Below are 566,016 nucleotides of genomic sequence, written 5' to 3' on the forward strand. Positions count from 1 at the left end.
AACTTTACAGTGAATTCAACCTGTAATCCAACAGAATCTTAAAAAAATTGAAATATAATCTCAGTAAAAAGATAGTTTTTAAAACTTGAGTAAATTAATTTTTATAAAAACCCAATTCATTTTCCATTTCAGTCTATTGTCAGTATAAACTGTCATAGGCTAGCAGCTTCTGTGACTCTCATTCTAAAAGTCTGTACCTCTGAGTCTTGCATCAATAAGTGTGATGCCTTCTTAGTGGGTCTCCAATATGAGCTGGTTTCTTTCTGAATTCTTTCATTCTGGTATCACTCATAGCTAGCATAGTGCCTAGTATAGCAATAAACCAACTAAATTAAAAGATAAAATCATCCCTACTGAATTGCAGCTCCTGTGCAGAAGGAGCAGGAGTGAGCCTTGTTCTTCCAACTTAGTCAAAAGTCCGCAGCAAACAGTACAGTTAATAATAGGTTGTAGGTTTAGCAGTCTACATTCTAATTCTTCAGTCTCCAAACCTAAAAGTAGAGGAAGATGGTTGCTATGGTCTGCATATTTATGTCTCCTTGCTTTTCTGTCTTATTCATATATTAAAAACTAACTTCCAAGAGGTAGAGTGAAAGTTGGGGAGGTTGCTCAGAGGTAGGGAGGTTGCTCAGAGGTGGACAGCTTGCTTAGTATACTTGAAATATGTCTCAGTGGCACAGTGCATACTTAGTGTGTATGAAGCCTTAAGTTGGATTCTCAACACCACAGGGAGGGGGAATTAAAAATAATGAAAGGCTTGGGGAGTCCATTTTTCTCTTCAGTCATGTGAGGACACACAGAGGTTGATTTAAACTGTCAGATGCAAAATCTGCTGGCTTTTTGTCTCAGTTTTCCAATCTGTATATCAGTGGGCAATATATGTCTATTCTTTATCATATTACTCAGTCTGTGTTTGGACTAAGACAGTGCCAAAAGTAGACTCTCCTCTCCATTATTCTTTCATTGGGCATTTCTCCATATAATTCTAAACTCAGATTTTCTACAAAAGCAGATTTTTTTTTTATTGAGAGAAAGGTGTCTAGATGTTCAAATTGTGGCTTTACTATTTAGGTGCATGATCTGGGCCAAACTGCCTTACAGTCTGTGCTTCAGGTTCTTCATTGTAAAATGTGATTAATAACTGTAGTTGTAAAGTAGGTTTGTGAATAATGAAACACTTAAAATAGTTCTGTTCACAGTGATACGTGCAATTGTAATTTTGACTAATCAGGGCATAGAAAAAATAGTCTAAAACAATACTGCATATATACCAAACTCCATAAGATCAAAAAGCAATTATAATTTTATCAAAATCCTTTCTCCCAAAGGATGAGAAATTGAATATATGAACAAGTTCAAAGTTAGAAAAATCCTAACATTATAGGTCTTTGGGGGAACTAGAGATGAACTATGGCATATAATTACTTTTCTGAATTTGAATATTAGGAACTAAATCCTTTCTCCAAATGAGAATAATTTCTTGTTTTGCATTCAAATGATCATGGATGCTTAGAAAAATACCAGGGCCAATGGTGTACAATAGAACTAATGAATTATAATCTCTAGAGATGGCAGCCAGGATTTTCTTTTTTAAAGGTGTCCAACATGCTTTTAAAGGTTCTTTAGGGGCTTAGAAACATCTGGGTAAGTCAGGTTCTTTAGAGTAACTTATCTAACTAAATAATTTCCATTTCTGTTATGCATTTCTCTCCTTTATAATCTCCTCCCACTCCACCACCTTTATTAGCTTTTGCTTCTTTAAGCCAGGTGTCCGCTACAGTTTCTCAGCCATTCATTGTCCTTTACCAGAGGAGAACTTCATGTTTATTAAGGACAATCATATAAAAATAACTTGGTCCAGTGCTCCCCTGATTAAATTAACCTGGGCCTTTCAGTGCAAGTGGATGTATAGCATAGCTGCAGTGCTGTGTGTTGGTTAAAGCAAGTAAGCTTCCTGCTTTACATTTTTTTTTTCTAGTGGGGGTGGGGTTGAACTCAGGGCTTGAGAGCACTGTCCTTGGTCTTTCTCAAGGCTAGAGCTCTACCACTTGAGCCACAGCACCACTTTGGGCTTTTTCTATGTATGTGGTACCGAGGAATCGAACCCGGGTCTTTGTGCAGGCCAGGCAAGCACTCTGCCACTAGGCCAGAGTGCCAACCCCTGCTTTATGTTTTCGAAAGGCGTAACATTATTGGTAATTCTTATCTTGTTTAATGAAATCTGTTGTACATCCTTAGGCTTCTTAGGGGAAGTTCCCAACAAGATCACTTGGGCTCGCTGCAGTGGCATCTCTTAAGTATATTCCTTCAGTCTGCTTTCACTGAGAGTTGCTTCTCCTTATCACCCCACCACAGCCACCTGAGTCCACAGTTGAAAAGTACCATCCTAACTGCAGGGCCAGCAAGTTTCCACCCAGCAGCACTACACGATCTTAGCGCAGGCGTACTAGCGGGTCTGGGCGAACCAGAGCCATAGGAGGCGGGGCAGGCCTCCGAGGTTTGCACCCATTGGTTGTCCCCTGAAGTCCCCGCCCCCAGTGTTGGAGGCGGCGGGGCGGGCCACGTCAGGGAGCGGACGCCGCGTTGAGCTTGTGGCAGAAGGGAGGTAAGCCACGCGGGTACTTGGGCTGCTGTCTCTCCGCTGCCGGATGCCCCTGGCCCGGGAGCCGCGGGGTCGTGCCCATCGGTGGCCCGGGTTCACGGGCGCTGAGGGCGACTGAGGCCCTGGGTCTGTGTTGTGAGACCCGGCGGTGGAGCCTGTGGCGGCCGGGCCGCGTCACAGAGTGGGGCCGCCGGGCCGGAGGAATCGGAGCCGCTGTGTCCCCAGCCCTGGCCTGGGCGGACCTGCCAGGAGAACCAGGCCCTCGGTGCTCGGAGAGCTCGGAGATGGCCCGGGGCAGAGCTGGCTGCGGCGTTACTCGGGGGCGTCTGGATTCGGCAGCCCGGTGGCGCGATCCTTGCTTCCCTTCCTTAGGCGGCCTCAGCTTTCCTCCTTCTTTACCTGGGTTCCCCGGTCAGGGGTCGTCCCCGGAATTCGGGCCGCCTTGGGCCTGGCCGGGGCCACTGTCACCTCCCCGCGACGGGACGCACAGGCAGATGGTGAAAGCTGTAATGAATGCAAAGGTTTCTGAGTCAGCAGAGCCTGTTTGTAGACTTTCTGTACACCAAGTTGTGAACAGAGCCAAAAAAAACTATATATATATATTTCCCCGGAAAAAGAATTTATAAGTACATGTATGTTTTGAAATGTCCTCAACAGCGAGGTGGAGATATGCAGAGACCTGAAGTTGTGTTGCAGCACACAACGTCGATTGTGGCCTCTGTTGGCCCCTTACTACTTCCATTCCTGAATTGGGAGGTTTTGAAATCAACAAAGTCATCCTGTCAATTATGCACTTCATTCAGTCATTCCTTGCAAATTTTGTTTTTTTTTTGAATAATTTCCTTGTGGTCAGGGTCTTGTTCCAGATGCTAAAATCTTCCCACCCACCCCTCCATTTAACCTGTCCATTTTAGTTGTCTGAATTTTGACAAGATTTGAGATGGTATTTTTTGTTGTTGGTTCAATTTCAATAGGTGGTTACAACCCAGGTCTTTTTTCTGGGACCTTATTCACCTTTCCTGGCTTTAATAAGTCTTAAAAGACTGTGGCCCTGAGAGCTGACTTTTCTAATAATATCACTAAAGACTGCAAGTCCCCTATCTCTAGGTGAGGAAATGCAACTAGAAGTATTCTGTAAGTTTGAGATGTTCAAGGAGAGGATGAGCATATGAGAACATAATTACTGTCCTATTGAGAACTATTTTAAAGCCACAGTAAGTATTTTATGATTATATATTTTGCTATTGCAGTGAGCACTGGATTTGTCTGAGCTGATTTATAGACTAGCAAGCAGGTGCATGGTTATAATTTTGATTGGCATCCACTTTCTGCAAAGCAAGCACTGTGACTTATTTTGAAATGTAAATGATCATGAGTTTAAAAAATATTAAATATTAAATGTAAAGATATGGCACAGAAACAATAATATGTTTAAGGAGGGCATTTTCAAAGCATTTGTGACCTGTTTGGATAGGTTACTAATGTCTAAAACCTCTCTCTTGATTATTATGGGGTTGATATTACCAATGTGTGGCTGCTAATCCAGTTTTTTTTTTTTAAACCATTTATCACTTTGACATTTACTGGATTTAATTTCCACATAGTTTTCTATGTGGAAATGGAAATTTTCCTTGGCCATACAAGATGACCATTTCATTTTTTCCAGGTATTTTAAATAATATTCATAGCTGAAATAATATTCATAGCTCATAATACTTTTTGGAATTGTGCAGAGTATATTAGTTGACTTGAATTGTTTATATCACTGTTAGGGATGTGAAAAATGTGAAATGTGTTAGAGAAGTATAGTTTAAAAAACTTCAGATTCAGAGATATGTAGTCTACATAAATAAGGTTGTGGAAGTAGAAGTCTATTAGTAGTAAATTAGAAGGCTGTTGCATATTCTGTTCCCCTCAAATGGAACAGTGTTTTTCTGAGCTTATAGAAGGGTTATTTGTCAATTTACTCTTATTAAATTATTGTAAGCAACAAAACTTTTTTTTTTTTTTTTGTGCCAGTCCTGGGCTTGCGCTCAGGGCCTGAGCCCTGTCCTTGGACTTTCTCAAGGCTAGAGCTCTACCACTTGAGCCTCAACATCACTTCTAGCTTTTTTCTATGTATGTGGTACTGAGGAATTGAACCAGGGTCTTCATGCATGCTAAGCAAGCACTCTACCACTAGGTCATACTCCCGGCCCAGCAACAAAACTTTTAAGCAATATGGAAGATCTTACCTATTTTTAGAATAGGTTGAAACAATTTTGTATATTGAATGGCTCATATACTTTAGTTCTCAAAAAGTTTTAGCCTAACATTTGAAGTAATAAAATGCTCTGTGACTTTTTTTTTCTTTTGCCAGCCCTGGGCTTGAGCTCAGTGCCTGAGCACTGTCCTTGGTCCTTGGACTTTTGCAAGGCCTGAGCTCTACCACTTGAGCCAGAGCACCACTTCCGGCTTTTTTCCAAGTATGTGATACCGAGGAATCGAACCTGGGTCTTCGTGCATGCTAGGCAAGCACTCTACCACTAGGCCAAACTTCTGCTCCTGCTTTGTGACTTTTTAATGGTTTATTAATTTATATTTGCTTTCATTTAATCGCCTTACTTTGATTAGACAGGTGCCCATGATTTTTGACAAATTTATTTCAAATTCTACATTATTGAAAATGCATTTAATACATTTTAACTACATAAGATACTGTACAATATTGGCTGTTTATTCATATGATCCTGTGGCTGACTTGAGAGCTGCTTCTTGTTACTATTGGAGCCCAGTTAGCCAAGATTGGCAAATGAATAAAATTCAACATTTGAAGTACAATTTTTTTTAAATATATATTGCTTTTGCACCATTTTAAAGTTGAAAAACCATTAAACTATTATAGTTTTGAGACTGTGTATTTTTTGAGAATTTTAACAGTTTTAACTTTAAAGTGTCTGTGGGACTGGTTATTATGGTATGTTCTGTAGTTCTAATTACATGGGTGAGATTGAAGCAAAAGGATGATCTGAGCTCAGCAGTCTGGATAATGTGAAACCTTGGCTCTTAAACAGAAAAACAGAAATAAAACTGTAATATTCCATTGTTTATAACTCATAACTTTCCTTCTCCCTCCCTCCTTCCTTCCTGCCTTCTTCCTTTTCTCCTTCTTTCTTTCTTGAGACAAGATTTAACTATATAGCAAACCTGTAACAGGCAAATTACTGTGTAGTTCAAGCTGTCCTTGAACTCATGGTCTTCCTGCCTTAGCTTCCTTAATATATATATACCACAATGCCCAATCTACATTCCTGATATTTCTTCAGAGAACTTCAGTAGAGCCAAGGACAGTAGATTTTGCTGTGTACATATGGTAGGAATCAATACATGGAGTTAAAAATGGCAGTACATGGCAAGAGAATGGTTGAAATGATAGAATATGAGATTTAGACTGGATGAGGATTGCCAGAAGGAGGCAGAATGACAGAAAATAATTGATTCAAAGAATTAAAGATTGGAATGGAATAAACACATTGATGTTTGTAGGTAAAAGAGAAAGCTTGGAAATTTTTCTAACCAAAGGTGAATACAGCTACCATCTTTTGCTTGTTTGAAACTTTATTTTGGACTTTGAAATTAGATTAGTGATATGCAGAGACTTTGGCAGAGAGCCAGCTGCTCTTAGCTTTGTATCTGATAATTGACAGCATCCTGTTGCAAAGTGTTTGGCAGGTTAGAAGCATTTTCAACTTCTGAAAATTTCAGTTTCCTACAGTTGTTGAGATTTAATTCCACTATAAATTGGGAATTACTTGTTAAGAGTTAAGAATTTAGGGTGCTGATGGGTTACAGGTTTTAGGTAGTAGATAAGGGTGGTTGAGACAGAAATGCTCAAGGATAACCTCACTGGACTATTGGCTAGATCATTCACCTAGTCATTGATACCAGACTCATCTAGACTTAGGGAGGAGGGAAGAGAGGTAGACTCTGATCTTGGTTTCTTAAGTTTTAGATGGCCAGCTAAGTAGGAGATAAGACACATGGACATCACACTCTTGGAACAGCAATGTTAAAGTAATCAGTATGAAAACATTCTTCTGGGCCTTGGATATTAAAAAATGGTGCATCTCTTATGCAGGCCATTGAAGAAAGAGAGTTCTTTTTTTGTGGGGGGAGGGGCTTGGACTGTGGGCCTGGGTGCTGTCCCTGAGCTCTTCAGTACAAGAGTACCACTCTACCCCAGGAGTCACAGCGCTACTTCTGGTTTATTTTTTTCCTAATGCTTAATTGGAGATAAGAGTCTCATGGGCTTTAATGCTGGGGCTGGCTTTGAACTGTAATTCTCAGATTTCAGCCTCCTGAGTTGCTAGATTACAGTGTGAGCCACCGTGCCTGGCCAAGAGTTCATTTTTAATTAAGCCTAGCAGCTAGGGGAATATCTATTGAAGGGATATAATGAAGCTTATTTGATGCTTTTCAAGTCCAAAAGGTTGGGAGGGAGGGAAGGGTATTGAGTGGAGAGGAAGAAGGTTCAGGTTCAGGGTAGTCTTATTTAAGTTTATGTATAACAGGGCATTCTGAAGCACATTCACTTAAATGTCTAAAAAGTAGTTTGGATCTCAAGTTTTGATAAAACCTTCTCTAGTCATTCTTTTATCTATCAAATCGTTGGTTAGTGTGCTGCCTCCTTCTCTTCCTTCTCCTCCTCCTTCCCCTTTCCATTCCCCTTTCCCTTCCCCTGTCCGCCCTCCCTCCCTCCCTTCTTTCTTCCATCCTTCCCTATCTATCTCCTCTGTCTTCCTCTCTGTCTCCTCTGCCTTCCTCTCTCTCCTTTTTTTTGGTGTGTGTGGGATGGGTGGATTCAGGGCCTGGGCACTGCCCCTGAGCACTCAACACTTGAGCCACAGCTCTTTTTCGTGCTTTTTGGTTGTTATTGGAGATTAGAGTCTCGTGGACTTGGACTTCCTTATTTGAGTAGGCTTTGAACTGCAATGATCATATCTCAGCCTTCTGAACAGCGAGAATTATAGCCACTCATAGTGGCTGACACTTAAAGTATTTTTAAATGGTGTGGGAGAGTAAGAACTTAGAAGGCTTAGAGGACTTAAAGGGACTGGAAATTGAGTGGGACCTGGGTAGATGATTGCAGCACTATCACTAGGTATCAGTTCAATGTATATCTGGATTCAGCTAAGCATATGAATGTGAACATTTATAGTGTGTAGTCATATTGGTTCCAGATAAAGTTGAACCCATGAAACTTGGACTGTGTACATGTAATACTGCTTTGCTGATAAGAACAAAAGTAAATTATACTTCATGGATGTGTGAGACATGTACGTCTATATTACTTAAAAAAAATGACCCACAAAAAAAAGATGACTAACTCATTTGGTTTTCTGCATCTCAGTATACTGCTGCTTCTTTCATTTATCTGAATCAAACCTTTGGAATAATTTCTAATCTTCTAACATTTTATATCTAGCTTATCAACAGTTTTTATTTTTTTTATTTATTTTTTTTATTTATTTTTTATTGTAATTAGTAAAAGGGTTACATGATATTTGCCAGATAGAAGGTGCATTAATTCACATACATTGATACCCTTTCACATGTCTTGGTACCCGTTTCCCTCCCCCTCAACAGTTTTTATTAAAGTATTTCTAAAGTACTACTCATCTTGAAACTTGATACTCTTTGATCAAATGGTGACCTGAGGTATAAGTGGAGACTATAGTTAATAATGTGTTGTATACTTGAAATTTACTGAATAGATCTCAAGTTTTCCAAACACACATACACACAGCTCCCCCCCCCCCATATAAAGAGATAGCTTATGCTAGGTTGACTGAAGTTATTTTATAATGTTTACATATATCAAAGATAACATTTATATCCTCACTAACAATCATGTGATCATCCATAACTCAATAAGCCTGAAAAAATATGAAGAACAAAAAAAATGAATCTGAAGTCTGAATTCTTTTCCCTATTGCTACTGCTACACTATCTTCCAAAATTACTTTTCTTGTATTATTGTAATAACAACCTCCTAACTGATGTCCCCTTTTCTTTTTCTTTTTTCCTTTTTTTTTTTTTTTTTGCCAGTCCTGGGCTTGAGCTCAGGGCCTGAGCACTGTCCTTGGACTTTCTCAAGGCTAGAGCTCTACCACTTGAGCCTCAGCACCACTTCTGGCTTTTTTCTATGTATGTGGTATCGAGGAATCGAACCCGGGTCTTCATGCATGCTAGGCAAGCACTTTAACCACTAGGCCAAACTCCCGGCCCTTCTTTTTCTTTTTGTGTAGCCTGTTGTACATACAAGCCACAATGATCTTTAAAAAATGTCAGTCAAAAGTCAGGTGAGGTGGTTCACGCCTGTAATCCTAGTTACTTAGGAAGCTGAGATCTGAGGATCAAGGTTCAAAGCCAGCCCGGACACAAAAGGCCTGAGGCTCTTATCTCCAGTTAACCTCTAGAAAATGGGAAGTGGTGCTTGGCTCAAGGGTAGGGTGGTAGCTTTGAGCTGAAGAGCTCTGGGACAGCGCCCAGGTCAAGTTCAAGCTCCATAACCCACCAAAAAAAAAAGAAGTCAAATATGCTATCTCTCTGTTACAACTGATCCATATCACTCAGGAACAGGTAAAGTCTCACAGCAAAGCCACTAGAGGAGATCTCTTGGCTGGGTCACTGCTTTATTGCATAGTCTCATTGCCCAACTGGTTGACTTCCTCCAACCACATTGTATCTCTTTCTTTTCTTTTCTTGCTTGCTTGCTTGTTTTTTTTGATCAGTCATGAGGCTAGAATTCAGGGTCTGGGGGCACTCCCGGTTCTTACTCAAGGCTAGTGCTCTACCACTTTGTGCCACAGCTCCACTTCTGATTTTTCTGGTGGTTAATTGGAGCTAAGAGTCTTTTTTTTTTGCCAGTCCTGGGCTTGGGCTCAGGGGCTGAGCACTGTCCCTGGATTTTTCTCAAGGGTAGGGCTCTACCACTTGAGCCACAGCACCACTTCTGGCTTTTTGCTATGTATGTGGTCCCGAGGAATCGAACCTGGGTCTTCGTGCATGCTAGGCAAGCACTCTACCACTAGGCCAAACTCCCTGCCCTCTAAGAGTCTTATAGATTTTCCTGCCCTGGCAGTTTGAACTTCGATCCTCAGATCTCAGCCCCCTGAGTAGCAAGGATTACATATGTGAGCCACCAGTGCCTGGCTTTTTATCTATTTTTCACAGTGGTGTCCTTTATCTTCCCTAAACTTATGAAACATGCTTATCCTTCCATGTCATAACCCTTCGTATTCTTTCTGTCTGAAATGCTCTTTTTTTAGGTGCCATATCAGAAAGGTCTTTATTTGACAGATACAAAACATGTTAGATCCTCCCTAAAATTTACTTATTGGTGACTGCAAATTTGAATTTCTAGATAATATTTATGCATTGGAAAATTAAAGTAGTATAAAATATTTATGCTTCAGTTTAACCAATTAAAATTGTATACCCTCTAGAACATGGCTAGCATATTTTATTAGAATGAGTGGAGGAAATTGAATGTACTGGAGGAACACTTAAAACTTTTTAGGGACAGCTGAATTAATATCTTGGCAATTTAGAATCAAAGTTAATTCTATTAGCTTATTCCTTTGGAACTCTGCAGGAGTAACTCAAAGGTGTGATTTTCTCATAAAATAGTTCTTAATAAGCAGTATAATTACATTAAGTGACACCTAAAAAGTATCTTGGTGCTAACATGAAACTGCCTTTTTAGACAGTGATAAAATATAGTTTGAAGTAAATAAATATGATCTCTATTTTATTGAGGTTAATAAAATTCATTTTATGTTTTTATTTGAAGAGAATTCTTTTTAATATAAAAGTAATGTATCAATTATGGAAAAGAAATGAAGAGAGCAAATGCAAGAGGAAGTTAGTAGTATATAAACTCCTGTCGTCTTATTATTCAGAAATTATCTTTAATATTTACTTTGTCATTTTTTCTTAATCTTGTGTGTGCTTATAGAAATCTTGCTTGTGTTAAGATTGTAGGAAAATATTTGTGTCACAAATATTGCTTTAAGTTATACATTAATATTTTATCTGTATATTTCATAGACTATATTTTAGATTAATCAGTGATTACTTTTACAGAAGCCATTCTTTGGCCTCCATTTTGCAGACCTTTTCTGTGAAATAGACATATGGTGGGTGGGGTCTGGAGAGATTCATGGGAGCCATGAGGGTTTTTACTTATTTCTGTAGTTTTTCTTCTTTTTTTTTTTTCCCTCCCCTGCCTCCCTCCCTCCCTCCCTCCCTCCCTCCCTCCCTCCCTCCCTCCCTCCCTCCCTCCCTCCCTCCCTCCCTCCCTTCCTTCCTTCCTTCCTTCCTTCCTTCCTTCCTTCCTTCCTTCCTTCCTTCCTGTTTGTTGTGGGGCTTAAACTCTGGGCCTGGGAGCTGTCCCTGAACTCTTCAACTCAAGACCAGCACGCTACTGCTTGAGCCACAGCCACTATTTCCTTTCTGTGGTAGTTTTTCTTCTTGAGCTTCTCTGACCTTCGAGGTTTTTGATGTAAGCTTGGAAGGAAGCTAGGTTGGGTACAATTTTACATCTATTGTTCTGATGTGAACTGAGAAATAGACTTTGAGAGTGAAATGGAACTCTTTGAACATCAATTCATTGTTAGTTGCTAGGCTATGGAGAGACTAGGGCTGTTTATTTAGTCATTTACTTCTGCTAGTATTATTCTCCTAGCTTAATGAAACTTTTAATATACTTGAAAATAGTATGTATTGTTAAAAATTTGTGCAAGATAAACTGTCATCAGTAGGTATATATTATTCCGTTACTTCTTTGTTTAAATAGAATTTTTAGGGCTGGGATAAATCTAATGGCAGAGTACATGCTTAGCATGTATGGAGTGCTGGGTTTAATTTCCAGCACTAACTTTCCCCCTCTCTGAAAGACCTCCCCCAAAGAAACTACAACAGAAACAAAATTCCCCACGAGAAACATAAATTAGCTTTATCTGACTGATACTCAACATTCTATACTCTATTGATAGAGCATCCGACATTTCATTCTTATAGCCTCTTGCAATCGTTGACTATACTGTTTTGTGGTAATGTAAAATAATTTACTAATGATTCAATGATTAGGAAGATAAGATCAGGATTTTTAAGCACTCCACAAACGAAAATAGTCATGGTAACTGTAATAGTAATGGTAACTGTAGAAGCTTAGTGAATGTTATTTATTTGGATAATTATATATTTAAAATGCCTTTTATCCCATTGGGAAATACATAAAGGTGAGGCTGTGAGTTTTTTAAGGGTTGTAACACATAGATTAAGAGCAGAGCTATAATAAATAATAGCTGACATCTGAGGCAATCATGTAAAACTTGCGATGTATTCAAGTAACAAAGACCCATTTTCCATCTTTATTAAGTACAGCTGAAAATACTGAAGGACGACTTGCAAACTTTGCACATTTTTTGAAATATTTTTAATATACCAAGATGAAAAACAATATAATAAGATCTCACTTAGGTGGATTGTGCTGATTTGGAGTTTGTACTTACCCAAATTCACCTTTGTGGTGCCAATATGAAAGCTTTTTGCTTATTTTTTAAAAAAAATGAAAGAAACTCAAAGCTGGGAGTAAAGAGTGTGCCTAAAATGAATGAATTATTTTCCAACCCTAAATATATTGGCAACTGAATTCATGGTTTACTGTATTAATTTGCAAATAAAGTTATTTAAATTTTACTTTTCTAGTCTAGTTCCTCTTAATTTATTTTGGCTTCTTGTGAATCAATCTTATTGGAAAAGATATAAATTCTCTTATTTCTATTTCTGACAGTTGATCTAGACATGAACACTAGAATCCTGACTTACTTGGAATCATTTTTTAAAAGTTTTTCAATCTATTCTATATTATTGTGCTAGATGTAGTTACTTCAGCAGCCATTTATTAACCACTTATCACGGGGTCAGGTCTTACTGTGCATGAAAAAGCCACAGAGACTCCAGAGATTAGAAAATGCAGGATAAAAATTCAGTGGCTTTGGCAAGAGGGGAGTCTTCCTACTTGAGCTACCTCTTCACTGGTTTTTAAGGTCTGAGCAGACATAGCTCCTAAACAAGTGGCTATTAGCTCTTCAAAATGTGAGAAGTCTTCCACATATTGAGGGGAGATTATAACCCTCCAAGAGCTGAAAGGGACATTAGGGACTGAGTGACTTTTGTTCGTTCTTTCTTTTTTCCCCATATATTTTTTTTATTGTAATTAGTAGAAGAGTTACATTATATTCACCAGATAGAAGGTGCATTATTTCACATACATTGATTGTTTGTTCTTTCTATACCATATACTCATATTTTCTTTGCTGGGAATAGGATGCCAAGTTGTAGTTCAAGCTGTTTTTGGGGGCAGCTACAGGAACTGAGAAAACATGCAGTAGCTTCCTCTTGATCTTCCGGCTTTTGGATATTGCCTTCTTGCTGAACATTCCATTGTTATTCCACCCACTATGTTTCTACAGTAGTAGATTTCTCTGTCCCATTGAACTTTGTTTTGAACACAACAAGATTACCTGCCAACCAAGCATTCCTTTTTGCCAATGTAGTCATCTATGTGTAGCAGTGTTTGAGAAGACATTCGGACAAATGATTGTTTTCAGGCTTGAACTCAGGGGCTGAAACGGTACCTGAGCCTTTGTGCTTAAGGTTAGCATTCTACCACTTGAAGCCACAGCTCCACTTCTGGTTTTTTTAGTGGTTCATTGGAGATGACAGTCTCACAGACTTTGCTGAACTGAGATCCTCAGATGTCAGCCTCCTAAATTGCCAGGATTACAGGGATTACAGCCATGAGCCACTGGCACCTGGTTTGAATATTTATCTTGTGGCCAGGAGGGATCACTACTACACTGTTGGTGGGAGTGCAAACTCATTCAACCACTATGGAAAGCAGTTTGGCAGTTCCTCAAAAGACTAAACATAGAGCTCCCCTATGACCCAGCAATTCCACTACTTGGCATTTACCCAATCGTCCAGAAACAAGGACATACTAAATCCACCAGCACAACAATGTTCATTGCAGCACTATTTACCATAGCAAAGATATGGAACCAACCCAGATGCCCCTCAGTTGATGAGTGGATCAACAAGATGTGGTATTTGTACACAATGGAATTCTATGGTGCTGTCAGAAAGAACGACATCACTGCATTTGTAAGGAAATGGAAAGACTTAGAAAAAATCATATTAAGTGAAGTAAGCCAGATTCAAAAGAGCATAGTCTCAATGGTCATAATCAATACTATGTGATTTTTCTATAGATTAAAAAAATCAGTAACATAACTACCTGTTTTATTATGGGAGTAAAATGAGTTAATTCTTGCAAAGTGTTCCTAATATTACCTGATCCCAAGTAAGAGCCACATATACAGGGCTTTAAATTCCTTTTTATTTATGGAAAAATTAACCCTACACACACACACACACACACACACACACACACACACACACACACTGTGAGCTGCAATGTACCCATTTCTTAACATTTGGATATTGTTTTTATTCATCATTTCCAGTCCTTTCCCTCGCCTGTTGACTGGAATATGTAATAGAAAGTCCCCAGTACCATGCCATCCATTATAAGTACTTCTGGTTGGAACATACAAATTTTAAGAATTAAGTAACTTTTAGAGAACTAGTGCATAAAATGAGTTTTTTGTTGTTTTTCTTTTTCTTCTCGTCCTGGTCTTGAACTCAGGTCCTGGGAGCTGTCCCTGTGCTTTTTCTCTCAAGTGCTCTATCACTTGAGCAAGAGCTCCACTTCCTGTCTTTTTTTTAAAAGTAGTTAATTGGGATAAAGGGTCTCAAACTTTTCTGCTCGAGTTCCAGCTTGGAACTATGAGTTGCTAGGACTACAGGTGTCAACTGTTGCTGCTTGGCTTTTGAGTCATTTCTTGAAGGGAGAAAATATAGATAAAATATCTATAGTGCACATTCTATGGTATTTTACTGATTTTAGTTAATAGAATGGTATATGATGTGGGAGTACATGTCTGTTCCAGTTATTCAGGAGAATCACTTTAGTCTGGGAGTTGGCAACCAGCCTGGGGAACCTTATCACAGAACAAAACAACAACTAACCAACAGTTACAAAACCAGAAGGGAAAAAAAAAACCCAACACAAATGGTGCTTGAGTTGTGAAGATGTAAATTTTGAAATCAGTGCTTTTGCTAATCAGCTTTCTATCTTGGTGACACAATAACTGAGTAAAACAACTTAAATAAGGAAAGGTTTATTTTAAGCTCCTGGTTCCAGAGGCTTCATTCCATGATCACTTGGCTATGTTCTTTCTGGGCCAGGGTTAGACATATAGTAGAATATAGCTGTTTACTTCATGGTAGTTGTTGTTGGTGGTGATGGGAGAGAGGAGGAGGCGTAGGAGGGGAGAGAGAGGGAGGGAGGGACAGAAGAAAGGAGGTTGGAGAATAGAAGGGAGAGTGGGAGAGAGAAGAGAGGAGAGGGAAGTGGAAAGGAGGGGAAGAGAGAAAGAGAGAGAGAGAAGAGAGAGAGAGACAGAGAGACAGAGACAGAGAGCGCACAAATAGTTCCCACCTAAAGTTTCAGTCGTCTCCCCATTGCCTATTAAATTATGGGCTCATAATTGAGCATCAGGGTTAATCCATTGATGAGACTGGCACTGTCAAAATTCCCTGTTTCTGAACAATACTCCATTGGAGACCCAGCTTCCAATACCTGAACTTTGGAGAACATTTCAGATCCAAACTATAGTAGGGCATGTTGCTTAACTGAAAATACTGTAAAGATAATTCTATATTGCCATAAAATTCTTTAAGTTGGGATATGTAGATGGGGAGGGGGAATGATGGATGAAGGACATTGATCAAAATGTATTCTATTCATGAACTTACATGTTGTACTGAAACCCCTTTGTGTTACTACTAATGATAATAAAATAAAATAAAAATATAGAATTTATTTTGTCTGTATGTGCTGGTCCTGGGGCTTGAAATCAGGGCCTGGGCTCCTGAACTTGTTTTGCCAAAGGCTAGCATTTGAGCCACAATACTATGTCTGGCCTTCTCTGGGTAGTTTATTGGAGAGTCTTAGTCCCTACTGGCTTTGAACCATGATCCTCAGATCTCAGCCTCAGTAGCAAGGAGTATAGATGTGAGCCACCAGTACATGGCATAAAAAAGATTTGTAAACATAAAATATATACTCATGACACTTTATTTAAGAATAAATGGAGAAAATATAGACAGTCTGGCATTATTCAATTGATGGCTTTTTCTCCTGGACAATCAGGTCTTAGAATTTCCTATCTTTGATCTTATTTTAGACTCCCATTTTAAAATCTATGAGTAAGTAGCATGTGGTATTAACTAAGAAGAAACTAAATTGTAAGGGCAGAAATTTGATTGCAATTTGATGTACTTTTAGTAAATTATGACCAATGAGATCATTACAGCCCACAGTGTCCTACATTTTTTTCAGTATTTGAATTATAGTTTGTAAGATTCCTGGGATATGATGCAGTGATGTGGAACATTCATTGATCATGCTTCGTGTTACTGATGGTCTAGTGGGAAGAAAACTGGCTGAAAGAAATTTCCCTTCTCACCTTAATCTCTAGCATGGCAATGTTTCTTTTTGGCAAGTTATTTATTCATTCCCTTTGTCTTTCCCCTCCATCTTTTTTTCTTTCCTCCCTCTCCTTCCTTCTTCTCTTCCTTTCATCCTCCCTCTTTCTTCCTCTTCTGATTCTCCCTTCCATTTCTTTCCTCCTTTCTTACTTCTTTTCCTCTCCCTCCTTTTCTTCCTTCCCTTTCTTAAATCCCTCCTCCATCTCCCTTCCTCATCTCTTCTTTCCCTCCCACCTTCACCTTCCTTCCTTCCCCTTCACTCTTTTCCTCACCCAACTTCCTCTCCCTTCATCTCTTTTTCCTTCTGTCTTCATTCCCTCTTTCCCTTACTTTCCTCCATGCCCTCTCTCTCTTCCTTCCTCCCTTCTTTTTCTTTTTTGGTGGGCCTTACTGTGTTGTCTAAGCTCTCTAGGAGCTGGGATTACACCTGGCTTGATTTGACTTTTCTTTTCTTTCTTCCTTTCTTTTTTTCTTTATTATGCCAGTCCTTGGGCTTGAATTCAGGGCCTGGGCACTGTCCTTCAGTTTTATCCAGGCTAGAGCTCTGTCTCTTGAGCTATAGCACCACTTCTGGCTTTTTCTTATGTATGTGGTACCAAGGAATTGAACCCTGGTCTTCATGCATGCTAGGCAAGCACTCTACCACTAGGCACAACTCCTTCCCTTGCTTTGACTTTTCTGACATTAAGTTTCTTCATTTCTACCATGAAAAAAAACGTTTGAAATGGAAATGATGTCAGCTCCATTGTACTAGTAACGAAGTACTAGTTGCTGAAACAAAGAAATAATAGAATTCTATATTTCAAATTAGTTAGAAGGTGATTTTTAAAAATATAATAGTTGGAATTCCCACTAAGGTGCTTGTTTGATTGACAAACAAGTGTTCTGGGGTATTATCTTCATATGCATAATTTAATCTGGATTATTATTGCAGAATTCAGTGTGGTTGAGGAGAGGAGGAAGCAGGCTGTAGTCTGGAATGGTGTATCAGTTTCAGACTTCACTAGAAAGAATTCAATCACAAGATTAAATATGACAAAATCATACTTGAGGCATAGTAATGTAATTCATCTAGTTAGGTAGTACTTTCATTAATTCAGAAGAAAAAAAAGATACTGGTGGATGCCTAGCATCTCTTTTTCATTATATATATTTGATTCCCCCCACCCTCAGTTTTTCCTTTTGTTGTTATTGTTGTGCTAGTCCTGGGGCTTGAACTTAGGACCTGGGTGCTGCCCCTGAGCTTTTTTGCTTAAGGTAGTTATTCTTGGTCAACTATAAAATATTGAATGGAAAATTCCCGAAACAGTTTTAAATTGTTCTGCATTCTGAGTAGCATGATGCTATAGCAGTCATCTTGGTTTATCCTGCTTAGGACGTGAAGCATAGCTTTGTCCAGTGTTTCCACACTGTATATTTTACATGCCCCATAAGCACACAATATCTGTCTTCAGGTTTAATATCACTGTGCTTGTGCATAGGAGGCTATCTGTAGTTTCAGGCATCCACTGGAATCTTAGAATGTGTTTCTTAAGGATATATTGGAATGACTTACGTGTTTAACACTCTTAGAATGATGAGTCCCTAGCTTAATATCTGTGAGGAAAAAAACCTAAGTAAATGTTATAATCTGTAATTACAATAGTTGATAAAATATTACAACAAAACTTTGCGTGTTTAAAATCGGCTTAGAGGGGGGTAGGGGGGAAGGGTAATGGGTACCAAGACATGTGAAAGGGTATCAATGTATGTGAATTAATGCACCTTCTATCTGGCAAATACCATGTAACCATTTTATTAATTACAATAAAAAATTAAAAAAAATCATGGACACTGATTTTTAGATTACATTATAGCTGGGCGCCAGTGGGTCACACTTATAATACTAGGTACACAGGAGGCTGAAATCTGAGGATGGCAGTTTAAAGCAAGCCTAGGCAGGAAAAGTCTGTGAGATTCTTATCTGCGGTTAATCATAAAACACCAGGAGTGGATCTGTGCAGTGCCCAGGCTCTGAGTTTAAGCCCTAGTACCAGCAAGAAAAAAAAAATTAAAGGATATTCTAGATAGTCTTAACTTCTACCTAGACTGTTGCTATTACTTTCCTGTGTGGTAATTTGGTAGTCAAGAGTGCTCAAATTCAAGTGTCCTTTTTAACCTTCAGGTCCATTGAGCCCTATACCTATACCCTGTTTGTGTGGTCAGTTAGTTACTCCTTTATGTTAGGTTTCCACAGTACTTATGAGTATAATTAGATAGATTTTTTTCTCTTTTTTTTCAGATTATTTTCTTAATCTGGAATTTGACATTAAATACTTCTTTGTACTTAATGTGATATATGGTACTTTTATATGGTGTATATTTTCATATCTTGCAGAAACTGAGAGGAAAAGTTGAAAGCTCAAAATGTTTTACCTATATGCTATTTTTAAACATTTATTATTTCTTGAGTGCAGGTGAGTGCAGTTATTTGCTTAAAAGTATTCTTATGGCACTGAAACACGTTGGCAGATAATATGATAATTGCTTATATTAACAAATGCTTTGATTCATGACAGTCTAAAGACCTCATTAAAAATTCTCTTTCTGGTTTAGGTGGACATAAAAGGCATAATGATAGGTTGAAAATAAATCTTTTAAAATCAAATATCCTTTTGTAATATGTGATTTATGGATCATATTAAGACTGATTTCCTTTTAGTAAGACTGCCATGATAAGCAATATATAAATTGCTTTTCTTTATTAAATGCCCAAAGGAAGTTGAGATTAAAAATAAAGTAGGACACATGCCATACCAAATGCTAAAGCAAGTCTGTGTATTCTTTTTTGATATTTCTTCAAAGAATTTGGTGTTTTTATACCTTGAAAGGCCAAGTGGTTGTCATTAACCTAAATAAAAGTCTGCAGCAGATGAAAGACACTTGTAATTTCTAGCCTAAGAACAGCAAATCAAGGATGATATCAAATTATATTGCAGTTTGGTAGTGGTTTTAAGAATCCTTAATGGCCATTTGTTAGGAAAGATAAAGTTACTAGATTAAAAAAATGTATTAATTCTTGGGGGGAGGGAAATGGGGACCAAGACATGAGAAAGGGTATCAATGTACATGAATTAATGTACCTTCTATCTGGCAAATATAATGTAACCCTTCTATTAATTACAATAAAAATATATGAAAAAATGTATTAATTCTCTATAAAGTATCACACTGAAATTAGGGCTGTCTTTTATAAGATGAGGTATTTGACATTTGTACTTAGGTTATTGTGATGAAAGCAGCACTCTGCTCGTAGTTGCCATTTTGTGAAGACAAAGTCATCTTTTTAATGTCTCATCTCTGGTAAAATTAACTACTGGCCTAAGTCATTAGCTATTTGCTCATCTGATTCTCAAAACCATGTAAGAATTCCAGAATTTTGGGCTTGAATCATTAAGGACCACTCACATTTTCTTCTGTAGTCCTATTACTCTTAACACTTAAGTAAATCTATTCTATGGCATATAGGTGACTGCTATTCTGGATGCTCTAAAGGCTGTCTTCTCTTGCGTTAGATTAGGTCGTCAGAAAGCATTGTGCTTGGATTCCATTAGCTATGACTCTTGGTGAATTACGTATTGCATTATACTTATGGCTTTATTCAGGGGTTGCTTAAAAACTAATACACAACTTTCTTTTGCTTAGCTCATTGAGAATATTGCCTGTGATATTCTGTATTTCAATGTTAAAGCATAGTTTCTGAATTTAAGGGCATGAAACCTTTGTTTTTATTGATAAATGGTATTTTTCCATTTTTAAATAACAAAAGAGGCATATAACTTACCTTATATATTTACCCAGGCTTCTCAGAAGCATTGGGCTAGAATTTAGATATTAACTGTAGTCATTATATCAAGAATTGTTACAGATTAATTTAAAAATTGTTACTATATATACCAAAGTTGGAAAACTATGGCCCACCTGACACCTATTTTTATAAATAGAATTTTATTGAAACACAGCTATGATCATTTCTACCTGTATTACCTATAGCTGCTTTTGGGCTACAATAGTATATTTAAGTAGTTGCTGTCTGGTACTTTGTAGAAAAAGATTTCTAATTCTCATGTTAATGTTCCCATGCTAGTGTGGGTCAGACCAAAGGTGATTATTGTTAGATGTAGCTAGTTGAGACAGGCTTAATAACTGTTTATTTAAGGATTGGTATTTAAATAGTAGGAACATAGAAAGAAGGTCATTCTTTGTGGGAGAGAAATTTATAAATAAATCCCTTATGAAAGAACAGATTTTGAGTATGCAGGAACCATTTTGTAAACTGTTTTAGCTAGGCTCAAATTATAGCAGCAAAATGAAGTTGAATGAGCTTGAAAACTGTACATCAGAATTTACATTTAATCTGACAGGCAATTGAAAACCCACTATGAATTTGTCACAAGGAAATGATGTGCTGGTGGAAATAGCAATTCAGGACCATTAATCAGACAGCCCTGTATGGAATGAACTCAAGCATGGTGAGCCCCAGGACTAAGCAGTTACTGGAGTAATTCTGGCATGAAGAATGAAGATGATGAGGCTACATAGAGAAAAGAGGAAAAAGATGCAACAGACTTTTTGACTGACTGGGCTTAGACAATGATGTGATGGAAACTATGGCAAGAGAACTAAGAAAAGATGGATTGAATTGTGGACAGTTTTTTTTTTTTTATCAGAGGAAATAACGTGTTTGTTTTTGACAGCGTCTGGTGCTTTAGAACTGCATAAGAGCAAGTGTGGAAGTGTTTGGAGATCTGGATTAAATGAAGCTGAGAGCTGAAGGAAAGTGTTTATGAAGGGAAGCAAGCACAAGGTTGAGAGCCTGGCAGTACCTCCATGAAAGTAAAACTCAGAAAGCAGAATGGACAGAGCTCTAGGACATGTTGGTAGAGCAATTTTTCCAGGTGTGTTTACTGGGAAAGAGTGATTATATAGACTCAAGCATTTCCATGATTGCATGAACAGATACATTTCGTAAACTGCAATGTTAAATATACATTTTGCTTTAGGTCTTTCTTAAGTTCTTTAGTGATTTATACCATTGTTAACATCTCCAATGAAAGCCTCTACAATTTTAGATTCAGCTCTTCAACTTTCTACCACATTCTCACTTGACTATCTCAAACTTAACTATTCAAAGTAGAATTTCTAGTCTTCCCCCAGAAATTTCCTTTCTTCCATCTCAATTGATAGCAATTTCCTTCATCATTTGGGCATAAAGGTGCCATGCTACAAGTAATATAGAGATTATTTCATTTACTGTGTAAAATACTCAAAGGAATTGAGATTAGAAGTAAAGTTGCTGGGCCGGGAGTTTGGCCTAGTGGTTAAAGTGCTTGCCAAGCATGCACGAAGATCCGGGTTCGATTCCTCGGTACCACATACATAGAAAAAAGCTGGAAGTGGTGCTGAGGCTCAAGTGGTAGAGCTCTAGCCTTGAGAAAGTCCAAGGACAGTGCTCAGGCCCTGAGCCCACGCCCAGGACTGGCAAAAAAAAAAAAAAAAAGGAAATAAAGTTGCTTTGGTTAAAAATCTTGGCTTTATCCTTAACTTGTCTGTATTGTCACTGAGTTTATATAGGTTATTCCTTTCAAATATATCTAAAATCTAGTGACTTCTATGTTGTTGCTTTGTTTTGTGACGGTCTTGCTATGTAGCCTAAAGTGGCCTTAAACTTGTGATCCTCCTATCTCAGCTAGTGCTAAGTGCTAGTATTACAGGTATATGTCACCATGCCCAGCTTTCTGATGACTTCTTATCTCAATGGAGTAAATATCCTCAGCAAATCCTCCTTGCATTCAGTCCTTGTGCTTTACAAGGCTTTTTATGATGTAGATTCTCATTGACTCTGACTTGATTTGCTATACTTTGTGCTCATCTCTTTATTCTCTCTACAACAGATGTCAAATAATTCCTTGCCTTAATTAAGGCGTTTGCTTCTCCTATTTTCTGTTTCTGTTTCTTCTAGGTATGTTAGACTTTTTCTTCTGGATATGGATTTTTTTTTTCCCTCTCTTTGAATTCTGTTTATATTCTGATCTGCTCTGTCCACCTTAAGACCCAGTGTCCCTATTTTTCATTCTTTCTACTTTGCTTTGTTTAAAAAAATTCCTTACCACTTATTGCTTTCTAATATGTGACAATGATAAAAATTATTTTTGTCTTTTCTTACTAGTCTGTAGCCAGCCTGCCTGCCTTCCTTTGTTCTCCCTACCCCCCTTTCTTTCTTTCTTTGGCTTGAACTCACGAACTGAGTACTGTCCTTGGACTTTTTTCCACCAGGCTAGCACTCTGCAACTTGAGCCACAGCACCACTTCCAGCTTTTTTTTTGGCAAGTTGTGGGGCTTGAACTCAGGGCCTGAGCACTGTCCACTCTACCACTTTGTGCTACTAGCACTGGCTTTAAATGACAAAGCTCAGGGACAGTTCCCAGGTCCTGAGTTTAAGCACTACAGCTGACAAGTATAGTGTGTGTGTGTGTGTGTGTGTGTGTGTGTGTGTGTGTGTGTGTGTGTATGAGAACCTTCTTATCTGATATATTGTATGTATGTTTATTTGTTTATTTGAAATTGGATAGGGAAAGGGGAAAACAAAATGAGGGGAGAGGGTAAGGGGAGGGAAATGGGGACAAAAACATGAGAAAGGGTAGCAATGTTTGTGAAGAAATGCACTTTCTATCTGGCAAATATAATGTAATCCTTCTATTAATTATAATAAAAAATATATATTTTTTTGCCAGTCCTGGGCTTGAGCTCAGGGCCTGAGCCCTGTCCTTGGACTTTCTCAAGGCTAGAGCTCTACCACTTGAGCCTCAGCACCACTTCCAGCTTTTTTCTGTGCATGTGGTACTGAGGAATCGAATCTGGGTCTTTGTGCATGCTAGGCAAGCACTCTACCACTAGGCCTAACTCCTGGCCCCAAAAATATATTTTTTTAAAAAAGGACTCTCATGGACTTTCTTGCAGAGCCTGTCTTTGATACTTGAACTTCAGATTTCAGCCTCCTGAGTAGTTAGGATTACAGATTTGAGCCACTGGTGTCTGGCTCCCACAGAATTTTTTCTCCCTTCATAGTGATCTATTTTTCCTGGGATTTGTAAGGATATATGTATATATACATATATATATATTATATATGTATATGTATTTTTTTTGTGTGGGTCTTGGGGATTGAAGTTGGCCTGGGCACTGTCCCTGAGCTCTTCAGCTCAAGGCTACTGCCCTACCCCTGGGCCTGAACATTGTCCTTGAGCTCTTCAGTTCAAGGCTATAGCCCTACCCTTGAGCCAAGCCCCACTTTCTGTTTTCTTGGGGTAAATGGAGATAAAAGTCTCAAGTCCTCCGTATAGCAAAAACACTTCTTAGCAGAAAGAACAGCGCAGGAGGAATTTCAATACCAAACTTTAGACTGTATTACAGAGCTATAATTATCAAAACAGCTTAGTACTGGCACAAGAACAGGCCTGAAGACCAATGGAATAGAACTGAAGACCCAGATATTAAACCACAGACCTATGTCCACCTAATCTTTGACAAGGGAGCCAAAAAAATAGAATGGAAGAAAGATAGCCTCTTTAACAAGTGGTGCTGGCAGAACTGGTTAAGCACCTGCAGAAAACTGAAGTTGGATCCTTCTTTGTCACCCTGTACTAGAATTAACTCCAAATGGATCAAAGACCTGGAGGTAAAAGCCGACACTCTGAAAACTTTACAAAAAGGAATAGGAGATACACTAGACCTCCTTGGCACAGGTCGAAACTTTCTTAATAAGGACCAAGAATCACAACAAATCAGAGAAAGGCTGGATAAGTGGGACTGCATTAAACTGCAGAGCTTTTGTATGGCAAAGAACATAGCTAGTAAACTAATTAGGAAGCCTACAGAGTGGGAGAAGATCTTCACCAACCATAAAACAGACAAAGGCCTCGTATCTAAAATATATCAACAGCTCAAAAAATTGAATCACTCCAAAACTAATCTCCAAAGTAACAACCATCCCATTAAAAGATGGGCCAAAGGCTTAGTGTCTTCTCTGAAGAAGAAAAAAATTGGCCTATAGACACATGAAGAAATGCTCAACATCTCTGGTCATAAAAGAAATGCAAATCAAAACAACTAAGATTCCTCCTCACTCCAGTTAGAATGGCCAGGATCAAGAAAACTAATAACAACAGATGCTGGAGGGGATGTGGCCAGGAGGGATCACTACTACACTGTTGGTGGGAGTGCAAACTCATTCAGCCACTATGGAAAGCAGTATGGCAGTGCCTCAAAAGACTAAACATAGAGCTCCCCTATGACCCAGCAATTCCACTACTTGGCATTTACCCAACCATCCAGAAACAAGGACATACTAAATCCACCAACACAGCAATGTTCATTGCAGCACTATTTACCATAGCAAAGATATGGAACCAACCTAGATGTCCCTCAGTTGATGAGTGGATCAACAAGATGTGGTATTTGTACACAATGGAATTCTATGCTGCTGTCAGAAAGAATGACATTGCCCCATTTGTTAGGAAATGGAAAGACTTAGAAAAGATCATAATAAGTGAAGTAAGCCAGACTCAAAGGAACTTAGGCTCAATGGTTTCCCTCATTTGTCATAATCAGTAGAAACCTTGGGCTCTCCTAGCAGAGATTTGCAGTAGAGTAAAACCTTGATACAAAAGGCCATATAGTAGGATGCTAAATGAAAGGATCTCTAGGATATAGAAACATAAGCCATATAATGAATGATTGTACTATGTTATCTCTCATCTCTTTTGCTGTTCCTTGGTTATATCATATTGTTACAGTATCTCACTTTGTTACCTGATATATCGGATATATCTGTATTTGGTTATTTGAAATTGGATAGGGAAGGGGGGAAAACAAGATGAGGGGTGGGGGTGGGGGGAGGGAAATGGGGACCAAGACATGTGAAAGGGTATTAATGTATGGGAATTAATGTACCATCTATCTGGCAAATATAATGTAACCCTTCTATTAATTACAATAAAAATATATGAAAAAAAAAAGTCTCAGGTCCTTTTGTGCTTTGTGCCTTGTTCCTCAGATCACAGTCTCCTGAGTAGCTAGGATTATAGGCATGAGCCCCCTCGCCTGGCTTATATATATGTAGATATATACATGTACACACACACACACACACACACACACACACACACACACACACACACACACATTTTGCCAGACCTTGGACTTTAACTCAGAGCCTGAGCACTGTCCTTGGACTTCCTCAAGGGTAGCACTCTACCACTTGAGCCACAGCATCGCTTCCAGCCTTTTCTGTGTATGTGGTACTGAGGAACTGAACCAGGGTCTTGGTTTATGAAAGGAAAGCACTCTACCACTAGGCCAAACTCCCGGCCCTGTAAGAATATTTTTAACGAAATTATGTTGTAATATATGGTGAAATCAAATAGATTTCAAGGAAGTTATAATTGACACAGTTGGAATGCTGAAAGAATTCTGACTTGTTTAAGCTAATGAGTAGATTTAGGTAGGAAAATAGTTTGTAATCTTAAATTGTTTTTGGAGAAATTTAGAAAACAGATGAAGGGTAGAAAGATTCTGCAGGTTCAATACAACATGCTGCACTTTTTTGACAAAAATGGTATTTTTTGGTCACTTTTTAAAAATGAGATAAACAGGTTTGTTGGTTTGTGTCAGTTAAACCAAATATTCGATTCAAAAGTCAATTTAACAAAATTGAACAAAAGTGAGGGAAGGAATGGATAGGTGAGAATGTTGAAAGGGGTGATATCGATTGAGGCATTATATTTATTAACTGTTTTGGTGAATATCACTACTTTGCACAACTAGGTAAAGATGATAAAGCCATTTTTTAAAAAAGAGATTTACCTCACAGTTGTGGAGACTCAAGAGCTTCCCTGCGGTCATGGCCTTCTTGCAGGCACTACTGAAGAATTTAGGGTTATATGACAAAACACAGGGAGTGATGACTCTGTGTCTCTTCTGGTCTTTTCCCTAATATTTATAAAACCACTAGTGTTCAATTATGAGGGTTCCAATCTGATGAACTATTCTAGTCACTTCCCAAAGGCCCTACCTCTGAAAGCCTTACTTTGATTGAGTTTCTAACCTTTGGACAGCTAACAATGGGGATTATATCACACTGACCCTGGAAGACACGTTCAATACATATTAAATTGTGATGAGCTACCTAGTAGTCTATTGTATTGTATTGACATAAATTATATTTTTAAATTATGTTGTAATAAGCAGTCAAATGCAACTATTTTGTAGAATAATATAGCTTGATAGGTTCAGTGCTTCATGATAAAAATTTAGTTCCTTAGGAAATTCATATTATCCATTTTTTGCATATTAGTTTTAGAGCATAGTTGGAATGAAAGATGGCCTGTGCGGGTGGGAGGTGTGGCTCAGTTGGTAGATTGCTAGTCAATGAGTGAAAATAGCAGGTGCTGACTAAGTTTGAATGCTGGTCTCAGACCTAAAACAAAAAGAGAAAAAAAGGATATGCTGTAAATACTAATAACTGATAAGTACTTGCATTTTCTTTTAGGGGACAAAGTGCTTTGATTTGTGAGTTTTTAGGTCATGAGGCAAGCAGTTTGTTTGGATGTATGAATTTCTAGGTGATTTATATGCTTCCAGGAAAAAAAGTTCACCTAGGTCTCTCACTTATCATTGGATTAGTATTTAAATGAAAGTTTATGTCAAGATTGAGACATAGTTTAAACAATTCTATGACAGTTTGATATTTTCTCCCATCTAATTTTTTTTTCCTGCCAGTCCTGGGCCTTGAACTTGGGGCCTGAGCACTGTTCTTGAGCTTTCTCAAGAGTAGAGCTCTAACACTTGAGCTACAGCACCATTTCTGGCTTTTTTCTATATATGTGGTAGCGAGTAATTCAACTCTGATCTTTGTCCATGCTAGGCAAGCACTCTAACCACTAGGCCAAACTCCCGGCCCCTATCTAAGTTTTTCATCTGAAGGTTAATTTCTAGCTCAAATGTGTTATTAAATTTATATTACTATTACTATCATTTTCATTTTCATCATCATCATTATTAATTGTAGTTCTGTAGTGGGTGAGAATTCATGGGTCCCAGAGTTAAAGCTTATGGGAAAAGTAAGAAACTCTTATGGAAAAAAAGCTCTTGGGCATTTTTAATTTCTTTATCAATTACATTTGAGTACAGAGGTGGTTACTAATGGTGGTTGTATGAAGAATTACTACTGTATCTGAAATGAATTGTTATTTGAGAACTCATTCAGATCAACGGGAATACTAATGAATATTCTTTTTTGTTTAGGCTATAGAAGTACAGACATACATGTAAGAGAAGCAAAAATGTCAGATGATATCAAGAAAAGGTTTGAATTTCCAAATTCTCTTATTCAGTCACAGGTAATTTTATTTATTTTTGCTTCTTAGTAATAATTAAACCTTTGATGGACTTAATTGAGCTTTACACTTTTAAAAATTAAATGTTTGCACATTAGAGACTTATTTTTAGTTAAGCTCAGCTTCTAGTTGTCATAGTTTTTTCCCTTGCAATAATAAAATGTTAATTATTAGGTTCCTGAATGTGTATGTGTGTTTTGCACCAATCATTAATTATTGGGAACAGAGGTAAATGATTTTTTGCATTCACAGAGTATGAGGGATTAATACTTTAAAGGATATATTCTATCCTTCTACAACTACTAAGAATAATGGATTTTTATAATAATAACATTCAATAATTAAAATACCCACATTAATAAAGTCTGATCTAAGCTTATGGTAATTTAACTTAGAGACCTTTTTAATAATTAAGACAATAGTTAAGTAGAAGCATTCTGGTTAATAAGGTACCATAATTGCTTTCCTGTGAATAAAACTAAGAAACCAGCAAAAATCTGTCTCAAGTTTTATCACTGGCAGTGTGTTGGATAACTTTTCCAGTTAACTTTGGAGATGCCTGTGTGACTTAGCTGGGTGATGGGGAATGCTCCCATGAGGAGAATAATACTCCTTATGCAAGATTCCCTTCAACCTGACTGGGTTGGTGAATCTTAGTCTTGTTCTTTACAGCAGAAGTCCTTCATATAAAGAAGATGATGTCTTGGAGTATATTGGCCATAATTTTTATTCTTCTGTGCCTGGAGAAAATAATACTAATCTTTTAGCAAAGATTAAAAGTAAATAGCTATGTGTGTTACTATTAAGTGAAAAATGTTTTCCTATTGTTTAATGTAAAATGTCTATTTAAATTGTTATGGAAAATTTAAAGGGCAATGTTGGCTAATATAGTCTTACATTTGGTGTTTTCAAATAAATTTTATATCTGGTGTGTTAGCAGATGAACTGAAAATATATTAGAGAAATCATGCCGTGTTGAGGGGTGGAGAGCTGTATTACATGAAGCTTATTTTCTTTTAGTTCTAATTATGAACTATAGCTTCTTTTGGTCCCTGTTGTAGTTACTATTGGCTTCCTTAGGATCTCATGATTGTGCTCTTCTGATTGTTCTTTTGTATCCACTGCTTAAATTTAACACCATGTATCTTTGCTTCACACATTTTCTTTTTTCATTTTAACATCCTTGAAGTTGTATTACTTCTATTAAATTGATGGCAACAGTTGAGATGCAGTTGGTACTGCCTCCATATTTATGAGCTTAGCCATGAATTTCTAAATGACTCTAAAAGAACTCTTCTTAACTAAAATAACTCTTATTTTTGTTTTTTGGTTGGTTATGGGCCTGGGCATTGTCCCTGAGCTCTTCAGCTTAAGGCTACCACCCTACTCCTTGTCCTTGAGTCACAGCTTCACTTCCTGTTCTCTGGTGTTTGGAGTTAAGAGTCTTATGGACTTATTGCCTGGGCTAGCTTTGAACTGTGATCCTCAGATCTCAGCCTTCTGAGTAGCTAAAATAGCTTTTTTATTAATCTAAAATCAAGGTTCTACGTTACAAGAAGGACTATATATCAAGTTAATTGACATCTCTTTTTCCTTCCTTCCTTCCTTCCTTCCTTCCTTCCTTCCTTCCTTCCTTCCTTCCTTCCTTCCTTCCTTCTTTCCTTCCTTTCCCCCTCCCTCCCTTCTTCCTTCCTTCCTTTCTTCCCTCCTTCCTTCCTTCCTTCCTTCCTTCCTTCCTTCCTTCCTTCCTTCCTTCCTTCCTTCCTTCCTTCCTTCCTTTCTTTCCCTTCCTTCCTTCCTTCATTTCTTCCTTTCTTTCTTTCCCTTCCTTCCTTCCTTCCTTCCTTCCTTCCTTCCTTCCTTCCTTCCTTCCTTCCTTCCTTCCTTCCTTCCTTCCTTCCTTCCTTTTCCTTCCTTCCTTTTCCTTCCTTCCTTCCTTCCTTCCTTTCTTCCTTTGCCAGTCCTGGGGCCTGAACTCAGGGACTGATCACTGTCCTTGGGTTTTCTCAAGGCTAGAGCTCTACCTCTTGAGCCACAGCACTACTTCTGGCTTTTTCTATGTATGTGGTACCAAGGAATGGAACCTGGGTTTTCCTGCATGCTAGACAAGCACGCTACCATTAGGCTAAACTCCAGACCCTAACAACCTTTTCTTTCTTTCTTAGTAGTCACATAAAATAATGGTACGTCTTGAAGTTTTATGCAACAGGAGCTCAAACTGTTTAGCAATCCCCAGTTTTTACTTAGTGCTAGGAAGTAAAATAAATTTAACTAACTTACTATTCCTGTGAAAACTTGTGCAAAATTGAGACCCAAATATTGAGGCCTTTTATTAGTTTCAGTGTCTGAAACACACACACACACACACACACACACACACACACACACACACACACGCACACACACACAGTGTTGTTGAGCTTTCCTGTAGATTTTTGCAGACTGTCAGCTATTTCAGCTGTATCATACTTGGTTTCAAGTATAGGATACGCAGTTGTACCAGTGGAGATGTCCCCAGCCATACAAAAAGAATGGCTGTGGTTGTTGTCTTTTTATTATCAGGCACCAGTGCTGGATAGTGCTGAAGAAATACAGGCATGAAACTCAGATGCTAGGAGGTCCTATGTTTATGTATTCATGCAACCAGAATTTCTTGAACTTAATTTTGGACTCTGGTTAAAGCAGAATATGGGAAAATTTTAGAGATTTATGAGACAAAAACTTATTAAACTGCCAAAATCAATGAAAAAATGATAATAGATTTAGCAAAATAGTGGAAAGAGAACAGCAGTGTAGAGGGTAGATATGCTGGTTCAGGTCTGTGTGGTCTATTGCCATGTATCTGGGGGATAAATTTTTTTTCCTCCATCTTTGCTAAAGGGCATGATGAAACATGATGGATTTTATTTACTTGCAAAGAGCATCTTAAAGACTGTGGGATGTCTCATTTGTCTCATGGCTTAATGAAATAAACCATCTCAAATTATCTTTTAATATTAAGTCATAGCAATTTGAACTGAAAATTGGTAATTTTCTTAATATCTATAAACTATAGCTGCTCATTAGTAATCTGGGATAAAAACACCTTCCTTGGGGGTTTTCTGAAGAAGATACATGTGTGAAGTGCCTAATTCCCAGTGAGTGAGGATTTTAATAATTAACAATTGATTATCTTGTGTCCTCATAGTCACATCAGCTAATGGTGATATTAGCTTCTCTTTGGAAATAATTTATGAAGGACTGCATTCATTATGATTTTGTTTGTTTTCTAGGCTGTTGGCCATCTTATTGCTGCAGTCCTAAAAGAAAATGGCTTTTCAGGAAAGATCCACCAATCCACAAACCAGGTCTGTGTTTAAATTTGTGATTTAATTCTCTTCAGATATTGCTACCTGCTGGATCACATTGACGTATGTATGTTTCCCTCCTAGCTCAGGTCATTGTAGAAATAATTTCATACAGTAAGATTTTAGCTGTCTTGTTTTGGGGAGTGGTGGTGGTGATTTACCTGCTTCTGAGTATTCTTTTACATTTTAAAGTTTATTACAGTATACTCTAGCAGTGACACATGGAAGGGATGAGGGAGGACATTGTCACACTTGTAAATGAAAATTAGCACATAAAATGAAAGGAGGCATGCTTTAGAGAAAGGTGACAGAGTTACTTAGGGGGAATGCTTTTAGCTATTAAAGAGAATGAACAGAGCAGGTACAGAAGATGTCTCATGTTTTAGCTCATTCTCCAAAGGTTAGTTCTAACTTAAAAAGTGCACACATTGACAGAGTTAGAGGAGTCTGCTCATCCTCACCACAGGGTAGGTGAGTATTAGGAGAGGAGCCAATACCTAAGATTCTGAGACATACCACTTAGGCTTGGTTGATCATTGTGTATCTTGACAAGTTGGTTGGGAAACTCTGCTTTAGCAGATGCTCTTGTGTACTTGGTAGAGAACATGGTTGATAGAAGGAAGTTTTCTTTTTTTAAATAACAGTGATTCTTTCTTCATACCTTAGCCATTGTAAACTATATTTCTTTACAACTTCTGTGGACATGTGGAAGTGTAGTGGCATGTTCCACTAATTGGTGTTTAGCTGATGTCTGTATGTAGTCATATACATTAGGTTTTCTGAAAACTTTGATTCTTATATTGCTGATAATCACTTTACATACTTTGAGCAGATCTGGTGGTTTTACTTAAATTACTAGGATTTAGTAAATGTCAAAGGTCTGTAACTAAATGTTTCCTCTTCACTAATAAATGCACGCTTACTTTCATGTGATTACCTGAGGTCGTACTTACTCATTTATTTTGCTTTTCTGACTAGTAGAATAATGATATTTAGAGTCCTTTAATATTGTTCATACAGTTGAATATAATTTTTCTCAGACTAAAAAAGAAAATCAAATATAAATATTTCCTTGTTTTTTTTTTCTTAATACTGGGATACTCTGACTACTCAGCCAGCTACAGAGGAAAAGGGACACAATATGTTGTCAGTTTCATTTTTCTTGGAAGCTGAAGATCTTACCTTTCCCCCCCAATGTTATGTATTTTCTAATAAATTGTGTCAAGGGAATGGAACACTAGCTTCCTTTCCCTGGGTTTTTTTGCTCAAACTTAGTATTCTGCCTTTTTGAGCCACAGCTCTATTTGTGGTTATCTGATAGTTAATTGGAGATAAGAGTCTAATGGACTTTCCTGTCTGGGCTGGCTTTGAACCCTGATCCTTAGAACTCAGCATCCTCAGTAGCTAGGATTACAGACATGAGCCACCAGTGCCTGGCTCTATTTGATTTTTAATAAAACCAAAGGAGAAAATGGATTTAATTCATTATATATTTAAATGTAGACATTATCATCAATGAGTCCTTTTGAGGGGGGGAATCAGAAGTTCTTGAGAAAGTTAAAAAAGCTAGCATTCTTTCTTCTGTAGAATTTTTCAAAATAAGTATTTATATTTATACTTACTATATCTTTTTTTTGTACTTTTCTATTAAGGAAGATGGGCCCACAGTGAAAGAGAGAAAAATAGTGATTTTCTTGGGCAAGTTGTTTAGGCTTTAGCCTCTCCCTGGTGCTCTGCTCTAATTTTTTCTCTTCTATCAGCGCCCACATTCGACTTGAACAAATTACAAAAGAAACATTGTGGGTGGTTGTAAGATGCATGGAGGTGGTAGAGGTTGGTGGTAGGGACATTTTCTGAAAATGTCTTTCCCATTTAAGGCTTGAAACATGGATAAGGTTTGGAAGTTAATCTAGGTTAAGTAGTAGGCTGATACTGTTGATGTCTGTTTAAATTGCTTGATTGGAGCATTTATTAGAACAAGGACTTCATTGTGTTGTACTGCTTGAACCTGGACTGTACTTATCTATCTGTAGCCAGCATTAGTTTGGAGTGATGAAGGAAGGGAGAGAGAAAAAGGAGAGGGAGGGAGGAAGCAAAGAGGAGGAAGGAAGAAAGTGGGGAGGGAGAGGGGAAAGGGAGAGGGAGGGAGAAGGAAGAAGGGAGGAAAAGAGGGAGGGAGAGAGAGAGGGAAAGAGAGAGAAAGAAAGAGAGAGGGAAGAAATTCTGTTTTGGAAATTGACTTTAGATTATTCTAGGAACAGTGACAACAGCATCTCATTTGTACAGAAAAGCTAGCCTACTGTGAATAAATTACTCATTGATGAATGACTGTGCTTGTGCGTGTGTGTTTGCTGCTCATCAGAAGTGTCTTTTAATCACTGTTTTGATTTCAGACTCCTGCTTTGAACTTATTGTGGGAGAAGTGTTGCAGTGACAATGTAGTAGTCCGAACAGCCTGCTGTGAGGGTCTGGTGGCACTTGTTGCTCAAGATCATGCAGAGTTCAGCTATGTGCTCAATGGGATACTCAATCTGATTCCTTCAACCAGGTACACATTACTTCATATTTGATTAATGATTTCAGTTTTCAGAAAAAGTCCCTGTTAAAGATCAGTTTTTACTTTTGAGTTTATTTTTCTTTCTCTTAAAATATTATATAGTTGATATTTTGTATGTGTTTAAAACCATGTGATTTTAAAAAACAAAATTATTTTCCTATGCCAATCCTAGGGCTTGATCATATGGCTTGGGCACTGTCCTTTAACTCTGCCACTCAAGAGTGGCACTCTACTATTTGAGCCACAGCTCTATTTCTGGTTTTTTGGTAATTAATTGGAAATAGAGTCTCCCAGATTTTCCTGCTTTTGCTGGCTTTGAGCCATATCCTCAAACCTCAGCCTGAGTAGGTAGGTGTCTGGTAAAGATCATGTGAATATAAACCTTGTAAGTTTGGAATTTGTCATCATTTGTGTTATTTCAGTAAAAATTTAAATTTATAAATCACTACTGCAATACAGAATTTTGACTTGCTTTAAAAGTGAAGGCTGTCCACAAACACTTCTAATTCTAGAGCGCTACAGTTTATAAACTGTATTGGCAATATTCAGTCAGCTGTCAGCATTAGTAATGTGTGTAAGAAAATGACAACACTAATCTCTTCAAAGACATTTTGTGATTTATGGATATTTTCTTTCTAATTATTTCAAATAAAGAATGTTTTATTCTTTGAATTTGTTTGGCATAGACAGATTTCATCCATTCACAGATTAAGGATAATAAAATTACAAGGGATATCAAGGGCCTCTTGCATTCTAAGGTGATCATGCATATTTAAATTCTTGAGTATCTCTTATTGAGGCCTTGGGATGTGGCTCAGTGGTATAATGCTTGCTTGGCATGTGTATAGATCTGGATTTCATCCCTAGCACTGCTGCACAGAAAAAGATTCCCAAGAAACCAACAACTAAAACAGTTCCTGGAAAAGGACATACTTTTTTTTTGTTGTTGTTGGAATGAAGGAAATGTATTTCAGTGTCCATTTTTTTGCCTACTTTATATCATCTGTGTTTTGGCTCTTTCCTAACTTTCACCCAGCCTTCCTTTTTACCTTGTGTTCTTCTGTGGTGTTACTTGTTCTTACATTTTTTTTTTTAAACTCAGCTTTATTGTTTTAGCATAGAGCTGAGTGTTTACTCTCTTTTGCTGTCTTCAGTGATTAATTTCTACAAGATGCTTTCCTGTCCTTGAAGAGTATTACACTACATTACATTGAGCTTTTTAACCTTACCCTTTTTGCCGGGGTGGGGGGAGGTGGGAAGCTTGTGTTAGGGTTTGAATTCTGGGCCTGGGCGCTGTCCCTGAGCTCTTCAGCTCAAGGCTAGTGCTCTACCAGTTGAGCGACAGCACCACTTCCAGTTTTCTGGTGGTTAATTGGAGATAAGAATCTCACAGACTTTCATGTGTGGGATGGCTTTGAACTGTGATCCTCAGATCTCAGCCTCCTCAGTAGCTAGGATTATAGGCATGAGCCACAGACTGGCCTTAATCTTTCTTAATAATTTCTATTTTGTTCCCTTTGGTCACTCTGTGTATTTTAAAAATTAAATCTATATTAAGTTATAGATAGCAAAGGGTTTCATGATGACATTTTCATACACACACATAATGTACTTAGATCATATTTACCCTCTCTGTATAGATTTAGAACCTTGACTTTCCTTTGTTTTGCTGACTGTAGTTATAACTTCAAATCTTGTAGCATAGTATGTAAGTCCTTCTTAGACGATAGCCAGCCTCCTATTCAAGCCGTGTTTCTTTCTATGACTTGTCTGTTCAAATGTACACTAGAGCTCACTCTTCCTGAGCTTCTGCATATGTTCTACCACTGCATGGAGTGCTCCTTCTCCTTTCCTCCTGTCTTTGTCTTCTTTCTGCCCATATACTCCTATCTTCTCATTCGTAGTATAAAGTTAAGATTTTTATGTATCTCTCTCCTCTTCCCTTATTAATATTAAGCTTCAGTTTTGCCTTATTCCTTTTATTTGTCAAATGCAGATAATAGGATTTGTTTTCCCTTGATTTCAAATGCCTTAAAATAAACAGAAAAATTATACCTGCATCATGAAATTTCACTAATTGTAAGCCTTAAAATACAGGATTTATTTCATTTTTATATTTTATGGAATGAGCTCTGAGAATTTTTTTCACTAAATAAAAATACAAAAACATGAGAAGGGGTATGGATGTGTTTGAAGTAATGCACCTTTTATCTGGCAAATATAACTGTAACCCCTCTATTAATTACAGCTAAAAAAGGATTATATATATATGGATATATATGGATACTATTTCTGCTTTTTTGAACAATGAATATACATGCACAAATACATACATATACATACATATGGCATATATGAAAATGTCCACACATGTATATATATATATATATATATATATAGAATATTTATAAAAAGGTGATAAGACCTAGTAACAATTTTGTCTCTGGGGGAAATAGAAACAAGAGTAGGAGAGAGAATTATAGTATCAACAGCTGCATAGGCAAAGGCAAAGTCTTCTGTGTGTTTCATATGGTAGTTATAGATTAGCGTATACTTTTAATTCAAGAAGTTTATCTTATGAATTTTGCTGGTATAAGATGCCCTTCACATTTCCATGTAAATCCATCATTTTTCTTGTAAACTTTAAAGTATAAGTGTGTGAATAAGCCTATTTATTTATAATTGTTAGTAACCTTCTTGTATTTTATTTTTTACATTTAACAGTATAGTTTATTTATTTACTTAGTTTATTTATTATTATTATTATTATTATTATTATTATTATTATTATTATTTTTGCCAGGCCTGGGGCTTGAATTCAGAGCCTAGGAGCACTGTCCCTGGGTTTTTTTTTCCCTTAAGGCTAGCATTCTGCCACTTGAGCTATGGCACCATTTCTGACTTTTTCTGTGTATGTGGTGCTATGGACAAGCACTCTACCACTAGGCCAAATTTCTAGCCCCAAACCATGTAGTTTTTAAGTAGGAAATATATTCCATTCTCTTGGATCATCTCTTTATGTTGTTCATACCAAGGTGTTTTATCACGACATTATTCCATAAAATATTTAGAGTTTCTATTTTTTTTTTCTTTCCTTCCTTCCTTTCCTGTCCTGTGGCTTTAACTCAGGGCATGGATACTGTCCTTGAGCTTTCTCAAGGTTAGCAGTCTACTGTTTGAGCTATAGTACCATTTGGGACTTTTTCTGTGTATGTGGTACCAAGGAATTGAATCAGGGCTTTGTGCATGCTAAGCAAGCACCTTACCACTAGGCCACACTCCTGACTCAAGAGTTTCTAAATTTTTTTTATAGCTATATAACATTCTAAGGTACAGATGAACCATAACTTATTAGCCTGTGCTATTTCCAGTCTTTTATAAGAACAAATATAGTGCGTCATTGAATAATGATTGATTAATGATTAAGGTCTTGAAAAGTTCATGGCTAAGATGGAAGAAAGCCTTGAGTTTTATGATAAACAAATCAGTTTTTTTAAAAAAAATTTTTTTTGGCCAGTTCTGGGATCTGAACTCAGGTCCTGGGCACTGTCCTTGGACACTGTTTGCTGAAGGCTAGTGGTCTGCCACTTGAGCCACAATACCCCTTCTGGCTTTTTCTGTGTATGTGGTACCAAGGAATCGAACCCAGAGCTTCATGCATCCTCAGCGAGCACTCTCCCACTAGGCCATACTCCTGGCCCAGATTTAGATTTTTTCACAGTGAAAATATGGCCTTATTTATTTATTTATTTATTTATTGCCAGTCCTGGGGCTTGAACTCAGGATCTGAGTACTGTCCTTGGCCTTTCCTCAAGGCTAGAGCTCTATCACTTGAGCCACAGCACCACTTCCAGCTTTTCTATGTGTGTGATACTAAGAAATTGAACCTGGATCTTCATGCATGCTAGGCAAGCACTCTACCACTAGGCCAAAGTCCCAGCCCATATGGCTTTAAAAAAAAAAAAAGTCACATCTAAGTTTATGTAGTTTAAATTGTTAGCCTCAGAGATCATAGGTTCTATAGCCAGTGAAGCCAGTCAATTTCATTTTTGTTTTGTTGCTGCTGTTTGAAATGAAGTCTTGCTATGTTGTCCAGGTTGATCTGAAACTCTTGGGTTTAAGTGATCCTCTCACTTCAGCCTCTTGAACTCTTAAGACTAAAGGCTTGTGCTACTATGACTGGCTTTCAGTTTAATTTTTGAAACAGTTTGATCATAAATTGTTTCATATAGTGCTAAATTTCCTCTATGGTTGCCAGAAGAAGTTATAATTACTTGTATGTCAGAGACAAAATTTTCTTCTTTTGCTTTATTTTAAGTAGCAGAACTTTGAGGTTTGTAGCAATTATAAAGACTAAACTTAGCATTGTGTATGCTTTTGTGAACAAACAAAATGAGAATCAAGTTTGAAAAACATAAGCTAATTGAAAACAGAAGACCCACACAGCCTTTTCTTACAAATGTTCCTCAGGGGATCTTGTGGACATAAACTCTGTCTTTGACCTAAAAGCAGGAATGATTTTATCTGAGACACTAGCTTTCCATTTCTAGTTACTTAAGTTCCTAATTGTCTCTGATTTCTATTCTTAAAATAGAGCTTTATCAGAATCCAGAGGCACCTTGAGAAAACTGCTTGCCCTATGATGCTTATCTTTGATTTAAAACAGTAATTCTAAAACCTTATCTTTCCATTTTGCCATCTCCTAGGCTTGTATTTTTAAAGCTATGGGAATAATGGATGGGGGTAGGGGGAGAAAAAGCCAGTAGCCAGAAGCTTCTTATAGAATAGATATTTAGAGAAGATAGTGATTGAGGTTATCTTTCACAGTCCTGTAGCCTGCTTATTGGTTCTTGCAGGTCTAGTCTATAAAGTAACCTAAGGATGGAGATAGAAGTCTACCCCACATCTGAAACCCAGCCCATAATTTGTGAGACTTTGGTTCAGAGCATGCTTCATTGTATAGTCTATCTTTGAAAAAGGCTTGACATTTTCAGTGCTCTAGTTGTTTCAGTTTAAGGGAGTGGCTGGGAAAGTGTCTGGCTCTGTTTGAGAGACTGTTGTCTTCAAAGGAACAGTTTGATGTCCTAGAGTGTTCTTGGTTCAAAGCTGAGGCAACATGAAACAACTGTAAACTAGCTTTTATAGCTTCTGTAAACAAAGAAATGGATTTAAGGCCTCTAAAATGTTCTTTTAATCAGTAAGGAAATTTGGGGAAAAAATTACTTCCCTGGGGAGGGTGAAACAAAGAAGGGACCACAAAGAACACAAAGTAAGGAAATCATTATTACCCATTGAATATGAGTTTTGAAATTAACCAAAACTGAACTTAAAGTGAATGATATATAGTAGCATACACTTTACTTGTCCTTTGAGGGATTGCACATTTTGAGTTTAGATTGTTTTTGGTTTGTGTTGGTTTTATTTTTACATTGACTTTATCTTGAGCTAAAGATTCCCATAGCTAGAAGTGTCCCATTTTCTTTCTTTTTTCCTTTTTCCTTTAATGTGCTAGCCTCTGGAAAGCTCATGCAGCCATTGTTATAGTTGCTTAGTAACAGGATTGTGAATAAAATCCTCCTCTCTTGTGGAACCAGGTATTCAGTTCTCCATATTGAGGTGTCATGACAGCCTGTAATTTCAGCTCAATTGCCTCCCTTCCCCCACTTAAAAAAAAAAAAACGAGTTTGATAAGAAGGTTTTACTCTAGATAAACTAGGCTAGCATTTGATGTGTGTGGCTTTTGTGCTTCTAGCCAGGGAAAGAACTATGTTTAATATATTTTGAGACTCAAAAGTATATTAATATGAGGGAAATTATACTTCCTGAGATGCTTACAGTCTATTTTTAAATAAAATCATAGAATAGTAATAGAATAGTCAGAGCTCTTACATACAGAGAATCCTTGATCATGGATTAATGAAAGTCGATGATTAGAAGTGATTCTGAGAATTATTTGGAACTAAGATTTATGATAATTGTCTATGTACATTTTGTCTGTCAGGGTCTTCTCTGTTAGTGATGATTTACTTCCTTGGGAAACTTAACTATTTTGTTATGTAGAAAATGGCTAGCCACCAAGAGGGCATACTATTCATATCTTCTTGTATTATTAAAGACTTACCGTACTATTTCACTTAATTCTTTTATTTGGCAGGAGATGAAGAACCAAGGAAGTGTGCAATTATGAAGTTTTCTTCAAGGTTTAGGAGTGATAAGCATACTTTAATTTGCAGCTGGATAATAGAATATTACTTCATGAATTGGAAATGGCTTCAGGGTTTATATATATACTGATCTCGTTGTTCATTTTATTATCAGAGTACCAGAATTAGTAGACCATATTTTTTTCTCTCCAATGTGTCTTTTACATTTTCCTTTGAAGTCTATTAGCTTGCTTTCAGATGTTCTCCTTTCCTTTTTCCCCCAAACCTTTTTCTTCCTCTAAAAGCCCAAGATCATGCTCAGCTTGACGCTCATAAACAGAAAAATGATTCCAGCCACTCTTCTCATCTAGGACACTTTTTAAGTCTTTTGTTCTGACTGAAGGCGTTGTCACAAAATCTTCCATTTTAAAAGTCATGTGTTTATACTAAGATGTTACTAGGTGATCTAAGAAAAGTGGCTTCTGAACATATGCTATTTTTATAATGAAAAATGCTTCAGAAGAAATTTGGCTGTTTTCCAGTTAATTACAAGTAAACACACAGAAGATTCTCAAGAAAAGCGCAGTGGCATTATATTTCTTATTCTCTCTTCTCTTCTCCCTTCCCATCATCCTCCCCCCCCCCCCCCCCCCCCCGCTTCCCTCCCTTGTCTGTCTTCCCCCCTCTCTCCCTCTCTCCCTCTCTTCCTCCTCCCCTCTCCTCTCTCTTTTTAGGTGGTATCATGGCTTGAACTCAGGGCTCTTACTCATTGTCAGCTATTGCTCTGTAACTTGAATCGTACATCTGTTCTAGCTGTTCACTGCTTAATTGGAGGTAGAATCGCATAAACTTTTCTGCCCAGGCTGACTTTGATCCATGATTCAACAGGGATCAGCCTCCTGACTTGTGGCAACCTACTTAGATTTTCATTCAATTTAGCAAAAATCTCCAAAAAAACCCTATTTTTTAAACTTTTATTCTTTTTCTTTCCTTCTGGTATTGTCTTTGCTTTCTCATAATTGTATTATGAATTTAGCCCCAAACAAAGGAAACCTGAAATGCATGATTCATATGCACAATCCTGATCCATAATATTTACCTAGTGAAAAGCAATTGTTTTTAATTATCCTCATTTATACAACTTGGACTCCTCTCCCACCCCACCTGTCTGTTTTATTTATTTTTTAATAGTTTTTTGACTCTTCAGGATCATTTTTGCTTCACACCCTTATATGACCTGAGTCCTGGCTTTTATGCCCAGTGAAAAATTTGCCTTGTCTCTTACTACTGAAATTTTGGTTCCGTTTTGCAGTCTCTTGCACTCTCTTATAGGGTTCTTGAGTAAATTTAGCTTTTCTTGGCACTCATTCAAGGACTTACTCTAGCTGACCTTTATTGAAGGGGTATCATTTGCAGGTTCTGAATATGTAAAATCTTTTGCTACAAGTTACAGAAAACCACTTTAACTAGTGAGCTGATAAAGAGGATTTTTGTATGATTTCAAATAAGAAATTGTGCCATATAGCCAAGAATAAGATATGTAGGCCTCAGAAGCAAATTGGTTAGAGGCTGTATGTTTCATTCCAATCTCCTACTGTAGATTGATCTCCTCTGCTTACTGGTTCATAGGATACCACCTGCTCCTAAGTTATTGTCTCTTATGTATAAGAGACTGCCAGAAGAAACTGGAATTTCTTGGCTTCCACCACATGTATATCAGACATGTATATCAGTTTCTTAGGTTACTATAACAAGTGATCGTAAAACCACAGAAATGTATTGCTTCACAATTCTGGATGGAAGATTACAACTAAATGTTATCACGGTTAGTTCATTTTTGAGGCTCTGGGAAAAATCTATTCTATGCCTTTGTTTTAGCTTATAATGTCTGAAGATAGCTATTGATCTTTCTTTTGGCTGCTTCTATATTCTCATAGCATCTTCTAAAAGGTATTTATTGCAGCTATTCTTACATTATATAATGTATTATTTCTAAATCTCTCTAGGAGTTAATTTTTAGGCTGGTTGATTTAGCTACATGATTAACTGTCTTCAATACAGCTGTTAAATTTCAATATAACCTCTGAATATTTTTCTTTTATTCTGTCAGGAAGTTTCAATGCTGTAAGTATATGGGTTAAATATTAGTCAATGTGTTAGTGTTATTAGAATAAGTGTTCAATAAAAATAAATTATCAAAATTTCATCAAAAAAAGCTGATTCCAACAAGGCTATTTTGTTGTTTAATAACACATGAATTTTTCCAGTACTTCCAACTTCTTTATTAGCTAAATGTGTAATTTCTGAAATTATTAGCCTTTTATCAATACCACCAGCAGTACTATTTATATTCATGTATTAAGAAACTAAATAATGCACTTTGGTATTATGAGGGGATCAGATACTCCAATTTCAGTTTGTATGTGTAAAATTATGTAATGTAATGGTAGGACTAGAGATTACCTTCGGAGGTTCTTTCTGGAGTGGAGCCACAATGGAACCTTTGCTATATCCATATAGATTGAGCCATTTATTAACTAGACACACTTATTGAGTGCATTTATCATCTCTGTATTCTTTATTTGGTGCTGTGATGTCACAGTGGGTGAAGGAGATATAATTGATACACTCCTGTGTTTTTGTTTTAGAGGGCAGATTGCCATGATTACTTAATTCTACATTTGCAATTATAGTTCTGTAAACTACACATGTGAAACTTTATCAATTAATATCTGTAATATGAAGGCTTGCCTGTGATTTATGGTTGCCAGGGAATACTTACCTGAGGAAGCAACACTGAAGATGAGGCTAAGGAATGAATTGAAGTTATCTTAGTAAATGGGGGAGGGTAGAATTTCCAGTAATAGGATACAATAAAGCAAGTCTGTTGTGGGAAGAAGATGGCTGCTAGAAAGGCTGAATGAATGTTCAAAGCAGGAGGTGAGTGGCTTCAGGTGAGACTGGGATAGTAGGTAGGCAACAGACAATGTAGGCTCTGATGGGTGATCTGGAGGATTTGGTGTTTATTATGGATGCAGAGAGGATCTACTGAAGTGAGAATTTGTGTGTGTGTGTGTGTGTGTGTGTGTGTGTGTTTTATTTGAGACAAAACCCCCAACAAACAAAAAAGGTCTCACTGTGTAGCCCAGGTTGATCTCTCTCTGGTTATCTTCTTGCTTCATTCTCTGGAGTCTGGGATTACAGGCATGTACCACCATGCCCAGTTATTGAAGTGGTCCAGACTTACCACTGTGGCTGTGAAATGATGAAAAAATTAGAGTTGGGGAGAGGCTCAGATTATAGGACCCAGAAAAGCACAAATCCCTGAGTTCAAACCCTAATACTACCATTAATAGAAAATAAATGTCTTGGTGCTAGTGGGTAATGCCTGTAATCCTAGCTACTGAGGAGGCTGAGATCTGAGGATTGCAATTCAAAGCCTGTTTGGGCAGGAAAGTCTGTGAGACTCTTATCTCACAACTAATCACCAGAAAACCAGAAGTGGTGCTGTGGCTCAGAGTGATGGAGAGCACTAGCCTTGAGAATAGAAAAAAAGAAAATAAATGAATACAGTATTGGGAGTGTTGGCTTTGGGGTAGGTAGAGACACATACTTACAGGGTGATTACGTGGCTGTGGCTGTTTTTTACATGAGAGATGATGGTCCTTTCAACTGGAGGGGGAAGAAATAGATTTATAAAGTATATGGGGATGAAGTGTTTGTGGTGGTTTGAATATGATGTCTGAAAAGGACAGAGCAAAGATGACATCTTGATTACTGTTTTGGTTTCCCTACATATAAATAGAGAACATTGGAAGACCAGGTGTGTGGGGAGAGCATGAGTTCAATTTTGGACATGTTGACTGTGAGATGCAATTCTTGTGCTGAAGTGGCAATAGCTAATAGGCTCATGGAAAAGCCTTTTTTTTGGGGGGGGGGTTAATGATATCCTCTGAACACATTATACTATGAATAAGTTAGTAATATCTAATCAGTTCCTTTTGCCCTGATTAGAGCCATTACTTTGATTTGTTAATTAACTGTCTGAATACTTGGATGCCACAAATCTGAGCAGCTTGCCTGTGTAAAAGTTAATTCCAGTTCCTGAAAACATTTCTCAGAAATCTACTTTCTCAAATTTAGTAACTTTTTTGTGTGTATTTGTGCGTCTTAAACTACGGTTAAGACAAGTCCTAAATAAAAGACTTTGTGCCTTCTAAGTAGCATGAACCACATTGCCTAGTTTGTTTTTGAGGTAGGACCTCACTAACTTCTCCTTCAGCTCACTTTAGTCCACTATATTCTTACCTCTGAATGTGTGCCTGTCTTTGTATGCCACCACAACTAGTCTACCCCAAAGTTCTTCGTAGTCTACATTTGAATTTTTTCTATTCTATCAGCATCTGTGTTAAAACAGCAACAACAACAACAACAACCAATAAGGCCAGGTGTGGTGGCTCACGCCTGTAATCCTAGTTACTCAGGAGGCTGAGATCTGAGGATTGTGGTTCAAAGCCAGATCTAGCACTAATGTCTGTGAGACTTTTATCTTCAATTAACCACTAGAAGACTGCAAGTGGTGCTGTGGCTCAAGGGGTAGGGTGGTAGCCTTGAACTGAAGAGCTTAGGGACAGTGCCCAGGCCCAGAGTTCAAGCCCCAGAACTGACAAAAACAAACAAACAACCCAATATAATTTACATATTATGAAGTAACCTTTATTTACTGTTGTTTAGGTTCATGCAACAATTGTACATTCTTTTATACTATTTCAGGATTGGAACTCAACGTGTGTGTGTGTGTGTGTGTGTGTGTGTGTGTGTGTGTGTGTGCGCGCACACACATGCTAGTACTAGAGCTTAATTTGAGCTTTTACATGAACTTGAAGTTACAGCTTTACACAACTCAGTTGGCTTTTTCATTCAAGGCTTGTATCCTGCCACTTGAGCCATACCTCTACCCCCAGTTTTTTGCTAGTCAGCTGGAGGTAAGAGCCTCAAATATTTTTCTTCTCAGGGTGACATTGAACCATACCTCTCAGATCTCAACCTCTTGAGTAGATAGGATTACAAACATGAGATACCAGTACCTGGCTTACCTAGAGAATTTTGTAAGAAAAATGTTGAGTATTATGTCTAAGAATCTTGTATTCTCATATTGTACTCTAATTTCTTTTCTTTTCTTTGTTTATTGTTACTATAAAGGTGAATTATAGAGGAGGGATTACCGTTAAGTCAGTCAGATAAAGAGTAAGTCAGATACTGAGTACAATTAAGTAAGTCAGATAATTTCTTTTTGTACAGTGTCACCTCTTCTCTCCTTTTTTTCCATTCTCCCCACTCCCATCAAATTGTATAGTTCATTGTTCTCTCCTTTTTCTTTTTTTTAAATGGGAAGTTTAGATTTACAGTGGCATATAACCCCTTTCCTCATAGATTTGTATAGATTGCTTCATTCTGTTTTGGAGAAGAGAATTCCCTTTTTTTTTGCCAGTCCTGGGCTTGAGCTCATGGCCTGAGCACTGTTCTTGGACTTCCGGCTTTTTTTCTATGTATGTGGTACCAAGGAATGGAACCTGGGTCTTCGTGCATGCTAGGCAAGCACTCTACCACTAGGCCAGACTCCTGGCCTTGGAGAAGTGAATTCTGATAGTAGGTGATAGCAGTATACATCTGTAATCCCAGCTTCTTGGCAGGAATAGACAAGATGATCCTTTGAGTCCAGTTCAAGATCAATTTGGGCTATATAATGAAAACTTTTCTCAGAAAACAAACAAGCAAGCGTCTAAAATTCATATCATTTCAACTAAATCTTTGGACCTGGGAAACAGCTATATAAGGCTGGGCCTGTACTTTTTCCAGTTGTATACAAATAGAGTCATTTCATCTTAAATCAGATTTTAGGCCTCATTTCTAATTGCATACACATTGAAGGCTAGAAAAGACAAAGGCTTCTGAGCAAACTGCAGTAGACCTCCTTTATGACTCGTCTCAGCTACATACTGATTCTGAGAGCCACCAACTCACTCAGTGATGATAACACTTTGTTTGCTAAATATAGTTATACACCTGAGATTTCACAATCTCATTTACAGTCCAGAGGTACAGCCACAAAAGTTTGTATTATCCTAAAGAACTGACTTTGAAAAGACAATATTGGTGAGTTAGCTTTCGAGAATTTCATACATGAAGGAGACAGACTATTGAGGCTCTGAGGAAATTGAATTCTGCCCTTCATGACTGAGGCTAGATATTTAAACTCAGGAACAGATTCTTAATAAACTGGTGATAGATGTGATTTTTGTGCTGAAGTATCTCTAGATCTCTGTAAAGGAAAGTGAGAAGACTTGTGAAGGACTTCATCAGCCCTAAGTAGCCATTCCTTATAGTCTAGAATCTAACTATAGAAAGGCCCAGATTTCATGAAAGGAAAAGGTTGTGAATTGAAAAGGAGTCCCAGTCCCCCCCCTCCCTCCTCCCCTCCCCCCCACCCCAATTGAGGCTTTTGAGAAAGATTCTTCCTAAGCCTTGGAGTCAAAGGAGTCTTTATTGTCCGTAGAGAAGGTTCTGAGAAGAGTTATTGGCATCCCCAAAGGAAGGAAATAAGGCAATATTTCTATTACCCAAGGTGAGGGGTTCATGGAAATGTCATGTACACAGGCAATTATAGTTCATTTTAGTTTTTTAAAATTTCTTTTAAAATTTTTATTGTGTTACTATGGGATTAACTTAGGCATTTTGTTAAGTATTATGGCATTGACCTAATATCAATTTAGAGGATATGGGCAAAACTAATTTTAGCACACAAAGGGCAATGTGTACAGGAAATGTTTCATGGAGTATTGAGTCCTCTGCTCACTGGAGCACCCACATAGGACAGACAGAAACCATAGGCACAAGATCCCTTTCACAGAACATTTGTCTAGGAATATACACTGTATGTTTATAAGAGGGACCATATAAAAGAAAAATGTACCATTGTGAAGACTGTGACTGTTAAGGTTTCCTTAACACTCCTTAAATAATCTACTTAGAAATAAAGCCACTGAGTATCTATAACAGTGTTGTGAAATAGATATATAACATAACAGACAAAGAAAGGCAAGCCACAATTTTCTTGTGCACATTACAAAAGTAAGAAGAAATAGATGATGTTAATTTTAATATTTGCATTTCATGTCATTCATTATATCAAAAATATTTCAATATGTAGTCAGCATAAAATTATACGTTATATTTTACTTTTATTTTTTATTTTTAAGTCTTTTAAATCTAGCATGACTTTGGTACTTAGTAACCCATCTCACTTTGGACTAAACACATTACCAGTGCCCATTGGCCACATGTGGCCATTTAGGTACTGGATTGGACACCGCAAATCTATGGTATGGTCAAACTTTCTATGGGCTAGGAAACTTTAAATTCCAGTAAAAAATACCCTGAGTGACATCTAACATCAATACCTCAAATGATATTTAAGCCCAGGCCTTGTTCTAACTCTAAAGTTAACAATGGTTTGTTCTGTTCTGAATAATAAATGACATAGTAACACATGTTAGGCCCTAAGGAGAATTGATTAGTTTACAATAGATGTTCAGTAAATATTAACAACCATGATTAAACAATAGTTACTTTTCTTTATTTAGCAAAGTATTTTTATTTCTACGATTTCTTTTAGTTTCTAAGAGAAGTCTTACTTTAAAAGGGCATACTATTTTTCTTTTAGGTATGTTATTCTCCTACCTCTGATAGAAAAGGAAAACATTTAGTGTTATTCTTCTTTTTATTAATTCTCTTTTAGTGGGGGTTATTTATTTTGATTGCTCTCTTGGTCTGCTCTGTTGAGTGGTCCATCTACTTCATATATTTGGCTATTTTTCATGGTCTGCTAACATTTATAAATGTAAGACTTGACTATTCATTATGGGTAACTGATGTGGTCACAGCTTGAATTTATGTGAGCTAATGTTTGTTTTTTTTTTATTTGTTTTTCCCCCAAGAGAGTATAGAAAGATGATTGATAGTTAAGTAGCTTGATTCTTCAGCAACTTTTTTACTTCTTTAGATGGGTCCTGGCTGTACTATAGAATGAGTTGGGTGCTTGTGGGTGGCTACTGTTCAATGTGGGTGGCAAATGTTCCATTATTTAAAATGATAGGCATAGCTTAGTGGTAGAGCCCTTGCTAGCATGCTTGAAGCTCTGCCACCATCCCTAGCACCATAAAAAAAAAAAAAAAAAAAAAAAAAGAGAGGAGGCAGGTAGGCTTAAGCCCTTTCTTAACATACTCACTTCTAAAATGTTTACATGTTATATTTTTTTTACAGGAATACACATGGCTTGATAAACGCTCTTATGAAATTATTACGAATGCAAGCTCTAAAGGAAGATCAAAGTGGGGTGAAGAATATTCAGGGCATATACACTATTAGGTAAGTGCTTTCTAAACAAAAGTAAATTGTTAGCAAAGTTATGAACAAAGACAAGATAATCCAGTAAGAATTAGTTATTTCATAAAAAGAAGTAATGTACCCACCACTGGATAAATATAACTGTAACCCCTACACATTACCTTGACAATAAAATATAATAATGTACCCACTAAAAAATTAGTCATTTCATTTAGCAGGATATATATGTGCATAGTGATTGTGGTTCCTTCTTAAAACGTTAGTGTTTTAAAGACTTAAAAGAATGAAATAGCCTGTAACAGTGGCTCATGCCTATAATCCTTGCCACTCAGGAGGCAGAGATCTGAGGATTGTGATTCAAAGCCAGCTTGGGCACAAAAGTCTGTGAGACTCTTATCTCCAATAGCCACTAGAAAGTAGGAAACATTGCTGTGGCTCAACATGGTAGAGTGCTAGCCTTGAGCTAAAGAGCTCAGGGACAGTGACTAGGCCCAGAGTTCAAGCCTCATGACCAACAACATTAAAAAACAAAGAAATCAAACAAACAAAAGAAGAATGAAAGAGCTAACAACATGCTGATTGTTACCAATGTGAGTTTCAGGGTTGCTTCCTTAGAAGTAAAATATGTTGCCAATGTTTCAAGTCATTTATTTTGCTTTAAAATATATAACTATCTTCCCAATGTTGTGAATACTGAAGAGTTCATAGAGCAAAAGTACTTAAATCATGGGGGTTTGAGTTTGGTGGGAAAGTTTCCTTTCTACAAAAAGTAATTGTAGCTTGATGTCTGCGTGTTATAATCCAGGCAAAGGTAAGCAGTTAAGGACTATTAAATGGTCTTTTCTTTGTCAGCTATACAATATGCTAAAGTATAATTGTTACAAAAACATTTACAGCAGCCACACCAATAAAATGCATTGGATTTTGCAAGATAGTTTAAGTCTTTGTTCCTTGAGACAGTGATCTTATCTGTTGCATGTAAGCTTCCAGAAAGCTGTTTCTGAAGACAGTCACTCATCAGAGGACCTAGAATATGCATGCAACCAGTTGTGTTGTCTTAGGAACTTGTTAACAACTTGATTCACACAGAATATATTTGCTTTAAAGAATGAGACTATAGCTTACATGACCTGTACTATTCTAATAGGATGAAGCAGGTGCTTGTGAGCCATTACCAGTTTGATTTTGCAGGATTTATGGCTTTGAGATTTTTGTGCCCACAGCTGTGGGAGAATCTCCAAAAATAGGGTGCTACCTATTACCTGTATGTGTACTTAGGTTCTCTGTTTTATAAAAGTACACATATCTCAAGTATCACCGTGGTCTTCCATATATTAGTGCTGCTTATAATCTTTTTTTACTTTTATGACTATATCACTGAGAGGTTCTTAAGCCATTTTGCTTAACAGGATCAGATTCACAATTTATATATTTTTCCTTAAGTATGATTTGTGAATATTTTCCAACATATAGAGAAATTGAAAGAATATGGTTCAGTGAACTTGCCAGTTTTTTTTTTTCCCTTAGCCCATGTCTCCCCATTCAATACAGACCAGGCACAGGGCTGGGGCTGAAGTATATGGGGTAGGTTTATTCTGCCTCCTCTTTCTATACAGTCAGTGTAAGAACATAGCTTGTGGTAAGAACCCGGAAACCGCCAATTTATTTTTAAGTAAGGAAAGCAAAAGTAAATATATTTATCTGGAAATATAGAAACATGAAATGTGCAGTGAAAATTCATCTAAATTGATAAATAGGGTTTTCGTTCTCTGTTCCTTCTTTTCTCTCCTCACTTTGCTTTCCTTCATTCCCCTTCCTCCGCCTTCCTCCTCTTCCTCCTCTCCCTCCCTCTCTCCTTTCCTCCCGCTCTTCCTTCCTTCCCTTCCTTCCTTCCCTTTAGTGTACAGGTCAGTAGTTTAAGTACATTCAGAGTTATGTAGCCATCACTATAATGAACATTTTTGTCATCTTCAAACGAAGTTCCTCATCCCTTACCTGTTAGTCAATATTTCCCTCCTATCTAGTGAAATATTTTAAACCTTTGGTTCTGAACACTGACTATTCATCAGAACCACTGAAATATGCTAAAAACACAAAGGAATATGGAAGCATTTCAATGTTGTAGGCCAACTGAACCAGGTTTTTTGCTGTGAGCCCTAGCAGGGTTTCTTTAATGGAACTTGGGTGGTTCTGACTATAAGACAACAGTTAGTTATGCACTATAATATGTGTATTGGTCAACTGAAGACTTTGCTGAATTGGAAATCTTCTCTCCTCAGGTCTGGACTAGTCTTGAGGCCTTTGTTACAAGTGCTATGGTAATGTTCATGCTGATTCGGGCGCTGCCTCACCAAATCTTGAGTAATAGAACCTGTTATACTATCAGCAACACCTCAGCTTGTTATGATAGTAGCTTCAATCAGAGCCTACGTTTAAAAAAGTTTTCTAAGTGAATTCGTAAGCTCTAGAAGTACAAAATTATATCATGATCTAAACTGTCTCTCTCTCTTTTTTTTTTTTTGTATTGGAAGTACTGGAAATTGAACTTAGGGCCTTATGTATTCTAGGCAAGTGCCATACAACTTGAGCCATGACTCCTACCCTTGAAAGGAAATTTGTGTCAAGCAGAAAAATTAGAGTTACTCTCATTTTCTTACTGACTGTCATCAGTGTGTGTGCCTGATGGGGCTTTACTTGTCAAAAATGCGCTGCCAGTTGCCCTACTTATAATTTAGTTGTTCTTGTAATTGATTCTAGTAGTCATAATCTTGTTTTCAAAGGTAATAGGTGCAAGGTGTAGTTAAGGAGCCTAGTATGAGTTGCCAAAAGGAATTGGATACATAAGGTTTGTCTTTCGCTAGGTGGCACATGAAGAGGTCCAGAATCAATCACCTGAGCTGGCATAACCTGGCAATGTTTATGAAGAGCTCTTATGTGAATAGCTGTTTGGCATTATAAATCAGTAGAGTGTAATCGAGTGTATAAGAGCCTTAAGTTCCTCCAGTGGGAATTGTGGAAGACAGAAATAGAAGAGAGGTGAGCCTGAAGAGCGGATTCCTCTCAAGAGAGCTATGATTACCCGAGTTAAGCATAAAATTGTCATGCTGTTTTAGAGCCTTCTTTGTCACATGTTGGTAGCAATATCATCCAGCCTTGAGAGGCAACCAGTGAGTCTTGCATGAAAGCATGCAAAGGATATGAGGAACTTGGAACTCCACTGAGAGATTCTCTGGTTATGCTGGAAGGTTAATTTAAATAGAAGTAGTATGACAAGTAATTGGAATCTTTCTTAGTATGATGCCAATTTGTGTTTTCATGGTCTTTGCCACTACACTGTTGTCATTTAAGTTTTTCTTCTTTTTGTCCTAATGGCTGATTAAATCACAGTGAAATAGAATAATTGGTTATTGAACATGGGTCTAGGGTCAGTGGCTCATGCCTATAATCCTAGCTGCTCAGGAGGCTGAGATTCATGCCTTGGGCAGCCTGGGCAGAAGAGCCCACAAGACTATCTCCAATTAATCAGCAAAAATGGTGACTGGAGGTATGGCTTCAGTGATAGAGTGCCAACTTTAAAATGTTGATTGAGAGCTCAAGGCTCTGAGTTCATGCCCTAGTACCAACACACTTATACAAACCTGTGTATAATTATACATGACATGACTGACCCAGCTTGGTGGCAGGAAAACATATTAGGACCAGGAATGTAAGCCAGTAGATTCTTTTGGATCCTATGCATTTCCTAAAGGAGCCTTTTAGACTATGCTATTTTTAAAAATTTTATATTTAAAGAATTTATTAACATTGATTTTTACATCATATTTCAAATGATGTATTTAACAAACAAGTATTCAAGAAGGGAATCTATATACAATCACTGGCACTTAGATTTTAGAACATAATTAAAATTAGGCTGAGGGTTTGTATGTCATAGATACATATTAATTTATGTAATACAACATTATTACTTTGTTATTTTTAAAAATACTTTATTAACCCTGATTTTTACTTTGTATTTCAAAGGTCTTGTTATGTTTTCTGCTATTTTTTTTTCCTAACTCTAGGCTTGTTTTCAAAATGCAACAAGCACAAGGTATGGCTAGGAAGTCTAGTTTGAGAAGCTAAAAGGAGATGGATGTGTGAGGTCTGTCTTTTGATAGTAGGCATATTAAGAGATCCAGAATTAATCACCTGAATTGATAAGACTGGTAATATTTATGGAGAGCCATTATGTAAATGACTGTTTGGCATTAGACTAGCTTGGTGGGTCTCAAACTTCTCATGTGTGAAAACAACTTGGCCAACGTGTTAAGAATAATTTCTCAGTCGTACTTGCTAGAAATTCTCATTCATTGAGTAGTTTTGTGTAACATTCACAAATCAGCATGTTTATGTAGTTGGTCAGTGATATGGTGTAGATCATTTGTGGATCACAAGGGAGCAAATTGCTTCTTTAGTCCTCAAGAATTTGATGGTATCACATGTGAGCTATAAGGAGCCTTAAGGGATAAACAAAAGGGCCTCTTAAATGGCTTAGTCCCATTTCCTTCCATTTCCTATTAGAAAGGCAAGCAGTCTGGATGTTTCTAAGTAACCAAGGCACCTACTTGGCCTTAACATTGTCAGGTACATACAATGGACAGGCCAGCAGTAGGAACATAGAATAATTCTGGTTTTTTTTTTTTTTTTTTTTTTTTTTTTGCCAGTCCTGGGCTTCAGCTTAGGGCCTGAGTATGTCCTTGGATTTTCTCAAGGCTAGAGCTCTACCACTTGAGCCTCGGCACCACTTCAGGCTTTTTCTATATATGTGGTACCAAGGAATCGAACCCAGGTCTTCATGCATGCTAGGCAAGCACTTTAACCACTAGGCCAAACTCCAGGCCTGAACATAGAATAATTCTGAAGGGAAAGCAATCTAAAGGGAGCAAGCCAATTGCAGATGCAAGAGAGAATGCAAGAGATCACTAATTTGTTCTGTGAAATGATTCCATAGCCTCAACACTATAGTGTTTTGTATGGTGGGTGCGTGGCTGTGGGATCAGGAGGGTAAGAGGTTCCTCTTAGGAATTGACACTGGCTTTCAATACTTCAAGTACGTAATAAACTCACACTCAGAGTTTTGGATATGTTTCTGTAACATGGCTTTAAAAAACAAAACTAAGAAAGAGCAGCGGTTATCATCTGTCTATATTCTTTGTGAGCTAGGGGAATATAAACAAGTGAAGTGCTGTTAGTGGACCCACAACCACTAGATAATGGTTCTATATGGCCAGGATGGTTGTTGTTTATTATTTTAAAATATGGATATGTGGCTACCAAAAACACAAGGAAAATAGGTGAGTTTTAGAGTTTCCTTTTCCCAGATATTTTTCTTATTTTTCTATCTCTATGAGATAGTATGAGGAGTTTGGAACTTTTTACTATTTTTCTGGAGAAGGTAGATTTAAGTAATCCCTCTTAGAAGCTCTCCTAGTCTTTGTGACCTAAGAAGGAACAATAGTTGAAATATTCTGATTTCAACTTGTTTTTCTAAAAAATTATCATCTTTAAATAGGTGTACAAAGGAGTTGGCACTTAACAAGCAATTTATGAATATAATTCATCTTGATCAATCTTGCCCCTTTCAAAATTCTCATCCAATCTGTCCCTCCCTTTTCTTAATTGTGTGGTATAGATGATGAATTTTTGACTGCATTCTCCCCCAACCTTCCTTCTTCATTCATCTGCCCCTTTTACCACCCCCCCCACCCCGCGCCTTACAAAAAGTACCTATTTCCTGGTGCTTATTTTGTTGAGCTTTGACTTTCCTTTTCTAAGGAAGTACATTATTTAAATTCTCTCTAGAACCTACCATATTTCAGTTAACGCATTTGTAATTACTTGCATCTCAAGTTTGGCCCTTTAAGTATTTAAAATAATATAGTTTCCCTAAAAATAAATAAAATATCATTTTTTAAAAAAGAAAATATACCCTTTTAATAGAGATTGGGATGCAAGTGACATACTGACTTTGCTTTGAAAAACATCCTATTATTGTTGTGCCCATTTTCAAGACCCCCCCCCCCCCAAAAGTCTACCAAAGGCCACAATTGATGCATAAGCAAGAGTCGTTTATTGCAAGCTCAAGCTTGGTCCTCCACACATCGGTTGCCCAGTGACGCTAAGAGGCCCTGAGCTCAATTTTACAGCAGTTTTTATAATGCTAGGTAAACAAGACTAGGGGAATTCCAGCTTAACATACACATACTTGGTTAACATTTAGGTTTTAAACATAACAGCATAGTTGGCGCATTCTGATTGGCTCACAATTCAAGTTTCAAAATCAAACTGTGAAAGCTTCCTTCTTGGTGGGTTAGTCAAGGGGGTTAGTTAAGGGGTGGATACCTTTTTGTGTGATTTTTCCAGGAAGGCTTGGGCCATCTGGAGGTTAAGATAGCTGCTTGGTTCTAAGATGGAGTCACTTTGGCTTTACATTACAATATGTGTAACTAATGATGTCTATATTGCTTGGTTGGATTCTCCTTTCAGGTAGTCCTCATTTAGGTAGGCTTAAATGAGAGTAGCTGGGGATAGTTAAGTGGGGCTGACACTATCAGTGCAGTATATTTGGTTACTGTAAGTGAAGAGCATTTACAAAGTCTAAAATTCTAGGTGCATGACTTTTTTATTTTTTATTTTTTGCCAGTCCTGGGCTTGGGCTTAGGGTCTGAACACTGTCCTTGGGTTTTCTCAAGGCTAGAGCTCTACCACTTGAACCACACTTCCGGCTTTTTTCTATGTATGTGATACTGAGGAATCGAATCTGGGTCTTTGTGCATGGAGGCAAGCACTGTACTACTGGGCCAAACTCCTGGCCCGTGTTGCCAGTTCTTTAGGTCTCTCAATGTATGTAAGATTTGACATGAAATGCAGGATATCTATTCAGTTTGTAAAAAATGTCATTTGGATTACAGCTGAAGCCATTGTGCCTGCTAGACAGACAGGTGTTCTACCACTTGAACCAACCTTCAGGCCTTTGTGCTCTTGTTGGTTGTTGTTTCTTAAATAGGATCTCACTTTACATAGCAGTCATTCTATTTACATTTTGTGTTATAGTTAGGATAATGGATGCCACTATGCCAGACTTCTTCCATTGAGAAAGAGATGGGGTCTTGCAACCATTTTTTTTTCTTTGGTCTGGAACTGTTGTCATCTTAAACCTCTCAAATAGCTATAATGGCAGGTATACACCACTATTCCCCCAGCTTATTGGGTGAAGCAGGGGATTTCATGAACTTTTTGCCAGCGTTGATCTCAAATCTTGATCCTCTGGATCTCACCCTCCTGAATACCTACAGCCATTGACACTTGGCTGTAATTTTTTTTTAAATAATGGAGAATATGCCAGGTGCTTGAGTCTCATTCCTGTAATCCTAGCTGCTCAGGAGGCTGAGCTCTGAGGATACAGTTTGAAGCCATTCCTTGCAGGAATGTCTATGAGACTTATTTCTAATTAACCATCAGAAAAATTAAAGTGGATCTGGGACTTAAAGTGGTAGGGAACTAGCCTTGAGGGAAAAGGTTCAGGGATAATGCCCAGACCCTAAGTTCAAATCCCATCACACTCACATACACAAACACATGCAGGATAGGCAAACAAAGCACATATGTTCATATATTACAATCTATGAGCAACAAGCTTGTGGCTTCTGTCACAAGTTGATGGTTTTCAAGAACTTAAGAAATTATTTTCTACTTGCTAAGCATTTTCAAACTAGTTAACATGTTTTTCTTTTTATTATTTCTAAGATAGCTTTTATTTCAGACTTCTTACATATCCCCTTTTTGTTCTAAATATTTGATATTTGGTTGCAAGGATGAATAATTTTTTTCTTTTTTTGGCCAGTCCTGGGCTTGAGCACAGGGCCTGAGCACTGTCCTTGGACTTTCTGAGTGCTAGAGCTCTACCACTTGAGCCTCAGCACCACTTCCAGCTTTTATTTTCTATGTATGTGGTACCAAGGAGTCGAACCCTGGTCCTCCTCCATGGTAGGCAAGCACTCTACCGTTAGGCAAAACTCCCAGCCCAGTTTTTTGATTTGTTAAATATTCAAGGTTTATTTTCTTATTTTCTTTGAAATATTCCATAACCCCTTGAAATTTTACCATGTGCCTTTGCTTTTAATTTTTTTCTCTGAATATTCATATTATGGCAGTCTTTTAAAGATCTCTTTTTCCTCAGCTCAAGTGAGGAAATAGCTGTGAATTCATGAGCAGTAACTGCTTGTTCCAGAAATTGTGCATCATTCTGATGTGCCAGACAGTGGCTGACATGAACAAATATCAAATGCTAAGAATCTTGTGAGAAGGTTTTGTCTGATCAACATCAAGCTGTACTTTCTGAAATAAAGGAATATTAAATTATTTGGCAGATGGTGTATTCTGAAGTGGGTGATTAGGCCCATAGTAGTGGTAATTATACTTTGAATAGATTAAAGTTAGACATACTATATGTGCATTTGTCTGTCTACTTGTGTAGTGTTACATAGTTTATTTGGATGGAGAGCTAATTTTAAAGATGTACATCGTAAAGATTGAGATACCTAGTAATTTATATCTTTTTTTTTTTTGACTTACCACTGAACACAAATTTAGCCCTGGGCTCACCAAATGGAGGATAATAAGAGAAAATCTCAGATAAATCCAATATTAGTCCTGAAAGCCTACTTTTTGGTTGTGTATATCAAAATGGAGCCCTGTTGCTTTTAAGCTTGATTGCTTATTATTATTATTATTATTATTATTATTATTTTGTGTGTGTGTGGGGGGGCTTGAATTCGGCCTGGGTGCTATCCCTGAGCTCTACAGCTCAAGGCTACCATCCTACCCTTGAGCCAAGCCCACTTCCAGGTTTTCTAGAAATTAACTGGAGATGACAGTCTCAGGGTCTTTAGTGCCCAGGCTGGCTTTGAATCTTGATCCTCAGATCTCCAGCCTCCTGAGTAGCTAGAATTACAGGCATGAGCCACTGTGCCCAGCCGATAGCTTAATTTTATAAGCATTCTTTTATTTTTTGCATTTTCTCTTGTTGCTCATTTTTGATGGATTCTATGGAAGCAGCCACAAGAAAAGAGTAGGAAGCATTTTTTGAGACAATTCAACACACTAGTGAAACCCACAGAAGGCAGAGAGGCTGGAATTCAGATAAGAAGGGAGGAAGAGGCTTGGATCGAAGCTCAGGGAAAGTGGTTACAGCTAGAATATTCAAGGCCACAGCAAAGAGAGTTTCAAGGAAGTCATTAAAGATCTCTCTCTCTCTCTCTCTCTCTCTCTCTCTCTCTCTCTCTGTCTCCCCCTCCTTCCTTCCCTCCCTCCCTCCTTCTTTCCTCCTCTTTTTTGTTGGTTGTGAGGTTTGAACTCAGGGCCCGGGTGCTGTCCCTGAGCCTCTTTTTGCTCAAGGCTAGCTCTCTAACACTTGAGTCACAGTGCCACTTCTGGTTTTTGAGTGGTTATTTGGAGATAAGAATCTTACAGGGACTTTGCTGCTTGGGCTTGCTTAAAAACACTATTCTTAGAACTCAACCTTTCAGACATGAGCATTGGTGTCCTGTCTGGCTTTCTCTTTTAACTTACTGTTTTTAAAATAAAGTCCAGTATAGTTTAAAACAATTACTTCATATATATTTAACTTTAATTTAGTATTGATACTTACCCTTGTTGGGTGGAGGTAGCCACAACCTTTGGAATTCTCTTTAAAAAAGTTTTGAACATACTGTTAGAAAACATACATACATATGTGTGTCCAGAATATTTCATATAATTTCAGAGGGCACACAGATTTTTTTGGGGGGGTGTTTATACTGAGGCTTAAACTCACGGATTGAGTGCTGTCCCTTAGCTCTTTTTCTCAAGGGTAGTACTCTACCACCTGAGACACAGTTCTACTTCCAGATTTTTACTGCTTATTTGGAGATAAAAGTCTCAAATTTGTTTGCTTAGCCTGGCTTCAAAACTCAATTCTCAGATCTCAGCCTCCTGAATAGCTAGAATTACAGGTGTGATTCACCAATGCTTGACTAAGAAATCTTTATATAAATACCAAGAACATGAAGGTACGAAAGAATGTTCTATCTACCTAGGATTTACTGTTAGGATCATGCTTAAAAAATAGTCTCTTTTTATTGTATAATATTCAGCTAATAATAGCCGCTAGAGAATGCTTTAAGTATGTCTATATATGTGTGTTTATATAATTTTTGTTTTTTTAGATTATTTTTTTTCTACCTTTTTTGTGGTAATTGTAAGTAACTTAATAAAAGGAAGGTTTTTAGATACCAAAGTACTTGTGTTTTTCCCCTATGTGTTACCTGGTATCTAAAGTAGTTCCAGAATGCTGTCTTTGGCAGATACCTTTGCATTAAAATCCTAGCTCTCAAAATAGAAATCCCAGGAAAGGGTCAGTGCAAGGGCAGAAGCATTGTAATATGAAGCATATTTTCAAAGAAATCTTCTATGTTCTTTTTTGTAGGCCTAGAGAGAAAGTATAATGAAGCAAAAACATATAAAATTAAAATCTTGTGTGATAAACATGAAAGTATATGTTTTAAAATTATGTTAAACATAACAATTTATGTTTTCCTTTCTATAGTAGGATTTGTGGTAGAATCTTCATGATTTTTAGTATACATCTTTTAACTTCTCTGCAGAGAAGCTTCTAGTCCATACTTTCAAATCAAAATTCAGAGCAAGTAAAGAAATGCTTTTAAAATGCATATTTGATGTAATAAGTGCTTCACAATGCTCTGAAAGCACCCGGGTCACAGCTGCATGCATGAAAATGCATGGTGACTGCAGGCATTGTTTCTTACACAGAAAAGGCAATCTGTGCCAGTTGCTGAATTTATGATGTAAATCAAATCATAGCTGTCTGATATTCAGAGATGTCACTAGGAGGTTAAGGTGATCAAAAGGTTGCAAATATTTTTTTGCTTTCTGATTTACCTATCCCAAGACTTAATTTTTTTATTGCCTCTTTTTTATTAAGATGGATGTATTTATTCTTGGAAAAACGAATCTAGTTATAAACCTTATTTTCTCATTGCCTCTTGTTAGTGTAGTGGAACCATGCATATATCATTTCTTCCCATCACCACTTTGTTGTCAACAGTCATTGGTAAAGGGTGGGGAGTAATGACACACTGTATCCCAATTCTGTCTGTGCTTTGTGTTCTCTTTGAACCATGTTAGGTTTTGGACAAGAATTTCTTTTTTTACATGATCCAGTTTATTCTTTCATTTCAACCACATGAATAACTCAGTTTAAGTCTGTTTGAAAAGATGGTTTGGAGAAAGTGTATAGTGTTTGTGAGAGATAATTACATTAATTGTAGATGTTCATTCAGCATTCAAAGAGAAACAAAATGATTAAGACATACAGCAAATTTTCAAGCAGTTTATGCTCTAATATACAAATATACCCTTGTAATAACCATGCTACTGTGTATTTATGGAGTGCTTCCATTTGCTGGGTATTACATTGTTTGCTTCACTTAAAGCAGTAATTAAAATTTTTGTAACTCAAAAAAAATGGAAAGAGGCCAAAGAATATCATCTATGATGCTAAGTTAAAATAAAAAACAAAGGAGAGACTACAGGTGCTATCTACCAAAGGAGCATTCTCTGTTGTCTAGTTTGTTTTGATTTCCATCTTTAGAAACACTGTTCACTTATGAAGAAGGCAGACTTTGTAGACTATCCCAGGATGTAGGAATTTCTGATTTAAAAAATTTCCCATTTGGACACAACAGTTTACTTCTCTCTGAAATAGAAAAGGTAATATGACATCATTATTTGTCATTTCCATTTTTTTATGACATAAAGTAAGAGGACTCTTTTTTATGAGCCCTTAGAATTTGGTAACAAACACCATTTAAGCTTGGCAAGAGTTTGGCTTCACCTCTGCTCTTGTGCATACTAAAGTTAGGGCTTTAGAAGCTGCATGACTTAATATAATTTCAGCTCTGTTTGGTATTTAATCTGATCTAATTTTATAGATAAAGAAACTGGCTTAGAGAGATTAATTCTCTTGCCTGGAATACCATGCTTTGTTGCAGATTGAGAATGTAAATGTAGAGTTCTTTCCACTTCACTTTTCCCTTTTTCCATAAGTATTTTATCTCATCTCTCTAGTTTTAGTTTTAGCTGATAAAATGGCATGGCCACATATCAATAAATTATTCCAAGGATGTTCTTCCATAAAACTAATAATGATGATGATGTACCACACTTGTGTGTGTGTGTGTGTATGTGTGTGTGTGTTAATGAAGGTTTTACAAGTGATCAGGTTAATTGTATGGTCATTTTATCCATCATTTAGAATAAAGAAAAGTCAGCTGTTCATAACTCAAATAGTAGATCTAGGAATAAGTAGATTCTGAAGCATGATCCTCCCCTCCCTTCCTCTCAGTCTCCCTTCTCTCTTTATATCTGATCCTTTACCTCCACTTCCTTTCCTCTCCTCTCTTGTTCCTTTAACCTTTTTTTTAGCCAGCCTGGGTCTTGAACTCAGGGCCTGAGCACTGTCCTTGGGCTTTCTCAAGGTTAGAGCTCTACCACTTTGAGCCACAGTGCCATTTCCAGAGGAATCGAACCTGGGGTTTCCTGTATCCCAGGCAAGCACTTTACCACTAGGCCAAATTCCTGGCCCTCTAACATCCATCCATCTATCTATCTATCTATCTACCTGTCTGTCTGTCTGTCTGTCTGTCTATCTATCTATCTATCTTTTTTTTTTTTTTTTGGTCGGTCATTGGGCTTGGACTCTGGGCCTGGGTGCAGTCTCTGAGCTCTTCAGCTTGAGGGTAACACCCTATCCTTTCAGCCATAGCACTACTTCCGGTTTCCTGTGATTAATTACAGATAAGAGTCTCACCATCCTGGGCAGGCGGGCTTCTAACAGGGCTATCCTTATATCTCAGCCTCCTGAGTAGCTAGGATTACAGGCCCGCCCGGCCCTCCCTTTAACTTTTTAAAACTATTTTTTCCCAACTCCTTTTCCTCTCTCCCTCTGTCCTATCAGTATAACTTCCAATTTAAACTTGTGTATTTACCTTGACCTTTCTCATTTGGCTGTATTTGAAATGAACATGTCCAAAATGCAGTGTTTCATTCATGCTAGACAAGTACTCTACTACTAGGCTACACTCCTGGACCTACTGTTATCTTTTGATAAGCATATTGTCATAAAAAAATTAGAATTTGCTGGGCACCGTGGCTCACTATAATCCTAGCCACTAGCCACTCAGGAGGCTGAGATCTGAGGATCCCACTCAAAACAACCCAGGCACTCTAGTCCTGGAGACTCTTTTTTTTTTTTTGCCAGTCATGGGCTTGAGATCAGGGCCTGAGCACTGTCCTTGGACTTTCTCAAGGTTAGAGCTCTACCACTTGAGCCTCAGCACCATTTCTGGCTTTTTTCTATGTATGTGGTATGGAGGACTCGAACCCGGGTGTTCGTGCATGCTAGGCAACCACTCTACCACTAGGCCAAACTCCCGGCTCCTCCTGGAGACTCTTATCTCTAATTATTGACCAGAAAACTGCAAGTGGGAAGTGGAACTGGCTCAAGGGGTAGGGTGGTAGCCTTGAGCCTAAGAGCTCAGGGACAGTGCTGAGGCCCGGAGTTCAAGTCCCAAGACCAAATCAAGACAAAACACAGCTTTAGAATTTGAGCATGGTTGACTAATTCAATCATGTTTGGGGTTAGAGTCTCAACTGTTTTACATATCTCAAGACATATTACCATATGTTTTAAAGGGGTTTCATAGTAGTTGCACAGAAGGCTTTTTTTCTTCTCTTTGGTGTAGTAAGTGTTTGGAAGGATAAAGGAATGACATGTATAAGAAGAATACTGAAAAGCAGTTCAATGCTTTAATATCATACACATAGTGGATTTTCTTCTTAAACAGTGATAGATGCCACCTTTAGCAGGAGGATTAATGCTTATCCATTCCAGTGCTCTGTTTACACATTTACACCAAGATAGTCCTTATCAGAAGAATGCCTATAGAAACCCTAATGACAGTTGCTATTCTTACCTTTTTGAAAGTTTTAACTGAACATGACCTACTGAACTTTCAGTTTAACAACATTATTTGATGTGATATACATGAATGGGCTTTATGATTTATAATATTTGCTTCTTTGTGTTTGTGGTAACTAGAGTGAAAGCAGATTCTAGACAGGTTTGACAGCCAAAGAGTTTGGGATTTAGAAACACGGATTTTGTGATTTGGCATAAAAAGTTGCATGGAGCTGTCCCTGAGCAATGGTGACAATCTGGCTGTTAGAAATAGCCTGTGCTTTAATGAGCAGGAGGCTGCCAGCCTGTGAAGGGAGTACATGATAGCACAGGTGAGCTTGAGAAGAAAATAAAGGGAGCATATTATACTATCCAGAAATTGTGTAGTAGTGTCACAGAGGTGTTGTATTTCAGTGTGATAGACCCACTGTATTTTTCTATTTTTAACAAAGAGAAAATATCAGGAAATTTTCTACTGTTAATATCCCTTCCCTCTCTAGTGATTTTTTACTTGCAACAGTTCTCATCTTAGCTACCCATTAGAACCACCTGTAGTGTTTCTTAAAGAAATTGCTAGTATACGAACACCATTCCCAGAAACGGCAAGATAACAGACCTAGGTATTGGTAAGTGCACCACAGGTAATCTGGCATGTAATCAAGGTAGAGAAACATGGTATTATAGGAGCACATCACAATTTTGTATAGGATTATTATTAATAACAATCCGTGGATATTTACATTTATAAATACCTTGGTGATAAAGCTGTTATGTTTTGAGACTTATCAAGAAGTCAGTCTTTAAAAAATTATTTCAAGGGGCTGGGAGTTGAGCCTAGTGGTAGAGTGCTTGCCTAGCATGCACAAAGACCCAGGTTCGATCCATCAGTACTACATATATAGAAAAAAGCCAGAAGTGGTGCTGAGACTCAAATGGTAGAGCTCTGGCCTTAAGAAAGTCCAAGGACAGTGCTCAGGCCCTGAGCTCAAGCCCAGGACTGGGGAAAAAAAAATTATTTCAAGCAAGGGACTATAGATAGCTCAGTGGTACAGATGTTAGCTAGCCGTATGTAAGACCCTGACTTGATGCTTAGCACCTCAAAAATGAATCAATTTATTTATATTTTTCATAATTTTTTTAATTGTAATTAGTAAAAGGGTTACATGATATTTGCCAGATAGAAGGTGCATTAATTCACATACATTGATACCCTTTCACGTGTCTTGGTACCCATTTCCCTCCCCCCCCACACCCCCCACCCGTCTTGGTTTTCCCCCCTTCCCTATCAAATTTCAAATATCCAAATACAAATAAATTCAATATATCAGATAACAAAGTGAGATACTATACCAATATGAGATAACCAAGGGACAGCAAAGGAGATGAGAGACAACATAGTACATTAAGGACAACAATCATTCAAAATGAATCAATTTAAAAATCCTATGACATAACTGTTAAATGTCTAATACATACACACACATATGTTTGTTTAAAAATTAAACTTATCTGGTACTTGTTGCTTACACTTGTAATCCTAGCTACTCAAGGGGCTGAGATATAGCCTCTTGATGGTTTAATTAAGGCCAGCCTGGGAAGAAAAGTCTCCTAGACACTGTTTCCAAATAAGCCATCAAAAAGCAGGTTTGGAGGCATAGCTGAAGTGGTAAGAGTACCAGTCAAGCAAGCAAACCTAACAAGTATGAGGCCCTGAATTCAAACCCCAATACCATTAGGATAGAAAAATAAGCTTAAACAGTATATTACATATATGTTTCCATTTTGTGTTTAAAAACCATAGATACATAAGTATGGTTAGAATATTTTTTTTACAATTAACACTTAAAATCTTACTCTCTTCTTCGGGAAAAGATTAATATCAATAATAACTAAAAAGTTTATTTTATTTGTTTGTTTATTTTTGTCAGTCTTGGGGATTGAACCCAGGGATGAGCACTGTTCTTGGGCTTTCTTCAAGGCCAGTGCTCTACCATTTGAGCCACAGCACTTCCCACTTTTCTATGTGAGTGGTATTGAGGAATGGAACCCAGAGCTTTGTGCATGCTAGGCAATCACTCTACCACTAGGGCAAACTCCTGGCCCCAAATAAAAAGTTTATTAGTATTTGATAGTTTGGAAATCTTGTACAATTGTAGATTTGTGTGTGTGTGTGTGTGTGTGTGTGTGTGTGTGTGTGTGTCTGTGTGTGTGCCATTTACAGGAGCTTGAAGACAGAGTCTATGTACTGTCCTTTAACTTTTTTGGAGGTCAGTGCTCTACACTTGAGCCACAGTTCTAATCTGGGTTTTTGGTGAATTAATTGAAGATAAAAGCTTAGTGGACTTTCCTGTCAAGGCTAGCTTTGAGCCATGATCCATAGATCTCATCGCCTGAGTTCTTAGGATTACAAATAAAAGCCACTGGTTTATACTTGCCATTTATACTTATTAGCCTTTTTGAATTACTTAAAATGACATATGATTGTCTTCATTTTTCTAGCTGCATTTTTTAAGAATCCATATTTTATGCTTAATATACTTTAAAATATATTTTAATGAACATTAGTTCAAAGAAGATTCATTCCTATTCAACTGTACTTGTAAGCATTTCAGCTTGAATTATTTTTCTTTTGAGATGGAAGGAATATTTTGCTTTCTTTCATCTTAGGAATGCTGGGATCTTACAGAATCATGTACTGAGAGGAAGGCAGAAAGAGGGAAATAGAGACTGAGAAATGGTACTTGTAAATTGGGCATTAGGTAGAAAAAAATGGAACCTTCCTGATATGGAAATAGACTAGTAAGAGGAGGGTGAGATGGCATGAAAGCAGGACTTAAGGAGTAGATTTAAGAGAGTTAAACTAAATTCAGCAATGTGGCCAGAATTAGAACTATTCATTTGTAGAGTCTGGTCTCAGATTTCCATCTCTAAGACTCTGGGTCATAGTAGTTGTCCACCTCCTCCTCCTTTTCCCTCCTCCCCCTCCTTTCCCCTCCTCCCCCTCCTTTCCCCTCCTCCCCCTTTCTTTCTTCTCCATCCCTCTGAAGGAAAGGAAGAGTCAGTTCTAATGAGCCAACTCTGCAGTTAGTGCAGGAAATGATAATTTTGTGACATTATGAATCCTAGAAAAGTCTCTAGACGATGTTGGCATTTTGTTGCTATTCTTGGATATTGAGAATGTGTAGTCCTGAAATGACAACTTCCAATGTAACTTTCTGTGTTTTCCAGAAATCATCCTCATCCTTTGATCACTGTCCTAGAACACAGACCTGATTGCTGGCCAGTACTTTTGCAGCAGTTGACAGCCTTTTTCCGGCAGAGCTCTGAAAGGTAATATAAATTGAAGATGACAGAAAGGTATAATTTTAGAGTTATGATTTTAAAAGATTTTAAAAAGCTGCCATGAAGAACATGAAGAAAAGAGAACTTAAGAGCTCATTGTAGTTTTTCTATTTTCTTATGAGTATGATAAAAATAATCTAGTTCATTGGTTCCTGAAATACTAAATGTGAGGCAAGTTTCTATTAAAGTAAATACTGATTAGTGGTTAGGAAAGTTGATTGGAAATAGTCAGTGAATGGTCAAGTTATATGTAGAGGAAGTAGATTCTCTCTGTCATCTTCCCCCACTCCCCACCCCCCAGTTGAAGTTGTTTAGAAGAAAATGTGGTGATGATAGTAATGGAGAATATGAGTAGTCATTCACAACTGTGGAAGAAGGCATAAACATTGTAGCAATAACCTGAATTCTCATTTTTTTTTTGTATTAGGAATTGGTATTCAAACTAACCCTCCTCTTCTCTTTCTTTTGTGGGTCATGATCTTGGCCTGGGTGCTGTCCTGGAGCTCTTCTGCCCAAGGCTCTTCTGCCCTACCCTTAAGCCTAGCCCCACACTTCCTGTTTTCTAGAGGTTAATTGGAGTTAAGAATCTCTAGTTCCTGAGTAGCTAGGATTACAGGTATGAGCCTCCACGCCTGGCTTCACTCTTTCTTTATGCTAGATTTTTGGGTTTTCTGTTTTTGTTTTGCTTTGTTTTAGTGCCAGTCCTGAGGCTTGAACTCAGGGTTGCCATCCATAAGCTTTTTTTCCCTTTCAAGGCTAGTGTTCTACTACATAATCCTCAGTTCCACTTTTGGCTGTTTTGTTGGTTAATTGGAGATAAGAGTCTTACAGACTTTTCTATGCATGCTAGCTTTGAACCAGGTTTGGTTCAATATGATTATAGCTATGATTGTAAGCGTAAGCCACCAGCACCCTGCAGCATTATTTTTATAAATGAAGTTTTACTGTCATTTATTATATTTATTTACAATCATGTATTGTTAAGCTTTCACTTTTACCTTCAAGAAATCTAGAATTGTGTCAGTGGACAATAATACCATGAACTTGAGGCCTGGCTAGGCCTAATTCTTAGCTGAAGGAGCCAGGACGGACAGTACTTTACTTAACTCCAGGTTATTTGGTGCGTCAGTAGTAGATTTGACCCCAAAGTCAGTACCTTTAGTTCTTACTTGACTTTTTTAAAGTGGGCTCTCTACTACCTGAGCCACAGCTTTAGTTCATCACCTTTGAGGGTTAATTGGAGAAAGTGTCTCACAGACTTTTCTGCCCAGGCTGGCTTTAAACCTTTATCCTCTAGGCTCCTGAGTAGCTAAGATTACAGGTCTGAGTCACTGGTGCTCGGGTAAGTCTCAATTTTTGACTTTTATTTTAGGTCATTTTTAGTATGTCTCTGTTAGTGGGGAACATTAATAATAAAAACTTATCTATATACAGAGGCACAATTATTCACATTTAAAATTTTCTTAAACATTTTGGAATTTCAGGTTGTCTGTTTTATTATTTTTCTCTGTCTATGTAAGCCCTGGCAATTTCATACCCCACTGTAGTGACAACTAATCATCAGACAGACACCAAATAGAAAATGCACTATACAGAATCCAGATAGATTAAGCCATGGAGATTTTTTTTGTTGGTCATGGGGCTTGAACTCTGGGCCTGGGTGCTGTCTCTGAGCTCTTCAGCTCAAGGCTACTGCCCTACCCCTTTAGCCATAGCACCACTTCCAGTTTTCTGGTGGTTAATTGGAGATTAAGAGTCTCACAGACTTTTAGTGCCCAGGCTGGCTTGGAGCCATGATCCTCAGATCTTACCAGCTTCCTGAGTAGCTAGTGTGAGCCACCATGCTGGGCTCCAAGGAGATTTTTATTTAGCATATTATGTTTAAGAAATACAATATCGTGCTCCTGATGTCAAATTGTAATACTGTTTGGAAATGTATATAAACCTTATATTTCTCCTTGAACATTTCAGATTAGAAGAAAAATCAGTAAGATATCTGTGGATACCACTGACTTGGGTTGTATTTATTTGGGAAATACAGTCTTAGAAAGAGATGGAGACTGTCTTAAATATCTTTTCCAGAAACTTTTGCTTTATATTCCAACCCATATACACATCATCTGATTCCTTTATCTGTGAAAATTTTCTAATGTTTCCTATTGCAGTTATAATTATGAACCTCAAATTTCTCTTTTGATTTTTATGGTTTATCCATTTGAGTTTACAAGTTTAAAAGTTTGTTCTAGCTATGAGCTCCAAAGAGCAGGAAATCTGTTTTGATTTTGTGGCTTTTTTCCAGCTCAAGAATGAATGTCTGATGTACTGTAGGTGGTCTACTAATTTTGAAAAGTGAATAGATGAGTATATTAATAAAATTAAATCTTCCTGGTCTGGCAACTTCAAAATTTTAATGGTGTTTGAAACCACTTTGCTATGCAATTTATACTAATAAAAATTATGTGGTATTCTACCTCCCTTCTTTCTTTTCTTTCTTCTTTCCTTTCCAATCTCTGACATATGAACACATGGAGAATAAACATATCCAAAATATAGCAACATTCTTATTTATGCTCACATGTACTATATTAATTAGGAATACAATTAAGAGATCAGCAAAAATTGAGATGGGGATGGTGGTACCTGCCTGTAGACTCTGGAGGCTGAAGCAGGAAATCATTCAAGTCCAGGAGTTCAGGGCCAGTCTGAACAATATAATGAAATACTTAATGAAGAAGAAACAGAAAAAAAGGATTTTAATAGCACAGATCTTAATAAACTTAGCAAATTGAAAACTGTAACTTATTCACTTCAAAGAAGCGCTTTATAGTTTCTCCTTGGAATTTCTGAATGCCAGAATCACTACTCTGGTATTTTGCTATCATTATCAAGTAAAACAAGAGTACTTGAACACAAGCATTTCAATATCATGCCAACTGATCTGAGAACTGAAGTGGCTATTAAGTGAGTAATGAATGAATTTGCTGTACAGCGTGGATGTACTTGACAAAGGGATGATTCACGTCCTGGGAGGAACAGTGTTGGGACACTGTGAAATATCATCATACTCCTCAGCAGAGAGTACAATTTAAGACTTATGACTTGTTTATTTCTGGGGCTTTCCATTTAATATTTCCAGGTTGTGGTTGTCTGAGGGTAAGGGAAATTGCAACAAGAAAAGTTATGGTCAGGAAGGGGAGATACTACTGTAAATTCAACAGTCATACTTATCTTTAAGATAATTGTATAGATTTGTTTTACCTGTAGAGTTTTTCCAAAAATACATGTCTGTGTAATACTGTGGCAGAGTAGTTCCTGACATGTGTAATTCTAAAAACATTCTCAGGTGATTCTGATGTTTACAAAAGATGGTCTTTGAGTTGTGGTCGTTCTTCTAATATGTAAGAGACTCTTAGTTCTGGTTTATGGTCTCCCGTGATTGAATCATTTCCCTTAATGCACAAAGAACTGTTAGGCATAGCTCTAGTTGTCATAATGGAATAGGAGAATCAAAAGAAGTTACACTTGACAGGATGGGAGTTTATAATATGAAATAAATTGCAAGTTGATTCTACCCCAGTTAGCTGCCTATTAGTATATTTAAATACTCAATGACTGATAGGATGCTTTATGTGATGTTCAGGTCAGAAGTTTCATGTGTCCAAATAATGGCACCATTTCTTTGGTATCTATACTGTGAACCATTCCAATTACAAGAATATGCTAATCTTCGACCTGCTTTGCTAAAAGAGTTACTTCAGCCTGGGGTTTCTTGTGACAAAGCACAGCCATCAGTACTGGAACAACAGATACTTCAGCTGTATTGTGACATGATTCCTTGTTTACAGGTAAGGTCTTTCACCCCCTCCTCTTTTAATGTAGTATCAGCACTTGTAATTGTTGATTATTGTTTTGGTACATAAAATATTTCTAGGTCTTATGCAATTTGCCAAATTCAGAGATATTCAAGTTTTAGAAATGCTTGCAATCTTTTGGAGAACATGAAGTAACCAAAATCTAGATTTGAGAGTAGTAGATACTGTGTTAGTTAAATTCACTCAACATAGCCAATTTAGGGATTAATAAGAATTCAAACGTTTCCTCCTTATCAAGAAGACGCCAGTGCCCTCCTTAGTTTTTCCTTGTTTCTGTAACTCTTCATGCAAATTTTAAAAAAAGATGTGTTTTGGGCAGATAGGCACAGAAATGCAAAACATGGCCATCTTAAACCTGTTTCCTTATGACATGTTTGCTGCCCTGAAGGATTCTATTCTTAAGAAGCCCACAATATAATAAGTGATATTTGTATAGTTCAAAATTCAAAGTAGATGGTTGGAGGTTTGTTCTCAGAACCAAGTCTAAGAGTGAAAGCTGAAAAACTAGTTGTGATTTCAGTGTAGTGGTTTATTTACAGGCTATCCTATTGCATACTTAAGGTTAGGCCATTTACCTAGAATCTGAGCACCATGCTGTTCTGCTGATGGAGAGAATCTGTGAATGTATTTCAAAGTGATCACTTCAGGTCACAGATGACCTGTTTTGAGTTTGTGTTAGCAAGGAGTAAGTAGAATGAATCTTTCCTTTGTGACTCGTAAATAGGCTTTCCTGTAATCAAGACAGAGAAAAGTTAATTAAAATGAATTCTCTAGTGGGTTTTCCAAAGCTTTTGTTTTCTGTGGGCAATAAAGCAATGTATAGAGAGTGTGTCTTGAATTAGAGTACATTTTTTTCACCCTGTATGCACATTATTCTGTACTCTTGGACAAATGTTTTCCTTTATCTTTATGTAAGGTTCAAGTATTTGTAGAAATGAACTCTTTAGAATATTTCTGGGACTCTTACAAATATGTTTAATTACTTAACAGGTCAGCTTTATTAGAAGAAAAAAAATCAGAGAGCTGAAAGTGTCCTGGAGGCATGGTTTCTTATATATTACACGTTATTCCTTTTCTCAATTCCCCTTTATTCCTCCTCCCTCCCCCCACCTTACACTTTTCCTTTTTTTCTGGTACTGGTCTTAGGAAATAAATCTGAGACCTCATATTTTCTGGGCAAATCCTCTTCCAGGTGAGCTATGCCCCTAGTTCTTTTAAAAATAAAAAGATGAAATTGTTTTTGAGATAGGATTTCACTAACATTATGTAGGCTGGCTTGGAACTCTTAATCCTTTCAGCTCTGCCTTCTGAGTAGTTTGAGATTTCATGTGTGGACTGCCACACACAGCTACAGTTATTGCTTATACTAAGAAATGACCATTCCATGAGTATTTGAAATTTTATTGTTGAAAATACTGTTTTACAAGAAAAGAATTTTTTTTCTTTAGAAAATACTTCTGTTGGTTTTTATTTAAAGAATTGGTCTTTATACTGGTCTTTATTCTTCCCATAACAAAACAAAATAAACATTAAAAAGCCTGTCTTTCTGGATCCTATCTTGTTTTTTTTCTCTTTTACTTCCATTCTTTCTTCCCCAACTCCCTCTGTCTTTTCTTCATCACTTTCTTTACTTTGTGTGAAATGGTTTCCAGATTTTTCACTGCTCTTTGCCAGGAATTCTTTAGTTTATTGGGGCTCAGAATGTGCTACTAAGGAATGTTTTCTCAGAACTGACTATAGTGCTGTAGATATAGATAGGGTCAGACCTATACTAAAGAAATACTTTTAAATAAAAAAAAATAATTTTTGAAGTCATCTGTCACCTTATAAATTTCTGATGAGAGTGGTTAGTGAAATTCCTATCCATTTTTTTTCCTTGACTAATTGCTGTTCTCTTTTATATTTGTGGAATTGTCTTTTTATTTTAAGTATGATTCATATCATCTCACATGATATCCATTTAACATGATCTATTTATACATAAAAATAGAGCATTACTTCAAAATTATTCTTAAGCATTTTGATGATTAGATAACTCAATGCTTTCTTGATGAATTTATCATTTGATTTTTTTTCTTATGGAGACTTTCAGAATGTACAAAAAAACCACACAGTCATGGACATATATCATTAAATAAATATCAAGCTTTTGTATTCACTCCAGTTCTTTTCTCAGTGGCCTTTGGATGTTTCTACTTTATGTTTACAAAAGAATGAAATAATTTAGTTATTGGACTATTTAATTTTATTTATAACTTAATATTTTTTTCCATTCTTCTTGATCTTTTAATATCTTCCCCCCTCACTTGCTAGGAACTAATTTTTCTCTCTGTGTATAAATTATAGCAATTTGGAGTTATTTTGGTTGGTAACTACTGGTGAAACGATAGGCTTTCCTCTTGATGAATTTAACAGACACAAGAATCTTGATTGAAGCAGATGGTTCATTGTTTATAATCTCTGGGAAATGCCAATGTGTTTGTGAGCAGTACCATACCCTTAGTACCAACTCCAGAATTTTGATCAGAACAGCTGGGTTTGAAATGAACTGGGATTTTCGAGAACATCTAAGTCCTTTCTATCTAATACATTAGCTTGTTAAGAAGACACTCTATTATTTGAATATGGATTTTATTAGATAGTCCACATATAGAAATTCTGCCTACCTACAGCTTACAGGTTTAGTACCTTAGAATAGAATGTTGACTCTTACTACTAGGTATTTATGTGGGTTTTGTTTTTGTCTTTAGCTCGCCCTCCTCTCCCTCCCTCCATTCCTTCCTTTCTCCCTCCCTCCTTTCTCTCCCTCCCTTCCTTCTTTGTCTTGTTTGCTTTTAAGTTCTAGATCCAGACTTCAAAATTTGTATCTGTTGTTTTCACTCATTGGCTAGTGCTCTCCCAACTGAACCATGCCTCCAACCCCCCTTTATGCTTTTTTTTTTAAACACTGGAGAAAAGAGAGTTCATGGAGAGAATTCAAAATAGCTTTTGATTCATTACCTTCAATATATGATCACTTTTATGTTAATTTGTCTCAGTACATTTATACTTAGAAAAGCTAGAAAAATAAAAAAGAAAATTTGTTCCAGGCAAGAGTAACAAAAAACAGGCAGGAATTATATTTTGATTAGATAAAAGACATGGAGCTTGACATTTCATGAGTTAGGTAATTTAATTCATCTCCTTAAAGTCTTTATCGGCTTAGAGAAAATTATTTGTTGACAACTTTTATAGCTTAAGATTATCTAATTATTTGGTGTCATTTTAATGTAGTATAATAACTTTCTTAAACAGATGAAAGATCTGATACAGACCACAGAAGTGATGCTACTTATCGAGGAAGTGTATTTAAGCCTTTTGCATCATCCTGCTTTCTGGAAAATTCAGCTTACCCAGCTGACTCTTCAGCTGTTATGTGTCTGTGAAGTCAGCTTAAAGATAACTGGAGAGTGTTCATCTTTAATTCAGCTTTTAGAGCACAGCATTGGAGTTCTGAAGGAGGTAAGGTTAGAAAGAAATTTTAATGTATCAGTTATCACAAAATCTCTCAGTAGATGGGTGGTTGTACTTATTAACTACATTTGAGAGGTGATTTGATATAGTACAATTAGATCCACTACTAATGTAGCACTATTAATGTTATTTATTATATAACATAGCTTTTGTAGCATTGTTGTGATATTTTTTTCAGGTGGAGTGCAAATACTGAATAATTGCTGTATTCCAGGCTTTGAGAAATGCATGGATGAATAATGCATTCTGTTGCTCCAAGAGTCATATAGCATACAAATAAGTAATGCTAGTACCATAAAATAATTATTTTTATGAAAGTTTGTTTAAAAGGTAATGGGACCAAAGGTAAAAGGAAGAAGGCCATATGTTGAGATTTAAATCCTTAATAGAGTTGGCTGGCACAAAAACCAGTCAACAAGAGTTTGGGTAGGATTTCTAGGTGGTAGAATAGCATACATCTATACACAGAAACATGAGAAAGCACTTAGGTATGGTCTCTTCTCTTCAGAAAACAAGAGCTGAAAGATTATGGAATAGAGGATGTTCTGGCATGCCTTAATTGCTCTGCAAATAAGTTACATTTTATGTTCCTTAACTACTCTGCAAATAAGTTACATTTTATGTTCTAGGCAATGACTTGGCCTTGAAGATTTCTCAGAATAGACATGCACTCATTTGTGTGTGTGTGTGTGTGTGTGTGTGTGTGTGTGTGTGTGTGTGTGTGTGTGTGCTAGTGGGAAAGTGGAGGATGGTTTTGGAACAGGCAGTGCTAGGGCAGGAAGTTAAGAAGGTATTTTATTTAGGACTGCCATCACAAGACACTAGTCTGGGTGGCTTAACAAACAAATTTCTCATAGTTTAGGGGCTAAGAAGTCTGCGATCAGGTTGCCTGCCGAGTTAGTGCTTTGTGAGGGCTCTTTTCATGGTTAGTAGATATGTGCCTTTGGATGTTTCTGTTACTCCTCTATCAGAGAAGTATCATGGTACACTGAATAGATTCATATCCTACATTGCATTAGTTTATATAGACTTTGTTATAGTTGTATTAATCTATTAAAATGAATGTATCTTAAAATTGTTATTTGGAGTGAAATAAGTATATTATGATATGCAAAATTAAGCAACCAACTTTATGTATCTTCGATCATAAAATACTTGTTTCTTTTTGGCGCTGGTCCTGGGGCTTCAACTCTGGTCCTGCATATTGTTCATAAGCTCTTTTGCTCAAGGCTAACACTTTATCACAACTTCCCTTTTGGCTTTTTGATGGTCCGTGGGTCATGCGTCTCATGAACATTTCCTGTCTGGGCTGACTTCCAACTTTCATGTTCAGATCTCAGCCTCCTTTGTAGCTAGGAGTGTAGGCATGAGCCCTCGGCACCTGGCTCTTCATGTACTTGAATGAATGTGTTTTAAAGTATATTTTATTTTGAGCAAAATAAATGTAATGATCTGTACAATTAAGCCAACCAGGTAGCTTTCAACTTGAAAAACAGGCTGAACATTCTAGCTTTAGAAGTTTAAGAGCCTGTGGTTTCTAAGAAACTGCCACCAAATGAGTCAATTCCAAGCCCCTTTCTTTGTCTAGGTTTAACATTTCTTAGGAAGAATGGTCTGTTGGATACAGCTGGGCTCAGTCAGTACTGTCTACCTCAGTTAGCTTGGGTAAAAAAAACTGTAGCCCTGGGGGATTGCATGAGCTGGACTGCCTTTCTTTTTGTAACTTCTATGTAGGCTATAACTGCCTTTATTGATTTTTTTTCCCATGGGGCTTATTGCATTTTCTTTCAGACTATTAAAATGTGAAGGAATAAGATTTGAGACAATTGGAGAACAAATTGAAACACCAAATAGTTTATGACTTAAGGAATCTGATTATAGGGACCTTTTAGACATAATAATAAACTTTCATGTAGTATATTTTCCTTTTTAAAAAATTTTTAGGGATGAAAGTTTGGCCTAGTGGTAGAGTACTTGCCTAACATGCACAAAGACCCTGGTTCAATTCCTCAGTACCACATACATGGAAAAAAGCTAGAAGTGGTACTGTGGCTGAAGTGGTAGAGCTCTAGCCTTGAGAAAGTCCAAGGACAGTGCTGAGGCCCTGAGCTTAAGCCCAGGACTGGCAAAAAAAAAAAAAATATATATATATATATATATATATATATATACATATAGTCGGGGTAATGTATAGAGGGGTTACAGTTACATTTGCCAGATAGTAGGTGCATTACTTTTCACACATTGAAATGCCTTCTCATGCTTTTGTCCCCATTCCCTCCCCTCAACTCTGCCCAGTCATCTTATTTCCCCCCCTTCCCTTTCCTATTTCAAATAAACAAATAAATGTATATACAATATACCAGGTAACAAAGTCAGATACAGTAACAATATGAGATTAACCAAAGGACAGAAAAAGAGAAGAGAAATAACATAGTATATTAAGAACAACAATCACACGAGATAAAGCTCTTGTTTCTATATCCTAGAGATCCTTTCATTTAGTCTCTTCTGACTAAATGTACCTATATGTACCTAGGTTTTGAGCTATTGTAATCCTCTGCTAGGAGAGTCCTAGATGTGTACTAATTATTACAAATGAGGGAAACCATTGAGCCTATGTTCCTTTGGGTCTGACTTACTTCACTTAATATGATTTTTTCCAAATCTTTGTAGGATGTAACTGTCTTACATCTTATTTTCATTTTCTTTTTAATGTAGAATTTCTTACCCCATGGTTGTACTTTCTTTTGAAGTACTACTCCATGACTAAGACTGCAAAGTTCTTGAGAAGAGCAACTAGTTTGTTTATAGTAACATCTCTAGACACAGCATATATTCTTAGCATGTGGTACATTAGTGAGGTACAGTGATCAATTTCAGTTGAATTGAAGACACACACAAAAAATATGGTCTCAACTCTTTTCTGTCATGAAGAATCCTCTAACATCTATGACAGGTTTAAGGGTATTTAATTTCTTTTTTCTAGATGGGCTGTGTGTTAGCTGAATTTCTCTGAAGACAAAAGCAGAACCTAAGTGTCTATGAAAGCCAAGACTTACATGACTTGAGTTTATTTGCAAATGTTAACCCTAAAAGTATGGAGGGTGGGGAGAGATAGAATAAGATGAGCCAATCATGGAAGATAGAAGAGACACCCAAGCTCTTTCAAGTTGATCACTGCTCCAAGCAAGTGTTTTTTAAATTCTAAAGTCATCCCTTAATTTTCTGAGAAGAATTATGAAGTATATTTCTGAACCCTCCAGACAGAGCAATAGAATCCTTTTCTATGTGGACCTTGAATTTGTAGAACTTGCTATTCTGGAGCAGGAAGCAAATATAGGTGGTGGGGCTTGAGGGAAAACTCTCAGGTTACACTTATGCAGTCAGTTGTGACAGCAGTCATTGTAGTAGTGGAAATGACTTAGGTAATTCAGCACAGACTTGAATTCAAAGGTCTCATTAATTTTTTTGCTCCTGTAGTGGCCATTAAAAATCAAACAAAACTCTTGAAGCCAGTCAGAATTGTAAGCAATTTGAGATTTATCCAATCTCGTCTTCCATCATTTCTTTCTTTCTTATTTATTTTTATTTCTTGCCAGTCCTGAGGCTTGAACTCAGGGCCTGAGCACTGTCCTTGGGTTTTCCTCAAGGTTAGCACTCTGCCACTTGAGCCAGAGCACCATTTCTGGCTGTGGTACTGAAGAATTGAACCCAGGTTTTTGTACATGCTAGGCAAGCATCTACCAAACTGCCAGCCCTCTTTCTTATTCTTGATGTCTTGAGTCTCTATTCTTTATTTTTACCCTCTGTTCTGTACAGGCCAATGTTTAGAACAATGCCACTGTTAAGTTCTCTCCACTTAGCATGTTTCAATTCCAGTTTGGAATCTTAAAATGCTACTTTGTGCCCTTCACTGTGACAGCTGGTTTGAAAAGGCATTCTAGCCATACCATCTGTATACAGTAATGCTTTTATTTGTCTCTTATTCTCTTGGAAGCTGGTACATTTAGAATTTAAATAACTTCTCTGCCTTTTTGTTTTATATGAGCATGCAGAAATGGAGGAAAATATCGCAAAGAATGGTGTGATGATGTATCTTTAAAATGCCTGCATTTATTATCCTCAAGTAGATGAGAATTGGTTTATGGTGCTCAACTGTTTTGAAACACTAAGCATACACAGTTTCAAAAGCCATTCCTTATTTTATATTTCATTTATAAAAATTTGGAATTAATTTCCTCGTATTCTTTTTTATAACCCCAAACCCAACACTTTAGAAGAGTTTGTATTTCACTTTCAAAATGGCAAAGCTAGTTTGCAGGTATTTAACTGAGAGTTTTTAACTAATTTGTGGCTCTTTCACAATCTTGTTTTTGCCTATCCTCATACTTCACAGATAATTTGGTTCTGTGGGTACTTTTATAAAATCTCAGAATGATGTAATTTTAGTTGGATCTTTGCTATTTATTTGTAACTCTCAAATCTGTCACTTCCATTTTATTAGAGATTAATGTGTATATCATTCTCTTTTATATAGTTGATGAACTAATGATTTTATGTTTCTATGATTTTTGCTTTGTTACATTTAAATCTGCTTCATAAATTACTTTATTTTTTTGTCATGGGCTTTGAACTTTGGGCCTGGGTGCTGTCCCTGAGCCCTTCAACTCAAGGCTACCACCCTACCCCTTGGGACTAGGTGTTGTCCCTGAGCTCTTCAGCCCAAGGCTACCACCTACTTCCCTTTTTCTAGTGGTTAATTGGAGATAAGAGTCTTATGGAATTTAGTGCCCGGGCTGGCTTTGAACTTGGTTCCTCAGATATCAGCTTCCTGAGTAGCTAGGATTACAGGCATGAGCCACTGCACCCAGCAATAAATTACTAATTTAAAACATATTTCTCTCATACAAATTTTTCTTTCATTATAGTAATACGGTAAATATTTTAATGAAATTTATAATATATGTTATATATGTGGATCATGCCTTTTTGGTACATAGAAAATTTGTGCTATTTTCATAAACAAATTGTTTTTAAATTCAGTATTTTGGGTAATTTCAATGCTGTACCAACAGGGACTGTTTTGATGACTTGTCAGTTTGTGTTAAAAATTTTCCTTTTGATATTGAAACAAAAGCCATATAATGAATGATTGTTGTCCTTAATGTACAATGTTATCTCTCATCTCCTTTGCTGTCCCTTGGGTATCTCATATTGTAACAGTATCTAACTTTGTTATCTGATATATTGAATTTATTTGTATTTGGTTATTTGAAATTTGATAGGGAAGGGGGGAAAACCAAGATGGGTGGGTGGGGTGGGGGGGGAGGGTAATGGGTACCAAGACATGTGAAAGGGTATCAATGTATGTGAATTAATGCACCTTCTATCTGGCAATTATCATGTAACCCTTTTATTAATTACAATAAAAATATGTATAAAAAACAAAATAATTAACTTCAATTAGTACCCATCATCAAAGTTCGTTTTTAACAAAGTAGATCTCAAATGATCTCACCTCTCACTAAAATTTAGTGAGTGATAATGTTGCATCGCTCACCTTTGGTTGAGTCCTTAAATGCTTCTGAGCTTCAGTTTTCCTGCCCATAAAATGTATAATTCTAATATGAGGAGCCTAAATGAAAGGATCTTCAGGACATGCAAACAAGAGTTTTATATTGTGTGATTGTTGTTCTTAATGTACTATGTTATTTCTCTTCTCTTTTGTTGCCCTTTGCTTAATCTCATATTGTATATACAATATGCCAGGCAACAAAGTCAGATACTATAACGTTTGTTTATTTGAACTAGAAAAGGGAAGGGGGAAAATAAGATGATTGGGAATGGGTGGGGGAGGGGAATGGGGACAAAAACATGAGAAGGGGTATCAGTGTGTGAGAAGTAATGCACCTACTACCTGTCGAATATAACTGACCCCTCTATACATTACAATAAAAGAATATGTAGAATCCAAAAAAAAAAGATTTTCCTTTTGTTATTTTGGCTTAAGCATCTTGTTTTTGGTGATATATCTTGAATTTATTTCTGATTTGGTAATATCTACTACTTCTTTCTTTAGTAGCCCAAACTTGTATAAATACTTTTGTGTAATAAGCTTGTAATGGTTCACATTAAGTACATATAGCCAAAGTTCTGGAACCTCTTTGATAACTTTTTTTGCCCCCCCTTAATTTATTATTATTTTCTAGGATTTTCCCGTGGAATTGGTCATAATTGGAATAGCTTTACTTCTTCTACAGACTCCAGCTAGTCAACAAAAGCCAATCTTGAATCTAGGTAAATAAAAATACACTTAATACAGTCAAATGTGAAAATAACAGCTGTTACCAGCTATCAATTGAACTGTACAGTAGGCTATCTTGTATAGTTTGAGTTTCTGTTTTAAAATTAGTTCTTCGGTATTACCCATATAAAATTATATATCCCATTATTTACCCAGTATCTTGCGTGACGATTAGGTTATAATATAAATCATGCTGAAGTAGACATTTGTAAATCTTTTGAGGGCATCTTTTGTCACAATTGTATGCTGAAATTAGAAACACTGATGTAAAACTTTTGAAAGAAATTATTTAGCAGGTTGTATTTGTTTTAAAACTTTCATTACTGATGCTACATTGAACAGATTTAATGCAAACTATATTTTCTTATTGTATGCATGAGCTAGAACTAATAGAGGGTAATGTTTATTTGCTAATATTCAACCCACTGTTTTTTTCTTTCTTTTTTTTTTTTGATGGGGGTATGGTGGTGGTTATGGGGCTTGAACTCTGGGCCTGGGCTCTGTCCCTGAGATCTTCAGCTCAAGGGCTACTGCCCCATCCCTTGAGCCTTGGCTCCACTTCCCATTTTCTAGAAGTTAATTGGAGATAAGAGTCTCACATTCTTTAGTGCCCAGGCTGGCTTTGAACCTTGATCCTCAGATCTCAGCCTCCTGAATAACTAGAATTACAGGTACAACTTAACCAGAGTCAGGGCAAGGACCAATCTGAGACCAGAACAAGGTGCATGCCACCAGGCCATGAGATCACTTCCTGCCTGAGCCGCAGCACTCAGCTTCAACCCACTGCTTTTTTTTTTTTTTTTCTTTTCTTTCTTTTTTTTTTTTTTAGAAGAAGGTAAAGGGGAGGCAAAAATGCTCAGGTTTATATAGTGTGATTCTGGGATTTAGGTCAGTGGTAGGCTGTTAATCAGCATGTGAAAGACACTGGAATGAATCCTCAGTACTGTGCAAAAAAGTATCATAAAGATACGTTACTGAATCTGGAAAATTGACAAACAAAGCACACCTTTAAAATGCATGATTACCTTGTAGTAATGTTGTAAATCGTATAGTGCCACAATATGTTGATTTTCCTACATTTTTTTTCCTTTTCTTTGGTTGGTCATGAACTCTTCACTCAAGCCTAGTGCTCTGCCACATTCAGTTTTTTTGGCTGGGGTTGAAGAGGCTTGAGCTCCAGGCCTGTGCACTATCACTGAGTTCTTTTGCTCAAGGTTAGTGCTCTATCACTCCGAGCTACAGTGCTACTTCCTAGATTTGATTATAAATAGCAACTTATTGAAGTACCTGGGAAAACTATGAAATAGTCCAATATTTGTAGTCTGTACATTGTCTGTTTTAATAAAAATGGTGGAACTTCATAATATCTCAAGAAGAATTATGGATTAAGAGTAATACTCAGACAAAAAAGTAGTATTGGAATAATATTTGTTTGTACTTCAGATCATACTAAGTTTAGGGTTCTTAATAGTTTAAAATAAAATATGGTAACTCATCATTATTTAAGGATAGTAAGTTTTTTATTTGGTGTAGTAGGGAAATCAGTTGATTACTTTGATAAGATGGCTTTAAAGCCTGTGAATAACATCCTTCGGCAAACCAGGATTCATCTAATAACCTTTAGGAAACTTGTTATCATAGTGAACTCACATCTTAAACTTATTCCTTAATAGTTTCTGGTGGGATAGCTATGCACTAAGTTGCTACACATCTGTGTGCATGTTTCTGATGTGTAAGTTGACTTTTTTAAAATATATTTTTATTGTAATTAATAGAAGGGTTACATTATATTTTCTAGATAGAAGGTGCATTAATTCACATACATTGATACCTTTTCTCATGTCTTGGTCCCCATTTCCCTCCCCCCGGCCCTCACCCCTCATCTTGTTTCCCCCCCTTCCTTATCCAATTTCAAATAACCAAATACAAATATATCCAATATATCAGATAACAAAGTGAGATACTGTAACAATATGAGATAACCAAGGGACAGCAAAAGAGATGAGAGATAACAGTACGTAAAGGACAGCAATCACTCATTATATGGCTTTTGTTTCTATATCCTAGAGGTCCTTTCATTTAGCATCATACTGTATGGCCTTATGTATCTAGGTTTTGCTCTATTGCAAATCTTTGCTAGGACAGCCCAAGGTTTCTACTGATTATGACAAATGATGGAAACCATTGAGCCTATGTTCCTTTGAGTCTGGCTTATTTCACTTAATACGATTTTTTCTAAGTGTAAGTTGACTTTTTAAGTTAAAAGAAAGAACTACTTATTAAAGAAAGATTTCATGGATAGGGTGGTTATGAACTTTGGGATTTTTGTGATGTACTTTTTAGCACTTATATCTGAAAGATGGTTCTTCATAATGCCACTCTCTTAAACATGTGCTAATATAATTTTCATCTGATTTGTAAAGGCCTATATCTTGTTTTTGTTATCCCGTGTTTTTTTTTTTTTTTGACTGTTGTCTACGTGTATGATCTGAGAGGCTATACGAGACAAATATTGAGTTGTATTCTATGTGTAGATAGTGTACATATATTGCCTGGGTACTGTTTCTGAGTTTTTCTGCTTTACCACATGAGCTACAGCTCCATTTCTGGCATTTTGGTTCACTGGAGACAAAAGTTTCACAGACTTCTCTCTGGGCTGGCTTCAAATTGTGAGCCTCAGCTCTTAAGTCTCCTGAGTGGCTAGGATTATAAGAGTAAGTTCACTGTTCCCCACTTAAATTGTATATTTTTAATTCACATCGATTATGAAGCAGTTGGTTGGTACTTTATGATATCTAATCTAAAAGTATTACCCCTTTTCAGCTATATACATTACAAGCTCATTTTAGACAACACTTTTTTATGTTACACTTATTTCCTTTTTATGATGAAATGCATCATCCTATTGTATATTTGACTCAGTTGTAAAGGGGCAAGGAAACATTCTGCTGGTATCACTGTTAAAATAGTATGTTGTGTCACTATGATATTAATTAAACATGTGAATTCTTATTGCTTTGGTGATTAGCTTTGAAGCTCCTCTCTTGTGCTGAGGGTCAGAAAATCCCCAAATCATCCTTGCTGCTCGTGATACCCCTCCTGCAGATATTATCTTCTCCTGCCTTGGAAGACTGTATGGCCGTGGAAGAAGAAGCTCCTTCTAGGCAGCAGCTGGCCCTAAATCTGTTGGAAATGGTGCAACAAGAGTGTTACAGAGATGACCACCAGCAGGTAATGAATGCATCCTTGTTTCTCTTAAATAAAAGTTCCATGTGAATTTTCTATTGTTGTAGATCATCTTACCTCCTAATGAGTTTTTCATTGAACTTTCCTGTCCTCTGAGATAGTGGTGTGGGAGATATTAGCAAATACTTCGGTTCCACAAGTATAGGGTGGGAGGGTATAGGGTACTGTGGCAAAACAAGATTGAGGAATGCCATATAATTGTTTTTTCCTTTTATAAATTAGCAGGTAAAGATCTTGAGGGATCTTGCAAGATCAAAGAATCTGATTCTTTAATGTATTTGAACCTAGTGTCCTTTCTTCTCTCCCCATGCTGTGCAGTATAGTGCTGGGTTCGTGGTGGTCAGAGGTAGGCTCAGTATGAACTATAGCATTTATTGGTATGACATGGTCTGCCATGTTCCCTGACTCTTAATACTTCCTGTGTATCTACCTGGAAGGCGATGGACCTGTCATATTTTGTCTTACCTCTTCAATTTCTGTCTTAGTCAGTTTACCTATTATAAAAAAAATATTGCGAGTGTTGTGCTAGTGATTGGATTTAATGTCTAGATTTGCCAGATCTCTTATTCTCTTTTGAGTTTTACCTTTTGGTAAAATCTTATTTTTCCTTTCAACACCTACTTTTATGGAGATGGAATGATGAACAAGTAAAGTAAAGCTGGTGAAGCATCTTAAGTTTCTATGAAAAGAGACAATAGAATACAAGCTGAAGAATACAAGCTTCCCATATGTAGCAACAGCTTCATATGGAAAAGTAGAGAGACCACTTATCCTATCGTGTTAAGTGTTCTAGCAGCAAGAATCCAGTCATTATTTCTTATTTGAACATATTAGATTTTTATAGGCAGATTATTTGTGTACTTTATAAATCCAAATTGTTTGGTTAAAACTTTAATTTTTGAAATAAATAATTGACTTGCATTTGGCGAAAAACATTCTATCAGTCCTAATTGAGGTGAATAAAATGTGTCCAGAAGTTTCAGTAGTTTTTTTCTTAAACCTTACCTCTTGGTTTGCCTATATAGAATGATAGGCAAAGGCTTCTGAATGGGCATGGTGCCAGAGCAGGTGTACATTAAGACTTCCTTTAAATCACAAGTGTTATTACTGAGGATCACCCCAATACTTAAAGACTTGGCTTACTATATGCTTTGGTGTAAGTGAATTTCATTCGTGAACACTAATAACTGGACTCCCTCGGCAGCTAAAAGGGAATACTATTAAGGCTATAGTCATCTTCAATTGATACTGTGCTGCTTTATTGAAGCTTTGAGGAGATATGTGATCACCTATTTAAAAAATTTAAGTCATATTTATTGTTGTTGTTCTTTTTTTTCTTTTTTTTAACTGCTACCCTTTTCCCCCTCTGCACCTGCTTAGGGCTTTGTATTCCAAACACACCTATCAATTCAAATTGTCCCACACTATTGAAATCTCTTCCTGAATCTTTGCTTGTGCAATAGTTGCTCCTTTATGTCCTTCACATGACCTGTCTACTTTTCAAGACTTAACCAAATGTTCTCAGCCTCCCTGAGTCAGAATTCATTGCTATTTCTTTGTGTTCTAGCATTTTTTTGCATTTAACTAATGTGGAAAAAAGCTGTGTGTTAATTTAGAGGGGTTACATGTTTGTACTTCCAACTCTTATTATGAGCTCACTAAAGGAAAGAATCTTGGCTCTATTTTTCTTCCTTTCCCTGAGGCCTTTAGGAAATTGCAGCAATTTAAACTGTTAACATTTAAATTGCAACAGTTGTTAAACTTGTTGTATTTTTCTGTCCTAGATGTTTCTGTATTATCTTGTTCAGCTGATAGAGAAGCAAACTTTAGTTGAAAATATTTTAAGTAGTTGCCAAACTGAATGTTTTTTTCCCCACATACTTAAGGAAACAGATACATCCTTGCTTATTTATCTTTATGTCCACAGTCCCCCATCCAGTGTTTACCACATTGTAGACATTCTCAGTAAGGTTTTGATCAGTTTGGATGTGTACCTCCATGAGAATGGTAATTTTACCATTTCAATTTAAAGAAAGACTTCTGAATGCAAGCCACACATTTCGTCATTTTTATTAGTACGTTTTGGATTGGTGAGCTTGACTGACAGCATTTGATTTAGACCTAGACCAGTTGAAAACAAGGCTCATTGACTTGTACAAGGCAGTTCTGTACAGTAATTGCTTCTTCTTTTCTGAAGATCTGATAATTAGAACCAAAAAACCTATATAACTTCTTGTACTTGCTAAATTACAAAGGATATAAGATCAAACTTGACAGTCATCTCTTTAAAATCAAAGATTAATATATTCCTAGTACGCTTTTCCTCCTCTAGCCTGTGGAAAACAAGATCCTTTTATATTTGACCATTAAAATAAGATACTTAAAACTATTGTTTTCTTTTTAGGTTAAAAATAATTAAACATTAGTTATAACTTTATGAAGTTCTTGAAAAATCATGTTCCTTCAACTTAAGGAGAATATTGGGGATAAAAATGACAGGAGTGTGTGTTAAAGTCCTGACAAGAAAGAGGAATTTAAACAGTGAAAATACAGATAGTTAATGACTATCAAGAGAAAGTTGAGAAGAGTTTCTAAGGAATATTACAATAGTAAGTGCAAGGAGCAGTTCCTGCTTCTATGACTGAAGTCATAGAAGATAAGTCTCAAAGAAGGAACTTATTAGAGTTTTACCATTTAAAACTGAGATTCAGAACTTGTAGCTTCAGCTTTCTGGAAGATGCAGTTTATAGGGGTTACTGCAGGCCACAGTTGGTTCAGAGGAAGTTGTAGTTTGGGGGTTTCCTATATGTTTCTGGCAACCATGATAACAGAAACCCAAGAAATACCAAGAAACTGAAGAAAATCTTTCTCTGCTATGCCATGCCTTGTATCTCTCCTGTGCTCTCTGTTGACAAGGTGTAGTACTGCACCAAAGGGCAAAGCAGAAATTTGACAAGACATTATTGATAAGCCAGACAAAGAAGGGTAATACACCAACTGGCCCCGTCCATTTAACTGAGATTATGATGAAAGTAGGTGGCTGAGATGAAGTGAGAAAGAAGAAAGACTTAAAACTATATTCCTGTATTGCACATAAGAAATTTAATTTCTGTCAGATTTTTCTAGTCAATTGGAAGATTATGAGTTGATTTGATTTAAGCAGGATCAACTATGTGCCCATTCATTAATTCAGTCATCATTTGTGTGTATGTGTGTATCTAAATTGAATATGGTACTTTGGCGTTCCTGATAATAAAATAGTACTAAGTTTTAGGAGACAGAAAGTATTTTTGATTATTTGTCTTTTTAAAACTCAGAAAATTTGGGCCTGGAGTTCAGCCTAGTGATAGAGTGCTTACCTAGCATGCACAAAGACTCTGAATTCTTCAGTACCACATGCATGTACATATTCCAGGAGTTATGTAGATTGACTGCTTTTTTTTTTTTTTCAGTGCTGGGGTTTGACGCAGGGCCTGGGCACTGTCCTTGGACACTTTTTGCTCAAGGCTAGTGCTCTACCACTTGAGCCACAAGCCACAGTGCCACTTGCAACTTTTTCTTATTATGTAGTACTGAAGAATTGAGCCCAGGGCTTCATGCATGCTAGCTGAGCACTCTTACCACTAGGCCACACTCCTGGCCCGTGGCTAATGTGGTTTTTTTTGTTGGGTTTTTTTTTTATGTGGAATACATTTATTTTCAGAAGTTAAAAAGATCTCTGAATGATTCTCTTAAGTTCACAACACGAGAGTGCATCTTTAGCTTGACATCTGAAAAAGTGACTTGTATAAGACTTCTTGGAATCAAAGCATAAAGTACTAGGAAAGCTAACAGCCTATACTACACAATGTACAGAAACAAGGCGTAATTTTCTAGCTATAATATTTTATAAAAAATATTAGCTTATCTAAATCCCTATGAAGGGAATGTTAAAGTCAACAAAGACACGTGGAATACTGGAATATTTTCTCTTTTAGTAAAAGGGCATGGATCTTATGGTGAACAAGAAAATCTTTCTACATGGAAAGTATTATTAGACAAATGTAACAGATATTGAATAACCTTATCAGTCTTATGGACTGGAGATTATGTAAACACAGATGGACAGGATTTCACTCTTTTAGAACTTAAACATCATTGTAGGATCTATCATAAGCAACTTGTAGTGCATCCTCCTGAATCAGAGAGAACTCTTACTTGACTCATTCTAAGAGGGTTACTTATCACTGTGACTTATGACACAAAGGAGAAGCTCTCTAACACTCACTTTCAGATCCTTCGCAAAAAATATGGTTTTGCAAACAATGAAGCCAAGAATGAATACCAATAAATGTTATGTACAGTTTGATTGGTGTGAATAGAATAAACTAATGTGTTTTAAATCATAAAACAGATCGTCTTTTTCCTCTTCTTTCCCTTCTTTCTTTCCTTCCTGCCTTCCTGCCTTCTTGCCTTCCCCATCCTCAGCTTATTATTATCATTAAGATAACAGCATTATTTTGGTAAATTAATGTAAATTAATATGAAAATGATCCATTTGAAGAAAACATATATATACACACATATATACACACACGCACATATATATATGTATATATATATGGTACATAATTTAAAGCTTTGACATGGTGAATGTATGCCTTTAATCACAGCACTTGAGAATCAGAGGCAGAAGAGGGAGTCCTTTCTCATGGTAGGGCCAGGAGAAAGGGGCTTGCTGGTTCAGCCCCTTTGCCCAGTGAGCATGTCAGGAGCAACTGTCAAGTAATAGTACAGGGAGACTATTCTGTGACCTCTTATTTAACATTGTGACTTTCTGGTGTTGCTAAAACCTTAGGCAAGGAAAGAAAAAAAGCAAAAACCAGAAACTAATATTGGTCATAATTCTCAAGTAAAATGGGATTACTTTTCTCTTTTATTGCTTACTTTTATATTTCTGTAATGTTACTGCTCTGTACTCAGCTTATTACTCATGGCCATCTCTAGCTACCTTCTACACTCATAATCATTGGTTTTGTTTCTAGAGATGACAGGGATAATATTTCCCTCGATTTTTCAATATTGGTACTGTCTAGGTGCTGTATTAGATATTATCTCATATATACCTCAGCACCTTGCAGTAAGTTAGTCATTGTTTGATATTTACCAATGAGAAAAGTGAAATTTAGAAGGATTGCATAATGGCTAGTGGCTGGGGTGCCCATGCTGAAATCTTGGTTTTATAAATCTCAAGTCCAGTGTTGCTTATTATTACTCTTAAAGAGTTTGTCCCTAGTCATTAATAATTTTCATCATTTGGGAAAGAAATAAACTTTGGTATTACATAAGTTTTTATGTGTGGAACTAAGTTCCTTAAGCATGCTAAACAAATTCTCTATTACTGAGCTAAGCAGACTTTGATTTTGTGAGACAGGCATGCACTTTGTCACCAGGCTAACCTTGAACTCATTATATTGTCTTGGCAGTCCTCAAAGTCTTGATCCCTCTGCCTCCACCTGTAAGTGCTAGATTTACATTAACTACTGTACAGTTTTCTTTGTTGTTGATGATGATTGTGGGGCTTGAACTCAGGCCCTTTTGCCCTGGGTCCTTTTGCCATCAAGGCTAGTGTTCTACCACTTTGAGCCCCAATACTACTTCTGATTTTCTGGTGGTTAATTAGAGATAAGAGTCTCATGGACTTTCCTGCCTGGGTTACTTCAAACCTCAGACCTCAGCTGCCTGAGTAGCTTCAAGTGTGAGCCACTGGTGCCCAGCTTAGGTTTTAAAATTTATATAAGTTTAACATTCATGATAAAAGTAACAATAACCTCATATGACTCAGGAAATATAAAAAGATATATGACACAAAGCTTTTCTGCTCTTGATTCCAGTGGTCATGTTCTGAGTTCTCACCTTCCTGCATAGAAGATAATGGTTATAGACTAGTCCTTTCTTCTAAAATCCATATATTTTAAAACATATGTAGTTATATGTCCATGTATTTAAAAATATATAATCATTTTCTCAACACCTTCCTTTAAAACACTGCCATCATTCTGCACATACTTCTGGATCTTGTATTTTCACTTGGAAGATCTTTTTGTACCAATGCAAACTGGCTTCTTTATTTGGCTTTAGAGTGGCATAACATTTGGTTAGTTTTATATTTATTCTTAAATTTACATGCAAGAGAACTGAGTACTTGTTTCCTTACATAAATCTTATCTATCAGCTAGTGAACAGAGAAATAGAATATGGTATATCCATATAGTGGAATAATATTTGGCAATAAAAAGCAATAGGTACTGATAAAAGCCATGACTTGGTTTTATAGCTTGAGAACATGCTAAGTGAAAGAATCCAGTCACCATAATCTACAAATGATGTGGTTACTATTATATAAAATAACTAGAATAGAAAGTCTATTGGTAGTCTAATAGGAGTATGCAGGGAAAGTAAAGAGTGACTATTAAGGGATATGGAGCTTGGAGTGATAAAAATGATGTAGAATTTGGTATTGATGTTGATTACAAAACTCTATCAAATACTCAAATCAGCAGAATTGAAAACCCTAAAAAGTGCATTTTATGGTGTATAAACTACATCTCAATACATCTTTTATTAAACATTTTAAAAATGAAAATCAATGCTTTTCCCATTCTTTTTATCCAATGGTTCATCCTCTAACAGTGAGACAGTCACAATCTAGATGTTTCTAGTTTGTCACAGCTTATGATTTGAATTACTTCATTAGCAGATATGAGTGTCTGATGCTTCTTTAATGCCTGTGGCTTCTCTTTCGCCATGTCTGCATATAGCATCATACACAGGAGAGTGGGCTATAACCTTGACTGTATTACTTTAATTCTGTGAGGAGCCATTTCTCAGATTCAGGGAAACACAGCATCTTCTCTGGTATTTCAAATTAGTGTGTTCAGTCTACATTCTATTGCAGAATTCATTTGTAGTTACCAATGAATTCCCAGGCTCCAGCTGAACCAAATACTGTACCTATCAATATACTGTCTGTTATAAGTGTTAATTGTCCTCTGTCCAAGTCTGCCATCTGCCCTGAGTTCCCTCTTCTAAGGCCTGGAGCTGGGCAAATACAGTACCTTTTTAATCTCCTTATTGAATTATTGCCTCCTCATTGAATTTTACTTTTTAAATGAGTATCTTTTCCCAAATTCTGCTGCCTCTGGATGTTCTATATTGATGCATTTTTTTCAGTCTTAATTGGGAATGAGTGGAAAATATGAGGAAAACTTGATAAACTGTTCTAGAGTACCATCTGACAATTCTTTTTCTCTATGTGTGATCCTGCTGCCTCAGATGTGGGCAGAGAGCTCTGTTTGGCAGGAATTCAAAGTTTGTATTCATGTTGTTGGAAGGAATGATTTCTTCTAATGAAGTACTAAAAAATAAGTGAATGTCAGAAATATATTTCTGACAAATATATTCATGCCTTTTTGTGTGTTTTTGTTTTCAGCTTTTGTACAGGCTTGCTTTCCCTATTACCAGCATGTATAACTCAGTATTTACCATGTGGAGGATTCTCGAAGTAATGAAAGAAGACTCTGCAGCAAGGGACTGGTTGGCTTCTGTGGAGTCTCTGCTCCCTATCACCACATCCATTCCTGTGCATGTTTTCCTTCTGGTGGCTCACCTCCTGGTTGAAGATAAAGGACAGAGTCTTCACCAAATACTAAAACTTACCACACAACTGGCTCAAACAGATTCTTCTCAGGTAACGACAGAGAATAATGGAACACTAATGGAGAATGGGAAGAAAGAGTAATTGTTGAAATTATAGCTCATTCTTTCTGATATATCAGAGTTCTAAGTTATGATGGAATTGCCTGCCTCATTTTTATGTTGTTATTATTAGTTTGGTATCTTCTTTTTTTTTTATTCTCAGTTGATATGGAAACATTTCTTTGTATACCTTGCAAGGGAACATGCATATGGTTCTATTTTGATTCTTTCACTTTGGGGGATTTACTAATATATTATGCTTTTGCTAACTCTTAACATTCTGTGCAAGATGCATACCTCTTAACTCTAATACTGATCATTTAAGGTAGACCCAGATTAATCAACTCAGAATAAAGTTGTTTATGGACATAGTCACCAATATATTTTCACTCCTTGAAATTTTATCCTCCTTTGTTTTTGTCATTTAATGAATTTTGGGCCCTTGTTATGTATGACTCTGGTGTGCGTGAAAAGGAAATTATCTTTTTTCCTGTCTATACAGAACTGGACTATAAGAAGATATATAAGCAGTTGCAACATTAAAAGTCTTTGTCTTTTAAACTATGTTTTTGGTGCCATAGTTTTTGGATCCCTTATTCTCATTGAATGTAATTTCTAGAATGTACTTGTGTGTGATAAGAGTTTCTTAACCAAAAGGGCATAGCAGTTTTAGTATCTTGTTTATCAGTAAGAATAGTATGCCACTTAATGGGAAATTATGTATTCCTAGGGGGAAAAATTTGGTGGTAGAACTCAAGTGGTAGAGTACTTGCTAAGCAGGTGTGAGACCCTGGGTCCAGTCTTCTAATATTAACAAAAATGTTCATTTGTTGGCATTCTTGTTTACCTCCAACTTACCATAATAATTCTTTTTTTTTCTTGTCAGTTGTGGGCCTGGATGTTGTCCCTGAGCTCTTCAGCTCAAGGCTACCACCCTACCCCTTGAGCCATGGTGCCACTTTCAGTTTTCTGGTGGTTAATTGCAGATAAGAGTCTTTTTAGTGCCTGCCTGGCTTTTAACCACTATCTTCAGATCTCAGCCTCCCGAGTAACTAGGATTACATGTGTGAGCCACCTCGTCTGGCCATAATCATTCCTTTTTGTCAAGTAACTAACCACTGATATTACTGAAAAGTTTACATTTTGGTCATGCCTCCTGATTTTTGAGATGGGTCTTCGTTTAGTGTGCAGTATACATATAATATGAGTCTTTTCAGTTTGCTCTCTCCTTTCTCATTTCAACTTTCTATAATGACTCTACTTCTACCAGTGTTCTTCTTCTGCGTTGATGCCTTATAAGTAATCTCTGTAGGTTATTAATGAAGGAAGGGATAATGCTTGGAGCCTACCTAAAGAAAGATTCTTTGGAATAATACAATGGGCTCCCCTTAGTGTGTTGAAAGCATTTTTTTTTTCTTCTGTAGGTAAATGAGCTGCAAATCCAAAGCCTTTTAACCTAATCTTCCAATTCAAAAAGTAACAGAAGAATAGAGAAACTCAGATTGGCTTTGCTTGGATCATGGGTCCACACTGGAGCAACCATTGTGATAGGATAAGAAAGCCTTATAAATTACTATTCTGAGTTGAGTGAGAGTGGGGTAAAATTAAAATGCCAGAGCTCTAAAATACCAGTGCTACTAGATTCATGTAGAAAAAGTTTAGGATCTAAACTGAGCATTAACCACTGATAGTACTAATTTGTAAGTAAATTGAGAGAGTTTTTCTCAGTCATTTTTAATGAAATGATTTAAATACTGTATAGATCAATTTCTTTTTTAAAAGATTTTTAAAAATTGTGTTGTTATTGTTGGTGTGAGGAATAGAGGGGTTTCAGTTACATTCGTTGACAGTGTGTACATTACTTCTTGAACATTGATGCCCCTTCCCATGTTTTTCTCTCACTTTCCTTCCCCTCTTTTTTATTGATTTATAAAATGTAATATGCCAAGAAACAAAATTTTATAAGTTTTAAATTTGTTTTTAATTGGCCCCAAAACATAAGAATTATACATATGAATGGGTACCATGAAGTATTTTGATATATGCATGTATTATAAAATGTTTAAAGCATGTGAAATGTCTGTTTCCTCAAATATTTATCACTTCTATATGGTGAAAATCTTCAAATCCTTTCTTCTAGCTGCATATCTCATATATAGTACATTCTTATCTATAATTACTGCACTGTGCAGTAGCATACAAGAACTAGCTCTGATTTAATGGTAACTTAGCCCCTACTGGTAAGCTTACCCTCTACCTCTCTTTTTTACACTTTGGTAGCACCATTTTATTTTAAACTTCTATTAGACCATCTTTTCCTTAGATTCTACGTAAGATCAGACAGTAAAAAGATTATAAATTTAACTCCAGGTAATCACAGGTTACTTCCTTCCTTATACCCTACTCCCACTGATAAATTTAACCGTGTGATTTTTTATGATGTTCAGTGCTCCTTTGTATTTGTTTATCTTTCTCTTGTTTGGAAGTGGTTGTAGTCATGTTTCTTTATTTTTTTTTCTCTTTTCTTTTTTGTACTTTACAACTTTGAGTTTTTTTTTTCCTTTTGCATTTTGATTAAGTCTAGCTAAAGTTTAATGGGAACACCTGCAATCTTTGTCAACTTTATTTTATGTTTTCAGGGCTTATTTTTCCCATTTGTAAAAGTAAACACATATTTGAGTCATTTGAAATCACTTATGTGGCTAGGTTCATGGCCCATGACTTCTTGTCTTTTCAAAGTCATATATTCTCAAATAGTAAAAGTTGACTTTCAGGGCAGAATCCTGTGATAGTTCTACTTGGGGTCACACACCATTTTTTTTTTAACATGGAAAATGAATAGGAAATGTGTGAAATTTAATGGTCTGTAAGTTACTGCTGTGAGAAAAGAAGAAACTATATTCTATAAAAGAACATGCACAAAGAGCCTTTGGACACTTTACACTCTGTTCCATTGTGACTATGTTCTATGAATTGCTGCCCCCTGAAGTTATCCTGCTTAGTGTGTTCTTTGCACCAGCAAAAAGAAGCCAGAATGTACAGTACTTTTAATAAAGACTTTTAACGTTAAGAAGTGTTACACTGCTATTCCCTGGTAGCCATAGCATCTATTATGGCTTGAGAAAATTGGGATGAGCTTGCCAGCTTGAAGCAGTTACACAAAGGAAAACACACACCAAAATACAACATCAAGTTGTACCTACCTCATCCTATGGCAATATGTTTATTTCTTCTTTACATTCTCCATGAAGATATATGTCAAATAAATATTTTTAATGGCATTTAAATGTGTTGTTTTCCTAATGTGCAAAGAAAAGTTTCCTTTTCTGCATCCATGCCCTGCCATTTTGTGGTATTAATACTGGGCCAAGTTACTTATGGTGAATCTACAGATTTGAAATTTTCATTGAGGGAATGTTTATTATTTTTCAATTCATTTCATATTATTTTGATATTCGTTAGCCTACTAGTGTATTAAGAATCCATTTACTCTGATGTGTGATTAAACACAAGAAAGGATAAGGGTAGAGCTTGATGAAGATGTGTTCAGTACTGCCCTCGGAAGAGGGAAGTTTGCTTGTTTCCAGCTATTAGGATCACAACTTTCTTCTGGGTAAAGCTCAAAAGGCATACTTATTTGAGATGATGACCAATTAATGTTCAAAAGTTATTCTGTGTATATGTATATTTACATTATACACACACACACACATATACCTGCCCATCTGTCATCATAATTAGATTATAATGAAACATAATTAAAGTTTTACTAAATAAAAAGTAGAATTTTCACTGTTTTGAAAAGCAATGTTTATGAGATATTGAGAAATTATATCTTGTTTTTTAGGCTTAAAACATTTAAAAAGGTTTGATAATATATAATCAGTATAGGATCTTGAAAAAAACATGAAGGAATCACTTATTAAATTAGTAGTCGTGTATTTTGGGGGAACACATATTCAATGGAAGTTGGGACATGAAGACAGTCATGGAGATACTGACAATGTAAGGAAAAGGTGGGCAGTAAACCCTTTGCTAAGGGTTATGATGCAGAGAACAAGGTATTGTTCAAATCCAGAAACAGGCATGCTAAGACTTACTTTATGAGTGAGCCTTGTTGTATAAGTACACATTCTTTGAAATAGGAAGCATATTATCTGTTGCAATAATGATTTTTTTTGTGGGGGTGGAGGTGGGACAGTAATGGTGGCTCTTGAATTCAGAGTTTTTCCTTGATTGGCTTTTTTACACAAAGGTAGCACTCTGCCATTTGAGCCATACCTTCAGGTCTGACTTTTTGGTGGCTAACTCACAATAAGAGTCTCACAGTTTTGTCTGCCTGGACTGGCTTCAAATTGTGATCCTTAGATCTCATTCTCTTGAGTAGCTGTGCCTGGCTTTAATGTTTATTTTTAAATTTCATATATGGTAGTTATATAATTGTCTTTGAGTATCATTGTTAATAGTGCAGTAGGGCTGGGAATGTGGCTTAGTAGCAGAGTGCTTGCATAGCATGCTTGAAGTCCTAGGTTCCATTTCTCAGAAATGGAAAAGGCCAGAAGTGACACTATTGCTCAAATGGTAGAATGCTAGCCTTGAGCAAAAAATCTCAGGGACAGTGCCCAGGCCCTAGGTTCAAGCCCCCGGACTGGAAAAAAAGAAAACAGTGTAATACATTTCTGAGGCTTCTGATATAATTCTTTTGGACCATAGTTTCACTAATAGCACTTGTCTTTAGTATTTCAGGTTTAATTTTTTGTTGTTTTGGTGGTGGAGATAAAAGCCAGCAGCACATAATTAACAATTGTACTTACTGTATAGCTGTACTTGAGGTAATGGGACATGATTTGGTGGGAGAATTCAACTCCAGAATTCTTAGAGTTGGAGACTTGTGTTAGTTCCTTTACCACTAGGCTTGAGACTTGTGCTGGCCCTTTTGCTGTTGAATCCACTGGGCTTCTACCCTATCAGTGACAATTTTGAGTACTTCTTGGTAGATAGCATAATTGACTTCAAAAAAATTTTTAGAGAATTTAATGTGAAGTCAATTTTCTTTGAATGGGTTGATATAGTTACAAGCTAAATGAAGCTAAATATGTAGGTAAGCTAAGAAGTGATTCAGAATGATTTATATATGGCTGACTTATGGTTTATTGATTGGATGTCTGGAGACTGAAAGTCAGGCTGTCCTTGCTTACTACCGTTCTTGTGAGAGTGAATTAATAAGACATTTAAGAGGATTTGTTCATTTTTTCCCCCTTCTGTCTCTAAAGAACACAAACATAAAGTATATATAACCTGAATTCATCATGTTACTGAATTTAAATAATGCTTACACTGAATGAGATAACTAAGGACAAATTAGCATTCTGAAGTGTCCTGTAGTTATCTTGAATGTAAGCTGTCTTCAAAAGGAATCATTAGCAGATAAAATTAGATTAGAATTCATGAAAGGAATTCCTCAAGGGAAACCATATTTTACTTGCTTTTGCCTTCCAGTAACCTTGAACAGTTCTTGTGTTTTGTTGACTGTTTGAATCAACACACAAGTATATTAGCTTTATTTACCCCGTGTCCTAGATCCCCAAACTCTTTTTCCATAATTTCACATATATTCTAATGAATAGAACATTGTGGAGTGTAGGGACAGGTTTAGGTTAGGTAAGATTACAGTAAAATCTTATTAAATGAAATCCTATTAATTTAGGGTACAGGGTAATTTGATATAGGCTGAGTTAAAACATAAGCAGGTGTTGAAGTTGCTATATTTAGACAATTTTAGATTTGCTCATTTATATTAGTTCATTATATCAGTAAAACGAATATACCAATTTGAAGTGATAAAATTATCTAATTCTCAAACATATCAAGAGGGACTGGTACTTGGAAACTCTCAGCTAATTAGTTTGTTACAGTATATACATGAAAGCATCAACTTTTATTTTTTTTCACATTTTTCTTTAATTCAGTCTTGCCTACCTTTATTATTTCTAGCAGATTAAATTATTATTAATGATAATTGTAACAGTGTAGTTTTGCTCTATTTATGTCCAACTATATTTTTAATGGCAGAGTTGCTGTTTGATCTGTGTTAAGTGCAATTATCAGTGAATTATCATTCAACTTGAAATACTTTGTATACCTTGTTTTTATTAGTCTTATTTATTAAGCAGTTTTAAATTACTTAATCGTCCAAAATATTGTAAACTTCCTATATGGTGAATGCTGATAACACTAAGATGAAAGAATAGAGTCTTTGCCTTTAGGAATTATGGATTGACAGAGGCATTAAAAATGTCTCAAGTGCAAGAAGATAACTGTCATTGTGAAATTATGTACATACTTTTTTCATATATTTTTATTGTAATTAATAGAAGGGTTACATGATATTTGCCAGATAGATGGTGCATTAATTCCCATACATTGATATATACATATTTTTGCACCATAGATGAAAAGGCTCCTAAGTTTCTCTGAAGTAGGGGAAAGAAAACATTCTAGGCAAAAAGAAGAGCATATACAAAGATGTTGATGTGTGCCAGTTCACAGTGGGAGAACAAGATTACAAGTCATACTGCATTAAGTTGGAGATATAGCATGAAGGAAGTTGAGTCTGAAATAAATGCATATATTTAGAATCAGTATCTTAAGGAGACTTACAGTCAGCAGGATACTCGAATTTCTCTACAGTGCTGGTATAAACAGATGTTGGGGAGAGTTGTGTAACAGGATGTTAAAATAGGAGTTCTGGTGAAGACGTTGATATGCCAATATGATTTTGGAGGCAAAACCTGCAATGCAGCAGGGTTAAACTTACGTGTGTGAGCTCAACTACAGCTCTTAAACTCTTTCTTGTATCTAAATGAAATTTTGTTTTTTTAAATATTTTGCTGGGCAGGGAGTTTGTCCTAGTGGTAGAATGCCTAGCTTGCACAAAGACTCAGGTTCGATTCCTTGGTACCACATACATAGAAAAAAGCCGGAAATGGTGCTGTGGCTCAAGTGGTAGAGCTCTAGCCTTGAGAAAGCCCAAGGACAGCACTCAGGCCCTGAGTTCAAGCCTCAGGAATGCAAAAAAGAATGTTTTTTGCTGAGGTTTACAAATGGAAAAAATGGACATCTCAATTTGTTTACAGCTTTTCTCAGCAATGTTATATTATAATGAATGTGTGTTGTAAAATATTGTGAAGCATTAAGTAATTGCAATCACTAGACATGCTTATTTTGTTCTTTTTGCCTCCCTCCCTCCCTCCCTCTTCCTTCCTCCCTCCCTCCCTTTTCCTTCCTTCCTTCCCTTCTTCCTTCCTTCCTTCCTTCCTTCCTTCCTTCCTTCCTTCCTTCCTTCCTTCCTTCCTTCCCTCCCTCCCTCCCTCCCTCCCTCCTTCTTTCCTTCCTTCCTTCCTTCCTTCCTTCCTTCCTTCCTTCCTTCCTTCCTTCCTTCCTTCCTTCCCTTGTCTTTTCTCTTTTCTTTTCTTTTTTTCATGTGTTTAATTTTAAATAATAGAAGGCATACTCTTTTCTTTTCTTTTTTTTCCTTTTCTCTCCTGTGTGTGTCAGCTCTTGGGCTTGAATTCAGGGCCTGTGTTCTGTACTTGAGCTTTTTAGCTTTAAGGCTAGCTCTATCACTTGAATCCAGCCCCCTTCAGCTTGTTAGTGGTTGATTGGAGATAAAAGTTTCTTGCCTCAGTTGGCTTCAAATTTCAATCCTCAGATCTCAGCCTCCTGAGTAGCTAGGATTTTAGGTATGAGCCATTTGTGCCCAGCTTAGAATTGTTTTTGAAACAGTAGAAGAATGAGGAATCATGCATGCATACATTAGGTTGCCTTAAATCAAATCTTAGCTGAAGCCACCATGACACATGCTGTTCATGAAAGACTTAATACAGTCCTTCTAATCGGATGAATTGTCTTGTTGTACAAAAACTGTTATTACACTGTGTGTGAAACCAACCGTGCTGCAGGGGGAAAAATTAAATCGCCTGACTGAGAGGTCACTTGTGAATAGTAACACAAGATCTATTACCGTTATTAGAGACTCTGGAGGACAGTCACCCTTTTATAGTCTTTCAACTGTTGGAATGAAATATTTTAGTGGTAAATGACACCCTTCTGGGAAATCCTCCTGAAGATTCATTGTTTGCTATTTATATGTCGAGGAAAAAAAATCAGGAGGCACAGGAGGTAAAAATCACATTATTCTTTCTGAATCACTTAAAAAAATACCTCATTTGATTTTTGTGATAACAATGGTCTTTGCATGTTCCTTATTCTTAATCTGTATCTATTAGGATCTTTTCTATAGGGAAATTACTGATTTCATGAAAGCTTAGACAACAGGGCTGCTTTAATTTACAGTAAAATCTGGATTATATGCTTTAAGATGTGAAGTGAAAAGCCTGCCTATTTTATTTGTGTTCTTTTAAGGGTTTTTGACTGTATATAAGGAGAAATATGTGAGTATAATTTTTACTGTGCAGTGTAGTAAACATTTTAAGAAATATTTTCAAATGAGGCAATTCTTTATAATAGTTACTACTGCAAAATGCAAACTGGAATAATTTCCAATGGATTATCTTCATTATAAACCACTGATCCATTTGTTCTCATTTTTACCATTCAGAATTTTCTACCTTTTTGTTAGATGGTGGAAAATAGTTTTTTGTGGGAATAAGAAAGATATCAGCAGGGGATAGTATTGCAAATAATTTCAGTAATTTTTTTTGGTTAATTTTCAAGTCAAATAGATGACTCTTTTCATTATTTGGTTTACTGTCTTTTGTTTTTCTCTAAAACTTCCTTAATTTTGTCCAAAAGCTATAGAACTCTAAGAGTGATATGAATAGGGATAAAAATTCTGTTGGATTTCTCAGTGCCTGCTTTTGTTACAGGTATTTTGAGGGGTTCATTAAAATATATCTGTTGAAATGGGGATTGGGAAGAAGGAGTAGAAGAAACAGAATGCATTGTCAGTAGGAGTACTACATAGATATTTGAGCTTCACCTGGAAATGGAAATAATTTTTTTTTAATGGAAGATAGAAGCCCTTTGTCAGGTTGTTAATGAGAGGCTTGACCTAGCTGCTGCAGCGGCTGCATCTTTGGGGATGATGAGAGATGCAAAATGCACTGTTGCTAGGCAACTCTTTTGGCTGCCTTTGGAGCAGGTTCATATGTGCTAAGAGCTAATGAATCCTTGTGTCAGCTCTTTGAAACTGTTCAAAAGCCAATGAAGACATACCCAGACATTTAGCATTTATAAGTACCTGAACCATTCTTGCCATGTCATTTACTCATTAAAGATTAAGTTGACCATTTTTTGTGTCCTGAACATTGATTTATTTTTTCAAGGCAAGCCAAGGTTTAGGCTCTTATAAACATGTTTTCACAAAGGGGCACAATAAAAATGATTCAGCTCTTGTTGGTGTTATTTTTACATTATTGCATATGAAATGTTATTGTAAACATTTTTAAACATGAATTTCTCCTTTCTTCTATTTTTCTCTTCAAAAGTATTCAGTTGTTAGAGCTCGTCTCTCCAATCCTCTTAGAAAATTTCAAGTCTTACAATCTGTATACCTCCTTTAGGCTAAAACTATTACCTTTTAAGATAGTAATTCTATGGAACGTAGAATCATAGAATTGTACGTGGCCTGTCTAATCACCCCTACCTCCCACCCCCAACCAGAAAGAAACAGAGAGAGCCAGAGACAGAGAGACAGAGATAGAGGCAGAGATTATGTTGGATAATAACCAGAAAATAAGCCACAGAACACTAAATCCTGATACCTCTTAATCTAATAATGAATCTCACTCAGGAACTTGTAAAATTCCATATAACCTTTCAAAGGTGGTACCAATCTATGATAACTATTAGAAGTGTTGTGAGGATTAGAAGATCCTGTATATAATAAAACATGAAAACATGAAGTGATATGCAAATGGTAGGATATTTTTTTCATATATTTTTATTGTAATTGAAGGGTTACATGATATTTTCCAGAAGTAGGGTATTTTTTTGTTGTTTTGCAAATTTACTTCTAGCTGTTCACCTAAAGTAAAAAAGGATTTTAGGTTGCTGGATTTATTGGCCAAGGCTTAGATTTGTTCATACTTTTGTATTAGTAATCATATATTAAACATAATTTTATTGAATATGTGCTGTTTTAAAATACAGGAAGAAGAGTGCGGGAGTTTCTTTTTTAAATTTTTTTTCTTTTAAAATGAAAAATTTCAGGCTATTTCAAAAGTGAAGAGAAGTGTGACTCACTCCTGTGTAGCTTCTCAGGATGCTGAGGTCTGAGGATCGTGGTTCAAAGCCAGCCCCAGGCAGTAAAGTCCAGTGTGCGACTCTTATCGCTAATTAACTACTAGAAAACCAGAAGCAAGGCTGTGGCTCAGGGGTAGAGTGGTAGCCTTGAGCTGAAGAGCTTAGGGACAGTGCCCAGGCCCCGAGTTCAAGCCCCATGACTGACAAAAAACAAAACCAAGAAAAGTGAAGAGAATAGCACTGTACACTAAACTAGAGTGCACATCTTTTAAACTCCTCAGGTGGCCATTACATATTTAGTCTCTATTACTGTACATTATACCACCCAATTCTCCACTTATAAGATGCTATTTTGAAGCATATTCCAAACTGGACTTTCAAATGAAGTTCAAAAACTTTCTTCCAGAAACATTGTGTTACCTTTTACTTTCTGAAACTATTTTTACTATGTTCTTATGTTTTGTAATTTAATATTATGTCGAACTTATATAATGAAGTATTTTTCAGGCTGGGAGTTTGGCCTGGTGGTAGAGGGCTACTCCATGAACCAAGCACCAATTCTGGTTTTCTAGTGGCTAATTGGACATAAGTGTCTCATGGACTTTAGTGTCTGGGCTGGCTTTGAACTGTGATCCTCAGATCTTAGCCTCCCGAGCTGCTACAATTACAGGCGTTGGTTTGGCCTAGTGGTAGAATGCTTGCCTAGCATGCACAAAGACCAGGGTTTGATTTCTCGTACCACATACATAGAAAAAAAAGCCGGAAGTGGTGCTGAGGCTCAGTTGGTAGAGCTCTCGACTCAAGAAAGCCCAAGGACTGTGCTCAGGTCCTGTGTTCAAGCCCCAGGACTGTCAAAAAAATCAAGTCATTATTTGACAGCTAGGTATATAGATGTGTTTGCTTTTAATTACGTACTTAGGGTATGGCAAGTTTTGAATTAGTTTGGCTGGATTTAGAATTTTAGATTGGGAACCATTAACTAGAACTTTGTTTTTTTAATATTACATAGCTTCCAGTATTACAGTGAAATGCAAAATTACATTGGTAAGGGCTAACACTGGAGATGCATTATGCATATAAATTGACATGTTGAATTTAAACCCTTTGTACAACTACAGACAATGATAAAAAATAGATTTTCTTCCCTTAATACAAAAGAAGACATCTCTCCCCCCAAATAAACATTGGTTGGTTATTTATTTATTTATTTATTGCCAGTTGTGGGGCTTGAATTCAGGACCTAAGCACTATCCTTGGACTTTCTCTAGGCTCAAGGTCTACAACCTGAGCCATAGCACCACTTCTGGCTTTTCCTATGCATGTGGTACCAAGTAATTGAGTCTGGGTCTTCGTGCGTGCTAGGCAAGATCTCTACCTACTAGACCAAACTCCTGGTCCCACATTGGTTCTACTTTTTTTTTTTTTGTGGGTTATGGGGCTTGAACTCTGGCTTGGGTGCTGTCCCTGAGCTCTTCAGGTCAACACTACTGCCCTGTCTCTGGGCCGGGGCATTTCCCTGAGCTCTTTAGTTCAAGGCTACAGCCCTACCCACGAGCCTGTCCCCTCTTCCCATTTTCTAGAGGTTAATTGGAGACAAGAGCCTCAGGGTCCTTTTGGGCCTGGACTGGCTTTGAATCTTGATCCTCACATCTCAGCCTCTTGAGTAGCTAAGATTACAGATGTGAGCCCTCACTCCTGGCACATTGTCTCTATTCTTATCAAACACAAACCAAAGTAGTACTGGTTTCTGAGTTTTGTTAGTGTTGTTTTTGTATTTTATTGTTGGGGTAATGTACAGAGGGGTTACAGTTATACTCATCAAGTAGTAGTTACATTACTTCTTGAACATTGATACCCCTTTGCATTGTTTTCCCCCACTTTCCATCTCTCAATTCTCTCCCAAACATTTTGTTTTCCCCGCTTCCCTTCCCCTTCCCTTGGTTTCTGAGTTAAGTATGATTTCACGTGTCTTGGTTTTGTTTTTATTTTTCTTTTCTGGAAGTTTTAGAATGTGCTCTTTGTTACTAGTAATGTATCAATTTGTTATGATGAGTTTGTTTTCATTGGCTGTGTTGGATAATTGGTGGCTCTTAATTAGAAAATTTTGGTCCTTGAGTTTTGGAGAAATTCATCATTTTGTCATTCATTCATTCATTCATTCATTTCTCTCTCTCTCTCTCTCTCTCTCTCTCTCTCTCTCTCTCTCTCTCTCTCTCTCTCCCTTTTCTTTTCTTTTTTCCTTTTATTTTCTTTCTCTTTTGAAGGGCCTAGGCACTGTCGTTGAGCTTTCTCAAGGCACTCTACCATTTGAACTGAACACAGGACTTCCTGCTTTCTAGGAAAGCAAGAAACCACTAGGCCACATTCCTGGCCCCATTGATTATTTTTTTTATGTGAACTTTTTTGTTGCTTTGTGGATCTCTACTATTTGAATTCTGAAGCACTTTTCATATCCTTTATTTGCTTCCCTCAAGCCTTTTTCTCCACATTTGGGCATGCTTCCTTGACTTTATCTTTCAATTTTGATGTATCTTTTTTTTTTCTTCTCTATGTTCTTTTTTTCACATATTTTTATGGTAATTAATGGAAGGGTTACATTATATTCACCAGATAGGAGGTCTATTACTTCACAAACATTGATACCCTTTCTCATGTTTTGGTCCCCACTTCCCTCCCCCCCACCCCTCATCTTGTTTTCCCCCCTTCCCTATCCTATTTCAAATAACCAAATAAGCATCTATACAATGTATCAGAAATTGACAATATTGCAAAACATACATAAGGCCATACAGTATGACACTAAATGACAGGACCTCCAGGATATAGAAACAAAAGCCATATAATGAGTGATTATAGTCCTTAATGTCCTCTGTTATCTCTCATCTCTTTTGTTGTCCCTTGGTTATCTCTATGTTCTTTTTAAATCACACCCATCCTAACATTTGTAACTGAAGTGCTCCTGAAGGACTGTGTGTTAAAAGATTGGTTGGCAACCTTTGGAACTATTGAGAAGTTTTGGAAAGAAGTTGGGTCATTGGGAGTGGGAGTGGGGGAGGAGATCTTTGAAGGAATAGTGGGTACCCATTCCCTTCATCTCTCACTTTTGGCTTCTTGGTTTCCATGGGTAAACAGGCATCCTGTATTATACATTCCACAATAATGTACTGTGCTGCCTTTAGCTCAAACTGACAACAGCACATGGAGAAGATTGAAACCTCCAAATCACTGGGCTAACATTTCCTTGTAAACTGATTATCTCAGGAATTGGATAACAGCAGAAACTGACTAGTTTATGTATTTACTTCATTCATTGTTTTTATGCTCATTGAGTTTTCATATAAGCATTCATTTAGCATTCATTTAGCATTCCATCTGAATTATGTAAAAATGATTTCCTTTATGTGTAACTCTTGCATTCAACAGGATCTTTTCTTTCATGGTAATTGTTAGATTATTCTTTTCTAGTAGGTTATCAGTTCTAACAATGTCTGTTGATTAACCTACCAGCACCCCCTCCCCCCGCACCACTTGGTTTTTCTTTTCTTTCTTTTTTGTATTTTATTTTATTGTCAGGATGATGTCAGAGGCCCCTTGGTTTTTCACTGTTTGCTTCTAACAATGGATCTTACTAACATTTATTTCACTTCTCTAGTCTGATGATTTTCCTTGAGGCAGAACATTATACAAGATAAGAGCTTACTAAATCTGTTTCCTGGCATTTCCCAATAGTGTACTATGGTATCTATTCCAAGCAATAAATTCAGTCTTCATTGTCATTTACTGTTCCAAGAAATTTAGATCAATACCTTTTTCACATTATGTTTTCTCATTAATGTTATTTCATTCTGAGTATTAATCTTGGTTAAAACAATATTTGGATCAGGCCATTTGTTTATCATTTTTCATGTATACCTATTTAATGGTTAATATTTTATTTGATACTAACTTCGAACCTTCTATAATTTATTTGTGAGATATATATTACTTATTTAAATTTCAAAGTTTTATTATTGAAGGAGGAAACTTTGGAGCTTTACTTTTTGTTCAGCCAACTTGTGTTGACTATTTTTTCTTACTTCTCTCTAATTCAGGGTAAATTGGCATTATATTTACTATTGATAATTATTTATGTTTTCATTTCCTAGTTGATTGATTTGCCTCATATACCTTTGGTTTCTTTGAGGTACTTTCTTTTCAGTCACTCAGACTTTTAGCCTAGGCTGACTCTTAACCTTGAGCCTCCAGATCTCACCTTCATAAGTGACTGGGATTTTAGGTGTGAACCACTGACAGTGAGGTACTTTCTTTAATCTACTATTAAACCCTAAAGCATTGGATGTCTCTACTTTTATTACTTAGTTGCTTTCTTAGATGAATGCATTTAATTTGTTAGAGGAATTTCAAACACTTTCTTCCTATTCTGATCTTAAATATTATCACCAATGACAAACATCTCAGAAGAAAACAAATACATATATTGTGTATTACTAATAGGACAATGGCTTTTAGCTTTTGACCTACCAACCAGATTTGTAAAGATTCAGAACTCACACAGAATACAAAAAGTACTTTTTCCACTTGATGCCAGTGGCTCATCCCTTTAATTTTAACTTATTCTAGTCTGAGATCTGAGGATTGCAATTTGAAGCCAGATGGATCAGTAAAGTCTGTGAGACTCTTATCTCCAATTAACCACCAAAAAGAAAAAGTGGAGCTGTGGCTGAAGTGGTAGAGTACTAGCCTTGAGTAGAAAAAACTCACAACAGCACCCAAACCTTGTATGTTTAAGCCCCAAGACAAGCACAAGGAAACAAAAGCAACAGCAACTAAAATCATCCTTTTATGAAGAAAAAAATTTAATGCTATCAGAAACTCAGTCATTATAGTTATAATTTATAGCAAGTTATTAGAATATTAGTAATTGCTAGAATTAATGTTTATTATATTCCTTTTTCTTTACTGGTAGCTACATTTTCATAGTGTGAACAACCATTACTTTGTGATTTAAGTTTTCTTAAATCATTTTCTAAATAAAAGGTTGCTTGTGAGCTATAATGAAGATGCTAATGAAACTTGACCTGGAAGTTTGAGAGATGGCCTCAAACTCAAGTAAAACTTCTCAAGTTATTGATACTATATTTTTATTTATTTATTTTTGCCAGTCCTGGGCTTGACCTCAGGGCCTGAGCACTGTCCTTGGGCTTTCTCAAGGCTAGAACTTTACTACTTGAGCCTCAGCACCACTTCCAGCTTTTTTCTATGTGTGTGGTAATGAGGAATCGAACTTGGGTCTCTTTGCTAGGCAAGGACTCTCTACCACTAGGCCAAACTCCCGGCTGATATTATATTTTTATAGTCTACTATAATTCATTCTTTCTCCACATTTAGAGCCACTGTAATTTTGTACATCAAACATTTTATACATCAAAAATCAAGTTGGTTTTGTATTTTTCTGTTATTAGAAATTGAATTCAGGGCTTCATGTTTGCTTGGCTTGCTTGTTCAGTTAGCACTTAAATGACCTGGCTTTTGGCTGATTATTTTGGAGTTAAAAGTCACTCAGACTTTCAGCCTAGGCTGACTTTTAATCCTGATCCTTCAGCTCTCAACTTCCCAAGTGATGGGATTATAGGTGTCAACAACTGACAGCTGACCATCCATTTTTTTCATATATTTTTATTGTAAATAATAGAAGGGTTACATTATATTCACCAGATAGAAGGTGCATTACTTCACAAATATTGATACCCTTTCTCATGTCTTGGTCCCCATTTCCCTCCCCCACCCCCACCCCTCATCTTCTTTTCCCCTCTTTCCTATCCTATTTCAAATAACCAAATAAACATATATATACAATATATCAGATAACAAGGTCAAATACTGTAACAATATGAAATAACCAAGGGATAGCAAAAGAGATAAGAGATAACATAGTACATTAAGGACAAAAATCACTCATTATATGGCTTTTGTTTGTATATCCTGGAGATCCTTTCACTTAGGGTCATACTACATGGCCTTATGTATCTAGGTTTTTGCCCTGTTGTAAATCTCTGCTATGACAGTCCATGGTTTATACTAATTATGAAAAATGACGGAAACCATTGAGCCTATGTTCCTTTGAGTCTGGCTTACTTCACTTAATATGATTTTTTTTTCTAAGTCTCTCCATTTCCTTACAAATGGGACAATGTCATTCTTTCTGACAGCAGCATAGAATTTCATTGTGTATAAATACCACATCTTGTTGATCCACTGATCAACTGAGAGGTGTCTGAGTTGCTTCCATATCTTTGCTACGGTAAATAGTGCTGCAATGAACATTGTTGTGCTAGTGGATTTATTATGTCCTTTTTTTCTGGACGATAGGGCAAATGCCAAGTAGTGGAATTGCTGGGTCCTAGGGGAGCTCTGTTTAGTCTTTTGAGGAACTGCCATACTGTTTTCCATATTGGTTGAATGAGTTTGCACTTCCACCAACAGTGTAGTAGTGATCCCTCCTGCCCACATCCCCTTCAACATCTGATGTCATTAGATTTCTTGATCCTGGCCATTCTAACTGGAGTGAGGTGGAATCTCAGAGTTGTTTTGATTTGCATTTCTTTTATGGTCAGAGATGTGGAGCATTTCTTCATGTGTCTATAGGCCATTCTCATTTTTTCTTCAGAGAATACTGTCTTTAAATCTTTGGTTCATCTTTTAGTGGGGTGGCTGTTTCTTTGGAGATTAGTTTTGGAGTGATTCAATTTATTAGCTATTGATATATTTTAGATATGAGGCCTTTGTCTGTTGTTTGGTTAGTGAAGATTTTGTTCCACTCTGTAGGCTTTCTAGTTAGTTTGGTAGCTATGTCTTTTGCCATACAGAAGTTCTGCAGTTTAATGCAATCCTATTTATCCAGACTTTCTCTGATTTGTTGTGTTTCTGGGGCCTTATTTAGAAAGTTTCAATCTGTGACAAGGAGACCTAGTGTATAGCCTATTCTTTCTTGTAAAGTTTTCAGTGTATCTGCTGTTACCTCCAGGTCTTTGATCCATTTGGAGGAAATCCTGGTGCAGGGTGACAAAGAATGATCCAACTTTAGTTTTCTACAGGTGCTTAACCAGTTCTGCCAGCACCCACTTGTTGAAGAGGCTGTCTTTCTTCCATTCTATTTTTTTGGCTTCCTTATCAAAGATTAGGTGACTATAGGTCTGTGGTTTAATATCTGGGTCCTCAGTTCTATTCCATTTTGACCATCCATTTAAAAAAAATATCTTTATGTGACAGTTAAAATTTTTTTGGTTCTAAGTTAATTTGATGAGAATACTATGGTTACTACATAGTTTTCCTTGCAAATGGTAGGCTTTTAATCTTTGTCCATTGAGCAAATGATTACAAAATTATCATAAGATTCATAGGGAAATCAGTATTTTCAGTAGCAAGTTATTAAGGACACAAAGGAGAAAAGTCAGCCCTACCTTTTGTATTGCTTAATTGCAAGCACCTGGCTTTTGGAGTTACATTGAATTGATACAGTCTTAGCTATTTTATGCTTCTGTTTCATCATTTGAAACATGGTAATAACCACTACCTTCCAGTTGCTTATTGAATTTGATGGAAAGTGTTAAATAAATGCTAGCTGTTGTTATTGGAAGAGTCACTACAGATCAGATGCTTCAGCTGGGTAAGAATAAGGTTAGAATTATTGATCATATTTAGAAAGAAGATTGGTCAGTAGGGACCTTTGCTCATCTAAATAAATTTCTTCCCTATACTTTATATGACTCTCAAAAGGTAAACTACATCACCTTATTTAATTACAATGTTGTGATGTAAATATAATTTGAATCTCAGGGAAATAGAATTATACCATGTTTACCTTTCTTTTGATGTTGCTGAATGCCTGCAGATTCCTTGTAAGTGGAGGAAATAATTAGCTTTTCAGCACCTGTAAATGGACTGTTTCCCAATGAATCACTTAAATAATAAATTGATGCCATGAGTGTCAAGTAATCGAAGAAGATGGAATTAACTAATATTCAGTGGCTTAATTAAACCTCATGTGATTTTTTTTTTGTAGAATGATTTTATGTTTTTAAAGACAGAATCTCATTATGTTTCAAACTACTGGACACAGATAATCCTCACAAATAATTTCAGCCTCCTGAGTAGCTGAGATCATAAGCATCATTATACTTGTCTAGAATGAATATTTTTTTAATTCTCTCTCAGTGTTCAAACTATTAAGGAACGCATTTATGCTTCTTTATATACTGTCCTTTTTCTTTTCTTTTCTTTTTCTTTTTTTAGTAAGTGTGATCCTAAAGTTTAGAATACAGATCCTTTTGCTAGGCATGTGGTATATCACTTGAGCAATACCCTGAAACCTTTTGATATACCATTCTCCAGGTTGGTCTCAAACTTGTAGTCCTCTTCTAACCAGAATTACAAGTGTTTGTCACCATGTAAAACTGTTATTCTTCATTACAGATAATTTCATGTTTTGTCTTTTCATTTTTAGCTTTCACATACTTCTTTTATGTATTGACACAAATAAATACATTGACTTTAGATCCATTATTCCATAAGACAGCCTTAGGCAAAGATGGATCAATACATTTGTTGAATCCAGGAATAGGAGTAAATAAAAGGTGAAGTAAGAATACACTTTTGAAACTTAGGCATTGTTTTGTAAAACATGAATCTGAGAAGTTAAAGAAAACCAGATATTGCTTTGGACTTTTGCTTTTTACTTTCATTGGATAATTATGTTTTTAATTATTTCTACTGGCAACTTTATTTTCTAGTTACACAAATTTATTATGTCCTCCATACAGTAATAAAATATGAGCTATCTCATAGTTTTTTGTTTGTTTGTTTGTTTGTTTTTGCCAATGCTGGGCCAGGGGCTGAGCACTGTCTTTGGGCTTTCTCAAGGCTAGAGCTCTACCACTTGAGCCATGAGCCATAGCACCACTTCTGGCTTTGTTTTTTCTATGTATTTGGTACTTAGTAATTGAACCTTGGTCTTCGTGCATGCTAGGCAAACACTCTACCACTAGGCCAAACTCCCAGCCCCGTATCTCATACTTTTTTTTTTTAATATTCCCCTTTTTATTAAACAACTAGGGTATTAGCATTCAGGTTAATGCCTTGCAATAAAGTAGACTCAAGCTCTAGTGAGCTCTCTACTTAGTCCCTTTCAATTTTTCCAAGAACAAGACAAAGCCCTCTTCTATTTTTTTAAAATTTTTTAAATTATATTTTTATTGTAATTAATAGAAGGGTTACATGATATTTGTCAGATAAATGGTGCATTAATTCACATACATTGATACCCTTTCACATGTCTTGGTCCCCATTTCCCTTCCCCCCTCCGCCACCCCTCATCTTGTTTTCCCCTGTTCCCTATCCAATTTCAGATAACCAAATACAAATGTAACACTCTACCACTAGGCCAAACTCCCAGCCCGGTATCTCATACTTTTAAGAAAGTAGGCCACATAGTCCCTGAGCTCTTCAGCTCCAGGGACAACCCCACTTCCTGTTCTCTAGTGATTAATTGGAGATAAGAGTCTCACGTTCTTTAGTGCCTGGGCTGGCTTTGAATCACGATCCTCAGATCCTCAGCTCCTGAGTAGCTAGGATTTAGGCCTGAGCAACCGTACCCAGCTAGATTCTTATATTTCTCTTATTTATTTATTTATTTAATTTCATTTACTGTTTAGGTTTCTATTTTTCTGATAATGACACTAGGCATTTTTTTCTTATATGTATTCATTTGAATACCTTTGGAGAAACCATTTCTCAGTTTCTCTGCCTCTTTTAAAACTGAGTTATAATTGTTGTTTTGTGGAATTGTAGAGATTCTTTTTATAGTTGGGCAATTATCAGATATATGATTGGCAAATATTTTCTCGCATCATATAGTTTTTACACTGTTTGTTATGCTGCTGCTGAAAAGACTTGTAGGTGATATCCACTTTATGTTTGCTTTTGTTGTCTGTTGGCCATGTCCAAGAAACCATTGCTAAGACCAGTGTTATGAAGCTTTTCACCCATGTTTTCTTATAGCAGTTTCGTAACTTCGTGTCTATTTTTAAGTATTTTGAAATTTTTGTTTGTAATGTTAGGTATGGTTGGGCTTTATTCTTTTGCTGGTACCAGTCCTCATTTAACTTACCTATTTGTTGAAGAAACTGTGTTTCTTCATTGTATAGTCTTATACCCATTGTATAGTCTTAGGATCTTATGTACAAGAGTTGATTTTTTTTTTTTTTTGGATGGTAATGGGGCTTGAACTTTGCCTGGGTGTTGTCCGTGAGCCAAGCCTCACTTCCCATTTTCTTGAGGTTAATTGGAGATTAAGAGTCTCAGGCTCTTTTGTGCCTGGGCTGACTTTGAACCTTGATCCTCAGATCTCAGCCTCTTGAGTAGGTAGGATTATAAACCTTGAGCCATCACACTTGGCAAGAGTTGATTTTTTTTTTTTTGCAGTCAAACTAATTTGGTTAATTTTATTGATCTTAAAAATTTTTTTTCCTTACTTGTGCTGATATTTTATTTTTCCCCCAGTTTTTCACATTTGAAGTTTTTATTTGAGATTTTTTTTGTGTGTGTGTGTGTGGGGGGGGGAATGGGGAGGATAGGGTCTTGCTACATAGCTAAGTCTGGCTTTCAACTTCTGATCCTCCTGCTTTTATAAAATATCTCACTTTTTCTGCATTTTATTAGTTTTGAAATATTGTGCCTTCATTTGTCTGAATATTTTTTTGTTGTTGGGTAAATTCAGGGCCTGGATACTGTCCTTGAGCTTTTTCTGTCAGGGCTACCTCTCTACTACTTCGAGCCACAGCACCATTTCTGATTTTCTAGTGGTTAATTGGAGATGAGTCCCACAGACTTTCCTGCCCAGGCTGGCTTTGAAGGTGAGCCACAGATTTCAGCCTCCTGAGTAGCTAGGATTATAAGCATGACCAGCACTTGGCTTTCGAAATGTTTTTCAAATCCCTTTTTGATTTCTTCTCTGACCCATTAGGTCAAGGATGTTACTTATTTCCATGAATTTATGACATTTTCCTTACTGATTTTCATTTCTGTTTTATTATGCATATAAAGGATATTTGGATTCTCAGTCTCTCAGATTTATTGAAATTCACTTTGTCTCTTAACATGTGATCTATCCTGGAGAATGTTCTATGTGTGAGGGAAAACATGTCTTCTACTGATTTGTGTTAGACTGTTCTGCATACAGTTGTTACTGTAGTTTGGTCAGTATAGTTATTTAAGTCATGTAAGTATTGTGATTTAGGCAGTGTTCTCTTTATATGTTTGGTACTCTGATGTTTACTGATATTTATAATTATGTTATTTTCCTTAATGTCCTTAGTCCCTTTTATAATGTCTATTATAGATTGAATACCCTTTAACTTTCAATCTACTTATGACCTTCAATTTATAATGAATCCTCTGTAGGCAGCATATATTTAGATCTTATTTTATTTCATTGAATCACTTTTTTTTTTTTAGTTTGGGAGCTTTAATCCATTTACATTTATGGAAATTACTGGTATGAAAAGACTTGAAATTGCCATTTTGTTTATTGCTTTTTCTCTGTCTGGCTGATATTTATTTCTCTTTACTCTCTTTGTTGTCTTCTTTTATGTTCCATTATTTCTGCTTATGCCTACATTGCTTTTATTTACTTTTGTGTGTATTGTATGATTATTTTCCTTATGTTGTCATGATACTTAACATAAATACCTTATAGGTATAATGATATTGAACTTGATAAATTTTATACATTAGCATCAATCATTCTTTGCTTTCCCCCTTTGTGTTACTAATGTCACAAATTACAGCTATGTATAGTCATACATTTGTATATTTTATAGTTACAATTACTTATACTTACATTTTCTAACAGATACACTAGAATTCAATGAGATATGTTCCATATTGCAGCCTTACCGGATTTTGTATTTATCCATATATTTACCAGCAAAATTAATTACTGTCCTATACTTCTATGATGCTGTTCAATGTTCTTATTTTTCAACTGGTAGAATTTATTTTATTACTTTTTGTAAAACAGATATAATAGTGATGAATTCCCATGAGCTTTTATTTTGAGGGATGTCAGGGGTTTTTAGTCCTAGGTCCCTCCCCACCCGCAGGAGGATAGAGAGAGAACACACCCCTACCACTACAAGCTGAGAAAGGAGAGGGCCTACTGACAGCCTGCACCCAGCCCTCCCTTGCCGAGGCCAATCAGACAAATCAAGGAGGACTGTCAAGGCAGGAACTCCTTTATTGAGGAAGTACATTCAGCTAATATAGGGTGCAGGAGCCTATCAACACAAAGGTGGGCAGGGCGGGGGAGGTTCATGTGTTTATGCTCACTATAGGTCTCAGCAGAGAGTGATGAAGCAATAACACATTAGTGCCCAATGGTAATCAAATCTCAGAAAGTGATTCACAATACCAACAATATAGCTCGAAGTTGGGCATGGCATCATACAACAGCTCATTTACTCAGTGATGCAGATTCATTGGCCAGCCTGATCCTACATTTGGCTCCCAACAGAGGGAATCATTTTATTTCTCCTTCATTAAAAAAAAAAAATTTCCAGTCCTGGGCTTGACCTCAAGGCCTTAGCACTATCCTTGGACTTTCTCAAGGCTAGAGCTCTACCACTTGAGCCTCAGCACTACTTCTGGCTTTTTTCTATGTATGTGGTACCGAGGAATTGAACCTGGGTCTTCATGCATGCAAAGCAAGCACTCTACCACTAGGCCAAACTCCTGGCACCTCTCCTTCATTTTTGAAGAACAGTTTTGCCAGATATGTTTCTTTTGATTGCCAATTATTATTCTCATTTTTCAGTTTGAAAATACCATCTTTCTCCCTTCTGATTCGCAAAATTTCTGCTGAGAATTGTGCCAAGAGTTTTATGGGAACACCTGTAACAATCTGTTGATTCTAAACAAATTTATCAAGGACTTGAACTCTGGATCTGAAAAGAAAGCATTGATTTTATGAATCTCAAGATAGTCAGTTGTCAGTACTTACCAGCTTATTTTCAGTTCTTTTTTTTTCTGTTTGTAGAATAGAAGGTTGAAGAGCAAGAGACTCAAGAGCTGTAATGACATCTCAAGTAAATAAGTACACATGTATATGATTTCATTAGGAAAATATTTAACTTTATGTAAAAATATTTCCAAAGAGGTAAATTGGTATCAATGTTTTCTAAGTGGTATAATATTTGTTTTATTATTTTCATTAACCTCGGCTTAATTTGAGCTGTTCTTTCTCAAAGACTATATTCAGTCTCAGATTTTCTTTTACTATGAAGATTTCCCACAGTCTTTATTTCTTAGCTGGCCAAAGAAAGAAACGCATACTTCTTCAGAGCCAAGACTCTGAAAGCAACTGTACTCTTAAACATAAATACAGTACTTTATTTCTCTCTTTGACAATATAATTAAAACATTTGTTTAAAAGCCACAAGACTAAATACACTATTTTATAAAATGCCACAAAATGTACTGATAACCTTCCCAGAACTAACAGTCTGTCAGAGTGTCTTAGTAGAAATCTTTCCTCTGGGAATAATTCATTGAGACCAGTGCAAGGCTGACTGTGATAACATTTTTTTTTTAATTAAAATGGGTAATAAGGATTCAAGTCAAAAATTTGTTCTCTTCTTCTTTTTTTTTTACTTTTTAAATTTTTTTATTGTATTTAATAAAAGGGTAACATGATATTTACCAGATAGAAGGTGCATTAATTCACATACATTGATACCCTTCCACATGTCTTGGTCCCTTTACCCTCCCCCCCACCCCCCTCTTGGTTTTCCCCCCCTGTTCTTTTGTCCAAGGTGAATGTATTAAAATTTCTGTTCCAGTGAAGTACTGGTACTTGTTGACAAGACAACATAGATTCTGGCTATCTGTTGTTAGACTTGGACAGTCTGTGCATAGTTCCACATACTAATTGATTTTGTCATTAGGCTCATTAATGAATTAATTCTTTTTACTTGTTATTTTCTTGGTGCTAGAGTTGAAGGGCTACTTTTTCTTCTTGAAACTGAAGTAAAGTGGATGTTTTTGAAGCTTAGAAGGAGCAGGCCTTTGAAGACTAGAACAGATAGAGGACTTAACAATATTAGAGTACCAACTTTAGTGTACAGCATATGGAAAAAAACATCTTTGGCACTTTATTTTTATCTGTTAGGTGCTCTGCTTGTAGCAGGTTAAGTAAATGATTTTGTATTGAAGGTTTTTTTTTTTTTGCGGGGGGGGGGGGGGGGCGGGCAGTCATAAGGCTTGAACTCTGGACCTGGCCACTGTCCCTGAGCTCTTCAGCTCAAGACTACTGCCCTATCCCTAGAGCCTCAGCCCCACTTTCTATTTTTTAATGATTAATTGGAGATCTCAAGGTCTTTTGTGCCCAGGCTGGCTTTGAACCTTGATCCTCAGATCTCAGCCTCCTCAATAGCTAGGATTACAGGCGTGGTTGCATACATTGAAGTTTTAAAAGTAGTCTTATTGCCTGGAGCAATTACAAATTCATGCCTGTAATTCTTGCTACTCTGGAGGTTGAGATCTAAGGATTATAGCTTGAAGCCAGCCTGCAGTAAAGTCTGTGAGACTCTTATCTCCAACTAAACGCACCTCCCACTCCCCACACACATAGAAGTGGAGCTGTGGAGTAGTAAAGTACTAGGAAAGAGAGAGAGGGAGAGAAAGAAAGAAGGAGGAGGAGGAGGAATAAAAAAGTATAGGGTAGCTCAAAACTTAGATACATAAGGCCATATAGGATGAGGCTAAATGAAAGGATCTCCAGGATATGGAAACAAGAGCTTTATATTGTGTGATTGTTGTTCTTAATATACTGTTATTTCTCTTCTCTGTTGTTGCCCTTTGGTTAATCTCATATTATTACTGTTTCTGACTTTGTTACCTGGTATGTTGTATATATGTTTATTTGAAATAGGAAAGGGAAGGGGGGAAAACAAGATGATTGGGAGGGCGAGGGGAGAGATTGGGGACAAAACTATGAGAGGGGGTGTCAATGTGTGAGAAGTGATGTACCCTCTGTCTGGCAAATGTAACTGTGACCCCTCTATACATTATATAATAAAAAAAAAAGTATAGGGATAGTGGCCAGGCCTTAAGTTCAAGCCACAGGCCTGGTACACACACACACACACACACACACACACACACACACACACACACACACACACACCTGTAGTCTTATTAAAGCTGAATGTGCATACCTTGTTATTCACCTAATTAAATAACTTTTAGTATATACAGAAATGCACAAATATCACTGCAAGAGTTTTTGTTAGCAGTAGAAGTCAGCCTCTTTCTTCTTCACCTATGTCCTTTGTTTCCCCATGGTCATAGGCAACTACTTAATTCTCATATAGTTTCTCTGTACATTTTCCTATTCTAAGTATTTCATGTATAGTCTATATAACATATGGTTTTTTGTGATTGGATCCTAAGAAGGGGATCCATCATTCTAGAGCTCTTGGTGTTGGGCTGTGATGGAGGTAGGCTGTTCCTATGCCAATACCATACCCTTTTGTGACTTTGGAGTAATTTAGATTTGAGAAATTTGAGTCCATTAACTTTGTTTTGCCTATCTGAGATTGTTTTGGTTCATTAGCATTTGTTTTTTACATAAAAATTTTGGAATGTCTATATAGAAATTGAGTGATTGCTTTTAGTTTTACCAAAGAAGAGAGGTGAGTTTTTGAATGTGATTAAAATCTTCCTATATTAAGCAATATTAAGTCTTATGATCCACATATAAACTGTTTTTTTTCATTTTATTATGTTGTACATAAAGCTTTAAATGAGAACTTTGGATATGGAGAATTTTTACACACCAACTCTATTTGTGCTACACTGATTTTACTTACTTCACATTGGAGTACCTTAATTGAATATTTCACTACTTGGAGTTGTTCTATTATATTTATGGCTTAAGTGTTGACCATTTGTTAGAAGTGTAATATTAATATATTATTGGCATTATGAAAATCCTATTAATAGCAAATAGCCAGCTCACATTTTTTTATGTGGGAGAGAGGGGTTTATTTTTTTGTAGTATGGGGATCTGAACTCAGAGTCTACAACTTGTGCCGCACCTTAGCCTTTTTTGTTTTAGTTATTTTAAAGATGGTCTCAGGTTTATGTATGATCCAGCCTGGATTTTAGTCCTTTTGCTTACATTTTCCCATCTAGCTGAGATAGTAGGCATATGCTAGCCTACTCAGCTAGCATATGAAAAAAGTTCTTGAGATATTCCCCATTTCCTGGGCTAGTTTTGACCCTCCACCATCCGTATCTCTACCTTTCAAGTAGTTTAGATCACATATGTATCTCACTGTGCTTGGCTGTAGCTGACATTGGTAAGCCTTCTAATTCACCCACTCATATTATTCCTTTGAAAATAGAGGTTAAAAAACATTGTCATATAGATTCTTTCTTTTTTGAGCAAGGTATAATAACATGTTCTTTAAATTCATCTTAGGTACCAAATCTGATTCCAGTTTTAATGTTCAAATTAGGAAGACCTCTGGAACCTGTGTTGTACAATGACATATTGTATACATTACCGACACTTGGTGTTCACAAGGTTAGTATATTAACCCATTTACTTAGGAAAGAACAAAGAAAATGAAACCCAAGTAGTACCTTGAATTCTATTTGGCATTATGAAGTTCTTATGGAGGAAATTTTACTAAAGATGAAATTATTTACTATAATATTTAAGAATTAATTCTTTAAATATCACTTAATAATCATGTTTTCATATTCCTTAGTCCCTGAGATTGGTTCTTTTGTTCCCAAAATTACCTACTAGCTCACTCCAAAACGAGTTCTCATCTTCTGAGATGAATAATAGTCCAGGAAATTTTCATTATAGCCTTTATTTTAAAAAGAGGCATTTAAAATGCTTCTAGAAACCTTGAGTTGGTCTTCATTTACATGTATGAGGCCAAAATGTAATGTTTTTCTAGGTATGCACAGGACAGATTCTGCGAGTCATCCAACTGCTTGGAACCACCCCACAACTGAGAGCTGTCACTTTACGCCTGCTGACATCTCTGTGGGAAAAGCAGGTAAGCTCACAGACAAGTGTTTATATGACTATTAAACATATTCCTTTTAGTGAAGAAAAATAATTATGTAATTATATGTGAGAGCACTTTGATTTAGAATTATTAGTGAGTAGCATCAATGATTGCATTAAGAATTTGATTTATTGTGATGTATTTGATCTATATTACAGTTATTTGTGATTGACTCTCAGAAATAGAGAATCCAAAATAATCTTATTTCCTTATTTCTTGAATTTATCTCTCCATTTGTGTGAGCAAGTTATCGAAATTCGTTTGTAAGTGATTAGAGCCTTTGTAGTTCAGATGAGATTTATCTACTTCTTTTTATGAGGTGAATAGTATATGCGTATGTAACAGATCCTCAGTAATCACAACAGCATTCTTCTCTGCTGATTAGCAGAAATACATTATAATCTCCAATGCAAATGGGAGATTTGAAGATGAACGGGTTGCATTTAAAAGGACAGTGATTACTCAACTAAGTTGGGAAGTCACCTTTTTTTTTTTTGTGGACTTGCATTATTAGGACCGTGTGTATCCTGAATTACAGCGTTTCATGGCTATGTCTGACATGCCTTCCCTCTCTGTGGGCAAGGAGCTCCAGTGGGAGAAACTGATTGCCAAAGCAGCGTCAATCCGAGATATATGCAAGCAAAGGTAAGGTGGTTAATTCCTCAGGATGTACATTACCATGTATTTTTCCCCCTTACTTCATCTTTTATCATATAGAAGTATAAATTACTTTCAACTCATGTTTGCTGATAGAAGTTGTTAGACATTAAGTCTGAGAGTGAAATATGTTGTTCCCTTTGAGATCTAGCTTTATATTTCATTTTATGTGATGTTATGTGCTTTCTATGCGTAGTGTTTTAATGTTACAGTAAAATATAGGATGCTGTGTTTTCTGTTTTTCTGTACTCAGCCTTCAGATCACTGAAAACTAAAGATTACATTTAAAATCTGTCCTATTTCACAGCCACCTCTGATTTTTTGAGAGTTCTTGCTCTATGGCTAAGGATGGCTTTCAAGTCTCAATTACTTCAGCCTCCTAAGTGCTGGACTACATGCATTACTACTATACTATACTTACCTGATTTTCTTTTTAACGCCTGATTAGAAACTAATTCTATGAAATCACTAGGAATTATAACGAAGAAGGAAAGGATGTTGAATTTCCCAATGTACTCTAAGATTTTAGTGACCTATGAAACTAGGAAGCAGACTCTGCTGCTCTAAATTATGGATTAATTGATAGGCCAGAGGTGATAAGACTGAAATACCACCAGCAAAGCTCTACCTTGCCTAGACTATTTTGTTGCTTGGGTGAAGTAAAAATATTTACGGAGGAAATAAAATTTGTTGCATTTGAAGTCATTTGTTATCCTGCAATTTCCCAGCTGATGAGGCTGCTGGACTATACAATTCCTGGGAGCATATCTCATGTCTGTTACTGACCATAGTGTGAATGATGCTTCCTGAAGCTGTTTAGTAGGTTAGCCTGGATGCTGACACATGGTTGATTCCCATTGTAAGTCAAATATTGGGTCAGATACAGGAATTCAGGCCTTCTGACCTATTTCCTTTTTAAACTTCTGCTTTTCTTCAGCACAAAAATAATTTCAGTAAAAGTTACAAAAAAGTTATACATACATAATCCAAGATCTGGGAGTTTGGATTTTATTATTGAATTGCAACGAAAAAATTCAAAGGCTTTTGAATGTCAGTGGTTACCTGAAATTATTATTACTATTATTATTATTATTATTATTATTATTATTGATTGTAGGGCTTGAACTCAGGGACTGGGCTCTTTTGCTCAAAGCTAGTGCTCTACTACTTTGCCACTTTGAGCAAAAGCTCCACTTCTGGTTTTTGAGGGGTTAATTGGAGATAAGAGTTTCATTGGGGCATCTCTACCCAGGATGGTTTTGAATTATGATCCTCAGATCTCTGCCTCTTGAGAAACTAGGATTACAGGTATGAACCACCAGTGCCTGCATTCTGACATTCTTATATTACTTAAAGCTGAACTACAAGAGAGGTTAGATATCAGAGTACGTCAGGGTCTATTAAATTAATAACTTGTTCAGTGTTCATTTCACTTACTACCTCTAGATCTGTCAGATTTTCTCATTTTGGAAAGTCATTTTCATTTATGGGATAGTGAAAGTCATTTTCATTTTACAGACAATTTTATAAATTGACATTTTATTATGGAAGAAAAGTATAATATAATTGAGATAACAAGGATTCAGAGATGGACCCAAGTTACTATGTAGTGAAAGGTATTCTGAGAAGTTGCATTAGTGAATCTAGCATGGTACCTGTTATGAGATAGGTGCTCAGTTAGTAAAATTTCTAGTAGTATTGTTTTTATCGCTGTTATTGTGGTAAGTATAACCACTTAGTATCACTTCTACCATAAGTCATCTTCTGATCTGGGATCTCTGCTTTCGAAGTCAGTATCTGATACCAGAACAAGGACCAGGAAGAAATAGTTTTCTATACTGATAGTTTCCGTAGAATAAGTTTCCCTCCCTCCCTCTCCCTCTCTCTCCTTCCTTCCTTCCTTCCTTCCTTCCTTCCTTCCTTCCTTCCTTCCTTCCTTCCTTCCTTCCTTCCTTTCTCTCTCTCTCTCTCTCTTTCTCTTTCTTCCTTCCTTCCTTCCTTTCTTTCCTCCCTCCCTCCCTCCCTCCCTCCCTCTCCCCCCTCTCTCTTTCTTTCTTTTGTTGGTTGTGGGGCTTGAACTTGGGCCTAGGTACTGTCCCTGAGCTCAAGGCTATTGTTCTGCCACTTGAGCCACAGTGCCATTTCCCTATCCTTTTTTTTTTTAAACCACTATTAGACATTTGATTGTTCTCAACTGAGACAATACAATTTGTGATGTAGGAGAGTAACATTTGTTCAAAGCTTTCTTCCATGTAAAATAATTCCATGTAAAAATGAACATTAAGGTATAGCAGAAATAATCATAAGGCATTTTTAAAAAAGAAAAACATTGTCATAGTATTTGAGAGTTAATATTTAGTAGCACAGGAGTAAAGAAAACTACTAATAGCTGGATGCCAGTGGCTCATGGCTATAATCCTAGGTACTCAGGAGGCTAAGATCTGAAGATCATGATATATATATATATATATATATATATATGTGTGTGTGTGTGTGTGTGTGTGTGTGTGTGTGTGTGTGTGTGTGTGTGTATGTATGTATGTATGTATTTATTTCGCCAGTTGTGGGGCTTGAACTCAGGGCCTGAGCATTGTCCTTGGACTTTTTCTCAAGGCTCGAGCTCTACCACTTGAGCCAGAGCACCACTTCCAGCTTTTTTCTATGTATGTGGTACGGAGGAATCAAACCCAGGTCTTCGTGCATGCTAGGCAAGCACTCTACCACAAGGCCAAACTCCCGGCCCCTGAAGATCATGGTTTAAAGTCAGCCTGGGCAGAAAAGCCTCTGTGAGATGCTTATCTCCAGTTAACCACTCCATAACCAGAAGTGGTTCTGTGACTCAAGGAAGTAGAGCACTACCCTTGAGTACGAACAGGCTTAGCGACAGAGCCTATGCCTGAATTCAAGCTCCACAACTGAATATCTTTTGTTTAGGCAAAAGATCTACTAGCTGCTTGGCTCTGATTTTGATTTAAGTTGTCATTTCTTGTAGGCCCTATCAGCATGGTGCAGACATGTTGGCTGCTATTTCTCAGGTGCTCAATGAATGTACCAAGCCTGACCAAGCTACTCCAGCAGCCTTGGTATTGCAAGGTCTTCATGCACTCTGCCAAGCAGAGGTAAGTACTTTAGAATTGTTTTGGAAAACTCTGAAGAAAATATTTTACAAGACACGAAACTTCCAATGATGTAAGATCAGATTCAGATAACTAAATGTCAAAATATCAAATCTATTTATTTAGAAGAAAACAACATCTGCTTTACCAATTTATTGTAGATGGGAGTCTTAAAATATCTGTTCATGTAGAAATTCTTTTCCAGAATACAGAAAACCAAATCTATTTTGTTGTCGTTGTTGGTTGTGGGGCTTGAACTCTGAGCCTGGGTGCTGTCCCAGAGTTCTTCAGCTTAAGGTTACTGCCCTACCTCTTGAGCCTCAGCACCACTTCCAGTTTTCAAGTGGTTAATTGGAGATTGGAGATAAGAGTCCCATAGTCTTTAGTGCCTGAGTTGGCTTTGAACCAAGATCCTCAGATCTCAACCTCCTGAGTAGCGAGCATTACAGACATGAGCCACCATGTGCCCATCAAACCAAACCTTTTGTACTTCTTGTTCTTACTAATTTTCATGACTTCTCTTTTGAGAAGTCATATTTATAGAACTTAAGCATAATTACTTCCTAATTTTGTGATGAAAGAGCCTCAAGAGTCAGGTAATTTGTCATAATCAGTAGAAACCTTGGGCTCTCCTACAGAGATTTACAATAGAGCTAAAGCTAGATACATAAGGCCATGTAGGATGACACTAAATGAAAGGACCTCCGGGATATAGAAACAAAAGCCATATATGTTATTGTTGTCCTTAATGTACTATGTTATCTCTCATCTCTTTTGCTGTCCCTTGGTTATCTCATATTGTTACAGTATTTGACCTTGTTATCTGATATATTGTATATATGTTTATTTGGTTATTTGAGATAGGATAGGGGAGGGGGGGAAAACAAGATGAGGGGTGGGATGGGAGGAGGGAAATGGGGACCAAGACATGAGAAAGGGTATCAGTGTTTGTGAAGTAATGCACCTTCTATCTACTGAATATAATGTAGCCCTTCTATTAATTACAATAAAAATATATGAAAAAATCAGGTGAGATGAGGAAATTGGCTTGGCCAATGGTACATTGATGACCAGCAAAAATTATTGGCTTTATTGGCTTATTACGACTGTAGCTGGGTTCTGGTAGTTCATGCTTGTAATGCAAGTTACTGAGGAGGCTAACATCTGAGGACTGTGATTTGAAGCTAGCCTTGAGCAGGAAAGTCCATGAGACTCTTATCTTCACCCCTTCATTTCACCCCCTTTCAACCCACCCCTTCCTTCCTTATGAATACAATATACCTTGAACAATGTTACCCCTTTCAACATTCTCACCCATCCCCTTATGTACTCTTTTTCACTGTTCTTAATTTTTTTTTTGTTTGTTGCTAGTACTGGGGACTGAACTCAGGGCCTGAGCACTGTCCTTGAGATTTCCTTAAGGCTAGAGCTCTACTGCTAGAGCCACAGCACCACTTCTGGCTTTTCTCTGTATGTGGTACCTTGTACCGAAGAACTGAACCCTGGACTTCGAGCATGCTAGGCAAGCATCCTACCACTAAGCTGTATTTCCAGCCCTTGGAATTCTTTTACCTTAAGATTTTGACCAAGTATGATTGATAATGATCATAATAAAAGAATGCCCAGTAATACAAATTGTGTATATAGGATCAGGTTCCTGTGCTAAATGCTTCTGTGTATCCCTCTACAATAGTGGAATATAGATTTAATAATTGAAGATAATGGACAAGTTAGATACTTATTCAGAAACTTGACACGAGCAGAAAGTCATGTTCTTTTGATGTGCAGCATGGGAAATGTCATTGTTGTTAAGAAATGGATGTAGATTAAGCACAAGGCTTTCAGATTGGGCACTGGTAGTGGGACAAGTTGCTCGAAGCTCACAGACAGTTTCTGTAAAAGAACTCTGTGCCTAACCAAGGACCTGTTGCTTATTGCTTCAATTGTGAAGTGTTATTTCAACAAGTATACCACCTGACTAAAGGACAATTCTAAGACTTATTTTGAAACAAGCCTCTAATACTTCTCTGTCTTTTGGAAATTGAAGCGTCATATCTATATACCTAATGAAACTTACTTCTTGTTTGGTGCCTCTGTAGTACTTCTCTGCTTGGATAAATGCATGCCATCTCTCACCACTTCCCATCCCCAATGACATTATGAAATACATTTTCCATATTATATTTTCATCAAAACATCCTTCTAAGAAAGCTCAAATGATACATTATGTATGAAATATGACTTGTTATCTACCTCGCAATAGTTGTTAGCTCCATTACAAATCTTCTTTATAACAAGATGACTAATAATAAATAACAGCAATACCACCAGTCAGGGAACTTTATTTGGAAGAATTTCTTTATCTGTGTTTTTTATAAGATATTTTATTAGTATATATTAGTTGTATAAGGAGTTTCAGTGTCATTTTTTAATAATACAATATATTCCTGTCAAACTCATCCTTTCATCTCCTTCATCCATTCTCCTACTTCCTAAAACAGTTTTAGCAGGCTTCATTGTTCTAAATTGTATTCATGCACATAAAGTACTTCCAGAAAATTCTCCCTCATCCACTCTCTCTGTTGGACCACTCTCTCTGTTTCTTCCCCTCCCCACTTGTCTCTCCTGTAGTTTGAACTCAGGACCTCATACTTGTAAGGATCTTTTCTACTGGAGCCATAGCCCTGCTGCATCTTTTGCTTTAGAATTTTTTAGGTAGTGTCTTTTGCTCCCTTTCCTCCCTCCATTTTGACTGTAATTATATTACCTGTATTTCCATTGTAGCTCATGCTACAAAGGTACCATATGTACATAGGTACCAGCATGCCTGGCTTGCTTGTTGAAATGGAGATTTCACAACCTTTTTTTTTTTTTGCCCTAGGAGGCCTTTCTGACCTTTTCTGATTTTTTTCCCTCTAGCGTAGCTAGGATTGTTGGAATATACCGCCACACCTAGCAGTACCATATTATTTAAAAAATAGATACTACAGATAACCTGAACTATGCTGTGTGTTGAAGCTGTTTTGCTATTTGTTTTGGCAATAAAAACAATCTTTTCTAATGGTTGCTGGTGAATAGCTTTATGTTCATCTAAATAAGTAGAAATAGTACGCTTGATGAGATTTTGAGACTTCGTGTCTCCTTCTGTTTTACTTAATGCTTTCCAAGTTGTCTGTCAGTCTGTACTTATGATTGTTTTCATTATTTGTGACATTGCTGCTGTCATATCCTGTGATGTGTGTTAAAGTTGTAAAATTCATTGAATTTAGCAGTCCTTGCCAGGCACATTAACTAGTCCAGGACTAATCTTTTGGTTTTTGGCTCTCATGCTGTCCTCACGAGTCAGTACATGTTCTATGAGGCTATGTCTTCTGTCTTCTAATTTGTATCATGTGCTAAGCATTGGTGTGGTACCAAACAAAATAAAAATGTATTCAGTGTGGTATACCCATTTTCCAGCATCATGCAGAGACTTTTCTATTACTTTTTAGAGTTTTGACTATCAAATATCAGTAGGAATATAGAAAAAAATGTCTAAAACAATGACATCAATCAATAAGGATAAAACAGTAAAACTGAATTAACTCAGCTTTTAGAAAATGTATCACTCAGAAAATCATTTGCCATTGAATTTGCATGACCTTTCCAAACTTGCCTTTGTGTAGTAGATACTGCTTTTTCCCTCTTAAAGTTGATAATGAACTCTTACATTTGAAAGTTATTCCATTTGAAAGATTAAGTTATCTTTAATGGAGGCAGATTAAGTTTATAGTTACTGCTGCTTACTCATTAACATGAACATTAATAAGAGATTTTTATAAAGATCTCATCTACCTAATGCCCAGCCTTATCATGATACAGATTTTCATTTCTAATATAAATTCTTTTTGATTCTCTGCTCAGAAAATCACAGAAGATTCTCGACATCCTGATTGACCATAAAGATGAGAATGTAGTTTAGAAGTCTGGAATTACAGCAACTTACTTTTTCCTTAACATTATTGCCAAATTGATTTGGACTGCATTAGTTTCTTTTAAGGCTAAATATCTTTCTCGAAAAAGAAATTCAACTAGCATTTCAAGGGTATCTGGAATAAATTTTGGCATTCACTGATACAAGGATGGCAAAATTTTGTTTCCTAGTAAAGAAACAGAGGCTCTGGCATTCAGTTAAGTTTCCTGAAGTCATATGATCCAAGACTCTTGAGTCTCCTGCTTTTTTGTTTTTTTCCAGGCTTCCTTCCTTTGAAAGATGTGGGCATTGAAAGAAAGTAATTTCATTTGTCTTTAAGCCAAAGGGTTGTCATTTTCAAAGCAAAGTAATAAATACACTGCATTCTGTGTTCCTTATCTTTTCCATCCAGGATTCTCTTCACTTTTGGTCCCACCCTGCCTCATTTGCCTACTTTCTTAGGTCTCTCTGACTTAAAATACAGAGTAATAGCTTTGAGAAGCAATACTTTCTCTTTAAAATAGCAACTACACTGAGTCAGAATTCATTATGTTTAAGTCTTCCTTTCAATGCTCACAGTTACATGTTTTACATCATCATGCAGCCAATACCACAGAGAGAACAGTCTGTTCTGTCTCAAAAACAGGGGTTCTGGATACTTCATGTGAACAAATACAAGAAAACATGGGATCCTGTTTCTTGTGACATGATTTTATTGCCCATCGAGTGCATGTTATAACATATGTTAGGTTCTTTTCACAGTTGAATAGTATCTACCCATTTAGTGATTCATCAATTGATGGCTATTTGCTTCTATTTTTGCCATTTTGAACAATAATGTTATGAATATTTATGTTTAGGTTTTGTTCAAGTGCCCTTTTACTTTTAGAAATTCAGTCCTAGAACTGGAATTTTCTTGGTTGTATGGAGAATCTAAATTTTAACCATTTGAAGGACTTATAAAGAAGAACTTACTAAAGGGATTATTGTAGCAATAATGAAGATTTCAATTTTCTTTACATCTTCACCCATACTTGTTATTATTCATGTGTGTATGTGTGTGTGTGAGAGAGAGAGTAAGAGAGTGAGAGAGAGAGAGAGAGAGAAAGCAAGAGGGGGGGAGAGAGAGAGAGACTGTGTGTGTGTGTTCTGGGGCTTGAACTTAGGAGCTCTTTATCCTCTTTAGTTTTTTGTTTTGTTTTGTTTTTAATTTTTTTGCTCAAGGCTAAACCTCTACTATTTGAGCCACAGCTCCTCTTCTGGCTTTGTATTGGTTAATTGGATATAAGTATGTCATGGACTTTTTGTCTGGGCTGGCTTTGAACTGTGATCCTCAGATCCAATCTCAGCTTCCTGAGTAGCTAGCATTTCAGGTACGAGCTTCCTGCTCCTGGTTAAGGTGTTACTTTCTTATAGCATCATATTGCTTGGATAATAAAATTTAGTAGACATCATAAGTTTCTCATTTTTCCAGATTCATTTTCATTATTTTTTACACACATGCATTTTACAAAATTTTCATTTTCCTTTATATTTTGACTTTTTAAGTTTCTAAAAATAATAATGGTTTAATTACTTTGCATGGAGTGAAGATGTCTTAAGTAGTCAAATCATTTTTATTGGTTTTTCAAATTCCCATTTTTCTCTCTTTAAAAGTAGCAGTCTAAGAAGTAATTTCATGTGTGAAAGAATTCCTTTCCTTTTGATGATTTTCTTATACTACATATTTTTGGAATTTTAAAGATTCTTTTGGCTTTCTGAGCTGTACTGGAGTTTGTAGTTTGGGATACTCTCTGAGCTCTATCTCCAATACTTTTTTGTTTTATTACTTTTCAGAAATGGCTTAGCTGGTTCTTCCAGGACATGGAAATAAGAGCTTAATTATGTGACTGTTATTCTTTATATATTATGTTTTTTTTTCTCTTGTGGTTAATCTCATATTGTTACAGTATCCCACTTTGTTACCTGGTATATTATATAGATGTTCACTTGTTTATTTGAAATAGGAGGGGGAAAATGAGGGGAGGGGGTAGGGGAGAGAAATGGGGACAAAAACATAAGGGGTATCAATATGTGTAACCTCTATCTGGCGAATATAACTGTAACCCCTCTATACATTGAAATAAAAGAGAGAGAGAGAGAGAGAAATGATCTCACAGTTTTTGCTGAAGGTACCCTTGGGCCATGATCCTTATATCTATGACTCAAGCATATCTAGAATTAAAGGGATGATTTGCCAGACCCAGTTTATTTGTTGAGATAGGGTCTTGCTAGCTTTTCACCTGGGTTGAACTACAATCTTTCTAAGCTCCACCTCTGAAGTAGCTAGGATTACAAGTGTGAGCCAGTATAGCCAGGCAAAAGATATTTTCTGATCTTATTAACTAGTTACTTTTAGTAACTTACCATGTTAATCTAATAAAGAGACTAAAATATGTTGGTATTCAGGTTTTTGGCAATATTATTTGTTAGTAGTAAGAACAGTTAGTTTGTGTTACTATTACACAGAGTTTCTGGTATGCCATTGGGCTTATCAGAATTCCAAAATCTTACATATCCAAGTATTCCAAACTATTACTAAAGAAAAGAGAAGTCTAAATTGTTTTTTTTTGTTTCAGCATATAACCCCTCTATTAATTACAATAAAATATTTTCAAATAAAGAAAAATTTTGACCCATTCAAGCCTCTATTTTGGAATTTAAAGAATTATAGATCCCAGCAGACATATGCATATGTCTTTGATCTCAGAGATGTTGAAAAGATGTAAAAATGAAATACTTTATTTTTTATATATTTTTCTGTGGATATTTTGAAAGGATTCTTTTTTGAAAGTTATCTTTTGTCCAGAATTCCTATTTCAATCCCTATACCAATGGCTTTTTTATTGTTTGTTGTGGAACTTGAACTCTGGGCCTGGGTGTTGTCCCTGAGTTCTTCAGCTCAAGGCTTCCTCCTCACTCCTGAGCCACAGTACCACTTCTAGTTTTCTGGATGTTAATTGGAGATGAGTCTCCCAGACTTTAGCGTCCGGGCTGGCTTTGAACTGAGATCCTTATATCTTTATACGTCCTGAGTAGCTAGAAACTAGAATTGCAGGCATGATCCACCACATCTGGCATTTTTTTCCCCCCTTAGTAAAGTTGTTACTGTATTCTGCTTTAGACATATAGATGTTTGTAAATGTGAATGGGTCCTATTTATATAATAAAGACTTGCCTTTTTCAAAATAGTGTTCAAATAGACATGCTTTATCTTCCTTCTGGTGAGCAGAGAGGTGAAGAGAGCAGGTATGGAAAGGAAAAGAGGAGATGGTTCACCTCTCTCCTCCCTATCTAATGCCACAGCAAGCATTAGGTATCACTTGATAGAGCTTGTAAAGCTTTAACCCTAAAATTAAAAATACAGATAATTTGAGCCAGTCTGGACAAAACTGTCTTGATATATGGATTTATATATGTATATGTGATTGTGTGTGGGGGTATACTTTACTTTGCTACAGTTCTCTTGGCTTTTAGATTTATATCATCTGTTGGGGTCCTTCTTCCATGGTCCCTCTCCATCAGCAGGAGGGATAGGGAAAACACGGCCTGACCAGGACGAGCCAAGTGAGGAGAAGGCTCACTGTCCACCTGCACCCAGCCCTCCTTCCCCAGAGGACAAACAGACACGTCAGCCAGGTTTGTCAAGGCAGGAATCTCTCTCCCCCCAAAAAACCATCCTGAGGAAGTCCCTCCAGCTAATATACCCTCACTCTAGGACTCAGCAGAGAGTGATAAAGCCATAACACATTTGTAACCAATGGTAATCAAGTCTTGCGCCCTGCCTCTTGTCTTGTCTTGTTTCAGCAGAAAGTTATTAGACATGGCGTTACTAGGCTCCCATCATCTCCCCCGTCTTTTAGAAAAAAGAAAAAACCTAGGATATGTGGGGCTACCATCATATCAGATCGACTGTGCCTGTCTTAGGTGTCTCCAAGCTTATTAGTTCTCTTACCCGTCATGTGATCACCAAGTCCTTTTTACTTGGCTCCTGTCTTAGGTTGATAGGCTAATAGCTGGGACTTGCCTATCTTTGACTACCAGCCGTCCATTTAAGCAAGACAGACCTGAGGGGATGTTCCTTTTTCCATGGCTGAAAACGCCTGTCCTATTAGCATTCACTGTCTACGTTGACATTGTATTATTTTCCTTGGGAGTCTTCCAATCCCCCACCCCCTTGTTTCAAAAGCAACAACTCTAATGTCTAATGTGCACACTGTACTCTCCCTTGCCCTTCTTGCACATCTGTTACTACTGTCTCCCATGTCTCTAATTTATCCTATCCACTTTCCAAAAATGACTCTGGTCCCTTCATTTTAAAGGGGCTTGATGGGCGAAGATTCATCTTCTATAACTTCTTCAAGCTGACTCAGGGGTGTTGTCTCTATATTTAGCTAGGGACTCGAAAAAGCTTAGCCTATTTTAAACTATGGGCGATGGCTCTCTGTCTTGCAATTCTGCACCCGAGCTTAGGCTTTCTAAATAATTACCACTTAATTCTTCCTCTTTCTCAAGTATTTCTCCAAGCACCTCTGCGCTTCTTTCCACCTGTTCTTTAACCATTTGTTTCCTCCCGTATGAGTTGCCATATAGTTGACTGCGATTTACCCAATTGCCTTCGTGTTTCAAGTATAAATTCATCCATTATTTTACATAGCATGCTGACAACTTAACCTTGAACATGTTCACTCACACCCGTTCATACATTCATACTTAAAGATCTTAAAGTGCACAAAATTAATCTTATTCTTGCAAGTGAGAACCAAGTTTTAAAACAAAGCTTTAAGCCTCAACCATGGTTTCTTTTACTGCAATACCATTAGCTTTAAGTAAATCTTTTATAACTAACCATTCGGTTCTTAGAAGCTTCTGAACCCATTATTCCCAGTTGTTGGAAGCTTCTGAACCCCTTATTCCGGTTCTTTTCTGAACCCCTTATTCTGGTTCTTTTCTGAGCCCCTTATTCCGGTTCTTTTTCTGAGCCCCTAATTCTGGTTCTTTTTCTGAGCCCCTAATTCCGGTTCTTTTTTGAACCCCTCACTGCCTCGCCCTTACTGTTCTGGGCCAGAGACTTCTGCGAGGTTCCTCAGTGTTTCCCCACTGTGCTGAAGTCACCTGCGCTTCGGAGGTGGACTGGGAATGGTCTGTGCAAGTCTTTTATGCTTACTTGTAGTCTGATTTTGGCCTTTTTCATCTGTTTTACTTTGAGTCTATCTGTGTCTTGCCCAACATAGAGCACCTTTCTGCTTTGACACAGCTACACCTTCTTTGTCTTCTTTCTCCTTAGCTTTGGGAGGAGTTTTTGGTTTTTCTTTTTTCTCAATTTTCTCCTTGTGGGTTGCTTTCTTTATGGGTTTTTCTTTTTCTTTTATTAAATAGGTTTTTCTTTTACTTTGTGAGCAACTTTAGTTTGTATTTTCCTTTCAGTTTTCTCTGGCTTTTCAGTCTGAGTTTTTCTTACTTCTTTGACTTTTGCATGTAGTTGCTTCCCTTTCTCCTGTTTACCACCTTTCACTTTCATAGTCTTCTCTTTAGTATTTTCTTTAGCCTAGCTTTCTTTTCATGTGTTTTCTTCATTTCTGGTATTTCTTTTTCTTTGTCTCTCTCTGTCTTGTTTTTCACTATGAGCAACTCCAGCCTGCATTTTCCCTTCAGTCCCTCCTTTTTGTTTTTCTTTGTGCCTTTCAGGTTTCTTTGGTTTTTCGTCTTGGAGGAGTTTTTCTTCTTTGACTTTTGCAGGTAGCTTCCCTTTCTCCTCTTTACCACCTTTTCTTTTTCTCTTTCACTTTGTCTTTCTCTTTGTCCCTTTCTCCTTGTCTTCTTCGCTGTCTTTTTCTTTTTCCCTGTGAGCAACTTCAGCCAGCATTTTCCCTTCAGGTTTCCCTGGCCCTTCAGTCCCTCCTTTTCCATTTTCTTTGCATTATTTTCCTTTCAGGTTTCCCTGGGCCTTCAGTCCCTCCTCCATGTATCTCGCTTGGCTTAATTCGCCATCGTGCCCCTTTCATGCCCCACATTGGGCGCCAGAATGTCAGGGTCCTTCTTCCCTGGTCCCTCTCCATCAGCAGGAGGGATAGGGAAAACACGCCCTGACCAGGACGAGCCAAGTGAGGAGAAGACACACTGTCCACCTGCACCCAGCCCTCCTTCCCCAGAGGACAAACAGACACATCAGCCAGGTTTGTCAAGGCAGGAATCTCTCTCCCCCCCCAAAAAACCCCTCCTGAGGAAGTCCCTCCAGCTAATATACCCTCACTCTAGGACTCAGCAGAGAGTGATAAAGCCATAACACATTTGTAACCAATGGTAATCAAGTCTTGGGTCCTGCCTCTTGTCTTGTTTCAGCAGAAAGTTATTAGACATGGCGTTACTAGGCTCCCGGCAATCATCTACTATTTGACTCTTTTAGTCTTTAGAATTATATCCCTATTTCAGCATTACAAGTAATTTGTATGTCATCTCAGTTTGTTCTTGTAAAAATACTGTCACCTTCTTATTTTCAAAGAAACAAAGTTATATGAGTAGACAACAAACATGAAACTGTGACAACACTGTTGGTCTTGAGAAATATATACACCCCTGCAAATACTGAAATGAAAAACAATACCAAATATTGGAGAAGATAAGGAATAGCTGGATGCCACATAATGCTGGCAAGAATGTAAAAGGAAACAACTGCTGTGAAGTATTTGGACATTTGTTATAGAAAGATATTATAAAACTATCTTGGATCTCACAATTCCACTTTTCCTAGGTCAATCAAAACATACCCATAAAAACAAAAAGATTTACGTAAGAATATTGATGTCACTAATGTCAATGTGTTTGAAAGTGATGCAGACATCCATTAACTGGCCAAGGAGTAAACAAAATGTATATTTGTAACATGAAACCCTATTCTGCAAGAAAAAGGAATAGATCCCTGCTACATAAACAAATGTGGATGACTCTTGAAAACATGCTCAGTGAAAATAGCTGGTTATTGAGTCTGCCTATATTTATGGTTACTACTTAATTAAATTCAAGAACAGGCAAATCTGATATAAGAGGTCTTAATCAGAGATCAGGAGTGAGGGTAGGAGATAGACTGGCAAGGACTATGAGGAAATTGTTTTAGGTAGTGATTCAAATTTGCACCATCCAAAACTGTCTACATGTCCAAGGATTACTTGTGTAAAGCACAGTATGTCTAGTATACCCACGGGTTGCTAGTCAGCAATGGAATATGTAACAAGGTTCCTACAAGAATATTGCCTAGTCATATAATGCTATTTTAATTACTTTAAGCACACTGTTATTTGCACAGTGACAATATTGATTAGTCACACGTCTTGGAATGTATCTTCCTGTTAAGGGACACATGACTGTGTCATTGACAAAATGTTAAAAACTGATTATCTATCAAATGGTAGTATTTTGGATATATTAGTGGAAATGTGGTCAGAGTGTTTGGTGTAAATAATTTGATTTCTGTGGTTCCTATAAAATTTATAAGTACACATTGTCTCATATTTCCTTAGTCTCCATGTTGACTACAATGGTAATTTCATCTGTAATTTCATATTTCAATGATCTGTACATTTTATAATACGTTATTACACAGAACTATAAAAGCTATTTTCTTTGGCACTTTTTTTACAATGCCATTTGGTACATTATGCTTTGTGTTAAAATTCATAACAGCTTTGACATATAGATAATATTTACTCATGTTCGAAAGTTTAACCATGGGAATATGGGGTAATGTGGAGATTTTAATACTCCTTTGATGGACTTTGTGTTCTTCATGTTGCTTCATGAGTTTTGATGAAGTGTGAGAATGCTTTGAGAACAGTTTAAGCTTCCTCCTTCAATCATTGATTCTCTGTGGGTGCTGTGAGTGGCAATGAATGAGTCATAATATTTCTGAAAGTTAATTCTGTAACAGCACAGCAATCAAGTAACATCACTATTGGTATTTCAAAGGTAGATGATAGTTCTTGGTTTAAAGAAATTGCTTAGGGATTGAGGAGAAACAGCTATATAGTCTGTGCAGAAATAAAAATTACTGTATTTGTTTTTAAAAAGAGGGTTCATTCACATTTAACATTTTCTCTCTTAAAGCTTTAACATGAGAATGTTTGGCAGGGCTAGCTAGCTCTGTGTTTTCTTAATCAGTTGTGAGTCTGTTGTAGCAAAAATTAATAGGCATTGCAAAATCGTGAAGAAAAGCTCTTTCATCTTGCCTAGCTCTATGAGGGTGTTATATTTTCAAAGCAGAGTATTGTACAATTGAGCAATAGATAAGGAGGGGCGGGGCCTTTCCTGGGGATTCTTGACCGCTGGAAGAGTTCATTTCAGGCATTTGTCACAGCAGTGATTTCCCCGGAAATACCCTGTGCCAGGGTTATGTTTTGGCTTTTCTATCCTCTTTTATTTATTTATTTTCAGCAATTATGGTGGAAGGGAGTTGTCTTTGCCCCCTCCTGTCATTCTTGCCCTTTGTCTGCAGTAGTCTGTTTTGGAGCGTTATGGGGTGGGAGCAATTCTCAATGGGTCCCAGCAGGTTTGGAAGGTTTTCTGGACTTAGGATGGTATAAAAATGGTCTATAGAAATGCTGCTATTTTGTGTAGGCATTTTTCAGTGTGATAAATATAATTCAGTATGGAAATGTGATCCATTGTTTTGGTGTCAAATTTTTTTTCAGCTGTGTACAGTAAGGCTTCTGTCACCTACTGTGGATTTGGTATTTATTATACTCTGGAACCTCTTTTGTTCTTATGGTTTTGTTTGTGGAGACTTTTAAAGGTGGAATGCCTGCTAACCTTGCACAGGAGTTGATTAAATTTAATTTGCTATGCATTAGAGAATGAATTTGCTGGTCTTTTAGAGTTGGGCTCTGTTATTTGTAGTCAGGGGCCTATTTTTTTTTGATGTCTTTAGTTCTTCCTGGACATGAAAACTCTTTTTGTGCATTTGTTGAATCTATTTCCATGCTGAGCTTTTTATATGCTATACAATGACTCTTTGCAATCCAAAGTTGTAGTTTGTCCTTATTTTTAACTTTAAAAGGACAGCAGGAACTTGCCTTTTATTAAGTGTTTTTGGGTATTATAACATTCACTTTGTCTCCTGGCAAATAGATTTTTAAATATGTTATTTCATCTTTGAAATAAAATTTTAATGGACTGTATTACATTTATATAATTGGTACTATTAACACACAGAAGCCATCTGTGAAATGTTTGGGGAAATAGAAATACTAGCTTTTTTTTTAAAGTAGAAATGAAGTTTCCATTACTATTTAATTGGTTGGTTTAGTTTTTTAAAGGAAGTATTTGGTGATAATAGGATTACTGAGTGCTCTATCAAAAGATACAAGTAGGAAAATTTAAAACTTAAGTCTTGAAGCTTTATAACTTTGTAATTTTGTTTCTATCCATTTATTCTCTGTCCTCTGCCACCTGCCATTTACCATTCCTGGATTTCTTAACATCTTTATGGCCACTTTATTCTTAAAACTTTATGACTTCAGCTTTTGAAGTTAGAATATTTAGGGCCTCCTATATGTTTGCCCTCTATATGTTATTTTAATCTACTTTTTGATTTTTGTTTAAATAATTTTAAAATGGAGAAAAATTTCTCTTTTGAATCAGAATCATTGTCTCTGAGGATTATTAGCTGACGTGAGCATTCTGTGACCTAACATGAATGCTGTTGAGGGTGTCCAGCCGTGAGTTTCCGGCTCTTAGTCACAAACCCAAGGCATTCTTTAAAAGATCAAAGGAGTAGGACCCTGGGAGGGTTTTAATGATGCCAGTTAACATCAGAGGAGTTGGGCTCAGTGGCTGCAAATTGTGCTCATCTGAATAAATGCCACTGAGCTGGAAATAATGACATGACTAAAATGATGCTAATTGTGTACCATTCTGCTATTCCACTGAATAAAATGTATTGGTTTAAACTTACGCCCAGAGTAGATTTTTCTTTGAGTTGGGGGATTTGGGTAGGACGAAGATGTGGAATATAGAGAGGCAATGAGATTAGTATAGTAAATGACCTTACTGTTTTGAATGTATTTGCGATTTTGATATTTTCTGGGTAAAAGCATTATTTTGATATTATCTGAAAAATTAATAGGTCTATTTAAAGAAGCAGTTTATTTGCCATAGGCTCTCTAGTAACATAGCATCATATTTTATCAGAAATGGATTTTTAGGTGTTGTGCTATGAAAATACATCCAAAAGAATCAGAGTATATGACTACTTCTTTTCCTCAATAAAATATCACTAGACTAATTTCTACAAATATTACTCCAGATTGAACTTGACTTTGATTAAATGCCTAATATAATAGTTGTAATTAGTGAAAGGAAGTTAGTCCTCTTAAGACACTAATACGTCTTCATATTATAGATTTTCTCAGCCTGTTTCACTCAGGTTTGCAAATCCAGATGTAGATTTAAAGAAAGTAAACTATGCATCTTCTTTTAAAGTTAAGTGTTTATAAATTTGGAAGGATGTTCATAGTTAACAGAAAAAGAATTTCTTAGTCTGTGAACTATACTATGAAACATACCATTAACTTGTGCCATCCCAGAGCTAGCTGTTTTCATGTTGAGATGTTTTGAGTGTAGACCAAGTATTGTTAGTTTCCTTTTTGGGCTTGTTTTCATTTTCCCCCTCCCCCCATTCCTTTTTCTTTTTGTCTCATTAAAAAATCTTAAAATAGCTTGGTAGGCTGTGTTTTATTTTAAATTTTAAATTCAGCAATGACTAAAATGTTCTCTGGGGCACTATGCATTTTTCTGTATCCCTCTACTTACATAAATTGTCATTTGAGCAATTTACTTTCATAAACAACTGACGTGGTCATTTAGCTTTGATTTGAAGTGGTAGAATTACATCAAACAAAAAGAGTCCATTGACTCTGCTTCAATGTAATTTCAATTTGAGTGAATTTCCTTCTCTTTTACATGCTTATGCCAGCTACTCTATCTAGATTATAGAAATTAATAGAAAAATAGTAGCAATGATTTTTATTGCATAGAGTAGGATCTTGAAAAGTTTTGGGGTAGCGTAGGCTATAGAATCACAGCTTCTAGTGAGGAAGTGTAGCCTCCTTATTTTTATTTATTTATTTACTTTGGATGTTTGGTGGTGAAGACTTGGCTCTTTACCAAAAGCTAAAATGATTAATGTATCATGGGGAATGTTATGGTATTTCTTACACATGGGGAAATATTATGATATTTCTTAGTTATCTTTTAAAAAAAAGAAAAATTGGGGGCCGAGAGTTTGGCCTAGCATGCACAAAGACCCGGGTTCGATTCCTCGGTACCACATATATAGAAAAAAAAAAAAGCTGGAAGTGGTGTGAGGCTCAGATGGTAGAGCTCTAGCCTTGAGAAAGTCCAAGGACAGTGCCCAGGCTTTGAGCTCAAGCCCAGGACTGGCCAAAAGAAAAAAAGAAAAGAAAAGAAAAATTGAACCTTAGTAATATTTTTATATAACATGTGTTTTCCCTCCTTGTACTTGCAGCAGAGGCTCACAAGTTCGTACAGTATTCTGGAAGATACTTCCTTCCCAGAAAGAAGATGGCAGTGGGTTTTCCCATAGTATAGATCGGCTATAGTACCCTCTTATCTTCGTTAGATTTTTTTAGGATTCTAAAGGTTGAATGGAACTCAGAATTGGGAGTGGGTTTTCCCATAGGGTAGATTGGCTATAGTACCCTCTTATCTTCGTTAGATTTTTTTAGGATTCTAAAGGTTGAATGAAACTCAGAATCTGCAGCAGAGATATATATGCTCTTTAGGCTTAGGTGAAGATTCTGCACAAAACTGGGGCAGAAGATTATACTGAATATTTCTTTCTTTCTTTCTTTCTTTCTTTCTTTCTTTCTTTCTTTCTTTCTTTCTTTCTTTCTCTTCCTTCCCTCCCTCCCTCCCTCCCTCCCTCCCTCCCTCCCTCCCTCCCTCCCTCCCTCCCTCCCTCCTTCCTTCCTTCCTTCCTTCCTTCCTTCCTTCCTTCCTTCCTTCCTCCCGTCTTCTTTCTTTCTGTCTGTCTGTCTGTCTTTTTTTTTTTTGCCAGTCCTGGGTTTGAACTCAGGGCCTGGGGATTGTCTTTGAGCTTTCTCAAGGTTAGTGCTGTACCACTGGAGCCACAGCACCACTTCCGGCTTTTTCTGTGTATGTGGTACTGAGGAGTCCAACCCGGAGCTTAGTGTGTGCTAGGCAAGCACTCTAGCAGTAGGCCATGCCCTCGCCCTATTATTTCTCTTACTTGTTTGCTTGCTTTTTTTTTTTTCTTGTTGATCATGAGGCTTGAACCCTGGGCCTGAGCATTGTCCCTGAGCTGTTCAACTCAAAATTACTGCCCTACCCCTTGAGTCACAGCCCCATGGTTACTTGGAGATAAGAGTCTCTTGGTCTTTAGTGCCTAAGCTGGCCCTGAACCTTGATCCCCACATCTCAACCTCCTGAGTACCTAGGATTACAGGTGTAAGCCACTGCACCCGACTTTATTTCTCTTTCTTAAAGCTTTAAGGTTGATTCAGTTGGAAACTAAATGTGTCCAAACATAAAACAAGAAGAATGAAAGAGTACAATGAAAAACTGAGAGCTTTCATAGGCTGTATAATTTTACTTGCATGCTTTTCCCAAACAGTGCTGTGAGAGTTTCATTTTAAGTATAGCTAACATCAAACTGACAGTAGATGAATCAGGTACCCAGTGAGCACAGTAACTGTCAAGACTCTTGAAGCTCTGGAAAAATGTGTTAATTGATATAGGAGCTTACTGGCCCGTTATCAAAGTTGAATTTCTCATGAAGCACAACCAGACAAGTGCTCTGGTTTATTTTAGAAAATTGTTAGAGAACTGAAAACAATATAATCTTGATACTGGTGCCAAGAGCAAATATTTAAGTCCTAACAAACATTTCCAAAACTATATTAAATCTTTTTACATACCTCTTCCCAGTCATCTTCTGAGATTAGTATAAATATTCATCTTATAGATGAGGAAAATGACTTGCTAACTTTGCATTTTTGATGAAAGTGGACAATGAGATTTGAAAATGTTTGGGGAAAAAGGGAACATTAGTTTCAATATGCATTTTTTTCAATAAGTAAGAGGTCTGAACAAAAAATAGATTTTTAAAAAGCAGGTAGAAAAAATAGTAAAGCAATGAACTTTGTTTATACTTTCATAAGTGAAAAGAGCTATGACACAAAGTGTTCCTTGTAAATGTCTCCCTTCTCTCTTAGACTCCTGGCCCCTTACTTTCTTAGTTTTTCTACTTTGTCAGCATTTCTCCTTGGCACTCTTAATTTCCTTACTCTTAATTTCCTTATCAGTTTTGTGTTCTACACAGTGGCAGGTAGACATTTAATGGACATCAGTCTAAATTTTCTCCTCAGCAGGTGCAGCTTGTTTTTCTGGAGAGTTCCATTATCACTGCTGCAGTACAGATCTTTTTGTGGAACTTCCTAAATTAGGCACAGTGTAAACTTCTGAGAATAATTAAAAATGACATTAATAGCTCACTTAGACTTTTGGAATTTTTACATAGGATATTAATTTTGAACTTTCTAGTATTTGTTTAGGATTGATTTGCATTTGCTGTGCGCTGAAAAGTCTTGTTTTTTTGGGGGGGGAGCAATGATATTCCTTAAAACAGAAGATTACAAACCAGTGAGTAGGAAAGAGTAGAAGATTTTGTGAGGGATAGGTAGCCAGGGTTAGTAACATAACAATATTTCTATATCTTTAATTTCATTGTATACTCTTCTGCAATGTTTATATGCCTGAAATCACACTATTTCTCCTTTAACAACTGCATTTTTCTTCATTGTACATTCTTTGTTGTTTACCATTATAATGGGTAAAACCTCTAGGGTAGCGAGTAAAGGGAGGGTACAATATACCAATGCTGGAGAAACATTTTTATTAGCATATATTAGTTGTATAAGGTTGAATATTAATTGGTATGAAAGGTTGTGATATTTTCATATATTCATATATTTCATTCATATTTTCCTAATATTTTTCAAGTAAGCTATGGTCTTCCTATTCTACCCAAGTGATTGTCCTATTGCCATTTTTGATTGTTTATTCTATTAGTGATTATGTATAAGTACTTGTGACATGTTCATATTGACATGTTAATGATAATTATAATAACTACTTTGCTGAACTTATTTATTTGTCAGGAATGGGGCTTGAACTCAAGATCTGGGTGCTGTCTTGAGCTCTTTTACTCAAAACCAATGCTCTACCAATTTGGGTTTTTTTTGTTGTTGTTGTTCTTGTCGTTGTTGTTGTTAGTTGTATGGCTTCGACCCTGGGCCTGTTCAAGAGCTCTTCAGCTCAAGGCTATCACCCTACCCCAGGGAAAATTGGAGATAAGAGTGGTCTTCAGTGCCTAGGATGGCTTTGAACCGTGATCCTCAGATCTCAGCCTCCTGAGTAGCTAGGATTACAGGTGTGAGCCACCGTGCATGGCCATATTGCTCAATTTTTAAAGACAGCCTTATTTTTTAAAATTTTTTTTGTCTCTTGTGGAGCTTGAACTCCGAGCCTGAGTGCTGTTCCTGAGCTTTTCACTCTTCAGTTCAAAGCTGCTGCTCTACCACTTTGAGCCACAGTGTCACTTCCGGTTTTCTGGTGGTTTCTGGTGGAGATAAGAGTCTCATGGACTTTCATGCCTTTCACGCTGGCTTTGAACAGCGATCCTTTAACATGGTAATTCCCCTTCCTTATATGTAATGCACAACTTTTTTTTTTTTTTGCCAGGCCTGGGGCTTGAACTCAGGGCCTGATCACTTGGGTTTTCTCAAGGATAGAACCGACCACTTGAGCCACAGCACCACTTCCAGCTTTTTCTATGTATGTGGTACTGGGGAGTTGAACTTAGGTCTTTGTGCAGGCTAGGCAAGCACTCTATCACTAGGCGAAACTTCTGGTCCCTAATGTACAACTTCTGTAATTTCTCTCAACATAAGGTTTTATAATATATGTTTATGCATTATGGAATTATAAAAATATACATTTTTATCAGTGTCTAATATTGCTCAGAGAATTAATTGAAGATGAAAAGCATTTTTAGCATTCTTCCCTGCCCCCATGTCCTTCACAGGCCCAGTTTATTATCTGGTTTATAAGCAGTTGTTCAGTCCATACTGAAGAAAAATTAATAAATAATTCCGAGTCCTATGAAAGTTCGATATCCTTAACTTGTTTTGCTTCTCAGTATCATCTCATTTGATCCCAGGACAACTTTCCAATCCTTACATGTATATCAGTAATTTCCAAAGTTTTTACCTTCAGAAACTATCAGTGAGATTTGGGTGGTTCTATTTAGTTGTAGTTGGGTATTATACATTAAAAATTTTGCTCTCTTGATCTGTAAAGAAAAGGATTAGACATGTTATGCTGTACCATATTCTAAAAACAAATATCAAGATAAATCCTGTAATATTATCTCTGTCTCTTTTAAGTAGAATGAAAGGTTGACATTTTGATAATATTGTTGATTCGACAGTTTTTGAAACAAAGCATCAGAACTGTTTGCTGGAATGACTCCAGTAAAATCTAGGCTTATTTTTGTCTTGATTCTAGTTTCTACCTGTTTTGAAATTCAAAGGCAGATTTGCTAATGATGTTTAATATTTTGTACTCACAGTATGGTTTTTTTAATCAGCAGCTTCTATGTCACCTGAGGGCTTGTTAGAAATTTAAAAAAAAAACAGACTCTTCTCCAGACTACAGAATCAAAATTTGTATTATAACAAGATCTTTTCCCCAACGGATATTCATTTGCACACTAAAATTTAAAAAGTATTCATGCATTTTAATTGCAAGTAAATTCTATCTGGTTAAAAATCACATGTTCTGATTCTAGAGGTTAGTGACATATAGCTGGCTGGCCCAATCTAGCTCACTACTTGTTTTTATAAATAGTTTTGTTGGAAAACAGATATTCCCATTTACTTATATATTATCCATGACAACTTTTAGGTTAACATGTTACTTAGAGTACAATAGTTATGACAGTGACTGTGTGGTATTTCAAGCATAAAATATTCTCAGTTCCTTGACAGAAAAAGTTCTCAGTTCTGTACTTGATGATGTTGGGTCAATTAGCACCATTCATTTATCCACCATTTTTTTTCTTTTTCATGCCAGTCCTGAGCTTGGAGCACTGTCCTTGGACTTTCTCAAGGCTAGAGCTCTACCACTTGAGCCTTAGCACCATTTCCAGCTTTTTTTTTTCTTTTTTTTTTTTTTTGGCCCCTTTCTCTTTCCGGCCCCGCTCGCTCCGGCCCGGCTAGGCCCCCCTTTCTAGCTCAGGCCCCGCTCGCTCCGGCCCCGCTCGCTCCGGCCCCGCTCGCTCTGGCCCGGCTAGGCCCTCTTTTCTAGCTCAGGCCCCACTCGCTCTGGCCCCGCTTGCTTCCGCCCGGCTCGCTCCAGCTTGCTCTTGGCCCCGCTCGCTCCGGCCCGGCCCTGCTCCTAGCCCCGCTCGCTCCGGCCCGGGTCGCTCCCGCACGCTCCGGCCCGGCCCTGCTCCTGGCCCCGCTCGCTCCGGCCTGGCCCTGCTCCTGGCTTGCTCTGGCCCCACTCGCTCCGGCCTGGCCAGCTCTTGCTTGCTCCTGGCTCTGCTCGCTCTGGCCCCGCTCGCTCCAGCCTCGCTGGCTCTGGCTCGGCTCGCTCCCGTAAGCTCCGGTCCTGCTTGCTCCGGTCCTGCTCGCTCCGGCCCGCTCGCTCCAGCCACCACTCGGTTGGGCTCTGTTCACTTCAGCTCAGCTTGCTTCTTTCGCTCTCTGTCGCCCTCGCAGTCTTGTCTCTGCCACTTTTCCGGTTTGGTTGTGTCTCGTCTCTGCCACTTCCGGCTTGGTTGTGTATGTGGGATACCGAGGAATCGAACCTGGGTCTTTTTGCATGCTAGTCAAGCACTTTAACCGCTAGGCCAAACTCCCGGGCCCCCAGCTTTTTTTTTTCTATGTATGTGGTACGGAGTAATCGAACCCGGGTCTTCGTGCATGCTAGGCAAGCACTCTACCACTAGGCCAAACTCCCAGCCCCTAAGTTTGTTTTTTGAGAGTGCCTTTCCATGCTAAATGCTGGGCTGGCTACTGCATTTGCATGGGTGGCATATCCCTTGTTTATACTTACTTTGACAGTTAGGGTCTGTGATCAAAGGAACGAGTCTGACACAAAAGCGGAATTTGGAAGTTAAGTTAGAGCTTTATTCCGCGCCTAGAATCAAGAATCATACTGACCGGTCAGGGCCGCCTCTAAGATGTGAGTGAGAGAGCGACCCGGCCTGATCTTACAGGCTACTTTTATAGGCCCCAGCCATGTGGTTGGGCTGGCCATACACAGGTGGCCAATGGAATTCAGCATGGTTGATTGATGGCTAGGGCAACCACTGACACCTTTGCTGTTTGAACTGACCTATCATTTCGGTGGGCTTCTGGCGCACTGCTCTGATGACAAAGGAAGGGGAGGGAATTCCCTGGCAGGCCAAGGGGGGTGGGGTGGGGAGGAATTCTGGTAACTCCACCTGGTTTAGCTGCTCTTGTAATCTGAGCTGTTATCAGAGATTCTGCAGTCCCTGCCTCAGGTCAAGTCCTTTGTCATAAAGATGGGAAATGCCTAGAGTGGATGGATTTTGGGAAGTCAAGAAAGGGGTCCCTTCATTGACCTTTTTCTTTTTTTGAGAAATCCTTGGTTCAATAGTCCCTGGATTTGTATCAGTGAAGAACAGAGTAATTTCTAAAGAAAGCTTGCTATTTTTTTTCCCCTTTCTCTTGAATGTAGATGATGTTTTTATTCCCAGTTTTAATATTCCTAAGGATTCTGTTTCTATAGGAAGGGAGGAGAGGATTCCACATCGCTCCAGGTGGAGATTCCACGTCCCACCAGAGTCCAACACACAAAGACAATCTCACATAAAAAGGTGAATTTATTGGGGAAGTAGATGGTGAACTGACCAGCCAGGGACACAGTGCAGACTCGGGAGCTGACACTGTGACCCCGAGCAGCTCTCAAGCTGGGTTTTTAAGGGCAAAACCCCTGAGGTGGAACCTGGCCACACAGGTGGCCAATGTGATAGTTACATACACAGAGGGACAATAGCCAACTCTGGCCACACGCAGGTAGCCAATAGGGTTACAGCCCAGTGTTTGAATTTATCTCTCACCTTAGTTGGAGTTGGCAGGCAAATTAGGCAGATCTCCACACAAAGCAGCCCCCTCCACCCAAGTGGATATCCCTCCTCATGGGGGGTGGGGAGAAGGTCAAGGTTTCCCCTCCCTAGAAGGGCAAAGGTGGCTGGGCTGTACCATTGTCGACCTTCCATAATGGGGCGGGGAACTCTTAGGCATTCCCATGGCACCAGTCCCTGCTCCCCTTAACAGAAGGAGCCATAAGTATCAAGTACGTTTGGGTTCTTTTTCCCTATTATGAAAGAAAGTATTGGTCTCCATGAGCTAGTCTGATCTGAAAAACACATCTTGTCTATTGATAACCCTTAGATTGGGTTATTGGGGGCAGAAGAATAATTTTCATTGGCTATATAATAAGAGTTGTAGTAACTATCAACATTAATTACCTAACAATGTGCTTGGAAAACTCATTTAAAGTAGATGAAACTGAATGGATGTTTTAAAGTGTCATCATTGCAGGTTAAATTTTCTAAAGTGTTAATTTCAGAAATAACCCTTTAATTCATGGGTATGTCTATAGTACATATATACATATGCAGTATATATGAATATAATATATAGTGACTATGTATATAATACATATATTGTACCATGCCAAAATTTAGATAGATGGATTTTATTCCTGTTGCTAACAGTTACTCAGTTTACTTTGTTTTTAATTTTGTTATCTACTGAACAAGTCCCAGCGGTTTTGTATTTTTGAGTCATCAGTTATATTTGTATTATTTTCCTTTATTACATTGGAGTGTAACTTCCATTTAAGGAAAATAAGAAGGAACTGATGTTTTTGTTGCTATTAAAATTCTCACTGGTTATTTGAAAGGGAATAGAGCACTTAGCAATAAAGAATATTTTTTTGAACATACCTTACTCTGAATTTGCTAGTTCATATCAAAAGAGTGCTCTTCAAGAAATAGATAGTCCAGACAGAAACTGTGAATCAGAAAAGGGGAATACCCCTGTAGGGAGCTCTTTGTGTCATTCTTTCTATTCCTGTGGAGAAATCAATGGAGTTTGCATTGGGAGATGTGGTTCCCCATAGGGAAGTATCTCAGGGAACCAGTAACTTCTCACTAGGGGAAATGAAAAAGAAATCCCTAGGTGGTGGCCATAGTCTAGATCAATCTGTACAATAAACTCTTGTTTTGATCTGTGTCACACAAATCTGCACTTTTTTCTATCCAGATATTAGGATGCTTGTATATGACAAAATATCCAATACTAATGCAGACTAATTCTGGAAATGGGATACTGATATCTGGAGTTACCAATATGAGAATAATATTATTACAAGTACAAATAATTTTGATTCACTGAGCCCATGCTTGGAGTTTCCATAAATGCTTTTAGGATTTTTTGATGTGAAAATGTAAGCAACTGCAATGGAAAGTCTTCAGTACAGTCCTTTAGATTACAAAAGAATTTTTTTTAAAGGCCACTCTATTAACACCTACTTGTTTTTACTATCTTCATAATAAGCTATTCTCAATCATTAAAAGGCTGTGAAATTGCTTAAATAAACCTGTGCTGGCCATTTTTTAAAAAATATTTGTAATCTTTAGTCCCATTGTAATTAGGATAAGAAAGAATATTTATTTTCCCTATTGTTTCTGCTCCATTGATTGTGTCTCTTAAACTCCCTTTTATCCCCTGTTATTGTATTTTGGTAACAGAAGCATCCTGTTTTATGACTTGTTCAGCTGAATTAGCTGAAGAGGGCTTCATGTGATGATTGGAGTCTTTTAACTGTGAAGGCAGTTTCTTTTACCTTCATTATGAAAAGGGCACATAAGGCAGTTTTCATAGCCTAAAGGCTTTAAAAAAATGTTTTTTTTAAAGCTTTCCCTCTGTTGGAGTGAAGAATCAGGACAAAAAGAGTAGGCTGTTCTCAGGAATTTCTAGAAATAGCTTTTGAAAGTAAAATTAGGAGATAGCTATCTGCTCCTCTACAAAGGAAGAAGTCATTTTTGCAGCATTGGAATTAGAAGCAAAGGCCCGACTCTCCCAGGAATCTTTATTTTTCTAGTTTGTTATTACAGCAATAGGCACCAAAAGTATATAAAGCATGGATGCATACAATAGTATCAAAGTGGCTTTCACTGTTCACCTCATGCTATATATACAGCACGTGTTACTAGTATTATTTCTATTTTGCAGCTGGTGGGAACCAGACTGAGGGAGATTAATGACTTTGCTATCATCCTACAGCTAACGAATGGGAAAGCCTGGGGTTTCTGACTCCAGTCATGTGCTTTTTTTCAGGATATCACACTGCTCAGGGTCTCCTTAATCTGTACTCTTCAGTGTTGCTAAGAGTCTTGTGAAAGAATGATGTGGAAAAAGTATCATACTTCCCTAGCAACAAAATATATAATGTAAGCACTTAAGTTGAGATGAAGTTCTCCTAACACCAAGCAAGATAGTCAGTTATACATAAATACTTTTGTGTGATGTGTACTAGGTTTTAGAAATTACGCCTACTCCTATTTTATGTATTTGTTTTCTTACTTTTACTTTACTATTGAATGGAAGATTTAGTTTTGTAAGCTGACAGTTTCCTCTGCACTTTTAAGATATTATGTGATCTCCTGGTTTTGTTAATGTTGAAAAGCTTGTGGTTAATTCCAAATTGTTTTCTGACATCTTTTTTTCCCTTTTAGCTTTGAAGATTGCCTTTTTGTTTGCTGTGTTTAAAAATCACTATATATTGTATTCATTTAATAAAAACCCCATAGTTTGTCTTATTTAAGTTCCAAGTTAGACATTTATGTCTTTTATTGATTCTGGTAATCCTTAGTCATTATTTCTTTATTGTTTTATTCTATTCCTCTTAACTTTTTATTTTGAAATAATTTTAAGCTTACAGAAAAGCTTTAAAAATAGTTCAGGAAGCTATAGATGTATAATGGAATATTATTCAGCCAAAGCATTTCAGAATTTGCTAGGATTAAGAGAGAATCTGGGAGGAAATGATGAATAATGAACATGAGGTTGTGTGGAACAAGGACAGATGAAATATTATGAAATTCATTGTGATAGTTGAACAATTGGTGAGTATACTGAAAATCATTGAAAATACATTTTACTTCAGAATAGTGTGGTAGTGAATTGTGTTTCTTATTAAAATAGTGTAAGTGCAGAGTTCTTGTGCGTTTTCCCATCTAGCCTTTCTGATGTCTCTTGCTGTATAAATAGTGTAGTCTAACAACTTAATGTAGGGGCGACTAACTAAACTATGGATTTTGCCCAATTTTTCGTGTTTATTTATTTTTTTATTTTTTAATCTTGGGCTTGGACTGAGAGCTTGGGCTCTGAGCTTTTGTGCTTATGGCTAGGATTCTACCACTTTGAGCCACAGCGCTACTTCTGGTTTGGAGATAAGGAGTCATACAGACTTTCCTGCCTGAGCTGGCTTTGAACTGTGATTTTTGTATCTCAGCCCTCTAAGTAGCTAGGGTTATAGATGGGAGCCACTAGCACAAGGCTCACACACTTTTTAGACTATTTTAATTTTTATATCCCTAGATCTATTCCAGGATCCTAAATCCAATTTAGTTGTCATATTTCCTGTGTTCAAACCTGTGCCAGTTCCTTCATCTCTGGTACTCTTGATCCTGGTACTCCTAATAGGTTATTTTGTAAAATGTTAGTTTGTAAAATGCTGCTCTATTTTGACAATGTTGACTTCTCATGGTAAGGTTACCATAACACATTTTTAGCAAGGATATTTCAGGAGTAATGTCCCTTTCTTAGTGGATCATTTTCAGGGGGAACATGATGCTGATGTGTTATGTTAAATTTGATTCCCTGTTTTAAGTGATCTGTACAGGATTTCCTCAACATAGGAACTGTTTTTTTTTCTTTTATATAGTAAATGTCTTGTGGATATGCTTTGGGACTCTGTACATGGAATTTTCTTGCTTGTCTTTAAACTTTGGTCCACTAATTATAGTACCTGTTAGTCCTCGAGCTAAGACTTCTGTGGTGTTTGTTTAATGGTAATTTTCTCCTTGTTTCTATATTCACTGACTAGAATTCTTTGGTAAGGAATTTACTGTCTGTCTGTTCATTCAATTATATTTATCACAGTGTGGACTGCTCACAGATATTTATTTTGTGTTATAAATGATCATGTATTTAATATCATTGTCATGTTTATTTTTCAAACTGTTTAAGGTGGTCATTGGGAAGTTTTTCATATTGGCTACTACATTCTCTCATTATGCTATCAGCCTTTCATGAATGTCTCTTTACTTTCTAGTAACAAGATACAAGCTTAGATTCTTCTTATTCCAGTTTTGGAATCGGCCACATCTGTATGCATTAGCTAAAATTAAACTCCTTTTGGAAAGCATTGTAAATGCAAGACAACAACCTCATTCAATGCTATATGACTATGCTAGTCAGCTCTCTCTTGCTGTGCCATTAAACACTATATGACTATGTTAGTTGGCTTTTTCATGCGATAACAGATATCATAAATAATCAGTTTAAAAAGAGAAATGGTTTATTGTGGCTCACAGTTTTAGAAGTTTCAACCCATGACTTTTTGGGGGGACGGGGGGGGGAGGGGGCAGGTCATGGGGTTTGAACTTGGCCTGGATGCTGTCCCTGAGCTCTTCAGCTCAAGGATACCACCCTAACCCTAGGCCTGGGCCTTGTCCCTGTGTTCTTCAGCTCAAGGCTACCGCCCTATCCTACCAAGCTCCACTTTCTGTTTCCTAGGGGTTAATTGGAGATAAGAGTCTCAGATCCTTTTGTGCCCGGGCTGGCTTTAAACCTTGATTCTCAGAACTCAGCCTCCTGAGTAGCTAGAATTATAGGCGTGACACCCCACCTGGTTCCATGATCATTTTGTCCCTTTGCTTTTAGACCTTTGGTAAGCAACAGCATGATGGGACCTTGTGGTGATTCAGTCTGTTTCTCTCATGGGAGGCAAGCAAAAAAGCCAAGGAGAACAGGTCACAAAAGCTTTGAGAACATAAAAGACCCCAAATCTTCTACTAGGCCTTATCATTTAAAATTTCTACCATCTGTCAGTAGCAACAGTGTGACACTTGGACACATGAGCCATGGAGAGATATTTAAGATCTAAACTAAAGCAATGATTTGGATTTTTTTGTATTATATATATTATCTCTTTGGATTATGTTTAGGGCAGTTTATAATCAGTTGCATAATGAGTTCCATAACTGATTTGTTTTGTGTGTATGGGGGTTCTGGATCTTGAACTGAGATTTCTTTTTAAGGCTAGTGCTCTTCTACCAGAGCCATATCTGTACTTCTGGGTTTGGGTGGTTAATTGGAGAAAAGTGTCTCATGGCTTTTCTTGCCCAGGCTGTTTACAGTGATCCTTAGATCTTAGCCCTCCTGAGTGGGATTACAAGTATGACCCACTAGTGCCCAGCTGAATATATTGTTAATTTTAGACATTCTAGTTCTTAGTTATGTTTCTAATTTGCCACTTCTTTTCCATCATATCAACTTTTTTTTTTTTTTTTTTGCCAGTCCTGGGCTTGAGCTCAGGGCCTGAGCACTGTCCTTGGACTTTCTCAAGGCTAGAGCTCTACCACTTGAGCCTCAGCACCACTTCTGGCTTTTTTCTATGTATGTGGTACCGAGGAATCGAACCCGGGTCTTCAAGCATGCTAGGCAAGCACTTTAACCACTAGGCCAAACTCCCGGCCATCATATCAACTTTTATAGTAATTAAATGACTTAACTTATATATCCCTAATCTCCTAAATACTTTTGTATTACTTTTTGCTCATTTTTATTTTTCCAAAGAACTTAGAGTCTATAACCCACTTATTGTTTTGTTTGTTGCTGATTCTCATGCATGTTTAACTGTATCACTCCTTTGATTTAAAAAAATAATGCATTCATTTTTACTTTTTTTAATTTTAATGTGCAAATAATTTGGAATAATATGTTATGAGTATCTTTCCAGATTAGTCTAGGTATTCTCCATTCATTACTATGTTTATCATTATTATTATTTTTTTTTTCAGTCCTGTGGCTTGAACTCAAGGCCTGAGCACTGTCCTTTGGCTTTCTCAGGGCTAGCACTCTATCACTTGAGCCACAGCACCATTTCTGGCTTTTTCTATATCTGTGGTACTAAGGAGTACCATTTTAGGCATTGGTTTTCAGTTTTTGGGAAAAAGATGCAACATCTTTTAATAAAAAATGCTAAATCTTTGTAAAGACTTGGAGAATATGTCCTTTTACCCACTCAGGGAAGAACAGAATTTCCTTTGTATTGCTGTAATTGATGGCCAAAGGTCTTTTTTTTTAAGTGTTCCACCAAATACATTGAATTTCTTTTGGCAGCATGAGGCATACCTTGTGTTGTTTTTACATGCAGAAGTTTTCAAATGGCAAAAGTATTGTGGACTGATCTTGTATCTGAATTGTAGTCTTCTTTTTCTTTTTTTTTATATTTTTTATTGTAATTAATAGAAGAGTTACATTATATTCGCCAGATAGAAGATGCATTAATTCAAATACATTGATACCCTTTCTCATGTCTTGGTCCCCTCCCCCTCATCTTGTTTTCCCCCTTTCCCTATCCAGTTTCAAATAACTAAATACAAATATATCCAATATATCAGATAACAAAGTGAGATACTGTAACAATATGATATAACCAAACGACAGCAAAAGAGATGAGAGATAACATAGTACATTAAGGGCAATAATCACTCATTAGATGGCTTTTGTTTCTATATCCTAGAGGTTCTTTCATTTAACGTCATACTATAAATATGGCCTTCTGTATCTAGGTTTTGCTCTATTGAAAATCTCGGCTATGAGAGTCCAAGGTTTCTACTGATTATGACAAATGAAGTCTTTCCATTTCCTAACAAATGGGGCAATGTCATTCTTTCTGACAGCAGCATAGAATTCCATTGTGTACAAATATCATATCTTGTGATCCACTCATCAACTGAGGGGCATCTGGGTTGGTTCCATATCTTTGCTATGGTAAATAGTGCTGCAATGAACATTGTTGTCCTAGTGGATTTAGTATGTCCTTGTCTCTGGACAATTGGGTAAATGCCAAGTAGTGGAATTGCTGGGTCATAGGGGAGCTCTATGTTTAGTCTTTTGAGAAACTGCCATACTGCTTTCTATAGTGGTTGAATGAGTTTGCACTCCCACCAACAGTGTAGTAGTGATCCCTCCTGGCCACATCCCCTTCAGCATCTGTTTTTATTAGTTTTCTTGATCCTGGCCATTCTAACTGGAGTGAGGTGGAATCTTAGAGTTGTTTTGATTTGCATTTCTTTTATGACCAGAGATGTTGAGCATTTCTTCATGTGTCTATAAGGCCATTTTTGTTTCTTCTTCAGAGAGACTCTCTTTAAGTCTTTGGCCCATCTTTGGCTCACCTATCTCTTATGTACTGGAAATTTTTCTTCTTCCCTTTATATACAATATATAAATTTATATATATATAGATATATAACTGTATGTGTGCCTATGTGTGAGACAGAGAGAGAGAGAGAGAGAGAGAGAGAGAGAGAGAGAGAGAGAGAGAGAGAGCGCGAGAGAGCTCTGTATGGCCTCAAATACGTTACTTTCCAACTCATTCTCATTCTTTTTTTTGGGGGGGGGGGTTGCCAGTCCTGGGCTTGAGCTCAGGGCCTGAGCATTGTCCTTGGACTTTCTCAAGGCTAGAGCTCTACCACTTGGGCCTCAGCACCATTTCCGGCTTTTTTCTATGTATGTGGTACTGAGGAATTGAACCCAGGTCTTCGTGCTCTTCTAGGTATTTTTTTTTTGTATCATGTCTTTTTCAACTCAAATCTCTGCTATTCTGCTATTCTTACCATCTATTCATGCCTTTTGTGATACAACATGGTGTGTTGTTGTTTTTGTTGGTGGTGGTGGTGGTGTGTGTGTGTGTGTGTGATTAATTGATGGATTGATTTGGGAGTACTCTATCCTTGAAGTATTCCTGTGTGATTTCTGTCCTACCTTTTTCAGGTCCATTGTCAAGACTTACCATCTCTTGGTACCCTCTCTGAAGATGAATCCTAGGCACTGAGGTTTCTTTTTTCTATGCATCTCTCTTGGTACTATTTTATTTTGTCAGTAGTTTCAATCATGTACTCTTTTGTTATCTAATAATATAGAGGTGCATACATTTCTGTCTCTTTCCTGTAAATTGATAAATACTTTGGAGGATCAGACTGTGTTTCAGATTTTATTTTGTGTGACTCATTGTTGAATTGCTAGCTTTCATAGGTTAAAAATATTGAAACTCCATTTTGTTGTAATGTAAGAGTTATTTTATATACAAATGTGCCTATTGTCATGCCTAGCTTACAGCACTATTCTTAGTAAATGTTAGTGATACTCAAACAATGTAGTAGATTTTAGATCAAGCCCATTTTCCCCCTCCTATTTCATGGATAGCAGGAATTATAATAAAAACCAGATCCAACTTCATTAAAAATTTTTCTGTTGCCCTTTCCTTTGGGCTTCTCTTTAATTTATATCCTTTAAGTATAATTCATTTATCTTTGACACTTCTTCACTTACTACTTCGTGAAGTTTTTCTAAATAGTTTATTTTTCTAGATAGAGATAAATTATATATATTAATTGCAGTTTAAGAGAAGACATTGAATTGTTTTAGAAAGATTAATCCTGGTTAAACTCTATCTAATTGATCCACATTATGACTCTTCCTATTGAGTTTTAAAATTTTAATATCCATCAGTGAAAAGAAATTGCCTGTTGTAGCTGGAATTGAACTTAAGACAGTCATTTAAGTATCTATGAAACCAGATATTAAAATGATTAGGAATACTGGGTTTAAGGAAATTGTGTCAAGTTTTAAGTGGCCATAACATTTTTGTTTTAGATTCATTTGTAACATTTAACAGCCTCTTTCTCAAAAGTTATTTACATATAGTCATACAAGATGAGACTGAACGAAATGAACTCTAGGTTATGGAAACAAGAGGTTTATCTTTGTGATTGTTGTTCTTAATGTACTATTTGAAGTTATTTCTTTCCTCTTTTTTTCCACTTATGGTTAATCTCATATAGTTACTGTATCTGACTTTGTTACCTGGTATATTGTATACATGTTTACATGTTTATTTGTTTATTTGAAATGGGGAAGGGAACTGGAAAGGGAAAGGGGCACAAAAACATGAGAAGGGGTATCAAGGTTCAAGAAGTAATGTACCCATTACCAGATGAATGCGAACTGTAACCCCTCTATACATTATCCTAACAATAAAAATATTCATATAAAATGACATTTAAAAGTCTTAAATTATTATTTTAAATAATAAATTTCTTCTCTAACATCTTTTAAAAACTTGTAAGGTGATTTGAATTGAGAATTGTTTGATTTATATATGTTAACACTCTAACTTAGTGTGTAGCAGCAAGTCTCAACAATAGTAAAAATTACAAGAACTATGCCTAGCTTTAGAAATGTGCTAAATTTATCTTATCAGTTTTCTTTCAGGGAGTGGTTCTTATTAGATAGATAGATAGATAGATAGATAGATATAATATATATTATATATATTTCCACACACATTCTAGAATACATATTCCAGAATTTGTTTTATATGGATGTAAGCTTGTGTGTGTGGGTTTATATATTAGAGAGAGAGAGAAAGAGGGACAGATAGGTAGATTAATAGAGAAGAGAATAAAGAGAGAGATTTTTGTTGGTGTGAAAAAATACCTAAGAAAAAGGAAATTAAAGAAAAGGATTTATTATTTTTATTTTTGGTTCATCGTTTTGAGGTTTTAGTCCATGTTATCTAGCTTCATTGCAGAACATCCTGGCACTCAGGTAAAAGAAAGAGATAGAGACAGAGAGATAGACACACAGAGAGAAACAGAGAAAAACTGAGACAGAGAGAGATTGAGGAAACAAGCTGTCTCCTTTAAAGGTATACCCTAGTGACCTGCTTCCTTCACTGTGGCCATACCTTCTGATAGCCCATTTATGGATAAACTTATTAATGAATTAATCCATTGATGAAATGAATACTCTTATGAGTTGGTCACTTTTCAATAAGTCCATCAGAAGGTGAGTCATGGGCATATACTTCATATTTAAATGATAACAGATACCAGAAGAGAGCAAGGAGAGAAAAAAAGAGACAGAATTTTGTCCTTGAGTAACCAAAGAAAAAGGGGTTTATGTTGCTTTGTAGGGTGGCTCCTTGTTAAATCTAAACTTCTGGGAATCTTTTTCTTTTTTGTTTCTTCATAATATAATATGTATTACTATTTAATATTTCTACAGGAGTTAGAATTTTGCTGGCTATTGATTTTGGAAATGTGTTCACAGGTTGTTTGTATCCGCTCTACTTGGAACGCTCTCTCTCCAAAGTTAAGTTGTGACACAAGACCTCTCATTTTGAAGACCCTGAGTGAACTGTTCTCTCTGGTTCCTTCTTTAACAGTCAATACATCTGAGTATGAGGTATGTGTTGTGGAGCTCACATTGGAAAGTCATATGAACCAGTGACTACTTTGGGAGAATATACGATTTTTTTTTAAGCGTCTGGCTTTGTAGGCTAGATTGGTCTTGAGCTTGCTTGGGTTCTGTCTTGTGACAGTTTGAACCCAGGATGGATGTAAACTTGTATGCTCCTTCCTTAGTCTCTTGAGTAATGGTATTCTAAGCATTCAACACTAAACCCCAATTTTTTGAGTGTGTGTGTGTGTGTGTGGGTGGGTGGGTGTGTGTATGTATGTATGTATGTTGCGTGTGTGTATGTGGTTTAACTTGCTGGCTATTTAGGTAGGGTTAAACTTGAACTTTTATCCTCTTGATAAGGCAAGAGTATTTATATAAGGGACATAAAACTTATATTATGAGAATTTGTAAAAAGTCTTATTTAGAAAATAAGCAATGGACAAAACCCAAGACATTAATAAAAGCAGGATACATTCTACAATGTAATTGAACTAATCATTACATTGTGGAAGATTCTTTGTTATTCTTTGTTTCTAAGATTTTTTTTTTTTTGCCTGTTCTGGGGTTTAAACTCAGGGCCTGAGCACTGTCCTTGGGCTTTTTTCTCAAGACTAGCACTCTACCACTTCCGTCTTTTCTATATATCTGGTACTGAGGAATCAAGCCAGGTCTTTGTACATGTTAGGCAAGCACTCTACCACTAGATGAAACCCCAGTTTCTAAGATTTTTATATAGATTGCACATTGGTGGCTCATGCCTGTAATCTTAGCTACTCAGGAGACTGAGATTTGAGGATTGTGGTTCTAAGCCAACCTGGGCAGGAAAGTCCAGCGATTTTTATCTCCAGTTATCCATTAATAAGCTGTAAGTAGAGCTCGGGCTTAAATGGTAAAGTGCTAGCTTCAACACAAAAACTCAGGGATAGGTCCCAGACCTTGAGTTCAAGCCCAGGACTGGCACACAGTGCACATTCATGTACATTTTGTTTGTTTTGGTTGGTCCTGGGGCTTGAATTCTGAGCCTGGAGACTGTCCCTGAGGAAGCCACAGCCCCATTTCTGGTTTTCTGGTGGCTATTTGGAGATAATAGTCTCACAGACTTTAATGCCTGGGCTAGCTTCGAACTGCAATTCTCAGATCTCAGCTTCCTGTGTGGTTAATATTACAGGCATGAGCCACCAGTGCCTAGCTCCAACAGTTTTTTTTAATGGTTATAATTTATGGGTACTAGGTTTTATACTGTCAAATAGCCTGTGGGACTGTAGGCAAGACTAAGAAAAAGGTTGTATTGTATATAATTATTTACTTTTTGTTTTCAATGGTCAAAATCTTAGATCTTTATGTTGCTTATATTTGAATTCAGATTTTATTACAGGTTAATTTATGGTGTATGTGTTTTAAACTCACAGACTATATCGTATTTCTTTTAGATTAGATATTTTTGCTTTATCTTTGTGTTGTATAATATTAAGTTTCTTCCACTCCTCAAATCAACTGCTTTGTGATAGTGGTTCTTCAGTTTCTTTTCCTTACTTTCGTCTCTCTTACCATCCTTCTCTCTTCTCCTATTTTTTTTTAAATTTCTTGGAATTTGTTCAATGCGTTTTCTCAAAGGATTTCTTAAATCATTTCTATCTCTAGTTATTTTAATGTTTTGTGTTCACCTTAAATGAAGCTCAACCTGTTTATGCCAAATCAGTTTTTTTTTTAATTTAGCTTCTCTGTGATGCCATGTACTAGCAGTCCAGAAGAGTGAAACTATGTGCTTGCAAACTTCTGTATTGCATTTGTTTAAAAAAAAATGGTTCCTTTTATCTAGTTTTTCTTCTTTTTTATAATCTCTGATTTTAAATTGTTTTAAGAAATAATTGTTTTAACTTGTTGTAGCCTTCTAGTAAGCAGGACTCTATTGCTTCCAAATTCCTTTATGCTGTCGTAAGAGCTTTATTTATTATTTGTTAGTCATGGGGCTTGAACTCTGGGCCTGGGTGCTGTTCCTCATTTCTTCAGCTCAAGGCTACTGTCCTACCCTTGGGCCTGGGAATTGTCCTTGAATTCTTCAACTCAAGGCTACCACCCTACCCTTTGAGCCACAGCACTACTTCTGGTTTTTTAGTGGTTAATTTGAGATAAGAGTCTCACAGACTTTAGTGCCCAAGCTGGCTTTGAACCGCTATCCCCAGATCTCAGCCTCCTGGGTAGCTAGGATTACAGGTGGGCGCCACTGGGCTTGGCTAGAGCTTTATTTTTATATTATATTAGGAATATATACCCAGAAATTATTTCTCCTAGTAGATTATGAACATTTTGAAATTGGAGTCCATGCTTCAATTGTACTGTTTTTTTTTTTAAAATTACTTTGCACAATGCATTGAATATATATTCATTGGCTTAGAGTGCATTTAATGTACCAGGCCTTAGGGATACTAGAGTAGCAGGTACTATTTTTGAATTCCAATTAATTTCCTGGCATTTTCCTATTGTTATTCTCCTAATTATTACATTATTTCTAAAATGGAATAGGACGGTGTTACTTTTTATTTTATAGCCAAAGAATCTACTGAGGTTTTTGCAAGCTGTATTTACTTACTGACCAGTATTATAGACTAACTGCCATGTATCAGGGCAAGCATCCAACTGACATATTAGTTACCAAGTAATAGCTAGTATGTGGACCCAGGACATTCTTATTACATGGCCAATTCTCCCTTTATACTATGTGGGGGCAGTGTCTGTCTTCTAGAAACCTAAATATTCAATGAGATAGACTAAAATCATGACAGGGTAACATTTGATGGGTGCAGATAATCAAATGGCAATGAAAATGAGGTAGAGAAAGTGACAAACATTATGGGAGGAAACAAGGAAACCTTATTTATTGGTATTGTTAGACCAGGAACTTTAGCAATTCATATAATGTTTCTTCCCACTGAAGTTGAATTGGTAGCAAAAGAAGCATAGGAGAGCCTTATATGATTTAAAAAGTTATAAATATTGAGTATTGGATAGATTTTAGATTTGGGCAATTATTTATAAATATTTTTACCTTTTAAGGAACTATTCTGGGCTTTGTGATCAAAGTCTTTGACAGAGAAAAAACTAAGGAGTATGCAAACCTAGTGAAGTTTACATCATACCAGATGTAAATGTGCCGTATACCACATGGGCTTGGAGAAAAGTAGCCTTCTATATAGGGGATTGGATTAAGAATAATGACATCAGAACTTAAGGATTAGAAAATATTTCACTTTCTAGGTTTAATAACCTCAGAAAATCACACTGTGTTTCAATTATCCATGTATTTTGATGATGAATCTTTTCTGAGTTCTCTCATTTAATGTGTTATGGATAAATACAAGTTGAATCAACTATTGGTTGCTATAATTTTAAAAAATAGTTTATTTTTCACTGTCTTCAACTTTATCTTTTTTCTAACACTTTTGTGTTTCTTGGATTTTCAGAATTTCAAAGTTCAAGTCCTCAGCTTCCTCTGGACTCACACTCAGAGCAAGGTATTTTCCCTGAGGGTTGGAGTATGCCAGTGAATTGTGAAACTGAGAAATGAATTATGAAATAAGACAATTCTTTTTAAATGTAGATTGCAACAATGGCTTCTTAATTTTGAAGGTGTGATTATTAGCAAGTTTACGTCTTAAAACTCAATTCATGCCATTAATCTACATGATGTGAATCATCTACATGAGTGATGTAAACCCCCGAGATGTAAATGCTTAATGAATGTAGATATGTATTTAATTTAATATTTTAAAAAATTTGACAGATATTAAGAGGGATTGATAACATTGTCTCTTTTTTTTTTTTTTTTTTGCTAGTTGTCAAGCTTGAACTCAGGGCCTGTCCCTAAGCCTCTTTGTGTTAAAGGCTAGTGCTCTACCCCTTAAGCCACATCACAACTTATGGCTTTTTTGGAGCTAAGTTTTGCACAGACTTGTCTTTCCAGGATGGCTTCAAACCTCAGTCCTCAAATTTCAGCCTCCTGAGTAGCTAAGATTATAGACATGAGCCTCTAGAACCTGGCTGTCTATCATTTTTAACATGGTCCTTCCATTTTTTACTTTGCTAACACCCCTACCAAACAAAGAAGCCCTATGCCAGTTGTAGCTGTCATTTTTAGTGAAGGGGTATTGAGAATAGGATGTTGGTGATGTTATATTTCATTCATATGAATTAATATAGAATCCAAGTCATTAAGTGGAGAGCAAGAATCGAAGTTCAGTCTTGTCATCCTCTCAATCCTTATTTCTTCCACTACACCACACTATTATATTGACACCTGGTTAATTCTTTGTTACTTATGCTTTGTATCCAGATTAGGATAAAAATATAGTGTTTTAGTGCTTTTGCCTAATGATGGGTCTTTTTGTTTTTGCATTTTTTTATTTTAGATTCTCTAGAAAAATATTTGATGTCAATAATTTTTTGCAGCTGCCCTTATTAATTTTTTTGCATGTGTTTTGTTTTATTCTTCCTCCCATACTGTTATTTGTGAAATAGGACATTTGATTTCTCCTTCGAAATTGCTAAGTTTGGTTTCAGAAGACTTGAATAATATTTCCAAGCACTGTTTATAGAATCTTGGAATGAGGGGAGATTTTTCTGATATTTATTATGTACTTTGTTTGTTTCCTTTTATCCTCCAGGACCCAGTTTCAGCCAATGCTGCCTACAAAGCTCTGTCCCACTTCAGTGCAGGAGAACACACCATTCTTCACCTTCCTGAAAAGGTATGCACTAATGATTTTTCACTATTGTTATTTTCATTTTTCTTGGGCTTGTTACTTGATCTCTTGGAGATCCTTGCCTGATAAATATAGATATAATTATTATTTTTTTTTGCCAATCCTAAGGACTGAACTCAGGGCCGGAGTGCTGTCCTTGGGCTTTCCTCAAGCCTAGAGATCTACCACCTGAGCTACAATACCACTTCTAGCTTTTCTTTTTTTTTTTTTTAATATTTTTATTGTATTTAATAAAAGGGTTACATGATATTTGCCAGATAGGAGGTACATTAATTCACATACATTGATACCCTTCCACATGTCTCGGTCCCCATTACCCTCCCCTCCACCCCTCCTCTTGGTTTTCCCCCCTTCCCTGTCTCTTGGTTTTCCCCCCTTCCCTGTCCAATTTCAAGTAACCAAATACAAATGCATCCAATAGATCAGATAACAAAGTGAGATATTGTGACAATATGAGATAACAAAGGAACAGCAAAAGAGATGAGAGATAACATAGCACCTTAAGGACAGCAATCATTCATTATATGGCTTTTGTTTCAATATCCTAGAGGTCCATTCAATTAGCTTCATACTGTATGGCCTTATGTATCAAGTTTTTGCTCTATTGCAAATCTTTGCTATTAGAGCCCAAGGTTTCTACTGGTTATGATGAATGAGGGAAACCATTGAGCCTAAGTTCCTTTGAGTCTGGCTTACTTCACTTAATATGATTTTTTCTAAGTCTTTCCATTTCCTAACAAATGGGGCGATGTCGTTTTTTCTGACAGCAGCATAGAATTCCATTGTGTACAAATACCACATCTTGTGGATCCATTCATCAACTGAGGGACATCTAGGTTGGTTCCATATCTTTGCTATGGTGACTAATGCTGCAATGAACATTGATGTGCTAGTGGATTTAGTATGCCCTAGTTTCTGGATGGTTGGGTAAATGCCAAGTAGTGGAATTGCTGGGTCATAGGGGAGTTCTACGTTTAGCCTTTTGAGGCACTGCCACACTGCTTTCCATAGTGGTTGAATGAGTTTGCACTCCCACCAACAGTGTAGTAGTGATCCCTCCTGGCCACATCCCCTCCAGCATCTGTTATTATTCGTTTTCCTGATTCTGGCCATTCTAACTGGAGTGAGGTGGAATCTTAGAGTTGTTTTGATTTGCATTTCTTTTATGACCAGAGATGTTGAGCATTTCTTCATGTGTCTATAGGCCATTTTTGTTTCTTCTTCAGAGAAGACTCTCTTTAAGTCTTTGGCCCATTTTTTAATGGGATGGTTGTTACTTTGGAGATTAGTTTTGGAGTGATTTAATTTTTTGAGCTGTTGATATATTTTAGATATGAGGCCTTTGTCTGTTGTATGGTTGGTGAAGATCTTCTCCCACTCTGTAGGCTTCCTAACTAATTTAATAGCTATGTCCTTTCACTTCTAGCTTTTCTATGTATGTGGTACTGAGGAATCGAATCTTTGTGCATGCTAGGCAAACATGCTACCGCTAGGCCAAATTCCCGGCCCCTACAGATATAATTCTAACTAGGTTTACCCTATAACATAAAAATTATTATTTATTTAATCAATAAAAAAGTATATAAGTCTTAATTGTTATAATTAATTTAGATCTCTTTGAAATAGATAGAAGACAGCTATGCTAAAAACAAGGTTGTCTTAAGCTGACTGAATTTATGGCTTGCTTGGTCTGAAAGACTTTCACTACTGTAGGTCCCATTTGCTGCCAAATCAAATCATCTTGGACTGCAAATATAGCCAGGATAGTCAAGATTTTCTACCACCTGTGCAACCAAAGGTTTTTATTTGTGATAAACAGCAAGTAATACAGGAATTTTAAAAACATAGCATTACCTTTGTGGGTTAGTGCATCATATACCATTACTTTAGTTTGAAAAATAAATTTTTTGTTTAGTTTTTTAACTAAACTTCCAACCATTTCTAGTACCTACCCTATGCAACTATCTTTATACTATTAGATTATGTTAAGAAGTTCAATATCTGATTTCTCACATAGTGCACCTAATAGTTTAAGCACATATACATGTTTGTTGAGCTTTTAGGGTAGAGGGCAGATGTGGTTTTGCATGAAGCCATGTGAGACATTGCCCACTTCTTGGAGTCAAATGTTTTTTGTCATCAAAATAAGTTTGCCTTTTTTTCTCCTAGATTAGGTTTCTAGAGAGATTAGGTATCAATAGGAACCAGAGAAACTTATATTTACTAAATTGAATGTAAAGGAATCTGAAGATGGATTCTTGTGAAAACAAATCCTAAATAAAGTGAGATCTGTACTACTGAAGACTCACAAAGTCAGATTGGCTCACTTGTTGTGCAATGACTACACATAGAATGGAAACAAATGAGACTTCAGGCTGTACTATGATGCCTCCAGTACCCATGGTGGTTTTATAAAACAAAGAGAGAAAATGAATAAGTGATTTTGGTGTGCAGACTCTAAACCTGTCTGCCCTTATGGAGAATTTATCTCTTGGAGAATCACTGTTTCCAACACTACAGCATCTATTCTTACCACAGTTTTCATTTTGGCTTTTGAATACCTAAACACTAAAGACCCATTAAATGGCTTGGTTCATTTCCCACATAATTCCACAAAGGCTGAAGATACCACCAGATCATTGCTCTACTTCTATTGTGTAGGTGTTGGCAAGAAAAAGAAACTCTTAATAAAAGTGCATTGCCCAGTGTTTTCAAAGTCCCTGCCATACTAGGACCTCTATAATGTGTTTTTTTTTGTTGTTTTTTTTTTGTTTGTTTGTTTTTGCCAGTCCTGGGCTTGAGTTCAGGGCCTGAGTACTGTCCTTGGACTTTCTCAAGTCTAGAGCTCTACCACTTGAGCCTCAGCACCACTTCCAGCTTTTTTCTATGTATGTGGTACCAAGGAATCAAACCCGGGTCTTTGTGCATGCTAGGCAAGCATTCTACCACTAGGCCAAACTCCCGGCCTATAATGTAAAATTTTAAGAGTCCTCTTTGTTGTCAAAGATTACTCATGCTGCACCACCGGCAATTGGCTTACTCATAACATCTAAGATTACTGTGTACTTTTCCAGTGAAATTACATCCACATACTTTGTTTCTACTTGTGGGAACTTGTGAAAGCAAACTGATGAACCCACTGAGAATTTCAAGTGGAATTTAGAAAGGAAACAAAATAGTTGTATTCTGACAAGCCAGGCTAGCTTTGGCATTACAGTCCAGCTACTTTTATAAGTCCTACTTCAAATTTATAGAAATATATAAATTAAAAGAAATACTTTTTGATAATTGACATCTCAATTTATAACTTGTTGAAAGTTAACATACAAAACAAAAGCAGTAAGAACTGGGTTAGGCAGGCATGACAAAGATAATGTAGAGTTGAACCTGGTGCCAGTGTCTCACGCCTGTAATCCTAGCTACTTAGGAGGCTGAGATCTGAGGATCATGGTTCAAAGCCAGTCAGGGCACTGGAAAATCATAAGTGGCACTGTGGCTCAAGTGATGGACTGCTAGCTTTGAGATGAAGAGTTCAGGGACAGTGCTCAGGCCCAATGTTTAAGCCCCACAGCAATAACAACAACAGCAACAACAATAATAATGTAGGCTTGAGGGAAACTAGATAGTAGAGCCTTAGGAAGGAATATGAACACTTAAAAAAAAATTTATTGTCAGGGTGATGTATAGAGGGGTTACAGTTTCATGCATAAGGTAGTGAGTATATTACTTCTCGAACACCTTTTTAAAGTCAGCTTTCTTATTACTGGCTTGGTATCAGGAGTTTCTGTGGGAATAAAATGTGATGTCCACTTAGCACTTGAATTGGTTTCATTGGATGTATACTAAGCTTTAGGACTATCTTATGAGATGAGTATATGAAGGAATACAAATGTTTCATTAGTTTGTAATGTTTTCTGTTAATCTCTAAAAATGCAAGTCTTAATTTGGTTTAACAGTTTGGGGATATTTTTTTGAGGATCATGTCAATCTAATATTGAAAAATAGGTGAGAATGCTTTTTCCCTTTTAGTTTGTATCTCTTCTGTTAGCACTTGTTTTACCCCCTCAGAAAAAGGGGAAAAAATCAACTAACAAAAGCTATATAGAATTGCTTATTTGACAAAAGAATCAGTAGTGGATAAACATTTAGGTAAGAGACATTGTTCTACTTCTCTGCATTAAATTCATTTAAATATTCAGCTATTGAAAAATTAAACTTTTTATTATATAGATCTTAAGATAGATTATTTTGCTGATTTCGGGAGTTAATTTTAGAAGTAATATAAAAGAACTCATTATGCATTCAGGGTAGGTATAAATACGGCATAACCCGTTTGGCTCTGATTTAAGTGAATGTCACTGCATTCATCAGAAGCTGTTTCTCTTTTTAACTGAATTTATGCAGATACTTGACTTGTTCCAAATTAAAATCCTCTATTTATGCACAGCCTTTTGGATTTTCATAGGTTATACATACAGAAAGGTAGTTGAAAGGTTATCTGGCGTAAGCTTTCTGGCATCCAATTTCAAGCAGATTTTAAAAATAATTTGTCATTTACTTAAAAAATTGGCTTTCCATTTAAGATCTTTTTAATAAAACTTAGTTATAATTGGAAGGGCTTGATTGCTGTTGCCTCTGTGTGTGTGTGTGTGTGTGTGTGTATGTGTGTAATATATATGTGCTTTAACATTTAATGCAATAGTTGCTAAAATTTTATAACTTCCACACTTATTTTTTGATATGAATTATCTTGATTTTCTTTAATTGAAATTATGTTGAGCTTATTCCATTCACAACTAAGGGCAAAGATTAGTGTTAGCACAGGGAAGTGGAATCAAATACGTCTTTAAGCAATAAGCAGAAGAGGATCTGAATAGATCATAAGAAAATAATAATGGAATCATCACATGAAACACAGTAGAACCAAGTTATTGCTACCAATTAATGCTACCATTGTAAATATGTATCTTTTATCGACTATATTGATAATTACCAATGTCATCTATATTGATGTTAAGCACATTTATAATCTTCTGTTATATATGTGTGAGATATAGACATACTGCCTATGATATAACAGATTCATTAATAACACTGTGTTGGAACTGAACTTTACAACTCGGGGGACTCAGGTGGGAGGGATAGCAGGGAAAAATGAGGGGGGTTAACAATGTTTGATAAGAACTGTACTCATTTACTTATTTATAGAAGTGTAATCCCTCTCTACATCACCTTTACAATGAAAAAAAGAGAAAAAAAGAATTCAGACAATTTATCATTGAGAAGTGAATCAATTTTCTTTACCTTCAATCTGGTAACTTTTAAATATTCCTTTAAAAATCATTTAACTAGTATATATTAATTTTACCAAGACACTTTGTTGTAGTATTTCCATACATAGGAAGGTTTTTACCCATTTTGAGTGAAGTTTTGTCTAAGAAAAACGATAAGGATATAATTGCCATCTTTTATATGTGGACATCCAGTTTATCAAGCATTTATTGAAGAGTATATCTTTCCTTCAATGAATGTCTTTGGTACTCTTGTATAAAATCAGATGTCTGTACCTTTGTGGGCATATTTCTGAATCTTCTATTCCATTTGTCTGCATGGTGTACCATGTTGGTACTATGGCTTTGTAGTGTAATTTAAAGTCAGATAATGTGATATGCAGACAACCAGCAGGCATTTCCAGGATTGCTGAGTTTTTTTTTGTGTTATCCTATGAATTTTAAGATTCATTTTCCTATTTCTATGAAAAATGACTTTGGAATTTTCTTGGAGGTTACAGTGAATCTGTAAATTGCTTTGTTTATTACAGCTATTTTCACAATATTAATTTAGCTAATCAATGAACATGCAATTCTATTTTCTTGTGCCTTAAATTTTTGCCCTTTAGGCTTTATGAATTTTATTATAATGATTTTTCACTTCATTTATTAGGATTATTCTTATGTACTTAATTTTTTGAGGCTATTGTGAATGACATTGTTTCCCTAAATCTAAATGATGTTGGTATATAAAATATCCATTGATTTTTATTTTTTATATTGGTTCTGTATTCTGCTGAAAGTGTCATATCTAGGTGTTTTTTGATGGTTTCTTTAAAATATTTCAAATATAGGAGTATAGTGACTGTCATTATGGGAAATATTATCTCCTCTTTGCCTATTTGTTACCCCTTTATTTCTTTCTTGCTCTTACTTTGTTTCTTTGACTAAAAATTCAAGCATTACATCAGATAAGAGTGGAGAATGTACAATCTTGTCTTGTTCTTCACACTAGAGTAAATATTCAGTTATCTCCACTAATTGCACTGTCAGTTACTGGTTTAACATAAATACTATTTATTTCGTTTAGTGTGTGTTAAATTTGGTTTTCAATGAGTGACTGTTGTCCTTAATGTACTGTTATCTCTCATCTCTTTTGCTGTCCCTTGGTTATCTCAAATTGTTACAGTATCTCACTTTGTTATCTGATATATTAGATATATATGTATTTGGTTATTTGAAATTGGATAGGGAAGGGAGGAAAACAAGTTGACGGATGAGGGTGGGGGCGAGGGAAATGGAGACCAAGATATGAGAAAGGGTATCAATGTATGTGAAGTAATGCACCTTCTATCTGGCGAATATAATGTAACTCTTCTATTAATTACAGTAAAAATATATGAAAAAATGAATTTGGCTAGCAAGTATTTTATTCACAATTGTGCATCTATTTTCATCAAGGAGATTACAATTTTATTTATTTTTTGTACCTGTCTTCTTTGGTGTAAGATTAATGGGTTTCTGCCTCAAGGTCACTGCTTATTTTAGTCTGTTTATGTGATTTGTACCTCTTGGTTAAATTTTTGTATATTTATGCATCTAGAATTTTATCTGTTCTGTTTTCTAGTATATTAGGTTGCAGGTTTTCAAGATATTTTCTAATGAGCTTCTGGACTGTGATATTCCCTTTTCTCCTCCAGTTTACTATTTTGTTTACTCTCTCACGTGTTGTTAAATATTTGGGTTGGCTCCCATTTGGGCACTATTTTGAATATATTGTTCTGATCATTTGTGTTCATGTTTCTATACGATTACCTATTTCACTGCGTTGAGTATATACACAAAAATGAAGTAGCTGTACCTGTCAATTACTGTTTTCTAAAAGTATTGGATGTGACAAAAAGTCAGGCTGGTCATGCCTGTAATATAACATTTATCAGAGAATATGATTCAAAGTTAACTTGAGGTGAGACTCCATTTCAGCAAACAAACCAGGCAAGATGGTGTCTGTTTGTAATTACAGTTACCTGGGAAATATGGTCTCAGGCTGGCTCCAGGCAAAAGTGAAACTCTCTATACAAAATAATTAAGGCAATAAAGAGGTGAGAGACATGTATGTGGAAAAGTGCCAACCCACCAGAGAGGAGGCCTTGAGTTCAAGCACCAATATTGCCAATAAATGAAAAAACAAATAAATAATAAAAAAGCAACACCCCCTTTCAGCCAAATGTTTTAGACCACTCTAACTATTTAGCATCTCTTAGAAATTTCCAATAATATAACCAACAAGACACAGTTGGAAGCCTTTTCTTGTGAGTGACAAATGTGTCAGATTATCTCTGATATGCAGTGGTTTCTAACAAATGCTGTGTTACCCTACCTGGAACGTACCCGATTGTTCCATCTGTAAGCATTCTGAGAATTAAGTACTCAACATTTAATCTAAATTGAATTGTGTCCTGTTATGTACTCAGGTGGTCAAGTTGCTTTCACTAGCCAAAAGAATACTAGTTATGGTTGAAAGGCTTTGCTGGAGTTGAGATTATTATACTTAAGAGAAACATTTCCTCTCTGGTTTCTTTTTATCCCTGTGCAAGAATCCTGACTCAGTGCAGTTCCTAAATGAAACAGGGCTTTGGGGACCTATGAAGAAGGCAGTCTGCAGGAATTGTTCATTATTTTTAAAAATAACTTTGAAAGACCAGCTAATGGTAATCACTGGATTCTGGCACTTTATGGTTATACCAATCACTTTTATATATTTTGATTTCCTCCCCCAATGCTTAATTATATACATGTGGGTATTATGATGGCGTGTGATTGAAAGTATTAAAATTTTAATTAATTTCTTACCAGTTATATTATATAGGAGCTATGATAGTGAAAATCTTTGTACATTTTTAAATTTTTGATTCACATGAACATAGCTAATCGCAGAGCAACCAGAGGACCTTCAAAATGCAAATTGCATACAATAAAGTTAGCAACCAATTATAGATTTTAGTGTTTTTGTAATTCCCCAGCAACAAACTAAAAATAAAACTTTAGTCATTCTCTCATCTTTTATATGTCTTCTGAAGGATTTTATGCTTTGTCATGGAAATATAGCTGGAATCACAGATAAAAAGTAAAAGTATTGGATAAAGCAAATATTTAACTATTAGTTGTAGAAGTTCAACATACTAAATGTGTGAGATTTTGCATTTTATTATAAGATACTGTAAAATTTCATTTGTTGTCTATACTAATCATGGCAAATGCTATCTTATAGTATTTCCCCCTCCCCCATGACTTTGGAATTGTTTTGAATAATGTGACTATTTAATCTAGAGCATGAACAGATTTTTTTTTACTAATATTAGTTTTGATGGCATTCAGATATTATAGAGTGAACTCAAACATGATTTTTAACTTGTGATACCCAGAGGGCAAAAAAAAAATTTCACATAATTTGTAGTATCATCTTGTCTAAAATTTTACCACCTCCATTTTCAGATCCGACCAGAAATCCCTGCTTCTGAAGAGTTAGATGAGGAGGAAGATGAGGAAGATGTAGATCTTTCCATTCCAGGCCCTTGCTATCTTAAACTCTTATCACTCACTGCTCCTTCAACTTTGCCAGGTAACTCCTCGGTGGCAGAGAAGCTACCATTTTTAGTGGACTTTATCTTTTGGAATGTGTGTATACTATAGTTTACTTTCAACAGAAGGACTTGCTTTTTCACCAAGTGAACTCACCTGCTAATGCATACTTGAGTTGTTTAAAAAAATTTACATTTAAGTTTTTGTCTTTCAAATTTTTAACTTCTTTGCAAATTCTAGTTATTTTACAGAAGCAAGGATATGATGATAAAACAATGGGAAAAAAAAATAGCCCAGTTGCTAGGGGAAAGGGTGCCCTGTGTATTAGCCGTACGGGCTCCAGACATCTTTATCCCCTTTTAAAATGCTCTTTAGGTTGGGTTTAGCTCTATATTCCCAGCTACTCAGGAGGCAGAGAGTTGAAGGATTGAGGCCCCAGGCAAATAATTAGTAAAGACATCCATTTCAACAAAAATAAGCCAGGGGTGTGTTTGTAATCCCAGTTAGGCAAGGGAGCATGCATAAATGATCATTCAAGGCTGGCCCCAGGCAAAACCAGCAAACCCTGTCAGAAACAAACAACAAATAACAACAACAAAAGGTTAGAGTATCTGCTTGGCATTTAGAAGCCTTTAGTGCAAATCCCAGTTATATATATATATATATACACATATGTATATATATATATATATATATATTCCCCTACCCCATCCTGTCTGATGTTATTTGAGAGGCCCTAATTTGCTGTAGAGGTTGACAAGCAGGCAAATTTCCATTGCTTGGCTAGTCCATGTGTAGACATGTACTTCTCCCCTGACATGTGTTCTTCTCCTGCTTACTGTGATACTATCTTTCCAGAGAAAGCTTGAAATTACTCTCTTACTATGATAAGGAAAATTATTCTCTTCCTCTAGTGCCACTGTTTTCATAAACAAATGGCTCATAAATATCTTTTGAAATGTCTGTACTTGAGTATGTAGGAACTATAGTATTTGGCCTGCAGTTGGATATTATTTAATTTTATATTTATTAGTTATATTTATTAGTTAAGGTCAAAGCAGAAAGGAGGGTTAGTCACATTTAATGGAATAATTGAAAGGTAGTTAATAAAAGCTAATAAAATTATGTTGTCAAAGTTAAGGGAAGTTTACCAGAAGTGAGTTTAAGCCTTAGGAGATGGAGAAAGAGATAAGAGGAGGAAAACAAGCATCTCCTTCACAGATAGGGCTGCTTACATGGAGCCCGGGCCTTCACAACAAGGGTGCAGACAATATTTAGCAACCCACTCATCTCACTATGTTCTCTTTGACCTGCTCCATTTCCAACCTGGGCCGATTCATCCCTCCTTTGGCAACCTTGTGTTCCCCTGCTCCCTGGAGGTCACCATATTTGATGCTGAACTTAGTGCCAACACCCGATTAGCACAGCACACTCAGCCCAGAACTCCTGGACTCAAGCAATCCTCCAGGCTCAGCCTTCAGAGTAGCTGGGTTTGCAGTCTCGAGCCACTGCACCTGGCACTGTGTTCTCACCCTCAGAACATCTACCAGTGCCTTTCTTTAGTTGAGGCCAACAAAAAACTACAGAATTTGGTTATTATTGAGGATATAGGCAAAGTTGCCAAGGATGGAGAACAGATTTAGAGGAGTAAATGAAAACCATCCCACACAGGTATTCCCTAAGCTTTGTGTGGAGAAGCTTGGTTGCATGTAAGAGAGTTTCAGTTGGGAAGGACAGAACTGGGAAGTCACTTGATACTTCCAGCCAGCATTTGAACCATTAATTGACATGATCTTTTGAAGGACACATTTGGGTAGACACACTCGGCATGAAATTCCAATATAGTCAGGCAAACCCTTGCCTTTGTTCCTATATAGACATATTCTCCTTCCTTCCTTCCTTCCTTCCTTCCTTCCTTCCTTCCTTCCTTCCTTCCTTCCTTCCTTCCTACCTTTCCTTCTTTCCTTTTTCTTTCTCTCCCCCTCCCCCCCCCCCTCTCTCTCTCTCTCTCTCTCTCTCTCTCTCTCTCTCTTCTTCCCCATATGATTTGTTTAGCTTTAGTATTTCAATTTTTATTTGTTTCTGTATTGGACAACCTCTAGTGGTCCTTCAGAAAATGACATTAGAATATAAAGCCATAGAATATAAAGCTTTATCAATGACTTAGTTTGGCATCCTGTTGACTTCTGATCCTGTTTCTGTGTGTTTATTTTGTAATAATTTAAACATCAAATGGTAAAGATCTAGGACTTAATTGGAAGGAACATAAGGAAATAAATAATAAAGGAATATTTCATTTAAAAATAATTGTACTACTATTGCTGAAGAATGATGGTTGTCATGAAAGGCCTCTCTGCAAGTAACTAAAGGAAAGAAGGACGGATATGAAATATCTGAAACTACTGTGATCCCATTGGAAGAAGCAGCAACTTTACTGGCTCTATGTAGGCTTGTATATTTAAGGACTAGAGAGAGGTCATTTGGAATTGGGACTTTAGTCTGGCAAGGAGCTTAATTCAGGGAACATCATTATTGTAATCCCTTGATCAAGGTCGGAAGTTGTGGGTTTTTTCCTACATACTGTGAAAATCCACTGGCAGTGTTTATTTCTCAAATAGGGCTTTTTTTGTTGTTGTTTAGAGATGGCTTTGAAACATAGTCTTCTTAATTCTGCCTCTTGAATAGCTTGGAATTAGAGGTATGTAATATGCTTGGCTTGTTTTTTTGAGATAGGGCCTTACTAATTTTTTTGGTTCCCGTTATGACTCTCTTCTCTCCTCCTTGTTAGGAATATATACCACTATGAAGAGTTTTTCTATATCTTTTTAATTCCTTTTATCCACTTTCAGCTTTAGAAGAATTTTTTACGTCACTTGTGAAGCAAGAAATGGTAAATATGCCCCGTGGGATATATCACACTGCATTAAAAGGAGGCATCCGCTCAGATCAAGGAAAGACAGTAGCAGGAATTCCCAATTTTATATTGAAGATGTATGAAACAAATAAGCAACCAGGATTAAAACCTGGCCTTGCAGGTAAGAAAGAGTGGTATATCATTCCAAACTGTAGGTGTTTATTATTAGATTGAACTTTCACTTCTAAGTTCAATGTAATACTTCATGAAGGACATTTCTACCACTGACATCTAGACACAACTTGGTAAATTAACTAAATATACAAAAATTGCATTTAAGGCTGCTGGTGTGGCCTAGTGGTAGAATGCTTTTCTAGCATGCAAGAATCTCTGGGTTCAATTCCTCCATACCACATATACAGAAAAAGCCAGAAGTGGTGCTTTAGCTCAAGTGGTAGAGTGCTAGTCTTGAGAAAAACCCAAGGTCAAGCCCCAGGATTGGCAAAAAAAAAAAATCATTTGATTATATTTTCAGTTGTACAAAGGGCTTTTAATTTATCATGTAAATTCATAAATACAATGCATCTTGATCAGTGTTACTCTTCTCATTTCCCTACCTCATACATGCTCTCAAGTTACCTGGTTCCTTTTATATGTGTTCGTTGAGGATTATGACTCTATTTATTCATTCTTCCTCTCTCAGTTCACAAAAGATATTAGAGGACTATAAAAGCACATACAAACTGGTGGGTTAAAATTCCAGAGTATGTTTACTATTTCAAATGGTTTTCTCTCCCATGGAAGAAAGTCACAGGTTCTGGTTCAGCCTAGGCCGAGTTCTAATCCACCAAATGAAAGAGAAACCAATGTTTCTCAGTTGTTTGATCTTGAAAAATAAATCTACAACCCTCATTATTTTGAAATTCAAAAAGCTTTGAAACAGTTTTTCGTAAGTTTGAGAGCAAGCTTATTGATGTTCAAATATAACCTAATGTGAGGCTATTTATTCCTTTACTTTTCTAATTGTCTTCACTGGTAACATATCTACAAGAACCATGTCAGTTTCTAAAAGTCTGAACAATTCTCATATATCTTGCCCCCACTGGTTTTATATAAAGACTAACCTACTTTGTATTAGATACTTTTTGTTGCTGTGACCACAATGTCTGACATAAACCACTTAAAGGAGGAAGGGCTTATTTTGACTCACAATATCAGAGGGTATAGTCCATTGTCACTTGGCTTATATGCTTGGGAAGAAAATCATGGCAGTGTGAGTGTGTGGAGTAGATTCTTTACCTCTTGGCAGACAGGAAGCAAAAAGTAAGAAAAGGATTAGGGACCAGGTATTACCTTTAAAGGCGCATTCATGGTCCTTTATTTCCTCCAGGTAGATCCCATCTCCAAAAATTTCTACCACTTCCTAAACAGTATCTCATTACTATTTTTATATTCCCTAATTACCACTAGTAAAAAAATAGTATTTTGTGGGCCAGGAGTGTGGGCTAGTGGAAGAGTGCTTGCCTAGCATGCAGGAAACTCTGGGTTTGATTCGTTGGTACCATATACACAGAAAAAGCCAGAAGTGGTACTGTGGCTCAAGTGTAGAGTGTTAGCTTTGAGAAAATTCAAAGGATAGTGCTTAGGCCCTGAGTTCCAAGACTGGCCAAATAATAATATAATAATAATAATAATAAACAATAATTTGCTTAGAACATTATCTTTTTTTTTTTTGCCCATCCTGGGCTTAAGCTCAGAGGCCTGAGCACTGGCCTTGGACTTTCTCAAGACTAGAACTCTTCCACTTGAGCCTCAGCACCACTTCCGGCTTTTTCTATGTATATGGTACCGAGGAATCGAACCTGGATCTTCATGCATGCTAGGCAAGCACTCTACCACTAGGCCACACTCCCAGCCTAGAACGTTATCTTTTTATTTAAAAATTCTTTAGATTGATCATGGATTACTAAAAATATAATTAATGTTTTCCCATAAGAGACATTTTTTGTATTTTTTTATTAAGGTGGTATTTTATTTTGCTATGATATTGCCATGTACCAGAATAAGGATGGTAAACCATTGAATCGACTGATGGCCAGTAGAGGGCGAAGCTTCAAGCAGATGGCACTTACCCTGGTACATGAGGTAGGTGTTCTTCCATCCAACCTCCCTGTGTATACACATTAGAGTAATTCCATTTTGCTTTGTGGTTATGAAGTTGAGTGTTTGCTAGAAATGTGGTTTTTTTCTTTATCATGTCAAGGTAAGTTACCTTTAAAGGCTATCCAAATGACATAGAATACCAAACTATTTTGATGTATTTCTGAAATAAATGACATGGTTCTTCCTGCTCAGCCCAATTGCTAGGAAATAGTAGCTAAAGATTTGGTTTATTCCACCAATGTTTAAGTTCTGTTCTGAATAAATTTTAGCCTACTGTAAAAGAAGATAATATTCCCTGTTTCTTAATTTTAATCTTTTCTAAGTACACAGGCTACATGGATTTATATTTTGTGAGTAGAATTAATAGTACATAAAATGCATTAAAATGCTTGGATTTGTATGTTTCACTTTTCTTTTCACCCCTTTTAAAAACTAAGTTATGTAGGGTTAAGTATGTTCTTGAGAAATGTGGTTATTGAGGCTTATAACAAAGCCAGGGAAGAGGAGACCGGGGAGGCACTTGGGAAATGTATGCTTTTGTTTAAGGTCATGTTACTACTATGAAGATGTGTACAACCTAAATGTGTGAATCAATAAAAAAGCAAAAAATATTTCTTGATAACACACAGTGAATAATATATCAAACTATGAGAATTGTAAACATTTAATGGACTTGGTCCTAAAATAATTGCCATTTCTAAAATATGTCCAAATGGAAGGTTATATTTTGATGCATCCTTTTCAGACCCTAGTAACTCTAATTTGGCTTGACTGAATTATATGTCAACACAATTTTCACCAGTACAGCAGTGTAGCAGTGGGCTGGGAGTTTGGCCTAGTGGTTAAAGTGCTTGCCTAGCATGCACGAAGACCCCGGTTCGATTCCTTGGTACCACATACATAGAAAAAAGCCAGAAGTGGTGCTGAGGCTCAAGTGGTAGAGCTCTAGCCTTGAGAAAGTCCAAGGACAGTGCTCAAGCCCTGAGCTCAAGCCCAGGACTGGCAAAAAACAAAAACAAAAACAGTGTAGCAAAGGGCTTAATAGCTGTCTTCATTCAGTCCCACCCATTTTCCTTCATGTGAGCTGAAATTACACGAGTATTTGGAGAGCTTTTATTTACTAAGTGTCTTCATTCCACAAAAATGGGAAGAAGTTCATTTTACTTAGCATCATTCTATATGGTCAAATGTATATAACTATTGAGCTATTGTGGTCCTCTGCTAGGAAAATCCTAGACATATACTAATTATTACAAATGAGGAAAACTATGGAACCAGAAGTGGTGCTGTGAGTGGGAGAGCACTAGCCTTGAACACAAAGAGTCAGGGATAGCTCCCAGGCCTTGAGTTCTAGTCCCAAGCTGGCAAGAAAAAAAAAGAAAAAGAAAAAAAGAAAAAAGTCTATTGAAAAAAGGATTTTTAATTGTGAAGAATTTTCACACATCAAGGTGCCTAATCCTAGGTCCCAAAGGTTTTGTGCTCTTTTTTTCCTCCTTAGTTTAGTTTTGATTTTTCTTTCTTAAAAAAAAGTTGAAGTATAATTTGTATGTCCTAAAATTCACTCATTTGTATCCATCCTTGTTTTTTTAGTATTTCTATGAGGCTGTACATCATCACCTTTCAAAGAATTCCCAGTTTCTCTTTACCTCAGCCTCTAGCAACTACTAATCTACTTTGTCTCTCTGTAGATCTGCATAATTTGCACATTGCATATAAATAGAATCATATAATATGTGGGTTGTGAGTGTGCCTTTTTCACTTTAGGGTAATGTTTCCATAGTTTAATCATGTACGGTTATATCAGTACTTTATTATTTTTGGTGGCACAGTGATATTCTACTTTGAGGAAAGACCACATGTATTTTTCTGTTAATGACTTTGTGGGTAGTCTGTGTTTTCTTCAGGAAGTTTTATACTCAAAAAGGGTTTTTTTCAGCTAGGTACCAGTAGTTCATGCCTATAATCTAGCTAATCAGAAGATTGAGAACTGAGGATCATAATTTGACACCACCCCAAGCAGAATAGTCTATGAGACTCTTATCTCTTAATTAAGCATCCTCTTCCCCGTCCCTAGGTGGGGGGGAGAGGGGGCATGGAGACTGGAAATGGAATGGCTCAAGTTGTAGAGTGCTAACCTTGAGCAAAAAAGCTCAGAAGCTCAAGAACAGCGTCTAGATCTTTAGTTCGAGCCCCAGGACTGGTACACACAAAAATAGTTTTCTTTCTGTGCACTGGAGTCTCATGCTTGTATTCCTACCTATTGAGAAGATTGAGATCTGATGGTCGAGGTTTGAAACTAGTCTAGGTAGACAAACCTGAGAAACTCCTACCTCTGCATAACTAGGAAAAAGCTAAAAGTGGAGGTATGACTCAAGAAGTGTGTGTGTGTGCGCGCGTGTGTGTGTGTGTGTGTGTGTGTGTGTGTGTGTGTGTGTGCCTGTACTGGCATGGTATACATGTACACAAAAATTTTTTCTTTATGTAGAGATTTTTTTTATTACCATGAGTTAACTTTTTTTTTTGTGGGTCACCATACATTTGGGCCTGGTCACTATCCCTGAGATCTTCAGCTCAAGGTTAATGACCTATCCTTGAGCCAGGCTCCACTTCCCATTTTCTAGAGGTTAATTAGAGTTAAGAGTCTCAGGTCTTTTTGTGCCCAGGCTGGCTTTGAACCTTGATCCTCAGATCTCAGCTTCCTGAGTAGCATGAGCCACCTTGCCTGGCCCATGAATTAACTTTTATTGTGACACTTCTGTAATTGAATACAAGGTACTCTAGTCAAACTCTGGATCTAGTTTCTTTACCCTGTTGGGTTGCTTTGAGCTATGCTTGCATTTCTCCAGAACCATACCATGTCATTACTGTTACTTAATATTCTTCCTACTTTATAGTGTTAAATTTCTTTTAGTATTCTAAGTTCTTTATTCCTCTGTATAAATTTTGAAAAATTAACAAAAGCTTGCTATGATTTGATTATAAGTTCATTAAATATACAGGTTAATTTGGGAAGGAATTACCATCTTAGTAATAATCTGTATATTCAGAAACAAGCTGTATCTTTCCATTATGTAGGTATCTCCTTGTTTTCATATTATAAATCTTGGATGTATTCTTACCACATATAATAGGAGTTATATATCTCTGAGCGTTTGGATGAGACTGCAATTAGATTTTATTTTTGATTGGTTGGAATTTCCATTTATTGCTAGAATGTAAACACAAAATTGATATTCTTCTCTGACCTTACTAGGTCACTTATAAATCTTATAGCCCTTTTATGGATTCTTCAATGTGTATTGAAATGTTGTCTTCAATAAAGATAGTTTTAATGATGGTATTATCTGTATGCCTGCATTCTCTTTTCAGTATCTGAGTGCACTGCTGAAACCTCCGTACAGTGCTGAACGAGAGTTGTGTGAATCCTCATTCCTGTCTTGCTCTAGTGTGGAACAGCACTCAGCCTTTTGCTTATTTTCCCTTTAATGTCATATTGGTGTAGTGACTTTTATATCTTCCCCTTATCAGGTGAAAGCAATTTCCTTTTAAGTTCAAAGTCCTAAATTGGTGAAGATTTTTTTTTTTTGTCATGGGGCTTGAACTCTGGACTTGGGCACTATCCCTAATCTCTTCAGCTCAAGGATAGTGCTCTACCACTTGAACCACAGCATCACTTCAGGTTTTTGGTGGTTAATTGGAGATAAGATTATCAGGGACTTTCATGCCTGGCTTTGAACCATGATCCTCAGATCTCAGCCTCCTGAGTACCTAGGATTATAGGTGTGAGTCAGTAGCGCCTTGCTGGTGAGGATTGTTATCATGAGTAAGTATCTAATTTTGTAAGATGCTTTCTCTGTTATCTAAAGAGTTACAATGAGTTATTTTTAATTGAATTTATTTATTTATTTTCAGTGGTTCTGAATTTGAACCCAGGGCTTTTCATTTGCTAGGCAAAAGCATTGGCACTTGAACCACACCCGTAACCATGCTTGCTTTTAGGTTATTCTTTGCATCAAGTCTTGTGCTTTTTGTCTGGCATGTCCTTGGAATACCATTCGCCTTCCTACACCTTCTCTGCAGCTCTCATTATAGACCTGTAACACTATGCTTAGTGTGTATAAGTGTAAACTACATAGCAAGGGTGAACTACAAATGTAAGTGTGCACCCTGTTGATTTAACATTTTAAAGCATCAGCTTTTCATTTGATGAGTTCATCACCTGTCAGTTTCATTGCTAGGTTCTTATTTTTGAGATGCTAAAAGTGGATACTTGGAAATAGTTTTTCTTTCGTGGGTCATGGGTCTTAAACTTGGCCTGGGAGCTGTCCCTGAGATATTCAGCCCAAGGCCGCCACCCTACTCCTGGGCCTGGGTGCTGTCCCTGAGCTCTTTAGCTCAAGGCTATCACCCTACATCTGGAGCCACAGCCCTACTTCCTGCTTTCTGGAGATAAGAGTCTCACAGACTTTCATACCCAGGCTGGCTTTGAACCATGATCCTCAGATCTCTGCCTCCTGGGTAGCTAGGATTAAAGGTGTGAGCCACAGCAGCCAGCAAAGTTATTATTTTATAAAAAGCAAGATACACTTCAAAATATGAAGAACTGACAATATACTGAAGATACCTTATTTCCAAATAATATTTTTTTAATTAAATGAAAACATAACATGAAAACTTGTGGAGTGCAGAATAGAGGAAAATTTTAGACCATTCAATGCATACGTTAAATAAGAAAAACTATTTCTAAGCCAGGCATGGTGGTTCACGCCTGTAATCCTAGCTACTTAGAAGGCAGAGGTCTGTGGATCAAGGTTCAAAGCCAGCCCTTGCACAAAAGGACCTGATGCTCTTATCTCCAATTAAGGCAAGAAAATGGGAAGTGGGGCTTGGCTCAAGGGTAGGGTGGTAGCCTTGAGCTAAAGAGCTCAGGGACAGTGCCCACCCCCAGAGTTCAAGGCTCATCTCACACACACACACACACACACACACACACAATTAAAATAAAATAATAACTTCTCAAGAAGTATGTGTTTTCTAAATTAAGTTTTCTTACCATGGAGAACTAGTTGTATAATACCATAAGATTGCTTTAAAAGTGTAAGCTTCCTTTATACATTACAAGGTTAAAAAAAATCTTAATATTCTCCCATGTGATTTTTGCAAGAAATGTCACAGTTCTGTTTGTGATTTGGTTTTGGTTTATTGTAACATAGCAGTTATATAATTATTCTCTTCTTTAGATTTTTTTTCTGAAACTTGTGTCCTGTTTATTTGTTCCTCTGTCTATGTGCCCAAAAGTGGTCTTTCAGATCTACTGAGGGTTCTCCAGAGCTAAGATGCTGATGTCCTCTGCTCCTCCTAAGGGGAGCTCTGGGCTTGTTGAAGGGGAAGCTGAAGCTGAATGACAGTTTTCCTCTCTGGAATTTACCACCAGTCTTGTCAGACTTTGGCATTTCCCATTTTGACATGACATTCTCACCTAAATTAGATAATGCTGATTTGTCCCTGGAAAAAATAGCAGTCTTGCTTCATTATTTACCCATTCTTGGGCACATGCAAATTTCTCTAGTCCTGCACAGCTTTCCAGCCATATTTTGCCTTATCACTAAGTAATGAGCTATTTTCTAATTTTTATCTTAGACATACCTTCTACAGACTTATCAGAAGCTCTACTCTGAATAAAATCAATGCTTCTACAGTCTTCTTCTCCCCCCTTAGGTAATTGTTATTTGATGCTTTTTGTCTTATAAATTAATTTTGTTTTTCCTCTGCTTTATTTAGTATTTTTCCTAGATGCCTCAGATTACATGCAATATACCCAATTATTTGAAATATAAGGAGTGCAATTTCCCCTTCTTTTTTGGTTCTTTCTTTATTTTAAAGCATGTTTTTATGAACTTTATTGAGTAGTGTTAACATTCATGCAATGTGAAACAATTAGATGAAAATTGTGAATAATAATGGGGAGAAATAATATCTGTGCTTCTTATGGGTTCTCCCTAGAAAAATACTGTGAAAAGTATGGTTTGCTGTATTTTAGATACTCCATAATTACCATGTGGTTGTGAGTTGTTATGGTAACTGGGTTTCCCCCTTCTATTAAATAACAGAGTAAATGGTTGCTTGAGATGTGATTGAATTGTCGGCTTTCAAGCTAATGTTATCCTGATGGGAAATGGGGTAAGGTGGGGAGACAATGATGGAGGAAAGAAAGAGGGTGGAGAAAAGGGGGAAAAAGAACATTAAATCTCAAAAACATGTACAAAGAGATAGTGTCATTTTACTTTTAAAAGGTGTGGTACATAAGACCTCAGTTCTCACAATTTTTTCAGGGGACAGGAATAAAAACAGTGCCAACAAGATTACTACTACTGACAGAAAATTGAAGCACATGTTTCCTTCTGTATAAAAAATGGGACATTGAGTGGCTTTTAGGTTCTGAAACACTAAGTGCAAATGGTTTTCTGCTGGGCATGTAGGAAGAATGTGAGCCAAATTGTGTGGGTCTGTATTTGTATGTCTGTAGCATCTGAAGTTAAAAACACCTTCTTTTCTTTTGTTTTAATCTTTTATATTTTTATTTTTGATGGTTATATGTCATATGGTGAACATGAAAAATGTGTGTTTTTTTATGAGCAGGGCTTCAAAATGTAATAGCAAACTCTTTTGTATCTATTTTTACTTGCTACTGTTCCTAGCCTCTTCAAACATGTATCTAACTTGCTCTGTAGAATTCAGTGAGAAATTGTTAAAGTATATATTAGCTTAATATGCAGTATAATTTTAGTTGTTTATATTACACAAGAAGTAGAATGTGTTCCCAAATTTCTGGCATTGTATTATGCACAGTAAGTTAACTAATTAGGTAACTATGTTTTACCCTTAAGTAAAACCTGTAGTCAGGAAACATAACTACATTGACATTTTTCTTTCTTGCAAGCCTCTACTTTCTAGTAGTGCTTCTAAGCATAATATTTGGTATTACAGTAGTGTTTTAAGTATAGTTTATTAGAACTTATAAATAACAATATTTATAGAGATTGCATAGTATAAAGTTTACTCACTTTGTTCTTACCTGAAATTAAATATTTCCTGTGTGAAACAGTTTAGACATATATTATATGATACATTTATGAAATTAAAAATTATTATATCCTTGAGTTGTGTTTGAATTTAGCTGCATTGATTCAAAAGTTTTTCCACATTATATTTCCAGAGTGATTGAAAGTTAAACCCCATAATTTCACATGATTTCTTGCTTATGATACTATGGTTTTAATGTGAGAAGATTTTTTTCTTTATAAAACAAATGCTGGCTAGGCACCAGTGCCTCTTGACTGCAATTCTAAATGCTCAGGAGACTGATTTCTGAGGATTACAGTTTGAATCCAGCCTGGTCAGGATAGTCATGAGACTGTTATTTTTAATTAACTACCAAAAATATGGACATATAGCTGTGGCTCAAGTGATAGAGCAGTAGGCTTGAACAAAATAGCTCAGAGACAGCTCTTAAGCTCAGGACCAGCACACAAAAAGAATACATATACACATACACACACATACACACATATGCATACAAGCACACACATATGCATGTGCACACTAATGCTGTATATTTAATTCTGTTGGACTTACCAGTATATAATTGACCACTGTGTTCAAGTCACTGTTACTGGTACCATGGCAGGGTTTTCAGGATGAATACGACATGATCTCTGCCCATGTGATTGTATAAGAACACAATTCAGACACAAATAATTTAAAATGACATCTATAGAGTGTTACAGCGGAGGTACACAGTAGACTAGAAGTAGGGAGGTGAAAGAAATTGTTCTAGTTAATTAGAAAAGAGAAAAGACAGGGCATTCTGTGCAGAGTATGAGTGCTATAAAAGTCTTATAGAACTTCATTAATATCTCCTTTCCTTTGCATATTTTCTTAACAAACTGTTTAAGGCACATGTATAATATCTCATGATTATCATATTCTATGTACATAGAATACATTCTTTGTACATAGGAATTCTGTCACATAGCTATCATTGTAAGAGTAGGTATAGTTAGTTATATACATATAAAAAAAAAAACCAAATCGCACACACATTTAAACTTAGTAACACAGGAATTAGGACCAAGCTTTCCCATCTACTGAATATATCAAATAAATTGCAGTTTCATGACTTGAAATTATTTCATTCATTGTGTTTCCTTCAACAGCTTCTCACAAGTATAGAAATTAGACATTTTCATATTTCATAAATTCTCATTGAATTTATTCTAAAATATAGTCTAAAATAAAACTTAGTCTAAAATATAGGCAATTTATGTGATGGTATATTGGTGAGAAATAGCATCCTAGATTTTTTCAGGGGAGGCCCTTTTTCCTATGATACAGATGAACACAGGACATAACTCTGCATGCTGTTTCTCTAAGTCTGTCTTCATTAAGGGAAATTGCAGTAGAGTATATTTTAGAGAGATTTATTCACAACTAACTCCAGAGAACTTTAAAATTAGAGCATAATACCATAAAACATGGGGGCTCCAGGCTGGTGTGTAGGCTAATCTGCTGTGTCCCGTGTTTGTGTGCACCCCTTCCACTGTGGTCAGAGCAGCAAGAGAATTAACTTCAGCCTCCTACTATGGTCCTTTTAAGTTCGTTTCCTGGAATGACTGCCTTTGTTTTTAGAAGCTCCCTATTTGATTTGCTCATTTGGATTTACATTTTTTCATAATTCCTTCCTTTTATAAACTCAAGTATAAGAAGCATTGTCTCCAAAATACTCAGGTCCTTTCTGTCAGCTTCCCGAGGCTATGGATGGGCATTTTCAGTAAGACCATTGGGATTATTTAGCAGGAAAATCAAGAAATATTTTGTATTTCTAAAGTAAGAGATAAAAGTTTTGTGGACACATTGACAAAGCTTCTCTCCCAATCCCACTTGGCAGACTGAATTCTTAATAAAACAAAACAAAGAGACTAATTTCTATAATTGTTTCAAGTTCATTTCATGGTCTGCATATCCATTTCATACTGTTTGAGCATCTAAATTTTGAAAAAGCGGTAGTGGCATGGGAAGTGATTACTAGCAGTCAGAATTAATCTTCTTGTGTTCTTCCTTCCCATCTCTGGCTCTCCTGCTAACCAAAAAGCTCTTTGCATACATAGACTGATAATCTTCATGTCCTTCCACAGTACCAAGTACCTTGCATAATAGGCTCTCCAAGAGAGTCAGATTAAAGAGCATCTAGAGGCCAGATGTGTGTGTGTGTGTGTGTGTGTGTGTGTGTGTGTGTTTATTTCACAAGGCCTTTGAGAAAATTAATTCTTACGTTACGTCAAAATGTTCTTAAGCATTAGCCACTAAGATTCTATTGTCATTTTGGATAAGTTATTCTGTGGGGGGGGGGGTCTGGGGGTGTGTTTCTGCCCTGTAGGGAATTGAATAAAGTTTGGATGAATTATTATAGAGCATGAAATGTGATGCCTTGTAACTGTTTTTCTTGAGTGATCTTTCTTTAACAGAAGTAGACCCTGGGAAGATTTGTTGCAAGATAGCTGTACACTAATAGGTAGAAACAGAAATGACTATGAAAACCAGATGTTCTGTCTGGGCCTCTATTCGGCAGAAGGATTTCATTGTTGGCATATATCATTTTTCCCCTGTTTACCCACACTGATTAAAGGGCATTTGTCTGGTGGTATGCACAGTTGCTGTGTGTGGTGCTCATTTGCATGCTTTTACCACCGTAGTTTCTATACAACATGATATTCTGTTGGCAGTTTTAAGTTTATTCCTTCAGAAATTATCGGATTTGAAATCTAGGATATGAGCAATATTTATTTTTATTAAAATTTCTAGGGGGATATGCTAGATAATACCCAATTCCAGAGTTTGGCATGAGATATTCTAGCATTTCTCCTTAATTTTCAGGGATGGATTTCTGTGTTAAATACATCTTAACTTGTTATTCTTGTAGGATTGTATTTACTTTAATTTAGACAGTTGCAGGCTCACTTTATTTTGTCTTTTTAAGACTCCAAGTTCCCCCCCCCCCCATGGGATGTTTGTGGTTCTGATCCTGGGCTGATTTAGTTTGCTTTAGAATTTAAATCCATTAAATAAAGCAAGAATTGGTGAAGCAGCCTTACTTTTATTCTGTTATAATTCTATGTAATCTAACATGTCACGGTACATCTTCCCACAGGTCCACATCCAGCTATCAGAGTGGCACCGTGCACTCTTTCTCCCACAGGCCTGGCTTGCATATATGAACCGAGCTTACCATGCCATTTTACAAGTAAGGACACTATATGTGGATTGACTATTGAGAGACCTTCTTGTTGTTCTTAATGTACTATGTTATTTCTCTTCTCTTGTGTTGCCCTTTGGTTAATCTCAAATTGTTACTGCATCTGACTTTGTTACCTGGCATATTATATATATGTTTATTTGTTTATTTGAAATAGGAAAAGTAAGGGGGGAAACAAGATGATCGGGAGGGGAGGAGGGAAATGGAGACAAAAACATAATAAGTGGTATCAGTGTGTGAGAAATAATACACCCAATCTCTGGCATTGTAACCCCTCTATACATTACCTGAATAATAAAAAATAAAATTAAATAAAGAAACTCTGAGGAAGAAAAATATGAAACATAGGCACAAAAGATTGGTTGTACTAGTTTATGGATTCAGAGATTACAAAAATAGGCCTTCTCAGGAAGTTGCATGTATCCCAGCTTTCTTGTTTTATTTATTTCCAATTAGGTTTTTAACCTTCTAATTTCCTGTTTCATGTATTTTTTAAAGAAAAGCCATTATAGGAAATAGATATTTAGAAGTAAAGTTGCATAATTTAAAATGCACAAATGGCAGAGTCAAATAGTAAAAATCATGTTCCCTTTTACTTTGCCTTCTCTCCTAAAAGGGTGATATAACTGTTAAATATTAATGTCAGTATCTTTTGGTTTAATAATTTCTGTTGCTTTCTTCCAAGAGACAGCAGGAAGAATAAAAGGGCTAGAATTTTATCCTTGACAATATAGAGAAAGGATGAATTTTTTTTGGTGGGGGAACCATTTGCTTCATGAGATTATATAGAATAAAAAATATGACTTACTTCTGAAGAGATTTAAATATCTTTAGGAAAGATCTAGTAAGAAGATTATAAAGGAAAGTGTTGACTTCTGGTTATTAACAACAAAGCTACACCGGTCAGTAAGAGGAAATGACCTTATACCAAGGCAATCTGATTGTTGAGTTCACATCCTTAGTCCTTCAAGCTGTCATGCTTCTTTCATTAGTGTGTAGAGATCTATATTACCTTTGGGCTCTAAACAGTTAGTAGGAAAAAAGACAACAAGTAGAAAAATGGACAGAATTTAAAATCCAAAGTCAGTAAACATGGTTTAAAAAGCTGGATCTCATTAGTAGATAGTAAAATAAAGTACAGCTATAAGAGAAGTATTTCTGTCAATTTCAAATGTTGGTGAGGAACCAGGACTCACTGCTGGTGAAAATATAAGGCAGCACAACTACTTCTGAAAATGGTTACTCCTGATTGGTAATCTTATACAAAATCTGAGTTCTTGTCTAATTTAGGTTCCTTCCATCAAAAAGCCGGTGTTTCAATTACATTTAACGAATGTAATTGATGATGACGTAAACAGGAAAATATTTGATTACAATAATCCTGAGTGTAAAACAATGGAAAGAGTAATAAATATATTTGAATGCTTTGGTCTTAATTTTTTTTTTTGGCCAGTCCTAGGCTTGAGCTTAGGGCCTGAGCACTGTCCTTAGACTTTCTCAAGGCTAGAACTCTACCACTTGAGCCTCAGCACCACTTCCGGCTTTTTTCTCTGTGTGTGGTACCAAGGAATCGAACCCGGGTCTTTGTGCATGCTAGGCAAGCACTCTAACACTAGGCCAAACTCCCGGCCCCTGGTCTTAATATTTTTAAGAGGCACTATTAGTTATGCTTCCATTAAATTGTAGAAAATAATAACTCTATTTTTATAAATTCACTGAAGAATTTGAAATATAATATTGGAACTTTTGGTAAATGACCTTTTTTACATATCACATATGTCTTATGTGTTACTTCTTGCCTAAATCATTTTCTACTATCTCTACCATTCTGTTCTAATACTGATGTGCAGACTCCAATCTTGGTATTGTGTCAGCTAAAATTACCAATTGCTGATAAAGGAAGGTGAATACCACATAGAGGACTTTGAAAATGGGATCTATGAAATTCAAATCTGCTTTAATAGGTATCTTGAAATGAAGTTCTCTGTACTAAATTTGCCAAAGGTACAACCTCTTCAGGATGTTCATCTGGTGAATTTAGAAATACCTGAGCAGTGATACACCATTTTTCTTTACCCATCCCCTTTCATAATCAAATATTCTATCAGGGTATAAAGCCAACTGGAAAAGAATCTACTTCCCAAACAAATTTTCAGTTCATTTCAGCCATTGATTTTTTTGTATACTGATTTATGTTGCATTGTTTGTAGGGAAGAATAGGAGAGCTGGAGCTGCAGTTAAAACATGGGAAAGAAGGACCTGAAGAGGTGCAATACAAAAGAAGCACTGCCTGGCTGTGGTAAGAGGATGGCAATTTTTTGCTCATTATTGTCACAAGAAGTGAGTAATGAGGGAAACAGCAACTGCTTTAAATGTAATGCCGGTGACTTTTCCTTGTATTTGGGCTTAAATGAAAATGACAGTTTTGATATGTGTATTTTTACCTACTACCTAGATATAGGAAGGAAAACTTTATTCATAAATTATATGCACATAATACATATCCCTCAGTACCCATAAAGAATTGATTCCAGGTTCACCCATGGATTCCAAAAATCCATGGATACTCAATTCTCTTATATAAAATAGCATCATATTTGCATATAATCTTATGAAGTCATCCTTAAGTTAATTATTATAACCTATACAAGGGAAATGCTGTGTACGTAGTTGTTAGATGATGTTGATTAGGGAATAATGATAAGGGGAAAGAGTCAGTTTTTTTGACATACAGTTGGTTAATCACAGCCTCCAGATACAAAGGAATGAATCTATATATTTATATTTGGGTTTTTTTCCTAACACAATATAGAAGTGGTTTGCCTTCCCTCCCCGTACCTTATTCCTTGCAACAGATTTTGTATACTTTCGAATGAACATTCTGTTTTTCTTACTCATTTCATTGCCATCCTACCCACATTTGGTTAAGAATTATTCCCTTTAATTTCTTCAGCACAAGCTCCCTCAGGTACTCCTAGTATACTACCTAGAAATGTATAATTGCTGCAACATTAAAAGCAGCTTAAATTGTCATATAGGTTGAGAAGAATACTTTGTCAGATTAATTGTTGCAGCTGCCTAAATTGAAGGAAAGTACCCAGAACCCAGTTTTATCTATGGCTACAAGTTGCTTTAATCTAAAAACAAAAAACTAAAACTATCTGAAAGTTACTTCATTTGTCGAAAAGCAAAATCTAAATATTTAATTCTGTTTTTATGTTACATTTTATATATTTAACAAAAAATAGTCATGCAGTTTAAATTTTCTGCTATTGGGTTTAAGCATGCAGATTAGGAAATTGGGCTTTTTATTTTCTGATATCTTTAGAATCCAGCCTTTATTTCATCTTCTGAAAGCAATGATTTGGTGGGTAGTGTATAGTTGCTTCACTCTCTGAAACATAGAAAGGCACCTCTCAATATAAGTCCCTAGTGAATATATAAGAATTCTAGAAGTTACTTAAGTAAGAACCAGAAACTTTGCAGTTAATATATAGGAATTCATATATATTCCATAATTTATATGTAAATATATTCCCTGTAATTTATATAGAAATATATATTGTATATTATATATAACATTTTATAATCTATATGTAATAATGTATATATTCACTTTGCAGTTAATATGTAAGAATTCTAGAAGTTACTTAGGAAAGAACTAGAAACTTTGTAATTAAACTAATAGTGACTCACTGGTAACTGGTGACTTACACCTGTAATCCTAGCAACCTAAGAGGCTGAGATTTGAACACTATGATTTGAAGCCAACCCTATCAGAAAATTCCATCAGGCTTTTATCTCCAATAAACCACCAAAAAGCAAGGAATGAAGCACAGAAGTTCAGAGACAGTGGCATAAAATCCAGCCAAACCAAACCAACACCCACTGCACTGGGGCTTCAACTCAGGGCCTAGATGCTCTGATGTCTTTTGCTCAAGGCTAGTGTTCTGCTGTCTACCTCTTGAGCCACAGCTCCATTTTTAGCTTTTTTTTTTTTTCCAGCCACTTAATTGGAAATAAGAATCTCACAGTTTCCTGCCCAGGCTTGCATTAAACAGCAATTATCAGATATTAGCCTCTCATCAGTGCTTAGCTTGGAAATCTATTTTAAAGTGAGTTCTTCAGCCACTTACGTTATTGGAACACAGTTCCAAATCTGCATGGAGACATTTTTATTTATTATTTAAAAATTTGTCTACTGTTATTTGCCATCATTGTTCTCAGTAAAGAAAACAGCAATGAACTAAACTCCATTAAGTTCTACTAGGGCTTAGAAATAGATAATAAATTAATAGAAAATGATAGATTTTGATTAGTTGAAGAAAAACAAAATAGGATAAATGGAGAAGAGATTGATTGGATAAAAATGAGAAAGAGTGGTGCTCCAACTATTTTTTAATGGAAGTTTCTATTTCAGCTTCTTTAATAAATTTGGCCTTTGATGATGCTTGAAGGAAGTGGTGGTGTGTGGTAGCTTGTGAGGAACATTGGAAGAGGAGAGAATAGAGAATAGTACATTCCAAGACCCTGGCTATATACGCTGCAGTGTTATTTGGGGAGAGCAAAGGAGGAAGTAATAGGATGTAAGAGCAGAGAAGTTTAGGAGATGGATTACAAATAGTCGTTGCACACCTGAAGAAAATTTTGTGAGACAGAGAATTATTGGGGATGTGAACTAGAATGTGTGACTCATAATTTGGAAGGATCTCTCTAGGTGATAGTGAAGATATTTTCTGGGAAAAAATGAGTAGGAGTCTACTGCAATAAATCAGGCAACAAAAAAGTCAGAAATTTAGAGTAAGGTGTTAGTAGCAGAAATATCTAATTTGAAGGCAGCTTCCATTGATTTTTAATTCCACAAGTTGAAATTATTCATTTTAATGAAGGTTTTGAGAGGAAAATAGAAATCCAGGATGCTACAGTATTTTCATTTGCTAAAGAGATAGCTTGGGATTGTGACTTCCTGGTAGAGCTTTTGCCTAGCAGGCCCAAGGCCTAAGATGTGATTCTCAGCACTACAAAATGAAACAGCATTCTAGGGAGAGTAATGCAATTGGAAAAGGGAAAATTAGTGATGAAGCAAGATAGAAGACAGTAGGGTGGGGGAGCTCTGTTACACAAAGAAATTTTACTCTTACAAGTATGAGATGAGTCCATCATTAGTAAATATGCCATTCTGGCCAACAAAAAATTGCATTGGATACACCATATTTCATTCAGGAAAGCAGAAATCAATTTATTTGGGGATTGAACCAGAGTCATGCATTTGTTAAATAAGCACTCTACCACTTGAGCCATAACTCCAGAAGGAGATAATACAGTTTAAAGAAATACTGAAAAGTAATTTTTCACTCAATTATGATCTGAAAAAATTTTTTTGGTCTTAAGAATGACTCAGCCAGGTAGTTAAATGTCTGTGGCTCCAGTCTGTAATCCTAGCCACTGGTGAGGCTGTGATCTGAGGATTACAGTACAAAGCAACCCAGGCAGGAAAGGCAGTGTTATGTTTATCTCCAGTTAACTACCAAAAAGTGAGAATTGGAGCTTTAGCTCAAGTAGTGAAACACTAGCCTTGAGCAAAAAAAAACTCAGTTAGTGCCCAGGCCCTGAATTCAAGCTCCAGAACCAGCACAAGTGAAAAAAGCAACTAACTCACAAGGTGCTAAGGTTTTGTTATATGTCAAATACAAGCATTTTGGAATTTTGGAATTAAATACAAAATTTTATAATTATGAAAACCTTCAAATTTATAAAATTGGATGTTCCTATGATTCTCTTTATGTGTTCTCCTTTTGCAGGAACTTTTAAAAAGTTAAAAAAATGTATATTTAAATATAAATCGTGAACCATTTATAAATTAAATTTTGGAAGCCAGTGATTGCTTTACACTTTGTGTCAATGCTATTATATTGGGAATATTATATATATATATATATTCTATGAATATTCCTGTCCTTATTTTTTTTCCATGTCATCCATGGGGCTTGAACTTAGAGCCTGGGATTTGTTCCTGACCACTTTTGCTCAAGTACTCTGTAACTTTGAGCCACAATACCACTTCCTGTCTTTTGTTGTTTCACTGGAGAGTCTCATGGACTTTCTTGCCTAGGCTGGCTTTGAACTTCTCATATGTCAGTTCCCTTGAGTAGCTAAGATTATAGTCATGAGCAATCAACACCTAAAAGGTTCATGACTTTCAATGCACCATTATAAATACCTTCTTTTGGCTTTCAGAAGATTGTATATCTTAAGTTTGAAATTATATTTTATGTACATATGCAGTGACTATGCCATATATGCAATTTGGAAATAGAAAAATCAATATTTTAATGAGCTTTGTGCAACAGAAAGATATGGAAAGTGTCATAGTCAATGTGAATTTCCATAACAGAAATATTATAGACTTAATAGCTTTAAAACATATTTCTCACAGTTCTCGAGTCTGAAGACTGGTGTGTGATAAGGGTTCTAGGTCCTGGTTTATAGATGGCCATCTGTCCATTATATCCTCATGTGGGAGAGGATCTGTTCTCATAAGGGCATTAATCCCATTAGTAAGGGCTCCACCTCCTAATGCCCTAACATTGGAGATTAAGATTTCAACATTGAGATTTGGGGATTAGATAACATTTATCCCATAGAGAAATATACCCTAAAGGATATCTGTACAGACACTTGAGATGACGCTGACCTAGATTCCTGTACATCTCTCCTCAATTGCATTCACCTTCTTCCCATCAGTGATCCCAAGTAAAGGAAGATAAAACTATCTTTGAGGTAAAACCTGATGCAATTCTTCACCACTGTATGAAGATTATCTATACAGAGTTTCAACAGTGGGAGTCATTGCCAAAGGTTCCGATTAATTGATGTGTAAAGGAAAAAGATGGAGTTTAGAGCAAGAACTCATATCTATTTTGCATCTTTATTGCAGGGTGAGAGACATGTTGACTGATGAGATTACTAAGACTGCTGCAAAGTAAGTGATTTATTATTTTTCCAATTTGTTATACAACTTGTATTTTCTGGAAGATATAATCTATAATATAGTTTTATTGTAGATTATGTTTGGTATAACATAATATACAATATATATATATATATTTGTTTTAGGGCATTTGATAAGTTTAAGGACTAGGAAGTGTTTTCTTATTACATTTTCTTATTTATTTATTTTTTAAACTTTTTATTATAAATTTTGATATTATACAGAGGGGTTACAGTTACATACGTCAGGTAATGAATACACTTATTTCTGGACAAGGTCACTCCTTCCTTCACTCTCTCCCAGTTTTTTCTTCCCATCCCCATCCACAAGTTGTACAGTTCGCCTTCAACATGATGTCTAGTGAGTGCCACTGCTGCATTTGTTTCCCGTTCTTTCATTTCTGCGCCTGATTATATACTTTTATCTGCTCTTCACATGGCTGTGTGAGGTACTTGGCGAGTCTGATATGATTATCTCCATGTCAAAGGGTGAAGAGACCACCCAGAAGACACTTAACACTCAAATCAAAATCTTTTGCCTTCCATTCAATTGTATTTGCAGTCTAGCTTACACTTTCTTTTCACAAATCATTAGTGAGAATGGACATTCTTTTTTTACATATTTTTTATTGTAATTAATAGAAGGGTTACATGATATTTGCCAGATAGATGGTGCATTAATTCCTGTACATTGATACCCTTTCACATGTCTTGGTCCCCATTTCCCTGCCCCCATCTCCACCCCTCATCTTGTTTTCCTCCCTTTTTTATGTATTTTTACTCTTTTTTTAAAATGTGTTTTTATTGAAATTAATAGAATGGTTACATTATATTCACCAGAGAGAAGGTGCATTACTTCACAAACATTGCTACCCTTTCTCATGTCTTGGTCCCCATTTCCCTCCCTCCACTCCCGCCCCTCATCTTGTTTTTCCGCCTTCCCTATCCTATTTCAAATAACCAAATAAAAATATGTATAATATATCAGATAGCAAGGTAAGATATCGTAACAATATGAGATAACCAAGGGACAGCAAAAGAGATAAGAGATAACATTGTACATCAAGAATAACAATCACACATTATATGGCTCTTTTTTCTATATCCTAGAGGTGCTTTCATTTAGCCTCATCCTATCTGGCCTTATGTATCTAGGTTTTTTTCCTATTGTAAACCTCTGCTAGGAGAGTCTAGGGTTTATACTAATTATGACAAATGGGGGAAACCATTGAGCCTATGTTCCTTTGAGTCTGGCTTACTTCACTTAGTATGATTTTTTTCCTAAGACTTTCCATTTCCTTACAAATGGAGTGATGCCATTCCTTCTGATGGCAGCATAGAATTCCATTGTATATAGTCTTGTTGATCCAATCATCAACTGAGGGGCATTTACGTTGGTTCCATATCTACATTATGGTAAATAGTGCTGCAATGAACATTGTTGTGCTAGTGGATTTAGTATGTCCTTGTTACTGGACAATTGGGTAAATGCAAGGAGTGGAATTGCTGGGTCACAGGAGAGTTCTATGTTTAGTCTTTTTGAGGAACTGCACTCCCACCAACAGTGTAGTAGTGATCCCTCCTGGCTATATCCCTGCCAGCATCTGTTGTTATTAGATTTCTTGATCACGGCCATTCTAACTGGATTGAGGTGGAATCTCAGAGTTGTTTTGATTTGCGTTTCTTTTATGGCAAGAGATGTGGAGCATTTCTTCATGTTTGTATAGATCATTCTTATTTCTTCTTCAGAGAAGACTCTCTTTATGTATTTGGCCCATCTTTTAATGGGATGGTTGTTTCTTTGGAGATTAACTTTGGAGACTCATTTTTTTTTTTTTTTGGCCAGTCCTGGACTTGAGCTCAGGGCCTGAGCATTGTCTTTGGACTTTCTCAAGGCTAGAGTGCTACCACTTGAGCCTCAGCACCACTTCTAGCTTTTTTTTTTTTCTATGTATATGGTACAGAGGAATCGAACCCAGGTCTTCATGCCTGCTAGGCAAGCATTCTATCACTAGGCCAAACTCCCAGCCCCATGATTCAGTTTTTTGAGCTGTTGATATATTTTAGATCTGAGGTCCTTTGTCTGTTGTATGGTTAGTAAAGATCTTTTCCCAATCTATTTGGCTTGCTAGCTATGTCCTTTGCCATACAGAAGTTCTGCAGTTTAATGCAGTCCCACTTGTCCAGACTTTCTTTGATTTGTTGTGTCTCTGGGTCTTTATTAAAAACTTTTGACCTGTGCCAAGAAGACCTAGTGTATCTCCTATTCCTTCTTATAAAGTTTTCAGTGTATCTGCTTTTACCTCGAGGTGTTTGATTCATTTGGAGTTAACCCTGGTGCAGGGTGACATAGAAGGATCCAACTTTAGTTGTCTGCAGGTGCTTAACCAGTTCTTCCAGCACCACTTGTTGAAGAGGTTGTCTTTCTTCCATTCTATTGTTTTGTCTCCCTTATCAAAGATTAGGGGGCCATAAGTCTGTGGGTTGATATCTGGGTCTTCAGTTGTATTACATTGATTCTTAGGCCTGTTCTTGTGCCAATACGGAACTGTTTTGGTTACTACAGCTCTGTAATAGAGTCTAAAGTTTGGTATTGAAATTCCTCCTGTGCTGTTCTTTCTGCTAAGAATTGTTTTTGCTATGTGGGTCTTTTATTATTCCATGTGAAATTTAGGATTGTCTCTTCTATTTCTTTAAAAAAAAATGACTTTGGGATATTGATGGTTATTGCATTGAATTTGTAGATGGCCCTTGGCAAGATTGCCATTTTCACGATTTTAATTCTTCCAATCCAGGAGCATGGGAGGTTTTTCCATTTCCTCAGTTCTACTTTAATTTCTTTTTTCAGGATTTTAAAGTTTTCATCATGAAGGTCCTTTACATTCTTAATTGATTTTTTGTGCATTTTATGGCTTGTGAAGTCAGGGCCTGGGTGCTTTTGTGCTCTAGCTTAGTGCTCTAGAACTTGAGCTACCTCCCTACTTCTAGGTTTTTGGTGGAGATAACTTTACTGCCCATGTATAATGAGAACCTCAATCCTCAGATCTCAGCCACATGAATAGCTAGGATTACAGACCTGAGCCACTGATGACCAGCTGTTTTCTTTCTTATTTTGTTTTGTTTGACATTAAGTATGTCATTTGTGGTACTTGAACTCAGGACCTGGGCACTCTCCATGAGCATTTTTCTTCCACCATTACCTTGACCTGCTGCCTTTTCTTTGACCTTGTTCCTTCTCATTTTCCAAGTAACAGTGGCACACCTGGACTTAGTGGGCCTCTTGTGTGCTGAAAGTCTGTTTCATATAGAAACACTTACCTGCAATCTAACTTGTCTTCATTGTATCCCAGGGAGTTAACTTTTGCTTAGGAAAAGCAAAGCAAAACAAATAAATTAATATGAAATCAAATGAAAATAGAAAATCCTCATCTGCCTTTGAGGTAGATTTCTACCAGTACTGTATTTTAAGCAGGGACTTCATTGCGAGTACTGCTCTCACACAAAGTAGCTCCTCATCCTTAGGTCTTCTGAATAAAGAAAATGAGAATGTTCTTAGTTCTGTGGAGCACTGGATAGTGTCTTTAGGCTGTATCTGTTGACAAAATGGAAAGAAAACATGTTCATAACCTGCTTTTCCATTCTGGTGCATGATAGACTGATGGAGACACTCAGAGACATGCTGCTGGTACAATCTTCTTACATCTTGGTTAGAAAAACCAAAACCAAAAAACAATGCTGTAACATTTGTATCCAGTATAGATTAAGACAAACTACCATCTTTCCTTTGGAATAATCTTTGCACATCCCATTTGAAAATTTTATTTCAACAAGACTTTCATCTTCAGATTTGAAAAGCATCACTTTATAATTAGTCATCTAAGCAGAATAGGTTCAAATTCGGAGTAGTATAGAATGTAACTAATTCATGTTTTTACACTGTTTGCTCTCTTTTTAACAAGAATTTCAGTCATTTTTTCAGACTTTATCTTATTAGGGCAAAATTGTACTAGACATGACAGAAAGTGAATGGGAAATAATAAGGTCCAGAGGCTGAGGTATATGGTAGAGCACAGGAAAAAATTCACTGTTGTTTCTTTTTGCTTCTTTCCATCATCTTCTTCCAATCAGGTGAAGCTCTCAAACATTGTCATCTGACATTTTAGCTTTCTTCTTTGGTCTTTGACTGTCACTGGCTGGGTCAGGAAAGAGTTTGTTTTGTTTATTATCTTAAGTTAAATGCATAGGGCAAAGCACCAGTCATGACTTCAAATGATTTGTTCATTTGAGAGTGCTTTTCAAGCATTTGGGTTAGAGCTAAAGAAGAATTAGAACACTGATAGACCTGATGATTGATGGAAGTTTGTTTTCATTGTTATTCATTAAATAGATATGAACCTAAGGACAAAAATCTCCAAATGATTGGGTCATTTTGTTAATATGTAATATAATACTTTGTCCCTAAGAAAAGTATCATTGAAACTCATCCTTCCTTGTGCTTTCTAATTAGGTTAATGACACTGGGTTGTTTCAAAGGACAATTTAATTAAAATGTCAGTGGTGTTGCCTAGATAAATACTGTAGCAATGCTGACATGTTATTATGCAAATTAGTCACTGCTATTTGACTGGCAGGGGATAGTTATTTGAGTAAAGGGAATAAGTTTGATTGAAACAGTTATAAATTTCACTGGCCAACTTCTCTGCAAGTTTGTTTTGTTGAGTGTACTGAGTGCTTTCTTTCATAAGCTACAATTTGGGGCATGTAGAGAATGAAATGTAATCAAGAACTACCAAGCTACCTTTGTGAATTTTTTAACCTATTTAAAGATTAATGTCCAAATGTTGAACCTGCAGCCAAAGATCTAATTACCTGTGGCTTTAAGTACACATTTGTCCATTTTTCAGTAATTCATGCTCAGCTGTATCAAGATCAGTGGAACTTTTGAAACAAAATAACTTGAAGCATACTGTTTTAAAACTAAAGCTGGCCTGGGCTTATGCATATACTCTTAGCTACTCAAGAGGCTGAGATATGAGGATCAAGGTTTAGAGCAACCATAAGCAGAAAAATCTGAGACATATCTCCAAATAACCAGCAAAAGCTGGAACTGGAGTTATGGCTCATGTGGTAGAGCCCCAGACTGGAACAAAAAGCCTGAGCAAGAATAGGAAGCCAAGTTGAAGCTCCAGTAGTAGAATGAATGAATGAGTGAGTGAGTGAGTGAGTGAGTGGAAAAACAAGCTAAATAGTCTTTCAGAATTTCAGGTTTTAAAAGATAGTTTTTTCATCATCTTATGCAGTAATCTTGTTTAATTATATTTGACATACAGTTTCACATGATCATATAAATGTATCAAAAATGAGGATCAAATTCATAAATAACTAATTTTTAAATCTCTAAATGTCCTAAATAATTCATGGCCATTTAGTTTCAGGAAAGGCATCATGATATTTCAGTTTTAAGGAAGAAGACTGGGAATATAAAGGTTTTTGAGGCCTGTGCAGTCAAAAAGATAGGGAGACACTATCTCAAAAAACAAACAGGATGGTGTGAATGAATGCCACCTTAGCTACAGAGGAGGCATAGATAGACACATTATGGTGCAACACCAATTACACCTATCTGCAAAGATCACTAATGCAAAGAATGTCTGAGTGTATACCTATAGTGATAGAGTACCTGTTTAGCAATCATAAGACCCTGAATTCAAACCAAGTACTGCTGAAGAAAGAAAAAAATGGGGGGAAATACAGGTTGAATATTCCTTATCTAAAATGCTTTCAACTAGAAATACTTGAAATTTTGATGCCTTTCAATGTTTAGAATATTTGCATAGACTTTAACCATTGAGCATCTACATATCTGAAATCCAAGATGCTTCAAAATTGGAAACTTTTTGAGCATTGTTGTTCAACCTGTGTTAAATATTTAGCTTTAGGACTCACAACTGTAACCCTAGCTACTTAAGAAGTTGAGATCTGAGAATCCTGGTGTGAAGCTAGCCTGGACAGGCAAGTCTATGAAACTCTTAAGATATAAACTAGCTGGGCACAGTGGCTCATGCTTGTAATCCAAGCTACTCAGGAAATTGAGATCTGAGGATCGTGGTTGAAAGCCAGCCTGGGCACTAAATTCCTTGAGACTCTTATCTCCAATTAACCATTAAAAAACTGGAAATGGTACTGTGGCTCCAGGGGTAGGGCAGTAGCCTTCAGCTGAAGAGCTCAGGGACAGCGCCCAGGCCCAGAGTTCCAGACCCACAAAAAAAAAAACAAAACAAAAAAACGGCTATAAACTTAAGCTGTAAGTGGAAATGTGACTCAACTTGTAGAGTTCCAGCATCAAGTGGAAAATTGAAGGGACAGTACTAAGGCCCTGCTTTCAAATCTTGTACCAGCACGCACATGGGAAGAAAAACTAGCACTAGTGTCAGGAGAGAAATTGGCATGAAAAAGCAAGCAGGTCTGTGTTTATGAGGGTCTGTGCAAGAATATAAGTGGTTTTTGTTTGTTTGTTTGTTCTCATTTGCCCTCCCATGACAGCACCTTTTCCTCTCTTGGCTAATGTTCCTAACTCCTCTCGTGGAATCTTTTAAAACAGAGAGAGTCCTGTGGTGAAAGGCAATGCGCTGTTAGCCTTAAGCAGCCTTGCCGTTGTTGCATCCAAACAAGAAACCAGCCTCTCCTCAGATTCCGATGGATTCCTGGAGGTAAGTGATGGTGTTTTAAGGCAGGTGGGCTTTGATTATGTCTGGGTAAGTCTTGCTTTAGGGGGCCTGGCTGTAGATTTGCATATAAGATTCAATGCAGTGATTGCAGCACTAAGTTATGCTACTTGATGAGCCTCTACACTGTGAACCCCACTGTCTCCCTGACTTTTGTTTGCTGCTTTTCTGTTTTGCTTTTTCTATCACAGTTAAGTGGTCATTTCCATTTGAAGGTGCCAATTTTATGCAACAGGGGTTGTCTTTTTGTGATTACATCAGTGGTAACTAATCTTAGGTTAACAAGGCTTACTGAAAGTGAACAATGCTGTCAAAAAAATGATAAATAAGCAGGGTTTACAAATTGAAAAAAATGTACTTTGCATTTTAATTGTAGATGTCAATGATAAAGTGCCTATTCATTTTTGCAAGGCATTTATTTCTTAATTAAACATGTGGAGAGCAGGCCAATGTTCATTTCCAATGTACTTTCTCAGATAATTCATATCTGTCAAAATAAAAAGGCATGAGTTTGTTCTTGTTTTAATCTCCATTATGTGGCAGCTATCATTCGCTGGAGAAAATGTAGCCAAGTGGTTAAAACCATAGGCTTTGCAATAGGAGAGTCCTTCATTTAGTTCTTATTACTTCACCTTATTAGCTTTGTGGTCTATTTCTAGTAATCTCTTTCAGAGCCTGCTTTCCCATCTGTAAAATCCTAACTAGTTGCTGTGCCTTACATGTAGTAATTCATTGTAAAGATTAAATGAATTACAACATGTAAGGCACAACAGCTGGTAAATACGAAAGTCTTAATAATAGTAACCATTGTTACCATCTGAGTCACCTCATTGCTTTTTTGCTGTGGAAGTGAGAGTTTATTCAGTGTTACTCAGCCTGTCTGTACAAATAGGCCATTTTTTGTATCTTCTGTTTGCAAAGAAATCAAGGCTGACTCATTTTTTTTAATAAAAAAGAAGGATTTGGAAGCCTATGGAGTTGATGACAAAGCTGGGTTTGGGGATAACATGAACTCAATCTTGAGAAGTCCAGACTAAAAGTATTAAAGTGTCTTAGCAGATCACCCTCACTGGGGTAGATTAACTCTTATCACTTTTTATCCTAGCATCAGTTTCTTACAATTTAGATACCTAGTGTCTTGTAAAACAGGATAGACTGCTTCATTGTACATTTAAGAAGTTGTCAATGGGCTGGGAGTATGACCTAGTAATACAGTGCTTGCCCTTGCTTTGATTTCTCTTTTGGGTGGTGGGGTGGGTCATGGGGCTTGAAATTGGCCTGGGCACTGTCCCTGAGCTCTTCAGCTCAAGACTACTGCCCTATCCCTAGGCCGGGGTGTTGTCCCTGAACTCTTCAGTTCAAGGCTACTGCCCTGCCCTTGAGCCAAGCCCCACTTCCATTTTCTAGGGGTTAATTGGAGATAAGAGTCTCAGGTCCTTTTGTGCATGGGCTGGTTTTGAAACTGGATCTTCAGATCTCAGCCTCCTGAGTAGCTAAGGTTACAGGTGTGAGCCGGAAGTGGTACTGTGACTCAAGTGGTACAGTGCTAGCCTTGAGAAAGCCCAAGACAGTGCCTAGGTGCTGAGTTCAAGTCCCAGGACTGGCCAAAAAGAAAAATAAAAGAGGAGCATATTACTAGAAAATAAGAGAATAGGAAAATGTGTGGCAAGATCTATAAATTAGAGAAGGGGAAGAGGCCTAGGGATTATTGTAAGAATGGCAAAAGTATAATTACTTCACGTGTGAAGGCTGATTTCAGGGCCCAGAATATTATTTTAATAATGAGAATGATGAAAGCAATTTACAGAGGAACTATTTCCTTTAAAGAGCTATGCAATACTTTAGTAAAGACCACATATTAAATAGATACAACCTAAAAAGTTGAGATCCCTTTTCTTTTCAATGCTCCTATTATTTTGGTGTGAATTATGCAGAGCTAGAAGTTATATAGTTAACTTGTCCTGGAATAACAGTGTGGGGGTAGAGGGAGAGGGTCTAGCTCAGAGTTTGAAGTCTAGGCTCTCTTGCTCTTTGCCCATCCCCACTTTCATAAAGCTATGCAGCACAGAGATGGAACTTTGCTCTTATTTTTGATGGCTTTACTTGATGGCATCTTTACTTAAGATGTCAGTATTTGACTAAAGTTGAAGTTTTCAAACTTTACTCAAGTCTGTACATGACTAACAATTAAATAATAAGATGAAGGTCTTATTTGATTTAAGACATTTTTCCCCAAGGAGATACTCAGCACTGGATTGATGGTCATAGTTGGTATCACTGATGTTGCCATGTGAATTAACAAGTGCTGACATCAGTGGTCGTGAATGATTTTTCATAACCAACATTTCTTTTTAGTGAATGGAGTTTTCTTACAATTTCTCAAGCGAAAGTCATTATGAGCTTTGTAAGACACCTATTTGGTATTATTAAGCAAAAATGCTAGAAGTGTTGTAGAACTGTTATAGGAGGTTGATTGTGTTCTCTAAAACGATACCTAAATCAAACTGAGAAGTTTGTATCAGTTTTTTTTTCCCTACCTCTTTATCACCATTATTTTTACCATGATTCATTGTACATAATGGAGTTCTGAAGGGTTTGGGGTGTGTTGTTTTATAGATTCTTTTTTCCCACTTGTGCTGTATCTTGTATAAAAGGTAAATCTTATTGGGACATAAGTGAAGATGCCTATTTGTCAAACATCTATTCACCTCATGTAGCCTAAGCAGGTGAAGTTTACGTTTGAATAATAACAGTGCATTATTTTATACAGAGAGGGATTATGCCCTGGATGTCAAAATGTTTAGATGCTTTTCTCCCCCCTCCATTATCATTTCCCATTGTTTTTCATCTGTAGGTTCAACCTAATTTTCTTCCAATGAGGGAATGGGTTTCCATGGTCCTGGATACTCTCCTGGTTATCGTGGATGGCCATTACCAACCCAAAGGACAACTTTTCTCCTGCTTTTATCATGTAAGTGTGCAAAATAAAAATAATAAAAGGAAAGATCAGAAAAACCAAAAGCTGATTCTTCTGACATCACCTACTCTCATGCATCATCTATAATGTAAAACCACTTTGGTTGTCTGCTTGTTTCTGGGAACCTTGAGTGAATGTGTACATGTGTGTGAATGGTGACTAGACAATGTAGGTGTAAAGAAAAAGTGACTCGTAGGTCCCATCTCTGATTTGACTGCTCTGAGCTGTCCCCTCTCCAGCATTTTGAAAGCTCTCTAGACTTTTCAGATTCAAGAACTACTGTTACAGTAGGACAGATATTGCCTGAATTGTGAGGTATCAAGAGTCTTTAGTTTGGATGTTTTATGGTATGATCATAACCAATTCTTTATTTTCATATATTTTTATTGTAATTAATAGAAAGGTTACATTATATTCACCAGATAGAAGGTGTATTACTTCATAAACATTGATACCCTTTCTCATGTCTTGGTCCCCATTTCCCTTTCCCCTCCCCCACCCCTCATCTTGTTTTCCCCCTTCCCTGTCTGATCTCAAATAACCAAATAAGCATATATACAATATATCAGATAACAAGGAAAAATACTGTAACAATATGAGATAACCAAGGGACAGCAAAAGAGATGAGAGATAACATAGTACATTAAGGACAACAATCACTCATCATATGGCTTTTGTTTCTATATCCTGGAGGTGCTTTCATTTAGCCTCATCCTATATGGTCTTATGAATCTAGGTTTTGCTCTATTGTAAATCTCTGCTAGGAGAGCCCAAGGTTTCTTCTGGTTATGACAGAGGAGGGAAACCATTGAGCCTATGTTCCTTTGAGTCTGGCTTACTTCACTGAATATGATTTTTTTCTAAGTCTTTCCTTTTCCTTATAAATGGGGCATGTTCCTTTTGACAGCAGCATAGAATTCCATTGTGTATAGATATCACATCTTGTTGATCCACTCATCAACTGAGGGGCATCTGGGTTGTTCCATATCTTTGCTATGGTAAATAGTGCTGCAATGAATATCGTTTTGCTAGTGGATTTAGTATGTCCTTGTTTCTGGTCAGTTGGGTAAATGCCAAGTAGTGGAATTGCTGGGTCATAGGGGAGGTCTATGCTTAGTCTTTTGAGGAACTGCCATACTGCTTTCCATAGTGGTTGAATGAGTTTACACTCCCACCAACAGTGTAGTAGTGATCCCTCCTGGCCACATCCCCACCAGCATTTGTTATTAGGTTTCTTGATCCTGGCCATTCTAACTGGAATGAGGTGGAATCTTAGAGTTATTTTGATTTGCATTTCTTTTATGGCCAGAGATGTTGAGCATTTCTTCATGTGTCTATAGACCATTCTTATTTCTTCATCAGAGAAGACTCTCTTTAGGTCTTTGGCCCATCTTTTAATGGGCATACCAGTTCTTTTCAGGTCTTTTTGTCCATATTTGTATAATGAAGGAACTCGGTGATATCCTCTGTAGTGATCACAGCTCCAGATATTTCCTTTCCTCGTTTCATGGTCATTGACTTGACAACCTTAATTTTTGTTTTCTGTACTGATCAAATGGAAGAGATAAATAATGCTTTAATGACTTTCTGAAAGATTGTGAGGGCTAGTTTGTTTAAACTGTGTTAAAAAGAAGTGTTTTAAGATAGTGAAATACTCCCCCTCCTTACATCACTTCTCCCCTTCTGTAAATCACCCAACAATTAAAAATAAAAAAAGATAGTGAAATACTCAGTGAACACAACGGAATGTTGTCACTGGCCATACCAAAACAACAATAGCAAAAGAGGACCTGCTACTCTTTATGATTTTCCATCCTCATGCTGTATCCTGACACTTGTAGCAACATGAAAGCGTGCTCACTGGTTTAATTTTCTCTCTATTAGAAGTAGACTGTGCTTTTTTTTCTGCATCTATGTAGAATTATTTTGGTTCTACCTTATTGGTATCCATTGCTGAAGGAATTATCTCAGTCATGAGACAGTCAGCTGAGTGGCTGAGGATTATAGTTGATTTGAATAAAAATATAGCCCAGATCCTTGAACTGTTGCTAAGATCAAAATTTCGACTGACATTCAGTGCCTATGATCTTCTCTGTATATTGTTTGAGCCTCTGACCTGCCCATGAGAGGACCTGGTATGTATTCATCTGGAACTTGGATCTGGTACTATATTTTTATTCATATTTCAAGATAAAAAAATGACTTCTCAGATTATATAGACTTGAACTGGAAAGTAGATTTTGCTCAAAGAAGTAATTTCTTTCTGCTGATTTGCTTAGCTTGTTTGGAACTTTATGGACTCTTGTAGTAACGATCTGATTCAGACTTTCACTGGAACGGGACAATGTGTGAGATTTCTAACAATCTGGCTTAGTTCTTATGAACCAATAAGGAAACCTCTTTACTAGAGTTGCCTCTTACCTTTGTGATTTTTCTGTTATTGTACTTTTCAAAGCTCTGCTTCAAAAGTCACTTCCCTTATTTCCTGTGCTCTAGCAGCTGAGCCATTTTCAGTAAAATTGCCATTTGAGAGTACTATATTAACTTAAAGTTGTGACTTAGTACATGTCTGATTTTTATCCTTAAAGAACGAGAGCTTAGAGAAAGAGTCAGCACAGAATTAAAAACACATTTTAGTTGTTTTGATTGTCACAGACAACACTGCTCTTATGGCATGTCTGAAAATTTGAAATGAGTAATAGTGAGGAATGATAGATGGGTTTTCTCTTCTACTTGAGGCACATAGATAATTGTGTAGAGTGGTCGAGCTGACATGGAATTCTGGTAGAAGCTGTTCAAATTCAGCTATCCTGTCATTTTATTAGAGCTGTTACTCATTTCTTTACCCATAATTACATATCAGATGGAGCATATAGTGCTCTCAATTTCATTTTGAATAGCTAGTTATTGCTTTGTAACCAGAGGCTTTTAGGATTTCAACTTCCTTTTTAATTAAAAGGAATTAACCCCCTGTAGGAAATAATCCATCTACTTGGAAGTATTCCCACCAAAATTTTTGGGAGATATGCCAATAGATCTTTGAGCTAAACTTAACACATGATTCTCTCTATATTAAACTTATATTCTTTTTTCCTTCAATTTTTTTTCTGTCTTTCCTGGAACATTCTTACTTTTCTGGGCATCTGTAACATGGCTTTGGGGTTTATCCAAGTTCAGATAGCTTCATTTTTCATTTTGTGTATATGTGGGCTTTTAAAAACACTGGAATTCTTTCAGTATATTGGGACTTTTCATTTTTCTTTTTCAGATTTAAAGAGACACAATTACTTAAGTGACACGATTAGCAAATTGCTTCATTGAGAAAAAAATAAAACTATAGCCAACACATTTAGTGGAGATAAATGTGAGGGAAAAAAAAAGCTTGTATTGCTGTGTAGTGTTTTTGTGGCAGGTGTGCCTCCTTTATGTTTTTGACAAAAGGCTAACCCCCTTTTCTTCCTTTGGCATGCCCTAGAAATCGTATTCTGGTGAAAACACAGCTAGTGCCATTGCCCGTTCTGCTGCTGCCACGGCTTTGTCTCTCCTTGTGCCAGTTTTCATTATCTCTTGCAAAGAGAAGGTTGAGGAGATCCTGAACATGCTGACTGCCAGGTTACCTGGGAAACCGAATGCGGATGAATCTCAAGCCGTGCAAATCCACGTGGGCCTTGCTTTGGGGATGTTTCTCTCTCGCTTGTGCGAGGAAAAGCTCAGGTATAGTTTACTAAAATGATTTCTCTCTTTTTTCTTGTGCTAAGAGACACTCAGGTATAGTTTATTAAAATGATTCCTTCCTTTTTTCTTGGTGATTTAGGTGAAGGATTTTGTATATTTACACAGTCAAACCTAAAAATTATGTTTGAGCAATGTATAGCTACTAAAATGTTTGAGATGTGCAAGTTTATCCTTTGTTCTCCCTTATGAGTGAATTAGTCTGTCTAAAATAGCATCATGTAGATGCTATACATTTTAAGGATTAATGGATTAAACTGATTGGCTACTTGAAAGTCATTTTATACTATGATGAAATAATCAAGTACATTTGTGTTATAGTCATGAGCAAAAACCTAATCTGGTGGTACTATACTTTTTCATTATTTTGTAGGCAATGAAAATACTTATTTTTTTAAAAAAATTATATCATTGTAAATTGGAAGGAAAGGATTAGGGCATCCCTTGTGCCTGAGGGGTATTGGAAATCACTGGATCACTAGAGAACTGCATGTACCAGCTTTAAATACTACTTTCATCCTGTGCCTTGGCTACATTTTAATAATCCTTAAAGAGTCTTAATCTGTGCATATTATACTGTGTGCTTTATTCAGTTTCATTACTTGTTTAGGGGACTTTATCCTTGAATAAAGCTAATGGAATATCAAAGACCCAGGTGGAAAATTCCACTAAATGGAAACACTTTCTTGTGTATGAACCTATTCCAGTTCTGTTATTTGTATTGTTTATGCTTTATTTTATATGAAATCTTAGAATTCTATATACCCAGATTGATGACAGTGTGATCTAATATGAATATTTGATAGTCAGGAATATTTTGATGCCAGGGACTTGGAATTTAACCACATTTTCCTGCATAGGAAATAGGATAACATGGGGTTAGTTGTATGTATGTATGTATGTATGTATGTATGTATGTATGTATGTATGTATAGATGTGTGTATATTTGCATATGTATGTATGTATAGGTGTGTGTGTATTTGCATACATGTATGTATGTATGTATGTATGTATGTATGTATGTATGTATGTATGACTTCTTTTCTTGGTTGTGGGGCTTGAAGTCTGGGCTGGGGCACTGTCCCTGAGCTCAAGGCTAGTGCTCTACCACTTAAGCCAGAGCTCAAGGCTAGTGCTCTACCACTTAAGCCACAACATCACTTCCAGTTTTCCAGTGATTAATTGGAGATAAGAATCTCACAGACTTTCATTTCTGGGCTGGCTTTTAACTGCAGTCCTCTGATCTCAGCCTCCTGAGTAGCTAGCATTATAGGCGTACAGGTGTGAGATACCAGCACTAGATTTGTTAGCTGTCTTTAAACTCCCTTGGTTGCCAACCAGTTCAAAAGTGAAAATGTGGTGTTGGTGTGAAGAAGCTAGCTGACAGAGTATTGTGTGTAGATTCTATTTTAAAGCTAACAAAGTTTGTGCTTTTAATTTATATTATTTTGTACATACATTGATATATGACGCTTTTATGAGAATTGCTATTGATCTGGGGAAGTCATATATTTCAGGTGATCATTTTCAGCTTCTGAAAACATCTGTCAGAAGATTGGGATTATTCGCTTTGAGCCTGCAATCATAAATGGAGCGTGGACAGAAAATTCATTTTGTTCTGTTCACTAGAATTAATATGTATTGGCTGCCTCTAGATGGGAAAAAAATCTCTCCTTTGTATGTGTGTGTGTGTGTGTGTGTGTGTGTGTGTGTGTGTGTGTGTGTGTGTGTTAGAGCACAAGGTATTTTTACAGAGTTAGAACTTCTCAGGGTATGTTTCCTGCTTTGTTACTATGCTACAAATGACAGGCTTTTCACCATCTGCATTCAGGCTCCTTTTTCAGGATCCTTGCAAGCAACATGCTTTACAACTAAAAATGAGCTGTGGCATTTTCATTTCAGGCAATTCATTTCATCCTGTCCTAGCTCTGGCTTTTGTCATTAACTTATGATGAGACACTGCTGGTTGTAGGGTTGAAAAACTTGTATTCGTTGTTAATTTCATCATGCTGTATAAAAAATCCTATGGTGATTCACTCAACACAGTTGTCTCTTTTTCTTGGATGCTATTGCTACCCTGTGAATTTTATTTGAATTTATACTATTAAAAAATTCTGGGCATGGATATCAAGAAGTTCTTTCCGTGACTGGGTAAGTAGAATAAATGCAGATTTAAACTTTGTCTGATGTTCCTGTGTTTGATTGCATTCTTCCTCGGGCCCATGCAATTATCCATGGTTTCCACCTTCCCAGTTTTGGGAGCAGAGGAAACAGGCCTTGTACTAATAGAAGTTCTACTAGATAATTACAGTGTTGCCATAGAATGACAGTTTGAAGAAACATTTATGATTTTTTCTTAATACAAGATATCTGTTTTGAGAGCTGTTGTTGTCTTTGAACAGTTAATAACACCAAAGAGATCCAAATGACTACTTTGGCCCAGAATTGATTCCAAAAAATGAAAAATCACTTTGTAAAAGAGAATTATGACAACCAGTCCACTAAGGCCTATCAAAAGGCTTCCTGAATTTAAATTCCAATCTAGTATTCATTTAGTAGAGTATACTATCCCAAGCTCAACCCCTAGAGGATACAAGTATGATCACATTAACATTTGTTTAGCATATGTAAGTGTATTTCACTCCCTAAACAACTCTCATCAGATTTACTGAGTTAATGCTATTATATCTGTATATTTGGGTAAATGCATATGTGTTTCCTTAACGACAAAACATATAATCCTTCATCTTGGCATTGCTTTAGTGTTGGTTTGAGGGGCTGTTACTTAGCATGCTCTAGGGTTAGTTGACATTCCTAGGTCTGCTCTTCAGTTGACTGATCTGAGGCAAGCATTGTGCAAGCTGAGATGGGGGACCTCTGAATGATCAAGGGTCAGTGATGATCAGGTATCAATGAGGAAGTCCACTCTGTGCCAAAAGAACCAGCCACAGAGCCTCCTAAGTTGTGTTTTGCTATATAGTACTTCCTTCTTCCTAGATAATTATTTTTAAAAGCTGTGGATTTTCTGTCTTTAATGTATAAGTAAAGAAATAGAATGTATAGCCTGTGTAGTGGAGAGATGCAATTAGAAGTTACAATCTTTGTAGTAAAGAACTTTGGAATAACTATTGATCATATCACTCAATAGGTTAATATTTTAGAAATATTTAGAACTTAGGATATTTTAAAAATACTTGCAGTTTTGGCTTAGATTTATTTTTTAGTGATTTGAAACTTGAATATTATGAAAAAAGTTAAAGGGAATTTTACAGGTTTGTAAGTGATTCTGTTCTTTAGAAACCAAATTGCTGAATAGTCTATCTGATTCAGTTTGTCTGAAAAATAAGTGTATGTGAATCGTCAATACCTTGTTACTGTTTGCTTTTTTGTAAAGAAATGCTGGTGTTTCCAGAAGAAGATTAACAGGGAACTTTTTTCTTTTTATGAGTTTCCATGGTACAGGGAATGATTGTGTCTTACGAGTTTTGAACAGTTGAATGAGTATTGATAATTTTTTTCCTTCCCTTGAATGTTATCTAGTGATATATCCGGCCAACAGATGAACCTTCTCCTGATGAAGTCGTTGGATGCCCTGGAAAACTGCTGCTTTGATACCACTCTTGAATACAAGTATGTTGTCTCCATTTGCTCTCAAACAGATCCTTAGCCACTGGCTCCCCCTTCGCCAGCAAACTTGGGCATTATGGCAGTGCAGGAACCAATCTGGTCTTCAGTTCCTTTGCAGAGTTTTCATTATGTTTCACTAGGATTGTTTGCTTCAATAGGGAACAACAAATCTAATTTCCTAACTTATTATTTATGACCTTAGTTTTGTCTTATACTAACTTATCATTGAGGTATGTGGACCTTGAATGTCTGACTTAACCTTTTCTTCAGGATCTGGTGAAATCACTTGAATTTGATTGGCGTAAGGGACTCTGATGATTTACATTTACCCATAAATCCCTGACTGGGAAACAAACATTTGCTACATGAATGATTCTTATCCTATTTCACACTAATGGATCCTCTGCACCCCAGAGATGATGCTTTTATAAGTATTTTCCGTTTTAATCTAAATATTTTAAATTTATTGTGAAAGAAAACAAATCAGGAAAGAATAAACTATATTAAACACATTTAGCAGCACATTCAATTAGTTAGTCTGCAACTTGTGGGTAAAATGTGTTGTGAGACTGTCAGAAATTATCATCAAGAACTACACTGTACCTATGTAAACTGTTATGCCTTAGAACCTCAGATTTGAATTCTCTGAGATTTATTTTTTCTATAAAACAGCAAACTATAAGCACTAATGTCTCATTTATTAACCTTTTACCATTATTTGCTGTTTATTATGTTACTTAAGCTTTTATATATTTATCATTTTACTATTTAACTTTTACTGTTACAGCTGCAGTTAATCAATGCTTACATTTCTAGGGTTTAGAAACTTATTATTTAAAAATACAACTTTGCCAGGTGCTGGTGGCTCATGCCTACAATCCTAGCTACTCAGATGACTGAGATTTCAGGATTGTAGTTCAAAGTCATCCTGGGTAGGAAAGTCTGTGAGACTTTTATCCCAAATTAACCACCAGGAGTGGTGCTGTGGCTCAAAGTGGTAGGGTGCTAGACTTGAGCAAAAAAGGTACAGACAGTGCCAAAGCCCTGAGTTCATGCCCCATGAGGAACAAAATAATGATGATGATGATAATAAAAAAGCTACAGCTATACTATATAGTCTGTTTGGTCAGATTAACAAAAAATAAATGAACTGGTAAAGTACCTGCATGCACAACAGATTTCATCACAATGAACAAGTTCACACATCTACTTAGTAGGTGATACTCATGAGATCTTGACCTTGTGCAGACTAAGAATGTATAAGAACCATGAGCACTCACCCAGTTCAATAAATACTTTAAGAATGAAGTGACACAAGTGTGGTCTAGATATGGGAAAAAGGATTTTGTGGCATTGTTGGAATCTCTCTTGATTGTAGAAAATGACTTATAGGATGGCTAGAACTATTTAGCTATTGTTTGAGTTGAATGAAGGGTTGAGATCTGCATTTTACAACCAAAATATGAGATAAGGTCTCTCTCTCTCTCCCTACTCTCCTTTCTTACTTCCCTCTTCCTTTTCTCCCTCTCTCCTTTTTCTTTCCTTTCCTCATGTCTCCCTTCCTTTGTTATCTTCTCCCTCTCTCCTTTTCTCCCCTTCCACTGCTTTCTTCTCCCTGTCCTCAATATGTTCATGAGAAGGGTAGGTAGCTCAGGATATTAAAATGCTGAGGAAAATTGCAGTTTCGGTGCAGCCAACTTGCAGCCAGTAACAATGCTCAGTAATAACTTTCATATGTGGTCCTCATTAGTTTTTAAAGTTATTTAAATGTCAGGATTACAGAGATAACTGAAAATTATCTATAGTAAAGGTATTTATGCACGTAGTGACATCACATATCTAAGTGTATCTAACTTTGAATTTTATTTTTGTTAGTTATAAGATGGTTATTTGTTCATTCTTTTTTACCTTCTTTCTTGACTCTTACCTTCATGTGTGGAAGTGGGAACTAGTTCTGCCGAAGACAGGAAAATTTACTGAAAACTTACTTCTCTGCCAATTAAAAGCATGAGGCCTTCAAGAAGCCCTCCCTTTACTTTCCTGTTTTGCTTACACAAAAGTTAGCACTTTATCATTCCTGATACTTTTTGAGGATACAGTATGGGGAATCCTTGCCTTTTTCTTTCCTTTGTATGAGGGTTTGAATTTAGGAACTCATGCCCAACAGGTACGTGCTTTAGCACATGAGCCACACCTCAAGCCTTTTTTACTTTGGGTTATTTCAGATAGGGTCTCATTCTTTTGGGTGGGGCTGGCCGAGGACCTCAGTCTTCCTTCCTATGCCTCCTGTGTAGCTGGGATTACAGGTATAAAACACCAGGCCTGGGTTGTTTGTTGATGTGGGCAGGACTTTTTGCCTGGGCTGATATTGAGACTTGATCTTCCTGCCTGCTGAGTGGCTGAGATTGCAGGTGTACCAGGCTGGAGAACACATGCCACTGGAAAGAAAACAATTTATCATTTGATGGTATGGTGCTTATTATTTTTTGAGACTTGCAAATTTTATCTTCCATTTAAAAACAAACAACAGTGAAATGTGCTGTTGTAAGTAGGTCCAGGTTTGAATGTTTAGCACAGAGTATAAAATATTCCTCTGTCTAATGAAATTGTAGGAATCTAGGCCAATCTTACTTCCAGTGAAAAAGTGGAAGTGTTACTATGGGATGGTTATTGGAACTGGAAGCATGCTACCTCAAGTGATAGAATTTACCCAGAGAAAATTCACCAACAGTTCCCCGATTTAATAGGCCTGTCCCTGCTGAGATAGCAGAACACCTGGGCTGCCTAGTGTGTGGTCCTTATCATTAACATTTTGCTGACATCTAGTGGTTACTTGTTTGCCATTGCAGTCCCCACAGCTGTTCACATGCTGTATCCATCGTGGACTTTAGGTTTGGCTAATTACTATTGAACTTTTACAAGTACAATAACATTTGTATAGCACATTGTAAAGAACAGAGTGCAACACAAGTGTTGAATGCCATTAGAACTGATTATTAGATGACCTTGTACCAAATCTGCAATATTGCCATCAATCACAGGGATTTCAACATTCATTTCTTGTTAGTTTAGAGAAATGTATCACTATTAATCTCAGTTGATATAACAACATATCTATCAGAATTGCTTTTCAGAATTGCTTTTTTGCTGGTGCTATTTTAGTATACACTGAGAGTCAAATAAGTAATGATATAATACGAAACAATTTTAAAAGACAGATGTTCTTTAAACATTTTTAGCGTTATTGTAGACAATTTATACTAACAATTCCAGCGTCTCAGTTTTATACTTAAGACCATAATTTTTTTCATATTTTGGAGATATCTACACTTAAGTATTTGTTTTCAGTGGACAAAAAAAAATGTGAACGTTGCTATCACACAAGATTTCTTTTGGTGACAGCTGGCAGATATATGATAAAGAATGTAAGATGATGTCAATATTTGAATCTAATCACCTGGGTACTGTCAAGACTGAGGACAAAATTAAACAGATTAAAATGTAGAATATTTGGAAGTTAAGTGGAATAAAGCTTTAGCATACTTTCTAGCTACATACGGAGAAGTTAAGAAAAATAGAAGGGAACTACGAGATGACTAATTGGTTGTCTGTATATGGAGCCAAAAGGTGAATTTTCAAGATATGAGCTGAGGCTATCACTGTATCACTTATTGTGCCATGTACATATCCATATATAGATTACACAAGTAGAAAAACATGGTAGTTACAGAGACATAACCCTTGCTTAAGAGTGATAACTGCTGTGAAAATTTTTATGTAACCATGGGCTAGCAACTCATGTGTCTTTGTTTTTAAGTGTACCTGTCTACCTTGAGATACCAAAGGAAGATCCTTCAGTCCCGGGGATGAGATTTTTGTGAATCCAGGATACACTGAAAAATAGGATCTAGACACTTGACTGTTGAGAAAGGTGAACCTCAGTTTTTACTTGAGTGAGCTGTGAGAGAAAGCCTTTTTTTGTTTTACATACAAATACCATACCCATCAATCTAATTCTGACAAAAATAAAAGTTGAATATTCAAGATTAAGCCTTAGGTGTACATTCAGTGAACCTGATCACTTGTAACTTTTGCCTCAATCTAAATTTAAGCATCAGGTACTGTGTTGTGCATGAAGTGAGAAGGGAGGAGTTCTGTAAATCTTCTGTCTGTTTTCTTAAAATCCTTCAAATGGTCACTTCTTCATCATTCAGTAAATATCAATCAAAGGCCTGTATACTGGTGCCTTAGATACTGTGAGGATAAACAGAAAAGTTCCTCATCTTCATAGGACTTACTAATTAGGGAACAGATAGAAACCAAACAGTCTACCCCTTCCCAAATGATCTGCACCAGAATTTTCCAGGTACCAGAGATTTACCCCTGTAACCCTAGCTACAGAAAGACTGAGACCTAGAGGATCAAGGTTTAAAGCCAGTCCAAGCAAAAATCAGTGAGACTCCTGAGTTCAAGGCACCGTACTAGCACAGGTAAAACAAATAAAGCAATTGCAATTAAAATTGTAGAAAGTAAAAGGTAGTCTAGTGGGGAAATATTAAAGACATTCCTTCTAGGCCATGGAAGTTGTCCCTTTTGTTTTTTTTTTGTTGTTGTTTTGTATGTGGTATTAGGGAATTGAACCCGGGTCTTCATGCATGCTAGGCAAGCACTCTAGCACTAGGCCAAACTCCTAGCCCCAAACCATGTAGGTTTTTTTCATAGATTTTTTTATTGTAATTAATAGAAGGGTTACATGATATTTGCCAGATAGAAGGTGCGTTAATTCATGTACATTGATACCCTTTCACATGTCTTGGTCCCCATTTCCCTCCCCCCCACCCCCACCCCTCATCTTGTTTTCCCCCCTTCCCTATCCAATTTCAAATAAGGGTGTCCCTTTTGTAACATTTGAAATCTTACCCATAAGGAAAGGTAACAATTATATTCATCAAAAAATATTAATCACATTGTGTCTAATTTTATCCTTGATCTAATTCTGTCACTTTTATATGCATCAATATAGACGATAGCTAAGAAACTTCCCTGTGGATTCTAAATTAAACAAATCCATACTAGTGAAGAGATACATTTCCTCCAATGTGATTTATCAGAAAGCCTGCCATGCCTAGATGTTAGATGTTAGTTTAACTGGTTGGAAGTGCATTATGCTAGTTGAGCTTGTTAGGTTCATGTAAGCTGTAGAAGCAGTTCTGCCTGATTAATGATGGACGGTGGCTGCGGCAGCTTCTTTACAGAGGATATTCTAATGCCTGATGGTTCTTCAGTAGAAACTGAAAAACCTACTTAGATATCCCATCATGATGTCAACAACATAAAGATGGCCCTTGGGTGTGGCAGATGGAGCAGAAGGCAGGGACTGTAAGACTTCAAGTACTGGTCATATCTTGCTGAAAGCTTTCTGTGTGAACTTGAGCAAACTCTGAGGGCTATCTATTCCTTTGGGGCTCTACGATCAGGTGTGGATACACAGATGTGTTAGAGAAGTAACTAATATATTCATAAAGTAAAGGTGGTCCTCTATGCCAGCCAAGGATATAGACCCTATTTAAGCAAAATATGGGATGCCATATGGGCATTAAAATATGCCCTGGAATATACTTCTGAGAGACTAACAGCAAGATAAGAGGTAAGACAAACTAGAGCCAGGACAATTTCTGGGAAATTAAAACAGACATACACACACACACACACACACACACACACACACACACACACACACAAAAGAAAGAAAAAAAACATCAACAATGACAAAAACTTTAAAAAGTTAAAAAAGAAAAGATCACAAGCTGCATTATCTTATCATACAAGCTTGAAGTTTTCTGAGAGAACAATTCTTTTCTTTAAATCATATGTATTCTTTCAGGAGAATTGGGGTACAAAGACCCAGATTCCAATTGAATTGTCACATGGGGTAACTTTTGACAAGCCTGTCATTTGTCCATTTTCTCTTCTGACCTAGTGGTACTCTGGGAGATCAGAGGGGAGAGAAGGATTAATGTCATTGTGCACAGATGAATACACAGTTTCTTTAAAAAAGAAATTCCACTTGTTGAAGTTGACTAGGAAACGTGAAGCACTTAGCCATGCCTCATAACCATGCTTTCCATTCATCTCCTCTGCTCATGAAGAAATTTAGCCTTTTTTCCTCTTCATGCAGATACTCAGAATGTTCTCAACTTAGCTGGCTGCAGAGAGGGCTATAGTCTTTCTGTCAGGATAGAAATAAAGCTGTTTTATATATATTCCTTGTCATTGTAGAGTTTACATGAAGCTGTTCCATGGTTCGGGTTCTTGTCTGGTATATACACAGTTAAAGGACAGATCATAGATACCTATTTTTGTTGTTACTATTGTGCCAGTACTGTGGCTTGATCTCAGTATGCTCTCCTTTGGATTTCCACTCAAGGCTAGAACTCTCACACTTCAGCCACAGCTCCATTTATGGCTTTTTGCTGGTTACTTGGAGAGTCTCTCAAATTGTCTGCCCAGGTTGTCTTTGAATTGCCATCATCAGATCTCAGCCTCCTGAGGATTATGGACTTGAGCCACCCAGAGCCTGGCCTTGGATATCTAGTTTTTGTTTTTTGTTGTTGCTTCTGCTTTTCTTTTTCATTTTGCCAGTCCTGGGCCTTGATTTCAGGGCCTGAGCATCTCTCTTTCTCTCTCTCTCTCTCTCTCTCTCTCTCTCTCTCTCTCTCTCTCTCTCTCTCTCTCTCTCTCTCTCTCTCTCTCTCTTTCTCTCTCTCTCCCCTCTCTCCCCTCTCTCTCCTCTCTCTCCCCTCTCTCTCCCCTCTCTCTCCTCTCTCTCTCCTCTCTCTCCTCTCTCTCCTCTCTCTCCTCTCTCTCCTCTCTCTCTCTCTCTCTCTCTCTCTCTCTCTCCTCTCTCTCTCCTTTCTCTCTCCTCTCTCTCCTCTCTCTCCTCTCTCTCCTCTCTCTCCTCTCTCTCTCTCTCTCTGTCATGGGGCTTGAACTCTGGACCTGGGCACTGTCCCTGAGCTCTTCAACTCAAGGCTACCACCCTACCCCTGGGCCTGGGCATTGTCCTTAAGCTCTTCATCTCAAGGTTACCACCCTACCCTTGAGCCAAGCCCCACTTCCTGTTTTCTTTTTTTTTTTCTTTTTCCACTTCCTGTTTTCTAGAGGTTAGTTGGAGATAAGAGTCTCAGGTCCTTTTGTGCCTGGGCTGGCTTTGAACTTTGATCCTCAGATCTCAGCCTCCTGAGTAGCTAGGATTACAGGTGTGAGCCATAGCACCTAGCTTCTTTCAGCTTTTTTTCTATGTGTATGTACCTTGGAATCAAACCCAATTCTCCATACATGCTAGGCAAGCACTCTACCACTAGGCCAAACCCCAGTCCCTCAATACTTGTTTCAGTAGAAAATTTTTCCTGTTAAGGAGAGACAAGTTCAGGTTATACCTCTCATGAATCTCAAGGCACAGTTCCTTGTTTGGTTTGTGTCCTGCCAACTCACTCTCAGAGTTCAATTTTTAGAGCCATATAAATTCTTGTGGTAGGTACAGAACCATAATCCAGATTTCTTGGGATTCTAACACTCCATCTTTTTGGGCATCCAAGCACCGGCTGTATTTTGGGAGTTGGACTTGTTCTGTCCCTCATGAGCCACAGCAGCCAAATGGAGTCACGCGTTCATGTGGCAGCATCGCTTCGGAAGTTGTCTGCTTACCTGGATGGCAGCCGGAACCAGAGAAGGACTTTCCAGGAGGTAGGGGAGAAAGCCTCCAGTTTTCTTCTCTTGGCCAAGCTTCTGTTTTCTTGCTTTACTTTCTAACTTCATTTGTTTATTTATTTATTTGATAACTCGGTAAATTAAATTCTTTCTCAATTTCAAGTGCAATAAAGAGAAAAAAATGGAGTGGCAAGCAGCCTCTATTAAATCATGAGGTTTTTCAAATTGTGTGACTGTATAAATCAACTTAGACTTAAATGTGGTGTAGGAGATAAGAGCCTTTAGTGAATACAGAAACCTAAGTCAGCATCACTTGAAGCCATTTTCTAAGAAGAATTGCAATTTCTGGAAGAAGGTTAAAAAGGGATTTTTAGAACTATACTCAAGTATAACGTAAGTTGAAAGAAATAGCCAAGAATAAGCTTAAGAAATTGCAGGTTGAAAGGAATTTGATATTTTTTTTCTTTGAAGCCCACTAGCATGAAAACTTAGGACATTTATCTTACTGTACTTATTGCAAATTGGAATTTGGGACTGGATTTCATCAGTGGGTAGCCCATATGTGTTAACCATGTCTAGATGGAATGTTCTGGGCATGTGCTATGCCTGTCTCTGTTGTGTCCAGGTAAAGCTGCAGCCTGTGCTCTGCTTTGGAAGGAGCAGGAGGTGACCTCCTGGCTTGGCCAGGCTCTCCCTCTCATTAGAGCAGCTTCTGTTTCATTCCTGCCTGCCCATGAGCTATTGATGGGCACATAATGGCTGCTGTGTTTCCCAGCTTAGCTCCTGCACTTTCAGCAATAGGTCCTGTTGAATTGGTGAATTTCTTCAGGGTACAGAGGGTTGATATTTTGTTCTAAAACACGTATTAAATTTCCATTTTAAGGTAGTGTTGAGTGTAATTCAAAAATACATACTTCTACAAAATGAAGGGGAAAATCTTATGGTCAAAGTGCATTTTGATTAATAAGTGAAAATAAGGTTTGTACAGCTGATGTATGTCTGTCTGTCCTGATGGTTTGATTAATAAGGCCTAAAGCAAACAGATTTGTTGTTTTTCTCCTCTGATGCTTTATTATCCATTTTTCTTTTAAATTTTATCAACGGAGTACTGTATAGAGGGGTTACAGTTACATTTGTCAGTTAGTGGGTGCATTATTTCTCATACACTGAAACCCCTTCTCATATGTTTGTCCCCATTTCCCACCCTCACCCTCCCTTCATCTTGTTTTCCCCCTTCCTTCCCTATTTCAAATAAGCAAATAAATATATATATATATACATATATATACAATATACCAGGTAACAAATTTCTATCTTGGATACTGCTTACATTTTTTCATACATGAAATGGTGTTCAGAGTGGAATTTCTCCTTTATTATAACAACATCCTTAGAAAGAAGGATTTTATTGTGAAAATATCAGGTAGCAAGAAGAAGATGATTTGCCTGGATTTTCAGAAATTGAGACTCAGATTAAGTGACTTCCTCAAATTACTCAGCTGGTAAATGGTTAATATAGGACATATGCCCAATATTGTTTCTACTCTCAACAGTCTTATGAATTTATATAGATAGATAGATAGATAGATAGATAGATAGATAGATAGATAGATAGATAGAGTACTTGGCAATTAATAATATCCAGGTTCCGGTTTAATAATAATAAAAATCTGTTTCTTTCTCCTGGTAGGTTTTGTATTGTAGTATGATGAGGTAAAGAAGTGGTTTTATTTAGAACGTAAAGAGCTGGGTTTGAATCCTGTTATTGTCTAATGGCTATTTAAAATTAAGCCTCAAACTCTTCATCTGACAATTAGGAGTAGTGATACCCATCCTGAAAAATACTAATATACTAATAGAAGTCAGACAAGAAAATAATACCCAATCTATGGCAAATGTATTTGAATTCAATTCTTATTCTAGGGAGGGTAGTTTCATAGAATATCTGCATCAATAAAGCCATCTTCCCATAATTAGTATCCTAAATTAAGGTTTTCCTACTATGTTTTGTTTTAATCTCAGGTCCTTGCCTACACCCTTAGCTGTGTGTGCACATCAGCATTCAGTGCCGGCATTATTGAAGCTGCAGAGGCTGAAGATATTATGAACAAGCTTCAACTGTTAGTAGAGCACAACCAACAGGTTGGAATGTTGGCCCTAATTATTTCTCTCCAGGGGTTTCATACTATTGCTAAGTCCTACATTTTTACTTAATGTGAGTTAAAGTAGGATGGGATATTGTGTGTGTGTGTGTGTGTGTGTATCTGTATCTGTCTGCCTGTCTAGAACTAATGTACTGTTAACTATTTTTGCAGACAGCAGTCACACGTGTCTTTTTCTCATCAGATCTTGTTCTTCTGTGGACATTTCTTATCCTTTGAGAGAGTATTGATAGGCTTTTTGTCTTTCTCTCCAACCACTGGAATATATTGTCTTAAAATGTATGGTGAGGGAACATCACCAGAGTTATACACAGCTAACAAAAAATATATAAAGGTATGAATACATAGAGAACTCCGATGAAGTCAAAGCTCAGCAAATTTAAGTGATAAAAACTGTCTTTTTAACCTCAACTAATAAGCCTTCTAACAAGTCCTCTGAAATATTACTAGCCTTAAGAAGGAAAAGTTAATAACATGGTACTAAGTGGAATGAAGTCAAATTGCAAGGGAAGTCCCAAGATGATTTCACTTATATGAAGTATCTAAATAGTCAAAATCATAGAGACAGCAGGTCAGTGTTGCCAGAGTCTTGGCAAAAGAAGGAGTGAGGAAATTGCTTAATGGGTATAGAGTTTCCTTATTTCAAGATGAAGAAATTCTAAGGATGGTTAAAAAACAAGGTGAATGTACTTAATTCTACCGAGCTAGTAGCATTGAATGTTTTCACAATTAAGATGATAGTTTTTATGTATATTCTATTACAATAAAAATTGGAGGGGAGGAAACTTGTTTAGTTACAAATGTCATAGAATCTCTCCAGTGGATTTTGTTTTGGAAAAGCTATCTCCAGAATCCCAGTATTGGCCCTGAGAAGGTGATGGCAGGATTCACTGGATCATATTGCTGTTCTTTATGAGCGTGCACCTAACCACTTGCAGACATAATATATTTTGCTAAACCAAAGCATAGAAGTTTTCATAGACTACACTGGCAGTGTGATGTTTTCTCTTCTTTTCTAGGAGTTGATTGACCTTCTGTTGGTGTTTCATCCATAACTCCTTTCAAAATTTGCATCTATTGAGCTAAGTTGCTCAACAAGGCAGTCATTTTTCCTAAAATAAACTACTTATTTCCACTGAATTTGTTGCAGTGAGCCTCTGCAGTTAGTATTACCAACCAAAGTCTTGAAAAGAAAACTACATAACATTGTACTCATAAATTGATATGGTGAATAGAAATTTCCTTGTACAACTATTTAACAATAACAAATAAAAATCTGTAAATCTTTGAGTTACCATTTGCAGGTGTAGTTAAGCTATAAATCCTTGATTTACAGATTTACGTTTAAATAAAAGGTGAGAAATATAAGTACAAAAGGAACTTTTAGAAATGCTTGTATTGCTATATATATAATATATATTCCTAATCTTTATCTTTTTTCATTTTCTTACTAATGTGTTTCTTTATTTATACAGACTTCAGGCTTTGCTCTGGCACTAGGAAACATTGTTCATGGTTTATCTGTGAGTGGACATGGAAAAGCTGAAGCCTTGGGCAGTAAACTTCTCCCCAGCTGGATCAGAATTGTTCTAGCAGAGGTAGAGGTCATGTCTTGTATGCTATTTTATGTTTTCATAAAGGAAAATAGCCAGTTTATTGGACCATTTATAGGAGTTGCTAGGCTATATAGCTTAGCAATAAAAGAATGGGTGATTGTGAATGAAAGAGACGCACACTTTTAATCCCTTATAAATAATGCATCCTGTCAACCATTAGAATTTTTCTTTTTTGATAAACTGGATACTTTAAAAGTGCTTTCATCTTAAAACAATATTATGTTTTTTGCAAAGTAAGAGAACCAAGATATCACTAATCTGATACCCATAATCTGTCACTTTATTTTAGTCTATTGGCATTTTTAATCGGGTCTAGAGGTTATGTTGATCCTACCCAGTTAGTCCTATTTTGAACATTTATTTCTCCATGAAATAATGAGCTTTATAGTTCTAAATCCAAGAAGTATTTTGTTCTTGACGAATTCCAATGCTTTGTTTTCAGGGTACTCCCACAATGCTGTGTCTGGCAGCTCTTCATGGCCTGGTGGCTTTGGTGGGTTCTGAAGGGGATGCAATGCAGGTAAAAAAAAAAAAACTGTCTGTTGAGGGGCAAGAATTTAAATGTATGCAAAGCCATGGTAAGATCAGAATATCATTCCATAATGTGATGAAGACAGAAGATGGGCTCATGGAAATAGTTTTCCTGGGTTTTCAATACCTTGCTATATGATGTAGTATTCTGTGCCACGAATTCTATCTGTACAGATTTTTTTCCTTGTTTTGTTTGGTGTTCGAGGATTAAATCTGGCTAATCTTGATACTTTCCACAAATTTTCCTGCCTGAGAAAAGTGATTGAATGATAAGACATTCAAATCATTCACAGAAACTCCAGTTAAGGAGTTAACCATTAATAATGGTTAAGTCTATATCTGTGTAGGTTTTCTTTTCATCACAGAGCTTAAATATGTTTTTCATAGTAGGCATCTGTATGTGTAAAGTAATTGTAAAGTAGCTCCTCTATTCACACAGTGACAGATGCTAAGAAATGAATGACAAATAGAGATGTAGAGATGTTGGCCTTAGCAGCTCATAGCCTATGTGTTTGAAAATTTTTAAATATACAATATGCTATTACTTCCTTAGAAAGGGATTGCTTGTGTACTGAATGTAATTATTTGTGGTGAACAAGGTAACAAATATTTCTTCTTTTTAGATGAAGTCAGAAGCCATCCAGTCTTCTCATTTTCAAGGCAGACTTAATGAAGTCATCAGAACTTTAACTCAGGTGAGAAAAAGAATTTGACAAGACTTCAACTCCCATTTTCTTTATGGTAGGCGGGGAATACATATCTCTTAATGTTTTTTTCCTATTATACCAAAATGAATCCTTGATTTAAAAAAAAAAAAAAGGCGGGGCCGGGAGTTTGGCCTAGTGGTTAAAGTGCTTGCCTAGCATGCATGAAGACCCAGGTTCTGATTCCTTGGTACCACATATAGAAAAAAGCCGGAAGTGGTGCTGAGGCTCAAGTGGTAGAGCTCTAGCCTTGAGAAAGTCCAAGGACAGTGCTCAGGCCCTGAGCTCAAGCCCAGGACTGGCAAAAAAAAAAAAAAAAGGCAAAGAACTGAAGATCTCTGGGTAGGAAAACAAATATCTCCTTTTCTTATCTTTGTTCCTTTTTCCTAATACAAATGTTTTAGTTAGAAAATACAGAAAATCTCTGTTGCATACTAACTTTGAGCGGCATTGGGAGTGAGATGTGGTCTTCTATTCCCTGCAAGCATGCACTATTTCCAGAAGGGAAGAAAAAAAAAAAGCTGCTGGTGGTGGTGGTGGTGGTGGTGGTGAGGTGTGTTTGACAGTGGTAAGGATGGAACCCAAGGCCTTGCACATACTAGCCAAGTGTTCTATTGTTGAGGTTTGTCTCCAGCCCCAAATCCAGCATTTTGGATTTAAGTTAGTATTGATTTCCCTTGAAAATTAAAACCTGATTCTACAAGGATTATCAGATCCTCAGAACAAATTAAAAATGGAAGGTGATCAAAGAACAAGGCAAGTATCTGGGAAGAACAGTCAGGAGACACTAGTTCAGCTGTCACTGATGGACATATTGGGGTAAATGATTGTTTTTCTTAGTAAGAAATATTTCTATCTTTTAAGATTCAAAAAAAAATTTGCCAGTTGAGGGGCTTGAACTCAGGGCCTGAACACTATCCTTAGGCTTTCTCAGGATTAGCACTCTATCACTTGAGTCACAGCACCACTTCTGGCTTTTTCTGTGTATGTGGTACAGAGGAATCAAGCCCAAGGTTTCATACATGCTAGGCAAGCACTCTACCACTAGGCCAAACTCCCGGCCCTTTTTCGATTTTTTTAAAGTTGATTATGTTCATTGCACAAAATTTAAAAATACAAAATGAAAGAAGCTCAAAAAATATCAGTGATGGTATGCCACACCTGAAGCAACTACTACTTAATATTTGATATTTCTTTTTTAAGCATTCTTATTTTACATTGTTAGTATTCTTTACTGTTTATAAAGTGTATATCTTTTTTGTTCATTAAATATACTTGTTTTCATTCTTGTAAAATATGATCACAATACCTACTACATCAAGGAAGTTTTGTAATTCATGCTTTGAATGCAAACATAAATCTCTTAAAAGAACTTCCTTTGCATGTATGAATTTTAATATGCTCAAAAAAGAACTCTGCAATTTAAATTGTTACAATATCAGAAATGATGTATCAGTGGAAACTATTATTTATGAATGTCTATTATGAATGATAAAGCAATAGTAGGACACTATTTAAAAAGAAGAAAACAAAGCAGCATCTCCTTCTATTTCTATAGGCACTTTAGTCTAAAGTATCCTCCAGTCTTCTCTACTCCAAATTTCCTTTTACTATTTTGTGAAAATTTCTTTGAGACAAAGTGATACCTGAGAAAAAGATACTTTCTATTATGATTGACTATGTACTTAATTATGTAATTAATTTATGTCATTTAGCAAGCACGTATTGAAAATGTGTATGATTAAGCATGATGTATAGACACATAATATTACATCTTACAATAAAAGTTTTGCTCACCAACTATAAGAATAAATAAAGTCACATAAATTTAGTGGCTTTCTGTGGGTTGCTTTTTATTGAAAGGAGTTTGGCTAATGCCCCTGCCTTTAACTTTGGTATTTCATTTATAGGTCATCAGTATCTCTGGGGTAATTGGTCTTCAGTCAAATGCAATCTGGCTTCTAGGACATCTTTATCTATCTACTGTATCTGCTAATCAAAGCAGAACTTCTGGTAAGATTAAAATTCTAATAAAACAGTGGTGCTCAAAAAAGGAAGTGCTGACTCCACATTTGGTAATTTAACAATTACCAATTTCACAATTCTCAGTATATGTTACTATGTTGTATATCAGATTGAAAGGAAGTATTAAGAGGCTCCCTGACTTAGAATGTCATCACTCACTTTATGTTTGCCTCCTGTAGAGGTTGGTGTAGACATTCAGTCTAACTTTCATATTTCACAAATGAAGAATCTAAGGCTCAGAGAGATTGTATGACTTGCATATAGTTAGTTTAGTGACAAATCTGTAAACAAAGAAAGACCTTGAAGCTTAGAGCGCTCTCATTTTTATCTTACTAAATGTGATGGTATTATGTTTTCATCAAGTCTTTTTATGTATGACTGGGGTTTTTCTGGCTGTGGTTGTGAAAATAATGAGCTCAAAGTGGGCACCTACTAGGGAATTGAAATCCTAGGTCTTAGTATAATAAAGCTTTTTGTGTTTGAGCAAAAAGTATTGGTACCGGGGTTTGAAATAAAGCCCCATGCTTGCCAGGGAGGGCCGCTGCCATGAGCCCTCACTATCCCTTTGTGCATTAGTTATTTCTGAGATATAATCAGGCTTCATGCCTGAGCTGGCATGACAGGTACCTAGCCATTGACTGAAATGAAATCTTCTGAACTTTAATGCCCAGGCTGGTCTCAAACCCCAATCAACCCTGATAACTTCCTCCCAACTAGATAGGAGGCTTGAGCCACCAATCCTGGCTAAACATTTTCTACTTGTAGATTTTTGATAAAAGCACTAAAAAAGCACTCATAAAACTTGAATGCTAATTGTTTACACTTAGCAATTTAGGGGGAGTAGATATCACTGTCCATAGATATACTGCTTTCTCTTTCCCCCCACTGACAATCTTAGACCCAGGCCAGAGAGGTTGTGGTACCAAAGATTCTTCCTTAAAACAGTTTTGCTTATTTCTAACAGTCTACTGACAATATAGCCAGGAACGGGGACACTATAATTACTGTTTCCCTTGCTTCAATCACTCTGTAGCTTTAAAAATAGGAAGACTAGTCTACAGTGTTCCCAAAACAGTGAGTATTACATAGCTGGAAAATTATCATATAAAAACAGGAAGAAACCCTTGTTAATGCTAGCTTTGAGGATCAGAGCACCTACAAGTATCTTGGCAAAATAGTGTACGTCCAACTTTTGCCTTTTTATATTAGCTTGACATCAGTACCTTTGATCTTGATCTTGTTATGGAGAATTTTGTCTGGCACACATAAACTCAAATTACAAAGGAGTGAATCATCTTATATCCAGGTTCTTCTGAACAAAATGATTCTGCATCTGGAAAAACACAGCTACTTGTTCTTGATGGAATTTTCCACTTGAGCCATTTATTATAGAAAAAAAAATGTTCTCATGAAACAATTACAGAAAACTGGGAGGAAAAGGATTTAGGAAACTCTAGGACTCAACTAACATAAATGTCAACTGCCTTATTGTTCCAGGTCAGCAAGCAGCCACATCTGGTTATTTGTACATATTGGTAACTTAGAGGTTTTTGCCTTAGTTAGGAGACTGGAGCTGTTAATACTGGTCACTGGATTTCCCTGATTCATATATTTGACTCAGCATGTCCTAAATTGACCCCTAGAATAGGGGGTTAAACCTACAAAGTCAGAAGACTCCTTGCTGCCGCTGAGGAGGTCACCGACCTGGTGCTTATTGATGTGACAGTATTGAAAGGATTTTTTAACTGCTTCACTCAAATATTCATTCTCTGTGAGTTTTTTTCCATCCTCTACTAGGTTTGTTGCCATTTTGAATCTGCCTGCATAACTTAAGTGATTACTTCAATGCCAGTCATTTAATCTAATAGAATTAGTTGCAGCCATAGAATATTATGCCGAGATTAGTGGCACAAACATTTCTACTTTGTTTCTGGGCAGATATGGCAGCAGGAGATCGTTATCTCTCCTTCATTAGTCCTGCCAAGTTCACTGGTTAATTTGATCATTTTCTGTCTCCACAGTTCCCACTGACTATAGCTATTTGCCTGAAAGCAGTTTTATTAGAGCAGCGATTGGCTTCTTCATTACAGCAGGGAAAAAAGGCAAGTGAGCACATTCTTTGAATTTTATCATTCTCTCTCTTTCCACATGTTAAGTAAGTTTATGCATCCTAAGCAGGCATGTAACAATACAGATCTGAAAGACTATTTTCTTGTCATATATAATTTTTCTAATAGAGATGACCAGAAGGTTAACTACAAAAATTGCTACATAAATATATACGCTTGTGGTCTCTTGGAATTATAGGCTCTGTGAAACCTTAATTTTTCATATGGTCATTTCAAAGGTGTAAACACATATCACTTTTCCCATCAGTTTCAAGTGACTTGTGATCTAAGAAGGGAAAACACAATTGGGGGCAGTTTGTATCAAAAGACTGCCCTGGAAGTAGGTGTTTTCCTAGTACTTTGTGTGGTCACATATAGTAGTTATTCTGTGTAGTTGGAGTCACTAGTTTTTGTGCCTGTTTTTAGTTTGTGCTTTTTCTTTGCACACATTTGTGGGGTTTTTTTTTCTATTATGAATCTATTGCTGCCATTCACATGACAGCACCAACAGTTTGAAGACATAGATTGAGTGCTTTTCGTTGTAAGTGGAACCAGAACAATGCCACATGAGTTATGAGAAACATGAGCTCTAAATACACACATACTTTTCACAGAACTATGAGAGAAAAAAAATACCTTAGTTCTGGGGACTAGCTTTGTTAATAAAATATTCTTTCATTGATACATGATTATTTGATTTGTTCTATGCTAGGTAAAAATAGTTGCCTGTAATTACATTAAGACCATGGCAACTTTGGAAAGGAAAAGTTTTAAAAAAATTTTTAAATGAAAAACCAAGAGGAAATCTGGAGGAAGCACTTTGATTAATGAAGATCTGAGCTTTAGAAAGGAAGTTAAGGTTACTTTGTCTGATTTCCCACTGGGTACAGCAATCTTTGGAGCTTCCAGATAATGAACTATTTGTATAGCTGGGAGACACATTTCTTTAGTTTGGAGTTACAAAGTAGTGCCATTATCCTAGAATTTTAAATTTGGACTATTTGTTTTTAGCTTTTCTCAATAGAAATTGATATGTGATTATATCATTTTAGTAAATGGCATATAAAACATTATTTATCATTTTCAGTTAGTTTAATGACCATATTACAATGAATTAAATCAACTTATAATAAATATAATAGGTCTTCTTTCAAAAGAAATCAGCTTCTTACTAAAATGAGTATCTAAAGTTTCTATAGCCAGAATAATGTTAGAATTATATATTTTTGCTGTGTTTTCATTAGGTTGTTCATTATTATCTTATGAATTTTTAAATGATTATATGGTAAGATATTTCCATGAGAAATAAAGTTTTAAGTCAAATGACTCTTTTTTCTTTTCCTACTAAATAAATTGTCATTTTGACTCCCCAAATCTATATTTCTTGGCAGAAATGAGTTTTCTCTGAATCTTATGGGGAGTTCGTGGTTAAATGTGACTTTTTTATGATTACATAGTCATGGTATAACAGGAACCATTCCACTCTGAGGCTGAAAAATCAGGTGGCAGTGGAATTGGTGTTGTGATGTGCAGTCTTGCTGAAAACTGTTTTAAAGTAGATTAATGAAGTAATAAAACTCTGCCATATTACCAATAGGATTTCTGGCATTGTCAGGTTGTGGGAGAGGGCTGCCTTCCTTCAGGTTTGCTGGCTAGATTCACAGGAAAATCTATTCAGCCGTCCACATTACTAGTGATGACCCCAGAGGGGTGGGGCCGCGGGAGGCTGACCTCGGCCTCTGGAGCCCATTTACAAAAACAAAACCAGACCCGCTCTCTGGGACTCAATGGGATGGCCAAAAGCGGAGGTGTGCATGCAAACGAGTGTTTTCTTCTTCAATATGCCCAGCTCATTTGAATTTTAATAACTCCCTTCTGAAACAGCTTTTGAGTGTAAATGTCTGGATGTCACTCAGCAAAGCCCAGTGGGGCTACTGATAGGAAGGCTGACAAGTTGGGTGAACTCTTTTGAGGAAGAAATAGTTTTAGAGAATGATAATTGTGCTCGGCCCAGTCACAAAGATAGACACTTCAGGGATGGCATGGTTTCACTGCCTCTGGCTGCTGTTTTTCACTTTAATAACTTAAAGAAGGAAAAAAAAATGTGCAAGGTTATCCCTGCATACACACTTATGCCAGCATAAGACTGGGCATGGTGATTTCCAATATAGGCAGTCACATTTGGGTGGTGAACATTTTAGTTTCCTTTCTGATGCTTAGGACTTTTCTCACTTTAGATACTCACATTAACACTGGCATGACAGAACATACAGATGGGTGTAGCATCCATTTCTTCATGGAGCCCAGCACTTTAAAACCATAGCAAGTAGATGAAATTCCTTCGGTTCTTAAGGAATTCAGTTAATGATTTTTGTAGATAATTGTTTCCTTACATTTTGTGAGATCTTCTCTTTTCTTCTCTAAAGGACTTTCCTTCTATTGTCAGATGAATTATTCTTTAAACTTTGTCATCATCTTCGTCCAGTACTGAGGACATTTCTTCACTATGCTGAGTTTCAAATCTTGGTTCCTAGTTCACTATCTTCTTATATGAAATTACTTGCCCCACCTCCTGCCTCCAGTCTTTAATTTTTGATTAAGTATTTTATCTTCTTTTCTACTTTCTCTTTTCTAAAGAGAAAACACATATCTTTTATCAATATTTTGTCCACTTTTAAAACATATTTGAAAAGTACTTAATAAAAACATAATTCCTTCCTGAGGCCAATATTATTTCTACATATAGAATTGCTTTTGTTATACTATTTCTGGGGGAATGTAGTGAGTGTTTTCTAAGCTGTAGTTCTATAGTGGCCTTTAAATTTTATAGCATGAAGTATTGCCTGAGGAAAATGTAGTTAAATCCATGTGGCACAGTCAATGAATGGTACTTCCTTCCTTCATTGGTGATCTGTATATCTACAAATTATTTGTAGGCATAGTCTCATTTATGTTTGTACTTTTAATGATGTATACTTGTTGAGATCATATTTATGGAAGGAACAGAAGTAGCGAACTCTGGTACAAAGTAAATGTGAGAAAGTCATCATTTTATGAAATTATGGAATTGATCACTAAAATCATTCATCATTTTTGAATATCTGAACTTTTGGTAATAATTTACCTTTATATCCCTTGAGAAATGTTGTTAGAATGAGTTACATGTGTTTACCACAAGTTTAAAGATGATAGAAAGAACTACACTCCTCTGTAATATCTCCATCTAAAAATACTCGGTTTATGTCCTTGTAGATCTGTATGTTTTATACTACTTCAGAAATTAATATTATCTTATTTTTTTAAAGAAATTTAGTGATTTTTTTCAACTTTAATGACTTTCCATGTAAATGGACATAGTTATCCATCTCCTCTAAGAGGAAGTTGGAGAAAGTATGGTAAAAATGTGCCTGAATCACATACTGGACATTTCTCAATAGGATATATATTTTTGTGGATTTGATTTGTGTTTTATTGGTGTAAACATTAGAATATCTCAAAGGGAAAAGTAACTACTTATCCCATGGTTTTATATGATCATGTTTAGGTATTAATATTTTAACTTGTTGCTTTTGTGTACATACAATTATTACACATTTCCATATATATATATATATATATACACACATACATACTTTTTTTTCAAGTTTTGTTTTTTGTACCAGTCCTGGGGCTTGAACTCAGAGCCTGAGCATTGTCTTTTGGGCTTTCTCAAGGCTCTACCACTTGAGCCACAGCACCACTTCCAGCTTTTTCTATGTATGTGATAAAGAGGAATTTAGCTTGGGTTTTCATACATGGTAGGCAAGCACTCTGCCACTAAGCCAAACTCCCAGCCCATATTTACATTTCATTTTTTTTTCCAGTCCTGGGCTTGAGCTCAGGGCCTGAGCACTGTCCTTGGACTTTCTCAAGGCCAGAGCTCTACCACTTGAGCCTCAACACCACTTCTGGCTTTTTTCTATGTATGTGATACCAAGGAATCGAACCTGGATCTTTGTGCATGCTAGGCAAGCACTCTACCACTAGGCTAAACTCCCGGCCCCCATATTTTATATATTTTTAACTCAGTGTTATAAACAAGTTATTATTAACTTAATCATTTCATTATTGGGCATTTAAAATTTTTTCACCTTAGTGAACATCTTTATGCATATAGTTTTTCCTCTTCTACTGTACTCCTTGTTATTAATGGGGAAGAATATGAAGATTTCAGGTAGAAGTCTTAGAAAAGTCATGCTATAATTACAATAAAAAATAAAAATTTAAAAAAAAGAAAAGTCATGCTAGTATTTAGTTCCTAAACTCTGTATGAAGCAAAGCAGTGTGTTACAGAGGGTAAACGTGGGAGCCAGACTGCCTGGGTTTGTATCCCATTTCCACTATTTGCTGGCTATGTAAATTCAAGCAGGACACTCAAGTCTCTATGTCTCAATGACCACTGTACAGAAAATAATGAACAAAGAAATCAAGAATTTTAATAGATTTTATAAGGGATATAAGTCACTTTGTATAACTGTCCATGGAATACAACTTACTTTCTAGTTATATTATAAAGCAAAGCAGTGTATAGATAAGCCACTGGTAAGGATAAAAGGCAATCCTACATAAAAATAATACCTTAAGAGTGTGTTTATTTGCATCTAATTGCCCAAAGGAATAAATATTTTTGTATGTATTTACTATTTAAGATTTTTTTTTCCTACAGTGTAAATTGAAAATTCCTGTTTTGTTTTGTTTTTTTAATTTGTACTTTTTAACTGGGCACAGTGGCTCACACATGTATTTGTAGCTACTCAGGAGGCTGAGATCTGAGGATGGCGATTCAAAGACATCCTGGGCACTAAAGACCATGAGACTCTTATCTCTATTCAAGTTTCACTAACAATCCCATTTCTTAATTTTGATTCTATTTCTTTTCTTTCAACTTAGTTCTCCATTGGCAAATCTGTTTTTGAACTGATTATTTTTTTTTTTGCTTAGAAAATGCAATGTAATTTTATTTTTTTTATTTTTTTTTATTTTTTTATTGTAATTAGTAAAAGGGTTACATGATATTTGCCAGATAGAAGGTGCATTAATTCACATACATTGATACCCTTTCACATGTCTTGGTACCCATTTCCCTCCCGCCCCCACACCCCCCACCCGTCTTGGTTTTCCCCCCTTCCCTATCAAATTTCAAATTGAACTGATTATTTTGAACTGATCTGTAGTTTAACATCTGCCTGCATGAGCTAGGCCCTTGTTTTGATCCACAACAAAAGGTGGCAAGGAGGAAGGGAAGAGAGGAGGGGAAAAAGGAAAAAGAATGAAAGGAAAGGGAGGGAATAAGGGAGCAAAAGAAAGAGAAAGAAGGGAAGAGAAATTAATACTATAATTTCCAAACGGTGATTTTTTTTGTTTCATTATTCCATGTACCTTTTTAGTGTGTATAACTATTCTAAGGATGAGATTTCTATTACTTCCCTTCATTTCCTTCCATTCTTTGCATTAGGGTGAACTTAATTTCCTATTATATTCATTTATTATTCAATTTTATTAATTCTTTGGTTATTCAGGTTGTCCTAGATTTGACCAGTAAGCTTCTTCAAATAGCTCTTGTGACCTTTTGACATCTCCTTATCATTCTGAGTTTGTCTACATTGTGTGACACAGGATGTTAGTTCTTAGCTTAGCTGAATCGGTCTTCTGCTGTGTAATAGGCAGGTAGCTGGTAGAACAGTATTTAGAAGCCAAGATCTAAGTTCAAAGTCTGCAATGCTAGTGAAGTAATACTGCTCTCAGGCCTGTTGAGTGGACACAGCCAGGAAATATGTTCTTTTTTCTTTTTTTGTCTATATTTCTGTATCTATATCTATCTATACCTATGTTTATATCTATCTCATGACATCTGCAGTTTTGCTTACAACACCGCTTTACCTTTCTTTCCCTTAATATTTGTACCTGCTACCTTGAAATGATAGTCTTCTTTTTTTTAATTGTATTTTATTTTCGGGATAATGTATAGATGGGTTACAATTACATTTGTCAGGTAATAGGTGCATTACTTCTCAAACCTTGATACTCCTCACATTTTTGTCCTCCTTTCTCCCACCATCTCCCAATCATCTTGTTTACTCCCTTCCCTTCCCTATTTTAAATAAACAAATACAATATACCAGATAACAAAGTCAGATACAGTAACCACATGAGATTAACCCTAAGGGAGAAAAAATAACTTCACATAGTACATTAAGAACAACAATCATAAAGATAAACCTCTTGTTTCCATATTGGATGCTTTTTTTCTTAACCAACCCAAAATTCATCAAGTAGAAATGGTAGTCTTCTTAAGCTGCCCTTGACAGCACGACGACTTTTGGTGGAATCATGGGCCAATAGCTAGACAGCAAATGTGTTAGGATATTTCCTAATTGCAGAAAGCAATGACTTAATTAAACTGATGAAAAGGAAACATTTATTGTTAGGATTACTAGTAATTTAAGAGCAGAAATTCTATTCTCAGTTTTTTGGAAGACCAAGATGAGAAAGATACCAGTCAACAATGCATTTTTGCTATCTCAAAGGGAAACCTGGAGTCAATTGATAAATTGCTCCCCTTTCGGCCAACCCTTACTAGCAATACTCATGTTTTTTTTTCTATGGATTTGCTTTTTCTGTGCGCTTCACACTCATATCAGGTATTTCTTTTCCCTTAGCATAATGTTTCCAAGGTTCATCTCTACTTTTCTTATAGCTGAATAATAATAATCCATTGTATGCCTCTCTATTCAACATATAATGGACATCTGGGTTGTTTTTATCTTCTGGCTATTGCAAATAGTGTTGTTATGAATAGCTGTGTACATCTTAATTTAAACTCCTATTTCAATTCATTTGAGTGTGTGTGACATGTCTTTGTGAGATGGGGTCATACAGAAATTTTGTTTAACCTTTTGAAAAAAAATGCCAAACTTTCTATGAGGTGGCTACATGTATATTTACATTTACATTTACATTGCCAATATGTAAGGATTCTGATTTTCATACATCTTTCCTATTTTCCATTGTATTGTTATGGTATTTCCATATGAAATAGAGTCTAATGTGGTTTTGTATTTTTCTTATAGGTAATGATGTTGCGCATCTTCTCGTGTCCTTGTTGCCTGTTCATTTTTTAGTTTGAAGTTGAGAGACATGGTCTCATTCTGTAGCCTAGGCTGGCTTTGAACGTGATATGCAGCTTAGGCTGCTCCTTTTACCCTAGCCTTCTTTTTGCATGCTGAAGTTGTACACCACCACAGCCTGCCTCTTGACAGCCAGTACCATCGTTTTTATATTTTCTTTGAAGAATGAATTTCCAAATCATTTGTCCATTCTGTATACTCTAGATACTAGATTCAGATTGTGTGTGTCTGTGTGTGTGTGTGTGTGTGTGTGTGTGTGTGTGTTGGTACTGGGATTGATCTCAGGCCTCTCTTGCTGATTTTTTAGTCAAGTATGGTGCTTTGCCACTTGAGCCACACCTTCACTTCTGGCACATTGCTGGATAATTGGAAATAAGTCTTTTCTGTCCCCACTGGCTTGGAACTGTGATCCTCAGCGGTCAACCTCCTGAATATCTAAGATGATAGGTATGAGCCTAACACCAGGCTAGATTCAGATCTTTGACTTGCAAAATTGCCTGCTTTTTAGGTTGTCTTTTCATATTCTTAGGTGTTTAAAGGTTTTACACCTGTTTGTCTTTTGTCAGTCATGTTTTGGTGTCATATCTAAGAATACACTGCCAAATCCTAAGTTCAAGGTGCATTCCTGTGATTTCTGTAAGAACTTTATTACTTAGCTTTAATATTTAGCTTTCCAACTATTCAGAGTAATCTTTATATAGGTGCCAGAATCATTCTTTTGCATATGAATGTAGTTTCAGGACCATTTGCTGAAGAGACAATTCCTTCCCTCATTGAGTGGTGTTGGCACCACTTCAAAAACCAATTAACTTTAAACATACAACTTTATTTCCATACTCTCTGTTCTATTGCTGAATGTCTATCCTTATATGTAACAATTCCACATTGTTTAGATTACTGTACTTCTGTAGTAAGTTTTGAAATTGATGCATATAAATCCTTCAACTTTATCAAGTCTGTATTAGTTCTTTGAAGACTCTGCACTTCCATACTAATTAAAATATTATTGTTCCATTTCTGACAAAAATTATCTTGGAAATTTGATAGCAATTACATTGAATCTGTAGATTGCTTTGAGTATTATTGTCCCCTTAATATGTTAAGTATTCAGTCTTTGACTATAAGGTACCTTTCTATTTACTTCATTTCTTTGATTTCTCTCAACAGTATTTTATACTCTTCAATATATGACTTTCATTTTGCCTTAATTTATTCTCTGGCATTTAAATTTTTAGTGCTATTACTTGTAATTTTTTAATTTACTTTTCAGATTATTTATTAATGGAATGTAGAAATAAACAGTTTTTCCATTTTGATTTTATGCCCTGAAACTTTAAATTCTTTTGTAGTTATGTTAGTGGGGGTTTTTTTAAAGTGGTTTTTTAATGTATAGAATCATGTCATCTGTAAACATGGTGTACCTTTGCCTTTTCAATCTGAGTGCCTTTTTTTCCTTTTTGTTTTATGTTGGTATGGCTAGAATATTCTGTACAGAGTGTTGAGAGTGAACATTCTGTCTTATTTCTGTTGCAGTGGAAAAGCTTTCATGGTTGATTTGATCTTTTTACTTTTCTTTTTTCTATTTATTCCTGATTCAATTTTGTAGGTTACGTGGGAATTTTCTACTTAATCTAAATTATCTAACTTATGTAATTAGTAACTTAATCTAATTTTCTAACAGTTTTTCATAGTGTAGTCATAACAATTTTCATTACTGTAAGGTCAGTGCAAAAATCACCACCTTAATTTCTAATTTTACTTACATCTCCCTTCCTTTCCTGTCTTTTTTTAAGTCAATTTTTTTGTCTTTTCTGTCATCTAAAGTTTGGTTTTGTTTTATTATTTTTCTCTTCCACTTTGACTTACCTCAACTAAAATTTTTTGTTATTTCTTTTCCTTTGCTAATTATAGGTGCATTTTGCTCTTTTATTAATTTCTTAGGGATATAGTTAGCCTACTGGTTTCCCTTTTTAAACTTGAAAAAATATAGACTGAAATGTTTTTTGTTATTGTTAGGGTGTATAGGAGGGTTACAGTTATCATAAGGTAGTGAGTACTTTACTTGTTGAATATTATTATCCATTCCCATGTTTTACTCCCATTTCCCCCTCCCTGACTCCCTCTAAAGTTGACAAGTTCATTTCCCATATATTGTCTTGTAAATATTGCTGTTACACTGTTTCACCCTTTGTCTTTTGTCTCATCATCTTGTTCCCCTTCCATTCCCTAATTCAAATAGACAAATAATGTATTTCTATAAATACTGGGAACTGCTTTTGGTGCATCTCACCATTTTTGATATGTTGCATTTTAAGTTTTTTCAAAGAATTTCTAAGTTTTGTGTGATTTCTTCCTTCATTTATTGGTTAAAGGAATATTTTTTTTTTGCCAGTCCTGGGGCGTACTCAGGGCCTACCACTGTTCTTTAATACTTTTTTGCTCAAGGCTAGCACTCTGCCACTTGAGCCACAGTGCCATTTCCAGTTTTTCTGTATATGTGGTACCAAGGAATTTGAATCCAGGGCTTTGTGCATGCTAGGCAAGCACTGTACCATTTAGCCTATACTTCCAGACCCAAGGGAATGATTTTTGCTATCCACATATTTGTGTTAGCTCTAATTTTCCTGGAAATCTGTTTCCAACTTTTTGTTTCATTCTTGGTATTCTTTTTGTGTTTTCAAATTACTGTCTATATGTTGTTCAGAAGTTGTTTATTTTGAACTTGTTGTAGAACATGTGTACAAATGACAAATTCTGTATACTTTATTTTCCTAGGAAAACAAATTAGTTCCTCCCTAATTTTGAAAGATTGTTTTTGTGGTTTTAGCATTTAGAGTGCTTTTTTATTTTTTTTTAGTACTTTATTGTTCTTATTGAACTCTATGATTTCATGTAAGGAATATGCTTCTTTTTTGTTGAAGTCCTTTCTCTTTGTCACTTTTAATGTCCTTTGCAAATTTGATTACAGTATGTATTAGTGTGGACCTGTGTACATTTCTTTTTCTTGCGGTTGAATGATTTGTATCTTTTTGTAAAATCAAATTTAGAATATTTTTGTTTTTATTCAGGTACTTCTTTGCCTTTTCTCTTCCCTGTCCTTTTGAATTTTCCATTTTACATAAGTTAGTATTCTTAATTGCACCCTTCATTCTGTCCAATTTTTACCCCTTCTTTTTTTCTTTCTGATCCTTTGACTGAACTTCAGTGGACCTGACTTTATCTATAATGATTATTTTCTTCTTAAGTCTTCTACAGAAGCTTTTTAATGTCTTGTTTATTCAATTTTAACTTTGTCATTCCCTTTTCTACTCCAAGAATATAAAATTAAAGCAGTCATTTTATGTTGTAGACACAAAGAGAGAACAACTGGCTTCTACAAATGAATTTGCAATTCAGAGCATATAATTAAAGGGCTGAACACAATTAAAGATGTGATATCAAATCTTTTGAAAGGATAAGGAAAAGTTGGCAATTCATGCTGCTATGAAGTTGTTTTCTTACTCATTTTTCCTTCTTATTTCAGGTCCTGAGGCTGTGCATCCTCCTCTTCTCAAAGTAGCAATGAAACCCATAGCAACTGTTGGAGAAAGCTACCAGTTTCCTCCTGCAAATTGGGCTGCACTTCTCTCTCCACTTATGAGGCTAAACTTTGGTAACAATTAAGTGATTCTAGGTCTTAAGACTTTGCTTTTAGGACTTACTCAGAGTAGAAAAACAGGTTCTATTTATAATTAGTAATGACTTATATACCTAATCACCACATTCCTACTGGTTCAAAGTAGACCTAATTTATTACCACACAGTTCTGAAGTCTAAAACTACAACATGGCCCTAGCCAAAAAATCAAAACAGTGCAAGAGCTGGATTTCTTTCTAGAGAAACTTTTTCAACATCTTTGAAATGTGACTCCCTTTCTCCATGTTCAAAGGCCCAGGCTTTGACACATACATCCATGTTTCAGAACTTCTCTGCCCATTTGGCCTACTTAGATAATTCACGCTAATCTACAAAAATCAAAATCCTTGTGGGGGAAGGAAAATGGGGACAAAAACATGAGAAGGGGTATCAGTGTTTGAGAAGTAATGCACCTAATATCTAGTGAATGTAACTGTAACTCCTCTATACTTTACCCAGACAATAAAAAATTAAAAAAATTAAAAAGAAAGACTAAAAAATGAAAATCCTTTGCCTTAATCCCAGCTGCAAAGTTCTTTCCCCATGTTATGTACAATATTCAGAGGTCCCAGGTGTTCAAATATGGACATGTTGGGGAACCATTTTTCTTCCTACCAGAGACTGTGGTGAAAGACAGAGAGTGCACATCTCTACACTGCTACTTCATATCCATAGCAACCTATGTTATTCCTAGTGGAGCTACCCCACACAAATATAATTTCATATGCTTGACTCTTGTTTCAAGGAAGGACAAAGACAAGGGGGAAGAGACAATAAGAACATTTAAAATAGGGTCATAAAATTGTATCCCTAGAATTACTTCAAGTTTTGTACTTAACCATATCTGTCAACTATTTTACATTTGGAAACCATGGCTTCCTGCCATGGGAAAACTTAAGGTAACTAGGTGAATAAGAGCACTCCAGGCATGGACAAGAATGTTACCTGATCATAGACTAGAATTTCAAATAACTCTTTTATCTTTATACATTAATTTATTTCAGGCAGTTTATTATAGCAATGAAAAGATGATTAATAACTTAAAAACTTAAGTTTGAATATGAGCTAGACTTAAAAATTTTTTAAACTCTGCCCTCTGTTAATAAGTTATTTCTGTTTATATCTTTCTTTCCTCCTCTCTCTCCCTTCCTCCTTCCTTTTCTCCTTCTATCCTTCTCCTTTCTCTATATTCCCGCTATACCCCGTTTTAATTGAGTTCAGCCCTACCCACAAGAAATCAAGGTCTGTGAAAAACATAAAAGATATGGTTTTAAAAAACTTATTTTTGAGATTCTAAAATAAAAGAACTCTAAAAATGTCATAAAAATTGTATCTGTGAATTTGTCATGGCTGTTTTATCACTTATGCCACAATACCTGCTTACAAATAATATATATAATGATGTATATACACATTTTGTGGCTTTAGAGATAATTAAAGATGATTCTGACTATATACAACTTTTTGGTAAAACATTTGTGTTTGAACCTAATACTGTATAAAATACCATGCCACCATCCAGGATTTTCAGAGATTTCATTTGAAAAATATGCTCTTTTGTCCTTCTCTTATCTTTGTATGCTTAACTGAAAATAGCCATGTTTGAGTTAAATCCTTTGGGAGGAGGGAGAGAGAAGGTCTGGTTGGGAAAATTAACTCCAAGGATCTCAGAGTACTGTAAAGACCCAACCATTAAATAAGATGGCTGTGCCTGAAATCCATTCTAGATTCACATAGATGTGTCTTGGTGCTGAACAAGAGAGGGAAAAGGGACTTAGAGATTGTTAGCTAGAATTTTTCCAGTGTGTTATAGTATTTGTGTGTTTAGATTGCTTCAAAGAGTATAAAAGAAATAAGACTAGTTAATTCAAGGTCCTTGCCAGTTCCAAGACTTGGAGTTACTAGTGTTCTAATACAGGCTGCAAAAATTGTCCAAGCAAATGCATTGCTTTGGATCTTGAAGTCTTAAATGAACCAGAGAAGCAACTTCATTCAGAAATTTCTTTCCTTTTTTCTCTTTCAGGAGAAGAGATACAACAACTGTGCCTTGAAATTATGGTGACTCAAGCACAATCATCACAGAATGCAGCTGCACTGCTGGGCCTGTGGCTGATCCCACCACTTATCCATAGTCTGAGTGTATGTAATAATTAAGATTGTTGAGCAGCAAGAGGACAAAGCTATTTGGGGAGAGATTAACCTCCATTTGTGTGTGCGTTTTCCTAGTCAAGAGTAAACAAATGGACATTTACAGAAATTGAGATAGCTGGCCAATAGATTGGAAAATGATATGATTTAGAACCCCTCCACAGCCATTACCAATCATTCTTCAACTATCATTTATTAGAAGAAGGGTAACTCATGATCAGAGATACTAAAGTTCCTTTCTCAAGATCATGTATCTAGAGATTTGTGGAGTTACTTAAACCTACATTTGTTTGATGATATGACATTTCAGTGGGTATTACGAGAAGGAAAGTCTACATGCAGTGGCTCATCTATGTGTTCTATCCCTGCTCCCTTCCGAAAGGAAGGAAAGATTAAGCTGAATTTGAAGGCTTGGTAGTATTTGGATAGAGGTCAATTCAGAACTATCAGGCAAAGTAGGTGGGTGAGTATAGGTGAAGGAACTAGAACATATTTCCTACGTGTTCATCTTGTGATTAAAAAATAAAGTGATTTCAACACAGTGTTTGTGATAAGAATATTAAGGATTAGCACCTTCCAAGCATTCAAAGGTAGACAGAAAGCTCTATCTTTTAAAAGATATGAAGTTAATACAATACATACTTTTGACATTTCAGGCGAAGATAGAAAAAAATTCCATGATTCCTTAGACGTTAATCTGTTCATTATAAGTACATTTCCATCATCATTGGATTCCCCTCCATGTATTCAAACTCTTGGCTTTAGTTCCTATTCTACATTCAGCCTTTTCTTCTTTTCATAATGGTTTTTATATGAAAGTGCATGCTATCGAGGTCTGTGCCCTCTCGATACACTTTTTTTTTTTTACCCTATTGAGCTCCAAATGTCTTCTTTAGGATGCCATGTACTGAGCATTTACTATAAACCTGATAGCTGTCAGCACTTGGCAGATAGAGAGATCACATTTAATCTCTGTAATTCTGCCAGGTCTTAGTTTAAAATGCTTTGAATTATATTTTATATACCCTAAAAATGATCATTTTAAGTGTAATTTCTATGATCGTTACTATCTTGGTAAGTTTCTAGTTGTCTTCAAGACTAACTATCTGGCAGGGAGTGTGGCCTAGTGGTAGAGTGTTTGCCTAACAATGCATGAAGCCCTGGGTTCAGTACCACATATACAAGAAAAGCCAGAAGTGGTGCTGTGGTTCAAGTGGCCCTGATATCAAGCCCCAGGAATGAAAGGGAAAAAAAAACGAATATCTCTACCACTACAACCAAATGAGCCTATTTTTAGTCAGTCTCTCTGTTCACAAATTTAGATCCAGGCTACCATTCTTCTACCTCTTGTTCAATTTTTTCTTTTGTCTTCATGTAAATGTTAGAAATTCTTTAGGATAGAATGTTTGTCTGCCTTATTTTTCTTCTGAGAAATATATTTTACTTCATACAGTGATAAACAGACAATTAGAAGTCAAACAGTTTGCCTAGCTAAGAAATGGAAGGATACTGTGTGACATTAAAGCTCTTTTTTTTTTTTTTTTTTTTTGGCCAGTCCTGGGACTTGAACTTAGGGCCTGAGCACTGTCTTTGGGCTTTCTCAAGGCTAGAGCTCTACCACTTTAGCCACAGTGCCACTTCTGGCTTTTGTTATGTATGTGGTACCAAGGAATTGAACCCGGGTCTTCGTGTATGCTAGATATACACTCTACTACTAGGCCAAACTCTTGCCCATTAGAGCTCTTTTTGAGTCAGGTATATTTCTTCATAACCTGTTTTGTTGCCCTCAGAAACTTTATTACATTTTAGCAACCCTCCCATTTCACTGTTAGAGCTCCATAGGTCTTTTTGCTTGAAGTTGCATCAGATCATTCTTTGTATCTTTTTTAATTTAAAAATTGCTTTTTAAGTTATATTTTTATTAGTTCATGTAAGTTATACAAGGAGGGGATTCATTTTTGTCATTTATACATTTATGCATGCATACAATGTATTCTAGTCAGTTTCCTTGGTCTGTTTTCACAGAGTATGCAAGTACTCTTATCATATCCACCTGCTTTTATCCTCCTTGTTAGCCTAACCACTTCCCACTTTTTTTCTTTCTTTTTTTTTCTTCGTTTTTTGCCAGTCCTGGGCTTGAGCTCAGAGCCTGAGTACTGTCCTTGGGCTTTCTCAAGGCTAGAGCTCTACCACTTGAGCCACAGTGCCATTTCTGGCTTTTTTCTATGTATGTGGTACTGAGGAATCGAACCCCGGTCTTTGTGCATGCTAGGCAAGCACGCTACTACTAGGCCAATCTCCTGGCCCCCACTTCTCACTTTTAATTGGTTTTCTTATGAAAGTATCAGAGATGGCATGTTCTTTAAAAATGAATTCTGGGCCTGGGAGTTTGGCCTAGTGGTAGAGTGCTTGCCTAGCATGCAAGAAGATCTGCTTTGTGTCCTCAGTACCATATACATAGAAAAGCCGGAAGTGGTGCTGTGGCTCAAGTGGTATACCTCTAGCCTTGAGAAAGCTAAAGGAGAGCCCCTGAGTTCAAGCCCCAGGACTGGCAACAAAAACCAAGCAAACAAAAAAATGAATTCTGAAAAATTAATTCCAACTACATTGATCTTTTTGGAAAGTTACGGACTTGTCATATTTTATTGTCTTTTAGCCTATGTCTTTTAGCCTGCCCCTCTCAGCTTCCTTCTTAGAGTCTATGTCAAGTAAGAGTATCTTCTGTGGTCTTATAAACTTGAAGATGCCTTGGTCAGGTCCACAAGCCCAACTGTGATAATTCCTGGGTCAGAAGTCACCCCAGAATGACAGTTTTCCGCATATTTTTCCTTCCTTGTATTTCCTAGTGCGGTTAGATGCTCTATTTAAGTAATTGATTTCCAGTTGATGAGCCTTTCTTCTCCAAGAACTTCATTTGCTGGAGATCGTGGCTGTTTAAAACTGAATAGCACCTATCATATACTTTCAGAAGTAACATTTTATTCTCTTCTGTGAAAAGACTCGAGGTTTCAGCTGAATAACAGATTGGCAGCAACCACATACACAAAGTCAGCATGAATTAGAAGTAATTGCAACAGCTTAACTTTCCTGCATTGGTGACCCATTGTGCTGTAAGGCTATGAGAAAATGAGGGAAAAGGAAGTTATCTGACACTTTTATTTCTGTCTTCCCTCACATTCAGTGATGACTTGAAGTTTTGACTACTGCAAACCCAGATTTATCTGTTTATATCTGACCTCTTCTGTTTTATATCCAGCTGAATATCAAGAAATACCTCCTTGTATCTGTACCTCTGTGGATAAAACACGTCTCTGATGAACAGATCCAGGGCTTTGTGGAAAACGTAATGATAGCAGCCTTTAATTCCGCCTCCCCGCTTTGCAATCCTGAATTATGCCCAAGTGCCTTACAGGGTCTGAGCCAGGCCATGAGACTGCCCAGCCCCACCCACCATCTCTGGAATCTGCTCTCTGAAGCTACTGGGAAAATATTTGACCTTCTGCCAAATAAGATTCTGGTGAGGAACAAAAATATTTACATTCCTGACAATTTCTGTTTGGGCTTCTTTAAAGTCATTTTGGCAAAGCTAGGGGTATATGTTTTAAGGTTGTGAGTGGGAAGACTAGCAAAGAATAACCACATTCTTCACAGGGAGTATGTTTGCTTCCAAGCTCTAAATTGAGGTTGAATATTTAGTACCAAAGTTATGAGCAACTTTAAAAGTAGGTTAACCAATGCTGCACCAAAAAAAAAAAAAAATAGTTGCTAAGCCCTTTACCAGATGCCTGTAAATGAGGTGCAAACTCAGAAATCTTTACCTTTATTACTGTTTACATCACTTAGTATACTACGTACATCTAATAACTTACTATTAGGCCATCTCCTGTCTCAGAAAGCCTCTAAGTTTGAATTTCCAGAGGTTTTTATTCTCCTTAGAGCAATAGAATTTTGTTAATGAGAAAAAGAATAAAACCAAGTACACAAATAAGAAAGATTTTTAATGAGTGCATAATTTGGTTGCTTGAAATTAATTTAGTAATTTGTCAGAAACATTAAGAATCAACTTATTCTTATTCTGAGTTGTATTTGACACGCTGGGATTTTTCTTTACCAGAGAAATGATCTAGAGCTCTATATCAGTGTGGCAAAGTGCTTCTCAGAAATGACGGATGATGCCGCCAATCAAGTTGTCGGGATTACTGAGGTAATAATGGATCTGTCTTTTCTTTTTGTTAGTGAGGCAGAATTTACACATTGAAAACTGGATTCCATTGTCCATTTGCCCAAAGCTTATTTTTATATGTGTTTGTTACTAGTTAATTTTAGGAAATTGTCTCTTTATTTCATTATTGAATCTAGTGGGTAGCCTATTAGTGTGATTGGTGCTTAGTATATGTTTATATAGACGAACATGTGGATGAGCAATCTTTTCTTTGTTTTCTTTTTTGGCTAGTACTGGGGCTTAAACTTAGGAGTTAGGCATTGCGACTTTGCTTTTTGCTCAAGGCAGGCATTTTGGATTTTTGGCAATTAATTAGAGATGAGTCTCATAGATTTTTCTGACCAGGCTAACTCTGAACCACAATCCTCATATCTCAATATCCTGAGTCACTAGGATTTATAAGCATGAGCAAGCTATAGGATTCAGCTAACCAAAAAAAAAAAAAAAAAACCTTTCTGATTCATAGAAGTCATAAATAAATAGTTCGGTTCTTACAGTTTTTCCTTGTACCTGATACTGTCCTTTTGGAATGCAGAAGGATAATTGAAAAACAAGGACTGTTAGCCCTGACACCAGGTAATTAACAAGTACTACCCCTTCCCTGTCAAATGATAGTTGAACAAAGAGAAGCACATCAATAAGGTTTCCACATTTAGCAAATAAATTCAATATACTCTGTTAAATTTAGGTTGCAGGCCTGGACTGTGACCTAGTGGTAGAGTGCTTATGTAGCATACACAAAGCCTTGGGTTGGATTTCTTGGTACCACATACCCAGAGAAAGTCAGAAATGGTGCTGTGGCTCAAGTGGTAGAGCGTTAGCCTTGAAAAAGCTCAAGGACAGCACCCAGGTTCTGAGGTCAAGCCCCAAGACTGGTGGAAAACAATGTAATACAATAAATAAATTTAGGTGGAAAATAAGAAAAAAATGATTTTCAGTATAAGCATATCCCAGTCATACTTACTTGAATAAAATCTTGCATATGGCTAATACAATGAGCCTCTCCTGACCATTTATCAATGGACATTTCATTATTTATTTCACTGTATGATACGTTTGCCTATTCAGTTGGCTCCTTTAATTTCTGCATCATATAGCAGTGGTTCTCAAAATGTGGTCCCTGTGTCAGTAGAATCAGCAATGCCTAATATCTGATTAGGGAGGAGAATTCTCAAGTCTCACTCTAACCAGGGTATCCAATAATTTTAAGTCTCTTCAGAAAAATTCTGGTATATAGTCACATTGAGAGTCATTGTTGCAGAATACTTAAAATACCTACAATTTGGAAATTAGCTTGTTCTAAAGAAAAGCAATATTGGAAAGTAGTAAGAGAATGTACTTTGGTACAACACTGTCCTCTACAATTTACTAATGGTGTGACCTTGGTTAAGTTTCTTAATTTCTTTCTGCCTTAGTTTCTCTACCAATAAAATGAAGATAACAGCATCTATCTCCTAGGAATGTTTTGAGGGTTGAATGACTTATTTTGTAATACGTACTTGGAATAGTGCCTGGCCCAAGGCAAAGGCTCAGTAATTATTTATTATGGCAATTATTACATTCACATAAGTAACTATTTTATTAATACACTCATGTAATTTAATGATATAAAATATATAATTTACTCCTTGGTATCAAGAGCAAAAGGTCACAGTGCTACTCACTCAGGTTATTAAAAATAAATGGTCAATAGCACATGCAAAACAGTACTCTGATGCCATTGAAAGTGTTAGTCTCGGCCGGGAGTTTGGCCTAGTGGTTAAAGTGCTTGCCTAGCATGCACGAAGACCCAGGTTCGATTCCTTGGTACCACATACATAGACAAAAGCTGGAAATGGTGCTGAGGCTCAAGTGGTAGAGTGCTAGCCTTGAGAAAGTCCAAGGACAGGGCTCAGGCCCTGAGCTCAAGCCCAGGACTGGCAAAAAAAAAAAAAAAAAAGTGTTAGTCTCATTGGGTAAGAATAGAAATAAGAAGTGAGTGGAGGCAAAGAGTACAGACCTAGGTTCCAGTTCTTAACTACCCTACTTCTCATGTGTGACAGCAAGGTACTTAGGCTCTGTTCTTTAGTTTCTTCATCTATGAAAGGATAATAATAATGAATGGTTGCAGAAGGTTGGTGTGTGAATTCTTACCATAGAAATTCTCAAATGCATCAAGATGATTGGGACCAGACTGGGGAGGGAAACTGGGAGAAAAACATGGAAGGAGTATCAATGTTCAAGAAGTAATGTACCCACTACCTGATGAATATAACTGTAACCCCTCTATACATCACCCCGGCAATAAAATGCAATTGAAAGAAAAAAAATCTCAAATACTTTAGTCTGAAAAAGAGATTAAAACTTAATGGAAACCTCAAAGAATGTGGGCTTATATGGATTGAATCTATTGATGATCACATTAGCTGATGTTAAAATTAGAAAAATATTTTCCAAGGAAAAGTGGCATTATTAACATTTTTGTGAGTCTCCTTAAACCTGGCTTAGAAAACAGCTGAATTCAAATGTGAGTCTTCATTCAGTGTAGTGTGAAATTGTTTTGTAAATCATGTAAAGGAATTTCAGCCTCACCAATAGGTAGATGGAAAGAGGAATAATGTGTTCATAGTCATTTCCATTAATTATGTGTATTCTTGATACTGTACTAGAACTCAACAACTGGTAGTTTCTTAAAGGCATTGTATAATCCAACTGTGCATATACTCTTTTATTATGACTCCTTAAGTTGGTCTTAGGTTTCAGGTCTTTTACTCATGATTTTCTAATATCATACATTGGTCATTGGAAAAAGTTGAATTTTGAAGATCTTCCATATGTTGTGACATTTCATTGTATAGTCTCAAAGCATCATAATGATTATCACCCACCCCTAGAAAAGCATTTTACTTATTGAGAAATTTTCAATCAAAAAATAGCACATAAAATTTTTCTAAAATTCTAATTTTCACTATAAAGTTTATTTTTGTCACTAGGAACAAATACTATCAGGTATTTTCCTTGAGTTGGCTTGGCTCATTTCCTTCATATTTTAATAAAGCAGTCTGTTAAATAGCCAGTTTTAAAATCACAAATTTTCTATCATTATTTCAAGAAGTTAGCTAATTAGATCTCAACAATTATGAATGTTTCCTATTGAGACAGCCAGAATTTCTACACATATTCCCCAGTTTGGAACAGAATATAAAAAAGGGCCATAGTTTAATGATATGTATAATTTTTTTAGAATTTTCAAGGCTATTTTATATGACAGTGTTTTTTTTTTAAGACAACTTGTAATCACTGGCAATGAATAATACAATGAACACTACGTTACTCTGGTGCAATAATTAAAAAAATGTTTGACCTCATAGAGGTTCTTCAGTAGCTTTGAGATTTCCAGTGGTCTATACAATCACATTTTGAATACTGTTGAATTGATGCATGCAAAGTGCTTATAATGGTGTTTGACTTATAACACGTACTGTGTTAGAATATCCTCTTATTACTATCTGTGTGTATATATGTACCTGTTAGACTTCCAATTCATTTATGATTTTTCTTGAAGAAACAGTAGGTGACATCTGTACTTTCTACCGTGTGTGCATTTTAATACAGCAGGCAGGCAAACAGGTCTTTGCTACTGGAAAGGAATAGCAATAACATGTGTAACAATAACATCAGGCTCACCCTTTTTGTTTTACCTTTACCTGGAGGCTCTGTAGCTACTGCAGTTCATTTCATAACGGCCGAACAATTTTATTTTTTGCAGAACAATGTGGAAAAGGCTGCCTTTGTCAAGCTATACTTAGTGTCTCAAGGACGATTCCCCTTGATGATTCTAACTGATATGCTCAGTGTTACTGTGCAGCACCACGACAGAGAAGTACTCGCCTGGATGATCCTGCATAGCTTATACCATGCACGGATTGTGAGCCATGCCAACACAGGTGAGGCCAGCTGGGGAGAACCACAGGGACAGAAAAGGATCTGTCTGCTGGCCCCTTTAACTTGCACTTGTCTCTTCAACTAGTTTAAAAGCTAGTTCAGTGTTTTCTAACTTCTGACCATAAACAAAGAATGCAGTAGACAGAAATGAGCAGCTATAGCTCACAACATCCACTTCTTAGATACAGGAATAAATCTTTTTGCAGGTTTTTATGTTGTAGTTAGCCCTCCAGTGATACAAACAAGTTCACCAGGTTTCTCTGGTCAATTTAACTTCAGTTTCTCAAGCATACAGGCCACACTTTGATACTGCCTGAAATACCTGAGTTCCAATGAAATAGCTTTTTTAGGGGGCAGGATCATTTAGTAAGCAAACAAAAATTCAAATAGTTACTCTGTAGAAAACTTGGGTAAAATGTCTAAAGCTGACCTTACTGAATTTTCAAGCTTCAAGCTACTCAGTCACAAGATACACTTTCAGACCTAATTTTAGACATTACACTTTAATAATCACCTGAAAGGACAGCTCCCTGTGGGCCCTTTGATCTTTTTTTTTAATCAGTGCTTATTATTTCTCAGCACAGTATACAGATTCTCAGTGGCCCCTGGCTGTACGGGTCAAATGTGGCTGGGACCTCGAGGGTTCCTAGGCAAGTTGCTCATATCCATTTCCCTCACCTATTTATTTTGACTTTATGGCTTTGATGAAAAATAGACAAACATCGTTGTAGCAATCACTCATTAAGACTTTGTCAGACAGTTCCATTCCCCTCCTCAACAATTGAGACCATTTCCTTATTTCAGGCCATTTTAGTGTCTACGGACTGAAAAATGAACTTGTGATGAAAAAAAAATGTATTTTTGCATTTCATTTGAAACAAAAGTGTGTTTGAAAAACCTAGATACATAAGGCCATATAGTATGACACAAAAGGAAAGGACCTCCAGGATATGTAAACAAAAGCCATATAATGAATGATTGTTGTCCTTGTACTATGTTATCTCTCATCTCTTTTGCTGTCCCTTGGTTATTTCATATTGTTACAGTATTTTACATTGTTATCTGATCTATCGTATATATGCTTATTTGGTTATTTGAAATAGGATAAGGAAGGGGGAAAACAAGGTGAGGGGAGTGTGTGTGGGGAGGGAAATAGGGACCAAGACATGAGAAAGGATATCAATGTTTGTGAAGTAATGCACCTTCTATCTGGTAAATATAATGTAACCCTTCTATTTTACAATAGAAATAAAAATATATGAAAAAAGTGTGCTTGAAAAATCTAGTAGGTATTTCCAGTTAAGCATAAAGATACTTATAATACATTGAAGTCACTTGATATTGCCTTTGCCTCTAATATGAAACTCTGAAATGAAATTCTCATTTTTCTCTTAGTCAGTTTTTAAAACCCTCCTAAATAGCTTTCATCTTGCTGAGAATCTTTATGCTTTTTTTTTACAGAGGATAAAAATAAGTATTTATGGATTCATTTGTTCTCTTAGTGGCTTTTTTTTCTTATTTTTCTATGACTTTGGGATAAGTTTATTCTTATCATTTGGCATAAATTTAGAATGCTTAAGCATAAACAACTCTTAAAACAACTAATTACCAAAGCTTCAATAATTGCCTGTGAGACTTTTCCTAGTATGCTTAATATTGAAAAACAAGGTCTAATATATATAAATAAATAAATATATATATATATATATTATCACTAGCAGCCAGGAAAATTTGAAAGATAAATTCACTTTTGAAAATAAATACCAAAATACAATTGTTGGCTATGAATAGGTCAACTCTTTTCAGGCATTCACAGTTCTTAGGGATTGCAGGAATACAGAGTGTGTAATAAAATACTCATCAGGTGTTCTGTTTTCGTCAAATGATGGTCATCGCTGATCCATTCTACATTCCAAAGTAAAATCATTGAGTAGTAGGAAATGTCCTCTTTCTTTCAGGTGTGTTGAAGAGGATGGAGTGGCTCTTGGAACTGATGGGTTATATCAGAAATATTGCTTACCAGTCAACATCTATTCACAGTGTGGCTCTTAACGAGGTACAGTCTACCGGAATTGCTTGTAGCTTTCTTAATCAACTCACAAAGAGATAAAGGTTATTTTGGCCCACTGTTTTAGTTTACAGCCCATGGACCTCATTTCTTTGGGCCTGTGGTAAAGTAGTCCATGGCAGAAAAAAACACACTTTATGGAGCAAAGCTACTCACAGCATTGCCAGGAAACTAAAGAGAGGAAGATGAAGGGACCAGGGTCCCATAATCCCCTTCAAGAGCATACCCACAAGGACCAAAGACCTCCCATTAGGTTCTTCTGTCTAATGGTGCCACCATCTTTCAGTAGTACCGCTCTGGAGACTAAGTCTGTAACACATGGGCTTGGAAGGGACATTCTAGGTCCAAATTATAGTGTACTTTTCTTTTTCTCCTTACTTTCTTCCTCTCTTCCTCATTTTCCCTTTTTCTTTCTTTTCATTCTCCCTGCCTCCTTCCCTCTCCCTCCTTTCCTTCCACCCTTCCTTCCTTCCTCCCTTTCTTCCTTCCTTCCTTCCTACCTGTACTGGGGTTTCAGCTAAGGACATTGACTTGCTCACTCACCTGACATTCTCTCACTTGAACCACAACTCTGGTCAGTTTTTTGCTGGTTGTTTTTCATGTAGTCTTTAGGACTTTTCTACCTGGGCTGACTTTAACCCTTAAACCTATAGATGTCCATCTCCTGGGTCGCTAAGACTGCAAACATGAACTATATTCCTATTCCTTCCTTTCAGTTCTGAGAAACATTGGTAATAATTTTCTGGTGCCACAAGGAAACTACTATTCTTACCATTCTTAGGAACACTCAGAATTGTACTGTGGGAAACATTTTTAGCATATTATGTTTTAAATATGATGTAAGAACCTATAGGGCACTAGCTGGAAAGGAGAACCCAAGGACTTCTATTTCATAAAGTCCGTTAGGATACTAGATTCTGGCCTCACATGTGACTAAAAATGTCTGGTATGAAAGAGATTCCTGAAATGTATACAAATTATCTGTATGGGTGCCAGTACTTCATGCATACATTTATTAGAGGGGAATGTTCATCACATTTGCAGTATGAACCCTCAAAAGGTAAAAAAATCTCTGGTAGTGGGTGATTTAAAAAAATCCATAAAATGAAGACAGCTTTTTTTCATTCTTATTTTAGGTGTTATGTATTTTATAAGAAGAATTTTCTCTGTAGCAATGCTTCAGATATGAGTAAAATTTGTGTAATCTGGGGTGTTCTTTGCAATTCTGCCTAGTTTTTCTAGAGTTTGTGTGTCTCAATTTTTTGAAAATTTATTAAATTAGAAATTTTATGAGACTGGACACCTTTTAGATTTTTTCTGAGTTATCATAATCTGTCCTTTTTCTTATGACCCCTAAGGTTTTATTACTTTTGTTTTTTACAAAAATATTAAAACCCCAAGAGAATAAATATTGAAGAAAGAATTATAGTTTTAGCAATAATTCAACAACTTAGAGGTACACTTATTATTATTATTATTAGTTTTTTATGAGTTTACATTATTCTACAATCTGAATGGATTGTAGATTTTCCAAATAGAGCAAGAGACTTCTTATTCAAAAACAAAATCAGCTAATATTTTTAATATACCTCTTAAGTTTTTAATTATTTAAAAGCACCAAAAACAAAGGAGTATTTTGGATATTTGGATATTTGTGTAATCAGGCATTATGTTTCACCTTAAATGATAGAACAAAAATAAAGCCATTGAACCTTCTGTCTTCACAAAAGCCCTAAAAGGTTTCTTCATTATGCGTGGAAATTAAGTTTGCTATCTGGTTCTTCTGATATAGACATACATCGGAGGAGAAGTAGATGGAAAGGAAGATTGATGATGATGATGATGATGATGATGATGATGATGATGATGATGATGATGATGATGATAGTGATAGTGCTGGTATATGTGGACATGTTCTTTTGAATTGCTAAAATATATGACCTAAACATTGCTTCTGTTTTTAATTGTAGGCTTTGGACTTCTTGCTACTAATATTTTCAGCAGCAGTGGTGGCTTGGGCAGACCATGATGCTCCACTCCTCCTTGGTCTCAGTGCCAGTTGGTTGCCATGGCATCAGGAGAATAGCCCAGTTGGGCCAGCATCAAGCTTCCTTGGCAGGAGTCCAATGCACAGGGTCACTCTGCAAGAAGCTCTCACTCTCCTTCCCAGTAGCATGCTGCTTCTGCTGCAGAAAGAGCCATGGAAGGAACAGACCCAGAAGGTGAGGCTGGCAGCCACCTGCTTAGCTGGTGGGCAGGCAGGCTTTTGTCTCTAGCAATTCCTGCTATAGGATTGAAGTGGGAGTTCAGTAAAACTTGAATCACACCACAGACTTCCTTACATAGCCCCAGATCTCAGGGGGATGCAGAGATATCCCAGGTGACTGCTGATTTTGAACAACAGCAATGACAATAGCAACAACTTGCTTACAGTTAGGGGTTAAGGTGGAAAGAAAAATCTATACTTTCATTCATTTTTTTTGGAGGCACATGTGCTCTGATTCCAAGAAAGAGGCACATTGAAGATCTAAGCATGATAAGTAAACAGGTAAGCAGGATACAGCCATGAGGAGCAAAGAAGAGACATGATCAGTGATGCCTGAACTGGCTCAGGGGACTCTTCCCAGGGGAAATGTAGCCCTGGACCATCTGTTATCTTACAGAGTAGTTAAGGTTGCCCATAGCTTAGTCTACCCTACATACTTGCTGCAAGTACTGTCATAAACTTGGCCTGAGGGAGATACCAGATAGAGTTTTGCCATTACCCTTCCTCTATTGGTTTTAAATACCAAGATCCTTGGTAGCTTGGCACATGAGACAATTTTGTGTTTTCTGTCTTGACCCACAGTTCAGCTGTGCATAATTCTACTAAGTTCCTCAACTAAACTGTCTTTTCCCCTTAAATCAGATAAGCATTAGCACTGCTTTCTCAACTTTTTAATTTTATGTTCTACTTTTAATCAAAATAAATTTATATGTGGTCTACTGTTTTGTTATTTCTGGATCAAGACAGTGCTCACTTTGGACTACAGTGCACACATCTTGCTTTGATTATATATTTGTAGTTCTTGCTTTATTTGCTTACTGTTATGATATTATAAAACCAAATTGAGAAATGAAAGAAATACAAGAGAGAGATTGATTTAAAGCCAGAGTTAGAATTATTTTCTTTTTCTTTCCTTAATCCAGCTTCACATATCTGAAGTTGAAATCCATAGTAAAAGATTAGTAACATTTAGTCATCAATGAAATTACCCTGTATCTAATTCAAAAGCAATTTGGACTGCATCCTGGGAAATCATTCAAACTCATAAGTACTATGAGCTTTTACCTCATTTGTAGGATTTATTCAGTTAACATGCTTACTTTACTGACAATATTTTATGCTCTTTCCTTTGCATTTCAACTTTTCTTTTCATATCCATTTGGGCGTAAATTGTTCTCATTTACAGAAACATATTTGATTTTAGCAGCAAGAGCTTACATGTGATAGGTTTCTATTTGGTGGGGAGCTAGGAACAGGGCAAAATGCATATGGAAATAATAGGACAGAGCTTGATGCAAAGAAAGCACATGACTTTACAGCCAGGAGTAGCTGGGCTTAACTCTTGACACTGCGAATAGACTTGAATATTAATCAGCAGATCTGATCTCTCTGAGCAATGGCAAATAATGTTCATGGCCTACAGAAGATCTTCCAGTCTTAAACCTCTGAGTCTGAAACACATATTTTGTTCTTGGTCCATGTCTTATTTCTACGTCAGCCTAAGCAAGAGTTGACTAGATATTGCACATAACCCTTATGTGTACAGGCCTCAGGAATGACTGATCTCATGCTGATAGTAACATTCTATTCATTGACACAGTTCTTTTTCATTCTAGTTCATTGACTGGCTATTTAGCATCATGGAAAGCCCTAAAGAAGCCCTCTCAGCAAAGTCCAGAGATCTTTTAAAAGGTATTACATTACACGCTTTTGCTCACTGTAGACGAAAAGCATCAACTCTTATCTGGGGTATATAACAGCATATTGTAATGATGGTTTATGAAAGAGCTCCTCTTCATGTATCTCAATAATCCCAAGTGATCACTAATGTAGCATTTTAAGCCAGAAACTAGGTTTTAAAAATGTTCCAGTACTTGTAAATTTAACTTTTCGATAAAGTTAACTTTGAGCTTTTACTTGTCATCTGTGTCTTGGGATTTGGGGATCTAGAGCTAGTAGCTGCTGCTGATAGAATGGATTTTCTGTATGATGTTGCACTGAATGTATCATTCCTGTTGGCCTCTTCTGTGATAATTTGTCTGGAGTTTTTGCCAAACAAACAAGAATTTATGAGTTGTGATCCTTCTTCCTACTCCAAAAGGCATGGGAAACCTATAAATAGAATAGTGCCTCACATGATTCTATAGAAAATGGAACTTCACTAAAAATCTATACCATGATCTGACATATTTTCACTTGATCCATTCCCAGAGATTTGCTGACTCTGCTCATTTGCTTTCAAGAGTTTGAACTCATTTTTAATGGTCCTGGGCCGATAATGCCATAGGTTTCTCCAAACACATTACCTTACAATACAAATTGAATAACTGATACCAAAGTGTAAAACAGTCCATGGAAGCATTTACTCACTTGATTATATTTTCATGTGCTTATCATTAGTGTCACAACAGTTGTATGTTACCTAGTTTATATATATTCCTTCACATTCCTACATTGTACATATATTTGTAGTAACATTGGAAAATAAGATATGTAATAAGTTTCCTAAAAAGATTATTCAGAATTTGTCTTCTTTAAATGGACTTCCAAGAGACCCATGACAGAGCAAAAACAATTGAAGTGTGGGTATATATTCAAATATAATTTATTGTAGTCATACCTGTTCTGTGGAGCATAGGAGCTTAATTTTTATAGGATTGTGGGGTTTGTATTTTTAGCTTTAAGTAAACACCTAATGAAGATAATATATTTATGTAGAAAAAAATTAAACTTAATTTTATAAGAAGTAGATTTTTTTTGGTGGGTCATGGCACTGGAACTCAGCCAGGGCACTGTCCCTGAGCTCTTCAACTCAAGGCTCCCACCCTACCCTTGAGCCAAGCCCCACTTCCTGTTTTTTTTCTAGAGGTTAACTGGAAATAAGAGTCTCAGGTCCTTTGGTGCCTGAGCTGGCTTTGAACCTTGATCCTCAGATCTCAGCCTCCTGAGTATCTAGGATTATAGGCGTGAGCCATTGCACCTGGCCAAGAAGTAGATTTTTGATAAAGGGAACACACATGTAATTAGCACTCATATCAAGAAAAGGAGCATCATTAGCCTCCCAGAAGTCAGGTCCCAACTGATCTTTGCAAATTGCATTATTAATGACACAGTAACTAAAAAAACTTTCCCCCAACCTTTAAAAGTCTTCTGCCTTAACACTTTCCGAGACTTGATGGGAATTCCATTTTTTTGGGGGGGGGGGCAGTCTTGGGGCTTGAACTCAGGGCCTGAGCACTGTCCTTGGGTTTTTTCAAGGGTAGGGCTTTACCACTTGATCCTCAGGGCCAGTTCCAACCTTTTCTCTGTATGTGGTACCGAGGAATCGAGCCCTGCTATGCCAAGCACTCTACCAGTAGGCCAAACTCCCAGCCAGTGATGAGAATTCTTGAACTTGTAGATAAGCTGAGAAAAGACCAACTTCTGACCTGAAACCTTTTTGATCAAAATGACCTTTTAAAGTGGAGCTACACCAAATGCAACAGTGTTTATTCTGTTTCTCTTTTTGTCTCCTTAGCCACCCTGCTGTCCTTAAGAGTTCTCCCAGAATTTAAGAAGAAAGCTGTGTGGTCCAGAGCATATGGTTGGTGAAAAGCTTTACAGTAGTCAACAGCATTTTCATGCAGTAAACCAAAGAAATAGACATCTTTCAGAATTCACGTTTGAGATTGGTGAAACATTGATCCTTACAAGTAAGGGTCATGTAAAGATGGCCATATTACTAACAGCTTGACATATGCATGGCCAGGAGAAGGAGAGTCCCTTTGGTACCTAGGCCACATGAGACTGAAATAGGAGCATGGATATTACTGATTTGGCTAGAGTTCAGTATGAAGATGTTCTTTGTGAAAACGTCTCTCTCTTAATCTCTAGTAAAATTATCTTGTAAACTTGTGCATGTGACTTTTATTTGTTTGAAAAGTGTTGGAGATAGGTTTGCCTACAAAGTAAATTGTAATGGTGACAGTAATCTTAGGTATATCCAGTTATAATAAGGCCCTTTCACTTGGTTGCCTATATGATCTCAGGTAAGAAAGTATTCCCTCAAGATACATCCATTTGGTGTACAAAATTATAAGTTTCTATTATTTGAAGCAAGATGTTCCTAACTATATATGCAAAAGGAAATTTTCCGTGTAAGTCCTTTTCTGTTCGTTTTTGAAAATGTAAGTTGCCAAGATAAATAGCTTGTGGGGATATACTAACAAATTAATATGTGGAATTAAAGCTGTGTTATTCTCTCAGAAATATCCAAATACACTCACTCTTGACTTGAAAAGTATATATTTGGAACAGATGTAAAGATCCATGTAAATTTCTAAAAACTTCTATGTGGTTTTTTTTTTTTTGCCAGTCCTGGGCTTGAGCTCAGGGCCTGAGCACTGTCCTTGGACTTTCTCAAGGCTAGAGCTCTACCACTTGAGCCTCAGCACCACTTCTGACTTTTTTTCTATGTATGTGGTACCGAGGAATCGAACCCAGGTCTTCATGCATGCTAGGCAAGCACTTTAACCACTAGGCCAAACTCCCGGCCCCTTCTATGTGGTTTTTTATGTAATATAATGGTTCCACAACAACTAGGAGACTATTAACGTTTTTGCAGTTAATTTCTAGAAGTTAACTCCTCTTGAAGTGATGGTATTTGGATGTCTGAATGGGATTAGTGAATTTATTAGAAGAGACTTGGGAGAGATGATTTTGTTCTCCATCATGTGAGGATACTGCAAGAAGGCATCATATGTACAAAGCACAATGGAGACTAAAATGTAGTGAACAGTCAATTCAATGTAGAGATTTCAAAATGAACTGCAGGTCTAAGTACTACTTCAGCAAGAACAGTGCTAATTTAAATGAAAAGAATGGGAGGAACAGAAGAGAAGACTGTTAGACTTCTTAGATTTTATAGGATGGGACCCTGAGTTATTTGGATGTAAATCTTTACTATTCTTCAAAGACAAGGATAAATGACTCTAATAGTGATTCAAATATAAGTTCCTAATAGGCATTTAGTTCCTTTGTTTCAATAGGCCAAATGTTTCTGACTGGAAGCATAAGATGAGTCCATTCAATTATCCAGGCCTAATCTCCCCTAACAAATGTGGAAACAAGACTTCTGACTAAGAAAATTTTGTTGCCAGGAATAACATCAAGCCAAAGAGGATTTTTTTCTTAATTTAATTTTACTTTGTTGTTAAGGTGATATACAGAGGGATTACAGTTACAAAAGTAAGGTAATGAGTACATTTCTTGTCAAACATTGTTACCACCTTTGTTTTTCTCACTGTATCCCTCCCCCAAACTCCTCCCCCCCAACCAAGTTGTAAAGTTAATTTCCAACCTAGTATCTTATGGGTATTACTGTTCCATTGGTTTACCCTTTGTCCTTGTTTCACAATTTTGTTATTCCCCTTCCCTTCCCCAAATCAGATAAAAATATATACAAGACACATGGTATCAGCCTTATATGAAAAAGATACACAAAGTTAACCCTCCCTTAATTAAAAAAAAATCCTCAAAGAAACAACTACCCCATTAATAAACAGGTTAAAGTATTAAAAAGAGACTTCCCTGGAGAGGAAATATGAATAGCCAATGAAGAAATGTTTAACATCGCTGGTCATAAAAGAACTGTAAATGAAACATTGAGATTCCACCTCACCCCACTTAGAGTAGCCATTGTCAAGAAAACAATAGTAGATGCTGGTAGGGATGTGGTCAGAAAGCAATGCTACTATACTGCTGGTAGGAATGCAGACTGGTCCAACTATTCTGGAAAGAACTATGGAGGGTCTTCAAAAGACTAAACATACAGCCCCCCTACGATCTAGCAGTCCTACTCCTGTGCATTTACCCAAATGACCTCCAAGAAGTCCACACTAAAGTTACCAGCACAACTGGAAGCATTATTTACCATAGCTAAGATATGGAACCAAACCAGATGCCACTCAGTAGATGAATGGATCAAGAAGACATGGTATACATGCACAATGGAATCTAATCTCCATTAGAACGAATGGCATTGGCCCATTCATAAAGAAATAGAGAAAAAAATCATAGTAAGTGAAGTTGAAGTAAGTCAAAATCGAAGTAACTTGGGGTCCGTGGTTTCCCTCATCCATGAGAATAGGCACTGACACCTCCTTTGTAGGGCTGTCATGAGGCTTAATTAGATGATAGAGATACACAGTTCCTTACTACATTGTTGGTTGGAGTGTAAATTTGTCCACTCAGGAAAGCAGTATGAAGGCCCCTCAAGGCCACAAGTCCACACTAAAGCTACCAGTACACCTATGTTCATTACAGCATTTTTTACCATATCTAAGATATGGATCCAACCAGATGGCCCTCAGTAGATGAATGGATCAACAAAATGTGGTGCTTATACCCAATGGAACCTATGCTTCCATCAGAAGGAAAGACATTTCCCCATTTGTAAGGAATTGGAAAGACTTGGAAAAACTAAAGAGGATTTATCCTGAGCCTTAATATCTTAGGGACTTCGCATTGAAGTTTTAGGATGTGTTGGGAACCTGTTGCTCACTTTTGAAATGTGAATATCTGCCTTATGTTTATCCCTAATCATAGTATTTGGAAGCAGATAGCATATTTGTTTGAATTGACAGACACACAGTGAGGAAGGAATTCCATCTCATAATGAATTGTTCCTTGACTCTCAGCTATATGGGATATAAATGATACATAGACGAAACTTAAAATACTTTAGTTGATACAAGAATGAGTTAAGTCTTTGTGGGGAGGCTCTACAATAAATGTATTTTACTCGTGAAATGATATGAACTTTGTGGAGCCAGATAGTCCTAAAAACTGAGTATGTGTCTCCCCCGTCCATATATATATTCATATATATATATTTATTTTGCCAGCCATGCAGCTTGAACTCAGGGCCTGAGCACTGTCCTTGGGCTTTCTCAAAGCTAGTGCTCTGCCACTTGAGCCACAACACCACTTCAGGCCTTTTCTATAGATGTGGTACTGAGGAATGAAACCCAGATCTTTGCTTGCTAGGTAAGCACTCTACCACTAGGCCAAACTCCCAGCCCCCCAATATTTTTTGTACTGATCCTGGGGTTTGAACTCAGGACCTGGCCTCTCACCTTGAGCTTTTAGGTTCAAGTTTAGTGCTCTATACCTTGAGCCACTCCTCCACTTCTGGGCTTTTGGGTGTTTAATTGTAAATACAAGTCTTACAGATTTTCCTGCTTGGGCTAGCTTTGAACTGCAGTCCTCGGATCTCAGTCTCCTGCATAGTGTGAATTACAAGTGTGAGCCACAGATGCCTAGCTCCTCCCTAAATTTATGTGTTAAGATCTACCCCTTCACTGGAATATATTTAGAAAGAGACACTTTGGGAGGTAATCAGATCCCAATATCATGAGTTGGGATTACCTGGTGCCACTGTTAAGAAACATGAGAGATGGTCTAAGTGTGTGTAATCTTTAAGGTTACTAATAGCTTTGAGTATAAATTTATCTAGAAAGCAATTTATCTGGAAAGTATGTCATTTAGACAACTGCAGAATATATTTTACAGTGCTATCCTTCTATCAGTCTGTTAGTATATGAAAACTCAGAAGAAAAATTCAATTCCGGCATTTGGTTTTTCAAGTTTTGTTTCTTGATTTAATTAAATTTATCCCAGCAGATTCCATTTCTTTTTAATCTTACAGGAAAAATAATCAAACTTCACAAAATGTAAGTATAACTTATATTGGGTGAAGAAGATTATTCAGAATGTTTTGAAAATATGGTGAGAAACATGACTGCTATGGTAATGGTTTAAGAGGATTGGGTGATATGTACAGTTATGTGATCATTTTTTGCCAAGTATCAGATATTTTTGTCACCAAAATACTTTTCATGGTATATTTCTTGCAGCTGAATCCACAAATCTCTTTTCTCACATCATATCACTACGCTGTGTATCATATCTTCTTTTTAATGGAAAAGATTCTGAGGATATCTCTTCTTTCTGAGTAAAGATGATTGTAGATAAAATACATACCTAAAGTTTAAAAGGAGTGACAAAAGTAAGAAAAGTTGATTGATGAAGGCATATCTCTGCAACAACAACAACAATATAATTCTACAATGTAGTCAGATTGCTACTTGAATTCCAAAGGTAGGACAAGAGACCCAAAGAAAGACCTAGACTCTTCCATCCTACTCTTAATATAGGAGTTCTTTGCTTTCTTTGCAGTAACTCTATTCACCACCTCTAAAGTTTCACACTTGTTTTTTATTCTGTGTCTGCTGTTCTTACGTTTAAAATATCTTTCATTTTAGAGATAAGTATTAGCATTAGGATTAGTGAAGGTGGAATCAGGATAAAATTAAATAATACAGGTCTTTTCCCCAATTTCTTGGAAAATCATCTGCTAGACTTTTTTCAAGTGTAGTATTTTAAAATTATCTTATATAGGACATGTAATTAAATATTTATATAGTACTTGGGTTTAAACTCAGGGCCTTGTCTTTCCCAGGGAAGTGCTGTTCACTTGAGCCAGACTTTTCAACCTTTTTACTTTGTTTTTCAGATAGAGTAACATTCTTTTCCATCTATTATGCTTCTACCTCTGCCTCCCACATACCTGGAATTATAGGATGAACCACCATACTCAGTTTATTGTCTGAGACAAAGTCTTATTTCTTTCTTTCTTGGGCTAGCCTTGAACTTTGCCCCATATCCATCTACCAAGCAGTTGGAATTGTAAATATGAGACACTGTGCTTGATTTTTGGCCAACACAGCTTTACTCTTTAAACGTAGATTTTTCTATGAATGAATTTCCCTTATTTTTTGTTAATACATACTAATTACACATCCTTTGGGATTCATTGTGCTACTTTCCATGTGTGCATACAACAGATTGTCCTTTCTCTCTTAATTGTGGAAACAAAATGAAAAGGTACCTGAATTTTACCTTCAAGTAATACCATAACTCCTAGAGATAGTGAAGGGGAATAGTTGATGGGTAAGAATAGAACAAGGGGAATATGATCCACCCTCTTATTTCTTTCTCTTGTCTGATTTTTCTGTGTACAACTACTGGTATTATATTGAATAAGAGTGATGTGAATGGACACTGGTTTCTTCTGAGAAATCTACTCTTAGTACTGGTGAAGTTGCCCTTAAATATAAGTTGGAGTTTTCTCTCAGATTTTAAAATTATTTCTTTGTCCTATACTTTAACATGTCATGTAGATGTTTTATGGATACTTCTTTTGGGGGTTCTAGAAACCTCATGTACATAGATGCTCATGTCATTCCTAAAAACAGGGAACAGAAGTGACACTGTGGCTCAAGCGGTAGAGCACTAGTGTGTCTTGACCACAAAGAGGTTCAAGAACAGTACCCAGGCCCTGAGTTCCAGTCCCATAACAACAACAAATTAGAGAAGTTTTCTGTGCTTCTGTGTGTGTGTGTGTGTGTGTGTGTGTGTGTGTGTGTATGTTTTAATTCCTCTGCTTTCTAGTAGTTCACTGATGAAAATATTTAACAATTCCCAAAGATTTTTCTTTATTGTCTTGTCTTATTCTGTCTGAATAGGAAGTTTCAAAAGACCTGCATTTAGACTTAGCTATCCTTTCTTCTACTTGATCTAGTCTGTTGTTGAGGCTTTCAACTTAATTTTCATTAAAACTATTAAGCTCTTTATATCCAAGATTTCTGTTTGGTTCCTTTTTGAAATCTTTTCTTTTTTAGATCTCTTTTCTGCTTTGTCTTCCTAATTTCTGTTAATCTATGTTTTCTTAGATTTCAGAGATTTTAAAAATCATTCTTCTAAATGCTTTATCAAGTATTACCCATCCTCTTTTCATTGGAAACTGATGCTAGAGAGTTGCAATCCTTTAAATATGTCATACTACTTTCTTTTTATATTTTCTTGTGTTTCTATATTACTGTGTTATATTATTATCGTGGCTAAGAATATCTCTTCTACATTTATAGAATGATCTTCTTAGGAAGCAACTTTGTCCTGTAAATGTTTGCTATGTAATGTTAACTTTATTTCCAGTTGGATATTGTATTATATGTTCTCTTTCGCTTCTTTAGCTCTGATTCATGAGTATGAGCGTGTGGTATATCTTGTCAGAATCTCAGAGAACCACCATCTCTGTAAGTCATATCAGAGTTGGGAGGGACACGTCAGCAGTTTAGATGTGTATGGGAGGGTACACATTACATGACTATTCCTACAGTGGATGTGGTGGCCCCTGACAAGTGATGGGGAACAGAAATTGTGGTGTATCTCTGATGCTACTGGGATTGCCTGTCCAGTGGCACCCTATTGCCCTGTGCACTTGAGGATGGAGCAGGCATCAGCCAATGTTGTTCCTCACACCTGCTCTTTCATGTGTTGTGCCCATCAGCGAGCAAGTAGATAGATACAGGCAAAGTCCTCATGTGGTCTTCTTGGCTATTCACACATCAGGGGTAATGCCCAAGTTTTTCTCTTCCTTAACTCCTTCGACTGATAGGCTTGTTGGAGCAAGTGAGAAACGCATGTGCCTAGCATCTGGCAGTTTTTTTCTCTGGGATATCTTTGGGGCAAGAATAGCAACTGAAGCCCCCAGAATTTCTGAAAGCTGTCCCTACATGCCTATCTGGGCAGAGCAGCAGTAGAACCACCTCATTCTTCCCTTACCCTGGTAATGGCAGGTAGCCATGCATAGCCTTGAGCGGGGAGGTGGTGGGAACCGTAGAGGTGATTGCTCTTATTCCTGGCATTTACATCAATCTTCATGGGATGAACTGTCTCCTTGTCTCAGAAGACAAAACCTAACAAGTTTCATTCAGAGTCACCCTACTGCCTTCCTCCACCCTCAACTCTATTGGATTTGTGAGGCAGAAATCTGGTAGGCTAGTACACTGGAATATCTGGGAGGCCCCAGAGATGAGAATATGAAGGAGCTTCTGATCACCAGCTCAGTCTGCATCCACAAAACAGGCCTTCTCTATTCCGAACCCCCTTTAGATTGCTTATCTAACTGTGTTGTTGCAGGCCTCTTAAGATTGAATTAGTCAGTGGTGAGGATATCCTGCATGCCTGCTGACAGAACTTGCTGTGATCCTCTTTGACTTTTACCCTATAAATGGAGACTCTTCCTCCCTTCCAGCTATGAAGCCTGGGTCTCAACTGCCCAGATCTTTTGTTTCTGGTATTGTTATAGGTCTTTGAGTCTTCCAAGGTTCCAGTTTCTTTCTTGCTGATTTCCAGTGTTCTCATACACTCACTCATTCACTTGAATATGCAGCCGTTTACCTGTTTACCTGTTTTCACTTTTTAAATTTTTGGGCTAGTACCAGGATTTGAACCAAGGGCCTATGTATACTCACCTTGCTCACTAGGCTGGTGCTCTAAAACTTGAGCCATTCCAGCAAGGCTTCTTACTGGCTATTTTAGACATAAGTCTCACAGACCTTGCCCCAGCTGGCTTCCAACTGTGATCCTTCAGCTCTCAGCCTCCTGAATAGCTTACATTATAGTCATCATTCACTGGAACTCAGCTTCATAAAGTTTTTTTTATTGTAATTAATAAAAGGGTTACATGATATTTGCCAGATAGAAGGTGCATTAATTCACATATATTGATACCCTTTCACATGTCTTGATCTCCATTACCCTTCCTTCCGCCCCGCCCCTTCTTGGTTTTCCCCCCTTCCCTATCCAATTTCAAATAACCAAATACAAATAAATCCAATATATCAGATAACAAAGTGAGACACTGTAACAATATGAGATAACCAAGGGATAGCAAAAGAGATGAGAGATAACATAGTAGATTAAGGACAACAATCATTCATTATATGGCTTTTGTTTCAATATCCTGGAGGTCTTTTCAATTAGCTTCATACTATATGGCTTTTCATAAAGTTTTTAATTGATTCTATAACCCTATTCCTATTTGCCTGCTAGGAAGTACTAGCATAAAAGGCCAAACAGGAAACAAAATTAGAAAATACAGAAATAGCCATCCCTGTTCAATTTTACATTAAGTTTTGTTTGTAGAAACAGTGTCTAGGATCAAGATATCTGTATATCATACATGATACAGTTATTTTTCTGCTAGTAAAACTGTTCTCATTCTTACTGTGAGATAGTGATGTATTTGATCTTGTAATGCTTGGCAAAAAGCATCATGACTTCCAGGTGCTTTAATAACACAGTCTAGGTCATCGTGTAAGACTTTCTTTTTGTCTCTTCAAAGTTTACCAACCAGTCTTATCAAAGTAGATGGCAGTATGGACCTAAAGAATAGGAGCAATGCAAAAACAAGCTGACCACTCACCTATGAAGAGTATCATGAGATACAGCTTCAGCACATACGGAAAGTAGATGGATAAGTCAAAGGGCAGCTTGGCAGAGTAAGTGCTGAAGGATTCAAAATATGGCAGTGACTGATAGATGGCAAATGCTGTTTAAAGAAAGAAAGTATCATCAGGGTTTTCCCTCTCACTAGGATGTGTAGATCTAGCCCCATAAAGAAGGATATTTTGAGTTTGACAATGAATGACAGGTTTGTGATGATGGCTGACTCCTTTAGTGATAGCTGCTTTTTAACATAGAAATCTGCTAAGTGACTACATTGGTGAGGCTGTTCCAGCAGTGTGACTGACTGCAGTTTTACCTTTTATATACATCATCATGCATCATGCTTACATGCAGACTTTACATTGCTTCCTAAAATAGCACAAAATACATGTCTCCTTTGCCACACACAATCTCTTTGCCACGAGCAAGATAATATGGAAAATGCTGCATATACTTTTCTCTTAGAGTTGCAAAACACATGTTCATCACAATATACATTCTGAATTCTGCAACAAAGAAACACCAGTATTGGTCAACATTTTCTCAACCTAACTAGCCTTGGAAACTTCCTCTTCCCTAGCCCCAGAAGTACATGATAAAAATGCTCAGCAACTCTGTAAGAAATGCTGAGGTAGAAGTTCGTGTCAGACAGATGCAGGTTCCACAGAACCATATCTCATGGGAAATTTTTTTCGTCAAATACATTGATAATGTAACATGGTTATGTGATGTTATTTTTAGGATAATGTGGGTAAAGAATATATAGGAACCATTACTGCTTTACAATTTATTGTGAGTCTAAAATTATTACAAACTGAAAAGGTTTGGGGAAGGGAGAGATGGAAAAAGAATTAGTTCTAAATACTGGTTAAACCAGATCCAGATAGGGTATGATTGCTACTGAGCAGGATTTACAGTTTGAACAAAACCTGACATCTAAAATTAACAAGGGCTGCACCTAAGTCTCTAACATTTTATAATTTAATTTGTTGATCTTGGAGATTTATACAAACTTGGTTTTAGTCTATGTTTGTCCAATGGAAAATGTTATTGAAATGTTATTAAAAGTTCATTAAAATTGGAGTTACCAGAAGTTAAGTAGAAGCTGGGTGCCAGTGACTCATGCCTATAATTCTAGCTACTCAGGAGGCTAAGATCTGACGATTGCAGTTTGAAGCGAGCCCAGGCAGGAAAGTTAGTGACATTCTCATCTCCAGTGAACCACCAATAAGCCAGAAACAGAGCTGTGGTTCAGATGGTAGAGTTCTATCCTTGACCAAAAATAAGCTAGAGGACAGTGCCCAAGTCTTGAATTAAATTCAAGTTTCAAGGCTGGCGCATACACACCTGCGCGCGCGCACACACACACACACACACACACACACACAAATATTAAGTGGGTTTTCTTAACTACATATTTTTATGCTCTGAGACACTTGAAGAAATAGAAATATAAAGACAACAACTACTACTGTTCTATCATCCAGAATTACTATTGACATTTTGTCATATGTAATATAATATATATATTATGTGTAGTGTAATAGATCTCAAAAATGTATTCATCCGGGACTACCTAAAAATAAAAAGTTTCTGTACAGATAAAAACATAGTCGCAAAAGTCGAGAGACAGCCAAGCAACTGGGAAAAGATATTCACCAACAATACATCTGACAAATGCTTAATATCCAGTATCTACAGGAAACTCAAGAAACTAATCCCCCCAAAACCCAATAAACCATTCACTAAATGCGCAAGGGAACTAAAGAGAGACTTATCAGAAGAAAATATTAAAATGGCAGAAAAGCATATGAGAAAATGTTCATCATCTATGGTCATAAAGGAAATGCAAATAAAAACAACCCTAAGATACCACCTTACCCCAACAAGAATGGCCAAGATTTTGAACTCAGACAATGACAGTTGCTGGCGGGGTTGTAGAGAAAAAGGAGCCCTACTACACTGCTGGTGGGAATGCAGACTAGTTCAGCCACTCAGGAAAGCAGTGTGGAGGTTTCTTAAAGAACTGAAAATAGACCTTCCCTACAATCCCGCCATACCACTTCTGGGCATCTATCCTGAACATCATGACCCAAGATATTATAAGGACACCTGCTCAGCTATGTTCATCTCTGCACTATTCACAGTAGCCAGGTGATGTAAACAATCCAGATGCCCTACTGCAGATGAATGGATACAGAAAATGTGGTGTATATATATACACAATGGAATTCTACATAGCCAACAGACAAGATAAAATAATGGCATTCGCAGTGAAGTGGATGAATCTAAAGCAAATCATGTTGAGTGAGACAAGTCAAGACCTAAGGATCAAAAGGCTCATGGTATCCTTAATATGTGGCTATTAAAACCAAAGAGTACAAGAGCAAGGACTCAATAACTGCATCCCCAAAGCTATGGACATGGTAATGGAAATATAAACATAACTATGTAGACATAAAAAGCTATGACTCTATAGACAAAATGTTTTATTTCATAAATTAATATGTTTCTATGACATACAAACCCTTAGCCTAATTCTGATTAAGTCCCAGTGATTGTAAATAGAGATTCCTTGAACACTTGTATGTTAAACTTATCATTTAAAATATGATGTAAAAATCAACGTTAATAAATTCTTTAAAAAAATATATTCATCCTAAGCAGAATTTGTATCATTTGCCAACCTCACACTATTTTCTTTATATTCTATCATATTTTCTTATGATACAATAGTATAATATTAATGTCTTAATGAGTGAAGGATTTCATTTTTAAATAGTAAACAATTTTTTTGTTTTCAGAAGGTTATTCTCTAGGTTTTCTAGGTTATCCTACCCCAAAATTGAAAAATTATTTATTTTGTTGTCTTTTTAAAATTTTATAATATTCTTTTTTATTGTAATTAATAGAAGGATTACATTATATTTGCCAGATAGAAGGTGCATTACTTCACACACATTAATACCCCTTCTCATGTTTTTGTCCCCATTTCCCTTCCCCACCCCTCCCCTCATCTTGTTTTCCCCCCTTCTCTTTCCTATTGCAAATAAACAAATAATCATATATATAATATACTAAATAACAAGGTAAAATACTGTAACAATATGAGAAAAACTAAGGGACAACAAAAGAGATGAGAAATAACATAGTACATTAAGAACAACAATCCCACATTACATTGCTCTTGTTTCCATATCCTGAAGGTCCTTTCATTTAGCCTCATTCTATATGGCCTTATGTATCTAAGTTTTGAGCTATTGTAATCCTTTGCTAGGAGAGTTCAAGGTTTGTACTAATTATTACAAATCAGGGAAACCAAGGGAACATAGGCTCAGTGGTTTCACTTAGCATGTTTTTCTATGCCTTGAATGTTCAAGTCTTTAATCATGACTTTTACCAAATTACCTAAATTCTACCAAAGCCTCTGCTGAAGGAAGCATATATCAGTATTTCATCTGGGTTTTATTGAGCATATACTGATGTACTAGAGAAAGGAAAGAAACAAAGAAACATACTCTCTTTTTTTTTTTGACAGTCCTGAGCAAGACTACAGCTCTACTACTTGAGCCTCAGCCCCACTTCTGCCTTTTTTTCTATGTATGTGGTACCAAGGAATTGAACCCAGGTCTTCATGCATGCTAGGCAAGCACTGTACCACTACGCCAAACTCTTGGCCCAAAACATATTCTTATACCCACACAGAGCTTAAAATCTAGTCATGAAAATTGACAGAACCAAAGAATTGATGTGCCTACTTACAACTGAGATAGGCCTTATAAAATAATAATTCTGTGGGGCCGGGAGTTTGGCCTAGTGGTTAAAGTGCTTGCCTAGCATGCATGAAGACCTGGGTTCGATTCCTCGGTACCACACACATAGAAAAAAGCCGGAGGTGGTGCTGAGGCTCAAGTGGTAGAGCTCTAGCCTTGAGAAAGTCCAAGGACAGTGCTCAGGCCCTGAGCTCAAGCCCAGGACTGGCAAAAAAAAATAATAATAATAGTAATAATTCTGTGCTAGACAGAATTAATTTTTTTGAGAAGTCAGAGCTTCCATCTGAAAGGGACAAATCACTTCAGAGCTAATGTGTGTGTGTTATTTGGTAGAGGTAGGATGCATAGAAGGGAATTGGGAAATAGATCCTAGCCAAACAGACCCAAGTTTCTATGTATTTTAATAAAAAATGAATCTCTAAATGCTAAACCCCTCTTTGATGGGTACACAGACTCAGCTATTAGGCTACCCAAAACTCATAAAGTAAGTTAATGAAGTTAAGTGTCAGAATTCTGATGCCCTCATTTCTTAGCAGCTATTGTATAGAGCTGCTTACCTTTCAATTGTGCTTTTTAATGTTTTTCTTATTTGCACCAAGAGGAAATAGGCCAAGAAAGATATACTAAGTGAGCAGAGAGCTAGCAAAATGTAGAAGTTTAATTTTTAAAATGTGACCAGGCATCAGTGGCTCACAGCTGGTAATCCTAGCTACTCAGGAAGCTGAGATCTGAGGATTGAGGTTCAAAGCCAGCCCAGGCATAGAAGTCTATGAGACTCTTTCTCCAATTAACCACCAGAGAACCAGAAGTGATCCTGTGGTTCACAGTGTTAGAACACTAGCCTTGAGCTGAAGAGCTCGGGGATAGTGACCAGGCCCAGAGTTCAAGCCCCACGACAACAACAAAATCAGTGGATTGTTATAACTAGCTTTTGTAAATCAGAGATATGATATATTACTCTTCTTACCTTCAGCAAGAACACACAGAGGGTAAATTGGCATCCACAGGGTTTGACTGAGCCATGTCAAGACAGCATAAGATGTTCCTATGACTGATAACATGCTATAAGTGTACCTGGAAGGAAATAGGAAGTTATAAACCTAATTTGCTAGGAAATAGGAAAAGATAAAGACAGTACTACATAATAAATCTGTAAATGGGTGAGTTACATGTTTTATTTCATATAATTTAAGTGAGAGAGGAGGTAAAAATGTGTGGGAGAACTATGTCACTCTGGCTTATCCCAAGAGTTGCATGTAATGATACAACTGAACAGAGCAAAAATGCAAATGTGGCTTGCTTCCAAAAGATTATCCTTCAAGTTCCTTAGTGACTCATTTCATTAAGAAGCCAACCACATTTTATGTAGTAATAGCTAAGTTTCTTTGTGAAAGACAAATAATTTAAGAATATTGTATTTTAAGAATTATTTTATTAAATATAACGTCTAAGGGCCAGGAGTTTGGCCCTTAGTGGTAGAGTGCTTGCCTAGCATGCACAAAAACTCGGGTTCAATTCCTCGGTACCACATACATAGAAAAAAAGCCGGAAGTGGTGCTGAGGCTCAAGTGGGAGAGCTCTGGCCTTGAGAAAGTCCATGGACAGTGCTCAGGCCCTGAGCTCAAGCCCAGGACTGGGGGAATAAAAATAGATAAGAAAACCTTGGAAATGAAAAAAAAATTAATATAACTTCTAAATTCTTTCTTGACATCTCTTTTTTAGTTGTAGTTGTGCCAATCTGTGTGATAGTTAGAAATGATTTTGGGAGCTGGGACATTGTTAGTAGGTAGCTTTAAGTCAACCAGTAGGAAGTTGTGGACAAAATAACTACATGATTTTTATTTGAGTAGGATAGAGTCCTTAGGCCTGAGCACACATCAGAATCACACAGATAAGCTTGTTAGAGCACAAATTGTTTAACTGTGGGAACAGTCATCCCTGGAATTTTGATTCAGTAGGTTTGACACTGAGCTGAGACTTTGAATTATCAGTAAGCTCCAAGTGAGACAGCTATCGTGGTTACAAACTGTACATGTTTAGGAGGCAAAACAAGACAACTCCTCAAACCTTGAAAAGATGCCTGAAGCAAAGGAAATATAGCATCCTCTTTCTACTCCTCAGAGACAGAGGTCAGTGGCAGTTTTTTATATATCCTTCCAAAAATGTTACTCTGTGTATACCATTGCATATAATGTATTTTTTTATGCATGGTGTGTTGTCTAACTTTTTGAAATGAAAAAGTGATCTCATTTTCTCTTTTATTAGAAAGGAAAAAGAGACTAAGGGCTTTTTCACATACTTTGAAAGACACTTTAGATGAAAGCTAATTTAGCTATGTTTTCTTTTATTGCTTGTGGTTTTGGTGTCACAGCTAAGACTACATTACCCAATCCAAAACCATAAAAATTTGTCCTTATATTGTTTCAAAAGTTAATATCCAAAAATATCCAAATAAATGTTTATTTCTAATATTAATTAAATTATAGTCCATGCATGCTTCACACTTATGATTATTATCACTTTGTACTAAGTCTTGAAATTGAGAAGTGTAATCCTCTAATAATCTTTTTAAGGTTGTTCTGAGTTTTGATGTGAGTTTTCAGTTTCTTCAAAAGCAGCTGAGATTCTAATAGATATTTCACTAAATATACAGATCACTTTTGGAGTATTGTCACCTTAACAAATACTAAGTCCTCAGTCAATATGGGATGTCTTTACATTCATTAGGACCTTTAACTTTTATGATATTTTGTAATTTTCACTATCTAAGTTATGTTATTCACATCTTTGGTCCAAAAATATTTTAAGTATATTGTTCTTTGAGTGTTAAACAATTGTCTTCTTAATTTCATTTTAGATATTCTTTGCAAATGAATAGAAATACAACTAATTTTTAAATTGATCTTGTATTCTACAACCTCATGAAAGTTGTGGATTATTTATGTTTTTTTTTAAGTATAAAATCCTTTTGCTTTCCAGGAGAATTTTACTTCTTTTGTCACAATCGGGATTCCTATAGCTGGATTGAAATAGAGTGGGCATCTCTGCATTGTTCCTTATCTTTCGTTACTGTCATATGGTCAGCTTTTCACAGGTGCCTCTAATGGGTTAAGAAAATTCTATTATCTTTTTTTATTCAGTAATTCTAGAGGAAGTTGAGAAGATAATTACACTTTCCATTCTACATAGGAACAATAATTTGAGCCCAAGAATTTTAATCCTAGGTAGAAATGAAAACGTATACAATCAAAAAGCTTCTGCATGGATGTTCATACCCTTACTCCTACCACCAAAGGTGTGAATAACTGTCTATCAGCTGAGGAACAAAATGTTACAGCAATACAATAGAAGATTATTCAGACACAAATGAAATACTGATATGTGCTACAACACTGAACAAACCTTGAAAATATCATGCTGAGTAAAAAAAATAGTCAGAAAAGATCACATATCAGATTATTGCATTTATTTGAAATTTTTCAAAATGGTAAAAATTCATACAGGCACCATAAGATTGGCAGCCAGGAGTTGGGGGAAGAGGGGAAATGTTGAGTGACTGCTAATGGGTATGGAGTTTCTTTTACAGGTGATAAAAATGTTCTTATATTAGGGAGTGGTAATAGTCTCTGAATATATAAAACCCTACAAATTGCATATTTTAAAACATAAATTATATTTCAATAAAATTGTATTTAAAACAGGCTGTGCTTTGTCTAAGATTGTTTAGCAAATAAGTAGCAGAGATAGATATATTTGACCTTTTATATCCAAACATTATCCCATGCCGTTTTTCATACCACTTTCAAAGCAAATCATTTTGTTTTCTGCTGAGTCTTTTGAGCTTATCTGAGACTGACTCAATACCAGAAGCACCACACAGACCCATATTCGGTATATTGGAAAGCTTTGGTCCCCAATGCGGCTCCAGTGTCTTGTAAAAAGGAAGTCCTGGGCTATAAGAATCCATGAAGTTTTGCTCTTTGTCCACAAAATTATTTATAAAATGAGAAATAACTACTGAATTACATGTAAAAAGAATTATAGTCACTTTAAGCAAAAATTTATTATAATTTTCTCTAGGACTGAACTCATTATTTAAACATATTTAACCCAGACAAGTTATTAAGAATGCAATAAATACAGAATTTACACTACCTTAAATTTTTTAAATAGAGGACATTTTTGTGACCTATTCACATCCAAATTTTTTCAGGTAGGGGAAAGAGTGCTTGTTTGTGAAAGCTTAAGTAGCAGTATGAATACTTCGGCAAAGCTTTTGCAAGGTCTGAGTAGGGGACCTGTCTCACACCACTGCTGGTAGAGAGACCAGGCACATTATCATTGCAAAGTACTAGCTACAGCAAATGTTCCTAGGGGGTCCACAAAAAGGCTTTTTAAATTATTGAACCCACTGAGACTATGAACGAAAATGGATGTGAAGTGTACCCCCCAGCCCAAAATATTCTTGAATTCACACAAACCAACTTTGTAAATCCTGACAATGATACAATAAAAGTCCTGCTTTGCTTATTAAAATAACCTGCACTTGAGCAATAGTAAGGAATGCCTTTCATTAGCAAGCAGCTGTGAGGGTTATTTCAAGTTGGTGTTATGCCAAGCCTTATGCTGGAAACCTGAAGGCATTGATTTGCTCTTGTAAAACCATGGTAGGTTTTCATTATCTTTGCTATGCTTATTAAGGAAAGCATTAAAATTCATTTCCATATCAAGATAAAATAATTTGAAAAGAGGTTATGTTTTTCAGGTTGTTCATTGAGAGGAACCAAACGTAAGCTTTTATGACTGGTTTCATTGCAAAAAAGCAGTTTGGCCTGGTTTTAAGAGATTATTTTTGCCTTCTTACCTAACCATGTCCAATAGATTCCAAAAGATGAATAAAACGCATACTACATATTTCTCTTGAATTTCCTCTTGACTGGTGATCACTCCAAAAAGAACGATTATTCTCTCAGTGAGCTAACAAAGAAAGAGCAAAATTAAGATAATCTGTTATGCCATGCAGGTAATTTTCTAAGTAAAATAAGCAAAAATACATCCTTTTAACCTAGTCTTTAGCTGGAAATATGTATATGAAATTGTTAACAGTGATTATCCTTCAAGGAGCTTTATTATGAGTGAATTTAATTTCTTTTTTTTGGACTTTCCAAATTATATAACAAACAAAATGGTAACGTATTTTATCTAAATCAGGGTATTTCTGTTCATGTTCGCAAGCTTGTAGTTGAGTGTTGACTAGGCATTAGATTCTGTAAATAAAATCATGGCTGTTGCTGGAGAAAGGATATCAGTGATGTGTAAATGTGGAGAAATAATAATAAACAGTACAGTATATACTGGGAATGGGAACATAGGCAAAGGAAGGAATGTGTGATGCTTGATGAAAGAATGCAGAAGTATTTATGAAGATAGGCAACATTTCACTTGAAACTTGGGAAATGGAATAAGAGTTGGTCAAGTAGCCTGGATATCACAAAGAACAGCCCTTTTGCCTAAGCCTGAGCACAGGCAGATGTCTGAAATTGTAGACCCCTGAGGAGGAATAAGAGCTACTGAGAGGTTGGAGTGGAGGATGCAGAGAAGGCTGGAGACTAAAGTGGAACATGTATTTGGGCTGGAATGTAAAGGATTTTGAGTGGCAGGCCAGGAAATTTCAATTTTATCCTATAGCTTCCCTTATCCCCAAGGGAGTAATATGACCTTCATCCTCACAAGCTAGTGGAAAATTAACACATTCTTAGAATATATAGAATATGTTCCAAGTCAGTAGCATTTACAAAACAGAGAGTTCACACATTTTTGGCTGAGCAGCAATTATTAGCATAATAAGAAACAGTCTCTTCCTCTACCTAAATATAAAATGTATTCTTATGTTTATATAGAAAAGATAGTCTACATTTTGCACATTTAGTAGGATAGTTTACTTTGTTCTCAATGGCAAAAATATACGTGAAATTGAAGGTCCACACTAGTGGTAAAGAAAAATATAAAGGACTTGCTATGTTGTTTCCAACAGTGTCTTCATTTTTAAAGCTGATTAAGGAGAAATGCTGGGATAATCTATGACAAAATCATGGCTGTGTGTGCTGAAAAATCCATGATTTGCCAATAGTGGACCACATGATTGGAAATAGATATCTATATCAGGCATGCTTGTGACTACAGAGGTGAGTCAAAAGGGCCCTTGCTTGGCTAAGGAGAATTGAGATATGATTCAAACCTTAGTCAATCTACAGATGCTATCTACGGAGCTGTTTCTCTTTGGTCAGTTCTTGATTGAATTTAATGATGTTTACTTAAGTTCTACCAAACAAGCCACAGCTCCATTTCAAACTTTTTGGTCTTGAATTAGAGACAAGAATCTCATGGCCTTTCCTGCCCAGGCTAGCTGTGAACCACCATCCTCAGATCTCAGCCTTCTGAGTGACTAGGATTACAACAAGCATAAGCCACTGGTGCCTGTTTGAGACAGCTATTAATAAAATGATTTGTAGGGTTCTCTCCAGACAAACAAGGAATTTGGAAACCAGAGAATTCAAATGGTGGGTCCAAACTATTGATAGACATGCATCATAATTCCTTTGTTTCTAGAAAACAGAGATATATTTAAAGGCTACGTTTTTAAATGATGAAGTCCAAGGGGGGAAATATAATTGAGCATGATGAAACTCACTCTGATAAAAGTCCTCACTGAAGATCTGTGGCACTTGATGATGGACAATTGATGATCATCAATTGCCAAGTCCCCCAAACGCTAAAACACAGCACATGCTTTTTCACACAGTTATCTTAAGACTCCTACATATCGAATATCAATCTCATTGGTTGGCCATATAAAGGTTATTTAACTCAGATTTGGCCATTCAATGGCAATTCAATGAGGAAACAGGTGAAGATAGATAAAAGTTGCTATCTATTGCTTTGCTCTCTGCTGATAACCAAACATATACCACTTCATTTCTTCTTCATAATTACCCTAAAGAGAAGGTTCTGTTACTATTTATGTGCCTTTCACAAAAGCATTCATTTTAATAAGTGAAAGTGACCTACTTCCAGGAATCAAAATTTAAAACAATGATTCTAAATTCCTCATTCTGAAAGACTTTTTCACCTTTGTTACTTTGTGAACTAACATCAAAGTGACCGTGTATTTTTCTCTTTAAAAATTAAGAACTTAAAACAAGGGCCTCCTTAATATTCTAAATCAACACAAAATAAATTTTTAATGAAAGATTTGTAAATTTTATTTTAGCACAATAATTTTGTCTATTAGAGCTTTTGGAAAAGCTATTTGTCATTTTAACAAATTTTATAAGAATATAACTATTACTAGTAAGTGAAGGTTTTAGAATATTTAGTGCAACTCAAACAAGAGAATGAAAAGTATACTAACAATCCTCTAACTTAGATCAAATAATAAGGTGGTAATATAAGTCATTATAAAATAAAAATACTTTGCTACTCAATTTAAGAATTCTAAACTCAAGGTTAAGCAGTGATAGAGAGTAAGTTCTTTATAAATAAATACTTCATTTATATGGCATTGAAGAGGTAATATGCTGCTGTAACTATAGAAACAATTTCTTTTTTTTCTTTTTTTCTTTTTTTTTTTTGCCGGTCTCGGGCTTGAGCTCAGGGACTGAGCACTGTCCTTGGACTTTCTCAAGGCTAGAGCTCTACCACTGGAGCCTCAGCACCACTTCTGGCTACCTTGTACCACTTGTGGTACCAAGGAATCGAACCTGGGTTGTTGTGCATGCTAGGCAAGCACTCTACCACTAGGCCAAACTCCCGGCCTATAGAAACAATTTCTAAAAACCATAAAATATGTTTTAGTTTCGAAGAGTATTGTTTACTAAAGTGACAACTAAATTGTTTCAATCCTGTCAATATTTTTACCTCAGAAACATCTTAGTTTTGTTTGCTAGACAAAGCATTTGTGTAATTATACACACTTGTTTATTAATCATCCAGAAGATGTTTATGAAATATAGTGATCTGGTCTCAGAGTCTATTACTGTGAACAATACCATGTTCCTGCCTTCCTGGTATTTTTATTCTGTTTGAGTGAAATAGACAGCAAACCAATACAGCAATCAATAGTCTACATTCTACATTCTTACTATCACATATGCAACCTGTACGAGTAAATCAGCTACTTGGTTAAGTAATTACAACAGAGATAATAATCTATTATTACACAGTAGTTATAAATAGATAAGATTCTGAATACCAAATAAAACTTAAAAAGGACTAGAAATGTGCCCAACATGTAGAAAGTTATAAGTAAATGTAAGAAATGATTAAAGTATATAAATGTAATTTTATATAGTGATTAGTATGTTTATGGGAGTTTTTGCATATAGGTAATAAAAGACCTCCCAGTGAATTTAAAAAGGCAGTGTTAGAATTGTTAAATTATACTATGAATATAGTTTTGTACTTATCATGCTAAAAGAAACTCCAGATCAAGTGCAAAAAGCAGTGGGGGGAGGCTAAAAATTTTACCTAGAGTGAATTGTATGCCCAATTCACTGTCAAAAACCTTCAAAATAGAATCATAGACTAATCATATATTGTATATACTAATTATTTTTCTCCCAATGATTCAAATCTATTTTGAACACATCTTTCAGGGAAAAAAAAAACCATGTGATTCTATGGAAAATCAGGAGATTAGTTAGTCTTAAGAATGAAAATAAGCATTTGCTTCCCAATGTAACACCCTGAGTTCAACCAAAAGGATCTCCACAAATAAAATAAGACAATGTAAATTTGAGTGAAGTCTGGCTTTTTAAAGACTGGTATGCAACATACTCCTTTGGGAAGTCCTTCATATTTGTTCATGTAAGAGTTGTTACTGTGTTGTTTTTGCAGTGATTTTTTTTTAATCTTTTTCTTTTTTTTGCCAGTCCTGGGCTTGGGCTCAGGGCCTGAGCACTGTCCTTGGGTTTTCTCAAGGCTACAATTCTACCACTTGAGACAAGCACCACTTCTGGATTTTTTTCTATGTATGTGGTACCAGGGAATCGAACCTGGGTCCTCATGCATGTTAGGCAAGCACTCTACCACTAGGCCAAACTCTGGCTCCTGAAGTGATTTTTTAGTTGCCAGGTATCTGCTTTCCCTCATCCAAACAGGAGGTGATACTAATGTTGGTAAAAAGAAAAATGGCTCAGGAAATTTGATCTTGGGTCCAGGAGTGTGACCTGGTGGTAGACTGCTCAGCTAGCATGCAAGAAGCCCTGGTTTCTATTCCTTGGTACCACATATGCAGAAAAAAACCAGAAATGACACTGTGGATCCAGTGGAAGAGTGCTAACCTTGAGTGTCCAAGGCTAGTGCCCAGGCCCTGAGTTCAAGCCTCAAGACTGGCAAAAAAAAAAAAGAAATTTGTTTTGTAATTTGGAAATAAAAATGGAACTTTGTGAGCATAATAATTTGGAGGTAATAATTTTTTATTTTGATTTATAGATTTAAACATGTTTATAGGTATAGACATTAATGCATGTGCAACCACATACAGAGGAAGGAGGTAGAACTAAGCCATTTTAATTCAGTTATAAATGGGATCTTTGCATTTGGAGCACTTCTCAAAAGATGGCACCAATTATACTCCAGATAGAGTATTCTAAGAGCTTCCTACACAGCGTTTCAGTCTCATATGGAACAAGGTTAGTTTTGGCTAATTTCCCCTCTCCTCAAACAGAAATATCCTAACCATCTTACATAAAAAATCTCTTCTATAGGCTTTTGAACAAGTGAAATCTGAACAAAGCTATTCAAAAATCCATATTTCAGAATTGTTAGTATTTCCATTTTCTAGGAATTTACTTTTTTAACAATATACCAGATAACAAAGTCAGATGCAGTAACAATATGAAATTAGCCAAAGGGCAAAAAAAGAGAAGAGAAATAATACATTAAGAACAACAAGCACACAAGATAAATCTCTTGTTTCCATATCCCAGAGATCCTTTCATTTAGTCTCATCCTATATGACCTAATGTATCTAGGTTTTGAGCTATTGTGATCCTCTGCTGGGAGAGCACTAGATGTGTACTAATTGTTACAAATGAGTGAAACCATTGATCCTATGTTCCTTTGGGTCTGCTTACTTCACTTAATATGACTTTTTTAGGAATTAACTTTTTATAAAAAGCAAATCTATTAAAGTAAACTTGTTTCCCTATTTAACATATTTTATTATGGAATAAAAAGTCATTTGGAGAAGAGGATTAAAGAGATATTTGATTTTCATTTGTTATTTTAAATACATATATTTAAATGGATTTTTTACTTCACCAATTAAAAACTTTAAAATACCCAGACAATATTTTTCTTTTTTTGCTGGTTGTGGGGCTTGAACTCAGGGCCTGAGCACTGTCCTTGGACTTTTCTCAAGACTAGAGCTCTACCCTTGAGCCACAGCACCACTTCCAGCTTTCTATGTATGTGGTACTGAAGAATCGAACGCGGGCCTTCGTGTATGCTAGGCAAGCACTCTACCACTCGGCCAAACTCCAGGCCTATAATGTAAAATTTTAAGATTCCTCTTTGTTGTCCTTAATGTACTATGTTATCGCTCATCTCTTTTGCTGTCCCTTGGCTATCTCATATTGTTACAGTATTTCACCTTGTTACCTGATATATTGGATATATGTGTATTTGGTTATTTGAAGTCAGATAGGGAAGGGGGAAAACAAGATGAGGGGTGGGGGTGAGGGGAGGGAAATGGGCACCAAGACATGAGAAAGGGTATCAATGTATGTGAAGTAATGTACCCTCTATCTGGTGAATATAATGTAACCCTTCTATTAATTACAATAAAAATATATAAAAAAAGAAAAAATATCCAGACATTATTATATTTACTTACATAATTTAATTAGCATGTAGTTATCTCCAGGGATGGAAATCTACAATTAACTGGTAGAATTTTGTCTATTCCAATGCATAAAAAAACAATTACATACTTAATGTTAAATGAGTACTGTTCTATGTTTTTTTTTCCTTTTTTTTAAGGAGTTGCATGTAATTTAAATAATTCATGGTATTTTGCTTGGTTTTAATGTTGTGAGTTTAAAGCATTTAATAATGCACAGAACAATGCACAAATACCTATCTCTACAATGCTAGTGTTTGCTATATGTGATACTCATTGCATGTAACTAGCTAATCTATTCCTATTGAAAGTGGGATTCATTTATCTTGTTTTTGTAGACTGGTCTCAAAAATTAGAATTCTGTTGCAGCTTAGCCAACTCCTCTAGGTAATATCAAAATAACATCCCAATTGTGTGGACATGATTTTGGACTCCTAAAAGCAGCTGGACACTATCCATGTTTCAAGATGCTGCTTGCAGTCAGCTGTGATTATGGTGCAAGTAACTCAGCTGTTCTAGCTATATTTCTTCATTTCAAAATGGGGAAACTGCAAATCCAAAAAGGATTACACAACCTGAGAGTTTTGTTTCATTATTTTAAAGTAGAGGCCTCAGGGTTACCTCAAAGTGAAGGAATTCTGATTGTCTGCAGAATTCAAAGGAATGGGACAGAAAACGAAACTTTCAGCATGGTATATGTTGAAAGCTTTTGCAATACCATTTCCATTTGGAGAACCATGGAAATGATCATAAATGAATAAAAGCAATACCAGAAAGATAAAAATCTGAAGTAAAAGAGATTAATTAGGAAGTGAAACAACTATATCAAAAACTAATAACAATCAGCCCTAGGTTAGAGTGAAAATTGTCTTACCTAATGTCATGTCTATGAATGACTGAAGATTTAAAAATTATCTGTGTTCCACTAACTATAGTAGTCTTTAAATAAAAATTGCCAATATATTTTACATTATTTTGGTTATTTGACTTCAAGGGCATTTCCATAAACCATTAGAAATTTAAGTAGCAGTGATTAAAATAACATACAAATATTCTCTAATCCTGAATCTCTAAAAAGTGAGATGTGTGTTACATAATGATTTCTATTACTAAGCAAACCTAGATAATTTTGTAAGACACAAAATATGTCTATACATTCCAAGGACATTCCAAGTACTCATTAGTTTTCTTCTAAACATAAACTATTCTTACTGGGTACATTTAACAATATCAATGTTTAAACTAACAATAACTAAACTATGCAAAGACTAAGACTACTTTTAATTTTGATATATCTCATCATAAAAGTAGTATTAACCAATTTACACTTCCCTCAAAAAAGTCCTTAAAATTTATCAGAAGAAAATCCTAAGGATGATTTTTATCTTACTCCAAGTAAAATAATTACATTTTATACAATACAACTTTCATTTAACCTGGATTATTAATTCTGTTCTCCAAGATTAGCATTAAGGGATGCTGATATTGTATATCTTTTGGTTGTTTCAAAGTATAGTTTTCTTCTTAAGCCAGAAATACTAATAAATCTCATTCTCAAATTAAATGCTACTTTTGTAAAAGACCAATAACTCTTTTTATTTTTTTATTTTTTGCCAGTCCTTGGGCTTGAACTCAAGGCCTGAGCGCTGTCCTTGCACTGTCTCAAGACTAGAGCTCTACCACTTGAGCCACAGCACCATTTCCAGTTTTTTCTATGTATGTGGTACTGAGGAATTGAACCTGGGTATTCGTGCATGGTAGGCAAGCACTCTGCCACTAGGCCAAAGTCCTGACCAATTTCTTTTTGAAAAAGGAAAATTTCACCTGGGCTTTAACTAAGTAATTGTTGCACAATATTATTATACTACACTCTATTGCTGCGATTTTTATTTTATACTTCATATTTCAACACTTAACAATATCTTCACCTTAATAAATACTCTTTACTTGTATTTAATAAGGATAATTAAAAATAGCACGTAACTAGAACCTGTCTGCTGGCTGTGGGGGCTCACTGCATAGCTTAAGCACGGGATCCAGGAAGAACATTACATTCTCCATCCTTATCCCTTCCCCAGGGTGACAAATTGCTTGACAGGGACAGAAGAAAAATTTGAGACATTATAGCAGAGCACTTGAGTTCCTCAGTTTTCTGTCACCAGTGCAGAACTCAATACACTGTTTGTTTAGCTCCCTGGCAAACATAGGAGGTACTCTGAAGACTTTTGCTGTCCCTGAGGCCCAAAAGAGGCCTGTACAATTTGCCTGGACTACACACTAAAAAGTTGTATGTGGCCATCAGTGACTTCCAGTATGCAATGACGGGAAGCTTCTGAGATGAAAATGGAGTGAACACTTGACCCTTCACAGCCCCATCCTCAACCTATATATAACACCAGCTAATATATACTGACTAATATACAAAGAAATGCAAGCGACTCCATGTGGTTTCCTGCTATCTGAGTGGTGCTTGAATCAGGTCTGGTTTCCTGAGCACATGAGAAAGAAGTATGCCATCAAGTTATCACCCCGACCAATATGAGACTGCAAGCCTCTGCTAAAGAATCCTGTCAATACTCTTAACTTCCTGACTACAGAGGTTTAAATGTCCAATTAGAGACTTTGCCTTAGATGCAGAAATGCAAGAAATTTTTCACAGTAACACTAAATGAATGAAATGGGAAGTAAAAAATGTGGGAGAAATAAAGTCAACATCTTCATGGTAAAACTGAGAGAGTAAAATGGGAAAAAGCCCAAAGAAATCAAAATATGATTATAATAATCCATTAAATTAAGAGAACGTTTACCAAAATCTAAATCAATTCAAAAAAGATACAAATAAACATCAGAAGAAATGCAAAGGGAATAACAAAGAAATAGCTGAGGGAAATATGGAAGACTACAGGATATGAATGGTGAATTCAACAGAGAAAGAGAAATCTTGAGTTAACGTGACAGTGGAAAGTGTTTCTAGTAGAATGGAACAAACTAAAGATAAAATTTCAGGGACTGAACACAAAGTAGATGTCCTAAACTATCAGATACAGAAATGGAATATGCAAGACAACTGAGATGCTATTAAACACCAAACATGTGATTCATAGGCATAGAAAAAGAAGATGAGGTGCAAAGTAAAGACATTGAAAATATATTCAAAAAATAATAGGAGACACTTTTCTAACTCATGAGAAAGCCATTGACATATGGGAACCTTTTAGGACATATGTTTTAAATGTTAAAACATTTTTAAAAACAAATAAAGAAGAGTGAAAGTTGCAAGAGAGAAGCAACATGAAAGAACAGCAGATGATGTCTCAATAAAAGCAAAAGTCATGATTTCAAGTCTTGAAAAAAGGAACCACCAACTTAGATTACTGATTAATTCAAAATTATAAAAGAAAAACCTTCTGTGACAAGCAAAATAAGTAATTCCTGAGCATGAATCAAAGTATTGCAAAAGATACATGAAAGAGTCCTACATAGAAAAGAGGAAGATAAATACAACCAGGAAGGTATGGCAAGTTATAAATCTCTCCAGATCAATTGAAAGAAAATTATAGTAGAAAAGAATCAAATACTGCAAAAAAAGAAAATGGCTGGTATTACTACATACCCTTCAATACTGTTAAGTGTTAATGGTCTCAGTTCTAGTAAAATTGCGAACATGGAGGTTGGATTAAAAAGCAAGACCCAACCTTTCTCTTCTTTTTTTGCCTGTAACAAACTTACCAAACTGACAAGACAAAAACAGGATTGAAGTAAAAGGATGGAAAAATGTTTTTCTAAGGAAATAGAGTCCCTAAAGAAAGCAGGTGTAGCTACATTCATAATTGACATGGAGATTTCAAAAAAAATTATATCAGAAGAAACAAAGAAGATTGAGGAAAAAATCCATTAATTAAGAGGAGATAATAAATAGTATTTATGAATCAAATATTAGTGCACCCAATTTCATAAAACAAACACGTTGGACATACAAGTACAAGTGAATCCCCTACCAATAATGTTATGACTTTAAGATCTCAATTTCTCAGTCAAAAATTCAACATGGAAACTTCACAACTACCCTTCCTACAAAGAAAATGGATCTAATAAACTTCTACAGAATATTCTGTAGAATATGAATTCTTTTCTATAGCAAAACAGATATTATTAGACATAAAGCAAGCTTTAACAAATAGAATAGTCTATATCTTATTAGACCACAAATAAAACTAGTAATCAACAGAAAAAATAATAGAGAACATTCAAAAACATGAATACAGGATACTTGGTAAGTAGGTTTTCAAAATAGAGAAGACATTTCTAGAATCAAATGAAAATGAAAACAATGTACCAGAAACTTTGAAATTTAGCAAAAGCAGGAATATAAACATGGTTATACCTATGAGCACCTACATTAATAAATTACAGATATCCAAGTAAATAAGCCAATGATGTACCTCAAGTTCTTATTAGAACAGGCCAAGGCATAACTTCATATGCAAAAGGTAATAATAAAGTTCAGAGAATAAATCAAAGGAATAGATACTTTGTAAAGAAAAATAAAGAATTTAAATTGTCTCTTGAAAAAAATAAACAAGATTGACAAACATTTAGTCACACTAAGCAAATGAACAAGGGAAAAGACCCAAGTTATTTAGAAGTAGAAAGAAGGATAATAGAACAAATACCATTGAAATTCTACAGATCATTTTCCACTACTGTGAAAACTTGCATTCAAAAACCTCTGAAAAAATGTAGATGAAATGAACAAATTTCTCAACATATGACTGGAGGATATGAACTACTTAAAATTATTTTTTTAAAAATGAGACTGAAACAGTAACATTGAGTTTCCCTAAAAAGAGAAGTCAAGTACTTCATAGATTTTTCTGTCAAAGTCTACCAGACCTCTTAAAGAAGAAATAAGATCAATACTCTAAAACTATTCCACATCAATAGAAAAGGAAAGAATTCTGCCAAATTTAATCTATATAACAAATGAGGACACAACAATGAGAGAAAATTAGAGACCAGTTTTCTTGATGAACATCATTGGAAAAAATTCTTAAACTGAATCCAACAACATATAAACAAGTTCATGCTCCATGATTAGATTGGTTTCATTCTAGGGATAACATAATGGTTCCATATTCACAAACATAAACAGGAAAAAAGAACAAAAATCAAATGATCATCTCGGTAGATGCAAAGTAAAAAACCTTGGCCAAGGCAAGAATCAAGCATACTGTGGATCCAAATAGGAAAAGAGGAAGTGAAACTTTCCCTCTTTGCAGATGACATGATCCTGTATTTAAAGAACCCTACAGACTCCACTCCCAAGCTGCTTGAGCTAATTTAAAACTTTGACAAGGTAGCAGGGCATAAAATTAACCCTCAAAAATCAGCTGCCTTTCTATATGCCAACAATGAGAGGAACGAGGCAACAATCAGGAAAGCAACTCCTTTTGCAACAGCCTCAAAGAAAATAAAGTACCTAGGAATTAACTTAATTAAGAATGTAAAGGACTTTTTTGATGAAAACTTTAAAATCCTGAAAAAGGAAATTAAAGCAGAACTGAGGAAATGGAAAAACCTCCCATGCTCCTGGATTGGAAGAATTAACATTGTGAAAATGGCAATCTTGCCAAGGGCTATCTACAAATTCATTGCAATACTCATCAATATCCCAATGTCATTCTTTAAAGAAATAGAAGAGGCAATCCTAAATTTCATATGGAATAATAAAAGATCCCTTATAGCAAAAAGTAAATTCTTAGCAGAAAGAACAGCACAGGAGGAATTTCGATACCAAACTTTAGAGCCTATTACAGAGCTATAGTGACCAAAACAGCTTGGTACTGGCACAAGAACAGGCCTGAAGACCAGTGGAAAGGAACTGAGGACCCAGATATTAACCCACAGACCTATGGCCACCTAATCTTTGATAAGGGAGATAAAAAAATAGAATGGAAGAAAGATAGCCTCTTCAACAAGTGGTGCTGGAAGAACTGGTTAAGCACCTGCTTAAAAGTAAAGTTGGATCCTTCTATGTCACCCTGCACCAGGATTAAGTCTAAATGGAGCAAAGGCCTCGGGGTAAAAGCAGAAACACTGAAAACTTTACAAGAAGGAATAGGAGATACACTAGGTCTTCTTGGCACAGGTCGAAACTTCCTTAATAAAGACCCAGAGACACAACAAATTAAAGAAAGTTTGGACAAATGGGACTGCAGTAAACTGCAGAGCTTCTGTATGGCAAAGGACATAGCTAGCAAGTTAAACAGAAAGCCCACCAAGTGAGAGATCTTCACTAACCATACAACAGACAAAGGGCTCATATCTAAAATATATCTACAGCAAAAAAAGTTGAATCACTCCAAAACTAATCTCCAAAGAAACAACTATTCCATTAAAAGATGGGCCAAAGACATAAAGAGGGTCTTCTCTGAAGAAGAAATAAGAATGGCCTATAGACACATGAGGAAATGATTGACATCTCTGGCCATAAAGGAAATGCAAATTTACTTTGAGATTCCACTTCACTCCAGTTAGAATGTCCAGGATCAAGAAATCTAATAACAACTGATGCTGGCAGGGATGTGGTCAGGAGGGATCACTACTACATTGTTAGTGGTAGTGTAAACTCGTTCACCCACTATGGAAAGCAGTATGGCAGTTTCTCAAAAGACTAAACATAGATCTCCCCTATGACCCAGAAATTCCACTATTTGGCATTTACTCAATCGTCCAGAAACAAGGGCATACTAAATCCACTAGCACAACGATGTTCATTGAAGCACTATTTACCATAGCAAAGATATGGAACCAACCCAGATGTCCCTCAGTTGATGAGTGGATCAACAAGATGTGGTATTTATACACAATGGAATTCTATGCTGCTGTCAGGAAGAATGACATCGCCCCATTTGTAAGGAAATGGAAAGACTTAGAAAAAATCCTATTAAGTGAAGTAAGCCAGACTCAAAGGAACTTAGGCTCAATGGTTTCCCTCATTTGTCATAATCAGTAGAAACCTTAGGCTCTCCTAGCAGAGATTTACAATAGAGCAAAAGCTAGACACATAAAAAGCAATATAATGAGTGATTGTTGTCCTTAATGTACTATGTTATCTCTCATCTCTTTTCCTGTCCCTTGTTTATCTCATATTGTTATAGTATATTACCTTGTTATCTGATATATTATATATATGCTTTTTTTGGTTATTTGAAATAGTATAGGGAAGGGGGGAAAACAAGATGAGGGGTGGGAGTATGGAGATGGAAATGGCGACCAAGACATGGGAAAGGGTATTAATGTTTGGGAAGTAATACATCTTCTGGCTGGTGAATATAATGTAACCCTTCTATTAATTACTATAAAAATATATGGAAAACAACCTTGGAGAGAGCATACATACCTTTACAATAAAAATCCTGAAAAAATGGAAATGACAGAAACATAATTCAGTATAACAGAGGTCATGCATAAAAACTGATCATTATATTTAATATATGTATACATTGGAATATTCATCTATAATGTCATTTGTAGAAAAATGGAAGGAATTGGAAGTCATTCTATTAAATACAATGAGCAAAGCTCAGAAAGGAAAAGAAAATATCATGTTTTCATTCATCTGCAGAATCTACATACACACATACATGTTTTTATGTATAGATACATATAACATGATTATAAAATTGTCAAGTGGTAAGGTGCTTGCCTAACATAAAAGAAGCCCTGGGTTCAATTCCTTAGTGCCATACACAGCACCAGAAGTGGTGCTGTAGCTCAAGTGGTAGTGCTCTAGCCTTGAGAAAGCCCAAGGATAGTGTTCAGACCCAGAGTTAAAGCCCCAGGACCCAAGACTGGCAAAAAATTAATGAATTTATTAACTAAAAATGATCTAGAGGAATAACCAGAGGATGAAAAAAAGAGCAAGAAAGGAGAAAATGGCAGGATGAATATAGTAAAATACATGATATATATGTTGAAAGCAAAAGAGTGAAACCTTTGAAATACTATTTAAAAGATGGGGGGGAAATTGTAGTTTAAAAAGTAGATAAAATAATGGCATCCGCAGGGAAGTGGATGAATCTAGAGCAAATCATGTTGAGTGAGACAAGTCAAGACCTAAGGAACAAAAGGCGCATGGTATCCTTATTATGTGGCTATTAAATCCAAAGAGTACAAGAGCGAGGACTCAATATTTGCATACCCAATGCTATGGACATGGTAATGGAAATATAAACATAACTATATAGACATAAAAACCTATGACTCTATAGACATGTTTTATTTCATAAATTAATATGTTTCTATGACATACAAACCCTTAGCCTAATTTTGATTAAGTTCTAAAAACTAAGTGCCAGTGATTGTTTATAGAGATTCCCTTCTTGAACACTTGTTTGTTAAACTTGTCATTTGAAATATGATGTAAAAATCAATGTTAATAAGTTCGTTAACTAAAAAAAGCCAAAAAAATAGCACAGATAGGGTGAATTTGATCAAAGTACATTGTAAGCAAGTTCATAATCACAAAGAAAACATTCTTACAATTCATTTATTATTAGTGGAAATAATATCCCATTTATAATGCTGAGTTCTTACTAGCTTCCTTAGGATTTCTTGTTTTTCACATATTTTTTTTTGTGGGTCCTGAGGCTTGAACTCAGGGTCTGGGCTCTAACTAAGCAGCTAGTGCTCTACCACTTGAGCCACAGCACCACCTATGGATTTCTCTGAGTAGGTAATTCGAGATAAGAGTCTCACAGACTTTCATGTCCAGGCTGACTTTGAACTGTGATCTTCAGATCTCAGCCTCCTCAAGAGCTAGGATTAAATGCGTGATGCCACCAGTACCCAGCTCCTTTCATGCTATTCTAAGCCAATTTTATTAGAAGTTTCTATGCTAATCCCCATTAGACAAAAATGTATGTTGATGCTGATATGCTATGCATGTTGTAAGGTACCCAAAATATACAAATTTTATAATGCAAATTTGTGAAACTTAATTGTTTACTTTTAAATTTATTTTAGGGATAACTTAAGTTTTGTTCATGAGATACTTATTTATAATCCTGGAGATTTTAAGCATGAGTTCAGTTAATACTATAATCCTTTTTTTCCCCTTTCTTAGAAGAATGCCATTTAAAGCTTTTCTTTTCTTGTCTTAAGCAGTTATTTTCTCTATTGAGTCTCTACAATTTTCAATCTTTTTGCAATCTGCCTTTAAAACCAGAACACTGTCTCTAAGCACTGATGGCTGGTGTCCACAATCCTAGCTATTCAGAAGGCTGAAATCTGAAAGCCACACTTTCAAATCAAACTAAGCAGAAAATTCCATGATACTCTAATCTCCTGTTTACCACCAAAAATGCAGAAGTGGTGCTATGAGTCAAGTGGTAGGAGTCTAGCTTTAAGAAAAATAGCTTAGGGACAGTGCCCAGGCCTCAAGTTCAAGTTCCAGGCCTGGAACACACACACACACACACACACACACACACACACACACACACACACACACACACACTGTTATTGAGGAATCTATTGAGGCATGGTAGAGGCAACAAATAACAGCAGTGCTGACTAATAGCTTAGGTACATGTACTATATTCCTGCTGAGTCCAAGAACTCATCCTACCCATATCTTCAGGTACTCCATAGGGTAAATGGTATTTCCATATTGCATTGGATAATGAGGTTCTGAATGATTAGTCACTTTGCTTCAATTTATTCAGAGAATACAGGTAAAATTAGAAATTGAGTCTGGTTGTATGTGACCCCAATTCTATGCTTTGATACTATACTGGATAACCACAATCTCCCCACCTCTTAATTCAGCCAGGGTGTTAGAATGAGCAAGAAATGGCTGAGATGTATTCTCCAGATGAGCATGAAAGCAACTTTGGGGGGTTCATTTATTTTTTATTGTAATTAATAGAAGGGTTACATTATATTCACCAGATAGAAGATACATTACCCCTTCTCATGTTTTTGTCCCCATTTCCCTCCCCACCCCTCCCCCATCTTTCGCGGATTCACTTTTTTAATCATCTATTCTTGGCCAAATATGGTGTGGTGTGTGTCATGTCCTTTTTCTGGCAATAGCCCATTGGTTTATAGGGGTCATATTGTCCCAGAGAGGTCAGTACAAGAGCCAAGAATCAAACTCTAGTTTGAATGGTTTCAATCTTGTACCTTTCTAGAGTCTTGTACTCCCTGATGACATTTTGAAGGTAGCAAGTGGACATGAAATATCCTACAAGTAGCACTGCATCAGACATTTCCAGCTGGCAATTCTAACTGCAATGTCATAGAATCAAGTAATCTTTCCATGGACTGCATTTTACTGCCATGAAATCAATAAAATCTATAAATGTACCAAGTTAAGTATGTATCATTATAGTATGGCATATGAGAATTTCACCAAAACCTACCTGAAGAAACCTTGGGAAAAGATGGTCTGATTCAATGCCAACATATATGTGAAGCAACTCCAAAACAGAAATGGATTGGCAAATCCTCATGACAAGTCCAATAGCATAAAAAGTGTCAACCATTGAATCTGTGTGCAGTGAATTAAAAGAGGATGCACAAAGTGAAAACTAGACCACAGCACAAATCTAGGCAACTACAAAATTATTAAGAATACAGCAGAACCTATGAAAGCATTTCATGCTGTAGTACATTTTAATTGGTTTTCTTCCAAAAAGAACTAAAAAATTACATAGGTTTTGCAGCTAAAATTATTCACTTATTCCCAATATGTAGTATTATAATGTACTTCCCACATTAATCAGATAAAATGTAAATCTTGTGAAGTAGAAAGAGGGTAGAGGTGAGATTGAAGAAGACACTCTGTGATCAACTTTTCCACTGACAAGAAAATGACAGAGGAGAAAAAAGTATGATTTCAGAGAAGTGTTATCATGATATCCAGCATTAAGAGTACCTTTGGTTCTTATGCATACGTGGCTAATGCTCTTTGGATGTGTTAAACACTAAACTTAGGCCTTTGGCAGGACTTTTGGAATTTGTTGAATAAAATGTACAACTGAAAGATACTTAAAGTGGAAGGGGAAAAAAACGCAGTCCTCTAAAGAGGATAAATGTGTTACTTTGATGTGTAAATGAAGTCCTACCATGTTTAGAAACTTCTAGAGATGGTTTTGCTATCTTCCCAGCCTTGCTATCATTCTTATGACCAAAAAAAAAATGGTCAAACACAAGTTTTCTCTCCTTAGCTGCTCTATAAGGTTGATGGAGTTACCATCATGCCCATGTCATTGCTGATTCCTGACAGAGAGACAGTCTGTGCTCTCCATCTCCATCTGCACCTGCAATTGCGGGGCAACATCAAGTACACAGCACTGATGGAGAGTGCATGCCACAAGCTCAGGGGTTTAGATTGCTGCTGAGTTACCTCCTGAGCCACACACTGACTGACAAATATACTGAATCCTACTTAGGTATGCTCAATCTCCCTTTTCCATAAAAGTCTGTTGTTTTGCTTCAATATGTAGCATCTGTCATTTTAGCAGCAGGATAATGATTAAAAAATAAATACATGGCTGACTAAAACAACTTTCCCCCACTGAGATGGAAAGGCAACATCAGACAGTTCTTGACTTGTGATGCATTTCAAACGATCTGTAGTAAGATGTCCACCCTCCCTTGGCTAATTCCTAAATCGTAGAAATAGTGACTTTTATTTCTCCCTGCAATTACAAAGGACTATTCCTCTGTTATCCTCTTGATGCCCATAGTTGAGATACATGCCTTAGGTTATATCTTTGAGGTTACTAAAAATGCAAGAATGTCTCTGTAGATTTGGAGTGAGAAAAAGCAATGTAAAATCATCTCTGATACCTCCAAAGTAGATTAATTTCCTGATGACACAGAAGTTTGAACTGATGAGCATAGCGTGTTTTTTTCTTTTTTTAGATTTGTTTTTAGCTGAAAACAGCAGTTGCTCAAATTGTCGAGTCACCCAACGTAAAGTGTGATAACACTTACTCATGAGGGGATGGAAGGAGAAGAATGTTGTTTTGACAGTCATTTACTGATTCATGCTTTAAAATTCAAAACAGCAGTTTGACTTTTTAGGAAACTAGAGGAAGCTTATGATTGAAGCTATCCATTGCCAGTTTCACGTACATGACTAATCAGCTACAAACTGTATCATGAACACGTGGCTTCATAAGGGCATCAGACAGAATCATTTACTAGAAGGCTCCAGTTACCCTAAAGGTGGGGAATAAAAATCCCTAGAAGAGAGTGATTCATTTCTGATTGCTCTGCACAAAAAAATATAATGCAGGAAATTACAGATGGCTTATGCACAACCAAAAAGAGATATGAAAATGGCACTACCTCATAGACACGTTGTTTTCAGAGCAAGCTGTTGGCCAGGGAAAAGCCCTTCTGCTCCATCGAAAAAGGTGTTGGCTTTGCAATAAACAAGAACCATAGCAGCTAAACAGTGCTGACCATGTTCCAGAAACTTAATAGAAATTTTAAATGAAAATCAGCAAACCTAGGGAAAATCAAGGATTGAAAACTGAAAATCAAAGCTTATTTTGGAGTTTTACCTTTTCCAAATGAAAAGAATCTGACTGTCATATTTGTCAATATCCATGAGTGCCCACAGAACTGGATTAAGTAATAGATGAAGAGATAGGCACTCTTCCTATACCTGAAAATACAAGAAAAAGGCATTAAACACTTCTTTCATGATTATCCTTTGGATATTGTACTGGTCTACATAAGCAAGCAAAAGAATGTGATTCCATATCAGTCTTTTATTTAGTTCTCTCTCAAACACATTAGATTTTGAAGCAACTGATGACACACTGTCTGCTAAAATGAATATGCCGTTTGCATAAAATCGAATATGTTTTCTTTAGTATCCATCTTTATCTTTAAGGAAACTCTAACCAGGTATCAGTCTAAGTTACTTAAGAAGCTGAGATCTGTGAATCGTGCTTCAAAGTCAGTCAGGGCATGAAAGTGTGGGCCACTCTTATCTCCAATTAACCACCAGAAAAGACAGAATAGAGTTGTGGATCAAGTGGTAGAGCATTAGCCTTGACAATAAAAGCTCAGGGACAGTACCCAGACCCTGAGTTCAAGCTCCAATATCAATAAGGGGAGGAGGTAAAGAGGGCAGGGAATCTTGCTGCTCTAACTGAAAAGATAGTTTGGATTATTTTGGAGGGGAAATAGATTGATGTACTTAATATGTGTTCCAGTAGCTCAGTGTAAAAGCTGGGAGAGAAATGATTGGTATTTATGCACGTGAGGTCATGATAGCCACAATCCTAGAGAGTGTATAAGGCTCTCAGTGGACACACCTGGACCCTGCGCTGGGGTTTAGTATCTCTCAGACGCATGCTTGCCAGATCAGTTCCTTTTTTAGACGCACACAGAAAACAGTGGAGTTCCTCAGCCCTCCACCCCCTAAAAAGGGAAGTCAAGCTGAGTTTTAAAAATGTGTTGTGGGCTACTGGGGAGATGACTAAGAGAAGATTGACCGTTGTGGTGCTGGGAGAAATTCAGCAAAGGCTTTGCTTAACCAGCTTCCTGGAGCTTCCAAAGGGTGGAGGTTGGCCCTGTCAGTATGAGGAGACTTTTCTCCCAGTGATACGACAGGGGGGATATGCAAGGTAAATTGGCTGTTTCGGTCACTCAACAGATAACATTAAACTACGGAAGGGTTTAGAGAGTAAATGATCCCTCAGTCTCAGGGCGACCTCCTGGCTGGGGCGGTGACACAGGCATGTCCAGGCCCGCGTGGACAGTGCTGGGGCCTGCAGGAAGGTCTGAGACTCACTCATGCAGGACCTCCAAGTCAAAGAGGCCGGCAGGGAGGGAGGGAAGAAGTCTCCAGCCAGCCGCCTGGACTCCTCACTCACTTCCTCCTCATCTCCAAAACAGTTTGCGGTTGTTGGGGGGGGGAGGGGTGCGCGGAGAAGAACAGAACTTTCTTCCTTAGGGTTATGGATAAAATCAAATAAGCGAATACCTGACAGGAGCTCTGGGGAAGGCACAGCGCAGGGCGGGGCGGTCACCCGCGGGTGCCGCTGTTACATGGGGATTCCCAACTCTTCCCCCGCCCCATGGCCTCCCCCCAGGCTGATCTCCCGCCCCTCCCCTCGGGCCTGAGCGCCCTACCTGGGCTGCAGCCAGGTGGGCAGCCGCACGCGTCCCATGGGCGGCGGGGCGTCCAGCGCGGTCGGGGAAGCCGCGCCTTGGCCGGGTAGGTGGGCGGGGCGGCGCGGGGGGGGGGGGGAGTGCGCGGAAGGGCGGGGCCTCTCCACACCCAACCATGTCCAAAAAAGCACCACAAAAATAAAAGCCCCGGCCAGGTTCGGCCTTTGGGCCAGGGCGCAGAGCGTGCACCGCCAGCCCCGACCAGACAGGGCCGCGGCGGCCCGGGTAAACCAGGCTGGCTTCCAGGACCGGGAGCTTGGGAATGGAGACGCCCGCCCCGCACCCCCCGCACCCCCAGAAATGAACCACCCCGGAGACGTCTCAAATGTGAGCGCAGCCCAGGGGTACGTGCTTCAGCAGAATGGAGATCAGTGAGTCCATCTCTTATCACTCGGACCTGTGAGAGAGCTCCAGAAAAGAAACTGGCGTGTCTGATGTTCGTGCTTCATCACAACAGGGGGCTTGATGCCTCCAGGAATGCCTCTCCAGTCCAGTCCACGTGCGACTGACGCACCTCCGCGTCCTTTCCCTGGAATTCTGAAGTCCGCCCCTACCCCCCCCCCATGTACTCAAAGAAAACACATCCCACTCAAAGAATCACAGCAGCCGGCCCACCGTGGCTACCCCCTAGCTATTCAGGAGGCTTGAGACCTGAGGATACCGGTTCAAAGCTAGCTAGGGCAGGAAAAGCATGTGAGGCTCCACCTCCTTTCCAAATAATCACCAAAAGGCCAGAAGTGGAGCTCTGGGGCCGGCCTTGATCTAATGCCCTACCTCCAGGCTGTCTTCCTCCAGCCCACAGTACAACAGATTAGTCAAAGGCTGCAGCAAGTATTTCTTAAAACCCAACTCTGACCAAACCTGTCTCTCAGATGAAGTTCTCTGCGGACCCTCTGTGCCACCTCATTTTGCTGTCATGTACTGACATCTCCTCCTACCCTCTCCCTCCGTTGAAATTAGAGCTGCTTGCTGTTCCCTGACTCCACCAGGTGTTCTCTGGCCTGTGCCTCTGGGAAACGTTTACCTTCTCCCAGCTCAGTAGTTACCTGCTGGAGCTCTATTCAGTAAAGGACTTCCGGAGCTTCCGGTGGGAAGCCTGCTGAGTTCATCTATGTCTGGCCTTAAAGCATCACTATTAAAGTATTGCCTCCTCCACTAGATTCCATGTTCTGAGAAAGCTCTACCTCAGAATAACCGTGAAGATTCGGCTGGTTTAATGAGTTTCTTTGGCCAAAAATACGGTTGTTGGGAAGATGAAGAAGCTATGCAGATGAAAATGGATAACAACACTAGTAGTGCTTGTCTATTAAAGTGCTGAGTGAATACATGAAACGAGGTCCATCCTTCTCCAAAATGAAACCCAAATAAAATGCATTCAGTGATGGTTGCATTGCTGAAGTCTGGAGAGTGAATTTTCAATTATTCATGTGCATACAACAAGTTAGAGGTCAATGTAGTTCAAATAACTCCAAATTCATATATTCTTGTCTTTGGAAGGCATTTTTTAAATTATTTAAATATTTCAGGGTTTTTTCCCCCTCAGATAAATGCTTGACTTTTTTATTCATCCAAAGCAACGTCAACTAGGATGTTGTTTATATATTGCAATGTTGAAATATGTTTAATAACAGTAACAGACTGGCTCAAGATTTTAAAAGTTATATGAGAAAAATAAAATTTAAAAACTATATTAAAATAATATGAAAAAGTGTTGTAAGCATCTTCAGAGGATTGAGATCTGCTATCTGAAAATCTGGACTTCAAACAGCAGTTATCCAATCGCTCATGTGTCCCTTCTTTTTACATTATTTTTCTATGTTGTCCCTTCTCACTTTCTCAATACTTCCATTTTTTTTGCATGTGACTACTTCAGTGTGATTCACATGGAGAAAAAAAGCTCTAGGAAAGTACCCCATTACTCATTTTCTTTTCCATCAGCCATAAACTGCTAAGGAACTGATTTTTTCCTTTTTTTTTTCTTTTTGCCAGTCTTGGGCTTGAGCTAAGGGCCTGAGCACTGTCCTTGGACTTTCTCAGGGCTAGCATTCTACCACTTGAGCCTCACCACCCCTTCCGGCTTTTTTCTATGTATGTGGTACCGAGGAATCGAACTCGGGTATTCGCGTATGTTAGGCAAGCACTCCACCACTAGGCCAAACTCCCGGCCCCGGAACTGATTTCTATTGGAAGAATGTTAAATCCAGATTTCTTATTTACTTCCTCCACCTGGAATGGTTCATCTCTCTCTTTACTCCCAACGCGATATAGTATAGATAGAAAAATTTCTAGGGTTCTAGATCAATACAAGATCTTAGAAACTCTGTGGTCCAATCAGATTATTTTCCAGTAGCAAGCAAGCTGAAGATAGGTTGAGGTCTCATTCCATAGCATCACGCAGAATTTCCCATCAGCTTATTCTAGGTGCCATTCACTGTAACTTGGCCTGCAGTTACTCTTCATAGCTGCTATCACTTTTTTCCCAGGTGATGAAAAACATTATTTCTAGCCAGGTGCAATAGCTTACACCTGTAATCCTAGATACTCAGGAGGCTGAGATCTGAGGATCACGGTTCAAAGCCATCCTGGGCACTAAAGAATGTGAGACTTTTATCTCCAATTAATCACCAGAAAACCTGAAGTGGGGCTGTGGCTTAAGGGGTAGGGTAGTAGCTTTGAACTGAAGAGCTCAGGGACAGCTCCCAAGCCCAAAGTTCAAGTCCCAATACCAACAAAACACACACACACACACACACACACACACACACACACACACACACACACACACATTATTTCTACATTTCTTCAGAATTTTGGCTTTGCCTTTATGACTCCATTCAGAAAACCCAATGCTATTAGAAGATAGTACCTTCTTGTATGTCATTTCCCAACCCTGTTCTGTTTCAAGGAAAATGTTTTCAAATGACTGAGCAAGGGCCATCATCTCCACTGTCTATGTTTGGTTACTTTCCCCATCTACTTTGTTCTATTATCTTAGTATTATCTGTATTTGTTTCACAATTCTTTCTATTATTTATCTAACTTAATTCTTAGAGCAACTGCATGTGGTGTGAACTATTCTTAACCTAATTTTATTGATGAGGAAACAAATCAAAACAGTTAAATATTTTGACCAAGATCACAATTTACTAAGATGAAGACCTTTGTCTGTCATTAGATATTGGGTTCTTCTTCTTTTTGTTTCCAGTCCTGGGCCTTGAACTCAGAGCCTGGGCACTGTCCTTGGGCTTTCTCAAGGGTAAAGTTCTACCACTTGAGCCACAGCACCATTTCTGGCTTTTTTTCTATCTATGTGATACTAAGGAATTGAACCCGGGTCTTCGTGCATGCTAGGCAAGCACTCTACCACTAGGCTAAACTCCCAGCCCAGATATTGGGTTCTTGAACAGTCAACTATATTAAGTTGTCACATATGACTGTTCAATTCTGTTTCTCAATACTGATTTTATTTTTATTATATATAATACAGTCAAAATTTTAACAGTATATGTAAAACTTAAAGTATGATTTCCAGAAGGGAGCACGGGAGATAGAATTTTATGTATTTTTTTTTCTAGTCCTGGGCCTTGAACTCAGGGCCTGGGCACTGTCCTTGGACTTTCTCAAAGTTAGAGCTCTACCACTTGAGCCACAGCACCATTTCTGGCTTTTTTCTATGTATGTGGTACGGAGGAATCAAACCTAGGTCCTTGTGCATGTTAGGCACACACTCTACTGAGAGGCTAAACTCCAGGCCCTAAACTCCTGGTCTTGAATCAGGTAATTTGTAGATACCTTCTTAGATATCTAATTAACTTTTCTGTAGCTGTTGCTGATCTTCAGAAGACACTTGGCAATGAATGAAAAGTTAGCCTACAACCTAGGAGGAAACACGAGTGTTGATAAACTGTTTTGTTGGGTTAGCAACTCTTTTGTACTACGTAAAGATAATAAAAATATTCCAAAAATCCTATAATGAATAAAGGACTTGTAGGTAAATATATTTTTTTAAAACAAAGGTCAATAATAAGACCAACATTCAAAAATGTAACAAATATTTAAACATATGCTTCACCACAGAAGATATATAGAAAGAATGTATCTTTATCAATGATCTATGTTAACAATATGCTGTTATTTTATCAGGGAAACACAAGCAAAATACAATGGTGCCATTGCATACGTGTGAGGGTATTATTATACACTTCCGAGAGGAGCTAAAATGTAAAATGAAACTATCTTTTCACCTCAAGTGTTGATAAAGAAGTGTTATAGTCCCATACACTTTATTTATAATAGTCTAAATGAGGAAACCAAATTTTCATCAGTAGATGGCTAGGAAAACAAATAGTGGTATAGCCATACACAGAATATTACTCAGTAACAAAACAAAAATGAATTACTCATACAAGCAATAACATAGGGGAAACTAAAAATAAATTTGCTGAGTGCCAGCATATAGACAAAAACCGAGTACATATTTCATGACTCCAGTTATTTAAAATTCTAGGAAATGGAAACTAGCCTAAAGTGATAGGAGGCAAATCAGTGCTCTGAGAAAGGCTAGAGGAAAGAAGTGACAGGAGGAACAGAATGCAAGAAGGATCAGATGTCAGAATACCTTCATAATCTTATCCAATCCCTCTCCATTGACCAAACAGCCAGCTTTAGGACAAAATAGGATGAAAGGGAATTTGAGGAGTAACCCATCCTCATTCACCAAAATTCATCATTCACAAAAGAAACTTTTTGGTCATATTTTGGGGAAGGGGGAGTTGGCCAACATTTCCAAACATAATAAATTTCATAAGCATATTTTAGGAGCTACAGTCAGCTATTTAAAGATCTAGTGAAAAGCAATTTTTGAAGAAATTATTGTTTGTTTATAGTGTTACTATCTGATTTTAACTCTCCTTACTAATAAAGAGAAATACAGAGTTTCTTACACTCTTACAGCCTGCTTCATTTTTAAATATGCCTTCCTTTAGAATGTAAAAAAACTTCAACAACAAAAAACTACCCATTAAGAATAATCAGAAGATGACAGGATTTTCTCCAATCAATATGAAAGTTGTCTTCTTTTGAATCTACTTTTATCTGCAACCAAGTTTACCACTTAGAAAGTAGGTGCTATATTCCTAATTACTAGATGAAGTTGGTTTCCTTTTGGTGGGTTTTCAAAGCCATTTATTAAACGAATTAGTTATGACCGACAGTAACTGGAATGGGACACTGAAAACACAAAGCTCTCAGAAGGAGATAATGAGGTTGTTGGGTCTCAGTTCAGAAGCCTACCAATAATTCACATGACTTTTTAGGATTGTAACCAGAAAGAGCCTCTGGGTGTTAAAGCAAGGCAGATAATCTCAAAGCCACTGGGTGATCCTCTCACGAATCTTCAAGCTTATTTTTTCTAAGCCAGGTCCAGTGTTCTTTATAAAGTGGCTTGTGATGGACATAGGCTTCCTTGCACCATCCTGCTGAATCTATTCTTATCCTAAGTCCTATGGATCTTGGTAAAAATAGATCCCTTACTTCCTCTCCCATCATTCTGCTCCTCCAGCCAGGAGCATTGCTTGAAGAACAGGCAGATGGCCTGGGATTGGCACTAACAACTGGTAAGGTGGCTATCATAGGAAATGGTTGTGCCTTTTCCCTGGGGTTGCTGAGGGTACAGGACATGTTTTGTCAACACAAAGCCAGAAGAATGGAAAGGAGAGAGGCAGTCTGATTAAGAGAAGGAAGTCCAATTCCACCACTCTTATTATTGTATATTTATCAAAATTAATTAGACAAGAGAAACAGTTGGGGAAGAAGATGTTAATTTAGTCATGTTTCTGGATGATACGATTTTATACATAAAACACCGAATCTCCAGTAAACAGCTGTTCAAAGTTCTAAACACATTCAGTAAATGAAATAGTTTTTTGCTGTAAGAATAAATAAAATAAAATAACTCTTTAGCCAGCTTAAGCAAGGAAAAAAAGAGAGAGCTTCCAAAGTTAAAATTGCATACAATATCAAAAGATCAAAATAGAGTATACTATCACCAACATAAAGTAATGCTATTCACAATAGCTACAAAGAAGTAAAATAGTTCAGAATAAATTTAACCAAGAAAGAAAAGGATAAAATAAAACTTATAAAATATTGATTAAATTATGGAAGGTACAAAAAATTGGAACCCTGTGCTCAGGAATCAGAGAATTTGTAGCATTAAGATATCCATTCTTCCAAGGGGATCTATGAGTTAAAATTTAATTCTCTTCAGAATCCCAATGACTTTTTTCACAGAACTAGAAAAAACAATCCACAAATTAAAACAGAACAAAATAAGACACAAAATAGTCAAAACAATTGGAAGATGATAGGAAGAAGATAGAGGCATGACAATACCTGACTTCAAACCTTATTGTAAAATTAGCATAACCCAATCTGCATAGTATTGACATAAAAAACAGATGGAAATACCGATGGAACAGAATATAGAACCCAGAAATCGTATCTGGCTGTTATTGTGGAGGTGATATGCAGAAGGGTTACAGTTACATCAGTCACGTAATGAGGGCAATTCTTTCTAAACCATGCCTTCCCTTCCTTCTCTCTCTTCCAGATTTTCTCTCCCACCCCCCCCAAGATGTACAGTTCAGGGAGTGGTGCTGTGGCTTAAGTGGTAGAGTGCTAGCCTGGACAAGCACCCAGGACCTGAGTTCAAGCCCCATAACTGACCAAAAAAATGTACAGTTCATTTTCCACATAGTATCTAGTGACTATTCCTGTTGAATTTGTTCACCCTTCGTTTTGCCTTTTCTGTGCCCCACTTGCTGTCCAAAGACAAATAATCTAACAAACAAGACGAAAGGAAAAGACAACAAAAACCGCAACAACAACAAAAAATCTCGTTTCCTTTTCTTGGACCAATTAATATTTTATAAAGTTCTCAAGAACAAACAGTGGAGAAAAATATAGTCTCATTGATAAGTGATGCTGGCAAATTGGATATACATGTATATATGTATCACATATCATGTGTGTATCTACACACATGTACATGCATGTATACACATTATCTGCAGATGCAAATGTATACACAGTTACAAATATGTATACTATTATGCACTCAATATGATGTACAAATAAACCTCAATCAAAAATGAAATGTAGAGTTCTCAAAATAAGAACTTGACATTTACAAGTGAACTCCTGCTATATTCTGCCTTCCATGTGTGTGTCGTTCTCTTCCCTTTATTCCTCTGTCCTATTTAGCTTCATTGGGAAGTCTTACTTTATGTTATGTCCAGAACAAAAACCAGATTTACTCTCCAAATTGCAGTCACCACGATGCTTATTTAAACTGGGGTTTTGTTTTATGTCTAGAATCATCACCTCTATTATTACAGATTGTTAGCTTTGAATGTTTTGCTTCAGTTTCAACCCTGAAATGAATGACATACTACTGTCAATTTTCCAAGAGCAGTACAGAATACTTTTAACTCTTTTACTTACCTTTCCCTGTGGTTCATCAAAGCAGCCTATGTCACTGGCCAAGCAAAGTGTTAAGTGCAGGCATTTCAAGGGTGCTACAAAATGGAAATCATGAAAATGCCTTACTGTGTCTATTATATAAAACTTAATATTGACATACTGTTCTCTTTGTATATAGATCATAGCTTTCATAAAGCCTCGGAGAACTTGGGGCTACTTATGAATGACATAAATCTGGATGTTTTACTACATCTTCAACATTTCCTCTCTTTAATTTCTTTTGCTGTTGTAACCTTTGTCTCCATATGATTAGATTTGTTTTAAATGTTATATACATAGGACCCTGGGCAGATAGGATCAACAGAAGAAATTGAGCCTAAATTTTCTTGAAAATTTACAGTCTTATGTAAAATGTTTCCAGATTGCCTCCCAATTCTTCTGCCCTAGGAGTAAGAATTTGTTCCTTTGTACCAGAGGGGAGGCTTGGGAGTTTTGTTATAGAGCTGGCTCACTGTTGAACTCATGACAAATCACGTACTCACTTGTGGCCAATTTACCTCATCTGCAAAATAAGGAAAATAGACTATTTCACATTTATCAGAATTCTGATTAAGACGAAATCAAATAACAGCATGAATAATTATAATAATGATGTTACCAAATACATTAAGGACTGATTATTGCCTTCAACACCTCAAAACCCAGTAAAGCTGCAATGTGAACATGGTTGACTGTTACCTACATTTTACAGATGACAGAACTGGAACCCAGAAAATTTATATAGGCCATGCAGTATTAATATCACTAGAAAGTTCCAGACTCACTGAAACGATTGAGCAGTGTCTTTACATGCATAATTATTTTTTCAAATGTTGGAATTTTAAAATTGATTCAGAACTCTAGAAGGTGGTATTTACTAAACAAACAAAGTTTTGGCTAGCCTTCACACTAATCTAAAATTCCAGTCTCTGTTCCAGAGGGTATGTTTTTTCCTCTAACTTAATTTAATTACATCTGAAGCTGTTCAGATAGCCATCTATCACTATTATATTTTCCATGGCAGCTGTCAGCCAAAGGAGAAAAATCTTCTTATTAAAGCCATTGAATTGGTTGCCCTCAAGGCATGTTAAACTGCAACCAGCAGGTCTTTTCTCTTAACTGTGCCTCTTGCTCTAGCTATTGCCTTGTCTCTCTCCTTCGATTTGCAGTCAAACTTGGCATGCTATTCAAACTCCATTTTCCAGGCTTTCTTGCCAGTAGCTAACCAGGTCCTGGTTCTTTAGGCTTCCTGTCCCCATGGCTGTCCTCTGCCTCCTTCTTCAATCTTTCCTCTTGGATTCTCCTTCTTGCTTCAAATTTTATCCTTACCACGGTCTATACCACCCTTGTTTGATATATTTCTCCTCATCACTTCAGAAGTTTCTGAGCATAGAAATCCTTGCATTCTTTCCTGAGCTGGAATGGTGCCAGTGGAGGTCGCTTCTTGACTATTGAGAATGCTAGCTGGTAATTCCATAAAGATTCCTTGGGGATGGTAAATAATCTTATTACAGAAAAATCATGAATATCACTACCAAGGGAAGTTTTCTTTACTCTTGGAAGACTGTACATGTTTAAAGACCCAAAGAACTTTGTGGAGCATAAGTGGTGAAATATTCCCCTGAAACAGAGATGGAAATCTATCTTGGAAATTTTCTTTTAAATTATTTTAAGTAGTTGGATAAAGGAGGTGCCATATAATAAAGCCGTTCATGATTACAGTGTATCTCCATCAATATTTTCATCCCCCATTCAGCCCAACTCATCCTTCACTTTTCTTAATTTTGTGGTATATACAATGAATTCTCGAGTGCACCCTCCCCTCTCCCCCTCCCTTTTCACTTCATACATCTCCTCCTCTCCCCAGGCTACAATCTTGAGCAGGAATGTAGAATAGACGTTAGATATTACACAGGAGATGAGCATTTTCTCATTTTCTTAATTCTGCTCTTTCTGAATCGAAAGTTTTCAAATGTGTTCAACTCTTTCCTTGTAAAAGATCTTGGCCTTTGATGTGTACTTTCATCAAAGCACATATAAGTTGTACACATATGCTAGAAGACTGAGCTGTGTAAGCTCAGCTCAGTGAGGTTTACCTCCAAATGGTCCAGGTAATTGGTTTGAGAGTACTGATGGACCTAACATTTTGTGTGGATGAAGACATGTGTGCAATGCATGTAATGAATGCATATAATACTGACCTTCAGATGCTGCAGGACTTGAGGTTACAAGCTTCACAAATGTCAGAGTACATCATAAACAAGATACTCATGCTGAGGGATGAACTAAAAAGTCTTTAAAATGCTCTCTAAGCCAGAAGAATGATGTGTCATCAATTGCTATAGTTAGGTGTCTCCTCAAAAATAACCCGAATACAGTGATCAAGTTGGCGTTAATACCTAAGAGACCTTGGTTAGGGGTTCATCTCAGTGGGCACGTGTTGCTTTATATATAAAGTAGTTATTCCAGTTACACAGCACTATAGTAGTGCAGAAGTTACATTGCTTATCGTATATTTTAGTCTGGGCACTCCAGATTGAGAGCACATACAGTCAAATGCTGCATAATATTGTTTTTACCAATGCCCAATGCCAGGCCACAATGAGAGGCTGTCCTCGTAAGACTATAATCACCTAGTGACATTTGAGCTACGAAGCTGGAAAAAACAGTGAAATCTCCTAATAATGTTTTTTCAGAACATACCCTGTTGCTAAATGGCATATGGCTATCAGAGATTTAGGAGAATTGGCTCACTTGATTTTGTGGACTGAGAAATTCCATAGGCCATTTGCCAGCATGAAAACAAGGAAATTCAGTTGTGCGCTTAATGCAAGTCGGAAGCAGCCTAACCAAAAATAACAACAACAGCCAAAACTCATGGTGGAGCTGAGACCAAGGTTTTGTCACAGAAAACCAGAGTGCTAGGGGTGGAGTCAAGGTGGGAGCAAAACATGGGAAGGGATAACAATGTTCAAGAAGTACTGTACTCACTACAGTATGAATGCAACTGCAACCCCTCTATTATATCACCCTGACAATAAAATAAAAATTTTAAGAAAGAGCATGTTGGTGTAAATCTAGAAGTCAAAAGACAAAGAATCTAAAATCTTTGGCGTTCTGATATCCAACGTAGAAGGAGAAAGATATTGCAATTCCAGAAAAGAGAACAGTCATTTTCCTTTCCTTTGCTTTTTCTTTTCTCTGGATTTCCCGCTGCGAGAAGATGCTGAGTTTCCTCACTTTACAATTTATTCACCAGTCTCCTTCAGTAAGATTCTTATAAACACACATGAAACAATCTAATCATTGAGGTCAATACAAAATTTCGTGTGTTTCCCTTTCAGCAGAAGCACTATGGACTCAGTGTCCATGAAACATTGAGTATCACTACTGCATTACTAGCCCTCTGTGTCTCTTTAGCTAATTTGTCTCTCAAAATTAACCACCACTCTGTACATTATGTGTGCTCCATGCATTTGAATGTGTGTACATATACTCATAGACAGAGTTTACTGTCTACACATATTATCATAGCTGAAATTCAATAAATTCTTAAACTATGTAATTTACAAGTATGATGCTAAAATACTTCTGCTGTAATCCATAGAAACTGACATATAGTAGATAGCATTTCAATCTGGATCATTTGGGTTGAAATGAAGATTGATAATTAAATAAGTAGTTTATTTGATTTGAGCAAAATTCAAGAAATTTAATGGGAAATAATGTCATGGTAGTTTTAAAAGTTGTCTTTAAAAGTATTTTGAGTAGATTTAATGCTCCCATCATCTTTAACATTTTATTAACTATTTTTATATGACATTTAATGTTTCTGAGGACTAAGCAAGGTAGCTGTTACTGGTCTAGCATGAAACATAAAGAAACTAAGCCTGTGAGGGATGAACAATCCAATTGCAAGCCTATGGCTCTACACACCTGGTATTTAGTACGAGCCAGACTTTCTAACCCAGGTCATACACTCATTCCTTCTCACTCGGCCTTTGTTATAGATATCTGCCTCTGGGTTCAAAGCTTAGAAACCTAAGTGTATTTAGGCACATGCCTCTAGATTTTAATTAGCTGTCTTAGGAGAAAAAATATCTTGTTAAAACTATACATTCATTGTTGGCCAATATCCAAAGGTAAATGTCTCACATTCTATGGATGCATTTCTACTTTGGTGAAAATTTCTGTTGCTTATGTCCTCAGTTATTAAAAGTAGATTCAAAAATACCTCCTGGAATCATTTTTTTTTTTTTTTGCCAGTCCTGGGGCTTGACCTCAAGGCCAGAGCACTGTTCTTGGTAGAGCTCTACCACTTGTGTCACAGCACCACTTCCGGCTTTTTCTGTGTATGTGGTGCCAAGGAATTGAACCCAGGACTTTGTGCATGCTGGGTGAGCACTCTACCACTAAGTCATGTTCCCAGACACTTAAATTCATATTTTAAAAAGTCAAATTATTGCTAGTTTCATTTTGCTACTTCTTTATTATAGTCTAATTTTTAATCTAATTTTATAACCCAATTTTTAATGAACTACGTATGCCCTATATTCTCTTTTACACTCACTAATAAACAAAATCAGAGATTTTGGAATGTATGTGTAATAGTTCCGAAGCAAGGCCTTGCCTTTCATGTGTACCAGGAAAAGTTTTAATACCTGATATAACAAAGGGATAATTTGAGAGCGCTGAGAGATGCCTTAGAGAGAAAAAATTGATGGTTGAATAACTTTGGGATATAGAATACCATTTTCTCTGCAAGACTATTTTGGTGTCTATATGTCTATATTAGTTGTTTAAAAAGCCCAGGAAAGCCGGGCATGGTGGTTCACACCTGTAATCTTAGCTAATCAGAAAGCTGAGATTTGAGGATCGCAGTCCAAAGCCAGTCCAGGCACTAAAAAACATGAGACTCTTATCTCCAATTAATCACTAGAAAACGGGAAGTGGGGGTTGGCTCAAGGGTACGTTGGTAGCCTTGAGCTGAAGAGCTCAGGGACAGCACCCAGGCCAAGTTCAAGCCCCATGAAACACACACACACACACACACACACACACACACACACACACACACACACACACATTCCAATCTTTGTAGACCTATGGTTCTATTGGGGAAAGATAAATAGTGAGAAAGTAACAAAAAACCCACCATCTTTTTCATTATCAACAAGGAAATGGGATAGACAGTGTTAGGAGCAGAGGGTTGGAATTATACAGAATGATCAAGACACATCTGACTAAAAAGTCAACTCTCTAAGCCAAGTAATTTTGAAGACTCAAGGGTTTTGCAGGGGAGAGGGGTAGTACTGGGGTTTGAACTCAAAGCCCTGTGTTTACTAGGTAGGCATTCTTCCACTTGAGCCACATCCCCAGCCCTATAAATGCAATTTTTATGAACTTTATCCATCAAGAATGGGTTGAGTGAAGGTGTGGAAATGTAGCAGGTTGGAAATATTCCCTATTTAAGTTTATGAATAAGAAAAGTCAACAAAGGATAAGCCATATTCTAAAGAGAGAAATAAGGAAGAGCATTGAACATCATAAAAGAGGTAACAGGACAGCTGTAAAGCATAGAGAAACAGAAAGGGAAATGAAGATAAGTAGAAATGTCTACATACTATTCTCTAGCAAAAGGGAGAGTTAAAAGTCATAACACTAAGATATGAGAGAAGTGCCATGTGATCCTGAAATATACTGCTCAGACAAACAATAGATCTCTCTACTTGTACATTAGTGTTTTCTGCAGCTGTATTCACAACAGACAAGCTATGGAATCATCCTCAGTGCCCATCAACCAGTGAACCAACAATGAAACATAATGTAGATACACAATGGAGTTTTGTTCAGCCGCGGAAGAATGAAATGATGTCATTTGTAGAAAAATGGGTGGCCTGGAGATTGTCATGCTAAGCATGGTAAGCCGGACCCAGAAAAAATGTTCCAGGATCTCTCCTATACATAGAATCTATACTTTTTTCTTTTTTTTAGAATCTATAGTTTAAAAAAGATATAAATATAAAAGAGAAATTGTATGAAGAGTGCCGGAATGAGAGTGAAAGAGTCACTAGGGGGTAAACATGTTCACAGAAAGTCTTATTTATGTATTTAATTATATTTTTATCCACATTGTTAAATAAGGGATTTCAATTTAACATGCCTATTTTGATCAAAGAACATTATATGAGTATTTGAAAATAGAATGATAAAATGCATTAAAATTTGAAAGCATAAAAGGGTATATGAGAGATAATAAAGAGTAGTGGGGTTAATTTGATCATGTTTATATGAACATATCACAATGAGAATCTTCTGTATTGTCAATAGAGAATGGACTCTGATAAATTCAGGAGGGTGCCTTTTCTGTATCTTCTCTTTTATCAAGAATCTTTGGAAATGCCAAAGTGGACTATCCTGTGTGAAACCCACATGTGTTATTAAGGTTTAAATGAATTAAAACAAAACACCAAAAGCAATTTAGTCACACTAGGTATGTTTCAAGTGTTTAGTAGCCACATGGTTAATTTCTACTATTTTTACAGCAAAGAAAACATGTCAATTATTGTAAAAAAAAAAAAAAGACCAATTGGATAGAGATGCTTTTGATTAAAATGGGGTAATGGAGAAAATTATTTAAAATTTAAAGGCCAATGACCTAGAAGAAAGTATGTCAATCAAAAATTTAGAAAAATATAAAAAGACAGAAGTAGTGACATTTTAGAAATACTTGTTCATTTCTAAAAGAAGTTACTGTAGCACTCCTTAATGAAGTTAGCACATTAAAGTCTTACCTGGAGAAATTTGCATACATAAGCATAAAAAATTGGCTCCTGGGTAAACTAAAAACATTCCAGTTAACTAAGCAGTCATTTTGTTCTCTAATCATTATCATTGAAGAGGATATTTCCACTGTTGTTAAAATTGAAGTTAGTTAAAACACAATACATACCTAGAAATGGGAAAAGAAAAACAAACAAAAGCACTACCTAAATTGTGAAGAATGTGGTATCAAGTTACATAGAGCCTTGGAAATAACAATGAATAAACAGGTGATGATCATTTACAACTTGTCATTGGTGGCCTTGGTTTGGGGATTTAGCTAAGGATGGGCATAACAGGAAGTCTAAGCAGGAGCAGTGGTCTTCTTCTGAGGCGTTCCCTAGTATCCTGTTAGGTGGTAGGAGTGCATCACAGGAATTCCTGTACGCCTTTTTCCTTGCTAGTGTATGTGTGTGCCCCTGCCCAGAGTCATATGTTACATTCCTGACCCTCAAGATTGTGGTATTAGGAAGTGGGGTCTTTGGGGAAGTGATTTAGAACATGAGAATGAAGCCCAAATGAATAGAAAATTGTTTTTCCCTTCTGACATATGAGGACATTGCAAAAAGATAGCCCTCTAGGAGATTGTTACTTTGAATCTGCCACTTGTTTTACTTAAAAGTGCCTTGGACTTATGTTGTTACTCGATCTACACATCGTCCTATAGCAACACAAACATCAACCTGCTCGTGATCCTCTGTATCTGCTAGCATCTTTGTACCTAGTCTTCCTTTGTTCTATTCTCCTAGGAAATTACATAAAACATCCCAATTATCAGATGGGCACTTTCAAAACTGGGACTGGAACCAGAGGAGAAGGTTTTTGTTCTGATCCTTGAGAAAAGAAACAGCAAAAATCATAGCCACAATCTTCTTTATCAGGCTTATTTTGTTATCATCTGATATATTTAAAAGAAAATATTCCCTTCTGAATGAGAGATGATCTTGAAATTAGTTTAAGATAAATATTTCCTTTTCAAATGTAACAGTCTAAAGATCATTCTTTGAACAAAGTTATAAAAAAATTCTGAATTTAGAAAAATATCAATCTAACAAAAAGCAGAATATATTTAATTTTAAAATATTTTATGAAATGTATAACAATCAAATCATATAGCTAATTAATCTATATGTAACCCCTGAAAAACTAGTATTTGAAAATGGGAGAATAATGTAGTTAATCCAGAAAATTGATTGAAAATGTTCTAAGTCATAAAAAATTATGCTGCTTGAGCTGGGATGTAGTTCAATGGAAAAGTGCTTGCCTAGCAAGTGCAACATCCTGGGTTCAATCTCAGTATCCAAAAAGAAATGACAAAAAATACGGTTTAAAAAAAAACAACAAAAAATAATGTTGCTTGGAAATACCAAAATGAATTGAGGAGATACATAAAAGTCTTATTCTTGATCCAGAGAACTTTTTGTGAAATGCTCAATCAATAGAAGACACCTTTGAGGGCCAGGACTTTGGCCTAGAGGTAGAGTGCTTGCCTAGCATGCACGAAGACCCAGGTTCGATTCCTTGGTACAACATACATAGAAAGCCAAAAGTGGTGCTGTGGTTCAAGTGGTAGAGCACTAGCCTTAAGGAAAGCCGAAGGACAGTGCTCAGGCCCTGAACTCAATCCCCAGCACGGGCAAAAAAAAAAAAAAAAAAAAAAAAGGAGCAAAAAAAAGAAAAGAAAACACCTGTGAATTTCCACATAGACAATCTCCCAGGCACACAGACTATACATGCAAATAGTTGTTGATCCTTCTGAAATAATTCTTGAGTCCAAGTTTGATAGTCCCCATTTGTGAGGAATAATGATCTTCTTGCTTGATTTCCTGCTTTGACACACACTTCACAGCTCTGTGTTTTCCATCTGTTGAAAAAGTCCACGTAGGAGTCTCTCTGTGCTTCTTTGATTCCAAGAACATAATCTTGTTGATGACGTTGAAAATATGCAGTAGAAACTTCTTGGTTGGCAGTGAAGGCACTTGCCTTTGGCAAAGGTCAAGCTTTGAAACCTGGAGGAATGTGAAATCAATCCTGTCCTTTAGACACTGCAGAGGAACTATGTCTCCTAGGTTCCCTTCATCTCATCAAATCTCCGAGTTGCCTTTGCTCCTTTGGCTCCAGAGGTGAGCAGTAGTACTGAGGCCCACTCTGGCAAGCACTTCGTCACAGAAATGGATTAATAGGCAAAAGCTTTGTTTTTGTGTGTGATTTCAGAACCTTTATTGTCTTATGATCTTTCTTACTATTGACTACTTTTGTCTGTAAAAATCCTTATCACATCATTAGATAGTGGTAGGCACATGCATTTTCAAAATTGTGGTAGATATAAATGATTTCCTATGAAAGTTTTAATCTTCAGGTAAATCTAAATAAAACTGAGTGTGGTGGCCTTAGTTTGCATATTTTATGCGAACTGTTTCTTTATCTGGGTCTGTTACTTGTCCTTGTTCCCATCTAGAATGAGTTCTGGAAGAAATGTTCGCTTGGGTATTTGGTATAGTTTTTAAGGCTTTGTTTTAGCTAATTATATTTTATGAAAAACTTGCATTATAGACATTGAGGATCCAGTATGATCATACAGACCTGTTCTCAGTTGGCTACTGCGATCCCTCCCATGCTATGGATTCCATGCTATGGATCCAGCTGTGGACAGCTCCCACCTCTGTCTTCAATTTTATTGCAGATTAACCTTGCTTGGGACATGGTGTTAAGAACTAGGGACATTGAAACAAGAAAATAAGATAGTACTGATCCACAATTTTACTCGCATCTATATTTCTATAGTTACTAGTTTACCATGACATATTTTTTAATTACCTGGAAGTGCCTACCTTACCCCACAAGGGACCTGGGGATCACCTATAGATGAAAGAAAGGTGCTCAAGTGAGAAAGTAGGCAGAAGTTTCCTGCTGTTATCAGACCCATACTGCGGGGAGTCCCCTCACAAAACCTGATAGAAGAACAGAGGAAGAGAAATCGAGAATCTACAGTCTTCCCAATATAGTTACATAAGAGCATTCAATTATTAAGGAGACTGTAGAGTCTAGAGCCAGATTTCCTGGGTTTGAATCCATATTTAATAGTTGCATGGTCTAATGAATTGTTGCATGGCCTTGGAAAGATGTTTAACCTCTCTGGGAGAATTTCTGAAACTGTACATTGTTTCAATTCTTCAATGAGACATTGCTGCTTGTCATTTGTTTAACTGGGGAAGAATGTTATAACTACACTGTGAGACCAGCACTGAGAGATAAGAAACATTAGTATGAGTGAGTAAGGAATAAAAATGGAAGTGGGCAAACTCATTTCATGTGTTAGGAAACAAAAGGTTAGCAGAAAGGTTAACAGATGCACCCAAGATCATTCAGTGGCAGAAGAAATGTCATTGGGAGATATAAGGCTAGAGGACTGTGCTTTAACTTGGAGATCAAAAATGACATTTTCAAAATTAAAGTTAAAATTGGTTTTCTGGAGTAAGAAAAATTTTTAAGATTTCATCTGGATTAGGTGATAATGTGTCATAATTATTTAGCAATGATTGGCTTAGTAGGGTAAGAAGAGAATTTAAATTGATTCTAAAATATTAATATTGCCTCTTGCTATTAATATGTGTCCAGTATGAGTGAGAACAAATATGTGAAACAGGATTTAAGATTGGTTATTAGGATATTTTACCTGGTACATTGTATATACATTTATTTGTTTATTTGAAATAGGGAAGGGAAAGGGAAAAACAAGATGATTGGTGGGGGTGGGGAGGAGAAGGGGAACAAAAACATGAGAAGGGATATCAATGTTTGAGAAGTAATGCACCCAGTACCTGACAAATGTAACTGTAACCCCTCTATACATTACCCCGACAATAAAATGTTTTTTAAAAGTAAAAGAAAAACAGAAAAATCATTCCCAAGCTGTAGAGGAAGCTAGAAAGAGAATAGAGTAATTTTTATAGGTTCACACTTTTGTTTTGTTTTGTTTTGTTAGTCCTGGGTTTGAACTTAGGGCCTGAGCACTGTCCCTGGACTTTCTCAAGGGTAGAACTCTACCACTTGAGCTTCAGCACTACTTCTGGCTTTTTTTTTCTATGTATGTGGTACCAAGGAATCAAACCTGAGTCTTCGTGCATGCTAGGCAAGCACACTACCATTAGGCCAAACTCTAGGCCCTGGGTCACACTGTTTTAACAGTGTCATTTTGAAACAAAGGTCCTACATTTTTTAACTTATACCTACAATAATTTCATAGAGATTTCCAACTGACCTTCTATGTGGTCTTAGGGAAATCTTTTTATTTTATTTCATTTTATTTTAATGTATACAGGTGTTACAGTTATATTTGCCAGATAGAAGGTGCATTATTTCTCACACATTGATACCCCTTTTCATGTTTTTGTCCCCATTTCTCTTCCCCCACTTTCCCCTCCTATTTCAAATAAACATATATATATATATAAATATATACCAGGTGACAATATGAGATTAACCAAAGGGCAATGCAAGAGAAAAATACAATATTAAGAACAACAGTAACTCATAATTAAACTTTTGTTTCTATGTCCTGTAGGTCATCCTATATGGCCTTATGTATCTAGGGTTTGAGCTATTGTAATCCTCTGCTAGGAGAGTCCTAGGTTTGTACTAATTATTACGAATGAAGGAAACCATTGAGCCTATCTTCCTTTGAGTCTGGCTTACTTCACTTAATATGATTTTTTTCCAAGTCTTTCCATTTCCTCACAAATGGGGCAATGCCATTCTTTCTGATGGCAGCATAGAATTCCATTGTATATAAGTATCATGTCTTTGTGATCCAATCATCTACTGAGGGGCATTTGGGTTGGTTCCATATCTTTGCTATGGTAAATAGTACTGCAATGAACATCGTTGTGCTAGTGGCTTTAATATGGCCTTGTTTCTGGACAACTGGGTAAATGCCAAGTAGTGGAATTGCTAGGTCATAGGGGAGATCTATGTTTAGTCTTTTGAGGAACTGCCATACTGTTTTCCATAGTCGTTGAACACTCTTACCAACAGTGCAGTAGCGATTTGGGGAAATCTTACCAACTATTAAGGCCCATCTTTAGGAAGACAGCCCTGAACAAGTCAGAGGGTCATATCTTTCAAGGAGTGGTGAGAAGTCACAAATGTACATGAGAACCTGTTGTTTTCAATATCAAATAGCTTGGAAATCCTGAAGGAAGCAGTTCTCACTTCAGGGCAAGTCAACACCTGTTTCACCATGAATGAAAAAGGTGAAACACCATCTCTTTGTATTTTGACTGTCTGCATTCCATGTTAATGTGGTTTGTGTGCTTGCCTTTGCTTAGCTAGTAGTGGGAAACCACTTCCCTTCTCTGTAGCCCTGAAAATGACAACCACATGTTATTCCAGTCTTTTCTCTTAGTTTTATATTCCAGATATTGCCCTCTGGGTTTCTGTAATGGTAAGAGAATGTTTTCAATAGAAACAAGAGTTCCTGCCAAAATGAAAGAACATGAAAATGCGACTCTTCATCACATAGCTGGTAAATCCCCTACTCTCCATTTGAGTTCAAAATTTTGGGGTTATATTACAAGAGCACTTTCAAGTCCTGCTTTCAACAAAATCCATGTTTATTTAAAATCATGGGCTATCTTTGTGTGAGCCTGAGTATTAAAACTATTTAAATACAATTGACTGAGGAAGACTTTTGAATGGAAAGCAAGTTAACCAAAATAGGCACTTTAATTTAATCATTGTCTAACTGCTACTACAAAATGAAGAGGTGGTTTTACCTAAGATATTACTGCTGTCGAGGTTGGCTTTTTTTTGTTGTTGTTAGTTGTGGTGCTTGAACTCAGGGCCTAGGTGCTATCCCTGCGCCTCTTTGTGCTTAAGGCTAGTGCTCTACCACTTGAGCCACGCTGACACTTCTGGTTTTTTGCGTGGTTAATTGGAGACGAGTCTCACAGGGTCTTTCAGCGTGGGCTGGCTACCTTAGAGAAAATCTCTTTACTGTTTTACTATGTTGGTTTATTTTGCCTAGGCTTTTGCATGTCTTTACATGCTATATTTCACAAAATAACACTATAATATGCATATTATTTTAAAGTATTTTGTCACCTCTTAATATGTTGGCCATGAAATAATTTCTAAATACAGAGATTATTAGAGTCAATAATGTTAATGATCTTGCAAAATATTTTTAATGGGTACATAGTATTCAAATTTGAAACTGTGTAGTAACATTTATTCAATATTTTATAGTTTGAAATTTGTATCTGCCTTCGAAATTTTAGTTGCTATAAGGTCTGTACCAGTCATACACTTTTCTAAAATTTCTCTAATTATTTCCTTAATAAACTATCCTAGAAGTAGAATGGCAAGATCTAAAGAACTATAGCTTCACAGTGTTTGTTATTTTCCATTGTCTTCCTCTATCACTTCAGTTGCTAAATATTTGAGTATCCAAATAATATATTCTGAAAGTTATACATAATATATATATATGCATATACACTGTATTCAATGACTATTCCTTGTATTCATTTGGGCATTAGATTTTCTTTTTAAAAACAGCTCAACAGCAATGGTTGGTTGCTCTTCAAAACTACTGGATGCTGGCATTCACCCCACAAATAATTTCCTACATTATTTTAAGGAAATCCTTCTCAGGCCCGAAGTATGGCCTGGTGGTAGAGTGCTTACCTAGTGTGCACAAAGCCCTGGGTTTGATTTCTCAGCACTACATATGCAGAAAAAGCTGGAAGTGCTGTTGTGGCTCAAGTGGTAGAGTGCTAGCCTTTAAAAAGCTCGTGGATAGTTCCCATGCCCTGAGTTCAAGTCCTAGGACTGACAAAAATAAAAGAAAGAAAAAGAATAGGAAAATCCTTCCCAACTAAATTTATGGTAGACATGCCAGTTCTTCTTTCAGAATGAGGGAAAAATCAAAAGAACAGATGTTAAAGGAACTGACTTCTCTAACTCAGGAGAAAAAGACATTTCCCAACTCTTTTCCCTGTTGTTGGCAAAGCTGGGAAGAAGATGAAGGGTGTTTTTGATTTCTGTTCTCTGACTACTCTTTCTACACTCTGCTTGTGACTCTTCTGCTTGCTGCTTCTCCATCACCAACACAAAGAGGTACGCACACTGTCTATCTGTATGTAAAGTTTTGTTTACTTTGAAAGAAAATAATGACATTTAATCCAGTGGATTTCAAGTATAAGGTAATCTAGATAGACAGGTGCTTTTACAATACTAAGATTCTGGCACTCTACAAAGTATCAAATGTTTTTCCCTTTTATCATAAACAGACATTGAATTTTGTCAGTCTTTTTTGTCTGTGATAACATGATTTTTGTCCTTGCTTCAGTTAATATGCTATCCATTGAAGAAGTGTTGTGACTATGTTCCTCTAGGAAATTCATTTACTGTTCTTTCTTTGTTCAGTCTTTATCCTTTTGAGATGAGTGTAATAATGGCTTCATAGAAGAAGTCTGGCAGCAATCCCTCAACTTCTATTTCATGGAAAAGTTTGAAGAGTTTTGGTGTTATTCTTCCTTAAGGTTTATAAAATCCAATTATGAGTCCATCAGGTTTTCTTTATTGGAAGAATTTTTTATTGCCATTTCAATTTTATTACTTGTTATAGATCTGTTTAAGCTCTTTATGTTCTCTTGGCTCAATTTTAATATGTTGAAGAGACTTAGAAATGCACACAGTTCTATCAGATTTTAGTTTCTTGGAGTAAAGATTTGTAAAATGGTCCTTGTTATATTCTGAATTTGGCTCATATTTGTGTGGTATCTTCTTTTTCACCTCTAATTTTATTTTAGTGGTTTCTCCTTTTGTTAAAACTGTCTAAAGGCTCATCACTTACATTTATCTTCTCAAAGAATTAATGCATTTGTTATTTCTTTGGATAGTTCTTTATTTCATTATTTCCATTCTAATCTTATTTCTTCCTACTGGGTGAGGGCTTGACTTGTTCTTGTGTTTCTAAGAGTTTGAGGTTTATTGCTAAGTTGTTAATTTGAGTCTACTCTATTTTGTTGATAGAGCCATTCACAGGTATAAAAGTTCTGCCTTTGCTGTGTTTCAAAGGTTCTGGTATGGTGTGTTTTTATTTTTATAAGTTTCAAAAAGCTTTAGGATTTCCACTCTTATCTCTTCAGTGACTTACTGATCATTCAGCAATGGCCAGTCTCCATGATTTGGATTATTTTCTGTTGTTTCTTTTGCTGCTAAACTCTAATTTTACTTCATTATGGTTTTGTATGATACAGAACAGACCTTAAATTTGCGGAGGTTTGCTGGCCTAACCTATGGTCAACTCTGGGGAAAGTTTCATGGACTTCTGAGAAGAATATGTACGGTGTAGCTTCTGGATGAAAATTTCTATGGATGTCTGTTAGGTGCGGTTGGTCTAGGATGTCATTTAAATCTGAGATTGTCTAATTGTGTTGAACATTTCTGTCACCACACCTTTGAGTTTCATGCATGAGGTTTAGTTCTGTTTCATTTGTGTATGAGTATTGTTTTCTGAGAGGGCTCTGTTTCCCTCCTTTGTCCTATTTCTTCCACTTCTGTATTCAGATTTACTCCTTGGAAGACTTTTTTATCTGAGCTTTATGGCTATCTGAAGTCATCCTAGTGCACCATGTCTGTATTCCCAATGAACTTGGTGTTCACTGGTTTGACGAATCATTTCTCACTAAAAGTAACTATGAACTTCACCAACTCATTACATGCAGCAATACCTTTGATTGCATTCTCTACACATACAGTCTGTGTCTGTATGGGGGACCAAGGTTTTGTACCAGAGTGAAGTGGGAAGAGATAGGACGTAAGAAAAATAGTGAGACAGAGACTGGACTATGGTGCGTGTGATATATAATTCATTCGTGAGGAGGAGTGGTAATGTCAAGAGTTAGCTTTAAGAAAATAATGAAGGACAAAGCTCCTCCAGTTGGATTCTCAGCCCTTACAATTGGTTTCCATTTTACCATTGTAAGAATAATGGTACACTAAAACTTCTGTTTGCTTTTGAGTATACTCAGTAACAGTCACCAACTTTCATCTGCTCCTTCACACACACACACACACACACACACACACACACACACACGCACACACACACATGCATGCACACATGCATGCACACATGCACGCACAAAATATCACTCCACTCCTCATATTCTGCCCCATTCATTGAAGACAGAGTCATGCCATTTGAGAACTGGAAATGTTCTTTCCAGAAGTTCTGAGAATCACCCTTTAGAAGATAATGCATATTGCCCATTGTACTGGGTACAGTCGTTTTCATAACCCAGATACATCTGCCTCAGAAAACCAATATATTTCTTCAATTACCTTTTACATACAACATGTAGGAATTTTACACACATATTAGTGGAAGCCAGGAAGCAACTCCTCTCTCCAAAAAAGGGAATTATTGTGAACAAATCATCATGGTTGCCACATTGTTATCCATTCAAAATGACCTTGGGATCACCAAGGAGGGTTGTATGGAGTGATGGAGTGTGGAAAGATGAATCATATGTGAAGTGTAGGGGGACAGATTGTCAGGGCTGTTTTAGGGACACAATGAGGAATTTTCTGGAAGCTGATAAACATACAGTGAGCTTGTTTCCTTTGTGGCTTTATTAGATGTGGTTTTGATTAAATATGTTCCAGTACTATGATAAACTAAATAGTAAAATTTCAAAGTAAGAAAGATCTTTAAAAAAGAGTCAGCTGTGGTCTAAGAGTTTGGCCTAGTGGTAGAGTGCTTGCCTAGCATGCATGAAGACCTGGGTTCAATTCCTCTGTACCACATACATAGAAAAAAGCCAGAAGTGGTATTGAGGCTCAAGTGGTAGAGCTCTAGCCTTGAGAATCCAAGGACAGGGCTCAGGCCCTGAGCTCAAACCCAGGACTGGAAAAAAAAAAAGAGTCAGCTTTAAGTAGGAAAAAAAAAGTTTCTGTGATGATGAGAAGATGAGGTAGAGTAGTAGTGGAAAGAGCAATGGAGATGGGGCTTGAACTCAGCGCCTGAGCACTGTCCTTGGACTTTTCTCAAGGCTAGAGTTCTACCACTTGAGCCATAGCACCACTTTCATAGCATCACTATGCATGTGGTACTGAGGAATCGAACCCAGGCCTTCATGCATGCTAAGCAAGCACTCTACCACTAGGCCAAACTCCCAGCCCAGAAAGATTTTTAAAAATAAAAAAAGGAAAAGGAAAGAAAGAATAGACAGAAAGAAAGAAAAATTTCAGCTACCAGTTCAAATATATAAACAAATTTATAAAAGCAGAACCACTACCACTACCAACTATAATAACAATAAAGAGTAACCATCAACCTCAAAACAAAATGAAAACTCAAAAGAAACCAAATGAAAACAATGACATCCGCACAAATAAACACACACAAAATCCCCAAATAGCATTTTGCCTTGTTGAGATTATAGTTGTTGTCCACTGAGTTTTCTCTTCAAGATAATCTACACGGTCATAGGTCTTGCCCCATGAATTTGTTTGAATAAGCTGCAATCCCCCTCATGGGACAGAGAGTGATGTGTCTCTTTTGAGGAAGCCCCCTCCCCTATGCTCAGTGTGTTCTGGTGGTACCCTAGGACAGAGATGAGTAAGAAAACATTTCAAAGCTGCTGCAGTTTTGTTTCCAAGCATCCCCCAGGCAGTGAAAGACCTATCTAGTAGTCCACTGTTCCATTCCTCAGGACTGTGGGTAAAACTGCCACAGGCTGCACTTTCCTACTGTGACCTTGGGAAGTGAGGAATGGCTCCATGAGGAGATGTGGATTCTAATCCTGTTCAGTACTGATCTCTCCTAGGACTTGCTGGGGAAGCGTGAGCTGGTAGATGAGTCAATAATACCATCCAGCTGTGTTCAGCAATCAGACCGGCTTGGGCACTAAGTGCTCATTCCCTGCTAGGCAGTGATCACCACTCACACCCTCTAAATAAGTGCCACCCGGTGTTCTGGGCATGGGATGTGTTCCAGGAAGCTTCAAAGCCCTTGTCCTTGCCCGGGTAGGTCTCAAGAGTGGCTCACTCACCTCGTATGGATGGCCACAAAGCCTGTTTCCTGGATCTCTCCGGAGAGGCTGGGTCCTGGTTTGGATGGTGTAGAACTTCTCTGTTGACTGCTGTGCCACTGGGTCCTCTCCGGCTTCTCCAGACCTCCAAATCCAGCCTTGAAATTTCGTTTCTGCTTCGGCTGATGGTGTGGTGGATAGGTGTGGTCACACCTGGAGATTTTTTTTTAATAATGCAGAGGATCTGGGTCTGCAGCTGCTCTGACGGCCTCTAACCTTTTGTTGTTTGCTTTTCCCCCACTATTAAACAATCAGATTCAAAATATTATTGTTATTATGATTATTTACACTGGACTCTGTCTGCTTATACTTACCTGCCTGGAGTCATCACTTAAGGCTTCCCTGGGGAAGTCTTGTACTAGTCAGAGGAGGCTAATTTTCCTATCAGCAATCCACCATCTCGAGCCTACTCTCCTGCTAATATGTTTTTTTAACTTGAAATAAATTATTTATTGCACTAAAACATTTTCACCTAAGAAAAATGAAGTCCACAGCTGGGCACTGGTGGTCTCATACCTGTAAATCCTCGATAATCAGGTGGCTGAGAGGGCTCATGGTTCAAAGCCAGCCCAGGCAAGAAAGTCCATGAGACTCTAATGTCCAGTTAACTACTGGACCTCCAGTTGCAGGCTTCAGCCACTCTCTCTACAAGTTATGCGGTACTTCCTGGTCTACAAGCTGATCTCTGTAAACATTTCCACACTGTAAATTCATTATTGAGTTTCAGCACTGCAGCTGTCATCAGAAGAGCAGTGTTTCTCACAAAACTGATGTCACTCCATGTGTGATTTACTGCTGCCATGATTGAACACTGCCAATCGAGTTAATTCAGAGAGCATCATTACATTATTTGCATTCTTCATTGGTAATTTCTATTATATATATGCATATGTATATATAATGTATTGTAGGGAAAAAAGATGAAGTGTACATGACATACTTAACTCTTGATTTTCTGTCAGTTTTCATTAGCTCTAATCCTATAACTGCTTTTTGAAAACATCTCCATATCTACCATGATTCCAAGTTGATATTAGGAAGATAGAAAGATAATAGAAAGAAATTATCTGCCATCTTAAACTAGGAATATCGATTCTCTTTCCATATCCTTCTTCCTAGGTACTCCTTTCCTGTCATATAGCGCTGGTGTTTCAGAGAAACAATTATCTGTGTTCTTCTAAGATGATAGATAATGGAGAATCTGATGTCTCTGTTAGTCCCATTTTATACCCCAACCCCCACCCCTGGTAGATATAAGGGGCTTAAACTCAAGGCCTTGGGCTGAGTTCAAATGGCTTTTTTTTTCCACTTGAGTCTTGTAGACTTTTCTACCCAGTTACATATCTTTGCTATGGTAAACGGTGCTGCACTCAACATCATTATACTAGTGGCTTTAGTATGTCCTTGTTTCTGGACATTTGGGTAAATGCCAAGTAGTAGAATTGCTGGGTCATAGGGGAGATCTATGTTTAGTCTTTTGAGGAACTGCCATACTGCTTTCCATAGTGGTTGAACGAGTTTGCACTCCCACCAGCAGTGTAGTAGTGATCCCTCCTGGCCACATCCCCTCCAGCATCTGTTGTTATTAGATTTCTTGAGGTGGAATCTTGGAGTTGTTTTGAATTGCATTTCTTTTATGGACAGAGATGTGGAACATTTCTTCATGTGTCTATAGGCCATTCTTATTTCCTCTTCAAAGAAGTGTCTCTTTAAGTCTTTAGCCCATCTTTTAACGGGATGGTTGTTTCTTTGAAGATTTGTTTTGGAGAGATTCAAGTTTTTAGCTGTAGATATATTTTAGATATGAGCCCTTTGTCTGTTGTATGGTTAGTGAGGATCTCCCACTCTATAGGCTTTCTGTTTAATTTGCTAGTTATGTCCTTTGCCATACAGAAGCTCTGCAGTTTACTGCAGTCCCATTTGTCCAAATTTTCTTTAATTTGTTGTGTGGCTGGGACTTTATTAAGGAAGTTTCGACCTGTGCCAAGAAGACCTAGTGTATCTCCTATTCCTTCTTGTAAAGTTTTCAGTGTATCTGCACATACCTCAAGGTCTTTGATCCATTTGGAGTTAATCCTGGTTCAGGGTGACATAGAAGGATCCAACTTTAGTTTTCTGCAGGAGCTTAACCAGTTCTTCCAGCACCACTTGTTGAAGAGGCTTTCTTCCATCCTATTTTTTGGGCTCCCTTATCAAAGATTAGGTGCCCATAGGTCTGTGGGTTGATTCTGGGACTTCAGTTCTATTCCACTGATCCTCAGGCCTGTTCTTGTGCCAGTACCAAGCTGTTTTGATTACTATAGCTCTGTAATAGAGTCTAAAGTTTGATATTGATATTCCTCCAGTGCTATATTTTTTTTTGCTAAGTATTGTTTGGGCTATAGGGGGTCTTTTATTATTCCATATGCAATTTTGGATTGCTTCTTCTATTTTCTTAAAGAATGACATTAAGATATTGATGGGTATTGCATTGAATTTGTAGATAGCTCTTGGCAAGATTGCCATTTTCACAATGTTAATCCTTCCAATCCAGGAGCATGGGAGGTTTTTCCATTTCCTCAGTTCTGTTTTAATTTCCTAAAAGTTTTCATCATAAAGGTCCTTTACATTCTGAGTTAATTCTTAAGTACTTTATTTTCTTTGAGGCTACTGCAAAAGGAATTGCTTTCCTGATTTCTGCCTCACTCCTCTCATTGTTGGCCTAACAGGAAAGCAGTTGATTTTTGAGGGTTAGTTTTATACCCTGCTACTTTGTCAAAGTTTTGAATCAGCTCAAGCAACTTGGGAGTGGAGTCTGTAGGGTTCTTTAAATACAGAATCATGTCATCTGCAAAGAGGGAAAGTTTCACTTCCTCTTTCCCTATTTGGATCCCCTTTATGCTTACTTTCCTCATCTACTCTTTGTGGTTGCCCACATTGCTGGGTGAGAACAATGGATGGCTGAGTGGGATGAGGCCCAGATGTTTACTTCATCATTTTTTAGAAGAGGGAGGGGAGAGGAGAAAAAGGGAGAGGGAGAGGAAGAGGGGGGGAATGAAGGAGAAGGACGAGGAGGGGGAAGGAGATAGAGCTAGGGAGAAGGAGAAGAAGAGGGAGTGGAAGAGGTGGATGAAAGGGAGAGGAAGAGGAAGAGGGGAAAGAAGAGGGGGGAAAGGGGAGAGTGAGGAGGGGAAAGAAATTGGGGAAGGGGAGAGGGAGTTGGAAGATAAAGGGAGAGGGAAAGGGAGAAGAGGGGGAAGAAGAGGGGCAAAGGGAGAGGGAGAGGGAGACAAACAGGGAAAGGGAGAGGGAAAGAAAAAGGGGGAGAAGAAAATGAAAAGTTATCACTGATAAGTGAGATAACGGTTTCTTGAAACCTGAACAGCCTAGCAGTTGGTTCACCAGGCCCTGTCAGAACCTTCAGGGGCCTATTCCATCTCTCTGCATGGCCTCAATTACACAGCTTGTGGATGGTCTGTATTTTTCCATTCTCAAATGATCAGATTAGAAACAAGACTTTTTAAAAATATTCAAAAGGTCAGGGGCTTGTAAGGGGCTGATGACAGTTCTATGTGAGACAATATCTACAGATAGGATATTGATTGGGCTTATGTTTTTAGTTTTGATGTTTATTGGTGTTGGTGGTTTGTCAAGGAATGAGGGAGTGAGATCCACCTGCAAATCTGGTGTGAGGCACAAAACCTAATGAAGTGTCTACTTAGGGGCTGAATTCAAGCAGCAATGTCTGTGGAATCCTGCAATGAGAGAGACACGTATACTACACTGAGGCTGAAACGTCTGGATCATTCTCACTCAAAAAATATATTTGAACTACCCATTCACATTATTCTAGATTCCAATCTTACAGTGCAGGCGATGACATGATCATATTCCTTTTAATCTAAATTACAAAAAGAAGAATTGAAGTCTCCAAGATTTTGTAAATTTCTACTTTGGCCTAGAGATACAGGTGCACCAAAATACAGCCTAGTATATTCAGCAAAATGAGAATAGCTAACAATTTCTTCCAGAGGGAAAACCCACCATTTATCGAGCAACTACTGCGTGGCAGACGCTTTGCTGGAAAAGGCCTACATAGGCAGTGGATGTCCATGAAATTGTCCACCACCCCTTCTTTCTTTTTTTTTTTTTGCCAATCCTGGGCTTGAGCATTATCCTTGGGCTTTCTCAAGGCTAGAACTCTACCACTTGAGCCACAGCACCACTTCTGGATCTTTTCTATGTATGTAGTATTGATTGAACCCAGGTCTTTGTTACATGCTAGGCAAGCACTCTACCACTAGACCAAACTCCCGGTCCCCACTCACCCTTCTTTTGAATGTACTTCCCAAGGAACCTGTGGTGGAACAATGTATTTAAGACAAAGCCATTTGAGAATACATTCTTCTTTGTCAATCACAGGAAGTACTATCACATGGTCCAGGAAGTCTTTGCACTATTGAATCAATAAATCCATTTAGGCTATAAGAAATACAAATGGATTTAGGGAAACAGAAAAAAATTAATCAATCTCTACAAAATCTGTTTACCGTTACCTGCATTTCATCAGAGATATGTTTATTATTATTATTATTATCTGCAAGTGTTAGAGGAAACATCAGAAAGAACTAGTATGCTCTTGTTGGTCTTGGAAAGCCAGTTGAAAGAGCGGCAGTGCCCACCCTGTATGGAAAGGCTTTATGTACTAGGAAAAAAGCAACTAAAATGTTCCTAAAAATAGAAATGACAATCAGACCTGTATAGAAATTTATACCTCACATTGAGGGACAGATTATTTATTTATTCATTTTTGTCAGTCCTGGGGCATGAACTTAGGTCCTGGAACTGTCCCTGAGCCCTTTTGCTCAAGGCTAGTGATCTATCACTTGGAACCACAGCTCCACTTTCCATTTTCTGGTGATTAACTGGATATAAGAGTCTCATGGACTTTCCTGTTCAGGATGGCCTTTGAACAATGGTCCTCAGATGTCACCCTCCTGAGTAGCTGGGATTACAGCATCTGGTATGCAGCCACTTTTAGATGGTCCTGATGGTTTGTTTATAGTGATGATAATTATGATTATTTTCCCAGGACTGGGATTTGAGCTCAGGGCCTGGCACTTGCTATGTGGCACTCTAATCATGATCCCTACTTTAGAGATTCCAAATAAGCCTGAAATGTTCTGGGGTTATGGCAATTTTCCACCAATAATATCAATGTTGCCTCTCAGTCTGATTGAGAATTGTAACTCATCCTTTCAAAAGTGCATCATATTGCCAGGTGCTGCTGGCTCAGACTTGTCATCCTAGCTACTCAGGAAACAAAGATCCAGGGATAGCAGTTTGGAGTCATCCTGTGTGGGGAAAGTCCATAACACTTACCTTCAATTAACCTTCAGCAAACCAGACAAACTGAGCTGTGGTTCAAAGTGGTTAAGCACTAGCCTTGAGCAAAAAAGCTCAGGGACAATGCCCAGGCCCCAATTTAAAGATCCATGACCTACAAACAAACAAACAAATAATGTGACTGTAAAAGCAAACTGGAGTTAAGCTGTGGATAAGGAGAGAAAGAATCAGATGAACACTGCTAAGAACTTTGTTTTTGTAAATGGACCCACCTCAGTCCTGAGTCAGACTACTGTACCATTTCTCAGACTTTCAGTGGCCTCTCCACTTCCAGTCTCATTCATTCCAGCTCCTACTGGAGCCTTTGGTTTAAAACAGAGATCCTCAGAATGTTTTCCAACTTTAAGCTTCATTGTCTCCCCATTTTACCTAAGACCTGCTGTCTAGTTGCCTTGGGCTGCATGACTTTTCTTGAGCAGGCTCTGTGTTTTTCATATCTCTGCTCACATTTTCCTTCTTTTTGAAATACCATATTTCTTACTCTTTTCATTTTACAAGGCTACTATCATCCATCACACATTCCCCTCTGTAAACTCGGTTTACATCCTATCAGATAGATCGAATCACACTCTCCTCCTGGCTTCTGCAGGAAATTGTTCATTGTGTTAAAGTGATGCTTAGTGCATCATACTGCCCTTTTTTTAGTCATATGCTTATCTGCTTCCTTCTGCTGAAAATGATCTGCTTGAGTAGATGTCCAGATCCTGTTTGTCTGTGTCAGCCTGTGGCTCATGTGACACCTGGTTTTCAGTGTGAACTCGGGGACTGTGAACTGTATTGCATTGAAGGATCTCTGTCTAATATGTGTCTTCTGAATAATTTAACCATGAAGTCTCAATCATCTTTCTTTAGCGGTTCAGCTAAACTTGATTTAAAGCATTCACCAGGAAGGTTGTAGTCAACATCATAAACTGCTGGCTTTGACTAGTGTAGATGCATCAGCTCAACAGAAAGGACAAGGGGCCAATCAAGTATGAGCTTAGAGCCCTTCTCTGTAAATTGTTGTTGGTTGGTTGTGTGTGTGTGTGTGGTGTGGTGTGTACACACACACATGTGCATGCCAATCTTAGGACTTGAACTCAGGGCCTGGGACCTGTCCCTGAGAGTTTTGTTCTTTTTTTTTTCTCAAGGCTAGTGCTCTGCCACTTGAGTCACAGCTTCATTTCTGGCTTTGGTTGTTTATTTGGAGGTGAGAGTCTCACAGACTTTCCCTACCTTGGCTGGGTTTGATTCTTAGGTCCCAGCTTCCTGAGTAGCTTGGATTACAGGTGTGAGCCCCTAGCACTTGGCTCCTCCTCTATAGTTTTTGTCTTCTTTTTTTGATACTGGAAATCGAACTCAGGACATTGCATTTGCTAGGCAAGCGCTTTGCCACTGAGCTCCATCCCAGTCCCCTTGCCATATTTATTTATTTTTTGGAATATTTTATTAACACTGACTTTTACATCATATTTCAAATGTCATGTTTAACAAACCAGGATTCAAGAAGGGAATCTCTATATGCAATCATTGGCACATAGATTTTAGAACATAATTAAAATTAAGCTTTGTATTGAAGGCAGGTGAAGCTGGAGAAATGTTCACAAAATTTAGGGTGAAAGAGAATGCAAATGAATTGTACCAAAAGGTGGGTTTGGGGAAGTAGATACAAAAATGACTAGTTTATTTTCCTATGTCCTCTCTATTTCGTTGTTTTTATTTTGTGTGGAGGATACTAGGGTTTGGATTCAGGGACCTGTAATTGAACAAGTACTCTACCACCGAACAACTCCTACAACATTTTTTGCTTTAGATTACTCATTCAGGAGCTTTCATTGTACCCTCGGCTGCTCTTGAATTATGATGCCACTAGCTTATTTGTTAGGTGCTTGGCTTATTTGTTAACTTTTTGCCTGGAGTGGTCTCCAACCATAGCTTTCTTGATCTCCATTTCCTGAATAGCAGAGAGTACAGGTGTGAAGTACTAGTCTTTCTTAGCCCTACTTCTACACATTGTATATATAGGAGAATATATATACATGTGTGTACAGATATGAATATATCAATATTACTTAAACCTTTTAGGATTTTTCCTGGCTTCAGGCACAGTTAAAGCAACATTTTTAAGGATGTCTTCTGTCTTATTCCCTCTTTGGTCCTTTAGCTTCATTCTTTTCTCTTTTTCCTTTTAAAATTGTTAATATTGTAAAGGTGATATACAGAGGATTTATAGTTGCACAAGTCAGGTATGTTTCTTTTTGAGCACTGTCACCTCTCCCCTCATTTTCTCCAAGTTTTTCCCTCTCAACCCCTCACCAAGTTGTGTACTTCATTTTCCACATACTGTCTAGTGAGTATCACTATTGCATCTGTTCACCCTTTGTCCCACTATTTCTGTACTCTCTTTTATCCCTCCAAAGACAAATAGACTAGCATAAAAACAAAAGGTACAGAAAACAAAATAATTGCCAAAGGAGAAAACAAAAACAAAACGGGAGAGCAAAATAACAGAAAACCCTCTTGGTTCCATTTTTTGGAGTTCATTATGATAAACACCATTTTATATGATTGCATGCACATAGCTATTGAGCCTTTGTGATCCTCTCTTTATAATGTTTCCTGTTATCTCACTGTATGAATGTCTAAGGTCCTGTGTACTTTTTCCTCTTTTTCCATCCCTTGTGTTCACCTGCAGATTTCTTTAAAGCACTTCCTTTAGTGTGGCACATTATCAAGCTTCCCATAGAACAGCGCCACCTAGAGGTATGTGGAGACCAGCCTGCAAGCTGATGTGGCTATGCTGGTTTGAGTTTTACACAGAAGGGCAGATGCCAGGGCCCCTCATCTCTCCAGCACTGTGCTAAGAGTTCTGCTTGTCATTCTGGATCATTTCTGAGATCATATATCTACTCCTCACCAGTAACCTCAGTTATACAGTATCAGTGTCCTCCAGGCCCAATCTAGGCCCAGAGGTGGTTATTGCCTGATTCCTTCCCACAGTTGGAAGTGTTGGCTTTGATGCCATTCTGGTATCAACACATGGCCAGTGTGTTGCAAACTTCAACAGGATACTGGGTCAAAAACAAATAGAAAACACTGATATGTAGACAGAGACAGATATTAAACAGGGGAGACTAGGGGTCTCAGGGCTCTTGCTCTTGTGCACTGGGGCCCTGAGTTTTCACAAGCATGTGTATTTATTTGTTTACACAGGAAGGTTACCATGGCATCTATATTAATATTGCAGAGTTAAACAGTTTGTGGGTGACTTGGTTTTCTTCATTCATTTATTCATCTATTTACTTATTTATTTATTTTTGAGACAGGAATCTGAAGCCCAGGAAAACTCCAGGCATGGTGTCTGTCCAAGGTTAAATTGTCAAGGCCCTACGCACAGCTGTCAGACCAGGGGAAGAGTGGGGGAGCCATTCCAGTCTCTTCACCCTCTCCAGAGCTGTTTTAGCCCATGGCCAGCTCTCAGCATCCTGAATGCTGTCAAGGTGGCATTCCAACTTCTCAACCCTTTTCCAGGGTTCACAGTTCATCTTCTGAGTCCCTTACCCAGTGTGATAGGGAAAGAACTGAGCGTGCTTCACAACCATCACAGATCAGCAAAGTCTGCTTTGCCTCCCTCACCATCCTACCCTGAGCCCAGCCTGGACTCATTCTTTTTTTGAAATTTCAGAAAGGTGTGAAAATTATTGTCTTGGATTTTTGGTTCTGATTTATTTTTTTGTTATTTTAAAGGCGATGTACAGAGGGATTATAGTTATGTAAGTCAGGAAAAGAATATATTTCTTTTTGGACTATGTCACTCCTTCCCTTGCTCCCTCCACTCTGGATTCTTAAATAACATTTTGAACACTTCTTATCACAATAGGAATTTTATAGATGTCATACTTACGTTTGTTATCATAGATGTTCAGTATACCTTTCCAATATCTAGCAATAAAATTTCAGTAAAAATCGGTGTTTATTTAGCTCCCTGTTTCTCTGATTGCTCAGGATTTGCTTTTGTTTGGTGATCTGAAAAAGGGATTTTGAGTTAAAGAAGTTTTGACTTTTTCTACTTACTTGTCATTAAGTTCAGCCTGGAGCATCTTTAGGCAAGGCAAACCTGTTCTGTTTCCCAGAGAATCCAGAAAAGTTTGGGGTATGAAAATTTATACTTTCCAAATAAAGACCCAGAAACACAACAAATTAAAGAAAGTTTGGACAAATGGGACTGCAGTAAACTGCAGAGCTTCTGTATAGCAAAGGACATAGCTAGCAAGTTAAATAGAAAGCCTACAGAGGTGGGAGATCTTCACTAACCATACAACAGACAAAGGCCTCATATCTAAAATATATCTACAGCTAAAAAAAATTGAATCTCTCCAAAACAAATCTTCAAAGAAACAACCATCCCATTAAAAGATGGGCCAAAGACTTAAAGAAAGACTTCTCTGAAGAGGAAATAAGAATGGCCTATAGACACATGAAGAAATACGCAACATCTTTGGCCATAAGGAAATGCAAATCAAAACAACTTCAAGATTCCACCTCACTCCAGTTAGAATGGCCATTATCAAGAAATCTAATAACAACAGATGCTGGCAGGGATGTGGCCAGGAGGGATCACTACTACACAGTTGGTGGGAGTGTAAACTCATTCAACCGTTCTGGAAAGCAGTATGGGGGTTCCTATGACCCAGAAATACCACTCCTTGGCATTTACCCAAATGTCCAGAAATGAAGGCATACTAAAGCCACTAGCACAACAATGTTCATTACAGCACTATTTACCATAGAGAAAATATAGAACCCACCCAGATGCCCTTCAGTAGATGATTGGATCAAGAAGATGTGGTACTCATACACAATGGAAGTCTGTGCTACCCTCAGAAAGAATGGCATTGTCCCATTTGTAAAGAAATGGAAAGACTTGGAAAAAAACCATATTAAGTGAAATAAACCAGATCCAAAGGAACATAGGCTCAATGGTTTCCCTCATTTGTAATAATTAGTACACATCTAGGACTCTCCTAGCAGAGGATTACAATAGCTCAAAACCTAGATACATAAGGTCATATAGGATGAGACTAAATAAAAGGATCTCTAGGGTATGGAAAAAAGAGCTTTATCTTGAGTGATTGTTGTCCTTAATGTACTATGTACTTCTCTTTAGTTGCCCTTTGGTTATTCTCTTATGGTTACAGTATCTTACCTTGTTATCTGGTATATTGTATAATGTTTATTTGAAATAGGAAAGGGAAGGGGGAAGACAAGATAATTGGGAGGGGGTGGAGGGAGAGAAATGGGAACAAAAACACAAGAGGGGGTATCAATTTGTGAGAAGTAATGCACCTACTACCTGGTGAATGTAACTGTAACCCCTCTCTACATTACCCCGGCAATAAAAAAGAAAAGAAAAAGAAAAAAAGAAGAAAATTCCTGCTTTACATCATCAGCCCAGGGCCACATTGTTAGGATGTGTCAGGACCCACACTGCTTCTCAGCTTTACAATTTTCCATACCTTATGCTTTTGTTGATAAAGGAGGTCTGACTTTCAAAAACAAATATTTGATCTTTTTTTAAAACCAGTCCTGGTGATTGAACTCAGGACCAGAGCATTGTTCTTGAGCTTTCTCAAGGTTAGAGCTCTACCACTTGAGCCATAACAGCAGTCCTAGCTTTTTCTGTGTATGTGGTACTGAGTAGTTGAACCTGGGTCTTTGTGCATATTAGGCAAGCACTCTACCACTCGGCCAACCTGTGATATTTTTAATTCATAGTTTTCCAATACATGTATTTCTTGATGAACGGGTCACTTTCTGCTTTAAAATTTGTCTTCTCTGTGGATTTTCATTAACAAAGGAAATTACCCATCCACAAATTAGAAGATGTAGGGAAAGAAAAATGTGCTATGTATTTCCATGGAACAACAAAACCTATTTTCATTTTTAAAACATTCCTATGAGATAATGAAAGCAACTTGTGCCAGACTGGAAAAGGAAACCGCATACCAACTTTTCATGCTGTGCACGATAAACTGTGGTGGTCGAAAGAAGGAAAAGCAACCGCTGGGAAAAACAGTGACTCACGGCCCAGGCAGCTGCCTCCAGACTGAAGAGAAAATGCTCTCCTTAGAGCCCGATGAGGGAGCTCATGGGAATTTCCCACTATTTTCTGCAGAGAAAGGGAGAGAGAGAGGGAGAGGGGAGAGAGGGAGAGAGAGAGAGAGAGAGAGAGAGAGAGAGAGAGAGAGAGAGAGAGAGAGAGAGAGAGAGAGAGAGAGAGAGAGAGAGAGAGGAGGGAGAGAGGGAGAGAGGGAGAGAGGCGAGAGAGGCGAGAGAGGGTGAGAGAGAGACAGGCAGCAGGCAGGCAGGCAGACAGACAGAGACAGAGACAGAGACAGATAACATGTCTGGGTGCAAAGTCATCAACTGCCGTTCTACAATGGGGGCCCCAGAGCTATAAACCTTCCTGCTTCAAATGACATTATTAGTTGCTATGTAGTTGGATGAAAATGGCATTTGATTGATAATAGATGATAGTAGAATGTGTGATCTAATCTCTTGTTATAAATATGTCTCTTTCTCTCTCTCTCTCTTTTTGAATCAAGTAGGTGTTCAGGCAGGCTGCTTGTCCTCGCTGCTTGTCCCTAGTTTTCTTATGTGTAAACAGGAGATAATACATTTCCCATCCAGCTCTCAGGAGACAATATAGGATGGCTCCATTTGCCTCACCTTCCAGAGACTCCATTGTGGAAATTAAGTCCTTAGGAAATAGAGCTGCTATTGCACTATTAACTTGCATTATGCAGAACTCTGTGATTGGACAGTTTTACTTCTGAATGCATTCCCCTGAAGGAGAAAAAGCTGAGAGTTGAGTATGATTTGTAGACACATGTCCACACCAGTGTTATTCACTGTGGCCAAAGATGAGGAGCAACAAGTGTCCATTGGTAGATGAATGGACTTAAAAAAATGTGCTTCCATGAATGTGTGTGAACGTGTGTGTGTGTGTGTGTGTGTGTGTGTGTGTGTGTGTGCACGTGCGCAGTGGGATTTTAGTGTAGTGCAACTGACAGAAGAAAGTGTCGGCACTAAGTCATAACAAATGTATACCCTTCTGCAGCCATCGCCACCATCAAGTTGGCACGTCCATCTCTTCTCAGAACTCTAACTGGGCTCCTTTGGAATCTCGCATGCTATCTCATTTCTTGAGACCAGTGCTCCAGTCCCAGATAACTTAATCTGTTTTCCATCACAATAGGTGAGTTTTCCTATCTACAATTCTGTGTAAGTTGGGCAATACAGAAGTTATTCCCCTTTTGGACCACCTTCTTCTATTCAGTGTAATAATTTAAAGATTCATCCATGTCAGTGGTATACAATGGACACTATTAACTTGTGAGTGATACTTGGTTTGGTCCCATTTTCAGACTACTGTAAGCTCCTAGGGAATTCATATCCACATGGGGTATAGACACATGCTTTCTTTTCTGTTGGGAGTGGATATGTTGACTCATATGCTTGCCAAAGATATATTTACTATTTTTGAAATCATTTTCCAAAGTAGTACCATATTTTAGCTTTCCAGTAGCAGTATATGATAGTTCCATCTGCTCCATATTCCTGACAATGTTTGATATGATTAATGAAGCTTTTTTTTTTACTCAAGTAAGTATGTGATGGTACCTTTTGTGATTTAATTTGCACTATCCAAGTGCCTCATGGTACAGATTATTTTTCTTGCCCTGTCATTAGTGTTTCTTCTTTAATGAAATATTTGTCCAAATAATTTGTGCATAATTCAACAGAATTGTTGCTTTCTTATCACTGGATTTTGAGAGCTCTTTTTATATTTATAGAGGTTCTTTAGCAGACAGATGACTTGCAAGCATAGTCTCTCTGAGTGGTCACTTTTTTAGGTCTTTTGATATGGCTCTTTGTTTTATGGTTTCTGAACTAATGATTGGAAGACCATACTTCTCAGATTATTGTTCCAATTAAAGATGTTTTATTTGTTCCTTGTTTCGTGTATTGGAATTTGAACTTGGGGCTTTTCTTATTCAAGTGCCTTGCCACTGGAGCAATGGATCCAGCTGGGGATATAATTTAAATAATGCATTTGGTGGGGTTTCTGTGAGGACTCTACACAGGGAATTATAAAGCAAAGCAGGGATTTCAAAGAGGATGGCAATTGAAACTGAATGCTCTGGCTTGGTGATACCTGTTTAATAGGAACAAATTCTAGAGTGTTGTCCATCAGATCAATAAATGAGCTGAATAATATAGTTGGATCTTGGGAAATTAGGAGTAGTCTTTACTGGCACTACTAGCCTAGAATTGGGGTTTGCTTGAAACCAACTGTTTTACAGGATTTGAGGAATTAAACTGATGTTTAAAGAACAACAATTAATAAGAAAAAAGAAAGGGATTCGTAAGGCATTTTTGAGGCCCTATAAACATTCTTGCCAGAGGAAATGTGTGTGATTGGCAGGTTCTGGTTCTAGGAGTCACCTACTGTCTGACCCAGTATCAATGACAAATTTCCAAATGTGTGTCAGAGCCAGAAGTCCACACAAGGCCGGGGTAAGCAAAGCCCTGCCCGACAGCTTCCTGTATGCCGCACATAGATGCTGTCTCACAAAGGGCAGCAATCAGAGCAGGTCCTCATAGCAGAATAGCCTCTGTGGAGTCAGAAACCATTTCACATCCATTAAGAGGTCTACGCCATCATAAGTCTCCAAAGAAAGCTTTATAATCTTTCCATACTTACTTGCCATTCATGAATCTTCTTTGATAAAGTTTCAATAATCCATTTGTGTTTGGTTATTTTCTCATTTCCTAGGTTACTGAATATTTTTTGTATTACAGATATGAATTTTATTGCCTATGGGATTCATAATTTTTTGTTTTAGTTGGTAGCATATTTTTTTTTTGCCAGTCCTGGGCTTGAGCTCGGGGCCTGAGCACTGTCCTTGGACTTTCTCAAGGCTAGAGCTCTACCACTTGAGCCTCAGCACCACTTCCGGCTTTTTTCTATGTATGTGGTACCAAGGAATCAAACCCAGGTCTTTGTGCATGCTAGGCAAGCACTCTACCACTAGGCCAAACTCCCGGCCCCAGGTGGTAGCATATTTAAAAAAAAATTTTTAGGAGTATTCTATGAACTAGCCCAGATTAAATGTAATCTGGGTGGCTGACAGTGTTTAATCCCACTTAAAGTGTCTAAGTACACGCTCTGTTAGTTACAACACACTTGTATGAATACATGCCAAAATTCTGTGTGCCTGCTCAGGTAACACTTACATATTTGTAGGTAACCTATCTGCTTGCCAGATCTCCTTACTATTCAAGAGATCCATTTCATATTCCATGCCTACAGAACAAGAGTCTACTCTATGATTTCCAAGATACAACGGGGAGGTGAAGAGAAGCTTTTAGCTTCTGAGGAGTATCTCAGGCTACTTTGATGTATGGTCAAAAGCAGAAAGAAAGAGACAGCATTTGCACCTGAGAAAATGGGGCCAAACTTCTATGGTAGGTAGCCCATTCCTTCAAGAAAGTCATTAACAAAGATTCTTCCCCTATGAACCAAATACCTCTGGCTGTGCTGCACCTGCTAAAACTACTTCATTGAGGCGTTGAGTTTCCAAACACACTTTTAAAAGACATTCCCAAATCACATGGGTATTTTGCCTCAAAATTCCAATTATTTGTGGGGGTGTCATTCCTGGGGTTTAAACTCTGGGCCTGGATCCTGTCCCTGAGCAGTTTTCAACTGCTCAAGGCTAGTGCTCTACCACTTGAGTCAAAGCACCACCTCAGCTTTTTCTGTGGTGTAACTGGAGATACTGGACTTTTCTGCCTGAGGTGGCATCTAACCATGGGCCTCAGATTTCAGCGTCAGCACTGAGCTTAGCTTTGCTTATTTTTGAGAAATGATCTTGCTTTTTGTCCAGGCCAAGAGGTCTAGATAGCAATCCCTTATTTTACACATTTTGCAGTGTATTTTGGATCCCCCTCACCCTCTTAGAATGATCTGGTACTATGACCTTCTCAATCTTAGCTTCTCGAGTAGCTGAAATAATAGGTGTGTACAGTGTTGCCCAGCTACTAGTTGGGATGAGGGTCCCATGAACTTTATGGCCTGGCTGTGATCTTGGGAATAGCTATTAATCCTCTCTGAGACTTAGTTTCCTGTCCTATATGATGGAATAATATAATTAGGCCTACCCAAGGAACACAATTGAAGAGGATCAAATCCAATTATGTTCCCAGGTGCTCATCACAGAGCCTATTCCATTAAACTCTCTCAGTAAATGGCACTGCAAGTAACAGTAAGGTACATAATTGCCCAAGTTCCCTGGGGGTCAGTGTAAGGGCAAAAACATAGCTGGTTGGTATATGATGATCAGATATCCCAAGAGCTCCTTGGCAAGTTCTATTTTTTTGACTGATGCCATCTGTCACCCGCCCCCAAATTTCCCTCTCTCCCATCTTCCTGGCTATTTACATGGCTGAAAACTGGACTTAGCCTGCTGCATCAATCTTGGATTTGGCTTTGGGGGAGCATGTGGCTTCAGAGATTCAGAGTAGCAGAAAACAAGATAAAATATTCCCATAGTTCTCTATGAGCAAAATTAGAGATGGTTGGGAGAAAGGAACAGACTTAGTTTCTTGAAAAACCTGAGTACAAATCTAACTAGGTGATTAGGGTATACAAAAAGTTTTCTCTGAGACCAAAGATGCTATTATTATTTTTTTTGCCAGTTCTGAGCTTGAGCTCAGGGCCTGAGCACTATTTAGCCTTGGACTTTCTCAAGGCTAGAGCTCTACCACTTGAGCCTCAGCATCACTTCCAGCTTTTTTCTATGTATGTGGTACTGAGGAATCAAACCAGGGTCTTTGTGCATGCTAGGCAAGCACTCAACCACTAGGACAAACTCCCGGTCCCCAAAGATGCTGTTCTTAGGGGAGGCTCACAAAACCTCAATAGCCTTTGTGCATCTGATCATATAAAATGCTTCTCAAAATGAACTCCCAGAAATGGAAACAAAAAAACAAGGGAAGAGGTGATATTGTTCAAAAGGAAATCTACTCATTACTTGATGCATGTAACCCTTCTGTACATCACCTCTAAGTTAAAAAATGATAAAGTATTCAAGAAAGGAAATGGAAACAATAGACATTTTTCTTTGTTGCTGTTTTAGTTTTCTTTTCATTTTGTCTTGTTTTATTTTGACTTTGGGAGGGCAAGGGGGCACAGAAATGGAGAGACAAATGCAGCAGCGTTACTCATTAGACTCTATGTTGAAAATGAACTATACAATTTATGGACAGGGATGGGAAAAACTGGTAGAGCACTAGGGAAGGGCTACCTCTGTTAAAAATAATAACTCTTTAGGTTAAAAGAAGAAAGTTCTCTCTCAGGTTCCTTTCCCTGCAAAACTGATGCCTTCAGCAGCTCTGAGGAATTCCCACTTTGGGGGAATCCCATGAAGAACAATAAAACTGCACTTCTTACCCTTCACTTAGACTAAAATTAACACACCAAATACTAAACTTAGTGAAAGCTTGGTGCACAAGGCTTTTGAATCCCCTAGGGCAGAGCATCCCTCAGATAACAAGGAAGGGTTTAGGACGATTATCTCAGCTGAAGCATTTCTTCAGTTATTCTGATGAAGAACTAAATTCTAACTTTATAACCACAGATCCTGGAACATGGGGCAGAAGCAATGGGCTTTCTAAGCTCTAGTCTCATACACACTTGCTTGCCTTGTCCCATATCATGTCTAGCTCCTAAGAGGTTCATTTCCCCTTATTATCACTTACCTTGTGGACCACACATGCCTTCCTTGGATTTGAAATTCCTCAAAGACAGAAGCCAGAAACTCTATTCCTTCGCAGGCATATTTTTAAAGAACCCTCCCTAGGTGTGCAGCCGTTGTTAAGGTGGTTACATAAGTCCATTTAAATGAAGAGCACCATATTGACGTTTATATAAGGAGCATTTTATTTTTTACAAAATAAAAAGTTAAATAAGGAATATAAATAATTTAACTTATAAGTTAATAAAACATTGAAAAACATCAACTCTCCTTTACAAAGTGGCATCTTCATTGCCAGTCACTCAAGGAGTCTAGTTCAACAGATCTGAAGTCACTATCTTTTCCTAGGGACCCACGAGGGGAGGTCTTCATTTCTCCAAGTTCTCTGCAAGACTGCTCATGAAGGAAAAGTTCCTGAGGATTTCCACTCGGACTATTGTCCAGGCACAGCTGCTGTAGTCCTTGTTCTTCAGGTATTCCACCATCTTCCAATAATGGCTCTTCAGCTGCAGAATGGTCTTGATATTTCCCCAGGTTAAATTTTTCTCGTCCAATTTTCTTTCCAGAATTGTCTCCAGGTAGTCCATCTGCCGATGAAGTTCAGTGAGAAGGTCCTTGATAATGGCTGTATCCCATCCAGTGTTAGAGATATCCTTCCTGAAAACGTCCAAGATGTTCTTCAGCATCTCATAGACGGTAAAGGCAATGTCTGCCTTCTGGAACTGGTGTGGGTCCTTAACCACTTCAGGTAACTGGAAGTTCATTCTGTCATCAAGGCAGCGTTCAGGCCTTCCATTCAGTTTTGCGAGGAGCTTCTGGCATGCTGAGTTGCTTTGCTGGAATTGAAGCAGGGCGTAGCTCTTAGAGAGAGCCATAGTGGAGAAGCACAGCAGGAGAACCACCTGGAAGATACACCCAGTGGTCATTGTGAGGGCTGGAACAGTGTCACCTACACCTGTGTGATGGAGCCAAGGCTCTGAAGGCATACAGTGTGAATGTCCTTCCTCCATAATCTGGGGTATTTATATGGGATGGCCCTCTGTTACATAGGAATTTCCCACTTTCAGTTCTCCCTTTCAGTTTTTCTATGTCATTTTTTTCTTTTTGTGTTTTCAACAGTTTCCAATACTATTTACTTCAGCTTCCAACTCTTCTATAGAATATGTATTAGAAAAAATAAACAATCAGAGGAATTTTAATTCTTTATTAAGTTTATTAATTGCTAAAGCAAACGGGGAAGGCACCAGGGAGAAAACAAAGGAAAGCAAAAGACCTGGGAACCAAAAAACCACCAAAATAGTCATGAGGGCTTCCCTGCAAAGCCACTCTTAGAATAGAAGCTGGCCCTGAGCACGGCTTTAGTCATTGTAATAGTAGGTTTCATGTGAGAAGACTTCAGAATTTCTGACAGCTCTTGGAATAGAGGATGGATGAGAAAGCTCCAAATCAATCCACCACAGTTCCTTTGGGGAATATAGCCCAACCCTGAGGAGAAGGCGCTACACGAGGAATCAATCTAAGTTGCACAGGGTAGAGACAGCAGAGACAAGGAGAAAGAAGACCATGTCATGGTGGGTGGGGGTGAGCAGCTCAGAAGATAAACTGCTATGCTGTGGTGCACTTCATAAAAACGACAGAAGAGGGAGCTCTACAAAGTTAGGAGAACAAGCCAAGTGACTACTGAAAGTTGAGGGGAAAATGGGCTCCTGTAAAATCAAGCAACAGGAAAATACTGCCATCAGATCTAACACAAGATTACTAGAAAGGAACAGATTAAGTAGAATAACAGCTATATAACTAATAAAAGGAATACATGCACATCCCACCACATCACACTGCAATGTGCTTTCTTCATAGACATTAAAATAGAAAGAGTATATAAAATACCATAAATTTAAATCAGAAAACCTAAGAAATGAAGTTAATGTATGTATGAAATAATCAGAAATCAAACAATTTTTTTCTGAATCAGATGCATGAGAAGATCTGAGTACTTTGGGGGAACTGGAGAAAAACATGAATCTGGGGATAATATTAACCCCTAGAATGCAGTGATATACAAAAATTATTAAATATCGACTAAGTAGAGGTACTTGGGAAAGTATTATGAGGACCATATAACGTATGCAACAGACTGCTAATGGTCAAGATTTATATTCATTCAAACCTTATAAATGTATCCAAGCATGCCTTTTCTCAAACAGCAGGAATGTGTCTCCCATCCTGGGTGATAATTTGCACTGTAATTTTTCCTCTACCCATCAAAAGATGGGTTCATGTCTCCTCTTAATTTCTGTGAAAAAAAACTAGTGCTGCATAATTGTGTTTGAGTAGTTCTAGTTCTAGAAGAGAGTTTCAATTCAACATGTCAACTTATGAGTACAACGCTGCATGACCTTTGAGACTGGGCCAGAAATGCGGATTTAACTTGCACTTGGTTAGCTGAAATCTTTGGTCCTGAAGTTTTCAGCAACTACGTGAGTGATCTGATTGCCCTGAGTCTGCTTTGATGTAAGAAAGGCTAGCTAGACACTGGGGGGTTGTGCTTGTTATCCTAACGAGCCAAGAGGCTTAGATTTCGAGGATAAAACTTTGAAGCAAGCCTGGCCAGAAAACTCTAATAGGCTACAGTTCCAAAATAGCCAACCAAAAGCAAGACTATAGAAATGATTCAAATGATTGATAAAGTGCTAGTGAAACAAAAAAGCTTAGTAAGCATGAGGCCTTGAATTTATATCCCAGTACTGCGAAATAAAAATAAAAACATAAAAAAAGAGGAAAGGTCAAAGTAGTTAACCAAGAGTGGAAAATGAAAATATTTCAAATTTAAAAATTTTAAGCAACAGAATTTCACTTGTAATACCATGGCTAGGAATTTATCTATGGCTGTCCCTACATAAGAAGAGAGAAGAGAGAGGGAGACAGAAGCAGTGACGGAGAGATACCTACACAGTATCTGTAAATGTTTATAACTGTTTCATAGACAAAAAAATTAAAGACAAATATCCATTAGTAGAAATTGGCTAAGTAAAGCTGGGTTCAATGGCTGACACCTACAATTCCAAATGTCCAGAAGTCAGAAACTGAGAGGATTGTTATTCAAGGCCAGGTCAGACAAAAGTTATAAAATTTTCATCTTACCAAATAAACTAGGTGTGGGTTTCGCATCTGTAATCTCAGCTCCTACCAAGGAAGACGTAAGTAGGAAGACTGTATGTTGAGGCTAATTCTAGACAATAACATAAGACCCCATCTAAATCAAAACAAAAACAAAAGAAATACTAGAGGAAGAAACTGGTTAATCATTATGGTGCAAACAAAAATGGAATAATATGGAACTGTTAAACTGTTAAAAAGTCTAAATGAACAAAACATTGTCCATTATTTTCTCCAGACTGAGGGACATTTGTAGTGTGAAACACATTGGAAACACTTTAGGAAAAGCACACCAAAACTTTACTGTGTAAACAGCTCAGGAATGGTCATTACACATCCTCATGCCAAGAAAATACTGAACTGTGTAGCTCTCTTTAGATCTTTCAGAGGAATGGAGTCCCAGGCAAGAGGCTGCCCTGGCAAGAAGGAGAGAGGCCTATGAAGGCTCTCACAGTTACTAGGGACAGAAGTTCAGGAAGAATGCCACCGTTCCCAGGATGTGCTGAATTGTAAACTATGATGAATTCTTAGAAGCTAGTGAATAACTGGGGAGCTTTAGTGCTTTCTCTTTCACCTGTTTGTTTATCTGTCTGTCTATCTGTCTCTCTACCTTTTATCTATTTTATACCAATGCTGTGACTGAACTCAAAGGCAGGCACTTTAGTACTTGGACCATGACTCCAGTTATAGTTAAATATAACTAACTTCCTTTAAGAAGCAGATGATGCAGGGTACTGGTGGTTCATGCCTGTGTCCTAGCTTCTCAGGAGGCTGAGTTACAAAGACTGTGGTTTAAAGCCAGCCTGATAGGAAAATTCATGGAACCCTTATTTCCAATTGACAAAAAAAAAAAAACTGGAGTGGCACTGTAGCTCAAAGCAATAGAGTGGTGGCTTTGAGTGAAAAAGCTTAGGGACAGTACCCAGGCCTTGAGTTCAAGACCAACAACTGCACAACTGAAAAAAAAGACCAAAGAAATTTTAGGAAAGATTCTTGTCTCTGTCCCTCAACAAATAGCACTGAATCCACTTATGTATATATATGAAGGAAAGGGGATATAGACATATGGCATAAAACTCTCATGCAAAAAAAATAAACCTATTACTGCTTCACCATAGACTTAAAAGCAATAGGGCTAATCAATAATGCACTCGGATCACCAAATCTGTGAGCCAAAACAAATTTTTTCTCTCTGTAAATTAATACTCACAAATACTGACATAGTAACTGATATTTCCATCTGACTAATCCAGATAGAAATGCTAGCTATCTTGTTTCAATCACTAAATATTATATATGTGTGTATGTAATGATTACCATATTGTAGCACAAATATTATGTCAATATCAAATGTCAGTTATGTTTAAAAAAACAGAACAAATGGTTCATGTAACACAGCTATATAAAAGTATGTAGAGGAAACGTAAACAAATGAAATGTTAACTGTCATTTTCTTTGGTTTATAAATTTTGCTAGTGATTCCACCCTCCTCCCCATTCTCTTTTATAGTATTGGAAGTTTCTCTAATTTCCAATTACTGTGTATGTATTCATTTGCTGTTGACTACCAGGTACCAGCCAGACTCAGTTTTCCAGGTTGATTTGCTTCTTTTATGGATTTTGTTATATCTAGTGTTTCAGCCTTTGCATGACTCCTCTTAGTAGGGCCCCAGATCTTCATGGGTTTAAGAAAAAAAATGAGGGCCAGGAGTTTGGCCTAGTGGTAGAGTGCTTGCCTAGCATGCATGAAGACCTGGGTTCGATTCCTAGGTACCACATACGTAGCAAAAAGCCAGAAGTGGTGCTGTGGCTCAAATGGTAGAGCCCTAGCCTTGAGAAAATCCAGGGACAGTGCTCAGGCCCTGAGCCCAAGCCCAAGATTGGCAAATAAAAAAAAAAATAAAAAAGAAAAAAAATGAGTGCAATGACTTCCTAAAACAAAATTTCTAGAAAGAAAACCTTTACCTTATAAAAGTTGGCTTTTAGGTCAGTGATTGAGTAATTCTTTTGTTTCCTTTTTTTCTTCTTTTTCATTTAAAAAAATTTTAAAGTATCTTTTGATTAGTCTGAAATCATCCAGGGCCCAAAGATCAACACAAAGATTTTCAGAGGCCAGCCAACCTAGAGATGACCCTTTCTGTTTACAATGGGAATTGTCTATGGAGACAGCTTATTGGGGCCAGCCACACCAGGATCTTATTCAATGTCATACAAAGCTAGTTTCCTCAGGTACAATAATAGTGGGCCTCATCCTGCCACATGTAGTAGTCTCTAACCCACTTATTTAGCTAAAAGTCACATTTGCTGAAAGTGGTGGAAGCTCAATGGCCAAGATTTGGCAGTTGAATTGCCTTGGCTTTTTCAGCACAGCTGGAAAAGATAAAACTCATTCCAAATGTGCCTAGTCAAACTTAATATAATCTAATTGTAAAATGTTGGTACATAAATCACATGACTCCCCTATAAGATAAAGCATAAAATTATTAAAATAACCATAGCTGTAGGGGTGGGAGTTTGGCCTAGTGGTAGAACGCTCAGCTAGCATGCATGAAAACCCAGGTTCGATTTCTCGGTACCACATATACATAGAAAAAGCCAGAAGTGGTGTTGTGACTCAAGTGGTAGAGCTCTAGCCTTGAGAAAGCCCAACGACAGTGCTCAAGCCCTGAGTTCAAGGCTCAGGACTGGCAACAAATAAAATAACCATAGCTGTAAAATACATTAATGGATGTGCAAGTATAACCTTCTGAATTTTAGAAAATAAATAAATCAAAATTACATAATGTGTAAAGCTTTCATAACACAATTAATAGAAATGATTATTAGCTGAAATGGATCATTGCTACATATTGTAACATGTAAGCCATATGGATAACACAAAGCAAAAACCTGTATTATATACATGAAAGAAAAAGAGAAAGGAGTGAAACCAAGCTATGTTTCCACAGAAAATTATCAAATCAGTAAGGAAGATATAACAAAGAACAAAGGAACAATAACAAAAAGCCCACTAGAACAATCAGAAAGTAATTCACAAATTAGCAATAGTAAATTCTTAGCTACCAATAATTAATTTAAATATAGGTGGATTAAATTCTACAATTCAAAAATATAAGACGATTGGATAGATTCTTTTATGCCGGGGCCAACCGGCAGCAAACCAGGGTTCGCAGATTGGGGTTCCTGAAATAGGGGACAAGGACTAGGAAGAAAAAGAAGAGAGACAGACACACCGGGTCCGGGATGTCCGCAGTCCAGGCAAAGACTCCGGAGACTGCCGCGTTTATTTTCCACTCCCCCTTCTTCCCTCCTCCTGACCCAGGGAACCTCCAGGTGTTACATTCATATGGTAATTCTCAGGTCATTTACATAGAATAGGGCCAGAAAGCAATAAGACAATAAAGCCATCGTCTGATGCAAGTCAAGGTACAGTTTGATTCCACTCTGGCTCCCAACACTTTTACATGTCCAAACTATATTCTGTATTTAAGAGGCTCACCTTAAGAGATTTAAGGAAAACACATAGGGTGAAAATGATGAGAAAAAAATTGCTACAAATGAAAATCAAAACAGAATTAATAACTGTACCTATATTATAAAAAATGGACTATCAATGAAAAATCATGTCATGAGACACGGACACTCTCCATCCAATAGCAGCAGAATACAATTCTTTCTTGAATGCAGTATAAATTATATTTAAGTTCATAAACTAAGTCTTAACAAATTTAGAGATTGAAATGGCATAATGTGAAATATCAAAATGATTACAAAACTAGAAATCAGTAGCAGAAAGAAAATTCACAAATATATAGAAATTAATAAACATTGCCAGGCATGGTGGCTCGCACATATAATCGTAGCTACCCAGGAGGCTAAAATCTGAGGATTGAGGTTCAAAGCCAGCCCAGGCCCTAAAGACCATGAGACTCTTGTCTCCAACTTACTACTAGAAAACCAAAAGTGGCTCTGTGGCTCAAGGGGCAAGGCCGTAGCCTTGAGCTGAAGAGCTCAGGGACAGTGCCCAAGCCCAGAGTCCAAGCCCCATAACTGTCCCTGCCCTAAAAAAAAAAAAAAAAAAGAAAGTTCTTTTTTTTTTTTTTTTTTAAAAAAAGAACTGAAAATAGACCTTCCCTACGATCCCGCCATACCACTTCTGGGCATCTATCCTGAACATCATGATCCAGGATGTTATAAGGACACCTGCTCAGCTATGTTCATCTCTGCACTATTCACAATAGCCAGGTGATGGAAACAATCCAGATGCCCTACTGCAGATGAATGGATACAGAAAATGTGGTATATATACACAATGGAATTCTACATAGCCAACAGACAAGATAAAATAATGGCATTCGCAGGGAAGTGGATGAATCTAGAGCAAATCATGTTGAGTGAGACAAGTCAAGACCTAAGGAACAAAAGGCGCATGGTATCCTTAATATGTGGCTATTAAATCCAAAGAGTACAAGAGCGAGGACTCAAGAACTGCATACCCAAAGCTATGGACATGGTAATGGAAATGTACACATAACTATATAGACATAAAAACCTATGACTCTATAGACATAATGTTTTATTTCATAAATTAATATGTTTCTATGACATACAAATCCTTAGCCTAATTTTGATTAAGTTCTAAATACTAGGTCCCAGTAATTGTAAATAGAGATTCCCTCCTTGAACACTTGTTTGTTAAACTTGTCATTTAAAATATGATGTAAAAATCAATGTTAATATATTCTCTAATAAAAAAAGTAGTCACTGAACTTGCATTTCAGTGCCATCCCCACCAGAGACCCACTTCCATAAAAAAAAAGAAAAAAGAAAAATAAATTAATAAACATTAAAACAGGAAACAAAAAAGGAAATTGCAAAGTGCTTGGAGAGAAAGAAAAATGGAAACACAACAAACCATAACTGATGGAATGCGGCAAAACCAGTTCTAGAAAGGAAGTTTTTACAAAAGGGAAATTTATTTAGATAAATGCCTACATAAAGAAAAGAACGATCTCAAATGATCAACATAACTTTGAGCCTCAAGGAACTAGTTAAAGGACAATCTAAACACATACTTACTAGAAAAAGAGAGAAAAAGGTAGACAGAGAAGGGCAGAAATGAAAGAGATAGGAACTACATAAAAATAAAAAAAAAAAGAAACAGGAAAGATCAATGCAACCCTGCATTGTTGATGGTTTTCAAAAAAGTAAACATAATAGACAAACCTAAATATAATAGAGAAGATACCAAACTAGATATTAAAGAGAAGTTATAAATGATATTCTAGAAATTCAAAAGATCATAGAAAATACTATAACAATTGCATGACAGTAAGTTAGTTAAAAAGAAATGAAATGCTTATTAGCATATAACCTATGAAGGGTAAATTATAGATTAATAGAAAATTTTGAACAGACAAGTATTGGCAAAAGAGATTCTGATCAACTGTCTTCACAACAGCAAAATCCATATCTGGGGAGCTTAAATGGAAATTTCTTCTTTTTGGCTTATTTCCTGAATAATTTTATTAATGTTTATTACGTATAAGTATTACATAAAGAAGTTTCAGTTCAACATGTATGTTTACATGTGCACAAACTCTGGGTGGCTTATCTATGTGTCTTCAGCATATCTTGACTTGCAATCTTTTTTTCATATGTTTTTTATTGTAATTAATAGAAGGGTTACATTATATTCATCAGATAGAAAGTACACTACTTCACAAATACTGATACTCTTTCTCATGTCCTGTTTCCCTTCCTCCCTCCCCCCTCATAACTTGATTTTCCCCTTTCCCTCTCCTATTTCAAACAACCAATTAAGCATATATAAAATATATCAGATAACAAGGTGAAATATTGTAACAATATGAGATAACCAAGGGACAGTAAAAGAGATGAGAGATAACATAGTAGCAAGTATTTGAAGAATGATACTGATCTATCTCAGACTTTCAGAAATATCAGAGGAGACAAGTTTATTTTACAAAGTTATTTTTTGAAACCAATACTATCTGTACAAAGATTCTATAAAAGTGAGAAAATCAATGGCCAATGTCTCTGAGAATATAAATATAAAACTCTTTAATAAAACACTATGAAGCCAAATTTAAAGGCATGTTGACAACCATGGGGACAAAAACATGAGTAGGGGTATCAATATGTGTGAAGTAATGCACCTTCTATCGGGCAAATGTAACTGTAACCCTTCTATTAATTACAATAAAAAAATCATACAACCATAAGTGTAGAATTTATCCCTGGCATTCAAGGTGATGGATAGAATCTATAAGAGTGAATAACTGTGATATACCACACCAAGAGAAGGAACAATTGAACAATTAAAGTCATAAGTCATTCCTATAGATGCAGAAAAATATCTGACAATATTCAACATCCTCCCACCCATAATCAAGACTATTAAAAAATCTGGTGCAGAAGGGATGTTCTTAACACAATAAACAACATACAGGGCAACAATATGGCAGCAAAAAATGAAAGGTTTCCCTCTGAGACTAGTAATGAGACAATGATGGCAGTATTATATGTAAAATTATACTAGAATTCCTAGCCAGATCAATCAAGATGAAATAACTTTTTTTTTTTTTGCGTATGACATTAACTTATATAGAAGTAAGCCCTAAAGATTTCTCCAAGCCAGCCGAGCCAGGTTCAGACTTATAATCCTAACTACTCAGGAAGCTGAAATCTGAGGATTCATGGGTTAAAGCCAGTCTGGCAGGAAAGCATGTGAGACTCCTATCTCTAATTAATCACAGAAAAACCTGGAAGTGGTGCTGTGGCTCAAGTGATAAAGAGTACCAGCCTCCAGTGAAAAGGAGCTCAGGGACAGTGCATAAGCCCAGAGTTCAAGCCCCAGGACCAGCAACAAAATAAGTTTCTTAAAAAATCTTCAGGAAGCCGGACATGATGGCTCACGCCTGTAATCCTAGCTACTTAGGAGGCTGAAGTCTGAGGATCATGGTTCAAAGCCAGTTCAGGCACTAAAGAACATGAGACTCTTATCTCCAATTAACCACTGGAAAATGGAAAGTGGGGCTGTGGCTCAAGTCTTAGGGCGGTAGCCTTGAGCTGATGAGCTCAGGGACAGTGCCCAGGCCCAGAGTTCAAGCCCTATAATGGACCAAAAAAAAAAAAGGAAGGAAGGAGGGAGCGAGGGAGGGAGGAAGCAAAGGAAAGAAGGAAGGAAGGAAGGAAGGAAGGAAGGAAGGAAGGAAGGAAGGAAGGAAGGAAGGAAGGAAGGAAAAAAGGGAGAGGGGAAAAAAGACCAGAGTGAATCAAGCCAATTAAAGTATCTGTGTAAGAAGTACCATGGTGAACTTCCTTTGTCCAATTAATAGGCACACAATAATGAATGAATGACAGAAAAGTTAAAACAGGGTCTGGTAGGGGTGGGAACTAGTGCCAGGGAAAGACAAATGGAAGTGAGACACTTCATATGTATGTATGAAAAGGAATGATGCAATCTGTTGCAATTGTTTTAAGAAAGGTCAAAGAAAGGATGAAGAGGGAGTTCCTTCTAGTACATAGAGATTTTATAATAAAACTCCTTTGGAAGCCAACATATGCTATAATCAATAACAACAACAGCAACAACAATGACAAACAGCTTCTTTTCCCCTCCCACAGCCAGAAGCACTAGGCAATCTCCCTGATCTATCCCTAAAATTTCCTGTAAGAATGCAGTAAAATGTGGAAAATAGGAGGCCCTTCCTATGACTGAGCCTTTCCCTCAAAGTGTCTGATTCTTGGTAGCCTTCAGCCATTTATCAACTAAGGTTCACCATTTTCCATCTTAGCACTGGTTCCCACACTGGCTTCCACTAGAAAGTGGGTCCAGTAAACTGTGGTTCATTGTATTTGTCTTTATTTAACTTTGTTTTACTATTTGCCAGTCTAGAGCTTGAACTGAGGGCTGAGCACTGTCCTTGGGCTTTTCCCTCAAGGCTAGCACTCTACCACTTGAACCAGAGTGCCACTTAGGGCTTTTCTATGTACATGGTACTGAGGAATCGAACCCCGGTCTTCATGCATGCTAGGCAAGCAGTCTACCACTAGGCCAAGCTCCCCATGTCTTTGTCTTTTTAATCTTGAGGAGAGCAGTTTGTACTTTGTTGCTGATTTTTCAGTGTTTTGCATTTTACTTGTTGTAAAGATGAACTAGCCTTTTGTAAGCTACTTGGCTGAGGACAGGCTTCAAATGCATTTTTAGTTAACAAAGTTTATTAGAAACCAATGAAAAACATCACATAGTTTTTCCTTAAATGTTTTCACACTGATCATCTTGAAGATTAAGCAACTTCTCCCACTTCTCACTTTTGTATGTAAGGAGAGGACAGTTAAATATATGGTGGGGGCTTCAACAGGAAATCAGATCTTTCCTGGTGGGATGCAGGATCAGAGCAAGGGAGTTGTTTCTTCCAACTGAGAAACACACATTCATTTATTGTTGTTATTATTTATTAACTTCTTAGTGCATATTTATCAAGCATTCCCTGTAAAAATGTTTTTATCCATTGATTACTTAATAATATACATCAGACATAAAAATAAATCTTCTACAATAATGTGTGATCATTCTAACATACTCAATTTCAACCTATGTTTTACTTTATTGTAATTCTGAACCAAATTTTATGCACTTTTCCTGATTTTGATTTTGAGAATAAAATTCCATTTTGTGGGTGTAGGTATTTTATTGGTGAATGAATAAATAACTAAGACTTTCAAAATTTTAAATTCTAAGACCATGAATGTCAACACATGGAAACACAGAAACAAACGTTGGTGGAGGTGCTCATAATCGGGCTTGCCATCATCTTAACAATGCCTCAGCACAACGCAGGAAAAGTGCTAATCTCATAATCATGCCAACGACCTGTCTCTGCATGGTTAATTAGGTAGTTGAGTATAATATGTATCTCTGTTTCTTAATTAGTTATTCTATTCAAATCACAGAGAAGCAAATTCATTTTTCTGATGAGTATCAATTATGAAGTAGCTACAGCTTCCATGATGAAAAGGATGAGAGTGGAAAGCAAGCAGAACACAGCAGCGTAGGCAGTTTGGTTGTAAAGTAATGTCCTCTACATGAATAAAATAAGTGACAGTCTCACCAAAAGTCCTAATCATACAGCAACCTAGAGATTTCCTGCGAAACTTGGGGACCACAATGGAAAACCTTTGTTTCAGGGAAAAGAAAAAAAGCCATTCTTCCTTTTTTTAAAAAAAAAAACCGTCCTTTTTCACTGGCCCTTGCTTAGGGCCCAGGCTGGGGTTTCTTTTTAACCACAAGCTAACAGCTGATAGAATCTGCCTCCAGACCTCTGGCATGAAGAAGGCAGAGACCGCTATATCCAGTGCACTGGCTTCAGAAACTTTCTATTCCTTTTTTCCTTTTTCACATCTGAAATATCTTGCCGTAGGACTTTAATGAGACTAGTTCAGTTTCTCTTCTTGTCACTACAGGATCTCACTGTGAATAGGCAGCTTTGTGGTAGGCTCTTCCTATTTCTTCCTAATAGGTTCATGGGTTCATGACATGCTACCCCAAAATATAACAACTTGGTAACTGAGAAAATTATTGAAATAAGGAAATCATTCATTTTCTTTGTGTGAACAGACCATAAGAATGTTCTCTGCTGGGGCCAGGACTATTGCTTAGTGGTAAAGTGCTTGCCTAGCAGGCACAAAACCTTGGGTTCAATTCCCAAAAGTGGTGTTGTGACTCAAGGGGTAGAGTGCTAGCCTTGAGAAAGACCAAGGACAGTGCCCAGGCCTTGAGTTCAAAACCCAGAAGTGGCAAAAAAAGGGGTGAAGAAAAAAGAGAGAGAGAGAGAGAGAGAGAGAGAGAGAGAGAGAGAGAGAGAGAGAGAGAGAGAGAGAGAGAGAGAGAGAACTTTTCTGCTTTACTTTTCCAAAAAGTAGGATGTAAGATGTTCTTGTGACGGATATTCTACCCATTATTTGAAAAAAAGGTTGAAAATTCAAAGACCCTAAAAAGGCTCTGAGCAAACAGGCCTCATGAATACTTTCTACATCATTACCATTTGTCAGGACCCCTTTTGTCCATGAATCTGTACTTTTCAGCAGTCTTCAAAATAAAAACATTTTCCTCTGGTCTTCTCATTATTCCTGAAGGCATTCATGTCATATAAACTTCAGTTAAACAGTTAACCCTTCAGTTAAACTCCTTTCATGGTGTTTTTTTGTTGTTAGTTAATACTATTTTTAATATGAAGGGTTGTCATTGTGATATTTTCATACCTGCACACAATGTACTTTAAAAAAAATCACCCGTTGGCACAGGTCGAAACTTTCTTAATAAGGACCAAGAATCATAACAAATTAGAGAAAGGCTGGATGAGTGGGACTGCATTAAACTGCAGAGCTTTTGTATGGCAAAGGACATAGCTACTAAATTAACTAGGAAGCCTACAGAGTGGGAGAAAATCTTCAGCAACCACACAACGGACAAAGGTGTCATATCTAAAATATATCAACAACTCAAAAAATTGAATCACTCCAAAACTAATCTCCAAAGTAACAACCATCCCATTAAAAGATGGGCCAAAGACTTAAAGAGAGTCTTCTCTGAAGAAGAAACAAAAATGGCCTATAGACACATGAAGAAATGCTCAACATCTCTGGTCATAAAAGAAATGCAAAATAAATAAATTAATTAATTAATTTAAAAAAACAAAAAAAATTTTTAAAATGCAAAAAAAAAAAATGCAAATCAAAACAACTCTAAGATTCCACCTCACTCCAGTTAGAATGGCCAGGATCAAGAAAACTAATAACAACAGATGCTGGAGGGGATGTGGCCAGGAGGGATCACTACTACACTGTTGGTGGGAGTGCAAACTTGTTCAACCACTATGGAAAGCAGTATGGCAGTTCCTTAAAAGACTAAACATAGAGCTCCCCTATGACCCAGCAGTTCCACTACTAGGCATTTACCCAATCGTCCAGAAACAAGGACATACTAAATCCACTACCACAACAATGTTCAATGCAGCACTATTTACCATAGCAAAGATATGGAACCAACCCAGATGTCCCTCAGTTGATGAGTGGATCAACAAGATGTGGTATTTGTACACAATGGAATTCTATGCTGCGGTCAGAAAGAATGACATTGCCCCATTTGTTAGGAAATGGAAAGACTTAGAAAAAATCATATTAAGTGAAATAAGCCAGACTCAAAGGAACTTAGGCTCAATGGTTTCCCTCATTTGTCATAATCAGTAGAAACCTTGGGCTCTCCTAGCAGAGATTTGCAATAGAGCAAAACTAGATACATAAGGCCATATAGTATGATGCTAAATGAATGGACCTCTAGGATATAGAAACAAAAACCATATAGTGAATGATTGTTGTCCTTAATGTACTATGTTAGCTCTCATCTCTTTTGCTGTCACTTGGTTATCTCATATTGTTACAGTATCCCACTTTGTTACCTGATATATCGGATATATTTGTATTTGGTTATTTGAAATTGGATAGGGAAGGGGGGAAAACAAGATGAGGGGTGGGGGTGGGGGGAGGGAAATGGAGATCAAGACATGTGAAAGGGTATCAATGAATGGGAATTAATGCACCTCCTATCTGGCAAATATCATGTAACCCTTCTATTAATTACAATAAAAATATGAAAAAAATCACCATCTCTTCCACATTTCCTTTTAATTTTTTTCATATATTTTTATTGTAATTAATAGAAGGGTTACATTATATTCACCATATATAGGATGCATTACTTCACATACATTGATACCCTTTTTCATATCTTGGTCCCCATTTCCCTCCCCCAACCCCCTGCCCCTCATCTTGTTTCCCCCCTTTCTTAATGTGATTTCAAATAACCAAATACGCATATATAAAATGTATCAGGTAACCAGGTGAAATAATGTAACAATATGAGATAACCAAGGGATAGTAAAAGAGAGGACCACAATCACTCATTATATGGTTTTTGTTTGTATATCCTGGAGGTCCTTTCATTTAGCATCATACTATATGGCCTTATGTATCAAGGTTTTGTTCTATTGCAAATCTCTGCTACGAGAGCCCAGGGTTTCTACTAATTATGACAAATAAGGGAAACTATTGAGCCTATGTTCCTTTGAGTCTGGCTTACTTCACTTAATATGATGTTTTTCTAAGTCTTTCCATTTCCTTACAAATGGGGAGATATCATTTTTTCGGACTGCAGCATAGCATTCCATTGTGTATAAATACCACATCTTGTTGATCCACTCATCAACTGAGGGGCATGTGGTTTTATTGAAGGTCTTTTTAAAAATTTTTTTATTGTGATTAATAGAAGCGTTACATTATATTCACCAGATAGAAGGCACATAACTTCACAAACATTGATACCCTTTCTCATGACATGGTCCCCATTTCCCTCCCCCCACCCCCGGCTTATCTTGATTTCCCCCCTTCCCTATCCAATTGCAAATAACCAATGAAGCACATATAAAATATATCAGATAACAAGGTGAAATATTGTAACAATATGAGATAACCAAGGGACAACAAAAGAGATGAGCAATAACATAGTACATTAAGGACAACAGTCATTCATTATGTGGCTTTTGTTTCCTTATCCTGGAGGCCCTTACATTTAGTGTCATACTATTTGGCCTTATGTCTCTAGATTTTGTTGTATTGTAAATCTCTGCTAGGAGAGCCCAAGGTTTCTACTGATTATGACAAATGAGGGAAACCATTGAGCCTATGTTCCTTTGAGTCTGGCTTACTTCACTTAATATGATTTTTTTTTCTAAGTCTTTCTATTTCCTTACACATGGGGTGATGTCATTCTTTCTGACAGCAGCATAGAATTCCATTGTGTACAAACATCACATCTTGTTGATCCACTCAACTGAGGGACATCTGGGTTGGTTCCATATCTTTGCTGTGGTAATAGTTTTTCAATGGACATCATTGTCCTAGTGGATTTAGTCTGTCCATGTTTCTGGATCGTTGTCTAAATGCCAAGTAGTGGAATTGCTGGGTCATAGGGGAGCTCTATGTTTAGTCTTTTGAGGAACTGCCATACTGCTTTCCATAGTGGTTGAACAAGTTTGCATTCCCACCAACAGTGTAGTAGTGATCCCTCCTGGCCACATCCCCTCCAGCATCTGTTGTTATTAGTTTTCTTGATCCTGGCCATTCTAACTGGAGTGAGGTGGAATCTTAGAGTTGTTTGATTTGCATTTCTTTTATGGACAGAGATGTGGAACGTTTCTTCATGTGTCTATAGGCTACTCGTATTTCTTCTTCAGAGAAGACTCTCTTTAAGTCTTTGGCCCATCTTTTAATGGGATGGTTGTTACTTTGGAGATTAGTTTTGGAGTGATTCAATTTTTTGAGCTGTAGATATATTTTAGATATGAGGCCTTTGTCCATTGTATGGTTGGTGAAGATCTTCTCCCACTCTGTAGGCTTCCTAATTAATTTACTAGCTATATCCTTTGCCATACAGAAACTCTGCAATTTAATGAAGTCCCACTTATCCAGCCTTTCTCTGATTTGTTGTGTTTCTTGGTCCTTATTGAGAAAGTTTCGACCTGTGCCAAGGAGGCCTAGTGTATCTCCTGTTCCTTCTTGTAAAGTTTTCAGTGTGTCAGCTCTTACCTCCAGGTCTTTGATCCATTTGGAGTTAATTCTAGTGCAGGGTGACAAAGAAGGATCCAACTTTAGTTTTCTGCAGGTGCTTAACCAGTTCTGCCAGCACCACTTGTTGAAGAGGCTGTCTTTCTTCCATTCTATTTTTTTGGCTCCCTTATTAAAGATTAGGTGGCCATAGGTCTGTGGGTTAATATCTGGGTCCTCAGTTCTATTCCATTGGTCTTCAGGCCTGTTCTTGTACAGTACAAAGCTGTTTTGGTCACTATAGCTCTGTAATAGAGTCTAAAGTTTGGTATTGAAATTCCTCCTGTGCTGTTCTTTCTGCTAAGAATTTATTTTTTTACTATAAGGGATCTTGTATTATTCCATATGAAATTTTGATTGCCTCTTCTATTTCTTTAAAGAATGACATTGGGATATTCAGGGGTATTGCACTGAATTTGTAGATAGCCCTTTGCAAGACTGTCATTTTCATGATGTTAATTCTTCTAGTCCAGGAGCATGGGAGGTTTTTCCATTTCCTCAGTTTTGCTTTAATTTCCTTTTTCAGGGTTTTAAAGTTTTCATCAAAAAGGTCCTTTACATTCTTAGTTAAGTTAATTATTTTTTTATCCATGAAAAGTGTATATTTTATTGGTTTTTATTCATACATGTTAAGTTTCAACTTTCAATAATAAAATTCAATAAATTTGATTCCTTAATAATAAAAACTTGCTGTACATATTATTTACATATTGCCACGGTCTACAGCCATGTAAAACATCACAAGAGGGGAACTGACTGAGCATGAAACCTTCACACAAGAGGCGTGGCTACTTAAGTAACATACATCCCAAGATTACATTATAAGTATGCACAGTATACATGGCATTGTTCATTCATTTAACATTTTCCTTTGAGAAACAGGCATTCTCAAGTGTTAGTCACAATATACCGCCATTTTCTAGTCACATTAAAACCAGCCTTTAAACTTCATAACAGTAACCAACTAAGTTTCAAGAAGCAAAGCACAACCAGAATTGGGAATGGAATGAAAATCCTCCAGCTTCTAAGCTGCCATTTTTTTTGAGGCTATTGGGAAAGGAGTTGCTTTCCCGATTTTTGCCTCGTTCCTCTCATTGTTGCATAGAGGAAGATGTCTACCACCTTTCTATTCCTCTCTTTTCTCCTCTGCCTTTTAAAAAAAAAGTCTTTGGTGTGTGTGTGTGTGTGTGTGTGTGTGTGTGTGTGTGTGTAATATCCTTCAATCCTCTTCTTTGTATCCTGTCTTTTCACTCTCCTCTCTCCTGGATCCCTCCTAAATAGTAGCCCTTTTGTGTTTAGCATCCCATCATCCATCATCACCATCATCATCACTGTCAATATCACCACCACCACCATCATTTTAAGTCTATAATCCACAAATTAGTGAGAGCATGCAGTACAGGGTACTTTGAATTTGGCTTGTGCTATTATACATAATGATCTCCAAATCTGGACATGATCCTGACAACTGGTGAGGAAAAAAAACACTTATTTTTGTCTTTTACTTCTACCTACAAAGATGACCAGCAAGTTGCCCAGTCTGCACCTTCTTGTACTGTTGGGCTGTTCTCATCAGTATATTGATGGTCCTAGGGCATAGCTACCCACCCACATACCATCAGCAGACATTCGCTGCTAGGGAGTGCAGATCGGCTCCTTTGGATACGGGTGTCTCTTTTCCATAAGCCTGGTGATTGCTTTTTTTTTTTCTCTAAGGCATTTCTGTATGGCAGACTTACTTTATTTTCACCATTATCCTTAGGGGCTTTGAGAATCACTGATAGGTGTCAACTTGTTTGGATGAACGGTTATCTAGAGAACCGCTAGCACATGATTCCTGGATGTGACCTGTGAAAATGCTTCCAGAGGAAATTGGTGTGTAAGTTAGTAAACTATGCAGGAAAAATCAATACAGGCAGACGTCATCCAACTGGCTAGAGGCTGGTCCAGAGAGAATAAAAACACAGCTTTCTCTCTCTCTCTCCTACCCTCCCTCTTTACCTCTCCCCCCTCAGCTAGAAGCTCTTTCTCTCCTGCCTCTGAACCTCAGAACATTATATTCACTGAGCATCTTGAGTCCAGGATGTTTAACCAGCTGACTTCTGGCAGTCTCAGGCCCTGGGATTCAGAAAGAGAATGACATCAGCTTCTCTGCTTCGGGGGCTTCCTAGCCTGAACTGAGTCACGATACTAGCATCCGGGATCTCCAGCTTGCAGATGGCCCTGACATTGGACCTCTCAGTTACCACAATCATGTGGTAATTGCTCTCTCCCCCTCATTGTCTTTGTCTCCTTTTATCTCTATTTCCCTTCCAGTTTCCCCTTGCCATTTCTCTTTTCCCCCCTCTCCCTTTCCTTCTCTCTCTCTTTTCTCTCCATCTCTGCATAAGAATAGCAGAGTAAGAATCAGCTCCATTCCCCCCTGCTGACACAGAGGTATCTTTTACTGACTGTCTTGTGAGAGCCTCCTGTCTCTGAAGCAGTTTCTGGCTCTTTACAGTGAAACATCCCAAAGCAACACTCTCTACATGGTTAGAACGTACAACTAAACTTAGTTGCATTTCATCATCAGGGATTACATAATGAGCCCAGTGCCACAAAGATAACATCAAGGATGATGCAACAAGTGAAAAGGAAACTAAATTTGAGTTGTTAAACTAGACTGGAAAAATGGAGCAAGGAGTCCCCTGCAGCTTAACAACTTGGCTGAGATGAGTATACTCTATTTACACAGAGCAAGGGACTTTTTCAGTCTGTCTGAAGAGAGTTATGTCATGGCAAGAAATACTTGTAACTCCCTGAAAACAGCGATACACAGGAAACTGCTGTCAGCTGCTAGGTGCAACAAAGAGCAATGATGGTTCTTCCTGTAACTCAGAATATTTGCTGCACTGTTGGCTGGAATCATCCAGTGAGTGGCTAGGTCTGCCTCTCCTTTGTGAGCACTTGAGCCATCACTTAAACATTCCCTGGAGAGTTTCTCTTGGCATTGTCTCCTTTTTCTTGCTGGCAAGCCTAGAACATTAGCGAACAATCTAACTAGACGCCAACAGAATAGTTAGCACTTAAGGAGGAAGTGCTACATGCCAGACATGATTCTGAGCAAGTTAGCTAAGTAAAGCAATTAATCCTCATCACAGTTTTTAGGACACAGTATTATAATCATCGTAACTTTACAGATAAAGAAACAGACAATTATATTTCCTTTCCTATATAAGACACTGAAAAATAGCACTCTACTCATTGGGTTGTATTAGGAACATTCAAGGCCTAGTTCATGTTTCCAGTGTTCATTTCTAGCCCCTCTTCCCCCCACAAGAAGAAAAGAATTGATTCATTCCTAGCCTTTATTTCTTATGTGCTTCTCATTTTTCTAAAGTGCTCATTTTTTGTCAACACTTTCATTTAATTCTTGCTTTTATCAACTAATTTGGTTACTTGTGTCTCTCAATTTTACCCCCTGTTCTGAGATTTTTGAAAATACAATTTTTTTTAGAAGATCACATTCTGTGTTGTAATAGATGATTTGATTTTCCCTAACTCTTCTAGAGTTCTGAGTTAAATTAATGAATATGAAAACATCTCAGAACATACAATGACATGCTGATGAAAATTACTATTACAGTTTATTTGGCTATAAGGATACTGAATTTAATTTGTACTTGAAATATTTAGAATGCAGGAATAAGACTGAGACACAAGTGCCAGAAGAAGGTTTATGCACCCTCCCTTTCTCTAAGATTCTCCAAGGTCCACATCTAGATGCTAGATTCACTTCTCTTGGCCTCCATATGTGTGTCTTAAACTTCGAAGCATCCTCACTGGAGTAAGTACCAGACAGATGATGGCGTCTATGACATGGATTTATCTCTACAAATGATTTCTCTCTAGCCCTGAGTGATAACTTGGAGTGATTACATAGCATGTGGTTGTTTAATAACCTAGACATATTCAGTCTAAATCTTAAGGGCAGAAGGGATCATAAATGTGAAAATGCATGAAGGGTGAGAGGTTGCTTTAGGAGAGGTAAATACTGTGGCCGACTGTGACTTAGTATATATATATATGCATTGTGTGTGTGTGTGTGTGTGTGTGTGTGTGTGTGTGTGTGTGTGTGTGTGATTGCATCTTACACACTGATCTGGTACATCAGCTCTTTCAAGAAGGAAATCTAGAGGCATAAAGGGGAAATTTTTTTTAAGCTAGCAAAGATTCCTTAAAAGTTGTTCTGGCCAAGTGCCAGTGGCTCATGCCTATAATCCTAGCTACTCAAGAGGCTGAGATCTGAGGATTGTAGGTGAAAGCCAGCTTGGTCAAGAAAGTCCATGAGACTCTTAGCTTTACCAAATCAGCTGGAAGTGGAACTGGTAGAGTGCTACCCTTGTTCGAAGAAACTCAGGGTCTGAGAGCTCAGCCTCTGAATTCAAGCTCTACGACAAAAAAAAATAGTTGCTATGGGACTGGGAGTTTTGCCCATTAATTAGAGTAATTGCCTAATACGTTTGGAGACCCAGGTTCGATTCCTCGGTACCACACACAGAAAAGCTGGAAATGGTGGTATGGCTCAAGAGTAGAGCAGTAGCCCTGAGGAAAGTCCAAGAACAGTGCCCAGGCCCTGAGTTCAAGTCCCAAGACTGGCAAAAAGAAAATAGTTGCTCTTAGCATGAGGAAGAAAGAGTTAGACATTTTTTTTATCATTAATTCAAAGACAGTTTTTTATTGTGGTCATACAAGTCCATTGAACATTATTTCTAATTTTTAAATAACAACTTTAATACAAATATATGAATATAGGAGTAGACTCCTGAGTCCTTGAACAAAAATAAAAGATGACACATTTTTTTTATGAATAAACTGGTTTTGAAGGTCTTTTTAAAAATTTTTTTATTGTGATTAATAGAAGCATTACATTATATTCACCAGATAGAAGGCACATAACTTCACAAACATTGATACCCTTTCTCATGACATGGTCCCCATTTCCCTCCCCCCACCCCCGGCTTATCTTGATTTCCCCCCTTCCCTATCCAATTGCAAATAACCAATGAAGCACATATAAAATATATCAGATAACAAGGTGAAATATTGTAACAATATGAGATAACCAAGGGACAACAAAAGAGATGAGCAATAACATAGTACATTAAGGACAACAGTCATTCATTATGTGGCTTTTGTTTCCTTATCCTGGAGGCCCTTACATTTAGTGTCATACTATTTGGCCTTATGTCTCTAGATTTTGTTGTATTGTAAATCTCTGCTAGGAGAGCCCAAGGTTTCTACTGATTATGACAAATGAGGGAAACCATTGAGCCTATGTTCCTTTGAGTCTGGCTTACTTCACTTAATATGATTTTTTTTCTAAGTCTTTCTATTTCCTTACACATGGGGTGATGTCATTCTTTCTGACAGCAGCATAGAATTCCATTGTGTACAAACATCACATTTTATTGATCCACTCAACTGAGGGACATCTGGGTTGGTTCCATATCTTTGCTGTGGTAATAGTTTTTCAATGGACATCATTGTCCTAGTGGATTTAGTCTGTCCATGTTTCTGGATCGTTGTCTAAATGCCAAGTAGTGGAATTGCTGGGTCATAGGGGAGCTCTATGTTTAGTCTTTTGAGGAACTGCCATACTGCTTTCCATAGTGGTTGAACAAGTTTGCATTCCCACCAACAGTGTAGTAGTGATCCCTCCTGGCCACATCCCCTCCAGCATCTGTTGTTATTAGTTTTCTTGATCCTGGCCATTCTAACTGGAGTGAGGTGGAATCTTAGAGTTGTTTGATTTGCATTTCTTTTATGGACAAAGATGTGGAACGTTTCTTCATGTGTCTATAGGCCACTCGTATTTCTTCTTCAGAGAAGACTCTCTTTAAGTCTTTGGCCCATCTTTTAATGGGATGGTTGTTACTTTGGAGATTAGTTTTGGAGTGATTCAATTTTTTGAGCTGTAGATATATTTTAGATATGAGGCCTTTGTCCGTTGTATGGTTGGTGAAGATCTTCTCCCACTCTGTAGGCTTCCTAATTAATTTACTAGCTATATCTTTTGCCATACAGAAACTCTGCAATTTAATGAAGTCCCACTTATCCAGCCTTTCTCTGATTTGTTGTGTTTCTTGGTCCTTATTGAGAAAGTTTCGACCTGTGCCAAGGAGGCCTAGTGTATCTCCTGTTCCTTCTTGTAAAGTTTTCAGTGTGTCAGCTCTTACCTCCAGGTCTTTGATCCATTTGGAGTTAATTCTAGTGCAGGGTGACAAAGAAGGATCCAACTTTAGTTTTCTGCAGGTGCTTAACCAGTTCTGCCAGCACCACTTGTTGAAGAGGCTGTCTTTCTTCCATTCTATTTTTTTGGCTCCCTTATTAAAGATTAGGTGGCCATAGGTCTGTGGTTTAATATCTGGGTCCTCAGTTCTATTCCATTGGTCTTCAGGCCTGTTCTTGTGCCAGTACTGTTTTGATAATTATAGCTCTGTAATAGAGTCTAAAGTTTGGTATTGAAATTCCCCCTGCACTGCTCTTTCTGCTAAGAAGTGTTTTTGCTATAAGGGATCTTTTATTAGTCCATATGAAATTTTGATTGCCTCTTCTATGTCTTTAAAGAATGACATTGGGATATTCAGGGGTATTGTGTTGAATTTGTAGATAGCCCTTGTCAGGATTGCCATTTTCACGATGTTGATTCTTCCAATCCAGGAGCATGGGAGGTTTTTCCATTTCCTCAGTTCTGCTTTAATTTCCTTTTTAAGGGTTTTAAAGTTTTCATCAAAAAGGTCCTTTACGTTCTTAATTAAGGTAATTCCTAGGTACTTTATTTTCTTTGAGGCTACTGTAAAAGGAGTTGCTTTCCTGATTTCTGCCTTGCTCCTCTCATTGTTGGCATATGTTGCTTCTCTCTGGGGAGCAACTCAGGCATGGGGAGGGACACACAGGGCAGCCTGTAGTCCCCCGGGAGTGAGATGTAAGTATCGATGACCCAGCCATCCCCCAATTACCAGGGAAGAAAAAACCACTCTGAGTCAGAAGCAGTGTTAACCATGAAAGTGCATCAGATCTCTCTGCTGATCTCTGCTGTTTTCATCCCTTTATTGCGTCAGACAATTAGTTATATACTGTTGGGGTAGGAGAAGGTGGGCACTGGGAAGCTAGCCAATAGGAAGAGGGCCACCGTGCTACCACTAAGTGTCTGGGTGGGGCTTTCAGGTACTGGGCAGGACAGGTGCAGGAAAGCACGCAAGACCTGCACTGCTTGGAGACCCATGAAGCTCTGAGGGGCTCAATTGAGTCACGTACACAGAGATGCCTTAAGAGAGGTATGCAAGGAGTGAATGCCTGGCCAAAGCCCTTCAATGGCCGCTGAGCCGGAATCAGGCCTCAGAGATGGAGGTCAGGCCCCAACAGCCCAGTTGTAGAGTTCTCACCGAGCATGCACAAAGCATTTATTAGAACACTGGTATCGTTGGTATTATTGGTATCATTCATCACAGTATGACTTCAAATATCACAAACAGTTCAGTTTAGAAATTATCTAAAGATGAATTTGAATGATCAGCATAATTTATCAGTGTGACTTTTAACTGTTAGATTTTAAAATATAAGTATCTTAGGATGGATTTCAAGCAATGTGATTTGAGCAGGCAACTCTAAGTGCCTTTGCCCAGAAGGAATGAGTACTACCTTTGTAGTCTAATACATAATAATTTTATAAATAATTTCTAAATATTTAAGGATTTCCTACTCTAAATTGTAATTATTGTTGTAGAATTTTAGGCATTAATTTCCCTTCTAAATTATATTTTATAATTTTTGCCTGTTATAATTTTAATTCTGGGATCATATTTTTGTCATATTTGTGCATATTGCTAACATTTTTGCTTAGTGTTTTACATGATCTGAATTTTAGTTCAATGATTTTATAACCTAATTATTGATTGTATTTGTTTCTTATTTAGATTGATGCCATTTTCAAGTATAACATATTTTCACTGAATCTTCATCAATATCAACACAGATATCAGCCACTGATACCACTTCTATTAATTTACCAAATTAATTTCTTTCCTGTTTTGTACTCCACCTCTGTTTGCTCACTTTTTTCTTTTTTACTATTTTAATGTTACTAAATTTACTCTTTTCTGCTATGTCAAGTGATAAAGAGTTTAGATTTTAAGCCAAACAAGAATTTTAATTAAATATAAAGGGAAGTATAAATAGTTGATATGTTACTGTCTTACTATTTTGTGTTTGATTTTAAGCTATATCAATTGATGCTTTAATTTTACATTTTTTGACATTTGTCACATTCTCTTTTTTTTTTTTTTTTGCCAGTCCTGGGCTTGAGCTCAGGGCCTGAGCACTGTCCTTGGACTTTCTCAAGGCCAGAGCTCTACCACTTGAGCCTCAGCACCACTTCTGGCTTTTTACTATATATGTGGTACCGAGGAATCGAACCCGGGTCTTCATGTGTGCTAGGCAAGCACTCTACCACTAGGCCAAACTCCCAGCCCTCTCTTTAATGTTTCTATAGTTGTTGGGGTTTTTTTGTTTGGTTTGGTTTGTTTTTTTGTGGGTCGTGGGACTTGAAGTCTGGGCCCGGGCGCTGTCCCTGAGTTCTTCAGCTCAAGGCTACTGCTCTACCTCTTGAGCCACAGCCCCACATCCCCTTTTCTAGTGATTAATTGGAGGTAAGAGTCTAAATGTCTTTTTCGTGCCCAGCTGGCTTCGAATGACAATCCTCAGATCTGAGCCTCTTGAGTAGCTAGGATTACAAGCCTGAGCCACCTCACCCGGCTATAGTTCTTACTTTGAAAATACATTTGCAAAGAAGTTTAAATACTCTCCTAATTTTTAATCAAAAGTCATAATACTTGAAAAATAAAAGTTTTAAAGACTTTGGTAGCTTTAATGCATGTCAGTGATCACTGGTTTTTGGCCAGTATACTCAGTGTATGAACACTACTATTTCAAATAAAATCACCAGAGATTTCCAAAAGATTAACGATAATATGATGCTCACCTTAAGGAAGTCATGAGTGTAATACACGGGTCTAGATTATAATTTGACTCTAAATATAATTCTCATTCTGGAGTTTAAAAGCTTTTATCATTAGTCATTGTAACTGTATCTGACATTTTTCAAGAATTAAATGTGAAACTATAAAAAGTACTTTCACAATGAAGAAAACAAGAGAAAGTATAATACCATATTGGCCTTTTCCTGTCAGTTTTCTTGATCTCAGTCTTATCTTCTTATCCAAGAAGGAACACCTTATCTAAACTGAATTATCCTATGTTTGGGTACAGTTTAAGCACTAGAAATTGCCTCATGTTGTCACAGTTTCTGACTATTTCTGTACTCTTCTATTGGTCTTTGGTGATCCAGGTAGTGGATTAACTGCAACCAATGTGAGAACAAAAATGTTAAGCACCATTTCTTCTCTTTCTTCCAAGTTTTTCACTTTCAGAAATTGACTTGGACTCCAGTTACATCCATTACTTTAACCAGAGACATGCAAATCTGATGTTATCCTGCCATCTACTGGAGTCAGGGGGCTTTCAGATGGCATTGGTCTCCCTTTCATGACCTCTTGCTGAGACAAACTAAGAAAGTGTCAAATGAATAAATAAAGCACAAATAACTAATTCTTTTTTCTTTTCATCCTTTTATTTTTAATCTATATTCTTATATTTGAAGTTAGTTCCCTTTAGAATGAATATATTTGGACTTTGCTTTGCCATTCAGTCCCTTTTAATGGTATGTTTAATCTCTGCGAATAATGTAGCTATTAATAAGGCTAAATTTAAATTTACTGACTTGTATTTATTTTGAATTTGTTACTTTGATCTTGATTTAGTTCCATTTTTCGACTTTACTTTGCATTAATTTAACATTTTAATGATTAAATTTTATCCCTGCCATTAGCTTATTAATTATAATCCACTGAAACAATTCTGGTGATTACACTCATGTTTATACCACCCTAGGGTATGATTACTTATCACAGCTGCCTATCCATGTCATTGTACCATTTCTTCTACTATGGAAGTCTGAAACAGCTTTCTACTAATTTGTTCCTTGCATTAGTTGTGCTATTATTATCATACAGTAAACTTCATTTATAATGTAAATCCTATAGTATTAATTTTTGCTGTAGCCAAATTTGTGTTTATAGCAACAAATAATTCTGAGTGATTTTAGAAGCATGAGCTTTGTAAATTTCTATTCATTTTTTTACTGCAAATGTGATCTTGGTATTTCTATTTTACAATAAAGAGTACAAAAAGAAAATACATTAAAATTATAACAATGATATGGTTGTTTGGGTCTTTTCTTGTAAAATCAGAAATTGATTTCAGAGTTGTCAAATTCTGGCACTCTATGCAAATTAACAGAAAAGGAAGGTCCAGTTTTGCCTGTAGTCTCAGTTTCTGTAGACACTTGTCATAAAAGTAGGCAGAAAATGTAGCCATCAGTAGAAATGGCCAAAGAAACTGAAATTTTTTCTCTCCATCAAAGTAGAGAAAAACAATTCATCAAAATGAACTTTTTCATGGTTTTGGAAATTAATGAACATTTGTTCTTCTGGGGTTATTAGTTTGAGAAAAACAACAGAAATGGCAGTGAGAAAATAACATGTAGGAAGTTTTACCTTTCACCAGTCCCATTATATATTTTCAAGCTCAGTAGTAGTCCTCATTTTTGGTGCCTGTTGGGGTGAAGAGCTAGAGCAATTCCAAGTATCCTTCCTAAAGATTCTCTGTATTTAAACTGTTAATATTCAACTTTGCAAAACTCCAGTGGAAAACCTCATCTTCGTTTGACTTGTCTCAGAATTCACTCCAAAGCCAAATGCCTATTCCTAAGGAGTGTTGGTCAAAACATACAGAGACTAAGGTTATAGCCTGCACTGCCCACCTGTGTGGCTACCTGGGTTGTTTTATAATAGTTTAACAAACAATGACCAACACAAAATGTTGAGAGAAAGTTAGGAAACAAAATGTCCACAGGTGGTTGAAAACGGGCATCTTTCTGGGATTCTACAAGTGTTCTGCACACTTAGATCTGAGTACGTGTTCAAGAAACACCCGAGAAGGCCCTAATCTCTCATCTCTTGCTGACCAAAAGTAGGAAGTAAATGTTAGGCAGGGTTGTACACGACCTGGTTGAGTATCAAGGCCACCTTCTAGCATCCTGACAAAAACTGAGATATTATTGCTTCTAGTTCTTAAAAAAATGTTCAATCATTAATTGCAATTACATGGTTTTAAAAAGCAAGTAACAAGGAGCCGGGTGTTTGGCCTAGTGGTAGAATGCTTGCCTAGCATGCGTAAAGATTCCTAGGCACCACATACATAGAAAAAGCTGAAAGTGATGCTGTGACTCAAGTGGTAGAGAGTTAGCCTTGAGAAAGCCCAAGGACAGTGCTCAGGCAAAAAAAAAAAAAGTAACAAAAACACAAAACTGATTTTGGGGGAATGAGTGCAATGATTTTCTAGAATTGCCATATTATGTTATGAAAATATCCAGCTTTTAACAACAAAAAAGGAGAAATAAGAAATATGACCTAAGACACTTCTAGATAACTAAGAGAATTTGAGGGAAAAAGGACTGATATGTAATAAAAATAAGAAAAAATAATAAAGAAGAAAACCAAAAAGAAATTATAGAATTGCCAAATAGGTGGAGAATGGTTCATTTACTTCTTTTTCTTTTTATCTGTGCTAGAGATTAAATTCAGAGCTTTGTACTTGATAGACAGGCTATGTTTTCACTGAGCTAAATCTTTAGTGATCAACCCTGAGGGACAGATGCTGGGAGAAGTGAACACTGAAGCCCTGTCTGGAAGAAAAAATGAAAGCCAAATAGGCAAGTGCATGGCTCAAGTAGGGACTGGATAGTAAAGCAAATAGCCCTGGGTTCAAACCGTAGCACCACACCCTACAAAGGAAGAAAAAGAAGAGGAGGAAGAAGAGGAGCAAAGCAGGAAGAAAAAAAGGAGGGGAAAAAAGGGCAAAGAGAAGGATGGAAAGAGGAAAGAATAAGGAAGAAGAGAAGGGGTTAAAAAGTGCAAAAGGACAAAATTCCTCTGAGAAAGTTCAAGGGCAGATTTTATCAGGAAAAAGTAATCAGTACATTTTAAGATACTTCAGTTAAAATTGTCCATCTAAATTTCAGAAATAATTGAGTGGTTATAAAAATGAACTAAATAGGGACTGGGACTGTGGCCTAAAGGTAGAGTGCTTGGCTACCATGCATAAAGCCGTGGGTTTAATTCCTTAGTACCACATATGCAGAAAAGGCCAGAAGTGGTATTATGGCTCAAGTGATAGAGTCCTAGCCTTGAAAAAAAAAAACCCAAGGACAGTACCCAAGCCCTGAGTTCAAGCTCCAGGACTGGCAAAAAAAAAAAAAGAATTAAATTGTCCATCATATCAATAACTATAATACCTGATGTAACTAAATATCTAAAACAAAAGCAAGTCTATTAATGCTTGGAAAATATGAGTGGAAAATGTTCCAAGGCTCAGCTGTAAAGATTTTTCTAAGACACATGAAACTCAGACTATTTAGCAAAAGAATAGCTGTTTAACACACAAGGTTTCTGAAAAGGCTATTCGGAAAAGGATCATAATGATAACATAAGTAAAAATTATATTTGTACAGCAAATACAATGTCCTTCATAACATTGGAAAATGAAATAAAACATACAGAAAAGAGTTAACATTTCAATACTGAATGAGCTAAAAATATTTAAGAACCCAAGGGACAAATAGGAAAATAAGGAACATAAAAAAGTTATTTACAAGAGCATACCTACATATCCGTAATGGATAATAAGGACAGACCAAAAGAAGAAACCTCCCTGATGACCATAGATGTTCAAATAAGTGAAAACTGGAAGTAGCTCAAGAGAGTTGCTTGGTGATGATTTCAGTAACAACATGCAACTCATTTGTTAGAAGCATAAAATGTCCAAGAATTATTTGATTAATTTGATAAAAATCTACCCAAATCTTTAAGCTACTGGATCACAGTCATAGGTATCTGTCTTCCCAAAATTATATCCATGTTTTTGTTGAAGCATTAATTGTACCAAAGCTAATTGAAATCCAATTCTTGTGTGGTTGCAGTGGAGTAGTTGAAATGGATGTCCCTCCACTTGATAGGATATTGTGCAGTCTTTAACTCGAGGTAGGACATTGCCACCTTCTAAGTCTGTTTATAATATGTTAAGTGATATTGAGTGAAAAAAAGAAAATTAGAGAAGTAAAATAATCAACTTGGTGAAGATACATCTGATTATACTCCCAAAGTGAGATTAGAAGAAATAGCACAAAAAGAGCTTTAAAATGCTTTTTATTCCTAGAGTCTAGATATATTCTGTCTTACGTCTCCCTCTTTCTTACTTTCCCTCCATCTCTCCTTTTCTTCATCATTCTCTTCCTTTTCCCTTTCCTCTCTCTCTCCCTTCCTTCCTTCCTTCCTTCCTTCCTTCCTTCCTTCCTTCTTCCCCTTCTTTTAACATTAACTATCTATTTAGAATTAATTATGTTATATTGAGAATTTCTATTATTTTGGAGCAAAAATGATTTTTTAAGTTCAAATTCTCTTATTAACTATACTAGTAGGTGATTACATAAAATTATTAGGTACAACTCAGAGGATGTAATTTATATTTCTCATTAATGAATTAAAACTTTGAGAAGGCTTTATAAATAAATAATACTAATTCCTCAAAGTTGATGATTTTTTTGAATATAGAGGTTCATTAACTAGTTTATGAATGAAAGAGGTTGTCCAGATCTTTTATTTCTATACCTTCCTAAGTCTTCAAAGTATGTTTCATTGCTTCCTGAAATTGGCTGTTTTGTCCTTAAGGATAAAATTTATGCTAGAAGAGTTCTTTATGTCTTGAAGAAGAAAGACGCTGAGATAAGTTGTCTTCGTTGCAGAGAAAAAAACCCATAGCAGGGCTTTCCTAAGTATTTTGGCTATAGCAGAAAAATATTTTCATAAAATTCCTTTCTGTGTGAATTCAGAATAAGCAAGATGAGAAACTCAGATGGTTATGACCATACATGTTTCTATAGTCTATTGTATCTGAGTTCAGTTGAATATTTTTCTAAATATTTATGTTATGCTAGTGTGTGTGTGTGTGTGTGTGTGTGTGTGTGTGTGTGTGTGTGTGTGTGATTCCTGGGGCTGGAACTCAAGGCCTGGGACTATGAGTGAGTTTGTTTGTTTGGTTTTTTTGGTCAAAGGCTAGCACTCTTATCACTTGATCCACAGCCACAGGTTCACTTCTGTTTGGCTTTTTGGTGGTTAATTGGAGGTACGAGGCTCATGGACTTTCGTCCCCAAGTTGGTTTCACACCACAATCCACAGATCTTAGCTTCCTAAGTAGCTAAGATTAAAGTCATGAGCCATTTTACGACTTTTTTTGGTAGTTGTTCATGGGGCTTGAATTCAGGGACTGGGCACTGTTTAAATTAAGGCAAGCACTCTATCAGTTTGAGCCACAGCACCACTTCCGGTTTTCTAGTGCTTAATTGGAGATAATAGTACCACAGACTTCCTGCCTGCACAGATGTTGAACTGCAATCCCCAGATCTTGCATATGGCTATTTTAGGTTCTTTTAAAAAGTGGACACACTCATTAGATCAGAAGTGCATAAGAAAATATCACATGTCCTGTTAGAATCACTGCAGTGTGACAATAATGTGACAGTCATCTGTGGCCAAAAGCACCTTTGTGGGAACACTGAGATCTAGGTAAGATATTGTGAAAGCTTGAAGAAACACAAGAAAAGGGAAAGAGGAATTATTTATTCAGGTCACAGGCTTATCACCACTACTATAAACCTTGAAACAATCTGAAAGTGACATTGAATTTTTCGTTTCAAAGCTAAGATGTTTTATTTAGTAAGAATTTAATAAAAACTTTTAAAACCCATAACATTTAATAAAATGGAGCTGTGACTATGTTTCCTAATTTTAATACAACACAAAGGCATGTATTAGTCATGTGGAAAACAACACAAGATCAAAGACACATGAACCAGGGTCATATGGTCAATTCATCAGAAAGTTTTTTTTTTGTTGTTGTTGTTTTTGCCAGGCCTGGGCTTGAGCTCAGGGCCTGAGCACTGTCCTTGGATTTTCTCAAGGCCAGAGCTCTACCACTTGAGCCTCAGCACCACTTCCGGCTTTTTTCTATGTATGTGGTAACGAGGAATCGAACCCGGGTCTTCATGCATGCTAGGCAAGCACTTTAACCACTAGGCCAAACTCCCGGCCGTCATCAGAAAGTTTTATTTCAAGATGATTCCAAGTCTTTTCATCTTAACCTTTCTTCCAACTTGACTAAAGATGAGAAGACTCACCCAATTTCCACTCTGACAATTTCCCAGGCACAGTCACTATATTTCTTCTTTTTCAGGTACAGAGAGATTAACAGGAAGTAATTTTTTATATTCAAGGTGAGATCCTCAGGTGCCAAGACATAGTCCTCATCTCCCATCACCTGCAACAAGCCAGGCCCGAGGGCCTCCAGTTGCTGGTGGAGTGCAGTGTGGAGTTCATGTAGGAGTTTGGTGTTCCAGGCAGCAGAGAGGTGCTCTCAGTGCAACAGGCTGCAGATCTGCTGCAGCATCACGTACAGGGCAGACACGGCCCGGGGCCTTCTGCAATTGGCTGACATCCACTGTCTCCTGAGGGAACTGGATGTCCCTTCTGCCCTTGAGACACAATGCAGGGGAGATCCTCCTCATTTGCTCCAGTACTTCACAGTTCTTCCTGCTCAGCAGGACAGAGTTCTGAAGCAGGTGACAGCCCAGAGACCCACCAGGTCCACAGCTGCACAGCACCGTGGCGGTCGGTAGAGGGCGCAGGAGCGCCATGGGGACCTGAGCTTGCTGCTGGCCTGGCTGAGCTGAGGCCTGGTGAGCCCTGGAGCCTGGGTTCTTGAGGACTTTCTGTCTAGGCCCAACTTTTATAAGCTAACCCCAAATTTCAAATTCTGAACTTTTCTCTACATTTTTACTTCTTTTTCTTAGCTCTCATTCATCAGTGTTCCACATTGCCTAAGAAGATAACCAAAAACTCAGCTACAGATATTACTGCAGAATTCTAGTGAATTCCAAATGTCTCTGCCGAAACAGCTATCAAACTAAGGAGAGGTGCTAGGCCTAAAATCAGATTATATATTTACGCAAAGAATATACATATTTCACACTTTTCTCATATATCAGTGCTGCTCTTCTTGTTCTATGAAGAATTATTTTTTTAACCCAATACTTGAGATTAGCTGTAGATCCTCATTTTGAAACACTCTACTTTATCCATTAATTATTATTTATAATTACTAATGTTAGTAAATGCTTCATACGTATAGGTATACTTCATAGCAGTCAATTAACATCTATTTACCGATTTAGTTATTATTTTTATTTATTTATTTATTTTTGCTAGTAAGTGGCTTGAGCTCAGGGCCTGAACACTGTCCTTGGACTTTCTCAAGGCTAGAGCTTTACCACTTGAGCCTCAGCACCACTTCTGGCTTTTTCTATGTATGTGGTACTGAGGAATTGAACCAGGGTCTTCATGCATGCTAGGCAAGCACTTTAACCACTAGGCCAAACTCCCGGCCCGATTTAGTTATTATTGATATAAGCTCTCACTAACTTTTCCTGGACTAGCATCAAAATTTTGTTCCTCTTACCTTTTCTTCCTGAGAGCTAGATCCTCAGGCATGTTGTAGCATACTAGTGGCTTTCAGAAACAAATCTTCAGCCAGGGACCTTGCCTTCAGTTCTATCATTTTTCTTAAAAAAAAAAAAATAGCTAGGCTTCCTCAGACTCAGCGTTTCCGTAACCATTAAGGATTTATCACTATCCATGTCAAGTAAATTCATCCTGATAACGTTTGAATCCCTTTTCCTTTAAGGGACTTACTTCTTTATTACCAAGACACTAAACCCTCTTAGACCCTTGGCTCTTTCTCTAGATGCATGCCTGATGGATCCTGGTTTTCCATAGTCAACTTCTCCTTTCTTTTTGGTTACATTTATTTATTTAAATTCTACTGTGAAAGTCATGTACAGAGGGGTTACAGATGTATGATTCAAGTAATCGATACATTTCCTTTTCAACAGTGTCACCCCCTCCCTCATTCTCTCCCACATTTCCCCCCTCCCTCTCGACTTGTAATGTTCATTTCCAACTTAGTGTCTAGTGAGTTTCAATTCTGAATGAGTTCACCCTTTGTCTCACCATTCTGTGCTTCCTCTTCCCCTCCCCAAATCACAAAAACGAACATGCAAGACCAAAGGTACAGAAACAAAAACAGCAACTAAAGAGAAAAAAACGGACAAAAAAAAGAACTGAAAAAAGGTAAAATAAGAAACACCTCGTCTCCACTTCTTGGAGTCTTCTTCATTTCTAGAAACATCATTTTATATGATCATATAAACATAACTATTGGGCCCTTGTAATCCTCTCCTAAGAACATCTTCATTTGGTATCTTGTGTGAATGTCTAAAGTCCTGTTTAATTTATCATGTCAAAGGGTGATTCTTTTTAACTTCTCCTTTCTTGATACACATCCCCAGACACTAAAGGTGTCAGCAACCCTTAGGTGCTGGTAGGAAATGCTTCTTGTCTGTGTAGCTCAAAGACTTATTCAATAAGAAGCATTTTATCTTCTATAGCAGATTCATTTTACTCTTGTTAGGACAAGGTCTTATTCTTCAAATCTTACTGGACCTCTTCAAGTCTTGTTCTCTTCATATGTTCTTTGGGTATAGGGGATTTGTTGGTGATGCTGTTCTTCATTCGAAGTGAATGGACAGATAGGGCGGTTGTATCTGTTTTCTATCTGTCTATGACTCATTATAACTGAAAAAACAACAACAAAAACAGTGGGTTGTTGGCTAAAGTGAACTCTGTTCTCATATAATGAAGTAAAAGAAAAGCAAAAAAAGCAGCACTATTTTCTCGATAATTGTTGAGCTAGAGGATTTGTTCTGTTTTGTCTTGAGTCAGGGTCTGGCTAAGTAACCCAGACTGACCTCAAACTTAATCCTTCTGTCTCAGCCTCAGGTGCTGGGATGGTTGGCATGACCATCCCCTCCAGCTGAGACGTAAGAATTTTTGCTCCCTGGTTTCAAGCTTTCCTAGAAAGCAAAACTGAAATAGTTACTTGTGGGCGATACAAAAGCAAATAGTATGAGTTTTTTTAAGTGAAAAGGAAGTGACTTTGGTCACTCAGTACAAGTGTACTACATGTGATTGCAGCAACAGAGTGTAGACAACCCTTCACGGGCTGTGTTGGAGTTCTCGTACAAGTAAAGGAATACACATTTTGTTTATCTTCTTTTCATTAAATTAAAAAAATAGTTGTGATAAACGCTCATGGGCTCAGATATAATGGCATTTAGCTACTTGTATTAAGGATGAATGGTTCTACATTTTTACTTATATACATTTGACGTTGTTTCTATTTTTTATCTTCAGGAAAGGTCCCAAATTCTAAATATGTCCAAGCAGAATGTAAAGGAAAAAGTAAGCAGATCCAATCATGTAATGATTGTAATGAACAAAGTTGATATTTTTTAGGGGGGTGGGGGGCGCTCATGGGACTTGAACTCTGGGCGTGAGCACTATTCCTGAGCTCTTCAGCTCAAGGCTACTGCTCTACCACTTTAACCACAGCGCCATTTCCTACAAAGTTGAGTAAATGCATTTTCATCAAGTGCCTTCACTATCAGAAATTTCTTCCTAAGAAGGCCCTGCCTCGATTTTAAATACAACCCAAGTCTCTGCGTATGACCCTATGGTACAAATAATCTTTGTTTTTCGGAGAGACTGCATCATGACAAGAACGTAAGAGATTCCTGGATGCTGCTGCTCCCAGAACCACAGTGATGATTTCTCTGTCCTCTGGATAGCCTCCAATGCCCTGCAGATTCTTGCACTCTCAGTGTCCTCCACGCTGGGGACACTGATGTGTTCATTACTCTGGGTAATGATCATTGTGCTGCCAGTGCTACTTCCAGCTCATCCCTCTCGTGGGGGAACTGAGATCTTACCATCTGAAAGCCAATGAGTGCAAATGGTGACTGCTCCAGGAGCCAAGGATCCGGGTTAATTCAGTAGACACGTTCAAAACTTCTCTCTCCATCAACATTCGCAAGCAGGTTCTTCACCTTCTTCATGTCTCTGAATGTGAACCTTGGTCTTTGGAACAAATGAGAGTCCTGTAGCTATGTGGTTTATTCTTAGTGGAGTCAGAAGATGAAAATCATGAAATAGGACACAGAGGAGCAGCTGGAGAGCTTGCTCAGTTAGAGACATGAGAGCAGGGATTCCTGTATTTAATGCTGTATTTACTGCGTGTCAGGGGCATCACCTTCTGTAATTCAGGAATCAATAGATACAGAGATTGGTCATGAAGCTTGAAGACTTGGATATTGCCAGCTTATGCCATATCACAATTCCTACCTGGCTCTTCTCCAGTCCCAACACTCTGCTCTCTGCTCCATGACACCCCTTCCCAGGGAGACGCGACTTGCCCGAGTGGAATAGAGACAGTGAAGTAAAGTCCAGCACTGAAGGGGGATGTGATGAGGAGAGAATTCCTGATCACACTACGCCCCCAGGACTTCCTGCCCCAGCCTTTATGCATGCCTCCCAGTCTCTCCATTCCACTGAACTCAAGGATACGAAGTAAGATGTGGCTGTAAAAATTTCACAGTAAGATAACACTTTGGAGCAATACTTTGGAGTACTTAATATAAGCCTGGGATGTCATGGAAATGTGATGAAAATAACTTTCAAACGTGAGAAACAAGCAGAGAATAAGTGGGGGAAAGGGTCTTCATATTTGGAAGATTCTAAGAAGCAACAGAAACGTCCAGGTTTCTTTCAAGAAAATGTACAGGTAACTGCTGTCAATCTAGTTCTCTCTGAAGATGTGGAGAAGGAACAAAATTCAGCCAGGTATCCAACACTCACATCTGTAATCAGGAGGCTAAGATGGAGGGTGGTGAGTCAGCCTGGGAAGAAAAGTCCATGAGACACTCTCAGCTCCAATTCACCACGAAAAGACCAAAAGTAGAGACATGGCTCAAGTGGTAGAATGCCAGCCTTGAGTGAAACACTAAGGGACAAGGCTCAAGCTCTGAGTACCAGTACCAGGATCAAAAAGAAAAGAAGAAGAATGAAGAAAGAGAAGAAGGAGAAGGAGGAGGAGAGGGAAGAGGGGACGAGGAGGAAGAAGAGCAGGAGGAGGAGGAGGATAGAAGAAGAGAAGAAGAAACAAAAACAACAACAAACTTCCCAAGTCATCTTCACCTGTGAATAGAGCTATATAATCTGCAAGGAGAAAAGTCTTCTAAGTACTGTTCTCTAACTTCAGACAGTAGAGAGAGCCTAGTGGGATGAAGGCCTTCCATCTTGCACATTCACATCTTTAATTGCTGTAGTGCTCTACTGGCCTCCTTCTATCTTTTCCTCCCCCTCCTCCTCCTCCTCCTCCTCCTCCTCATCTTCCTCTTCCTCCTCCTCCTCCTCTAACAGATAGTCCAAGGGTAACATGGGTCAGTCATTAAGCTCTCTGAAATTCTATTTCTTCCATCTGCCCTGGAATGACCTAGTCAGGGTGGCACTGTGACAAGCCTGTTCCTTGTTCAAAGGGATGGTGGAAAGCTAGTTCTGATTGTAACAGGAGTAGGAAGGAATTTGTACAATAACTCACTCTTAGGAAAGAGTCAGCTGCAGCATACCACAGGAGATGTTCCCACATTTCTCACAGGCATGCTTCCCTCCCTGCGCCCTCTCAGCTCTGCAGAAGCCAGCAACCCCCAGGTCGGGGGCTCTGCACCCCTGAGCAGGGCCACAGCACTGAATGCAGCTCTTGCCCCACAGGGAATGAGAAGTGGTTTGTTCTGCTCAAAGATGGGGGAGCATGGCCCAGAAATACACATTCAGGTTATGCTGGGGACATGGTCCACTGGAGGACGTGCTTCACCAGAGTGACGGGAGAAGGGGAGACATAAAGCAGTTCACCTACCAAATACATCCACAGGATGTAGGCAGCCTACAGCAGAGTGCAGAAAGCTTTCTACAGCAACTTGTTCTTGGCTTTTGGGTTGGTGGAGGCTGGTGGTCTGCTGTGTTTACCCAGTCATACTTTGGAGTGAAAGGTTAACTCTGAGAGTGACAGTGATGTTAGGTGAGACACAGCGCTTAGTGGAGGAAAGAGACCTTAGACAATTTTAACATCCTTCTGCTCCCTGATCACAGAGTTTAGCCAGTCAACTGGTCTGCACCATTATCAGGGCACATCAGGTGTTCTTCTGAGAACTCCACTCCAGAGCCCATTCAAGGCAAAGGATACATTTTGGCTTTCTTCCCACAGAGCAATCCTTTGCTCAAAAAGGACATGACCTGACACAAGCTGAAAGGCTTTGTCCACTGTAAGACAGAGTGGAAGAAACAGACTCCTCCATTATTGGACTCAATTCCTTCCAGGAAAGAGACTCAAGAGACCCATCTCTAGATTTTTCTCTAAAATAAATTCCTGAGTAAGCTGTGGGCTGTAAAGTCCTGATAGCAGAACAAAGGCAAGAAACCAGGTGGAAGTGTTATAATTTTATTGGCTTGTGCCTTATGGTATAAAAAGCCTGCTAACTGAAGTGTCGAGGCTCCCAATTCTGGCTCGCTGCATCAGTGACGATTGTGAGCCCATGTTCTGCCTTGCAATGAAAAGACTGTCATGCATTTACATCGGTTTTGGCTCCTTGGTGGTCTCTGGGGACCCCAAATCTGAGAATTCCAAGACCAGTGCTAGCTCTCAAGAAAAATCCACCAGGAGTTCTCCGGAGCCTGCCTGATTGATAAACTTGGACTGTGTCTTTGCCCGCTCTGGCCAGTAGGCGGCGCGCGACCACTATAAATGTTAAATAACTCCCAGGGTAAAAAGATCTTGCTTTCTGTTTCCTTTTTGCCACAGGAAAATGTTACATCACCATAACTAGAGCACATTTCCTCATTTCCAAAATGTGTGCCAGGAAAGGAAAAAAGGCTTTTTCATACGTATCTGAGGAACTGGAACTGGAACTCTCACTCCATCTTTGCTTTCTGTTGGTGGTGTGCACTGAGATGGAACAGAGGCAGCTGTGAGTGAGCAGGCTTGGGGAGGAGAGGGAGGAGGCCCTGGGAACTTGTGTGGCCAGCAGGGAGGAAACTGCTGGTTTATCTCAGGGGAAAAGGGGGGTGCAGGAACGCAGAAGTGGGGGAAGGGAGAGCGGCAGGTTTCACAATTAGCAATAAGTGATTGTGTGTGCCTTTGCATATATGCACATATGTGTATAAATTGTGTATTACACATTGCTTATGAGTTAGTGTATATTCTATAGTACATGTTACATAAAATATACATACCACACTTACATGTGATGTTATGTATAATATATACAACACATATGTTTGATATATGCAGATAAATTGCATGAATGATATATACATATCATATATTATCTGTAATGTGTATATATATATATATGAAGTAGATATAGACATGCACTTTCAAATTTATTTTTGGACACTTGTCCCTGTGCCAGGCATTGCAAAGTCGTTCATTTCTGATTTGACATTAACTTCAATGACTTATCTTCATACCAAATGTTTCTTCTCCAACACAAATCCCATTTCTACCTTTTAGACTGAGATGGAGAGTTTACAATTCTTACCTAGAGCTCTATGAATAAATAAGAAAACAGTGACCATCTCCTAGCTTTCATGCAAGGGAAGACACTCTCTCAAAGGTTTTAATGTTTTTGATATTGGCAACTAGAGGATAACTTCCATCCTTCATTCTATCTGTATAAATTGAAGCTGTGAGAGGTTAAAGTGGCAGAACTGGCAGAATGTGCAATCAACATAGACTCCTTCATCACATGCTATGCTATTTATATGTTTTGAAATGAGTAGCTTTGTATGTGTAAGACCCCCGACTCAGCGGGACGTCTTCCAGGAGGAGACCCTTCCCAAGGAGCACCGAGACCACGCAGTCGGATGCAAACAGCAAGAGGTTTATTTGGGTACACGGGCGCCCGGGGGCAACAAAGTCTCCTAGAAGACTTGCGCGCCGAGGCTGGGGAGAGGGGAGTATTTATGGGTAGCTGAAGCGTTTACAGAAGCAGAAGCATAGTTACAGGGTAGGGATTGGTTAATTCAAATGAGGCTGGGGGTTTACTCTGGGCAGTAGTGGAATTTTCCTTTTTGGCTAGAGAAGGGCTTACGTGTCCTTCTTCTGGTCATAACATGTTTTTCACATACTCCTTATCTTACTCCTTATCCTGTCTATACAATTTCAGTTCTCGGTCACTCTGACCGTGAACATCTTGCTGGTTATTTTTCAATTTCTTTTTATAACTAAACTGCAGCTGCTACACAAAATGGAGTCACTTCTGCTATCCTGGGAATTACAGTTAAGGCTATACATTTCTCATTCCCCCATTTTCTTCTGGTTCCTTGAATGGAATCTTTCATTCAATGAAGACTGTCTCTCTATTTTTCACTTGCTGATATTGCTGGGTAAGGCTGGGCCACCAAGTGCCAGGAGTATGAATTTCGGTAGTTAACCATACAATTTACTATTAGAGGCCATCAGTAAGGGAAGTAAACAAGAGAAAATTACAACCAAGAAAGTCTTATCTTTAAGGGATTTAGGGTGCACTGCAATTTCCATTCTGGGGTCTGGTTGATGGAATTGTCCTGATCCTGACGAGCCGCTTTCACGTGGGAGGCGTGGACCCAGGCAGCGATTCCGTCTACTTTGAGAGCGGTGGGAGTTGTCAGCAGGACTGTGTATGGTTTGGTGTCGTCGCACCCACACGGAGTCTCCAATTTGGAAGGGATGCAGGATGATAGGCCTGTCCTGCTGCTCCCGATATGCCACCGCCAGGGGTTTCCAGACTTCCTTCTGGACTATCTGAAGAGCCTGTAGATGGGCCTGGAGAAAGGGGCTATTAGCATAATCAGAAACATAAGGATGGAGGAAGTTTACAAGAGGTGGGGGTGCTCCATACATAATTTCAAAAGGAGTTAGTCCATGAGGGCCCGGTGTGTTCCGGGTCCTATACAAGGGGAGTAGGGACACCCAATCCTTTACGCCAGTTGCCAATGCTAATTTGGTTAAAGTCTCCTTAATTGTTCTATTCGTTCTTTCTACCTGTCCTGAACTTTGGGGTCTCTAAGCACAATGCAATTTCCAATCAATCCCCAATAACTTGGCCACCAACTGACTTACCTTGGAGACAAATGCTGGCCCATTGTCTGTTCCTAGTACTTGGGGCATGCCATACCTGGGAAAAATTTCTTCCAGTAGTTTCTTAGTCACTACTCAGGCTGTTTCATGCTTGGTGGGGTAGGCTTCTACCCACCCAGAAAAAGTATCTATAAATACTAGGAGATATTTGTAGCCATATTGTCCAGGTTTGATTTCTGTAAAGTCAATTTCCCAATGAACACCTGGGCGGTGTCCTCTCACTCTGACTCCAAGTCCAATTTTAGTCCGTCCTGCATTTACCCGAGCACATGCAGGGCACTGATCGGCCACTTGTTGTAGGGCCTCCTCTTTTCCCAGAAAATAGCCAAAGTTTTCCTGACGGTCCATGAGAGTTTTCATTTTACTTTTACTTAAGTGAGTCCAAGTGTGGAGGTCAGAGATTAGTTTAAGAGTCCAATTCCTAGGCCATACTGTCTTTCCATCAAAAGTCCACTGTCCTTGTTTGGGGTCATAGGCCGCCCCCATTTTCTTAAGGCACTCTATGTCCTCTGGACTGTACGGGAGCGGAGGAGGACTGCGCCGTTTTCCATCACTGGAAGGACTTGTATTTTCCGGTCAGTTGTCCACCGGTACCTCTTCCCTCCGGTGGCTCCTTGCACCCACGCAGATCTCTCACTCAGTGGGCCAGGAGAACGGGTCAGCACGGAATGCTGGGCTCCGGTGTCTACTAAAAAGGTGACCGGCTGCCCTCCTACAGTCAATGTTATCCTAGGCTCAGGGGGGGAGGCTCCTGGCCTGGACCCCCCTAATCGTCCAGGGTTAGGAGGGAGGCCTGAGGTTTAGGCTTCCGAATTCCCTTAGATTTCTTCGGGCAATCACGAGCCCAATGCCCTTTTTCCTTGCAATAGGCACATTGATCTTCCTCAACTCCGCGGGGGCCCCGTCTGTCTCCTCCCTGTCTATCCTGTCGCTGTCCTGTCACTACTGTGGCCAGTAACTTACTCATTTCCTTCCTTCTCTTCCGGTCCCTAACATTCTCTCTCTCTTCTGCCTCCCTTCTCAGCCTCTCTTCTCTCTCTTCTCTTGGGCTGTATCTCTGTCTCTCTGTCCCTCTGCTACCTCTCTCTCTTCTCCACTACTTCCTGCTTCCCTGCTTCACTTGCTCTGTCCCTCTTCACTACTTCCTGCTTCCCTTCTTCACTTGCTCTGTCCCTCTTCCCACTACTTACTGAGTCTCCCGCTTATACACTGCAAGAGACTCCTCACTTTTCTGGGTCACTTGCTTAACCTGAGCCAAATTGGTGGGGCGCCTGGAGGCCCCATGGAGACCCGCGATAAGCAACCGGCGATAAAGAATTAGATGGTTCCTACCTTCAGGAGTAGTAAATTCCCAATTAGGATGCTCTAGAGGAAAAGCAGCGTTTATCTCATTGGGCAACTGGGTGGGGCGCCCATTGTCACCCGGTACATTTTTCAGAGCTTCCAGGAACACGCTTTGTCTCTCTTCCGATGTCAGCAGTGCCTGTAACAACTGTTGGCAATCATCCCAGGTGGGTTGGTGGGTCACTAGAATGGACTCAATCAGTGAGGTCAGTCTGGGAGGATCCTGACTGAAGGGGGGGGGTTGTTATTTTTCCAATTGTACAAATCTGAGGCAGAAAAAGGCCAGTACTGCAACTGGTTATTGGAGCCCACCCTCAAGGGGAATGCCTGGGAAGACGAGGACACCTGATCGGTCTGGAGGTCGCGGCGCCCCCTCAATCTTCCTGCCACTGGGGAATGGATAGGGTCCCTGGGTGGGGGAACTTGCGGGAGTTCCTCTTCTACTTCCCGAGGAGGTGGTCCCTGCCCTCGGTAGGGAGGGGGCTCCTCTGTCATGAGGTCCACTAAAATTCCCTCATCTGGGGGTAGGACCTTAGGCTGTTTCTCAGGTTTCCTTTTTGGAGAGGCATTTTTTTTTTTCCTGCAGTTTAGGTTACTGCCTAAAACTCCAGCAACAGTTTAAACTCAAATAAGTTTTTTTTTTTTTCCTCAATGCAAGAACTGCAAACATCATCAGTGCATCAAAAGTCTGAATCTGGACTTAGTTTCCTTCTTTTTCTGAAATACGTCCAATTGCAACCCAGTAACATACAGAGATAAACTTTTAAACATTCATTCCTTTTAAAATGCTAATCAGATTACCCAGATTTTACCATCAGATTTTCAGTGTCAGTCTGCAAAGAAAAAGAGCAAAGATGTGGATCTCAGTCCACCTGACCAGGTTAAGTGAACGGGCCTTCATTCCAGCTTATTTACCCAGAGCTGCACCTTTGCCAGTTCACCTCTCACCCCCCAAGATGGTCACACAGGACTATCCTAAGTTTTCCCATCCTTTCTCTTAGGTAAAGTCTCTGACATTAATAAATAAATTTACATTTTAATTCCTAATATTTATCTCCAAATTTTAACTTAAGGAAATAGATTCCAAATTCCCTAATACCTCTGGGCTAAACAGGACACAATGTTTACAATGTAAACAGCTCTATGCATTTCAATATTAAATTATTTTTTTAATGCAAATTTCATTTAGAAAATACTTTTTACCAGCTTCTCTTTAAAGCAATGCAATAACCCTTTGAGACATTGTAAAACATTTTAACCTAATAATTTTCTTGAAGTTTAGACTTAGATTTACCCAATTGCCTTTTTTTTTATTTCAAGTATAAATTTATCCATTGTTTTATACAGCATGCTGATAATTTAACCTTGAACATGTTCACTCACTCATTCACACACACTCATCAAAAGTTGGCCACTCAGAAGAACAGAAAATCATCCATCTGTTTTTGCGGACTTCCACTGACAGATTGCTGGCCACGGTCTGCACATCCTTCCAATGCTGTAAAGTCAAACTTAAAGGGGTTGTCACAGTCTGTCCCATGTTAGTAGTCAGTTTCAGTCCCGTCACAATTAAAACAAGAAACAAAAATACACAACAGAAAAAAAAACTTCACAATGCGGCTTCGTTCCAAAACCGAAAGTAAACTGGTGTTTGGAAGAAACCCAGATGTTTCCCTTATCAGCTGGACTGAAGAGTCCTCAGACTGAGGCGAAGCCCCAAAAAGAGAAACCAGACGGGTCAGAAATCTGACCCCAGATGCCTCAGGGACGTCTCCCAGGGGCTGCGGTCGGGAGTACGAGCTTGTCAGCTCCTCCACGGGTCCGCCAGAATACAGATTGACACGGCCGAGTCACAGATTCCAGAAATACTCTTAACATAAGACAAGACACACAGAGAACAACAAAAATTTGCTGGCCAGCTTACCTCCCGGAGGTGGGTCGGTGGTCCCTGGGTGGGGGTCTCCAATCTCGCTGGGGCCTCCAAATGTAAGACCCCCGACTCAGCGGGACGTCTTCCAGGAGGAGACCCTTCCCAAGGAGCACCGAGACCACGCAGTCGGATGCAAACAGCAAGAGGTTTATTTGGGTACACGGGCGCCCGGGGGCAACAAAGTCTCCTAGAAGACTTGCGCGCCGAGGCTGGGGAGAGGGGAGTATTTATGGGTAGCTGAAGCGTTTACAGAAGCAGAAGCATAGTTACAGGGTAGGGATTGGTTAATTCAAATGAGGCTGGGGGTTTACTCTGGGCAGTAGTGGAATTTTCCTTTTTGGCTAGAGAAGGGCTTACGTGTCCTTCTTCTGGTCATAACATGTTTTTCACATACTCCTTATCTTACTCCTTATCCTGTCTATACAATTTCAGTTCTCGGTCACTCTGACCGTGAACATCTTGCTGGTTATTTTTCAATTTCTTTTTATAACTAAACTGCAGCTGCTACACAAAATGGAGTCACTTCTGCTATCCTGGGAATTACAGTTAAGGCTATACATTTCTCAGTATGTGACTAGGTATTTAGGTGAGTAGCCATTTATGTTTTGAAATTCTAATAGTTTAAAATTCAGACTCTTGCTTTCTATCCTTTATTGATGGATGCTATAGTGCGATTTTTAATCAGACTGGTTTTATCCCAATCTAATTTTTTTTCCTTTAGACATTGATGATTGGAAACATTTTAATACAATTTAACTTTTCTGTCATATGAAATATCCCAGGCCGTTATATTATTGACAATTGATACATAGTACTCCCTAAGGGTTATAATTTTTATGAACTCTTTGACCTATATATAAATCAAATCTCATTTTAATTGAGAAAATATAAGTGATGAGAAGAATTCTTGATATATCCATTTCTAGTACACAATGGGATGCACGTTGTAAAGATAGAAGTCGTGTGTCCTAGAGTAAAACCAGATCATTTATATGTATTTCCCAAAACAACTAGTAGAGGTGACTAGATTTAGGATAAAGGATTTGTCTGATGTTGAGATGATGTAAGTAGTTTGCAAATAGTGGAAGTGTGTGTGTGTGTGTGTGTGTGTGTGTGTTGGTTTTGTGTTGGTCCTTTGCCTTGAACTCAGAGCTTTGGCACTGTCCCTGAGTTTTGCTGCTGAAGGCTGGCACTCTGCTACTTAAGCCATAGCTCCACTTTGGCCTTTTTGATGGGTAATTGGAAATAAGAGACTCCTACACTTTCCTGCCCTGGCTAGGTTTAAATCAAGATCTTTATATCTCAAACCGCTTCCTGAGTAACTACTATTACAGAAATAAGCCAACCAGCACCTAGCTAAAATGGTTTTTCTGAAACAATTACTAAGAACCCATAGGAAGTCCAATACAAACTCTCCACTTACAATATAAGGGAAACATCTGCTACACGTATCCTGCCTAGAACACTGGTGACAATTTGATCGATGACAATACAATCATGCCGATATACACAACAGATATAGGATTATATAATATATTTATAAAGAAGATAGATAAATATTTCAGTCATGGGGCTTGAACACAGGACCTGGGCACTGTTCCTGAGCTCTTCAGCTCAAGCCTAGTACTCTACCACCTTGAGCCACAGCTCTACTTCCAGTTTTCTCATGGTTAATTGGAGAAAGAGTCTCACAGACTTTCCTGTCCAGCTGGTTTGAATGGTGATTCTCAAATCTCTTCTTTCTTTTTTTATTGTATTTAATAAAAGGGTAACATGATATTTGCCAGATAGAAGGTGCGTTAATTCACATACATTGATACCCTTCCACATGTCTTGTGAGAAAGAAGAGATTTGATGGGATCAAATCTCTTATTTCTCAGTAACTAGGATTATAGGTGTGAGCCACCAGGAGCTGGGTAAGATTAAATTTTCTTTTTTAAAAAACAAAGGACAAAACTGATAAATCAAAAAGTTGGTTCTTTGAAAGAGTCAACAAAATAGACCCCTGGCAAGATTAATCAAAAAAAGGAGTGGGGAGACTCAAATAAACAAGATTAGAGACCCCACAGGAACAATTACAACTGATATCCCAGAAATTCAGTCCATAATGAACAAGTACTACCAGGGCCTATATTCAAAGAAACAAGAAAATCTAGTAGAAATGGATGATTTCTTAAATAAATATAGGCTACCCACACTAAACAACAAAGAGGTAAACAAATTGAACAAACCAATCTCTTACAATGAAATTGTGGAAGCAATCAGGGAAATGCCAACCAAAAAGAGCCCAGGTCCAGATGGTTTCACTGCGGAATTCTATAAGACATTTAAAGATGAAATAACACCTATACTCTTGAAACTCTTCCGAGAAATAGAAACAGAAGAAGCAATACCAAACTCATTTTATGAAGCTAATATTACTCTCATCCCCAAATCAGGGAAAGACCCAACAAAAAAAGAAAACTACAGACCTATCTTTTTAACCAACACAGATGCAAAATTCCTCAATAAAATATTAGCCAACAGAATCCAGAAACAAATTTAAAAAAGCATACACTATGATCAAGTAAGCTTCATCCCACAGATGCAAGGATGGTTTAACATTCGCAAATCAATCAATGTAATACATCACATCAATAGAGCAAAGGATAAGAATCATATGACAATTTCTCTGGACGCGGAGAAGGCCTTTGACAAAATACAACATCCATTCATTTTGAAAGCATTAGAAAAAAATAGGAATAAGAGGTACATTCCTCAAAATAGTTAAAGCCATATATGAAAAACCTACAGCCAATATTATACTAAATGGTGAAAGACTGGAACCATTTACCTTAAAATCAGGAACTAGACAGGGATGCCCCCTCTCTCCATTTCTCTTCAATATAGTGCTGGAACCCTTAGCCAGAGCAATAAGGCAAGAAAAGGACATCAAAGGGATCCACATAGGGAAAGAAGAAATTAAACTATCCCTATTTGCGGATGACATAATCCTCTACTTGAGTGACCCAACAAACTCCACTCCCAAACTCCTAGAATTAATAAACTATTTTAGCAAAGTGGCAGGACACAAAATTAACCTTCAGAAGTCAGTAGCCTTCTTGTATACCAACAATACACAAACAGAAGGCCAAATCAAGAAAATGATCCCATTCGCAATAGCCTCAAAAAGAATAAAATACTTAGGAATTAACTTAACCAAGATGTTAAGGAATTATTCAATGAAAACTATAAAAGCCTAACAAAAGAAATTAAAGAGGATACTAGGAAATGGAAAGACATCCCATGCTCATGGCTAGGGAGAACCAACATAGTGAAAATGGCTATACTGCCAAAATTGATATCCAAATTCAATGCAATCCCCACCAAAATCCCAAAGCCATTCTTTATGGAAATAGAAGATATAATCCAAAGATTCATATGGAACTAGAAAAGACCTAGAATAGCCAAAACAATTCTAGGCAAAAAGAGCATTGCTGGTGGTATTACACTACCAGACTTCAAGCTCTACTATAGAGCCATAATAAAAAAAAACCGCTTGGTATTGGCATAAAAACAGACCAGAAGATCAGTGGAACAGAATAGAAGACCCAGAAATAGAACCACATACCTATAGGCAACTTGTATTTGACAAAGGAGCAAAAGATATACAGTGGAACAAACACTTATTCGATTATTGGTGCTGGCAAAACTGGGCAGCCACATGCAGAAAACTAAAAATTGACCCTAGCCTTTCTCCATGCACAAGCATTAACTCAAAGTGGATCAAAGACCTCAATGTCAGACTGGAAACCGTGAAACTGCTACATGATAAAGTAGGAGAGCCACTGAACTCATAGGCACAGGCAGTAGATTCCTGAACAGAATCCCAGGGTCACAACAGATAGGAGAGGGACTTGATAAATGGGACTACCTAAAAATAAAAAGTTTCTGTTACAGATAAAAGCATAGTCGCAAAAGTAGAGAGTTAGCCAACCAACTGGGAAAAGATATTCACCAACAATACATCTGACAAATGCTTAATATCCAGTATCTACAGGGAACTCAAGAGACTAATCCCCCCCAAACCCAAGAAACCATTCACTAAATGGGCAAGGGAACTAAAGAGAGACATATCAGAAGAAGAGATTAAAATGGCAGAAAAACATATGAGAAAATGTTCATCATCTATGGTCATAAAGGAAATGCAAATAAAAACAACCCTAAGATACCACCTTACCCCAACAAGAATGGCCAAGATTTTGAACTCAATGACAGTTGCTGGTGGGGTTGTGGAGAAAAAGGAACCCTACTGCACTGCTGGTGGGAATGTAAACTAATTCAGCCACTCTGGAAAGCAGAGTGGAGGTTTCTTAAAGAACTGAAAATTGACCTTCCTTACGATCACGTCATTCCACTTCTGGGCATCTATCCTGAACATCATAACCCAAGATATGATAAGGACACCTGCTCAGCTATGTTCAACTCTGCACTATTCACAATAGCCAGGCAATGAAAACAATCCAGATGTCCTACTGCAGATTAATGGATAGAGAAAATGTGGTACATATATACAATGGAATTCTACATAGCCAACAGACAAGATAAAATAATGGCATTCGCAGGGAAGTGGATGAATCTAGAGTGAATCATGTTGAGTGAGACAAGTCAAGACCTAAGGAACAAAAGGCACATGGTCTCCTTAATATGTGGCTATTAAATCCAAACAGTACAAGAGCGAGGACTGAATATTTGCATACCCAATGTTATGGACATGGTAATGGAAATATAAACATAACTCTATAGACATAAAAATCTATGACTCTATAGACATGTTTTATTTCATAAATTAATATGTTTCTATGACATACAAACCCTTAGCCTAATTTTGATTAAGTTCTAAAAACTAAGTCCCAGTGATTGTATATAGCGATTCCCTTCTTGAACACTTGTTAAACTTGTCACTTAAAATATGATGTAAAAATCAATGTTAATAAATTCTTTAATAAAAAACAAAGGACATACCTTATTGTATTAGAATGCCTTCAGTAAACTATACCACTAGTAAGAACTGGCAAAGAATGTGTAGAATATCAGTTACAGATACTAAGAAACAAGCTGCTAAGGGTTGTGACATTAAACAGAATGAGAGAGACAGAGAGAAAGAGAGAGAATACCTAATTTTTATTGTATTTTATTGTCGGGATATCGCATAGAGGGGTACAGTTATATTCAACATTACTTGTTGAACATTGATACCCCTTCTTAAGTTTTTCTTCCACCCTCCCTGAGAATAACTCTTGAATTGGATAGTAACCTGACATTCTTCCTGAAGATTTAACCAATTAGAGCAGCTTTCAATATACAACTTGAAAATGGAGAGTTTAATGTAAATGTAGAAACAACAGCATCATAAAAACATCTGCCTGAAGGGAAGCCTGGACTTTATAAGGACCTCAGGTACTCAGATAATGAGGAGAAAGGGGAGAAATACCAATCCCACAAGTGGGAGAAATAATGGAAGGTAATAATCTGAATTAGATGGAAACAAAAAACCAAAATCTTATGGGGAAAGAAAGCTTAATGAATCATAGTTGAAGAAATAATGCCCCCACTACCTGATGAATGTAACTGTAACCCCTCTATGCATTAACCAGATAGTAAAATACAATAAGAAAAGAAAGCTCAGGGACAGGGAGTTTGGCCTAGTGGTTAAAGTGCTTGCCTAGCATGCACGAAGACCCAGGTTTAATTCCTTGGTACCACATACATAGAAAAAACCTGGAAGTGGTGCTGAGGCTCAAGTGGCAGAGGTCTAGTCTTGAGAAAGTCCAAGGACAGTGCTCAGGCCCTGAGCTCAAGCCCAGGACTGCCAAAAAATAAGAAAGCTTAATGAACCCCAAGTAATATAAACTTGAGGGAATTAACAATAAACTAAAGGAACAAAATATTGCCAAACATTTTTTGACTACAAGTTAAGAAAATAACTCATAAAAATCAATTTCAAATTAAAAACACCACATAAAGATACTTTGAAGCTTATCATAGGTTATCATGCAAAAAAATACTTAAGGTAAACACACCTGTGTGCACACAGATGTAAAACATGTTGAACGATAACAAACTACTACCAACTCTATCCGCATGGGCCCTAAATCAGGTATTTCATTTTTAGGCATCTTTTCTTCTTCCCTACATTCCCAGGATTATTTCCTTGGCTGAGTCATAGCTGCATGTGTGTTACTCCAGCTCTGTGGATAGTACAAGGTTTTCTCTTTTTTCCTAATATTCTGAGAGTAAGGTCAGGTTGCAGGCATGGTTTAGTGGGAGAGCATCCACCTAGCAAGTATGAATTTCTGAGTTAAAACCCCAGTAAAAACAAAGCAGAAAATATTAACAATAAAATAAACAAAATTAAAAAGTAGGTTGAAAAGCCCAGCGCTGGTGGTTTATACTTATAATTGTAGGGTCTGGAGAGCTGAGAAAGGGAGGATCATATTTCTAGCCTAGCTAAGAAAGCAGACCTGTGGGAGTCTCTCTCTACACAAGGAAGCAGTGGCAGGCATCTATCTGCCAGCTCAGTAATGATGGGGGAGGGGTGCCAAAATGAGTGGATCACAGTGCAGGGATACACTGAAGAAAGGGACACATTAACCCCAAAAAGACGAGGGGAAAACAGGGCTGAGCCAGGGCTCAATACGTGACTAGAAAGTATAAGGCTCTGAGGTCAAACTCCAATATCAACAAAAATGAATAAGGATTGACACACAGAAAATTTCCTGTTGAAAACACTTGACAGACAAATAAAATTCAATTGATTACTTACAAACATGTTTTATTATAGAAAAGGCATGTAATATATCACATGATACTATAGGCACAAAATAATTTAGATCTTATAAATAGTTAAATAAATATATTGATGCACAGAGTTACTTTGGTCTATGCAAGGAGGTAGTATAAGTTACAAAGTTGAATGACACATTGTGAAATACTTCTAAAGCCACCTGAAAAATACATTGCACTTATGTCCTAATTAAAAGCCGTTGTCTTAATGGTTTCTTAAATACTCCAGCAAGTCGGCTGATGAAGAGAAGTATCTCATGACTTCAGTCCTGACAACCTCCCAGGCACAAGGGCTGAACTTCTTCTCTTGCAGGTAGAGAGAGATGCTGTGGAAGTGTCTCCTCACAGCCACTGTGGGGTCCTCTAGCTCCATGGCAGGCGCCTCCTCTCCCACCTCCCCTGTCAGACAGGCTCCCAGGTCACGCAGCTGATCAGAGAGGACAGTGCGCAGTGGCTCCACCAGGCTCTTCTGCCAAGGGGCAGGCGAGGTCTCCGGGCTGAAGAGGCTGGAGATCTGCCGGGTCATCTCATGGAGGACAGCCATGGCTTGAGCCTTCTGCACCTGCTCTCCATCAAACGCCCTCTCAGGGAACCCAAAGTCCTTTCTGTCCTGCAGGCAGGAGAAGAGTGGGACTCTCCTCATCTGTGTCAGGAGGCGCAGGGCTTTCCAGTGGCCCAGGCCATGGGTGGGGGGCAGCTCACAGCCCAGAGAGCAGGTTGCCCTGCAGCTGAGCACCAGCAGGGTCAGCAGGAAGGCCAAGGGCAAGGCCATGGTGGATGCTGCAGAGGCTGCTGGACTGGCTGAGGTGGAGATGCTGAGCCTCTGCCTCGGGGGTGTGTGAGGACCTGCATGTGCTGGCTTGGCTTAAGTAGGGAAGCTGGAGCTTCCATTTTCTGAATCCCCCCATCACTTTCTACTTCTCTTTTTGTTTTCATTTATGCTTTCATACTTCACTTTAGAGGGGAATTTCCCATTTATTATCTTTCCTCTATTAGCTTCCCTTCCCATGCCCCCCACACTGTTTTACATGTGTATATATATGTATATATATACCTATATGATTTTTAACAAAACTCCCAATTAAAATTCAACAACACTTATATGTGGTAATCCATTACTATAGTCTATATTTTTGAATAACACTTTTTATGAATATATACTAGGAGAGAGTATGAAATATTTTAAGGTGACAGTTAGATGCAAAAGTTTATCTAGTGCCAGCCACTGATACTTGAGCACGCTAGATATTCTCCATAGTTAATATTTTTCCTGTACTGAATATGATATAATCATAAATGTGTTGAAAGATGTTAATAAAAGTATATAATAAAATACAACCAAGTTGTTTTTCTTTTTCACAGGCCAAGCAAATCCAAACCACTTAAGTTCAAATTATAAAACTACTGTGAGATACACAGTGGTAGACACTGGTCAAGGATGTAATGGACAAAATGACCTATAAACATTGTCCTCTATTGCTAGAGATTTGTACCTGGCATCCTGCTAACATCTATGCCTTCCTTGAAATCTATGCCAGGAATTCTCATTCAATGCACAGGAAGTACAAGAAAATTCAGTGAACCCCAAAGAATGAGATTTTATGAGAGCTACCTTTGAAGGCCCCAAAGCTTGCAACATTTAAGATGTGTCTGTATACATCTCATAACTAGCTTTTACCATTTGTTCTTTGTCTTTCCTTTTTTGGTACTGGAGATCGAACTCAGGACGCTGCACTTGCTAGGCAAGTGCTTTGCCACTGAGCTACATCCCAGCCTAGGTTTCTTCCTGTTGTGGGAAGCTTAGTCACTTTTACTGAAAGATTGTCATTATAATCAATTGGAAATACAATTCCAAGACATACAAGATATATTTGAGAGGATTCTAAATATAAAGATACTTTTTAAAAACTCCATGATTTCAAAGTTCATAGTTGAAGATCATATGCAATTTTTTTAAAAGAGCAACCATGTGGCTATAGGGAATATGAAAGAGTCCCTGTCCATATTAATATTCGTGATCATGCAGGACTCTCAGGAGGCCAGCTGATCACTCTGAACTATTCAAGGTGACAGTTAATAGTTTAAGGTGACTGAGAATCAACTGGAATGATTTGCGTTATTTTTGTGTGGTAAAATATTGGCTAATTTTTCTCTAACAGTAATACTACAACTGTAAAGTCCATAAGACTCTGAACATCAATTAAACAATGAAAAGAAAACACAGAAGTGGAGCTGTGGATTAAGTGGTAGGGCACTGGCGTTTCAATATAAAGCCTGAGGGATAGTGCACAGTCTCTGATTTCAAGTAAAGGGATCTTTGCAAAGCATGTGAGAGGGCTAAACACACACACACACACACACACACACACAACACAACACACACACAACACAACACACACACACACACACACACACACAGAGTATTAGAACAAAAGGAGAAATTGAAGGGAGTCTCATTCAAAGTGCTTGACCCCTTTACCCACAAATCACCCAACTAATGTTCCTTTTCCACATCTTCCTATCTTGATTCAATGTGAGAATATTTCCAACCAAGTATAAATGGATAGAAATATTTTCCATGCAGTGTGGCCTATGAGTTTACCCGGTATAAAACATCAGCGTTTTTAGCCTATGCTAAGTAGAAGAATGTGATCACCGACCTCTTTGAGGTTATATATTAAGTATGACAAAGTCCAAAAAACTAGCGCCGGCCTTCACTGAGGTGGATCAACAGTCATCTGATCAGGGAATCCAGCACTGAACAGTTACATGAAGGAGGGATAGATTTCTACTATGTAGCTATGAATGATCCTTTAAAAAAATGAGTAGTATAGAGTATCAAATTTCAATGAAAAAGTCTTTAAAAATAATATCGCCCAGGGCCAGGAGTTTAGACTAGTGGCACAGTGCTTGCCTAGCATGCATGAAGACCAGCGTTTGATTCCTCGGTATCATGTACATAGAAAAAAAGCCAGAAAGGGTACTGTGGCTCAAGTGGTAGAGCTTTAGCCTTGAGAAAGCCCAAGGACAGTGCCAGGCCCTGAGTTCAAGGCCCAGGACTAGCAAAAATAATAATAATAATAGTAATAATGTCGTCCAGAATCTTGCCTGGAAGTGGCACTGTGGCTCAAGTGGTAGTGTGCTAGCCTTGAGTTGAAGAATTCAAGGATAGCTCCCAGGCTCAGAGTTCAAGCCCAACGATTAACAACAACAATCCAATAAAAGTAAAATTTCACACCTTAGCTTCTGAAATCAGCTTTTGGGAATTGAAACAGATAGATCTGATTACCAAAAAATGGAGCTTTTGTTCTCTAACCTGTTAGTAAATTCACAACGCATAATGTATACTACCATATTTTCAAATCTTCTCTGAGTTTGACTTTTGGTTTTCTTTTCAGATAGTAAAAATCTCTAAGGAAAAGTTCCTTTCAGAGTTTAAGAAACAGTGAAATTGCTTAAAGAAAGCCAGATGCATAACCTTCTTTTCTACTTACTAGCTTATGTTTGAAGATCATTAATGTGGAGAGGCTTCCCTGGACTTTCCTTCTGGTAACATCACCATCACAGAAACAATTTCTACAAGAAATGGCATTGAGTATATCAGTAGTTTCTAATGTTTTAATTTTTATCTTGTGTCCTTGCAGCTGGTGATGGTTTAATGGTCTAAATTTGTGCACCTGACATGTCATTGCATTCTGATTTGTGGTAAGGCAATTTCCATAGAGAAAAACAAAGAGAGGCTGGGGTAGATTTGTTCTTTCTTAAAATTTCCTTTGCAGCTGACTTACTATTTCTCTTTTACAGTTTCTTAGAAAGCAAAATCCATACTTATTTGTGGACTAAAAGAAAAATGATCATTTCAATTAATAAGAAAGTGAAATCAAGTAAGGTGTCTCTGAAGGCAAACTGCCAAACAAGGTAAACTTGTTTGGCAATCACCTCAGATCTCAGCAGGTGGAGATCTGGTGAATGAGAAATCAGTCCAGTCCACGCATAATTTGAAATACTACTCCCCAGATAGCTAAGGCAATAAGAGATATGGAAATAAAGCAGGAGTGGGAAAGGGCATGGCAGCAAGTCGGCGTTCTGACAACAAAATTCTAGTATTCAGAAACAATTTTAAAGTAAATAACAACAAACAACCAAGTGCTCAGAGCAAAATTCAGTGCAGCAAGGACCTGGGAAATCTAAAGATCAATGCTGAATTTCACAAAGGCATTTGGGCAGGGGCATCTGCCTCCGTTTTGCAAGAGCAAGTGTGTAACTTTCTTCTCATTATTGGATTGGGGATCAGACATGAGGGGAAAAGGAGAATCCAACCAACCACCTCAAAGGAGCCAGGCACAGGAGAAGGGGTGAAAGTTACCTTCTCCACCTAGTCAATAATCCACTCACTCGCTGGAAAGACTGCCTTCACACAGAAATAAGAGGAAATTATGATGATCTCAAAAGATGGATGATCTCTTAATCTGAATAGTAGTAATATCACTGCTATGAGTTATGCTTCTGAAAGCAATACCAGGAAAACTAGTACATAGGAATCACAAATCAAGTGCTGGTCTAAAATTATTTGAAAATATTGATTCTGTTCTCCAAATAGGACTGTGCTATCCCCATTTACAGAGTTTTGAAGAAAAACATGAGTACGGATGTATAGATGGAATATTCCAAAGACACCCATGATCTAAGATCACCACCTGAGGAAGAGTTAAGATAATGGCTCCACTGGAAAGGCCCACTATGAGAGAGAAGAAGAGAAATGGAAGTAGGAAGTTCTACCCAAAAAAGAAGCCACAGTTTGAAATCATGAAGTTGAGATGACAAAGAATCTTGGACCCACTTTAAATACCAAAGTTGGTGTCCATCATTTCTTAGAATAACAGTGTAAATGTACCTGTCTGAAAAGTCTAAGGAAATGTAGACTAAAGCCACCTGGTTTCAGTGCCAGGAACCAGAATCCTAAACAAAGCACCATGGATCTGTAGCTGGCATCCTGCTCTTACTTCCCTGTCTTCTATGAGTATTGTGGTGTGGCTTCTCTTTGGATGAACAAGGAAATGTAAGAAACTTCCACGGAATGAGATTTGTTTAGAGTTCACTATGAGAGGCTCCAAAACTTTCAGTATTTAACATGTGTTCACATGCATCTAAAGACTAACTTTCCTCTTATTGGGGGACTAACTTTCCTCTTATTGGGGGATGCTTGGTCACTGCTTACTAAAAGATCATCATCATCATAAGAGGGGAAACATAATTTCCATACAGAAAGCAGATTAAATCTTCATGATTCTAAAATTTATAGTTGATAATTTTATGCAATAAAATTTTAAAAAGAGCTACCATTTGTTTGTAGGGACCTCATTTCACATTTTTCTTTTTAGTGTCCATAATGTGAAATTGAGGGGAAAAAAGTTTATAAAATGTGGCAGACTCACTGTACAATTTGGTTCTCATGATTGTCTAGAACCCCAAGGGACTACCTCATTCTAGGCTCTCCAACCCCATGGTAAGAATTGACAGTAAGTATTTCAAGACCTGCTCTTCATGTTTTTGGATCTTCCCTGATATTAAAATGTGGGATTCAGTGAAAACCTATCAGAGTTATTTTCATAAATTTTATGTTGTAAAATAAGTGGTTAATTTTTCTCTGAATTAATATCAAAACAAGAAAGTCTAGAGGACTCTGAACTCCAATGAAACAGTTAAAAAGCCAAAAGTGGAGCTGTGGCTCAAAGGGTAGAGCCCTCTCATTGACCAAAACAATTCAGGGATGGTGCACAATCTTCAAGTTCAAGTACAGGGACCTGAGCGTGAACGTGCGTACAGGTGCTCTTGCACCTACATGCGCACCCTGCCCATAGTCACACACACACACACACACACACACACACACACACACACACACACACTTAGGACAAAATGTGAAGCAGAAGAGTGGTCCTGTTAAAAGAATTTTCTCTCCTCTCTACAAACCACTTAACTGGATTTCCTTTTGTTATCTTTATTTCTTTGTGTCATATGACAATCAACCTGGACCAATTAAAAATAGATGGCAGGAAATATTTTTCCCTGTTTCCTCATCTAAATCACCATAACTTTTTCCATATATTTATTATAATTAATAGAATGGTTACATTATATTCGCTAGAGAGAAGATGCATTACTTCACAAACATTGATATCCTTTCTCATGCCTTGGTCCGCATTTCCCTCCCCTCACCCCCGCCCCTCATCTTATTTTCCTCCCTTCCCTATCCACTTCAAATAACCAAATACGCATATACACAATATATCAGATAACAAGGTGAAATACTGGAACCATGAGATAACCAAGGGACAGCAAAAGAGATGAGAGATAACATAGTACATTAAGGACAACAATCACTCATTATATGGCTTTTGTTTCTATGTCCTGGAGGTCCTTTGGTTTAGCATCATACTATATGTAGTCTTATGAATCTGAGTTTTGTTCTATTGTAAATCTCTGCTAGGAGAGCGAAGGTTTCTACTGATTAGGACAAATGAGGGAAACCATTGAGCCTATGTTCCTTTGAGTTTGATATGAATCAGTTCATATGATTTTTTTAAGTCTTTCCATTTCCGTACAAATGGGGCAATGTCATTCTTTCTGGCAGCAGCATAGAATTCCATTGTGTATAAATACCACATCTTGTTGATCCACTCATCAACTGAGGGGCATCTGGGTTGGTTGCTTGTCTTTGCTATGGTGAATAGTGCTTCAATGAACATCGTTGTAAATCACCAGAATTTTAAAGTATGGAATGTGAAAGAATGTGCTCAAGACCAGAGACATGGTTGAGCCTGTGTTCTGGATGACAAAGCCCCAAGTAGACACTTCTAGGGTCTTTCAAGTTGTGCTGGCCTCCACTGAGGTGGACCAACTGGTTCATCTAATCAGGAAATCCAGCACTGACCATTCCAGTGAATGAGAGGTGCATGTGTATTGTGACGTCATGACTGATAGAGGTTGTTTAAATTTTATTACAGTAAGTCTTATCAAGTTCAGTGAAATAGTTTTCAATGAATTAGGTCTTTAGGAATCTTTATTATAAAAGTTTATGTTTCATCTGGTCACGATGGCTCACACCTATAATCCTACATACTCAGGAGTTTGACACCTGAGGATTGTGATTCAAAGCCAGCCTGGGCACTAAAAATGGTAAGACTCTTATCTCCAATTAACCACTAGAAAACTGGAAGTAGACTGTCACTCAAGGGGTATGGTAGAAGCCTTTAGTTGAAGAGCTGAGGGGACAAAGCCCAGACCTAAGGCTCAAATTTCATGGACTGACAAAAAAAGAAAAAAAAAGGTTAGAGTTCATAATTTCATACTTTAGAACTTGAACTCAGCTTACAAGAATTTAAACCCATTCATGAATTATAGCTTTAAGATTTTAGAGCTTTTATTCTCTATTTTACTAAATTTATAATGAATAATGTATATTTATTAATGAATAGTGAATAATGTAATGTTATATCATATTAGAAAGATTCTGAATATGGTTTCAGGCCTTTATAAATTAGTAAAACCTCTGAGTACAAATTCCTTTGTGGGTTCAGGAAAAACTGCACTTGCTTAAAGAGAGCTATATGCATAACCTTCTTCTCTGTTGGCTGACTTCTGTTTGATTCTTTCTCTAAATCCCCAGCACTAGAGCAATTTCAACCAGAAATAACTTTCAGTTGTTTCTCATTTTTAATTTTAGTTGTATATATTTGAAGGTGGTGGTAGTTTAATGGTCTAAATTTGTCCAGCTTTCATGTCACTGCATTCTGTTTCACGGTGAGGTAATTTCCATAGAACAAAACAAAGAAAGAGACTGGGGTAGCATTGTTCTTTTAAATTAAACTTTCCATTGCACCTGGTTTATTATTTCATTTTACATTTTCTTAGAAAGCAAAATCCATAGAGTTTTTGTGGGCTGAAACACGAATGGTCATTTCAATTGTCATGAAAGTGAAAGAAAGGGATCTCTGTAGCAAAAGTGACAACTCACAACCAAGCTGAATGGCCTTTGACAATCTTGTCAAGTTTCAGCATGTGGGACATGGAGAAAGAGAGCCACACCTGTTGAAGCAGAAAGTTCAATTACACCCCTCCCCCAAATTAGTAAAGTAAATGGAGATAGGGGAACAGGACTAGAGTGGGAGAGTGCATGTCTAGCAAGTACAGGACCTGAAAGATTACCCTAATGTCTAATGTTTATGTAAATAATGCCAAATTATTCTTAGTAAAATTCAACTTAACAAAGCTGCGAAAACACTCAAGTTCAATGCTGAATTTCACAAAGGAATGGAAGTAGCTGGTTTAATATAGCCAAGGAGGAGCTACTCCAAGGTTAGTGAGCTGCTTCATTTGTTCAGGGGCAAGTACATGATTTTTCTAATGAATAGATTTTGGTTAAGCCACGAGGGGAAAGGGAGAATCCAACCAATCAACTCAGAGGTCTCTGACTCTGGAAGGGTGGTGATAATTACCTTGTGTGAGGATATACACAGACAATAATCAAGGGAAAGAATGCCTTGAAACAGAGACATAAGAAGAGAGAATCTGAGGGCTGGAAGCCTAGCCTAGTGGAAGAGTGCTTCCCTAGCACACACAAAACCCTGGGTTCAATTCCTCGGTATCACATTCTCAGAAGAAGCTGGAAGTGGTGCTGTGGCTCAAATGGCAGAGCACCTTGAGCAAAAAGTGTGCAAGGACAGTGCTCAGGCCCTAAGTTCAAGCCCCTGGACTTGAAAAGAAGAAGAGGAAGAAGAAGAAGAAGAGGAAGAGAAGGAAGAGAAAGAGGAAGAGGAAGGAGGAAGAAGAAGAACAAGAAGTAGAACAACAAGAAGAAGAGAGACTTTGATTATCTCAAAATCTCCTTTTTGTAATTGGTACTAGCATTAATTATGTTTTTAAAAACAATACCACAAAAACTAATACATTAGACTTATAAGTCAATTCGTGTTCTAAACATCTTTGAAAATATCTACTTTCTTTCAAATAGGACTGTGTTTTGCCTATCTATACAGTTTGGAGGCAAACATTAATATGGAGTAATGGATGGAGTATTCCCCAAACACCCATGACCTAATACCACCACCTGAGGAAGAGGAAAGATGATGACTCCATTGAAAGGTTCCTTATGGAATGTGGAGAATAGAAGTGGACATTGACCCATGCCTATAGTCCTAGCTATTGAGGAGGCTGAGATCTGAGGATTGCAGTCCAAACCAGCCTTGGCAGGAAAATCTGAAAGACTCTTACCTCCAACTAACCACCAGAAAACTGGAAGTAGCATTGCGGCTTAAAGTAGTAGAGCACTAGCCTTGAGCAGAAGAGCTCAGTAACAGCACCTAGGCCCCGAGTCTGAGCCCTATGACCAACAAAACAGAAGAAAAAGAAAGAAGAAAGAAGAAATGGACATAAGAATGAACATCCAAGTGGAAGCCACAGCTTGAAATCATCAAGTGCTGAAATGACCAAGGAGCCTAGGTGCCACGTCCAGTACAAAAATGCCATTATCCATTGTTTTGTAAAGCTACAGAATTGTAATGTAACTTTGTCCTCATTCTATGGAAATATTTAGTAAACCAAATGGTTTAGTGCCAACGCCAGAATCACCAGCAAAGCACCACTGGTCATCTTCTGCTAGTCCATGCAGATATGTATGCTAGTGTCTACTTCTTGGCTGAATGTAAACAGGACATACCATTAAGGAAAGAACTGTAAAGTTTCACCACTTCTATAGGCATTCTGCTTTCTTGCATTAATATATTGGAGATCAGGTGCTGGGAAGTAGAAAACAGACTCCTCATAATTTTAGACAAAGGTAAAGGATAGAGTCACATATAGTAACGAAAATGGCTAACAGACCTACCATATTGTGAATATTACTCCTATGAAAATATTCTGCTCTACTTCTAGGTTTCTTGGCTCTGGACTACTGCCATTGAGGATAGATCTTTATTTGTTGTGGGGCTGCACTGTGAACTGTGGGATGTTTAAAGGTCTCCCTGGCCTCTTGTTACTAGATGCCAGGAGTATCTTGCCCTCTGTAGTGGTGACACCAAAAACATCTCTGGATATTGCCACATTTCTTACAGGGTAGGGTAGAAAAATCCATTGTACTTTATAAATCATCTACTCCTTTGTCTAAATGGAATGTGTAAAGACATTTTTTTCTGAGCAAGTCAAAGATAACTAAGCTGAAAAAAGAAAAATACTCTGCTAAACAACTTAAAATGCATTCTTTCATTTACTACTGACAATTCTGTTAACATTCTGAACCCCTTTAATTTATGAGAAAACAGGGACTTGTAGAGTTAGGATGAGTTACACCACATTTTTGTTGCATCCAAGAAGAATAGAATGTCAATATCAAATTGTTTATTCCATGTAATATGTACTATCTGAGGTTATATTACAGGTTAGGTACAGAAGCACCTACGTTGCAACCATCATCAACCCAGCAATATGACAAAAGGAAAGAACATCAGGTATGGCTAAACCAAAAATACGACACCCTCCTGGAATCTGCTACAGTCCACTAGTGTGATCTAAATGAATTTTTGATTTCTTCCTTTGTGTGTGGGGGTGTTTAGGGGCTTGAATTCAGGGCCAGTGCTCACGCTATTCAAGACTTGTTCTAGCACTTGAGCCATAGATCTACTTCTGGCTTTGTGGGTGGTTATTTGGAGAAAAGAGTTTCATAGACTTTCCTGCACTAGCAAGAAATCATCAGTGCTATATAAAGTAGTAATGTAAAAATGTGACAGATTATTATTGAAGCTAAATATGGAATCATTTAAAATAAAGATTATTTTGGCAACATATCAGCTTATTAAAATCTATCTATCTACCTACCACCTCTAAAACAGGTAGTGGATTACACTTGTAATATTAGCCCCTAAGGAGACTGAGATCTAGAAGATTCCAATTAGATGTCTGTCTAGGCAGAAAATAATTCTACATCATTGGAAATCCAAATAGCAAGCAAATAGCCATGCTGGAGGGATGGTTAAACAGTAGAGTGTCTTTTTGCAAGCTATGTCAAGAAAGCACAAAGTCTTGATTTCAAATTCTAGTATTGCTATGGAATAATAAAAAAGTTTGTAAACTCACACTTGCATGGACGCACACATATACATACACACAACCTCATAGAAACAACAGAGTAAAGCTCTAAATAGAAAAATGAATTCATACTGTAGTTTTGATCCAATGGGCTTCTCTGCTTAGTCAATGGCCACTCATGTTTCTGACTATTCTCCTATGCTTTGTGCTTATTAACCTGTCCAATTATTGTCCCAAAGGTGCCACTGCATTCCACTTTCCTACAACAATGGATGGGTTCTGTCCATACCTTTCCTGCCCCCGCCGATTTCTCTCCTAAGCAAGCTGATTTTCTTCAATCCACTCTCCTTTCTCTCTTGATGGTCTCTAAAGGGAGCTGTCCCATCTCCATTTCCTTTGGCTCTATTCCATTTTGTTTTAGTATTTGAAGAATGGTACATTTATGTTTACTCTCTACATACTGTGCTCATATTCCCATTGGAATATCTCAGTTTCCCCATGTTAACTTCCACAAGCTCTGATCCTTGTACATTGGAAGCTCATATATGGAACTGGCAGTGGTTATACAGGCTTAGATATTGACAGTCAAGCTGGGCGAACTAGCTCACACCTGTAATCCTAGCTACTGAGGAGGCTGAGGCCTGGGGATCAAGGTCCAAAACCAGCCTGGCGCAAAGGACCTGAGACTCTTATCTTCAATTAACCCCTGGAAACGAGATCTAGGACTTGGGTCTAGGGTAGGGTGCTAGCCTTGAGCTGAAGAGCTCAGGGACAGGGTCCAGGGGTAGGGCAGTTGCCTTGACCTGAAGAGTTCAGGGACAACTCCCAGGCTCAGTTCAAGCCCCATGACCCACCAAAACAAATGATAACTACAGTCAATTTATACAATTCTGTCTCTTTGAAAGTCCTCCAGGTCAGAGGATCATAATATTAGCCTGAAGGTAGCATGTCATCTGGTTTATAAACCATCAGCTGAATTTTCCTTTCAGTATATTTACATATCCATGGCCTTACACACACTACATAGTTGCTGTTCTTTAGGCACACTGTCTCCCCAGTGCAAGAAGAAACCAACTGACACTGATAAATGGAGTAAAATAACCATGAGTGAATGAAGTACATTTCCCTCCATTTGTAAGTCTCACGAGTTCTGCAGGTTTTTTTAGACAATTAAACATAAAATATAAGCTTCTTTAGGAAAAGTTTAATAAACTATGAAATATATGTATAAACCACAATAAAGATGTCCATGAAAATACATATAAAATAGTTAAAATCTGGTAAATAAATAAATAAATATGTAACTAGAAGCACAGCTAAATCAGAATGGATAAAAGAGAAGAAAATCTAGAGACTTGATCACAATTTAACCAACACTTCTGAACACATCTAAGAGATTCACTGAAGTCATGTCAAATGATAGCAGAAATGACAGTTTGAAAATGGTAGAGTTCGAAGAAGGGAGACATCATCTTCCAACAGTGAGGAAAAGTCCGTGTAGGATGACAGCTCATTCCTTACTCTTCATCCTCTCCAGCAGGTGTGCAGATGAAGAGAAGTATCTCGTGATTTCTGTCCTGACAACCTCCCAGGCACAAGGGCTGAACTTCTTCTCTCGCAGGTAGAGAGAGATGCTGTGGAAGTGTCTCCTCACAGCCACTGTGGGGTCCTCCAGCTCCATGGCAGGCGCCTCCTCTCCCACCTCGCCTGTCAGACAGGCTCCCAGGTCACGCAGCTGATCAGAGAGGACAGTGCGCAGTGGCTCCACCAGGCTCTTCTGCCAAGGGGCAGGCGAGGTCTCCGGGCTGAAGAGGCTGGAGATCTGCCGGGTCATCTCATGGAGGACAGCCATGGCTTGAGCCTTCTGCACCTGCTCTCCATCAAACGCCCTCTCAGGGAACCCAAAGTCCTTTCTGTCCTGCAGGCAGGAGAAGAGTGGGACTCTCCTCATCTGTGTCAGGAGGCGCAGGGCTTTCCAGTGGCCCAGGCCATGGGTGGGGGGCAGCTCACAGCCCAGAGAGCAGGTTGCCCTGCAGCTGAGCACCAGCAGGGTCAGCAGGAAGGCCAAGGGCAAGGCCATGGTGGATGCTGCAGAGGCTGCTGGACTGGCTGAGGTGGAGATGCTGAGCCTCTGCCTCGGGGGTGTGTGAGGACCTGGATGTGCTGGCTTGGCTTAAGTAGGGAAGCTGGAGCTTCCATTTTCTGAATCCCCCCATCACTTTCTACTTCTCTTTTTGGTTTCATTTATGCTTTCATAGTTTACTTTAGAGTGGCATTTCCCAGCCATCTTGGTTCCTCTACTGGCTTAGCTCTGTATTCACCAATAGATTTCCAGTTATTTTATTAATAGGACCCTTGACTAAAAGTCAGCAACACTAATATGTGATTATAGAGTACTAAACTATATACCTTGGAATAGTACTTTGGAGTCATGCGCTTTTTAAATTTTCGTTGAATCTTTGGTTAGACAATGAAATATTTTAAGGGTAAATTTAAAAGTTATCTAATGGCTGGAAACTTGTGGTACTGGTAGAGTACTTGCCCAGAATGTATGAAGACCAGCGTTCAATTTCTTGGTACCACATACATAGAAAAGACAGAAGTGGTGCCACAGCAACACTTCTACTGGTAGAGGGCCAGCCTTGAGGAGAAAGCCCAAGGACAGTGCTCAGGTCCTGAATTTAAGCCCTAGGTCTATATAAAACATGTTATCTAGTGCTAGTCACTTACACTTGAGTATGATATTGGAGAGATTATAGTTTGCGGCCATTTCAAATGCATGAGAAAAGTTCTCATCTGAAAGTAGGAATCTAGGCATCGTGGCCTTCATCTTTTTCCCACATATAATAGGAAACCTGAAGTAAGCGCTAAACCAGTGAGCAGGCATATGTGTACTGCAGCACCATGACCCTATCTCCAGATGGACCTGGAGGCATGGCTGAGAAGTAGAGCAACTCACAGCGCACACTGCAAGACACACTATGGTCTTTCACCCGGAGGAAAAGTCCCTTGGTACTCACACAAAAGTGGTTTTGCATGTATGTTAGTGGAACTGAATTTTGCAGTTATGTTTTTCTCTTTTCCATTACTTATAATTTATTTTTATGGGAGTTTGTGTAGTTCTCAAAGTTTTAATGAATCACAGTTCATGTTCAGTGTATAAGTTCCCAAAGTAATTAACACCAGGAAAGTATCTACAAATTTCCTTTCAAATAGTTTTCCTTCAAAACTGCCAAAATGAGCCAGGCACTGGTGTCTCATGCCTGTAATCCTAGCTACCCAGGAGGCTGAGATAGAAGGATCCTTGTTCAAAACCAATGGGGCAAGAAAGTCCATGAGACTCATCTCTACTTAACCAGAAAATCGGAAATGTTGCTGTGACTCAAAGGGTAAGGTCATGGGGTTGAGCTGAAGAGTTTAGGGACAGCAACCAGGCCAGAGTTCAAGTCCCATAACCAACAACAAAAAGAAACCTTAATAAATCTGTATTCAATCTAAGATATTCATTTGTATTCATGGTGTAAAATATTTAGTTCCATTTAAGAAATAGCAGTTTGGTGTGTGCTTGATTTTTATGTTAGTCAACAGTTTTCCTATTCAGATGATGAGATAATCATCAATGTGCTGAAAGGACATACTAGATTTAAATAATAAAAGACAACAGCTCTTCTCGCACTGCCATAAGCAAAGCACACTCTAAAGCACTCCAGTTGAAGTCATAAGAATGCCATTAGATTCATTGGTGGCCTCATAATTAAGGGAAGTGTCATCAAGCTGTAATGGAGGAAATGTCTGCTCACACAGTTCCTCTGTAGCTGTAGGTTGGTAGATGGCTGCTGTTCACATCATCGGTGTCTTCCATGAATTCTGTGACACATCTTAACATTGCATGCACAAGGAAACTCGAGAACATTTCATAAACTCTAAAGAATGAGATTTTGATGGAGTTATCTCTGAGATACGCCCAACTTGCAATACCAAGGTGTGTTCACAGACACCTAATGACCAACTTTCTTGTTATTGGGGGACTTAGGACTGACATGTCATCATCATATTAACATAATTCCAAGACCAACAAGATAGACTTGAAAAGATCCCATCAGTAGACCTATATTTATATCAACATGATTCCAAAATTCATAGCTGAAGATTGGGTGCAATCTTTTAAAAAGAGCAATTATTTGGCTGTAGAGAATATCACGTAGATGACATTCAGGTTCTTGACTTATTACAGGGAGGAGAAAACAGCCAGGAAGGCTGTTGATGAGGAATCTCTGCCTTGAGCATATTTATAAAACAACGACGAGTTTGTGCTAGTATCTAAATTATCCATAGTTTGGTTGTTGTTGTTTCTTGCTTGAGCCATCATCTCCTTATTGGAAACATGTCTTAGGTTGTGCCATCTCGAAGAATCTTTCATAAAAAACTTATTTGTGGAATTAGGGAAGGGCTAATAAACCAAATCAGAATGAAAACCAATCGATACAACTCTGTTTTGAACGCGTATGTAGGGATGTCGTTGTCTTTTTCTCTTTGAGCCATTTAGTGTTTTCATGGTGCATAATTGACAGCGCACTTGAAAAAACAACTCGGGGTGTCTGTAAATGTTTTCAGGCGGTGGGAGCACGTGGGCCAAGGCTCGTTCTGGTTGGTGGAGCATCTCAGGGCATGGCTGGAGGGCAGAGCACAGACCTGAGTCCTCTGGGTGCTGACTGTGTGAAGGTGGCTGACCTGGAGAGGGAGTTGTGCGCAGCCCCCTGACGACCTCCAGGCACAGGAGCTGTCTTTTCTCCACAGCTGGGTTCCTGCCCTGGCTATCCCCAGGGTCTGCAGCCTGGGACCTGGCCTGGAGAGCAGTGAGCTCAGGTCCCGCCCGTCCCAGGTGGCGCTGCAGCCTTGGAAGAGCTGCTGGGGCTTCCCAGGGTCCCCAGGCTGGCTTCTGTCTTTGGGGCTGGAATCTTGCAGTGGGTTCTGTGGTCCTGGCACGGTGAGAGGGGGTCATTTGCAGGTGGAGTAGCAGCTCTGGGATTTCCCTGTGGTCGGGGCCAGGGCTCCAGGGCACTGGGCCTCCTGGTGAGCAGGCAGAGATGGAGAAGAGCCCCTGGGCTGTCAGGAGGAAGGGCGAGTGGTCCTGGTGGGTGGGTGGCGGTTCCCTGTGTGGCCTGCAGGGTGCAGAGCGGGCTTGCTGACAGTGGTGCAGTGCTGAGCTGGGCTTCAACAGTGCAGTAGCAACCCTGCTCCATGGCAGGTCTGGGCTACTTGTTTGTGAATACCGAGCAGGAAAGTTCCTTTCTGACTTCCTGACTTTGTCATATCCAAGAAATTGCCCTTTCCTGTTATTTTCATAGTGTTGATACAATTGCATTCGTAAAGTAGTGAGTACACTACTTCTTGAACATTGTTACCCCTTTTCCACATAGATTTTCAATACATCACTTACCGGAGGTATTTGCAAAGGGAAAAGTAAAACCAGGCACCAATGGCTCATGCCTGGAATCGGAGCTTCTCCGAAGACTGAAGTCTGAGAATCATGTTCAAAATGAGTCGGGGCAGGAATATTTTTGAGATTCTCACCAAAAATGTGCCGGTGGAACTGTGATTCAAGTGGTGGATTTCTGTGCTGGAGTCCAAAAGCTCAGAGCTGGCTGGGAGTTTGGCCCACTAGTAGAGTGTTTGCCTTGCATGCAGGAAGAGTGAGATTAATTCCTTGGTACCACCTACACAGAAAAAGCTGGAGTGGTGCTGTGGCTCAAGTGGCAGAGCTCTAGCCTGGACAAGGACAGTGCACAGGACCTGAGTTCAAGCCCCAGGACTGGCAAAAAAAAAAAAAAAGCTACCACTCAGGGCTGAACTTCAAGCCTTAAAAGGAAAAATTGTTCATGGAAATAACTCCTGTGTTTTCCTACATCATTCATTCTTTCTTCTTTTCCCTCCATTACTTCACAGTCACCAGCTTCTACTCCTCCACACCCCACCTCTCCATGGTGATATCATGGACAGTAAGCTTTTGGTTCCTTCCATCTCTCTGGCAGGGTATCATGCCCCATTCAGGCGTTCCAGAGTAGTTTATTGAAGCTCCTAGTTTGGTAGACTTTCCTGTCTGGCTGGCTTTGAACTATGATCCACAGACTTCAACCTCTTGAGTAGCTCAGGTAACAGGTGTGATTCCTCAACCCCCAGCAGTCTTCAAATTATGCACATTTTCAGACTCCTGTTTTTCAGGAAAATATGATGATCCTTTCCTCCTTCCTCTCTCTCTCTCTCTCTCTCTCTCTCTCTCTCTCTCTCTCTCTCTCTCTCTCTCTCTCTCTCTCTCTCTGTGTCTTTCAACCTCCCTCCTTTCCTCCTTCTCTCTCTTCTCTCACCTTTCTTCCTTCCTCCCTCCCTCCCCCTCTCTTTCTTTCTTTCTTTCTTTCTTTCTTTCTTTCTTTCTTTCTTTTTCTTTTTCTTTTTTCTGGCTCCCTCCCTCTCCCACTGTCACTTCTTTTTTCTTTTTCCTTCCTTCTTTCTCTTTCAGTATATTCTTTTTTTTCTTGTGGAGACTGGAGATAAAGCTAGGGTCTTTAAATCCTAAACAAAGACTACCCTACTAGAGCTAGATCCTCTTAGACTGTTTCTTATTTTGCTTGTTAGATTGTTATTGTTGTTGGTTCCAGATTGGTTGCTGTTGTTGCTTTGGCTCCCTGCGAGCTTTACTCTGGTTGGCCTCAAGTTCAGAATTTTTTTGCCTCTTCCTTACAACTCATTCATCTTGAAGTTAGGACTAATATAGCAAAGTAAAAATAGTCACAGTAAATCAGTGACTTTATCAGTTTTTTTCTCCTTCACATTTTTCTTAGGACAGTCATTCTAATTGAGGGAAAAACAATCCAATGCAGAGATGAGGAAGATGAGAGTGACAACAGGACAGTATTATTTTTCTGGGAAATATTTTATATTTTTAGTGCTAGTATAAAGAGGATGTCCAGAAAGTTTACAGTTACATGAGTCAGGTGAAGAGTAGGTTTCTTTTTAAGCACTATCACCACTTCCCTTGTATTCTCTTAAGATTTTCTGTACCATCCGCACCCCAAGTGTAGAGTTGATTTTCAACAGAGTGTCTAATAGTATTGCTGCTGGGGGAAGGTTGATGGGGGTCTGGGTGTATTTCAGTCACCTGGGAGGTGATTATTCTATCCAAGAATCCCCTCTCATCTAGATGAATTTGGGTTCTTGTTCCACCCTGGTGTCCTCACCCTTGGACTTCTACTGATTCTCTCTCTGACTCTCAGACACTTGAACAACTAGGGAGGATGTTCTTTATTTTTTTTTCCTTTTATTTGCCAGTCTCAGGGATTGAAATCAAGGCCTGGGCACTATTCTTGAAGTTTCTCAAGGCTAGCATTCTACCACGTGAGTCACAGCAACAGTTTCAGCTTTTCGTGTGTATGTGGTATCGAGGAATTGAAACCAGAGCTTTGTGCATGCATGTTAAACAAGCACTCCACCAACTAGACCACACTGCTGGCCCAATATTTGTTCTACTGGTTGCCAACAAATGCATTGCTCTTGCTCCTGGAGCATGAATGTGGTCCTGGTTTCCAATAGTGACCACAGCTTCAGCTATCAAAGAGTTAAGAGTCCTCACTTGTTAAAATTTTGCTTCACATATGCAAACAGAGAAAACTTCTAATTCTCGTCATTGTAATTTTTATAGAGAAATAATGTAGGTTTACAAAATGCTATTTTATGACATCAAATTTGCACAATGGTTTGTGGTTTATGAGAAAACATTATTAACTAAAGTGAGAGAGTAGAAGTGGCAATTCACCCAAATATCTAAGTATCACTAAGGAAGACTCAACTGAGCTCATTTCTCTATCAAATTCTGTCAGGTCTGTGAACTTTCAAGACTGCAAAAAGATTAAGAGCAATATATTTTTGTTACTTAAATTACACATAAGCATTTAATACCTAATGCATCGGGTATGACATAATTATTGTCTTTTTCTTCTGTTTATACAATTTAAGGTAAATTTAAATAAAGACAATAAAGATTAATATTGCTTTTGTCTTCTTCCCAATGCCACTGAGAATCCCAAATAACAAAGACTACTTCATTCATTTATCTTTACTCCTTGAATAAGTTACAGTTTTCTGCTTGCTGGGATTTATACAAAAGCAGCATAGTGAATTTATTTCATAATAAGAAATTACAAATTTATTTTGGTGAGATTCCCTGAAGCTGAGCTGTAAGACCTAGAAAGGGTTCAGAGATCAGACTGCCATTTCTGAGTGCATCCAGAAGTGGAGAGCTGTGGCCAGGAAAGTCAAACAGAGGTACTGATTACTGCCCTAAATGTGTTTAAGCTAGCCCTGATTGGAAAAGGATAGCATAAAAATAAGGGTCTGTGCTAATTGTTGGGAGGTTTATTGCTTCCTCAGTTCCCTAAGATAAGGTACATCAATTGTCACTGGTATGCCAGGGATCTCTCAGGGTAAGGGTTACAACCTCAGCCTTTTGCACAAATCTGAAGTCCTTGCTAAAGGCAGTGAGAATGCTTGATATTGGAGGTGGAGGTCGTGGCTCATACCTGTAATCCAAGCTACTCAGGAGACTGAGATCTGAGGATCAAGGTTTCAAGCTAGCCAGGGGCACAAAAAGAACATGACACTCTTTTTTAAAATATATTTTATTGTAATTAATAGAAAGGTTACATGATATTTGCCAGATAGATGGTGCATTAATTCTCATACATTGATATCCTTTCACATGTCTTGGTCACCATTTCCCTCCCCCCACCCCCAACCCTCATCTTGTTTTTCCCCCTTCCCTATCCAATTTCAAATAACCAAATACAAATATATCCGATATATCAGGTAACTAAGTGAGATACTGTAACAATAAGAGATAACCAAGGGACAGCAAAAGAGATGAGAGATAACATAGTACATTAAGGACAACAGTCACTCATTATATGGCTTTTGTTTCCTTCTCCTGGAGGTCCTTTCATTTAGCGTCCTACTATATGGCCTTTTGTATCAAGGTTTTGCTCTATTGCAAATCTCTGCTAGGAGAGCCCAAGGTTTCTACTGATTATGACAAATGAGGGAAACCATTGAGCCTAAGTTCCTTTGAGTCTGGCTTACTTCACTTAATATGATTTTTTCTGTCTTTCCATTTCCTAACAAATGGGGCAATGTCATTTTTTCTGACAGCAGCGTAGAATTCCATTGTGTATAAATACCATATCTTGTTGATCCATTCACTAACTGAGGGACATCTAGGTTGGAAGAACATGACACTCTTATCTCAATTAACCACTAGAAAACCAGATGTGAGGCCTGGCTCAAGGGTAGGGCAGTAGCTTTGAGCTGAAGAACTCCGAGACAGTGCCCAGGCCTAGTTCAAGTCCTACAACTCACAAAAAAATAAACAAAAAAAAAAATAAAAAGAGAAAGAAAGAAAAAGAATGCTTGTTATTGGGATCTAGGGATCCCAGAGCAAGAACCCCAAACCTCAGTTCTTTGCCCCACATCCTGTCCTTGTACTGAAGTCATGAGGGCTTGGGACAATGTTGGTGATAGGAATTAAGTGAATAAGATACATGATAAATATAACGCAGTAGATGCTTTATTAAATTGAATGAATGGCAAAGATAAATAAGTCATATGTCAAATAAAGAAATATAGTGGAAAGGGGTCAGGGCCTAGGCTCAGCAGAGAAGCTCTTGCCTGGCAAGCACAAGGCCCTGGGTTTGGTCCCCGGCTCTGGAAAAAAAAAAGGTTAAATAAATAAATTAATAAATAATATCGAGCATTTATCCCTGAGAAATGGATGCGTTAGGAATTAATTTTTTTAGAGATGAATGCCTAAAAAATGTGCATACTTTATACTATTCAAGTGTTGCTGAATATCATTCAAAAATATGGTAGTAATGCCAACACAAGAGCCTTTCAAAATGACCAGTGATATATATGCACGATGAATCTGGCAGAACAGTCACAAGAATCCCATCAAGATGGTCTCTTGCAACAGGCCTGAAGACCAATGGAATAGAACTGAGGACCCAGATATTAAGCCACAGACCTATGGCCACCTAATCTTTGATAAGGGAGCAAAAAAAATAGAATCGAAGAAAGACAGCCTCTTCAACAAGTGGTGCTGGCAGAACTGATTAAGCACCTGCAGAAAACTAAAGTTGGATCTTTCTTCATCACCCTGCACCAGGATTAACTCCAAATGGATCAAAGACCTCGAGGTAAAAGCAGATACACTGAAAACTTTACAAGAAGGAATAGGAGATACACTAGGTCTCCTTGACCCAGGTCAAAACTTCCTTAATAAGGACCAAGAAACACAACAAATCAGAGAAACTGGATAAGTGGGACTGCATTAAACTGCAGAGCTTCTGTATGGCAAAGGACATAGCTAGCAAACTAACTAGAAAGCCGACAGAGTAGTAGAATATATCCACTAGCCATACAATGGACAAAAGTCTCATATCTAAAATATATCAACAGCTAAAAAAATTGAATCACTCCAAAACTAATCTCTAAAGAAACAACCATCCTATTAAAAGATGGGCCAAACAGGAGGGATCACTACTACACTGTTGGTGGGAGTGCAAACTCTTTCAACCACTATGGAAAGCAGTATGGCAGTTCCTCAAAAGACTAAACATAGAACTCCTCTATGACCCAGCAATTCCACTACTTGGCATTTACCCAATTATCCAGAAACAAGGACATACTAAATCCACTAGCACAATGATGTTAACTGAAGCACTATTTACCAGACCAAAGATATGGAACCAACCCAGATTCCCCTCAGTTGATGAGTGGATCAACAAGATGTGGTATTTGTACACAATGGAATTCTATGTTGCTGTCAAAAAGAATGGCATCACCCCATTTGTAAGGATCGAGGTTTAAAGCCAGCGCAGGCACAAAAGTACATGAGACTCTTATCTCCAGTTAACCACCGGAAAACTGGAAGTAACTGTGTAGCTCAAGGGGTAGAGTGCTAGCATTGAACTGAAGAGCTCAGGGACAGGGTCTATGCCAGGAGTTCAACCCCACAACCAATCAAATAAAAAAGAAGGGCAGTTACTTACAAAGGAACTGGTGACCTACAAATGTTCAAATGTTTTTTTTTTTTCAGTTGGCCTGAACTAGCATTTTCCCACTAGTATTTCTTAAAATACCACAAAGAACTTTATGCAATTTTTACAGGGAGCAATGAGTTTAATTTTTGCACCTTTTTTAGTGTGATGATGGTTGGATGGCCAGAGGTCATCTAGTTGTCCTTTTATTATGTAGTATTATTATATAGTATTATATGATAATGTAAGAAGGTAGAAGAAAATGAAAGGCAAATGGTAGCATCATTTTTTCTGTAATTTTCAGTATTTATTTATTTATTGCCATTTTTGGGGCTTGAACTCAGGACCTGGGAATTCTCCTTGAGCTTTCTCAGGGTTAGCGCTTTATCACTTGAGCCCCAGTACCACTTCTGGCTTTTTCTGTGTATGTGTTGCTGAGGAATTGAACTCAGGGCTAGGCAAGTGCTCTACCCCTAGGCCACACTCCTGATCCTCACCTTTTATTTCTGTTTTCTACTTTCATAGAAACAAGCCTTCTTAGTGGTTTGTGGTTTAAAAGAAAAATTTGTAATTTCAGTTGTCATGAAAGTGAAGAAAGGAAGTAACCTTTGTTTTGAAAAATGGCCAAATGTAAGCTAACAAAATTAAATGCAAAGTTAAAGACCGTCGGCTACAGCTGTGACAAGACTGCAAGATAATGACGAATTGCACAAATCTGGGAAAATGGCTGCTTCTGACACATGTTCCAAAAACAGCCACTCTTGATTCAACAGTGTTAAGATGTAAGTTCTATGCCTTAGGGGAAAGCAAATTAATGGATTTTCTAAAAGAACTAACACCAGAAACAAGGAGAAATTCAAGGGATTCCTTACCCAAGAAGAATTCCTAGTATGAAATCAGTAGAGCCTGACAGTCAGATGGGAAAGCCTGCATTCTACTTCAAATGCCACAGGTTGGCTGGCAAGCTGTAGAATAGACTGGTTTTATGGTAAACCAAATCAGAAAAAAAATCTCTTAATTATCACTAAGGACTATAAGTGAAAAAATGACAGGATGATGAGGGGAGTTGGAAGAGTATATCTCCTAGAACACTTCAGGACGTGATTTCAAACTCTCAGTACTAACAACAACAAAACAAAAGTATAAAATTTGAGTGTCTTCAATGAGATATGTTCAAACAGCTTAGTTATCAACTGTAGTATTTTAGAAGCCTACCTTATTTTACTTTTGACTATTTTACTATTGTTTTTCTGTAAGCTCGAAACAAAACCACTGGACAATTTCCATTCTGTGCTTACATCAACACATGGATGCTAACTTATCTCTGTTTTGGTCTGTACAAATTCCCTGAAAGTCTATCTTTCCCCCTCTAGCTGAAGTCACTCTCAAACATGGCTTTTTATCTTATTAAATGGTAGAGTTGTTTGTTCCAAGAAGATATGTATAACCAAGGTATACAACATTATGCGTGTTTATGGAAGAAGTGAACTGTTTGTCAATGGTATTTAGCTTGAGTTCAAATGTCAATTTAAAGGGTGGGTGCTGTGGTTCCATTTTTTTTTAACAAAAATACATTTTTTTACTCAGATTTATCTTTTTTTTTTTTTTTTTTTGGCCCCTTTCTCTTTCTGGCCCCGCTCGCTCCGGCCCTGCTCGCTCCGGCCCCGCTTGCTCCGGCCCCGCTCGCTCCGGCCCGGCTAGGCCCCCTTTTCTAGCTCAGGCCCCGCTTGCTCCGGCCCCGCTCGCTCCGGCCCGCTCGCTCCAGCTTGCTCTTGGCCCCGCTCGCTCCGGCCCGGCCAAGCTCCTGGCCCCGCTCGCTCCGGCCCGGCCAGCTCTCGCTTGCTCCTGGCTCTGCTCGCTCTGGCCCCTTCTCGCTCTGGCCCCGCTCGCTCCGGCCTCGCTGGCTCTGGCTCGGCTCGCTCCCGCACGCTCCGGCCACCACTCGGTTGGGCTTTTGTTCACTTCAGCTCAGCTCGCTTCTTTCGCTCTCTGTCGCCGTCGCAGTCTTGTCTCTGCCACTTCCGGTTTGGTTGTGTCTCGTCTCTGCCACTTCCGGCTTGGTTGTGTATGTGGGATACCGAGGAATCGAACCCGGGTCTTTGTGCATGCTAGGCAAGCACTTTAACCGCTAGGCCAAACTCCCGGGCCCTATCTTTTTTTTTTTTTTTGCCAGTCCTGGGCTTGAGCTCAGGGCCTGAGCACTGTCCTTGGACTTTCTCAAGGCTAGAGCTCTACCACTTGAGCCTCAGCACCACTTCTGGCTTTTTTCTATGTATGTGGTACCGAGGAATTGAACCCGGGTCTTCGTGAATGCTAGGCAAGCACTCAACCACGGCCAAACTCCCGGCCCAGATTTATCTTTTTATTATCTGTGTATTAAGCTTATAAAATATGATTTTGGTTTTGTAAATGTGATATAATCTGAAATTAAAGCTAAGCTATGGCTGAGATACTGGCCTGCCAGCCTCTGTGTGCTTGTGCACGTGACTCTGTGCCTGTGCACACGGCACCATCAGGACTCACACCTGGTAGAGCTGCCATGAGCAACACTGAGCTTTCTGGGGCTTTCATGGCTGCCTGTGTTGTTGGAATGCATCCTAGTACACAAGTGTGGGGCTGCTCTTTGCTTCACACAGAATCAAATCAAGTGGTTCTCATGATTACCCTTTACTAGTCTCCATTACAGTTTCCATTGAAATACAATATGCTTTGGGTTTGTATATCTGATTTTTTTTAAGACTACCAAAACTGGCCACATGGTCAGCTCTAATGGACTGGAGATGATAGCTCTTACATTAATCACATTAAGGATTCTAAATTATTTACATAGGTTTGGTGGTGGTTTGTGAAACCTAATCCTCAGGAGTGGTTCCAATTTCTAAATATGCCTAATTTAGTGCCAAATGAGCCAACTGGAATTAAAAAATGAAAAGTGACCCCCTAATGTACTTCAAGTAAGTTAAATAAATGAATTCTCATGATGTTTTAGCTGCTGTCAGAAAAGATTTTTTCTTCTTTCCTTTTTCTTGCCAGTCCTGGGGCTTTAACTCAGGGCCTGAGAACTGGCCTTGGGATTTTTCTATGAATGTGGTACCAAGGAATTGAACCCAAACTCCCAGCCCCAGGAAACTCTTCTAATACATCAATGCATGATTTGCAGAGAAGGCCCTGGTCCCTTTCTTGCTTAATGACTACAGTACTCTGTAACTTCTTATGCAAGAATTGACAGTGTTTGTGGTTGTTGTTGCCTTGTTTTCTTTTAAAGGTAGGGCCTCACACCTGCTTGGTTTGCTTGGTCAGCTGGGTGCTCTCCCACTTGAGCCATGCTTCCAACCATGTGTTTTGCCAGTTACTTTTGATGATGGAATCTCACATACTGTTCTCCTGGCTGGAGTCAAGCTTTGATCCTCCAGACCTCAGCCTCCTACATAGCTAAGGTTAAGGTGTAAGCCCCAAGTGCCTAGCTAGTGTTTATCTTTCTAGGGGCTCGGGTTGCTGGTTTCATCACTGTGATGACTCCAGGTCTTCAGAATTCTCTATCTCCTTTCCTTCTGATTTGAAAATAACTTGCTACTTGACAGTGAATGCAATGTTCCATTCCTTAGAAAAGCATATGCTCCAGAAGATAGTATAGACCATTCTTGATTCTTTGCATGTTTTCCAGCTGCTCTTGGAATTTCCACACTCTTCTTGTTTCTAGATTTGGGTGGAACCCTGAAATATCTCCACCTAGATGAATCAAAATGTGCAATCAGTGGCTATTGATCGTGGTCTATGTTGGCCAATAGGTGGCGCTAGTTCCCTGGGAAACATTTACACCCAGACTCTAATAGTCTGGAAACCCTAGTTCCCTGTGGGGATATGACTGCAGGGAGTATGAGTGCATGGAGAATGAGTAAGGCCAGCCCCAAACTGCTGGCTATTGAGATCTTATCCTATGTCTGCAGAAAGAACTAGGATTGTGAATCTGTATGAACCTCTGCAATCATCCTGTCTACCTCTTACAAATGTGCCTTATTGAACTGGGCTCATGCCTGTAGTCTAGCTACTCAGGAGGCTGAGATCTGAGAATTGCGATTCAAAGCCAGCCCACGCATGAAAGTCCGCGAGACTCTCCAATTAACCACCAGAAAACCAGAAGTGGTGCTGTGGCTCAAGGGGTAGAGCGGTAGCCTTGAGTTGACGAGCTCAGGGACAGCACCCAGGCCCAGAGTTCAAGCCCCAAGACTGAAGGAAAAAAAAAATGCCCTGTTGATCTTGTCCTAAAATTTCCTCAAGCTATCTTCTGCACAGTATGATCTGATAGGGAAGACATTTCTTTTATTCATGTCGTGGTTAGATTCATTCCTCATCCCATGGTGATATAATTCAATACTCTGAAATATCACTGCACAGGCATTTCTTCATCCATTGCCTAGGTATCTGCTGGATGAAACTGGCAAAGAAAATTCTGCTATCTCCTTTCTGTTATAGCTTACTCTTGCATCATCGCAACAGTGGTATTTCCTCATTTCCAAAAATAGTCATCAGAAGTTAAAAAAAACAAGGCCCTCATCTGTGAGTTTAGAATTAAACGGGAACTTTTACTAGAGTTTTGCTGCTTTAGACTGTAGCCTTACACTCTTAAGAATCAATGACCAGAAACCACAGGGAAAGAGAAGTTAGCTCTATGGTTTTGTGGGGAAGGTTAATGAGGAATGAGTGAGGAGAGCTACTTTAGATATTTTACAAGTAAGAAAAGATGGTTATTGTATTTTCAAAAGGAAAAAAGATAGCACAGTATACCAGGTAGCCAAGTAACAGAATCAGCAAGAAATTTAACAGTCCATTTCACTTCTACATGACTGACTTTTCTTCTAGATTTTGATCTACAAGCTGCCACTTCTGGGCTGAATATAATCATAGTTACCTCCCATGTGAAATACGTTGGTTCTTTAGTCTACAGATATCCTTTCAGACTTTTTATTTTTCACTTCAGTTCTGGTTGGTGTTCTACCATTCATGCCATGCTTCTAGGTTTTTTTTTTTTAAACTTACAAAAATGTGGGGTTTCACATAACTAATGGGGTAAGTACAGGGGAATTATACTATGATACAGATCCTTGGGGAAAAAACCCACAAGAAATTTTTGAAATTGGATAGGGAAGGGGGGAAAACAAGATGGAGGTGGGGGGAAAGTAATGGGGACCAAGACATGTGAAAGGATATAAATGTATGTGAATTAATGCACCTTCTATCTGGCAAATATCATGTAACCCTTTTATTAATTACAATAAAAATATAAAAAATAGTATTATGCTCACCAAAGTATTCTCCAGGCTTAGATAGGCATTTCACTTATCTTGAAAATCTGGATATGAGGTTGGTAGCTGCTCTATCACATTTAGCAAAGTGGAGGTTTTCATGAGTTTTTCTTTGCTTTCCAAACTGCATAACTGACTTTAGGAAACACTTACAATAGAAATGGGGGAAAACATTTATAAAAGATGCTCTACAAACTGAGGAAATGGAAAAACCTCCCATGCTCCTGGATTGGAAGAATCAACATTGTGAAAATGACAATCTTGCCAAGGGCTATCTACAAATTCTACGCAATACCCATCAATATCCCAATGTCATTCTTTAAAGAAATAGAAGAGGCAATCCAAAATTTCATATGGAATAATAAAAGACCCTGTATAGCCAAAACACTTCTTAGCAGAAAGAACTGCGCAGGAGGAATTTCAATACCAAACTTTAGACTCTATTACAGAGCAATAATTATCAAAACAGCTTGGTACTGACACAAGAACAGGCCTGAAGACCAATGGAATAGAACTGAGGACCCAGATATTAAACCACAGACCTATGGCCACCTAATCTTTGACAAGGGAGCTAAAAAACAGAATGGAAGAAAGATAGCCTCTTCAACAAGTGGTGTTGGCAGAACTGGTTAAGCACCTGCAGGAAACTAAAGTTGGATCCTTCTTTGTCACCCTGCACTAGAATTAACTCCACATGGATCAAAGACCTCGAGGTAAAAGTCGACACACTGGAAACTTTACAAGAAGGAATGGGAGATACACTAGGCCTCCTTGGCACAGGTCAAAACTTTCTTAATAAGGACCAAGAATCACAACAAATCAGAGAAAGGCTGGATAAGTGGAACTGCATTAAACTGCAGAGCTTTTGTATGGCAAAGGACATAGCTAGTAAATTAACTAGGAAGCCTACAGAGTGTCCATACAACGGACAAAGGCCTCATATCTAAAATATATCAACAGCTCAAAAAATTGAATCACTCTAAAACTAATCTCCAAAGTAACAACCATCCCATTAAAAGATGGGCCAAAGACTTAAAGAGAGTCTTCTCTGAAGAAGAAACAATAATGGCCTATAGACACATGAAGAAATGTTCAACATCTCTGGTAATGAAAGAAATGCAAATCAAAACAACTCCAAGATTCTACCTCACTCTAGTTAGAATGGCCAGGATCAGAAAAACAGATGCTGGAGGGGATGTGGCCAGGGGGGATCACTACTACACTGTTGGTGGGAGTGCAAACCTGTTCAACCACTGTGGAAAGCAGTATGGCAGTTCCTCAAAAGCCTAAACATAGAGCTCCCCTATGACCCAGCAATTCCACTACTAGGCATTTACCCAATCGTCCAGAAACAAGGACATACTAAATCCACTAGCACAATGATGTTCATTGCAGCACTATTTACCATAGCAAAGATATGGAACCAACCTAGATGTCCCTCAGTTAGTGAATGGATCAACAAGATGTGGTATTTGTACACAATGGAAATCTATACTGCTGTCAGAATGACATCACCCCATTTGTTAGGAAATGGAAAGACTTAGAAAAAATCATATTAAGTGAAGTAAGCCAGACTCAAAGGAACTTAGGCTCAATGGTTTCCCTCATTTGTCATAATCAGTAGAAACCTTGGGCTCTCCTAGCAGAGATTTGCAATAGAGCAAAACCTTGATACAAAAGGCCATATAGTAGGACGCTAAATGAAAGGACCTCTAGGGTATAGATACAAAAACCATATAATAAGTGATTGTTGTCCTTAATGTACTATGTTATCTCTCATCTCTTTTGCTGTCCCTTGGTTATCTCATATTGTTACAGTATCCCACTTTGTTACCTGATATATTGGATATATTTGTATTTGGTTAGTTGAAATTGGATAGGGAAGGGGGGAAAACAAGATGAGGGGTGGGGGTGGGGAGAGGTAAATGGGGATGAAGACATGTGAAAGGGTATCAATGTATATGAATTAATGCACTTCCTATCTGGCAAATATCATGTAACCGTTCTATTAATTACAATAAAAAATATGAAAAAAAGATGCTCTGCAAAACGCAGATGCGGGGCCAGGAGATTAGCCTCACGGTTGGCGCTTGTCTAGCATGCATGAAGACCCGGGTTCGATTCCTCAGTACCACATACATAGGGGAAAAAAAACGCAGATGTTACTGATCTTTTACTTGTGGTGTTCTACTCTCTAGGAACAACACTGAGTTGAAATCAGAGCAGGATATAAAGCAACTGTGTGTAAACTGGAAGTGAGAAGGGAGAGAATAACAAGGGTTTTACTTGAGTGAGGAAGGAAACTGTGAGGTCGTGAGAATGGATACTGGGTGCTGAAGCCAGGCACCGGGACCAGAGACAGTAACTAAACTTTATGGATTTTCTGCATGTTCAGTCGTGCTTGGACTCAGGACCTGGGCACTGTCCCTGAATGTTTCTGCTTAAGGTTAACGCTCTACCACAGAAGCCATAAGTCCACTTCCAACATTTTGGTGGGTAACTGGAGATAAGGGTACCACAGACTTTCTTGCCTGGGCAGATCTCAGCCTCCTGAGTAGCTAGCCTTGCAGGCATGAGCCATTACTACTCTTGAAGAATGACAATTTTTAACCCAGTCTGGAATTAATAAAGATTCTGATGACACACATTTACTTTAAAGAAATGCTTCCAAACAATAAGCAATGTCAGGATATAACTAAAGAGGGGAAAGAGAAGCTATTTTCAGGGGTAGAAAGTACTTTGGTAAAGATTGGTCTGGAAATAGACTGAGTGGTAATCACTGCTGAATGAGGTTATAATCCAGGACTTCTGCTCACAGTACAAGCAAATACCAGTGGGCAAGGCCAGAAAGAAATTCCTGCTTGAGTCAAAGGGATATTCACACAGCTCTGAGGGAAGGGATGGCACACAATTACATAGGCGCCTCTCAGCCCGGGCTGATTGGAAACAAACCACAAGCACTGCTTTCTCAATCACACCAACAGTACTATTAGAGACTTCCTGTTCTTTACTTTACCCTCGAGCACTGCCTGAACATACAGATCTCCCTGAGGGGAGCCTCAAGAGAGACATAGGGTTCCCTCTTCCATTAGAGGCAGATCAGAGCCAAATCAGAGGCAGGGCATGTGACTGGATGTGTGGGTTATCTTAAAGAGAAAACGTAGTGGTCAGTAAATGAGAACTTCAATAAAGACAGAATATTGGTTATTTTGAATTTTAAAAAGGTTTTATATGGCAACAGACTACTAAAGTAAAATAGATCTTTGTCACCTACATATCTGACCAGGCCTGATATTTAGAATGCACAAGGAGCTCAAGAAACCCCTTAATCAATAACCCAAACAATGAATGGCAAAACTACTAGACTTGTCAGAAAAAATAAAAATGGCTAATAAACATAGGAAGAAATTATCAACATCTCTGGACATAAAGGAAATGAAAATGAAAACAATGAAACTCCATCTCACCCCATTTTTTGGCAAGTAGGAAAGGACTGGGCTCCAATGTCTTATCCAGGAGCACACCTTCAATGAGCTAACTTTCTCTCATTACACCTTATCTGTTTAAAACCTATCCCCTCCTAATCAATGTCACAGGATGACAATCAGGTATTTAAGACACATGAGACTCTGGAAGTCATTTCAAATTTAAACTATAACACTAGGTGTTGTGATCAATGAAAGCATATCTAAACTTGTAAGACTCCCCATTAGCACAATACAAAAATCAAGAATACCTTTAACAAAAGAATTCTAAAACTAGAATTTTCCTCTTTAAAACTGCCCATAAGACACAATGACTCATGCCACTAATCTGAAAATAGTAACCAGTAGTAATAACTTAGCTAATAAACAATAAGCTTTTAAAATACTAAGCTTTTGAAAATAAATAAAAATAAGCTTTTAAAATGCAGTTAATTATTTTGCCAGTTCTGGCGCTTGAACTCAGGGCCTGGGCACTGTCCTTGCACACTTTTGCTCAAGGCTAGTGCTCTGCCATTTGAGCCACAAGGCCACTTCCAGCTTTTTTCATGTATGTGGTTCCGGGGAATTGAACCCAGGACTTTACATGATAAGCAAGCACACTACCACTAGGCCACGCTCCCAGCCTAAAATGCAGTTAAATTTTAAGCTTAAAAAATGCAAGAGTGGGCCGGAGGTTTGGCCTAGTGGTAGAGTGCTTGCCTAGCATGCACGAAGACCCAGGTTCGATTCCTCGGTACCACCTATACAGAAAAAAAAAAGCCGGAAGTGGTGCTGAGGCTCAAGCGGTAGAGCTCTAGCCTTGAGAAAGTCCAAGGGCTCTAGCCTTGAGAAAGTCCAAGGACAGTGGTCACACCCTGAGATCAAGCCCAGGATTGGCAATCAATCAATCAATCAATCAATAAAAATGGAAGAGAATCTCTCCCCAAACTAAAAGCATTAAGTCAGTAATACAAAGCCACATCTTTCTTACTACTGCCAAAGTTTAGACTATAACTTGAAAAGAAAATCATATGCAATGTATAAATGTAGAATAGAACTGAGTAAAAGATCACTAAAACTGTAGAAACCTCTTATATTTCATGCAAGTTTTCTATTATTTTTAAAATCATAAAAATTCATTAAAGAAGTAAAGGTCATGCAAACAGCAGTTATGGAAAACTGGCAAATAATATGAAAACATACATTACCAAATACTACCTCCTAAGAGGAAAAAAAGTTGAGTTAAAACCAACTAACATAAAAAAGCCAAACTTGCATATGATAATTAGGAAAAACACCTTACATATTTCTTATTTAGAGTTGTTTTTTTTTTCCTTTTACCAGTCCTGGGCTTGAGCTCAGGGCCTGAGCACTGTCCTTGCACTTTCTTAAGGCTAGAGCTCTACCACGTGAGCCTCAGCACCATTTCCAGCTTTTTTTGTAGGTATGTGGTACCAAGGAATCAAACCCGGGTCTTTGTGCATGCTAGGCAAGCACTCTACCACTAGGCCAAACTCCCAGCCTTAGAGATTTTTTTTTAAACCTAAAAAGTCCAAACATTTGAAAACATTTTGCAAGATAAGTTTTTATCATTTAGCTTAGGATTTTGCATATTTGAAAACTAACAGATGTCCATAAAATGTGTGCATATGATATGTCCAATATTATTAATGTAAGTGATCCTTAGAATATCCTCAGGGTTGCCATTACTTACTTTTGCTGTTGACTACTCTAACAGACTCAACTCATTTTTAGATCAGAAAAGCTAACAAACATTATTTCTTGAAAACTGAAAGGAAACTAAATGTTAACAGTGTTTCATGTGCTAATATGCTTATTTTCTTTCTTTTTTCTGCCAGTCCTGGGGTTTGAACTCAGGGCCTAAGCACTGTCCTTGGGCTTTCTCAAGGCTCGAGCTTTACCACCTGAGCCACAGCACCACTTCTGGCTTTTTCTATGTACGTGGTATTGAACCCCAGTCTTCATGCATGCTAGGGAACCACTCTACCACTAGGCCAGACTCCTGGCCCAAGTTGACATATTTTTAAAGAAAACTCAAGACCAGAAAAATAAACATATAGGGCCAGGAGTTTGGCCTAGTAGTAGAGTGCTGGCCTAGTATGAACAAAGACCTGGGTTCGATTCCTCAGTACTCCATAAGTGGAAATAGCCGGAAGTGGTGCTGTGGCTCAAGTGGCAGAGCTGTAGCTTTGAGAAAGCCCAAGGACAGTGCTCAGGCCCTGAGTTCAAGCCCGAGGACTGGCCAAAATAAAAGCTTATGAAGACAAACCTCTTTCCAGCCAATCATTTAAAAACCACTTAAAACTTCCATTGGTATAAAGAGCTTCAGGTTAATTAGTATAAGCATAACAATAAGTTGTGCATGATTACCAAGAGCTGTCAACTGCAAAAACTGACAAGTAAAAGAATGGTGTAGCATATAAAGGTGTAGAGTGAGACAGAAGAGTTAGTTTACCTGGTTAAATAGGACTTAATTATAAAGCAACATGGTCAAATACAAGACGGAAAAGTAAAGAGTAGCTTGCACAAATACAGGACAGGAAAGGCAATATTATCTTGGCATGTTAGAATCAATTCTGTGAAAAGTAACACTGCATTATAAATAAAATATGGCTAATTTGTCACCAAACTGGTCAAGATGAAAAATTAGCTGAAAGGCTACCCTGCATTTTTTGTAAAGCTCTAACATAGGGAGAAAAAAATGAATGCAAACAAATACCAATTAAATTATATTTATTATATAAAGAAATCTTATAACTTCATATGAAAAACAGGGCAATTCCAATAAGCAAAAGACATGAACATATGACTAACAATGAAACACAGCTAATAAAAATACATAAATAGTCAATATTATTAATAATCTAAAGAAATGATTTGGAATACTTGCTTATTCAATACACAAAGTTAGCAGTAAATTCCTTTTTCTATCTTCTAACAGTACTCAAAAGTGCTACTTCCAGAAAAAAAATGGAGTCATTAACAAAAACATAGAAAGTATGAAAATTTCTGCCAATGCAGAAATCATAAAAGCATTAAAATGAACCAACAGTAAGGGCAGTAAGGCTCAGATTTCCTAGAAGCCAATTCCTTTTGCCTTGATTCCTGAGTTATACCGTGGGAGTGTCAATAAACAGGAAGTTGTTCCTGATCTACACTCTTAACAATCTCCTAAGCAGAGACATATACATACCAGTAAAGTCCTACAATCTCCCTATGTAACTCTCAACCATTGGGTTTACCCCTTGGTATTAAAGAAACTGATGTTCCACTGCACTACTGCCTGCAAGTACACAGAGCCATAGATTTTCTTTATCTGGCTTCTAAGTGAACCTGAGGTTGGTTCTGTCCTTGAGGCATAGCTCAAAGGATATATTCTCTGATGTGAGACAAAAGGGAATGAGTGTATCTTCCACTTGCTCAGATCATAACCTCAGGCAGGTCACAGCTAAAATGTAATGGGCTAGAGTGGCACTAAAGCAATCACTCCAATATAGCTGTCACAATGAATAGAGTGGGGACTGAATATTTCTTTACTTTTTTCATATAACAAAGTTTACAGAAAGGTAGGGAAAAAAGCTGAGTAAAATTAATGAGTAAAAGCAATTCTCTAAAACCTGAACTTTGCTAAATAATCTGTAGAAAAACAACTTTATAGGAAAACACTATCCAAGCAAAAAAAGTGATCTCCATCTGAAGTAAATTCGTCAAATGACAAAACCAGGCATCTAGATTATATGTTGTAGCCCTTAGCTATCTAAATTTTATGACTATAAAGACATTCTCTGCTACTGAATTCTGAAAATAGAAATAGCTGCTCTGTGAAAAAAAATTGAATTTCAAAACAATTTCACTAAAATGATAGTTGAAACTTTTACATGTATTTATGTGTGTGCATGTGTAGCTGTACTGTCCGTACACATTTCCTCTTTTCTGTCTCTTTACAGAGAGGGCTACTAAAAACTGACTTAAGACTATTTCTTCTAGTTTTATTATTTCTCTCTCTGCCAAAAAGACTTCACTATGTTCTGAGTGCAACTACAGAAACTGAACAGTTAACAGACATGTCAAAAACCCTAGGCAAAGAGGGAGGTAGCTAATAATACTTGACAACCTTTTGTTTGCTGTAGAAGAGAGCAGGTGGCCCTTTGTTATTCTCCAGTCAGAAGAAAATTTCAACTTAGAAGTACAACAGACATAATTACACAATCACTACAGTCACATACTGTACATACAGTCACATACTATTCAATACCACAAAGACATCTTTCTATGTATTATTTTTCATTTGTTAAAAGTACTGTATATGTTGAATACATTTTCAGAATGTGCTTGTTAATCATTTGATAAACATCCTAAGTTCCTAAGCCAAACAAGACAACCTAAGTTTAGTTTTTGGTCTAATAACTGTACCAGTCATAAGAGGATACAACTGAAGAAGTATGAAATGCATTCAGGCTGCACTGCAGAGATTATCACACCTAAGAATGATCTGAAGGTACTGAAAGAGGCGATTCTCGAGACGGTGACCCCGGGTTTTCTTCAGGAGGAAAAACTGTAAGGGTGCAGGCTCGAATACCACCAAGTGACTCTGGCAGATCAAAAACTTTATGCCATTCATCCTTTTCTGGGTCATATTTCTGGACAATCTCTACCATGCAACGATTATTCCAAGAATACCCACCAACAACGTAAATTTTATTTTCAAAGACAGCAACTCCGACATCACTTTGACCTCTTAACATGGCAGCAATTGGTGTCCATTGGTCAAGGGTTGGTGAATAGTATTCACAGCTCAGGACATCATCATAATCACTTGTGCCTCTGAAGTGGTTGCCACCAATGACATACAGCTTGTCTCCAACTGTACACATGCAATGCAGACCTCTCACTGTAGTCATGGGAGCCTTCTGTGTCCATTTGTCTGTGTCTGGGTCAAAACACATTAGTTCATTTTGGAACGTGTCATGGGTAATTCCCCCTGAAATATACATTAAGCCTCCGTACACTGTTCCAGCATGGCCATAGTGGGGTTCACTCATTTTTGCAACGTAGCTCCATTCATTCATTCTCGGGTTGTAACATTCTACTGTAGCCAGTTCTCCAGCGGCACTGCGTCCACCAACTGCATACAAATGTCCTTTGAGAGCGCTCAAGTGGAAGAATGTGCGCTTTTCATTTAATGACGCCACCTGCATCCATTTATTATACCGAGGATCAAATCTGAAAACCGTATCAACGGCAGTTTTTCCTTTCGTATCGTAATTACTCTGACCACCAACTACATAAAGGAAGTTTCCAATGACAGCGATGCCATGCTGGTAACGGGGCGCATCCATGGGGGCTAAAGATTTCCATTCTTGTGCCCTTTCATCATACATCCGTAACTCTTTACTGACAACTAGCTGCTGCCTCAACACTCCTCCTAATGTAACCAAGTGGGTGGAGTCAGATCGAATGGCAGTTCTGTCTGACTGCATCACCGGCTGCATGTATGGCATCATTTGGTAATTGCTAGCTTCCAAAAGCAAATTCACACAAGTATTGTCTGTTCTCATGAAATCTACCGTCTGCACATAATTGATGAGGTCTTGTGGTGTCATGAGTGGAAATCGAATATTTTTCATCAATTTTGCAGCAAAATCCATCCGAGGGTCTTCCAACCTCAACCAGCGGCAGGCAGCCTTGAAGAGCTCAAGTTCAGTACAGTGCTTAAGACTATTACTGGAAAGCACAAAGGCAAGCCTTTCAAAAGGGAGTTTTAGAAACTCCCCAGTGCTCAATAAAGCAGGAAAGTTCCTCAGGATGAAATTATTAACATACTTATCCACTTCTATAAGATTGTAAGTGTTAGCAATTCGCCCAACCTCAACACAGTTATCCAAAGAGACGCCTGATATAAGAAATACTTTGCAGAAGTCCAAAACCGGCAAAATCTGCAAAAAGCTGGCAGCTTCTAGAGTGTCCTGAAGGTTGTCCATATTAAGAGAAAGCTTTGCAGTGTAAATAAAATCAATGATTTTTTTCAGACCAACCTTGTTTACCCCATGGAGCTTAATGCACATTAAATCTTGCTCTTTCATTCCCCCGGTGAACATAGCCTTGAAATAATCACTCGCGGACGCCATCATAGCTCTGTGAACCGGGAAGATCTCATCTCCATCCCCGGGTACCAGGGTCACATCACAAAGCAAACCTTCTATTCTAAGCTGATCAAAGCCTTGCAATACCACCGAACTGTGAGTATTGCTGGTAAAAAATCGGGTGGTCCCCGCCTTGCAAGGCTGCAAGTGGGCAGAGACGCCCATTTCCCCGTTACCGAGAGACACTTTCATGGGAAGGCCTGGCTCCGGCAGAGACGAGGGCCGCAGATCGTTGTTACGGGAAACCGGGCGGTTCAAAGACAGCGCAAGAGCTGGCTCTGCGGGTCAAGGGCGAGCGGTCACGGCAGCGCCCCCTCTGTCGACGCCGGTCCTCCACAGCAAACCCTCCGGCCGAAGGCCCGCCGGGGGCCGTGCGCCTCAAAGGTGTCTCCGGGGCGGATGGATCATCCCCCGGAGGCCGTGACCAGGTCCCCGCACCGCTGGGCCGGAGGCTGCTCCTTCCCCAGTTCCGCTCGGACCGGGTGGGGGGGGGGTGCGCCACGTACCGCGGCTCCGAGGCCTCGCCCGCCGACGAGGCCCGGGACCTCAGCGAAAGGCTCGCTACCCCCTCTGCTGGCGCCGGAGCGTCCCGGTGGCCACCTGGCTAAGCTTTTGAGCGAGACGTGGAACACCAGCCTGGGCCTGAGGCGAGACCTGGGCCTGGAACTCGAGGCCTAGTCCGGGACGCCGAACAGGTCCTTCCGGATCTAGTCCCAAGATCCCTTGGGCTAGGAGCGGCCGCTTAGCTACTGCGCCTGCGCAGCTGCACACGCCACAGGGCGGGGCTCCTGGGAGGCCAGGCGGGCCCAGACTAGACTCGCCCGGGCGGGGCGCACCCAGCGGGGAGGGCGGAACTTGGGGGCGGGGCCAGCTGTATGCAGGCTCATTCAATTGCTCAACAGAGTGCTGTGTGTGCCACTCAAATCTGAATGTACATATGTTGTGCTGTGGGGTTTGGTATAGTGCATTCTTCTTTAACATTTACACCTCCTGGCTTCTGTCTGAATAACAATGAAACGGTGCTTTTGTGTCAAAGGAGAAGAAATTCCACAGAAAGGTGTGTGTGTGTGTTGGGAAAAGAGACATACTTTCATTGTTAAACTACCATAGAGCACTTTATAATTTTTTTTTTTTTTTTGCCAGTCCTGGGCTTGAGCTCAGGGCCTGAACACTGTCCTTGGACTTTCTCAAGGCTAGAGCTCCACCACTTGAGCCTCAGCACCACTTCTGGCTTTTTTCTATGTATGTGGTACCGACGAATTGAACCCGGGTCTTCATGCATGCTAGGCAAGCACTTTAACCACTAGGCCAAACTCCCGACCCGAGCACTTTATAATTTTTATCCCATTAGTTTAATGAATGGATCCATCAATTATAATTCTGGTTTATAGTTTTCAATGTTTTATTACTTAACACATACGGTGTCTACTAAATTGTTGCTGTACTATGTGAAATTTGAAACGCTGAATTTTTGGCTGCAAGGAAAATGCCATCATAAATAAGCTTTTTCATACTTTCACATTCCAGTCCTTACTTTTAAAATATCTACATAATTTTACAATGATAATACATACTAATTTTTCTTTCTTTAAATTTCTTTTTAAAAAATTTTATTATCAGGGTGAAGTGTAGAAGAGTTACAGTTACATTCATAAGATAGTGAGTGCATTACTTCTTGAACATTGTTACCCCTTCCCATGTTTTTCTCCCATTCCCTCCCCCAGTTGTAAAGTCCATTTTCAACATATTGTCTTGTGAATATTGCATTATTTCTCAGGGAAAAGTTGAGTTTTATAATTCTAATCTGAGGACAAGCAGCAGAACTTATTTGAAAATGTAACAATGTTTTCAAGAATCTTAAAGAAAACAGTGCTGAATGCCTATTAGACATGACTGAATTAGCTCCAAGATGCTGAGACCCAGGCATCACGCAGCTGTTTCTGAATTAGGACTAGATCCAGGCCTATCGGCAAAGATTCACCACTGAGTAACCAGAATTCTGAATCATTTGCTCCTTTGTTTAGAAATAGTTGAGTTTGGGGGAACTCAGAAATACATACTTTTTTAAATCTTTTTTTAAGCCATATTTATTTTTTTCATATATTTTTATTGTAATTAATAGAAGGGTTACATTATATTCACCAGATAGAAGGTGCATTACTTCACATACATTGATACCCTTTCTCATGTCTTGGTCCCTATTTCCCTTCCCCCACCCCCACATCTCATCTTGTTTTCCTCCCTTCCCTTTCCGACTTCAAATAACCAAATAGCATATATACAATATATCAGATAACCAGGTGAAATACTGTGACAATATGAGATAACCAAGGGACAGCAAAAGAGATGAGAGATAACATAGTATATTAACGACAACAGTTGGGTCTAGTGGTAGAGTGCTTGCCTAGAATGTACAAAGACCCAGGTCCGATTCCTCGGGACCACATACATAGAAAAATACATACTATTTTTTCTTTTCCTTATTTGCTCCTGAACTCTGTGATTAAAGCTTAGAGTCTGGCCATAGAACTTTACCCAATTTCTGGATAGTATTTGGTAGTATATTCAAGTCAATATGATCACGGGCAGAAATACTTGTATATTCATTATCCTTCGGATTTTTGTCTTTATTGGTATTTTATTAACAGGTTTATTTAACTAGTATTTTCACATAGAAATAGTTGTATACGTTGTTACAATTTCCTCCAGCATTTTCAAGTTTGAAGTTATTACTCTTTTAAAAATACTTCTAGGGCCTGAACACTGTCCTTGTGCTTTCTCTACCACTTCCAGCTTTTTTTCTAAGTATGTGGTACTGGGGGATTGAAACCAGGTCTTCATGAATGCTAGGCAAGAACTCTATCACTAGGCCAAACTCCTGGCTCTTGCTTTATATTTTAAACAGTTGTGTTGTTGCCTACTAAATGGATATGTCATATTTAGCCAATCCCCTACTGATGAATATTCATTCTGTTTGTTTGTTTTTCCCCCTGTTGCTCTGGGCAGATGGCAGCAACGTTCGGAATGCTTAGACTTCCACTGTGCTCAATAAGGTCCTCCAGCGGCTCTTCATCTCAAAAGATGACTAGATGGAGGACATCATGCTGGCCTTTGTCAGCACTGGGAACTCTTGCAGCTCAGCTTGGTCAGGAAATGAAGGATTCCAGTGATGACTCTGTACTGGCTCAGACTCATTCTCTATTTGAAAAATAAAGAATAGTGCCATTGTGCTGGAGAAGTTGTTAGAGGAACCAATCATAAGATCTTTGTTTTCAGTATTAAGCTTGCAGGAAGACTTGTAGCTGGTAAAACAGATCTGTATTTTTAATGATACTTTATACTTCCATCAATACATCAATACATTTACTTATTTCAAAAGATATGTCTAAATTATGTTTATTATTTAACTTTTACTTTTAGATCTCTTTAAGTCCATAAAAGGCTTACTGCAAACTGTTATGAAAGAATGGAAATTTTTTTATATTATCTAAAATATCTTTCAATCTAAACCTATTATTAATGATAATAAAATAATTTCTGGAATTAGTTTCATTATTTTGAGCATTTAATTTGCCTGTAATGATGTTTATACTTTTTCTTTGTTATAATAGTTTATTTTCTGGTAAACCTGGATATTTTAGGAATACCATTTTTAAATATTTTTTCATATATTTTTATTGTAATTAATAGAAGGGTTACATTATATTCACCAGATAGAAGGTGCACAAACATTGATACCCTTTCTCATGTTTTGGTCCCCAATTCCCTCCCCCCACCCCCACCCCTCATCTTGTTTTCCTCACTTCCCTATCCTATTTCAAATAACTAAACATATATACAATATATCAGATAACAAGATAAAATACTGTAACCATATGAGATAACCAAGGGATAGCAAAAGAGATGAGAGATAACATAGTACATTAAGGACAACAATCACTCATTATATGGCTTTTGTTTCTATATCCTGGAAGTCCATTCATTTAGCGTCATCCTATATGGCCTTATGTATGTAGGTTTTTGTTCTATTGTAAATCTCTGCTAAGAGAGCCCAAGGTTTCTACTGATTATGACAAATGAGGGAGACCTTTGAGTCTGGCTTACTTCACTTAATATGATTTTTTTTCCAAGTCTTTAGGAATAGCATTTTTATTGATTGATTTTTTTACTTTCTGACTGACTTTAGAATTGTTCTATAATGGTCAGCATTGCTGTGATAAAAATTGTGAAAGCAGGGGCCTGTTGGCTCATGCTTGTGATCCCAGCTACTCGGGAGGCTGAGATATGAGAATCATGGTTCAAAGCCAGTCTGGGTACAAAAGTCTGTGAGACTCTTATCTCCAATTAACAACCAGAAAACTGGAAGTGGCACCTGGGCTCAAGTGATAGAACATTAGTCTTGAGCTGAAGAGCTCAGGGACTCTCACCCAGAGTTCAAGCCCCATAGCCAACCAAAAAAAAATTATGAAATCTTGTGGATTTAAAAAGAACTATATCACAATGAATGTAAACTTTTGAGAAACTTCCTATATCATATAGAAAATTGAACTGCATCTACAAGATGAAAAGGAACATTAAAGCCAGTAAGAAATCCAAATGGGACTACCAAAAATACATGCCAATGGAGAATCGTAGTAATTTTCTAAATAAGGAAACAGATTTGAAACAAGAATAGCAATGGGTCACTTTCATAAAGAATTACCCATAATTCACTAGGTGGGATTTTACCTGCTCTACTCTACCTGCCCCACCCTGAAGAAACTCAATTTCTTAAGTTTATTCACATGGAGAAAGACAAGAAAGTATTTATGGAGCAAATATAAGTGCATTTGGGATAGTTCATCAAAGTGATCCCCTAGTGGCAGTTGTTTCCATTTTTGGTCATTGTATATCTATGTGAGAATCTGATCCCTTTTTCTATCAAAGATTTGAAAAAGAAGTACCTTTAGATCCAGGCTGACCAAGAAAAAATTTCTGCTAAGTTCTTAGTAGAAGGATAATTATCTGACTTACATTCAGTGCACACAATAACTTGAATGACTATCTGACTTGGAGAAGAATTGCCTAGGTCGGTATGGAAAAGGCACATTATATTCTTCTTTCCTTCCCATTGAGTTCTGTAGAAATCAAGCTTTGTAGTATCAACAGGCATCCATTTCTCAATTTTGTATAATTGAGAAATAACTACCCTTTTCCTTTATTATTCCCGTTTGAAAAACAATTTGTTATATTTTCTGATTTTCTTTCTGAGTTTGTTCACTCTCATATTTTCAATGTGTTCATCAATTGCAGAAACAACACCAACAGTGATAGACAAAGTGTCCCATGAGAACAATGGCCCTATGTCTTTGACAACCAAAGCAATTATAAAATTTCTTCCAATGGTAAAAGGAAAACAGAAGCAAGAAATATTGTATAATTTCAAAATTTGGCAGAATCTCCAAACATGAAACTGGAGCATTTACCATGCAATACAAGATTCTGAATTGAAACTAGATTCAGTCAGGATATATGTGTCACTTTGATCAATTCATTCAACTCTATGAGCTTCATTGATTTTCAAACATAAAATAATGGTGAACAATTGCATTAAACAAACTAAAGCACTGAAAAGCATTTAGCAGAGTATGTTTTACAGAAAGGTAAAGGGGGATATATGGCAGGATATATTCCATATATATTTTATATAAGCATTAAATATATGAATGTTTATATTTCACATGAATTTCATATCTCTATTATTTATACATCTATCTATCCATCCAACCATCCAAACGTTCTTTTATTTTCTTCATGTTTTCTATATCCGAACATTGAAATTTCCCATCTCTTCCTTGGAATGATTGCATAAAACAAAGTGGAATTCTGGGAAGTGTTCTGGAAAATACTTAAAAAACAATCACTTTTCGCATTGGAGATCAAGACTTGTCTCCAAATCTTCACTGATGTTTCCATTCATTTCAAAGTGGTCGTTTGTAAAAGTCTTTGAAGGACAGATTATTTTATTGAATTAGTCACGTTTTCATCACTAGAACAAAAATACCCAAGTAATAAGAGATTTACTTTGGCTTATGGTTCAAGTTCAAGATTAGGCAGCTGTATTGATTTGGGCCTGTGGTGAGGGCTGTAACTCACAGTCACATGCTAGTAAAAAAAAAAAAAAAACAACCAACCAACCAAACAAACAAACAAAAAAAACCAGAGAGAAGAAAGAAAATGGCCAGGGTCTGATAGGCGCCTTCAAGAACGCATCCCCAATGACCAGTAGGTCCTACTACTTAAAGGTCCAGAGGATCAGCCAGTATCACCACCTCAAGACAAACCTTCCCATATCCACATCCCAACTAAAGCATCTGCTAAACTCAAGCTTGAAGGACACAAAATTCCATTGCTGCATTGGACACTGGGTACACTTTTTCTCTCTGTTTCTTGAATCCCAAGCTTTCACTCTTGGTACAGTAGTTTCTTCCAGAAACCCCCTGTGTGTTTTCTCCTCATTTTCTCTCGCTCCTCATTAATACACCCTGCTCATTGACCTATGGCTTCTTTTATCATCTTGATTTCTGGCTTCCAATTGAAAAATGGATATTTCTGTTTTGGGTTTTTTTTTTGTTTTTTTTTTTTTGTTTGTTTGTTTTGTTTTTTTTGCCAGTCCTGGGCTTGAGCTCAGGGCTTGAGCACTGTCCTTGGACTTTCTCAAGGCTAGAACTCTACCACTTGAGCCTCAGCACCACTTCCGGCTTTTTGCTATGAATGTGGGGTACCGAGGAATTGAACCTGGGTCTTCGTGCCTACTAGGCAAGCACTCTACCACTAGGCCAAACTCCCGGCCCCGGATATTTCTGGTTTTTCAGAAAGTCACATAGGAGGAGCTGTTTTACTTTTCTCTTCTTGATGGCGTTTTTTTTTTTTTTTGATATGTCACAATGATGTAAGCATAGCTATGACAAAAATGAAAAAAGAATGAAAGATTCCCTTTATCCTGGGGCTAAGTTTTTACAGAGGATAGGCTCCACCTGGTGGCCAAGCGATATACAGCTCCATACCAAGTCTAGAGAGCAAGCTTTTCTCAGTGATTTCTGGGTAATTCTGGTCCCTGGCAGTAGGGCAGTGGTGTTTTTTTCTGGGGACAGAAAAAAAACCCCAAAAAACTGTATTGCTTGAAAAACTCCACTTCTTTAAATTTGTATCTGAGGGGCGAGGAAAATCAACTTTAGAGATAGCATTTATTCTTTAAACAATGCTCACTATATATCCGTGGCCTCTGGTAACAAATAAACAACTATCACTAGTCAGGTAATAGAACCAACTCACCATCCCAAGAGAGATTCCTCATCAGCTGATTTGCTGGTTGTCCCCTCTTCTAAGTAATAACTTGATGTCACTTTTTTCTGTGTATGTGATGCTGAGGAATAGAACCCAGGGCTTCATGCATGCTAGGCAAACACTCTACCATGAGGCTACCTTCCCAGACTAGTGACCCCCCCCCATATGAAGACAATGGTGGCTGAGAAAGAAGTCTGTTTAGTTCTCATACAAGCAAAGAAGAACGTTTATTTTTGAATGAAAGTTTTCTTCATTTTTCCACATAGGTACTAAAGACAATTTAAGGAGAAAACATTAAAATTTTTCAGTTGATTAAAAATTTGGAGGATGTTATTCATCAAAATCCACAGGATATTGATGATTTGAAGTGGGACTGCAAATGATATAGAAGAAATAGGCCAAAAGCATGTGAAAACCCTGAACCATAATGTAAAGTTTAGGTCGTATCCTTTTAAGGTTGGGATGACACCAGATTTTGAATCCTGCTCCAAAACTCCAGGCCACTTGCCTTCCTATCTCAAAGTAGGAGAGGTGGTGAAGGGAATGAAAGGAGATTCTTTTTCAAAGCAACCACGAGGGAAGCAAACTTCAGTATATCTTCAACCATGCTTGCGACTAGAGACACTAGCTGTAGGTTAAAGAGGCAGAATTGGAGCCAGGTGTCAGGAAAAAAAAAAACACAAACTTAAAAGGTAAAATAATAATTTTGAAAATATTTATGGATTTCTTTTCAGAGGTACCATATATTCTATATACTTCAAAGCCTATATATAATGTGATACAATATAAGTACGCACAGCATGTAAAAAGTAACTTAAGGTAAAAACATAATTATGAGAATGTCATCATTAATAAATAAAAATAATAAATAATATACAGGGAAAGAAATTTCATAAAGTAAAATTACATGGCAGTGGCTTTTAAAATCAACTTTAAGGGCTGGGAGTTTGGCCTAGTGGTAGAGTGCTTGCCTTGTATGCACGAAGACCTGGGTTCGAGTCCTCAGTACCACATACATACAAAAAAGCTGGAAGTGGTGCTGAAGCTCAAGTGGTAGAGCTCTAGCCTTGAGAAAGTCCAAGGACCTTGATCGGCCCTGAGTTGGCAGGGCCGATCAAGGTCCTGGGCAGCCCAGGACTGGCAAAAAAATAAAAAATTAAAAAATTAAAATCAACTTTCAGATGAAACTTAGTATTATTTTGCCAATCCTGGAGCTTGAACTCAGGGCCTGGGCACTGTCTTTGGACACATTTTGCTCAAGGCTAGTGCTCTGCCATTTGAACCACAGCACCACTTCAGGCTTTTTCTGAGTACGTGGTACCAAGGAATCGAACCCAGGGCTTCATGCTTGCTAGGCAATCACTCTACCACTAGGCCAAACTCCCGGCCCCAAACTTACCATTTTCAACTCATCATTTGCACTTTTATGTATGAAGTGGCAATATAGTGGACACAAATATGGTTCTATATATGTGCACTTTAAAATTAATCAGTTAAATTAAGTAAATAACTGCGAATGTAAGCTAATAGGGAAGGCAGAGTAGAAAAGAAGTGATGGAAACAAGTGGTTGGGAAATGCCGCTCTAAAGTGAAGTATGAAAGCATAAATGAAAACAAAAAGAGAAGTAGAAAGTGATGGGGGGATTCAGAAAATGGAAGCTCCAGCTTCCCTACTTAAGCCAAGCCAGCACATCCAGGTCCTCACACACCCCAGAGGCAGAGGCTCAGCATCTCCACCTCAGCCAGTCCAGCAGCCTCTGCAGCATCCACCATGGCCTTGCCCTTGGCCTTCCTGCTGACCCTGCTGGTGCTCAGCTGCAGGGCAACCTGCTCTCTGGGCTGTGAGCTGCCCCCCACCCATGGCCTGGGCCACTGGAAAGCCCTGCGCCTCCTGACACAGATGAGGAGAGTCCCACTCTTCTCCTGCCTGCAGGACAGAAAGGACTTTGGGTTCCCTGAGAGGGCGTTTGATGGAGAGCAGGTGCAGAAGGCTCAAGCCATGGCTGTCCTCCATGAGATGACCCGGCAGATCTCCAGCCTCTTCAGCCCGGAGACCACGCCTGCCCCTTGGCAGAAGAGCCTGGTGGAGCCACTGCGCACTGTCCTCTCTGATCAGCTGCGTGACCTGGGAGCCTGTCTGACAGGGGAGGTGGGAGAGCAGGCGCCTGCCATGGAGCTGGAGGACCCCACAGTGGCTGTGAGGAGACACTTCCACAGCATCTCTCTCTACCTGCGAGAGAAGAAGTTCAGCCCTTGTGCCTGGGAGGTTGTCAGGACAGAAGTCATGAGATACTTCTCTTCATCTGCACACCTGCTGGAAAGGATGAAGAGTAAGGAATGAGCTGTCATCCTACACGGACTTTTCCTCACTGTTGGAAGATGATGTCTCCCTTCTTCGAACTCTACCATTTTCAAACTGTCATTTCTGCTATCATTTGACATGACTTCAGTGAATCTCTTAGATGTGTTCAGAAGTGTTGGTTAAATTGTGATCAACACTCTAGATTTTCTTCTCTTTTATCCATTCTGATTTAGCTGTGCTTCTAGTTACATATTTATTTATTTATTTACCAGATTTTAACTATTTTATATGTATTTTCATGGACATCTTTATTGTGGTTTATACATATATTTCATAGTTTATTAAACTTTTCCTAAAGAAGCTTATATTTTATGTTTAATTGTCTAATAAAAACCTGCAGAACCCGTGAGACTTACAAATGGAGGGAAATGTACTTCATTCACTCATGGTTATTTTACTCCATTTATCAGTGTCAGTTGGTTTCTTCTTGCACTGGGGAGACAGTGTGCCTAAAGAACAGCGACTATGTAGTGTGTGTAAGGCCATGGATATGTAAATATACTGAAAGGAAAATTCAGCTGATGGTTTGTAAACCAGATGACATGCTACCTTCAGGCTAATATTATGATCCTAACAAATTCAATTTCTGTTGTTTTGAATCTTTGTGCTTTTAATGAGGGAAGTCTAAAAGCTAAAACTTTCTTAATAGGGTATGATAGGAACTCTCATGAAATGGTCAAAAAAAGTAGTTGTACCCTCTGACCTGGAGGACTTTCAAAGAGAAAGAATTGTATAAATTAACTGCAGGTATCATTTTTTTTTTGGTGGGTCATGGTGCTTGAACTGACCCTGGGCCTTGCCCCTGAGCTCTTCAGCTCAAGGCTATGCCCTATCCCTAGGCCTGGACCTTGTCCCTGAGCTCTTCAGCTCAAGGCTAGCACCCTACCCTAGATCCAAGCCCTAGATCCATTTCCAGGGGTTAATGGAAGATAAGAGTCTCAGGTCCTTTGTGCCAGGCTGGTTTTGAACTGGTTTTGAACCAAAGCCTCCTCAGTAGCTAGGATTACAGGTGTGAGCTAGTTTGCCCAGCTTGACTGTCAATATCTAAGCCTATATAACCACCGCCAGCTTCATACATGAGCTTCCAATGTACAAGGATCAGAGCTTGTGGAAGTTAACATGGGGAAACTGAGATATTCCAATGGGAATGTGAGTACAGTATGTAGAGAGTAAACATAAATGTACCATTCTTCAAATACTAAAACAAAATGGAATAGAGCCAAAGGAAATGGAGATGGGACAGCTCCCTTTAGAGACCATCAAGAGAGAAAGGAGAGTGGATTGAAGAAAATCAGCTTGCTTAGGAGAGAAATCGGCGGGGGCAGGAAAGGTATGGACAGAACCCATCCATTGTTGTAGGAAAGTGGAATGCAGTGGCACCTTTGGGACAATAATTGGACAGGTTAATAAGCACAAAGCATAGGAGAATAGTCAGAAACATGAGTGGCCATTGACTAAGCAGAGAAGCCCATTGGATCAAAACTACAGTGTGGATTCATTTTTCTATTTAGAGCTTTACTCTGTTGTTTCTATGAGGTTGTGTGTATGTATATGTGTGTGTCCATGCAAGTGTGAGTTTACAACCTTTTTTGTTATTATATGGCAATATTAGAATTTGAAATCAAGACTTTGTGCTTTCTTGACATAGCTTGCAAAAAGACTCTACTGCTTCACCATCCATCCAGCATGGCTATTTGCTTGCTATTTGGATTTCCAATGATGTAGAATTATTTTCTGCCTAGACAGACATCTAATTGGAATCTTCTAGATCTCAGTCTCCTTAGGGGCTAATATTACAAGTGTAATCCACTACCTGTTTTAGAGGTAGGTAGACAGATAGATAAATAGATATGCTGCCAAAATAATGCACATAGCATCTTTATTTTAAATTATTCCATATTTAGCTTCAATAATAATTTGTCACATTTTTACATTACTACTTTTCATTGCACTGATGATTTGTTAATTGTATGCAGAAATAGGTTTTCTTCATCCAACTTCTTCATCAGGAGACTGAGACCTTAGGATCATCCCTCAAAGCCAGCCTGGGCAGGAAAATCTGTTAGACTCTTATATCCAATTAACCACTAATTAATCATAAGTGACATTCTGGCTCAAACCCTTAGACTCTACCCTTCAGAACTAGGGATAGCATCCAGGCTCTGAATTCTAGCCTCATGATCAACAAACATAAAATGAAAAAATCAAGAACCCCAAAACTAAGAAATTTAGAAATAAGAAATTACTTGAAGCTTGGTGGGGTTAAATCATACCTGCAATCTTAGCTACTCAGAAAGCTGATATGTGAGGGTCTCAGTTCAAAACCTGCTTTCTTGCTAGTGCAGGAAAGTCTATGAAACTCTTTTCTCCAAATAACCACCCACAAAGCCAGAAGTAGCTCAAGTGCTAGAACAAGTCTTGAATAGCGTGAGCACTGGCCCTGAATTCAAACCCCTAAACACCCCCACACATAAAGGAAGAAATCAAAAATTCATTTAGATCACACTAGTGGACTGTAGCAGATTCCAGGAGGGTGTCGTATTTTTGGTTTAGCCATACCTGATGTTCTTTCCTTTTGTCATATTGCTGGGTTGATGATGGTTGCGACTTAGGTGCTTCTGTACCTAACCTGTAATATAACCTCAGATAGTACATATTACATGGAATAAACAATTTGATATTGACATTCTATTCTTCTTGGATGCAACAAAAATGTGGTGTAACTCATCCTAACTCTGCAAGTCCCTGTTTTCTCATAAATTAAAGGGGTTCAGAATGTTAACAGAATTGTCAGTAGTAAATGAAAGAATGCATTTTAAGTTGTTTAGCAGAGTATTTTTCTTTTTTTCAACTTATTTACCTTTGACTTGCTCAGAAAAAAAATGTCTTTACACATTCCATTTAGACAAGGCATAGATGATTTATAAAGTACGATGGATTTTTCTACCCTCCCCTAGAAGAAATGTGGCAATATCCACAGATGCTTTTGGTGTCACCACTACAGAGGGCAAGATACTCCTGGCATCTAGTAACAAGAGGCCAGGGAGACCTTTAAACATCCTGCAGTTCACAGTGCAGCCCCACAACAAATAAAGATCTATCCTCAATGGCGGTAGCCCAGAGCCAAGAAACCTAGAAGGAGAGCAGAATATTTTCATAGGAGTAATATTCACAATATGGTAGGTCTGTTAGCCATTTTCGTTACTATATATGACTCTATCCTTTACCTTTGTCTAAAATTATGAGGAGTCTGTTTTCTACTTCCCAGCACCTGATCTCCAAAGTATTAGTGCAAGAAAGCAGAATGTCTATAGAAGTGGTGAAACTTTACCGTTCTTTCCTTAATGGTATGTCCTGTTTACATTCAGCCAAGAAATAGACACTAGCATATCTGCATGAACTGGCTGAAGATGACCAGTGGTGCTTTGCTGGTGATTCTGGCGTTGGCACTAAACCATTTGGTTTACTAAATATTTCCCTAGAATGAGGACAAAGTTACATTACAATTCTGTAGCTTTACAAAACAATGGATAATGGCATTTTTGTACTGGACGTGGCACCTAGGCTCCTTGGTCATTTCAGCACTTGATGATTTCAAGCTGTGGCTTCCACTTGGATGTTCATTCTTATGTCCATTTCTTATTTCTTCTTTCTTTTTTTTCTGTTTTGTTGGTCATAGGGCTCAGACTCGGGGCCTAGGTGCTGTTACTGAGCTCTTCTGCTCAAGGCTAGTGCTCTACCACTTTAAGCCTCAATGCTACTTCCAGTTTTCTGGTGGTTAATTGAAGGTAAGAGTCTTTCAGATTTTCCTGCCAAGGCTGGTTTGGACTGCAATCCTCAGATCTCAGCCTCCTCAATAGCTAGGACTATAGGCATGGGTCAATGGGCAAAACACAGTCCTATATGAAAGAGAGTAGATATTTTCAAAGATGTTTAGAACAGGAATTGACTTACAAGTCTAATGTATTAGTTTTGTGGTATTGTTTTCAAAAACATAATTAATGCTAGTACCAATTACAAAAAGGAGCTTTTGAGATAATCAAAGCCTCTCTTCTTCTTGTTGTTCTACTTCTTGTTCTTCTTCCTCTTTGTCTTCCTCCTTCCTCTTTCTCTTCCTTCTCTTCCTCTTCTTCTTCTTCCTCTTCTTCTTTTCAAGTCCAGGGGCTTGAACTTAGGGCCTGAGCACTGTCCTTGGACACTTTTTGCTCAAGGTGCTCTGCCATTTGAGCCACAGCACCGCTTCCAGCTTCTTCTGAGAATGTGGCATCGAGGAATTGAACCCAGGTTTTCGTGTGTGCTAGGGAAGCACTCTTCCACTAGGCTAGGCTCCCAGCCCTCAGATTCTCTCTTCTTATGTCTCTGTTTCAAGGCTCTCTGCCCTTGATTATTGCCTGTGTGCCTACTCACACAGGTAAATATCACGACCCTTCCAGGGTCTGGGACCTCTGAGTTGATTGGTTGGATTCTCCCTTTCTCCTCCTGGCTTAACCAAAATCTATTAATTAGAAAAAATCATGTACCTGGCCTTAAACAAATGAAATGGTAACTAACCTTGGAGTAGCTCCTCCTTGGCTGTATTAAAACTAGCTACTTCCATTCCTTTGTGAAATTCAGCATTGAACTTGAGTGTTTTCGCAGCTTTGTTAAGTTGAATTTTACTAAGAATAATTTGGCATTATTTACATAAACAGTAGACATTAGGATAGTCTTTCAGGTCCTATACTTGCTAGACCTGCACTCTCCCACTCTAGTCCTGTTCCCATATCTCCATTTACTTTAGTTATTTGGGGAGGGGTGTAATTGAACTTTCTGCCTCAACAGGTGTGGCTGTCTTCCTCCATGTCCCACATGCTGAAACTTGACAAGATTGTCAAAGGCCACTCAGCTTGGTTGTGAGTTGTCACTTTTGCTACAGAGATCCCTTTCTTTCACTTTCATGACAATTGAAATGACCATTCGTGTTTCAGCCCACAAACACTATGGATTTTGCTTTCTAAGAAAATGTAAAATAAAATAATAAACCAGGTGCAATGGAAAGTTTAATTTAAAAGAACAATGCTACCCCAGTTTCTTTCTTTTTTTGTTTTATGGAAATTACCTCACCGTGAAACAGAATGCAATGACATGAAAGCTGGACAAATTTAGACCATTAAACTACCACCACTTTCAGACATACACAACTGAAATTAAAAATGAGAAACAACTGAAAGTTATTTCTGGTTGAAATAACTCCAGTGCTGGGGATTTAGAGAAAGAATCAAACAGAAGTCAGCCAACAGAGAAGAAGGTTATGCATATATCTCTCTTTAAGCAAGTGCAGTTTTTCCTGAACCCACAAAGGAATTTGTACTCAGAGGTTTTACTAATTTATAAAGGCCTGAAACCATATTCAGAATCTTTCTAATATGATATAACATTACATTATTCACTATTCATTAATGAATCTACATTATTCATTGTAAAATTAGTAAAATAGAGAATAAAAGCTCTAAAATCTTTAATAAAACTATAATTAATGAATGGGTTTAAATTTTTGTAAGCTGAGTTAAAGTTCTAATGTATGAAATTATAAAATTTAACCTCTTTTTTTTGTTGTTGTTGGTCCATGAAATTTGAGCCCTAGGTCTGGGCGTTGTCCCCTGAGCTCTTCAACTCAAGGCTACTGCCATACCCCTTGAGTGGCAGTGCCACCTCCAGTTTTCTTTTTCTTTTTTTTTCACATATTTTTATTGTACTTAATTGAAGGGTTACATTATATTCACTAGACAGAAGGTGCATTACTTCATATACATTGATAGCTTTTCTCATGCCTTGGTCCCCATTTCCTACCCCCACCCCCGTCCCTCATCTTATTTTCCTCCCTTCCCTATCCACTTCAAATAACCAAATATGCATATATACAATATATCAGATAAGAAGATGAAATACTGGAACTATGAGATAACCAAGGGACAGCAAAAGAGATGAGAGATAACATAGTACATTAAGGACAACAATCACTCATTATATGGCTTTTGTTTCTATGTCCTGGAGGTAAATCTCTGCTAGGAGAGCCAAGGTTTCTACTGATTAGGACAAATGAGGGAAACCATTGAGGCTATGTTCCTTTAAGTCTGGCTCACTTCAGTTCATATGATTTTTTCTAAGTCTTTCCATTTCCTTACAAATGGGGCGATGTCATTCTTTCTGGCAGCAGCGTAGAATTCCATTGTGTATAAATACCACATCTTGTTGATCTACTCAACCACCGAGGGGCATCTGGGTTGGTTGCATATCTTTGTTGTGGTAAATAGTGCTGCAATGAACATTGTTGTGCTAGTGGATTTAGTATGTCCTTGTTTCTGGACTATTGGGTAAATGCCAAATAGTCACTTCCAGTTTCTAGTGGTTAATTGGAGATAAGAGTCTTACCATTTTTAGTGCTCAGGCTGGCTTTGAATCACAATCCTCAGGTGTCAAGCTCCTGAGTAGTTAGGATAACGGGTGTGAGCCATCGCGACCGGATGAAACATAAACTTTTATAATAAAGATTCCTGAAGACCTAATTCATTGAAAACTATTTCACTGAACTTGATAAGACTTACTGTAATAAAATTTAAACAACCTCTGTCAGTCATGACGTCACAATACACATGCATCTCTCATTCACTGGAATGGTCAGTGCTGGATTTCCTGATTAGATGAACCAGTTGGTCCACCTCAGTGGAGGCCATACGACTTGAAAGACCCTAGAACTGTCTACTTGGGGCTTTGTCATCCAGAACACAGGCTCAACCATGTCTCTGGTCTTGAGCACATTCTTTCACATTCCATACTTTAAAATTCTGGTGATTTACAATGATGTTCATTGAAGCACTATTCACCATAGCAAAGACAAGCAACCAACCCAGATGCCCCTCAGTTGATGAGTGGATTAACACGATGTGTTATTTATACACAATGGAATTCTATGCTGCTGTCAGAAAGAATGACATCGCCCCATTTGTACGGAAATGGAAAGACTTAAAAAAATCATATGAACTGATTCATATCAAACTCAAAGGAACATAGGCTCAATGGTTTCCCTCATTTGTCCTAATCGTAGAAACCTTCGCTCTCCTAGCAGAGATTTACAATAGAACAAAACTCAGATTCATAAGACTACATATAGTATGACGCTAAACCAAAGGACCTCCAGGACATAGAAACAAAAGCCATATAATGAGTGATTGTTGTCCTTAATGTACTATGTTATGTCTCATCTCTTTTGCTGTCCCTTGGTTATCTCATAGTTACAGTATTTCACCTTGTTATCTCATATATTGTATATATGCATATTTGGTTATTTGAAATGGATAGGGAAGGGAGGAAAATAAGATGAGGGGCTGGGGTGGAGGGAGGGAAATGGGGACCAAGGCATGAGAAAGGGTATCAATGTTTGTGAAGTAATGCATCTTCTCTCTAGTGAATATAATGTAACCATTCTATTAATTATAATAAAAATATGGAAAAAGTTATGGTGATTTAGATGAGGAAACAGGGAAAAATATTTCTTGCCATCTATTTTTAATTGGTCCAGGTTGATTGTCATATGACACAAAGAAATAAAGATAACAAAAGGAAATCCAGTTGAGTGGTTTGTAGAGAGGAGAGAAAATTCTTTTAACAGGACCACTCTTCTGCTTCACATTTTGTCCTAAGTGTGTGTGTGTGTGTGTGTGTGTGTGTGTGTGTGTGTGTGTGTGTGTGTGACTATGGGCAGGGTGCGCATGTAGGTGCAAGAGCACCTGTACGCACGTGCACGCTCAGGTCCCTGTACTTGAACTTGAAGATTGTGCACCATCCCTGAATTGTTTTGGTCAATGAGAGGGCTCTACCCTTGGAGCCACAGCTCCACTTCTGGCTTTTTAACTGTTTCATTGGAGTTCAGGTCCTCTAGACTTTCTTGTTTTAATATTAATTCAGAGAAAATTAACCACTTATTTTACAACATAAAATTTATGAAAATAACTCTGATAGGTTTTCACTGAATCCCACATTTTAATATCAGGGAAGATCCAAAAACATGAAGAGCAGGTCTTGAAATACTTACTGTCAATTCTTACCATGGGGTTGGAGAGCCTAGAATGAGGTAGTCCCTTGGGGTTCTAGACAATCGTGAGAACTAAATTGTACAGTGAGTCTGCCACATTTTATAAACTTTTTTCCCTCAATTTCACATTATGGACACTAAAAATAAAAATGTGAAATGAGGTCCCTACAAAATTTTATTGCATAAAATTATCAACTATAAATTTTAGCATCATGAAGACTTAATCTGCTTTCTGTATGGAAATTATGTTTCCCCTCTTATGATGATGATGATCTTTTAGTAAGCAGTGACCAAGCGTCCCCCAATAAGAGGAAAGTTAGTCTTTAGATGCATGTGAACACATGTTAAATACTGAAAGTTTTGGAGCCTCTCATAGTGAACTCTAAACAAATCTCATTCCGTGGAAGTTTCTTACATTTCCTTGTTCATCCAAAGAGAAGCCACACCACAAAACTCATAGAAGACAGGGAAGTAAGAGCAGGATGCCAGCTACAGATCCATGGTGCTTTGTTTAGGATTCTGGTTCCTGGCACTGAAACCAGGTGGCTTTAGTCTACATTTCCTTAGACTTTTCAGACAGGTACATTTACACTGTTATTCTAAGAAATGTTGGACACCAACTTTGGTATTTAAAGTGGGTCCAAGATTCTTTGTCATCTCAACTTCATGATTTCAAACTGTGGCTTCTTTTTTGGGTAGAACTTCCTACTTCCATTTCTCTTCTTCTCTCTCATAGTGGGCCTTTCCAGTGGAGCCATTATCTTAACTCTTCCTCAGGTGGTGATCTTAGATCATGGGTGTCTTTGGAATATTCCATCTATACATCCGTACTCATGTTTTTCTTCAAAACTCTGTAAATGGGAATAGCACAGTCCTATTTGGAGGACAGAATCAATATTTTCAAATAATTTTAGACCAGCACTTGATTTGTGATTCCTATGTACTAGTTTTCCTGGTATTGCTTTCAGAAGCATAACTCATAGCAGTGACATTACTACTATTCAGATTAAGAGATCATCCATCTTTTGAGATCATCATAATTTCCTCTTATTTCTGTGTGAGTGGATTATTGACTAGGTGGAGAAGGTAACTTTAACACCTTCTCCTGTGCCTGGCTCCTTTGAGGTGGTTGGTTGGATTCTCCTTTTCCCCTCATGTCTGATCCCCAATCCAATAATGAGAAGAAAGTTACACACTTGCTCTTGCAAAACGGAGGCAGATGCCCCTGCCCAAATGCCTTTGTGAAATTCAGCATTGATCTTTAGATTTCCCAGGTCCTTGCTGCATTGAATTTTGCTCTGAGCACTTGGTTGTTTGTTGTTATTTACTTTAAAATTGTTTCTGAATACTAGAATTTTGTTGTCAGAACGCCGACTTGCTGCCATGCCCTTTCCCACTCCTGCTTTATTTCCATATCTCTTATTGCCTTAGCTATCTGGGGAGTAGTGTTTCAAATTCTGCCTGGACTGGACTGATTTCTCATTCACCAGATCTCCACCTGCTGAGATCTGAGGTGATTGCCAAACAAGGCTACCTTGTTTGGCAGTTTGCCTTCAGAGACACCTTACTTGATTTCACTTTCTTAATAATTGAAAAGATCATTTTTCTTTTAGTCCACAAATAAGTATGGATTTTGCTTTCTAAGAAACTGTAAAAGAGAAATAGTAAGTCAGCTGCAAAGGAAATTTTAAGAAAGAACAAACCTACCCCAGTCTCTCTTTGTTTTTCTCTATGGAAATTGCCTTACCACAAATCAGAATGCAATGACATGTCAGGTGCACAAATTTAGACCATTAAACCATCACCAGCTGCAAGGACACAAGATAAAAATTAAAACATTAGAAACTACTGATATACTCAATGCCATTTCTTGTAGAAATTGTTTCTGTGATGGTGATGTTCCCAGAAGGAAAGTCCAGGGAAGCCTCTCCACATTAATGATCTTCAAACATAAGCTAGTAAGTAGAGAAGAAGGTTATGCATCTGGCTTTCTTTAAGCAATTTCACTGCTTCTTGAACTCTGAAAGGAACTTGTACTTGTACTTAGAGATTTTTACTATCTGAAAAGAAAACGAAAAGTCAAACTCAGAGAAGATTTGAAAATATGGTAGTATACATTATGCGTTGTGAATTTACTAACAGGTTAGAGAACTAAAGCTCCATTTTTTGGTAATCAGATCTATCTGTTTCAATTCCCAAAAGCTGATTTCAGAAGCTAAGGTGTGAAATTTTACTTTTATTGGATTGTTGTTGTTAATCGTGGGCCTTGAACTCTGAGCCTGGGAGCTATCCCTGAATTCTTCAACTCAAGGCTAGCACACTACCACTTGAGCCACAGTGCCACTTCCAGGCAAGATTCTGGACGACATTATTACTATTATTATTTTTGCCAGTCCTGGGCCTTGAACTCAGGGCCTTGGCACTGTTCTTGGGCTTTCTCAAGGCTAAAGCTCTACCACTTGAGCCACAGTACCCTTTCTGGCTTTTTTTCTATGTACGTGGTACCGAGGAATCAAACGCTGGTCTTCATGCATGCTAAGCAAGCACTGTGCCACTAGTCTAAACTCCTGGCCCTGGGCGATATTATTTTTAAAGACTTTTTTATTGAAATTTGATACTCTATACTACTCATTTTTTTAAAGGATCATTCATAGCTACATAGTAGAAATCTATCCCTCCTTCATGTAACTGTTCAGTGCTGGATTCCTTGATCAGATGACTGTTGATCCACCTCAGTGGAGGCCGGCGCTAGTTTTTTGGACTTTGTCATACTTAATATATAACCTCAAAGAGGTCTGTGATCACGTCATTCTACTTTGCATAGGCCAAAAATTCTGATGTTTTATACCGGGTAAACACACAGGCCACACTGCACACTGGTTGGAATTATTCTCATATTGTATGAAGATATGAAGATGTGGAAAAGGGACATTAGTTGGGTAATTTGTGGGCAGAGAGGTCAAGCACTTTGAAAGAGTCTCCCTTCAATTTCTCCTTTTGTTCTAATACTTTGTGTGTGTGTGTGTGTGTGTGTGAGTGTGTGTGTGTCGTGTTGTGTGTGTGTGTGTGTGTGTGTGTGTGTTTAGCCCTCTCACATGCTTTGCAAAGATCCCATTACTTGAAATTAGAGACTGTGCACTATCCCTCAGGCTTTATACTGAAAGCCAGTGCCCTACCACTTAATCCACAGCTCCACTTCTGTGTTTTCTTTTCATTGTTTAATTGATGTTTAGAGTCCTATGGACTTTACAGTTGTAGTATTATTGTTAGAGAAAAATTAGCCAATATTTTACCACACAAAAGTAACTCAAAGCATTCCAGTTGATTCTCACTTAAAGTATTAACTGTCACCTTTAAATAGTTCATAGTAATCAGCTAGCCTCCTGTGAGTCCTGCAGAATCATGAATATTAATATGGACAGGGAGTCTTTCATATTTTCAGGATTCTTTCTCATCTTCACATTGTAGATACAAAGAGGAAAGGGTGCAACAATCCCTACAGCTATGTGGTTGCTCTTTTTGAAAAAATTGCATATAATATTCAACTATAAATTTTGAAATCATGGAGTTTTTTTAAAAGTACCTTTATATTTAGAATCCTCTCAAATATATCTTGTATGTCATGGAATTTTGTTTCCATTTGATTATAATGTTGATCTTTCAGTAAAAGTGACTAAGCTTCCCTCAACAAGAAGAAACCTGGGCTGGGATGTAGCTCAGTGGCAAAGTGCTTGCCTAGCAAGTGCAGCGTCCTGAGTTCGATCTCCAGTACCAAAAAAGGAAAGACAAGGAACAAATGGTGAAAGCTAGTTATGAGATATATGGAGACACACCTTAAATGTTGAAAGCTTTGGGGCCTTCAAAGGTAGCTCTCATAAAATCTCATTCTTTGGGGTTCACTGAATTTTCTTGTACTTCCAATGCATTCAATGAGAATTCCTGGCATGGATTTCAAGGAAGACACAGAAGATGTTAGCAGGATGCCAGGTACAAATCTCTAGCAATAGAGGACAGTGTTTATAGGTCATTTGGTCCATTACATCCTTGATCAGTGTCTACCACTGTGTATCTCATAGCACTTTTATCATATGAACTTAAGTGGTTTGGATTTGCTTGGCCTGTGAAAAAGAAACACAACTTGGTTGTATTTTATTATATACTTTTATTAACATCTTTCAACACATTTATGATTATATCATATTCAGTACAGGAAAAATATTAACTATGGTGAATATCTAGCGTGCTCAAGTATCAGTGGCTGGCACTAGATAAACTTTTGCATCTAACTGTCACCTTAAAATATTTCATACTCTCTCCTAGTATATATTCATAAAAAGTGTTATTCAAAAATATAGACTATAGTAATGTATTACCACATATAAGTGTTGTTGAATTTTAATTGGGAGTTTAGTTAAAAATCATATATATATATATACACATGTAAAACAGTGTGGGGGGCATGGGAAGGGAAGGTAATAGAGGAAAGATAATAAATGGGAAATTCCCCTCTAAAGTGAAGTATGAAAGCATAAATGAAAACAAAAAGAGAAGTAGAAAGTGATGGGGGGATTCAGAAAATGGAAGCTCCAGCTTCCCTACTTAAGCCAAGCCAGCACATCCAGGTCCTCACACACCCCAGAGGCAGAGGCTCAGCATCTCCACCTCAGCCAGTCCAGCAGCCTCTGCAGCATCCACCATGGCCTTGCCCTTGGCCTTCCTGCTGACCCTGCTGGTGCTCAGCTGCAGGGCAACCTGCTCTCTGGGCTGTGAGCTGCCCCCCACCCATGGCCTGGGCCACTGGAAAGCCCTGCGCCTCCTGACACAGATGAGGAGAGTCCCACTCTTCTCCTGCCTGCAGGACAGAAAGGACTTTGGGTTCCCTGAGAGGGCGTTTGATGGAGAGCAGGTGCAGAAGGCTCAAGCCATGGCTGTCCTCCATGAGATGACCCGGCAGATCTCCAGCCTCTTCAGCCTGGAGACCACGCCTGCCCCTTGGCAGAAGAGCCTGGTGGAGCCACTGCGCACTGTCCTCTCTGATCAGCTGCGTGACCTGGGAGCCTGTCTGACAGGGGAGGTGGGAGAGGAGGCGCCTGCCATGGAGCTGGAGGACCCCACAGTGGCTGTGAGGAGACACTTCCACAGCATCTCTCTCTACCTGCGAGAGAAGAAGTTCAGCCCTTGTGCCTGGGAGGTTGTCAGGACTGAAATCATGAGATACTTCTCTTCATCAGCCGACTTGCTGGAGTATTTAAGAAACCATTAAAACAACGGTTTTTAATTAGGACATAAGTGCAATGTATTTTTCAGGTGGCTTTAGAAGTATTTCACAATGTGTCATTCAACTTTGTAACTTATACTAGCTCCTTGCATAGACCAAAGTAACTCTGTGTGCATCAATATATTTATTTAACTATAAGATCTAAATTATTTTATGCCTATAGTATCATGTGATACATTACATGCCTTTTATATAATAAAACATATTTGTAAGTAATCAATGGACTTTTATTTGTCTGTCATGTGTTTTCAACAGGAAATTTTCTGTGTGTCAATCCTTATTCATTTTTGTTGATATTGGAGTTTGACCTCAGAGCCTTATACTTTCTAGTCACGTATTGAGCCCTGGCTCAGATCTGTTTTCCCCTCGTCTTTTTGGGGTTAGTGTGTCCCTTTCTTCAGTGTATCCCTGCACTGTGATCCACTCATTTTGGCACCCCTCCCCCATCATTACTGAGCTGGCAGATAGATGCCTGCCACTGCTTCCTTATGTAGAGAGAGACTCCCACAGGTTTGCTTTCTTAGCTAGGCTAGAAATATGATCCTCCCTTTCTCAGCTCTCCAGACCCTACAATTATAAGTATAAACCACCAGCGCTGGGCTTTTCAACCTACTTTTTAATTTTGTTTATTTTATTGTTAATATTTTGTGCTTTGTTTTTACTGGGGTTTTAACTCAGAAATTCATACTTGCTAGGTGGATGCTCTCCCACTAAACCATGCCTGCAACCTGACCTTACCCTCAGAATATTAGGAAAAAAGAGAAAACCTTGTACTATCCACAGAGCTGGAGTAACACACATGCAGCTATGACTCAGCCAAGGAAATGATCCTGGGAATGTAGGGAAGAAGAAAAGATGCCTAAAAATGAAATACCTGATTTAGGGCCCAGGCAGACAGAGTTGGTAGTAGTTTGTTATCTTTCAACATTAAATATTATTTAATAAGTATCTTTTTTTACTTTTTAATCATGTTTTATTTTTGAACTGCTTTGAATAGAGAAACTATCTTTAGAGAGTTTCTATCTTTGGGAGCTAGAATTCCCACCCTGTAGGGAGATAAAAACGCAGGAAGGCAGGGAAGAATCCTGTGGAAATGGATGGGAATTAAAGTTTATTACAAAATTATTTCTTAAACATGCATAAGACTATGTTTTACATCTGTGTGCACACAGGTGTGTTTACCTTAAGTATTTTTTTGCATGATAACCTATGATAAGCTTCAAAGTATCTTTATGTGCTGTTTTTTAATTTGAAATTGATTTTTATGAGTTATTTTCTTAACTTGTAGTCAAAAAATGTTTGACAATATTTTGTTTCTTTAGTTTATTGTTAATTCCCTCAAGTTTATATTACTTGGAGTTCATTAAGCTTTCTTATTTTTTGGCAGTCCTGGGCTTGAGCTCAGGGCCTGAGCACTGTCCTTGGACTTTCTCAAGACTAGACCTCTGCCACTTGAGCCTCAGCACCACTTCCAGGTTTTTTCTATGTATGTGGTACCAAGGAATTAAACCTGGGTCTTCGTGCATGCTAGGCAAGCACTCTACCATTTGGCCAAACTCCCTGCCCCTGAGCTTTCTTTTCTTATTGTATTTTACTGTCTGGTTAATGCATAGAGGGGTTACACTTACATTTGTCAGGTAATGGGGGCATTACTTCTTAAACTATGATTCATTAAGCTTTCTTTCCCCATAAGATTTTGGTTTTTTGTTTCCATCTAATTCAGATTATTACCTGCCATTATTTCTCCCATTTGTGGGATTGGTCTTTCTCCCCTTTCTCCTCATTATCTGAGTACCTGAGGCCCTTATAAAGTTCAGGCTTCCCTTCAGGCAGATGTTTTTATGATGCTGTTGTCTCTACATTTACACTAAACTCTCCATTTTCATGTTGTACACTGAAAGCTGCTCTAATTGGTTAAATCTTCAGGAAGAATGTCAGGTTACTATCCAATTCAAGAGTTATTCTCAGGGAGAGTGGAAGAAAAACATGAGAAGGGGTATCAATGTTTAACAAGTAATGTTGAATATAACTGTACCCCTCTATGCGATATCCCGACAATAAAATACAATAAAAGTTAGGTATTCTCTCTCTTTCTGTCTCTCTCATTCTGTTTAATGTCACAACCCTTAGCAGCTTGTTTCTTAGTATCTGTACCCGATTTTCTACACACTCTTTGCCAGTTCTTAATAGTGGTATAGTTTACTGAAAGCATTCTATTACAATAAGGGTATGTCCTTTGTTTTTTTATTAAAGAATTTATTAACATTGATTTTTACATCATATTTCAAATGACGTTTAACAAACAAGTGTTCAAGAAGGGAATCTCTATATATAATCACTGGGACTTAGTTTTTAGAACTTAATCCAAATTAGGCTAAGGGTTTGTATGTCATAGAAAAATATTAATTCATGAAATAAAATATTATGTCTATACAGTCATAGATTTTTTATTAAAGAATTTATTAACGTTGATTTTTACATCATATTTTAAATGACAGATTTAACAATCAAGTGTTGATTGGGGGAATCTCTATTTACAATCACTGAGACTTAGTATTTAGAGCTTAATCACAATTAGGCTAAGGGTTTGTATGTCATAGAAACATATTAATTTATGAAATAAAACATGTGTATAGAGTCATAGATTTTTATGTCTATATAGTTATGTTTATATTTCCATTACCATGTCCATAACATTGGGTATGCAAATATTCAGTCCTCACTCTTGTACTATTTGGATTTAACAGCCACATATTAAGGATACTATGTGCCTTTTGTTCCTTAGGTCTTGACTTGTCTCACTCAACATGATTTGCTCTAGATTCATCTACTTCTCTGCAAATGCCATTATTTTATCTTGTCTGTTGGATATGTAGAATTCCATTGTATGTATGTACCACATTTTCTCTATCCATTCATCTGCAGTAGGGCATCTGCATTGTTTCCATCGCCTGGCTATTGTGAATAGTGCAGAGATGAACATAGCTGAGCAGGTGTCCTTATCATATCTTGGGTTATGATGTTCAGGGTAGATACCCAGAAGTGGTATGGTGGGATCATAGGGAAGGTCAATTTTCAGTTCTTTAAGAAACCTCCACACTGCTTTCCAGAGTGGCTGAACTAGTCTACAATCCCACCAGCAGTGTAGTAGGGTTCCTTTTTCTCCACAACCCCTGTCATTGTCTGAGTTCAAAATCTTGGCCATTCTTGTTGGGGTACGTGGTATCTTAGGTGTGGGAAGCGGCACACGGACCTGGCAGCCATACCTTCACTTCCTGGAATGGGGTCTGACGTAATCAGGCATGGCTGCCCATGCACCCCTACTGCTTAGGGGAATCCTGCGCTGTGCATGAGCGGAAGCGTGCTGGCCTCAATCTTGCTGCGTGATTGAGCGAGTGTCGCATGCGTGCGCTAAGTGTGGCAAGAGATGATTGGCGGAGTGTATGAGGTGGTTAAATTCTATTGGTGGATTTGGAGATATATACCTAGGGAAAAAGAGGAAGAGGAGGAAAAAACGAGAGGAGAGAAAAAACAAGGAGGGAAAAGGAGAAGAATAAAGAAGCTTTGCAGCCTGTATCGTGTGTCTGATCTTTGCAGGCGAGGGTCAGTGCGCGATACTTAGGGTTGTTTTTATTTGCGTTTCCTTTATGACCATAGATGATGAACATTTTCTCATATGCTTCTCTGCCATTTTAATCTCTTCTTCTGATAAGTCTCTCTTTAGTTCCCTTGCCCATTTAGTGAATGGTTTATTGGGTTTTGGGGGGATTAGTTTCTTGAGTTTCCTGTAGATACTGGATATTAAGCATTTGTCAGATGTATTGTTGGTGAATATCTTTTCCCAGTTGGTTGGCTGTCTCTCTACTTTTGCGACTATGCTTTTATCTGTAACAGAAACTTTTTATTTTTAGGTAGTCCCATTTATCAAGTCTCTCTCCAATCTGTTGTGACCCTGGTATTCTGTTCAGGAATCTATTGCCTGTGCCTATGAGTTCAGCGTCTCTCCTACTTTATCATGTAGCAGTTTCACCGTTTCCGGTCTGACATTGAGGTCTTTGATCACTTTGAGTTAATGCTTGTGCATGGAGAAAGGCTAGGGTCAATTTTTAGTTTTCTGCATGTGGCTGCCCAGTTTTGCCAGCACCAATAATTGAATAAGTGTTTGTTCCATTGTATATCTTTGGCTCCTTTGTCAAATACAAGTTGTCTATAGGTATGTGGTTCTATTTCTGGGTCTTCTATTCTGTTCCACTGATCTTTTGTTCTGTTTTTATGCCAATACTAAGCGGTTTTTGTTATTATGGTTCTATAATAGAGCTTGAAGTCTGGTATTGTAATACCACCAGCAATGCTCTTTTTGCCTAGAATTGTTTTGGCTATTCTAGGTCTTTTGTTCCATATGAATCTTTGGATTATATCTTCTATTTTCATAAAGAATGTCTTTGGGATTTTGATGGGGATTGCATTGAATTTGTATATCAATTTTGGCAGTATAGCCATTTTCACTATGTTGGTTCTCCCTAGCCATGAGCATGGGATGTCTTTCCATTTCCTAGTGTCCTCTTTAATTTCTTTCATTAGGCTTTTATAGTTTTCATTGAATAATTCCTTTACATCTTTGGTCAATTCCTAAGTATTTTCTTCTTTTGGGGGCTATTGCGAATGGGATCATTTTCTTGATTTGGCCTTCTGTTTGTGTATTGCTGGTATACAAGAAGGCTACTGACTTCTGAAGGTTAATTTTGTGTCCTGCCACTTTGCTAAAATAGTTTATTAATTCTAGAAGTTTGGGAGTGGAGTTTGTTGGGTCACTCAAGTAGAGGATTATGTCATCCGCAAATAGGGATAGTTTAATTTCTTCTTTCCCTATGTGGATCCCTTTGATGTCCTTTTCTTGCCTTATTGCTCTGGCTAAGGGTTCCAGCACTATATTGAAGAGAAATGGAGAGAGTAGGCATCCCTGTCTAGTTCCTGATTTTAAGGTAAATGGTTCCAGTCTTTCACCATTTAGTATAATACTGGCTGTAGGTTTTTCATATATGGCTTTAACTATTTTGAGGAATGTACCTCTTATTCCTATTTTTTCTAATGCTTTCAAAATGAATGGATGTTGTATTTTGTCAAATGCCTTCTCCGTGTCCAGAGAAATTATCCTATGATTCTTATCCTTAGCTCTATTGATATGATGTATTACATTGATTGATTTGCGAATGTTAAATCAGCCTTGCATCTGTGGGATGAAGCCTACTTGATCGTAGTGTATGCTTTTTAAAATTTGTTTGTGGATTCTGTTGGCTAATATTTTATTGAGGAATTTTGCATCTGTGTTCGTTAGAAAGATAGGTGTGTAGTTTGCTTTTTTTGTTGGGTCTTTCCCTGGTTTGGGGATGAGAGTAATATTAGCTTCATAAAATGAGTTTGGTATTGCTCCTTCTGTTTCTATTTCTCAGAAGAGTTTCAAGAATATAGGTGTTATTTCATCTTTAAACGTCTTGTAGAATTCCGCAGTGAAACCATCTGGACCTGGGCTCTTTTTGGTTGGCATTTCCCTGATTGCTTCCACAATTTCATTGTAAGAGATTGGTTTGTTCAATTTGTTTACCTCTTCGTTGTTCAGTGTGGGTAGCCTATATTTATTTAAGAAATCATCCATTTCTACTAGATTTTCTTGTTTCTTTGAATATAGGCCCTGGTAGTACTTGTTCATTATGGACTGAATTTCTTGGATATCAGTTGTAATTGTTCCTGTGGGGTCTCTAATCTTGTTTATTTGAGTCTCCCCTCTCCTTTTTTTGATTAATCTTGCCAGGGGTCTATTTTGTTGACTCTTTCAAAGAACCAACTTTTTGATTTATCAGTTTTGTCCTTTGTTTTTTAAAAAAGAAAATTTAATCTTACCCAGCTCCTGGTGGCTCACACCTATAATCCTAGTTACTGAGAAAGAAGAGATCTGAGAATCACCATTCAAACCAGCTGGACAGGAAAGTCTGTGAGACTCTTTCTCCAATTAACCATGAGAAAGCTGGAAGTAGAGCTGTGGTTCAAGGTGGTAGAGTACTAGCCTTGAGCTGAAGAGCTCAGGAACAGTGCCCAGGTCCTGTGTTCAAGCCCCATGACTGAAATATTTATCTATCTTCTTTATAAATGTATTATATAATCCTATATCTGTTGTGTATATTGGCATGATTGTATTGTCATCGATCAAATTGTCACCAGTGTTCTAGGCAGGATACGTGTAGCAGATGTTTCCCTTATATTATAAGTGGAGAGTTTGTATTGGACTTCCTATGGGTTCTTAGTAATTGTTTTAGAAAAACCATTTTAGCTAGGTGCTGGTTGGCTTATTTCTGTAATAGTAGTTACTCAGGAAGCGGTTTGAGATATAAAGATCTTGATTCAAACCTAGCCAGGGCAGCAAAGTCTAGGAGTCTCTTATCTCCAATTAGCCATCAAAAAGGCCAAAGTGAAGCTATGGCTTAAGTAGTAGAGTGCCAGCCTTCAGCAGCAAAACTCAGGGACAGTGCCAAAGCTCTGAGTTCAAGGCAAAGGACCAACACAAAACCAACACACACACACACACACACACACACACACACACTTCCACTATTTGCAAACTACTTACATCATCTCAACATCAGACAAACCCTTTATCCTAAATCTAGTCACCTCTACTTGTTGTTTTGGGAAATACATATAAATGATATGGTTTTACTCTAGGACACACGACTTCTATCTTTACAACATACATCTCATTGTGTACTAGAAATGGATATATCAAGAATTCTTCTCATCGCTTATATTTTCTCAGTTAAAATGAGATTTGGTTTATATGTAGGTCAAAGGTTTCATAAAAATTATAACCCTTAGGGAGTACTATGTATCAATTGTCAATAATATAATGGCCTGGGATATTTCATAAGAGAGAAAAGTTAAATTGTATTAAAATGTTTCCAATCACCAATGTCTAAAGGAAAAAATTAGATTGATATAAACCCAGTCTGATTAAAAAATCACACTATAGCATCCATCAATAAGGGAAAGAAAGTAAGAGTCTGAATTTTTAGACTATTAGAATTTCAAAACATATTTCAAAACCTAAATGGTTACTCATCTAAATACCTAGTCACCTACAAAGCTACTCATTTCAAAGCATATAAATAGCATAGCATGTGATAAAGAAGTCTGTGATGACTGCACATTCGGCCAGTACATAAACCTGGTTCTGGCACCTCATCTAACCTGTCACAGCTTCAATTTATACAGATAGAATGAAGGATGGAAGTTACCCTCTAGTTGCCAATATCAAAAACATTAAAACCTTTGAGAGAGTGTCTTCCCTTGCATGAAAGCTAGGAGATGGTCACTGTTTTCTTATTTATTCATAGAGCTCTAGGTAAGAATTGTAAACTCTCCATCTCAGTCTAAAAGGTAGAAATGGGATTTGTGTTGGAGAAGAAACATTTGGTATGAAGGTAAGTCATTGAAGTTAATGTCAAATCAGAAATGAACGACTTTGCAATGCCTGGCACAGGGACAAGTGTCCAAAAATAAATTTGAAAGTGCATGTCTATATCTACTTCTTATATATATATATACACATTACAGATAATATATGATATGTATATATCATTCATGCAATTTATCTGCATATATCAAACATATGTGTTGTATATATTATACATAACATCACATGTAAGTGTGGTATGTATATTTTATGTAACATGTACTATAGAATATACACTAACTCATAAGCAATGTGTAATACACAATTTATACACATATGTGCATATATGCAGAGGCACACACAATCACTTATTGCTAATTGTGAAACCTGCCGCTCTCCCTTCCCCCACTTCTTCGTTCCTGCACCCCTTTTCCCCTTAGATAAACCAGCAGTTTCCTCCCTGCTGGCCACACAAGTTCCCAGGGCCTCCTCCCTCTCCTCCCCAAGCCTGCTCACTCACAGCTGCCTCTGTTCCATCTCAGTGCACACCACCAACAGAAAGCAAAGATGGAGTGAGAGTTCCAGTTCCAGTTCCTCAGATACGTATGAAAAAGCCTTTTTTCCTTTCCTGGCACACATTTTGGAAATGAGGAAATGTGCTCTAGTTATGGTGATGTAACATTTTCCTGTGGCAAAAAGGAAACAGAAAGCAAGATCTTTTTACCCTGGGAGTTATTTAACATTTATAGTGGTCGCGCGCCCCCTACTGGCCAGAACGGGCAAAGACACAGTCCAAGTTTAACAATCAGGCAGGCTCCGGAGAACTCCTGGTGGATTTTTCTTGAGAGCTAACACTGGTCTTGGAATTCTCAGATTTGGGGTCCCCAGAGACCACCAAGGAGCCAAAACCGATGTAAGTGCATGACAGTGTTTTCATTGCAAGGCAGATCATGGGCTCACAATCGTCACTGATGCAGCGAGCCAGAATTGGGAGCCTCGACACTTCAGTTAGCAGGCTTTTTATACCATAAGGCACAAGCCAATAAAATTATAACACTTCCACCTGGTTTCTTGCCTTTGTTCTGCTATCAGGACTTTACAGCCCACAGCTTACTCAGGAATTTATTTTAGAGAAAAATCTAGAGATGGGTCTCTTGAGTCTCTTTCCTGGAAGGAATTGAGTCCAATAATGGAGGAGTCTGTTTCTTCCACTCTGTCTTACAGTGGACAAAGCCTTTCAGCTTGTGTCAGGTCATGTCCTTTTTGAGCAAAGGATTGCTCTGTGGGAAGAAAGCCAAAATGTATCCTTTGCCTTGAATGGGCTTTGGAGTGGAGTTCTCAGAAGAACACCTGATGTGCCCTGATAATGGTGCAGACCAGTTGACTGACTAAACTCTGTGATCAGGGAGCAGTAGGATGTTAAAATTGTCTAAGGTCTCTTTCCTCCACTTAATAGTGATTTACCACTAAGCGCTGTGTCTCACCTAACATCACTGTCACTCTCAGAGTTAACCTTTCACTCCAAAGTATGACTGGGTAAACACAGCAGACCACCAGCCTCCACCAACCCAAAAGCCAAGAACAAGTTGCTGTAGAAAGCTTTCTGCACTCTGCTGTAGGCTGCCTACATCCTGTGGATGTATTTGGTAGGTGAACTGCTTTATGTCTCCCCTTCTCCCGTCACTCTGGTGAAGCACGTCCTCCAGTGGACCATGTCATTCCAGAGCCGATGGAAGAAATAGAATTTCAGAGAGTGTAATGATGGCGGGATGTTTTTCATAGAACTTACGGGTGTGCACAGCACTGTAACTGAAGATATGAATCTGGAGGAGAGTGTGATTTACTCAGGTAGGAGGAAAGGTCTCCTTTCTGGTGGAAATTCTCTGCATGAGGCTAGAAATTCAAACTTGAAGTGGTTTGCTCTTGTTGATGGATGTGAAGGCTGTAATTCCCATGTGAAATTATTCTTGTTCCTTTTGTTCCTTTTCCTTCCATCCTCTTTACTCTTGAGAGCTTAGGTACCTGTACCTTTTTTAAAAAATAAATCTACAACGCCTCTCCCCTCTGTACAGGCTGACTTTACTTCACCCATCACCCACACTAGTCCACCACGCAAGCAAGTCTAGTGCACCTAGGAAGGGGCACTGGACAGCAGGAAGCAAAGCATTGGGGCTCAAGAGGAGACAGCTAGGGACCATGCAGTGGCACAAGCTGCAAATATGCAAGTGCTCAAGTTTCAGGCTCAAATAATGTAACATGAGCTCACCTGGACCCTTTCTGCCTGCTGATTCTTCAAGACTCAGCTCACTTAAGATCTCCACTTCCCCATCTGCTAACTTTATGCCCGTCCATCTCCTGGCTCCGGGCATCTCATGTGCAGTGTTTGCTTCCTGTCAGACAAGACTGTGTCACAAGTAATGTCTCAATTCTGTGTAAGGTAATGTGGATTGGACATAAGGACTTTCTATCTATATTAATACTGAAACTCTTCCAAGTCTTGTGTAAACGAGTGCCTTTAACTGAGCATGGGAGTTCATAGTTTCAGATGTTTTAACCAGCTGTGAAACAGAGATACATTTCTATTACCACTTATTATTAAACCTCATTATTATTTTTCAGTTTGTGTGAAATCTGATGGAATCCCCTCATCCCATGCTTTCGTGTCTTGGTTTGTGAGGTTGTCTTTTTTTTTTTTTTTGGAAGAAATCACTTTATTCTAAGTAACTGAGTAACAGAACAGCTGGAGGCCATACAAACATCATTTAGCCCCAACTCTACATCATCTCAATGAACCTCTATTAAGACACACAACACCCACTTCCATGGCCACCCCTGAGGCAGTGAAATGATTAATAACAAGAAGTTAGCTTATAGATTTACACTCTATAGTGTCACTACCAATTACATTTCCATGTTAACTTGGTCCTCAGAGGTGATTTTCCATTTTTTTTTTCAACTTGAACTTCACGGTTAAACTAGTCCATTTGCAATTCTGCACTACTTCCGCACCTCATTGAAGCCCTCACAGAGCTTGAAGTTTCCCCCCTCCCCCCGGTGCTGGGCACACTCCAAAAACCCTTTTATCTCAAAGGAACATGGGCCACTAAGCTGCTGCTGCTGCTGTGCCAGCTGGGCTCCCTGGGGCTCCTGATAAGGGATGTCTGGCCTGGCAGGCTCAACGTTACCAGCTCCACTGCTGTCCCCAGTGATGGCATGGCCCAGTGTGTACCCTAAGGAAGGTCCCACAGCCACGCCAGCAGCTGTGGACGCCTTCTGCGTCATCAGCGCTGGCTGTTGGGGTGCAGCCGCAGGAGATGATGGGGCTGCCATTGGTGGCTGAGCTACAGGAGCTGGCCTGGGTGCAACTCTCATCTGAGGGGCCCGACTGGCCGGTGGGGCCACACAAGAGGTGAGGCTACGGCTTCCACGAGGCATCCTGGACCCTGACGATGAACCACGTCCAGAAACGAGGAGACCTACAAGCGCAGCCAAGTGAGGTTGTCTTTTCATTGTGAGCTGTGGTTGTTATCAACTCAGTAAAGTCCTCAAGCAAATCTCTCTCCATTGTCCTTTTTGGATGGAGTGCTAGTGACTCGGAAATAATTGCTCATTTAACTTGGTAGGTTTGACTATTTCTTCTCTTCCTACAGTTTATCACATCTAGTTTAGGTGAAAGAGACAGGCAGGTAGAAAGTCTTGAAAAGCTGAGAGCTGATCCCTGCCACACAGAGTAGCTTGTCTTTGAGCCTCTCACTCAAGTATCTTGTTGGTAGCTTGGAAAAACAAAGTAAGGTGGCACCCAGAAATGGATGGGTCCAATACCTCTGCTGAACTTTTTTTTCAAGGGTTTGCAATGTCTTCTAAGTACTTCCTGCCCATTCGCCTGGGTGTTTCTGTTTCCCTTGTGGTTTTCTGCTTTCAACTTTCTATGCAGAGGGAAAAGCCACAGGAAGAAACGAATTAAAAGAGAGTTCTAGGATTTTTTTTAAGCTGCTGTAAATGGATTTCTGCCTCGGGGTGTCCTAGAGAACAATTTTGGGGTCCCAAGGAATCTCCCAGTCACTGTGACGTCATGGAGAATGAACGTGATAGGGAGCCCGCCTTTCCAATGTGTGGAGTGGTTTGGGGAGCCCGTTGGGCTTCCTCGTACTGGCCATGGGTGGCAGGGGGAGACCACATCTATGGAGGGCATAAATCCTGCTTTGCTTGAGAATTGACCCAGTCCCAGAATGTGATTATCCTTCCAGCGTGTATGGCCCCACAAAGAGCGGTCTACACATTCTTTGTCCGCTCGATGTATGTCTGAATATGGTATATTTCTATGGATCAAACATAAGACTCTGCTCAGAAAATGGCACCGTCAAGCCATTATTCATCTCAGCCATTGCTGGAAATGCTTAATGGAGTTGAGATGGACCACAGTTTGAAAGCTTTTGGATGACATGAGAGGCTGATCAAGGAAAATCTGAAATCCCACGGGGCACCAAAAGTCCCTTTCTGCTGATTATTTGACAATTTAGATACGATCCAGATCTTCATAGTGCTAATTTAGTTGCTTTGTTTTCAGAGAAAAACTCTTAAGATTCTACTTTGGAATTTTATTTCTGGCCTGGAATGTGTCTAAATGGGGATTCCAATTTGTAAAAGTAGAGGGGGAAATAACATTCCTTACTAAAATGTGCTTGCTCGGTATACCAACATTAAAGCTCAAGGTGTTACTGTGTTTTACTACATAATATACCTTCTTGTTTTTAATATTTTATACGTGCAATCAATTAACACTAGTCCCAAATTTTATTCATCTTTAATGAGCAATGTCACAATATTCTAATAAAGACAAGCCAGAGTCAAAGTTATTAAAAACCCAAATAGAAAAATTTCACAAAACGTTTCCTTAGGGGGCCAGGAGTTTGGCCTAGTGGTTAAAGTGCTTGCCTAGCATGCGCGAAGACCCGGGTTCGATTCCTTGGTACCACATACATACAAAAAAGCTGGAAGTGGTGCTGAGGCTCAAGTGGTAGAGCTCTAGCCTTGAGAAAGTCCAAGGACAGTGCTCAGGCCCTGAGCTCAAGCCCAGGACTGGCAAAAAAAAAAAAAAAAAAAAAAAAAAAAAACTTTCCTTAAAGACAGGGTGATAGTACATGCCTGCAATCCTAGCTACACAGATAACAGCTACACTCAACAGGTAAAGCACTTGCTTAGCAGGTATGAGGTCCTGAGCTCAATAGTATAGTTCCCTCAAGATCATTCTTCAACAGTATAATACTATATTTTATATGTATATATAAATAAAACAACATATGATAAACGTATTGTATATCCTAATGAGGTCAGATTAAAGAGAAAATGAAAACTTAGAATTGGTATTAAAAGGGCCCAGAAGCATGGCCTAGTGGTAGAGTGCCCTCCTAGCATGCACAAAGTCCTGGGTTCAATTCCTTGATACCACATAAACAAAGAAAGTGCCAGAAGTGGTAGAACACTAACCTTAAGAAAGCCCAAGGACAGTGCTCAGGGCCTGAGTTCAAGCCCCAGGAATGGCAAAAAAAAATGGTATTAAATTTGTGTTATTATTTTAAGCTTACCTTCCAACCTTTGTATGCAGTATTTACTTTAATTTAAATCAAAAGACACTATTGTTTTTGTGTGAGACAGAAATAATATAGTAAACCCACAGCATCTATGAAAAACAACCTGTTCAATGAATTGTGACACACCAGTCAGACATCAGGTGGTATTATATACAGTCTGCTTTCTAGGCTTTATTCCTTTCTATTGTTCTTTCTATTTTTTTTAATAAAGAATTTATTAAAGTTGATTTTTACATCATATTTTAAGTGACAAGTTTAACAAGTGTTCAAGAAGGGAATCGCTATATACAATCACTGGGACTTAGTTTTTAGAACTTAATCCAAATTAGGCTAAGGGTTTATATGTCATAGAAACATATTAATTTATGAAATAAAACATTATGTTTATACAGTCATAGGTTTTTATGTCTATATATTTATGTTTATATTTCCATTACCAGGTTGATAGCATTAGGTATGCAGTTATTGAGTCCTCATTCTTGTAGTCTTTGGATTTAATAGCCACATATTAAGGAGACCATGCGCCTTTTGTTCCTTAGGTCTTGACTTGTCTCACTCAACATGATTCGCTCTAGATTCATCCACTTCTCTGCAAATGCCATTATTTTATCTTGTCTGTTGGCTATGTAGAATTCCATTGTGTATATATACCACATTTTTTGTATCCATTCATCATCTGGATTCTTTACATTGCCTGGCTATTGTGAATAGTGCAGAGTTGAACATAGCTGAGCAGGTGTCCTTATCATATCTTGGGTTATGATGTTCAGGATAGATGCCCAGAAGTGGAATGGCGGGATCGTATGCCTACTGTTTGATTCTTTCCTTTTAACCTTTCTGTAGAGTCTGTCCTTTCTATTCCCTCCTTTGATAGTCCCTTCATGGAATTTTCTTCAAATCTCATAGGGGATATTTGGCATCATTGGTTTTGACAGCCAAAGATGAGCTGGTATCTTGGGCCATATCCTGCATATCCAGGAACAAGAGACCAGATTGAAGATGCCCCTGGATCTCCTCCAAATTTTACTAAGAGGCAGAAAAGGGGGAAGGGAGATATTGCTAATCCAGTGTCTTTCCTCCTTCTCTCTTCCCCTTTAATATTAAATGCTACAAAGCTTTGTAGTCCTCATTCTTCAGTGATAGGAACTATGACTATTTCTTCTTATTTCTGTGCCTACCTATGTTCAATGTCTCCTCAGATCCTAGGAAAAGAATATTTAGAGGAGGAAAAAGTCCTTTCTTTAATTCAAGAATACAAGGAGTATTGTGAACTTGAATAACAAAATCCAGGAGAAAATTATTATCATTAATGATCTAATTACTGTGCAGATATTACACAATATTCAGGTTGGTTGTTTTGAGAACTCAGTGTAGACTTTTGCATCAGGAAAACTTGGGATAGAACCTTTTTGCTCTTGGATTTGCATGGCTTGCTATGTTATGCTAAGCATGTTACTTATTCTTTAAAGACTTGTTTTTATCAGAAAAAAAGGGGATAAAAAAGGTATCTTTTGAAGTTAGTTTGAGAATTGAATCATGTGTTAGATGACAGATTTGGTCCTAAAAAAAAAAAAACTTGCCTATTCAAAGAAGAAAAACAACAAAAAATTTTCCAGACCATGAGAAATCAAGTGGTCTGTGTTTTCAGTCACGTGTGGTGTGTGTGTCTGCTCTCTCCATGTTACTACCTCTGTGTGAACCTGAAGGTAAACAGGTCAAGTCGTGGGCCTCACTGTCAAGGCAGCAAGGATTGGCTCCTGACCCCCACTTCTGCCTCCTCTATTTCAGGGTGATGGCTAGCTACATTTTGAGAAGGCCATACTTTCATTCCAAATCTAGATCTACCAGGTAATAGTTAATGTACTCACTGTAACTAATTACATTGAACCAGAAGATTTCTTCATTCTTCAGAATGCTCTTACATTCACCTTTCCACTTCACTTATGCAATTAAATCTGCTGCAGAGCATCCTTGAACTAGTTCTGGAATTTACAGCTCTGGCTCTGCGGATGACCAGTGTGGCAGAGTCGTCAAATTTCAGTGAACTTAACACAGTCTGGTTCCACCGTTGTTCCATGGTGATTTCTGGGAGCTCTTGGCTACAAGAGTGAAAATCCATCCATCTCCTGTAACCCTGTCCTTGGCACCGGTGGTTGTCCAGCCGTCCACCACCTAGCCATCGGCCATCTTCTTCGTCTTTCACCTGCACTCCTTTTTACTAGCCAGACTTCCTCATGCCTATACATTTGAACTCATTATTTTCATTTATGATAGTCACATGATTCAAAATTAAAGTGTGAAAATTACCTGTAAAAATTAACAAGATGATTGCGGGGAAATGGAGTAAAAACATGAGAAGGGGTATCAACGTGTGAGAAGTAATGCACCTACTATCTGATGAATGTAACTGTAACCCCTCCATACATTACAATAAAAAATTAAAAAAAAACTGCTCACCCCCTGTCCAACCCCTACCTCAGGCTCCATTACCCCCAATACAGGACATTTATTATTGATATTTATTTCTCACACATTCTTTATTTCTTCATAGATAGTAAGTACCAATGTTAACTTCATTTTTATTTTACCTTTTTACCAGCACACATATATACTGATCTGCATTTTCTTTTTCTTTTTTTCCTGTAAAAATTCTTTTAGTATCTGAATCTTTCTTTTTTATATTATAGATGATCCCCTCTTTTCTTGGTAGACTATTTTTTTTTACTCCAGCTGAAGAGAGTTTCCTAAGTGAATATGGCTTAGCTATCTCTAATTAGTAATGCTTGAATGGCTTCCTACCTTTAGATATTGTAAATGATATTATAAGATATTATATAATGATATACTATATAAACAATGCCATAAACAATATTATAAATAATACTGCAGCAATGAGATAAAAGCAAGTATTTTTAGATCTAGAATAGATGGTCCAATGGCTATATGCATCTGTAATTTTAAAAATTGTTAATGAATTGTTCTTGTAGTGATTGTTGCAACTTCTAGTACTCTGGCAATTTGTAATATCACTCACAGAAGTGGTTTTTGTTCTTAATTATATGTTAGGCTTTTCCTCTACTTAATAGGTTAAAATAGAATGATACTTCTTTTAAATTTATATATTTATTACAATGAGTGAGACTGAATTTGTGTCTGTGAATCTGTGTGTATGTGCATGTGCATGAGTGTGTTTTTTTCTGAAAATTGTTCATGCTCTTTGCTAATATTTCTATTGTGTCTCCTGTAACTTAAATATTTAATATATGATACTGTTTTAAGTTGTATGAAGCAAACTATTCCTAGTATTTCTCATTTCCTCTACCAATTTCATGAGAATGAACCTTATGTATTAATAAAGTATTACATTGGGGATGTATTATTTTCATACCACCTGCCAACTGCTATGAAATTTTATGCATTTGAAGAATCAACTATGAAACTATGACAAATACATTTTTATTCACAAGAAATGTAAAATAGGCAAGAAGGAAAGGTGACATGGCTAAATTAAAGATTGGGTCAACAAACCCAATCTTAAAATGCATATCTTGTAAATATATATACACAAAAACCAAACGATGCTATCATTATTTGACTTAAAAGATATAATCATGGTCATATAAATTCTCTCACTCCTCCCCAACGCTTTGCTTTTAAAACCTAGAGTTGGAAGTTGGAGATGAAATGCAGTAGTTAAGTCCTTTGTCTAGCATTAATAAGGCCCAGGCTTCAATCTTCAGGATTATAAATCTAAAGAGAACAAACAAACAAACAACAAATCTGCAGTGCATTCTTGCTCTACAATGTTCAAGGGTCTAGTTCTCGCTCCCTCAGATTTCTTGTGAGTGTGAGAATAAAGAACAGACAGCTGTTGATTTCCACCTGGACAATGATCCTGGCACATCTGCTGGATGCTTGGTTTTCCAGGTAATTGTGGATTCTTTGGAAGTATGCTTTAACCTGTATGCTAAGGTTCTCACCACCCCAGGTACCATTTGCTGCTCTACTTCCAGTCTTATGAGTACTTGAAGGTATTCCAGCTGCTGGTGAAGGTCAGTAAGGAACTGCATATTGTTTTCCTTCTGAAAATCCAGAGAAGTCTTTGCCTGAAAGAGGCCGAAGCTCTGTTGCAGCATTTCATGAATGGCCAGTATATAACCTTTCTGGTAGTGGTGAGGACTCATGGGTTTCCAAGGAAACAGAAAATTCTTCCTGTGTGGTAGACACTGCTGGATGGATGAAGCTTGCAGATTGTTCAGTAGTTGTAAACTCTCCCCTGTCATTCTTAGGTGGAAAAGAACCTGATTCCCTTTTCGGGAGAAGACAGGAGAAGAGGCCAGCAGGAACAACCCAGTCTCAAGGAATCGCTTGTGAAACATGACAAAAGTCAAAAACTCAAATCGACACATCTCCTTGCAGCCCAAAAAAACCTCCAATGCGAGGCCTAGTGGTGGCACGCTTGCCTATTGTACACAAAGCCCTGGGTTTGATTTCCCAGTACCAGATACACAGAAAAAGCCAGAAATGGTGCTGTGGCTCAAGTGGCAGAGTGCTAGCCTTGAGTAAAAAGTGTCCAAGGACAGTGCCCAGGCCCTGAGTTCAAACCCCAGGACTGGCAAAACAGACAGACAAACAAAAAACAACCTCCCCCTCAATTGATACCATAAATTTATACAAATATATGAGCAAATTATACTGAAATATACATGAGCACTCAGTTTATTATACATGTGTCCAATTAGTTTCATCTAAAAGTTTAACTTAAAGAATAAATTGGGAAGAGGAAAAAACTAGTAAAAGAAAGTTAATAGAATGATTGAAACAATTAATAGGTAAGGCAATAGGAGAATGGTAACATATATGTTGGCCACCTGATAAAATGAGATGCTATGAAAACACTGTAAATAAAATAATGTTTTATGAGGAGAGGGTAGAGGAGAATAGCCTTATATTTGCTAGGGTAGATAATTAGGGCAAACTAATGTACGTATCTCTTGAATTACAAATACTTGCTTTCACCTTCGAGGAGACTCTGAAATAACCCCAATCTTACTTCTAATTTTTTTCTAAATGTACTTCAAGAACTACAGATAAAGGAGTCACTAATTCTGTAATGTGTCTAGTGTTTGTGTGTGTTCATTCAGTGTTTCCTCTCTGAAGCATCACACACGGCCTCCATCACTGAAGGCTGGTCTTTGCAAGGATGAAGAGCTGCCTCTCTGCCTTTTAAGGCCCAGATCCTCCGAGGAGCTACAATCTCATCCCAAAATATTGTGGACAATACTCAACAACAGTAATATCTCCTTCTTGTACTGACTTGTATATGGCATTTCATTTATCAGTTTACAGCATCCGAAGATGAAAAGCTCCTTATAATATAATGAATGTTCATCTGTTGTACATATAACTATGGTAAGTGCTTAAGTGCTTAAGAAATATGTGTTGACTTGAGTAAATTAACTTGGGTAAATGAATACCAGACACAGGATGCTTAATTCTTTCTCTGAAGGCAGTTTCTCGGTGAAGCCCTGCATGTGGTAAACAGTTTATAAATACAAATGATCTCAGAAATGGACATTTAACTCCATGATCATGTCACTAAGTTTGGTATCATTAAATTGAATAAAATGAGTTAGCATGAAATAGAGAGACGGGGATGAAGAGGGAGTGAGAGGAGACTTGTAATCATTTATAATGTAGAAAAGGTCTGTTTCATCCAGGTGGACAATAGAATTTTATATGACTGGTCTTGACATAAATCTTTAAATCTTTAGTGCAGACTTTTAGGGAAATGACATAAAGATTAAGACAAAAGACTCTGGGTGTTTTTTCTCATGAGAAAATTAGATCTGATTTATGAATGTACAAGTAAATACATGCATGGTTAGATGCAGATGTACACAAATGTATTAACCAAAATCTGGTATTTGCAGATGAGAATTCAAGCATTGCAGTCCCAGAGAAAATGTCACTCAGTCCAACATCATGAACAACAGGGAATTGGCCTTTGAAAGGTGTGTGGAGGAGGTTATGGGGAGAAGGGAATGAATGAAGAGAAGAAGGGGGGTGGAATGCAGTACTAATAGTCAATAAATGTCATAAGGAATTAAAACAAAGGGAGAAATTGGGTTGAGAGGGATGGGGTAGGGAGAGAATGATGAAAGATGTGTTATCAATTAAGATGCATCATACTTACAAATTGACTTGTTGAATGGTAACTCCATTGTACAATTACTTAAAGATAATTAAAAACAGTGAAATCAACATACATTAAAAAGAATATCAGAAGCGACTCTGCTAGTGGAAAGGAGCTTTGATTACTAATCAATATTTTCCATTGCCAGTCCCAGGGCTTAAACTCAGGGCCTTAGGCATTGTCCTAGGGCTTTCTCAAGGCTAGCACTCTATCACTTGAGCCACAGCACCAACTTCTGACTTCCTGTATATTTGGTACTGAGGAATTGAACCCAGGCCTTCATGTCTACTAGGCACACACTCTACCACTAGGCCATGTTCTTGGCCCCAAAATTATTATTATTATTATTATTATTATTATTATTGGTCTGTCATGGGTCTTGAACTCTAATTAATATTTTACAATAATAAGATTGAGGCTGAGGGTTTTGTTTCTGATTATGCGACCTGATTTTCATTATTGAATTTCTTTATTTAAGCTATGTCACTTTACCTTTTTAGGATAGCTTTTTTAAAGATAAGTTCTCTGTGTTTGAAAATAAATATCTTTATGTAACATATCATAGTTTACCTTCAAAAGATTACATACCACTTAAAGTATAGGGCAAGTTTCATATAACAATATAATTCTATTCCTTTCCTCTCATCTCTTGCACTGTTATTTTCATGTCTTTTTGTTTACTTACTTTTTTTTATATTTTGCCAGTCCTGAGGCTTGAACTCAGGGCCTGGCCACTGTCCTTGGATACTTTTTGCTCAAGGCTAGCGCTGTGCCAATTGAGCCACAGCACCACTTCTGGCTTTTTCTGTATATGTGGTACCTAGAAATTGAACCCGGGGCTTTGTGCATGCTCGGTGAGAACTCTACAACTGGGCTGTTGGGGCCTGACCTCCATCTCTGAGGCCTGATTCCGGCTCAGCTGCAATTAAAGGGCTTTGGCCAGGCATTCACTCCTTGCATACCTCTCTTAAGGCATCTGTGTGTACGTGACTCAATTGAGCCCCCCCCTCCCCCGCAGCTTCACGGGTCTCGCAGCAGGGCAGGTCTCACGGGCTTTCCTGCACTTGTCCCTCCCAGTACCTGAAAGCCCCACCCAGACCCTTAGTGGTAGCAAGGTGGCCCTCTTCCTATTGGCTAGCTTCCCAGTGCCCACCTTCTCCTACCCCAACAGTATATAACTAATTGTCTGACGCAATAAAGGGATGAGAACAGCAGATCAGATCAGCAGAGATCAGCAGAGAGATCTGATGCGCTTTCAAGGTTAACACTGCTTCTGACTCAGCGTGGTTTTTTCTTCCCTGGTAATTGGGGGAGGGCTGGGTCATAGATACTCACCATCTCGCTCGGCTCCCGGGGGACTACAGGCTGGCCCTGTGTGTCCCTCCCTGTTCCTGAGCTGCTCCTCAGAGAAGCAACACTGGGCCACACTCCTGGACCCCTATCTTTTTGTTTTTAAAACCCTGATACCTTAATATATTTATTTTAATCAATTATATGCTATAAAAGATTTTTATAGAAGAAATCTTTTGTATTTACTCACATATGTGTCATTTTACTATATTTCCATTATATATTGTTACCATTTCTTGTACTTTTTCTTTACAATTTTTAGTCAATTTATACAAAAATTTTTACCTGATATCATGTTCCTGGTAAAACACTTTCTTTAACATTTATTGCATTACAGGTTTCTGGTAATAAACTCTTAGACTCAGTAGGCTTAGAAAATATTTTGCCTTCATTTCTGAAATGCAATCTGAGCATAGATTTCTAATTTTCTTTTAGTGCTGTGAAGATGTTGGGCTACTATCTGTTGTTGTCATCATTTCCGCAGATAAGAATGTTCATTGCAGCATTACTCACCATAGCAAAGATATGGAACCAACCTAGATGTCCCTCAGTTGATGAGTGGATCAACAAGATGTGGTATTTGTACACAATGGAATTCTATGCTGCTGTCAGAAAAAAACGACATCGACCCATTTGTTAGGAAATGGAAAGACTTAGAAAAAATCATATTAAGTGAAGTAAGCCAGACTCAAAGGATCTTAGGCTCAATGGTTTCCCTCATTTGTCATAATCTGTAGAAACCTTGGGCTCTACTAGCAGAGATTTGCAATAGAGCAAAACCTTGATACATAAGGCCATATAGTATGAAGCTAATTGAAAGGACCTCCAGGATATTGAAACAAAAGCCATATAATGAATGATTGCTGTCCTTAATATACTAGGTTATCTCTTATCTCTTTTGCTGTCCCTTGGTTATATCATATTGTTACAGTATCTCACTTTGTTATCTGATATATTGGATATATTTGTATTTGGTTATTTGAAATTGGATGGGGAAGGGGAGAAAACAAGATGAGGGGTGGGGGTGGGGGGCAGGGTAATGGGGACCAAGACATGTGAAAGGGTATCAATGTATGTAAATTAATGCACCTTCTATCTGGCAAATATCATGTAACCCTTTTATTAATTACAATAAAAATACTAAAAAACAATCATTCTAATTCTTCATCTTCTTTTTCTGTATTTATATGCTTTCATTCTCTCAACTTCTCAGATTTTTTTCCTGTCATATTTTTCAACAATTTGATTACTATGTTAGTTTGCTTTCCATCAGTATAGCAAAATATCTGAGGTTGGTTGCATTATAAAGAAAAGAGACTTGTTTAGCTTACTGTTCTGGATATTTAAGGGCATGACAAAGGCATGAATTCATGAGGATTCATGGTGGGTGGTGTAGCATGCAGGAAGTGAATGACCGAGTAAAGATCACTTGGAAAGAATAAAAGTCAAGAGAGCTGAGGTTTGCTCTTCTGTAAGGACTTATTTTTATGGAACTAGCTTCCATCAGAATTACTTACAGTACTTAACCCCTTCTAAAGGCAATGACTCATTCCCTTTGTTCTGGGGCCCCCCACATTTCAATTCTGTTACACTGCCTTAAAAGTTTCCGACACTTGGGGGCAATAAACCCCACGCCTACCACAGTCATTGTGGTTTCCTTTGTGTATCTTTCACTAGCGTTTTGAATCTGTCATGTCATCATTTTCATTACACTTGAAAAAGTTTCAGATGTTAGTTCATTGAGTATATTCATTGTACAAAATGGAGTTTTTAATTCATTGAGCATATTCATTTTACAAAATTGATTTTTTAGTTCATTGAGCATGTTAATTGTACAAAAACTAATTTTTTAAGATTGCTTTTAATGTTTTAATGTTTTATTTCATAAATTAATATGTTTTTATGACATACAAACCCTTAGCCTAATTGTGATAAAGTTCTAAATACTAAGTCCCAGTGATTGTAAATAGAGATTCCCTCCTTGAACACTTGTTTGTTAAACTTGTCATTTAAAATATGATGCAAAAATCAACGTTAATAAATTCTTTTTAAAAAAAGATTGCTTTTAATGTTGTGGCCATTTTCAGAGTGTTACTTTTGCCAGTCTATGAAGATGGGATTTTTTTTTCCTATCTTATAGTGATTCCTTCAGTTTTGTTCTTTAGTACTTTTTAATTTTCATTTGAAGGACTTTTACCCATTTGGTTGGAGGTTTTTTCCCTAGGTATTTTTTTTTTGCAGTTATTGGGAATTATCTGTTGGTGCTTAGAAAGGCAATTGCTTTTTGTTTTAAATTGTTATGGCAAAGGTGACATAGTTGGGCTACCGATACATCAGTCAAGTGATGAGTACATTTGTTTTTGAACAGTATCACCTCTCCCCTTATTTTCTTCCAGTTTTCTCCCTCCTGCCTACCCTCCTCCCACTTGTATAGTTTATTTTTAGCTGAGCATCAAGGGAGGATCCCTGCTGGATTTGTCCACCCTTTGTGCCACCATTTCTGTGCTTTCCTTTCCTTTCCTCAAGACAGATAAACTTCCTTATAAGATAAAAGGTATAGAAAACAAAAATAGTGAAAAAACAGAAAAAGAAAAGCAAAATAACAAAAAACCTCTGGTTTCCATTTCTTGGATTTCTGTTCAATAAACATCATTTTAAAGTTAATTTACTTTATTGTTATTATACAGGATGTACAGAGGGATTTAAATTATATAAGTCAGGTAATAAGTGCATTTCCTTTCATATAATGACTTTTGTTTCTTCATTCTCTCCCAGTCTCTCCTTCCTGTATCCATCCAGGTGTTTATTTATATCCAGTAAGCAACACTACTGAACTTTTTCACCCTTTTCCTCTCAAGTTCTGTGCCATCCCCTACTCACCCTCCCGAAGTTATGCACATGAATATACTACACGTAGGGTACAGAAGACAGACACATCCAAAACAAAAAGCTAGCTAGGTGCTACTGGCTCACAACTGTAATTCTCGCTACTGAGAATCGTGGATTAAAGTCAGCCTGGGCAGAAAAGTCCCCTTGAAACTCTGGTCTCCAATTAACTACTCACGAAAAAACAAAAAAACAACAAAAACAAAAGCAATAGAGGTGGTGCTGTGGTTCAAAGTGGTAGAGCAGTAGCCTTGAACCACAAAGAGCTTAGAGATAGCCCCAAGTTCACACCCCAAGTCAGACAAAAAAACAAAACAGCAAACTAAACACAAAAAAAGAAGAAAAAAAATCCAATAAGGTAAATTAAAACATTTAAACACATTTGTTTACATATCTTGGAGCTCATATCAGTATGTATATTATTTTAAATAAATATGAAGGGGCACATAGGCATTATTCCTTTCTGTTGGTCTCATTGTGTGTGAGTATCCATAATTCTGTATAATTTTTCATATTCCAATGCATATGAGAGCTAACTTACGCATATCAGAGAGAATATGTGCCATTTGTCTCTCTGAGATCACTTGTCTCTCTTAATCTGATTTGTTCTAGTTCCATCCATTTCCTTGCAAATAACATTAGTTTATTCTTTTTAATTTATATGATCGTATGTACATAGTTATTGAAGGCAACTGTTTTTGGTATCCTGCTACTGTGCCCAAAGTGTTAGATTATTCTAAGATCTACCAGTCTTCTGGTAGAGTCCTTGGGATCTTTTAAGTTTAGGATCATACCATCTACAAGTAAGGATAATCTGACTTCTTTCTTCCCTGTTTGCATTCCTTTCTTTTGTCTTATCACTGTGACTCAGACATTGATTTTTCCATCACTACCTAGCCTCTCAAATCTCTTCTGAGATAATAGCTATAGATATGCTACATTGTTCAATATTAACACATAGTTCCTTAATTCTTTGATCTCTCATTTTTCAATATTATTCTGTTCTATTTTTGATAGATTTTTATATCTGCATCACATGCATTGACATGTTCTTCTTTGATCTTTCATCTATATCAAGTTTTTCCGCTTATTTATTTATTTAGCCAGTCCTGGGCTTGAGCTCAGGGCCTGAGCACTGTCCTTGGACTTTCTCAAGGTTAGAGCTGTACCACTTGAGCCTCAGCACCACTTCTGGCTTTTTTTCTATGTATGTGGTACCGAGGAATCGAACCCGGGCCTTCATGCATGCTAGGCAAGCACTCTACCACTAGGCGAAATATCCAGCATATTTATCACTTCAGTTATATATTTTTTATCTGTAGGATTTGAATTTGTTTCTTTTTTACATACGTCTCAATGCTTTTCTAATTATTCTCATATATTCCTTTAACTTCAAGAAAAACAGATATGTTTTTCATAGGTGTTCTAACTTCTTTTTTTTCTGCTGATTTTTTTTCCCTATAGGTGTTCTAACTTCTTTTTTTGCTGCTGATTTTTTTTCCCTTTCTGTACTAGTACTGGAGCAGAATTTAGGGCCTTGCTCACTTGCTCCATGGTTTTTGCTCATGGCTAGTGCTCTACCACTTGATCCATGCTTTCAGTTCCAAGTTTCTTACTGATTAATAGGAGAGGAACGTCTCTTGGATTGTTTGTGTAGGCTAGCTTCTGATCAAGATTCTTAGATCTCAGCCTGCTGAGTAGAAAGATTATTGGCATAAACCACTAGCATCTGGCTTTTTCTGTTAATTCTATCATATTTTTATCAATTCTGTATCTTTCAGTTATATTTCCTTCTTTTTATTGGTCATATAGTCGTGTGTGTTTACATGTATAAAAATGTGACCAAAATTTTAATGTGATAAATTTTCCTTTATGGGTCCTGGGTTGTTAAAACCTTTGAATATGATTGGACCTCCATTTCTATTTGATTCATTTTTTTTTGCCAGTTGGGGGGCTTGAACTCAGGACCTGAGCACTGCCCAAGGCTGACTTGACCAAATTTTAATTTTTATTATTTTTTTAATTTTAATTTTTATTTACTTTTTGCCAGTCGTGGGGCTTGAAGTCAGGGCCTGAGCACTTTTATTGGACTTTTCTCAAGGCTAGTGCTCTACCACTTAAGCCACAGCACCACTTCTAGCTTTTTTTTTTTTTTTTTTTTTTTTTTTGCCGGTCCTGGGCTTGAGCTCAGGGCCTGAGCACTGTCCTTGGACTTTCTCAAGGCTAGAGCTCTACCACTTGAGCCTCAGCACCACTTCTGGATTTTTTTTCTATTTATGTGGTACCAAGGACTCCAACCTGGGTCTTGTGCATGCTAGGCAAGCACTCTACCACTAGGCCAAACTCCCGGCCCAACCAAATTTTTAATGTGGTAAATTTTACTTTAGTGGGTTCTGGGTTGTTAAAACCTTTGAATATGATTGGACTTCCATTTCCATTTGAGTCTTCTTTTTTTTTTGCCAGTCCTGGGGCTTGAACTCAGGACCTGAACACTGTCCAGGGTTAAAGCTCTACCCATTGAGACACAGCATGGCTTCTGTTTTTTTCTATGTATGTAGTATTGAAGAATCGAACCCAGGTATTCATGCTTGCTAGGTGAGCACTCTACCACTTGGCCACGCTCCCAGCCCCTCCATTTGATTCATCTTTAAGCTTTATTATCATGGGCAAAACAATCCATGGTAATAGCTTCTCACACCAAACATATATCTTTATGAGGAAACTATTCAACATCTTCAGTATTAAGAAATCTTTATTCTCTGGCTGGCAGAAACATGAGGTACTTTTAGTGTTCAGTTTGCACTGAGAATAGTCAACCTACTCCTTACTGAGTATTCTTTGTTAACCTCAGATAACTTCCATATGCATAAATAGATCACAAATCAGGTATAGATTTATACACATTCTTCTACAGGTCCCTGTAACTGTCCCTATTCCAAAATTCTCTGCACAGCAAAATCTTCTTCAGTATCTTGCCTCCTGAGCTTCTAAGAAGTTACCAATTTATTGAAAATACAGGTCCATTTGACTTCTTCATCATTGTGCTAGGCCTAGAAACTATAGAGTAGTCTGGATCAATTGTAAAATTCATTGTATTTATTTTCCTTTTCCTTGCTTTCTGTTGAAAGGTCTACAGACTAGTTAACATTATGTTTTATTCAGTTTTTAGTTGGTTTAATGTGAGAAGATAAACTCAACATTCCTCATGGTTGGAAGTGAAAATTCTGTCAGTAATTGAGTAAGCGATGAAAGAATAGCTCTGCTGGTAGAGCACCAGCCAATGAATGAAAGAAAGTACCAGGTATTGAGAAATGATAATGTAAAGTAGGGGGAGGCAAATTGTCCCCTACTGAACAAATATACAAATCATATTGTTTTCATAGATAAAATACAATTGAAACACAGCTGTTTATATATGTTAATACATTGTGTAAAACGTTTTCATGCTATAATATCAAAGTTAAATAGTTGTGGGAAAAATTATGTGATCTGGAAAATTGGAAATATTTTCTCTGGTCCTTTACAAAGGAAGAGCCACTTCACAGTGATAATCAGTAGACACTATTTTGGGAAATGATCTATACAACTTGGTGGGAGAGGATCGTTGGGAGGGGAAAAACTGGAAGAAAATGAAGGAAGGGTGACATTGTTCTAAAAAAAAAAAAGTCATTTCCTGACTTCTGTAACTGTAAACCCTCTATTCATTATCTTTACAATAAAATTTAAATTAAAAGTTTTCTGAGCCTTGATCTAGATGATTAAAAGTATAATGCAATTGTATTCAAAGCCCAGAAAATTTTGAATACATTTATAGAATTGAAAAGAATTGAAAATGTTGAATATTTAAGTAAGTAGAGAATTGATATTTAATTAAACAAGACAGTCATGGTGGCTCATGCCTGGAATTGCAGTTTTGGAGCCTGAGGCAGAAGAATCACCTATTCAAGGCTAGACTAAACTACATAACAAGTTCCAGGTCATCTTGAGCTGTAATCCAGTCTTGTATAAAACAAACAAACAAAAAAACCCCAGCTGAGTACTGGTGGTTCATCCCTGTAATCCCAGCTACTCAGGAGGCTAAGATATGAGAATCGCAGTTCAAAGTCAGCTCAGGCAAGAAAGTCTATGTTATTGTTATTCCCAATTAACCAGCCAAAAGCTAGAAGGGGAGCTACAAGTGGTGAATATAGCTCAAGACTAGTACTAAGCCTCAGTTCAAGCCCAAGACTGGCACAAAAACAACAACAAGAGTGAAATCATTGACAATAATAAGAGTGAGAACATCCACAAAAGCCAGAAAACCCCAAACTCCTAAGACCTATTCAATAAAATATTATGTTCCAGAGTTAAAAGGCAAAATGCTTTATATCATGAATATCAAAATTTGATCAAAATTGATAGCATCTAACCATGGAGTTTCTTTTATTAAATATAAAACCCATTTTATAGGATCAAATTTTGTGTGATCTTAGTTAGCAAGTTTCATTTGGATGAAAAGGTGAAGAAAATGATCACACTTCCAGCTAAAATATTATGACCAGGCCAACGTAAATACAAATTTCAGAGCAAAATAAAATATTTCACATTGGAGAAATAGTTCTTAACTTTATACACATTTCAAAAACCATCCTCATTAACTAATGCCTCTAGAATAAAAAAAATTACAGAAACTAACCAGTGGACATGTAGAGTGAACAGGTAATTTGATTTGGAAATGATACCATTTTATGGCAGATTCCACAGTGTTCATGCCATCCCTGAGGAAGTATTTGCAAATCAAGTGTGATGTGTTCTCTCTTCCTTCTTCCACTCATATCTCCCATATTGCAAAGCAATATCCCCTTCATGAAAGAGGTTGTGAAGGCCATGTTTTAGTGTATTTAAAAGTAAGAGATGTGGAGAACTATTTCCTTGGTATCTGAACAAAATGAGCATGGACATTTAAACTTATTGGACCATATGCAGGCAATGAATAACACATCCGAAGAAACACAGTATAAGAGAAGAAAAAAAAGTTATGTGTACATGAGGTGTGCGTGCGTGCGTGCAAGAGAGAAAGAGAGAAAGAGAGAGAGAGAGAGAGAGAGAGAGAGAGAGAGAGAGAGAGAGAGAGAGAGAGAGAGGGAGGGAGAGAGAGAGAGAGATGGGGGGTCACTGGTATGCCTGATGGTCATGTTCTATATTTATGGCCTTTGAAAGGACACAATGGGTCTCTTTTGCCCAAATTAAGTGTGGCAATTTACACTCAAAACAAACAGAAAAATATGGCTGTAAAAAAAGGCTAAACATCACCGAATATGACATGGCCTTTGAGAAAAATGTAAGTGAATAAAACTAATGATCAAAGTGCATCTTCAACTTGAATAAGTTTGACAATAACTTAAATTCATTGCATATTTTTATTTAATTCCCTATTCCATAAATTATTGATTACCAGTATCAATATAAGAATGCAACACTGAAATTTAAATTGAGACACTTTAAAATATACTAAAATACTTTTAATTAATGAAGAAGGCATTTTAAATTCCACCAAAGGATGGCAGCATAGCCTTGATTACCTATGGCCTTCCTTCAGCTCTTCTGCGGGGAAGTGAGATCTCAAGTTCATGGCATCTACAGCTTTAGGGATTTTGGAGTGGCAATTTGTTATTAGAGCCGTTGAATGATTTGTGTAACACATAAGACCACGAATGCCTTTCATACCTATTAAAATGTACTTGCTTGTTAGTATTGTAAATATTTTACTCTCTTGCTTTCAAGCCATGCATCCTCTCCCATCTGCTCTCTTTTTGGGAGGGGCTGTGGATAAATACATCCTGCTATGTCTACTAACTCGGGATGATAAGGTTCTAGTCAGATTTGGCAACGTGTCACCTCTAATCCTAGTCCAAGCTAGTCATTGCCTCACTCTACTTTGGCCTCAGGAATTGTTTCAAGCATGGCTGTTTGTATCATTGATCTTCACACAACCTTATACTCCATTTTCTAAGCATGAAGGCAACCAAATATTTAGCCATACCAATTCATCTGTCATGGGGTGCTGGGGTTGAAAGGGATCTCAGGTGACATTCAATCTCTGGTTCTTTTTTTCTCTCTAAAAATCAGCCTTAAAACCAATGGACGGATGGGAAAAGGTAAGTTCCTCTGCTGGGATGGCAGGGACCCACATTATGGGGCTCAAACCACATGAGACAAGTGTCTGTGTAGGCAAATGTCTGTCTATGTAATCTGACCACGGAGGTGTGAGAACCTGAGAAGGGTGAGTAGAGCACTGTGAATGGTTGCGGTGGGAATCACAATGTGAACAGCATGAAGAAGAATGTTCTGAAATACTTCAAGGTAGTGAAAGTCATGGAAGCACCAAGCAATTTTTCCAAGATTTCTCACCGCTGCTAGAATAGCCATCATCAAGAATACAGAGCCAGGTGTTTGGCCTAGCGGTAGAATGCTTGCCTAGCATGCAGGAAGACCCCGGGTTCAATTCCTTGGTTCCACATACATAGAAAAGCCAGAAGTGGTACTGTGGCTCAAGTGGCAGAGCACTAGCCTTGAACAAAAAAGGTCCAAGTATAGTATCCAGACCTTGAGTTCAAGCCCCAGGACTGGCCAAAAAAAAAAAAAAAAGAATACAAACACCAACTGATAGATGCAAGTGCAGATGGAGAGGGGGGAAATCCTACTGCATCACTGGTGAGGCTGTAATCTTGTTCAACCACCCTGAAAAGCAATTTGAACATTCCTCAAATAACTAAATGTAGAACTCCCCTAGGGCCCAGCAGTACCACTCTTGGGTATTTATCCAAAGTCATAGCTAAGGTATGTGAACAGCCCAGATGCCTCACAAAGGACACATGGATCAAGGAAGTGTGGTATATGTGAAATTTTAATCATCTGTTAGGAGTCATAACACTGCACTATTCGCAAAGAAATGGATGGACCTGGGAAATTTATGTTAAGTGAAGCTATAATTAGGTTTTTAAATGTATGAATAAACACATATGAGGTAGTATCAAGTATACTGAAAGGTATTACCTGAAGTATGGTATTTGTGTGGAAAAATTCTAATGGTATAATTCCTTAGAAATAGTAACTTACCGTTCAACAGATGAGTTCTAAGAAATTGGTAATTGAAAGAGGTGGAAGGAGGTCAAAAGAAAGGAGGGAGACAATGAAGAAAGGAAGAAAGGGAAGAATGTGATCAAAGTATTCAATGTATATCCTATAAAACTAGGAAATTGGCAAGGAATGGGTGAAAATGATGAAAAGCAGTGACATCAGACAAGATGCACTGTATTGTAAATTGATACATTGATAGCTCCTTTGTTCAGCTACTTAAAGATAATAAAATATGACTACAAAAAGGAGCTAAAGTATCTGACAAGAGAATACTTACTACGATCTTACACAAGATTCACTTGGTACTAATGATATCATTGGGATAACTGGGCAAAGATACATATGAAGATTATAATATAATTGAATTGAATATTTCTGAATTTTGGTAAAATATTATGGATATGTGGATAGATACATTTCTATTAGTAGTAAATACACATTTAAGAATTCAGCAGTACTGGAACACTATCTCAACAATTTGATCTGTAACAATTGTGGAAAAATGAGGATTTTCCTTTTGTATTTTCAGGTTTTGTGATTATTTCAAAATGAAAAAGAGGCTTGAAACTATCTGAGAACTAGTGCTTTTCCCTCAAAAACAGAATAAAAAAGTTGAATAAAGTAACTAACTTGTTAACAGGAAAATTACCAAAATTTTGTATTCCTTTGTTGTAGGTAGACCGTCTGTTCTGACTGCTAATTTATCTCTAAATTCTGAGCTATCTCAGTCTTGTCTTTATTCTTGTCAGTGTTACTGAAGTAGAACTGGAGAATTCAGTCATAATACAGCTATATTTTAGAGGAATAGAAAATAAGACTGAAATGTGAATGATACTCACTAGATACTAAGTTGGAAATGAACTTTACAACTTGTGGGACAGGAGGGAGAGTAGGAGAAAATGAGGGAGGAAGTAACACTTTTCAGAAAGAAATGTACTCACTACCTTACCTATGTAACTATAACCCCTCTGTACATCACCTTTACAACAATTTACAAAAAGAAAGAAACGAAAACTGAAGAAAACAGTTAAGGCACAAGTATTGTGTTTCTCTTTGGGGCTTAGTAGAAGCGCTCTACCTAAGACCATTGTCATAGAGGAAGGCATTTATTCCCAATCCAGTTCTAGAAAGCATGAACACAGTTTTGTCCTATTCCTGCTATATCTTGTCTAAGTGCTAACCCTGTTTTAGTGAACACATCTAGCCACAGGATTATATATATATATGTATATATACATATTACAATGCTTAAGCCTGTTTTGTGTTGGCAGTATTGCTCTCTACAGTTTCTGTATTTGAAAGGAATTGATCCTTTTAGATAAATATGGATTGTTCTTATGTGATTATTCCAGTGGTGTAAATAATAAATATATTTTCATTAAAAAATAAAGCATATTTGGAATGTGATCTGATAACTGATACCTAATGGGAAAGAATATTCATTTTTCTTCACTAATCATTACCTGCATCACTGTCATCACTCACTTGTGATTTACTTTAAGCCAACAGTAGCAAAAATACAATAAAAATAATGACCACCTTCCCCCAATTAAGCCCATGAGCTTAAGCACATGAGTTCTGAAAACATGACTGGTTAAATTTATATCTCAGATTCACTTGTGAGCTATGTGGTCTTAGGATGTGTTCAAGTTTCTGGTGTCTCAATCAATGTTATAAGGATAATATCTCACAAAATTATTATGAATTATAATTCTGATAATTCACTTAATATACTGAGTATAGTATATGACACATGATTTGTGCTCAATTAATGGTAGTAGATTATTTATGATAGACATGACATTATTAATAGACTCAAGAACTCTTTTCCCAGTGAGCTCTGAGTACCTTCAAATACTCTGCAAAGTAGTTCCCTTCTAACAGCCAGCCACCACTGGAAATAAGATGAAGCCTATTTCTTATCAATGACTTTTTTTCAGTCAATGTAAATTAATCCAAACAGAGAAGCACGAAGTATGTGCATACTCTAGAAAGCCAAAATCCTGTACTGGTCCTCACGCCATTAATTCATACAAGAACCTTTACTGATTACTTATGTTCCTAGCACTACTTTGGAACTATTTAATGAGCCAGAGACAGAGATTTCTAGATGAGAGTAATTGGATTAGGTAAGGAAAGAGGGTATAAACAGTAAAGTATAAATAAATTGTATGTCATTTTATGGAATAAAAATGTCAGAATATAATTAATTGGGAACATCTTTTTTCCCCAAAGTTTTTACCCTCTTACTGTAAAACTTCCATATACAGAATGAGAAGAAGAATTAGCTTAAAACCAACTCCAGGAAAACACTATTATTTAAGTAAAGGTAGATACCATAAAGTGAATTAAAGAGTGTCTAGATAAGCAGAAGAGACAACAGTTTCCAAGAAGGAAGACTATTGGGGCATAGTGATGCATACTGGTAATTCTAACCCTCTAGGATGCTGAAATAGGAAAATCAAGAGTTCCAGACAAGTCTGGGAAATATAAAGAGACCTTGTATGCAAAAACAGGGCAGGGGGAGTATACTCAAAGTGTCACTGACAAGAAAAGCAAGAAAGCAGGCCAGGAGCTTAGCCTAGTGGTAGAGTGCTGGCCTAGCCTTGATACTACATACTCAGAAAAAGCCAGAAGTGGGGCTGTGTCTCAAGTGGCAGAACATTAGCCTTGGGCAAAAAGTGTTCAAGGACAGCCCAGGCCCTGAGTTCAAGCACTAGGAATGACACACACACACACACACACACACACACACACACACACGCACAGGTTTTGAAAACACATTGAAATGAATGACATGGGAATTATTTGTGACTTTGATAAAATTTTCAACAGAATGTTAAATTTCATTATTTTTAAAAAGAATCTATATTTCACTATTTTTAAAAAGAAATGATGGGAGAAAAACAGAAAACAAGGTATATCATGTCAACAAATATTTTATTATTACACAGAGGAGAAAAACAGAATGGGCAGTTTAATCTTGGAAAGTTTTACAATAAATGATCTATTGAGTAGGTGGGCAGGGAGAAAGAGATAATGATAGAGAGAAGAGAAAGAGAGAGAGAAAGCGAATATTAAAGAAATGAAGCCAAATATGCCAGCTAGACTTGCTTTGTCTGAAAGAAGAAGAAGAATAGAATAGGATCTATATAGGAAACAGAACAGTTTTAAAAGAGGAGGTTGAATTTCATTTTGATGGTTTCTATTTTATTTTATTGGTGAAAAAAGAGGCTGGATCACTTGAAAGACCATGTATCTGCCACCTGATACAACTTGAAAGACCATCTTGTCTCCCAATCCAGCCCCTTACCAGATTTATATGCTTTATACGTGCTCACATAGCTCAATTCATAGCTCTTACTGTGGTCCATGTCTCTAAGATTTATAACTACTTACTTTCTTCCTCTTTTCCTTCAGAGAAAATTACTAATCCTGTTGCAATTGTCTAACCTAACTCATGAGATTCTCAGTCTAGAATATAGCAGATAATCAATAGATTTCGGTTAAATTAATTAACTTACTGGTGAAGGAAAGGGTAGTTTGGGTTTGAACAAAGGGACAGAATTTAGACTTGTGATAGCAAGAAAGTGGAGGAGAGTTGGTTGATAGGTGAAAAGGCAGTATTTGCAGATAAGAGAAGGTAGGAGAGCAATATTGAAAATCTAGTTATATAGAGGGTAATCCTCAGATGTCAGTGGCATTGATTTGCTTGGATTTAACAGGAAAATGGAAGATTTTTTAGATCTATCCCTAGTTGGATCTTGCCAGGTGAGAGTCAACTACATAATGATGAGATAAGGGATTCTAGAACATTGCTACAGGAGCATCAGTAGATCTATAGGACCCTATCATCTATGGCAGGTAAGTTTGATCAAGTAAGAGAGAAAAGTAATGTTCCTAAAACCCTTGATTCATATTTAGCAGTTGACTTTCTATTTACTTCAGTCTTTTATTATTTGACACTTAACCATACAATCACAAAGTAATAGCTTCTATGTTCTAAGTATACACACATAGACACTTCTCAAGGAGCATAGAGATTTGAGGCAACACTACCTCTTTATTTGCCTTCTGATCTTCATAATTCTTTAGTCAAATGCAGTAAAATGAGACATACATACTCTTTGTACAATAGACCATAGTTGTATTAGAATTGGCCTTGATAGTTGAAACAATTTTCCTATGCATGTTAAAGGACTTGTTAAAAATGCACACCAATGCTTTTGCAAATTGTAAGGAGGTATGGCTGTCACAGTCCTGCACATGTTTATTGTGGCCACAAGTGAACCAGGCAGTTGTGCAAGAGAGGAACAGAGAGAGTAAGACGGAGCAAAATGAGGATGAGAGACAGGAGACCCTGAATGACTATTTAAAACATAGTTTCCATGGACTGAGAAGTGTATCAGTAGACATAGTGAAGAAACAGCTGGATGCTGAGTGCCTGTGGCTTCCTGGGAGGCTGACAATAGGAGTTTCATGGTTTGAGGCCAGCCTGGGCAGAAAAGTTCATGAGATCTCTTCTCATCACATAGCTGGGCACAGTGGCATACACTTGCCATTCTACATAGGAGGTTGAGATTGGGAAGACTATGGCACCAGATCAGCCTAGGCAGAAAAGTTCATGAAGACACTGAATCCACACAGCTTAATTTGTTGGAGTGCGCCTATTATCCCAGCAGTGATGGAGAGCGTAAAAGCAAACTGATCATGGCTTCCTTAAGTGTCTCGTAGGAAGCAAGACTCTATCCTAAAATGAACAGTGAAACTGTCCAAGGACTAGAGAAGTAGCTAAGTGGTATTATACCTGGCTAGCAAGCGTGAAGCCCTGAGTTTAAATTCCAGAACCATTATTATTGTTGTTGTTTTGTCAGTCATGGGGCTTGAATGCAGCCTGAGAACTGTCCTTGGACTTTTCTCAAGGCTATAGCTCTAACACATGAGCCACAGCACCACTTCTAGCTTTTTTTTCCCCTATGTATGTGGTGCCAAGGAATCAAACCTGGGCCTTTGTGCATGACAGGCAAGCACTCTACCACTAGGCCTAACTCCTGGTCCCCATAATTAATTTTATTTTATTTTATTTTATTTTTATTGAAATTAGTAAAAGGGTTACATGATATTTGCCAGATAGAAGGTGCATTAATTCACATACATTGATACCCTTTCACATGTCTTGGTACCCGTATCCCTTCCCCCCCACACCCCCCACCCGTCTTGGTTTTCCCCCCTTCCCTATCAAATTTCAAATATCCAAATACAAATAAATTCAATAAATCAGATAACAAGGTGAGATACTATACCAATATGAGATAACCAAGGGACAGCAAAGGAGATGAGAGACAACATACTACATTAAGGACAACAATCATTCATTATATGGCTTTTGTTTCACTATGCTGGAAGTCCTTTCAATTAACTTCACATTATATGTCCTTATGTATCAAGATTTTGCTCTATTGCAGATCTCTGCTAGTAGAGCCCAAGGTTTCTACTGATTATGACGAATGAGGGAAACCATTGAGCCTAAGTTCCCTTGAGTCTGGCTTACTTCACTTAATATGATTTTTTCTAAGTCTTTCCATTTCCGAACAAATGGGGCAATGTCATTCTTTCTGACAGCAGCATAGAATTCCATTGTGTACAAATACCACAACTTGTTGATCCACTCATCAACCGAGGGACATCTAGGTTGGTTTCATATCTTTGCTATGGTGAATAGTGCTGCAATGAACATGGTTGTGCTAGTGGGTTTAGTATGTCCTTGTTTCTGGGTGGTTGGGTAAATGCCAAGTAGTGGAATTGCTGGGTCATAGGGGAGTTCTATGTTTAGCCTTTTGAGGCACTGCCACACTGCTTTCCATAGTGGTTGAACGAGTTTGCACTCCCACCAACAGTGTAGTAGTGATCCCTCCTGGCCACATCCCCTCCAGCATCTGTTGTCATTCGTTTTCCTGATCCTGGCCATTCTAGCTGGAGTGAGGTGGAATCTTAGAGTTGTTTTGATTTGCATTTCTTTTATGACCAGAGATGTTGAGCATTTCTTCATGTGTCTATAGGCCATTTTTGTTTCTTCTTCAGAGAAGACTCTCTTTAAGTCTTTGGCCCATTTTTTAATGGGATGGTTGTTACTTTGGAGGTTAGTTTTGGAGTGATTCAATTTTTTGAGTTGTTGATATATTTTAGATATGAGGCCTTTGTCCGTTGTTTGGTTGGTGAAGATCTTCTCCCACTCTGTAGGCTTCCTGATTAGTTTACTAGCTATGTCCTTTGCCCTACAAAAGCTCTGCAGTTTAATGCAGTCCCACTTATCCAGCCTTTCTCTGATTTGTTGTGATTCTTGGTCCTTATTAAGAAAGTTTCGACCTGTGCCAAGGAGGCCTAGTGTATCTCCTATTCCTTCCTGTAGAATTTTCAGTGTGTCAGCTTTTACCTCGAGGTCTTTGATCCATTTGGAGTTAATTCTAGTGCAAGGTGATAAAGAAGGATCCAGCTTTAGTTTTCTGCAGGTGCTTAACCAGTTCTGCCAGCACAACTTGTTGAAGAGGCTGTCTTTCTTCCATTCTATTTTTTTGGCTCCCTTGTCAAAGATTAGGTGGCCATAGGTCTGTGGTTTAATATCTGGGTCCTCAGTTCTATTCCATTGGTCTTCAGGCCTGTTCCTGTGCCAGTACCAAGCTGTTTTGAGAATTATAGCTCTGTAATAGAGTCTAAAGTTTGGGATTGAAATTCCTCCAGCGCTGTTCTTTCTGCTAAGAAGTGTTTTTGCTATACGGGGTCTTTTATTATTCCATATGAAATTTTGGATTGCCTCTTCTATTTTTTTAAAGAATGACATTGGGATGTTGATGGGTATTGCATTGAATTTATAGATAGCTCTTGGCAAGATTGTCATTTTCACAATGTTGATTCTTCCAATCCAGGAGCATGGGAGGTTTTTCCATTTCCTTAGTTCTGCTTTAATTTCCTTTTTTAGGGTTTTAAAGTTTTCGTCAAAAAGGTCTTTTACATTCTTAGTTAAGCTAATTCCTAGGTACTTTATTTTCTTTGAGGCTATTGTGAAAGGAGTTTCTTTCCTGATTATTGCCTCGTTCCTCTCACTGTTGGCATAAAGGAAGGCAGTTGATTTTTGAGGGTTGATTTTATAGCCTGCTACTCTTCCAAAGCTTTGAATCAGCTCAAGGAGCTTGGGAGTAGAGTCTATAGGATTCTTTAAATACAGAATCATGTCATCTGCAAAGAGGGATAGTTTTATTTCCTCTTTCCCTACTTGGATCCCCTTTATGCTTGCTTCTTGCCTTATTGCACTGGCTAGGAATTCTAGTACTATGTTAAAGAGTAGTGGAGAGAGTGGGCATCCTTGTCTCCTTCCTGATTTTAGAGGGAATGGCTTTAGATTTTCACCATTAAGTGTAATACTAGCAGTAGGTTTCTCATACACAGCCTTTATTACATTGAGGAATGTTCCATGGATTCCTAGTTTCTCCAGAGCTTTAAACATAAAGGGGTGTTGGATCTTGTCAAATGCCTTTTCCGCGTCTATTGAGACAATCATGTGATTTTTGTCCTTGCTCCTGTTGATGTGTTGAATTATATTAATTGATTTGCGTATGTTGAACCAGCTTTGCCTCCCTGTGATGAATCCAGTTTGATCATAGTGTATAATTTTTTTGATGAGTTGTTGTAGACGGTTGGCCAGTATTTTGTTGAGAAGTTTTGCATCGATGTTCATCAAAGATATAGGTCTATAGTTCTCTTTCTTTGATGAATCTCTGTCTGGTTTGGGGATGAGGGTTATACTGGCTTCATAGAATGAGTTTGGTAAGGAACCTTCATTTTCAATTTCGTTGAAGAGCTTGAGGATTATTGGTGTGAGCTCTGCTTTGAAGACCTTATAGAATTCAGCTGTGAATCCATCTGGCCCTGGGCTTTTCTTAGGTGGAAGTTCTCTAATTGCCATTTCTATTTCAGAGCTTGAAATAGGCCTGTTGAGTTGGCTTAGTTCTTCTTGGTTCAGTGTGGGTATGTTAATATTGGCTAGGAATTCATCCATTTCATCTAGATTCTCAAATTTGTTGGCATAAAGGTTTGAGAAGGGAAATAATTGTCTATGAGCATAGACTTTTTAATAATTAATGATACAGCATTTTCTTTTTGGTAGTGTACAATACACTTTGACCATCCCAAAAGATTTACTTATGAAACACATGTACCTCTAATTATGCATAAGATAGTGATCAAGGAATTACAATTTATTCATTCAATCCACACAACTATTGTATAAATCAAGGAAGTAAAGTCAGACAGAGCTTATTAAACCCAAATGTCATGTGCATTGTTAAATGGATATTTATATTTCTAATTTTGATAGTAGACCTTATGATAATGTTTTTTAAGATGAGCACACACACACACACATACACACACATACACACCCACACCCACACCAAGTATCATGTTTGCACCCCTTTGGAGCAAGCAGGATACCTTGAAAGATCTGGTCTTTAATGTTGAGAAAGCACTGCGTGTGAAATATGCTCAACCAGCACCTGGAGAATTACTCAATTTCAGTAGGGCTTTGTTTCTGTAAAACATAAAATAAAATAAATTAAATAAAAGGCCGACTGATTATGACCTTGCAGAGTCATCCTGAGGATTAAATAACATCTATAAGTTTCCTATTATTAGTCATTCAATATTTGTTTTGTTCCCACCCTTCTGCAATCTCTCCTGTGCCTGTCTTCACCCTCATTCTTGCTTATTTCACTTGTTAATACTAAGAATTCCTTCTCTGGAAAAAATTATAGTAAAATTTCCCCAGATATCTCCTTCCTCAGTTTAGACTTATCATTTCTTCCTTTCCTGAAAAAATATTTGAAGAATTCAAAGAGACAAAGACCAAAGAAATCATTGCTATCTCACAGAGCTCAGTCACATTTAAGATTCAGTAATCTTCGTTTTCAGAAAGCATTCAATTGGTTTCACTCCTTGGCATAGCAAAAAAAAAATCAAAAGATTATAAAATATTAAAGAACTGGAACCTTTGCACTTTGCTTTCTTAATCTCATGTGCATTTTTTTCAAGGCTCTAGGCAATTACCAAGTGACAAAGTTGTCTCAAATCAATACTGCAAACCTCCACTGGAAATCAGATATGAAGAACATTGCCTGACCTGGTCCAGAGATTAATGAGTGTGTTGAGTAACAAAGTCTGACTACTTGATCACAAATTTTTCTTGGAATAAGTAAGCAGACAGGAGAAAGAATAACCAATGTACAGGCTGTGACCTTACATAAAATGCTGAGATCAGTACGAGTATTACCACAAAACAATATGGGAGACTATCCAACTTGACCTACAGTCTACCATGCTAGAAGTGCATGTTTGGATGCCAGGTAAAAGGACTTCTTTTTGTAAAAGTACTTTTGTGAGCTAAGAACTGCTGTCTCAAATAAACAAGGTGCTCTTCTAAGCAAACAAAAAATTAAGACAAAATGGGAAGTTAAAAATACCTTAAAGATACAATACTAGATCTGTAAAGCTCTTTAAAAAATAGGTAATTCCCATCAATATCTCAATGTCATTCTTTAAGGAAATAGAAGAGGAAATCCAAAATTTCATATAGAATAATAAAAGACCCCGTACAGCAAAAACAATTCTTAGCAGAAACAACAGTGCAGGAGGAATTTTAATACCAAGCTTTCCACTCTATTACAGAGCTATAGTAACCAAAACAGCTTGGTACTGGCACAAGAACAGGTCCGAAGACCAATGGAATAGAATTGAAGACCCAGAAATCAACCCACAGACCACCTAACCTTTGATAAGGGAGCCAAAAAAAATAGAATGGAAGAAAGACAGCCTCTTTAACAAGTGGTGCTGGCAAATTGGCAAAGCACCTGCAGAAAACTAAAGTTGGATCCTTCTATGTCACCTTGTACCAGGATTAACTTCAAGTGGATCAAAGACCTTGAGATAAAACTTTACAAGAAAGAATAGAAGATAGACCATATATGTGAAGTAATGTACCTTCTATCTGGTGAGTATAATGTAACCCTTCTATTAATTACAATAAAAATATGAAAAAAGAATAGGAGATAGAGTAGGTCTCCTTGGCATAGGTCAAAAATTTCTTAATAAAGACCCAGAAACACAACAAATCAAAGAAAATTTGGATAAATGGGACTGCATTAAACTGCAGAGATTCTGTATGGCAAAGGACATAGCTAGCAAGCTAAATAGAAAGCCCACAGAGTGGGAGAAGATCTTCACTAACCACACAACAAAGGCCTCATATCTAAAATATATCAATGGGTAAAAAGACTGAATCATTCCCAAACTAATCTCCAAAGAAACAACCATCCCATTAAAAGATGGGCCAATGACATACAGAGACACTTCTCTGAAGACACATGAAGAAATGCTCCACATCTCAGGCCATAAAAGAAATGCAAATCAAAACAACCATAAGATTCCACCTCACTCCAGTTAGAATGGCCATGATCAAGAAATCTAATAACAACAGATGCTGGAGGGGATGTGACCAGGAGGGATCACTACTACACTGTTGGTGGGAGTGCAAACTCATTCAACCACTATGGAAAGCAGTATGTTGATTCCTCAAAAGACTAAATATAAAGCTCCCCTATGACCCAGCAATTCTACTCCTTGGCATTTACCCAATGGTCCAGAAACAAGGACATACTAAATCCAGTAGCATAATGATGTTCATTGCAGCACTATTTACCATAGCAAAGATATGGAACCAACCCAGATGCCCCTCAGTAGATGATTGGATCGAGAAGATATGGTATTTATACAAATGGAATTCTATGCTGCTGTCAGAAAGAATGGTATTGCCCCATTTGTAAGGAAATGGAAAGACTTGGAAAAAATCATATTAAGTGAAGAAAGCTAGACTCAAAGGAACATAGGCTCAATGGTTTCCCTCATTTGTCATAATCAGTAGAAACCTTGGACTCTCCTAGCAGAGGATTACCATAGGGCAAAACCTAGATACATAAGACCATATTAGAAGAGGCTAAATGAAAGGACCTTCAGGATATGGAAACTAGAGCTATATAATATGTGATTGTTGTTCTTTATACTATGTTATTTCTCATCTTTTTTGTTGTCCCTTGGTTATTCTCATATTGTTACAGTTTTTACCTTGTTATCTGTTATATTGTATATATGTTTATTTGTTTATTTGAAATAGGATAGGGAATGGGGGACAATAAGATGAGGAGAGGGGGGAGGGAAATGGGGACAAAAACATGAGAAGGGGTATCAGTGTTTGTGAAGTTATGCACCTTCCGTCTGGCAAATACAATGTAACCCTTCTATTAATTACAATAAAAATAGGTAATTTGTGCCTGGAGTTTTAAAAGGATACAGTACTGAACAAATTTGTTTAAATTCAAGTTCATTCTGGGGGGAGGGAGTGGGATTAATTACATTCGTTAACATTGGGCCAATTTATCTTCACGATCAGCTTCCTGAGGGCACCCTGGCTTGACCTCATCTGTCAGTGTGAGACTTCACTTGTGTCCAGCCTAGGAAGTTGAGAAACCTAATCGTGCTTCCTTCTGACACATATAAATGAAGGATGATAGAGGTCAATCTGAAGCGTGGAACCTGGAGACTGCTGCTCACAGTGACCCCCCCCTGAAATTCAAGAGATGATATGGCATGGAAATAGTAACCCACACCCTATGAAATGTAGCAACTGGGGCACAGGTGGAGCAAGTTGGAAAGATGTCAGTGTCTTTGATAAGCATCTCGTGTGGTGACAGTTCTCTCTTTAGGGCAAGAATAAAGGTTCTTAACAAAAATCTTTACACAGAGAAACAAACGTCCTCTTTGTCACCCATGACTATCGAGCAGACACAGTCAGGTTCCATAATGAATCCATTCATTTACCTTGGGAACCTAAACTGAGCTGTGGCCTTCTCATCTCCTCCATCCTGAAGGTCAGAGCAAGATTAAGATCACCCAGAAACAAATCAGCTCCTGGCTGGAGGTGTTGTGATACCTTTCTCAATGGTTTCAGTTATGTCAGTCTCTGAGGCCCTTAGGCATATGCTTCTTCCTTAAACCATCAGTATGCATAGTAAGCCACAAAGAAAAAAATGGTACTTTATTCAATTTTAATTTTGTTCTTTTTCTATGCTGGTACTGGAGCTTGAATTAAAGAGCTCTCCCTTTAGCTTTTCATTCAAGGCTTGTGCTATGTCCCTTAAGGCACACATGAATTTCCAGATTTTTGCTGGACTTTTCTAACCAGGCTGGCTTTCTCAGTAGCTAAGATTACAGATATGAGCTGTCACCATATGGCTGACAATTGCATTTTTTTTGCCAGTCCTGGGCTTGAGCTCAGGGCCTGAGCACTGTCCTTGGTCTTTCTCAAGGCTAGAGTTCTACCACTTCTGGCTTTTTTCTATGTATGTGGTACAGAGGAATTAAACCTGGGTCTTCATGCATGCTAGGCAAGCACTCTACTACTAGGCCAAACTCCAGGCCCAATGGCAATTTTTTTTTTTTTGCCAGGCGTGGCTTGAGCTCAGGGTCTGAGCACTGTCCTTGGACTTTCTCAAGGGTAGATCTCTACCACTTGAGCCTCAGCACCACTTCTGGCCTTTTTTTCTAGGTATGTCGTACCAAGGAATTGAACCCGGGTCTTTGTGCATGCTAGGCAAGCACTCTACCACTAGGCCAAACTCCCAGCTCCCTGATGGCATTTTTTTATTAAAGATTTTATTAACACTATTTTTACATCATATTTCAAATGTCATGTCTAACAAGTATTCAAGAAGGGAATCTCTATATGCAATCATTGGAACACAGATTTTAGAACATAATTAAAATTAAGCTGTGGGTTTGTATGTCATATTAATCTATATAATAAAACATTATGTCTAGAGAATATAATCCCATAATAGATTTTTATGTCTATGTAGTTATGTTTATATCTCCAAGACTATGTTCATGGCATTGGGTACCCAAATATTGAGTCATCACTCTTGTACTGTTTGGATCTAATAGCCACATATTAAGGAAATCATGTGCCTTTTGTTCCTTTGGTCTTGACTTGGCTCACTCAACATGATTCGCTGTAGTTTCATCCACTTCCCAGAGAATGCCATTATTTTTTCTTGCCTGTTGACTATGTTGAATTCCATTGTATAGATGTATCACATTTTTTTGTATCCATTCATCTGTACTAGGGCATCTGGGTTCTTTCCATTGCTTGACTATTGTGAATAGTGCAGAGATGAACATAGCTGAGCAGGTGTCCTTATCATATCCTGGGTTATGATGCTCAGGATAGATGCCCAGGAGTGGTATGGCAGGATCATAGGGAAAGTCTATTTTCAGTTTTTTTAAGAAACCACCAAATTGCCCTTCCAGAGTGGTTGAACTAGTTTACATTTCCATCAGCATTGCAGTAGGGTTCCTCTTTCTTCACAACCCCATCATCATTTGTCATTATATGAGCTCAGAATATTGGCCATTCTTGTTAGGGTAAGATGGTATCTTAGGGTTGTTTTTATTTGCATTTCCTTTATGACCATGGATGATGAGCATTTTCTCATATGTTTTTTTGGTTGTTTGGGTTTTTTTTTTTGCCATTTTAACCTCTTCTTTTGGTAAGTCTCTCTACAGTTTTCTTGCCCATTTAGTGATTGGTTTGTTGGTTTTGGGGGGAATTAGTTTCTTGAGTTCCCTTTAGATATCGGATATTAAGCATTTGTCTGATGTATTATTGGTAAATATCCTTCCCCAGTTGGTTGGTTGTCTTTCTACTTTAGTAGCTATGCTTCTATCTGTGCAGAAACTTTTTATTTTTAGGTAGTCCCATTTTTCGAGTCTCTCTCCAATCTGTTGTGACCCTGGGACTCTGTTCAAGAAGTTTTTGCCTGTGCCTATGAGTTCCAGTGTCTCTCCTATTGTATCAATCATGTAGCAGTTTCAGGGTCTCAGGTCTGATATTGAGATCTTTGATCCAATTTGAGTTAATGTTTGTGCATGTGATAGCCTGGGATCAGTTTTCAGTGTTCTGCATGTGGCTGCCCAGTTTTGCCAGCACCAATAATTGAATAAGTGTTTGTTCCACTGTATATCTCTGGCTCCTTTGTCAAATATAAGTTGACTACATTCATGTGTTTTTATTTCTGGATCTTCTATTCTATTCCATTGATCTTCTGGTCTATTTTTGTGTCAATACCATGCTGTTTTGTTATTATGGCTCTATAGTAGAGTTTGAAGTCTGGTATTATAATACTACTTGCATTACTCTTTTTGCTTAGAATTGTTTTGGCTATTCTAGGTCTTTTATTGTTCCATATGAATCTTTGGATTACTCTTTCTATTTCAGTAAAGAATGTCCTTGGGTTTTTGATGAGGATTGCATTGAAATTGTATATCAATTTTTGCAGTATGGCCATTTTCTGTGTTGGTTCTCCTTACTCATGAGCATGGAATGTCTTTCCATTTCCTGGTATCCTCTTTAATTTCTTTCATTAGGCTTTTATAGTTTACATCTTTGGCTAAGTTAATTCCTAAATATTTTATTCTTTTGGGGGCTATTGCAAATGGGATCATTTTTTTCTCCTTCTGTTTGTGCATTAGTGGTGTACAGAAAAGGTATTGACTTTTGAAGGTTGATTTTATATCCTGCCACTTAGCTAAAGTGGTTTATTAGTTCTAGGAATTTGGGAGAAGAGTTTATTGGGTCGTTCAGGTACAGGATCATGTCATCTGGGAATAGGATAGTTTAATTTCTTCTTTTCATATTTGGATCCCTTTTATGCCCTTCTCTTGCCTTATTGCTCTGGCTAAGAATTCCAGCACTATATTAAAGAGAAGTGGAGAGAGTGGGCATCCCTGTCTAGTTCCTGATTTTAAGGTAAATAGTTTGCGTCTTTCTCCATTTAGTATGATACTGGTTATAGGTTTGTCATATATGGCTTTAATTATTTTAAGGAATGTACCTCCTATTCCTGTTTTTTTCTAGTGCTTTCAAATATGGATGTAGTATTTTGTCAAATGTCTTTTGCATCCAGAGAAATTATCATATGATTCTTATCCTTAGCTCTATGATATGATGTACATTAATTGGTTTGCGAATGTTAAACCAGCCTTGCATCTGTGGGATTAAGCCTACTTGATCGTAGTGTATAATTTTTTAAATTTGTTTCTGGATTCTGCTAGCTAGTATTTTTATTGAGGAGTTTTGCATCTGTGTTCTTTTTTGTTGGGTCTTTCCCTGGTTTGGGGATGGGTGTAATATTAGCTTCATAAAATGAGTTTGGTATTGTCCTTCTGCTTCTATTTCTCGGAAGAGTTTCAAGAGTATAGGTTTACTTCATCTTTAAACGTCTTGTTGAATTCCTCAGTAAAACCGTCTGGACATGGGCCCTTTTTGGTTGGCATTTCCCTGATTGCTTCTGCTATTTCATTGTATGAAATTGGTTTGTTCAGTTTCCTTATCTCTTCTTGGTTCAATGTGGGTAGCCTATATTTATTTAAGAAAGAATCCATTTCTACTAAAGTTTTTTTGAATATAGGCCCTGGAAGTACTTATTCATAATGGACTGAATTTCTTGAATATCAGTCGTGATTGTTCCCATAGGATTTCTAATCTTGTTTAATTGAGTCACCCCTCTCCTTTTTTTGATTAATCTTGCCAGGGGTCTGCTAATTTTTTGACTCTTTCAAAGAATCAACTTTTTGATTTATTAATTTTATGTATAGTAGAACTTATTTCAATCTCTGATATGTTCTATTTAATTTTTGTTATTTCTGTCCTTCTAGTTGTTTTAGAATTAACTTTTTCTTGCTCCTCTAGGTACTTCAATTTCTTCTTTAGGTTATTTACATGAGCTTCTTCTGTCTTTTTAATATGGGCTCCTAGTGCTATAAATTTGCCCCTTAGAACTGCTTTTGCTGTGGACACCTCCTTCTTATGCCTCCTTTGACACGAAAGACTGTTGTGCCTTAGGGCTTAGGGGCCATCCCTCTTTTGCAGCACTAATGAATCCAGGAGATGTATGTGCCCATGCATGCACAGCAGGGATCATCCCACTTCTCCTTCACTCATTGGCCAGGACACAAGCTGGGCACAGGCTTCTGAGCATCCACTCCTTCCTGCTTTACCACAAGCCCAACACTCAGTCATGAGCAATGAAGGCTGTCTCTGAGCCCATTTCTAACTCAAGAAACTGAGACTCTAAGAATCCCACCAGAGGGTGCTGCCATTCCTGCTGGATGAAGGGTGTGGGTCCTGCCCTAACTTCAGTGACTTGTCCAATTCCCTTCTCTCAGAAGGTGTCTCTGTTCACCAGTGGCCCACAGGGGCCAGCTGAAGGTCTAGGTTGATGTGGTTAACTGGTAAGGTTCAGGAAAATCTGGAGTGGGAGCTTCTCTGTTGCATCCTCAGGCCCCTGGGCAGTGAGGTGCTGACAAGGCAGTCCTCTGGTTGGTGGTTGCTGGGTGTGTTTGAGCAGGTGCCCTTGGTAATCTCCAGACAGCCTGGCCTCTCAGGCCTGTAACTGGCTTCAGGCCTGCTGTTCAACTCTTTGTGGAGGATCATTTTGTCAGGGCAAAGGCACAGATTCTAAATTTCTTGACCAACTCCATAAACAACAAGCTAGAACACCCATGCCTGTGTCCCACCCCTGTCAACTTAGTGACTCAGTAGAGGCTGTAGTTTCAGGAGAGGGGTCAAAGCCAGCCAGGCAGGGTGGTATTGAGAGTCTGTCTCCAATGGATCACCTAAAGGCTGCAGTTGGAGCTTTGCCTCCCAATGTAGAGCCCTAGCCTTAGGCACATAAGCACAAGAACAATACCCAGGTCCCAAGTTCAAGGGAAAAATACAGCACATGGGAAGGAGAGGTGGGTGGGCAGAGTTCTGTGAATATTCAAATCCAGCCAGTTATCTTTCTTTCCAAGTGGCTACAGAAATGCTATCTTCTTTAACATTAATATCCTCAGCTTCCCTCTGTGGCTGGATATTCTCAGTGTGGATAATTCCCTTTGGTTGATCTAGATCCCTGCTGAGTGAGCTCTTTTGTTCTTGAGAAGCTTCTGAGTATGGCTGTGTCCCAGTGTCCAATGTGGATCTGTATCCACATTGTTGAAACACTGACCATGGTCTTCTCAAGAAAAGGAGCAGTGTATCTGTCATATGGATCAATGTGGATGCAATGCTTGACAAGTCCTTCCAAGAGACTTGTAAGCCTCTCTGTCCTCAATGAAATGAGCAGGGAATAAAGATCTTTATCTGCCCAAATCATTGCACTTTGCCATTTTGTCTTCTTATGACAGAGAGGATTTGAGTGTTCCAGGGTACTGAGATTTTCCATTGACTTTTCCCCTGCACTATCAACTCTGTGGCTAGTTTTTCCTCATGCACTACAAGGGAAGAAAAGCTGCCATGTTCTATCTGAGGACTAAGCAAGAACTCCATGCATGAACTTGGTCTTTCTTGAAATTCAGAACTTGCTATGGCCAAGTCTCTGAAGTATGGCCATCCTTCCCTGACCGAGGTCACTTTGTGATGGTGTGGGCCAAAAGACCCTGGCACAGAACACTTATTTTCTTCTCCTATGTCTCCCTTTTTGTGCTTTTCTGTGTCTATCTCTTTCTCTCTCTTACACACACACACACATACACACACACACACACACACACACACACACACACACACACACCTCTGCTTTTGTTTGTTTCTGGGGCATGAATTGGGGTCTGGCTACCCACCCTAAGCTCCACTGCTCAAGGCCAGCCTTTGTCACTTGGAGCCCCACAGACACTTCTGGTTGTCATGTAGTCCGAGATGAGTCTTAGGGACCTTGCTGACTGTGGTAGCTTGGAACCGCAATTTTCAGATCTTACCCTCCTGGATAGCTAGAATTTCAGATGTGAACCTCCATGCCTGGCTCTTTTCCCATACCAACATTGAGCAAGAAGCAATGCCTCAACTGTGTCCTTTAGCTGCACTAGAGGCAGCAGTAGCAGCATTACCCTCATGAAGCCCTCCTGTGGTGAATAAGTCTCATCTCCTTGAGGAGTCCACCAACTGTGGACTCTCCCATTCACTCACCTCCCTGGCCTGCCCTCAGGATGCTGCTGGTTGTTTCCCCGGTATAATTGTGATTTAATCCTTCTTCCTATACTAATAGGTGTGAAATTGTGATTTCTTGAGAAATGCAGTGTAGTGAAAGTGAAGCAAACCCCAGCTGCTCAGAGTAGGGTGGACATGCTCCCCCTTCAGAGAAGGTGGATTCTGGCTAGGTTGGCCAAGCACAATTTCTTTGTGCAGCCTCCTAGCCCTGCTCCCTCCCTGTGTGTGAGACAGTGAAATGGACTAGATTGCCTGGGAAGCCCCTGCTCCCAACTCCAGTCTCTAGATCGCTCTTCCTCTCAGGAAAGTGAAGAAGGTCAGGCGTGGACTCTGCCTTACACAGCCAAGGACTTCCTGTGCTTTATCCCTTTTTCTTCTTTCAGGACTCTCAGGGTGCCTGGTGGAGGGGCCGTCATTCCTCCCTCTTCCCTGTCACCAGTGGCCCTAGGCACTGTCTAGTGCCTCCAGCATGCTGGGTTTCTTACTGTTCACTCAAAGTCATCTGGTGGAGGGAAGGGAAAGGACATGGAGAAGGGCACAGGGCTGTGCACTGGCTTGTGGAAGACATTAGTGGAATGCCCTTGTGCCCCACTCAGCAGGATGTCTCTGTGCACATTTCCTGTGTGCTCAGGCAGGCTCACCCTGAGGACACAGGAGTCTCCCCTGCTTGTTACACAGAGGCATGGGGGAGCTGCTGCTGCCCACTCTAAGGCCCAGCTCTGGCTGCTGGCTGTGGTGGGCTCAGGTGTGCTGCAGGCTGAAGGGAAGGCTGGGCTGCTGCATGTCATGTATCTCTGTAATCCCTGAAGATGACAGGGAGGCACAGGCCCCGATCTGCAGAAACAACCACACCAGAACAAGCAGAGAAAACGATGGGTGCCCCAGCCAGGAAGGATATCTGGGATCTTCCAAATAGTATGTGCATGCGTGTCTGTCTGTGTGGGTGAATGTGTGCACACGTATTTGCGTAGGCATGCAGATTAGACTTTCAGGTCCCCTTGCATGTACCTCTAGTTGGCTGGTAGGACTGGAGTGGAGGTGTGGGGTGTCACCTGTTCCTGGTGTTGACAGAATTCTCCCTGGAGGCTGCTGTGTGGTTGGGTTTGGGACTGTCCAGGGCAGTGTGCACCGCTGTGAGGGCCCTTCAGCTGTGTCCTGATTGCTGCTTCCTGGGTGAGGGCCAGGCTGGATGAAACAGGAGTGAGTGTTGTGAGCATGGGGCTTCAGAGAAGGACTGGCTTTCTGGAGGGAATTCCCCTATACCCCCCAAGACCCTGCTCCCCACTACCTTTCTTGCCTGCTGCTACCTTGTAGGATCTTTCCCATCCCCATTTCCAAAAGCCACCCCCCATACACCCATTGCAGGGATAGATACAGAGCCAAGCAAGGGGAGCAAAGTGAGTCCCAGAGAGCTGCTGCCTCTGAGCCCACCAAGGAGAAGTCAGTGTCTGCCTCTGGAGCTCCCCAGTCCCTGCCAAGCAAGCCTCTTGCTGGCTCCTGTCCCCAAAGCCCATGCGCTTACTTGTTCCTGGCCTTCCTAATGCCTGAGAGCTTGTGTCTAGGTGGGCTGGGACTTCCTTTGAGATGCTTCTCCTTGATGGTAAACTTGCAGGTCTCCTGTCAGAATTGAGCAGAATTGTTTGTGTGAGAGATTTTTCCCTTTCAACCTTTGTGGTGCCATTGTCTTTGTCTTGGGAGTGTCATGGTTTGTGGGCTATACCACAGCTCCTACCAACTAGCAGGGGAAATCTAGCTTAGGCTCTGTTCTTGCCCGGAGTGCTGTGGCTTTTCCCTTGGGAACCTGGCTTCATTTGTCTGCTTCCTAATCTGGAGAATGTCCCTTATGTCTGTGGGGAGACTCAGCTTCTCCTGCCTGTTGGCTGCCAGCAAAGGTGTTCTGCGGATTGGCATGAAGGGCCAGGGCCTTCTCAGAACTGTGGCCTATTCATTTCTAGTCCCCTCTGGGTAACTCCAAAGCCAGCCTTGGTGGTATGGCCAGCATGCTATGTCTCTCTCTCAAGTAAGAGGAGAAACTGAAGTTTCGGGGGTCAGAGGGAGGTGGCAATGGCCTGTCTTGTGTCCTGAAGTTCTCTCAAGGAAGGAGAGTGAGAGCTCTGAGAAATGTCCAGGCAGGGAGCTTTTCTCTGTGTATTAGGGTCCTTAGAGGAGGTAAGAACATGCAATATCAGACTCCTTTCTAACCTCAAAGTCCTGGCTTCTCTCAGCTGAATAGTGTAGGCTTCCAGAGCACTGGGAAAACTTCCTGGGTCTCCTGAACCCGTCCTTAAGGGCCAGGTAGGAAAGTCTGCCTCTGTGCAGCTGGGAGAGCAGATTCCCGGGGCCCAGGTCATTTCCTCAGCGTGTTGTATGGAAGGGGCAGCTCTCTGGGAGGAAATGGCAAGAGTGTCAAGAAAGATGCCAGCGAGTTTGGGCTTTGTTTTTTGGGGGTGGTGGCTTAGTTTCCTTAAGTCATTTCTGTTTAAAGAACTCAGTGACTGCATGTGGGCCTTGAAATTTGAACTTTGAACTTTGAGGCTACTGTTTTGCCATTTGAGCCACAACTCCATTTCCCATTGTGGAGGGTTCATCTTGCAGATGTGACTGCCAGTCTAGTTGTGACCAGCCATCGTCACTTGTCCTCTATTCTTTTTTTTTTGCATTTAAAATTTTTTATTGTTATTGTAGAGGTGATATACAGAAGTGTTTACAGTTAAATAAATGCTACATACATAAATACAGTTATAAATACATTCTTTTTTTAAAAATAATTTTTATTGTGATTAATAGAAGGGATACATTTTATTCACCAGATAGAAGATGTATAACTTCACAAACATTGATACCTTTCTCATGGTCCCCATTTCCCTCCCACCCTCCTCCTGGTTATCTTGATTTCCCCCCTTCCCTATCCAATTTCAAATAACCAATTAAATATAAAATATATCAGATAACAAGGTGAAATATTGTAACAATATGAGATAACCAAGGGATGGCAAAAGAGATGAGGGATAGCATAGTACATTAAGGACCATAGCCACTCATATGGCTTTTGTTTCCTTATCCTGGAGGTCCTTACATTTAGTGTCTTACGATTTGGCCTAATGTCTAGATTTTATTCTATTGTAAATCTCTGCTGGGAGAGCCCAAGGTTTCTGCTGATTATGACAAATGAGGGAAACCATTGAGCCTATGTTCCTTTGAGTCTGGCTTACTTCACTTAATATGATTTTTTCTAAGTCTTTCTGACAGCGGCATAGACTTCCATTGTGTATAAATACCACATCTTGTTGATCCACTCATTTACTGAGGGACTTGTCCTCTATTCTTAGGGAGACAGTGGTGGCTGTCCAGGAGTATTCCTCAGGTCCTCCACAGCTGCAGCTGAGCTAGGTACCTCTCAGCTGTGATGTGAGCATGAGCAGCATCTGCTCTGTAGATGGGCTCAGAGCCACACAGTGGCTCCAGATGGCTATCTATGGTGGGTCTGCATGTCTGCAACCAAGCCCAGTGAATCCGCCATGCTTTTGACTCCTACGGAAGCCCTGGAGGAAGCATGGTAGAGCAGTCTTCTTGTGGACAGTGCCTCTAAACTATTGGGCTGGAGTCAGTGGGAGGCATCTGGAGAGTGGGGTGCATGGTTTGGGGAGAGGCAGATGTTTTCCCTTGGGCTTATAGCATATGTGGCCACAAGATATGGCTAGAGGCCTGGGGAAGTGGAAGTCCCCCAGACAGGCTATCCTGTGCATCCCTGGATCACAGGAAGTTTGAGGGGCTGGTGTTGTAACTTGGTGATTTGGAACCTGCCTCGCATGCCTGAGACATTTGGGTTCAACTCCTAGCACTATAGGGAAAAGAAGAGGAAAAAAAGGTCCAAACCGTCTGAGATTTTAATGTGATATACCTACAGTTATGCTATTTAAAATTAAGAAGCAGTGATATCTTTTCTGTGCAGATTTTTCATATGGCTTACCTCCCAGGAGGTGTCATTGAGACCACTGTTTCTCAGATTCAGTGGAACAAAGATTTTTATAAGTTAAAGCTGGATGATTTTACTGCTACAATTAAAAATAGTAGGCATTTTCAATTCAGACACAAATAAATAAGTGACAAAAGCCTTCTAAATTATGAGTATTTCCCAACATAAACTTGTCTCAGACCATTAGTGGGAAAAATGATTTATCTTGACTTCTCCAGGTGGTTTGTCTGTAATATGTAATTTTCTCTGATTTGTCTGTTATTAAGGTTGTCACAGCAATAATTCATGAGCTGTTAAAAAAAAAAACCCACAACACCATGACTTCTGGGTCTTCTTCCTTTAAGGAAGTTAGAAAACAATAACTAAGACCATTGATCCCTTCATAAGCAGGCAATTTAAGTCTCTGATAGAAAAAGAAGACCAGGCAACTTTTCCCCTTAGGCTTTGAACAAGAATGAGGACACTGGATGTAGTCTATAGAACAGAAGCTCAGTGCAATGTTTACGAGGCCCGTGTGGACAGATGTCTGGAACAGTCTTTGCAAAGGCCAGAGATCTGGTGTGTTATATACAATGAACTCAGCCTGGTCTGAAAGGTGCCATTGTCATAAGTTCCTCTTTATTTTACTTCAGAAATGCACTTAAAGTCTTGAGCATTAAGTTCTTTTTAAAAAGACCATAAAAATGTTCAGTTAATGCAAATTCTGCTGGGCATTTTAACAAATATGTGCCGAGGACCTACTAAGGACAGCAGTGGGGGGACCCACGTATATGTGATTCCTTAGAACTCATTTTAATATCACATTTTGTTGTTTTTTTTTCTAAATCATTGCTGCGCTTGGCTTTCCTGAGAGGAAGAATGAGAGGTTTCCAACTCTCTTATAATGTTGCCATGTCCTAAACAGAGCCCAAGAATAAAACCCACATACCAAAAACACATTAACGAAAAATTACAATTAGCTGGAGGCAGGAGAAATACCAAGACAGACTCTGCCACTTGATTACTATTTTTAAAACTCAGTCAGTTAATGGTTTCAAATAAAGGAATGTTGAACTCTGATTTTGCTGTAGCCATTAAATAAAAAGGCTTTTGGAAGTTTGAAAAATGTAAAATGATACTAAATTAGAAGCTGAAGCCATGTATGCCATGAGAAGAGGGTGAGTTACTGAGATATTCAGTGCTGCGCAACTTAGGAATTAAAGCAAAGCCTTTCTACCTTGTTCACTCAACAAATTATAGAACATACAATTCAACTGTGCATAAAAGGTCAAGAGAACACAGCTTAATGTAGGGCAAGAGATAAAGAAATCTAACCTCATCATCTTCTCTGAAAGCAGCTTATCAAACATTCTTGGAGGCAGGCTGGGCACTGGTGCCCCACACCTACATTTCTACCCACTCAGGAAGCTGAGATTTGAAGCTTGGAGTTGAAAGCCAGCCTGGGGGGGAAAAAAAAAACAAAAACATCAGATTCTGATCTACAGTGGATCAGCAGAAAGCATGAAGTACAGTGTGGCTCCGGTTGTAGGGACCAGCTCCGCACTAAGAAATTGAGCAAAAGTGAGGAGGGTGAGAGGCTTTAAGTTCAAGGATGGTAATAGAAAGGGCAAACACCAGAAATCTGGGATTTCCCTGAGCTCCAAGTGTGAAGATCTAAGTTAAAAACTTCTGGGAACATCAGCAATCCTCAATTTTTATGTATGTAGCTTGAAAGACAAAGCACACTAATAAAAAAGTATAGACAAAAAGAAGACAGATGATGCACCTACTATCTGGCAAATGTAACTGTAACCCATCTATACATTACCTCAATAATAAAATGAAAAAAAAAAGAAAATTTAGGGAAAAAAGATAGAAATTGGTTTTATTTATAAATAAATATTCTCAGATCATTACATAATGTGTAAAAGTTCAGTTAGTATATATGATAGGAGGAGAAAAATTTTAGGTGTTTAAACACACAAAGATATAGAAATGCTTCTTAGTGATGTCATTTTGTGAGTGTCATCAGTAACAATGTTCAAGAAATAATGTACTCACTACCTTACTAATGTTAATTGTAACTCCTCTATACAAAACTGATAATAAAATAATTGTTTTAAAAAGCTGACCTTTTGGAAGCATTTTATATATCACATAGAATAACTGATATCCACTATAATATTTATTAATTGTATTTTGGGTGCATGAGACTGTTTACTATATATATACCAGGTCCGTAAGGCATGAATTTTACCTTCAAGAAACACTGCCTGTCTCTCTCCTGTAAAACAAGTGGAAAAATTCTGTCTCTCATACATGGCAGGTACACATGGATATTTCATAGGAATATTTTTTTTTTGCCAGTCCTGGGCTTGAGCTCAGGGCCTGAGCACTGTCCTTGGACTTTCTCAAGGCTAGAGCTCTACCACTTGAGCCTCAGCACCACTTCCGGCTTTTTTCTATGTATGTGGTACCGAGGAATCGAACCCGGGTCTTCATGCATGGTAGGCAAGCACTTTAACCACTAGGCCAAACTCCCGGCCCCTCATAGGAATATTTTTTGTGCAGTCATATACAAAATAATTTTAGAACATTTAGGGAAGCAATTTATTTTAATTGTTAAGATCAGGGAAATTTTCCCTGGAGAGTGTGAAATGAATAAGTTTTCAATACATAAAGAGATCATGGGAGGAGATACATAAAGGAATGAAGGTAGGAATGCATGTGAGATTTTGTTTTAAAACTATTGGTGGGTCATAGATACATGGGAGATGAAAAATAGGAAAGGTGGCTTGTTTCATATTAACAGAGCACATTATCAGACTAAGAAATTCTTAAATTATTCAGTCTCAAGACAAAGAGTCAAGCCAGGCAGTGGCTCACACCTGTAATCCTAGCTACTCAGGAGGCTGAGATCTGAGGATCACTGTTCAAAGCCAGCCCAGGCACTAAAGAATGTGAGACTCTTACTCCAATTAATCACTAGAAAACAGGAAGTGGGGCTGTGGCTCAGGTGTAGGGTGGTAGCCTTGAGCTAAAGAGCTCAGGGACAGCATCCAGGCCCAGAGTTCAAGCCTCATGATCCACACACAAAAAAAAGTCTAGGAGTCAGTTGTGAGTGTCCAGATGAATACCAACTACAGTGTTCTGGAGGTGAGAAAGCAGGATTTAAAGAAAGTGGTAAATGACAGTGCTCACACAACTGCTGGACTTGTGAATATGAAGTCACGAACCCCTTGGAAAGTAGTTATATCTGTTTGTGTGTATAAGAACATACACTTTCAAGAATCAGTTCGAAAATACACTACAAAGAAGCAGAGCCAACAACGGGAGCTTTCTCTCCAAGTTAACACACATTGAGGAGAGGAATGGGATAGAAGAAAATCAAGGGAACTTTACATTTGAGCATAGATGGGATGGGGAATGTGGGTTAGTGGTAGAGTGCTTGCCTAGTATCTATGAAGCCCTGGGTTCGATTCCTCAGAACTACATAAACAGAAAAGGCTGAACATGGCACCGTGGCTCAAATGGTAGAGTGCTAGCCTTGAGTAAAAGAAGCTCAGGAATAGTGCCCAAGCCCTTCAAACTCCAGGACTGGCAAAAAAAAAAAAAAAAAAAAAAAGAGGACAGGCAATGTTACCTAAACTGATAAACTTGTGAGTTCAACTACTTCAAGTGCTTCTCATTGCATTTAAATGTGACTGTATTCTGCCTAACAAAGGCTTAGAAGACCTGCTCCTCACTATTCTAGCACTATATCCCTTTCAATTTTTGATCTGCTGAGATTTCTAGTTTTAGGGTATCATATATGATTTTCTGTCTAAGGATACTAGATACTGTTCTCTGTGTATTTTGCTAAGCAAAAACATACCTTTTCCTTGGAGTGGTTTATCTAGTTCCCTCATTAAATTTTCATCCACAAAAACACTTCCCTCTCCCAATCCAGCTTGTCACAGCTGTAGGCAGTGTAAGGGGACTGAGGATGCAGCTGGCATGTGGGTAGTGATTAATTCGCAGTGAATGAAGTGAAATAACTTGAAAAACTAGCTCATGGTACACAAGTTGGGTAAGATACCTTCTATATTTCTCAAAACAGTGATAGAATTTTTCCATTCAAGTAATAATGTAAAGAATTATGAGATTCAAAGTAATTATAAGCTCAGCATAATTCCTTGGAATGTATTAAATGCAAAAAATTACAAAAAGAAAAGGAATAAGGACTGAGCTTTGAGGTACAACCACATACATGGGTCCAGAAAGAAAAGAAGAGCTATCAAAGAAGACCAAAAGAAATGAAAAAAAAAACACCCTGGAAAAAATTATATAAAATCTGAAAATAGCCATATAATGTGTGATTATTGCTCTTAATGTACTATGTTATTTCTCATCTCTTTTGTTGTCCCTTGGTTATCTCATATTGTTACAGTATCTTACCTTGTTATCTGATATATTGTATATATGTTTATTTGAAATAGGATAGGGAAGAGGAGAAAATAAGATGAGGGGAGGGAATGAAAGGAGGGAAATGGGGACAAAAACATGAGAAGGGGTAGCAATGTTTGTGAAGTAATGAACCTTCTATCTGGTGAATATAATGTAACCCTTGTATTAATTACAATAAAAATATTAAAAAACTCATATATTGCACATGTATATTAAAATATTACTAATGAGGTAGCACATTATTTGTAACTTTCTAATTGCTCCACAAAATTAAAAACACAACATCTTCACTGATTTAAAAGTTTACATTGTTTTTAATAGACATAGTAATTGCACTTAGCTATGACTACAATGGCATGTTTTAATGTACATGACAATCAAATCACAAGAGTTACATATACGTTATATCAAACACTTATCAGTCAGTACTTTGTAGTAAGACTAATATGAAATTCTCTCTTTTGGTTATATTGAAGTATAACAGATAATATTGAAATATCAAACCTAAAGTTCAACTACAAAAGAATAAAAATCATTAAAAACGTAGACATATAACCTAAACAATAAAATTACTAGAAAATAGTGTGGGGAAAAATCTCCTTAACATGGGTGCATAAAAGGATTTTGTTTTAGAAATCATTTTATAAATACACAGTTACTGTAAAAAAAAAGAATTGTTTCAGCTTTGAAATATGAGCTTTTTCCCATTTTTCACTTCATTAGCCTTACTGCTAGTTGTATTTGCCTCCTTGCTTTTCATTTCAAATGTGATTTTTATCTTCATCTCTTTAATTTTCAAATGTGATTTTTCTTTAAATTAGACCTCAATCTTCCTCCTAGGATTCTCTCCTAGTCTCTTTCCTCCTTTTCTTCCTCCTATTTGAATCCAGCAATAGTCTCAACAGTACTTGATTATCTTATACAAGTTTTAGCAATCAGAGAAGTTTTCCAATTGGAAAGGCAGGCAAGAAAACTTGAGCAGAGACTCTTCTGGGTCACACCAATACCCTTCTGTTATTTATTTCACTGGTGGGTAACTAATTTTGAATCAGCAAATCAAATCACTTACTTTGCCCCAAAGTTAAGCAATCAGAACCTACTTCCAAAGTAAGCAAACCATGAGTGTAGCTTGTGTGTCAATAATGACACCGTTTTCCCAGTTTTATTTATTCATGCATGCTTGCTTTTTTTCAGTGAAGATCATTTCAGGCCTTTAGATTTTGAATTTTGAGTTTAGAAAATACCTTTGATGAAAATTAAAAAAAAGTTGTTTAGGACATGGCATTGTGCAGACATTGTAAAGCAAATATTCCCACTGTTCTTTTCTGAGATAAGCTGAGAATTAAACCCACTTAAGAGAGGGTTTCTGTGTGGTGTTGCATATTTGTAGATGATATGCCTTCACTGTTAATGGAAACTGCCACATCTAGCAAGAAGAACCATCTTATCTCAAAAAGGGGCACACCTATGCAAATACTTAGATTAACTAGTCAGCTTAAAAGTAAACTTGCTTATCATTTAGGTATGGAGTTTTGCTGTTAAGGACACAAGTCCTTACAGATGGAAAACATTCATTTTAAACATCAACTGACTCTACAACCATATCTTTGCAGTTCTAGGGCAAAGAGCATTGATTCTTATTTAAAATGAAACATTTCTTCACTCAAGAATAAGACACACACTTCAAACTACACTATGCCATGGAGAATCTTCAGGTAACATCTGACATGTTTGCCATAAAGCTTCCCCAGCTACTCCAAAACAGGGTCTCCCCTACCCACAAAGTCCTTGATTAAGTTTCATGAAGTTTGAGCAATAGTTTCACAATTTTGTCCATTTACTTATTTATTACGCATTTATTTCTTAACATTTTAGTCAATTAACATTCAAAACATTGAAGCAAGTTTACTTTTAAGAGGAAACTCTTAAGTCAGGATGGAGACTATGAGGCAACAAGATTGTGAGTTCAAGGTTGTTTAGACAACAGAAGAAAACTGTTTCAAAAACAACAACAAAAGAAAGTCTAACATGTACTTTTTTGTGATCATTAAGTAAGCATACAGGATGTTTACATGAAGATAAAAACCACTCATGTTTCAGGAAAAATTAAAAAAAAAACAGTATAGTGGCTTTTGAGATGAATGGATGGAATAGGAAATCCACTGTAGTGAACACTCCTGACTTTTCCATCTGTCTGTCTGCTTTTCTATAAATCATATTGGAAACAAAATGTTCAGCCCCAATGACCAGTGTTCTAACTGCAGCAAAAGTACTACCAATTAGAACTCTAAAAATGAAAAAAAAAAAAAAAACTATAGGCAGGCTTAGAGGAAAATACCTTGGTCGTAATCATTTTGAAAGCATTAAAAAAAAAAAAAAAGAAGAATGAGCCAGGCTAGGTGGCTCATGCCTGTAATCCTAGCTATTCAGGAGGCTGAGATCTGAGGACCAAGGTTCAAAGCCAGGCCAGGCACTCATGTCTGTGAAACTATCTCCAATTAACCACCAGAAAACTGGAAGTGGAGCTGTGGCTCAAGGGATAGGGTGGTAGCCTTGAGCTGAAGAGGTCAGGGACAGCGCCCAGGTCCAGAGTTCAAGCCCCAGTACTGACTTAAAAAAAAAAAGAAAAAAGAAATGAAGGTAAAAGATGGTTGGAATAATTTATTATTGATGTTTTAGTCCTTGTTTCTATTTACATGCTTCTTAACATTTTTCAAAGCAATTTCATATTATCCAATTTGAACCCATAATAAGCTGATAAGAGACAGCAAATGTATAACTCACCAAACTATTATATTTCTAGCATCTGAGGTTTGAGGGTGCTTTATTTTTTAAAAATGTTTTGGGTTTTGCAGGGCTGGGGATTGAAGTGTTGCCTTTTGCACGCTGAACACGCACCCTACAACTGAATCAGCCCTTTGATTCTAAGGTTTAAAACAGCATCAGGAGGGGCCAGGAGTTTGGCCTAGTGGTAGGTGCTTGCCTAGCATGCACGAAGACCTGAGTTCGATTCCTTGGTATCACATACACAGAAAAACAGGGAAGTGGTGCTGTGGGTCACGTGGTAGAGTGCTAGCCTCGAGAAAGCCCAAGGACAGTGCCCAGGCCTGGAGTTCAGTCCCCAGGACTGGAAAAACAACAACAATAACAGCATAAGGAAAACAAAACTACCTTAGAAAAGGAATTAAAAGCTGGGTTCGTGTCTCTCATTTGAAATACTAGGTGCTCAGGAAGCTGAGATCTAAAGATAGTCGATCAAAGCCAGCCAGGAAAAGTCCATGAGATTCATCTCCAATTAACCAACAGAATACCAGAAATAGTAGTGTGGCTCAAAGTAGTAGAACATTAGCCTTGAGTGAAAGAGCTTAGGGAAAGTGCCCAAGCCCTGAGCTCAAGCCCCAAGCCATCAACATCAAAAAGGAACTAAAAAATAAATAGCTCAGATAAGATGACAAATGGGTTGTCTGCTTATATGCCTCTACCTAGAACTCTTTTCCGTGTATTCAAATTAGATAATAACAACACAACCCAGAACTGCTCTTTTTGTGGACTATTTTCCAATTTGCCTACATAGTTTTCCATGACAATTATTCCCTTTTCCCATTACCTAATATTGCTGCTGCTATCACTACAATTAAACCAGGTGATTAAATAATCTGCCCAGCATACCAGGTGAGAAAACTATCAGTAAGATGGGGACTAGAGTTATAATTGACTTGCATTTCATCCTGAAGCTCTAATACACCACACTGACCCATAGAGGGGGAAAATTCCTCATTTAAATCCTCAAAAATCTAAACATAACATTGATGAATACATAATCTTTTAGTTTACAGAAAGATTTACTAGAAAAAGAGTCGTATAGAGCTTGAAAATTTCCCTTCTGCCCAACTGGTCCTGGTAGCCTCAAGGGGCTTGTTTATCATGTTTTGTTTGACAGAAGTGAACACTCGCAGATAAAGGATTTGGGTCGATATTAGGTCAATCAAGAGAGAAATATAACATCTTAGAAGTTGTAATATGAGCCTCTGAAAAAAGAGGAGCGTGAAGTTAAAAGCTGCTCTGCAGCAGCACTTCAATAGCTTTGCAGTGTCCCCATGGGTGGCTTTTTGGGCTCTTTAACAAATCGCAGAGGATAGCACATGATTATAAAACATTGTTCCCGTTTTTCTGAAACTACAGACACAGTAGAAAAGCAGGTTCCTTTCAAGGCCATGCCCAAGTTCCTATTTTGAGAACTGTGTAAAAACATTATTTTAAACCTACCCTTTGACATAAGTAGGACTTATAACAAGTATGTCCTCAAAGTTTAGTGTATTTGCAAATGGCATGGAGATCAACAGAGCTCTCATTGAAAATGAAAATTCGCACATTCAATCGAATCCCCATTTTAAACATGTTTTCCTGGGTAGAAATTATTGGAAACACTAAGATATTAATTTCTTAAACTCACTTCGATGTTCCTGCATCCCAAGCAATTCTACTACAACACATTCAATTGAAGAGGATCGATGTACGCAAGCATCCAGTTCATTTCCACATGTGCAGTCCAGCTCATCAACTGCATGAATGTCTAAGGGGGCAGAGGACACATCTATTTAAACAATGCAAATGGTGAAAATGGAAGAAGTTACAAAGTCACTAATTTTAAACATACCATAAATGCAAATAAAATGCCATTTTAAAATGTAGTAAGCTGTGTGTCCTGTTCAAATTGATTTCCTCAAGAAATTAATTTTTTTTTTTTTGCCAGTCCTGGGCTTGAGCTCAGGGCCTGAGCACTGTCCTTGGATTTTCTCAAGGCTAAAGCTCTACCACTTGAGCCTCAGCACCACTTCTGGCTTTTTTCTATGTACGTGGTACCGAGGAATCGAACCCGGGTCTTCATGCATGCTAGGCAAGCATTTTAACCACTAGGCCAAACTCCCGGCCCCAAGAAATTAATTTTTATTCACCATAGCCAAGTCATGAAATCAGCCCACATATCCCTCAGTAGAGAATGGATGAAGAAAGTGTGGTAGACATATCGGAATTTTACTCATCCATTAGAAAAATGGCATTGTACCATTTGTAAAGAAATGGAAGGACCTGGAAAAATTATGTTGTGAAGTCAGGTCCAGATTTCCCTTATATGTGGAAGCAAGATTTAGCTTATCAGTGTAAAAAGTAAATGTGCTGAGTGATATGCAAGTGCATATAGATGTACTAAATGAAGTTATGACAGGTTCAAGGGAACTTACGCAGTGTAATTCCTTAGAAAGGTAAAAGAAAAGTTCAGGAAAATAAAACACCTGGAAGCAGGGGTGGGGCAGGGCCAACAGGGAAGCAATGGACAAAGAGGAGGAGAATGTGCAATGTATGTCCTTAAAAAAAAAATGAAGAAAAGTTAGGGAATGGTTGGGTAGGCCCTGGTAGCTCACCTTTTTTTTTTTTTTGTGGGTCATGGCGCTGTCCCTGAGCTCTTCAGCTCAAGGCTACCATCCTACCCCTGGGCCTGGGCATTGTCCTTGAGTTCTTCAGCATAAGGCTACTACCCTATCCTTGAGCCATGTGCCACTTCCCGTTTTCTAGAGGTTAACTGGAGTCTCTGGTCATTTTGTGCCTGGGCTGGCTTTGAACCTTAATCCTCAGATCTCAGCCTCCTGAGTAGCTAGGATTACAGGCGTGAACCACAGCGCCTGCAGCTCACCCTTCTAATCCTAGTTTTTGAGAAGCAGAGATCAGGATTGTGGTCTAAGACCAGCTGGAAAACTGTCCATCTCAATCATTAGTTGAACCCAGTGGTACACGACTATAATCCCAACTATGCAGGAGACTGAGACATGTAAATGGAAGGACTGTAGTTCAGATTGGGCCCAGGAAAATGCAAGACCCCAGCTCAAAACAAAGATATAGAGCAAAAAAGGCTGGAGGTGTGGTTCAAATGGTAAAGTGCCTACCTACCAACCTGGAAGCCCTGAGTTCAAACTCCAGCCCTTCCTCTCCCCACAAAAAATTATTGTAGAGTAAAATGGTCATATTTCTGTACTGTACCTTTTTGTTAATTTCACAGTTCAGATCAATTTACTCTGGAGATATGAACTAAAGATATAACAAGCATTTTCCAGGTATGAATTATTATACTGTGCAATAATACAGAATTTTAGTCAGGAAGAGTGTCAAGTATCAAAATATAAAATTCAGTTTAGGAAAAGAAAAGCTTTTCATTAAGATGTCAGTACTTGAAAACATGAACACCAAACAATGCTTAAGCATTCTTACTCTGTAACTGAGTAGATCTGCAAACTCAGAAATCAAGGAAGGTGAGATGTGTGGGCCAGAGAATTTGAGGTCCTTGACAACCAATTCCTTGTTCTGTCAACATTTCCGTGTTAACATGAATTCGATATGTACTCTAGTGCCAGCAGAGAATTTCCATGTACAACTGCTTGTTTTTAAATAAACACTTCCATCTTGATAATAAAAGTTTTCAAATAAAGAAACATTTCCATCTTGATAATAAAAGTTATTAGTTTTAGACAGTGTCTACTAACAGGTATATGTCAGGAAAGTTTTATAAACAAGAACTTTATACACAGTAGGTAAGAACAGGCTTTCTAGATGACCTTCTTTACCTTAAGACTTCTGTGGGGTCAGTACTTTAGAACTGGGAAAACTGGCTCAGAGCTTAAATGACGTAAGAACACACAGATCACACCATGGATGAGGTCGGAAGAGCTTTATTTTGTAGCCAGAGCCTTTTCCAAGTTTGGAACTCAGTCCTTTAATATGATTAGTGTAAGATGTTAGGATTCTCAGGCCCATTTCATCATTAGGCTTATCTCTCTCTCTCTCTCTCCCCCACCCCGTCTCTCTTGTTAACAAAAATCTATTGAATATAACCAAGAATAAAGTGAGGCAAAGCCTCATAAATTACTCAGAGGCATACATGAAATCATGACTTTCATCACAAATGATTTAGGGAAATGATCACCAAGTAGAATTGACCCAACAGGGTGAATTTTCTTCACAGTAATAAAGTGATCAGGGAAAATAGTCTAGCAAAAGGACTCAGCACCAGGTAAATTACAGTTCTGGTCACACAAGGAAAGAAAAGAATGGCTATTACAAATGGATAGTTAAGTTACAACATTATAGGTAAGTTCTACATGAAAAGTTACACATATATTATCACTTAATAATGCACAACTGTAACTAATCATAAGCTTGACATTAATTTTACTGAATTTATAAAGTGGGTTCAAGGAAGCTTAGGAAATGTATACATTAGCAACAACCTTAAAATCAAAATTCTACAATTGAAATAATATGCATTAGTATAACATTTAGCATTGTCGTGTCATTTTAGTGCCTTTAAGATAGTTATTATAAAGGTGCTGTGTGCAGGACAATTACACTTACATAAGTCAGATATGAGTACATTTCTTTTTGGACAATATCACTCCTTCCTTCACCTTTTTGTATCCTAACCTGTGAGATTTGAAGTAAGCAAAGCTGTAACTAAAAAAGACATCTCTCTTGAATGAGACTATTCAAAACAGAGTGTGGAAAATATGTAATGGAGGCCTATCATGTGAAGGTATGGGATGCAAAGGTTAAACAAGACAAGGTCCCTGTCTCTCAAAGAACTTACATTCTAGTATAGGAATAAGACAAACAAATTGTTCAAGTAGGAAGCACATAGCACAAGGACTTGGGATGAAGGGTGCACTGAAGGTTTCTCTGAGGATGTGATACCCTCCCTGAGACCCAGAGGATGAAACAAGGGCAGCCAAAGCCAAGAGGTAGGGCATCCTCAGTGTAACCAAGAGCAGCCAGAAAGAGCGAAATGGTTCAGTGACTGATAGGAGAGGTCAAGGAGGTAATCTATGCCATGCCATGGAAATGCACAGGTACACAGGGAGACACGGAAGGATGGTGGGTAGATGGCCTTGCTGCTGTCAGACAGGAAAGATGGCAATATGTTGGCATAGCAGGTTCCCAGTTCAACAGCTATGCCAGCATCTTGCCTCCTCTCCAGTTCCAAGTCACAGGAGCCACACCCTGCCTCTTCCATGTGTTGCTTTTCCAGAACTTCCCCTTCCACCTGAGGGAGGGAAAACACACTCATTACTTGAAAATACAAGCTTGCTTCTTTACATAATAACACATTCTTCCTTAGAGTGGCTGATCTTCAAGACAGAGATGAGTGGCTATTTTCCTTTTATAAATGAGCTTAGAACAAAATGAACCCCAAGAATGTTGTCTGCTTGTGAAATGACAGGGAAAGTTCTGAAAAATTGATGTTGATGATGGTTAATTAGGCCCTTACAACCACATTCACAGACAACAGCACATCCTGGGAACTCTGGGCATAATTTTAGGTTTATTCTAATAATTCTAGTGGGTCAATTCCTGCCCCTCTGATGCAGATAAACAAATATTAAACTGTTACCTTATAGTATAGAGTTAGTTCACTGCTTGTGTGCTCTTAAAAATAATGCTCTTAGCCAGGCACAGGGGATTCATGCCTGTAATCCTAGATACTCAGGAGGCTGACATCTGAGGATCACAGTTCGAACCCAGCCAAGATAGGAAAGCCCATAAAATTATTATCTCCAATTGACTAGCAAAAAATTCTGGAAGTGGAGTTGTAGCTCAAGTAGTAGAGTACTAGCCTTGAACAAAACAGCTTAGAATAGCACCTAAGCCAGGAGTTCAAGCCCCACTACACACACACACACACACACACACACACACACACACACACACGAGTGATGCTCATTTGAATCAACAATTCTCAAGTAGGAATTTATTGTAAGCACAATCTGTAAGTTTTCAATCAGTTGTATATTCACTGTAATACTGTTGTTGATAGTAAGAGGCTGGACCCCAGTGGCTCACAATTTCAATCCTAGCTATACAGGATGCAACGATGGGGAGGCAACCTGGGGAAAAGTTCATAAGACCCCATCACAATCAACAGCTAGCTACTAGGGATACTGGTCACTAAATGAGTCATTACAGCTATTGCAGGAGGCTTAAATAAAACCCGATGTCCAGGCTGGCCTAGGTATAAAATTTATCTCTAAAAATTATCTGAGCAAAATGTATAGAGGTGTGACTCAAGCAATAGGATAGATGGTCTAGCAAATATGAGGCCCTGAGTTCACACCTCCTACCACCAAAGCTATGAAGTAAAAGACAAAAAGACATTAAACGTCAACATGATTTATGCCAGTTAAATAGATTATAATTACAATCATATGAAAGAGTATTTCTTGATCCTTACAAAAGATCCTAGCCTAACAGTAATAACATCACACATAATAACTTTTATGAAAGAGTAAAGTATATAACATCCACATGTGTCAGGGTTTACATATGTAAATTTTCTTGACAAATACACAAGACGTTATTTTAAATTAATGACTTATTTTTTTAAAACAATTAGGGAACTAAAGGCACAGCTCAAGTGGTAGTCCCCTCTCTCCAGCTGTTACCAAGGAAAAATTCGAGGCCCAGAGTTCAAGACAAGTAGTGTCTTGAACAAAAAACGAACAAAAAAAGCAGATAGAATTATAAATTAGTTTTTTCTCTTTATATGTATCTATTTAAAAATTAATAAATACTGTTTATAAGCAATACATGAATGTAAGATGTATCTATACAAGTAACGCACTTAAACAATGCTGCCAGTAAGGAAATGCATACTTACCAATTGTGTATTAGACACAAAAGTTCAATGCTTCCTCAGTTTGACACTGGGTTAGACCATGTCACTCACATATGCAAAAGAGTATATGGTGTGCAATTCTCATGGTCAGTTGGGAAAGTATAAGGGATCTATTTCACGGGATTCTGCAAAATCCTGTCCTGGAAACTAGGTAACTGATGGGAAAGATACCAGTTCCTATAAGGATATGTTCAAGTTTTGAGCTCATCCAGCACAGACACTATAAAATCAAATACACTGCAGATGAGATAACGAGATACATAATCAAGATGATTTAATATAAAGTGTCTCCAAATTCTTATTTTTCAATATCCCCAATATAATATTCATAACCAGGAGACAGGTGAGATTGAATTGAATGCTTTTGAAAAGTCCAGGCTGTGTGTACGTATTTGACAACAGTAACTTCTTGTGACATTCATATTCATTTCTCACGTGAAAATTCAGATTTGCTTTACAGAGAAAACTGGATGTTGGTAACTGATTTGCTAGGCAAATAATATAGCAGACATCTCAGAGGTTGTATGGGCTAGTTTATGCAAGGACAATCTAAAAGGGAAAGATAATATGGTAGTTCATACCCTCCTTAATCTTCCCAATTATTTCCATATTCAAAGAGAGAAAGACACTTACTTTTTAATTTGTCAAATAGTTTCTGCATTTGTAATTGGAAAGTTTAAAGGAAGTTGTCATTGTTAAGATGTGGGTTCTTTAATGTCCCTGAATAATGACTTCTACAGACCACTAATAAAATACTACAACTCCCACAACCCATTTCCTGCAGAATACTAAGCATCACAATGAGTTATACCTAGAAAACAGAGAAAGGATAATAGGAGCTGGTTTATAGCCCATGGAAGTTAAGGTTAAACTATGAAAAATGCTGTCAACAAGTGCCCATAAACATCCCTCCTATTTATAATTTTATAATTTTCTTGACCTAAAAATTATTTTCTTTTACATCTCAAATCTTTAATAATGTAATTACTAAAAGAAAGTCAAACTAGAAATGCTCAAGCTATTTTTACTGATTTTAAATTCATTTGAAATTAAGAATCCCATTTTCTTTTGTAAACAACTAATTTTAAACTATTCTAGTAGCAAATCTATCATGTCACAGATTTGGGGAGAACAGGATGGTTCAATATGATGGCAACATTTAGTATTCATTTAGAAGAATGCAAAAAAATTATACTAACTAAAAATCCAAATGTAGTTCTGTTCAGTTTGCCTTTCCAGAGTTAATACAATATAATCTACTTAATGTTACATCAAAAAAAAGTTTTCTAAAAAAGGTGGGTGGATGGGGGCTTTTGATTATGAATAAAGAGCTAAAATGTCCTTATTTTTCAAGTTCAGTAATATGGAAACATTTGTGGTCCAATCAAGAACATAACTGTGGGGGGAGGACCAACATGCACTGATGTATTGGCATTACTCTGGGGGAACAGGCAGTTTAACAGGATGTGCTTAAAGCTACTCCCTAGCTGATAGAAGCCAGATGTGTATCTGCTCTACATCTGGTAGATTGCAAAAAGGGAATAAAATTATATACAAATATATGCACACTCGTGTACATGTATTATATGCCTATATATGCACACATTAAAATATATATTTACACAAAAAATATATATACACTTGCATACATATGCTTATATATACACATACATAGTATATACATATGTATATGAATATATGCGTGTATATATATATTTGAATTCAACAAAATGCTGCATGTGTAAATTTCTACAGCAGCTGGCATATAATGGATCTTCAATACAACCTAACAAGCAACCTCTTCTATCACTTAAAAAGTTTATTGTAAAGATAATGTAGAGAGATTTGATTTACATAAATAAGGTAATGAGTACATTTCTTGTTGAACATTGTTACCCCCTCCCTCATTTTTTCCCACTGTCCCTTCCCTCCAGAGTTGTAAAATTCATTTCTGACATAGTGTCTTGTGAGTATAGCTGTTCCATTGGTTTACCCTTTGTCCTTGGTCTCATCATTTTGTTATTCCCCAAATTAGATAAATGTTTATACAAGATCCAGGGTACCCAAGTCAACAGGGGATAAACCAAAGGGAAAAATAGTGAAAGAAAAAAAGAAATAACTTCATACAGTACATAAAAACAAAAAAAACCCTTTTGTTTCCATATCTTCTAGTTCCTTTTAATTAGCATCGTTTTATCCAGTCATATATATATAGCTATTGAGCTACTGTGATCCTCTGCTATGACTACCCTAGACATAATAATATTCTATTATAAATGAGGAATACCATGGAGTCTATGTTTCTTTGGATCTGGCTTATTTCACTTAGTATGATTTTTTTTCCAAGTCTTTCCATTTCCTTATGAATAGGATGATGCCAGTCCTTCTAATGGAAATTTAGAATTCCATTGTGTATATACCACATTTTCCTGATCCACTGATCCATTCATCTACTGAGGGACATTTGGTTGGTTCCATACCTGTGGTAAATAATGCTGATCTTTATTATGCTAATAGTAGTCACTAATGACTGCATATTTGTATTTCTCTAGAATGTGTTTATTAAAGCTCTAACCCTCAATATGAGTATATTTGGAGATGATGACTCTAAGTAAGCAATTAAGGTTAAACTAGATTATAAAGGTGATGACCTGATTCAACAGAATTTCTTACCCCTATAAGAAAAGACACCAGAGAGCTTGCTCTTCTCTCTATAGCTACATAAGGAGACAGAAGGAAAGTATGCACCTATAATTCAGGAACAGTTCTTGACAGAAACCAAATTAGCAAAAACCTGAATTTCTAGACTTTAGAACCATGAGAAAATAAACATGTGTTTTTAAGCCTCCTAGAACTATGACATTTTGTCACAGTGGTTCAAACAGACTAATAATAAAGTGATGAGAATGAATACCTTCCTCAACAAAGGAGCAGAGGAAGAAAAGCTAAGTTATGTACTGAAGAGATTGAGTTGCATTGTAGTTTTTGTTTTTCCAAATTTTCCCATATAGGTCATTTTGATGTTGCTACTAAATGCATATTTGAAAACTGGACTCATTGTTTTCATTATGGAAACTTTTGTTCTATTAAAATCTAATAGAGAGATGATGAGATAGAAGACAAAGGATGAGCCAGTTTACCAGTGATAGTTACAAGACAGTATGTTGGAAATGTACTCTACAATTTGGGAGGGGTTGGGAGAAGGCAAGTGGGAGAAAAAATGCAAAGGGGTAACAATGTCCAAGAAGTAATGTACCCACTACCTTATGGATGTAACCGTAACCCCTCTATATATCACTCTGATAATAAAATTAGAGCCAGTAAGAATGACAAGCCACTTTTCACAAAGACTTTCAGAACTAGATTTCAGAAGGAGCACCAAGAAGAGAAACAGACTTACTATATCAAGTAGAACAGCTAAAAAGACCAAACAAGCAAACAAAAAACCAAAGAAGGCAACTAAAAACAAAATAATGCAATTATGCTATCCTTTCACTAAATGTAAACCCAAGATCCTATTTAGGGCTATAATTTTTTAACACCAAACAAGGAAAAATAAATATCAATAAATGTGAAAGAGAATGAGTAAATGTGTATTATTTTAGATGCTTCCTCCAAAAAACTCAAGATGCTCTAGAAATTATAGTATATAAATCATCTCCCCAAGAAACACCTACAAATTCAAGAAATAGGAGAGAGGAAAACAGGAGACTGAATGCAAAGCTAAATAACCAAAGCCACAAGTCCAAGTTTAGTGAAAAGAAGACTAGTCAAACAGTGTTAAAACTTGGCTGAGAGTTTCAGAGCTATCTTATCCGCAATACTGTACTCAGATTTCCCTTACTATGCAAGTCCTACCAGCATCAACTAATCCAATATAACCAGGAAGAAAAAGTATTGTTCTCACAGATGGTGAGAATGCCTCTCAGTTTGAGGTGTATGGTTTTCATAGAACTAGCTATATAGTCACAAAGATTAATTGTACTAAAAAGTCATTCACATATTTTAATTAAGCTTATTTTTTTGTTTGTGTTTACAGGGACTATCTTTTTCCAAAAGCCTTCTGTCTGATTAGTTTGTCAGCCTAAGAGAGCTGTCTCTGAAAAGCAAGAAGTATAAATGCAAAGCAATTTCCTTTCCTAATAAGTCATTAGGAAAATTAATTAACACATGGTACCCTAAGACAAATATGTGTTCAATTTTAAAATAAAAATAAAACTATAAGAGCTGTTTCCAATAAACTTTCTTTCAGAACTATAGAATTTGCATAAACTTTTGGTAAGAAAATAATTTTAAATATAGTGGAGAATATTTTAGCTGCCATCATTTATATTTATTAAATGAGAGAAATATATATGTACATATTGAGAAATACTATTCTATATAGGTTATGCCTAAAAATTATTCTAAAAATTTACTAACATAAGAAAATTCTACTAAGTGATCTCAGAAATACTTAAAATGTGGCCAGTTCTAGTCAAAATGCTTATTATCCCCAATTTACTTTAGTGTCAAAAGCATTGTTTTTAATTATTCTTTTGTGGGTCATGGGCTTGAACTCGGCCTGGGCGCAGTCTCTGTACTCTTCAGCTCAAGGTTACCACTCTCCCCTTGAGTCAAGCCCTAGCCCTACTTCCGGTTTTTTAGGTGTTAATTGGAGATAAGGGTCTCAAGTCCTTTCGTGCCCAGGCTGGCTTTGAACCATGATCCTCAGATCTCAACCTCCTGAGTAGCTAGGATTATAGGTGTTAGCTACCAGCAAGGGCATTATTTTTTTTATATATGCTAAAAACATGAACCACTTAAAATGCATTATGAGCTGGATGACGTTGGTTCACACTTGTAATCCAAGCTACTCAAGAGGCTGGTATCTGAGGATTATGGTTCTAAGTCAGCTTGGGGAACAAAGGCTGTGAAACTTTTATAACCAATTAACCACAATAGTCAGAAGTGGAACTATGGCTTAATTGGTAGGAGTTCTTGCCTTTAGTGGGAAAAACTGAGGAACAACACCTACAACCTCAGTTTGATGAAATACTGATGGAAAACAACTTTACCTTCACTCACAAGATATACACATGGATATTCATGTCTCCTTAGAGTTTCAGCATTCAGCTGACATTTCTGTTACAAAGTATCTTTAAAACAACACAATTGTGAGCATTTTAGCCCAAATTTCCATTTTCCAAAATCAGACTCCAATCTTCTTTTAGGTGAGCACTTGCTTTTTCATTTCTCTCCATTTTCCAATTTTCTCAATCTGTGATGGGACAAAAACCACCTTTTCTTCCTTTCTGAGAAATCAGGGTAAGTGCTCAGGAACACAGAGAGAGCTTAAAAAGCTATGGAATCACAGGGAGCACTTCAGACTCTATGGGGTATAGACTGTTAAATGCTTGCACAAGATGACATGCCCAGGCCCTGAGTTCAAGCCCCAGGACTGGCAAAAAAGAAGGAAAGAAGGAAGGAAGGAAGGAAGGAAGGAAGGAAGGAAGGAAGGAAGGAAGGAAGGAAGAAAGGGTGGGTCTTTGGTGTGGTAGCACATGCCTCTAATCTTAGCTACTAAGGAGGTGGGAGTAGGGGTGGATTGTGGTTTGAGAAGAGCCACAACAAATCAGAGACTATATCTTTTACAAAATGAACTAAAATTAGGAGTAGGGTATGGCTCATGGCAGACCACTTGCCTAGCAAGTGGGAAGACCCTGAGTTCAACACCCAGTATTGCATAAATACAAAACACAATTTAAAAAACATATACTAAATAACTACATGATGGTGATATATGTATTTTCAAGGTGTCATTTAGCACCCTCAGTTTGTGGGGGGTCATGGGGCTTGAATTTGGTCTGGAGGCTGTCCCTGAGCTCTTCAGCTCAAAGCTACCACTCTGCCCTTGAGAAGCTCCACTTCCCCTTTTCTAGTGGTTAACTGGAGGTAAGAGTCTCAGGTACTTTTGTGCCTGGGCTGGTTTTGAAATTTGATCCTCAGATCTCAGCTTCCTGAGTAGCTAGGATTACAGATGTGAGCCACTGTGTCCAGCCCTCATTTTTTTTCTCCCAGTCCTGAGGACTGAACTCTGGGACTGAGCATTGTACTTGGGCTTTCCTCAAGGTTAGTGCCCTGCCACTTGAGCCACAGCACCACTTCGGGCTTTTCTATGTTTGTGGTACAGAGGAATCGAACCATATCCTTATACATGTTAGGCAAGCACCCTACCACTAGGCTAAATTCCTGGCCATAGCACCCTCAATTCTAATAAGAACACTACCTGAGTACTTGATCTCTTGCCAGGCACCAGGCCCTTAGTTACTGAAACATCAAAAGTCCAGAGGAGAGGTCGAAGAGGAAACTCAAGATCCCTGGGTGGGTTCTCCAATCAATATGAAATAGTTATTTAACAACCAGTTAAGGTAAACTAGTTGAAGGTTACATCTTGTATATAATGATATCCATGCACAATGACTTATAACAGCAAACACGTAACAATAACAACTTACATTTCCAACAAATAAATTAGGGTAACTTTATATGATGAAATGCAGGAAGCACTGAAAATCATGTCGTGGAAGAATGTTTACTGATTCATGATGGTAATTCAGACTACTTGCCAAAAAGCAAAGTAGTTACAAAATAACATATGCTATAAACACCCAATTATGTGTAAATAAAATACATATGCATATATATATATCCTTAAGGAAATAAAACAGTATTACCAGCATCTGTGGTGATAGTAGAGTAATAAATTGCTTGTTTTCTTCTTTATAGATACACAACAGTCTTCTTATCTGTGAAGGATATATTCTAAGAGTTCAGAGGGGACTTGTGGTCTTAGTATGTATTCCCACAGATAAGGATACAAATATAAATATACATATATATAGTATTATATATTTATATAGACACATTTCATATACATACCTACCTTTGATAATGTTTTACTTTCTTTTGAGGGATAAATGATAATAAAAATAATAATAAAGAACTATCATAACACATTCTAATAAAAGTTATTTATTTCTGGAATCTTCCATGTAACATTTTTAGACATGTGATTCCACAGGTAACTGAAACTGTGAGAAGTGAAACCCTAGGAAACAGCAGGATTACTACAAGGGCTGTCCAAAATCCCTGCCATTGAACTGTCTCACTTTTTATAGCAAAATGATCTAATAGTACTTTTTAAAAATAGAGCTGACATAAAAAAGTGCTATGCTACATTTTTAAACTGAAGCATACAGATCTTTTTTAGTGGAGAATGTTATTTTTATTTCATTTCATCTCAACAAAGATTCATTGCTTAACCTTTGTATACCCAAGGGAATAAAGAGAAGACAAAACTTCATGTAGTTCAACGCTGATAGCTAACAATTCAGAGGAGATGGTGGACAGAGGGGGGAAAATTCACATCAGTATGATACAAGTAAAAATAGAAATACTGAAAGATAAAGACAAGGAGAATAGAGATGACTTTTGTCTAGAAGGTCATGAAAAGCTTCAGAGACAGTATTGACTACAGAGGATTTGGAAGACTAAACAAATATAGAAGTTAGGAGGAAAAGGAGGGAGGAGAAGGGAGACTGAGTTTATTTAGTGCCTGCTACGTACATGTACCAAAATACCATACTGAGTCCTATTAAGATGTACAATAAATATATGTTAACCAAACATTTAAGAATTAAACCCCAGAACTGGACAAAGCAAGTAGATTTTTTCTATAAAAAAAACCACTACATGCCGGTGTACAAAGCATAAAACACCAAGAACTAAACAGATTTAGCTCCATTATCTTTTTCTAACATAGGAAATTATTCGGATCTTGACTTTGCAAAGAATAAGTACTTATTAAAAATATTTTAGGTGTCAGAGTTTGAACTTGTATGTGTGTGGGAGGCACATGCACGTGCAAGAGAGACATAGAGAGACAGACAGACCGTATTATAAGTGAGAAGACTGACGCTCATTCAGATAAGTAAGGGCTATCATAGACATTCCCAGAATTATATCCTTGTGGGCTATTTACTATATCTACATATTATCCTTATGTTTGCATGCGATATTTTCCTGTATTGCATTCTGTCAGTGTTCACATTGTATAGAAGGGGCTAAGAGGGATTATTGGTGCTTGGGACTTGGGATTTATCCACTACAGCACTTCCTCATTGCCACAAGAGTTAAATATTAACCCACTGCCCATGCTTGTCCATGGTGTGTTTGGGGATAATTGAGTATGGCGTAAATGTAAGAAGACAAAGTAGCAATTAATCAGGAAATAATATATATACCCATTAGATTAATCATCTTAAATGTAAAATCTTCAATTAAAACAAATATTTCAGAAATTCACTATGGAAATTATTTTTCAACTATAGAACAAGCATGTTTCTATTTTGAAAATAACCACTTTAGGCAAATTATTTTGAGGGCTTATAATTTGCAATGTTCTCACAACTTTTTGCAAATTTTCAATTTGTAAACCTTTTGCAATTTTCAGGTTAAGTATGGAAAAAATAAGAGGCAAAACTTTACACATGTTTAATGTAAATAATGGATCAAACATCACAGCCTCATGAAGAGTATAAAAATCAAAATAAATCCAATCTATTAGTTTTACCACTGGCTATGCAGCATGAACCAAATTACTTTCTTACCTACATATGACTTTACTTAGATCCCTGCTCTTTCAATCTGAAGCATCCTACTAAGCATCCTTAAATAATTCTTTTAGAGCTCAATGATGGCTCCATCTTCTATCACCTGAGTTCAATGGGCTATTCACTATAAAAGCAAGCTGACGTGGGTTCCTTTTAAGTTTTAAAAACTTAACATTCACTAAATACTTTGAAGATAAATTGTAGGAAGAGTAACAATTACTTTTTAAATCATAAGAACTGTAATTCTATAAATTTTGTAGTCTTTGCTTTTTAAAAAAAATCATGCTTCAATAACTTCAAAAGTATGTGGGGAGGGGGTGGGCAATGTGCATTTAAGAATTAAATTTGTATTTTATTTCAAGTATATGCAAAGCCAAGCCAACAAAGGAAAAACAAGCATTTTTGCATATTACATTTTTCTCATCAAAACTTTTAGGTCCTGAAACACATATAAAAACCACGAGACTGAATACGAAAGGAGCAGTCCATTAAAAAGCATTGAGATGGAAACTGAGCAAACATGGGTTGAAGGTTCAGCTTTAAATCTTTTTGTAAAATTTTTTTATTTACTGCTATTGTGAAGGTGATCTACAAATTTACTTAAGTCAGATAAAGAGTAACTTTCTCTCCGAACAATGTCACCATTACCCTCACCTTCTCCTAGTTTTTCCTCCTGTCCCCAACATAGTGCTCAGTGAGGATCACTGCTGTATTTGTTTACCCTTCGGTCTCATCATTTGTATCCCCACCCCTCTTGTCCTCCCAAAGACAGATAAAAGAACAAACAAGAAAAATTGGGAAAGAAAACAGAAACAGCAACAAAGAAAACTCCATTTCCTGGAGTTCATTCCAAAAAATATTTGATCAGACGTACCTATCAGCCCTGAGTCTTAAGCCTCTGACTTTGACTACAATTCCTGTAACTGTAGTAGCAGGAGAGGTTTGTTACCTTCTCCATGTGAACTTCCTCTACTAAGTTGGTACTCTGTGCTTCCCCAAGCAACGAAGTATTGGGCATTAGCACATTTATTATTCTCCATATCAATCCATCCAAGACTATGATTCACGATGAAAATAGAAATTAATCAATTGTAACCCACAAGGAAGGCCAAATATACCCTAAACGTGCTTAATGCACTGCAGCTACTTTGAACCGAAGAATATAGTACAATCGGACAGTCAGCCAACCTTGGGAGGATGGCCTCAGTGACTTCTTTATTTCCTGAATCAAGATAAAGCAGATAGCCATGGGCACACAGGGTGGAACAGACTTAATTACTTCTCAATCGAAGGTCCTTTTTTGGAAAGTTTTACTTTATATTCTCGACCTTTGATCTTGTGCATACTGTGGGCACATGTTCCTAACGTGAGCACATTCTTCACATGGATAGCATGTGTTTTAAAAATACAGAGCAAATATGGCTTTCTCCAATAGGATGGGATGGTCAGAGACAACTAAGCTTTATGCCACTTATTATGTGCTAGGTATTTTACTTACAAACTATTTGTTGATGTTGATAATCACCCAGTGAAATATGTTATTATACCCATTTCATATGTAAGAAGATTAAGGTTCCAGGAAACGATCCTTAGGAGCCACAAACGTAGAACATAGCAGATCAGATTCAAATCCAGCCCTGTCTCACTCCAAACTTCAGGTGCTTTTTCTATTAACTATGTTTGAAAAGTAATGTTAAGATTAATTCTTATTTCAGAAAGAATCATGCTAGCCTGCTGTCCATGTGTGACTTAAGTAGCCATTCTGTGCTTGAAACTAATTCCATGGTCTTTGGACCCGGTAGTAAAGGTGATCTCTCCTTATCCCCCTTCTCAGTCTCTTGTTCCTGATCCTCTCTCCTGCAGATTCTCAATATTATACCTTCTTTCTTTTTGCTTTCTGCTTTGGTGGTATGGATATTTGGATTCAGGGTCTCCTGTTTGTTAAGAAGGCACTCTACCACTTGAGCCACACACCCCTGCTTTTTTATCTTGGTTATTTTCAAGGGAAGGTCGCTTGATGCTGGGACCAGCATTGTCTGCAATTCTTCACTTATGCTTCCTTCCTGTGTTGCTGGAAATGACAAGCATGCCCAGCAACTCATTGCCTCCCCAGTAGCTGGGATAACAAGTATACACCACTGTGCCCAGACGAGATGGACTCCCAAGAACTTTTATGTCTATGCTGGCCTTGAATTATGATTTTCCCCAACCTCTGCTTCCCATGTAATTTAGGATTACGAGTGTGAGCCACCATCCCCCACTTCATCTCTTAAGTAACACTAATGGTGGTCAGCAAAGTTGACTCATGACCACTAATGGATCAGAACCATATTTTGAAAGGTAATGCACTAGAGAACTATCAGAATCCTTAGCTATTCCTGCCTTTATTTCTTTCTCATGATGATAATATTGATGGATACCAACATTCTTTCTGAGTTCAGCCAGGCTTCAGAAACAATTCCAACGAGACATTTCCGACAACAGATATCATCTAGAGTTGGGGCAAATACATAACAGGGCCACTAATTTCTAAGGGTGCAGGGAGAGGTAAGAGTGGCTAACTTTTGATATTTTGCATGCTGAATCCCCCACAGTTTGCTCAGTATTCACAGGTTCACTGAAAGCTGAATCAATAGCCACTAGGATTAGAGGGTAAGAGTACCTTCCATAAGGTTATCTATGACTTCTTGCTGTTCCCCTCCAGGCCTCCTATCTTAACCAAAATTTAGTTGACTTCAGTATATACATACATGCCTGCCTTACTCTCTAAATCCCAGAAAAATATTGTGAAGTTGAAAAAGATGATAAAGATCCCGGGTTAAAAACTGGTCCTGGGTGAAAGAAAACTTACATGACAGGATCTGCATGGGATACTGGTGAATCTACTTTCTCATTTCTACTCTTCAACAATATGTTTGGTTCTGTGCCATTACTTCATTTTGCTGATAGCGAAACAAACCTTTGGAAAAAATATATGAGATCACGTAGTTAGTAAATGGTTTGGCAAGGACACAATTTAAGCCTAGCTATTTCCACTGCTCTTTTTTTTCTTTTTAATACCTCAACTGCTCTTGAAAATGGTGTATTAAATTACAAAGAAACAATGACTAGAAGTCTCAAACCCATTTAAAGCATGTGAACTTAACAGGTTATTATTCTAGAAAAATAAAACCTAATACCTTAGTAATATGCTTCATCATATAACGTTACTTTTTCTTCACAAAATCTTTGAGTATGTTTTCCTTGGCAGCTGTTAATCTTGGCTCAGAAATAAGTTCTTACCATGGGGTAATTCAGATGTGTTAAGTTTTCAATTACACAGAGGAAAAAATAAGACGTGTGTGTGTGTGTGCGCGCACACACACGCACACATGGGCGCACACACTATGAGTTAATTCACACACCATGAGTTAAGTCCAAGGGGAAATATAAAATGGAAACAATATATGAATTTGGGGTGTGTGCACAGAGCAGTTAAAAGCAGGAGAAGGCAGGGTCAACAACAGCAGCTTTCTGTTTTTACCCAGAAGCAGTGTAAGCAAATGATGTGAAAGAGAGCAGCATGGGTTAACTTTAATTCATACTCACCTCCACCCAAGTGTATACTGTTTGCCATAGTCATAGAATCTACAATGTGTAATTTGCCAGTCATGATCATGAAATCACTGTAAAAGTTACTAAGGAGGTCATTGAAGAAAGTGTATTTCTGTTCTAAGTTTACCATAGCAATTCTTAACCATCAGCATTTTAGGAGACATTTGGTAATATCTACAAGCATTTTTGGTTGACTCACTGAGTAAAGGGCAGGAATACGGCTAAACATTTTGCAATACATAGGACAGTGCCGCTCCTGGACAGCAAATTCTGTGTCCAAAATACCAGTAGGGACAAGGTTGAGAAGCCATGACTTGCAGTATAAGTCTGTGGCATAAGCAGCAAAACTACTATTTACTTCAGGGACCTCTCTGGCTTTCAGTCTCTTCATTTGTAAAATGGAAATTCTAATAAGTATTTTCTTCATAGGTATATTGGGAAGACTAAATACTGTTTTATGAAGGACTTATAATAGTGCCTATAACATGGTAAGTGCTTGACACAAGTCCACTACTGTATACAGCTATACTTCCCAAAGTACAAGTATTATTAGGTAGATTTGAAGGGAGGGGAGGAATTCCATGCACAAATACATTTGGAAAATGGGAAGTTAAAATCGACAAGTTTCTTGATTGCAGGAAGCTCCAAAAATTTTAATAAGCAAAATATAAATCATGCAAAATTTTTACACCTAATTGGCATCTTATAGAATTTATATATTTAGAATCTTATAGATTAGGACACACTACAAAGACATGTTGATGTGGTAAAAAGGCATTGACTAAGCATGTACAGCATCTCAGTACCATCTACCCATCACAAAGCCTGAATTACAGCAGTACCTTTCCCTTTTTTAGTCTCAGTAATCACTAACCCAAAGAAAACTTGGGTCCCTTCAGATGTGAAAAAGTCTTAGGTGTTGTGTTTATCACTAGCACATCTCAAAGACATGAATTATCAGTTAGTAAGGATGCCACCCTCATAAAAACTGAAGAACAATAATTTCCAGAGCAAACATACTCCTCAAAATCATGCTACTATGGAAGCTCAAATATCCAACATGAGAAATCAAGATGAGCATAACTTAGAAATTCAATGCTATCTTATTTGTTGACTTTTTATAAAAGCATCTAATTTTCTAAGCAGAGCTAGCAGAGAAGACTACAAAGGCTCTTTTTTAAAAGGTCACAACTACTCTTAAAATGTACATGAACATAAAATCTATTTCATTGTTGCTTGCTTACTACTAAGTAAAGTCAGCTGAGAACAAGTTAAGACTATAGTTTCAAGGAAGTAAGACGCATACAATGAGAAAGATATATATACATTAGATATCCATTGAGTGGTCTGACAAAGGTTTGAACAATGGTCCAAGAAAGCAAGGTAATCTCAGTTACTGCCATTTTTATAGGTCAAAGGCAAAACTGTAGAAATACCAAACAAAGCATTTAAATAAAATGTAGATAGTCTCTTGTGGGTGTTGCAGATAATCACTGCCATTCCATATTGGGTCAGGTCCTGTCCACAGGTGTCAGAAAGATATTTATATTATAGGGTAGGTAAACTGCTCACTCATTATTATCAACAATTCTCTCTGTGTGGATTAGTACTGTTGGGCCTGAATCCTCCCAAGTATAACAGAATTAATACATTTTTCTGGGATATGGAATAATAGGATATGCCCAAACAGTTCATTACATTACTTTTTATTCTATTTTTTAATGTAGAAGTAGTACCAGATCAATATGGCCCACATATATTAAAAGGCATCAGGAGGCTCAGATTTGAGGATCAAGGTTTGAAGCCACCCCAGGCAGTAAAGTACATGAGACTTTTACAACTAATTAACCAAAAATAAACAACAACAAAAAGCAAACAGAAGTAGAGCTATGGTTCAAGTGGAAGAGCACTAGCCTCTAGAGAAAAAGTTAATGAATCACACCAAGGCCCTGAGTTCAAGCCCAGTACTATCATACATGCGCATGTACACGCACACACGCATGCGCGCGCACACACGCATGCGCGCGCGCGCACACACACACACACACACACACACACACACACACACACACACACGCTTGCTATAGTAGCCCAGGCTAGCCTTGAATTTGGGTCCTAAGCGCTGGCCTTATAGGTGTGTGCCATCATACCTGTTTAAGCTATTTCAATTTATATGTCATTTAACTTACAAAAATTTGATTTTAGAATTTTAAATATCTTAGACATTAGAGTCTCACTTTAGATGAGCCAGTATGCAGCTAGGTTGTCTTTTCCTATTATTATCTGTCCCACAGTTCCACCGTCAAAATAATTTTTTTAAAAATACACATCTTTTTTTGTATCCATGTATACCTTCCCACATGAAATAAATTATGTTAGATTATAAAAGAAACCAAGTACTCTGAAACATCTCAATATCGATGCATAAATCTTGGTATATTAATATATATATCATTCCTTATCCACATAGTAGATACATTTTCTGTATATCTAATAATTATGTTAAAGTTGACCCACAGTTGGGCACCAGTGGCTCACATCTGTAATCCTAGCTACTCAGGAGGCTGAGATCTGAGGATCGAGGTTCAAGCCAGCCCAGGCACTAAAGTCCATGAGACTCTTATCTCCAATTAACCATAAGAAAACTGGAAGTAGCTCTGTGGCTCAAGTGGTGGAGAGATACCATTTATCTGAAGAGCTCAGGCAACATGCCAGGCCTAAAGTTCAAGCCCGATGAGGGACCAAAAAAAAAAAAAAACTGTACCATACACAAACTACTTTTAGATATCAGTAATAACTAGATGGTCATGTGACTATATCTCATTTCTGCTGCTGACAATAAGTCATGCTAAACACTATTGAAACTTTGGTTGCCCCATTCATGCTGAAGAAAATGCTAACTTCCAGCTAGCCTAATTTTTTATATTTATCCAAACTTACAATCTCCTGAATTTTATCCACAGGTTATAATGTGTTGTACAGACTGCAGGATAGTAAGCCTTAAATTTAGACAATGTCCTAGGACTTCAAAGAATGAGAAGAAAAAAAAAAAAACCTAAGTCTTCACATTGTTAATTCCTTCTCACTGGTAATAATTCCTAAAGGATCTCTCTGTGTTATGGAGAAACTATTCAGGTGTACTTAGAAAAATATTTCTTTCATATTTGAGCTTGTTTGATCCTTACAACCTTCCAGTGAGGCAAGGAGCATTTAATCCTGTTCAAGTGGCACATCTGGAAGTTACATGCTGAGCTGGGATTCAAATCCAGAGGTGTTGACTTTGAAGTGCATGCAGTCTCTGACTTCTGCTTGCTATCTACAATGGCGATGTGTGGACATAGAGACAAGTCTATACTAAGACTTTTCCATCCATTGTAACCTATTTAACCACACTGCTATTTAGATGCAGAGGTTTTGGTAACTTCTAAGTAGCATGTGCTCACACTCATTCATGCTTATGTAAACACTAGTGACATTTTTCTAGAACGTCTCACATTCCAGCAACTTGATGCCACCTAACGAACTGTTCTGTTTTTACAAATTTCAGGTGACTTTCATCCCTGATTTTTATTTAGAGACAGTAAGAGATAACTTCCTCCCTGCAAATTCATTCAAAACTTTTTTTGGGGGGATCAAAACTCTCTCTCCCCTGGGTTCCATTGTCCATGGTAGTGACACTTTCTTGCACCTTCTCAAAACCTAGCTGTCTTGGAATCTAGCCACTCTTCTCTAATGAGTATCCATAGAGGAATTGTAGTGGGAAAAAAGCTACATATGCTTTTATTGTCATTTTTCTCTTATGAAACATACCTTTTATTTTTTCTCATGTAAATTTAACTTTCTTAATTTTGTTTTTTTTAACATTTTGCTTTGACCTTTGAGTGTACTTTATGTACAGAGATGCATTCGTTGCTATTGCAGGTCCTCTTGTTTCTCTGCATTTTAATCATTGTTTTCCTCAGCCTGAAAACTAAGTTCACTCTCAGGTTTCTATTTTTGTATTACTGTGTCTTTAGGCTGAGTTTTAGACACTACAAAATGTTAACCATGAAAGGGCACCGATAAGCTCTTTTACCAGATTTAAACATGAAAACTTTTGAAATAGTTCTACAAAATAAAAGCATACAAGTGTACTCAAGTTGAGGACATTCCAGATGCTCCACAATGATTTCCAGTTTTTCAAAAGAGTTTCAAAATTCTCTCTGATGATCATGAACTATATCAAAGTAAACAAGGACAAAGACAGGAATAGAAAACACATAAGTTTGAAACCCAAGGCCTCATGATTTACTAGTTATCTGACCACTTTAATCTGGCTAGGCCAGTTTTCTTGTCTGTAAAATAGAAACGATCACGGTGTCTGGATCACAGGATGACTGTGAAAATAATCTGCAGTAATATAGATAAAGCATAAAAGCATAGCATGCAGGAAATGATTGCTAAATTAAACAATAGCTGTCTTATTATTGCCCTGGAAATTACAAAAGTCTTATACATCTTATTTAATATTTGATTTTTAAAGAGAGGTGAGTGAATTTAGTCCCTGTCCAATTTGAAAAACAACTCTGTGTGAGTGCTGGTCAAAAATTTGGGACTGTGTTCTGAAATACATGTGAATAATAATGAATTATGCTGTTATATTTGTATCTTGTATTTCTAGTATAAACTACGTTTTTAACTTAACAGATGAATGCTATACCTACTAACTTGCCATTTACTACGAAATCTGTAGTTGTCTTGTGGTTTCTGCTTTAGTAAATATAGTAAAAATAATGCTACTAACAACATAGGTAAGTAAAATAAAATCTATCTTCAAAAAACTTATTTCTAAACAAATTTGTTTTAAAAGTTATTCTTCATTTACATTTAAGTTTCCATTTTTATTGGATCCTTTTGAAAGTTAATTTTTTAAATGAATTATAAAAGATTACTTTCATCAGTTATCACACCTATTTATTTTAAAAGGAAACTAAATCTTTTAAATGTATTTATCATTCAGATTTATGGCAATTATCCCAGAATTTGGAAACTTTTAGGCACAGATGTTATATTTAAAATTTAGTTCTACAAAAAATTCCAGTTCATTAGTCTTTTATTTTATACTCTGTTCCATCAACTTTACATATGTTTCCTTTTTTCTATTTAAAATAATCTCAGTCATTCTTGGTTTAAAATAAATACAATCTTGTGATAAAAGTCAGGCTGTAAGATAGGATTTGCCTGTTCATTTTGTTTTTAAACTTAGTACAATTTCATTCTCATCCATAAAAAGAGAAATCAGTTTAAAGTTATGGCACAGAACATTAAGTGACAATATTATCATTTAGTTACTTGAAAACATATTCTAGTTTAAAGCTAAGCTAGGTAAATCCTGGTTTAAATCACAGTGCTATTCTTTCATTCATCACTTTAGTCTGGCAAGAGCGAACTGGGGAATTGGGGGGTGGAGAGGAGGAAAGGAACCCAGGGCCTTGTAGCCATGCATCTGCCAGATAAGTCCACTGATTCTTATTTAAGATCATTTAAAAATAAAATGCTGAAATAACTGGTAAATGGTCAGGCTTTATTACCCTAAATAGTTACCCCAACCTCACCAGTGTTAGTCAACAATGACTTTATGACTAGAATTTTGAGCATGCTTCAAAAAAATTAGCTATTAAAATTTTACCAGTATGACTTTGGTACATGATCAATCCCCTGCTAGCATTCAAACTTCAGACTTTAAAATAATTTCACCTGTCATGTATATAAGTGTTGGTCTTGAATGACCATGGCATGTCTCACTTAACTCAAGAAGAAAATCATATATTATACAAGTTTGGGGAGCAGGCTTTTCTGAGCTGATTCCTTTATCCTACTCTATATATATCCAGTTTATTAATATAGCCAAAGTCCACCTGAAATCTGACAGATAAAGTATCAGTTGTTGGATAACACTGGCTTTTATATATAGTTCTTTTTTTTCTTTTCTGGCACTCTTAATCAGAATCACTTCTAAACAAAGCAGTTTGACTTAAAATATTACAGAGAACTGCCCCTGAAGAAGTCGAACTTTCATGCAACCAATGTTATACCATCTTAGTCACTAAAATTTACCATTTCATTATCCTCTTCCCTATCTTTCAAATTGTAGACGATGAAGGAAATAATATGCATGTTCACACCAAAGAACTGCAAAGCAAACTACAAATAATGCAAAAATAAGTGCAAAACCTAGATGCCTTCTTGAGCCTCAGTCTCCTACAGTCTCCACAGGACTTTTAATCAAATCCTACTCTGTCTTGGTTTCTCCCCCTCCCCCTTCAAATTAGGTTGAAAGGGGTTTGAATGAGGCTACTGCTTATACACAAGTGGCAATGATTTTCCCATTTGAGTATGTCTTTTAACTTAAGCTGTACTGCCCCTGGCAAGGAAGTGAAGCTGAATTGGACAAGACAAAAAAAAAAAAAAAAAAAAAAAATCTGTGGGCTTGATTTGCTGTAGAACCTGAAGTGAGCTTTGCAAATGGTAGAGACTGCCTCAGCCACTGCTAACTCTCCAGAATCAAGCTGAGTGAAATTAGCTACTCAGAACTCTTCTGGTTCTGAATTTACATGGACACAGACTTATCAGGCTGAATGAAGACTGATCCACCCAAGCTTGTTTTATTAATTTTTTTCCCCTACAATCTCTGGTGCTAGAGTGATCGTTTGTCAGAGGTAACACAGAAACGAAATGCAAACTGGGTCACAAACTGCTCAGAAGTGTCCCCATAGCCAATAAACAGGCATTTTCCCCTACTAAAAGTATAATTTTAACTCAATATTAATATACTGAAAGGATTGATTCCATTTATGATTTAAAAACAGTATCTCTGAAAGGATATTTCTCCCAGATGGAAATTGCCTATTTAATGAATTTGATAAGATATTTACTTTATGAATAACATATTTACTTTATAAATTAGCTTCAACTCCTACATAGGCAGAAGTTAGTATTTAGACAATAAAGCTTTAAGAATTTTCAAGTAAGATTCATCTTTTGTGATACTGGTTGTAAGATCATCCAATAACTATGTACTGGGTAAAAACGTCACTTAAGAAAGTGCAAAGATATGTAACTGCAAATTCTCAACCCAAAGTCTTCTTTTTAACCTCTTTACTAGGACAAACACGCTTTTTCACCATAATCATGCTTATAATTTTTCCCTTCATCTCACCCCTTCTTCTAATTAAAAAAAATTACCTGGACTTTCCCCTCATAGAAGATGTAAAAGTAAAAAAAAAAAGGCCACCTTAACAAATAAAGCGAGTATAGTAGGAGACTCATATTGTGTTGATAAAACTGACCTAACTTCTACACAGCTAATTGCATAAACACACACACACACACACACACACACACACACACACACACACACAGAGTTTTAAAAAATTCGCAATCCAAAGATCAAGCTTCATTTTTTTCTTAAGATTAACCTACTATCAAGCTTGAGGCCCTGAGTACAAACTCCAGTACTGTCAAAAGCAAAAATGTAACAAAAAAATCTACTCTAGCAAAGGTTTTCTTTTTCTATGTTCTAGAAATATATTTTAAGAGAAAATAAAGTTTCTCACTGATAAAAAAATATTTGAAACACTACAAAAGTTACTTCTAAGGGCCATTAAATATTTCAAGAAATGGGTGAAGCGTAACTGTTTTTTTTTGTGATTTGTGATTTAAAGAACTCTCAAAGAGCATTCTTAAAAAATAAATACCATTCTCAGTTATTAGAATCATACCTTCATATATGCCTATACATGTTCTAAAATATTTTCAAAAAGCTATTTTATCTTAAGGCCAAATTTCACACCCCACAATATTAATAATCAGAGACTTCATCTGTAGCTTTTTCAGTTTAAAGTTAAGAAACCCAAGTTTTAGATGCTAATGCTACCTAGATATACACACATTGAATACAAGCGTGGCAATTAGAAAAATATTAATGATGTTTAATGTCTTTAAATATCAATGAGCCAAACACACGCCTCTTACAAAAGCCTATCACTGAGGAAAATAATTGTTAAATGACATAAGGTATCTGGAATTATCTCTAATAGGTACCAACTAAATTTAACTATTGTTTCTTTTAAGACAAACCAAAATAGCTACCTGGTTAATCTGTGAGAAAAGGTGATTGGCCGAAAAATTCTTGCTGTGTCTTACTTTTCAGTGCACTTCTATTTTGAAAAGATGCTCAAATATAAAATTTTATGCCCCTCTCTCTTTAATAACCTATTTACTATTTCAAAATTCAACAGTCCGTGTTATAAGTCAAATGCTCTGTCTCTGAAAACACTTTTCAGAGCCTGGACGACCGGAGAACAACTATACAATTTCACAGTTAATAACTGCACCTTTTAAGTGTCTTTCCTTCTCTCCGTGTTTATCTTCTATGGAAGCATCATCTATGATATAAATAACAAAACCCACAAGCTGGTTAATTCCACATGCCCTAATAATTCTACTAAGACAAACACAAAACAACAACAACAACAAAAACCCACGTCTGTTTGGGGGGGGGGGGTCAACCCAAATTTCCCTGAGGCTTTGTTCACCTAGTCAGGAAAAAAGAGAAAGGCGAGAAACTGGAGACACAGATGGGGGGCTTACACCACGATTGGTTTTACTCTTCTGCTTTAACAATCACCACAAAGGCTTCAGCTGAGGAGTCTCCAGATTCAGGCTCTCAAAAGTGAACGTTCCCTCCAAGTTCACCACATACTCAATAACAAATAAACCTCGTTTGGCCTTTGGGGAGCAAAAAACTAAATAAAAAATTCGTTGACCAAGTCAGGCAAAGCTTTTTTCAATTGTCAACTAGGGTGTCGTGTAAACGTCGGCCCCCATTTCAATGAGCAGGTAGTCGGATCTTTTTTTTTTTTTTTTCCTAATTTCACTTCAAAGCTTCAATAAGGAAGTTGAAATGTTAAGACTTCAGAAACTTCGGGGTCCCGAGGCAGCGAGGGGCGTCCACCCCAGCCTGGGCGAAGGTCCTGGGTGGTCTTTCCCAATCCGGTTAGCTTCCCGGCCGGCAAAACTCTTCCCTAAGGGCCCGGCGACCCCCCCCCACCCCCCCGCTTCTCTGGCCGCACCGCCGCGCTCACGGACCATTTCCGCGGAGCTTCAGAGCGCCTGCCATTGTCTCCAGGGCCGGTCGGGGGCTCCCCGGGGGACCCTAACTCGCCCCGTTTGCTCCCCGTCCACAGCAAAAGCAAACTGGAATCCCGGGCAGGTACGGTGGACGACGCACCCCAGTTTCTCCCCGAGAACGGGGAGGAGGGGGGACGCAGAGTAAGTTTTAAAGGGACAGTCATTCCCCATGGCGAACGGGTCTCCAACTCAGACGTGGCTAGCTTGGCAGCGCTCGCCCATCACTCTCTCCCACACCCAGGATCTCCCCCCCTCCGCGAGGCCGGGGTGCGGAGGTGGCGCCAGGACGACAGCCTGCGACTGGGGCCGGGGAAGCAAGCAGTCCTGCAGGGAGCCAGGGCCGGCCCCACTCCGGGATGCGCCCGACCCGGCCGCAGCATCCATCCGAGGTCGGGTTCCGCGGGCACCGGCAGCCGGGCCGCTAGACTCCCCTACTCCGCGAGTGACGTGGGGCGCCCCGCTCCCTGCATTCTCCCCTTACCTGAGGGTCGAGGTAGGAGGAGGGCGGAGGCGCAGCCGACCTCTTCCCCGCGCCCCGGCAGGGGCGGATTCCCGCCCACCCCCCACCCCGGCCCTGGCCGCCGCCTCCGGAATCCCATCCCGGACCAGCTGCGGCCCCGCAGCTGCGGGCGCCACCGCCTTGGACTTAAGACGCGCTTCTGGCTCCCGCAGGCGCCCCACACAGAATCCTGGCGCGGCCCTGGCCGCACCCGAAGTTGTGCGCAGATCGGAGCCGCGACTGGATCTCCTCCCCTCCCCCCCAAAAAGCCACCCTAGACCCCAGAAGCTGCGGCCTCAAACCCTGCCGGCAGCGAGAGCCTGCAAGACTCGACTGTGTCGCACCTCCGGCCCATCCTCACCTGCCGCGGCGCCGCCGCCAGCACCGAGACCCCGCCCCTGCCCCGCCCTCCTGGCATAATCCCCGCCCACCCGCCACGGCCCCGCCCCTCTTGCAACCCGGGCTCAGGGCTCCAGCCTCCGCGGCGGCCTGGTCTGCACGAGAAGGGGGCGGAGGCACCAGGCCCCTCCCCAGGAATTGGGACCCGGCGTGACCGCGCTGCGCCTCCTCCCCGCGGTCCGGGGCGGCCTCTAGGTCTGGTCTTCGCCGCTCTGATCCCCATCGCCGGAATTAAACGGGGCGGGAGTGGGGGGGGGGGAGCGACGGTGGCAACGCTCTTGGTAGCCACGGCAGCATTTTTCGGGCAGCCCAGCCTCACACCCGGCGACACGGCTCCGGGAAGGAGTGGTTCCCACCTGCGGAGCCCGCATTCGGAGGGTCCGAACTTAGCCCGCGGAGCAGCGGAAGTGCCGCCCGCGCTCGGCCTCCGCACCTGCGGGGGGCTTCTGGCGCGCCGGGTGGGTGGAAGGGCCCTGCGCCCTGGCTGGCGCGCGGCAGGAAGAGGGGCACCCCCCCCTCCGGGGCCTCTGCGGCATCCGGGACGCCCACCCCCCCATACACACCGGCCCGGCCCGGCCGTCGTTGCCCGTCTCCCAGGCCACCGCCCTGGGAAGTTGGTGGCGGTGCCCTCCAGCGCGCAGCCTCGTTCCGGATCTCCCCGCTGGAAGAGAGCGCCTGGGGCCGCGCCACCGGCCGTCTCCGAACACGTGGCTCGAGTGGTACGGAGCCGAGGAAGCCAGGCTCTCCTGACCCTTTCCCTTACCGTGTAACTTCCGTGAAGGCAGAGCGTAAAGCACCGGTTACCCGTCCCCTGAGCTTTCCCGCTCCTCCCGGGGGGCCCGGCGCTGGGGGCCCGGTCTAGATAACCCAGCCGGCCGTCCTGGCCGCCCGGGCAGTCTGCGATCTCGGCCAGCCCGGGTGGCGCCTTTCAAGCCTGGTGGTGGGAGGGGGGGCCAGGCATTTCTCTTGCTGCGAGTCAGTGCCATTCGATGTTTAGCAACTGCCCCGCTGAACTACCCCTAAGAGAAATCCACAGGTGAGTGGAAGTGAAAGACAAACGAGCTTTATAGTACTGCTTTATTGATGATGGAGTATACATCCGTATAAAAGTCATTTGTATAATAAAATGAGAAGATTCATTTGTACAATAAAATGGAAAAAAAATCTCACTGATGAACGTTTCCATAGCAAACTGTAGACAAGTCGAATGCAGTGGTTTCATTATATTTCATTTATGTGAGTACATGAACTACATGTTTATGTAACATGCAAATTTGCTTTCTTTAAACAGTCAAAACGTGTGTATGGATATACTGCACTTTAGTTTTGAGGTGATGATTAAATGGTGTTTGATAACTGCTAGTGTAGAAAACAGTACGATTCATTACATTTCCACTTAGAACAGTCTGACAATGGATTCCATTTTGAAAAACTGAAAAATTTCATCCCATCTTTATCTTTTTGGTAAAATAGCAAAAAAAATCAACAAATTCTTATTAAAATATTCTTGAAATGTTTGAAAAATTAATTTCTCAATTTATACTAACAGCTAAACGAACAAGCAAATACTTTTGAGATACATGCCTTCAAAACAAAGGGCTAAGTATTATATATATAAATATATATAAACAAGTTCAGAAAAAATTAGCACTTTTGATAATAAAATATACTATAAATTCATTTCATTAAAACAAAAATGACTAAACTAAAATGACTAAACCATTGAATTTCTGTAGCTAAAATGAAAGATGTATGAATATATGTACATCTCTCTCTATATGTAGATAGTATAATGTGTTATACTAGGGAAGACTGTCCAAGGTCCAACAGGAAAAGACAATGAATTAATTATAATCATTTCATTTGTAGGCTACAGTTTTAAGCTTATATACAGATCCCCAATGTAATTTTATACAAAAGGCTATATAATTTCTTAATCCACATTTTGTATCTTAATACTACGTATACAAAATATCCAAAGAAGAGATAATCAACTCACCTCAAATTTCAATCTATGTAACAATTGTTTTGAGCTGAGATTTACCTTTTAGATTTTAACAAAAGCAAACTGTTTTTCTTAAGACAAATACATGAACTATCACAGTCAGCCCCAATTTAACAGAACACAACAAATCACAACGGTATCTACAGCCTAAGCTCTCAAAGGGGCTTGCCTACAGAGAGAGCTTCACATATAATTCTTTTTCCTGTTTTACTTTATAATGGCTACAACTTGTTCTGAAATTTGAGAGAATTTCCCCTTTAGCTTCTACCTACAAGGATACATTTGCTAGTTGTACACTTTAGGTACATTCTCAACTTGTACTTAAGATTGCAAGAACAAGTTAAATTTATTCCCAACATCTAAATTATTTGTATGTTATCTTTGAAAATATATGACATACAAAGGCTAACTTTGGGTTCAGTCATTAATACTTTCTGTACCTTAATTCTGGTATTACTTATTACAACTCAATGTGTAAACTGACAGTCAAGGACTGTAGTACAACCTGAAAAGTTTAAATGTATCTATGTATCATAAATGAAATATGGGGCAAATGAAACTGGTAAAGTAAAAATCTTCTTAAACGATTTTAAAACAAATCCTCTAATAGAAATACACATTATGTTTCTATTTCACTTTAAATGTTTTTAGAAGTTTTGTTCCAGTGTGCAAATTTACAGCTTAGTGATTGTTTTTATTGAAGTGATTCAAGAAGCTATTTAATAAAGGTCTGAACTTCTGCATCATCTCAGTATGATTCAGTCGTTCATAGATGTCACTGACAACTTTTTTAAATATATTTTTTATTGTAATTAATAGAAGGGTTACATGATATTTGCCAGATAGAAGGTGCATTAATTCACATACATTGATACCCTTTCACATGTCTTGGTCCCCATTTCCCTCCCCTGACTGGCAACTTTTTGAATTTTGAGATATTATTTTCTAAAAAGAGCTTAATGTTTTCTTGGTGAAAAGTTGCTTAATGTTTTCTTAATGGAAACTTGCTAAAATGACTATAGAATAGAAATCTACAAAAGTGTTAATGGGCTAAACTTAGATGGTAACATAACCTTTTCAAATGATTTGGAGTTAAGGATAAAATTGAAATAAGGAAAATATGACAATGGTGAATAAAATATTGAAAAATTTCCAAAAGTGATTGTGTTTCTCTATTGGAACTTATACAATCTTTAACATTTTCAAGGATTTAGGTCTGCTACTTGTGTCAAGCAATGGTGGCTCAGACCTGTAATCTTACCTACTTAGGAAGCTGAGATCTAAGAATCATAATATTTTGAAACTGACCCAAGCAGGAAAGTCTTTGAGACTCTATGCCCATGCTAAGTTTAGGCCTTTATTTTATTTTATGTTTGCCAGTCCTGGGCTTGGGCTCAGGGCCTGAGCACTGTCCCTGGATTTTCTCAAGGCTAGGGCTCTACCACTTGAGCCACAGCACCACTTCTGGCTTTTTGCTACGTATGTGGTACAGAGGAATCGAACCTGGGTCTTGGTGCTTGCTAGGCAAGCACTCTACCTCTAGGCCAAACTCCCGGCCCTAGGCCTTTATTTTCACAATACTAGTATATTCGTTAAATAATTAGTCAAAAACATTGTATTTCATCTAATTTCCACGGAGTAGAAATATGAAAGAAATGTCCAAATTATTGAAATAAAATGCATACTAATGTAAATAATGTCCAGTTTTGTTCCTTGTATGGATTGTTTATAGGATCATTTACAAAACATTTCATTTCCTTAAAAAAAAACAAAGTGACATATTCCTGGATTTCTTTGAGTATATATACACTTATAGAATAATAGTTTTTGGAATATTTCCACGCTGCTCATTGAACTCTCATTTTAGGAACTGTGACAAAACTTTTCTCAATTGAAAATGTAGTCAACGAAAACAGCAGCTGCTAAAATACAGTTGCTAACATACAGAAATTTATGTTTCAACAATAAATCTTTCTGATCTATGGTCTTCCTTATCTTTGAATCATCTGTTATGGAAGAGCTAAAACATGGAAATAAGAGGATGATGGTTCTCAACTCTAACATATGGAGAGGTACATGGCCTGGCATCGATTATTAATTAGATTGTGACAGTGTCCTTTTCAATATTAGCTAACTAATATTTTGTTTCTATCTTGCCAAGCAGCCGAAAGCTGTATCTTATTCATCATAAATTTTCTCTATCATGAATCACTTATGTACATTGCTTGTAACTCACCTTGAATGCAGACACCAAAACATTAAGTATTGTAGAAATATATAGGCAAATATTTAATACAACATTTTAATAACTACTAGCCTTGTACAAAGTTAGTTTACTTTTTACCCAGAACCTTGGTGATGGCTTCCTCTCTAGGTAGGTTTAGGCTTTAAATGAGTGATAAGATGGAATATATATATATATATATACATATATATATAAAGGTGGGAGGGGCTTCTCAAAAGTGTTTTGCAGTAGAGCCTATAGAGTTGAATCTACAGTAGAGACTATGCATGAATCTTTATAGTCTAGCTTTACCAGAATTACCTGGGAACTTTCTAAAATACAAACACCTGACCTACTGAATCTGAATTTTAAGATTCCCAGTTGATCTGTATACACAGTTGCATGTGGGGGATGCTGGAAGGAGCATAAACATTGTAGTTTTGGTTGTCTAGCTTATTTTGTTGGAAAAGTCAGAAATAGTCAGTGTATTAACACTTGCTGAATTTTTAAATAAGTTTTCAAATAGGAAACAATGTTTTCAGGGATAGCACATTAGAGTAACAATAGATGTTGCTCTTTATAGAAAGAGGTATGTCAATACCATAGGCTAATAGAGACATAAATTTCATTTTGTAAGTTTATATGGCCTTTGCACTTCTTCATTCTGGGCATTTTTTTTTGTTCTCAAGGTCTTTAGGACCCTATCAGTACTCCCTACTGGGCCTCTGTGTAGATTTCAGAGATTTACAAGCACTCTAAGTACATAATATGATTAGATATGTCCATTTTTCAAGAAAAAGTAGTTCTTAATAATGTTTTAAGGGATATGTAGGTACTATGATTGTATGCTTGTAATACCAGATCTCAAATGGTGGAAGCAGGAGGATTACCAGTTTAAAGTCAGCCCGTTACTCAGCCTAAGCATCTCAAAACACTGCAATCCTGGAAGAATAAATATCCAAGGGTCTGTTGCTGAGAACCACTGATTTATCTTCCCTCTAATCCTGATGATATAGTTTTTTTGTTGTTGTTATTGGTTTATTGGATTGTGTTTGTTTTTGTTTGAGGCAGAGTCTCACTATGCCTCACCAGGTGACCTGAAACTCACAATATTAATTGCCTTAGGCATATGTCACCATGCACACCTGGTTATACCTTGCCCACCTTATACCTTGAACACCTTGCCCATTTACATTTGGTTTTTGCTCCTTTCCTTCAATTATCTACAACACAATGTTGCAATTAAAAATAAAACCTTAGAAATCAAGGGAAAATGTTGCTTTTTAATCATTTTTTCTTTTGGACAAAGTACTTGCAAACACAAAACTTTCTCCAAAGTTAAACTAATGGCTGGGTGTGGTGGTTCAGGCCTGTAACCCTAGCTACTCAGGAGGCAGAGATCTGAGGATCATGGTTCAAAGCCAGCCTGGGCACTAAAGTCCATGAGACTCTTATCTCCAGTTAACCACTCGAAAACCAAAAGTGACGCTGTTGCTTAATGGGTAGTGTGGTAGCCTTGAGCTGATAAGCTCAAGGACAATGCCCAGGCCCAGAGTTCAAGCTCCCACACACACACAAAAAAAACCTAATGAAATATTTTTGGAAATCGTCTCTCTGGTCTCTGTGAATATATGACAAAAAAGTTAAGACAGGAGGAAAAAGTAAGGCAAGCATTGGTCTGTTTCAGTGAAGTTAGGGAAACCATTGATGAGTTCCAAGTAACACTTTAAATTCTAGCCATCTGTTCTTATTCAAAAGAAATTGGACTAGTTCCTGTAAGGAATGCAGTTATTAGAGAAATGAAAAATACAGATACGAGGATTCTGTTTTATAGCATTTTGAAAGATGCAAGTAATGGCCAGATACATTCGTCATAAAATGGAAATGCTAGTACTAAACAAACTCAGTATTGGTTTAGCACATTAAGGTAGAATGCAATAGTATTAATAAGAAAGAGACCAAGCAAGTCTGTCACTCTTTTATAGTGGCATGTAGTGGGTACAATGGACAATATATTTGATTGTCAAAATGAAACAGATATTTCTTTTTCTTAGTCCCCAGTCTGTCACTTACCTTGTAGAGTTTAAGGCACATCAATAATATACATGGGGAGGGAGGCAGGCTGAAAGAAGAGCATTTCAATTTCCTTTGTAATAGTACTGCTATGCAACTGATGTGTTCAGTTCTGTGTAGAACACATCAAAGACCTTCAGATGTCTCTGGGATGTTGGTTTTAGGGCTGAAAAAGCCTGCAACATTTGGAACCACATCAAGGATCCCATTCCATTTCCACTCCTCATCCAAGCGAATGAGTAGTTAAAAGGCTATGACTAGATGCATGTTGGATACAAGAATGAACAGGTTCATAGCCAAGGAAACCTGGCACATTCCTTAACTCCTTGTCCAGCTAAGGGAAGAGAGCTAGATGTGTGCAGATGTCCAATTGAGACTTAAGTTGTAGATGTGTGTGTGTGTGCATTAAAGAGAAAATGCAAATTATCTTTGTGACCCCTATTCACCCAGGCAGTTACTTAGAATGAAAGCTGGCTGACTCCAGAGATAATATCCTGAGATAGAAGGTTTTTATTCTAATTAATAGGATGTGTTGCAAGGAATCTTTTTCCTGGTGAATATTTGTAAAGTATTCTATCTGAGATTTTGCATAAATGTCTTTACAGCCAGAATTTACTGCCAGGGAAGCTTTCCCAGATATGATCCTCCTCTATCCTTCTCTGGCCCTTATCCTTGCTCTGTCTCCTGTTTTTTTTTCCCCCACATTTAAAAGCAAAACAAAACAACTCTGACTTGCATTACATCTCCTCTATTACCCTTTCATCAACAAGCACCATGCTTAATTTTTCACTTGGCCCATTTCCAAATAGTTCTTACATAAATGTAGAAATAAATACTCATATCTAACATTTGCATTCTGAAATTTAGTATCCCACTTTTGATCGACTCTCAGCAGTATTGAGAGAAATAGAGACAATGCTTCAAAGAATCTTGAGTTTCAAAAGGTTAAATATTTTAGTTGGAAACTGGTGGCTGACACCTGTAATACTAGCAGGTCAGGAGGCTGAGATCGGAGGATGATATTCAAAGCCAGTCCAAGCAGGAAACTCCATGACACTCTGATCTCCAATTAATCAAAGAAGAGCTGAAAGTGGAGCTGTGGCTCAAATGGTAGAGTGCTAGCCTTAAGCAAAAAAACTCAGGGACAGTGCCCAGTCTTATAGTTCAAACCTCATGACTAGAAAAAAAAAAGTTAAGGTTTTTAAAACATCACTGTGTGCAACTTTTAATGTTCTTTTATGTAACATAGTTCACAAACCTTTTCAACCATTGAACCCACTCTCACATTTTCTTTTTGGACAAGCAAAGGAGACTTTACAAAACCCAGCTCTCCTCTAAAAAAATAAAAGTTCACACATTCAACAGTGGTTTATTAATGCTTTCTAAATGGCTGAGTGTAGACATCTGTCTACAATGGACACAGCCCCAGATTTTCAACAATATTTGACTAATAGACTCCCAGTACAGTGGAACACTGTAGATATTCCCTGTGCATTGCAACAGTGTCACCTGGGTTGATCAGATATGAATCTGTTATTTAACCCAGTCAACCAACACAAAGGACAAAAGAGGGAAAATACTTGGCAGGCAAGGGTGTCGGCATAGCAAACACAATAATTAGAGCTCTGGTTCTAGATACATAGCATATACTTTTCAAAGAACTCTCTCGTTTCATCCCAGAGAGACAATTCGGATGATGGATAGCACATAAAAAAGGTGATATGTGCAATAAATACCCACAGGTGGTGAACTCGACACCACCTTTCCCTTCTACTGCTTTTCTGCCTTCTCTGCCTGCCGTTTCCCCAGTTTCCACCTCTTCTCTTACATGAATCAGAAAACTTCGTGTTCCTATCTTTTGTGTGGTCATGGCTAGTGGAATGTAAATCAATTCATAGAGTATTAATTTGGTTAAAATCATGTTAAAATTGAGATAATAGTGAGCAAATTGAGCTCCAGTTAGCTTAAAGACAGAGCTGACAAAGGTGCATGCCTGCAATCCTTGCTACTCAGGAGGCTGAGATCTAAGGATTGTGGTTTGAAGCCAGCCAGGTAAGAAAAGCCCATGTGAGACTCTTATCTCTAATTAACCACGCAAAAGCTAGATGTGGAGCTGTGGGTCAATGTGGTAGAGATCTAGAAAGACTTGAGCAAAAGAGTTCAGGGACAGCACCTAAGCCCTTAGTTGAAGCCCTACGACTAACCTCCCCAAAAAGACAAAGCTGAAACAGGGAAATCTTGAGAAAGAACAATGAAATAACTATCTGTGGATAGTCAGGGATGGAATCCAGTTCATAAGATCCTATTTTAATAGAATGCCAATAAGTAAATCTGTATCGTTTCTTAAGCCCTCAAGTCGAGCTTGATTGAATGTTATCAAATAACAAAGAATATGGACTTATTCTCTGATTCCCCAAATCTTTGAATCTAGAGAAAGAACAACAAAATAGCATCTGTGAGTAAAGTCAAGGGTGAATATACAAATATGATGGTAATTTTATGTTAGCTGTCTAGTTTTAAAAGAATGATTTATTTGTGCTAACAATTCATTACATGTTATACACAGTATTATATGTCACAAAGTGTCATGTTGATAGTTGAGTTTCGGTGCCATACCAGGACATGAAAGCTCATTATTCATGAGTTATAGTCATATTATGCTGTGTAGGTGCAGTTTTACAGAATGCCAGGTAAAAGCAGCCTTTAGTAGGTTGAAGGTCAAGAGGAAGGGAGTAAATAAATGGAGAAAAAATGTGTGAATGCAGCCACAGTGTTCAGTGTACATAGGCAAAAATGAAACAAAGTAGTTTGAGGGGATGGGGAAAGATGGTGGAGAATGAGAGAAAGTTTGACAATGATCAAGATGCACTGACTCATAAATTGATATGTTGAGTTGAAGCCCCTTTGGACAATTACTTAAAGATAATAAAATTACAAAAGAAACGTTTGTGCATTTTTTCTATAGATGGAAGATCTTTTTCTTCATACAAAAGGCTGAAAAATTACCAAGCTTAATAAGTTCAGAAAGTGCAGCCTGAGAAATGTGGTAGATTTTAAGATGATTGTGGGCTACATGTAATATAAAAATATTTTGGAGGAATTTCAAAACAACAATAATTAATCCATTATGAAACATATATAGGTTGATTAAACCTACTAGCTTTTAATTCTTTTGAAATTAAACTTTCAGAACTGAACAAAATGAATCTGATTTTGTACAAATACTCATCAGATTTCCAAAATAATTTAAGTAGAACATTATTTTCTAAAGAATAATTTCCAGCCAAGCATGGTGGCTCAGAGCGCCTTTAATCCTTGTTACGCAGGAGGCTGAGATCTGAGAATCATGGTTCAAAGCCAGCCTGGGCAATAAAAAACTCTTATCTCCAATTAACCACTAGAAAACTGTGGCACTGTTGTTCAATGGGTAGAGCGGTAGCCTTGAGCTGAAGAGCTCAGGGACAGCACCCAGACCCAAGAATGACTTGCTGAATCAATATATTATTATTGTTTCCTCTACTGGTACTCAAGTTCTGGTCTCCCAAATGCTTTCAAAGATACACTCTTATACTTTGTCTTGTCAGATTACTATAACAAAATCTTTTAAAGACATTTACAATAAAGGTTCACTGTGAAACAGCTCTAGTTAAAGACAGAATGGACTGAAGCAGCCAAAAACCAAACAGAATATCCTTTTTATACAATAATATCACTTGCCTTGACTTTCAATATTTATACCATTGAGACATTACTCTGAGTGGCCTATCACAACTGAGAGTTTTTATTTGTTTCATTTTCTGCTGTTCAGCACTATTTTAATTATCATTGAAACAACTCTGTGCATGTTGCTATACGTGTTTTGTTATTTTTTTTGAGAAAACTTCTACTGATATAAAATGAAAGAATTAGGGGGCTGGGAGTTTGATCTAGTGGTAGACTGCTTGCCTAGCATGCACAAAGACCCAGGTTCGATTCCTCGGTACCACATACATAGACAAAAGCCGGATGTGGTCCTGAGGCTCAAGTGGTAGAGCTCTAGCCTTGAGGAAGTCCAAGGAGAGTGCTCAGGCCCTGAGCCCAAGCCCAGGACTTGGAAAAAAACATTAGATAATAGCCTAGCTTTTCAATGACAAAGCAAAGAAAGCAGAGGAGGAAGCCAAATAGACTGGAAAGTGGAACTTCAGGGCTAATTTATTTAAATAATCTTGAGTTTCATCTTATGTTGTTCAATATTCATCTTTACTTCCACTAACACTGAAGCTATTCCTTCTCCGTTAAGCAAATCTGGAGCCTACAACAACAACATTTTCTTTTACAAAGACAGAATTTAAACATAGAAACAAACATGGTGCTATGACCATCAACATGAGGTAGGACTTTTCCTATGTGTGTAAGAGGAATCTGAAGCTGCTGGACAAGACTAGAACGGCCAACTTGGCTTCAGGCTATACTTAAGACAAAGGAGAAACTGGCAGAATGAAACATTATGCAAAGTAGAATGGGGAATAGGTGCTAGATCTGGTACCTTAGGCCTGTAATCCTAGCTACTCAGGAGGCTGAGATCTCAGGATCGCAGCTTGAAGCTAGTTCTGGTGGAAAGTCCATGATGGTCTTGGCTCCAGTTAACTACCAGAAAACTGGAAGTAGCACTCAAAGCGGTAGAACACTAGCCCTGAGCACAAAAGCTCAGAGACAGCAGCACCCAGGCCCTGAGTTCAAGCCTCACAACTGACTAAAAAAAGAAAAAGAGGTTGGGAGCATGGCCTAGTGGTAGAATCCTTTCCTAGCATGCGTGAAGCCCTGTTTATGATTCTTCAGTGCCACATCCACAGATAAAGCCTGAAGTAGTGCTATGGCTCAAGTGATAGCAAGCTAGTCTTGAGAAAGCCTAAGGACAGTGCCCAGGCTCTGAGTTCAAGCCCCAGGACAGAGAGAGAGAGAGAGAGAGAGAGAGAGAGAGAGAGAGAGAGAGAGAGAGAGAGAGAGGGAGGGAGGGAGGGAGGGAGGGAGGGAGGGAGGGAGGGAGGGAGAGAGGGAGAGAGGGAGAGAGAGGGGGAGAGGGGGAGAGGGGGAGAGGGAGGGGGGAGAGGAAGAGAATGGGAGAGAATGGGAGAGGAATGGAGAATAGGTAATACTCAATTGACTGATGAAATGAAACTCCAGAGGAGAGAGTACTCTTAATTACCCACTAGACAGCTAATACTACCTTGTATAGGATGATACAACAGAGAAATAACATTACTTCTAGGTTTTAGATACACAAAAGTAGGGAACTAGTATTTGGTTGTGTTCTTTTATTTTTTTCTTTTCATATATTTTTATTGTAATTAATAGAAGGGTTACATGATATTTGCCAGATAGATGGTGCATTAATTCCCATATGTTGATACCCTTTCACATGTCTTGGTCCCCATTTCCCTCCCCCCCACTCCCACCCCTCATCTTGTTTTCCCCCATTCCCTATCCAATTTCAAATAACCAAATACAAATATATCCAATATATCAAGTAACAAAGTGAGATACTGTAACAATATGAGATAACCAAGGGACAGCAAAAGAGATGAGAGATAACGTAGTACCTTAAGAACAATAATCATTCATTATATGGCTTATGTTTCTATATCCTAGAGATCCTTTAATTTAGCATCATACTATATGGCCTTTTGTATCAAGGTTTTGCTCTATTGCAAATCTCTGCTAGGAGAGCCCAAGGTTTCTACTGATTATGACAAATGAGGGAAACCATTGAGCCTAAGTTCCTTTGAGTCTGGCTTACTTCACTTAATATGATTTTTTCTAAGTCTTTCCATTTCCTAACAAATGGGGCAATGTCATTCTTTCTTACAGCAGCATTCTTTTATATGTTGAAAGTTTTTAATGAAGTATTAGAGGACTTAATAAATAAAGCATTGAGTTTTTAATGAAGTATTAGAGGACTTAATAAATAAAGCATCTAAAACCACTGGTGACCTTTATAAGTAGGCTAGAGTTCTTATTCTCCCCTCTGTTTTCTGTCCTTTCCTCCCCTTTACCTTCCCCCTTTTCTCCCCTCACTCTCCTCTTCCCTCCTCTGTCTCCTTCCCTTCTCTTCTCCTACATTCCCTTCCCATTTTCTCTTCCTTCCCTTCCCTTTTTCTCCTATTTTCCCTTCCTTTCCCTTTTTCTTTTCCCTTCCCTTCCCTTCCCTTCCCTTCACTTTTTCTCTTCCCTTCCCTTCCCTTCGCTTTTTCTCTTTCCTTCCCTTCCCTTCTCTTCTCTTCTCTTCCCTTTATCTCTTCCTTTCCCTTCCCTTCCTCTTTTCTCTTCCCTTCCCTTCCCTTTCCTTCCCTCCTCTTCCCCTCCTTTCTCTTCCTTTCCCCTCCCTTCCCCTCCCCTCCCTTCCTTTGGTCTTTTCTTGAGAGTGCTGGTACCATGACTTGAACTCAGAGCTTCATGCTCTTGCTTGCTCATGGCTGGGACTGGCACACACTCTAGAACTTGAACAATGCCTCTAGGACCACATTTTGCTGGTTACTTGGACATGGAGTCTTGAGAACCTTCTTGCCTGCTCTGACTTTGAATATGAATACTCTGGTCTGAGCCTCTTGCATAGCTAGTATTTATAGGTATGAGCCAGACACTTGGCAACATACCACACTCTTTAGTTGCAGTTGTGTCCCAAGTGATATGCTTTATATGTTAATAATATGCAATTTTGGAAATTTTGTTATATTACTAAGTTAAAAATAATATAAATTGCAAGTAATTGAATTGGAACCACATATCCCTGAACTTAATCTTGTTTATTTCCATTACCTGTGAGCAAATCTCAACAAATTAATTATTTATCAAATGGTTATTTGGCACTGTATACTTCTTTAAGTATATTTACTTTAAGTGCTGAAGACCAGTAGCAAAAAAATGTTCTGGACAAGGGTGATTGAATAAATGCTTACATAAAAATACTTGCCATGTCAAGTGTGATATATCTAAGAATTAAAAATAATACTGAGTGAGTCTGAATGGTGGAATGAAGGGTATTAGTAAAAAAAAAACTCAGATAATAATAGCTAATGTTTGCAGAATTCTTAGTATTTGCTAAGTGCTTTATATACAAGGTCAACACTAACCCTTCACATTCATCTATGGCATAGGTTCTATTAATACCTCCTCTTTACCAGAGGAGAAAATAAAAGTGTAGAATTAAGTAACTTGGCCAAGTCTATCCTGCTAGCAAGAAATGGAGCCAAAGTTTCAACATTTAAAGCATATCACTTGGAAAGTAACTGAAACTAGAGAGCATGGTATATTGCCTGGTGCCTGGATCACACCTGTAAGCCCTACCACGAAAGAAGCTAAGCTCTGCTTCCAGAAGGGTCTTACAGCCACTATCTTCTGCTGCCTTTTTAATGGGTAATTTTGGAGCACAGGGTTCTCTGAGTGGGTTTTATTGGGTAACAGATCCACTTGAGAACTCTAAAGTATATCAAGCCCTGTGACTGACACTCTGTAGGCTCTGCTGGGCCTGCTTCCTGTGAAGGAAGTACATGCAAGGCATGGCCAGCTGCCCTAGAGCTCATCCACCTCTGCATCTGTTTTCTCTTTTCATTTTGAATTCCATTGCTGGATTTCCATCTTTATTAATTGTTGAGATAATGCATATAGGGGTCACAGTTACATTCCTCAGGTGGTAGGTAAATTAATTCTCACACATTGATACCCCTTCTCATGTTTTTGTTCCCATTTTCCTCCACACCCCATCCCTTGTTTTTCCCCCTTCCCTTCCCTATTTCAAATAAACAACTGTATATATGATATACCCAGTGACAAAGTTAGATGCAGTAACAATATGAGATTAACCATAAGGGCAAAAAAAGAGAGAAGAGAAATAACAGTACACTAAGAACAACATTCACGCAAGATAAACCTCTTGTTTCCATATCCTAGAGTTCCTTTCATTTAGTCTCATCTTATATGACCTTATGTATCTAGGTTTTACCATTGCTAGATTTCTGTTCAATGAGTCTGTGTCTACTTTTTTAAAAATTTAATTTAATATTTCGCTAGTCCTGGGGCTTGAAGTCTGAGCTTTTGTATTCAAGGCTAACATTTTACTACTTAAGCCACAGCAACACTTCCATCTATTTGTGGTTAATTGGAGATGTCTCAGACTTTCCTACCCAAGCTGGCTTCAAACTGCGACCCTCAGATTTCATCCTCCTGAGTAGCTAAGATTACAGATGTGAGCCATCAATATGCAGCCCTTTTTACTTTTGAACTAGCCTCAAACCCATATCACACCTTTTGTCTTTGGGGAGAGTGCCTACACAAAAAATATTAAATGAGGCTTCTTGTGTACAATATTAATCAGCATGTTTCATGCTTCAATTTCAACCGTAAAATTAGAGCTTAGTACAGGCAAATTAAGCCAATTTCCTAAAAGAAAGGAAGGGAAGATGGGTTGTAACTTTCATGAACTTCTAGTTTTGTATCTAGTGACAGAAGGAACCAGTTACATCCAGGGAAACTTGAACATTATGCAACAGTTTAGTTTCTCTGTTCCCTTCTTTGTGGACATTCATCTTGATGCTTCCTGTACTTTGTGACTGGTAGGAGGTTTCTACCTCCTTTAGCGTTATTTATTGCTCTTCTGTTCAAATCTAATAGTCTACAGCACTGAGTTTGGTTTCCTCATAAAATAAACGGTCCAAAATTAATTTTATGGCATCCATAAATATGAATGTATTAGATGGAAACTTTTCAACTCGATGACTAAATATACAATTCAGTACCCTGTAATTCTTTTAATGATGATCAAAAATAGAAGCTCTACTCTCGTTGGCGGTGAAACATTTATAAATCAAAGACAGACAAGTGAAGTGACTATCTATAGGCTAATGTCTAGTTAGTATGCTATAGGAAATAGGCATATCAGATTACTGGGATTCATTAGATTCTAAGCTAGTTGGGAATAGCAATGACTCATTACTCATTTCTATAATCCCAATTCTAATTATAGTGTTTACTGGGTACTATATTGTCTGTATAAGATATAGAATGACTTAACTCTGCTGAGATTTGTTAAGTATGACAATAAAGGGATGTGGTCCATGTTCAAAGTAAAAGGTCATGTGTTGCAAGATAGGCCAAAAGGTGAGTCTAGAAAGTGAGTTAGAGAAGGTAGGAGAACTGAATAAACAAGATGATGAAGATAATGGCCTTGAGATGGAAAAACATTCCTTCTTTCCAGTACCCAGTAGCTGGTGGGTTTGTAGTGGTTTCATGTGGAGGGATTGGAGACTAGCTCAAGACAGAATGCTATTTGTTTGAATGCCTGCTTGCACCAGTCCTAAGCATGTGGTTTTAAAATAGCTTTTTATAGAAATAGACATATGACAACACATAAGAGTATTTGGAAAAAGAATTGCATAAAGTGATTTATGTCTATTATTTTAATATCCTATCATAATCATTCCTATGTCCCAACCAGCTACAGAATTCATCAGGAATCTGCAGCCAGTCTCCTTCTGGAAAATCATCATAATGATCTTGTTGTTGCTGCTGCTGCTGATAGTGATGATGATAATTTTGATGGTGGTTATGATGACAATGATAAGAATACTTAAAATGTTTTATTATTTAAGTAGTTGTATAAAGGAATTGTCATTTAACAAAGCAGTTTATGAATATGATATAACTTGATCATTGTCAGTCCTTTCAACATTCTCACCCATCCCTCCTCTACCCAAGTAGTAACACGTCCTGAGCCCTTATTACATATCTACTACTGTTGAGTAACATTTAATTCTCATATTATTTTATTTAATTGTTCCAACAATTCCCTGAAATAGATGGCAATTGATATGTCTTGTTTACACACAAGAACAACAAAGCACAAACAGATGAACTAGACAAAGGCTACACAAAGGATTGGGGGAAGTCTGATGATCGAATCTATGCTCTAAAGCCTCACACTATGATTTTTCACATAAGCCCAGACCCAGGGGGCATTTCAGAGTAAGTAATGTTGGTGACTGGCTGAGCTCCAAGAAGGACTGTGATAAGTTTTAGACAAAAACCAGGCACCCATTCTCCTTTGTTCCAGATTCCTCTCACATGTGCTTTGTCTATGTGGACAGTTTTTTTTAAAGCTCTCTCATCAATACCATGATAAACTTATGCCAAAATATGTGAAAGGAAAATAGGAAATTTGAGAACAGATGTGAGATCTGAATATGGACAGAGTATGAGATGACATGAAACATTCATTTACTTAGGAATGAAAAGTATGCAAGAAAATGTTCTTAATATTTTAGAGATGCACACTAAAGAATTTTAAGAATTAATATATTGATCTTTCTTTGAAATAAACACAGCACAGAAAATAGCTGAAGGAATATAGCAAAATAACAGTGATTGGTTGCTCAATATATGGGACATTATTATATTCTACTCTGAAGTATATGTGGAATTGTGAAATTTTCATTATCAAGTTAAAGTTAACACAATGCTTGACACACTTTCCTGTGGGTTTTTTTTTGCCACAGAGAACATAGTTTCTAAAATCAACCATCCCTGAATATAATTTTCTTTGTTGAACATTTTTCTGTCCACGATGGACCAAGGGAGGGTGAGAATCTTTGTCTATTGCATCAGATCATAAACTTGTTATGTTGAGCTACACCCAACAGGAGATGTGCTAATACAGGACACTGTCTCCTGACTAAGCCACTTCTAAGCTTGCAGACTTGACGTAAGCAATTTACCCTACTCTGGGCCTTTTTTGGAAAAGAAACTATAATTGCATCTGCTTCCAGACTATTGCTGGAATTCCGAAGATTGACATTCAAATCATTCAGTTCATTGTCTAAAATACAGACCGAATCAAATAACTATTATGTATTTTTAGCCATGATCAAAGTAAATAATTTGCATTCTATTTTAGAAGGCATTCCAGCACTACAGTTACATAAAAAGTCACCACTTAGCAAGATGACTTTACTGTATAGCTTACTTTTCATCTCTCATATCTCAAACAGAAACACTGTGTGGGTCTTTCAAGCCAAATGTAAGTTGTTTTTCTTTTCACTACAATATTAATTCCCTTGATTAAAGAGTAAGATGACCATTGGACAATTTCTGAACTGAATAAGCAAATACAAAGGGGATGAAAAAGCTGGGTTTGTTGAACAGGCATTACCCGTTCCAAACTGATGAGACAACTTTGGGTTAAGAATAGTGAAGACAGAGGAAACACTAACATTTCAACATATTCTTTTAGACATGGACATTAATACTAAGCTTCTGGATTCGGGAAATTGGCCTCCACCGAGGACACTGATTTCAGTGGTGTACCTTTAAGTGAAATGAAAAGGCCATGAAAAGAAAGCATGCCTTTCATGTCACCTGTTTCTGTCCTCAGTGGATTTCCTCATCTCCCAGCTACAGTCCCCTTTCATTTGTGTGATGCTTTGTTAGGTTGCTTTGTTTTGTTTTCTCTGGGAATCCTGCCAACTCATGCCTCAGAGAAGGTTTGAAATGATGAGATAGAAAGTTCTGAGACAGTGTTACATTCTCTTTTCTTCCCCCAGGTTTTTATTTGTTTAGCTCCTTGCCCTGTCTTGTATCTTCTCTTTCTTATGTAGTTCCTCTTCAGCTAGAGATTAATTACTAAGTCACTAAATCATACATTTTGCAGTGATGCTTAACGTGCTCCAATTCACTGTAGGAATCTCCTGCAGCAACTCTGGCCCATGATTAGACTCCAAAAGTCTTGCATACTTCAGAACAGGGAAGTTCATCACCATCCTGGGTGCTAGTTAAATCATTTGAATTTTGAAAAGTCATTTTCTTACAACTGTAATGCTGTAGTCATTCTAGCTAATGAAGGTGCCCATGTGTTCACACAAGCACATACTGCTTCCCCCACCTTCTCTTTATCAGGTCTAGGATCTTAATTTCTGAACACTATGAAGAAATTAAGGTATGGAAGGGACAGTCGGTCATAAAAACTTAGTTACATAGTTTTTTACACAGTTCATTCATTTATGAAAAAATAGAACACAGCATGAGCAACTCACTGTATATATTCTAGGTTATAACACACACAAAGTACTACCTTCACAGGTTACAGTATAACAAGAAATAGAAATGTAAGAAAGATATTAACTGTGTGAAATAATAGTGTAAAACGAGACCTATAACAAAGAGACTTTTTTTCCTATGTGGTTGATCAGAGATGTGTTTCTGAGGAAAGAAATACTTTCTCTGAGACCTGAAAAAAAGTAAGCAATATCTAGGCAAGAATGTCTGTGTGAAGGAAACAGGATCAGGGACAGAGGAGGTGGGAGGGGGTGATGCCTTCTAAGCTGGCGATGGAGTACTTCAAGCAGTTAAGAAGTGGGGAGGAACTTGATATATTAAAGGAATTGTAGCAAGACTGGAGGGATTAGACTTTGAGTAAGAGAAGAGACTTCTAGGATGAATCAGAGTCTTGGCAGGAATCTGACTTTATTCTGACAATACTAAGAAGCCAGGGAGAATTTCAAGCTGTGAAGTCCTATGTTTCCAGACGTTTTACTGCTATGGTCACTCTCTTCTGGACAGACTGTATTTACCCACCATTCTGCTGCAGCCGTGGGGCAAAGCCCTGGCCATACCCTGCAGAGAGCATCAGCCACGTCCTCAGCAGGCTGAGCACCATGGTTTTGGCCCGGGGTGTTGGAGACTTATATCCCAATGCAACATTTGCTCTGGCGGCAGTTTGTCACTCTGTGTTGTCTGTTAGGCAGTGTGGTTAATTTAAAAAACATTTTGAGTTGGAATTTTGGTCACAGATAGACTACAGTAACTGGATTATAACTATAAAGAACCTCGTGTTACACTAAGATACCTAGGTTTCAATTCCTCTCTCTTTCTCCATATTATTTAATCTGTAAGGTTAGGGAGTTTTATTGTCAGTATGATCTTTAACTCTTCCTCAAAATTTTTTTATAATTTTGAGAATAAACTTGAAAAATATAGAAAAATATAAATCAAACAAGTAAAAATAAAAACTCGAAAGATTATTCACTATTAGTGCTACTTATATCACTTGTTAGGTCTGATTTGCTAAATATGAATTTTACTGCAATTTAGTTTCAGAGCGTGACTTATTGTTAGGTCATGAAAACCTATTTTCCAAATATCACCAAATGACCATCTTATGTTTCTTCTCTCAGGTCCCTGGATTTTAAATTTAAAAAGAAAATGTACAAAAATAAAACCCTCAAATACACTTAAAGCTTCTTTTAAAAATGTACATATATGGGGCCAGGAATTTGGCCTAGTGGTAGAGTGCTTGCCTAGCATGCACAAAGACCTGGGTTTGATTCCTCGGTACCACATATATAGAAAAAAAGCTGGAAGTGGTGCTGAGGCTCAAGTGGTAGAGCTCCAGCCTTGAGAAAATCCAAGGACAATGCTCAGGCCCTGAGCTCAAGTCCAGGACTGGATATATATATATATATATATATATATATATATATATACACACACATATATATGTTCATATATATATATATATATATGTGTGTGTGTTCATTAAGGCGCTTGGCTAATTTAAACCAACACTTCTGTTTGCATTGTTGTTGGTACTGGTGGCGATGATGGTGTGAGTGTGTGTGTGTGTGTGTGTGTGCTGATTTTGGGGCTTAAACTCAGGCCTAGGCCCTGTCCTTGAATTTTTTTGCTCCAGAGCACTCTACCACTTGAGCTACAGCTTCTTATTTTATTTATTTGCTCATTTATTTATTTGTTTATTTACTAGTAGTTAATTGGAGATAAGAATCTTATGAACTTTCCTTGATTCTTTTTTTTTCAGGGAATTTGTTGTTTTATTATCACAAAGGACACGGAGAAGAGATTCACAGAGTGAGTGGTGTGAGAAGGGTGCCAAGTTCCGTGTTTTCTGCACCTGTCTCAGCAGTGGTTTGAACCTGGTAACAGGTTAATTTCTGAGCCAGCTCACCTTCCTTTTGGGGGATGCTGCCACAGTGCCTAGGGCTCACCCAAGTCAGGCAAGCACTTCACTACTGAGTTGTTACTCTGCCAAACTGACATAGTTATTTTCTTGAGGTGCTAGGGATGGAACTAGTAGGTAAATGCTGTGCCACCAGACTATATCCCCCAGCGCTTTTGCAGACCAATATAAAATTCACTTGATGTCAGCACCTCATCTACCCCTTTTTCTTTGGGTTGCTGGTCCTGGGATTTGAACTCAGGGGATAGGTGCTCTTCTGAGATTTTTTTGTTTAAACCTAAGGCGGTTGCTATACCACTTGAGCCACAGCTCTGCTTCCATCTTTCTGGCAGTTAACTGGAGGTAAATCTCCCAGGCTTTCTCACCCAAATTGGCTTTGAACTGCACTCCTCAGATCTCAGACCTCCAGGGTAGCTAGGATTACAGACATGAGCCACAGGTCCCTGGCCTTTCTTGAGTTTCTAAAGACCCTGGACTTGTTGGTATCCATCAGTCAGCTCTGGGTTTGGAATATAGGCATCCAACTTTTTTCAGAAATTCCCTGTAGGAAGTGAAGGGCACCACAGCCTTCTCCTGGAAAGGAGGGAGCCCCACTGTGGGGGTTGCTCTGGGCCACCCCCAGAGCGGTAATGCTCTGCCCAGGGCAGGAGTGGTCCCACAGGGTCAGGACTACACTAGAACTCCTAGAGTCCAAGTGGAGCACAAACCCAAGGGCTTTAACTTACAAAAGTCTCTTGCTGTGGTCTCAATTTTATTCTTTGAAAATAGCCTCCCCTGTCTTCATCTATACCAAACTAAATAGAGACTTCCTGGAGAAGGCAGTGGAGTCCTCCAGAGTCCTGTGCGGTGAAGACTGTGCTGACGCTGCTGAAGGCCTCAGTCGTCCTCATCTTCCTCAGACTCCTCCTCAGACTCAGGAGCACTCTCGGGAAGGTCATCTTTCATCGACTGACATCTTCCGGACTGTGCATCCCACATGTATTGGATGGTCACCTTGAACTCAGCCATCTCATACCCAAAAGAGTTTCAGAACTCGGGCCTGCTCCGGTGTCAGCACATCCCCCTCCTTTCACACCTCATAGTCAGACAGCAAGGTCACCACACCCTTTTGGAGGGCAGTAGGCAGGCTTAGCTGCCTCAACTGTGGCTCCATGGTGTGGGGGAACTGCTCCAGAGGCCCTGGGTCCAGGCTCATGGTGAAAGCTGCTTTGTTACCTGCTAGGGCAAAGTCCACCTGTGTGTATTTCCTGAACCTCACTCATCATCCTTTGTGCGGTTGGTAAAAAGAAGACCAGCTTCACCCCTCAACTTCTTGCTGACCTGGTGCAGGTTGTCTTTGTATTCATTAGATGGGCTTTGTCCCAAGGCCACCGTCATCACCTTGTTTTTGCCAAAGAACATCTGGCTGTGCTTCCAGGCCTTCCAGATGCCCTTCAGCTTGCTGTTTCTCATGTTGGCCACGGAGAAGATGAAGTGGTACTTGTTTATGTCTACACATTTCCAGAGCTCTTCTATCAGGTTCTGTTTCAGTTCCCAGCCTTTTTTGGTGGTTTTGGTTAGGAAAACTTTCTTGTCCCGCTTGGATTTAGGCATCGCGCTGGAGACACGTGCCTCCTTGATTCTTTTACCATGATTCTCTACAGATGAGGGTTGTGAGCCATCCACTGACATCTCACCATTATGTGTTTGGAAACATAGAATGAAATTTAACTTTGTGGCCTAGTGGAAATATAAGTACACTATTATCATAATTTTATTTTGAATTATTACAATGTTAAAGAAATTAAATTTTTTATCCAATGCTGGGGCTTGAATTCAGGTCCTGAGAGCTGTCCTTGGGCTTTCTCAAGGCTAGAGCACCATTTCTGGCTTTTTCTCTGTATGAGGCACTGAGGAATCAAACCTAGCTCTTTGTGCATGCTAGGCAAACACTCTACTACTAGCCCAAACTCCCAGCCCCAGAAATTAAAATGTTTTTTTAAGCCACTTATACTTCCTTTTATACAAACTGCCAGTTGTCATCTTTTTCCTATACATTGTGGTCCTACTGATTTTCTCATAAATAACCTTAACTTTTTTGTATGTCAGAATTTTAATCCTTAGATTGCAATAGAACTTAGAAATATTTACTTGATCTATTGGAAACGTTTGTTTGTAATTTTTCAAAGTACCAACGAATCTTGAAAAGATAGCCTTAGGTGTGCACCTTCAATTTGCTACCTACTAAAAAAAGAAGTAGAGATTTCCTTGTATGATTTACTTTCTCTTTCAGCTTGACACAAGTTTAGAATCAGCAAGAAAAAGAAAAACAAAAGCTTCACTCTGAATAAATCTTATATAAAATCCTTTTAGAAGCAGTAAGAAAGAAGTAAGGAGGAGTCTTCTTTCTCTAATAAAACTAAGCACTTTAAAATGCAACAAGAGGTATGAGTTTGGGCCTGCAAAGACTGAATTCCAAGACTTGCCTCAATATTTTACTCTCTCTCTCTCTGTGAGTGTGTGTGTGTGTGTGTGTGTGTGTGTGTGTGTGTGTGTGTGTGTGTGTGTGTGTGTTGCTAACCAGATCTCTGGAAAGGAAATTAGTAAGATTCATATGATACTGTTCTGTGATGGGTAACGTCTCAGCTACTATCAAATGATGTTATAAGTTTTCGTTATAACTTTTATTCTACTTCTAAATTTAATTCATTTCTCCACAGAAAAAAATATAGGGAGGCTGGGAGTTTGACTTAATGGTAGAGTGCTTGCCTAGCATGCATGAAGAGCCAGGTTCAATTCCTGCGTACCACATACATAAAAAAGCTGGAAGTGGTGCTGTGTCTCAAGTTGTAGAGTGCTAGCCTTGAGGAAAACCCAAGGGCAGTGTTCAGGCCCTGAGTCCAAGGCCCAGGACTGGCAAAACACACACACACACACACACACACACACACACACACACACACACACACATCAAACAACTCTAAATCTTTCTTCTCTATAAAATGGAGACAAAAAGTTCTCCATACAGAGCTCTTATTAGACTAACCCTAACAGAAAATGCAGAGTATGGAGCCAGTACCAGAGCATGGGAGAACTCTATAATGCTGAACTCTGCTTCCCCTCACCCTCCGGTTAGGGCCATGAAAGACTGAAGGTTTTCAGAAACAGCAGATGTGCCTCTGAGTGTAGGGATTGTACCTCATATGAGCCATAACACCATGTCAGAATGACAACTAAATGGAAATGCATATGATTATATGATTATCACAGTTTTCATATTATTTATTCATATTTAACAGGCATTTATTTGAGACAGGGTATCACTATGTAGCCCAAATTGTACCCTCCCAGCCCACCGCCAGTGGCTCATAACTGTAATTCTAGCTACACAGGAGGCTGAGCTCTGAGGCTCATCACCATTCAAACCCAGCTTGAGCATGAAAAGACCGTGATACTTTTATCTCCAATTACCCACCTGAAAACTGGAAGTGGTGCTGTGAGTCAAGTGGTAGAGTGCTACCCTTGAGCTGAAGAGCTCAGGGACAGTTCCCAGGGGGAAAAAAAATCCTCCCAATTCTACCTTCAGAGTGCTGAGATTATAGGCATGAAGTAGCATGCTATGTAGACTTCAACAGTGTTCATGATACTCAAATAAATGGTTTGAAGTTCTTGTCCTCCACAGAAAAATAAACACTGTTCTTGCATAAATGCTTCGAGAAATATTTAATTTTACTACTAGATCTAGATCTCTCTGCTGTGCTGCGTAAATCCTAAATTTCCCTGGTAACAGAGAACAATAATGCAACCATTTAATACTGAAGAATGGGTGAGATCAATATGCAGTATGCTGGATGATAATTCAGAGGAACCAGAGAAAATACTGCATTTACCCAGGTAAGTATAAAGACAAAGATTCTTACAACATAGAGTGGCATCATGTAGTGACAGGATTCTGGTACATGTGTCCTTTTATGAAATATTTCACTAAAGAAAATACCAATTAGAAAAGCCATTTATCTTATGAAGGAATTACTGACTAATGGATGACTACTGTTTTCTCTGGAAATTCAAGTTTTTTGTCACTGTTTTCAATAGTAAATGAAGTAAATTTTTTAGGGATTTGTTTTAATGGTCGGATAATTCTAATTTTCTCAAGAAATTGTTTTTTTAAGCTGAGTATCCTCAAAGCTTTACAAAATTGAGAAATTTTATTTTAGAGAAGAAGGTAAGAGGTTTTCTCTCAAGTACTTGATATATTTTACTTATTAGAAAAGGAATTTTAAGGATTTTATATACTGCCAATTCAATAGACTCTTCAATAATGGAATCTCTAATTATTAAAGCTTTTTAAAAGGTAATTGTCTTATGAAACTGGGCAAACTTCTAATTTGAAGACTATTGGTTTGAAAAACAGGTTTTTGCTTTGTCCTATCTTTTTTCCTTACTTCTTTCTTCCTTTTTACTTCTTTCCTTTCTTCCTTCCTTCCCCATTCCTCCCTACCTTCCTTTTTCCCTCCCTCTGTCTCTTCCTTCCTTCCTTCCTTCCTTCCTTCCTTCCTTCCTTCCTTCCTTCCTTCCTTCCTTCCTTCCTTCTTTCCTTCCTTCCTTCCTTCCTTCCTTCTTCCCCCTCTGTCATTATCCTCTCTGTCTTTCCTTCTTTCTTTGCCTTTTCCACCCCAGATACCAGTGTCTAAACTCAGGACCTCTCAGTTACTCAGCTAGTGTTCTATCATTAGAGCCATGCCTCCAGCCCTGCTTTTCATTGAAGAAGACCTTCACAGACTTTTCTGTCTGGTTGGCTTTGAACTTCAATATTCCCAGTTGCAGCCTCTTGTGTAGCTAGGATAACAGCTGTGAGCCACTAGTTACCAGTTCAGTTTGGTCATTTCTAACTGCTCTGGAAAATCCCCAAATCAATAATATTTTACTTATTTCTGTTCATATTTCCAAAGACAAATTTGGTTTAGGTACATTAAATAATTTCCCCTGGAAGAGCTCTTTATTTCTGGGAGATTGGGAGAACCCTGCTTATATATTGGGTTCATGTTTGATGTCTACAAATGAAATTAGCACCATTCAATTAAACACTAAATTTTAACTAAACTGTAAAATATTATTTTTGTTTCAAATGTGGTTTCTTTATACTGTCAAGTTCTTGTCTCTTCTTACCCAGTTATGTATGTGACTTTCAGTGAGTTGTTTGCTGAGTTTGATGAGTACAATATCATTGCGAAAAGTAACCTTCCTAGACTAGGAATCTTGTACATTCAGGAAGCCAAGAAAACTAGACAAGTTAGAAAGAGAACAAAAACAAAGGGCTAAAAGAAGAACAAGAAAAGGAGAAGGCAAGAAAGAAAAACAAAGGGAAAGATCTCAGGGTGATGTGCATGTATTTTAAATTGGAGACTTTCTACCAGGCCCCCCCCTCAGTGCATTTTGACAAATTTGATTTAATCTCAAGGCAAGAATGTGGAAAATTTTTAAAAAGAAACCTGGGAAGTGACAAAAATGTGTCTTGGCATCTTCTAAGCACAGGCAATGTAAGACATTTTATTATATTTTAAGTGAAAGCTTATCACTTGCAAAAACAATACCACTAGTAATGCTGATTACATCTTTAAAACAATAACTGCTCCTGAGATTATGCAAAGACAGGAATCAATTTTCTTTCCTACCTTCATGCTTTCCAACCACTACTTTCTTCTATTATGCAGACAAATGTAGAGGAACATACTTGACTTAAATTTACAGCGTGTAATAGAATTGTTTGGTACAGTCAGAATTCAGCTTGATTGCTGTATCTATTAAAATCCATTCCAAATGGAAGAATGAAGAGTGAACAAATGCAGCAATGTGTTCTCTGGGGACTGTGTTGAAAATTAACTATACAATATGTAGTGGGAATGAGAGGGAAAAACTGGGAGAAAGCAAGGAATGGGGTGACATTGCCCAAAAAGAAATGTACTCTTGGGGCTGGGAGTTTGTCCTAGTGGTAGAGTGCTTGCTGCACAAAGACCTGGGTTCAATTCCTTGGTACCACATACAAAGAAAAAAGCCAGAAGTGGTAGAGGTCTAGCCTTGAGAAAACCCAAGGACAGTGCTCAGACCCTGAGCCCAAGCCCAGAACTGGCCATAAATAAATAAATAAATAAATAAATAAATAAATAAATAAATAAAAATGTACTTTACCTAACTTATGTACATCACCTTTATAATAACAATTCTTAAAAAAATTGAAAACATTCCCTCATTTGTAATAATGAGGACTCTCTTAACAGAGGACTACAATAGCTCAAAACCTAGATACATAAGGTCATATATATAGGATGAGGCTAAATGAAAGGATCTTTAGGGTGTGGAAACAAGAGCTTTGTATTATGTGATTGTTGCTCTTAATGTACTAGGTTATTTCTCTCTTTTGGTGCCCTTTGGTTAATCTCATATTGTTACTCTATCTGACTTTGTTACCTGGTATATTGTAGATAGTTTTATTTGTTTATTTGAAATAGGAAAGGGGAGGGGGGAAACAACATGATTGGGAAGGGGTGGGAGAAGGAAATAGGGACAAAAACATGGGAGGGAGTGTCAATGTGTAAGAAGTGATATACCCTCTGTCTGGCGAATGTAACTGTAATCCCTCTATACATTACAATAAAAAATAAAATAAATTGAAAACATTCCAAAATCATAGAGAAGGTACTATGAAATTTGAAACTGATTCAACCTGCAAAATGTACCAGACATTTGATTAACCTAATTCATGTACATATTTTGCTTACTGCAGTTCGTTAAGTAGCTTGAATTTTTACCTTCCCCCTTTGCTTCTTCATTTTTAGCTCATTCTGAAAAGTATAAAAAAGAATGCCAACTATTCTTTCCTTTTCTTCATGTCTTCGTTGGCTGATAGCTTGGAATTATGATACTGACAGATGCTTTTAAGTAAAAAGAGTGAAAAGTAAAAAACAAGAAATATTCTAAACTTTTAGACAAATTAAACTTTTAAAAATGATACTGTACACATTACTTAGTTTATATCACCATTAGAAAATATCTCAGAATATTTAGAGAACGTTTGCCTTTTGCTTCCTTGCTTTGCATTATGTCCCAGGAAGGTTTAAGAAGAAAATCACAGAACATATTTGAGCTAACGAATAATTTGATCATTTTTATATTATTAGCTTTCCTATAGTTTACTAAATAATCCAGAACAAAATTTTATTAACTTTTTTTGGAGAAAAGTGGGGGAGGAAGAAAAGGAGAAAGGAAGTTGGCAGGAGAAGAGAAGGGAGGAAGGGAGACAGTAAAAGAGGGAGAGAGCAAAGAAGGAGAAAGAAAGAGGGAGAGAATGCTCATCAGAGAAGGCTGCCTATGAATGTTGTGCCAGTGTTGTGGTAAGCAGAAAACAAAAATTTTTGATTTGAACACAGTTGTACTGTTGGCCTATTAAAACAGCTTTTGGGGATATATAAAGCTTACATTAACTTATCTGAAAGTAAACAATAGCAGAAAAAGCAGGATATCCAAATGATAGAACTGTACCAGAATATATATTTATACATGTTTCTGCTGCCATTATTTAGCCATATTAGATGTTCACCTTCCTTCTCTGGAGTCTGGAGGAAAGTTCATGTTTGTTAAGTGTAATTTTCTTATTTTTGTTGCTTGTATTCCTAACATGGAGTAATGCATATGGTGTCTCTGTGTGTAGTTGTATGGTACTAGTCACTGTTATGTTAAACTACACATGGAGGATGAGAATAGCTTTCAGTAAGGCATAACCATAGGTCAGTGATCAACTGTCCATTGTCAGTGCATATTTAAAAGTTTGATTTCACCAAGGAACTTCCCTGAATGCCTGACAATGAAGAGAGAAAACAATCTATGAGTATCCATACATTTGTGAATGTCATAGCAACATGATGGAATCGTTAGGAAATGTTTATATTTTACATTTATTGTTTATGCAGTTTGAATATAGTTCCATTTTGTTTTACAATCCTAAATGTTTTGTATGCAACCTAAGCTTACTTTCTTTGATTCTCCCTTCTCCCGACACCATAAAATGCATATGCATTAGAGACTCAGGAGAAAAGACAAACTACAGAAGTATGGTTTTCTTAATAAAAGAATTTATCCTGTGTATGTATATAAGTATATTAAAAATAAATGTTTGGACAAGTTCACAAACTATGAATGAAAAAAGTAAAATTACACATACATGCAAATATATATGTCTTTGTTGACCTTCCAATGAAAATTATATTTGTATTATTTTTTATAACAGCCACATAAAATCATTGCTTGGATATTTATGATATTAATGTTTGTGCATAAATTATTGAGTGCCTTTTGAGCATAAATAATACAGAATACTATTCAGAAAAATTCTACATTCTCATTCTAATTTTACAAATATTGTAACAGCACCAATAGTGGTTGAGTCTTAATAGTTCATTATAATTGAACATTGAGTTTCTGTGTAAGATTGACAGGTATTCCTACTCTGTAGCAGATGGTGTAACATAGTAGTTAAGAATTCAGACTCTGGATCCAGACTGCGGAGTTGACATCTTGACTCTGCTCTAATGTTCCTAAAGGTTGCATAACCTTGAGAAAGTTACAAAATCAAAAGAGCACAGTTTCCTTATTTGTAATACAGCCATATCAACAGTACTTATTTCATTGAATTATTGCAAGGATGAAAGGTGTTTAAAGCGGTGCCTGGTTCACGTAGATAATTAAAAAATCTCTGTTCACGAGCATCCTCCTGTGTTTAAGAACTAAAATTCTATGTCACTTGGAGGATAGAAATATGGCAGGGTATTGCTGTGTTTTCTAATGTTCTACTTCCCGTATCTTAATTGTTTACATGTTTCAGTTTAGCCCAAGTTAGGGGCATAATTCCTGTTATTAGAAGAAAAAAATAAAGTTTTGGCTGAGAAAGGTTTATCTTCTACAAGTGATTTCTCCATGTTGTAGCCAGCCTAGATCTGATCTTTTGGTTCTGTGACTAGTCTGTTCTACAGTTTTTGTAGATTTTCTTTCTGATTTTAAGGTAGCATTTTAGACACACACACACTGAGTAAGTATTTGGCAACTGCAGCCTCTTCTTTATGTCTGCTTTGTCTGCCAATCTTATGATTTCTGGCTTGGTCCGTCCCTTGCATTTTGTTCCAAAAATGACTACAACCTTTCAACAGACTCAGACCTTGGCTGACTATTTTGTATCTTTCAGCCATGCCTTCATTTGCTCCCATTCTTCCTCTAGGCTGATTGTAGGAAGAAACCTGAGAGCACATTGGTTTTAGAGCTGAATCTTTGGACACAATGAGAGGCCCTCTTTGGTTCAGAGGTGACAGGAAGTCATAGTGATACACTCATTGGACTGTACATCAGAATCATGTGGTGTACATGTGTTTAAAATGAGGATTTTTGAATATTTTTCCCCAGAGATTCTAATTAAGTCTTAGATTAGGTGAACGAATCTGCATTTTGACCCACTTTCTAGGCAATTCTGAGGTAAACAGTGCAAGAATCTTAATTTGAAAGACATTTTCATACTGCTCTTGAATACATAGTCTGCTGTATGGATCTCTTCAATGAACTCTTGTTTATCAAAAGCATCAGTTTTCTGGAGAACATCATTCAGAGAAAGCTAATTGTGTCTCAAGTATAATTTATAGGCTGAAAGGAGAATTGAGGGGAGACAGCAGTGTCCTCAGGTGGCAGTCAGGATGGGATGGATGCTTAGAGCAACGTGCGGTGGCCAATGGTTTTCTTTCCCAATATCTTACCTTTCAAACCACAGAAAATTCCCAGACTTTCCAAAATGTATTCTTTTATGTTTTTCCAATGTATCTATGACATACCTTTTTAGAAGAATGTGTAGTCAGAAGCTTTAGGGAAATAATGAAACTATTCCCTAGGTTTTTATTGTTGAGTCACTGTTTCACTCCAATTTTTTCTCTCCCTCTCATTGAGACATCCACATACTTGCAGTTAAGCTTTGCATCACCATCACTAACCTCAAGCCAGAGGCTAGGAGAGAATAATGGATCTTTCTTCACTGAGCAAAGCTGAGTAATGCCAGTTTCACCTTCCCTGAGGCTGTGTGTGCTACTGTAGCTCAGCCAACCCTGGCCTCTTCTGGAAGGGGTCCAGAGGCAGCCTCCTGCTTGCATGACCTGAATGCACTCTTTTCCAGACTCTGTTTGTGAGAGATTTTAAATGCACTGGCAATAATGAATCCATTCTTCCTTCCTGGTTTCTCTTGTTTTGTAGCCTTCCATTCCACAACACAGTCATGTGTAGAGAGCATCTGTAATCTGCTAGAGCCAGGCTATGTGCTAGCATGGGAAAAATATAGTCTCTGTACTCCAGGAGTCTGGCAGCTATTCAGGAAACCAGAGAAATGAATGGCTAAAGTGCAAAGCGAATCCTTGTCTAATTGCAGATGGACCAAGTATATGGAAGGCTGTCCCCATCCCCACACACCGATGAGTCACAGCCTTTGGGACTCCTTAGATGAAAGTACCACCATCACTTAAGCTCTCTTTCCTCATGGCTGAAATTCTTGATCATCAGCACACTACCTAATATCTGACCTAATGGAGCATCTTTTGAGCTTTTCCATTACTAAATTCACTAAGCATAAAAAAATCCTTCAGGGGTCGGGAGTTTGGCCTAGTTGTAGAGTGCTTGCCTAGCATACACAAAGACCTAGAGGTTTGATTCCTTGGTACCAGATACATAGAAAAAAGCTGGAAGTGGTGCTGAGGCTCCAGTGGTAGAACTCTAGCCTTAGAAAGTTGAAGGACAGTGCTCAGGCCCTGAGCTCAAGCCCAGGACTAGAAAAAAAAAATCCTTCACATTCTCTTCCATCTCATCTCTCAATGGGAAACAATTTGTCCTTCCTTAGAAATGTGCAAGACTACCTCAATATCTTTGTACTACCAAGCACCATGGTCATGTAAGTGCCTGATGTAGCACCATGGTCACTTTTGTCTCTTCCAGATTCCCAGAGAACTGGTCTCTGCTCACTTCAGTGTCTTTCACAATTTATTAATTAATTTTTAATACATATTAAAAATAAGTCCACATATATAAAGATATATGCCACAAATATCTTAATTTTTTTTACATTACATCATTTTTGTAGCTACACCCTTTTAATGATTGTGTCAGAACTATAGCTGAGTTTCAAAGATAAGTGTCTGAATATTTCATTTTCATACTTTTTTGAGGGTAGATTGCTAGAATCAAACCCAGGGTCATGTGTAAGCTAGGGAGGGGCTCTAGCTATATCTCTAACCCCATATAGTGTTTAATAGATACATTACTACCTAACACTTTTATGTATTATAATGCATAATATACATAATGTATAATTACAGAAGTTAGCAGTGGAGGTGCTTAATTTCACCAAATGGCTTTGAAGATGCAATGTAAGATATTAGATTTATAGACTGGGGGCAAAAAGCAATCCTCCTATTTGCAGACACTAAACTTACCTTCTGGAAGGAGTATGCTAAGTGTTGTTTTCTGCCCTTATATAAGGTGTGGGGCTGATCAAATGGGAGGAGATAGCATATGGATTATTAACTTAATAACTTTTTCTAACATTTTTTCTTTTAGTAATAAAATAATAAAAGTGATGACATCTATTTTGTGTAAATGAAAAGTGGCCAAGGCCAGAGAAGTACTGAAAATGAGATCTGGGATGTAATCTTGGATTACTGGATCCAAAATCTATATTCTTTTCCCTACACTGAAGTGCTAACTCAGTCATTTCTATCTATAATACTTTGTATTTGCAGGATGAAAATTTTGCAGTATGGTAAAGATTTCAGAGAAGAATAGGTTCTGATACAACAAATTGATGTCGAAATAAAAATATAGAATGCATGCCATCTCTCACTTCAGTTAATTCATGAGTTCACTTAGT

The 566,016-nt window shown here is 37.7% G+C and overlaps 10 protein-coding genes, 1 non-coding gene and 2 pseudogenes across 11 annotated transcripts; 3 read left to right on the forward strand and 10 right to left on the reverse strand.

The window, feature by feature from the left end:
* Positions 1 to 2,533: 2,533 nt before the first annotated feature.
* Focad (focadhesin) lies at positions 2,534 to 253,286 on the forward strand. The gene is made up of 44 exons (XM_090330054.1): positions 2,534 to 2,605; positions 27,608 to 27,702; positions 30,972 to 31,046; positions 33,440 to 33,594; positions 48,069 to 48,173; positions 65,440 to 65,541; positions 69,194 to 69,398; positions 72,720 to 72,926; positions 79,151 to 79,238; positions 82,274 to 82,476; positions 89,963 to 90,220; positions 117,032 to 117,136; positions 117,522 to 117,623; positions 118,150 to 118,280; positions 121,285 to 121,411; positions 153,941 to 154,075; positions 157,534 to 157,584; positions 158,734 to 158,817; positions 167,598 to 167,724; positions 170,534 to 170,719; positions 172,562 to 172,683; positions 182,909 to 183,001; positions 185,224 to 185,312; positions 189,951 to 189,995; positions 196,605 to 196,713; positions 199,583 to 199,699; positions 203,181 to 203,419; positions 206,979 to 207,068; positions 214,664 to 214,811; positions 216,798 to 216,917; positions 218,413 to 218,535; positions 218,996 to 219,073; positions 219,708 to 219,779; positions 221,699 to 221,801; positions 223,835 to 223,915; positions 234,611 to 234,739; positions 236,786 to 236,901; positions 240,167 to 240,427; positions 241,025 to 241,114; positions 244,881 to 245,058; positions 247,015 to 247,112; positions 249,095 to 249,346; positions 251,007 to 251,082; positions 252,908 to 253,286. The coding sequence occupies exons 2-44, from the start codon at positions 27,646 to 27,648 to the stop codon at positions 252,979 to 252,981; spliced, it is 5,406 nt and encodes a 1,801-aa protein (XP_090186180.1). The 5' UTR covers positions 2,534 to 2,605; positions 27,608 to 27,645; the 3' UTR covers positions 252,982 to 253,286.
* On the reverse strand, positions 49,681 to 49,808 carry LOC150065460 (small nucleolar RNA SNORA51). The gene has a single exon (XR_016535051.1). It is a non-coding gene; the product is annotated as a small nucleolar RNA SNORA51 (small nucleolar RNA).
* A 2,970-nt stretch (positions 253,287 to 256,256) lies between the features above and the next one.
* On the reverse strand, positions 256,257 to 290,640 carry Hacd4 (3-hydroxyacyl-CoA dehydratase 4). The gene is made up of 7 exons (XM_090330055.1): positions 290,563 to 290,640; positions 288,981 to 289,084; positions 286,827 to 286,954; positions 270,361 to 270,473; positions 266,464 to 266,570; positions 261,701 to 261,826; positions 256,257 to 257,412 (listed from the first exon to the last, which is right to left on the reverse strand). Exons 1-7 carry the CDS (start codon positions 290,598 to 290,600, stop codon positions 257,333 to 257,335), a joined length of 696 nt encoding a protein of 231 aa, XP_090186181.1. The 5' UTR covers positions 290,601 to 290,640; the 3' UTR covers positions 256,257 to 257,332.
* A 42,960-nt stretch (positions 290,641 to 333,600) lies between these two features.
* Positions 333,601 to 334,242, reverse strand: Ifnb1 (interferon beta 1). Its single transcript, XM_090329364.1, has one exon. The coding sequence runs from the start codon at positions 334,240 to 334,242 to the stop codon at positions 333,601 to 333,603; it is 642 nt and encodes a 213-aa protein (XP_090185490.1).
* A 31,219-nt stretch (positions 334,243 to 365,461) lies between these two features.
* Positions 365,462 to 365,981, reverse strand: Ifnw1 (interferon omega 1). The gene is given in 2 exon segments (XM_090329365.1): positions 365,462 to 365,761; positions 365,763 to 365,981. Coding segments are annotated over 2 exon segments (519 nt in total).
* An 18,736-nt stretch (positions 365,982 to 384,717) lies between these two features.
* On the reverse strand, positions 384,718 to 385,284 carry LOC150065464 (interferon alpha-3-like). Its single transcript, XM_090329366.1, has one exon. The coding sequence runs from the start codon at positions 385,282 to 385,284 to the stop codon at positions 384,718 to 384,720; it is 567 nt and encodes a 188-aa protein (XP_090185492.1).
* Positions 385,285 to 397,104: 11,820 nt separating this feature from the next.
* Positions 397,105 to 397,674, reverse strand: LOC150065465 (interferon alpha-1-like). Its single transcript, XM_090329107.1, has one exon. The coding sequence runs from the start codon at positions 397,672 to 397,674 to the stop codon at positions 397,105 to 397,107; it is 570 nt and encodes a 189-aa protein (XP_090185233.1).
* A 20,508-nt stretch (positions 397,675 to 418,182) lies between these two features.
* On the reverse strand, positions 418,183 to 421,835 carry Klhl9 (kelch like family member 9). The gene has a single exon (XM_090330056.1). It carries the CDS (start codon positions 421,799 to 421,801, stop codon positions 419,948 to 419,950), a length of 1,854 nt encoding a protein of 617 aa, XP_090186182.1. The 5' UTR covers positions 421,802 to 421,835; the 3' UTR covers positions 418,183 to 419,947.
* An 8,871-nt stretch (positions 421,836 to 430,706) lies between these two features.
* Positions 430,707 to 431,276, forward strand: LOC150065467 (interferon alpha-1-like). Its single transcript, XM_090329108.1, has one exon. It carries the CDS (start codon positions 430,707 to 430,709, stop codon positions 431,274 to 431,276), a length of 570 nt encoding a protein of 189 aa, XP_090185234.1.
* Positions 431,277 to 444,064: 12,788 nt separating this feature from the next.
* Positions 444,065 to 444,631, forward strand: LOC150065468 (interferon alpha-3-like). Its single transcript, XM_090329367.1, has one exon. The coding sequence runs from the start codon at positions 444,065 to 444,067 to the stop codon at positions 444,629 to 444,631; it is 567 nt and encodes a 188-aa protein (XP_090185493.1).
* A 9,649-nt stretch (positions 444,632 to 454,280) lies between these two features.
* On the reverse strand, positions 454,281 to 456,096 carry LOC150065469 (coiled-coil-helix-coiled-coil-helix domain-containing protein 2 pseudogene; annotated as a pseudogene).
* A 5,078-nt stretch (positions 456,097 to 461,174) lies between these two features.
* Ifne (interferon epsilon) lies at positions 461,175 to 462,060 on the reverse strand. Its single transcript, XM_090329109.1, is given in 2 exon segments — positions 461,175 to 461,679; positions 461,682 to 462,060. Coding segments are annotated over 2 exon segments (570 nt in total). The 3' UTR covers positions 461,175 to 461,488.
* Positions 462,061 to 554,969: 92,909 nt separating this feature from the next.
* On the reverse strand, positions 554,970 to 555,686 carry LOC150065471 (mRNA turnover protein 4 homolog pseudogene; annotated as a pseudogene).
* Positions 555,687 to 566,016: the final 10,330 nt, after the last annotated feature.

This window comes from Megascapheus bottae, chromosome 3 (assembly GCF_031878675.1).
Source record: "Megascapheus bottae isolate mThoBot1 chromosome 3, mThoBot2.hap1, whole genome shotgun sequence".
In the NCBI taxonomy this organism is placed as follows: Eukaryota; Metazoa; Chordata; class Mammalia; order Rodentia; family Geomyidae; genus Megascapheus; species Megascapheus bottae.

What these genes read in the sequence shown, in the direction of transcription:
- Focad (XM_090330054.1), top strand. Translation starts at nt 27,646, where the DNA reads ATGTCAGATGATATCAAGAAAAGGTTTGAATTTCCAAATTCTCTTATT. An exon ending in CAGGGCATATACACTATTAG is followed by an intron (nt 48,174 to 65,439) that starts GTAAGTGCTTTC and finishes TGTGTTTTCCAG; the next exon opens with AAATCATCCTCATCCTTTGA. An exon ending in CACTTACCCTGGTACATGAG is followed by an intron (nt 172,684 to 182,908) that starts GTAGGTGTTCTT and finishes ATCTTCCCACAG; the next exon opens with GTCCACATCCAGCTATCAGA.
- Hacd4 (XM_090330055.1), bottom strand. Translation starts at nt 290,600, where the DNA reads ATGGGACGCGTGCGGCTGCCCACCTGGCTGCAGCCCAG. An exon ending in CCCACCTGGCTGCAGCCCAG is followed by an intron (nt 289,085 to 290,562) that starts GTAGGGCGCTCA and finishes TTGTATTTTCAG; the next exon opens with GTATAGGAAGAGTGCCTATC. An exon ending in ATTCTTTTCATTTGGAAAAG is followed by an intron (nt 286,955 to 288,980) that starts GTAAAACTCCAA and finishes CACTGCACACAG; the next exon opens with ATTCAATGGTTGACACTTTT.
- Ifnb1 (XM_090329364.1), bottom strand. Translation starts at nt 334,242, where the DNA reads ATGGAGGAAGGACATTCACACTGTATGCCTTCAGAGCCTTGGCTCCAT.
- LOC150065464 (XM_090329366.1), bottom strand. Translation starts at nt 385,284, where the DNA reads ATGGCCTTGCCCTTGGCCTTCCTGCTGACCCTGCTGGTGCTCAGCTGC.
- LOC150065465 (XM_090329107.1), bottom strand. Translation starts at nt 397,674, where the DNA reads ATGGCCTTGCCCTTGGCCTTCCTGCTGACCCTGCTGGTGCTCAGCTGC.
- Klhl9 (XM_090330056.1), bottom strand. Translation starts at nt 421,801, where the DNA reads ATGAAAGTGTCTCTCGGTAACGGGGAAATGGGCGTCTCTGCCCACTTG.
- LOC150065467 (XM_090329108.1), top strand. Translation starts at nt 430,707, where the DNA reads ATGGCCTTGCCCTTGGCCTTCCTGCTGACCCTGCTGGTGCTCAGCTGC.
- LOC150065468 (XM_090329367.1), top strand. Translation starts at nt 444,065, where the DNA reads ATGGCCTTGCCCTTGGCCTTCCTGCTGACCCTGCTGGTGCTCAGCTGC.